This window comes from Scleropages formosus, chromosome 9 (assembly GCF_900964775.1).
Source record: "Scleropages formosus chromosome 9, fSclFor1.1, whole genome shotgun sequence".
NCBI classification, from domain to species: domain Eukaryota; kingdom Metazoa; phylum Chordata; class Actinopteri; order Osteoglossiformes; family Osteoglossidae; genus Scleropages; species Scleropages formosus.
The window spans coordinates 19,214,436-19,778,280 of record NC_041814.1 but is presented as its reverse complement, the minus strand read 5'-3'; the positions used below and the strand labels follow the sequence as shown (position 1 = coordinate 19,778,280).

At 44.8% G+C, this 563,845-nt stretch overlaps 11 protein-coding genes and 1 non-coding gene across 28 annotated transcripts; 6 read left to right on the top strand and 6 right to left on the bottom strand.

Annotated features, from left to right (window-relative positions):
- Positions 1 to 40,247: 40,247 nt before the first annotated feature.
- Positions 40,248 to 67,777, bottom strand: gfod1 (glucose-fructose oxidoreductase domain containing 1). The gene is made up of 2 exons (XM_018753895.2): positions 66,909 to 67,777; positions 40,248 to 41,487 (listed from the first exon to the last, which is right to left on the bottom strand). The coding sequence occupies exons 1-2, from the start codon at positions 67,159 to 67,161 to the stop codon at positions 40,568 to 40,570; spliced, it is 1,173 nt and encodes a 390-aa protein (XP_018609411.2). The 5' UTR covers positions 67,162 to 67,777; the 3' UTR covers positions 40,248 to 40,567.
- A 2,807-nt stretch (positions 67,778 to 70,584) lies between these two features.
- LOC108935454 (CMRF35-like molecule 8) lies at positions 70,585 to 73,261 on the bottom strand. The gene is made up of 3 exons (XM_018754044.2): positions 72,517 to 73,261; positions 71,974 to 72,067; positions 70,585 to 70,924 (listed from the first exon to the last, which is right to left on the bottom strand). Exons 1-3 carry the CDS (start codon positions 72,836 to 72,838, stop codon positions 70,717 to 70,719), a joined length of 624 nt encoding a protein of 207 aa, XP_018609560.1. The 5' UTR covers positions 72,839 to 73,261; the 3' UTR covers positions 70,585 to 70,716.
- A 4,186-nt stretch (positions 73,262 to 77,447) lies between these two features.
- slc12a7b (solute carrier family 12 member 7b) lies at positions 77,448 to 123,773 on the bottom strand. 4 transcript variants are annotated; one of them, XM_018754157.2, is made up of 26 exons: positions 123,531 to 123,773; positions 103,718 to 103,812; positions 102,467 to 102,598; positions 100,920 to 101,066; positions 99,182 to 99,236; positions 97,916 to 98,046; positions 97,472 to 97,713; positions 96,892 to 97,103; positions 96,122 to 96,289; positions 94,863 to 94,961; positions 94,321 to 94,378; positions 93,397 to 93,571; positions 93,186 to 93,304; positions 92,814 to 92,912; positions 92,303 to 92,422; positions 91,761 to 91,865; positions 90,010 to 90,178; positions 89,398 to 89,593; positions 88,810 to 88,979; positions 88,500 to 88,631; positions 88,210 to 88,317; positions 87,011 to 87,115; positions 84,707 to 84,876; positions 83,514 to 83,528; positions 82,107 to 82,240; positions 77,448 to 81,786 (listed from the first exon to the last, which is right to left on the bottom strand). In XM_018754157.2, the coding sequence occupies exons 1-26, from the start codon at positions 123,652 to 123,654 to the stop codon at positions 81,695 to 81,697; spliced, it is 3,372 nt and encodes a 1,123-aa protein (XP_018609673.1). In that variant the 5' UTR covers positions 123,655 to 123,773; the 3' UTR covers positions 77,448 to 81,694. The 4 variants fall into 4 exon arrangements, with proteins under 4 accessions (XP_018609673.1, XP_018609674.1, XP_018609675.1 ...); XM_018754158.2 differs by lacking the exon at positions 83,514 to 83,528; XM_018754159.2 differs by lacking the exon at positions 87,011 to 87,115.
- Positions 123,774 to 147,503: 23,730 nt separating this feature from the next.
- aoc1 (amine oxidase copper containing 1) lies at positions 147,504 to 153,711 on the bottom strand. Its single transcript, XM_018754006.2, has 5 exons — positions 153,340 to 153,711; positions 151,550 to 153,094; positions 149,489 to 149,777; positions 148,572 to 148,704; positions 147,504 to 148,132 (listed from the first exon to the last, which is right to left on the bottom strand). The coding sequence occupies exons 2-5, from the start codon at positions 153,084 to 153,086 to the stop codon at positions 147,863 to 147,865; spliced, it is 2,229 nt and encodes a 742-aa protein (XP_018609522.2). The 5' UTR covers positions 153,087 to 153,094; positions 153,340 to 153,711; the 3' UTR covers positions 147,504 to 147,862.
- A 4,983-nt stretch (positions 153,712 to 158,694) lies between these two features.
- sspo (SCO-spondin) lies at positions 158,695 to 228,716 on the top strand. Its single transcript, XM_029255122.1, is given in 107 exon segments — positions 158,695 to 158,772; positions 158,953 to 159,162; positions 159,962 to 160,044; positions 160,555 to 160,725; positions 161,789 to 162,012; positions 162,542 to 162,644; positions 163,054 to 163,212; positions 163,470 to 163,555; positions 164,233 to 164,358; positions 164,706 to 164,862; positions 166,215 to 166,455; positions 166,701 to 166,842; positions 167,904 to 168,030; positions 168,245 to 168,417; positions 168,844 to 169,062; positions 169,420 to 169,585; positions 170,279 to 170,525; positions 172,515 to 172,698; positions 172,808 to 172,902; positions 173,177 to 173,433; positions 174,273 to 174,407; positions 174,537 to 174,739; positions 175,180 to 175,307; positions 175,548 to 175,657; positions 177,187 to 177,336; positions 177,657 to 177,750; positions 178,362 to 178,531; positions 179,634 to 179,870; positions 180,110 to 180,298; positions 180,560 to 180,736; positions 181,511 to 181,605; positions 181,771 to 182,002; positions 182,114 to 182,266; positions 182,567 to 182,704; positions 183,255 to 183,437; positions 183,856 to 184,006; positions 184,495 to 184,651; positions 184,766 to 184,808; positions 184,909 to 185,010; positions 185,255 to 185,509; positions 186,003 to 186,130; positions 186,739 to 186,880; positions 187,237 to 187,354; positions 187,587 to 187,677; positions 187,792 to 187,810; positions 188,092 to 188,212; positions 188,919 to 189,135; positions 189,368 to 189,509; positions 192,115 to 192,357; positions 192,901 to 193,068; positions 193,635 to 193,799; positions 193,984 to 194,175; positions 194,342 to 194,464; positions 195,301 to 195,430; positions 195,915 to 196,040; positions 196,126 to 196,193; positions 196,501 to 196,686; positions 197,145 to 197,315; positions 197,700 to 197,952; positions 198,257 to 198,303; positions 199,455 to 199,625; positions 200,600 to 200,734; positions 201,128 to 201,267; positions 201,395 to 201,489; positions 201,843 to 202,063; positions 202,266 to 202,436; positions 202,632 to 202,711; positions 202,980 to 203,149; positions 204,100 to 204,146; positions 204,349 to 204,549; positions 204,832 to 205,002; positions 205,686 to 205,898; positions 207,573 to 207,672; positions 208,563 to 208,627; positions 208,913 to 209,062; positions 209,751 to 209,917; positions 210,571 to 210,719; positions 210,939 to 211,159; positions 213,556 to 213,720; positions 214,319 to 214,528; positions 215,282 to 215,449; positions 216,211 to 216,345; positions 216,509 to 216,749; positions 217,053 to 217,205; positions 217,570 to 217,616; positions 218,297 to 218,467; positions 218,598 to 218,774; positions 219,335 to 219,490; positions 219,642 to 219,766; positions 219,903 to 220,039; positions 220,223 to 220,269; positions 220,422 to 220,649; positions 220,834 to 220,995; positions 222,447 to 222,563; positions 223,138 to 223,276; positions 223,370 to 223,566; positions 223,667 to 223,837; positions 224,047 to 224,174; positions 224,444 to 224,586; positions 224,685 to 224,731; positions 225,098 to 225,262; positions 225,696 to 225,916; positions 226,392 to 226,487; positions 227,430 to 227,490; positions 227,737 to 227,867; positions 228,056 to 228,206; positions 228,502 to 228,716. Coding segments are annotated over 107 exon segments (15,963 nt in total). The 5' UTR covers positions 158,695 to 158,710; the 3' UTR covers positions 228,525 to 228,716.
- Positions 203,838 to 203,920, top strand: trnal-uaa (transfer RNA leucine (anticodon UAA)). Its single transcript has one exon. It is a non-coding gene; the product is annotated as a tRNA-Leu (tRNA).
- A 3,312-nt stretch (positions 228,717 to 232,028) lies between the features above and the next one.
- kcnh2b (potassium voltage-gated channel, subfamily H (eag-related), member 2b) lies at positions 232,029 to 374,802 on the top strand. Its single transcript, XM_029255017.1, has 15 exons — positions 232,029 to 233,256; positions 242,928 to 243,158; positions 305,704 to 305,862; positions 306,471 to 306,869; positions 307,285 to 307,496; positions 361,980 to 362,402; positions 363,855 to 364,245; positions 365,988 to 366,187; positions 367,047 to 367,299; positions 369,244 to 369,437; positions 370,101 to 370,203; positions 370,302 to 370,592; positions 371,655 to 371,841; positions 372,703 to 372,901; positions 373,827 to 374,802. The coding sequence occupies exons 1-15, from the start codon at positions 233,181 to 233,183 to the stop codon at positions 374,037 to 374,039; spliced, it is 3,531 nt and encodes a 1,176-aa protein (XP_029110850.1). The 5' UTR covers positions 232,029 to 233,180; the 3' UTR covers positions 374,040 to 374,802.
- A 6,328-nt stretch (positions 374,803 to 381,130) lies between these two features.
- Positions 381,131 to 456,614, top strand: LOC108935466 (microtubule-associated protein 4). Of its 13 annotated transcripts, none has more exons than XM_029254935.1 (19): positions 381,131 to 381,238; positions 396,213 to 396,250; positions 398,709 to 398,893; positions 399,845 to 399,901; positions 413,384 to 413,494; positions 414,697 to 414,774; positions 416,167 to 416,355; positions 419,487 to 420,938; positions 438,251 to 439,416; positions 440,044 to 440,280; positions 440,979 to 441,147; positions 441,345 to 441,407; positions 441,926 to 442,218; positions 443,986 to 444,045; positions 448,982 to 449,074; positions 450,246 to 450,327; positions 450,480 to 450,592; positions 450,920 to 451,088; positions 451,801 to 456,614. In XM_029254935.1, the coding sequence occupies exons 3-19, from the start codon at positions 398,713 to 398,715 to the stop codon at positions 451,806 to 451,808; spliced, it is 4,521 nt and encodes a 1,506-aa protein (XP_029110768.1). In that variant the 5' UTR covers positions 381,131 to 381,238; positions 396,213 to 396,250; positions 398,709 to 398,712; the 3' UTR covers positions 451,809 to 456,614. The 13 variants fall into 13 exon arrangements, with proteins under 13 accessions (XP_029110768.1, XP_029110770.1, XP_029110769.1 ...); XM_029254937.1 differs by having other exon boundaries at positions 419,484 to 420,938; positions 441,926 to 442,173; XM_029254936.1 differs by having other exon boundaries at positions 419,484 to 420,938; positions 451,936 to 456,614.
- A 6,307-nt stretch (positions 456,615 to 462,921) lies between these two features.
- Positions 462,922 to 493,932, bottom strand: LOC108935395 (retinal-specific ATP-binding cassette transporter-like). Its single transcript, XM_029254850.1, has 49 exons — positions 493,867 to 493,932; positions 493,319 to 493,412; positions 492,925 to 493,066; positions 491,677 to 491,816; positions 490,784 to 490,911; positions 487,976 to 488,173; positions 486,360 to 486,449; positions 485,830 to 486,070; positions 485,306 to 485,445; positions 484,407 to 484,523; positions 483,550 to 483,747; positions 482,131 to 482,336; positions 481,168 to 481,344; positions 480,608 to 480,830; positions 479,846 to 480,067; positions 479,122 to 479,326; positions 478,789 to 478,876; positions 478,063 to 478,088; positions 477,791 to 477,974; positions 477,541 to 477,672; positions 477,189 to 477,328; positions 476,072 to 476,209; positions 475,787 to 475,974; positions 475,564 to 475,669; positions 475,009 to 475,214; positions 474,501 to 474,555; positions 473,691 to 473,923; positions 473,300 to 473,424; positions 472,852 to 472,950; positions 472,493 to 472,682; positions 471,015 to 471,109; positions 470,814 to 470,846; positions 470,362 to 470,467; positions 470,201 to 470,275; positions 469,675 to 469,844; positions 469,193 to 469,370; positions 468,983 to 469,098; positions 468,608 to 468,755; positions 467,832 to 467,955; positions 467,535 to 467,664; positions 467,308 to 467,425; positions 467,153 to 467,215; positions 466,947 to 467,053; positions 466,492 to 466,633; positions 465,331 to 465,465; positions 464,997 to 465,100; positions 464,705 to 464,797; positions 464,110 to 464,359; positions 462,922 to 463,050 (listed from the first exon to the last, which is right to left on the bottom strand). Exons 1-49 carry the CDS (start codon positions 493,930 to 493,932, stop codon positions 462,922 to 462,924), a joined length of 6,813 nt encoding a protein of 2,270 aa, XP_029110683.1.
- Positions 493,933 to 498,638: 4,706 nt separating this feature from the next.
- LOC108935521 (rho GTPase-activating protein 29-like) lies at positions 498,639 to 536,565 on the bottom strand. Of its 2 annotated transcripts, XM_018754210.2 has the most exons (24): positions 536,350 to 536,565; positions 535,917 to 536,242; positions 534,137 to 534,502; positions 516,224 to 516,367; positions 511,924 to 512,020; positions 511,431 to 511,503; positions 510,995 to 511,055; positions 510,362 to 510,499; positions 509,885 to 509,949; positions 509,629 to 509,739; positions 509,344 to 509,424; positions 508,888 to 509,055; positions 507,870 to 508,007; positions 507,201 to 507,391; positions 506,073 to 506,248; positions 504,669 to 504,797; positions 503,488 to 503,586; positions 502,767 to 502,927; positions 502,345 to 502,533; positions 502,022 to 502,159; positions 501,238 to 501,470; positions 500,645 to 500,975; positions 500,429 to 500,537; positions 498,639 to 500,339 (listed from the first exon to the last, which is right to left on the bottom strand). In XM_018754210.2, the coding sequence occupies exons 3-24, from the start codon at positions 534,387 to 534,389 to the stop codon at positions 499,477 to 499,479; spliced, it is 3,948 nt and encodes a 1,315-aa protein (XP_018609726.2). In that variant the 5' UTR covers positions 534,390 to 534,502; positions 535,917 to 536,242; positions 536,350 to 536,565; the 3' UTR covers positions 498,639 to 499,476. The 2 variants fall into 2 exon arrangements, with proteins under 2 accessions (XP_018609726.2, XP_018609727.2); XM_018754211.2 differs by lacking the exons at positions 516,224 to 516,367; positions 534,137 to 534,502; positions 535,917 to 536,242; positions 536,350 to 536,565 and adding an exon at positions 513,166 to 513,623.
- Positions 536,566 to 537,864: 1,299 nt separating this feature from the next.
- On the top strand, positions 537,865 to 551,294 carry abcd3a (ATP-binding cassette, sub-family D (ALD), member 3a). The gene is made up of 23 exons (XM_018753805.2): positions 537,865 to 538,042; positions 538,902 to 538,938; positions 539,167 to 539,265; positions 540,286 to 540,374; positions 541,042 to 541,111; positions 541,335 to 541,432; positions 541,948 to 542,071; positions 544,955 to 545,011; positions 545,114 to 545,256; positions 545,505 to 545,574; positions 545,804 to 545,873; positions 546,027 to 546,124; positions 546,400 to 546,491; positions 546,617 to 546,705; positions 546,790 to 546,862; positions 547,091 to 547,154; positions 547,434 to 547,511; positions 547,733 to 547,798; positions 548,324 to 548,413; positions 548,497 to 548,616; positions 549,082 to 549,186; positions 549,857 to 549,913; positions 550,209 to 551,294. The coding sequence occupies exons 1-23, from the start codon at positions 537,933 to 537,935 to the stop codon at positions 550,284 to 550,286; spliced, it is 1,977 nt and encodes a 658-aa protein (XP_018609321.1). The 5' UTR covers positions 537,865 to 537,932; the 3' UTR covers positions 550,287 to 551,294.
- A 3,386-nt stretch (positions 551,295 to 554,680) lies between these two features.
- LOC108935441 (tartrate-resistant acid phosphatase type 5-like) lies at positions 554,681 to 560,021 on the top strand. The gene is made up of 6 exons (XM_018754027.2): positions 554,681 to 554,871; positions 555,130 to 555,320; positions 556,793 to 556,920; positions 557,039 to 557,230; positions 558,726 to 558,873; positions 559,780 to 560,021. The coding sequence occupies exons 1-6, from the start codon at positions 554,703 to 554,705 to the stop codon at positions 560,017 to 560,019; spliced, it is 1,068 nt and encodes a 355-aa protein (XP_018609543.1). The 5' UTR covers positions 554,681 to 554,702; the 3' UTR covers positions 560,020 to 560,021.
- The last annotated feature ends 3,824 nt before the right edge of the window (positions 560,022 to 563,845 follow it).

The window sequence follows — 563,845 nt, the reverse complement described above, 5'->3', positions numbered from 1 at the left end:
TTTATTGTCTTGTGCAAAACAACTTGGCCCATGACTTCATGCTGGGCCACCAACAAATGCAGTTCAACAGTACTGTTATCAGGGAGGTCTGATTAGGACTGTCAGGGAAAAGAGAAATCTTCAGCTGGGTAGTGGTAAACGGGACTTTGACTTAATCAATGTTATGAAAGATACAACTGTCCAGAAAACTCCCAAAATTCCGAACCATATTTTGCTTTTGTTTTCTTGGTTTCCAAGGCAGTAGCCTCTACTGCCTATAACCAGGCTCACTGAATGGTTGGGCTTAAGGTCAAATTATTGTCAAAGTAACAGCATCAAACTGTTGCAGGTTTGATTCCCACACCTGGCAGGTTGGCGAGTATGTATCTTAAAAACACGAGCAGTGTTTCTGTGCCTGAATTCTGTTTCCGCAAAGAGTGTCAGTGTGCACACCTGTCTGCTTCCCTAGAGAGAAGGAAGCAGCCTACTCTTCTTGGATCCAATGGAGCCCACCTTCATTGCAGGAGGTTAAGAAGTATTACTCTATAAGAACTTCTTGTGAATTACTCCAGTAAGAATACCTTGTAAATGGGTCAATAATTGTGAGCTGCATTGGAAAAGTGTTTCTACTTAATGACAAAATAATACCAATATTTCAATATTATCGAAAAGTTAATCAATAGAAGATTCACAGAAAACTACTGTTCTGACTTTTGGTGCTTTCGTATTTGATTTCATGAAATTGTTTTGTCTATTATGAAACTGATTTCATGAAATTGTTTTGTCTGTTATGAAACACTCATGCCGTATGAAAGGAGTGAAATACCTCAAAAACATGGTGAAACATGGTAAACCAACAGTTCAAAGCAAACTAAGTCATTATAAAATGCTGCAATCCTAAGAAGTGTTAGCAAAAATGTGTGCCTGTCAACATGGCTGGTAGCCATCTACCTCTACACTGAATTTACATGAGTACTTAAGAATGTGGTTAAGAGCTGAGACTAAAGTACATAACGTGTCACACAGAGTGAATACAACAATTTGGACAGAAGGAATCAAATGCAGACAGGTTTACCCAAGACAACTGGTGAAGTACGAATAATTGATTCCATTGATGTGCGGTTTACATCTTTGCATCACTCCTACTTGTTCAGAACCCAATTTCAGTTGCCCAGTGTCAGAGTTTCCAAGCAAAAACAGAGCCAGGCAACTAGACTATACACAATGCTTACAGGATGAGAAGTGACATTAGCTTTTAAAAAAATTGCAAAGCCTCATGTCTCCATGGCAGCCTGAGTTGTTCTAAACAAACAAACACGAGGCGGAACAATGATGCTGGCTGACTAAAGCTGTAACCTCCGGCCTTCAATTAGTCAACATTACTTTCTTGTGACCAGTCATGAAAACCTCCTGGGTAGGTCTTTGAGAATTTCCCAATGAAATAGCATGGCTGGATCTTGACCGCACAACAGCCCACTAGAAAAAAAGATATACATATATCAAAAGCCAAAGGGGTTAGTATTACAAGACAATGAGTCAGTATCTTAGAGGAAAAAAAAAAGTAATCAAATTTCAGTCTGATGTCTAACTTGGTGTTGAATGAATGTTAAGTAGAGAGTTCCAGACCAGCAAGGGAAATTTAGCATTGGAATCATATTTCTACGGACTATCATTTTTTTAGCTTTGTTTCTCAGATATGATAATGGGACCTTTTTCATGTCTTCTGTGGTTCACACTAAGCATAAGAAATAAAGTCTCTGGTGGGCAGCCAAAAGTGTGCCAGACCCGGTGCTTCAATGTACCATTGCAAGCCAAAGGAAATACGGATGATCTCTTTGGATGTCCAAACAAGGGAGGGACTAGGAAAGCAGCAGAGCGCAAATGCATCTATGGCAGACTACAAATACCAAGGAACTGGCTAGAAATTTCTCTCTGTTGGGCCAAAAATACCATAAGATCTATAAAACATTTTGCTGTATCCGTTTATCTCTGTCAAAATTACAGCTGGGAGCATCTGGCCTTTGAGAGGACTAAAGGCAATGCAGAGGCTGTTACTTAGAACGGGATCTTTAGATGCACAGAAGGCGAAAAGGCTGGGAGGAACATGATGGGTGGTGGAAACTTCAGAAAAAGAATGAAACTCTGCGCAGGGCCAACATAACCAGGCCGTACAAGAGAGCAAAACAAGCATTTTGTGCCCATCCATGTTTTTCAAAATAGCTGCCACTGGGTTGCCCTCAAACACACCAAGATAAGCCTAAATCTTTAGGTCCTACTTTAGTTTCTTTGATTTAAAATCTGAAGACAAAAACAACCTTTTTTATATGAATTAAGTTACTCATATGGCTTTCTCTGTGTACACCTGAATTTGGTATGTGTGATTACTATACACCTACTTGAGCACTTTATAGATAATCTTACAAACTGTTATTTGTCACTATTTTCTTCTTTGTCTTTTGATTTAGGATGTTAAGGATCTTCAAATGAGCTTGCGAGTTTTCCCCAGTAAGGGGGGGTGCGGTGGCACAAGTGAGCTTGGCCGGATCCTGCTCTCTGGTGGGTCTGGGGTTTGAGTCCCGCTTGGGTTGCCTTGCAATGGACTGGTGTCCCGTCCCGGGTGTGTCATCCCCCCCTCCAGCCTTGTGCCCTGTGATGCTGGGTTAGGCTCCGATTTGCTGTGACCCTGCTTGGGACAAGTGGTATGTGTGTGTGTGTGTGTGTGTGTGTGTGTGTGTGAGTTTTACCGATTGTTTAAGGTGACCGCCCTTTGGTACATTATGTGGAGTGAGGCTACACTGAACTAACTGCACTTGCACGACCTCTGAGCTTTTAACTACTGCTATTTCACTGTAATGTGCTTACAATACCTGCGTGGTGTTAACCCGCAGGTCACTTCTGACAAATTATTTGTTACATGAATGTATTTAACGTGCAAATGGCCCACATGATGAGGTCTGAGGCCAGGGCTTTTTGGGTAGATAAAAGCTGTAAAGAAAACAGTTCATTTCAATATCTTTTCTAAAAACAAAGCGAGGAATGTTGGCCTTCGGTGCTTGTTCCACGTTTCCGTCCTGTGCAATGCTGCTTTAAAAAGGTTCCCTGTTATCACCCCGGTTAGGAGACAGACAGATGAGCAAACATAGTTCGGTGGTGCATGCCGACAGAAACCAGAGCTCAGCAGTGGTCAAGGTGAAGCATCAGACACCAGGATTAAAAGGGGACTTCATGCGTTTTTCTTTCATCGCAATACATTGCCAAGCCACTAACTACAAGGCAATACAAGAGCTAAAGAGAATAATCTCTCCGCTGCTTTATCTTTCTGAAGTTTAACTACTTTTAACTGAAATATTGTTAATACAATATTCATAACTTAATGTTCGTCATTTAGTAGTTATGTCTGCTGAAAAGTAAAAATCAATGATGCTTAGCGACCTTTTTTTTTTTACAATCCCCAAAAACAATGCATTCATCATTAATGATGTGCATAAAACAAATTCCTGGTCTAAATTTACATTACAACTGATCTTATTCCCACAAGAATAAGTACTAGTGTATCTAGCAGTGTAAATCACCTTGGTGAATAAGGTGTGTGGGCTCATAACGCTACATATAGTTCACTGGAAGTCACTTTGGAGAAAAGCGTCTGCTAAATAAATACATGTAAAAGTAATGTAATGTAGGAACAGTTGACCAAAAGAACCGTAAACCCAAGAATAGAGCCTTTCTCTTTGACTCCGCACAAGATCTAAAAGTACAGAATGTTGGGCTTGGATCACACTCTGTGTGAAGTGGGACAGTGTGCAATCTCACAGTGGAACCTACCACAAAGTGCTCGGCCGAAACCAAGGGACCTGCTCCCCATTGGCTGTTTTCCATCATTCAACATAGCGCCTGCTCAGAATAAAAGCATTCCCTTCAAGACCCCAGGTCCAAACAAACCCTTCTCCAGGAGTCAAGATATGGACCATGCAGACCAGATAAGGACCTTGATAACACCTCTAATTTTAAGTCTCTCCTGATGAGGTAATTCCATGACTAGAGGACACAGTGGTGCTGAACTTTCAATAGACATCTCTCACAAAGAAAGCAGAAGAGTATTCTGTACCACATTAAAGGCCCAGAACGTCACTGAAGAAGGAGAACTGGATTTCAGAATGAACAAGTGAAATATACAGTAGAATCCAGACCAAAATCTTAAATTATTTGGCTGCTATCCAATAGCTGCTCACTTTTGCTCTAAAAGAAACACCATTGTGCAACAATCAGAAGTGCACCTTTTGGTCGTAAATTGGTTTACCATCTGAGATCTAGTTTTGCCAATGAACGAATGACTGATTATGCAATGAAATACAATACTATTATGACTTGCCATAAGCCTGCTCTTTTACATAAATATTGCTGGCTATTTTGGATGGTCTTTGTGTTTCTGTGTCGTATTAGAAACACTATTTAGTGACAAAGAAATGCTATCATGGGATTCAAATCTCAGTCACAGTGCTGCATCCATTCAGTACAGCTTTTTCATTAACCCAGACGCTTTAAAATAAAATGAATCACAGAAGTTGTACTAAGACTTACCTGGGAATTCATTTTGTGTTCATTACACAGTAACAGTTCACTGTAAATGGGCGGAGCTACCAAATTCCCTAATGGAAAAGGCTCTTCCATTAGCTCTAATATATCCCAGTTCCAGTAAACACACCTTTTGTGGGTACAGTGTAGCAGCAACAAAGAAGAAAAGACACGTGGCAAATACACGTCTGCCATGACGATCGAGATGTTCCATGCCGAGCTGGGGATACAAGATGCAATTTATCAACATTATAATTACTTGTTAAATACTGGCTTACAAATTGTTACTTTCTAGAATGCCCAGGAGGGGTGGGCAACCACTGGCCCGTGGACCCCCAGAGGTTTTTTCTCCCTCAACCTTCAGTTGAGAGTTTTTCTTCCTTTCCCCGGTGGCCAGTAGGTATACTTATAGCTCTATAATAAGTTCTTCATTATGGTAGCCATTAGTTGACTGTCTTCTTTGTTTGTATCAATTTTTCTTGCTGTATGCCTGTGTTAAAGCGCTCTGTGTCACTGGGTGAGAAAAGCGTTCTATAAAAAATAAAAATAATAATAATAATAATAAAATATGATGTCACGGCAGTGTCACACGTTGATGTCACAGTGCAGTGTCAGATGGGAATGTGGCCAAACACAATGGACGTACAGCAGCTCCAAAAGCAAGCAGACCCCCGCTGTGAAAGAACGTGTTTCTGATCTGCTGCAGTGAACATATCCACCACTACAAACATATTATTACGATAATGCTAAAAAATACAAACGTCACTATTTGATAACAAATGGGATTGGCTCCGGACCACTGTGACCCTGCATAGGATAAGCGGTTGAAAATGGAAAAAATGTGTTGTAGAAACATTTATTAGCTATGAAATTAAGATCACAGTTTAAATAATATATATGCTGAGGAGTGAGAAACAACTCTTTATCAGCATTTTTTTGAGAATGACACAAAAAAATTATGAAATGTTTTATTTCTATTATTTTTCATTCAATCCATAAAAACTGAAGACAGTTTGGAATAAAAACTTAAAATTACAGCGTAATTTGAATAGCAAGTGAATTAACTTAGCTAGTAGTGCTTAGCATATTCTCATAATATGCTCCGTGTGCTGTGCGAATGAGCAGAAGGTCTGAAAGAGATATTTAAAAACGTTAGAAGTCTTTGCATGTGCACACCGGACAAATTCAAGGTTGGGGAATGGATTAAACATGTGCTTCATTTTTCTTCTCCAAACTTGTGACTATAAAGTCGGTCCATTAAAAACAAAACGGCTGCATTCTCCGTGTTCCGAGAGATGAAGAGTGGCCGTGAATAAAGCCCACAAGTGAAAAATGTTAATCGCAGAAGTTCCTAAAGCTTAGTCAGTAAGTAATAAATTACAGCATAGCTGCTTCTGTGTAATTTATGCTTGAGACCAGGACAGGAGTCATTATTCTATAAGACAAATAGAAGAACGAGCCAGTACTGCCTGGGGCTCTTAGCCAGACTACTTGTAGGTGTTAATTTCTTCCATATAATGATCCATGGAGTACATGGAGTACCGAGGATCCAAACACAGTACACAGACGGGACCTACGGAATACCCAGTTCCAACAGGTAAACCTGTGCCTGCACCTTAATAGCTCAGGTACATGTGCAGAAGAGCAGGCTTGGTCTAAGTCCCAGCCGTTCTGGACACATCTGAGACTACTTACGGCTGCAACTGTGCTGACCTTTGCTTCACACAAATATACTTTCGAATTATACTACCAGTAGGCTTAATGTGGTCAGTCAAGGATCATGGGCATCCAGGGCCACAGGGACAGAAAATATTTCATTGGCCGCAACCTTGCGCTGCATGTGCCGTTCATCTAGTAGACCCCTTTCAACAGCCACATGGTGGACCACCTTGCTCATTGCAACACATATATCTGCGTTTAAACGCAACAGGAACGAATGTCTCGGACGCAAAGTTTGATCAATGTCGCAAGCAGGCGGGGATAACATCATACAGTTGATTAAAAATAGTTTTATCTTGTGCAAGAGGGACTTTTTCTGCCCAGAACAACGAGCCCATTGAGCCAGTTGCGATGTATCAATGGGACATGTATGAAAGGTCTGTATTTCTCAAAAAGGAAACAAGACACTACCTGCGGCAGCACAAAGGAGGTGAGCTAATTTCATCCTCTGGGAGAGAGAACACACATGCATCTGAGCGGTTAGGGAGAATGGGAGGCTCCGAAAGCCTGCCTCCGGGCAGCGAAACCGAGCTCCTGGCGGCCGAGCTGAGGCAGGGAGCCACGCGCTGGATGAGTTGCAACTCGGCTGATGTGGCAGCAGTGAGGGATCAAACAGTAGGCCTCCCACACGCTTCCCATAACACACATCGCACAGCCTTCTCATGGAAGCATGGGGAGCACGGCCTTGTTGCCTTCTGATTCCGACGGCGCTCGGTCGACACCGAGGTTCTGGGCTGTTCTCACGACATGCTGGAGACACGTACAGCAGGTGACTGACAGCGAACCGAGCATGCCCTGGCTCTGTGACCACATACACACTAGCACAAAATACCTGGTTCCCTCCCAGAGGAGGTGTGATGTTCCTACAGCAGATGTTCAACACATCATTGCTACTTCCTCTGGAACAATCGCAGTACATCTCACACTGTGCCACAGTTCCATGTACCAAAGGAAAAAGAGACAATGGCAATGAACGAATTCCAGCATTCCACGTGGAAACATTTCGAAATTAGATCGTTGAAACGCTACAAGTCCTAGTCCTACGTACAACAGATAAATAGTCTTTTCACTCAGCTATAGGCCCCAATGCAACTTGCAGCAACTTGCCTAAGTAACACTATGCTGGATAACATTTTTAAAAGTCAGATTCCAAATATAAACTGTAAAACATAAAAAGTAAGTAGCTCCTCTTTAAATATTTTGGTATCAGGGTGAAAGAGAAGTGAACTTCGCAATGAAGTAAGTGCAGAACTTTTGAATCGATACATGATATGCCCAGTGCTTGGACTTTTCATAATAGAATAAAAAAGTAATTCGTGTCAATTTATTATTATTAATTTAGCTGACTTTCTCCAAAGGACCTTGCAGTATTAGATTTGTTTACTAAGGTACTTACAATCACAGTATTTGCAGATTTATACTACACGGTAATTTTACTTAATTTAGGTTAAGTGCCTTGCTGAGCAGTGTTATAGCAGGAGCGGAGATTCAAACCAAAACCTTTCGTTTGCAAGCCAGTGGGTCTAACTACTACACCTGCTGCTATTATATTCTTGGATTAGATGATGTATATAATGATAAGTAGAATGTGAAGAACTTCCGTGTAGATCTCTCATGCCTTCGTTTCCATTCACACATGTCATATTGCTCATCTACTCACTCGCCCACTCATCCACTCATTGTACCTGCTTGTCCTTGTAAGGGTCACAGTGGTTTGGAGTTTGTCCCTGAAATCAATGGGCTACACCCTGGACGGAACGCCAGTCCATTGCAGAGGTGTAATATTGGTCTATATTAAAATGAACAAAAACGTAAGTGTTAAAGCTGCACAAAGTTTTCCAGTACTCCAGTTCCAATGCAACTTCTCCCTTCTTGCAACTTCTTATTATAAGATTCCTCTCCTGGCTAGGCCTGTATATTATAGTCTGAAGGTCTTCACTGTTTATTTTTTCTTCCAGTGTGGTGGAGATCCCCAGTCACCGGTGCAGATGGAGAGTCTGATGAGGCTTCAGAGGAAGGAGGACACAATTGAAACCATGAGATGTTGGGGCCCGGAGCGTTGGCATGATCATGGCCGGAAATGATTCCCTTTCCCCGACGAGTGAAGATGCGACTCGTCTTGCGCAATTCCATTACGCTCCAGGCCTGCCCTGGGGACAAATAAAATGTGGAAATAGTTGTTCATACATGGAACTTCATGTTATGTACACTGACCCTTTGATCACACCTTGAGCACGGTTCCTTCAGTGAACGAAATATTCCGTTTTAAAACGTGCCCTCCTTACTAATTAAACCGTTTATGATGGAAATTCTAAAACAACCCCAGTGTCTGGACATGAACACAATAGAGTTTTGGCTTCTCTATCATGATGTCAGCCACCTCCCCCACCTTCTTAAACATACACACTATGAAAAAAGATGTCCCTTGCTGTAGCTTCCAGGACTATTGGCAAGACTGTGAATCTCTGTTGGACAAAGAAACTACATTACCTGCTTGAGCCTGCCATTGTCTGACATAGAGCATATGCCATGTGGTTTCAGTTAATAAGAGGCACCTCATAAAAAAAAAATAAATAAATAAAAATAACTATATGGTGATGTACTTCCAAAACTGGCTGCAATACTAAAACATGTGTTTGAGGGATAACTACTTTTCTGTCGCCCGTCTAATCTTCTCAAAGAGGAACTCCCAGCTCCTTCTCGTAAGACTCTGGTGCGTGTATCAGAAAATGTAATAGCAAACATTACAAAACAAAGACAGCACAGCACAATTCAAATGGCAAATGCATGTCAACAAATGTGCTTTGACAGCTGATGTTTACATCGCCAAAACAAATGGAATCACCTCATATTTCAGAGCTTGTGGAACTTTCTCCGTGGATCATGTTGACTTTCCACTCGTACTGCTCATACCATCCCAGACTTGGTGTACACATACTGCATATACAATGATTTACAGTGTACTGAAAATTGCACACAGCACAATATCACTTCAGAAATATATTTCACTTTAATTAGGAGCAGATATCAAGTTTGGTGCATTATATAAATTTCAGTGCTGCTGTACTTTCCTATGGTTGACAAATGGAACTTTTCTGGGTACTTGAAGGGTCACGGCAAGTTTGAAAGTGCTCGATTTGAGCAAGACTATTTACGCCGTCACGGCATAGAAAAGTCCAAATGAAATGTTATAAAGGTTTTATTCTGTTTTTCCTTCATCAGTTGATACATTAAGGTCAAATGAGAGCCCCACGGGGTTGTTTCAAACAATCCTTCATTGTGCTTTTAATGTACAGTGAACAAATATCACGGTGGAAACCAGACTGACACATTTACATTTACATTCATTCATTTGATAAATGTTTTTTCTCTAAAGTGAGGAACAACTCAGAGTGACCAAAAATACTTACCAAAAACAGATGGAGATGCAGACATGCAAAGGATTCTCGAAGGAGAGTCAATCAATTTAATACCACCATTTTTACCTGCATGCATTACACAAGTAGCTGTATGTACAACTATATATATATGTACAGTGTATATGTATACAGTGACATTATTTAGATATCACTGTTTGCACACACCTCATAAGAGTTCATTAAAGAGCATGATGGTATAGTAATTAAGTCCATGTGCCATTGTCCTGCACCCTGACAGCTGAAGTCCTAGGAAGAGTCCTTCCATAGGACATGTTAGAAAGGTACTTAATTTGACCCTTAAGTGCAGTAAAAATACAATACCCAGCCATGTAAGTAAGTGTGTAAAACTGCACAGTGCTCCTCAAAAGTATGTGAACCCCTTGTGTCCCTTAGTTTTAACATGAAATCATTTTTTAATCAGAAACAGCCTTTCTCATCTGAGAAAAGAGGTGTGCAATTACAATTCCGTATGCCGGTTCGGAAGAAATGTGTGTGGTAGAAAAACAGAAGAAGGGCAGGTGCAAAAATAAGTGAACCCCACGGTCGATTGGTTAAACCGAGTAGGCAAGTAGAATCAGGTGAATAAATGATAACGCTATTTGTTTTATACATTTACTTGAACTTTTAAGGTTTAGATTTATAAGCTTATTTTAATATTTTATACAGAAACAATGACCATCCTTATAGGGTTCACATACTTTCCAGCAGCACTGTATGTTGCATTGCATAGCAGCCTTAGCTAACCAACAACAGCGACAAAACAAGATTTCAGAAAATCTGAATACACAACTTCCATGTCTTCGGTTAATGACAATTCATAAAGGAAATGAATGGAAGACAATGAACACACACACATTTTCAGAACCGCTTGTCCCATATGGGGTCACGGGGAACCAGAGCCTAACCCGGCAACTCAGGGCGTAAGGCTGGAGGGGGAGGGGACACACCCAGGACGGGACGCCAGTCCGTCGCAAGGCACCCCAAGCGGGACTCGAACCCCAGACCTACCGGAGAGCAGGACTGTGGTCCAACCCACTGCGCCATCGCACTCCCCTGACAATGAACACCTTTCCAATATTCTTGACTATGTGGATATAGTCACCTGGTTTTAGGAATATGGCCATGGATCAGAATAAGTGACCTTCAAACCTGAACACACAATCTAGGTTATGTTACTGGCCAAGCCAGTGTTGGGAGCCACCCTCTACCTTGTGTTGAGTCATAGTCGTTTCGACTCCTCTTCCATAATTAGCTTCCTTACTGTCACCTCATCTTGCGGATTAGTTACACTTGCCTCTATGGTATATTAAGAAATCCTGCTGAAAACTTCAATATAAAGCAGTGACGTTGAAGAAACTGTTCTTTCCTGAAGCTCTAATGAATGACTTCATGGTAAGTATTTTTCCAGCCATACTAACAAATCACTCTTAAACCACCCTTTAATATGTTTGCCTAGTAGGCACTTTTATCTTAGGCTTGCTAAGTTTTTTTTACATCTTTATCCGTTTGAACAGCTGTACATTAGGTCAATGCTCAGAACCACTTTTAAAACTGTTTAATGCTGTTTTGTAGCAACAGATGAAAAAACATCACCCACATGCCTTCAAGGATTGGATTCCAATGTAAGTAAACCTTGGCAGGTCCCTCCAGCTAGACCAAGTGTTAAAAAAATGAAACGCTTACGAATTCGTCACTGGGTTGCCCATGGAAAGGTAGTTCACTTAAATCCTCGGGATACTTGGTTTTTCACTGCCATTTCACTTAAAAATCCTGATGACCTTGGACATTTATGGACTCAGTCATTTAAACTCACATCACACAGTGTCCCATCATATCCTTTAACACCCTGTCCTTTAATTCATCTCTGCCTCTGGAGAAAAAACACAACATTCAGGTGCTTTGTCAGTATCCGTTCATTTCCCGCACTTTCTGCAAGAAACACCTCGGTGACCTTATTGGTCCCTTAGCACTCGGAGGAAATTCCAGGCACAGGAATGACAGCAGCCGAGCCAAACTAGGAAAGCAGCCTGTTTTCATTTTAAAGAAGCCCAGACACTACGGCTGCCAGAGCGATTGCTCGTGAGCACTCACCAGCCTCCGAGTACAGTAGTGTAACAAAAATGGGGAATCTTCATATGAATTAGGGCAAGAATCAGCATCAGCTGGACTAATCAGTCAGAGAGTGTCAAAGAATCCAACAGTAGATTTTTCTGAACATTGCAAGATGTGGGTGTTTTGACCAACCAACATAACAGGGTTTCAAAGAGGAATGTAATGAGTTCAGCTGAAATCTCTCATGTGAAGAACTCACACACATATCAGGAAGACTGAATACACGATCACACCTGGGGAAACCTGGAAAAACTGGCCCAGGACAGAGATGCCTGGACAGCCCTTGTTGACGGCTTATGCCCCAAGACGGGTAGTAGGCATAAGTAAGTAAGTAAGAATACATGATACATGGTAATGAGCAACCTAGGCTTGATCTTTTCATTGGGATTTATTGGTCTATGAATCTTGAAGAAGCTGAAAGTTGTTGAGTAAACTGATGGTGTTAACCCAGCCCCCTTCCCCAATACCAAAATCCATACACCACTTCCTCTTCCTTGAGCTCAAGACCTCCCCACAAATCAATCCCCTCTTCCACTGCCCCAGTGTACCATTAAAAGACGAATCTGCCGCAGCAAGCCAAGTCCCATTAGGCGGCGGAGAAAGGAGAACAATTTAGGGTTGTCATAAGACAGGTGTGAAACCTCTTCTTAAAATGCAGCTGTAATGAGCAGGAATGCCTAAGTGTCTCGCCTGTGCCTGTGTGTGGTCACGTTTGTGAGTCCACATGCAAAAGCTTCCAGCCCTGCAGTAGATGTGCCAGGAGATGATGGGCCGGGGCAGAGTGTCGGAGTTGGCAGAAGCCATTCCACATCTGCTGAGTAGATCTGCTTGACTGGGAGAGCGACAATATGACTCGTTCACCAGGCTGAGCCACAGAATTAGCACTTCTAGCTGTGTTTGCAGAGTCATTTATTCCCATAAAAACAACATAAATTTCAGAGTCTGATATCACAGCCAATTTATATACTGTATTTCAGCTCAGTACTTTACACTACAGCACCCTTTAATACATTTAATTTTTTTCTTTGGAATTCAAACTCCTAACTCATTAAGCTTCATTCATCTGTTACAAGACTAAACTTCCCTTGAATACATTTACATTTATTCATTTAGCAGATCAGGAGGGGTGTGGTGTGCACAGCGGGCTTGGCCTGGTCCTGCTCTCTGGTGGGTCTGGGCTTTGAGTCCTGCTTGGAGTGCCTTGTGACAGACTGGCGTCCCATCCTGGGTGTGTCCCCTCCCCCCCAGCCCCACGCCCTGTGTTGCCACGACCCCGCTTGGGACAAGTGGCTTCAGATTGTGTGTGTGTCTGGATTTAGCAGACACTTTTCTCCCAAGCAACTCCTAATGAACTCTATGTAGTGTTATCAGCCCACACACCTTATGCACCAAAGTGACTTACACTGCTACATACACTACTTACACTGGGTCAGTCATCCATACATCAGTGGAACACACTCTCTCTGTCGCTCACACACTATGGGGGAACCTGAACAGCACGTCTTTGGACTGTGGGAGGAAACCAGAGCACCCAGAGGAAACCCACACAGACACATGGAGAACATGCACACTCCACACAGACTGAGCAGGGATCGAACCCATCTCTTCTCACACCACCCAGGCGCTGTGAGACAGCAGTGCTACTCACTGTGACACCGTGCTGCAAGTACCTAAAAGTAACAAATCAAGACACTGTAATTGTAAAATTAGCTGTGGATAATGGCCTTGCCTGCTTCCTTACAGTGTGCAATACACTGTGCTGGAAACATCACAGTGATCATCAGCACAGGAAGATCAGGACCACAGGAGGAAGTCAATTGATTCCTGTTTATTTTTTTTCTGAACCGCTAGTCCCATACGGGGTTGCAGGTAACCGGAGCCTAACCCGGCAACACAGGGCGTAAGGCCGGAGGGGGAGGGGACACACCCAGGACGGGACGCCAGTCCGTCACAAGGCACCCCAAGCAGGATTCGAACCCCAGACCCACCAGAGAGCAGGACCCGGTCCAACCCACTGCGCCACTGCACCCCCCTATTTCCTGTTTATTGTTCCTTCATTAAATGTGAGAAATCAGCCAGTACAACAGTGAAAACATAGTGTGAAGTAGTGCACATGCTTTCTTATTCTTTGTTTCAATCATGACTGTTTGACATATTCCGTTTTCCGCTATATTTCTTTTTTCATTTCATTTTATACTAGCAATCGAAGGTGATGTCATGCTGAACTGAACAAACTAAAACTTTGTTTCTAACATAGAGTTGCCTCTGGAATTCTGCATTTTACTGCTGTGGTTAGGACTAAAACTTTGACATCCCAATAATCTCGAAGTGACAGTATTTGACTGAGAATGTCCACCATGATGGCGCAGTGGGTTGGACCACGGTCCTGCTGTCCGGTGGGTCTGGGGTTCGAGTCCCGCTTAGGGTGCCTTGCGACGGACTGGCGTCCCGTCCTGGGTGTGTCCCCTTCCCCCTCCGGCCTTACGCCCTGTGTTGCCGGGTAGGCTCCGGTTCCCCGTGACCCCGTATGGGACAAGCGGTTCTGAAAATGTGTGTGTGTGTGTGTGTGTGTGTGTGTGTGTGTGTGTGTGTGTGTGTGTGTGTGTGTGTGTGTGTGTGTGTCCACCATGAGGCTATTTGTCATCTGGCGTTGAGTAGGGGAAAGAGGCTTGGCACTGGCATCTGTGGAGTTCAGTGCTTCACTGCTGTAGTGCCTCATGTGTGAGCAGCTGCAGGAAGAAAAAAGCCACATCAAATGGTCCCAGAATTCTCGTACCTGGGATCAAAGATAGGGTCCGCAGAGTCAAACTGAAATAGAAGGTCGGTTTTAACACAGGTTGCCGCTCCGAGGCTGAAAGCGTCTGGATGAAGTGAACCCAACCCAACCTGGTTCAGCATAAAACTCAGATGTACCCTTGTCCAGATTTCACAAGTCTAACCACAAACTGCTACCGAGAACCACAGGGAATTAAAGGAATCCACAAAGCCTCTTAAAACAGTGCACCACATGGGCGGATGCAATCCCATTAACACAAGGTGCATATCTTGGTGGTCTTTGTACTTGAGATCCCAGCCGTAGAACGAGGCAATAAATTCAAGTATGCACCCAGTCTTCTTAATCTTCTCTAATATTCATGGAACAGTGAGATTTCTTCAGAGTCTTTAAAAGGATGCCAAATGTTGCATTCTTTCCTTACCATGTCTGAGTTCCTTCATGTTTCTTTACTTAAGATAGTGATTCATAAACTCAAAAGAATAGGAAATGCTAAGTAAGGACTGGCTTTAGAATAGTTCCACATGGCAACGAAAGGTGGAGAAAACATGCACCATAGTCACGCCTGCTAACTATCAGTCAGAAAACCAGACAAGCGCACATGGGTTCTTGAACATTATTCAATTTGTTCACAGTAAAAGTCAGATGAGGGGCAGTGCTAAACAGGAACACTGAATGGAAAAGCCTTTCAGATTTCTTGGTGTCTACTTTCAGTTTTTTGGAATGGCATTTAAACAGCTAGAAATGGCATAAGAGTGTTATGCCAGGACAATGAATTCAAACCTGTGCCCTGCGTGTAAAAGTTGAAACCACTGTGCTACCAACTGCTCTATAGATGTAGAAACAGAGAATATTGATGAAGAGTGGGAGACGTTGGAATTGATTTCATGTTAGCTGATGAAGGTTTCAATCCATTCAAATGAGTTATCTGCCCACTGTTCTTTCCCCATGCCACTCTTCTGCTTGCAGATATGCAAATCAATCATTCCAGGGACCAAGACTCTCCCTTTAAAGGGGTTAAAGAGGGTTGGACTTCCCATCTGCTGAAAGATCTCCAGCTCCTAACCCTTCAGGATAAACCGGGGTAGACCAAATGAAAGAAAGCTGCACCAAAGGGATGAAAGTGCCCTTGATGGGCCGCTCAACGGTGTCCTCAGCTTGCATTCTGGTGGGCTTTTTTTCTGCCACATGCAGTGTTCCTTGGGCTGTGAAATTGCTCCTGGAAACCTTTCCATTGTAATTGATCATTCCATCATTATTTTGTACTGTTTAATCTACAAAAGCCCAGTTCTGGCTCTTGTAAACTTTAGAGGGTCCAGGGGAAATAAATCAAATACTCTATGACTCAGCATCTAAACCCATCACACAACACACACACACACACTCACACCATATCACCACTAGAGTAAAACAGCAGTCTCATAATGATCTCAGTAGTGACCTTTTACTGTGTAGTGGCCTCTTTGCTTTCATTTTCTGTGGTCTTTACTTAGTATCAAGTATGTAGTGTAACTGACCATTACTAAAAAATTCAAGGCCCACTTCAAAATCACTTTGCAACACACTGGAAAAAAATGGCTGATTTGTTGATGTTTATTCTGAGCACTTCATAGCTGGTGGCAATTAAGATTTTGGAACATAAGTAACTAACCATTCCCAGAAGGCCAGATGGAGATAATGAAATCATTTGTGTCTTCCTGGAAGAAATGTGGAAAAACAGCAAAAATGTGGGTGCCAAAGATGTGTGGGGGGCTTAGGAGGGCTGCTATATGGTAAAAAGTCAAGGGTAGGAAATATCTAACTGCTTTTAGGAAAGTATCACCTCCCTGGTGGTACTGCTGTTGGTAAACCACAAATTTCAATATAATAATAATAATAATAATAGACATTATAATATTAAAATACCAAGTAATCACGTTATAACAGTAATAATTAGAACCATAAAAAAACACCTCAGACTACCCATTTACAACACACAAACTATGCACACACATTTATACTACACCAAGATCACCACATTTTTACATTGTAGATGGAATTATAGTCAGACATGGTTACTTTGTATTTTACCCAATTCCAGCCAGTGAGTATTTTAGAGATGCTTTTGAGATCATTCCTTGAGAACAAATACTTTCCATGTTGCAATGGTTAAAAAGGAAAAGAAATTGTTATCAGACCCTGGAGGTCTTTGGACCTTGCAAGTCTTCTGTAGACTTGTCCCAAGCGGGGGTCGCAGCGAGGGAGGGGACACACCCGGGATGAGACGCCAGTCCGTCACAAGGCACCCCAAGCGGGACTTGAACCCCAGACCCATCGGAGAACAGGCACAGGCCAAACCCGCTGCGCCGCTGTGCCACCATGCCCCCCCTCCACTGAACATCCATTTACGATTATTCGTTTAGAAGGCGCTTTTCCCCAGAGCGATGCAAATCTTAGCATACAATACAAAGAGTGTATTATATGAGCAGAATGAGAGATTTGGATGCAGACATGAGATTCCTGAGTACAGTCAGTTTGTCACATACCACTATATGAACCCGTATACATCACACGAGTAACTGCATAAAGGTTTATCCATTATTCAACAAATTGTTTAACCATTTATACAAACAAACACAGACACGTTTACTGAGCTCTTATGAGGCTGACGAGAACTGAGTCTGAAAGAAGTGAGTTTTGAGACCCTTAAATGCAGCAGTTCTGGATGAGAGGGGGAGGTTCTTCCATCGCATCACAGCCAGAACCAAAAAATTGTCGTGCTTCTGATTTTGGACCTCTTTTGCGTGGGAACACCGGAAGAACTCGACACAGACTGAGTCAGATTTGATCTCAGTGCCCAGAAACTGCCAGGTACCAGCTCTGCCTGCTTCACCACTATACTCTCTGATGAACATATTGCTATGAATAAAATTTAAGTACAAGCATTTTATGTAGCCCATGGAGCTATTTGAAAATGAAGAATGAAAAATCCTTTCAGAAAGTGCCTCTACTCTGATCAGTGTCCAGTCAACAGTTTTCACCAACCTGTAGACTCCTGCACAATCTTGGAGAAAAGCTTACAGTTCACCAACTCCACGTTCATGCGCTCAGCAGAGGTCATGTGCTGTGAATTGCCATATCGCTATAAAAAGGATCATAAAGAAACACAAAATAGGCATAGATCTGAGAAAGAATACCAAATAAGATGTTCTCTAAATACCTGTCTGAGTCTGAAGACCTATTTCATGAACTCAGGTCACTGATGGGTAACAGCTTACAGATGCAATGAATACGTCTCATTTTTTTTATTTAATTCCAAAAAGGTGTGCAGAACCAGACAAAAAATATGTATTATACAAACAGCAGAAAATATATTTTCTTGACATCTCCTACTATCTGAGCTAAAGAAGCTCCTAAACAGTGAACCAGTCTATGGCAATTGTTAGGTTTTGATAGGAAATGCATGACGACCAGCTGCTGCCAGCCAAGAGGAATCACTAAGGTCTTTAAAGTAGCTGGTCTGAGAACTTCAGGGAGGAGACCTACTGACAGGGAATAAAGGGTCCTAGACCATGGTCGTGGTTATTCTGCCCAGTCCTGGTGGTTTTTTGTGAGAGGGATGAGTTATGTTCACTGCTGAGTTATGCTGCAAGTGATAATTTTGAGTTTTTGTTCAAATTGGAACGGGGTACGGTGGCGCAGCAGGTTTGGCTGGGTCTTGTTCATTGGGGGGTCTGGGGTTTGAATCTTGCTTGGGGTGCCTTGTGATGGACTAGCATCCCATCCTGGGTGTGTCCCTTCCCCCTCCAGCTTTGTGCCCGGTGTTGCCTGGTTAGGGTCTGGCTTGCCGCAGCCCTGCTTGGGACAAGCGGTTTCAGACTGTGTGTGTATTCAAACTGGGAATCTCCCGTTTTTGAGTTATCAATAAAGCCTCTATTTAACAAGGGAAACCCTGCTGTCTGGTGCATCTGTCCCTCTCTTGTGGCCAACTTGAGCTATTCTGCACAGGGTTCATTTTCTAACCACCTGGCAGAGACTTTTTTCTAAAGCCATCTCATATCTTGCCTGACGTATCTCTTTCAGCTTCGCAAAAATATTGCTCAGTTCTGTGGTTTTAATTAGTCTCTTCGACCCCCAACTCTGCAACCTCACAGCCATGCTTCTTTTTCAGTCTAATGCCATTTATATGAACTCTGTATAGCCTTTCAGCCCCCCAGAAAGTTTCTCAGTGGGTTATTATTACAGTGAATTTTGTTGCTTAACAGATGTTTTCATTCTAAGCACCTTGCAGAGCTTGCTTTTCTAAACTTTTATTCATTTCCACAGATGGATATTTTATTGAAGCCACCCAGTCCCCAGTATTCTGGCTGACTTTTCCAGGGAACAGTACCTCCTGGGACTTCTACAAGCAATCTTTTACACTGGGATGCAGTACTTTCACTACCTTCCACCTCTTCCCTCAAGGTCACTGAATTTCCAAAGAGGCAAAGAGCAAACGAGTAAAAAGCATCTGTTTGTATGTAATACACCTGAAGAGCTAAGCTCTACTGCCAACAGCTCTAGGTGTTTTGTATGAACGGTACCCAAGTCAAAGTTGTTTTTTGGAAAAAACGCCTGTCTCATCGCTAGGGCCCTCCGGCAATTTAAGGCAAAGCACAGTATAAGTCCATTGTAACATGCAGCCAACAGGCCTAAGTAAAGTGTACACTGTAAACGTTACCAGACTTGTGTGTTAAAAGCGACTTGTTAACCACATCTGTTTTCTTGGACTGTAATCAGTCTGTGTAAAATTCAGCCAGCAGTAGCCTATGTGTATTCTGCTTTACTCCAACCCATGTTCCTGCTTCTAATTCATTTAGTAACAAATTTATATGTATGGCTGTCTACTAATCAACAGCACCGGTTACGTGAGAGTCTCGTGGAGCTGCGATCACCACTTTACCTGATGGCTCATATGGCTCTGTTTTCATGCAAAGAAATAGAATCCCGCACTTCTGTAGAGGCCTCTTGCAGCTAATCTCATGGATTTTAGTCACAGTCCACCTGAGCATCCTGTCCTGATGGGCTCCAGTCTGCCTGTTGGATGACCTGCTGGATGACCCAACAAGCATAAAACTTTCCTGCCCTCCTGTTTGACAGATTTATTGGACACATAACCATACATCTCACTAATCCCTTGCACAGGGTGGAAACCACTGGCATTTAAACTAAAAAAACTGCAAAAATAACCCATTACCATGTTCGGCATACAGCTCAAACTCGGGTTACATCTTCAAAAAGTGAATGTTCACTCTCACTAAAAAAAGGTTTCAACCACACACCCCAACATGTGTGTAAAGACATGTTAAAGAGAGATATGTTCACAACTGTTTATCTTTCTCTATGTCACGGTGCCTGTGTTGGTATGAAACCGGTATTCTTTCTTGAACTGGTATTCTTTCCTGGGCAGAGATACTTACATGACCTATAGGTGTCTACAGGAGCTTTTTCCGGGATTTGGTGGGATACCATGTACATTATCAGCCAAGTGATGAGCAATCTTCAGCTGTGGCTGCGAGCAATAAGCCTTCCCATCTGCTGACTTCAATTAGACTTTCTGCCCTCTGTGAAAACATATGCGATGCTATTAGTCCCAGTGCATTACAAAGTCTGGCAGAAGACACATTCCCAGGCTCTTTCAGCCTCAGGTTTCTTTGCTGTGTAACCAGCCCCTAGAGGAGATAACCCATCCCTAAACAGGAATGATTACACTGTAGCAATTGTCACAGTATAACAGTCCCACCAATAAGCTTAAAATCTGCAAGGCAACCAACACTATCAAATTTTGCACAGTTATCTAGACTTTCAGTAGAAGAGCAGCTCCATCAGCCATAGAAGGTTCCCTACAGCAAAGCAGAAAGAAGTTTTGCTATCACGTACAGACTTGACAGTTGGATCTTCTGTAACATCTCCCCCAGCTGACAGCTACACATACTGGTATCTTTTTTTTCAGGACTGGATTAGTGATATCATGGGCTATTATGTGATTTGTTGTGTTCATATTATTTATTTCAAAGTCCTGGTTTAGCGGGGGTGATGTCATAAGGAATAATTTATGGGTCTTTTGTAATGGGACAGCACTGTTCCCATATGGGATGCAGGCACATGCACTGGGAACATTATCAATATAAAGAGAATGGGGTCAGGATTTAAAACAGAAAACACTTGCAACACTGATCACTGATTCCAAGTGGAGATGAGTCATTACACAGTATTTCTTAGTTTTCCAGCAGCATTCTGTTGATGCTAGTGCTGCTGTTTATTTTTTTAAATGTATTTACAACCAAAAAAAAGCAAGCTGAACTGCAATTCTAACAAAGAGTATGGCCCGAGAACAAAAAAAAAAAGCAAATTCCCTACAGCCATGTACTGGAGGGTTATTGTGAACCACTTAAATCTATCAGCACATGAAGAAAGGAAACGGCATCATAGTATTGTCCTTAACTCACGGTACACAAACATCCCAAACATGCAGAGGTGATAAAGTGCAAGGACAATCTGTCAAACATGGGAGGAGAGTAACAGCAACATTACACATTACACACGGAGGTCAGCTCTGCTGGTTACTCGCTGTCTGAGACTGAGCCCACTGAAGCTGCCAGGTATTTCAGAAATGTAACCACAATATTCAGGTTTCGGCAGTTTGACTTTATAAATGCAGCTGAGTTTAGATGTAGACCCTGTAGTCAAATGTTCTGATTTAATTGCTTTATTTCTACTTCTACTGTAGAAGTCTCAGGTTGTAATACTTTAACAAATACGATGCTAGTGCAATAACAAACAAAGCTTAAATCTTTTCTCATCATAAAATTAAATCTATTTTGTAAGAAAGAGGTGCATTGCTCTAGATGACTCCAATTTTAAGGCTGCAAATGTCTCTCTGTGTATGAATAATACCACCATACTCTGAATTCAAGCAGTGTCAAGGGTGTGCCAGAATATCTCTGCATTGAAAGACTTCTCTGCGGACTCTAGAAAGTAATCTAGAACATACACATTCATATATTTGCAAGTTTTAAGAGCAGGATACAACAGATCTCTGACAACTAATTTTGCTTTATAACTGCATTTACCGAAAGTGTCTTCAATGACTGTAATGAATTATTAATAGTCAACAAGTTGTAAAATGAACTCAGTGACGTGGAATGTTTTTTAGGAGAATAGCTGGCAATGTGGAGGCCTGTGTGAATTCCATATTTAACTAACCTCTTCTTGTAATCCATCAATTAATGGGTGACCGATGGTTTGGTGGATGTCGTTCAATATAAGTTCATACAGGGACATTGTGAAAAAACATTTTTTGACTTTTGACCAAAAATGAGCAGAAGGAAAATCATTTTTTATTAATATCTGATTGATGTAAACAGCTTTGGGTCTCGCCAAATTTATCGGAACAACATTGACAACAACATCGACATAGCCATAAATACCACTTATTCCACGCTTCCATTACAGTACTTATAATCTCCTCCGCAGCAGGGGAGAAAAATTATAAATGTGCAAAATGGCTTTGGAATTAAACAGGGAATTCAGAGGAACTATGTGCTTCAAATGCACACTGAGTTGTGTAATGACAGAAGACAGGAGTGCGAAGGTTCATTCATTTTAAATTCCAAAGCGGACCTTGCATTCATAGCCATGGAAATAAGACCAACAAACAGGACACAGCAAAGGAATGTTACTAACATCTGGAGGACAATACCCCATTTTTATTGTACTAAGTTGACCTTTTTTAGAAGTAGGTTCTACCTCCACACTTCATGTCTTGTTTAACTGAGACAAACGACATAAATTCCACTCCTATCAACTCAGCTCCCCTGCTCTGAAAAATCTGCAATCATACATCATTTCCGGAATCTTCAGTTGATTTTAAACAAATGTGATGCACAACACACACACGCTGTCTGAAACTGCTTGCCCCAAGCAGGGTTGTGGCGAGCCGGAGCCTAACCCGGCAACACAGGGCACGAGGGGACACAGCCAGGATGGGACGCCAGTCCAACACAAGGCACCCCAAACGGGACTCGAACCCCAGACCCACAAGAAAGCAGGCACAGGCCAAACTCGCTGCGCCAATGCACCCCCCTTGATGCACAATATTCAAACCATTTGTAAGATGAAACTATGGCAACAGAAATGCAATTACATGGTATCGGTGGTAGGACCCGAGCTAAAGTATCAACGTCAAGCGGTACTAACAGGTGAGAGACAGAGAAGTTCGTTGTTCGTGTTGTGCAATAAAACTATTGATAACTTGAATTGTCTGCCGGTATGTGAACCTAGACACAGAAGGTTCATTTGTACTTGTGGGGACATGGAAATAGTTGGTTAAGTACCCCTCGCTTTGTTCTACCACTGCAAAGAAATAATTATGATGAGAAATATTTTATCTCGTCTTAAATGCATCTGAATGCAATGATCCAGAGGCAACGCGTAAAGCAGCATTAACGACACCCTTCGTCATCACCTTTCTGCCCTTCAAGTCAAAGGCAGGTGGCGTAGTGCTGAGAGCTATTGCCTTCCACACACACACACATTTTCAGAACCGCTTGTCCCATACAGGGTCACGGGGAACCGGAGCCTACCCGGTAACACAGGGCGTAAGGCCGGAGGGGGAGAGGACACACCCAGGACGGGACGCCAGTCCGTCGCAAGGCACCCCAAGCGGGACTCGAACCCCAGACCCACCGGAGAGTAGGACTGCGGTCCAACCCACTGCGCCACCGCACCCCTATTGCCTTCCAATCGAAGGATTTGATTCAAGTCCTGCTCCTGCTACAGTACCCTTGATAAAATACTTTCCCTGAATTGCTCTAATAGAAATTTCCCTCTTGCACAAATAGGCTAATAACTGCATGTACCTTTGTCATACCTATTGCTGGAAGTCATTTTGCAGAAAAGCTCGTGCTCTGTTGAGTGTTAGGTTTTCCGGCTCTGCAAGAAAACCTCTCTGGCATGTCAGAGATTATATCACTCTCGCGGGATGGGTTTTCTGGCTCCGATTCCCACGGGCTGCCAGTCTTACGTGTTGCTGGGGGCTGTTAAGTGAGGACGCAAGCCTGCTCCCCCATGGCAAACAAGAACGAGCCATACCGTTTCCCACACTGCCCCCCCAGCTTGTCTCACTCACGTCTGCTCTACATCCCCTGCAAGAGCGCTACTCCCCCTGGTCGGAGCCTTGGCTGATGATTCACACCTCATTCCCCGCACCCATCTCCAAACACAGGCTCAAGGCCTAAAGACGAGCGTTGCTGCATCACACACAAGTGGAGAGTGTCCTTTTGAGAAGCCATGAAGGCAGGGTATTTCCAGTGGCTCACTGCTCTCTTGTTGAAAACCTGGCCTCATTTTAATGAGAATGGCGGTGAAGGCAGCCGTGAAGGGAGGGATTAATATGTCAAAGTTGACCGAAGAGCAGCATGGCTACGCAACCAGTCAGGAATGAACATCGCAGTCATACCCCAGACCCCCGTCCTAGGACCGTTGGGCAATTCCAGTGTGGCCTGAGAAAGGATGCAAGGATGTTGTGTTCCTTTGTAACACTCATTTAGCACACAATTATACAGAGAGCAATTTACATTGCATTTTATGTTCAAACAAGCCAATCTACAATCGTTTCATCCTTTTTTTACAACCAGTTGAGTGCATACAAAAGACAGGTTCCCAGTTGTAGAAGCAGCATTTGTGGAACAGTTTCACCAGGACAAGACTTTCTCATTTTGTAAGTAAAACTGCTGCTACGAGGAGATTTAGGACAATTAAATATAGTTACTGAGAATTAAATATCAGTTAAGACATTACAGGAGTGAGAAATGTTATATTGATGTGTCTGTATTCCTTAAGGCACTTCATGTTTGTGTTTCTGGGCATTTCATCCGTTATATTTTAAGAAGCATTCTTAATGAGTATGCAGAGCTCATTGTAAACCAGCAAAATGCTAAGTATGAGAACTGCATGAAGCCTATTGACAAAGGTCAAGATATACTTTTCTGTTAAGTGAAAGCAAGGTCAGTATTTCCAGAATGAGCTCTGCTCTACTTGTGTTCTTAGCGATCAAAGGGGGGGGAATCCATTGTCAATGCTGGTCTTCCTTTTCTTTTTCCTTCAGTTTTTCCAAGCATTTTGTAGAGAATCCAGTCTTCACATTATGGGCCCAGAATATGATAACGTCAGTCTCACAGTTTGTGACTGTAATGAAAGAATGTTTCTTATTACAAGACTATGTATTTAAGCCCCGATTGCTCTACGTAAGACTGTCCATAGGGGATAGAACAAGGCAAAACTACAAAATCACCCATATTTCAGTATCTGTCAGATGGGAATCATCTGATGCCTTTAATGTGCCCACGAAAAGAACATTCAATGTTTTCTTTTTTGACCCCAAAGATGCCCCTTACAACATAACTCGTAGTTTCTTCCAAGGTCTCCAAGAACTGTCTATGAAATTTTACATGGACAGAAGACTTCGAGGCAGTTTGGCACTTATAGGCTTCTAAATCAATCAAACATCAGATATGTAATAAAGTGCTGCTGACAGAAGGGAAATGGAACTCTGATCAAATGGCACAAGGTCAAAACTTAAATCATTCTTTTTGACAGCTTACCATCTTTTTACCATTGACAAGAGAAATGATTGCTTTCTCTGTTAGCGTTTTCACAGTTCAGTTTTAGCTGCCTTGACTCCCGGAGATGGAATAGCTCCACGATTCCTTTTTTTGTCTCTGCCATCAGTTGTTTTGTGTTTTCAGCTGAACAAAAGTCGTAGCAGATGTGACCCTCAGAACAGAATTCCACCACCCCGACCACAAAGAACGAAAGGGAATGATAATATCGCCATCCTTTGCAGCTGGGGGGACGGCGAAAGAACACAGAAGTAAACACGTACGAGCATATCTGGGACTCGGAGCAAAATGTTTCAGCCTTAGTTGTCACAGATTTATTTTATTGTTCGAGCTTTTAAAAATTGCACTGAATTCCTGCCTATCATTGCGGACGTTCTCTGAAAGGAGCTTCACAGTTTAGTGCAGCAGAACATCACTGAAGACGAGAGGATTCTTCAAACCTCCACTTTTTTTCTCAACCTCAGACTATAAACTCAAGGCCCAGACGCAATCATTTATTACTTCGGCAGTTATATAACCCTTTCACGGAAGAAGCCACATGTTTTAGTAATTCCGCAAAAGAAATGAACTTTGAGCCATTAAAACGAAGCAGCAAATGTTCTGAACGGGCGAAACTTCGGGCCGTCGCCCCTCAAACTACAGCCTGCAAATACGGAGAGAGACAAAGAAAAGCAGTCCCGGTAAACCAGACACAATCGTGCTGGCTCGCGCTTCGCGTCGCCTGGCTTTAATAATTGTGTGAATCGCGAGCTGAGTAAATGGGCGATTCCAAGTCGCAAGATAAAACTAGTGCTGGTGGGAATAAGCAGAGGGACCGATAAAGAGGGATTTCACAGAGACACACGGCTGCGTAAACATTAACAACGAGGCCTTTGACTTTCCTGAGCAACTTGTGTGTAATAAAATTCTCCAACAAAAGAACCACCCTAACCCTAACCCATGCATACTCTGCTCTAAAAATTCTAAAGCATTGGTTTTTTTTTGTTTTTTTTTTTTACACCGAGTGCTCAGGCAAAGCCAGATATAAACACAGGTAGAATTAAAACAGTGAATGTTGAGAGCTCAAACCAAGGTATATTCAGTTAATTCACCGAGTGCCACTTATGTCCACGAGTTGGTGGTGTCTGACAGGTGGATATTTTACCGGAGCACTTCAGGGTAACCAGAGCCTTGAACCGGCAATCTTCAGGTTACAGAGCCACGTCTTAAATTAACATGCTTAGTTGTAGATCCCTGGAAAATCCAGAATAAAAAAAATCTGTAGGATTGTTTAAAATCTATAGTTTACGTTCTCTTGCGTAGTCGATTATGAGTCATTTACCCTGGTGTGTGGATTTTTTTCCCCCCCAAACAGACACCGTCATAACAAGGGACAGCTGGTATTGTAGTGGTTAGCACTACTGCCTTTAGATCCAAATGTTGTAGGTTTGATCTCCACTCCTGCTGTAGTACCCTTGAGCGAGGTACTTAAATTAGTAAAGCTCCAGTAAAATTACCCAGCTGTCGAAATGGGTACGTAATCGTAAGTCGCTTTGGAGAAAAGCATCGGATAAATGTAGTAAAAGCTGCAAGGTTTTGGAGCAAGTGCCTGTCTTCATACCCATTTTATGTTTGTCAGAACATTTTTATCGCATTATTTGTAATTATTTGCATGAGACTGGATAGCGTTGGGCCAGAAAAAGGAAGGTTTCAATGCAGTGTTTGTATCTGCCTGCTGAGCAACAGCGTGGGGAAGGATTTGGGGTAGGGACCAGCAGCGTGCGCTGCCAGGAGCGAGCCCGGTGGGACTGCGGCGTGGCTCTGCACCTGGAACTTCCTGGGGATGATGGGAAAAGCTGCTCTAGGTCACCCCGGGACAGCCGCCGCCACGGACGGCTTCGTCCAGGACGCTTCCCTAAACCATAAAATGAGACAAACAGGAAGCGCGAGCAATCTCTCGCGGGACGGCTGGAGGGGTTCCCTCTTCATTCCCCCAATATGCATAAAACACTACCGCAGGCCGTCGCTCTGCCGCACGTGGAACCGTTGGGTATGCGATAACGTGGCAGTGCGAGAGCCGGGAATATCCGATCGAAAGCGAGCGCCGTTGGAATGGAGATCATCTCCGAGCTCATCAGTCTCATCAGCAGCAGCGAAGAGACAGACACGTCAGTTCACACCATCCGCCTATCGGATGCCTTCGCTTGCCACAAAAACACTGGTGAAACACTAATATTTCCCCCATTAATGCAGCATTAAAATGAAATTTAGAAGAAGTATCTTTCCAGAGGGTGTAATAACAGTGCCTGACCTGGAATTTGAACCCCTGACTCATTTGCCGGTCCACTACTGTGCAGCAGCTGTGCATCTACTTGCAAGGGAATGGGGAAAAAAGACAAGTAAAAAACTCACACACATTTTGCTAAAATAGAGAATTTGCACATTACAAAGCATTGTGCTGGAGATTAAGAACCTAGTATTCTCTGCCAAACACCAGCCATTCAGACCCCTGGGGGCCCATGCGAAAGGTAACTGTCCTTTCTTTAAGAGCCGGCGCATGAATGGCTAAAGACCATAGCTGTAATTAAAGCTGTTTTACATGTTTACATGACAACATCTACTACATTTACATTTATTTAGCAGATGCTTTTGTCCAAAGCGACTTCCAATGAACTCTATGTAGCGTTTCCAGCCCACACACCTTATTCACCGTGGTGACTTACACTGTTAGACACACTTCTTACACTGGGTCACTCATCCATACATCAGTGAACCACACTCACACACTATGGGTGAACCTGAATAGCATATCTTTGGACTGTGGGAGGAAACCAGAGCACCCGGAGGGATCCCACACAGACACGGGGAGAACATGCAAACTCCACACAGAGTATACTCAGAACAGCACGGGGAGTGGAGTGTGCTTCAGATTCATAACATCTTTTAGCATACGAGTGTAATAACAATGACATCAGTCCTGTAATGAAGAAATCTGAAGTCCCCATAATTAATGTCTGTAATTATAAATATACTGCTTGTTCAGGGAATGTCCCAGGGTTGTTGTCCAACGAAACACGATGCAGTGGTGCCTCTTGAGGCCACTACCGGAACTACACCCTGTAAATGAGGAGGCGCTCTGCACCCCTAAGAATGCAAATATACTGTATCTACCTTTCAGTTCCAAAGGCTTTTCAAGTAGGGAAATTGTAAGTCTACAACGCATTTGCAGCGGCATTTCTTGTCTGTGCATGAATTATTACAAAATTTAATATTTAAATAAAAGTGTAGTTTGCTTTTTCAGTACTGAATTTCACTACGTACCCCGGCCAGCAAATTTTAATAAATCATTCTCAATGATTCCTCCTTACTCAATGCACATTCATTAATGAATATGTGGTGAGCTAGTTTCTAAATTAAGTACTGTTTCAGTCAGCATCTAAAATTTTTGTTTGGCTTTTGTGGTTTTTATTATTAGGCAACTTAAAAGGTACTTATTGATTTACACATTTGCATTTCCTTCCATATCAATTCAGGGGAAGCACCCTGCTGTAGAGTACTATAGCAAGAAGGGGATTTGAACAAGGAACCTTCCGAGTGCATAGTGACAGCCCTAAGCACTATGCTTTCTGCTGACCCATGCATGTCAAAAATATTGCATTTCCCTGTGTACTCATTTTCTGGAGGACTCAGCAATGGCACAGCAAATGTATTATTAATAGAGCAGAATGAGTTAAGGGTTATTTACTGCCACAGAGGGATTGTGCTCATTGTTTTTTTAATTGTCTACATTCTGCAGATGAAGACAATACGGTATCAAAGACAGCCATCATCGCTGTGAATCAGCAGAGAGCTGATCCAGATCAAATCGTACTCATTAAAATGTTAAAATTATTACAGTAATGATGTCAATTCTCTCACCATGATGCTACTGCTTGATTTTTATGATTATTTGGATTAAAGGTATAACAAGGGAGGATGTGTCTCACCAGTGTGTAATTTATTGCCCCCAGTGTACAACTGCACTCAGTACTATTGCTAACAATTTTGTCCCTCCAATTCCTGAAAAGTAAACTGGATTATATACTTCTTAAAACTATTTCACCATGGAATATAGAGTGAAGCATCCAGCCCCCTTTTTTGTAATTAAATGTTTTTCCTATCAAATAGTTCAATCCTAAATTGGAGATGGCTTACTCAAAGTGAAGCCCAACTTTTGAAATACCACTAATAATTAATGAATATTTTAATGCATTAGCTACAAGTTACTCTTTAATTTTATCCCCTGATAAATATTATTGCAATGTGAACCAAGACAAAATTCAAAATGCTATTCAAGCCAAGGGTGCGGTGCGGTGGTGCAGCAGGTTTGGCCAGGACCTCCTCCTCTCTGGCGGGTCTGGTGTTCGAGTCTCACTTGGGGTGCCTTGTGATGGACTGGTGTCCCATCCTGGGTGTGTCCCCTCCCACATGCACTGTTTTTGACAAAATGGCAAAATATGTTATGGTGATAACTGTTCACTGCTGACCGCCGCTAGATGTCAGGTCTCGGAGGCCCTTTCAGAAGTGCAGCAGCACTCGCTCATACGTCCCCCAGGTGTGCCTCCAGAGCTTCTCCTCCTCAGCCAGACAGAACATGTCATGGCATCCCACTACGAAAGACAAGCTGGAGACAAGGGTGACCATGTGTTTCCATCCTACACTCAAACTAGTTTGGAATGAATGTGCATTTATGACAAAGTGGGGTTTAAGGCTACCACAGACTCCAACAACAGCATGACTCCCTGTAGGTTTTCAGAGCTTCAACTGAGCTTCTGCCAAATCCACAGGGTAGGACACTCAAAGGCTCGGCCCATTTACTGAGGAAATGATCCATTCAAAAACAATTTAGTACTGCAAGAAGGCCAAAGATTGTTGCCAGGAGCCAACAATGAGTTTTAGCAAATGAGGTCTGAAAAGCAGTGCCCGTAACCATGGCGTTGTTCCTGGTCACAGCATGGTTCTGCAGGTACCAGTCTCAGCCGGAAGTACAGGTAGAAGGGGGTTGAGGGTGACTTTGGAGATCTGCTGTTCCCATGACCACTCCTGCTGAAAAGAATGATCAATATCCTCAGCAACAATGGAAGCAGATCTCAGGGAAACAAGAGCACACAAGGGGTGGCATGGTGGCACAGCAAGTAGCGCTGTGGTCTCACAGTCCCTGGGGGGTGTTAGAGGATGTGGGTTCAATCTCTGCTCAGTCTGTGTGGAGTTTACATGTTCTCTCCTTGTCTGTGTGGGTTTCCTCCTGGTGCTCTGGTTTCCTCCCACACTCCAAAGACATGCTGTTCAGGTTCCTGCATGGTGTGTGAGTGACACAGAGAGAGAGAGAGAGAGAGAGTGTGTTCCATTGATGTATGAATGAGTGACCCAGCGTAAGTAGCGTATCTAGCAGTGTAAGTCACCATGGTGAATAAGGTGTGTGGGCTGATAACACCACATAGAGTTCATCGGAAGTCGCTTTGGAGAAAAGTGTCTGCTAAATAAGTGTAAGGAATGAGAGAAAAACTCAGAGCCATGCTTGTGCAGTGAGACACCCTTCTGGCACATGTTCCTGGCCAGCTACAGGGAACAGTACTGACCACTAGTCATAATTAAGTAACACATTAGTCCCTTGCAGAGCCTTGATTTCAAACACAAGCCAGTGGGGGAAAGTTTTCTATACACACACAGCATGAAGCACATTGTGACTCGTGCCCCACAGCGATGGAAAATAGAGCCTCAGTTTCATTTACACTCCACTGATGGTATGTGGAGAGGGCAGATGAAATGTACCAGTTACCATCGCTATGGCTTTGTGGAAGTGGCTTTTGGAGGAGTGTATGGGTTCGAGTCCTTGAGAAATTCCTGTAACATGGCCTGGATAGGAGCTCTTGTGCTCCCATTGCTTACTCGCCACTTATAACCTCAATTCCAAAAAAGTTGGCACAGTACGGAAAATGCTAATAAAAGCAAAAAGCAGTGATTTGTAAATTTACTCTGACTTCTTTTTAAACAAAAACGGTATAAAGACGAGGTATTTCATGTTTTATCTGATCAGCTGCACTTTTTTTTTCTTTTTTTTTTGAAGAAATACATTTATTCTGAAATTGATGCCTGCAACACGTTCCAAAAAAGTTGGGACGGGGGTAGTTTAGGACTACTAACGATGTGACAAGTTGAAATAACAAGGTGATGTGAAAGACGTGAGGCAATCATGTTAGAGTATTTAAGGAGCCTCCAAAAAAGGCCTAGTCCTTCAAGAGCAAGGATGGGTCAAAGGTCACTAACTTGCCAACAGATGAGACAGAGAATAATCGAGCACTTCGAGAAGAGCTTTCGCCAAAGGCAAATCGGCAGGATTCTGGGCATTTCACCCTTTACAGTGCACAATATAACGGAAAGATCCAAGGAATCCGACGAAATCTGGGTGAGTAAAGGGCAAAGCCAAAAACCGCTTCCGAATGCACGCGAGTTGGGATCCCTCAGATATCACCGTTTTAAAAACTGCCACATGTCTGTAATGGTATCGTGACACTGCCTTGGAAACACTGCGGTAAACCTTTGTCGCTCACCACCATTCGCCGCTGCATCCACAGATGCAAGTTAAGGCTTTACTATGCAAAGCAGAAGCCAAACATCAACGCGGCCCAGAAGCGCCGCTGACTTCTCTGGGCCCGGTCTCATCTGAGATGGACAGCAGCTCAGCGGAATTGTGCTTTGTGGTCCGACGAGTCGACGCTCCAGCTAGTTCTCGGAAAAAACAGCCGTCGTGTTCCCCGGACCAAAGAGGAGAAGGACCATCCGAGATGTTATCAGCATCGGGTGCGAAATCCAAGTCTGCAGGACTAATCAAACCAATGGGGCGAAAAACGCCCTTTTCCATGTTATACTATAATATATAACAATTTTTCCAAGTCTCCTAAATTAACAAGCATACGCAGCACCCGTCTCATGCTCGTCCGTTTCCTCTCGGTGTTCCCATGTACATCTGCTGCAGACTTGAGTGACCTTGAATGTTTTTGAGCAAAGACCTTCGGCTCTTATCCAATTTAAATGGACAGAGGCGGGTAAAGAATAAATAAAATTGTTGTCGCAACCCGACAGGGTGGAAAGGATGGTGTCACGGCAGCGGCGCTCCCCAAAGATTAACTGGCCACCAGGAGTTGATGACGAAGACTACGACACTGATAGCGGGAGTGGGCCCGGACCACCTGGGCACACACACTTTGGGACTGGATGGGGCACTGGGTAGTACAGTGCTTAGAGCCACACTGTTGGACTCAAAGAGGCCAGTTTTGAACGCCGCCTCCTGCTGTAGTAGCCTTGATCAAGGTACTAACCCTGAAATTAATCCAGTAAAAACTGCCCAGTCCTATAAATGGGTAAATCACTGTAAATTGCTTAATGCTAGAAATTTACACACAGGCTGAAACTGCTTGTCCTAAGTGGGGTCACGGTGAACCGGCACCTAACCCAGCAGCACAGAGCGCAAGGCTGGAGGGCGAGGGCACACACCCAGGGCAGAACGCCAGTCCATCACAAGGCACCCGAAGCGGGACGCGAACCCCAGTCCCACTGAGGAGTGGGACCCGGCCAAGTCCACCGCCCCTCTGCTACAAATTTGCATTGGAGAAAAGCATCAGCTAAAGGAAGAAAGGTAAACTGACAAAGGGCTCCCGCCCCAGATGGGGCACGCAAATCAATTCCCTGCAATACAAACAGTTAAACTGTTGCTTTTTAGGCATCAGATGGACATCATGGCATATGTTCAAACAAGTACTCGCTCACACTCTTTCACTTCTGTTAACTGCTCGTCTGTCCGGCTCGCAACTCAAATGGGTACGTTTTACTTCGCAGTTAAAGGGGAGGTGCTTGTTAACACAACGCAAGATGAAGCGCATCACTTCCAGTGTGTAAGCACATTTTAATTTCGTTCCACACAGATCTTTCTTCCAGTTCTTCACTGATCCGCTGCCCGTTTCCCAGCGATGCAGCTCAACGCGGCACCACGAGATGGCGACACTTACCTGTCAGAGATGTAGGAGACCATGAATGCCGAACCTCAACATGAAATATGAAAACACTGAATAATCACACACATTTGTCTGACACTTTTTTTTAAAAATTATTACTACTTACACAGCTCAGTAGTTTTACTGGAGAAATTTTAGGGTAAGTACATGGCTTGGTGGATTTGGCTGAGTCCCACTCTCCGATGGGTCTGGGGTTCAAGCCCTGCAACAGACTGGTGTCCTGTCCTGGGTGGGTCCCCTGCAGCTCTGCGGTGCTGGGTTAGGCTCCAGTTTGCTGAGACCCCACCTGGGACAAGTGGCTTCAGACAGTGTGTGTGTACCTTGCTCAAGGGTACTAGAGCTGGAGGTGAGATTGGAACCTGTGACCCTTGGGTCCAACAGCAGCTGTGCTAACCACTACACTAGCAGCTGCCCCACTACTTAATAACCGCTCATGGCCTGTGCTCCCACTGTGCCATGGTATGGGCAAAACGTGGGAACAGTTTTTGGACAGCGTGAAAGAGCAAGCCATTATCTCGCAGACACAGATGTCCCACACACCACTGCCCATTTTGCGTGTCCAAAATACCTCGCTTTGTTGCTCCATCATGTTTAAAATCTCCGCCGTAGGAGACATTAAATGTAGCGCAAGAGCAACACCGTAACTGAGTGCAATTACGTCCGAGGATGCGCCAAGTGCTTCAGATCACGATTTTCGCATTAATAAACTTTTTCAACAGCGGCGCGTTCTGAAGAAACTCTTTCACTTCGCCAGCATCAGTAGGCTCATCAGTAGCACAGCGAGACCTCCCTCTGAGAGCGAAACGTGGTACTTTTCCAGCATTGCACAGGATTGCACAAAGGAAGTGACAGCGGCGGCCGTTAGAAAACACGAAGGAGCAGCGGGTCTCTTTTGTACCATACTTTATTTTTGCACAGTAACCGAAGCACGGGACAAGCACTGTAGCTGGAAGTAACATTGCAGGCTTCATATCCAGGAGGATCAAGTTCACATAAACTACATTCCCCAAAAAGACAATAGCAAGGCAAGGCATCAGAGGGAAGAGCGGTGGACGGCCCACAGAGAACGGGTTCAAAGGACCCGACAGAAACACACACACACACACACACACACACACACACACACACACCACGTCTTCCCACTGACCACACACAGACACATGGACACGTATCATTTAATAACGCCCCCATTCGTACAGCAACTATCGCTTATATAAAATATAGATTTTATATTCCTACAGTACATTCTCTAGATCAGGTCTCATAAATATTTGTCTGGCAGTTCAAAACACGTACCCAAGTCCATGCATACACAATATACGTAAAGCACAATAAATAGGCAACACCAATAGAGCATCACAGGGAGCGGCCGAGCACGGTCACAGTGTGGGCAGCGTCCGCAAAGCCGCTGCCGAGGTGGGGCGGGGCCTCGAACCCAGGACTCCGGTGGTCCTCTCCGAGCTGCGACAAGGATGTGTGTCAAGAACCAACAGGAGGGAGACTCTGGGAAGAGTTTTTGCCCTCAAACTTTCGGTCATCCTTGAGTCACGACGGGCGAGACGCGAGCCGCCGGGCACAAGTCACGAAGAACAAAGCCGGGGGGGGCGTGTTCTACTGGGTCCGAAATACTGCAAACACGAGGGTATTCATTTACTTGGGACACTGTCCTCACCACGATCCGACAGCACAGTAGCATGACACGGAACACAGCACCGTGTTGTTTGTATGTACTTATATAGTGGCCCTTTATACACTCTCTCCAAATCACATGTCACTTTGGAGAAAAGCATCTGTCAAATCAATCAATCAATCAATCAATCAATCATCTGGTTCCATAGACGAAGCCGTGATCCGAATTTACCATAACTGTTATGCTTATGCGGTACATGCAACCAGTGCAAGGTCACATGTTAGAGCCCAGATCAATATGCTCCACTGATGGGGATCAGGCTGTCGAGGACGAGGTCTTGTCCTCAGTTCCTCTTATTCCACAACGTCCAATAGATTGGCTCCTTTACTGGTTAAGACACGCAAATATAAACGTGGAACAAAAGAAGTGCAAAGAACAATATTAGTGATATTATAACTCTCTCCACTACTGTGAGCCGCTACCGAGTTGTGGACGGACCCCGGGAGAAGCAGGCTGCTGGCTGGTGTTCCTTCCTCTGCTTGGCACCAACCACAGCTGAGCTGTGCTGCCCTGCCCTGCCCTTTTGGGGGCGCTACGCTATGCTGCCTAACCCCCCGCCCCACCCCACCAGCCCACTTTGACCTTCAGAGAGGTGGAGGTGGGAGGGGTTCCAGGATGGAGCCTGGCGCAGTGTCAGGCCTTGTCTGTTGCTAGGTTACGGGCTGGTGGGTGCACAAAGAGCACTTCTGAATCTGCCTGGCTTGCAAGGAGCAGCGAGACCCCAGGCGCTGTGGTACGAGGGGGCCGGGGAGTCACGTGACCGATGCAGCACCTTTTACTTCTGTCCTTTTCACTTCGCTTTTGTACAGTGATACTACCCACAAGCTTAGTGCTTGGCTGTCAGCATAACTGGAGCAGAAGCGCTGTGTTTATGTCATAGTCATATACTGTATGTAACACGCGCTACGAGCGTGATCTTGGAGGTTAGAGCTCCGACGTGTCTGAAGGTATTAAGGATACTCATCGATCTCCGGCGTTAGACAAGAGCACATGTGACACGGGGAAATAAGAAGGGCAACGGCCCACTTCAGATCGCTCGGCCCACACAGCCCCATCACATGTAATCACATGAAACCCAGATACTGCGGTAAAGGCTCCCTGTCAAGTTGGAAATGTGGGACGTTCACAGGCCGGCCAAAGAGATAACACCAAACACCACCACCCCCCCCACCCAGAGCGACACTTCACTCTTGATTTGCGAATGTTGCTCACAGAGGGGTTTCCAGCAAACAAAGTGGAGCGAGCGAGCGAGCGAGGCACACACACACACACACACACACACACACACACACACACACACACACACACACACACACACACACAAACTCAGAGCTGTAACGCCACATCAATATTGATTCAGCATGGAGCTACTGAACAGTCTTGGCAACATGATTTGTTTCCTGGCCTCATCGCACACACTCCTCTACACATCTACAAACATGACAATGAAATATGGGTAAAAGCAGTAAAAATACGAAACAATTCAAACCCCATGTAAATAAAAAAACGCATTTTTTAAAAAAAAAAAAAAAAATCAAAGAATGTTTATATTACACTTGTATTCAACATAAATACAATATTTATATTTCGACGTCTTCGTGTCAATCCTCTTCGCCGAGAATAAAAACAGCACTGGACAAACTCCATCGGGCTGCAGTTAGGGTACATGTACGCTTCACAGGTCACATGATCAGAAATGCATTACGCAATAGTCTGTTTTATTGTGGTGAAATGTTGCGTTATCTTGAAGGACAGAAGTCAAACGACGACCACGTGGAATCCAACCTTTTGCAATGTTTTATCTGAAGTCGGTCTACTGCTCCGTCTTCCTTAACCGCCACAGTGCTACACCAGCGGCATGCTGGGAGAGATTGGGGGATAGGCTCGCTGCTGGCACGCTTTCGTGGGAAACGTCTAATGCGTGAGTTTGGAGACACGTCAGGACCTCGGGACAAGAGTGGCCTGGAATTTACACCACTTTCAATGAAGGCGGGGCAAGAACACGGGGGCTTCTGGGAGCGTCACGGCAGCCAAACGTAGCGAGGGGAGGGGTGGTCGACAGTATAACGATCAGAGACTCCAGGGGAGGACTTTGGGGGGTGGTAATGTTCCCTGTCCACTCAGGTTCGACGCCCCCAGGGCCGCCCGTACGCTCGCTCACTGAGCGTCGACAGCTGCTTTTCCTAAGGCAGGGCTGTGACGGTTCAGAGCCCATCCCGGAAGCACAGGGCACTAGGCTAGTCAGGGGACACCCTAGACAGGTGTGTCCCCTGACTAACCAAGTGCCCTGACAGCCCACCTTTTACCCCAGATGTCAGGTTGACCTTGAGGACAGAACCACAGGAGCAGGAATGACTCCTGGTCATCGCCGCATCTCGGCCCCAAACGCTACTGTTAAATTCTGCACTAATTCACACCATCTGTGGTCATTTTGGTTGCTGTCCTAGGGGGAGCCTCCGAAGGACCCACACGGGAATAAAGCACGATTCCCAGAGTGAAGAATGTTTATTATTACCAAGTCACACATTGGATTATTAGAGCCACAGACACTCAATAAATGAATGTTGTGATTTTTCAGTAGTAACAACCTTAAATGGTGACCGCCTCAATCCTAGACGCAAATTAAATTCAGTACCTTTCTGCTATTTCATACAGCAATTTTAATACAATTTTCATGGATTCAGAAATAACTCTGCTCTAGCAACATTTTCATTGACCCTCGATCCACACGGGAAATGTTATAGAGCATCGCTGGTTTAATGATAGAGGGGGTTACTACTTCCAGAGCATTTTTATACAATCTGAGAACTAACCCCACGACCCCCCCCCCATCCCCAACCACCTCCCGGTTACTTAAACTCTAAAGCCAGTGCAGCCAGCAGTGTTTGAAGAATTGAACTTGTACTACAGGCACACGCTGTCCTCAATACCTTGGTTTACCCGGGTCCGACTACGTACGCTGCCCTGTGTCCCGGGGTGTGCCGGCTGCTGAATCACACTCTGCCCACGCGGCGTGTCGCCGAGGAACAGCGGGGCACCTGCAGTCACCTCGACAACACAAAGCATGATCAGTGTCACCTTCGCACTGCTGTTACTCTGCGCTGTGCGTGTCGACTGGTATCAGGTATGAGCAGAGGGTCTCCGGAGGGGAAAATGTCCCTGCAAAACTACATCAAGCTTTCGGGTCTCATGAGTGCAGAGGGAGGAAATATAAGTTCATGTAACTTCCACAGTTTGTTGTGCCACGGTAAGTGACCGACCATGATTTACCACTTTGTACAGCTGGGCCACCTTTACTGCATGAGTTCAAGGTAAGTTCCTTTATCAATGGGACGACAGCAGAAATAAGGTTTGAGCCCGAGACCTGCCGACCGCACTGTGACTTCTTCAGCCACTACGCCACCTGTTGGCCCTAAATTATACGTCATCTCTTCTGCTCAAGTCTCTCTGATGCTCTATTGTGCATCTTATCCAGTGGAAAAAGTATAAAAACAGTACAATCTAGCTGCGGCAGCCAAAAGGCCTGTGAAAACAGGACTGTCAAGTGTGACAGCTGACAATTTTATTGCGCTTTATTGTATGTTTGTTCTAACTTTTCACATTTAAAACAATCTAAAAAAAAAAAAAAAATGGATAAAACGGAAGGTCTCGCAACTGCCACCAGATGTGGTGAATTAATGATATAGTAGACTGGAGCAAAAAGATAAGAAGCAGCAGCTTATTAGGCAGCTGAAGACAGAGTCCGTCAATGAAATTTGCGTTTTCCGGAATCCGCCGACTCAGCACAGCGTCGTACTGTCAAGGACTGAGGTCACAAGGCCCTCCTTTCGCAGAGCCCAGAGAAACAGCGTGTTTACACCCACGACGCATTCAGCCGAGGCCGCATCTGTTAACACTGCTCAGTCCGGAAACATCCTTTAATAAAACATCATATACTGTATATTGTATGAAAATGTTCACCTTAAGTCTTCACTTCAAATGTGCAAAAGAATTACCTTTATTCCAATTACCTCCTACAAAACTAACAATAAATTAAAATATTTCAAGGACATAAAAATCAGCCTGCCAACAAGGAGATGTCACACAACGATACGAACGTGTCAATCAATGAGACCCGTGTTTGCGGGTTGTCGTATTGATGGCAGCGGAGACACGGAAAGGTCGGCTCTGCCGAAACGAGGTCTCCCGCCATCTAAAAACATTGTCGTAGAGATGCAGACGGACACGTGACCATGCTTTTCATTCATATTGTTAACACAGGTCATGCTTTCATCACGGGGCCCAAAATGAGGGCACAGTCTTATCTGGTGCAATGTGGTTTATTAATAATGAGCATGGATGAGGACCAGGACCCCCATATGACAGCTGTAAACACAGAGGAATTCCTTCTGCGAAAATCATCCTTTTCCACTTATCCCTTTTAAAGAGACCGTGCTAAATAAATACTGTAGCGGATCAGCTGCACGACCACGTCTCATTCGTCACGTTAATCAGTTTTTTCCTTTTTCTTTTTTTTTCCGTTTTTAAACAGCAGAATCACAGGCAGTTTCAGAAAACACTGGACAAAATTTTAAAAAAATTAAAAAAAAATATATATATATATTTTGGCTTGCGGGGCTCCTTATGTCACAGCATAAGAAAAATCATGAGCATAGACCTTTTATCACTAGTGAGTTTTGCCTTTCATAATGCCTTCTTCTTAGAAATTATGGACGTGGACGGACCGAAAGCGGTACAGGACATTTATTGATTTATCTCTGTTACATTTTGGTATTTATTGGTTTTGGTCTTTGTTGTTCCCCGATCCAGTGGCGTGAGCTAAGAAACTGATGGTTTACATTTCATTACTGAGCTGGAGGACCTTCTAGAATCATCACCCGTGAGGCTGATCACCGGAGACACAAGCTCACTGCAGCTCATGCACTCTCCCAGCATGCAGCTGGCCGCAACGGGGCTGGGCCGTATACACTGGAGCCACTCTCATCCATGTATTACCCTGCACATATGCCCTTGAGCCCATTACTGACACACTCAAGGTCCTTGCAGATACATAAGGCTTTACTTCTCCCATTCAGGCAAGACACTGCAGGCGCAATTTGCATCTGAGAAGCAAGCTTATGGAACCAATGTGCCAGGGAGCAGTGTGTGACTGCGTGAGCTCTCAGCTGATTACGGATATTGCATCGGAACACACGTCTCCTAAGAAGTGTAACAGGCCATCCGTACAGTGCAGGAAGGCGATGCAACCTGCCGGAAGATTCAAACTAATTTATTGCATACAGCTCTATGGGGTGGGATGGGGGGGGGGGGGGGGGGTCCTTTCCCAAAGCCCCACCGTTGTTTGTGAGGCTTTTTTTCAGCTCCACCCGCAAACCGTTCAGGACAACATTTGCCACCTTGGAGGCTCACAGGCACCGCTGCGATGTGGTCCCTTCCGGTGTCGTGCGGTCTGTTGCAAAAGAGTGCCGTCCCACATGACCGCGCAGTTTGAGCTGGGTCAGCACCGGCCTAGAAGCCCACCTGGCGTCGAACTCTGCTCCAGGGCAATCCCAGCAACGCCCGAAGTGCACGCACGCACGCACGCACGCACACACGCACACACGCACACACGCACACACGCACGAGCAGCCATCCTAACAGTACAGAGACATTCTGCTTCGCCGCATGGCTTCGCTGATCAGGTAGGCGGGGCTCACTTCAGGTTCCTCCTTCATGACCACAATACTCTGCCACTCCCCACACTGGTTGGACTTCTTGATAGTGTCCACCACACACAGGGTGTAGAGACAGTCCTCGAAGGTGGCGGCCATGGTGAGCGGCCGGCCGTCCCAGGTGCGCCGGTCCTCCTGTCCCTGGAAGGCACGGCGCACGGCCTGCACCATGCAGATGGTTCCGGTGAGGTACGGCGCTGGGATGTCACTGAAGGCTTTCTCTGGCAGCGAGGCGCCCCCCAGCGCTGTGCTGTCCTTTAAGAGGAGCTCCCTGCACGGGGCACTGTTCTTCTGCCCATACAGGTCCGTTCCGCAAACGGTGAGCCGGCCCAGCGTGCCGACCAGAGCCACCTCCTGGCGGAACTCTCCCGGCACGTTGAAGTTGAGCGTGACCGTGCAGCAGGCCCCTCCCTCCAGTACCATCTGGAAGGTGCAGAAGTCATCGCTGGTGATCTGGCGGATGCCGCGAATGTGGTCCGTCTGCTTGACAAAGGTCTTGAGCAGCCCGTGCACCTTGGCCGCCTTCTGGCCCGTGAGGAAGGTCAGCAGGTCGATGAGGTAGCTGCCCACCGAGTGCAGGCCGCCGCCGCCCATCAGGTCATCGCAGCTCCAGTTGTACTTCTTACCCAGCAGGCTGCCGCCGTGCACCTGCGCCTCGCACACCAGCAGCTCGCCCACGTAGCCCTGCTCCACCAGCTCCTTCATCTGCACAAAAGCTGGCAAGAAGCGCAGCACGTTCCCCATGATGCTCAGCAGCTTCGGGTAGTACTGCGCCGCCGACATCATGCGGAAGGCATCCAGCGGGGTGGCTGTTCGGTCACAGATCACATTCTTGCCAATTCCTGAAAGAGTGAGAAAGAGGCCGACATGAAACAGTGTGTAGTAAATCCACGTTCAGGATTTCCATCTACAGGTCGCACACGTCCTCTGCACGGAGGGAGCAAAACCAGCAGCAGGCTAACAATACCCAATATCCAGTTATTAATAACCCACACCTAGCCCAGAAGTACAGGGTATGCTCTGGAGGGGACACCAGTCTACTGTAGAGCAATCACACAACTGCAATCTCTCTCAAACACACACTAAGGGAGATTTAGTGCCAGCACTTCACCTAAAACACACACATCTCTGGACTGTGATAGGAAACCCACATGAATTATATGCAAACCATACACGGAATAAGCTGGATTCAAACCTGCATCTGAAACCACAGCTCAGAGGCTGCGAGGCACCGTCCTACTTGTTGTGCCACCGAAACGTTAGTAACTTCTAGACAGATGTCAAAACATAGGTAATATAAAATTACCTGGTGACAGCTGGTAGTGTAAGGGTTAGCGCTGCTCCCTTTAGACCTAAAGGCTGCAGGTTCAAACCTCACCTCTGGCTATAGTACCACTGAGCAAGGTACTTTTAAAAAAAAAAAAACTGCTCCAGTAAAAATTACCCAGCTGTGTAAATACTTTGCTGTAATTGCAAAGTACCTTTGGAGAAAATCCTCGGCTAAATGAATCAATGCAAAAAACCAAATTATTGGACCTTAAATGAGTCTTAATCTTTGTCACACACACATTGGCATAATATCAGAGACGAATCACACACAAAGACATAAGAGAAGCACTGTGAAGAGCAGCTGTTACAGTGGAGTGGGATGCGTCTGCGAGGTGCCTTCAGGAACACGAGAAACTAGTCATTAAATGTGTTCCTGCGAGTTCAGCAGGTGTTGCCACTACGGTGGAATGGCCAAAAGTGGCACGTTCCACAGTCTAATAACAGCATTTCATTGTTTTATAAGAACAATTAGCTATTTCAAACAGCTACTGTCCATGAGCTCTAACTGTGTAGTGAGTGACCATCACGCATCACACTTACACCTGTAGGTGACGTAATGGTTAGGGCTGTTGCCATGCAGATGACAGGCCTCGATTTTAATTATTTTGTCTTGAGCAAGGTACTTCCCCAGAATTACTCCAGCGAAAATTACCCAGCTGTACAAATAACTAAAGGCTTAGTATGAAAACCTGAGTTTGCAAACCACACACACACACACACACACACACACACACACACACACACACAATCTGATACCGCTTGTCCCGAGACGAACTGGAACCTAACCCACCAACACAGGGTGCAAGGCTGGATGGACACACACACACACACACACACACACACACACACACACACACACACAGGACGGGACACCAGTCCGTCACAAGGCACCCCAAGCAGGACTGAAACCCCAGACCCACCAGAGAGCAGGACCCAATCAAGCCTGCTGCACCACCATGCCCCCTAATAATATATATCTTATTAAATAAAAAATCATATATAAGATATGTATATACTATAATAAATAGCATGAAATGCCCCTGTTAACAGTGAGAACTGGGTGTGAGCATATGAACTGGCAGTGTCCCCACCCTGTGGGAGGTTAGCAGGTAGCCTGTGAGGATAATGACCACATCCAGGCATGATCAGAGCCAGCGGCTCCCCGGAGGTCAGCGGCCAAGACCATTAGTCGGGAGGAGGGCGCTCTGCAGGTGCCGCAGGCTGTAATTACAGCGGCCAGTGCTCGACCTCCCTATGCGTCTGCTTCCTACGGAGCCTTCCACGGAAACACCGCGCATGGCACCCATCGGATGGGGACACGTGGAACGTCACCCATCCGCATTGCTGCCACGGACAGTACTAGGTCAAACGCCTGAATCTACTTGCTGGGGACTAGTCTCGACTCCCTCATTTGACATCTGGCAAACAGTTTTGATCAGGAAATGAGCAAATGTGTCTTCCCGGCTCTCCTGCAGCAGTGTCAATAGGGTTGGGACACCCGCAGTCTGCTTTGCTTTCACTCTTCCGCCCAGTGTAACCCATTCAGGTGTTGCCCAGTGTGTGTGTACTCAAACTTATGACTGGTACCGAACTGGCCACTTCAGCACAGCCTGAAAAGAGTCGGTGTGTCATTTAGCAAATCAGCGGGGCCCCTCAGTGAACCCGCACCAAAGGAATGGTCTCGCAGGACCAGCCCCCGCAGCTCCACCACCCGCAGCTCCACCACCCCGAACACTCCTAACCCACAGTAAGAGAGGAGCAACAACACTATGAAGTGTTAATGTAGCCACACTGGTCCCCACCAGAAACACAGTGACTCAGGCACCAGGAAACCATGTGCTGTTTTCTGCCATGTGTTTCACTTGACAATTTGTTTTCTTCTCCTCAGTTGCCTCTTTGCCAACTCCAGATCAGTACGCTAGCGACACATCATTCTCTTTATTTTTCACTTTGCTTTCTTTTATCGTCTCACATGTCAACTGTGTGCTCTATTGCTCAGCAACAATATGAGTGAACTTGGTCAGATTCCTTTGAATTTTGTTTTGCGTCACAAGAACTCAGTATTCAACAAGAATGGAATACGTCTATTACGGTCCCAAAACTTTCAATTAGTGAGTAAACCTCAGAAGCACTGTATTCCTTCAGCACCAAACAGCGTTTTGTATACTGTACATGTTATTTAACAGCCAAAATTTTCTGGGATGGACTGAGTCATTCTCCTAACAAAGAAGAAGAAGATGGAGCAGAGCCATTGTAACAAGTGTGTGTCATAGGGTTTGAATTCATCATTTCCCAAACTTGGCTGGATAATGAAGCTTTTTGTCAAGTGTTGCTCTACCATAATTATCCATACATAACAGTTCTTTTACTATAAAACTTTGGAAATTACAGCTGTGGCACCTTGAATCTGCCTTATTTATGATAAACTGAGTCCCCCCCCCGCTTGTCACTGGAACTGCCATTCTCTCACACACATGCACACACACTTAAAAGTTACCAATCCACTGGGAACACACATCTTGGGACTGTGAGAAGAAACCAGAGCACCCAGAGGAACTGCATGCAGAGGCAAGATGAGCATGCAAACTCCATACACATAAACGGATACGAATCCACATCCCGTTAGCTATGTGGCACCATGACTATCCACTGCTCTGCCGTGCAGCCCAAAACATGTTAGATAAAAATATAGCCATGAAAAAGAAACAGCCTTAGTGTGTGATGTCAAGTCTATAGAAATTTGTAATTAAAGAGCCAATATAAATACCCCAGCTCTCGTTTACTGCCTCGAGAAATGTCAGCCAAAGAGATTTTTTTTCTTTTTAAAACTTCAAGCATTTGTTTACTTCTCAGCACATCCGGACTGAGAAAATCGGACATGAAGGTCACACTGAATTAACAGCAGTGCGCTAGGGGTGATTTATCGACATCATTACGAATAAGGCCCGGTGCCCTCCCTTGGCACATCGCTCCACAGGTATTTAAGCAACACATCGATCACTTGAGGTCACTGCATGGCTACCAGACTGTGTGACAAAGAATGTGTGTGGGAGCTGATGTACATCCAAGGGCACTGGAAGAGTGACAAAGGTAAAAATGAAACTGCGCACAAATAAAAGGATCATTTATACATGCATGTGCGTGTGCACACACAAATTACAGCACTTACTTTTGCACACAGACACACCCAGATGCGCACGCACAAGACTCGGGCAGGAGGGGAAGGTGGGTAGACAACCAGCAGGAGTCACTCTGCATAACGGCATTCCAGACCCCCGCAGGCGAGGTATCCCAGCCCACAGCCCAAATTACAGTATTGATCTACACCTCGTTGCAGCAACAAAGGGATCAGCGGGGAGGCCTGCTCCAGCATCTGCGGCAAACCCGCTCTCTGCGAGACACCTCCGATCCCTTTTAACCATTCATGATGCGTAGCAGTGTGGATTATCGTGTCGGGGTAGCGCACCTAACGCTGCATTTGGGGACGCTTAGGTGACAGCTGCGTTGGGAGACAAGGCGTGGCGTAGTTCACTTAAACAGCATGCCGAAAACAGTCAGCAGTGAGAAGCCGAGAGAGGAAGCCTTTCACCCGACAGGAAGCCCCATTAAAAAAAAAAGAGATGTATAATAAAGATGGTACTGCACAAGTGGCCCTTACAACAGGACAGTTCGGAGGGGGAGGGGGGTGTTGTGCTGTGCAAAGCAGAGAGATGTCGTTGGATCCCAAGGACTTAGGGTTAAGTCCCTACTGCTGCTGCAGTACCTTGTAATAAAGGTACTTGGCCTGAACTGCTGCGGTAAAAATTACCTGGCCGTATAAATGAGTAAATTACCATATGTAGCACCGTGGAACACACCTAACAGTGTAAGTCGATCTGGAGAAAAGCATCAATAAAATAAATAAGTGGAAATGTGAACGCTGCTTGTAAAGGAGGAGCGGAGAGCATGGGAGCTGTGTTTTCACAGCCCGTCACAGTGTAACAGGCCATGTGCGGCTGTTAGAGAGAGCGAGAGAGAGAGCGGTGCGTCTTATCGGAGACGGACACGTGCCTCCCAATAATGCCGAAACGGCACAGCGAGATTACCAACCGTCAGCTGACAAAAGATGACAAAGGCACTTATTTTTATTGGAGCAGATGACTGCCGCCTGCTATCTAGGCAAATTACAGAACAAACAGCAGAGACACAGGGTGTATTATTACAGGGACACACGGGGGGGAAATACACAACCTAACATCTGTAAGATGTAGAGCTACTTTGAGCATGGCAAGACTTTGATAAATGCCTTCATATTCAAATAGCTGCAAAAAATCCACATCATAAATAAACATGAGAGCAGTGACCCGAAAGATAACGTATGATAGAGTCCTTTAGCTCAGAGCACCCGTGTCCCCCATACACAGCCTATAGTACAATTATTACCGCTCTGCAGGATTTATTGTGCTTTTGTACCAGTGTCAAATACTCAATCCATGTTTTCTGAGAAGAATGAAAACTAAAAACCAAGTACAAGACCCTATATTTTATTTATATATATTTGTGTAGCTGACATATTCACTTCAGTTCCTAGGTCATCAGTCTGTTAACCATGAGGTTACCACGGCAACCCAGTAGTTATACTATTTTATTATTTACATGTAAGGGGGTGTGGTGGCGCAGTGGGTTGGACCACAGTCCTGCTCTCTGGTGGGTATGGGGTTCGAGTCCTGCTTGGGGTGCCTTGCGATGGACTGGCGTCCCGTCCTGGGTGTGTCCCCTTACGCCCTGTGTTGCCGGGTTGGCTCCGGTTCCCTGCGACCCCGTATGGGACAAGCGGTTCAGAAAATGTGCGTGCGTGCGTATTTACATGTATTAATTCTGGAGAAAGTGTGTGTCATTGAATGAGTGTGTGCGTGATATCACATGTGGGGTGATGCTAGTAGCATAGCGGTTAGAGCTGCTGCCTTTGGCCCCAAATGTTACAGGTTAGACTCTCACCCCAGGCTGTAGTACCAAGGAGCAGTGTACTTGCTTCAGTAAAAATTATCCAGCTGTATAAATGGGTGAACAATTGTAGGTAGACTAACATTGTAAGCTGCTTTGGAGAAAAGTGTCAGCTAAATAAGTAAATGTAGGGTTTACTGTGCCCCATATGTCCAGGATAGGCTCCAGACAAGTGCAACCCTACATGTGATGAGCTGCTGTTAATAATGGACACACACACATTTTCAGAACCGCTCGGCCCATATGGGGTCGCGGGGAACTGGAGCCTACCCAGTAACACAGGGCGTAAGGCCGGAGGGGGAGGGGACACACCCAGGACAGGACGCCAGTCCGCCACAAGGCACCCCAAGCGGGACTCGAACCCCAGACCCACCAGAGAGCAGGACCGTGGCCCAACCCACTGCGCCACCGCACCCCCTAGTAATAATGGACATTTTAATGTTATTTTGCAATCTTTACTTTACTTTTAAATTATTATTGCCTTCAAAAGATGATGGGTTGTTTTGGGACAGAAGCAGAAGTCTGAAGACCCACGATTTAGCTGGTTCTGCTGTTTTCTGTCTGCTAATTTGGATGAATGATTCCTCTCTGACTCTCCAAGCCCAACATTAGTATCGATAACAACAGTAAATCCAATTTTATGAGCTCGACTCAAAGGAAACAGACAACACAACATTTAAAACCAACCAACAGCCTTGGAAGTGCTCCAACTGCCCAGAAATGAGTGCGCAAACAGAGTGAAACACATTTGATTTCACTGTGTATCAGTTGTCCCTGTTTTTCTATGGGGACATGGCAAATGTGCTGAATGAATAAAAATGTTTTTGGTAGGGTTCAAATCAGTGAACATGCATTAATTAGACACAGGAAACAATGGGTTGCTGCAAAATCAGAAATCAAAGATGTGATTTCAACAAGGAGTGTGAACAGCGGCCGAATCCCAGCAGACAGTACTCCAAACAAGATTGCAGCAAATTTCATATCGTGAGCCAGAGTACAACAGTGTTTCTCCAGCTCTCGGGCCCCTGCACTGCCAGTAAAGTTTAAAACCTCATTGCTTATTAATGATGCTCTGAAGGTTTTAGGCCCGACTAATTTACCATAACTCATTAGTATGCACAAGGCATAATCCACTCTGATCAGCTCATCTTGCAATTCCTAGAATAAATAAATCAAGTGTCGACAGTAAAGTTCCCGGTACGGGGGCCCTCAAACTCGTGGTGTTTCATCATCATGCCCTTTTGAAGAAAGCCAGCCCATGTTAGATGCTTTACTCATCAGCATCCCCTGAGCAAAGCTCATGGGGGGTCTTGTCCGTGACCAACGTCACCATGTGACCCAGCCATACACCGGTGCTGTTCTAGTTTTAATTTACTTCTGTTTCAGTCTCTGCCACTGCCCCCAGCACCGGTGTTCCCAGGGCGAACTTTACCAGGTTAACCCGTGTAAGCGCTTTTGTTTGCACTGCCCAGCTGCCAACCTGGTCCCCAAACAGCCTCCCGACCGCCCGAGGAATCGCTCGCACAATACATACACCTTCTGCCCTCATTGGTTAATGAGGTGGGGAGCCAGTTGGGCCTTGCATCTCCAGAGCACCTTCCTCCTGTAACAACCTTAGGCATTTTGCTTCCTTTCCGCTGGGGGGAAGAGTCGAAGGGCAACAAACGTATCGAATACTGTGTCCTTGCTAGTTTTACCCGTTACAGGTCTCTGCGCATTTTGGACTCTCTCTTCAGTACAACGCTGAAAACTAGCTATACTATACTGAATACAGTGCAGCAACCTCAAAGAAACTGCTTTTCTTTTGTAGCCCAAACGTACGCAACAGTAACGTAGATTTGTATTTTGCCACAAGAACCACACAGAACATAAAACCGAAGGCAGCAAAAGAATCAACTGGCCTCATCGACCACAAAGCGATCATGGTGCCATGCAGCACGTGCTTTGTGAGAAATGCGTTCCGATTGGCCAGTTGCTGACCAATAAGACGCCTCGATTTTCCCAGTGGAGATTCTGCCACAACGGCCAGGCAACAAGACTGACGCTGCAAATAAATGAGCCCCCACCCTTAAAAGCAGCGTGTCAAACTTTCAACTACGTGGTCCCGTATAGAACAGGTTTTCCCAATTTTTCCTGGAAGGAAGAGTCCCCTTTATGCTGAAAACATCCCACACCAATTAGAGCTCCTACCTGGAACTCCATCTCCTAGCTACAGCGACAATGTTCAGCTTTACATTTATTCATTTAGCTTTTCTCCGTAACGGCATCAGGTAAACAAAAGAGCATTTCTTAACAGAAAAAGAAATTCAGAAGTGGACACACGGCTGCTGAAGCACTTTGCCCCACATATTACAGGAGCAGCTGCTTAAGTGACTGAACCTGACAGGAAATGGCCAGGCAATCTGGACAACAGTCTCAGATATACCGTAAAATCCCTATTTAACGCCCCCGGAGGCGTTACATTTTCCAAAAGGGGGGCGTATTAGAGGTCATATGGCAGAGAAATTGATCATTTCTCTCCGTAAAAAGTTCACGTAAATGCCACAAGTACATCGGGTATTACCCCCTAGCATCCTGTCAACAAAGGACACCTTTTGAGCTTCGCCGCCGCTGTCGATTTTTCTTCCCAAAGCTTTCCCCAAAGCCTCTGCTGTTGACGCCTTTGATCTCACCGGCAGTCTGATGTCTGACGTCTGATGTGCTTGAGAATGTTGCCGGGGGTAGTACTGGCCTTGCTGGGTGTGAAATTTCGGACTCTGAATCTGACCGCTCGCATGCGACAGACGTCGAGGAGGCATCGGATTATGATAGTCCTGGATATTAATAAACCAGTGGATTATCTTTGTTGTTTACAGGGTGTAAATGTGTTAACATATATATATATACACACATACAGTTCAACAGTTGTCAATGTCAGCGTTTTTCACGGAAGTTTGACGTGTTCACATAGTTATTAATATTTTATGTGGATTGTTTCATATTACGGACTACGGCAGAGAATGGGATTTAAAACTTGGTACCGGTAAGTTTTTTTTTTTTTTTAATTCTTTTCGGATTACTCGAAAAAATATACCAGGTATTTTCAAAAACGGTTGGGGGCGTTAAATAGGGATTTTACGGTACATATTTAGTCACGGGGGGTGCAGTGGCGCAGTGGGTTGGGCCACAGTCCTGCTCTCCGGTGGGTCTGGGGTTCGAGTCCTGCTTGGGGTGCCTTGTGACGGACTGGCGTCCCGTCCTGGGTGTGTCCCCTCCCTCCTCCAGCCTTACGCCCTGTGTTACTGGGTAGGCTCTGGTTCCCCGCGACCCTGTATGGGACAAGCGGTTCAGAAGGTGTGTGTGTGTGTGTGTGTGTGTGTGTGTGTGCGCGTGTGTATATATTTAGTCACAGAAAGCTGAACGCTGGCATGATTGCTGGCCTGGAAGGTATAAATTGCACTAAAAGGCCCAGGATAAACTCGTTTCAGAAAACATCTGAACGGTGGCTCTTGCGGATAGAACTTTGACGGCTGTGCATCACCCTGCAGTGGGCCGCCAACGTTACGAACGCTCAATCGATACTCGAATGCAGTCCGCTGAAGAATTCAGGGGGATGTTCAGAAAGGCAAACATAAAACAACTGACTCGTAAAAGACGTCAGTGCCTCGCGGTTCACGTTACGCATCATGTCGAGCATCTCGCATGGGTAGCTGTGTGGAAACCAGAGCAGGAGGCAAAAAGGCCATAAGCGTTTAGGACGAGGCGCGTTAAGCACACTTAGCGGGCTTCACTCCGGATAATGCCCGAGACACGCCTGCAGACACCTTCAAGATTATTTGGTTTTCGACGGTAGCTGTTAAATAACGCGGAACATGGAAGGCACAGGGTCTATGAATTGAAGAGTAACACATTGGCGAGAAGACGTGACAATCTGAGTTTCCTCAGTGTGGAACACCACGAATTGAAAGGATCTCCTTCCATTCTCTGACAGCAAATGTTGGAGTCTGAAGTTCAGAAACAGCTCTTCCCTCACTCCATTCACTTCTTTATTAATATTAATTTGTGCTCTGTTTAAAGACCATTGTAAGAACCTTGTTTTTTTAGTGTAGACAGAAATACATTTAATCTTCAGCAAGAATGGGGATTCCAACCCGAGTCGTTTGATCTTAAGGAAAATACAAACACTGTTATCTGGTTGTGCCAGAGAGAGAATTCCAAAGGTCTCCTTCACCAAATCCAAATTAAATGGAATTTACCAGAAGCGGAGGTACTGTCTTCCAGAAACTTCTGCAGCAGGCTCTATCACAGGCATATCAGAAAAATCATTCAAGTATTACGCTACGAAGTAAAAAGAAGAATAGGGTGAATAAGACTAATCATGGAAAAAATGTAAATCATAATCATGATATACGAGGGGGTGCGGTGGCGCAGCGGGTTTGGCCGGGACCTGCTCTCCAGTGGGTCTGGGGTTTGAGTCCTGCTTGGGGTGCCTTGCGACAGACTGGCGTCCCATCCTGGGTGCGTCCCCTCCCTCCTCCAGCCTTACGCCCTGTGTTGCCGGGTTAGGCTCCGGCTCCCAAGACCCTGCTTGGGACAACCAGCTTCAGCCAGTGTATGTGTGTGAGGTAATCGTGATATAACAAACGGTAAATCTTAGTATAATGATGCATATTCATAAAAAGCAATGTTTAAGGGGTTATAACGAAAAGACAATTAAAATTAAAAATAAATAAATAAATAAATAAATAAATAAATAAATTCCCTGCGATGGACTGGTACTCCATCCAGCGGATACCCCTCACTGGACTCGCACCCAATGCTTCCCGGATAGGTTCTGGATCACTGCGACCCTGCTCAGGACAAGTGGTTTTTTCAATTAGATGGATGGAAATAAGAAGTGGAAAAAGTAAGCACATGCCAACAGTGATATTGTGATCACTACACTACCTGATGGTCCTTAAAAGAAAAACATAAATGTGAATTATCTTCATGCTTTCTGAATCTTCCCTCCTTAAATAATTGAAATAAAAAAAAAAACCAAAACCTTTCTCATAAAAAGACAAGTATATTTTAAACTCTAGAAAAGACAGATCCGCCTATTGGTCATGGCATTAATATGGTACGTGCTGCAAAGTTCACGTTAAATGCAAATAGGGGACAGGTTGGTTCTGTTCAGAATGTAAATACGACGGCAACTGAGTCTGGGTCGTTTACTACGTGTAAACGGTTTTCTTTTTGCTCAGTCAGTCATGGTCACACTTTCCACACACAGTGATTCACACACAGCACCCCGGCGGGACCAATTAGCCCTGGCAACATTTTGTCATGTCTGAAGGCCTTCGTCGTCACTTCTCGTGAGTCGCCTGTCACTCCATGATAACTCTATTTACTGCTGCCTTTATCTAAATGCGCAGATACCCACCCCTTCTGGTGAACGGAATTCTAAAAACCAGAAGACAATTTGACTACAACGTTCAAAGAAAAGAACATCATATCTTTGTTCATTTGCTTACCAAATATCACACGGAGCTGAACGTGAACTGAAGTAGTCTGGAACCTTCCGACAGCAGAGACTCTCTAGGATTTGAACCCAATCACTGTTCTTTTTACCAGAAAGTTGTGGTAAAAACACTGATTGGGTTCAAATCACAAATCGAGTTCCACCTCTGCCGACTTGGTGGTCCCACGTGCAAAAGGTCCAAAAGCATGAAGGTTTTCGGTTCTGGCTCCGATGTGGTGGAACGACTTTCCCCTCTCACTCGGAACTGCTGAATCTCTGCCCACATTTAAGAAGGGACTTAAAACTTACCTCTTCTGGACTCACTTTGCCCATGATCTCTTAAGTGCATGTAACATGTAAATGTTCACGCTCCATAATTTTGAGCTCATTCCTGGTGAACAATGGATAAAGTTTCACGCAGCTACTTGTGTAATGTAAATGTTTCAGGAAAAAAATGTGATTAGGAATTGTTGATTATTCGGATAAACCTTTATGGAGCTACTAATGTGATGTACATTGGTTCATATGGTGGAAAGAAAAACTGTACTTTAAAATTGTGTCTGCATCTGTCTCTTCCTGCTAATGTAATGCACTCATATTTTCTATTAGATGTACGTCGCTTTGGAGAAGAGCGTCTGCTAAATTAATACGTGTAAATGTAATGGAGAATGTACAGCTGAGAGTTACTGAATTGCTTTTTTCCAACAGCCACCCAGACTTCTTCATCCTGGGCCAGGAGGTCTACAGCAGGTTTTCCGACAAGGGATGGGACCGATTCACTCAGGACATTTCGGCGGCTCCTGGTTACTGACTGACAGCCAAGCCAACAGCCTAGGAACCGTTCAGATTTTCTCACACACAGAAAACAAAAAGGACTAAACTGAGCTCACTGCAAAAACAGAGTGGACCTCTTCAGATGCACAGTGGCACAGTGCTATAGGTGCTGCAGTGGGGAGCTGGGTTCGAGTCCCCTGCCTTGCAATACCAGTCCTCTGCAGAGAGGAGACCTAAGGAACACATGCTGGTGGACAAGATCACTTGGATTTTCTCTCTCTCTCTCTCACACACATGTCTCAGAGAGGACTTCAGAGCGGTGAGTGGAATGGTGGGACCAAGTGTGTTACATCACCCAAGAAAGCCTCAGGGCGAGAGAGTGAAAACAAGTGGTTCATGCGGAGCAGGGTCACTGCATCTGCACTGGAAGAGGTGCTCATGCGTCCCAAACTGGCCTAGATGTCAAGCTCTGAGAGACGGACAAAACAAACCAGTAAGCAGCTACGAAAAGGAACACGAAGCTAAATAAATTTGTACATAAAAAGTAATGAAAAATTCCTTGTTAAAAAACACATCTTTGCATTCTTTAGCTATTCCCGAAGCTGTTTATTGTTCAGATGAAAAACTGTCTCCCCATGTGGTCCTTCCAGCAAGGCCCCTAGCAACCGTCTCCTCTTCAGCTGCCAAGGTCCGAGAGCTCGGCCTCGGGCTCCAGGGCGGGATTTATACTCCTGTCACAGACAAAAGCTGGGCAGCCCAGCACCTGCTCTGTGTTTTAGGGGAGAAGGAATGGCATGGAATTCAAGTCACACCTTTTTATTTATTTATTTATTTATTTTTTTAAAAGCAGTTGTAGCTGCTGCTTATACGGCAGGTGACTCCCATGTCTTTTGTGAAAAGCAAGATTTCACACACTGTCACATAAATGGATAACATTTGTATCTCTTGCATAAATGGATGACATTTCCAGAAACACTACATCACCATTCTGTGTGTCCTGCTTAACAGCCAGCATCAAAAATGGGGAACATTCTGGAAAACACTGATCCCCTGAAAGCAGGTAAAAAACAGGATGGGCGGAGCAGTCAGCATGGCAATGGCCTCCCTCTGTCTCTCTCCCTCACACACACACACACCAAACCTGGTCTTCCACATTGGACCCCAGATGACAGACAGGGACTCATTTCCTCCTGAGTGAAGGCAGATCCTCCATCATCACTATTTCAGCTGCAACACACACTCCTACATGGTACAACACAGCAGCTGCCCATTGCCCTCCATCCCACCCCAACAGCCAGATGCTCGCAAACACACAACCTGCAGTGAGAGCTGACTGTAATCCTTCTGCACTTTATCATTTTATTCCATATATTTAAATGATCATCAGTTACAGGGATTAAAATTAAACTGATCCACTGATTATTAATAATCACCTGTCTAGCTCAGTCCTGGTGGTCCAGAGGGCATAATGCATGGTACCAACAGTTCAACACACACACACACACACACACACACGGAAATTTATAGCCACCAATTGCCCTGAAACATGTCTTTGGATTGTGGGAGAAACCCAGAGCACCCGGAGGAAACCCACACAAACACGGGGGAGAACATGTGAGCTCCACAAACACTGATATGGATTCAAACCCACACCTGTGGCCCCAGCCCAGGCACTGAGAGCCACCAGCTCTAACAGCTGTGCCACCATGTCATCTCAAAATTAAACAGTCTATTAATTGAGCTGTCAAGGATTCTTCTCATTTTTGTTCAACTATTAACTTGGGAAAAGAACGCGGAGCGTGACAATAGCTTTGTGTCCGAGAACCGGCATCACTGTACGGACGCAACGAACAGCTCGTTTAACGTGCTGCAGGTTCCGTCACACGAAGACACACGAGTGTTTGATCAGACATTTACATTTATTTATTTAGCAGATACTTTTCTCCAAAGTGACTTCCTACAAACTCTATGTAGTGTTATCAGCCCGCACACCTTATTCACCGTGGTGACTTACACTGCTAGATACACTACTTACACTGGGTCACTCATCCATAGATCAGTGGAACACACTCTCTCTGTGTCACTCACACACTATGTGGGAACCTGAACAGCATGTCTTTTGGACGGTGGGAGGAAACCGGAGCACCCGGAGGAAACCCACGCAGACACGGGGAGAACATGCAAACTCCACACAGACTGAGTGGGGATCGAACCCACGTTCTCTCACACCACCCAGGCACTGTGAGACAGACAAACGGTGACAGTGATGTAAACATGAGTGAACTCTCAGAGGGCCACGTCACGGCGATCGTTAATGGTCGAGGAGGAATGAGGAGCACCCTGGGGTGGGGAGGTGGGGGGGTGAGGCAGGATTTAATTAGAGTAACTCAGTGGCCACACGGGGAGCTCTGTGCTGCTCCTCATAACAACCAACCAACACTTTCTGAGAATTCACAGCTTCTTGGGAGCTTTCTGAACTACCCATTCACATGCCCCCCTTCCCCCCAACAGTCTCTTACTGTACTCCCATCCCCGGGCATGCTTACCGGCATCTGCTCAGAGCAATGACTGTGGGGAACCCAACACGTTGGAGCCTTTACTTCTGCAACAAGGAAAGCCCAGGGAGCTATAATGTGAGGACTGTGCCACTCGCAGCCACATGTCCGATCACTCGGATGCAACCTGCCATCTCAGCATGCATCTAAATAAACCCCCCCTCGGGGCGTGCACTCGCTCCCAACAATCAAACAGCAGAAGCCATGGGCACCTGGAACTTAGCTTTGTTCCTTCAATGCAAAAACACACACCTCGCTGCTGCATGGAAAGGGGCCTGGGATAAATTCATACCACAACCATGTATCACACAACACCTAAGCTGATGGAGACTGTCATGCAGTAGTGTCTAGTGTGGTGTGATACACACTTGTGGGGTGAACAGTGAATGTGGTGTGTAGTTTTTTTTCTTATTTAAAACTTAACGTGAGATTATTTCCAAATGTGCACCATATCTGATGTCAGGGGATGCTAAAATAATCGGAAAATTGGTATCAGTCAATGGATTGATCAAATATTATTTGACAGGGACCAGCTGGTAGCACAGTGGTTACAGCCAGTCTTTGGACCCAAAGGTCACAGGTTTGAATCCCACCTCCAGCTGTAGTACCCTTGAGCACGGTACTTACCCCGAAATGCTCTAGTAAAATTACCCAGCTGTAAAAATGGGTAAACTGTAAGCAGATGAACATTGTAAGTCACTTTGGAAAAAAAAGCATCTGCTAAATGAATCACTGTCAATGTATGTAGCTGACACCTTGACCCAACGTGACTTATAATACATTGAACTACTTTATGCAGCTGGGTATTCTTTTGTGTATCTTGTGGAGGTAAGTAGCTGTTCTGTGGATATCACGCATGAGTGGAAACTGATAAGTGCTCAATCAACGTGAACGCATTATGTATAACAATGGAAAAGCCTTTATGCAGTTACCTGTGTGATGTATACTGGTTCATATTGTGGGGAGTATAACAATTAACTGTACTCTAGAATCATGTGTCTGCATCCAAATCTCTCCTTCTGTTGAAGTAATGCACTCTTTGTATTGCTCTGAGATGTACATCTGCTAAATGAATAAATATATAATGGAAACTGAACCCAGGTCCTTCAGTTTCAAGGTAACAACCCTAACCACTACGCCACCTACTGCAGAGCAGATAGAATTGTGTCCTTAAGATCAGAGGGACAATTTAAAACTATGTTGAACAGTTTTCATTGGATGGAGCTCTTATCCTCTACACCGTCACAAGACCACCGCGTCTCTCATGAGGGGGTTCCAAGAGCCCAGACTGCCCCGCACTTGATGGAAGAGGCGAAAGCACAGCAGCCGCAGCCAGGGGCACCAATGCACTTTGACAAAAATTAAGGTATTCGAGAGCAACCTGGAGGGCGCTGAAATGGGCGTTAGGAGAGCGCGGAGTACTGCATTAACAGCACTATGGGGTGACAGGGCCCAGAACGCTGTGTACTGTGAAGTATCCGTTCCCTCTGCATGACTCTCATGGGGAGATGTAACATGCGTGTTTTGGAAAGTCTGCACCGAACTGCACAATAAGGCAACACGTTCCAGTTGTGAGACCCTCTTCAGTTCAGCGGAGCTCCGAAACCAGTTGCTAGAAGCCACCAATTGTCAGCTGCCCGTGGGAGACGGGGGGTGTGTGTCAACACTGGCACATGTGCACGTTATGTAGTCCGTGTAGATAACTCTGTTTTATGGACCATCACGGTCCTGGAGGAACATTGTTTCGTTTCCCTGTGTACTGTACCACCTGCACATGGTTGAAATGACAATAAAGCCTCTCTTGTCTTGCCTTGGCCCATCGAAACTCTGGAAACACAACACTGACATCTTCCAAACCTTCAACAACTGCCTCTGTTGGCCTTTTACGTTTACTGTATTCACTTAGCAGTTGCTTCTCTCCAAAATCAACTTACAAAGATTACTTAGCAGTACACCCTGCTGCTTGGATACACTGCACGACTCTCGTTACAGTCTTGTTACACACACAGAGACACACAATGTGCAATTCAGCCACCAATCCACCTGAAACATGTCTTTGAACTATGGACGGAAACCGGAGTCGCTGGAGGAAACCCACGTGAACACGTGGAGAACATGCATTCAAACCCATGTCCGAACCCACAGCCCAGGAGCTGTGACGCCGTACACGTATCAATCTATCAGTTCTCACCAAACGGTGCTTCAGTTTTGCTTATAAAAGAATATTTTACTGAAAATGTTCAGGTTAAGAACTTCCATCAAGGTTACATGAGAAGGACACCACCCCGCCCCCACCCCCCGCCTCCTCTTGAAGCTTAACCCAGCAACCAAAGGGATACACACCAGAATCCTTTGCAAACGGAATACACACTTCCTTCATACCATACGGAGAGGCTTCCTTAAAACCAAAGCGCACACTTATTAAAATAGAAAATGACTAACGACTCAACCTCGTGGCAGAACTCTGGCTGTAACGCTAGAGTGACGTCAGCATGTGGTGTAGCGGCTAAAGCCGTGGCTTTCTAGTGGAAGGGCCCAGGTTCAAATACCACTCCTGCTACAGTATCCTTGATCGAGGTACTTACCCTGAACAGATACAGTAAAAACTCCCCAGCTGTATAAAAGAATAAATGCTTTAAGATGCTTTACATGGTAAATCAGAGCTAAAACAGAAACACACAAAAAAAAAAAAAAAAAAAACACCACAACCACCTGAGACACATGACTGTACTGTTAGACATAACCGACTCAGCTTAACACAACAGAACCGTAACATGGTTGTTAATTAAAGGTGGTGGCTGGGTCTTGAACCTTTGACTTTGAGTCACAGCTAGCACCAGTGGAGGTTTGGTCCCGCTGGGCTGCTGGCGAGGGGGTAAGACGTGGGGTTCCAGCGTGATCCGGTCCTTTCCGCGAGACACACAGGGTGCACCGGGCTGCGTGTCACCATGAGGCTCTTTGTGGCTTTCACAGCAAAGCATTTCCTCTCCCGTTTCTGGTGGTGTCATAGCAATGAAGACACGAATGTGCACACACACGCTACTTCCCACTCAAGCGAGAGGGGAACGGAAACTGAACTGAAGACAAATGTACGCTTTCGACAGCGGTTTAGTCTACGGCTGTCGACCTCTAGTCTACGAATAGATGATAAAGCGCCACTAAGGGTAGAAGTGCTGCTCAAACATGGTAATCAACTCGCTGTGCATTTAAATACCTCGCAGGGCTGGATTACGCTGCAAATACTTCATAATTGCACTCCATAGAAATGTGAGAAATTACTTATTGTAGAGCATATCCTTTGCACAATGCAACTGCCACCGCTCTTATTACATACAAGTAAGTGTTTATATTGCAGTTGAATAGAAGCCGTTGACCGCAGTCAAAGAGCACAGCTCACCGTCACCAACAACGGCCAACAGTCACACCTTTTTCTCCACAGTAACCTACACAGAGCATTTAACACACTACACCGACTTGGTTTTCCCCAAGCTTAAGCCTCAAATAGGATCTAAAAGACTACATGTAAAAGAAGAGTCTTGCTAAAGAGCTCAAACATCTACCTGACACTTTTCTCCGAAGCCACTTACAATGTTAACCTACTCACAATGATTTACACATTTATACAGCTGGGTCATTTTACTGGAAGAACATTGCTGAAAAGCACTGCAGCAGTAGCGGGGATTTGAACCAGCACCCTTCGGGTCTGAAGGCAGCAGCTTTTCCCTCAGTTACAAAGACTTATTATGAGGTGGATATTTAAAGGTGTACTAAGCTGTGTCTAAGAGAAGGTTTACTTGAGGCCGTGGGCAGTGTACATTTACATTTATTTATTCATTTAGCAGATGGTTTTCTCCAAAGCGACGTACATCTCAGCAAAAATACAATTTGTGTATTACATTAGGAGAAAGAGACACAGTTGCAGATGTGCGATTCTTATGTAAACCTAGTTTGTTTCTTTCCACTTTAAGCGCCGATGTTCATTGCTCGAGTAGGTGCATAAAATTTAGGACAGACAAATCCCGATTTAAAAAAAAAAAATTGTCAGAAGGTTAAGGTACACAAACATTTACATACAATACAGGAGTAGCGGCTGTATAAAGGCTCATCTGGGGATAATCATAAAGTGACAGTACATGAACATTTAAACACTACGTGAGCTGGAGAGATCTTGGGCGAAATGGGTCCGGAAAAGGTGAGTTTTCAGACCCTTCTTGAATGTAGGAATGAGTTTCCGCAGTTCTGAGTGAGAGGGGGTGGTCATTCCACCACAATGGAGCCAAACCCGAATGCCTCCATGCTTTACTTTTTGTGCGAAGGACCACCAAGTGGTCAGGAGTAGACGAGCGAAGGGGTCTGGTTGGGGTGTAGCAGATGATCAAGTCCTGTAAATAGCTGGGAGCAGTTCTATTGATGCATCTGTAGATGATAACCAGGGTTTTGAATTTGATTCAGGCAGCTATAGGAAGCCAGTGCAGAGAAATGAGTAGAGGAGATACATGGGAACGCTTTGGCAAGTCAAACACAATTCGTGCAGCAGCATTAAGCTGCAGGGGTTTGATGGCAGCAGCGGTGTAGTGGTTAAAGCTACACAATTTCACCTCTTGCTGTTGTACCCTTAAGCCAGGTGCTCACCCTGAACAGATTTCCCTGTACTGATACAGTAAAAATTACCCAGCTGTGTAAGCGGCATACAAAGTTACTACAAATTACATAAACTGTCAGCTAAATTAAGAAATATTAAATACATTTTCACCAGAGGTCATAGGCCAAATGTAGCCTAACTGTTCCGCCAGGTGGGGGGGGGGGGGTCACAGGTAAGGACATGCTTGAGAAAAACACACCATTACAGGATGACACAGCTGCACAGGGAAACCAGTAATACAGCTTATAATGCTGGGTCATCCAGTGTCTTGTTTATACTGCTGCTTTCAACAGGGTAAACAGGGTACACCTTGAAACCAAACAGTGTTTTGTTTGCTTTACCTTGCTATATTAAAATAAAAAAAAAAAAAAAAAAAAAAAAATTTAACACACATTGAATTTATTTAATATTAACAAAAAAATTAATTTAAAAAATGAAACAAATTAAAAGAGGTGGCCAGAAAACGGGCTGCAGCTGACGTAAGGGCATTTTATTTACCCTCCTTTAATACGCACTCATGACTTTTTGAATGAACGAGTCCTTCCTCAGGAACGCTCACTTCACAGCACTGAACTGAAAGAGGAAACGCAGCAATTGCGTGGAACTTGAACACCGTGCCCCTCTGAAGGCTGCGATTAGCATGTCAATGGCCGTGTGAAGCTGAGCGCGGGGGCGACCGCGCAACGCTCGACAAGCATGGGAACCTCACTGCCGTGGAGACCTCTGGGAAATCTGGCCCATTCTGAATGAACGGGGGGAAAGGAGAACAAAAAAAAACTGTGAAAAAAGTGAACTTTAAAGGAATTTATGGCTCTGCAATCTGCGAATAGCAGCTGGAAGGGAAATTAATAGATCTGAAAAAGGTTTCGGCGTACAAAGGAAACGGGTGGACAGGAGCTCATGGAGCTCACTACCGATCCGTCACAATGCAGTCGGATAAGCGGGAACACACGTCATCTGCACCGCTTTGCCACCTCGGAGGGGCAAAACCACTGACGTGCCTCAAAGTTGACTAGGGACTCATTCTGACCGTCCTGATGAGACGGTGTGGTTGGGTGGCTCGCTTGTCCACACACACACTTACATTTACTCATTTAACAAGCAAACAAGTGGTACCATGCTGGTTAAAGCTACTGCCTTTAGACCCGAAGGTCATGAGTTCAATTCCCCCCTCTGACTGTAGTACCCTTGAGCAAGGTACTTACCCTAAATTGCTCTGATAAAAATTACCCAGCTGTAAGTTGCTTTGGAGAAAAGTGCAAGATAAATGAATTGGTGTTTAGTAAATGTAACAAGCATCTTAACCCAAGGAAAGAGTGATAACTTGTGTTTTGACAATACCCTTACTCAAGGTTACCTGTAACGCTAGACATGCTGCACAAAAAAAAAAAAAAAAAAAAAAAAAAAAAACTCAGCAGTCGTTGATCCATCCACACAGGTGGTACACACACATCCACGTGGAGCATGGAGATGCCACAGCTGCACGGCTCACTGCCTGCCTCTAGTCCGAGAGACGCAAAGGGTGACAGCATCTCCGAACCGTCTCTTTTCAGCTGACCCTAATCGGCCCACCACACGTCTGGGGGGGGTCTTGGAGATGGCATTCTTGGAAACCCCACATACACACATTCACGCAAACAAACAGGTGACCAGAGCAGCACGTGTCTGAAGAGCAGTGAGAAAGCGGGCCTGTTACTCAAGTCCCATGCGATGCGACGAGCCCTCCCCCATCAGAGCTCACGTGGCAGAGGTGCACAGCCAAAAGCCCACAATCTCGAAACAGAACTCGGAGGAAGTGCATAGGGGGAAGAGGCCGTGCGACCGCACATCGGATGTGACGGATGCTCCTGCCAAGGTTCTTGAGGAGGAGGGGTGGGTTACGGGGTCAGGCTGGAGCTCACAGCGAGAGTACAGCGGTACCGCGCAAAGGTGGAGCGCTGCAGTGAGCCGTCTTTCAGCCGATGCTGCCGCTCAAGGACCGAAACGGGCGGCCGCACTTCTTCCGTTGGGCGAGACGCGGCGAGACGCGTTTCCTGTGAAGGAGAGCGCCACGGCGCCGCAGCGAGCACGGAACGGACCTCGGCCCAGCGTGTTCGCCCTCGGCGCAGCGTGCACAGGAAACGCATGAGCGCTAAGCATAATGTATGATTCATTAATACATTCAGCCTACACAGGAACTAATAAAGTAGGTCACTGGAAAAGTAATATCAGGACTTCTCAGTTTCAGCATCCGAGTTAACTGGGTAAAAGAGGACCTGCGAAGCTTTTTATTAAAATAAAATTAAAAAAACCATTAAAAGTTTGGACATACTGCTGAAAGCGATGTAAGCATCTTCAGGTGGATTTATTAAAATCAGACACTTATAAACTCAGCTCTGAAAATTAAACTTAAAAAAAAAAATAAATAAAATAAAAAAAATTACAGCACTGCAACCCCCTCCACCACAATTTGGGGAAAACGGCATCTACTGCAACACCGAGCATCAACAGCAGCGAACAGCGCAGGGTGCTTTTTGAACACCTTCCAACGACGAACTCAAGTGTCGAGGTGCGGGGAAACGGAAGTGGCCATGCAAGCAAACCCTGATCACGGAGTTAGTTTTTGCCTCGTCTTTCACAGCGTCTCGGACCGGAACGCAGAATTTGGCACGAGTTCACTCGTCATTTCACCATACAGAAATATTCAATCTGACTTTTAACTCATTACTGTACAGTACATGAAATGGCAGATGAGAAAATGGAGGAGATCCTGTAGGGGTGGGAGAGTGGGGTGGGCATTCAAAATGCTAATGTATTCAGCGGGAAAGTGAAAGAGCGGTGCTTTTAAAGTCGATGTTTCAAGGCCGCAAGCAGTCACCCGCAAAGCGTCGGCCGCACAAACGCACAAGGGGGCGGGACCGTTCCAAATCCCGCCACGCTAGTTTGTGAGAGCTGTGGCGGCAGATTCCTTCGTGACATCAGACACCTCCAAAACAACACTGGAAGAAACCACCGCGTCTCCGACACCAGCAATGCCAACACGCAAGACCGACCAGTTCGCGGCAACATGACTCCGCATGCCGTCGGCTCCTTCTTGTTCTCACCCCCCCCCCCAGCCACCTCTAGCTACATGGGCATTTTTTGTTTCAGGTGGAGGGCGAGGAGCGGCATTCCAAACCCACACTTTATAAAGACCTTTTCCCTCCAAGACTTCTGGCTGGGCTCGCTTTCAGAGAGTGGTGACCATGATGCAGAGGAAGAGAGATCAACCTAAAAGATACCTGCTGGCATGGTCACCAAGACACCTGAAGGTTGAAGTCACTGCTTCAAGACCAGGAAGAGTTTTGCCATTGCACCATTGACTCTTCAAAACTTAAGATAAAGTACATGACTCAAGTAACGGATGCAACTGTATCACCTATCATCCATAACCGCTGGTCCGGGGTAGGGTCGTCATGGTCTGGGGCCTATCCGGGAAGCACGGTGTGTGAAGCAGAGCACACCATGAATAGGACACCAGCCCACCTGTAGGCTGGATATTTAAAAAAAAAAAAAAAAAAAAAAAAAAGAATTCACTTTGGCAACAAAAGTGTCACAAAGAATAACTTGATGCTCAAAAGAAGATTCAACACATGAAACAAAGGAAGATGCCATAAAAAAAATAAGAAAAATTCAGCAGAAAGCTTATGGGATGTTTCTCAGCCTGCATAGTGCTGAAGGACTTCTGGACCCCTCATGGAGCCCAAGTTAGGAAACCCTCATCTAACAGAACTGTGGTGTTTGGAACACAACCTTTGGGGTGGATTTATGTCATCTGAATGCTCTTTCAGACCACGGTCTGGCCCAACGCACTGAAACGTTACCCCAATCAGCCTTCAAGCAGCAACCAAACAGAACTCATCAATCGCCCCATCAATTATTAAGTGCATAAAAATACTTCCTGAGAAAAATGTTGCTGTGAACACAGTGATACTCTGCTTCCTTCTCCTGGCTCCAGGAACAATGCTGGCTCAGAGAGGATCTCCACAGCGAGTGCCAAGCGAGCGTGTATAGAGTTTCGACAACGTCCGCAGCCGGAGCAGGGTTTTTTTTTTTTTTTTTTTTTTTATTTAAAAAAAGGCAACTGGCTCAGCATTTGCCCACTCTGACCCAGTTCTCATACACACCCACACACACACACACACACACACACACACACACACACACACACGCACACACTTTGAAAAGACACTTTCTTCTCCTCACTGCTGCATTGTCCCATCCTGCTCCCAGCGACCCTCTGTAGAAACACCCTTCTCAAGATACACAGCCAGGAACCACACAGACAGCCCCATAAGATAATCACCTGGAGATCGTATCAGTCATCACTCGAGGACACGCTTGTTTTAAAGTCACTGCATCGAGAAGTCATGTGAAACACTTCTCTGTAAGTGTGTGTGTGCTGTTAAGGGCCCTGACTTTTTCAGCACCCAGAGCAAACAATTTTGAGCAGCACCACGACTGTGGGACAATGTCCACTTCACTGGGACACGTCCTCGAAGCTCTCCCCTGTGACACAGCAGAGCTGCACAAACACGGTAACACACACTTGACTAAATACCATGGCAGATATGTTATCTTCCTGGCATTTGTCATTGTGACTAGACAAATCCTTAACCTGCTACAGGGAACTGAAAGAATTTTGCGTTCAATAACATCTGTGCAAAAGGCCACTCCGGTTTCAGAACAGGACACACTACTCACTCTCCCAGCAATGGTAAACACGGTCCCTTTTCCGCACACACACTTTCAAACCTTTGCTCCCTTGCACCACAGATCTTGGGAGAGTGTGGTCATTCGGAGCATAGCAAACAGAACCAGTACCCATCAGCTCTACATATCTCATGAGCATCATACACACTTTGTGCACACCTTGCCATTGCTGCTGCTGAGATGACACTTTCCCCAAGAAGACTTTTTACCAGTTTATACAGCTGAGCATTTTCCCTGGAGCAATGCCTGCCGAGTTCTTTGTTCAAGGGCACAACAACAGAAGGGATTTGAACCAGCAACCTTCAGGCCTCATTCTTAACCACTAGGCAACCTGCAGCCAAAAGACACTGTGGATGTGGGTGAGCTGCTGTCCATCGGCGCAGCCCCTCAGCTGACATCTGTTTTCCCCAGGCTGATCACCACCAGTTACCGTCGCTCTCCTTGAGCTTAGTGCAGGCAGGAAACAAGTGAGACCGAGACACCATGTTATTTTCTGCAGCCACCAGACACCTGCACACATCTGTCTGACCAGTTCCCCCCTCCGTCCATCAGACACATCCACAGCCTGCCAAGGGCACGCGAGGTGGCACCTTCTCAGACAATGAAGAGCGCTGTGGTCATAAACACCGCGGCACATGACCTCGTACGCTGTTTTCACATCCCTTCTCTTAGGGAAGGCAGTGGGAAATTGTTCAGCAGATACAATGTGTGTCAATTCGGAGTAACAGCTCCAGGTGGCGTAATGGTTTGAGCTGTCAGACTGCAGATGAACTGGACCTGGGTTCTGGTACTTACCCTGACTTACTCCAGTAAAATCACCCAGCTGTATAAAAGGATGAAAAAACCATAAGCAGCTGAGTGTACAAACTTAACCTTGGGATGCCAGCAAAAGGCATAATAATAATAATAATAATAATAATAAATGTTGATAGGTTTCCATTTGCCCCAGAATCTACCTGTGCAAGGTGGAAGAGCACAACATGAACATAACATATATCTTTAATTCTGCACTACAAACCAGTCAAAAGAGCGGCATTTAAATGAATGCGTTCAATTTAAGGCAAACGTGAATTTTAACTTAATCGCAGTCAGTGTTACCACGAACAATCATCCTGACCTCGCATGCATACAAGCCCAGAGTCTCCTCTCAGAAAACGACTTAGTTTCTCGTAGCAACTAGCGATGTACTGATGATGGAACTGTCTTTAAAATCATTCATGGATACGAATCATGCTTATTCCACAGCTCGAGGTAAGAATCATTCAGTGCAACTGAACTGAATTTATTTTCGCAGCGGCGACACAACTTGTTCACTCAGATCATTCATGCGTGTTTTTTTTTTTTGTTTTTGTTTTTAAAAAAGGGCGCTACATTGACTTTGCATCCGCCTCGACTCGAGGCGAGCGCGAGCCTTTGTTGCCGTTCCGCTGCAGCCACACCTGCTTTGTGGAGGCTCGGTCTGTGCAGATCTGTGACAGCAGCACGCGCTGCGCCGCGCCGCGCGGCCGCACCGCACAATTCGACCCCCCTCCGACTGCCGGGTCCGTCCGTGGTGCAGAGCGACCGCGCGCGCACCTCAGGCTCCACGCGTCGCCGTCGGTTGTTTCGGTAATGACACACGTCGGGCTTTTGTTTCGCGTGAGATGCACCGCTGCGCCTCAACACGGGCACGCGCCCGATCCGATCGCGCGGCAGCGACACAGAGACAGAGAACCGACGGCGCAGCTGGACGAGTCAAGAAGTGGCAGAGCGCAGCGCTGCAGGGCTCACCCAGCGTCTTCACGGCGATCTGTCTCGTGAGCGGCGGCGGCAGGTTGATGCACACCAAGTCCACGTCCTGATGCAGCAGCACGTCGTCGATCCGGCTCGTGTAGAAGGGCACGTTCATCTCCTTGGCCAGCTCCTCGGCCTCCTCCTGCGTGCGGCCCCACAGCGCCTTCACGGCGAAGCCCTCGCTCTTCAGGAGCGGCACGATGACCCGCGCGGTCAGGCTCGTGCCGAACACCCCGACTCCGGGAAGCATGGCTCTCGCGTCGCCGCGCTCAGCGCGTGTCACCGGGCGTCCTGGCTACCATCGCAGACTCGCGTGCACAGCGACGCCGACGGGGCGGGAGCGCTTCGCTTCGGGGTGGCGGGGGGGGCGGAGAGGAGGATGAGGCGGACCGCTGCAGCATCAGGTCAGCCATCCACCTGCGCAGATGGACCCGAGACCGCGCATTTTCCGCCGCCGCCAGCAGATTCTCCCCTCGCTCCGGCGTGGGATCCGCGCACGCCCCGCAACTGGCTGCGTTTAATTCGAGAGCTCTGCGCGTGGACAGCGCTGCTGCACCCGCCTCATTTTAACGGTTGGCTTCTTCCTTCGAGCGTGCACGCGTATTTCTCGTCAAAGACATGTCACCTTGCGCTTTCCTGCAACGCCCTCTCCTGACGCCCGGGAGCAAATAAAACATGTATCGGCTCGATCTTATTCCGTCAGCGCAAGCGTGCGTTTAAAAAAGGTCGATATTTCTCTCTATTCCTAGTCGTTTTCAGCCGGGCGGAAAGCGCGGTGCCGTGTTAACGTCCCCGGCGTTATTACAGCGGGACTGATTGATGGTGCAACGCCGCCTCGCGCTGCGCGGAACACGTCAGGCCGCCTCGCGCCCTCCCAGTTTTAACCCTCGCGCCGCGGGGCGGAATTAAACTCCGTTTGTATTAAGTTTAAGTTTTCGAATGTACTTTTGTCCTTCGCTGCTCTCCAATTCTTGTCGTCAGTGATGTGAAATACCAGGAAATACTAGTTTTATATACATGTTTGTATAGCACTACCTAATAATGGGAAAGGTTAAATGTTAATTTTAGGATTTCGCATGTTAAGTATTCCTCTAAAACGCACGTAGACTGCTGTATTAATATATTATGAACATGTGCAATTTTGCAAAGAAACGTAGAATGACGTTCTGTGGAACTCCGGGCTCTTCCTGATCACAGAGCCCTGAAATATTAACCACAGAGCAAACTTGTCCTGCTGGCCTTGTCGTCCAGACCCTGGTGACACAAATCACCTCCACATCTTCTTACCACCCACATGGAAGAGAAATATTTCCACCAACTTTTGCTCCATTTACTATAATCACAGGCTGAACTTACATTTAATGCCAATTTGTACACCTTTTACGTCCTTTAAAATGTCCCTTTTTAAAAAAATATTCACCACAGCACGCGCTGCGCAAATGTACCACAGTATATGCTATTGTGTATGTCTATATATACTTTGTGGGCCACTGTAACATATTTAAGAAATGCATTTCTTTCTCATATGGTGGGGCCGAAGGCTGTTTATCAAATACATACTTATTTTTGGTGTGAAGTAGTAAAGGCAAAGAGTTTAACTGTTGCAGCTGTGGGAAATACACTGCTAGCTTAGCAACTGTTAGCATGGCCATCGAAACCACAGGCCCTGCCGCTGGACTGCTGAACAACGGTCTTCAACGGAATTACTTGCCAAATACACACACATTTTCAGAACCGCTTGTCCCATATGGGGTTGCGGGGAACCAGAGCCTACCCGGTAACACAGGGCGTAAGGCCGGAGGGGGAGGGGACACACCCAGGACGGGACACCAGTCTGTCGCAAGGCACCCCAAGCGGAACTCGAACCCCAGACCCACCGGAGAGCAGGACTGTGGTCCAACCCACTGCACCACCGCACCCCCCATTACTTGCCAAATATTTGACATTAATAGACAGGTGAAGCTTTTATTCACTTTGAACAAATTCTGCAGCTTACTAATAGTTAATGTCAAGAGATCCTTAATATTCTTTCAGTAGTTTTACAGTTTATCAAAGCTAGCTAGTGAATGATTAAAACCAGGTGTGGCAAAGCTTTTATTGGCAGTTGGATGCATTTTGAATTGAGTTCAGGCTCATTTCTTGTGATAAATTTAATTAGTAAAAAGAAATAAATATTTACAGTGATTTAAATAAAATGTCAGTGGACACTTTACAAGTAGTAGTTTCCTAGTTGAGGAATACAAGATTGTGTAAAGCAGACAAACAGAAGTGCAACACATAATCAGCGTAATCATGAAGGCTCCTTGCAGTGATGCTGTCTCCTTTTCCTTTTCAGTACAACATATTTGTCTTGAGTGATTACTGTATATTTTTCTACAGCATTTAATAAAGAAACATGCATGGCCCAGCAGCCTGTCCCCAGTTTTTCCAACTGTTGTTTTCACCTGATGCACAGACAGTTACATTTACAATTGTGCATTTGCCAGACGCTTTTCTTTAAAGCGACGCACCAATCAGAATTAAAAAAAAATGACAACAGATTGATGGCTAAGATACAAACACATTATTATTAAACCATAGTTTGCTATTTACCACCATTTTCATACCACACATATGAGGAAGGGCTAACTTGCGAAGCTTTCAGGAGGATGGGAGGGAGATGGGTCTGAAACAGAGCAGTTTTGAGACCCTACTTGAATTCTCAAAGGAATTCAGCAGTTCTGAGGGACAGGCGGACCTCATTCCCCCACATCAGTACAAGTCCGAGAACTTACAGACTTTGGATTTTCAACCTCTTGTGGGTGGGACCACCAGCTAACAGAGATCATAGCTCTCTTGTTCTGATGAAGAACTACGGCTGACTTTCTAGTGAATTTTACCTGTCAGTATGGCTTGTATGATATTGGCTTTATGAGCTGTGCTTTACCAGGTTATTCAAGACTAGTTTTAGCCCAAATAAGGATGTGTGCTCTTAAGAGCAAGATTCGACACCTTTTGCACTCCACCTTTTTTTGTTTTTCCAGTAAAATGTATCCTTTCTTTGGGACATAATTCCAGAGGTATAGACTAATCATTCATCAATGCATCAACAATTACTTCTTCAACACAGACTAAAAAAAATGGAAAGTAGCGCTACTGAAAATACTAAAACAATACATTTACAATCAACTTCATACATTGTGTGTTTGAGATGAGAACATTATATTGCATAAAGTACGAGTGAAATTCAACAGTCATCAAAAAGTGATATAATCACGCTGCAATAAAATGTTCCAATCTATTTAGACTTCTAACAGATGGTGTTCACTCGACATGATTTTTACTGCTTGTTCAAATTATTTAATTAAAATTAATTAATGCAACACAATTCTTTTGCATTTTGTCTCAATTTAATTTCATTGTGTACAATCCATCTACATTTACTTAATCCAGTTGTGTTGGGACTATGTGAATTGTAATATTTGTTGGGTCGGTGTGTTGCTGAAACTGAACTGAAAAACGGAAGCTCTATTAGAAATATATACTATATTGTATTATATATAGTTATAATTTATTATATAGTTTAACATTCTATCACTTTATGAAATATATATGAATTACACGTAATTAATAATAAATATAATTAATAATATTATGCAGATGACATAGGGATACATGTTTTTTCTGTCCTGTTTTCTCAGGGTGACCATGTACACTCTGCACAAACTGGAATCAAACTCATGTGGACAAAATGATTTTGAATACGATTCAGTGAGCATATTTCTTGGAAGATTGACAGCACTGAGCAGTTGCTTGGATGCCTTTGCTAGGCCTCTGAACAGGCTGCTGTGTAGGACCAGGCAGTTGAGGGCAATACCGTGGTCACAGTCTGAAATGAGTTCATGTGCTTGGAGGTGACTGTCCTCCCAGAGGAAGCAGTTAGGATGGCAGGAGCTCTCTTCCAGCAGGTGATGACTATGATGCAGGCCAGCATCAGAGCAAAGAGAATCCACCGGAGCACATCCCACACAATGCTGGGTACCCAAACAGGAACATGTAATTTGTGAACAATACTTGCACCCACATTTGACATTGTATTTACTTGATTCGCTCTTACCTAAAGCAATTCGCGCTATTATATGTCTAATGTGACAAAAAGTGAAAAACATGCACCAGCCATGGACAATGGTGCAAACAACTCGGAAAGTGTTCCATCTGCCTCTCAGTCGCTTTAAACAGCAGATTGAGTAATGTGCAAAATTCGACAGTATCACACAAACTTCAGTAGTTCAGTAATCGCATGTCTATATTTCAAGCTGTTTGTCTGCTGTGAAATGCATTTTATATACCCTGAATTGAAAATTGTTTTGGAGGAAAGTGCCTGCTGGCGCAGTGGGTTGGACCGCAGTCCTGCTCTCCGGTGGGTCTGGGGTTCAAGTCCCGCTTGGGGTGCCTTGCGGCGGACTGGCGTCCCGTCCTGGGTGTGTCCCCTTCCCCCTCTGGCCTTACGCCCTGTGTTGCCGGGTTAGGCTCCGGTTCCCCGTGACCCCGTAAGGGATAAGCGGTTCTGAAAATGTGTGTGTGTGTGTGCCTGCTAATGAAAAAATGTAAATATAAGTCCCACACTGGATTTCATGTTTAAAAAATTGATGATTTTCACATGGATAAAAGAGTGGATCATTCCACTGGGTGATTTTTCTCAAGACAGCATACCAGGGTCAGATATGGATACAAACATCTCTGCTGTTGTACCTTTGACAGGGTACTTGCCCTGAATTACTCCAGTGGAAATTTCCCAGGTGTATAATTGGGAAAATCATAGTAATCAGCTTAGTGTAAAAACCTATCATAGGAAAGCATTTTGGATGAAAGTGCCAGCTAAATGCATAAAGAATAATAATGGTGCATATGGACCTCCAACTTGCCAGAAGGGAAAGTGAAACTCCAAAGCCTTTGTGAAAGGAGTAGTTGAATCAGACTAGTTTATCCTCAGTTTGCTCATGTGACTGAAGGAGGGGAAGACAGTAGCTGTGAAGTTCAGTCCTACATATTACATCGTACACGGTTAAGTACTATAGATTACCTCGGTTCACTGGCGATTGGGGCTGCAGTCCATGGACTATGTGTTGTTAGGGTTTTGGATGTTGTGACTTCACGTGGTGGTGGTGGTACAAAACCTGTATAATGACAATATTTGATCGGATGGTAATGTCACAATGGAAAATTCACTGCTTTTTAAGTGCAAAAGTAAATTGTAACTGTTCAAAGGGAAAGAAAATTATTCACAATACATGACAAATAAAGGTTTGGTTTCATAACTGGAAGGATGATGCAGTAATGCATAATAAAATAATAGGGAGCAACAATGATGTATGGATGAGTGACCCAGTATAAGTAGTGTATCTAGTAGTGTAAGTCACCACAGTGAATAAGGTGTGTGGGCTAGTAATACTACATAGTATGCATTGTAAGTTGCTTTGGAGAAAAGCGTCTGCTAAGTGAATAAATGTAAATATAAGCAATGAAAATAGTGCATTTGACCAAAAAATGACTAAGTTGACCAATTACAAATTATTACTATAAGTTATTGTACTCTGTGGCAGAAAATGAAGTCTGTTCTCATCACCTTTGGTAACATTGAGATACACATGACTGAAAGTCTGGGGCTGTAGGAATCCCGATTTAACACACTGGTACCATCCTGCATCCTTCTCGGTGAGGGCCGACATCGTCACGTGAAACGCTCCATTTGATGGATCGTCCCAGATGGAGACCCTGCCGTTCGTCATGGGGCCAAGGGTTGACACCATTGTTTTGCAGGAGTCATACAGCTTGCCTCTGCACCACGATTTTTGACTTTGTCTGGACAAGATGTTGTACGGACATGTGATGTTCACTGAGTGTCCCACCTGGGCGGATACCTTCACATGACCCTTATTGACCCGCATGTAGGCACCTGAAGAGAGGTAACACAACCTTGACGTTCATACTCACTAGCTCTCTTATGATACCAGTATTAACAGTGTAGAAATGACAAAAATCAGTTTATAAGCACCCAAGGATAAGTAACACGATCTCTTATTAATAATGCCTCATATTGTAATAGAATACAGAGATAAAGTCAGTGTTAACCATGTAGAAATTAATAAACATTTGTTCCCCCCACCCCTTCTGCCTTGCACCCAACGTCTCTGGAATAGGCTCCGGCTCACCGCGACCCTGCTCAGGACAAGCAGTTATTGAAATTGGTTGGCTGATCAGTATAATACAGCAACACACATTTATCCTTCATGGTTTCCACTCCAACTGCAGAATTAAATTGAAAAATTAAAAAGCATAAATAAAAGCTCAGATGTACGTCGCTTTGGATAAAAGTGTCTGCTTAAATTAATAAATGTAAATTACGCACACACATACTGGCTAAAGCTGCCTGTCCCGAGTGGGGTTGTGGTGAGCTGGAGCCTAACTTGGCAGCACAGGGCACAAGGCTAGAGGGAGAGGGGATGAACCTAGGATGGGATGCCAGTCTGTCACAAGGCATCCCAAGTGGGACTCGAACCCCAGACCCACCAGAGAGTCGGACCTGGCCAACTTATTGCGCCACTGCACCCCCCCTGCAAAATTATACTGAAACATATTAATTTCAAAGTTCTTCAGAAGATGGTCTTAGCTTATTGTCTTTTTTAGAGGACAGTTCGAAATATATATTATTTGACCATAAATTGAACAAGAAAAAAACTGGAACGCATGCTTTATATTTACCTGAGAGAGACAACATGAAGAGAAGAAGACTCTTCATTGTAGACTGACAGAAGAGACCAGGACAGGGTGGGGGTTGGTCCCTGGGTACTGTACCGGTATACATGAATCCCGGAGCACCGTGCCGCTTATCACACCCTCCAAATGACTGTGGATACTAATGCTGAAAAAACAGCCGTAGCTCCTTCGATGACTTCCTCTGCTCATAGGGAACGCCCATTTCGGCTGCCCCTCTTCTCTGCTGTGATTGCAACATTATGGTCATCCCAGCTGATTTCAATAGTTGTGAAACAGTGCCTCGCTGCTTCTCCTCACAGTCAGTGTGATCAGAGTTTGCATTAATCACTGCTACTTAGAGGAATATTGTAGCACAAAATCCTCAGTTCCATTTTGATTTTCTCATCCATGTTAAATCACAATTGCTCATCCAGGACTTCAGTTCAAAGTATCTCACCACTTTCTACTTACAGTGTGGGGCAACAAGCACTGTAAGGGTTAGAGCTGCAGCTGTTGAACCTTCAGAGGTTGCAGGTTCAGATCCCACCCACTATTGTAATACCCCTGATGATGGTATTTACCCTAAATTGTTCCACACACACACAAATTTTCTGAACCGCTTGTCCCATACGAGGTCGCGGGGAACCGGAGCCTACCCGGCAACACAAGGCGTAAGGCCAGAGGGGGAGGGGACACACCCAGGACGGGACGCCAGTCCGTCACAAGGCACCCCAAGCGGGACTCGAACCCCAGACCCACTGGAGAGCAGGACCCGGTCCAACCCACTGCACCACTGCACCCCCCTAAATTGTTCCAATGAAATATATTTGAAATTTTCCACTATACTGGAGAAATTCAGAATAAGTACCATAATTACAATGATCATTGTAGACGGCCTCCCGGGACTTAAACCATCAGCAACTGTTAGGTTGCATATTATTTAATTATACCGTATTTATAATCATGTAGTTATGTAGTGTGATTATGTAGAGTGCTTAGCCATCAGTCTCAGTGTATATGTTGCTGGGTTTCAAGCTTGGCCATTCAAGGTTTTACATACACTGCAGCCCAAAAGTGTGGAGTCAACCTCAGTATAGCGACAATATTTATTTTACAGTTGGAGGTGTCCCTAATGTTTACGCATTGTTTGGACAAGCGGCTTTAAACTTTTAGCTTGCGTTGCACAACATCTAGGTGTTACTCATCGTTGACACGCTGCCCGTGAAGGTAATAGGTGGCAAAGTGGCTAGAGGACTTGGAGGACCCAGGTTTAAACCCCACGTCCTGTTGTAGAACTCTTGATCAGTGAATTTACACAGAGTACACTTACATTTACTTATTTATTAGCAGACACTTTTCTCCAAAGCGACTTTCAATGAACTCTATGTAGTGTTATCAGCCTACACACCTTATTCACCAAGGTGACTTACACTATTAGATACACTACGTACACTGGGTCACTCATTCATACATCAGTGGAACACACTCTCTCTGTCACTCACACACTACGGGTGAACCTCAACAGCATGTCTTTGCACTGTGGGAGGAAACCAGAGCACCTGGAGGAAACCCACACAGACACGGGGAGAACATGCAAACTCCACACAGACTGATTGGAGAGCGAACCCACGTCCTCTAACACCACCCAGGCGATGTGAGACAGCAGCACTATTCGCTGTGCCACTTCAGTTGACTTACATTTATTCATTTAGCTGATGCTTTTCTCCAACATGACTTACATTTATAGACCTAGATAACTGGAGCACTTCAGAGTAAGCACCTGCTGTGCCACCGTGCCGCCCATACAGTCATGGTAAAAACTATGAATGGTGTGTACAAATGGTGAAGCCAATAAATTTATGGAACGTTTGAAAGCGTTAAGATACATGCTAAGCAACAAAGTAAATACCTTCCCGGGTCCCGTCGCTTAGCAGAGTCCTCATTTGATTATACGAACACAAGCGGAGGTGATTGGGGGGTCAAATCTCTTGCTTGACTGACATAAGAGAATTGTCATCCGGTATGCATATCATCCCCCCGTCTCCCGCAGGTTCCAGGAGTCTCCCAGCAATCAGCGCCTCCTCCCTGGCTCCTGCAAGCGATCCACATCGTCCCCTGCTCCCACAGTTTCATTCTGGAAAAATCCCTAGTCTGAAGAATCATCGGGGAATTATTAAGCGCAGAGATGCGATTTCTGTGTTTGCACAGGAGGGACGACCCTCCCTGAAGTCAACTTCTCACGTTGGGATGTCTGGCATATGCCCACCTCATGAAGAAGGGATGCAGTGATTTGAGCAAAGTGTGAACAGCAGCCTAACAACATGCTGAAATCATTTTGGACAAAAGTCCCAGATAGACAGAAAAAAATAAGCAAATCAATGGAAAGGGCAAATAAGGCAAAACCCTAACAAAGCTATTCAGCAGCAAGGCGTTTTATTATGTCCAAGAACACAATTAAGATACAACTAACACTAATATTTCATATAACTGAATCATTAATCAGTGGCATAAGTTGGCTCCCTACTCAAAATCACAGCTACGTTGTCTCATGGCTATCATTCACCTCTCAAATAACCTATAGAAATGTTACTAATTGTAGAGTACGGTATTACCATGCCTGGATTCTGCTCACTGATTCCCCCTAACGGAGAAATTTTTGTAGAACCCCAAAGCCAAAAAATGCAAACCACACACACGCTGGCCGAAGCTGCTTACATGGCAGATCTCAGTCAAACCCACTGCGCCACCACACCCCCAATGCAAACTATCCCCAGATAAGCTTTTATACAGCCGCTACTCCGGCATTGTATGCGATTGTTTGTGTATCTTATTATAAAAAAAATAAAAAATTTGGTAGGAGGTTATCAGGATTCCTCTATCCTGCGTTTTACGCACCTACTTGAGTGATAAATATCGGTGCATCAAGTGGAAAGTAACAAACTAGGTTTACTTAAGAGTGACACATATGCAACTATGTCTCTTTCTCTTAATGTAATACACAAATTGTATTTTCGCTGAGATGTACGTCGCTTTGGAGAAAAGCATCTGCTAAATGAATAAATGTAAATGTAAACCACAGTATGCAGCAATAAACTGTTTGTATACATGCTGTAAAAGTTTTACAGAATTTAGAAACCTGAAAAGATGTTGCACAATACTCTTACAGCAAACCTGTCGCAAAATTTCCCTCCACGTTCCTGTAATATATAAAGATTCCCTTAAATAAAAAATACATACACACACATTTTCAGAACCGCTTGTCCCATACGGGGTCACGGGGAACCGGAGCCTAACCCGGCAACTCAGGGCGTAAGGCTGGAGGGGGAGGGGACACATCCAGGACGGGACGCCCATCCGTCGCAAGGCACCCCAAGTGGGGCTCGAACCCTAGACCCACCAGAAAGCAGGGCCTGCTCCATCCCACTCCAAATTCCTCTTTTCAATTTGTTGTGTAACGGGAAAGCCTTCATGCAGTTACTCATGTGATGTATGCTGGTTCATATGTTGCAAAGTGACAAAATAACTGTACTCTAAAATCACGTGTCGACATTCCAATCTCTCCTTCTGTTGATGTAATGCACTCTTTGTACTGTTCTCTGATGTACACTGCTTTCCAGAAAAGTGTTGCTAAACGAATAAATGTAAAGATAAATGTAAACCAATTTACATCATGTAAAAAAACACGACTGACAAAATATGCCCCAGAGGGAAACAGAATCAGAACATTGAATGATTAAATTAATATACGGTAAAAAACACTTCATAGGAACCGTATGTGTCGACATTAAAAATGAAAATTATAATGATCTATGTTGGTATGTATTTGCAGAGAAAGCAAGGAAAATGTGTGTGTGTGTGTGAGAGAGAGAGACAACAAACAGACAGAAAAATATTCATAGTCACTGTGATTTCCACATTGACTCTGAGCTCAACTGTGCTGACTTACCCACTAAAACATGGTCATTTAATCTTGTTGTGATTCACTTGTCAGGTCTGTCTTTGCACTACGAAATGTGATCAGACCCAAACAGGGAAACCTTGGAACAAAGATGTGATGACAATGAAACGCAGAGTCGGCCTGGTATCGTTCAGCACTTTATTAATTACTCAGAGGCACAAATTTAAGTTAAAGGGCTATTCTCCACTACCTGTGCACCCACAAGTAACATCCTACGAGTCCGTAAAGGGCTTTACAGCTAAACAGCAGCAGACAGTGCAGTGACCGCAATGACCGTGGATGAACGCTGACTCCCTTGTGTATCCTCCAGAGCCGACTTTGAAGTTGCACGTTAAATGTGAAAAAGGAGCCGCGGGCCAATATTCAATGACGGCTACTTTTTCTAGCATGTAGTAATTATAATAATAATAATAATGAAAGATTGTTGCCACTCATAAATCTTGACTTCAGTATCATTAGTGGCTACCATAAGGCCGACCTCATAACTCCATCTCCTACATCAAGGAGACGCGATCAGCTCGCTTTATTCTGAACCCCTTTGCTGAGCCTCTCACTTTTACACTTCTTCTGCTGCTGTTTTGCTCAAATAATCCAAGCTGTGCGTTCCAGATGCTGGATCCCTGCCACAGACTCAACAAATCATTAATCTTTGGTGGGTTAAACCTCGACAGCGCATTTTCCAACGGAACGCCTTGAACAATTTGCGTGACGCGAGCCATTTTCCCCGTTCCCTTCATCCGCTCTTCTTCGCATCCCAAGCGAAGCGAGAGGAACCGGAGAGGAGCCAGAAAAGAAACCGAGAGGAACGAGGAAACGCGAGGGTCACTCGCGTGGTGTTCCCCGTGTGGCTGAAAACATATCTACGCACGTTTCATACCATAAACTGCCACTCCACATTACATCACATCACCCACCGCCCCCCCAAAGTCAGTCTTACTTTCATACACTACGATCACAGACGACACAGACGTGGATTTCAAAAGAAAACGCGAGCGCAGGAAAACACCGATGCGGATACCGATCAACTCGGCCTACTCTAAAAAACCAACCGTCGCACATTTCTCGCAACATGCTGTAGAAAAATACAACGTTCTGGTAACAAAATACTGCAAAGCTAAAAAATGGTAACAGAAACAGTGGAAGTAGAAAGGGAGACAGACATTCCCTACATGTAAAATAACAGGCAGCCTGTCCTCGTGCTGCTGCAGGACACCCGAGACATCTGGCTCAGAAGAGGGCTGCTGGGACCCTCCGGTGTCCGTCGTGGGAAACCAGGCCGTCACATCGAATCGGTAGCCGTCAGCTGGTACTCGCTGGCGACAAGCGCTGGAGATGTTTGTCTCATTCGGGAACGTCTTTTCTGACCCCGTGCGTTTGGTTACCACCACAGCCTTTAGCTTCGGTTTGCTCTTCTCCCAAGCGGACACCGGTCCTCCGGTCATTAAGACACGGCTCATCGCTCATCCTCGATGAACTCCGCACACTTTCAGCTCCTTTTATGAGAAGACAGATTTACTTATTAATGAGTAGAACTGTGTGCCGTTCAACCGCTTCACGTCACCCTCGTGTTTTGCCAAACCTCAGTACCCTCGCGAGAAAGCAACCAGTTTGGCCGTTTCACGATGCACCGCAGGCGGATGCAGAAAAGCAAGTACTTCCACAATTTCTGTTCATTCTTTTGGCACGTTTTTTTTCTCCCCTGTACACAGCTGGTAACAATCCATGAGGACACCTAAAACCTCACAACCTAAAAAGTATGATACATTTGACATGTCATTAAAAGAAAACTGGTTGCTTTGTAGATAAATCATCTATTACAAGACATAGATCTAATGGCCTGGAGATTCACAACTCATACTGGGGTTATTCATGAGGTGCTAAATAGTGGAACGGTTCAAGTGCAATGTAACGCTCCTCTGACAACCGGGTTATACCGGGTCATACACTTCTGCCACTTTGACTGTCTAGTGACCTATAGAGACCTATACGGTAATGCATCCAAGGCTTTGACCCAATGGGTGAGCAGGGCCTAGAGGACACTGGGAAATGTAGTCTTGAGCGACTCAATAGTATGTATGCAAAGAGGAGGTGGTTCTAATGTTGTGCAAAGTTTCTCGGGGTGGTGAAACCCACACCAGTTACAACAGCATCTCTTCTGCTCCCACCATCCTTCAGCGCAGGCCTCAAAGGGGGAGCATACAGGAGGATTTTTGCTCAAGTAATAATTTTCCTGTCCAAGCTCATTTAGACTCCCTTCACACTGACGCTAACGTTGCATGTGATTAAAGAGTGTCTGAAAACCCAAAGTCATGGTGGTCCTCTGGGACCAGGACAGAAGACCCCTTTTCAGTTCCAGTTTATATCTAACACTGCCAGATATATAATCAAACAGCAAGAAACAGCACAGTTAATAAGATCAACACAGTGTTATTCAGAAAGATGCTCCGCTGAGCTAAACTTTAATATTTTCTCACAATGACAGTTGCTCAGAAATAAAATCACACCACCCCTGTTGTGTGCAGTAACTTCAGAGTAACTCAGACGAACAAGTAAGACTCGGATGCAGAAGAGTATGGCTTTTATCAAAGAACCTGGTGCTCATAAGGCTCTTACAGACATGCGAAGCTGTGAACAAACCCATCACCTGAACTGGTGACAACTTTTCCGACCACTGTTACGGGCAGACAAAGCAAAAATAAATAATTTAAAAGGGCTATAAAACATGTGCATTACTTTTTCACTTCCCTAGAACTTTTTTCAGACAACATTCATCTCTAAGCTGCAGTAATATTGCACACCAGATACAAATGTACTACTGCAGGATTTATAATACAGTGCATTATAGCAAAAATGTATAACACGTTGCATAGTTTACGTTTATTCAGCCGCTGTGTAGGTAGGGCTGCGAATGAAACACGCCGCGGACTCAAGAGCAGCGTTCCGCTCCCTCAGCGTGGAGCTGAGCTATGGCTGTTTCCCATTTGCTATGGCTGTTCTCTGATTTTTTGAGACGCAACTGTAACGTTTACGGTGGTAAATGGCTTTCTCACGTTCCCCGAACCTGCTCTTTCTCGTAATGCTGATATGTAAGTCAAGCGTTGCACGTCCGCGACTACTTGTCCACTCTGCGAGCACCCGAAGACGCCACACACTATTCTACAACGCACACAAACAAGACCTTCCTCACGCACGGAAAAATCCCTTTAATAAAACACGAGAGCGCTCTCTGACTCTGGTATGCGCTTAAAAATGAACAGAACCGCTAACTGCTTCTACCAGCTGAGAAGACGGAGAAAAGGCCGAATGGAGAACCGGAACCTCCTGAGCGAAGCTGTTTTCTACTTGTCTTTAAAAAGACATTTTGGAACTAGAAAAGAGACATCCAGAGGTGGTTCTGGGGTCTTTTGCGGTAGACTTTCCCCGACGACAGCAAGGACTGGCCCACATCAGTCCGACACCCAAGCCTAGGTAGTATGTGCATGCATGTACAGGTAAATACCACCCAGTACAACAGGGAGACTGATAAAGAACCCATGTTTACACACACACACAAACACACACACACACACACACACACACACACACACACACACACACACACACATACGCACACAGTGCTGCACGGGACAATGAATCGCCTTATGAGGGCTCTCATAAAGCTGCTTCAGCAGTCAAACAGAAACCAGTGCTCCGCCGTATCCTTTGGCCAATCTCATTTACCTTGACGAACACCGAAAAGAAACACAAGACTAATTTCATTTTCGCACAGTTGTCCTTAGCTGAACTTATGCACATAAAAACAAACATTTAAAAAAAGTGTTCAAAATGGAACACAAACACATGTAGAAGAATATGAATACAAGGAACCATAAACATGGAAACGTTGCGATTAAAGTGTCAGTACGCTATTTTCCATCGGTGGGACGGTGCACTGGGCATCCGCTGTCCTTAACCGTGTTGTCCCGAAGCACACTTCTAAAACACTGTCCTGAAACACGGCTCACCCCCTCTGTCAATGCACGCCCTACAACCGCCATACAGGCTTCCCATAATGCCCGGCTGCTCCATGGTGGCGGCCTACACGCCAGCGTTATGAGTAGATGGTGACGACTTCACGGCCCCCGCCTCGCACCAGCAGCACCCTGTTCAGTCCCTCCATCAGGACTTCCAGGAACTCCATGTCTGAGGAACCAGGGGTCAAGGACGGAACGTGGCTCCCGTGATCACGCGCACCGTCAGGGCAACAGTAAAACACAGCCTTTACTGACTATAAGATATCCTGTAACATCATCTATCACCACCACCACCACTCCATCATTAACCGCTTCTCCAAGTTAGGGCTGTGGTGATGTGGAGCCTATCCCGGAAGCCCAGGGCATTAGACTAGTTAAGGTAGACCCCGGATGGGCCGTCGGTCCGTACTTTGGCAATCGTAATTTCACAATAGGTTTAAATGAGCAAACACGGTAAGGGGTGCGTACAGGATGTGTTGGAAAGGATACAGTTCTCGTCTCCTCCCCTGTGTTTGGGTGGCCCTGGCATGTTGAGGAGGACCAGCTGGGCGTCCTGGGACTTGTTGACCACCACTTCGTTCAGCTTGACTGCGGTGTGCATCCTGCGCACGTTGGACTGATTGCTGCAACAGAGGGGTGGGTGAAATCAGCACGGGGGGAGCAGGGGGTGGCTCAGAGCCCACCTCCGAGCTCCTTCATCGCCTGCAAAGCCTCTCTTCCCAGAAGAGTTCAGATGCACCCCCATAGACCCATACCACCCCAGTAGGCTCTCCTGTATGGTTACGAAAGGCAGAGCAGAGATTTAATACTTTCATAAAGTGCCAAGTTTGTAAGAAGATAAGGTAAGACAGCACTTCATTAATCCCCGCAGGGAAATTCGCAGGCCGGCAGCCTCGAACCGAGGACGCGCGGCAGCTGAGTTCATTGTTAGGGGGAACTGCTGCTGTCACAGCTGTTAATTCAAGCCCCGCTCTCAGCCAAAGCCCGCTGATAAGAGAGAGAGAGAGAGAGAAAAAGAGAGAGAGACAGAGCGCGAGAGAGAAGCTTCGTTTTTTTTGCAAAGCGGCGCCAAAGCTCCACGTACAGTATGTGTTAATGGACTATTTCGAAACTACCTTGTACTCCTGCCATAAACTCATGTCTTTCCTGTGTACAAGGCTTCAGCAGAGTTAAAACATGAACACAGTGCCACGGAAGCTTGTGCTTTCCAGCCCAACCATGTCTGGGGTTTGGTGGTGCCCTTTGGCTGAGAATCTGATCAATTTAAAACGAGGGGTATTTCGAATATTGTTACTGTTAACATTCTACTCCTTAGTCAGCTCATTAAAAAAGCTTAATTTTTACCAGTATACACCATCAAGTGTTGTGCTTAAGCAATTAAGGTTAAGTACTTCATATAAGTTAATATACTGGGATTTGAACTAAGAACCTTGAGGTTACCAAGTTGTGTCTAGGCACTATGAGTAATTATGCAATTTCCTTTGGTATAAAAAGGGTATCTATCTATCTATCTAATTAAGTAACATAATACATTATCACTGCATCCTGCAAAGTCAGATGAACTTATCAGTAATAAATATGGTGAGCCCTGCAACACAACCAGACAGGGTTTTACCATGGAAAGCACATGTCAGATTACATCACACAGGCTAGATCAATGGTACCGCCACATGCAGAAAAAGTCCAGAAAGTGCCTTGAAGCTCACAGGACACGGGTGACTGGTGGTGTGGGACAGAGTGAGACTCCGGGTGACCCTGGCTTCCCAACGTAACCCCTGCCGCTTCCGTCTCCCCCCCACACGCTCAGCCCCCGGTGGCCCGAAAGGCCGTGAGATGACGAAACAGTGCACGACTACCATGACACACAGAGCCTAGGCAAAGAGAAATGTGACTTACAGGCTCTCCCACTCTCTAGAAAGGGGAAGACAAAACAGAACAACAAGGACAATCTTAGAGGCTTTCTCCACCACTTGAATTTTAACAGCTCCAAATTTCATACTTTTCCCATTCAGTACTGTCTGTGCTTTGACCAGGGAAGGATACAGAGTGAACTCAATAACAACATCAGTGTGTTTTGTCATCATATATCTTTTTCATTCACTTTACACTATATTAAATTGGCTGATATTGTATAACCAGAAGGGGGGGCACGGTGGCGCAGCGGGTTTGGCTGGTCATGCTCTCTGGTGGGTCTGGGGTTCGAGTCCCGCTTGGGGTGCCTTGCGGCGAACTAGCGCCCTGTCCCGGGTGTGCCCCGTCCCCCTCCAGCCCTACACCCTGTGTTGCCGGGTTGGACTCCGGCTTGCCGTGACCCCGACTGGGACAAGCGGTTTCAGCCAGTGTGTGTGTGTGTGTGTGTGTGTGTGTGTGTGTGTGTGTGTGTAACCAGATAGAAAGAATTTCAGACGGCTACATTAACACACAATATTTACTTCAAAGTCACTCCTAGATGCCAAATAAACACCTTTGCAAATTTACCAAATGTAAAGCACAGATTAAGAGCTTTTCTAAATGTATGCAGTGGAATTTGACCGGCACCTGCGGTCACACGAGAGTCACTCCGAAGGCGGCGATGTGGTCTGAACACCTGGCCGTGCAGAGAGACTCTGCGGCCGAACACGCCCACAGAACAGTGGTGTTAATGTGAATTAATCACATGAATACGGCCCGAAACCCATGCCAGCCAAGGATGTCTCACACCAGCAGGCTTGTGCTGACTCTTCGCCAGAGAGTACAAATCGAAGACTCTGCACCGTTTTGAAAAAGCTCCCGGTTCTACATGTTCCAGCGCTTAAGTGCCCGTGAACTTGTATTTAGTGTTAAAATATTTACAAAAATCTCCAAGAGGGATAAAACTACGTAGTAGCCAGGTTTACCATAATTTCAGTTCGATCTCTTCACCTACAAACGGCTCTCCCAAATCCCTACGGTAAAAACGCACCCGCTCCGGCCTGAATTAAAGATCCGAGCTCTTCAAAACAGTGCAAAAACTGACAGCCATGCACATGCTGTTTCATACGTGTGTACCAAACAGCCACTCCGTCGGTGAACGACGGCCATTCCCTGACCGGGCGAGGGAGGGGACTCACGGTTTCATGCTGAACAGGTCGCGTACGGCCACGTTGGCCTCGCGGTTGCGGCTTCGCTCGGCCGAGAGTTTCTCTTTGGTCCAGGTCATGTGGACCCGTTCGGGGGCGGCCTCGCTCTTGTCGTTGACGCCGCCGTGGGATGCCATGTTCCTGTCGTGGATCAGCTGGGCCTGCGGGGAAGACGGGTGCGAAGAGGGGGTCACTAGGTGCCTGCGGCCTGCGTGTACGGCAACGCCACGGGGTCCTGTGGCCTGACCGCATTCCTCCGCGTGCCGCTCTGCAAAACCTCACCCGAGAGACCTTTGTCAGGTTCTATACGTAGAAAACATTCCCAACACGAAAGGAACAGTGGACTTTTTATGCTATGCGACAAAGGACTATCACACCATTCCAGAATTTTCCTGTTATTCAAAGCTTGGATCGACTGATTTTGAGACATGCTCCTGTGGATTTACGCTTGCGCGTAAAATTTGTAGATTGTGCCAACAAAAGCAGTGATTTTACAGATTATAACACATTTAAATTAGCGGGCAAATAACACAGACTTAGTACAGCTGACCTGCATACTTCTGAAGCTTCATTTGTTCAATGAGGATTCAGTGGAAAGGTAATGAAATCTTCACCCTACATTCAACCAATCATCTTTAGTGTTTTTCTTTAAATATTAATTACTATTTTCTTTTATGGTGGAATGATAATGTAAGGTTAACTTTCTCTCAAATGACACATGCACTCTTCCTCATAATTTACCCTGCCCTTGTTTCATACACAGCAACTGGCAAATTACAAGGAAAGAATCACCAGCATTGCTTCTATTTCCTGTCTACAAGTTATAACGAAAGATGAGCTCTGAACTATAGAGAAACAAATTGGTACGAAACAATTTGTTCACCTGTCTAAAATTAATTTCACTGGCTCCTCAACGTGAGTGGGCCTGGAAGTCTGCGTGAATTTTTAAAAAATTTTTTTGCATAAGAAATAAAAGCTGAACACACATGTATCTCAATTTATTTATGGGTTAGGGTCTGCATCTAACTTGTAAATAAATCAGCTATAGATGTAAAATAAGTTGTAAGATCTATTTTAATATTTTTATTAACTTTCAGCTACATTAATATTAAAACTATGTCAAAATTACTGAAAATAAAATTATGCTGCCCCAACAATTTCTTATTGAATGTGACTGTTGACCAATTCATCCCACAAGCATAGTGAACGTTAGTCACCTTGTTCTTGACCCCTGACACTGCAGTCCTTTCAGTTTCGGTGCGTTTTACGGACTATGAGCTAGCTGAGAGAGCATAGGTTGTGGCAATAATTGAATAAATTGGAAAAAATCTATCTGAAAAAATCTGCAAACTCAAGGAAGCAGAGCACTGAATTTTCTAAGTCTGAAGGCTGGAAAAAAGTACCGAAAAAGCATGCGGCCCTAAAAAACTGTTCTATAAAAAATCATGATTGCTTATATTACTGGTGATACAATGTTTTACCTTGACAACTAAAAATGTCAAAAACCTGAGAAGAAAGTTCACTTTACCATTTCATTTGTAATAAAGTATATGAAGATGATTTTGCTTGAAGGCTTTGCAAAAAATTTCCACTGAAACTTCAAAACGTCAAAACTACTCTGGAAGCCACGCATAATAAATAAAGAAATAAATAATAAAGACCTAACACACACACAGCGAAAACAAGCAAACTCAACATTTACATCTAAACACAATATTTAAAAAAACTGACACAGTAAATAGTTATGCGTTTCCGGGTATGAGCAATGGAAAAAGGACCATCTAAGGACAAGACAATAAGAGGTACACGAGTTGCACACAAAAGGACGAGAATGGCACTGGGGTGGTCCCGGGTCGGGGGGGCAGGGGCAGAACCACAGCTGTTTTCCCAGTGTAAAGTTAGACTGATGCTCAGTTCCTCTTACACCTGGCCTTATTTGCTTTTCACCTTCAGTGATCACACTGGCACGACTATTTATGAGTTGTGATTTTCGGTTGCTTGCCAGACTTTTTAAGTGAAGCAGCTTGATTGATAGTTGTTAACTTCTACACATTTGCGCAGCTGGACTTTAAACAGCAGCAGTCAAGAGGTTCTTCTGAGAGCTGAGCTAAGCCAAGCTCCTTAATCGCAAGGCTACCTGCTGCCCTGCTTGACATTTTAACAAGTTTTTAAAGACAGGCTGTTGCTCTTTTCTTGTTGTGCCGCGAACAGAAGGGCTTGTGCAGCTGTGGCTCTCTGTGTGCTGGACACGGAGGTCTCGGGAGGGATGGCGGGGAGCGGGAGGCACCAAACTACCTCGTCCTCTCTCGTGTCATCGAGCTGGACGCCCTGCTGGCTCTGGCCTGTGCCCTGATTCTTCCTCCGGATGGAGCTGCGAGACTCGTCGGTGATGCTCTGAATCTGTGCTCCCGTGGGGCAGGACAGTCCACACGTCACTCGAGGGACAGCGGGGGCTCCGGACACGGTATCTCTGACACACATAGCCACCCCCCGCCCGGTCCGATGATGCGATCACTAACCCATAATCATACTGTGCATCAGACGCAAATGAAAACGGAAAAGTGGATCTTCAGTGGACTGGTGATGGCGAATGTTAAAAAGTGCAAATACACACAGTGGGTTTCTCCTACAACCCAACAAGAGGAACAAAAAAAGATGTATATAATACATGACCCTTTTTGAATGAAAGATGCACAGAAAACAAAGAACATCCCCAGTGACAAATTCCGTTAAGGTCAATTCTAAAAATGATTCACGCGATATGAGCTTTCCTAACTGAAACCGGAGGGACGACTAGGGATTCTGCATGAACAAGCGCTGAGAATCACCATGTCTCTGTTGCTAAAGGGCAAATGTTAATCGACGAATACTTGTAAGATTTAATTTTTAAGAAATACTGCAACGGGGGCGCGGCAGGTTGGCCAGTGCCCGCTGTGTGGCTGGTCTGGGGTTCGAGCCCTGCTTGGGGTGCCTTGTGATGGACTGCAGTCCCGTTCTAGGTGTATCCCCTCCCCCTTCGGCCTTGCACCCTGTGTTACCGGGTGGGGTCCGGCTTGTCGTGACCCCGCTTAAGACAAGCAGTTGTTGACGATGGATGGATGGATGGATAAACACTGCAACATAAATCACCTAGGAGAGCTGTTCTTCATTTTTATCAATGGAATTAGCTGCTACTTCATAAATCAAATAAACTCCATAAATAAAGAAGATAACTAATCTTGCATTACTAATTCAATTAACTATTCTAATTTCACTTAACTAACCTGAATAACTGCAACAAAAAAACTGTAGCCCGAATTTTCAAAGATTAAATGGCCAACTGGACTTTATTCAAGAAAAACCTTTTGACACCTTAAACTAAAATTTCAGTTTAATTTTATTGGCGCTTTCAGCAAGTTGACGCCTCGCTTGTGACAGGGACCGGACTAACAGAACGCCGCCGTACCGCGGCACGACTATGCTCACGGGCAGGGGACGGCAGCGCGGTCCATCACCTCTCTCTCGCGCTCCGTCCTGGACAGCTGCATCTGCTTCAGCATCTGAGAGCGCTGCTCCATCACCAGGGTCTTCTCGTAGGTGAAGGCTGAGATGTCGCTGTCGTGCTGTTTGAGAGTACACACATACACACAGAGCACGGTTACTGTGGGGACAATCGTGGGAAAGAGAGAAAGAGAGAAAGAGAAAAGAAAAATACAAATCTAACCAACATGGTAAAAACAGAAGTATAACTGTTCACGGAAAGTGACATTATGGAGGGACATTAGTGAAAAAAGGTGCTGATTACCATTTCCACAACCTCCACCTCAGCATCCAGCCGCAGGTGGTACAGAAACATCTGCAGGTCTTTCTTCATCTGAATGCTGTTGTCGTCCATCTGGGCCACGGTGAAGATCCGCATCTTGCACTTCCTCCACACCTGACAGGGGGAGGAGGGGAAGCACCGAAGGGACTGTCACCAAACCTCATGCGTTATGCGAGAACTGCACTTCCCACTAGGAGGAGGACTAACTCAAGCACGTAATCCAATGAACGAGGCACTGCTGTAGTACATCAGATCCAAAGCAGCCAGCAGCTCATTCTCTACTACGGCGGACCTTGTGCTGTCGGAGCAGGAAGGGGAGCAGCATGAGAAGGCCCCCGTCATGCACGATCCACCAGACGTCGATGGTGCCTTCGGCCAGGCGGTCCCGGTTCGGGGGGAAGTTGTCCACGTTCTTGGCCACCAGGAGGGCCTGATGGGCTGCCGTGGTCTCCCTCACCGTTTCTGCGGGACACGGGAGGGAAAAGACCCCTAAGAGCACATTTTTGCCAGCACTTTCCTCACCCCAGCTGTCAAGCTCCCTCTATCCCAAACGGTAGGCCATCAGAAGGGCTAAATCTCGGGTCTTCGGACAATGTTCTGAGCAGAACGCCAAAACTCAGACCTTTTACATTAATCTCAGCTGGAAGATCTTTTTCAGGAATGGGTAAAATAACTGAAAGTTTTGAAAAGTCCAAGTAAGGCACAGTATGATGATTATAATATTTAAATAGTTTGACCAAACTAAAAAAAAAACACATAAAACATAACAGTTCTGCCATCTAAGCACCTGAATGACCTCAACAGGGAAATTACTACATATGATCAATGAAATGTTTTTGCAGCCTGGACAGGGAGAGCGAAGGAAGAACGTGGGCCGCACCGACAAAGTTCGCCCAGGAAGTGGTGTCGTCCGCGTGCTTCCAGCTCCCAGGCCAAGCCATCAGCACCGTGTTGTGCTTCATGCCGCCCAGGCCAGCCGACTGGATGAGGTGGGAGAAGCCGTCGCGCATGTTGGAGGACACGACCACGTGGCAGAACCCCTTGGTCCTCTCTGCAGACATGGACGACTTGATGTTCTGTACAGCATCGGAGGATGGAAGGAGAAAGGGGCTACGGTTACTGGTCCTGCGGAACCCAGTCTGTCGCTCTGCATCATCTCCAAAAACTTAAAACTAACTTTAAATAAGTGAAAGTATCCAAATATTATTATTATAAAAAAACCCCCCCTAATTTTAAAGATTTCATCAGGACAGAGGGACACAATCAGCGATAACATGATGCATGTACTTTACTGCCAGCAGGAGGCGCTCTTCCCTTACTGCATGATGTATCTGGATCTACAGTATACAGTATTTCACTGTACAGCTCAAAGCTACATGATGCATTTTCAACACACTTTCAACATCAGACATCTTCTAAAAAAAATGGAGGTCTCATGGAGTATAAGAAGGTTATATTTGTGACCTTGGGGGGGGTGTAAGCACTTGTTTACCTGCTCGGCCCGCTTGGCTTCCAGCTCCTTGGACAAGTAGGTGCCCTCCAGCACGGAGCCCACAATAGTGAGGCCTTTGCCGGCCTTCAGCTGGGTGGTGAAGGAGAGGAGGCGGGGGTGCTTGACGCACAGCTCCAAGTCCAGGTTGAGCAGCACCAGCAGCTGAGGCCTGAGGGTGAGGGTGGAGGGGAATCACAGGGGGAACATCACCACTGCTGCTCCTAGTCTAGGGAACAGCTACCCCGCAACATCCTGGGCGTCGGCGGGTCATGTAGAAGCCAAGCACAGCAGTGGTCTCCACCCAGCCAAGTTTCCAGGGTGTATTTACTTTACCTAAACGCCAAAGAGCTGGAGAAGCCTGTTTCCTGTAGCCATACATCACCCTTAAATAGAGACTGCAGAAACATCAGCGTAAAAATAGAACCAACTGCAGAGTAAGCAGGACACCACAGTGGCATAGCAGGTAGTGCTGGTGCCTCATAATAGTGGGTCTGAATCTGTGAGGAGTTTGCACATTCACCCTGTGTTCATGTGGATTTCCTCTGGGTCCTCTGGTTTCCGCCCACAGTCCAAAGACAAACGTTTCAGATGAATTGATGACTAAATTAATAGAACGTGTGAGTGAACGAATATGTGCGATTGGCCTATGATGGACTGATATACCCTATCTCACCCTCTATGCTATGGGGAGAGGTAAACTCCTGACCACCGTAACCCTGAACTGGACAAGAGCTTATCAATGACGGATGGACGGACTGAAACCAGAGAATCTCAGACATTTCACATCCAATCATGTGTGAGCGAGAAAGTGAAGACATAGACAAAAGAGACAGAAACATTTTGGGGAGAATCCACTTCTAGTGGCTGAACTCCTGGCGAACTGCCCCCCTAAGAGGCTTAGGCCATGCTGAGAATGTAATGTGAGTAATGAACAAGAGCAGGATTTGTGGCCAAGGGCCCCAGATGGCCCAACAAAATCAATATCAGCGGGAGAAGCTTGCCATGGGATTGGTCAGGGAGAGAGCCGCTGTGGCCTCAATTCCTCGTAAAGTCTCCATTTGGAGAGGTCTGCACGGGCGTCTGCTCTGCGAGGGTTTATCTTTTGCCATGGCAATCTCATAGACTTCAGGGCTCAGTGAAAACAATAAACCTTTACCCAGATTACATGGTGACAAATTATAATGCATAAAAAAAGCCCAAACAGCGGCTTTCTTTGCTCGGAAGGCCAGAGAGAAAATGTCAACTTTACACGGCTCATTAAAAATACAATTTGCTCCAGCGAGCAACTCGGTGGTGAATGGGAAAATAATCCAAGGAGTTGCCAAACATCCTTACAAGACGCGAAGATGCTGAGCTGAGCAAAAAAAAAACTGACGGCCCAGCTGGCCAACAGGGAGCACAGGGGAGGAAAAGGCAGCCAAGTCATTATTTATTCATTCACGCTTCTCTCCAAAGAAACACACAGTGTCAAGTTTGGACACAAAGCTACTTAGATTTTACCCTTTTATACAGCAGGGTACATTTTGCTGTATTAACAAAGGTGCTCCACCACGACAATCAAGGGTGGTGGGATTCGAACCTGGGTCTTTTGACTGCATGGCACCGGCTCTAAGCATTACGCCAGCTAATGCCCCCAAATGTCACGATCGCCACATCCCCCCGTGGCGTGTAAGGGGTCCCTGGAGAGTCACATGTCACCATTCCCAAGGCCTATGGGAGGGCGGCGCACAGCAGCGTCTCCTCAGCCTCACCTCCAGTTCTTGGTGTGGGGTGGCGCCTCCTCTAGGCGGAGGAGGGCGTAGCGGGCAGCGTTGAGGGACAGGCCGCGTATTCCGTCTCCCCACTCCTTCTCTGCCCTGGAGGCAAAAGAGGACAGCACTAAGGCATTGGCACAATGGTGTCAAGACAGAGAGAGGCGGGAGGGGGCAGGGAGGGCTTGGGGCAGGGGGGCGGTCAGGGGGACACCGCCTCTCTTTCGCTGGAGAAACTCCCAGCTTGCTCCGGAGCACATCGACAAGCGGCAGATGTTCAGAATAAACAAGCTCGCATGTACTCAGGCGGAAGCTCGGCGAAGGAAACAAATCGAGGTGTAATTTACATAACCCGAGCGAGAGCGAACCAACCAGTAGCGTGACAGGAAACAAAACGGAGGGAACGAAATAAAGCACAATACGTTCTAAAAGGCAGGAGGAAGAACTTCCGCATATCCGTGTGAAGCTCTTCAGCACGATAACGTTTTCTTCGCACCAGTCTTGTATGCCGGTGCTGAGATGCGGTGAAAACCTCGTCTTACCCTCTGTACTCGATGTACTTGTAGATGCATCCGGCGATGAGCATGGCCACCAGGGCGTAGAACCAGGAGGAGATGAACATCAGGGAAAGGCACAGACTCATTCCCAGGAAGGACAGGGCCCTGTGGGAGCGAGGGAACACACATGAAGATACCCGTGGGACACCCTAAATACCACATAAACCCCTTAAACGCCCTTGTAAGGACCACCATCGTGCGCTTGGGGATCCGCTGGAATGCAGCGTGCTGCCAGTGTGGGAGCCCACGGCGGTCGGGTTTCCCAGAGGAGAGAGCCTCTTGCTGGAGCCACCCACCCACGCACCCTCCAGCAGCACTGCCTTCTGGGATCGCAGGTTTAGTCGCTGAGAGCAGCCTGCGGCCAGTGGCGCTACTGTGCCGGGCAGGGCGTCGGCGATCGCCCGCAATCCACTGGTGCGATTCATGTAACTTGGGAAGGTCGAGACAGTTGCGGTGGACAGCAGGACCGCAGCTGTTTGTCTGACGGATGGCTCACCAGTGGTAAAACTTGAAGCGGGGCCTCCAGTTTGGGGTGCGCAGCAGCGTCTGAACAGCGCAGGCCAAGTTCACAAACAGGTAACACATGAGGAAGAACCTGCGCAAAAACAAAAGGGTTTTCAAAGTCAACCGGAACCTCGGTCCTGCACGATGCCTCAAACGAAACACGAGAAGCGCGGTCCTCAAAAGCCATAAAGAGAGCCGCTCCATAAAATCATTTGGTTTTGTTAAAAAGTCATCTCCAACAAAAGGAAGCCAGGAACTTATGGAGAAATAATGAGGTTAATGAAATAAAAGTGATAGAGGGTGTAACCAACACTCACATGGACATTGTGCGACCCAACACAACTTTTGACGCAGACCTACTCACATGGAGAGGATGGGGGCCACGGCGTCCAGGGAGGCAATGAGGATCCCAATCTCGCAGATGCCCGCGGTCAGCAGAAGGGCCCAGGTAGGCTCTCCGTTGGCTTTACCGTGACCAAACACCTGCAGCCAAAGCACCTTGCTCATCAGATAAATGCGTGTGAAGAGACAACGAGCGTGTTGTTGTGCGCCGCGCACATGCCTGTGCGTCTCACCTGCAGGAAGGGCACGATGCCGTCGCGTGCGATGGCCTGCAGCAGGCGGGGGGCGCCGGTGAGGCTCTGGAGTCCCGCCCCGCAGCAGGAGAAGAAAGAGCCGATGACAATGACCCAAGGAGAAGGCCAAGATAGAGTGCCGATCACCAGGTTCCCTTTCACCGAATCCCCAAACCTGCGGACACAAGCAAAATGAATCTCAGCAACAACTGACTAAAGCAACGCCACACCTATCAATACAACGCGAATCAAAGCAGCTGTTCTTTACCCAGACAGGACAAACACGCTGCTCTCATGCAACACTCATCTTAAGGAGCTCCCAAAGTGACCGGGTCCACACCCTGACTCTCACAGCATCATACGTGAGTTGAGTATGGGGCTCATAGAGACAAACCTTTTCTCCTCACAACTGCATGTACAGTATCGTGCGTAGGGATTTTAAAGTAATTTATTTTCCATGGGAGGTGTGGTGGTGCAGGGGGTTGGACCGGGTCCTGCTCTCCGGCGGGTCTGAGGTTCGAGTCCACTTGGGGTACCTTGCGATGGACTGGCGTCCCATCCTGGGTGTGTCCCCTCCCCCTCCAGCCTTGCGCCCTGTGTTGTCACCACAACCCCGCTCGGGACAAGTGGTTGCAGACAATGTGTGTGTGTATCTTGCACCGTAAGTTACCTTGGACAAGGCTGCCAGTTAAATTCTAGGTAATAACAAATGTAAGTTGCTTTGCAGAGGCACCTGCTAGATGTGTCAATGCAATGTGTTGTTATTTATGGCCTTATCTACACGGTTAAATGCTCATTTTAAGACTAATGTGTATTTTTCGGAAGGCTTAGGGGTGACGTAGCTATGTAAAAGATTTTTATTATTCATATTAATGCTGTACTAATGTGAGCTTCTCAACAAAAGTAAAGAGGGGAGAAACGTACTTGTCTCTCAAAACGACACCTTCAATGCAAGCGCCGAAGAGCACAACGCAGGAAATGTCTGTGTGATGTAACTGAGAAAAACAGCCATCTCAAGGGCTTGGAAGGGGTGACAACAAGGTGACACACAGGAGAGAATTTTATGCAAAATCTTAAAGGCAAGGGGGGCACGGCGGCGCAGCGGGTTTGGCTGGGTCCTGCTCCCTGGCGGGTCTGGGGTTCGAGTCCTGCTTGGGGTGCCTTGTGATGGACTGGCGTTCCGTCCTGGGTGTGTCCCCTCCCCTCCAGCCTTACGCCCTGAGTTGCAGGGTTAGACTCCGGCTTCAGCAAACGTGTGTGTGTGTGTGTGTGTGTGTGTGTGATCTCAAAGGCAGGTTTACAGTTTCTGTAGAAATTTTACACACTTAAAATGCCTTTTCTGCTGGTAATGCACCCCTACTTCTTAACGTTTACTCGATGCTCCGCGCACATATATGTACACAAAAAGCGAGGTCTGTCGGCTCTGGTTTTATCATTATGTACGGCCGTCGCCCGCAGAAGGATACAGATGAAAGAAGTGGTTGCTATGGCCAGGATGGTTCCGATGGGAATGGACCTCTGGGCGTCTCGCAGGTCTCCGGAGCGGTTTGAACCAGCCATGATTCCTGAAACACGCACGAGAGAAGTATCCCATAAACCGTTGTCAAAGTCACCTGGTTCTCCGTGTTATCAGCCATAAACAACGCACTCTTGACCAGTATGACGACAGCAATGCCGCACGAAGGCTTGACAGTTACAAGCAACAAAAGCTCATTCATTCAGCCATTTTCATTTGTAAAATGAATGTCTGTAGAAAAAGACTGATGTCATTAATCATTAAAAGACAGTTTACCAAATCGTACCGTCAACACGAAATAGGGAAATATCCCGTTTCCTCCAATGAAAATACCCTACTATGGCCAACATGAGTAAGACAGACAATGACAACAGGAGAGCTCCATTATTCGAGGCAGACTGGTGATATCGATGCGCCACTCCTTGTCTCTGATGAAAACGCAACATTTAAAGTCAATACCCAAAAAATGTTTCCTCATGTATTATTCACATGTCGCATTCAGAATGACAGAAAGCACAGGGAATAGGAGGATTTCGCAACAGTATTCAGGAAGAGGAAAGGAAGAGAACGTTCTGGAATCAGGCTGACACAACTGGGTAGGCGAGTTCACACCAGACAGCTGCTCTGCACCCTTTTGACCTCCAGCCTGACGGAAATCACCCGTGAACAAGGCCAGCGAAGGAAACCAGACAGGAACCTGGGCGGGTCTGATAAAGGGCCCCCGGCTGGGGACGTTGGGTGACGGCCACCAAGAGGCAGGCCAGCCGTGCGCTGCCAGCACTCCAAGCTGAGTGCGGACCGGAACCGAATTCCACGTACACAAAGTGTACCTGCACGGTCTGGTTTTAAAAGCTCTACAGAGAAAAACCTTATCAAACCGGAGTCCGATGCCGTCTGCAAATGATACTTACAAAGTCTTATGAGCTAAAACGCACAGAGTCTGAATGTGTGGAAAAAACTGAATAGGAATCAGAATGAGGTTTTATTGGCCAAGGGTGCTGATGCACACGAGGAATTTGCTTTGGTGCTTTCAGCACTGCGGACAACAGACAAGACAGACAGCTGAGACACATACAGAATAAATCAATCAATCAATCAACCAATAGCAATGAAAACACACATATTTTGCTGACAGCACCAGCCCCAGTTAGGGAGAGCACTCGCTCACACATGACACGCAGAGATGGCGCTGGACGGACGGGTTCGTACCAGTGACAGAGGGGAAGTAGATTCCCACCAGGAGGGTGAAGAAGGTGGCGATGTCGTTGGCCACATAGGGCATGTACATGTCATTGGAGTTGTCTGAGGCTTGTACAGAGGGGCAGTTCTTCTTCTCCACCAGCATGCCCAGGGGTCCGTACTCCCCCCACATGTTATCTGCAGCGAAGACACGCTTGCTTGTTATTCTGTTTCTGTTACAAGCATGAAGTGAACACAAAAAAATGGCTCTGCGTGATTCGGCAAGTATTCGCAGTCAGCGGAACAACGCACCATACGGAACCACTCCCTCCTATTCTTGGCAGTCAGGATCCACTTCGAATAGTTTGTGTTTTGGTTTCGAGAAAAACAGCACCGCACCCTAAGTTATACAAATCCTCAATTCCCAGAAAAATTCCAGATTTGCATTATAAAGAGTGCTCCTTCAGCACGGAAACAAATAAGCGCAATTCCAGTAATGACAATGAGTACCACATTTTCCTATCTGAGCACATAAAAAAATGGCCTCGAAACTTTCAGTGCTGTTCGCCTCAATAACGTCTTTTGCTCCTCAGCTCCCTCTGGGTTTTAAAGCTCATTTGCCATAAAAGTTACTATGTTTGATTTTATTGCCGTGCTTCATGTAAAATTTTCTTGGGCAATTATGCATGAAGGTCATTATAAAGAAAACTCAAAAGTGAATTGTACAGAACCTCACTGGAGGAACCTTACAGACCTTCAGATTCCCAAAATATCCCAAGTCGCTTTGGGGATCGTCTCACCTGAGATGACCCCGCTCAGCAAACCCGGGATACCCTGGATCTCTGTTACGTTGTTGAGGACGAAATACTCGTTGCAGGCGGCGCTGAGATCCGAGCTGTTGCAGAAGAGCCCCCAGAGCTTGGTGGTGACGGTCACATTGTCGATCTCCTCTGTCTTAAGGCATTTGTCAAAGCTGTGCCTCTGCAGGGTGCGGTTGCCCAGCAAACAGATGCTACAGAGAGACCAAGTTTTGCATTTCAAGGGCCAGAAAGGCATTTTCAGTGCAGCTCTTACTGATGCACTCCAATGCTAGTCACTTCTCATAACATATTTCAGTGTTTAACGGTTTCAGCTGGTCCGAAGACAAATTGATCTCTAAATGATCGACTTCGAGTGACATTTTAAGAAAGTCTAAATGCATAACTATAAAAAAATGAATAAATAAATTAATGATAATATAGGGCAACCTTTGATTGCTTTGATAGTAAATATGAGAGGGATCTCTTTGAATACAGAGCAGTAAATGTGCCGGTCTGTCCCAGTGCATCCATTCTGACAAGATACCGTAAAGCCTTGGAGGGACTGGTACTGCGGACTTACGGGAAGTTGGGGGGATCGAAGGTGGTCTTGATGACCCCTGCGTAGATGGCCAGGATGGAGAGTACCACGCAAGCGAGAAAAACCAGGGCTAGCTTGTTGACGTACTTCACCCCCACGAAGACCACCACGGACATGAGAGTGAGGCAGCAGGTGCCGTAGACCCGCATGTTGTTCAGCAGGGCTTCGAGCTCCTGCTCCTTCTCCTCAGCTCTGAAGATGGCCGCACTGGGCACTATGTAGGTCTGGGGTACAGCAGGTACACACCAAAGAGCTTACTGCAAAGTCTGAAAAGGCTGGAGCCTTCTTATAGACACGAATGCCAATGTATCACATCAAGAGCATGAAGCATCAGTGTTATAAGCAAATAAAGAATGAATAAGCAAGTAAAGAAGAAGAGGATCTCAAGGTCCCTGTAAAAAGCATGAAGCTCAAAGTCAGTCTCACCAGAAGAATTTCAATGGTTCCAAGGATGTACATGGAGCCAGCAAAGGTGGTGCCCAGGTAAAAGCACAATCCCACAGCTCCTCCAAACTCAGGGCCTAGAGATCTTGAGATCATGTAGTAGGAGCCACCAGCTGTGGAGTGACACATATGAGTCATTTCATCAGTGCCACATAAACGTCAGTTTTTTTGGACATTTTAACCCCATTAAACCTTGAGTATCCGGTGACATTCAAATACAGTGGATAAACTCTTATTTTGCTCTGAATTCCATATTATATGGTGCAGCTGGAACAAAATTCAGTACAACTTTGCGTTAGAGCACTCTAACAAAGGCACATTTTTCAGTAGGTGGTCCCAAACCTAAAGCGAAATGCTCATACTTTTCTGTCCACATTATTCTTCACGAATACAGCGCTTCTTCGAGGTGGTGAACCCACGATAAAATACGAGTTCGGTCAAAACCAGCCCTCACTTTACTAAAAGCAATTTTTTATATATTAAAACTTCAAGCGATCTCTAGACCAGGATGAAAATGGAACAAAAATGGATCACTATCAGCGCAGGTGCAAAAACAACTCAACTGAAATGTACATTACAACTATAACCAGGTGCACAAGTTACTGTGTACTAAATTAAGAAAATTAATGAAAGGGATAACGTGCAGGACGCTGTCAGGGCAGGGTTCTTCTGGATAAAGGTACGAAGTGTGGTCAGTTTAATTCTGTGCCATACAGAGTACTGCTCGACACTAGACCATTATCTACCGAAACTTCAGAGGACATCAGAAAAATCTCCAAGAGCTCATCAGTCTAAAAACTGTTATAAAAAAACCTGAACAAATGAAAATTACAAAGACAACTGGTTAAAATGTAGGCTTCAGGAAAGGTACCCTACACTTTGTAGTATTTAACCCTGAAAAGGGGTAATGCTCCCAAGGATAAATGTGGGTAGAAGCTTCTTGACTGTTTTAGGTTATGTTATAGTGGATAATGACATTTGGCAAACATTAGCCTTAAATGGCATTTAAATCAATGTGAAGCTCCCTTTCAGTCAGTACTGCTGAGGTAAAGTTTGTTGCAGGTAAACAATATCTGTTCCGCCTCTTTTACGAACACGTTTCGCTTTGACTTCAATGATGGGAGTAACTGAGTAGTCATGCTTAGGTGGTAAACACCCGCTTATCAGAAAGAAATTCTACGTATCTGTCAAAAATAAATATAGAGTAAGATGCAATATTTTCCAAAGAAATAAAAAATTAACACTGACCTGGAACTACGCCATTTGTAGCAATGGCACTCATTGATATGGCTGTCAGCATGGTCTGCGGAAGGAAACACAAGGCACTGATAAATGTCCATGTTCATGGTCCAAGTTGCCCCACTGAATCAATCTAAACAGAAACACGTCTGTTGGACAGTTAAAAACCGATTTAGCTTCTGCTAATGAAAAGAATGATGGTGTATGCACCTACTTTGCCAACTATACCACCTTTAATGCACCGACTCGAGCGATGAACATGGGTGCATCAAGTGGAAGGTAACAAACTAGGTTTACTCGAGAATCACATGTTTGCAACTATGTCTCTTTCTCTTAATGTAATGGAAAAAAATAGTATTTTCTCTCAGATGTACGTCACTTTGGAGAAAAGCATCTACTAAATAAATAAATACAAATGGAAATATTTAAGGGGGGGGGGGGGGGGGGGGGGGCAGAGGGTTTGGCCAAGTCCTGCTGTCTGGTGGGTCTGGGGTTCGAGTCCCGCTTGGGGTGCCTTGTGATGGACTGGCGTCCTGTCCTGGGTGTGCCCCCTCCTCCTCCAGCCTTACACCCTGTGTTGCTGGGTTAGGCTCCGATTCACCGTGACCCCACTCGGGACAAGCGGCTTCAGACAGTGTGTGCGTGTGTGTGTGTAAATGTTTAAGTGCTTCAGGTGTCAAGGTGTCTCCTTTCTTCAAAAGAGAACCCCATATACTATACTGCAATTTAATCAACATTCTGGAAAGAGAACAATAGAAGAAGGATTTGCCAAGACTTATGAAATAATTCTTTGTCCTTGACAGGCAGACAAGCTTCACGATAAAATCTCTCAACTTTACTTCCTGTCCATCCCATGTTTTATACAGGTGGCATAAAGACAATCTGGATTAAAACTAGTTTACAACAAAGCTTAGCGATTCCATGAAGACCCCTTTAAAAGAGAGTGCATCCCGTCGCTCATGTAAAGGATAGAAAATAAATTTGATAACGGCGAGGCGGTGTCAGCCTGCATATTTTTCTCCTGCATATGAGCTGAACGAAACAAGGTGCAATTTTATGGGTTTTTGGGTAATTACAGTTTTGTGTATTCATGTGAAAATACACTAAATCACAGCAAGCTCTCTGCAGTTACTTAGTCCATTCTGTATCTCCAGAACATCACTTAACAAAAAAAAAAAAAAAGACAAAGGCAAAAGGAATGCTGATCATACTGCTAAATTTGGCAATCCATTAGCTCTTCGGCCAAAAGCTGCTCTCTCTGTTACAGTCATTAGGTAATCCATGCCTCAGGAAGGTATCACACTGAACATGAACCTTTAATCAATCAATAGGCTTTGCTTTCGTGTAAAAATAGCCCCGCAACAGAGGCCAACCAGTCTGGAAAAATGCGCTCAAGGTGTACTCGCTGTGTCCTACACAGAAACGGTTATACATAGAGTCCGAGGCCCGAAACAGGAGAGCTTGGGGGATTACGGTACCGCGATGCCAGGAACAATCAGCTGTGCGACTTCCCTCTAAGCAGCATTATACATCCATCTGAAGAACAAAACTGGAAGGATTTTCGAAGCCTTAATATACACACGCTCACGCACAAATACTGAACTGTTTTCTTTTTAAAGACTTCACGCAATTATCAGTGTTGCACAGATTTTAAAAAGTAGCAGTGACGATAATAAATACAATATATGAGTGGAGAAGGAGAGCGTTTATTCACAGAAGCAAAAGTGACCAGTGACTGTGGACTTACACATGCACAGCACATAGAGACAATGGTTAAGGAGCCCATAATCCCTGCTGTGCCCACAATCCAGGTGAGACGGAGGAACAGGATGACACCCAGGATGTTCTGCAAGCAGGGTAGATACACACCCATGAAGGTGCCCATCTGTGGACTCTGAAAGGAAAAAGAAGGAAACACAAACGTTCAACTGTGAATAGGATATATTATATCAATGACAGAAATGTGCCTGTTCACACTACATTTACAGTTATTTATTTAGCAGACGCTTTTCTCCAAAGCGACTGCCAACGGATACTATGTAGTATTATGAGCCCACACACCTTATTCACCGTGGTGACTTACACTGCTAGATACACTACGTCACTCATCCATACATCAGTGGAACACACTCTCTCTCTGTTACTCACACACTATGGGTGAACCTGGACAGGATGTCTTTTGGACTGCGGGAGGAAACCGGAGCACCCGGGGGAAACCCACGCAAACATGGGGAGAACATTCAAATTCCACACAGACTGAGTGGGGATCAAACCCATGTCCTCTCGCACCACCCAGGCGCTGTGAAACAACAGCGCTACAAGCTGTGCTAGCCTGCTGCCCATACATACATTACTATTGTATTATATATCTGACACTTTTCACCAATCAACCAAAGTCAACAACCGCTTGTCCCAAGGGGGGGGGGTCATGGCAAACCAGAGCCTAACCCAACAACGCAGGGCGTAAGGCCGAAGGAGGAGGGGACACACTCAGGATGGGACGCCAGTCCGTTGCAAGGCACCCCAAGCGGGGTTCAAACCTCAGACCTGCCACACAGGGGGCACCAGCCAAACCTGCCACTCCACCACACCCCGCCGTGCAATTTATAATTTACTGATGAAAGAGGAATGACTTGTACTGTGCTCTTTCTGGAACTTGAGCTGACAACCTTCCATTTACAAATCCTTCCATTCATCCGCTACGTTCTCTGCCGTTCATTAAATACATAAATTAAACACGCACAGAAACATGTCTAATAGGATTTTCCTGCGTAAGATACTTTGCAGCTCTTTTCCTATAAGTGTGAGGATACGGTGATCGTCCTCATGACATTACTCAGTGGAAAACCACAAACAATCTGTGACAGGGACACGGAAGGACAAGGGGATGAAGCACTGAAGAGCATTTTCGGCTCATGGGTGAAGTAGCTTTGAATACAAACTCTTCTCCCTGTGTTTCCTTTGTGCTCTTCATTACTTATACTGGGTACTGGTGATTCTTTTTATTCCAAAGACATTGCTAGTTCTGGCAATGAATATATATTACTGACCCATGATGGACTGATGACTGATCCAGTGTATCTTCTGAAGTTATGTATCTTACGCCTTGCAGCCAGTGCTTCCCAGAACAAGTTCCAGAACCCCGCAACAGTAACTGAATTTGCTTGTTCCATATGAATTGATGGTTGTCGGTCATGAACACAAATATAGAATGACCAAGTAAAATTGTACCCTTAACAATTATTTATGAAACACAAAAAAAAAAAATCAAAATGAAAAGGAAAAAACGTCCACCTTGACAGTTTTCTTCTTCGCCCCTTCGTCATCTTCGGCCTCCTCGTGCTCAATGACCCCCTGTGTGAGGTTGGTGTAGTTGGCCAGTTTGCTGAGCAGTGACGACACCATTGGGGTACTGTCCATTTCTTCCTGTTAGAACAAAGGTGAGCAGGCTTTTAGTGTCCTCCAGGTAAGGACAGCCAACAGTCATCGGAAGCATCACGCCACAGGATTTTGAAATAACTTGCAATATGTTTCTTTATATCTTTTGAGCAACATCATACTACATATGTGCAATATGTAGTAGACTCTGTACTACTACTGTCATTTCAAGTATTTTCCCCTGCTTTGTGCAATATCATACCCATGTGCAAGATGTTCTCTAAATACCTGAGAGTCACTGCACTATAATGTCACTTTATGTTACACGTCAATGCGTACTTTTTTCTATGCTTGGTCATTTAGTTGTGTTATGTTTGCATGGTATTGTGTTCTGTCATTTGCTGTGTTCTGTCTGCATTGTACTATGTTCTTGTCTGCTGCATTATCTGCAATCATGCTTGTATTAGTCTATGTCTAGTCCAGTGTGTGTGTATGTAGCCTGTATGTGTGAATGTGCACTGTAGGTTTGCTCTAAACCGGAAACAAATTCCTTGTATGCTCATGTATACTCGGCCAATAGAGCTGATTCTGAAAATGAAGCAAATAATAGTTCTGGCAGTACAGAAATATGAAATATATCATGGAAACAATTACCATTTAAGAATAACTTTCTCAACATGGTCCTACTGCAAATTCATCGAGTGCACTGTTATTTACTATATTTATACACTATAATATGAAGAATGCTGCTCGTAGGGGAAAAATAGCGGGACAAGAAAGGCAAGAGGGAAGGCACATTCCCCGAACCACTGAACAGGAAACACAGCCTATTTAAGTTACCACTCCGGAACGTAACCATTCACACTCCATCAGTTATGACATAATGTGAAACTGTTTATGCAACCCACTATTTAAAGGAACAAATTCAAAAACTCAAATCACAGCCCAGGTAAAGTAGCTTCCAGGCTGTCAACATTTTATTCAGTGTGAAATTGTTTATCCTTGCAGGAACAGCCTGAATTACCAATGTCATTTACAAACAGTTGCTTTCAGCGTTAAGGTAATTTTGACACAAAAGCCAACAGTGATGTGCAGCGAGCGATTCATCGGGAAATTACCGAACGACACAGGGATGGAATACATAAATGCATCAGTGGTGCGACATACCTCAAAGAGAGCCATGTTCTTCCCATCATACATGTTTGCTTTGTCGTTGTCTGTGTTGTTGATGAATGGACTGCTTTCCTTTGGGATTCCATCTCCTGTGAGCCAAAATGAAAAACATACCATTTGTTTCAACAGAAAAATCCAATGAAATTAAAAAGACAATTGGAGGATTACTATACATTACCATAACAATATACAGCGGTGCATATACTTTGGAATAACTCTTGTACAGTGGACATATGAACAAAAAAAACACAAACAAACCATAAAACTGTGGTTTCCATTTCTCAGGACTGCTAAATTACTTATTAATGATGTGCCTGTTAAATGCAAATTTAACTGGGAGGCACAGCCGCATGGCTACCAAGCTGCGGGTTCAAGTCTCACTCCCGCAGTCCAAACACAAAGGTTTCAGGTAAACTGTCTGTCTGTAACCCCTTGTCCCAAGCAGGGTCGCGGCGAGCCGGAGCCTAACCTGGAAACACAGGGCCTAAGCCTGGAGGGGGAGGGGATACACCCCGGATGGGACGCCAGTCCATCGCAAGGAACCCCAAGTGGGACTTGAACCCCAGACCCACCAGAGAGCAGGCACAGGCCAAACCCGCTGCGCCACCGCGCTCCCTCGCAGGTAAAGTGGTGAATCTAAAAATTGCTCTTAATGTATGAATGTGTGAGTTACACTGCTTTTGTATAAAGCAGTGAATGCCTAGAGGCAGTGTAGTGTAACACTAAGTCACCCTGGTCAAAGACATCAGCCAGTTAATAACATACAGTAACTATACTATATGTCTCATAAGTATAATACTTGAATTGAATACACCTTGCTCTCTTTACAGAACAAACTACAGAGCAAAAGACAATATTATTGCTGTCCACAATTTTACAGCTCACAATCACGTTCTTCAACTGTCTTCTATTCATGGGAAACGAGAAATGCAGATATGTGGATAATCTGTGAAATGTGTGGCAGACCATTCACAGCAACTAAGTCACATATCACTGCAATGACAGAAACCCACAGAGTCAGCGACAAAAAGCTGGGTTCGAATGAGGGAGTGAGTGAAAAGAAACCATTTATGACCACTAAACATTACCTGACTGTTACCACACTTACAAGGTTCCTTAATGTAGACAGTGAGCCACTCTTTATGGTGTATTCATTTCAACACATAACAAGCATCAGCAAGTTGGCTTCAGACGATCCCAAGTCAAGATAAGAAATGCTATTATTATTATTCACTATCTACCGAGCCATTTCTTCATTCGAATTGATTTATGGTCAACATTACTCATAAAGGAATAGGGTTAGTGTGTGACAAATAAGAGGAGCAAGCGTGGTACCTCCTAAGTAAAGCTTGCCCTTCATCTCAAAATTTTCTACAATCAAACATTAGAGCTTGTCTTCAAAAAGCCAAATAAAAAAAAAAAAAAAAAAAAAAAAACAGTTTCAAATGGATTACCGAAAGTGAAGAAGACAAGTGTGTTGAGATGTACGATAAAGGAGTTTAACAAATACTGCCGCTAGTCAAATTAATGTTAATTACTGCTTTAGACACTAATCCATCAAAAGTAAGGCTTCGGTCATTCAGCTTCGGACTCAGAAGTTGCAGGTTTAAATTCCACCTCTTCCCGTAGTTTCCTTGAGCAAGGTACTTACTGGAGTTACTACAGTAAAAAATACGCTGCTGTATAAATGCGCAAATTATCGAAAAGAGCAGAACGCTGTAAGTCGCTGTGGACAAAAGCGCCAACTAGGTGAGCAAATGTCAATCGAGGTCCCAGGAGAGTGACATTTTGGGCAAATTCCTAGAAAACATACAGCACGTATATAAATATGTATAGTCTCTACTACTATATATACAGAGAGATTCTGCAAACGCCTGTGGTTCGGCTCCGCGAGTGTTGGCCTTGCAAGCTTCCATCTGTAACTTTCATTTGTAACACCACACAGCTGGCGTGGAGGCGTAATAAGAGGCTTCCCTTCTAAGCTGTGCGGTAATCATACGGAAAGCCATAATGTCCTTGCCTGGTACCCATCGAGAAAGCAGTCTGATCTGCGGACACTCCCTGAGAGCAAACTGCGAGGGTGGAGGAAACCATGGAAATCAGTGCCCGTTAACTAAACAGTAGAATCAGGGGGGGAAAAAAAAAAAAAAAAAAGACTCCCGGCGCTAAAAAGCCACGGTGAAGGAGAGCATCGCTGCTCAGGGCACATTTATAGTACCGTAGTCGGAGCCCGCGATTACCGCAATCCAGACCTCGTCAAATCCTCTTTGAATCGGGGGGTTAATTCTGTGATCCACACCAACTCCGGTGTCTATTTTTGGCTCGTGGGCATTTTTGACGTGCAGGTAACACGCGGGAACGGAGCGCGGAATGAGGATTTCTGGCTCACCTGCAATCAAGCGGCATTAAAGCCCAGCTAAAGTCTGGATTTCTCCTGAACACGCTTGACAGCGGCATTGCTGGGGCACTACGCACTTGTACAACACTGGCAGGGCTACATTTGCTCGCTGGCTCACCGGAGGGAAATTAAAAGCAGGGTGAAAAGGTCACGGCGGTTTGTTTCCAAGCGCTCCTGTGACAGCTCAGCCGTGACGTCTTCCTGGAAGTTGCCAGAAAGGCCGTGCCATCAGCTGCTGTGGGGGGACGGACCAGCGGAAGGGCTGGAGCCCTCACGCACCCCTGGGACTGCAGCCTGTAAATCAGAACTGCTAACAAGCATCCACAGCAGGAGTCATGGGCGGAAATTAAAAACGGAATGGCTGCCTAATATACGCTGACATCGGCACTCCAAAAGTTACAGCTGCTAGCAACTCCTATTTGCGAGCTGCTGTTATTATTACAAGGGGGGTGCGGCGGTGCGGCGGGTTTGGCCAGTGCCCATTGTGTGGCGGGTCTGGGGTTCAAGACCCGCTCGTGGTGCCTTGGGGTGGGCTGGCATCCCGCCCTGGGTGTGTCCCCACCCCCTCCAGCCTTGCGCCCTGTGTTGGTGGGTTAGGCTCCAGTTTGCCGCAGTGTCATAAACACTGTGCCACACATGGCATCAAATTTAGTAACTTTTCTCTTCTTTGGTTGGTTCATCTGCAAAAAATAAACCTAAACTTTTAAAAATAGCCTAATTTGAATATTTAAAGTGATAGACGCACACAATTCAATATGAACATTATTCTTTATCCAATGGGGGTGCGGTGGGGCAGCGGGCTTGGCCGGGTCCTGCTCTCCGGTGGGTCTGGGGTTTGAGTCCCGCTTGGGGTGCTTTATGACGGACTGGTGTCCCGTCCTGGGTGTGTCTCCTACCCCTCCAGCCTTACGCCCTGTGTTGCCGGGTTAGGTTCCGGCTCGCTGCGACCCTGCTCGGGACAAGCGATTTCAGACTGTGTGTTTGTCTGTATTATCATTACATCGTGGAACAATCATACATCATGCAAGATCTGCTTTTGCCTCTTATTACCTGGAGGACATGTCTACAGTATCAAGCACATGGAGACTAAAAGACACGCGTGTCCGACGTGCAGCGGCTGCAAAAAGCAGAATGCACGCAAGGTGAATGTACAAGACTAAACTGAAAATGTCCTGAAACAATATAACAGGCAGTGTGTGTGTGCTAATGGCACCAGATATCGAGTTTTGGGTAAATATTCAGGAAAAACATTGATGAGAAACTAAACTGCAAAAATTTCAAACCTAAGGTTTACAGTGACTGAGCCGGAGCGACTTGAGCTTCTTGAACAGTGACTGAGCTGCGCTGAAATAAGGGATACTTGGTTTCACTACTTTTCAATGAGGGACCAGGTGGGAGAAAAAAACTGCGGAAAATGATCACGAGATGATTTTTTTTCTTCTTAACATGGAAGAACACTGCGAGCCAGCTGACGTATGTGGGCGCATGGAAATTAACGTCGCGTACCAGTATGTCCAGCAGGCGCTCTCAGTAGACAGTAGACTGTGTGTGCTCTTTATAAACTGTGCCTCGAGGGTTTGGAGCGATGTTATTACAGGCACAAGGAGCCCAGATGGAAGGCTGGCTATTGTTGGTCTGAATGGAGTGGAATTTTGTTCACATCCATGCATCCCCAAACTTTAGGTTCACAAAGCCAACTCGGCTGGAATAAATGTGGGATTCTCTGCATTTTTCTGCATATTCAATGTACTTGAAAGCTACGCTTCGAGGTATTTACATTGAATGACTGCTGATCTGTGTCAAAATTGTATATGAAATAAACATATATATATATTTCAGTTTATTTCATTTACCATTGATATATATATATACACATAGACACATATAAATAATCTCAATGGTAAATTTTTTTTTTTTTTTTTGCCATGAACAGGAAAAATATCTCAGAATAAAAGAAAATGTAATTTTTATACTTTGCGTTTTACTGATGTTAAATACTGATCTGTACTATTTGAAAGAGGATACATTCAAATGTAAAACTTAAGTGTTTTCTGCTTTTAAACAAGCAGTTATATGCAGCACCAGTGAAAAGTGTGAGTGCACATGGACAAGCTGTCTGGGACAATCTAGACAGAAGAGAGAAAGCAAAGCAACCCACAAGTGTCCTACATCTCAGGGACCTGCTGCAGAAGGGCTGGGAAAAAATGTAAACCGGTTTCCTCTCTTGTGGGGAAAAAAAAAAAAAAAATCAAGTTTTCTGCACGGAAAGTTTTCCTGAAACCTCTGACTGGTACCATATGCTTACAGAAAGCAATGAGAATGATATCTACAGTCTTCAAATAAACTACTATAGAACTGAATTTGCAAGTAAACTGTATCCTGCAAATAAAATATCACAAATATTTTTTAAAATTAGCACAAGCTTTAAAGAGTACAACACAGTATTCAAACCGCAGCTGCGTCTATTAGAAAACATTATATTACCTGCACCATTAGACCTTCTCAGTGGAAAAAAAAATCCAGTAAAATGAAATAAAGTGATATTACTTGCAAACCTGTTTGTATATATATTTAAAATATTGATTAAGAACAGATTAATAAGTGGGATTTGCTTTTTGAACTAATGGACCAAGTTAATCGCTGCAATTACACTGATGCACCCTGTGATATTCAATTGTCTTTAAGCAGACATTTGTAAAAAAAAAAAAATAAAATAAAAGTGTGCACGTGCACATATGCCAGAAAAAGCCCAGTTCATCCAGTCAGCATCGCTGCTATACTGAACTAATCCTGTGCAGATCCTTCCCAGTTTGTGCATCTCTGAGAACCTGCAGCAGGATGGAACGAGATCTTTACACCCATTAAAATGAACACTAAAGAAGCTACTTCGACAAAAACACAGCCGGTAAAACGACGACATATTCCTCTTACCATAAATCCGGAGTTTCTGCGAGCGACTGTTACGGAAAAACTTACAAACCTTGACCGTTGTCTCCAGATAACTTGAATGTCTACAGGAAACAAGTCATGTCTCCCGATTTTGCAATGTTTTCCTATACTTACATATTTATGTATATATAATGCAAACAAAATGTACGTGGACATACACACCATTGCCCCATCTTACTGGTGTTAGTCTAAGGGAAAGTGTGTAGACTATGGACCTCATGTGATTCATCACCCCCCCATGACTATGTTACACAGGGGTCATAATGCGAAGTGTCTTGGACACATTTCATGGGAAGCGCCAGGTCACTCTGGGCCCCCGCTCTGGAAAGCCCTTGCGGACCGCCATGACGCTCTCCCGCATGGAGACCGGTCGAAACTCTGCCGCCTTGTCAGCCGACGTGGCAAACTCCCCCCGCAGTCGATGTGCACAGCGTTTAAAACGATGCGGGGCCATCGCGGGAGGCCGGGATCCACACACTATCTTATTTGGCACTAACATCCGTCAGCTTCCGTCGTCGATCCAGAGCAGCACTGCAATACTCGCAGACCGTTTGTCTGCCCTTGAAAACGGTGATGTCAGATGCAACAACCTCTCAGCATGAATTTTAATTGCTGCTTCAGAAAAGACCCTGCGGAAACCAATCCTGCTTCCCAAAAAAGGGGGATTGCACTAACTGGGGGGCACTATTTATTCACTTTTCACATGCAAACGCAATCTCTACAAGAGTTCAGAGTACATCTTACACTTGTTATTACAGTTAAAACAGTATCCTTTGTTTAAAGGACAGTACACGGCGTGCTGAGATTTTATGTTATCTTTAAGTTGTTTTCTGTCACTCTGACCCTTTACCCACATGCTGTACAATGGGCTGCCTTCCTTAAATGTGTTTTTTAAGTGCTTATCCACTTCAGGTTTGTGACTGATGATTTTACGTTTAAGCAAAAAGGCCCACTGACCTCTCACTTCCCGCTATCATGTTTGACAGCCCTAGTTTAACCGCGGAGTCTATGAGGTGGAAAATTCCATTACGCAAAATTATCATTACTTATTCATCACCCCGAAGTAACCCTGAGGAATATCTATGTTTTATGATTAATATAAGAACCTAGCAAACATGCATGTACAACTTCCCGTAAGCGGAAATCCTTAAAGAACACTGGTAAGGGAAATGCATGACGAACTTACTGCAAAATACTTCCCTGCTCTACAGACAAGCTGTAAACACTGTAAATTCTTGGATGATGATAGCCTCCAGGTTCTTGCTCTCCCCCAGACCTCCCGCCGGGTCACTGGCCACCTGGGGCGCAGCAGCGGGTTGGTGACGAGGTCCCCCATGTGTGGTGCCACTTGCAAAAAAAAAATCCCTGCCTTCACGGTCACCCCTCCAACACATCCGGCGACACCCCGTCACACTTCTCCCACCAGCAGCCCACTACATGAGGCCGTGATGTGCAAAGCATTACATACACAAAACATAAGAAGCAACGGTGCTGGTACAATGGCGCACATGCAAAAGAGCTGCTTTTCCCTGATTAATTATCCTAAGTTACTGTACTCTCAGGACACTCACGGTTGAAATTATAGCAAGATCAAAAACACAACAACATATGCCCTTATACAGTTGTTAAAAAAAAAAAAAGGGAGGCAAAGCTGAATCAGTCAGTACATTGGAGCAGAACGTACCGCAAAATTGAGCCTTGGATTTGAATGGAATGCAAAAGAATGTAAGCAAAAGAAAAATATGGAAGAGAAATGGATTTAGGAGCTCTGCATACTAAATAAAAAAAAAAAAAAACTGTTCTCTGGCTCACTTGAGAAAAGAATCCAAGATACTCCAATACAGATAATTTGGAAAAAAAAAAAAGACTGAATGTCAGTTATACATCAGTATTTATATGAAGCTAAGTAAATGCTCTATGGATTGAAAAGCATTGACAAATAACCTAAAGGAAACTGAATAAAACTGCATGTTAGTACAGTCAGACTATAGCATTTAAGCATTTAAACATGCTCCTTTTCTTGCTATAGTGAACTGATAAAAGTAGCTAAGACACTACAAATGGTAATATCTCGAAATAACCTAAAGAGGATTTGCCAACGTACAGTTACACAGACCTGCCTATCTTGGTACAAATAATCCAACGAAACGGATAAGACCGGGGTTTTGTTTGAGTTCACACAATTCAATTTTAATTTATTAAAATGATCCGACAACAACTTTTTGGAATTATACAAAATATATAGTTTGCTTTTGATTTTGAAATCTATATCTTAATATAAAACACCACACTGGTATGACTGGAAAAATGTACAGAACTATTGTGTCCTTGCAGCATTCTTTCAGAGTGGAGGTAGCAACTGCGATGCACTGGTTTAAAATGGACCAATGGAAATTATTTAATTTTAATAAGTCTCAGCAAGCAGAAAAGAAACTGGGACCGATGGTACGTCTTACAGGATTTAACTCCCAAACCAGATTTCAAATTTCCCCTTCAAATTTGTCCAAATGAAGTCAAGTGTCCAGTGTGCTGTTGGAGCTCAGTGACGCCGATACACACTGAACAGGACAGTGTGATACTACGTGCTATTCTCAGGGTCATGTCCTAACACTATAATTTAAGCGGTACTGTCTCTGGTTCTGACTGCATCCCCCTGGTCCTGGTTCTGAATCTGCAAGAAAGAAAATGACGCCACGCTCCGCAAGCTCCTCCAATATGTCTGTTACGAACCCAGATGAATGCTGAACCATTAACCCACCTCGCTGGAGAGCAATGAGGTCTACGCAATGTCTTCGATGTCTGCGCAAGAAAAGAACTAAAGAATTACTACGCATCCGTTTGAAAGAACAGAACTGTTAAAAAAATAATGCCTGGTTGAAAAAAGCCGTTCACGTGTGTCCAAGCATCACTTTAGAGCTTGATGAGGAGGCGAGGATCCTGGCCATTCCTGCTATTTATAACCACTAAGCTCCCACAGTTGATCTGCAAGGAGCCTAGTGCACCTACACAGGTCTACGGCTGAAGGTGATGGAAAGAGACACCTTTCCTGTCACTACATCACTTTCATATTCCATCGATTTTCTCTGGTCATGGGACCGAATGCAAGTTGAAGCATGGGCAAGACCCCCATCTCTTCATAAATGGCACCAAGCGAGGCCTTCCCGAGCAGCGCAGCTGCTGCCCGATGGCCTTCACACTCACCCCTGCGACGCGAGCCTTGCCCGTGCTCCATGGTGCCCCCCAGGCTGTAGCGTATGGCCCGTCCCAGGTGCAGCGAGGGAGCGCTCCGGGTGCTCCGGAGCCCTGCTATGCGGATCAGCTGCTGTGACTCTGAATGACACCCGGCAGCACCGCGTCAGCCCCCTGAGCTCCTGATCCCCGATCGACGCCACGGGCAGGCGGAGGAGGCGGAGGAGGAGGATCCACAGCACGGAGCGAGAGGTAACAGCACGTTGCCCCACCACGCAGAGTGACGCACGCTGAAACGCAGCCCTTGAGCACCTGGATACGTACGTGCTAACACCACGCACCAAGCGGAATTATGGCACTTTGCTCCTGCTATTAATAAATGGGGCGGCTGCTGACGTTACTTTGCCGCTATTACCTGAGCTCACTGCACCCTGCCAAGACAGTCCAGTTTGAAAGTGGAAATCAAATAAAGAGTTTGTTGAGAAACCCAGTGTGTGTTCCCATCATCTAACTGGGAACTCGGCGAAAAAAAGGCCGCCAGCATGTATGAAACACATCTGGACTAACGCTACCGATTTATAAGAGTACAAAGAACAAAAACCTGTAACTTTTATGTGCTGTAAATTCTAATGAAGGGCATGGACCTTTGCAACCGTAATGGAGATTGGGCTATCACGTAATTAATAAATCAATACATTCCTTTTAATGAGATTGAATTCTTTTACAGCTTGATATTTGCTTGTAATATTGAAATATACAATGTAGTTATAAAGGATATAAAGGTGGTTCCCGACTTACGATGGGTTTACGTTCCGTGAAACCCATCGTAAGTTGAAAATATCATAAGACGAAAATGCACTTAAGACACCTAACCTACAGAACATCATAGCCTAGTATAAGTGCGATGGCAATTATGGGCTTGCTGCCTTCATGCTGGGCAGTTATCTTGAGTTTCTCCTCAGGAGTAATTGCCCTCCTCTTCTTCTTCTTCTCACCAGCAGCAGGAGACACAGATGGGTGTTTCTGCGACATGGATGCACAAAGCACAACCGCACGGTAGACTGGGAGATGCGGATCGCTGCCGCTACACAGCATCGAGAGATAATATCACACCACATTATCGCTTGCACGGGAAAAAAATCTGAATTCAAAATCGAAGTACACTTTCTACTGAATGTCTATTGCCAGCTCACCGTCGTAAAGTCAAAAAAACGTAAGTCGAACGATCGTAAGTCGAGGAGCATCTGTAATAAAAATGTCCTGTTAGAGACTGAAATAAATGACAAAGTCTCTCAGTCACTCATTATAACCATTAAAGGGATATGGACCAGCTGTATTTTGGAGGGAAAGACTAGCAATAATCCATAACTGATCATTTGAACTCTGGATTTCTAGCACCCAAGCGTAGATCAGAGCACATCAAGCCTCTTACATTCAAGCTGGGTGACACAAGCTTACAGCTGACAACTCTTTAAACTCTTTCTTTGCTCAAAATCCTACTGAATTAAAACAAGGTAACAAAGTTTGTGAGAAAACCTGTATAAAGCAAGACCTCAGTATCCTGGGAGGAAAAGAATAAATTTAAAAAAATCAAAAATACTCATGCCTGCAGTCCAGTCCAAAGCAAACCTAGGAAGTGTGTCCAAACAGAGCTAAAACCTCGCTCCCTACTCATTAATCACCCCTGTAATACCATTCGAAAAGGGCGGTAATCACATAACCAGATTAGCCAAAGCCAGTCCTTTTTTTAAAGCACTCTGAAACTTGAGATCCAAGCCAGGATGGGATGCCGTTACTGCTGACAGGTAAAGGAACTGTGGTCCACGGCACGGGTGCGAAGTTGATGTTTTTGCACGGATCCCAACCGCCGAAAGGTTTGATTCTTTCAATTCAGGTAATGGTTCATAACACACGAGGGAGATCCTCACAGCTTCTGATCGTCAGGGCTTTGCCCATTCACATGAGTGCACATCATCAGGCTTACAAGAGACTTAGGCACTTTGAAGAAGCACGCCTTACCCAAACATCGCGTTCCAGGCCTTACGATGCCGGGAGCCTTCCTGGCATTGATTACATAACAGCAGGGGCTTTCGCGATGGGAAGAATCAGCAGCCGAGGTCAACCAGGGACAGTGGTACGGAAAACTCGGCATCGCTTGCGACGCCAGATGGCTTGAACCAGGAAAATCGCGCAAACGCTCTTCAGACCAGGCGGTCTTTATCACTACGTCTCAGTGGCTGTCATTAAAATGGCTTTAATTACTGAACGTATCTCTCAGAGGTGCACATTCCAAGTTCTTCAGCTCCTCTTTTTATGCAGAACAATCAAACACTTCCGCTTTAAGGTATATCGGGTATAACATTAATACAAAACTGAGAAAAATCATTCACGTTGCACATATTTAGTTTTTTCACTACTTCTGCCTATTGCCTTTCAAGTACAATTATTGATTGTGAAATAGAACGACTGAAACATTTTCTATGGCCACAGAAACATTTTGTATGATGAAGGAGACAGAAGGCGATGACAACAGCGTTTGTACACACATAGTGAGCGTAAACAATTTGGAACAATGCTGACAACAATTTTATTCGTCTATGAGGTGCGAGATGTTTATAAAAATAATAAAAAAAAAAACTTTACTATACAGTTGTGAAGAAATATCTCATTATCCTAAAGTGTCTTACATACTTCTTCCATCAATGGACTTCATTGCTTAAATTATTTGTTCAGTGAAGCTATGGAAATGTAAAATGTTGTGTGTGGTTTGTGAAATAAAAAATAAAAATGTTTTTCTTCTTATAAGGAGGATGTGGTGGCGTGGTGGTGCAGCGGGTTTGGCCAGGGCCTGCTTTTCGGGGGGGTCTGGGGCTTGAGTCCTGCTTTGGAGTGCCGTCCTGGGTGCGTCCCTTGCGCCCTGTGATTCCGGGTTAGGCTCCGGGTCGCCGCGACCCCGCCGGGGAAGAGCAGTTTCAGACGGCGTGTGTTTGTTCTTATGACTTCGACGAAGATCAGATCACCTTTTAGGAGCCATTCATGAAGAAACTCAAAAATACCAGAAGGGTCAAAAACTTTTCCTTCACAACTGTATGGAATCGGTGGCTTTTGCAAAAAAAGTGATGTGATTTAATGAAGATTACACAATTCCTACATAAGACAGAGGAATTTTTTCACAAAAGTCACATGGCACTAGCTTTGTAAATCGCCCCCATCCCTTTTGCAGTTCCTATCTGCATGTAGAAACTCTGAGATTAATCAACACCTCAGCAGCCCTGTGGCGATCAGTTTGAAATAATAATTAAAAAATCCAATTTTAAAATCAGATTTCTACATTATTCATAAAAACAAACACACTGCAACTGCTGTATGGAGAAAACAGTAAAAAATGTAGCCAAATAAGCTTGATATTTCCTCTACATATTTGTCCTACTAAAGCAAGCCTGCCTAGACTGTATGTAAAACTGGAAGTGTGGTGAACGGAAAATGGTAGAAGTGAGAAATTCAACTGTGGAACCAGCTGACTTGTGTTTAGGAGCCAGTGCTGCTGTCCGCACTTGCATAAGACGCGAGCCCTGGTGAGTCACCCTCGCCGCCCCATGACCGTGACTGGGTTAGCCGCTTCACTCAGAGCTCCTCGGTGTGGGAAAAGAGTCAAATGCAGGAATCCCTCCTTCACACGCTTACTTTTCGCATTCAACACTGACAGTAGAAACGATGCTCCCGCAATCGCAAATGGAAAACATGCTAAAAAGGGTTAAAAATGTGGGACACGGGGGAAAATGTGGAAGACAGACTTGTTCTTTGAAAGGCACGTGTCCACTGTTTAACCTGATCCAGCTGCATCGCATTCTTCGCGTCTTAAGCTGATGATGCCGTCAACTGGCTTGTGATACCAGGGTTGGTGGTCTGCGCAAAAATGAGGTACCTCTGAGAGCCCAGAGCACTTATTTGTTCAACTCTAAGCGGCAGGTTCTTGTCTGGGAAGCGTGTTTTGCTTGGCCAGAACACGTAAAACTACCAGGGCAGCTGGTAGCGTAGTCATTAGAGCGGCTGCCTTTAGACTCAAAAGTCACAGGATTGAATCCCACCTCCAGCTGTACTACCCTCGTGCAAGGTACTAACCCTAAAGTGCTCCGGTAAAATTAACCATCTGTATAAATGGGTAAACAGCCGCAGGTAGCTTAACAGTGTAAGTTGCTTTGGAGAAAAGCATCAGCTAAGTGAATAAATGGATGGTACCATGAACATAGATGGTCAACTGTTTTCTTTGAGCAATCAGCCACACGAAAAACAACGCTCAGGAGTTTCACGAAATCAGACAAATCATGTTCTATGAAATCACCACCACAGCCCCAACAGCACGTTGTGGGGTAGCCAATATAACATGTTTCACTAGAGTGAACAGCAGCAGCTTAGATAAGATGAACAGAGGAAGTGAAGGGTGGCTCTCACAGCTCAACTTCTCTCTCAGCTCAACTTCTCTCTCTTTCTCCCCCTGAGAGTCAGGAAACAGTAGATATGTAACACTGACTAATGAAAGGTTACAGCAGGCCAAGCCTTATTAGGAGACACAAATGCCGTGAAGTTTTTCCTACTTCAAGATCTGACTTCGAAACCATCTTGTCACCAGCGACAATCACATGATGACGTCGACAATAAAATGGAAAAGTTCCACAAGGCTGCAAAAGGCAAACAGTGCAGAACTGCAGCTTCATGAAGTATCTTGTCTTTTCTACAGCCTGTCTGTCACAAGGCACATATTGTACGTAACCCCACTCCACTGGATTCAGGGGTGAAGACATTAGAACGAGCAGGTTGCCACTGTGATGAGTCGATGGAGATACTTCCTACAAACTCTTACAGCGAATCCCAGAGCGAGGGGCATGATTGCGGGAAGCACCGAACACAAAGCTTGAGGAGGACCCCGTGAGGGGCCGCACGCCGCCCGAACGGCCAAATGGACACCCGTCATCGTGGGGTCAGGAAGCTGGCTGTGTCACATGAGGACATCACCTCAGGGCCGCTCGAATCCAGAAGCCCCATCCACTGCAGCCAGCCCATGAGAAGAGGATGAACCTAAACTCATCCTCTGAAAACTGGGCAGAGAGACAATGCAAGTTCACTGTCTACAAACAGACACAAAGGACTGCTGGGAGGTAACACTTTTGAGACATTTCATATGTCTAAGGTGACTGCGGGAACACGCTTGCATTCTTTCACAATACGTGCATTCTGATTGTTGCCTTTCATCGTTGCAATTACGGGTTTTGTTTGAAGACGGTTCTCAGAAGCGCTCGAAAAGCCGCTCTTTGCTTTCCGACTTCTGCTACAAAAATTCCAGCTTCTCTCATCGTGCCTTCTACTACAGCAGCATTAATTTAACACTAAATACATTGATTACAAAAACAAACGTTTACCGTCTGCTCAGTTAAGAAAGGGGCAGATGAATGGTACTCGCCGACTTTTACATCATAACATTATAGTGTAAGGAGTTCAGAAAAGTTACAGAAGAAGGTACATGATGTTGATAAGTAGACTGATTATATGTTATCATAGATGCTACATCCATTTTTCATTAAACGACAGCAATTTTATTGGCTAGACAGAGTGCAAAAGGATTACGAGTAACTCTGTAATGTCTGTGGAAGACGACCGGTATTTGTGACTCAAAATGAGCACAGGCTCCGTGACCTTCCATAACACCATCAGACTTGGGCGAAAGATAGAGAGAGGCAGCCAGTGTTTTGCTTGCATGCCTGACGTTCTGAAGATATGTTGCAATGACACAGCACAAGTGCACTGGATCCCTGCGCAAACATCGCGGATATGTGCTAATATTTGAGACACTCCGCAGTCTAACTCGATGTACTTTTCATGTTTGAAGAGACAGGTGTACAAGCATTTCCACCCACAAACATTGAAATAACTTGTTTTTATTATGTCACCTGGTTCAACAAAATCACTCTGTCAACAGAAGTCTCATATGTGTGTACTCTAACTCAAGTAAGACCCCTGGTACCTTAGAAGCTTTCACACCACTACTGTACAGCGGTCTATACATTAAAACTCATTTACATTTATTCACTTGGCAGATGCTTTTCTCCAAAGCAACTTCCAATGAACTCTATGTAGTGTTATGAGCCCACACACCTTATTCACTGCGGTGACTTACACTGCTAGATAGGCTGCTCACACTGGGTCACTCATCCATACATCAGTGAAACACACACACTCTCTGTCACTCACACACTATGGAGGAACCTTAACAGCATGTCTTTGGAGTGTGGGAGGAAACCAGAGCACCTGGAAGAAACCCACACAGACATGGGGAGAACATGCAGACTCCACACAGACTGAGCGGGGATCAAACCCACATTCTCTCACACCACCCAGGTGCTGTGAGACAGCAGTGCTACTCGCTGTGCCACCGTGTCGCCCAGCAGCCACAAACCTGCAATAAGCAAAACTCAACATTCAGGTAAAAACCTAATCGAAGATAACTGTTTTAAGTCCTTAGATGGTATAAAAACCAATGGGCCTACTAGGACCAGGGATGAAAACCCCAGGTTTACACATTTCAAGGGGCAACACTAAGTGAAACAATGTTAATTAAGGTATGCTTAAGTGGAAAGTAACAAATTAGGTTTACTTACACATCTGCAACTATGTCTCTTTGTCCTAATGCAATGCACAAATTGTATTTTTGCTGAGATGTATGTTGCTTAGGGGCGCGGTGGCGCAGTGGGTTGGACCGCAGTCCTGCTCTCTGGTGGGTCTGGGGTTCAAGTCCCGCTTGGGGTGCCTTGCGGCGGACTGGCGTCCCGTCCTGGGTGTGTCCCCTCCCCCTCCAGCCTTACGCCCTGAGTTGCCGGGTTGGCTCCGGTTCCCCGTGACCCCGTATGGGACAAGCGGTTCTGAAAATGTGTGTGTGTGTGTGTGTGTGTGTGTGTGTACGTTGCTTTGGAGAAAAGCGTCTGCTAAATGAATAAATGTAAATGTTTATTAACATAAATAATCGATAAGGCCCGCGGACAGTCAAAAAAAGCCAACTAGTAAAGAGAAGATTCAGCAATAATACAGTTTCTACATGTACTGTTCAGTTTCAGTTGTTTATAATCAGAAAAGAATAAGTCGAACCAGAGCTTCAACAGATCAAGCTCGGATCTTCTAAGAAAGAAGTCAAAACGACTGCAAGATGAAACCTCGGCGACGCTGAACTGGGCGTAACTCTCGGGAACTTGGCAGGAGCCTCTGTGTCACGGAACACGGAATTTTCCTAACGTGTCATAAGAAGATCTTAAAGGTGTCTGTCGAGAGGGAAGATACGAAGACATCACCGTAGAGCCGCAGTAGCGGAAACACATATTCCAAAGCATGAGATGAAAAGGGCTTTAACATTTTGAGGAAAGAACCCTACCAGAAAAACTATGCACGCGAAACGCATGATCATCGGCCCCATAAGTGAACATCAGCTCACATCAGGAAAACAGGTGGAAGATGAAGCGCATTCGGGATAAGCGCTGCAGTCGGGCAGCCAGTTATGTAACTCATTTGCTTTGCGTACGCTCATCGCCGAGACAGAACGTCTACTTCACTGCTTTGCCTGAGGTTTACAAACAGCTAATCTGCAAAGCTTACAGGCAAACAGAAAGTTTGAAATGTGAAAAAGTTTTTAAAAAAATCTTTACTTGTTCCTGGAAACCTGCAATAAGCAATACGTTTTGATTTCAGAAGACGTGCGTATTTTCCCTGTCCCTGACCGTCCATTCGCAGAGGAATCGCAGCCCATGGGTTACAAAGTTCACTGCAGCTGGCAGCCAATGATTTATCCGCGCAAATGAGAGAAGGAAAAACAAACAAGAACGAAATACTAGGCAAACGTAGTCTGCTGTCATATTGTGCTGGTTGAAAGAAGCATACATTCCAGTGATTTTTCCAATTGCAGGCACTTTTACACAGTATGGAGAAAAACGCAATAGCAAAGGAGATACTGTATCTAAAAAATGTTGTGCTTTCGGCATTCTCACTTGCACCACATCATTTTCCCAAGGGTTATTTTCAGGGTGGTATTTTGTATAGACTGGGCCAAGATTCTTCAGGGCTATACTTTAGACTAACACGGAGTGGTAATGGTTATGGACTTGGCCAGAGGCTCTTCACGACCTTATACCTCCTCATGTTTGTGTACTCCCTATGAACTGGAGCAGAGACTGCTCAAGAGTTTACCTTAGATTTACTCTGACACGAAATGCTACAAAGGAATCTCTTTCTCTTTTCCCTCTATTATTCCCTCCCTGCGCAAATGATCCAGGCAGAAACAAACTCTGAAAACCAACTTTTATCAAAGGCATCCACCCCCTCCACAGAGACACATATTTTTGATAGCAAATAGAACAAACATTTGTGATGTAAACATAACTGTGAGGAATGTAAGTACCTCTAAGCTGGCACGGAGACAGAAAATTGTTTTAAGCCAGGAAGTGAATCTTTGGAGAACAGAGATTGCGTTCTGTCCGAATTTAAACCCTACGAACCCTATTAACCAGGAAACTTATAACAGACAGGAATGGGCCACTGGATATGTTTTAAACAATGAAGTAATTTGTGAAACTTTTAATCGAACTGAACAAAAAAAAGCCTGTGCTGAGAATACTCCCAGACCACAGCCACAGAAGACCTTTCACCAGCAGCCACTCCACCACACAGCCTCCATGGAGAGGGCAACAACAGGACATTACCTTTAGGTTCCTGAGGGTTCCCTTAAAGTTCAAGAGAACAGGTAAGGTAATTGATGAGAACTGCTTCTGTTTAAATCACACACGTATCATCCCATACAGGGTCGTGGGGAGCTAGAGCCTAACCTGGCAATACAGGGCATAAGGCTGGAGACACACCGAGGACAGGACGCCAGTCCATCACAAGGCACCCCAAGCGGGACTTGAACCCCAGACCAACCAGAGAGCAGGACCCGGTCCAACCCACTGCGCCACCGCGCCCTTCTGTGTAAATCTCAACACATAAATCATGAAACGGAAAATGATGTAGGATATGTGACCATAAAATCTCTACGCTCCATAACACAATGGGACAACTAGAATCTTGGACGTTATATAATATTCTTCCTTCAAACACATGTGATGCACTCTCAAGACTTTAGTCAGTATAACGTACGAGTTTAGTCATGATAATGTCTTGATCATGTGATGGCTGTGTTGTGGAAATGAAACACATTTTCCACGAATCCTTTGAATACATATAGGTCCACAGTACAAAACCAAATACTTTCACATGTCCTTATCCTGTACTTGGGCAAACATTGCACAACTGCAGTCCATTCCTGCTGTAGCGAGATCACAAATAGTTGAGATCGATGTCAAAAATCATTGATTTTAAACAGGAAAAAGGTTAATGGATATTTTATCACAATTTCAAAATTGCAATATTAAATATGTGGTCAAGTGCTGTAGAGGTGAAGCCATCTCTCGGTGACCACTCACGTGGATTTCACGGCAACTCAGGGTACAGAAGAGGTCTATCTTTGCTTTCTTCTGCACATGTCTTTAGACTGTTGGAGGAAACCCGTGCCAACAAGGGAAAAACATACAAATTCCATACAGTCAGAGCCACACTGAAACTCCAGTTGGAAACCAGCCCAAACTGGGCCGTGAGACATCAGCGCTACCTGCTGCGCCACCGTGCTGCTGGTTAATAGTTACAGTACATTAAATTCGTTCATTCAGCATTAAACCAAAGACCGAGTACAGCTGTGATCCAGAACCAACTGGATGCATCGTCATCCCCCGAAAATCAAGCTTAAATCGTCATGATTAAACAAAGACCTGTAGGTAAATTAGGAATTTAGATGGTAATTCACTGCAAATCCAAAAGGAATGCTAAACTTTGTCTTGGAAGGCTAACAAAGGCAGAGGGTTCACAGTAACCTGCTGCTAAATGCTTCTGCAGGCCAGTCCAGCTCACACAATCTCAGGTGCGATTCGCTTTGCCGGATGGAGACGTCCTGTAGGAAACCGCTTAACTTCTAGTTCTAAGCGCCGCTTCGTTCCAGAACAATTTCTCTCATCTCGAAGTATGAATGGTTTTGTTCACTGGAACATGTTGCTTTGAGCCTGCAGAGACGCAGTACCGCTATTCCTACCGTTTAGTTTGGTGGTCGGGCAGGAGGTGTCTGAGGAGCACCGGTGTAGCTTACATAAGCCCTGCAGCGGGAAGACGCGTGAACGTAGAGTACATCTGAAACAGCTTACAGCCGCCCCTACTAGCCAAGTGGACTCTGCTGAGGAGTAATTTGACACAGATGTTGAGTTCTTCGCCACATTCCAGTTTTCTATATGCCAAAAGCACTTCGCAGTCCTACTGCGTGGGCTCGGGACACGGCGGGGCTCTTGGCGCATGGGGCCATGTGTCCGGGCCTGTGTTGATGGGGCCGCGAGGAAGGAAACAGCCAGGCTGATCAATAAAACTGACAAGCATGCAACTTCCACTATGGAGAGAGGGCGAAGGAAAGAGGCAAACCCTTACATAGCTCCCTACTGATTGGGTGAAGTTCTTTTTCCAAGTCTGTAAAACTTCACAGAAGCAGGCAATAATTGCACATGGAGGTGAAAATTGGGCAGGAAACACGACTGGATTGAGGTCCGGGAAGCAGCAGAGAAACAAAAAAACAGCCACGTGAAGGAAAGGAGGAACGCCTGCCTGGAATTTTTTTATGAATGCTGGACAAGGGAAATGAAACGGCTTCCCTTCGGCTTCGCTCCTCCAGCATCGGCGGAGCAGGACCCGGGCCCTCCGTCTCATTCTTCAAGAATTTACAGGCTGTAACTCATGTTGGAATATTATCCGGACCCAAACAAGGACAGATGGGAATAAATTAAGACCTGTTGGAGGGGAAGTCGCCCACCAACCATTTGGCAGGAACTGCTGTACCGTAAAAAAAAGGGAAATTTAGATGTTTTCCTCTACAGCAGATGTGGAGAGAGAGCAGGTAGCCGCCGATACCTGATTACACTTCACAACCACGGTCCTCGGCACTCGGGAGCCAGACTAACCCCTGCAACGCCCACATAAGCGCTAATTTAGCGTGACGGAGGCGTGCCCGTTTCAGGCGCTAAGCATGTGTTCGGCTTAGAGGCGAACGAAACCACGGCTTGGGAGGCCGTGCCGCCGTGCCGCCGCTTCCTCGCGAGTGCGTAAGTGAGACGGGGAGACGGCGAGGCGGCGAGAGGGAGACGCGGTGCGCGCAAGCCGCCTCACCTGAGAGGGGTCCCGGGGACAGCTCCGTTTCGTCCCCCTCCTCATCCAGGACCGCGTATTCGTCATTCTCCTGGGCCGCCTGCCTGCCGTCCTCCACCGGGACCACCGTGAAGCTGGTGGGCATTTTCACAGCGCGTGCCGCGTGTGCCTCCCGCCTCGGCTCGGCGCGCTCTGCCTCCCGCTCTGCCTCGCTCACTCTGTTATAGCTGCCTCCTCTCCGTTCGAAGTTCTCCGTTTCACCTCAGTCGTATGGTGACTGGCCTCACGTGACCGGCCCCCTGTCCAAATAAGGAGCGTTGCACAACTCCTCCCTCGAGGGGAGCCCTTCCTTAGGCCCGAGCCGTCGGGCCAGTCAGACTGCCCCCCCCTCCCCCCAGCCTTGCGCGCAGCGCTGCCTGCAGCAAGTACCTCTCCTTGCACCTCCTCCCAACCCCTCGCTGCTCCTCACAGGGATCTCAGCTGAGACACAAAGCTAACCAGTCAGGGTTGTTGTTGACTTTCACCAGCCGGGGGTTGGCCAGGTGCGCTGTAACACGTACGGCAGAAGATAACAGCGTAGGGAGCTGACTCCTAAAAAAAAAAAAAAAAAATACGCCCACTAGAATTCACACACACTTCCATCGCGCCTCGAGTAACATATCACACATGGTATATATGACAATGGCTAGTCGGATGTAAACACAGTTACACGCAGCCATTTATACACACATAGATTGTGAAACTGAAACTGTCAGCAGCCTTGGAAAAATGCATCTGCCACATAAACAGTAATTGCTGTAATACTACTAATAATAATAATAATAATAATACACACATACACGGAAACCCCTTGTCCTGAGCGGGGGGTCGCGACGAACCGGCAACACAGGGCGGGCGCAAGGCTGGAGGGGGAGGGGACACACCCAGGAAGGGACGCCAATCCGTCGCAGGGCACCCCGAGCGGGACTCGAACCCCAGACCCGCCAAAGAGCAGGCACAGGCCAAACCCGCTGCAACCACCATGCCCCCCATGTCAAACACAAAATAGAGCATTCTGACTTTGATGAGAAAACAACAGAACGGAAGAAAGTGTGAAACAGAAAGTCCAACACTTCCCAAAGTTGATGCAGGTAAGAGGAACTGATGACCAAGACCAAGTTGTGCTTACCCACATGCCAAAGGAAACCAGGGTGGCCCTTTGTTGGTAAACAACACTGGTGGTCCATTAGCGCTGTTTGTTTTCCCAGGCCATTTCTATGGCACCTTTCACTGGAAGTAGCATGTTTATCAAGCAGGGCAAACAGCAGAGACGCTGTCTGTCAAAGCGCTACATGACTGATTTAGGAAACTGCAAGAGACAGAAAGAGAAGGAAATATGTATATAGTAACACATACACAATACCTTCGCCCTTGAGCTCTAATTGCCCCATAGTGTGTGAGTGACAGAGAGAGAGTGTGTTCCACTGATGTATGGATGAGTGACCCAGTGTAAGTAGTGTACCTAGCAGTGTAATTTGCCTTGGTGAATAAGGTGTGTAGGCTGATAACACTACATAGTGTTCATTGGAAGTTGCTTTGGAGAAAAGCGTCTGCTAAATAAATAAATGTAAATGTAATTGCTGGGTTTGTCAGTTCATCCCACATACATCTCAGTACACTGTACACCATTACCAGGCATTCCTGCTGATCCAGTACAAGTATGTGCCCTATTCTGTATGCATTGCTAAACCAGTTCAAAGCACACCTAGATACACCGGTTCTTAGAGGTACACCAGACCACACACGTGAAATAACTAAGATCGTGACCCCTCGTTATGAGATATAGCAATCCTATCAGCAGCGACTACTCCGTTTCCCTGATTTCATTGGATGTCATTCATTTTTTGTGCCAAGTCAGATCATGAGTGAATCACAAGTTCGTACTAAGGCTGTTCTAGCTTTTTAAGTATCTGCTACAAAGGCTGCTTTTAGGAAAGCCTTACTGTCGTATATATTCTATGTAACTGAACATAGTGATGTCCTGAAAGCCTTACTGTCGTATATATTCTATGTAACTGAACATAGTGATGTCCTAACTGGAGTAATGGTTCTGGTATTTTCATCAACACTGTTACAAACAAGAACATCACAATCTACAAGATGCATGTGAGTTGCTTAAAAGGGTCTAACATCCCGGAATGGTACTCTTCTGAGGAATCGGTTGGGACTTTGCAGTGTGGGTTATTTTCCTGAGACACATAATTACTGTACCCATCTATTCCGCACCCAGACAGAAACATTACATATCTGAAGGTGACTAGATAGTTGCAATATTATTTTCAATGCATGGTGTTGAATGATCAGTAAGAGAGATCAAGCTTGTTGCTGCACATTTAGACCATGTTAGCAATGAAATTGTGGATGTCCTGGAGGAAATCACAGCTGAAAAGGTTGTAATATGCAAGATGGTTTTACAAAATCATATGGCCTTGGATATTCTCTTTGCTTCTAATGAGGAAATATGTGCCGTTACTAGAAAGAATGTTGTACCTATATACCTGATGAATCTAGAAAACACATGATCTTGAGAAACACACTCATGATAAAGTGTCCAAAATACATCACTCTGATGGTAGAGATTTCTTTTCCTGGGATAAATCTTTTTCAGGAGGATGGAGTTATTCAGTCTTACATGTTATATTCGCTCTTACATGCCTTGTTGTAATCTTTAGCTTATTCACTTGTGAGAAGGCCGTTGTTCATGGAGCTGCCCAACCACTGTAAGGCCCTTGTCTTGTAATGTTTACAATTACAACCACCCACAAACACTTTATGTAGTTATTTTTATTTTTCTCCTTTAGTATTGTTAATCAGATTTAATCACAAATCTTTCCATTTAATGTTTTATTTCTGTTCGAACCACCTGTAGTAGATGATAAATTATATAGTGTGGTGATAGAATGATATAGGTCATTTATAAGTGTACATTTTCATGCTACCCATAGGCTATGACTATGGCCATCATTTCTGCTCACTTTTGATGATTCCCGCTACATGTTTATTTACAATCAAAGAGGGACCTTTTCACTTTTTGTTATCTTTGGTGATAATATACCAGTGACATGACCTGCTGTAAAAACCTCTAGAAGAAGGCACCTGGGTTACTGGTACATTGCAATTACAGGGACTGAATGCTGGAGACCTTGGATGGTCTCTGTTATAGATCCCAGTAGATAGTGAGTTTTGGGGACTACAGAAAGACATGAAAGCTTGGATGTGTGTGATGGATAACAATTGGTGATATTCTGCAGAATTACAACAAATAATTTTTAAGCTTTATTGCGTCTGATTACCGAGAATCCAAAGACAGTGGTTAACACAAATATTGTAAATACAAAGATGAAGACACAGATTTATACAAAGGCTTCATCAAACCTTTATGTGAAGCTCTGGAATGCAAAAAAAACTAATGTTTTCCTTAAATGTACAGAAGACACAGGACTATGCCAAACAAAAGCTGTACAATATGTCTTATTCATCAATATTCTTGATTTAATTAGATTTCATTCAAACACAAATATTGTATGTAGGTTAAAAAAAGGTGATCAGTCCATTTATTAGTTACTAGTTCAACTGAAATAGAAGACAAAAATTTTCAGCTTTCACAGGCCTATGATAAACAATGATTGCACCAGTGCTCTTCAAACTGGATTGTGAAAAGCGACAATCCAACTACTTCAGCAATTAGAATTAATATGCACTTCAGTGCTGCACGTATAAAAGTTGAACATGGTTCGGTAACGGTCACAGAGTCAAAGCTGAATCTTGGTGATTAGCTGGATGGTTTAAACTTAGGACAGGGGTCTTTGTATGTCTTTGGACATGCAAACACATGGCGAACATGCAGACTCCACAAACCCAGAAGTGGATTCAAACCCACATTTGAAACCACAGCCCAGGCACCAGTGCCAGCTGGTTGAATACATTACACTGCCTACAGGAATCCTTCTAACAAAGACTACTTGCAGAGTCCAATACCATGTTTGGGTACATGTCTGAACCAGTTGTGCAGTCCTAAAAATACTGAGCATGACCCCGCACATCACGGAACTCACAACATACCCCCATCGGCTTGTGGAGGCTGGGGGCCGTGCCATGTGAAGTGACCTATGAGAAGGGCAGTTATTACAGAAACCAGACGGCGTGCCTTTTAACATTCCATGCCGGAAATCCGTCAATTGGATTAGGGTGTGCCGTGAGAGCAGCCCACCGTGGAGATCTCTGTTCCTGGAAGGCGAGGTGTGCTTAGGTTCCTGGACACATGAGTCCAAATCATGGAGACTTGATTTTAATTACGCACTCCACAACATTACAACGAAAAGCCACCCGTACCTTGAAGAAAAAAGATTATAAGCGAATAAAAATAAGACAGTAGGCTGATATTCATCCTCCTTCGCATGTTTCCCACGGTAGCTGGAGGCATCCCTGTCAATGACTTAACTCCGAGTGAGAATCCAGTGTTTTCGGTGAAGTGAATCCAATAAAGGGGCTCAGAGTGGGCTTTGGGTCATCCAGCACCAACACCGGAGAAGAATGCTGGCTGATCAGGAGCTTTGCTTCTGTAAACTAGGAACAGAAGGCTCAATCCACTGCACCTCTTGAAAGACAAGTGGAATTTTTAATCATTTTTAAATGCTTCCTTGCTGATCCTGAATCTAGAGGATTACAGGTATAAGAGACGCGAGAGGCCATTTTCCAGTCCCCCTCTATGTGTGATGGAACTGAGCGGCTCGTTTTCCAGTTGTGGCTGCACACACATTCAGAAGGTGTCAGCCTAGTGGTCAGAAGTTACATCAGATGTAGTCCAGTGAACGCTGCATCTCAGAGGGTTGAGACTTCCTGGCTCCATGCCACACATGCTGTCAACTGCAAACAGGACTGGAGCAGATTCACACCCGAAACCCCTACAGAGACTGCTTACTATTGAAATAATTAGTTCAATAAAGAAATTAGAAGCTCAGTAAAGCAACAGGCAGCATACACTGCATCCCCTGTGGGTCACAATTATCCATTCTTACTCCTCTATATCACAATAGGGAGTATGAGCATAGGAAAAAGAGCAATGTACTCATTACAAGACGGGGTTAAAATGTGCTGTGAAGTTAACCCTTTAGGTATATTGCCGTTGCCGAGGAACTGACAGTTTTGATCGCTTGGCTCACAGATGTATATAACATGAAGCAAATTTCAAGATCACTGCCCATCTTTCACTCTGCAAAGAGCACAGTCGCTGCACCCTTCGAGATGCTGTGCAGTGTTACTAACAAAGGTCTGACTGTGCATGAGCTTCATTTAATTGCTAGACTGAGACTTTATTCATGCAAATTTAAGGATATTCATGTTATTAAAGCTGTTCGTAAATACACACACACACACACACACACACACACTTTTTGACCCGCTTGTCCTATACGGGGTCCCAGGGAACCAGAGCCTAACCTGGCAACACAGAACATAAGGCTGGAGGGGGGGAGGGTACACACCCAGGACTGGACACCACTCCATCGCAAGGCACCCCAAGCAGGACTCAAACCCCAGACCCACTGGAGAGCAGGACCCGGTCCAACCCACTGCGCCACCGCACCCCCACCTGTTCGTAAATATTTAAAATTCAAATAATACATGTTTCCAAGTTATTTCCTTAGTATTAAGGAGTAGCACGTAGTACAGTGGTTACATCTTTGCACTGAAATGACCAGTGTTCAAATTCTATTCCTACTGCAGCACCCATTGGTCAAGGTTCTTACCTGGAATTACTACAGTAAAAATTACAGTGCTGTGGAAATGGGGGAATAATGGTACGCAGGTTAACACCATAATTTCTGATACGAGCATCTGACACAAGCTCCAGTAACGAATAAAATACGTGTTGTGGAAGTAAAATGACCACTTAGACAAAAATGCAGCTCAACTGAATAAACAGCTCACTGTATAAATATTTTTGTAAGTGACTGTGGCTGTTGTTCATCGGTTTTGACGCCATTATATGAAGGCTGAATGCACTCAAGTCCACTTAGCAGTAAACTGTCTACACCATTTATCATTTATGGTCACATGAAAAACAGAAGTGTAATCCAATTATTGAAATGCTGAATTATTAAACGGAAAAGGTTGATTTCGTTATTCCAAATGGAATAAGTAATAATGTGGCCCAAGGCAGATTAAAGTAGAAAAATGAATATTAAATAGAGCCCTTCTGTGTTCAACACCATTGCCTCAAGACTTCCCTTTGGTTTTACTATGGTTTTCTGGCTAAAGATTTTGTCAAGTGGAGACAGGGAGTTATGAGCTGGAACATTCAGCAAACACACAGCGCTGTTGTGTAACCCTGGGCTCTTAGACTGCGTTAAAATCCAGGCCCAGAGCTCTGGAAAGCAGCGGTGTGGCTATTAGCCAGAGGGTCCGGTGACTGTGGCATTATAACCATCCCAAGCGGCCTGGGGGCTTTCTCATGGCCTGGAGAGAAGAGGCCAGTGTCCTGCTCAAGGACTATCAGCCCTTCTGGATGGAGCTGGGGTGTAAATCCACCATGGACACTGCTGAAAGTGTGATCTGATGCGCTGCCCACATTCCCGACATTTTTTGGCCGAAAACCTATTTAGTGAAGATAGCAATAAAAGTCTCATGATTTTAGTTATTTGGTCATCTGAAGAGCTACTTTATCTTCTCACTGGCAACCGCGGCTTGGAAGAATAGTTAAAATATGCGAGATCATCATGCCTAGAAGAAAAATTTGGCTTTGATACTATGTACTCCGTTATAAAACGGATTTCATTTTTACAGTATGAATGTGTTGAGCTTTGGCAAAAACGGAGGTATGAGATGCACAAAATGTTTGACAAGGTGTCTAAAACTCCATGCCTCTTATGAGAAGGATTTATCTTTGCAAAATGTACATGTTCTCCTTAGATATTTTTTGTATTTACCAGTATCAACATGTTAAACTACAAAAGCAGAAACAAAGAGCTGCACTGACAGGTGACACATGTACAGTACACAATATTGATAAAGTGCTGCCCCCTGCTGAGCACTGTACCTCATTTATGGCTCACATGTAACATATGAGACTCCTGGCTGTGACACTTAGCTGACACTTCTCTCCAAAGCAACTTACAATGTTAAGGTGACAATTATCAGAAGCTTATAACTCTTTACCCATTTATACAGATGGGTAACTTCACTGCAGTAGTTCAGAGCAAGTATCTTACCTTGCTCAAGGGTACTACAGCAAGAGGTGGGGAATCAAACCAGCAACCTTTGGCTCCAAAGGCAGTAGCTCTAAACGCTGCGCTACCAGCTTCACCTGGTGCCAAACTCGGAACCAGCCAGATCATGGTGGTACCAACTCGTACCAAATATTTGGTTACCCCCTATTTTGTGCATGTATGTGTTTCTTGAAAGACTTCACTGCAAGCTTTCTGCCCAGCTGCCATGACTTGGGGGGACTGGCTTACTCATAGAATCTATACTCATAGGTGAGATGTTGGCATCCAGCATTACAAAAGGAACAAAGGTTCAAACTGTGGGTACAGTCCACTTTTTCAAATGAGAACTTGATTCTGCAATCTGTAATACAGGTGGCACAGTGAGTAGTGCTGTTGCCTTACAGCGCCTGGGTGGTGTGAGAGAATGTGGGTTCGACCCCCGCTCAGTCTGCGTGGAGTTTGCATGTTCTCCGTGTCTGCGTGGGTTTCTTTCGAGTGCTCTGGTTTCCTCCCACAGAGAGAGTGAGAATGTGTTCCACTGATGTATGGATGAGTGACCCAGTGTAAGTAGTGTATCTAACAGTGTAAATCACCTTGGTGAATAAGGTGTGTGGCCTAATAACACTACTGATTTAGAGAAAACGAATAAATGTAATACATGTAAAAAAAAAAAAGCTGCAATACTGTAAGTCAAGTAATAAATTAGAATTAATGAACCATAGTAGTTCATGAGGTAAACATTATCCAAGCATGCTTTTTAACTGTACATTATTTCCACCAGTGGCAGTACGAACATGTCCCTGGTGTCCTGCAGACTGAGGAGCACAACCCACTAGTACTCCACTCTTCCCACACACGGTCTGGGGAACGAGCCTTCTAAAAGTCCTGTTTTGAAGGGCGAACAATGAGTTCTCCCAAAATTGTTCAATTTCAATTTATTTATTAAATCAAAGCATAGAAAATGCCATTTATTAGCACACACACCTGTTCCAATCTTCTAAACCCAGTGCATCACTAATATTGAATAGAAACACCATTTCGTTCTGAAATCACGATTTGCTGTTTTTTCCCCTCATTTTAAATACTAAAGTTAAAAAAGTTTTACTTTATTAAAGACAAATGAAGAGAAAATGTACTTGAAGTGATTGCAGTTACATTGATCCATAATAGCAAAACCGATTTAGTACTAAAATGCTTGAATAAATTAACACAATGTACCGCACTTCATACAAGCCATGGCCCATGGGCACCACCTTACAAATTTGAAATAGACTACACAAACAAATACATTTGAGCGTTCATTTTAATGTTTAACGTTAGTGTTCTCCTTCCACACGAAAAACAAAACGCTAAAAAAAAGTAAATAAAAAACCCTAATTAATTTTGGGCTCTAGTTAGTATCAGTTCCTGGCAGCAACATTTTACAGTGCTAACAAAAGCACTTTTTGGTCACTTCCATTACAAATTTTCCAGTCTTTGTTTTTACAAGACGAAAACAGTCTCGTTACCATATAACGGTGGAAAAAAAGCAGACTTTTTGGGCTGGAAACAAGGCGTAAGGTGGACGGAACCACACTCGACAAGAGCGAACCCTCGGTGAGTGGGACCACACACAGCTCCGTCGGACTCCTCTTATTCATTTAAATAACGCTTTTCCCAAATTGATTTAGAACGCTAAGATCACAATTATTACATGCTTACAATCTGGAGCAATTTAACGTAATTTAGCTGCCCTTGCTCAAGTATGCTACGACACAGCCGGAGGCAGGGATCGAACCTGCGACCTCTAGGTCCAAAGGTAGTAGCTCTAACCCCTACGCTACCAGCTATCCTGGCCGTGACTTACTGCAAGGTTTCAGTCCCGGGAAGGGTGCTTTTCTCGTATTCCTGCTCATGCACGTCAGTAAACATCCCGCTACGTAAACAGATCTATGAGTTTATTTGCGGTAATGTTTTATCCGAACTGACTCTCTTTACATTTACCACAGTCAGGCTCCTCGTGAGACCGACCGACCGACCAACCGGCTCCGACCAGCTTCTACCTTCTTCACGCGAGAGAGCCGCGGCACGCGACCGTACACCGCGACGATCCTGAGGCAGCTGCACAAACAAACTGGCCGCCTGCTGTTTTATTCACGCCGTGCCAATAAACAGGTTTAATTATAAACATTTCATCTGCAAATTCAGAAACGCTCGGTCCGCTTTCGGCAGAGCGACGCCAGATCTCCCGTTTTTTAACAAGCACTGTGTGACATAAAGTTGGCAATAAATCGTGTGAAGTGAGAAAGACTGGCAGTGCCGCAGGGGACCGAGCTGCTGCAAACCGCGGCGCTCAACACTTATGAATCATGTCGTGTAAAATTAATAATTCCTCTGGGAACGTCAACACCCTTCGTCGATTGATTCGCTCGGTCTGCATGTCGAAGAAACCAGCCTGCTTCTGACCTTCCCCAGAGAGGACCTTCAGTTTAACTCGAAGGGATTGCGTGGGCTTTTATTATTATTATTATTATTATTAATAATAATATTCATAAATTAGTGGGATAACCTGCAAATTCCTTATTTTCTGGTGGGCGAGACGTTCTCTTCCTGTGTTTGGAGAGGTTTCCTGTGCTGGCACAGCCGGACACAAGCTACTCAAATTTATACTGAACGGAAGTGGCATTTCACGCTCCAACACATAGCAGTACCTTACATAGCATGGTTAGTCTTCCATTGCAGGATCAGAGGTTTTACACTGCCATTTACCATAGTGTGTCACAGTGGGAAATCAAAGAAGAGCACAGCTAGAGGGCTAGAACACAGTTCCTCCCAGTAACGCCACAGAAGCACTCCTCTTTCGCCTGCCGAGTGCCGAGGAGGATCACCCCGTGTCTTGGCATTACTGGCACGACTCCGATAACCCGTTTTCTTGAAGGCTGACGCACAGAATGGCGATGCTCATCCTAGAGGTTCAGGGCGGCGCGCCTCAGGGCTTCCTCTCCCACAAAGACGTGCAAGACGCTTTCTGTAGCATATCATCTCCACCACCATTTATGTACTTCTGCTGATGAGAATAAACCAGGCCAACCTTGCTTTCTACTTTTCCCAAATCGGACTTATTTGATCAAGTTAAAACCTGATGGAAAATATTTTTTAAAGTCAAAATGCTATGCTTTACATTTGAGGATTTTACCTAGAAGGACTGCAACATGCTTAACTGGGTGGCATAATAGTGTCAGGATGCACTAAGCTCCCTGTCACCACTGGAACATCTCCCATTGCCTGTACAAAGGGAGGCCAAATATGAACCCGCACTACAGCGTTAGAGGCGGAAGCCCTCTTGGGTTGGGTCAAGCACAGGGAGATACGGTGAGCAGTGAGTAAAAAGTCTAAGGGCCAGCAGAAGGTCTAGTCACTGTCATGGGGCGGGGAGGACTGACAGAGATGCTACATTTAAGGGAAAAAATTAAACCGTTCATAATATTGTACTGGCTGCAGAAGAACAGATTCACAAAACACATACTTGCTGATATACGCAAGAACCACCAATGCACATTTCTGCCAAAGAGCATAGGGCCGTGCCACTTGAAACAAAACTCGGAGGCTGCATGGAGAGATAAGGGGAAACCAGTTGCCCCAAGTGTCGCTCCAGATAAAGACCCAGGGGCGTACACGATACCCACAGCAGGGCCTTGCTCACATACCCCGTTAGCCCTCGGTAACACACCGTGATGAATTCTCTTTTTTTTTTTTTATATAAATTTGATGAGGTTGGGAAGGGGCTTCTGAAGCCAGGACTCAGGGCCCCCCTTGGCCTTGGACCTCAATGACAAACGGCTGCTGTGGGATTCTGTCTGCAGAGTTTAGCACCTCACAGGGTCAAACATCTCCAATGTATCCAGGCAAGATGTTCATCGGGAGCCCTCCAAAAGACACTACTTCTGAATGCAAATCTTAGGAGATAAAGCGAGAAGGTCCATTGGTTCTCTCACTGTTGCTTTGCCCCCAGCAGATGGTGTTAAGCTTTATTCAAAACAGGTGGTGCATTTTGACTGATGAAGACAACCTAGAGCAGATTAAGAGCACCCACATTAAAAGCCTCATCTGCTTCGAATGCAGGCAGCTTTAGATGCTGGATGTGCTTAATGTTGCATGTGACGTCTCCAGTGAAATTAAAGGGGGGGGGGGAAAAAAAAAAAACCCACACATAAAAGCTGCTCCAATACACTGAGCAAACTGCTTGCATGTAGACCGTACAGCTCTTGGGGTGATGAAAGACTGAAATCCAGGCACGCCAAGCGAGAGCATAAGCAGTAAGCATCTGAAATTCTTGTATATCTGTTGGGGGGGGGGATTTGGCTGCAGGGGCACATCGGGTGGCACAACACCCTTCACCAACACAGAAACTGAGATCCAAGGCTGGGATCAAAGCCTGGCAGCGTTACAGAACCACAGTGACCTCAGTGCCAGAACAGAGGACACCTCGCAGAAGATACGACAGGAACCAAACAGTGATTTCTGTTACATGTAGAAAAAAAAATTAGAAAACGAAACACGTGAAGCCTCATGGAAACCCTGAGATAAAGCAACCCCCACCAAGCAGCCAATATAAAACCTACATTTAATGTGTCCGTGCTCAGCAACTTCACTCCGAACCTGCGTCAGCAAAAGGCTTCATCTGGCGTTCCGAAAAAGCAACACTAAATGGGAGTTCGAACAAAAACACAAAGAGCCCTGCTGTCAGTGTACAGAAGATTAATTTAACGGATTTCCCTGCGGGGGACATGGTCAGCTGAGGCTCCTGCCACATGCTCATCTGGACTTCATTCAAGGAGCACCGATCTGCTGTCCTCAGATTTAGTTACTGTAAGAATGAGATGTAATTACTGCAGGCGCACGCAACGCATTCCCATTCAGTTCCTCTTTATCAGCCTTCTTCATTAGTCTTTAATAATAAAAAAAAAAAAAAAAAAAAAAATAAAAAATCTCTGCATGTTTTTAGAGATTTTAGTCACAGCACCTAGAGACCAAAGCTCACACTGATCAATTCCCATTACAATGAATTTGTAAAGTAGGCCTCCCAAAGGGTAGAAAGGACAGATGGAAAATTACTAGTATTTAAGCAGGTAGCAGCTGGTAGCATAGTGGTTAGTGCAGCTGCCTCTGGATCCAAAGGTTGTGTGTTTGAGCCCCACCTCTGGCTATAGTACCCTTGAACAAGGTATTTACCCTAAATTGCTCCAGTAAGATTACCCTTCTCTACAAATGGGTAAATAATTGTAAGCTTGTTATTACTGTAACATTATAAGTTGCTTTGGATAAAAACATCAGCTAAATGAATGTAAGCATTTTATGAACCATGTAATTATGAATAAAATACCTGCAGATTCAGTGCCTTATCACAAGTTTGCTGAAACCGAGGAATTAGGTAAAATCCTTTTCACCAATATTATAGAATTAAGCCAAAGTGTACTATCTGCTACAACAGATAGCAACTGTTCCTTCAACTGTAAGCATGGTACAATTAAAGGAAAAGGTACAGAAACCAGGGTTCTGAGATCATACTTGAGAAGCCTGAATAGAGACAGACTGCTCCCCCCAGCAACTCATATCACAATCCAGACAGATAGTGGGACATATCCTAGGTGTCACAACCCGTACGCTTCTGCCAAGCATTGCGAACGCATCACGATCAATTTATCAATCGATCACATTTAGCATGGTACGGTCACACAAAAGACTGCACAGGTGATTTACAGCAGGAGTCAAAAACATAAAACCTAGTTCTCTCACATGGGAAGACCAGAAAATTACTCTGTGCCCCATCAAAGGAAGGCAGTCATGCGCAACTACAGAACAGTCTTAGGAGAACATTAGCACATGATGGACTGCCTTGAAGGCAACCGGCCTCAGAAGATGAGAATAAATCATCACGGAAGGGCATACTCCACTCCCATGATGCACTGGATCACGGCTCAAAACGGAAAAGCAAAAGTGGAAGAAAAATGTGCGTTTCGGTGAAGATCTCTTACAAAACTCTCCTCCGAGAGAAACTGAAATTCTAAACAAGAGCTCAGATTCTAGTTTGTTTTACAATAGACTTGACAATCAGTTATTGAAATGCTGGCAACTTTTACACCTTTCCACTCTTTAGATTGCGCCTTTGAGAAGAAGATTGGATTTGCACATTTCGAAAAGACTACTCTTATACACTGGTAAAATGTTTTTGGTGTGTATTTTAACTCTAAAATCCAAATATCATAAAACAAGAAACAGCAGAAGATTATGATGCTTGATTGTGCAGTACTGCCTAATTTCAAAGCCAGAGAAGATGATTTTTCTTTATGGAAAAACAATCAGGTCCTCACAAAGGAGTCATAAAACAATATTTCACAATCGAAACACCAATGGAAACAAACTCCTTGGAGTTGGACTTCCAGTGTCATTATGACATGCATGAGAAAGTTAAATTAAAAGTGATTTCAGGTACTTATTGAAGACTGCAGAAAATTACAGATATTGGGAGCATATTTCTGTTCTGTGGTTTTTCAGCCTTTCCTCACCTTCCCTTGGGGAAACTATTTACAATACACCATTAACTTCTCAGGATTCTAACAACCAATTAGTTACTTTCCTCTGCAAGTTGCACATGTTTATTGTTACTATTCATTATTAGTCTGTTGACTTTATCCAAGGGCTAAATTCTGACTTTACTCATCGGTGATCAGTTTACAAAGATGTACCCTTTATACAGCAAGGTAATCTTACTCCTTACTCTAAGCACCTTCTGCGGTTTGTCATCTCCTCAAGAGGAGTGGGATTGGAACCCAACAAACCAACATCCATAACTGCTTGTCCCGAGCGGGGTCACGGCAAGTTGGAGCCTAACCCAGCAACACAGGGCGCAAGGCTGGAGGGAGAGGGGATGCCAGTCCTCTGCAGGGCACCCCAAGCAGGGCTCGAACCCCAGACCCACCACAGAGCGGGCACTGGCAAAACATGCCATGCCACCACACCCCCTGGGATTCGAACCCGTACCTTCAAACCCCAAGACAACAACTAGAACCAGGGGCTGCCTGCCCTGCTCACACAACAAGGATCACCACAGTTTGCATTGTGAGGGTCGATGCAGCACCGCAGTCATGAACTAAGGAACCGTTACTGTACAGCACTACATAGACATCACACTACTAATAATGTAAAAAAAAAAAAAAAAAAAAAAAAAAAAAAAAGGTGCAAATTGCACAGAAAGGTCAACTACAGGAGTGGTGATCAGAGGCTAATTCAATAACTCGGAGTAATTCGAGGTAAACTGAGCTAATTTCCACCGTCAGAGGACACTGCGACGCTTCGGACACCGACAGTCGCAACGCCCTGCACGAGCTCGGCGTATGTAGGTCGCCATGGCTACCGGCGACCGGTTACACGGCGAATGAATGGTTACTCATCGGGATGAGGGAACTTGTCCGCGCTTTAAATTTCATATCGCCCAGTTAAATCGTTCAACTCTGATTTGAATGTAGACTGAACAAAAACGCAAAATCAGTTATACAATTATTACGCAGGCGACAGGCAAATATAAAACCTTGAGTCTGAGAAACACAGTTGCTCAGGCAGCTACATCGGACAGTGACAGTGAGTAAGTAAGTGAAGGAGCACATGATCAAGACCTGACAGTGACACGACGAGCGATATGAAATCAATGAATCATTGCGGACTAATTAATGAGAAATAGTCGAAGCGGAAATCTGAAATCGAGCGTCTTGCAGTTATTTCTCTTCCTTGAAGCTCTCTGGACTCTAGCTCCTCTTACCATAGCGGTTAGGCTCCCTGCTATACTGCAGAATTGGCACGGCGTCCGCAGTGTCTTCTTGGGGCTCGTGGTGCGAGAACAGCGGCTCCTCCTGGGTGCGCTGGGGGGGCTCAGTAATAATATCCCCAGCAGCGGGCACCGCGACCCCAGGACTATCCTCATCGCTGACCTCGGGATCGGCCGCCTCGCTGCCCTTCCCCACGGGCACGACCACAAATCTGTCTCCCATCACGACGACGCTCGATCGTCCTTCCTCCCTGCTGAGCGCGGGGATCAGACGGCTTTACGGTGTGATTCAAACTCAGCCGAGAGCGGCCACACCGAGCGCAGGACACCGCGAGAGCGCCTCTCGCGCACATGCGCTCGCCCCCCCGGGATTGGACACGGAGGAGGCGTGCCCTTCGGGCGGGCCCTCCTACTGGCCGAGCAGTCGAGTGGGCGGTGCTAATTAGCGCTAAATGCGAATGAGTGTTAATAAAGGTCTGGAGAACCCCGTGTGTTGGTCATGTGGATCGGTAAATTACATGGCGGTCGTACGCTTATTAATCGATTAAGTGTTCTTTGTCACAGCAAATTTAGCTATTTCGAAAGCGTGGATGAGTTTTAAGAAGGAACGCTTGTCAGGAGAACAACAATACAAATACAGATTGTTTCCCAAATATCAGACTTTAACGAATAGAGAGGGTGTTTTAGTTTTCCCTGTAAAGACGATACTCTGTGTATCAAGTAATCGACAGCTATTTGGGAAAGTAACGTTGTCGTTTGTATCGTATTTTAAGGTTGTGGTTTGGTGTTTGGGAAATCGACGGCTAAGATTTGATAATTAGTTGCTGATTTGCGCACAATATGAAATGCACGTATTTCCTCGAGCACTGTGGGCGGATAATACTTTTTGCGCTGATGTATGTTTTTACGCGGTGGCGCTCTCTGGTGGGTCTGAGGTTCGAGTCCTGCTTCACCGGGTGTTCTGCAACGGGGTTACCGGGGTAGGCCCTGGTTCGCCGCAGGTTCGGATGGGGCGAAAAAGGACGTGCAGGGAGTGTTGAACGAACACATGACGAACGTGTATCGAAACACCAGCACACAAAGAAATAACGCTCTCGATCCGAGTTCCTCCTAGACCTACAACGCAAACAAATCTTCCCTCCATGCTTAACACTCTTAAGACTTTTCCCCCTTCCTACTAGCAAACACAGCCACCGCATTATATTCCTTATGTCCCCCAACGGTTGAACACTTACTTCCAATTTTCCCACAATGCAACAATTTACAATAGACCCGTTTCCCGCCCAAACTCTCAGTGACGCGGGTCGTTACATTATTTATTGTCTACTCGTTATTATGTTGCTACATTTTACTTGTAATTATTATGTAATATATTATTCTCCATATGGTGTTTATTTATTTTGTACAATTACTCCATTACTACTTGTGTGCTCTTTTCTTCGACGCACAGTATACTATATATATAATACGTATTTAAGACAAATATTATGAAACTATTCAGAAATAAAGTAGTTAGGATTTCAGAGAACATATTACAAGCACAAATGTATAGTCTTTAAGGAAACAGTTTGAAGTACACCTCTTAGAAATCGTGATTTTAATGTCGTTCTCTCGTCTTTCCCCCTGCTGCCTTGCTTTACATGACTCGTTTGTCATCTTTTTGAAGCATTTCAAATGATGCAAAGTGAAAAGGCTGAAATAGAAAAATATGTAGTCCAGTCCTTGAAGACAAAAACAAAATATGGTCTATATCAAACCAGAAGGTATAAGCCCACCCTCTAAGTGAAACCTGCAAAGCAAAAATCTAACAGTCATTTTACTTCTTTTAAAGTCTTTGTGAATGATTCTCTAACTGTGTTTTTTTAGAACTGCCAAAACAGGCCTAAGCTGTAACCTCAGTGAGTGAGTTTGGTTTCTGATGCCTGTTTTGAGAAATCATATGCAAATTTTATATGGCTTATTATACTGATGACAGGCAGATTTAATTAGCTGATTTTATTTAACGGTCATTGAGAAAAGGTTGAGAAAACAATATTTAAGTTTGTGAAGTTATGCAGTATGGTTCAAGACCTAACTCCAAGTGCAAAGTTTTAAGCCTGTAATATACATCCATTGTCAACAAGTGCTTGTCCCAAGCGGGGTCGCGGTGAGCTGGAGCCTAACCCGGCAGCACAGGTACAGGACTGAGGTGGGAGGGGACACACCCAGGATGGGACAACAGTCCGTTGCAAGGCACCCCAAGCAGAGCTCTAGCCCCAGACCCGCCCCGCAGTCGGCACTGGCCGAACCCGCTGCGCCACCATGCCCCCTAAACATGTAATATGCAGTAGTACTATGCACCAGAGACTGCTGATTTTATTAAATTAGATATTATACCAACCAGCCATGTTCTCTAAGATGATCAGTTGCATGAATCAGTTAGATAAAATTTCCCTTGAGTAAATGCTTCCTGAAGTTTTGAGGGGTGGTCTAGGTCAACCAGACTGGCCTGGCCAACAAAGGTTAATGACTCCTGTCTTTCTGGCTTTGTCTCAGCTGTTGTGGGTTATTTTGAGACATGGATGCATAGGGCTGAGATAGTTTGCATTCCATCACTGACCAGCTGATCCTGAGAAAGTCGTGCCAAACTCTCTCCTCTCTTCATGCATTGTCACCAAGCGTTACCCAGCACGTCACATATGTCACATGTTTAGCAATGGTTCAGACCTGTAAGAATTCCCCATTGCTCTCCCAGTGGACCACTCCTTTTGCACCAGGAATGTGCTACCACAGTAATATAGTTAGAAATATTTGGACAAAGTCGTTAAGCAGAATTACTCCAGTAAAATACCCAATTTAATAAATTCAATGTTACTTTGAAAAGAGAAAAACTAGCAGCTAAGTGATCAAATAATAATAGTAACAACATGTGCATCCTATGGAATGGGCTCTGTAATCTATATAGCTACTCTAAATATACCATGTCTCCTTATTCACAGTGCAGATGACCTTTGCACTATTTTTACTTACTGCATTGAACAGACCTATGACTTCACATCCACTTATCCCAAGCAGGGGGGGTCATGACAAACCAGAGCCTAACCCAGCAATACAAGGCATACAGCTGGGACACACCCAGGACAGGACACCAGTCCATCACAAAGCACCCCAAGCAGGGCTTGAACCCCAGACCCACAATATAACAGGCACAGGCCAAACCTGCTGTGCCACTGTGCAGACTGTTATTGAAAACACTTTGTTATTCAAAAAAGTCTGTTTAAAATGTAAAATAAAAATCACCAAAAGATTTTGTTGTATACCTTTAATTCTATTACACATTAAAACATCAGACCACAACCAAAAAACCTGAAATAGTTTCAAAAAGGAAATGTGGATGCTATGAATTGACTTCATTGCAGGCACACTAAAAAAACAAATCACAGCTTTTTTTAAATTTTTTTTTTTTTTTTTTACCCAAGATTGCATATCCTTTGATCCTAAACCAAACATTAGCTCATGTTTGTAGTTATGGTGTATTTGAGTAATGAAAAGAGAGCTTATAGCACAAAACACAGCTCTTAGAAACACTTAGATTAAATCACTTTCACTTTACCATGTTGAGAGCTTGTCTATTATGGTTCACAAATACATGGCTTTTCAGCACAGTACCTTCAAGACATTTAATTTCTATATTTTATATATGTACTGTATATAAACAAGAGCATTCCAGTACAGCCCTGTTAAAGCAGATATGTTTTTTTTTACTGTACCCATGCTTCTCAGGAGGATATGAGAAATATTCCCTTTCCAGTCTGACCTTGTATGACCCTGAGTGCAAACGTCTGTAAGGGAGACTTTATTATTGTTGTTTCCAGGAAAGAGTACATTCGAGGAGGGACAGGGTCACTAATATTGACAAAGGTGGTCCAATGACTTGTGTTGCTTTTCAAAGATGTATTTCCAGAATTCTACTGTCTTGAGTTTTATAAGAAAATATACAAATGAAATCCAGTAAAATCTTGCAGCTTAGCAAACTGTTTCCCGGAGGTAATAAAGAGACTCCTTTTGTTCGAGTGTCTTTTTAGTGCTCCTATAATTATTGCAAAGATTGTACAGTTATCACCATGGATTCGTTCAAAAACCTCAAACCAACAAATGCAATAGTTAGAAGAAGGGAGATAATTAGTGGTTTTGAAACTGTGGTCGTTTTGCGTTCTTGAATGTGACCGACAGTCATAGAGACATTCCCTGTATCGGTTCACAATTTATTAACTATTTTCCTGCTAAATTCACCTTCAGTCTGTTATATGGACAGTCGCTAAAGAGACACTGCTCACTTCTCTGGACTTAGGGACATCTCACTGCTCGCCCTGCTGTGTGTGGCCCGTGTCCCCAGAGTGACTTCACACAGACTGGCGCCTTATTTGTGTTTCTCATTTGATTATGGACACGAGCTCTATAATAAGCGTGTTGAGAAAATGCTCAAGAAGATACTGGTGAAAATGGAAAAGCCCAAAGGAACGAGAGGTGCTTGTGATGAGCAGGTGCTGCGGCGCGGGGCTTCGGACCGAGTTTTTCCCGCAAATCTCCTCCTGGTGACATAAACTTGTGGAGAGTATTGTCCCTGAATTACCGCAGTAAAAACACCGTGCAGTACAAATAAGTCCATAAATGTGTCCCGCCCCACAATACTTTATACATCGCATTCTAACTCCTTCCTCCAACACTTTACACACTGCATTCCAACTGCTTGCTCCAGCTGTTGACAAGGTGTGACCATCATTCACTCTTGGTTTGTTGTCCACTTTGACTTTCCCTGTGTGCATTTAAACTCATACACACTAGAACAGACCTAGTGAAACTTGATAAGAGGAGAAATTCCTTAGGCTATTATAACTGTTGTGGCACGCAGTGGGTTTGGTTGGGGTGAAAAAGGACACAGGGCAGTGTTCATCTCGCACGTTTTATCAAACACAAGCACCCAGGAAAATAACGTTGTACCAAGGACCCCCAACTTCCCAGGACTTGTTTTTGTTTTTCCATTAAACTTTAATAAAGTTATTAATAGAATACACAACCAAAAACAAACATCAACAAATTTACAACCAAACAAATCCAAAACCACATTTTCTATAGCTGGTCAACAAAGCTTACTAAAAAGCCATTACATAAAATGCATTATCAAGACAGTATCAGTCTTTCCCATAACAATCCCCCTTCCTAGCTTCAAAATATATAATTGACCAGCATCTTCTCCACACCAGCATAATCATGAAAGGATTGTCCCTCAATAGGAGCTTAACCTGAGTCATCGTATCACATACATTCATCTCCCAAAATACATAAAATACTTCCAAATTACAGTATAAAACTTTACCATACCCCCTAAAATTAGACAAATAAAGACAAAGCAGACATACACATAATAAATCAGTCATCAATATAAAACAGTTAGAAGTGCACAAAATAACCTAATAAAACAAGGCCACTAAAACCTATGAATAAAATGCTATACAAATTTTAAAAAGAAAAAAAAAACACATACATTTTAAAAATAATAGAGAGAGAGAGAGAGAGAGAGAGAGAGAGAGAGAGAGAGAGAGAGAGAGAGAGAGAGAGAGAGAGAGAGAGAGAGAGAGAGAGAGAGAGAGAGAGAGAGAGAGAGAGAGATTTCCAGGATCTGTGCTTCTAGAGAGCTTTTCCAGCATCATCTCCATGCTCTCCTTCTAGACACAGCCACCTCATAATTTTCCCCAGAAGTGCCCCCGGTGGTTGCACACTTACGTTCCACATTTTTCCCCATAATGCAACTATCTACATTTATCGGGTTTCTCGCCTGAAACAGTAACGCGGGTCGTTACATTATTATTATTATTATTATTATTATTATTAGTAGTAGTAGTAGTAGTAGTAGGAGTAGAAGTAGTAGAAGTAGTAATATTTTTTGTTTGTTCTTGTCGTTGTTATAAATGTTGAAACAACAATGAATATAAAAAACACCTTTGAACATGATTGATTAATGATGTTTTGGGTAATTTTAGCGAGATCCTTTGTGTTGTTCGCTTTTCCGACACCCACTTTGAACAAACTGATTTTCGGGAAGAAACTTGTACTGTACAGTATTTGTATAAATCGGATTCTTTTTGTGACTCTTGTCATTGAATTCACGTTGATTGTGACCTCCTTCATTCGGCCAGTAGGGGGCGGCAGTGACTCGCACAGCGCTCATGGCTCCGCCTCTGGTCTTGAGGTTACAGGTTTGAATCCAACCACCGGGTCTATTATTTAAGAAGTTCATTGTTTTATTCTAAAAATGCAACTTTTTTACGGGAAATTACTACTTAATTTTTTTTGGAAGACACAGCTGTATTTGTTACTGAGCATAACTGGGCCAAAAAGAGCCCAGGGCGCTGTTTGCCAGTCTGGTCCTGCCACTTCACTGGAAAAATAAAGATGAAGACTCATTGCAGCATTCCTGTTGTGCTCGTAAGTAGTGTGTTTCTTGAGAATTCCAGAGGAAAAAAAAAAACAATTTGAAAATATTTTAGCTTGTAGATTGTGTTTATAAAACTTGATTTGATCTGACAGCTGCTTTGTGTGCAATTTAAACAGTAATGTAAAACCCTAACTGGCCAACACAATAAAAGTTCACCATATAAGGCCTCCTCTCCTGTGCGTGTACATCTGCAGCGTGCTGCTTTAATTGCTTTAATACCCACACACACTGTCTGAAACCGCTTGTCCCGAGCGGGGTTGCGGTGAACCAGAGCCTAACCCGGAAATGTAGGGTGAAGGGCCGAGGGAGGGAGGGGACACACACGGGACGGGATGCCAGTCTATCGCAAGGCACCCCAAGCGGGACTCGAACCCCAGACCCGCCAGAGAGCAGGACCCAGCCAAATCTGCTGCACCACCACACCCCCCTGCCTTAATTCCCTTTCTTTTTAAATTGAAATTCCTTTTTAGCATTCTCAGATTAATTTTAGTTCAGCACATTTGGTCTAATTAGCATATTCATGTTCATTCAATTGTCAGAGCTCCTGCGCTTTACCAAATGTGCATATTGTCAGAAGGAGTTGGGAACAGGGAGTGTGGTGGTGCAGCGGGTTTGACTAGGTCCTGCTCTCTGCTGGGTCTGGGCTTCACGTCCTGCTTGGGGTGCTCTGTGATGGACTGGTGTCCCGTCTTGGGTGTGTCCCCTTGTGCCCTGTGTTGCTGGGTTATGCTCTGGTTTGCTGTGACCCTGCTTGGGGTTTGTGGTTTCAGATGGTGTGTGTGTGAGTTCAGAATGCATTGGATAAGACTAAATGCTAATTATGCCTCATCGCCGCACAGAACAGGGCACTAAGTAATGCAGTGGTTCAGCTCTAGGGTTTTTCACCCGCACTAATCTATAATGCATATTTACCTTCTCAGCAGAGTTTTGAAATCTGGGCCTTTATTCTCGACACTGATCTTTTTAAAGGCTTTTAGTTTTAAATACTGTACCTTAAAGTAACAATATTTAACGAAGCTGCTTGTGATGATTCGGCATAAGGCCGAAGGGGGAGGGGACACACCCAGGACGGGACGCCAGTCTGTCGCAAGGCGACCCAAGCGGGACTCGAACCCCAGACCCACCGGAGAGCAGGACCCGGTCCAACCCACTGCGCCACCATGCCCCCCGTTCACTAATACATTAAAGATAATGTATTGCTTTCAAATTCATAATTTCTCAGTATAGTTTTATCTTCAAATGGAGAGATACTAATACTAAGCATTTCGAACAGCGAGGGATTTCATTGCTAGAAACAAGCTGTGATATGTGTCCTTTCTTTATCCGGGCTTCTTGAATGACTGCGTAACCTTTAATTTCCACTTGAAATCCCGAAATTTGCATCGCGCTTGAGTGCTCCAGACCACTGGGTTTTAATGAGAGCGCAGCTCCCTGGACGGTAGCATTCCTTGCGAGGGGATTTGACCAATTACCACGTCTTGTCCTTGCTCACATTCGTATCCTCAGTTTTCAGCACTACAAGGAAGGCGAAGCATTTGCGTCGACCTCACTGTTTAATTCAAACACAAGAAAGCATGATGGCAGAGAACCTTCGCGGCACTAAACAGTATCCACGACAGCGTCTGTTTGCACTGTCTCCACATCCTGCAAGGCTTGTGCACCATCCTGTCTCTTCTCCGTATATCTTCTGTCGCCGTTTCCCAGGAAACCCTGCAGGTGAATCCTGGATTGTTTGTGAACCGGTGCTGGTCAGAGGGTCGGGGGCTGTTTGTATGAGCCCTCCTGCCCTGTTCCGGGATGGACGCATTCCTGCCGGGCCTGATGGGATCCAGGAGGCGGATGGTGACTGATCCCGGTATCCTGCATCCTGGATGTTCGTAGCGGCTAAACCTCATCCATGGAGACTTCCTCCGACAGGATTAGGAGTCTCGCTCACGTGAACAAGGAAAGAAGAAGGATCACTATAAAAAATAATTACCTGTATGTTTGATACACAGACTGAGTTGTTATAAGCCTGCCTCATATTTAGCTGTGTAAATTGTATCCTGTAGGACTCATGAGTTTAAGCTTGAGTGGATTTCAGTGATTACCACGATACCTGAAAATAATTGTGATGTAAATATACAACAGTTGAAAACCACTCTTAGAAATAATATATTACCGATGTCTGAAAATCTAACGAATTCTCTCAATAAATATTAAATATTTCAATATGACAATTATAATGCTGCAGACTCAAATAAAGGTATAATGAACTGTCAGCTTATATTTCTGCATCTTTATTGCAGTCAGTAATAATGATTACTGCAGGATGATATACTGTAGACCTACAGTATAACGGAGGATAAATGGTTTAAATCTGCACAGATTAATTTTTATGTTGACATACATCAATATTATTTACATATACTAGAAACACAGACTTCCAAAAACTGTGAATCTTATAAACGCAATACACGTGCAAAAGAGGGTGCCAGCAGTACTTTAATTATACAAATACTGATGCAGAGAGCAATATGTAAATAACTCATCGACATGTCAGTATACATAAATAAAATGCATGAGAAAGAGCGACGCTAACATGTGGGACTGTTGCCTGCAAGTGAATTTTAGATCACAAAAAAGAGAAAACACCCAGTATGACTTTCACAACACATAGTGCCCAAACTTTCTATTTACTCTTCTGTATCTTTTATCTGAGTTTCATGTTCACTGAAGCCTTTGTGTCCTGAGCAGTTGCAGGAATTGTCTCGTTTGCTACAGCACTTGTTTGTGCCCAGCTGGTGCGTTTCACACCCTGAGGTGAAGGGAGAGGGCCGGGAAACTGGGTGTCTTATATCCTGGAATAGGTGCCATTGTAGAAGAATGGCTTGTCTGAGACACAGTGACCTATGATCTCCGGCGTCCAGCGCTGCACCTCCGGCTTGTCATTCTTCCCTGGCCGCACGATCACCGTGCTCCGTGACGTGAGCGACGGGTCCTCGTCGAAGAAGTTGAAAGGCCGCAGGAAGAAGCCCACGGCGTTGCCGGGAGTGGCTGTGTTGGGGATGTCCTCTGAGTGCGGGACGTGCAGGAATCCCACCGTCACCCAGGCGACGAGGTCCTGCGGAGAAACATGCCGTCAGCGTGTCCGGATGCAACCGAAGCGCTCACAATGTGATCAATTCATTTCAAAGGGAATGCTTTAGATAAACGCTGCAGAAAGTTTGTAGGAGTGATAAAATACAAGAAAAATCTTCAACATTCTGTTGATTTTCACAGCGTGCCCTTAGCAGACAGTGAGATTAAATTACATAAGATAGACTACTTGAATACTTTTTTACAGTTGAGAAAGACCTGTTTTAAAAGTTTTAAAACTAACTGTCTTCTTACAGTTAGCCTTTGCACGGTACATCGTTCTGGGGCGATTTAACACGTGGTAAGAGGAGTGCATAGTCGCATGAACCTATCCAAAGATCTCTCTGGAAAGAGCAACGCTGCCTTTCAGAGTGCTGGATCGCTATGTGAGGGATTCCCGGGCTGGAACTCTTTCAGAATCTTGCCTGGTTCTCAATATTCTCATTGTTGCGTATGAAATCCTCGAAAGAGACAACTGGTTCCCAGGGGTCATTCTGGATGTAGATGGTGGTGCTGGTGGCCTCGCTGTCTTTGTGTCTTGTAACAGCCAGAGGGTACCTGCACAGAACATCCAAGCATGGGATGAAACAGAGGTCATATCAATTCAAAGAGACAAGTGACATCACTCTCAGCAAGAACCAGTTTGCAGTGGAAGGCACAAAGCAGCATTTACACTGAATGCTGGAAGCCTTAGCAGATCATCAACATTTTTCAATTTTTCTGCTCATTCAGAAACTTTACATTACTTCATTCAGCTGACACTTTCCCCCAAAGCCACTCACAGTTTCAAGGTACTTAAATTATGCAATGGGGTAATTTTTGACCAGAGCAATTTAAGGTAAGAACCTTGCTTAGGGGTATTACACCTGAAGGTAGGAGTTAAACCTGCAACACTTGAGTCCAAAGGCAGGAGCTCTAACCACTATGCTACCAGCCATCCCCCGAGCTTGTAAGTGTAATATGTGGTATGTAATTAAAAAGTAGCTCCCACTATTCTACATCTAGATTTTGATCCCAAACACTTTTGCAATACTTTTGTTTTAAAAGCTGGCAACAAAAGTCTTGATTAAATGAGACACAGTTTATAATTTCAGTCATAAAAGTAACATAATAAAAGACTTTTCTACAAAAATGGTCAATAATAATAATAATAATAATAATAATAATAAGAAGAAGAAGAAGAAGAAGAAGAAGAAAATTTATTTTTATACAGTACTCTTCTCACACAGTGGAACAAAGTGCTGAACAAAAGGCATAATGAACAAATACGACAGTTGACTATATATAGTATATTAATAGCCAGACTGCAGTGAGAAATTTCCAGCCTTTGGGATGAGGGTACCTGGACCAGCTGACACCATTCTCTTCCATCCAGCCACGGGGCAGTACACTGTTGGCGTGGGAGTTGAACTGGATGCGGTACCCCTTCTGGTGACCCCATTTGTTGGTCTGATTGGGGTTGTAGAAGTGTAGGTAGCGGGGGAACTTTTTCCCAAAGCGGAAGGCTGCGCTGCGCTCATTGGTGTGTTGCCTGCGGACCAGTCGTGACTGCTGGATGGTGTGATCGGGGCTCCACGGGTTCGTGAAGTTCTCGTACTTCAGACTCATTGTCTCAAAGCTGTTCTCCCGCCCTGAGCAGACAGACACTCCTCTTACAAACACGGCCCTGTGCTCCACAGCAGAAAGAGCGATGCCTTCCTTTTCGGAAACATTTTTTAACCACAGCCAAAATATGTTAAAATGGTGTTACCCTTCATGTGGATATGTATTTTTTGGCAGTTATAATAGTTCAGTCCTCTATTACTATATATACACACACTTTCTGAACCGCTTGTCCCATATGGGGTCATGGGGAACCGGAGCCTACACAGCAACACAGGGCGCAAGACTGGAGAGGACACACCCAAGACAGGACAGGACGCCAGCCTGTCGCAAGGCACCCCAAGCAGGACTTGAACCCCAGACCCACTGGAGAGCAGGACCCAGTCCAACCCACTGCACTACCGTGCCCCCCTATTACACACACACACACACTTTCAGAACCGCTCTCCCCTTACAGGGTCATGGGGAACCAGAGCCTACCCGGCAACCCAGGGCGTAAGGGGACACACCCAGGGCAGGATGCCAGTCCACCACAAGGCACCCCAAGTGGGACTCGAACCCCAGACCCACCCGAGAGCAGGACTGCAGTCCAACCCACTGCGCCACTGCACCACCGCACCACCACACCCCCCCCCCCCATTACTGTATATGATAAAGAGAATTCCCTCTGTTGTCCCCTTTTCAGTCTGTTTCCAGATAATCTTTTGACAGCAAATGTAAAAGCGCTCTTATGCTTCTTCATTGAGCTGATAACTTTCTCCAAAGCAACTCACAATATAAAGCTACTAGCAACTGTTCACCATTTGCAAGATAGCGAGAGCAAGGTATTTATTCTAAATTGCTCCGGTAAAAATTACCCAGCTGTGCAAATGGGTTTATAATTATAAACAGATTAATATTGTAAGTGACTCTGGAGAAAAGCATCAGCTAAATGAATGAATATAAAACTAACTGAGCAATTACCAAATGTGAGAGAAAAATAAGAGCATTGAGCAGATAGTGTGCATTAACAGTCCAACTGATGTGTTCTGTAACTGTTGCAGAAAGCCCATTGTGTGAGAAGCAGAAATGTACTGAAACTGCACCCCCAACACAGACACTAACCAGATGCTGGTATTGAAAAAACAAGAAAATGGATATTGTTGACAGGTTTGGAGATAAACTGAAGGAATGTAGGGTGCCTGCTATATGATGTGCATACCTTACTTTAGCCTATAGGAAACAGAGTAGATAAGTAAGTAACAAATTATAAGTAAACGCAAGCTGAGCGCTCATGCAGAAAGATATTCACTGAGAAATGTTACCATATACTTAGCATGTGCTTTCAGACCTGTATAATATGTGTGCATTGGATGCTCGGGGAGAGTCCCTAGGCTCTGACACAGTGGACAGGGGACTCTCCCTCCAGCTGGGGTGAAATAAAGCAAGATACTCTCTCGAATTTCTTACACACAAAACACAGCAAACAATCCCCTCCATTTAAATAAGAAAGGCAAGAATTCATTTACATATCTAAGGACAATTAGATGCAAATTTTTAGTAAAGCCTTTTTGGCTGCATTTTTAAGTATTTAAATGAGTTGACAGTGCAGTTTTTCAGTCAGAAAACAAGTATTTTGGGAAAGTGACATCAGTGACATTTTACACTTCGTACACAAGAGAAGTACATATTGCTGTTACTGTATTGTTGTCACAAATATAGTTATAGTTGTAGGGATGGATGCACTACAGATGAACAGTATGTTATTCTCCAGGTAATTCTAATTTTGAGAAATTAAAACAGTTTGAGAAACAGAACTTACCAGCAATATCCAGGTCCACCTTGTAGTGAATAAGGTGAGTGTGTAAGTTCCCCAAAACATGGTTGTAGACCTTGTTGCCATAGTGAATCCCCTCTGGTGTAAAGAAGGTAGCATGGATGTAACCAGTGGCACTGACCCTCGACTCCATCACCCCATTCTGGTAGAAGTAGAAATCCCAAATATAGTCATAGTTATAGACGGTGGACGTGGTACGGATGACCAGGACGTGGTTCTCTAGGCCTCCATAGAAGTTGTAACTGCCATTGAAGTTGCTGTTGAAGTGACGCCTCAAGGGCATTGCCATGGTCATCTCAAAAATACAGAGCGCGTTCCTGTAGCGCACTGGCTTGTCCGTGTCATAGAAATGGTAAAGATCGATAAAGGTGGCGATCTCGGGGCAGTCAATCCCTGGAGCCAGCTCATAGTCCTGAGTGCCCATGGCCCAGCCAGCATCAATGTACTTGGTCTGCATGGCAGCAGGTGTGTGCCCCGAGTAGAAGGCAATGGCTTCCTGAAGGCTGACCTCATATGCAATCCTTTCCCCGTTGAAGCGAAGATCGAAGACTTGCAGGCCCGCTGAGGAGCGTACTCGGTAGGCAAAGGACCAGCCAGCGTATTGCACAAAGTTGCCGTCCAGTCGGTAACGGTGCCCTTGTGGCTCTACCAGTTTGGGCCCGTGGATGTTCGTGGGCGTATTGCTATGGCCACGTGGGATGTAGGTGGAGAACAGGTCCTGGTCATCATGCTCCGGCAACTTTAGCTTCACAAGCTCATCTTTGTCGTAGCGTTCCACCAGCTCCTCCACACTATTAAAGTACTGCCCGTTGTACCACACTTTCTCCACTGTCCACTTCTTTGGGTCCAGGTCACGGTGATTTATGAGGACTTCAAATCCCACTGGGTGGAGGAAGTATCCTTCTACATTCTTCTGGAGCATCACCCATGTCCTCCGCTCTCCAGAGGCCAGTCCACGAGGTGCAATGTCGGAGAAGGTCAAGCAGCGATCAGTGCAGTTTGTGAAGGTGAAGCCTGTACTCTCCATCAACACCCTGTGTACCTTCTCGCTGATATTCTCCAGGATGGCGTGCAGGTGCTTGTACTCTACCCAGGACATTGGCCGGGACTCAAACTTGATGGGCCGGTTGCCCTTGAAGGACTTTGGCTGGTGTGAGTTGGGAAAGGGCAATGGCCCGACAATATACTCAGTGATGTTGGGCTCAGCCTGATTACCAAACTGCACCACAACACGGGCCTGACGTGGGGGCTTCGCTTGACCCCGATCCAGGGCTCGAAGGGCCTCATGTTTACGTGGCAGGTGCAGCTCCATCAGCAGGATGCTGTTTTTCTTCAGATCTAGGCTTTGAGGGGAGGAGAGCCCTAGGTCCTTGCAGGACCATAGGTAGTCCTGCACGGCCAGCATCTCCTTCGGAGTGAGGTCAGCAAACATGGATGCCCCGTGGTGTGCCCATTCTCGCATTCGGGAGGTGCCAGATGGTATGCTCAACGCAGCCAAGAGCAGCAAGCAGTAACACCACATATCTGCAACTGCAGAGAGATAGTCTTAAATTAAAATTACGTCCTGCTCACCTTCCTGACATAGCTGACTTCTTAGCTCCATGTGCACTTATTACATTTACCACAAAGCCACTCATGTCTATAGCTGCTCCTTCATATCGTTCTAATATTTCTAACAAAAAATGCAAACCATGTAAAAAGGCATGAAAGCTGCATTACGGTTGCATTTAATCACACCTGTTTTTGCAGTACAATACAGCAGTGTGAACATGTACCTGAATGTTTTCTTTATCTCCTGTCCGTTTCCGCAGAATCCTCCTTTTCCAGGGAAACCGTTCCTTTCTTCCTCTGATCCCCAGCTGGAGAAGCGTGAAGGTAAGACTCTGCGGTTGCTTTTATCAACCACTCCTCTCTAAATAGGTATTTGTGATTGGCGAGTGCAGAGTTATAAAAAAAATGATGAAATTCTCTACAAATGATTAAACCTACTCGCTTGCTGCATTTCCTGGAAAGTGTTGAGACCTTGCGTGTATGAGTCACTGTTCAAAATCGAGGAGCATTTCAGGCGCATGGAGTACAGTACTTCCAGAAGAGGGCTGGAATGAGCCCATGTCTCTGCCCAATTTTCCATCTGTACTGATCATCATACCCACAAGAACAAGAGGATCTGTTCTCAGCTCTGAAAACACCTTTATGATTTTAATTAAATCTCTGTTCCAATAGAAGTGGTTCTTGTCATTTTTAGTGTGCCTTGCTATGCAGTAGTGTTAGTGTATATATCTAAACCATGTATAATGTTTTAGTTGCAGTGATTAAACATAACAATGATCTGTATTGACTGCCTGTACATTTAATTCCAAATGATGAGTATTGGAGTGAATGATTTTTTTATCCTGCCTTGGTGCATGTAAGTGCTAGACTCAGCACTTATTTATCTCTTTTACTATAATCTTTAATGCTGCCTCATAAACATCAAATTTAACAACATGTGAAGGTGTCATTTTGACATGCCGCAGCAGCGGTGAAGTCAAACACTTTGTTGCTAAAGTTCAGATTGTATTATATTTGCTCATTTTGCGAGTGCTTACAAAGAGTTGTTCGTGAACTATTTAGCGGTCCGGACTTTTGGCTGTGAGAAATTCGTCATACACACAAGAGAAGGCCACTGAATCCATCCAGTGATGTACTCAGTGTGTCTGTATTATACAGTGTGTTAACATCTACTTGGGTTACAGAACAGTTTGTGGATTTGTGCCAAGGTCTGATTATGAAGATGAGCGGTGCTGATCTCAGGTAATATTATCCTAGAGGTCATCTAAGACTGTGTAATAATCTCCAGCCACAGAAGAAACAGAGATCAACTGCAGAGGTAGCAGCTGCTTCCAGAAGGGAGAGTAATCTACACACTGTCTGTGGCGCATGGGAAAATGGAGCGCCTATAGAATATGCAAAATACAATGTGTACACATATACACAACACATGAATATCCCAGTATAGGCCATAATCAATTGCCATTACCACATGTGGGCCATCATGGATTCATACACCAACATCCTACACTTGCTTACCATGCCGGTAAGTATGCTACTGTAACGGATAAACTATTTACCTTTAACAAGCAGCTAGTTGCCATGACTCCCCTATTTAAGCCTCTGCTTGACAATGAGAAGGAACTTGTCCTGGAAAAACAGATGGAGAAGGAGCAGACACCCAGACTGTTGCGATCACATTGTCCTTGACACCTAGTCCAGCTTGAGAGCTCCATAATAAACACCTCTCCATCTGCAAAGCCTGAGACTATGTGAACCGGATCATTTCTTACATGATCTTCCTGACTAACCTTCAAAAACACTTTTCTTTTCTCATAGGTTTGGCAAGGTTCCTTTCTGGAATGTAAACACAATTTCAATAACTGTGTTAATATTTCTCAGCAATGGAAAATCTGAGTAATTGTAAAATCTTAATAATTTTCATCTGTGGACTTTCCACAGAGGGAGTCTGGTAGCGTTGTGGTTGGAGCGGCAGCCTTTGGCTTTGAGGGTTGTCAGTTCTATCTCCGCTGCTGGCTGTAGTGCCCTTGAGCAAGGTGCTTGCCCTGCCATTGCTCCAGTACCTTTACCTGCCTCTGTGCCTGGGTAACTAGTTGTGGCCCTGCGATGGACTGGCGTCCTGTCCAAGGTGTGCCCTGCCCACCCCTTTAGCCTTATGCCCAATGTCTCCAGCTCACTGCCACCTTGCATGGGACAAGCAGTCATTGAAGTTGGTTAGAATTTCCGCACTCCTTGCTTTGTAATTTAAATGTTTTGACACTGTTATTGAATAACACACGCACTGTCTGAAACCACTTGTCTCGAGCGGGGTTGTGGCAAACTAGAGCCCAACTCACCAACATAGGGCGCAAGGTTGGAGGGAAAGGGGACACACCCAGGATGGGACTCTAGTCTGTTGCAAGGCACCCCAAGTGGGAGTTGAACCCCAGATCCACCAAAGAGTGGGACTCAGCCAAGCCCGCTGCACCACCGCACCCCCCTATTATTGAATCACCAATCAATCACCAATGGATCACCAGCTTCCTGACAGACAGGCAGCAGCTAGTGAGGCTGGGAAAATGTTCATCCAATACTCGCACGATCAGTACTGGCGACCCCCAGGGATGTGTACCCTCCCCACTGCTCTTCTCCCTGTACACCAACGACTGCACCGCTAAAGACCCCTCTGTCAACCTCCTGAAGTTTGCAGACGACACCACGCTCATCGGCCTCATCCGGGATGGTGACGAGTCTGCTTACAGACAGGAGGTCCAAGAGCTGGCTGTCTGGTGCAGTCATAACAACCTGGAGCTGAACACGCTCAAAACGGTGGAGATGTTTGTGGACCTTAGGAGAAACACCCCAGCGTTACCTCCACTCACCATCATGAACAGCACTGTGGCAACAGTGGAGTCATTCAGGTTCCTGGGCAGCACCATCTCACAGGACCTGAAGTGGGAGCTCCACATAGACTCCATTGTGAAGAAGGCCCAGCAGAGGTTGTACTTCCTTCGCCAGCTGAGGAAGTTCAACCTGCCACAGGAGCTGCTGATGCAGTTCTACTCTGCAGTCACCGAGTCTGTCCTCTGGACCTCTATAACTGTCTGGTTCGGCTCAGCTACAAAATCAGACCTCAGAAGATTACAGCGAATAGTCCAGACTATTGGAAGAATCGTTGGCACACCCCCCCCCAACTCTCCAAGAACTGTACTCATTCAGAGTGAGTAAAAGGCCTGGCAAAATCATTCTAGACTCCTCACATCCAGGCCACTTCCTCTTCGAACCATTGCCATCTGGCCGGCGCTACAGAGCACTGAGCACCAGGACATCCAGGCACAAGAAAAGTTTCTTTCCTCAGACCATCTACCTCATGAACAGCTAAATCCCCCCCAGAGAGTAAACCAGTGCAATACACACACACACACACACATTTTCAGAACCGCTTGTCCCATACGGGGTCACGGGGAACCGGAGCCTACCCGGCAACACAGGGCATAAGGCCGGAGGGGGAGGGGACACACCCAGGACGGGACGCCAGTCCGCCTCAAGGCACCCCAAGCGGGACTCGAACCCCAGGCCCACCAGACAGCAGGACTGCGGCCCAACCCACTGCACCACTGCACCCCCTCACCAGTGCAATATACAATGCTATTTATATTTATATTTAAAACTATTTATCACATCATATGTCTTACTCACACTCCCTTGCATTTGTATCGAGTGACTATTTTTGTATATTGGGTACTTTATATTTTTATATATTTTTTATCCTTTATTCACATATTCCATCTTCTCATCTGTGTCTTGTCACTGTCATTCTGTCTGTACAAATTCCTTGTATGTGTGAACATACTTGGCAGTGAAGCTCGTTCTGATTCTGATTCTGAATAGCAGATGTCATAATATTCTGCAAAACAGAGTATGAATTGCTGGCAAACAAACTCTTCACAAACACGTTTGAGCGCTGCCCTAAGAAAGAAACGACTCCCCTTTTTTCACTCACTGCTGGTGTTGTAAGAAACGAGGTGTTTTAGCGCAGGACACAAGACCCGTGGAACACAACACAGATACTGAAGGTTGAAGAGACAAGCACTTTTGTTACACCTCAAGGCGAGAGAAATCCTGACCCTTTTTTTGTTGAAAAATCAGTCCTCGAGGGGAAGAAGATCGCACACGGCAGCCAACTAGCAGGGTGTGGGTGTCTCTCAAGCACTGGGCATCCAGGGGTGAGGTAGCAGCTGTGTTTGTCACTGTTCACATCACCAAAAGCCCAGGCTGGAGATGTTGATCAGCCTCAAAGCTCTAGTACCCCCTGCTATTGATGGGCTTTATTAAATAAAAGCTTCTCTTTAGCCCCTCTTTATAGGATTAAGCGAGTCTCCCCTTTCCTGGCTTCTTTTCGGCTTGGAGTAGTCATGTGGTGATGCTGGTGGGCACAGGAGCCAGGAGGCTGCCATCGCACGAAGCCGACTAATGGGCCACCCGGCAGCTGTTCCTGGGGACCTGTCCTCCAATGGCTGGCACTTCAGATGGTGCAGCTCCGGTCCTGGGATTCCCCGTTGTTTAAAACCTGGGTTCCGCACGTCTGCAACCCCCAGAGTAAACAAATCACGCTGCAGAGGGACTGCTCATCGCCTGGGAAAGACCAGGGAGCGGAATCCACGCAGCGCAGCGGAGCATCCAGGTATCCCACGACATCAGAACCCTCTGGCGCTCTTTTAGGAGTCATCAGAATGATGCACCGTATGCGGAATCCTTTACTACGGAAATGTCCACCTCCAAGCAACGGAAGTCTTCCAACGTAATTTTAAGGACACGTTGCTTCGGCAGAAACTGCTAACTGAATAAATACAAATGTAATTAATGTCAATGTAATTTTATGAACTGCGAATGGCTTCTTTTGCCACAATTTCCGACTAATTTACCTCCTTACAGTTGATTTCATGTGTGGTTGTATCAGTAAGAGCTACATTTTAGAAAAAAGACAGTAATACCACTGACGATAATAGTATTACTGTACTTTCTTCATGTTCAGTGAATTCTGTATGCGCTGTTTCATTGGCTAATTGTGATTTTTAGTGTTAAAAACACTTACCTGTTTTTAAGAGGGTTTTTCATTTCTGCTTGACAGGTGTCTATTGTTCTCATGTAAATGCTTGCCTGAGTGTGTACACCTTCCTCTCTACTACCTCAAACTGTCCTTACGTAACACTTTGACACTCTACTTTAGGTTCAACAAATGAAGTGCCTGGGTTCAGAATCAACGTTCCCACTTCTCAGTGAGTCACTTCGATTTTGTTAAACAAAAAACGCTTCATGCACTTCAAGGTAAAATGGGGGCATTAATGAAATGATTGGACAAAATGCATATTTGAGAAATGTCACAGCGCAGTTTATTTCTCCAGGAAAGGGCTTCTTAACTGTTATTTGAAGGAGCTACTGAGGCCTCCGGTATTAGACGGAGATCTGCGCGGATCTGTTAATGCTCTGAATTTCTCTCTTCTGGCACTACCATTTGCTCTGGGTAAATCAGCTGTCTCTCCAGTCACCAGTGCCCGACTCTCTTTCCCACTTTCCTGTCCAGTCCAGACCAAAGGTATCTCCAAGACAATCTAAATGAAGAACATGAAGGCCATCCGCCTCTTTCTACTGAACTTGCCTGTTGTGCTTGGCATGGGGTGAGGATACACTAGGTCTTACATGTGGGTGACCCCAAATTAGATGTATCTATCTATCTATCTATCTATCTATCTATCTATCTATCTATCTATCTATCTATCTATCTATCTCTACCCACCCCAAATCTCTGTGTTGTTCCACATAATCTTTGCCCTTCAGTATTTTCTTCTGTGTCTCAGGCACTGGTGTGATCACACAGTTGAGGAACGGGAGGAAAGGATCATCTCTCCCCGTTTACAGCGTGAAGTGGACTGCTCTAGTGTGTATCAGTACAACTTGCAGGGCTGGAGGCTAGATGTGGACAGGATGCGCCGTGAGCACGGAGGGGACGATGGCATTGCTGAATACTACAGGCAACTGGGCGCCAAGGCTTCCTGCTATCTATACAAGTGAGATCAGGACCCATTCATATTGTACATATATTCAAAATGTACAATGAATACGTAACGACTTTATATACATGCAATATATACAAATAATAAAAAAAGACTGAACAAAATTCCAGACCAACAGCCCAGGAGCTGTATGGCCCCGATGCTACGCGCTGTGACACTCAGGCTTCCTTAAGAACAACTTTATACCGAATATTCGACAAAGTGCCGAGAACAAGCTTATCAGTAGAAAATTAATAACGGCATGAAACATAACCTGCCCGCCTTTCACATGTTAATTAATTATGAACTTCTTAAACCTTCATCCTGTAAAGTAAATGAACATTTTTTTCAGGAAATTTGACGCTAATGCAATTTCAAAGGCGTTGCTACGCAACCCGAAAAAAATGAGTCGGGGTTAAATATGCCATTTATAAGTATTTATCTTGTATCAGCTGACGTTCAATGCCTAGCAGTTTACACTTTTTCGATGAGGCTGCGAAAGGGAGGGATTATTTGGAGGAATGATCAGTGCTGATTTATACCGTTTTATATTCAGAATAAATACACAACACTGGTGCAGTTGTGTTGGTCTGTCACATGGTGTACGTTCTCTGTTGCCTCATGCGTTCTGTTCTCGTGATCTGCAGTGTTAGTCTTTTGCCTTAAGATGCAGCGTTCATGTGTTGGGTCGTGCGTATTTATACTGAGAAGAATGTTGCACTCGGCTGCGGTGTGTTGTACTCTAGTGTGTCTTATACTGAGAACAGCTGCTGTGTGTGTGTGTGTGTGTGTGTGTGTGTGTGTGCCCCCTCAGGCCAGCAGTGCTGGAGACCCAGTCTGTGAATCGCACTGTGCGGAGGTGTTGTGAAGGCTGGAGTGGTCCTCGCTGCTCACAGGGTACGAACAGCTCACTTCCATTGCAGGGATGCTCATTCTTTCCTGGGTTCAGTCACCTTTATTGTTATGACAAACTCACAGTTCCACCTCTTAGTTTATTCTCCCCTCAGCAGCAACATATTTTAATACAATGAACTTTGAATATTTATTTTGAACTCTGTTGATTTTCATGGGGGGGGGGGGGGGGGGCATGACGGTGCAACAGGTTTGGCCTGTGCCTGCTTTCTGGTGGGTTTGGGGTTCGAGTCCCACTTGGGGTGCCTTGTGACGGACTGGCGTCCCCTCCTGGTTGTGTCCTCTCCCCCTCCAGCCTTACACCCTGTGTTGCTGGGTTAGGCTCCGGTTCACTGCAACCCCACTTGGGATAAGCGGTGTGTGTGTGTGTGTGTGTGTGTGTGTGTGTGTGTGTGTGTGTGTGTGATTTTCATGTATGTGCTGATTTTCTAGCACCTCATGGCACCTGTGTGTGTGTCTGCCTGTGTTCTGTGATGCTCCACATTCTCATTGCAGAGGTGGGGGCCAGAGGACATTGTTACTCCACGTGGCGGTGTGAAGAGTTCCCTGGAGTGCACAACTCCTCCCTGATGGTCCTGGAGCAGTGCTGTGGCAGCCAGTGGGGTCTCAGCTGGAAGAACGCCTCTGACCACATGTGTCTGTCCTGTACCTACACACTGTTGCCTGGTCAGTGTGCTGCAGCCCAACCCCTCTCATGATGCATGGCATGGTGCTGTAGTTATCTCTCTCCAATGTAATGTACAGGAATGAAAGTTGAATTTGAGACCTTAAATAAGACAGTTAAATTTTGCAAGCATTTAGAACCAGCAGGAATGTTGGGGAAGTGTGAGGTTCCAGCTTAACTCTTCGAAGATGTGATTTCATTCATAGTCACTCCCTTTAGGAGTCAGAGCATAAGATCAAGGAAGCTGCACGGGTAACTGACGTTTTTGTACCCTGAAGCACGCGTGCATTTAAAAAATATATTTCGAAGTGTTTAAAGTCGAACCTGAAGAATCCCTGGTCTTCAGCACTTTCTTAGGCTCTAAAGTTTTTAAAGAGAAATACATACGTTTTCCTGACTTCTCTGACTGCTTCTGTTTCGGAGGGAAACGCCATTCGCAAAATTTGATTATTCTTCGATTCGTCAAGTAGACCAGATTGCTTAACATGTTACAGTCCAGAGACAAACTCTTCAGGTGGATCGGTGACTCTAAAAGTCACCCATAGTGTGTGTGATAAGGTGAAAGTGTTTCACTGGTATATGAATGAATTCAATTGTTATAGCTGATATATGAATGAATACAATTTGTGCATTACATTAAGAGAAAGAGACATGTCTTTCCCCATGTTCTTGTGAGTTTGCACCGGGTGCTCTGGTTTCCTCCCACAGTCCAAAGACATGCTGTTCAGGCTGATTCGTGGTATGAAAATCACCGATAGTGTTAGTATGGGAGTGTTAGAGAGAGAGTGCGTTCCATTGATGTATGGATGAGTGATCCAGTGTAAGTAGTGTATCTAACAGTGTAATTTGCCTTGGTGAATAAGGTGTGTGGGCTGATAACACTACATAGAGTTCATTGGAAGTTGCTTTGGAGAAAAGCGTCTGCAAAATGAATAAATGTGAACGTAAAAATAGTGATCGTGGAAAGGTGTCACTTCTCCAGAAACTAACCAGCAAAAGCCAAAGTCAACTCTGCCATGTATAAACAAATCAGTCCTGTTTAATGAACAACATGTTTTCCCGCAGACTCCCAGTCCTACCCTCTGCTGCGAGGGGGCTTGCTGGGGGGGCTTCGGGGCCCCCGGGGCTCAGCAACTTGCCTGACCTGGGGAGGGGTTCATTACCGCACCTTCGACCGAACACACTTCCATTTCCAGGGCAGCTGCACCTACGTCCTGGCCTCATCCACTGACGGAACCTGGGCGGTGTACATCAGTACTGTGTGCGAGAGCCGTGGGCGATGCAGCAAGGTCTGCACTGCAGTACAGTAAAAGACTTTATTAGCATGAATTAGTAATAGCGCTGCATAGGAGACTGCAAGAAAGAAGTTTTTTGATTACAATGCAGTATTTAAGGTGCTCAAGACAGGAGGGGCTTTGCTGTCGCACCTTTAGGCTAGTATATATGAATATTGTGTGTGAAAATAATGTGTACGGATGAAAAACGCTTATGTATGCTGCTCAGGATGAAAAAGTCTTCGAAGACCTAAATAATGCAGCATAATATAAAATGCATCTCCCCTGTGGTCTCCTATGCAGAGCTATTACTAATTCACCTGTCAGCACATTATTAGCCTTCGAAATAAATTCTACAGATTTATTATCATTTCCTGAGCTCTCAGTAAACTTTATGGTCTCCTGAAACTTTTTCATCGTGATGTGTTTCGGTTAATTATTAACCGAAAGCCCTCCCAATGAAAATGGTGTGGAGTTTGAGATGTAGAATTATTTTCACGTCAGTTTTTTATATGTTAATACCTTTTGGGTGTTGGTCTCTCAGGCTTTGCGAATGATGTTAGGTCTCGACCTGGTGTCCATCCATCAAAGGAACATAACTCTCAACGGCCACTTGGTTCCTCAGGGGAAGCCCCTATTCCAGAATGGTGAGAATCTTTCACTCATCAGGAGTTATTTCTCAGATGGCTTCAGGTCGCCCTTCTAGTTTTGATGACCTGTCGTAATAGTAAGCTGAGATGACTCAAAGACTGAACAGCACGATGGTGCAGCAGTAATGCAGTTCCTCACAGCACCTAGGCTGTGGTTTTGGATCTGCGGTTTAATACCCTTCTCCTCCTGACATGCATGGGAAAAGGTATAAGTAAACCTCTTCTACACCCTTCCCTGCCTTGAAAACCATGCAATGTTGATGCAACAGCACCTACCCTACATGCTCTGTGATTGTAACGCCACCACTCTGGCATCTTGCATGCTTCTTTGTAAGCATGTGCAACGAAACATGTGCATTAATCCTTATGTCTTTGCTTGCTTCTATGTGTCTGCCACTTCTCAAAGGGGTGAGCTTCCAATGGCTGGGAGACTTTGTCTTTGTGGAGAGCGGCCTTGGCGTAAGAGTAAAGTTTGACAGGGCCAACACCATCTATCTGACCATCACTGCAGAGCACATGACTGCTACTAGGGGACTATGTGGAGTCTACAACAATAAAGCTGATGGTGAGAGATTACTCTAGACAAAAATAAATAACATCATTCAAAATAATAAAATAGTTCCAAAGAAAAGAAACGTCAGTGGCTTTTGCCTTGATTAAATCGAGGTGATGTGTTTCCACAGACTCAACATTAATTTCCTTCTTCTGCTGTATATGGAGCATATTCCAGGAAATCACAACAAACGAGTTACATAGTCTGTGTCTTGACCTCTGGTTCACATCACTGTTTTATGAAACTCTCCTAACCTCTCTTCTACACAGATGACTTCACTACACTAGCAGGACACGTGTCCCAGTATGCAGCCAGCTTTGGGAACTCATGGCGTGTGCCAGACCAGCAGCCTGAGGTACATAGAGGTCATCCCTCTATTTCGGTGTGTTCTGTATGCGTGTAATGCGTGTTTACGGCTTCTAATCGCACCGTGAATGACTCATATTTGTGTCAATGAGACTTGAGTGAATTTCACAAGACATAGTTAATGAAAAAATTAAATATTGTCATTATTACTCTCTTACTGAGCTGATGTCTTTGTCTAAGATAAATTCTACTTTGGTGCTACTCTGTGTACTTACTGTTACACATTGATCCACAGTCAGACCCTTCCTAAGGTCCAGAACATCATGTCTCTCCTCCATGCCATGCTGCTAGAGTTGAGTCCACGATTTAGAATAAAATCCGATTTTGAATCATGTCGTTCATGATTTGTGACTTGGTTTTGACCGTTCCTTACTTGGATCGTGTAATTATTCTTTCGAAAACACAAATGTTTCCCACCAGTTTAGCGATGAAATGATGATTTTGTTTCTTTTTTTTTAGATTTTTAAGCAAAGATACAGAACGACTTGGTCATGGGCTTTGACTTACTTGACATTACACTATGACTGAGGAACCTGAACAGTAACGACCTGACAGCTGACTTGGTCTTGTGGTTCAGCGACTTGACGACAGCAGTGGTTTGATGTGCGTGGTTTGGCTGAACACAGTGCGCGGTGTCCTACGACCGTCCCGTCCTCTCTGCCCCAGGAGTGCAGTGATGCGGCAGAGCTGGGCCACAGCTGTGACCTTGTTGGTGACGCGTCTCTGCGCAGGGAAGCTGAGGTGATGTGTAGCAGGCTGCTGGAGAAGCCCTTCACCCAGTGTCACCGGCTGGTAAGAGGCACTGCTTTCACCAACAATTGTATGCCATGCACTTCCTAGGAAAACACAGAACAAAAAGGCTAGCAAGGAATCGCAGCCATGGAGTGGTATGTTCACCAGGCTTTCCACTTATGCGGCAGCAGTAAAAACCAAGAAAGGGAGGTAAATAGGTTCACTTAAGACAGCACACCAAATTAGGCTGTTGGCAACCACCAAGTGGACCACTACAAGGCCTATGGAGACCTGAGATGTCTCTGTCCTAAAATGTTGTGTTCTGTTCAACTCTTGGTACCATTCAAGGTGCGATATCTGTACTTTATACATGGGGCAGCTCTTATCTAGCCTTATGTCCTTGTTAGGTGGATCCTGCACCCTATGTTGACGCTTGCCGGTACCTGTGGTGCAGCCTGGTGGCCGAGGAGCGAGAGGGGGCGAGCTGCGACACGATGGCCAGCTATGCTCGCGAGTGTGCCCAGCAGCACATCATCATCAGCTGGAGGAGCCCGGGGAACTGCGGTAGGGCACCACAGCAGCAAACTCCAAATTCGGAATCAAATCAAATTCCAATTCAGGAAAGGGCTGCTCGTGCCAACGGTGTGGTCAAGAGGAAATGGTTACTTCTCAGTTTCCCCTGCTTTGCAATGGGTACAAAATACATCTGTCCATTTCTCTGACTTTTATTGGTGGGGGAAGTCCATCAGATGGCTTGTCATTGCCCATATCTCACAGAATTGATGTCGTTTGTACCGCACTTTCTCTTTAAGTGAAAAAAAAAAACATGCCACGAACACAAGGGGACCTTTATCAGACATTTCCAGTGTGGCTGCTCACATGGTGAAAGACTGGACATGTTCAATGGTGCTGAACTGACACTGCATCCCTGTCACACACCTTGTTCCTGAGTGGAATATTGCGGTCTTTCATTTGCAGCTCTAATCCTCTTGGAGCACCGATTTTATGATGTAATATACTTTGCCCCCTGCACTGCACTGTAAAACCTCAGAGAGGAATTTTAATGAGATGAATTTGTAAAATCAATAAAGAAGGCAGATGTTTTAGCTTCAAGGGGTGGAGCAGTGGCGCAGTGGGTTGGACCAGGTCCTCCTTTCTGGTGGGTCTGGGGTTCGAGTCCCGCTTGGGGTGCCTTGTGACGGACTGGCGCCCCGTCCTGGGTGTGTCCCCCCCCCTCCGGCCTTAGGCTGTAAATATGCATCGGCGTAAACCTTCTTCAGGCATCTTTTCAAATAGATGCTCAGTGGTCATTGCAGTTGTATTTGTTTCCACTTTTGACGGTGGTGCTACTGGGCACAGATTTCGCTAACGCTGGATGCCTGTCTGTGATCTGAGAGCCGTCTCCGCTGTTTTCTGGGAGCTGCAGTCCTTACCAATACTCGCCTGTTGTTAGTTTTGGTGATCATTTTTCATTCGTTTATTTTCGTTCTTTTTATTCAAATGCATACTTGTAAAGCTTCATTGGGGGTTAACTATATTTATTAGCTGTCTAACAGCTAAATTTAGACCTTCTTTTGTCATTTTTTTTTGTGTTGAACTATATCAGCCCCACTTCCACTCTGCTCCGTGGCCTTGGTCTCTGATATGCTCGTGTGACTCTTTAAGGTAAAGATTTATTGGATGGTTGACTGATAGACAGGATTGCGGCATTGTCTTTCTACCCCCCCCCCCAACCCCCCCCTTCTCTGAACCCTGCTTATTGTACCATTTCATCCTCTTTCCAAACCCTTTCTACTCTCCTTTTTCTCAACTTTCTCTGTTCCTTTGCCTGTCCTTTCTCAACGCTTTCTATTTGATTTCCAAACTCTTTTTTCCTATATCCTACAACCACTTCTGTTCCCTCTACCCTTCCCCAGAGAGGACATGTCCACAGGGGCAGGTGTTCTCCGACTGCGTGACATCCTGCCCTCCCAGCTGCTCCTCCCCTTTGCCTCCTGGGCACGGACAGTGCCGGGAGGAATGTGTGGGGGGATGCGAGTGTCCCCCGGGTCTCTTCCTGCACTGGGGCACATGTCTGTCCAGGGAAGACTGCCCATGCTTCCATCGCCGACACACCTACCACCCAGGGGACACCATCAAGCAGAGGTGCAACACCTGGTGAGTCCTATCATCTCTCCGGTTATGTGAAAGTGTCTGCCCCAGCCTGCACGGCACAGCGTCCATCATCTCGCCATCTGTTCCCGAGCTGATGTTTATCCCAGGTTCTTCACCACAGTATGACATTTTGCTCTTTTCCTTGGTAAAATTAGTGATGAGATATCGTTCCATTTCCTCATGGCTGAGGGTGTAAAGTACTTTCCTTTTGCCCCAGTGCATTTGTCTTGTGTCTTTGTGCCTCTCAGTGTGTGCAGTGCTGGGCAATGGCAGTGTTCCAGTGAGAAATGTGCTGCTCAGTGCAGCCTTCTGGGCGGTTTACAAGTGACCACCTTTGACCAGAAGAGGTATACCCTGCAGGGCGGTGACTGCAGCTTCACTGCAGTGGAGGTGAGCGGAGGCTTTTCCACTGAATTTTGGTTGGTGCAGCCTTCAAGGCATTTTCTGCATATAAAAAAAAAATACTTGTGCTGATGTGCTGACTGTTAATTCCTCACTGTACCCCATCTTGGTCACACGCTATTTTCTCTCCTGCCGCCCGCTAGGTGTTACCAATGTATGAAATCAAAATCAAACAAACTCTGGGATAGCTTCTCCCTCCAGGCTGTTAGACTCCTGAACAATCAAGCAGCATCCAAATTCATTCAAAACAACTCATCTGGTTTTTGTTAAATAGTTCTACTTAGTAGTTATTACACACACACACACACACACACACACACACACACACACACACTGTCTGAAACCTGGCAACACAGGGCACAAGGCTGGAGGGGGAGGGGACACACGCAGGATGGGGCGCCACTCCGTCGCAAGGCACCCCAAGCAGGACTTGAACCCCAGGCCTGCCAGAGAGCAGGACCTGGCCAAACCCACTGTGCCACCGCATCCCCCTCTTAATAGTTATTAGTTACCCAAATTCTGATTGTGTTATTTTGTTGCATATCTTTTGAACTTATTGTAATCTTAATGTATTTTGCCCACCCCCTCCCCCACGAGCTTAAGGAAAAAGACATTTCATTGTCAGAAATCACTGCTGAGGGCTGTATTGTTGGGCATTCAACAAATAAACCTTTGATTGATTGATTAATTGATATGAAGGGGTACGGTGGCGCAGTGGGTTGGACCAGGTCCTGCTCTTCGGTAGGTCTGGGGTTTGAGTCCCGCTTGGGGTCCCTTCCTGGGTGTGTCCCCTCCCCCTCCAGACTTATGCCCTGAGTTGCTGGGTTAGGCTCTGGTTCCCTGCAACCCCATATGGGACAAGCGGTTCTGAAAATGTGTGTGTGTGTGTGTGTGATTCCAGGAATGAAGGACAGAGGTGATGGGTTGCATCAGGTCATTTTAAAATACAGCTGTACAGTAATGAACTGGAGTTTATTCACTTTCAAAGTGATCACAAGCCATATGCAACAGCACTTTTTTGATCTGTATTTGTTGCTGTGTCTGTGCAGGACTTTGTGGATGGGAAGCTGCTGGTGACCATGAAGAGTGGGCCGTGTGTGACAGGGGGGCAGCAGGGCTGCCTGAGAGAGATGTCCATCACCGCACTCCACACCACCGTGACCATTTCTGACACCGGTAAGCTGTGGCTTTGATACCTGCATGTGTAGTAGGGGACAGCTAGTAATATAGTGGTTAATGTTGCTGCCTTTGGATCCAAAGGTCTCAGGGTTAAACCCCACCTCTGGCTGTGGTACCCTTGAGCAGGGTATTTACCCTAAAGTTGCTCCAGTAAGAGTACCCAGCTGTATAAATGGGTAAATAATAATTACCTCCCTCTGTCTTTGCACAGGTGCAGTGATGCTGAAAGGTCAGCGGGAGGCCCTCCCCGTGGTGACAGCTGACCTGGCGGTCCGGCGTGCCTCCTCCTCTTTCCTTGTAATCCAGGCCTTTGGGGCCATGCTGCTGTGGTACCTTGACGGACCTTTTGCCCTGGTCACCCTCCAGCCTGGATTTGCCCATAAGGTGTGCAGAATCTCTACGCCTGCTGGCAAAGCAGTTATGAAACTGGAGCGTATGGGCGAAAAGGTTGCACATTCTGTCCCATGATGTTCTATACCATTGCACCAGTAAGAAAAAATATTTCATCTGATACGCTGTGATGAATTACCCAGCCTTATCAGTGGATAACACTACACACCGTCTCACTTTGTAGGTTGCTTCTGATAAGGAAGTGCACTAAAATAATAAACACTTTGAGGGTATATTGTGTCATCCCTCCCTTCCAGCATCAAAACTGTTTTCACTGCGATTCAGGCTGCTGTATGAATATGATGTCTTACATGCTAATAAGCCTATCAATGATTGAGATGTTTAATTTATGACCATAATTTATCATTTATATATATGAAGAACAAATTAATAAATAAGTGACCTTGCCTGTGGTTAAAGGTTCGAGGGCTATGTGGCACGCTGACTTGGAGTCAGTCTGACGACTTCACCACCCCCGAGGGAGACATAGAGAACAGTGTTTTCTCATTCGCCAGCAAATTTGCCCTGGGGGGCTGCCAGCCTGCCCCAACAGTGGGCCTTGACCCCTGTGCCACCTATACTCAGAGAAGGCGATTTGCAGAGGGCATCTGCGCTGTCATCCACAGCACTGTGTTCCAGGTGTGTGTGTGGGTTTGTATGTGAAAACATGGACTTGGATGTGTTAACACAACTGTTGGTTGTTCATTCTTTTTTTAAATTATCTTACCAAGTTATGTATGCTTTTGTTGTCTTTTTTGTGCAGTTTGTGAGCAGCTATAACAGCATTTATGGTTGTATAAAAGTTCATTTTGGAGGTTGGCACGGTTATTCACACTTTAATGCGGATACATTGAGAGCTGAGATAAAATATAACACTCAGCATAATTCTGAAAAAACAAACACAAATTTCTTTGGCATCCCATAACTTTAACCACCATGCATAGAGAAGTGGGTGTCCATCCGCTGAGCTTGGAAGTCTGCCTCTTGTTCCTGTAGTCCTGCCACGATGCGGTGGAGAGGGAGCCATATGTGCTCCTGTGCCACACGGAGGTGTGTGGGTGCGACCCCCATGGGCAGTGCCATTGCACCGCCCTCACTGCCTATGCCCGCCACTGTGCCCAAGAGGGGGTGCCCATCCGCTGGAGGAATCACACTTTCTGTCGTAAGCATCTTTGCTACTGCTGTAATGCTGACTCTAGTTCCCGTGAAGGGCATCACTGGTCTTTCACCACAGCTTATTGTCAATACCACATCACTTAGTAAGTGTCAGTGTTTTTAGTGTCAATCTTTCGTCTGGTCATTTTTGCTGTTAGCTTTTCTTCCTTTTGCTGTTATTAAATTCCGGTGTCTGCAATTCATTCTTTTATCAGTTATGGCTGTTAAGGTGTTTAAGTGACATTCAGGTTCTTGGATCTCTCAAGGATTGCTCAGTCATACACAGTAAAGGAGAAATCAGTACATGGGAAATATTTGTCAGAAACTGAAAGAAGCTCCAGGTCAGTCCTAGATCCTGAACTTTCTCATGCATACAGCAAACCAAAAGGCGAAAGGAAACAAGCAAGGCAAAAGACTGGTATGAAAAACTATGTGCAGCGATGTGTGGAAGCCATTTAGAGTGGCCCATGTAGGGAACCTTGGGGAACTCCTTGACTAGGCGATGAGGAATCGGGGTCTCTTTTTTCTCAATAGTTATTAATATCAGTGTCTCTCTGTGTTAATAACTACTCTCATTGATCCTATTGACCGTAAGTGTCTGTTAATGTTCTTCAATATCGGTCTCCTTTCGTGTCAGTGATTGTTAGCATCAGTGCAGTATGTTGTCAGTTTTCTCCAGCTTTCATTCTCTTTCATCCAGAGGTACAGTGCGCTGGGGGGCAGGTGTACCAAGAATGTGGACCCTCCTGCGGGGGCACCTGCACAGACTTGCGCCAGGGCTGGAGTTGTGAAGGGGAGGCCTCCAGCTGTGTGCCAGGCTGCCAGTGCCCATCTGGGCTGGTGCAGGACGACCATGGGCAGTGTGTGCCCATCGTCATGTGTCCTTGCATACACAGAGACAAAGTGTACCAACCTGGCAGCACCGTACAGAACAATTGCAACACCTGGTATGTAAATCGAGCAAACGCAGCAAAACGGTGGTCCGGGACTACAAGTCATTCATTGTTCAAAGTCCTATTTCAACCAGCGCAAGAACCCAGACTAGTTCAATCACCTGGTGCCTTGCAGTAACTTATGGTATAATGGTGAAAGTTCTTGTGTGTAAAAGGCAACAGAATTAAGTTTGCAAATAGAAACTTCTGTTGTACCCCTGATCTGCACTGCTTTAGGAGAAAATTCAGGTTTATTTCTGTAGTTTTTTTTAAATGTGATGAGCGCTTACCTTTATATTACTTCATTTAGCAGACCCCTTTCTCCAAAGCGACTTCCAAGAAACACAATGTAGTGTTATCGGTCCGCATCTTATTCGGTCAAGGTGATTTACACTGCTAGACACAATACTAACAGTGAGTCACTCAGCCATACATCAGTTAAACACACTTTCACCTTGTCGCTCACACCGTGGGGGGTTTTCAGAGTCACCAATCCACTTGAACAACATGTCTTTGGACTGTGGGAGGAAACCCATGTAGACAAGGGTAGAACATGCAACCTTCACCCAGACTAAGAGAGGATCAAACTCAAGTCCTCTCGCTGTTGCTGTGAGACAACAACGCTTCTCACTGTGCCACCGTGCCTCCTACTTACGTAGCATATGTAATATCATGAAGTACCAATAAAAGCAAATGATGCTGTGGTGAAGGACACGAGTACATAATATAAAAGTCGTTGGTTTAAATGCTGGAATGGGCTCTGCTGCAGTACCATTAAACTTTATTATTTAACCCGCACTGTGCACCTTCATCCCGAATTGCTCCAGAATACCCAGACATCTAAAAGGGAAAAATTGACTAAAAGCATCAAATAAAAAAGCAAAATGATCGCAAAAAGCAGGCCAAGATTAAATTGCAATTGACGACATACACGGTTCTACATCTTCTTGTTTCACAAGAAAGGTCCACAGGTTTCGGTGAAAAGGGGGTATGGTACAGGCTATCTCTGGCCGTTTTGCACATCACTATCAATATTTACTACCTGTAGTTGCTACACTCTGGATCCCTTTATTGGTATCTTGGACCCTGAGATTGTCCTTATCAGCATTAGCGAGCTGTGATAAGGTGCCCTCATTACTAAAGGGGTGAATGACTGAGCAAAGTCAAGCTCTATAAAGACAGAGCACATTTTCACTGTATGGGACCAGTCTAAACAAGGTGCCTTTGTGTCCAGGGTTCAGCGACATCTTTATTTGAAGAGCAGGGGATGTGCAATTCGCTTGTTTTATGAGGGTTTCATCACACTGCACTATAACTTATTCAAATGGCTTGTAAATCACAGTTAAAGATCCCTCAGCCACTACGTACAGCACAGCTGGTTTATAGCCCTGCACCCTGCAGCCTTATCTCGCAGCGACAGTTTGTTCTGAGAATGAGTCTGAGTACGTGGTGTGTAAAATCAGCCTGAGCACCTCGGTACGTGTGACTTTGCACATGAAGCGGTGCGAGAGCGCGGATGAAATCTCCCTATAGCCTGCATCCTGCCTGTGTCAGGATAGGTTGATTTCATTGCATCTCTCTGCCGCACAGCACCGCAAAGCGACATAGTCGGTAGCCTGCCTGTTCAAGTAGCCCACGTGAACATCAGACCATAGAAAGAAATTGCCCATTGTGTGTGTGTGTGTGTGTGTGTGTGTGTGTGTGTGTGGTTGTTTAGCAACTGTATAGTTGAATGACTGCAGAGAGGTAACTGTAACGTACCCAACACTGTAGGTCAGCTTGGACAAAGGGGTGAATCAAATACTAGTTTATAATCACTCCATGTGACTCTGGGCAAAAGGTGCTAAATTAATAAATATAAATCTAAGTACATAATGACTGCATTTTTTGATCATCATCATCATCCATCTGTCATAACTATCCACCCATCATTTCATGTGGGGTGCTGACCTCTTTTCACCCCGTCCCCATTTCTCTCCCGTTCCCTTCTCCTGTGGTTCCCAGCGTCTGCGATCGAGGGGTGTGGAACTGCACCCAGGATCGCTGTCCTGCGCTGAACCGGTGCCCCAGGGGGCTGCTTTACGCTCCTCGCTCCTGCCTGCGCACCTGCTCGAGCCTGGACGTTCCCTCGGAACCCTGCGCTGCTCCCCTGCAGGGCTGCGTCTGCCCCAACGGAACCGTACTGCTGGTAAGCACGCTCCCTGTGCGGCGTCTGCCAGCCTCTCCCTTGTAGTGCTGAACAGTTGAAATGCTTACCGGTACTCGCGTTTGCTCGTAAACCGTGTGTGTCACGGCAGGACGACCGCTGCGTGCCACCCACGGACTGTCCTTGTCACCACAACGGCAGACTGCACTACAACAATGACACCATCAGCAGGGACTGCAACATATGGTGCGTTTGGCACCGAAGCGCTCGTGAAACACCGAGAGCATTGCGTAACGTGACAGGTGGTGCAGGGGGAAGTGAACAGCTTAGCGGGTGCTGGTTCAAGCCCCGGAAGAGACCTTGCTATGGTGCCTTTAAGCATTTCTAGGCCTAAGAGGCTTCTTCTGAAAGTAAGCAGCTGCACATATGGGTACATGAGAGATTATCTGCTATGTGAATATTCATATTTTGCGATCTAAAGATGACTCATGAACCGAACCCCCGCAACCTTGTTGTGCAGCGTGTGTTGGGAGCGGCACTGGCATTGTGGACATGCCCTCTGCGCGGGCACCTGCGTGGCTACGGGTGACCCCCACTACGTGAGCTTCGATGGGCGCTTCTTCTCCTTCATGGGGGACTGTGAGTATATACTGGCACAGGAGAGCAACGGCCAGTTCAGCGTCAGTGCTGAGAACGTGCCCTGTGGCACCAGCAGGGTCAGCTGCACCAAGTCTGTCACCTTCACCGTGGGCAACACTGCCATTCACCTGCTCAGAGGTGAGCTGGGGGGGGGGTCTGCGGAATAACAATAATAATAATCAGAGCCCCCAGATTGTAATAACTGTACTAAATGTGTGTATTCCCAGAGATATTTAGATATGTATGAATCTTTATACAGAAAATCTGCAATGTAGTTATTTCTCTGTTTTAATAATAGCGTAAAATTACAAAATATGCAATCATTTCTCAGTATGTATTAGAAATGACCGATATTTCGACTGAGTTCGCTCCAGTTTATTTTCAGACTCTGCCCATCCTAACAAGTTGCCTCAGGGTAAAAGTGAACGCAAATATGCCCCTTAACGTAAAGATGAATGTCTGAAGACTAGTGGGGGGGAGAGCAAGTGGTCTCAGGAATGGACAGGTGGTCTTCCTGACACCTTCTGTGTGATTCGGTTGACCTTCAGAGGGTCAGAGACAGGTAGTGTGATAGCAAGGGCTTTAATTGTTTATTATAGCTCATATTCTCATCCAAATCTTAAAGTCATTCTAAAGTTAGAGTCATTTACCAGTTTTATACACCTTGGTAATTTTTAGTTCAAGTTCGAGTTTCAAGTTTATTGTCACAGGTACAAGTACCGTCTACAAGTATCATGAAATTCTTCTTGAATGCTTCTCTAGGCGTCGATGCGCCTTTTTACTGAAGCAACTCAGAGTAGGTATCTTGCCAAAGAGTACTATTGGAGGGGGAATTCAAACCTGGGTCCTTCGAGTGCAAGGTGGTGGCTCTAACCGTTACACTGCTTGCTGACCCACCCCATTCCATTATTAACTAGTATTAACTCAGTAGTCCAGCCAGTGTCATTCAAGACGCTTGTTGGTGTTGTGTGCTGCAGGAAAAGCAGTGTCTGTGAACGGCGTTCCCGTGACCCTCCCCAAGACATACTCCGGCAGCGGACTGCAGCTGGAGCGAATCGGCCTCTTTGTGTCCCTCTCCTCTCGGCTCGGGGTCTCTCTACTGTGGGACGGAGGTAAATTTTCATCAGAACCAGCAGCGTGACCTTGAGTGCGCCTAGAACGAGCTCTCGCCGTTCCAGCCATTCGTCAAACCACCTCGGTGCGTGGAGGCATGTCCGCATCAGTATGTCGCTCGCGTGCAGGCATGCGGCTCTACATCCGCCTCGCCCCCAAGTTCCGGGGCCGAGTCGGGGGGCTCTGCGGGAACTTTGACGGGGACACCGAAAACGACTTCGCCACGCGACAGAGCATCGTGGAGTCCACTTCCGAGCTCTTCGGCAACTCCTGGAAAGTGAACCCATCTTGTCCCGACATCCAGACTGAGGACCTCCGGAACCCGTGCACCGTAGGTTTCCTGGGCTCCAAAACACGCATGCTGCCCTGCATAACACAATGCTATGAGATCATGTATCTCTTCAAGCCATGTTACATTTATTCATTTAGCTGACGCCTTTCTACAAAGAAACTTATGACATTAAGGTTACGGCAATTACAAGCTTACAATTATTGACCTGTTTATACAGCTGGGTAGCCTTACTGGAGCAATTTCAGGGCACTACAGCCAGCAGGGGGAATTCAAACCTGCGACCTTTGGGTCTAAAGGCAACAGCTTTACCCACCATGCTACCAGCTGTCCCCGCGCCCCCCTTTCAACAATAACACAAAAGACTTATTCAGAAACTAAATGCCGGACTGGCTTAAATGGAGGGGTGCGACAGCGAGCCGGGCAGCTGTAACCGTAGCGTCTATCCGGGGTGTGATCTCCGTGTGACCCGCTGCCCCCAGGAGAACCCTCACCGGGTGACATGGGCGAGGAAGCGCTGCGCCGTCATCGGCCAGGAGCTCTTCTCCCCGTGCCACGCAGAGGTGCCCTTCCAGCAGTTCTACGACTGGTGTGTCTTCGACGCCTGTGGGTGAGTCTCTGTGGCCCACGATCCACCGCTTCCCTGTGTTGCGCTTACTTCCATCAGCTGTCAAGCTGGCTTTACGTTAGCATTACCTTCACAGCTTCATCATTACCAACAGCTTGGAGCAAGCATAGTAGGGGCATCGGTCTAAAACACGTCTTGCGCGAGCCGCGTTGCAGCTGCGACTCCTTGTAAGTGCGTAGCTGATACTGCGACTCTGTTTCCTAACCCAACGTCCCGTTGTAGCTGCGACTCGGGCGGTGACTGCGAGTGTCTCTGCACGGCCATCGCCGCCTACGCCGAGGAGTGCAACCGCAGGGGCGTCTACATCCGCTGGAGGTCCCAGGAGCTCTGCCGTACGTAGGGCCGACAGCTACACTCCGCAATGAACGTTGGATAGCCGCACATCAGCACCATCTCACGTGAAGAAGACCTTGGGTCTTGAAACTGGGACCGGGACACACTGAATAGTTTCCATCCATCAGCTGATGATTTCCCACTTAATTTAACGCGAGCGGTGAAGGCCGAACTCCCCAGGCGTCGCGGGTTCGTTGGTTTGTGGTCTGTACTTTGAGGGACTCTACGTTATAGTGCCATAACTTTCCATCTTGGAACAGCAACAGTGACCTTTGTTTTAGCGCTTTTAATTCCTTAGCTGTAACTCTTTCCCTTAACTTACAATGTTGATTCTCTAGCGAGATCAATGGCTTAAAGCGAGCATTGTTCATGTCGTTAAATATTACATAGTTAATGAGTTTTACAACCGGCTGACAAAGGGAAACCTTATCTTGAACAGGTATAGATGGGCCACGTCAGGTTTATTCCCTTTTCGTGCTACATTTTACTATGATGTGGTCGTAGCCTACCATGCAGCGCTTCACCGTTATTGTTTACCTGCAAGTTCAGTATTTATTACACTTACATGTATCTCATGCTTTTCTCCAAAGCTTCTTACAGGGACAGCTGGTAGGGTAATGGTTGAGTCGCTGCCTTTGGAGCCGAAATGTCGCGGGTTTGATTTCCACTTCTGGTGGTAATACCCTTGAGCAAGGTACTCACCCTAAAATTGTTCCAGTAAAATGACCCAGTATAAATGGGCGAATAACTGTAACCCTAACCCTGTAACTTACCTTGAGGAAAAAAAGTGTCAGCTAAGTGAGTAAACGTCTGATGTTAAGCCACATACAATAACTTACGCATTTATACTGCTGTGTAATTTTACTGTCGCAATTCAGGGTAAGTACGTTGCTCAAGGGTGCTACAATTGGAGGGGGGATTTGAACTTGCGGCCTTTGTGTCAAAAGGCAGCGGCGCTAACCTCTGCTCTACCAGCTATCCTAATTACATACTTTATATAATATTCATATAATAATTATATAACTACGAACTATATAATCATTCCTCAGTTAGTAGGTGTATGAAGCAGAGCCAGTTATACCTTAAATTCAAAAGTGTGGTTCCTCGGTTGTGTTTTATGCACCTACTCGAACGATGAACCTCGGTGCAGCGAGCGGTAGGGAACAAACTAGGTTTGCATGAGACGTTCATGTCTACAGCTTTGTATCTTTCTCTTAAAGTAATGCATAAATTGCACTTTCGCTGAGATGTACGCCGCTTTGGACAAAAGCGCCTGCCAAATGAATAAATGTAAATGTAAATGTAAAAAATAAGAAAGCATCCTGGAGAAAAGCAAAGAAATCCCCACGTGGATGAAAACTTGATATTTAACGTCGACAGAGTACAATTAACAGTAGCTGCACGTTGTCACGAAATGAATAAAAATGCACGCAAAAACACGCATAAAGACATTCGCACGTACCCATACACGCGGGCACAAAGCCGCACACACGCTCACGCACACAGACGCACCCTCTGTGCTCCACAGCCCTGCAGTGCGAGAACGGACAGGTGTACCAAGCCTGCGGCCAGGCCTGCGCGCCCACCTGCCCCAGCTATGCACGGAGCCCCGAGTCCCCCTGCAGCGCCCTCTCGTGCGTGGAGGGCTGCTTCTGCGCCCCGGGGACCGTGTGGAATGGTGAGCGGCCGGCCGGAGGGCGCCTCATCGCAGCGCGCCCGCTAGTACGAGGGGAGGGACATCTCTCACCTCATCTGTCATGCCCCAGTGGTAGAATAGACAGCCTTCAGTAAAACTGCACTGTATCTCCCACTTACTCCCACTCATCATCAGCAGCTTAGGACAGTTCCGATAAAATAAGCCTCTTCTTGTGTGTTAGTTTTGCAGACGCAGCAACTTTATAAGCCTTTTCAGTTGCTTTTATAGTCAGTATTGCAGACAAACAGTTTTTAATCAGACAGAATCCTTCGCAACGCCTGTCCCTCTGCCTCTCACCGCAGGCGATGGATGCGTCGCTCCCTCCTCTTGCCCCTGTGAGTGGGGCGGCTCCCAGTTTCCCCCAGGGGCCTACATCCATCAGAACTGTCAGAACTGGTTTGTGTCGCCTTTCTCTTAATGACTTCCCAACGGTAAAGATGAAAACGTCACATAGGTGTCTGGGTCAAGGCACCAGCTGAACTTTCGATGTTTAAATGTCTGTGGGGTGGCACAGTGGTGCAGTGTGTAGTGCTGCTGTCTCACAGCACCTGGCTGGTGCAAGAGGACATGGGTTTAATCCTTGCTCAGTCTATGTGGAGTTTGCATGTTCTCTGTGTGGGTTTCCTCGGGGTGCTCTGGTTTCCTCCCACAGTCCAAAAACATGCTGTTTGGGTTCACCCATAGTGTGAGTGACAGAGAGAATGTGTTCCACAGATGTATGGAGTATGGATGAGCGACCCACTGTAAGTAGTGTATCTAGCAGTGTAAGTCACCACGGTGAACAAGGTGTGTGGGCTGATAACACTACACAGAGTTCACTGGAAGTCGCTTTGGAGAAAAGCATCTGCTGAGTGAGCAAATGTACATCTGTGGTAAATTAGACAATGTGTGTAGTGCCAGCATTCAGTGCAACTCAGTAAAGTCTGCTCATGTTACTCTGTGCTTTCCTTTGCCGTTTCGCATATTAATTCATGTCCTTTTTGTGTTTTTTTTGCGCACACGCACAGCACGTGCCAAGCTGGAAGCTGGCAGTGCGAGGGCTCTCCATGCGTCCCCTCGCCACCCTGTCTCGAGTCCGAGTACCGGTGCGCGGGGGGGCGCTGCATCCCGTCACTATGGGTGTGTGACAATGAGGACGACTGCGGCGATGGCTCAGATGAGCAGTGTCCAGCCACCTGCGCCCCGGGCGAGTTCCGCTGCGCCGGCGGCCGCTGCCTGGACGGCACCCTCCGTTGCGACGGGCATCCGGACTGCGCCGACCAATCGGACGAGGAGTTCTGCGCCCCTGTGAGCCCCGCCCCGCTGTGCCCTGCAGGGGAGTTCCGGTGTGCCAGCGGCCGCTGCCTGCCCAGCAGCCGAGTTTGCGACGGCCGCGCCGACTGCGGCTTTGCGGACGATTCTGACGAGCGAGGTCCGTTCGCCCTGCAGCGCCTCTCCCTCACAACCCCTGTAAACACCGTCATTTAGCTGATACTTTCCTCCTAGGGAAAATAATTCTTTACTTCGCTGACGCTTTTATCCGAAGCAAATTACGCCATTTAGTTTGTCTTCTAAGCTTCGTGGGCCATTTCTACTGTATCAGTTCAGGTTGGGTACCTTGATCAAGGGGAGTTCAGCAAAAAGAGGCATTCTGTGCGTGAAGGGTGATGGCATTTTTACATTATTTCTGGGAATGTGAATATATAAGCTTACTGGAATGGGGTTCGTGCAACACTCAAAAAACAAGCAACCCTTCAGCAAAAGGTCTTGTTTGTCTCCGTCAGTTTTTTTCGTTAAACCGCAACCCGGTTTCTTCTCTATTGATATGATATGATGTCATGCTCCATCAACCGGCTACTCTTACAAAATTGGCAAAGAAATGTATTTTGTCCTTGTGGTCCATGTCAGAAATTCCCCCAGTTGATTTGCACAACAAATCTGTTGAATTCTGGAAACCTTCTATACACCCTTCTGAAAGTTATTAGAACATACTACGTGATCGCAGCCGTGACATATTGTAACCTTGAGACCCCGAGGCCTCGCTCTACGTGCGTGGACACATGTGCAATCCCTCAGTGTACTTTCTCTACCTCTGTGTTGTTGTGACCCTGTGCTGCCCATAAATTAAATTAGAAAAAAAAAAAGACAAAAGAAATTTCTAAGGCGATGTCGTTTGTGGTCGAAAGATTGTAGGTACTAGGATCCTTAATTCTGAATTCTAGCACTGAAATGTCCAGTTAACAATGGATCTGCTAAAGAAATATAGCACGGTTTCTTCTCTAATGACTGCTCCGTTGCAGACTGCGGCGAGGGCTGCGGGCCCGGGGAGTTCCTTTGTGCGGGTGGCCCCTGCGTGCCGTACCTTCACCGTTGCGATGGGCATGAGGACTGCGCCGACCTGAGCGACGAGCGGGGGTGTGCGTGCGCGCCGGGGGAGTTGCAGTGCCCCGACGGTCAGTGCATACCCGCCGAGAGGGTGTGTGATGGGACCAGGGACTGCCCCTCTGGCACGGATGAGGACGTCTGTCTCGGCGGAGGTACACCGACCCTCGGATCCCCCGTCTACGGCGAATGCATCCTCCTTATTATCCCTAATGAAAGAGAATGCTGGGAAAGGTCACAGATATTTACAAAACAGTTGTCCAAAAATGTGCAAAAATTCAAAATCGGGTACAGGATCGCATCCGAGATGTGAGGTTTGGCCTGGCGTGCTGATGTGCGCTATGTTCAGCTGCCTGGTTTTGTGTCACTGTGTGTCTGCGTGTGTGCGGATCAGTGACCTGCGCTCCAGGTCAGTTCTCCTGCGCCGATGGAACCTGCGTGTCGCGGCTCCGGCTCTGCGATGGTCTGGCCGATTGTCTGGGGGGGGAGGATGAGAATCACACCGGCTGCCGAGATGTCACAACCGCGCCAGTCACCAAGGCCCCACCGGTGTCGCCCCTCTCCCCACCCGTGCCCACGCCTAGTACGTAACACTGCGGGAACACTGTTAAGACCGCTACTCTTTCGACATTTCGGCTTGTTTTAGGTTTACAGAGATTTGCGGCAGATGAAAATACAAAAGTGTGTTGTTTTAAGTTCAGCGGGAGACATGACTGCCAAATTCAAATGTGAATTCTCGTAATCCCAATGCGTGCATCTGAAATAGCACTGATGTAGCCAGAGAGTGTGTTGGAGCAGTGCAGGAGCTCTTCGCCCATGCAGAACGTGCCCTTCCCTGCCCCAGGCTGCAGGCAGCACGAGTTTCGCTGTGCCAGTGGCCACTGCATCCCACTGGCCTGGCGCTGCGATGGGGAGACAGACTGCCCAGATGGAGATGATGAGCTGGCCTGTGGGGGGCGCTGCAGCCCAGGTCAGTTCCCCTGCCTGTACGGGGGGCAGTGTGTGGACCACCAGCAGCTGTGTGACGGCACCCCGCACTGCCAGGATGCCTCAGATGAGAGTGTGGACAACTGCGGTAAGAGGAGGTCACATACTGGGACACATTCAGACGAGGAGAGGTGTGTCAAAAATACACACACACACACACACACACACACACACACACACACACACAAACTTACACTTGTAGCTTGCAGTCAAGGATAATTTACTTCTGTGATTGTCTAGATGCCTACACAGACGTGCTCTATGTATGTTCACGCATCTACCATGTACGTAGAGATGGAAATCCACTCCCGTGGTAACAAAACGTAGTTGCACCACTATGCAAGGCCGAATAAGTGATGCCATTCATGGTGGGTCAGTGGACTTAATGATTTTTCCAGTAATTCCAAAACTGCATTTAAATCTTAAAATGTGTAGGAGCTAAAGTTCTTAGTCTTGCTGAGATTTTTATTTTGGACCGCGACGTTTTCGATCAGCGCCTGCGACAGAGTTCACACCTCCGTGTTCCTCCGCGTTTGTCTGCATCAGGCTCCTCCGTAATTCCACCGTGTCCCGGGAGCTTCAAGTGCGACAACCGCACGTGTGTGAATGTGACCCGTGTGTGTGACGGCGTGCCGGACTGCCCCCTAGGAGAGGATGAGCTCGTGTGCGGTGAGTTCCCCCACAGGCCGAGAACTGATATCCTTGCGGAAATCACGAGTCCTTTCTAAGCCTCTAAGACCCTTGCCAGTACTCTAGACTCAGGGTCTTGTGTTGGACCTCCTCTTAAATTGCTCTCTCCTTCGATTAGACAAGACTGTCCCACCACCACCCACCCACAGGAACACGAGCCAGGCCTGCCCAGAGCACACCTGCCTCGATGGCACCTGTCTTACTTTCAAAGAGGTAAGGAGGTCCCCCACACTCTAAATCACTTGCATGGGACGTCAGCACCATCCCGAGGCTGCGGAGCAGTGCCGGGAAGCTGCCGACTGTACGTGGCTCACAAACACTGTAAACTTGCCTAGGAAAACAGGGGTGCGGCATCCGTCACGCCACCTCTGTTCGCAGGTTTGCAATGGCATCCCGGAATGTCCCGATGGAGCACTAGGACTGGGGAGAAGCCCCTCGGATGAAGAGGGCTGCCGGAGCTGGGGCCCCTGGGGGCCCTGGGGGCCCTGTAGCCACTCCTGTGGGTCTGGATTCCAGAGCAGGCAGAGACGGTGTCCCCCAGGAGATTCTCTCCGTCAGTGCAGAGGAGAGGACGTGCAGAAGCAGGACTGCTTTTCCGTCTCCTGCCCAGGTGAGCGTGCTTTGTGACATCCTGAAGACACTCGTAACTAGGTTCTCCTACCTGTCTCTTAAAGGATTTGATGATGCGAACCGATCCTGTACGTACCTCTCCAATTTATAGTTGATGGAGCGTGGTTGCCATGGGTTACGTGGTCAAACTGCTCCGAGGGGTGCGGCGGTGTCGTCATACGACAGAGGGAGTGTTTCCCACCTCGGAACGGGGGCAGGACTTGCACAGAGCTGCCTGAAGAGTCACCCATTGCCACCGAAATCGGTACGTTCCTCCTGCCTGAGCTGCCCAAAACTGGTGTCTGATGACATGTGACCAAGATATCTATCTTTCCCAGGATGTTTCAAAACATGTCCCTTTCTGGCTGGACGTCCAACGCGTACTATTTCTCTGCATATATTGTGCATAATAACAAATAACCACAAAGTTCACTTGACCGTTGGTGAAAGACTGATATAAAAGAGCAGCACACCTTATGCTGCGACAGCGAATACAGCTTTAAGAGCAATCACAGCCATGGGAGGTAATCAGCGTGTAGCCGGCTCATCTCTGTGTGTTTCCCAGAACCCTGCCCCCGGGACGGATGTGCCAACACCACATGCCACGGCGAACTCATTCCAAGGACCTGTGTCCCCTGCCCCCTCACCTGCACCCACCTGGCCAGCGAGAGCGCCTGTGATGGTAACGCCAGCTGCTTTACAGGTAAGGTGTGATGGGGGGTGAGTGGGCACAAACCACGGTAACCCAAGGGGAATGCAGTCATACCTTGGAGTGAGAATTTTTAAGTATTCAGTTCAAATCTTCTACTTTTTGCATCAAGGATGAGATGAACTAAGACTAAATTACTTCATTGAATGATTGTGTTTTATTCAGTCTGTTACAGATTAATGCTCATAATGCAGTACTTTTTCATTTCCCTACTGCTTTGTCCTCAATCACAGTTCTAATAATATTCAGATGACCCTTCTCCTTTCTCCTCTGCCATCATTGTGGTTGATTCGAGTGTTTGCCTACTCTTTGCTTGTCTATATGTGCTAAATTTGTTTTTTTCTCCCCTAAGAATGCTTTGCTTTTAACCTGGAAATTTTTTGTCTACAATTGCCTTAGTTTCTGACATTCTCTGCTTTATAGACCATATAGATGTCTATACATTGCAGCATTCAGTGGTCATGTATGTGGTCATAAATGGTCTACTGACACGAGCACCAGTTGTTGCATGTAGAATTGTGCTCGCTTCCGACTCACCCTGCAGGATGCTGGTGCCCTGAGGACAAGGTGATGAACCATGCCCACCTGTGTGTGAGGCCAGAGGAGTGCCTGTGTGAAGTTTCCGGGGTGCGCTACTGGCCTGGGCAGCAGGTGAAGGTGGGCTGTGAGATCTGTACCTGTGACAGAGGAAGACCCCAGCACTGCAGACCCAACCCTGAGTGCTCAGGTCTGCTCGATCCACACCGCACAAGCAGCAAGCACTAGGCTTTCTGGAATATGTTCTTGTATTTCAAACGGTGTGTGTCAGACATACAATGATGACAGGCAGCACACATTAAAGAATACATGTAGCTGGTGTACAGTACAAGTCAAAAGTTTGAGTTCACATGGGCAGCTCCTGTACAGGACAAACTGGAGAGAAGAGTGAACTGAAAACAAGCCATTGATGTCCTACACCTTGGGGAATTGCTGCAGAAAAAAACACTAGTTTCCGCTGAGTGTACTCAAATTTTTGACTGGTGGAGCAATCCGTGCATTTTGTCAGCATCCATAGTTCATAACTACAGTAATATACACTCTGGGTGTAGATAAAGGGCTGTGTACAACTGCACAAAGAAAAGTCTGATATCTGTGGTCTCCCCCAGTGCATTGTGGGTGGTCGGCTTGGTCTCCGTGGGGGGAGTGCCTGGGGCCGTGCGGCGTTCAGTCTGTGCAGTGGTCCTTCCGCAGTCCCAACAATCCCAGCAAGCACGGCAACGGGCGCCAGTGTCGGGGCATCTACCGCAAGGCCCGCCGGTGAGCTCGTCTCCTGCCCCCCCGTCCCTCCCTTCATCGGTCTATTCAGGCACCTTCAGAGAAACCAGTAACTCCCAGCACAAATGTGTCCGCTGCATGGGTCTGGAGCACCGAGGGAGCGCTTCGCCTAACGAGACAGAGTTGAGGGTCACTCAGAAAAACAGTAATAGTCACTTCTGCATCAATGTCTTTAATATTCATACAAAGTTTAACTGCTGGACATTATTTGATGTTTTACCCAAAAGAATCAGGGTGCAGCAGGTAATGATTTCACCTCATAGAGCCTGCACTGTTTGGGCATAGGTTTGAATCCAGCTCGGTCTGTGTGGCGTTTGCATCTTTCTGCATGGGTTTCTCTTGGGTGCTCTGGTTTCCTCCCACAATCCAAAGACATGTGCATCAGGCTCTTTCCAGAACCAACGTGTAAAATTCAATGTCTGGAACAGCTGCGATGAGGAGAAGGTACAGCGCTCGTCTTCTTACTCCAGGTGTCAGACAGAGCCCTGCAAGGAGTGTGAGTTCAAGGGCCGGGGCTACACTGTAGGGGAGCACTGGAAGACGGGACCGTGCCAGCTGTGCCACTGCCGGCCCAACCTGACCATTCGCTGCAGCCCCTACTGCCCGCACGCTGCTGGCTGCCCCCAGGTCGGTCAGAGCCACGCACCCCTGCCCGCCTACCTTTTGTTTATCCTCCACAAACACCTGACTGGGATTTACAGGAGCGCTGGGATACAATGTCCGCCTCTTTGGCCGTTTCAGGGACAGACACTGATACGAGGAGAGGGAGAGCAGTGTTGCTACTGTGAGGAGCCAGGTAGTGTAAGATGCCGCCGGAGCCGCAGCGGACTCACCGCCGGATGTCCAGTTCCCTATTAACGCATGCCTGCTTTTTCTTCTGTCAGGCCATAATGCTACCATGTCCCCTGTTCCTGTCAGCACTGTGACTTCCGCACCTAGAGAGCCGCCCACACCCCCGATCCCCACATTTCCCCTCCCAGCTGAAGGTTGGTCATCTGCGGAATTTTTTCAGGTTCACCTTTTGCACCCTGCCGCTGTAATTAATGTGCTTTTTGCAATGTTTGGACACGACTGATTTTTTCCCTCCCTTTCTCTATTAATGTATCTTTTCTCCGTCTTGTATAATCATCATGTCGGTTGGAATGTACATGCAAATCACTGAATTGGTCATCCGTTATTTACAGGGTGCTTTACCCTGTCCGTTCAAATTTTCCCCTCTGTCTCTCAAAGAGGAATGCTGGACTCCTCTTGGGGTTCAGCACCTCCCAGACTCCAGTTTCAGTGCCTCCTCCTACCAGCAAGGTCATCCGCCATCAGCGGGGCGACTCTTTGCCCGTAACTCCCACAGCGATCTGCAGGGATGGAGCCCCGAACCCGATCAGTACCGTGAACTACCGCGATGGGTCCCTGAGGGTCATTACAGTGGCCACAGTGTGCAGCCCCCGTACCTGCAGCTGGACATGCTGCAACCTCACAACATCACTGGTAATGTGGTAACCTCTCAGCCCATCCTCAAACCCTGTAATGAACCAATAATTAAAATATCAGCAAGACAATCAATTAATGAAACACTCATCCTATAAGCTTGTCAACCAACCTGGGCTGATTATTTATTCAAAAACCAGGCAGTCGTCTCATTTTTTGTCAACAAATCAGCTAATCAGTCAATCAATTAACCAACCAGTAAAACGACCAAAACGTTAAACTACCAGCAAGTTAATCCATTAATGAAGCATCCAATCCATGTACCAATTAGTCAATCAATCAACAAATCAACATCTCAATCTATAATCAAACCGACAGTCTGACCAGACTGAGTGTTAATTATCGAATCCATCGTCAGCTAAAAAAATTAAGGAAATATTCTTCACCGCTTCACCGTAGAATGAACTTGATAATGCAGTGATGCTCACTAACTGACTGATGGCAAAAGTAAAGTAATGACGTCTGACCCCCTGCTTTACTCTATTCCTTTAAGGTATAATAACCCAGGGCGGAGGTGCATTTGACACGTTTGTGTCAAGTTTTTACCTCCAGTTCAGTGACGATGGGACACATTGGTATACCTACCAGGAGCTGGTCACTGATGCTCGCCCAAGAGCAAAGGTGCTTTGCCACCAACCACCGCCGCTTCCATGCTTCACTTTCCATATCTTCAGTGTTCAAGTGGCAGGTTACATAGTGGTTTGAGTCATTGTCTTACATGTGAAGGTTCCTGCTTCAAACCCTACCTTTGAATACCGTGTTTGCCCTGAATTGTACAAACGAGAACAGCGTACTCTTTAAATTGTGAGTTACCTATTGTACACACGTGGAATTATAAAGCGTCTGGGTAAAGTCATCGATACATTTTAGCAATGCTGCCACTGTACCCTGGAGGGGGTGCGGTGGCGCAGTGGGTTGGACCGCAGTCCTGCTCTCTGGTGGGTCTGGGGTTCAAGTCCTGCTTGGGGTGCCTTGCGGCGGACTGGCGTCCCGTCCTGGGTGTGTCCCCTTCCCCCTCCGGCCTTACGCCCTGTGTTGCCGGGTAGGCTCCGGTTCCCCGTGACCCCGTATGGGACAAGCGGTTCTGAAAATGTGTGTGTGTGTGCCACTGTACCTTCAGACATCTGCATATTCTCAAAGTTCACTTCCAGTATTTATGCTTCCATCTGTAAAACTCCTGCTTCCCTCCCACCTACTCTGTGGACACTGCTACCCAACCCTTCTTGTAGGTGTTCCTGGGTAACCGTGACGACAGCGGCACAACAGAGGTGCGGCTGGACAGGATGGTGTCCGCCCGCTTCGTGCGTGTTCTGCCTCACGACTTCCAAAACGGCATCTACCTGAGAGTGGAGCTTCTGGGTTGTGGAACAGGTGTGTACTTCACCCCAAGTCTTGGGTTCTCACGGATTCCATCCTTGACAGCGGAAGCGCTTACGATCCCTTCCCATCCCCATCCTCTGGAGAATGACAGCTAACCTAAAGCTTCACACTGTAATATTCTACAAGTTATTCCATATGTAGGGTCCCTTTGTTAAACAGTGATGCCTTTCAGTCTGTTGCTATATCCCTTTACATTTTGCCATTATTGTCAGACATGTCAACCATTGTTTCCATCAGTCAGCGCCTATAGCTACAGAGATTTAAAGAAGAAATCTTCAACCGGAAATGCCTGCCTTGTATTAGGAGTGTTAGGAGGCTGCTCGAGAAGTGTTCACTGCCTCCTCCAGGTGCGTGCACGGAGGCGGCTCGCCGCTGTGACGGAGTTCCCGACTGTCCTGACGGGGCCGACGAAAGGGGTTGCTCCCCCGAGGAACACGTCGCCACAGCGCACCCTGGAGAGGACAGGTATCCTTTCCGTGATACGGAGGAATCCTAACAGCGGGGATCAAGGGGTCAGACAGAGTTCTGCCAGTCAGGTCTGCGTGACAGGAAATGAAGAGCGAGAACTCGGTTGAGGCGGTAAAATACAGCAAGACAGCAAGATTTACTGTGTCCAGCTGCAGAGGAACTCGGCCGTAACTCTTCCTCCTGCCCCAGTTCGATATGGTCGACTCACGCCCACTGTCTCCGCTTATAGGACCGGGGGGAACGGCAGCGAAGTGCACATCACGCCCACTCCCTCCCCCCTCAGGACACCCCACATGGCTGCCGTTACCGCCACAACAGCGGTAGGACCTCCATCCACGTTACTCTAGTGGATCAAGGTTCTGTCTTTTTTCCGCCTTTTTTAAATCTGCGTTACATGTTAACACCGATTCTTCTGTGGTCGCTGTTTCCTCCAGGGAGAGCCCAGGCTCCGAGGTAATTATCTGGAGGAGCATCCATCATCGGTGAAGAGTTCCTACCCGGGCCAGCCAGGCTTCACTCAGTTGACAGGATTTTTCATGTTCTATGAACTTTGTGATTTATGATGTTATTTTCCGTATAGGGTTAACGTGGACATATAGATGCTGGTATAATTATTTTATATACTGTATTGTCAGTCTATCATTAGTAGTCTGGCTATCATGCAACGGAATAATTTGCCGCTGGTTATGTGGTACTGAACGTACTGTATGAGTGTGCGTCCCTTCCTCCCATAGGGCCCTGCACCTCCCCCCTGGGCCTGGAGGACGGGCGCGTCCGGTACGGCCAGCTGACCGCATCTACGTACCGAGAGAACAACCCCGCCGATGCTGGGCGCCTCAACATCGTTCCCAATGTGTGAGTGCCCGTCCTGCGTTTCGAGCGAAATAGTCCAAAGGGTCTTACGCCGAATCAAAATTCTCGATGTTTGTCTTAGAGGAAATTTTCCTCAACGTGCAATCGTCCATCCTGTGTTGTGTGTGTGTGTGTGTGTGTGTGTGTGTGTGTGTGTGTGTGTGTGTGTGTGTGTGTGTGCGCAATGCAAATCTCTGTAATAATTGACTTAAGCCTACTGTGACAACTGTGATAGGGCTGAACCTGCTACTGCACCATAACCACTAATGGATCATAACCGCTATTGGACTGGAACTATTATTACACTATTTATGTATTTCAACTGTATCTTTAGACGGCAAATTGACTGTAACTGGGAGCTCTCAGAGTGGTGTTTCGTGGAAGGAGCTGTAGGAAAAAATGGCGGGAAAACTGAACTGACCTAACGCCAACCAAATCAGTCATTTATTATTTATTATTTTCTGCTACTCAGCTGGCAACGTAACACAGTACACGATGAATTCACACCGCACTGCCATGGACCCGGACATATGTTTAAATCTCTTCAGGCTCGGTAACTTGTTTAAAGACCCAGCCGTATTGTCCTGTCCAGGCTTCAAGTTTTCTTACTTACTTCATGAAAAGTGGTGCAACCCCAACAGGAAAAGTCTTCACTGAGATATAGTGTGATCTTGTTCTTCTGATGGCTTTGCATGTCGTTGTGCCTCAGCCTGATCATGGAGCCGGGGTGGAGCCCCCTTCCAGATGACCCACAGCCGTACTTCCAGGTGGACTTCCTGGAGCCCGTATGGGTGTCAGGGGTGGTGACGCAGGGCAGCGAACGGAGGACCGAAGGGTACCTCAGCAAATACCGCTTGGCCTTCAGCCTGGACGAGATCCATTTCGCAGACTACACGGAAAACACAGAAAGGGATGCCCAAGCCAAGGTACCGTAGGCGGTGGTCATGGGCTGTCCGACTATTCAGCATCAGTCTGCGCGACCCTTCTGTGCTGATTTTTCAGTACCTGAACAAATTGACCGTCTTTTGGAGGGGGAAAAAAGGGTGAATAAGACATTTCCCATATTTTCCGTGATGACTGATGCCGAATTCACTCTATATATGTTTCATTGATATGTTCACTTGTCAGCGATCAGAGCAGCCAGTCTGTTTCCTGTAGGTTTTCAAGGTGCACATGGTGGGCAGGACTCCTGTCACCCACTGGTTGGACCGCCTGGTGAAGGCCCGCTACCTCCGTATCATCCCGGTGGAATTCCAGCACACGTTTTACTTGCGTGTGGAGATCCTGGGCTGCGGAGAAGGTAGGCCTGCCGTGCTCTCATCTCTCTTGCTTTCGTTCACTTTCTCACAACTTCGACCGAGAGGTATCCTTTGTACTTTTTTCAACGTCATGGGTCATTGTTGGAAAAATCATCTTAATCAGTAGGACGAGGGAAGGAAAATGACGTATTCTTATTCTTTTCAGATCATTTGTCACTTGAATAGATTGTGGATATTTTTGGAATAGTGTTACTTCTTATGGTAACAGGCTATGAATTCCAAGATGAAGGCCACCATCTGTCTCTCCTTAGATGTGTTGGTCCTGGGGTGGGGGGGTTATGTCTCTGTCACTGCGCTGTGTGATGGACAGCTGGACTTTAAGAACTACTCGGAGGAGTTCACCTGCTAAGAAAATACAAATCTCATACTGGACTCGGTCACACTGTTCATAAAGTATAATATAGAATTCCTTCTCAAACACACACACACACACATTTTCAGAACCGCTTGTCCCATACGGGGTTGCGGGGAACCGGAGCCTACCCGGCAACACAGGGCGTAAGGCCAGAGGGGGAGGGGACACACCCAGGACGGGACGCCAGTCCATCGCAAGGCACCCCAAGCGGGACTCGAACCCCAGACCCACCAGAGAGCAGGACCGTGGTCCAACCCACTGCGCCACCGCAGCTCCCCCCCTTCTCAAACAGATGTTTTAAAAACTTTTTTTAAAGAAATCCATGGAGATAAAAGCACTGAAGGTGAAAGCCAGTTTTTTCTCATTATAGACAACATTTTTTTTGTTGTGTAACTGGTTTGGGTGATAATTTCTCTGAAATTTTTATCATTTTCCCTTTAAACATGTATAATTTTTCTCATTCAGATATACGGTTTTAAGTCATTATTCACGAAAAACCTAACTTACTCAGTCTTTTTCCCGGTGCTGCAAATTTCAGGGAGTTGTTTATTCTTTATTGGAGTCCAGCTCATGAGTCCTCCATGAGCACTTTTGGTGGAGACATGCAGAATCAATCTTATCACTTATGACTTATAGGTCATAATGCAGTGGAATGGTTCATCAGATTTTAAATAAACTGTTAAATCCATGATAAGGTTTCTAATAAACTTTAGGTCCATTTCCTGCTCAAGGCCCTGATGAAGAGTGTTTCAGGTCCTTCTCCCAGTTTCACAGCTCTGTGTTCTTGTTAATGACCGTGTATCATCATGGAAAATATGGGAAATGTGTTTTTCACCCTTTTGTCCCCTCCAAAGTAACAGTGACATCTTTCAAATTCAGGGGTGTCCAAGTGGCTCGCCTCACTTTATTATGACTGTAAATTATTATGATTATATATTTATCTATTACTATTTTATTTTATGGGAGCCGGTGTGGTGGCACAGTGGGTTGGACCAGGTCTTGCTCTCCGGTGGGTCTGGGGTTTGAGTCCCGCTTGGGGTGCCTTGCGACGGACTGGCGTCCTGTCCTGGGTGTGTCCTCTCCCCCTCCAGCCTTTTGTGTGTGTGTGTGTGCACGTGTGTGTGTGCATTATTATTTATTATGCTTATTAGGCTGCTTTTCAGTCTATATTCTGAGAAAATATATAGTAGGCCAAGGGAAAATTCAATTTTTTTCCCTTGGTTTTGTGTCAACAGACAGTTTCCCTAAAGAAAATTTCTTTTGTTATGCTCTTGCAACACCAGTATACTGTATATACTGGATTTTCTCTCTGTGTATCCTTGGCTTAGTTCTTTATTGACGAATAGATTTCAGCCAGCTGTCAATATTTAATATGTCTCTTTTACTCATTTCCGAAGAAAAATATTTCCATATACAGTCATAGCATGAGTGCCAAAAATGTTGAATGTACATCCTAGGAATTTATTTCTATTGTAAACAGTTATGCTTTCTTGATTAGATTTGGACAAGGAATACTGTGGATTTTGGTATTTGTTTTATTAAAACAATATAATGATAATGGTACTGAAGCGTTTGAGCAGGAACAGCTGTTTCTTGCAAATAGTTGTGAGTATCTAAGGTCCCTGGGGAAAAAGGTGTCCTCGACCTGGGCGCCTTATTATCTTGTCTACCTCACTGATACCTCAATCCTCCAATTTTAAGACAAACAAAGTGTCATATCGACGATGAAGGCGGCGTACGATGACACAGCACGTAGCAATGGTGCCTCCCAGCCTTCATAGGTTCAAATCCAGAATAGTCTGGATGGACTGGGTATACCCTGCCTCATACTATAAGCTTCCAGGATGGGCTCCAGACCACCATGATCCTACATCGAACAAGTGATGAACAAGTGATTATTGCTAAAGAATGGATAGAAGAAAAGAATTAAAGCAAAAAATGAGGTTTAAAACATATTTTAAAAAAGAATATTTCCATAGGCACTAATTGATGCTGAAAATCTGGCACATGACAAAATGATGCGCTTTTGCACATTGAAATGGCGAATCCGGTCTGTGCTGGTTCTAAGCCTCGTTTTATTTACTTACACATGCTGGGGTTGAGTTTGGGTTCAGCATCGCCAGGTTCATTTTAGACAGAATGGAAGGTTGTTTACTTATTTCATTAACCTGGCTCTGGATCAGATCTGCACATTGCACTGCTCACTCTCACACTTGCTCCTCCTCCCTCAGGGACCACAGGAGCCCCTGGTCTCCAGGATCACACGAGTCCTGCAGGGCGCTGGACCCCGACAACCGCGGGCCCGGGGCTGCACACTAGAGAGCCTCATGACGGGCAGCCTGGACTGACCACATCCCTGCCCCTCACCACGGGGCTCCACTCATTTACCACCACTGGTCCAGGCACTGGGGTGCAGCCGCTGGGCCCCCCTTCTGGACCACCTGGCTTGCTCACATCCCCATCAGCAGTAACAGGTGCAACCCTAAAGCTCTGCTTGGTTTCCTCAGTTTTGCACAGATTGAAATTGATGAGTGATCCATTATTCAGACGAACCTGTATTTCTCTGAGACGTACGTCTGCTAAATGAATAAATGTAATGTAAATGTAAACCTTATTTATCACTGTTACCACAGTCTTTGTGCGTCAGTGCTCTGCAGCATTTTTACAGGCATCATCAGCCCTTTTCTTCTGCCAGACAAACTCATAAACGTGGTCTTTGATAAACCCGTATCTGCAGCATTTACGCTTGTGTGTGTATGTGTCTGTGTGTGTGTGCGCACATGCGCGCACCTGTCAGAATTCCCTGAGAACTGCCCTGGTGGCTCCGACGGGGACCGGTGCGGTAAACGTGACGGTGAACAGGGTGGCCTTCTCGCAGTCAGCTGAACACAGGCACATCAGACTGAGACGCACTGTAACTATGCATGATGTGCTATGGTAAAAGTAATCCCCCTTCGTTCCTGTGAGACCAGGACTCTTTAACGCTGCTTTTCTACATCCCCGTGTTCCTGCCGTAGGCCATCCAGCACCTCCTCCAGGAATTTTGGTGACGACGGAGCGCCCCCTAGTGCCCAGACCCTGCTCTGCGAAGCAGTTCTCGTGCGGCAGCGGGGAATGCGTGCACATGGACCGGAAGTGCGACTTGAAGAGGGACTGTCTTGACGGTTCTGATGAGAATGACTGTGGTATGGCACATGTGTACACCTTTATTAACCTGGAAAGTAAAGTAGCGGTTAAAGCTTCACAGTGACCCAACAAGTAGGGTTATTCTCCCACAGTGCCTGTTTTCCCCATGTCTTTGTGAGATTGCACCGGGTGCTCTGGTTTCCTCCCACAGTCCAAAGACGTGCTGTTCAGGCGGATTTATGGTATGAAAATCACCAATACTGTTAGCGTGGGAGTGTTAGAGAGAGAGTGCGTTCCACCGATGTATGGATGAGTGATCCAGTGTAAGTAGTGTATCTAACAGTGTAAGTCACCTTGGTGAATAAGGTGTGTGGGCTCATAACACTACATGGAGTTCATTGAAAGTTGCGTTGGAGAAAAGAGTCTGCTAAATGAATAACTGCAGAGCTGCTGCCTTTCGGTATAAAAGTGTCTGCTAATTATGGCGTAGAACCCATACCTTAGCATGTAGTATGACATGTACCTGCACCTTCACACCATTGAAGGACATGCCAGTTTCATTGTGGTTTTTGTGAGATGTCCCTCAGCTATCCTGGCCTTTGCCCCCCCCCCCCTCCCCCCCCAGTGGACTGTGTGCTGTCATCCTGGACGCAGTGGAGCCAGTGTAGTGTCACGTGTAGCCTGGGTTCCCTCTTCCGTCAGCGAGAGGTGGTGCGGGAGGCCCGGCCGGGCGGGGAGTGCGGTGGGGCGCTGTTCGACAGCCGCGCCTGCTTCGCACAGGCCTGCCGAGGTCAGTGCACCTGCTTCCTTTAGCCAGGTGCCTCCCTGTTTCCCCTACCCCTTTAGTCCTATTTTATCCATTGTCATTTCCGTTGTCTCTGGTTACCTAAATCACAGGGCACCTACGATCCGCCACATTCCTTCTCCTCGTGTGCTCCCTCACACTCCCTCTGTCCTGTCCCGCTCCCTCCTAGTGGACGGTCAGTGGTCAGAGTGGACCGAATGGTCCCAGTGCGATGCCCCCTGTGACGGAGGCGTGCGGATGAGGAACAGGACCTGCTCGAACCCACCGCCCAAGAACGGCGGGCGTGACTGCGAGGGTATGACCCTGCAGACACACAGCTGTAACGTCCAGCCATGTCGGCCCGGCGAAGAGACGCAGAGAGGTGAGCGTCCAGCACGGTATGGTCCAGTACAGCCGAACATAGTGCAGCATTCAAATGCAGCTCAGCAAGGGACTGTATAGTATGGAACACTAGAGCCTGGTTCGGCATGGCCTCATAACTCTGCGTGTGTGTGTGCGTGTGTGTGTGCGTGCGCGTTGTACCCAAGGCTGCAGCAGCGGCATGGTGCTGGTGACTGAGGAAGACTGCCAGGCTGGTAGAGCAGAGTCCTGCCCTAGAACCTGTATGAACGTTTCATCCCAGAGCAACTGCACCCTCCACTGTGTCTCAGGTGGGTCCATCACAGTCTGTGTGTGTGTGTGTGTGTGTGCGCGCACTTTAATTCCTTCACAAACTTTTTTTTGCTTTAGAAACAAAATACAAAATGCAGTCCATGCATGAGTGGACTTTGTTTGACTGGATATCACAGTGACTGTATAGTCAGTTGTATCACAGTATTAAATATTTAATATATTTTCAGCAATTTAATAAAACAAAATCTGCAAAATGGAGTACAAATTGATAAATCACATTATATCAATATTTGATGTGATTTATTTCCTTGAAACTGGAACACATTTATTTATTTATATATGATACAGTATATTTTATTATAAATGCAGGTTTGGTAAAGAAGTGTCATAAACGTTGTGCTCCCCTCATACATGGCGTCATATTTATTAGTAATTTTTCTCTTCTTTGGCTGGTTCATCGGCAAAAAATAAACCTAAACTTTTAAAAATAGCTTAATTTGAATATTTAAAGTGACAGACGCACACAACTATTTATATAACCATTATTCTTTATCCAATGCCTCGGTCCAAGGTGACTTACAGTGTTGCTGTTGTACGCTATTTGGGTACCTTCAGCCTCAAGGGTGAACAGCTCTAATGACCACTATGATACTCTCTGTGCCCAAAAAACTGACCACACTTGTGCGCCTAGGTGTTCTATCTCAGTGCTACCAAGGCCTGATGCCACTTAGTTTCTGAGATCTAACATCATTCTTCTTGAGGCCGTTATGACCTTTGAATAGATGCATGTGAAGTTATGGTTTTTTTACAAGCATCTTGAGAAAATACCACGAAAACCTCTGTTTCTGATCTCCTTCGATACATTGTACCTTAGGATGTCGATGTCCCGCTGGTCAGTACCTGCATGAGGGGTGGTGTGTGAGAGCCAGCCAGTGCCCTTGCTACTGGGATGGGAAGGTCCTTCAGCCTGGAGAGAAGCTCATCAAGGGGAACTGCACCACATGGTAACATCCCTCACAGTCTGTTAGTGCTGTAAAACAGGTTTCTGGTACAAGTCCCATGTGACTTTACTCTAGTAACTTTGTGCTCTAGAGTTGATACACACACACACACACACACACACACACTGACTGAAACCGCTTGTCCCAAGTGGAGTCATGGCGAACCGGAGCCTAACCCAGCAAAATAGGGCGCAAGGCTAAAGGGGGCACACCCTGGGTGGGATGCCAGTCCATCACAAGGCACCCCCACGGGACTCGAACCCCAGACCCACCAGAGAGCAGGCACAGGCCAAACCCGCTGCGCCCTAGAGTTGATATTGAGCTGTTAATATAGGTGGAATTGCAGTAGAAATGAACAGGTAAATAAGCAACAGGTCACTTTTGCCATGTCCGAGGTTTGCACTGACACAATGCCTAGTGCTGAGGAGAGCGGCCGAGTTCTTCAACGCATTATGTAAAATACAGGCTCTCTTTTTCGACTTCCCAGTGTGTGTCAAGATGGGCAGGTCTCCTGTGATGACTCCGCATGTAAGGCCAGCTGCGACTGGTCGACCTGGTCTTCCTGGGCACCTTGTGACAGTACCTGTGGGCTCGGAGTGCAGCAGCGGTACAGGTGATGGGATGATGACTTTCCCGTATAATGACAGGTGCAATGACAGTGTCGCGTATTTGCTAAAGACCATTTCAATCTTTCACAGGTCTCCCACGACAGAAACTGAACCCTGCCCCGGCGACTCCGCAGAAGCCCGACATTGTTTCACCCCTTGTCCTTCAGGTGCACTTTCCTGTGCTTTTTTTCACAGTGGATGTGGGCAGTATCTATGGAATTTATGGGTAGGCATCATATCACCTGCCAGCACCTGCAACCTTTGCAGAGGCGGAGGAAGCGACCTTTACGTTATTACCTCCCCTTCTTGCCGTTTGGTCCAAAATCAAAAATCCGAAGGTTCTCGGCGCTGCCTCCAACATGATGGAATGATCTCCCAACCTCTTGCTTTGGAGGAAAGTGTCAGTTAAAACAGTAAATGCAACTTCATCACACTTCTTGCTTTTTTTATGACACGTACCTGCAGGTCCTGACCAGCAGGGGGCGGAATGGGGTGAGTGGACTGCCTGGTCTGAGTGCAGTAAGACCTGTTTCCTGCACGTAGACGAGGTGGGACTTAGGAAGCGATTCCGCACCTGTAACAGCACAGAAAGCACCCTCTGCCAGGGGGAGGCGGAGGAGCACGAACCCTGCAACACCATACTGTGCCCAGGTAAAGACGCCCACATCCGGCCCGGACAGAGAAACTCAATGAGAGCAGGTGCTGTAGTGGTCAGAGCTGCGCTGTAGCAATCAGAAGTACATGCCTTCAAATCCCTGCTCATGCTCTAGTACCCTTGATCGAGGTATTTACTCTGAGCTGCTACGGTAAAAATTACCCAGCCGTACGAATGGGCCGATGTTGAGTTGGTTACTGTACAAAGGTTACATTGTAAGCTGTTCTGGAGAAAAGTGTTAGTTCTCTTAGGCTTATCTGTCTGTATTGTGCCAGAGAAAGGAGCAAGAACCAAAAACGTAACAGTATTTTGACTCGGGGCAGTGCAGGACGGCGTTGCCCATGTATGTCCACAGTCGGCTGAGACAGGTCTCCTCTGTAGAGCTGCATCATTTCCCACCTTCCGTGCTGAACAGCTGGTTTTCGTCCATTCCTCCTCCCTCGTTGCTGCTCAGTGGCTGGCGTGTGGTCGCCCTGGTCGCCATGGTCCGACTGCTCCTCGGAGTGCGACTCGGGGGCCCAGACCAGATGGCGCACGTGCAACTCGCCTCCGCCCCAGTACGGCGGGGAAAGGTGCCCTGGGCCGCACATGCAGACACGGGACTGCAACACGCAGCCCTGCGCAGGTAATGGATCACGGTGCGCTGACACGCACCCGAGCAGCACCTACAGGGACACCGGGCGGAACAGTGGTTGGAGCTAAAGTCTTGTTTGGAACCAAGGGTTGCAAGTTTGAATCCCACTTCCCGCTGTCATGCTCTTGAGCGAAATGCTTACTCCAATAAAAATTTCCCAGCTGCGTCACTGGGTAAATCATTGTAAATTACATTGGAGGAAGGTGTTTGCTAAATCAGTGAACGTGAAAGGTAAGACGGCACCTATAAACACCTACCCGACTGATACCTTTACAGCTGCTGCTAACTGTGCTCACCCATAGCACCATGGGTAAATTGTACCGAGTACAGCAGAGGACCGTGTTGCTGCATCCCAGCATGTTTTCTGCCTTTTAGAGATTTGTCCCAAAGGGATGAGCTACATGACAGCAGAGCAGTGTCACGCCCAGGGAGGGCCGTGTCCACGCGTGTGCCTGGACATGACGCCCACCGTGCAGTGCGCCACGTCCTGCTACGACGGTTGCTACTGCTCCGCGGGGCTCTACCTGCTCAACAACTCCTGCGTACCCCTGGCCGAGTGTCCCTGCTACCACCGGGGGCTGCTGCACACCCCAGGAACCAGCGTGACCCTGGACGCCTGCAACAACTGGTACCTCGCTGTCGGACAGGCCGGGCCTTTTCGGCGGCTTCGCCTCAGCCGTTTTGGGCTTCCGTTAAGGCCTCGCTTATTTCCGTGACTTGAGAAAGCGAGAGAGCTGAAAGGAAAGAAATAGACCCGAGAGGCGATTATCTCGACGTTTGACGGGGCTGCTAAGCGATACGTGAAAGGCGCAGAAGTGTTGAAGTGCGCGCGGTGTCATAGTCCTGTCCCTAGATGCTGCTTGGGTGAGAAAGTCACACGGTGCGCTGCCCGAATGACACAGTCTCAGAGCCCTGTCTCGATCCCTTGGCAGCACCTGCAGCGACGGAGAGATGGACTGCGGCACGGCGCCCTGCCCCGGTGAGAGGAGATCTTCACAACCGCTCCGCCTTTCTGCAGGACCCCATCTCTATAATGTCCCGGTGTCCTCAGTTTGATCGCGGTGACACTGCTGCTGTGTAGAAGTGCACCGTCTCTTGCCATGGTATTACAGTAGACTAGTGGTCTTCCACCCTGGTCCTGGTGGCCTGCAGCGGCTTCAGTAGCTGTTTTAACTTGAGTTCAATTAGTTAGATTGATCGGAACAGCTTGAGTGAGCGCTTAATTGGTGGCATGGAAATCTAAACGCCGCATCTGAGACCGGCTGCATTAGGGTGAATGAACATGACTTGATACCTCTTTTTCCATCTAATCTGGACTCACTGGCTCCTCGTATAAATTTCATGGCTTAAGCTCTTTACCTGGACTTTTCAAACATTTAATATCTTGCATAACTGTTGTTTCAACTCAAATGGAAACTCAGCTATTAATGTTTACTTTATCAACACACATACACACACACTTTTTGAACCGCCTATCCCATACAGGGTTGCGGGGAACTGGAGCCTAACCCGGAAACTCAGGGCGTAAGGCTGGAGGGGGAGGGTACACACCTAGGACAGGACACCAGTCCGCCACAAGGCACCCCAAGCGGGACTTGAACCCCAGACCCACTGAAGACCAGGATCTGGTCCAACCCACTGTGCCACTGAACCCCCCACTTATCAACATTATATCTTAATCATATTATATGATATATTTGACACCCCATGGTCACTGGCTTGATTCCCACCTCTTGTGCCCTTGAGCAAAGGACTTACCCTCAATTCTTCCAGGAAAAATTACCCAGCTCTATAAATTGGTAAATGTATGTTGCATTGGAGAAACGCATCAGCTAAATGAATGAACATAAGGTAAGTCGTAGATATTATTATATTAGTTAATTATTTATTCTCATAAACTTGTCTGTTCCGGTGTCTTCTGTCACTGTATTGTTGTATGCATGCTGGAGTAGCCGCTTTAAGTTTCCTTCTGGAATAATCAGAACTTTATGTAATATCTTTAAATCTGTCTACCTGCTCTATTGTGGCTGATGTTGATTCCAACATTCTTTTACGTAAAAGGAACGTCACCGGTTTGTTTCAGCTGTTAATCTGTATATTGATCCTTTTCCCTCATCTTACCTGCCGCAGTGGACTGTGGCTGGAGCAGCTGGACCGCATGGAGCGCCTGCAGCCGGACGTGTGACGTTGGCGTGAGGAGACGGTACCGCTCAGGGACCAATCCTGCGCCGGCGTTCGGGGGGCGTGCCTGCGAAGGGGACCGAGTCGGGATGGACACCTGCAGCCTGGAGCCCTGCCAAGGTGAGAATTGACAACTGGAGAAATCCTGAAAACCATCAGACACATGGAAGTCAGTTTCCAAAGTCCTCAGATGAAATGGAGAGAAACTAAACCTAGTACGGGGGGAGCGGTGGGTTTGGCCTGTGCCTGCTCTCTGGTGGGTCTGGGGTTTGAGTCCCGCTTGGGGTACCTTGTGATGGACTGGCGTCCCGTCCTGGGTGCGTCCCCTCCCCCTCCAACCTTGTGCCCTGTGTTGCCGGGTTAGGTTCTGGTTCACCGTGACCCTGCTTGGGACCAGCGGTTTCAGACTGTGTGTGTGTGTGTAAACATGGTATCTGCACTCCATTTTTTTTTTTCTTTTTTCTCTGTCTCTCTGGATTTGCTCTCCTCCTCCTCTGTCCCTTCCCTCTACTGCTGGGCACCGGGGAAGAAATAGGGAAGGTAATCAGCCCTAGCTGTGGCTGCTTTGCCACCATCTCCGCCCCCTTCCCGGGCCGCCTCGGCGTGCTACAGTCCCATTGTCATAACCCTCCTTGCAGTGAGGCCACCCGTATCGTGTATCTGTCCCTCCTCTTCAACTACTTCTGCCTCTGAGCCGCAATAAAAAACCTTCAGCTGGAAAGTAGTATTACTATGTTAACAGTGCAGTGGTTAGTGCTACTGCCTTTGGATGCAAAGGTTTCAGGTTCAGTCCACATCTCAGACTGTAGTGTCCTTGAGCAAGGTACTTATGCTAAGTTGCTGTAGTAAAAATTCCCCAGCTGTATTAATGGGTAAATAACTGTAGCCTTAATATTGTAAGTTGCTTTTAAGAAAAGCAACTTGTAATGTTGCCTTTTATTCTGTACCAGTACGATTGTGATCGGAGCGATGGATCAAAATGTATAGTGATGTCTCTGGTGTGTGTATCTGAACCATGGCGAAAGCAAGGTACCCGCTCACAGAAGTGTGGCAATGGAAACTGGGTGTGTGAAGTGCATGTATGCGTGTCGCAGGTGCAAAGGAGCCTTGGGGTGCGTGGTCAGAGTGCTCGGTGCCGTGCGGCGGAGGTTACAGGAACCGGACCAGGGGGGTCCCCAGAATCCATGGCATGGCCCAGCAGTTCAGCGCTTGCAACGTGCATCCATGCGGTGGGTCTGGGGGTTGAGGGGTACATGCATCGTCCCCCTTTTCATTACTTTCGGGTTCAGGTCCCGTCTCCTGATGTGGACAGGGAGTGCTGTATGACACTAACAATACTACTCTCGTTACGCTTTGCACGACCGGAGCCAGAGCAGCGTCATATTTCCGTACTTCTTGGCATCTTATATTTTAATTCCCAAATCATTCGTCTGTAGTGATTGAAAGAGAGAACATTTCCAATTATAAATGTAAAAATGAAATTAAATTTGTGTCAATTTTCTTTTTTTAAATCTAATTTTCTGATTTACGATTCAGTTTCCGAATTGCAGCCTTGCGTTTCGTCTCATGTTCGGCTTTGATGGTCTCGCCTCCTTCCCGTGTGCCTCATCCCTGTCGCTCAGGACACGAGCCGAGCTGCCCCGGGGAGCAGCGGCGGGTCCCCTGCGTGCAGGGCCCGGTGGCTTGCGTTGACCTGGGGACGCATCCGGACAACGGAAGCTGCATCGCAGGCTGTCGGTGTCCCGGCGGCCTGCTGCTCCAGGTCAGTTCCCCTCTCTGCCTACAGGGTGTCCGTTTTACTTGGGAGGAGGTTTGGAAAGTGCTGTCTTCTATCTTCTACATCCTGCACTCACGTGCCAGAGGAAAGGGCTCATGTTTGATTCCTGCAGGATGGGAAGTGTGTCGAGGAGTCTCGGTGCCGCTGCCACGTGGACGGGGAGCAGTATGAGCCGGGCGACGTCGTCCCCAGCGACTGCAGCAACTGGTGCGTGAGCGTCCTTGACCCGGTCCGGTCTGCTGTAACACACTCCACGCAACTGCTGCCATTCAGTGCGTCAGACGTCCATTCAAGTCCAAACCGACGGCACATGAAGAGACATGGTTTCTTCTGTCTCAGATCTACTGCATGCTTGTGTCCCTGGCTACTGTGGTACATCTCTGATGCAGGATGGCCGGTGATCTCTGTTGGGAGGGCCAGGTTTGTGTCCTGTACTCACCTTCTGATTAAATGTTCGGCAGCACGTGTGAGTCTGGCAGACTGGCAAACTGCACCCAGCTCCACTGTAATGGTGAGTTTTTCCCCTGGTTTACGTCCACATTTGGTGCCATTAAGGTCCCTCTCTGCCTGTGCGTCTGAGCCGGTTCTTCTGCCCACTCCGTCTCCACAGTGGACGGGAACTGGTCTGCCTGGACCCCCTGGAGTGAGTGCGCGGTCTCCTGTGGACCAGGCCTGCGGTCTCGCTATCGCTTCTGCTCCAATCCAACACGGTCCGGCACCGGGCTGCCGTGTATCGGACCCGACCGGCAAGATGAACTCTGCGTTCAGGCTCCTTGCGACCGTAAGTGACCGTTGGGCCGCTCAAGCTCTCGATAAGGCCAAGCAACTCAAAGATTATCTGAAAAATCCCAGTGAGAATTTAGATCAGAAACATTTGGATAATTCTCTCTCTTTATTTTTAACAACTAGCTCATTATAAACACCTCTGTCCAAAATGCCCTCTTTGCTGCTGACCGTTATGTGTACAAATGGAATATCTCCAGGTGACGGGGGCTGGGGCGAATGGACCGCTTGGACAGAGTGCACGAAGTCGTGCGGCGGGGGTGTGCGGAGCCGCAGACGGGAATGCGACAGCCCGACACCCCAGGGAGACGGAGATTACTGCGAAGGCCGGAGCACCGAGATCAGCCCCTGCAACACGGATCACTGCCCAGGTACCGAGTCGGCACACCGCAGCGCGCAGTGACTCGAGGTCACCTTGTACCCACAGGGGTCTCTTGGCATAGCCTGGTGCTAAGTGCTGTTAGTACACTAATTTAGAATCTATTTCACATTTGTCTGCGTGTGTGTGTGTGTGTGTGTGTCACTGGCCCTCATGTCATTGCAACATTCTGCCCCCCTTCCTGCAGTGGCTCCCTGCTCCCAGGTCCCTGGAACTGTGTTCAGTAGCTGCGGTCCCTCCTGCCCGCGCTCTTGTGATGACCTGGCTGTGAGTGTCATTTCCTCTGTGTGGTCCTGCCACATTTCTCCCTAGTTTCCATCTTACCGACAGATGCATGACTCCACGAAGCAAGAAATACTCTATAACTGCACCGTGTGTTACCCTGGGCACAGATTACACCTACACTTCCCCAGCTGGGTGTGGACTGATCTCATTTACTTTTTGGTTTAAATAGTACAACAACTTGTCCCTGTGTATTTTAACAGCCTTTTTGGCATCCCCCCCATCCCCCGCCACACCCTACCCCCACCCACAGCACTGTGAATGGCACTGCGAGCCGGGCTGCTATTGCACGGGGGCGCGGGTTCTCAGCAACAACGGAACATCCTGTGTGGAGAAGGAGGACTGCCCCTGCTTGGACTTGACCGCAGGCCAACGCCTCGCACCCGGGGAAGTGGTGCCGGCCCTGGACGGCTGCAACAACTGGTACGATGGAGCGATGTGTTAGATTGCGCGCACCCAAGTTCACCTGCCCACTGTGGGCCAGCTCTTCGGCTGGGGCCCCACATCTGCACTGGGCCAAATCCCTACCTGGGCTCATGGGGGCTAGGAGATGGAGGGACACATCTCCTAGTATTTAAGCAAAACTAGCACACCTCACAGCGTAATTCATAACTTCTGATATCTTCCTAACACCTAGCAAGCTGTTGCCTGCAGTGAAGTGTTCACATTAACAAACGGAGCCCCTGTTTCATCCATTTCCAACCACCGCTTGTTCCAAGCACAATCGCAGCAAGCCAGAGCCTCACCCAGCAATGCAGGGCACAAGGGGACACACCCAGGGTGGGACACCAGTCCATTGCAAGTGACCCCTAGCAGGCCTTGAACCCCAGAGCTGCCAGTGAGCAGGCACCACCGTGCCAATACGCCCCCTCCCTAGTTTATGTGCTTGGCCAATATATTTAACTTTTTGGAGCCTTCTCCCAAATCAAATCACTTAAATAAGTTTTGTATAAATTAAAATTATCCTTCCACACACCTGAACCTTCTGCCTTCTGCACATAGACATAGACATCCTTTTATTTAACTGACATCTTCGTGCTGATTTTTTTTAAATGTTTGGCCGCAATTACCAATGTTAATTGATGTCATTTAATAGAGCTTGTTACCAAGAACCAGGTTGGCCGAGTGGTTAAGGTGTTAGACTTAAGATCTAATGGGTATAAACCCACGTGGGTTCGAGCCCCACACCTGGTAGAGTGATTTCTTTTCCTTTGAAGAATGTCTCTTCAGTATGTGCAGGTGTGAATAAAGATCCACAGATAGTTACGGAAACTCTCCTGTCCAGTACAAGAGACTGGAGATGGATGAAGGACCTGCTGCCTACGTGCTCTCAGTTCCACTCATGTGACGTATGTGTACCTGCTTTGTTTCAGCACTTGCGAGGGAGGGAGACTCACCTGCAGCAGACACCCTTGTCCGGGTGGGTGTTAATCGTACGAAGCCACGCAATAGAAAGCAATACAGCATGGGACATAATCGTACAGGGAGACTCTTCCCGATTCTCTGTGTGAAACTGGGGATTATGATGCAGAAGATATTTTCAGTCCAGTGCTCGAAAATACGGTCATGAGCCAACAGCAATCTGGTGCAGTCAAACATGGTGGTTTGTCACTGGCCCCCAGCGGACGGCGGCTGGTGCGAGTGGTCCGGCTGGATGCCTTGCACGCGGACCTGTGGGGCGGAGCGGATCTCCCGTTACCGTAGCTGCGGGTGTCCGGAGCCGAAAGGGGGAGGGGCGGCCTGCCCCGGGGAGCAGGAGATCCACGGAGGGGTCGGTGTTCAGATCCAGAGACAGCCCTGCCCCTCCATATCCTTCTGTCCAGGTAATGCAGCACATACAGGGACCTGGGAGCCTGTCTTACGCTGCACTCAACTTCCTCTGACATCATACTGACGTTTCCTACGGAAAAACAAAACTGTCCAATTCAGTGTAGTTCATTTACAGTGTACTTCATAGCATCAGAGTGCTTTACATAACAAGTGCAAAAGGTTCATAGAAACACGCAGGAAATATTGCCAAGAGTAACAGACAGTTTGAAACTACAGAAAAGTAAAAGTGAAAACAGTCTCACCGCGTGTTTCCGTGTTTTTCCACAACCCATTAGTTCACGGGTTATGGGGGTCCTGGAGCTCGTGGTCCGAGTGCAACGCGTGCGCCGGGGTATCCGTGCGGAGCCGGGAGTGCAACAGCCCTCCGGCCAGATTTGGGGGGCTGCCCTGCCTGGGGGAGCGACGCCAGAGTCGCAGCTGCCATGACAACACCACCATCTGTTCGGGTTAGTGTGTGTTGTTATTCTTTTTTCGATTGCGTGTTAGAAAACCAAGTGACATAAAATATCACCTAAGATTTCTACTAAATAGGATAAACTCATATTTATGCTTGGATTTACGTTTACATTTATTTGTTTAGCGGACAGTTTTCTCCAAAGCGACTTCCAATGAGCTCTATAGAGTCTATGTAGTGTTACCAGCCCACACACCTTATTCACCGTGGTGACTTACGCTGCTAGATACACTACTTACAATAGGTCACTGTTTGGTCAATGGGTCACTATTTATAATTGTTAACCTTGGTGTAGTGCTATTTATGTTGCCATTCTATTATTATTATTATTATTATTATTATTATTATTATTATTGTTGTTGTTATTGTTATCATCATCAATACTGATGCTTTTAACCAAGCATAAAAAATATACTTATTTATACAGTTTATATCTGTAAAAATTAAAGATGAGAACTGTTCTCAAGGATTCAATGGCAGAATTCATGTTGGGACTTCAGGGTGAAAATCCACACTTGCATTATATAATCCTCAATGAGACCCTAGGAGACAATAAAAAGTGAGAATGTCCCTCCAACCGGTCTGAGTGAAGTAGAGTCCATCTCTGAGGACCAAGTGTCAAATGTCCTGCCCAGTTCTGCTGCCTCAGTTGTTATTCCCCCCCTCCCCTGACAGACTGCGGTGGAGGGCAGGAAGAGTGGCCTTGTGGGAAGCCCTGTCCGCGCTCCTGCTCAGACCTCCACGGTGACAGCGAGTGCATGGACAGATCAGAGTGCGCACCCTCCTGCGGTTGCCCGGGCGACCTGGTCCTGCAGGACGGCCAGTGTGCGCGGCAAGAGGAGTGCCCCTGCAGGTTCGACAACGGCAGCAAAGGTGAGGGGGGGTCCAGTATGGGCTGTCACAATATTGCACTCTCATTCTGCACACTCTCATTCACCATTACTTCGCAGCAATAAATGTTACCCTGGTAATACCAGCTCACAGTATTACTACCGCTACTGACCTTATCGGCTACACTTCGGAGCTCAAAGATATGAAGAGCAAAGTTTGCACTTATTTCTGCTATTCAAGTAGTGTGCATTTAGTTAATGTATTATGAAAATATTTTTTTAAGAAAATGCCTTCAGGGGAATGTGAGAATTTAAGATGCTGGACTTTAGATCCAGTTGGTGAAAATCTTTGCGGGTTTGAATCCCACCCAGGTAGATGATTTCTGGTTTGCTTGAATATACAATATATTCTATATACAACAATGTTAGTGCTCCACATCAGCTGTGACAACGGCATGCGGCCCAGGTTGGTATGGTCACTTCTCAGTTCCTGAAATATCAAGGTGGGAGGGGGTTTAGCAATGACAGGGTAATAAAACTTCTCAAGGACCTGCAGACAGACTGTGGTTGATCTTCACGCATGACTGCGTACAAACGCCCCGAAAGGGACACGGGCAAGGCAGTCCCTGCATGTCCCTCAACGGAACTGCCGGGATGGCACAGACGCTGTTGGTTTCCTCGTGCAGCTGCTCTCTTTAAACCCTGATGATCCTCCAGCGAGTTGCATGCAGTGATTGTGTCCCGGTGACTGTCGTTGAATAATATAAAATTGGTGGAAATTGTATTAATTTGTGATAATAAACTATAACCTTCATAAAATAATACAATGATCAATACCAATGTAAATAATGAAACTCATGTATCTAGGGATACTGTATAAAACATGCATATACTCTATCAATATGTTAGGAAAGTCTTTGTTTCTCGGTTTGTCAGTGTGTTATTCTGTTTGTGACTTACTTTCCATCTCGATGAGGGTTCATGTTTCTCTCCAAGAACTCTGTGGAACCCATGTTCTATAATAATAATAATAATAATAATAATAATAATAATAATAATAATAATAAATTATACTTCTGTTACATTTTAATGAGCTTGATTGATGTGTAACCATGTTGGCTGAGCAGTTAAGACACTGGGCTTCATATCCAATGAGATCAGTCCCTCACATAGTTATATACCTGTTCTGTGTCACAGAATTTGTCCAAAAAGCACAGTGAGTGGTTTTTTTTTTTCATTTAAAAATAACTATGTACTACTTTATTGTCTGTAAATCAATTCAATTAATATTCTACACATTGCTTAAGAATGCAGAACAGCAGATTTAATGTTTGGACTGTTTGCTAATCTGAATACAGCTCAGGCTAATATAACACACACACACACACACACACCACACACACACACACACACACACACACACACACACACGCACACACGCTGTCTTAAACCAAATCCCAGTTGGGGTCACAGCGAACCGGAGCCTAAGCCAGCAACACAGGGCGCAAGGCTGCAGGGGGAGGGGACACACCCAGGATGGGACGCCAGTCCATCAGAGGGCACCCCAAGTGGGACTCAAACCCCAGACCTACTGGAGAGCAGGACCCGGTCAAACCTGCTGCTCCATCGCACCCCCTGCTAATATAACATTTCAGGCTAATTCTCCAGGAGACCTCTTCTATCCCTGTCACTCAGACTCCCCTTTTGCTGCCTGCCCTCGCTCTTCCTCCAGGTGGAATTGACTCAGCCAATTCCTCATGGGTGTGGCCTGGTCATGCAGACTGGTCGTGGGTAGATCCAGGAGAGATCATCGTCACCGCCTGCAAAAACTGGTACTGATCTAAAAACGCATTTGGTGTCTCACAGTAATGGAAATTTCCACTTCATTTCTGCGGCATTCTCTGTAACCTTACTACACAGGGTTACCTGTGATTGAACCCTTTGGCTTTGAGTTTCTTATTTACAGCACTTGTATGTATTTTCATTTTCTCACTATATCAACTCCACCTCTATATTGTTGTGACCCAGTTATTTTCCATTGCTAAAAAATACTTTATTCTGCATGGATTGATCGAAAAGTTTTGACGCTTTACCTGCCATTCTGCATCTGAAGTTTCCTCCGGATTTTGGACCTTTTTCCTTCTCAAAGTACCTTCCCTCACACTGTATGCGCTTCTTGCAGTGCTCCAAAAACTTCTTAGGGATGAAAGTTTCTTAATTCATAATGTTTAGAGAAATCTATGCTCCATATGTTCAACTAAACAAGTGCCTTGCCCACCTTAACCAAACTTTAGACAAAATTCAGTCGTAGCTACGCCTTTGTTACATAGACCCAAACATCACTCATGGTTGCTATCGCTGGATATGCCAGTTGAAGGACTAAACAGAAATCAGTGCTATCACTGGTGCACACTCACGAGGTCCTGACCTTGACTTCTTGAATGCATGCAGTACCTTCACTCAACCCAAGCGTATATAACCAGTGTGGAAAGACACCAGTAGTCAGTAAGTCCTTAATGACACCGTATGCAGCCTTTATTCATACGTATCTTTAGGTCATATTGGAATCCAGCAGATAAATCAGTTTTCTTGTTTAAGAACTGATCAAGGTTTTGTTTACAGTGCCAAAGCCGATGAGAAAGACTAATATTTCTGTGTGAGAACTGAAGTTCTGTTCACCCTTCCCTGCTTGTGAATGTGTCTGCTGATCCCGTTTTCCCAGCACCTGTGAGCAGGGTGTTATGCAGTGTCGGTCGGTTCCTGGTTGTCATGTGGATGGCGGATGGAGCCAATGGGGGCCTTGGTCCGAATGCTCCGATCCATGCAGTGGAGTCGAGATCCGATTTCGACAGTGCGATAACCCCGCCCCCCAGGGAGGGGGCAGAGGGTGTGTGGGGGCAGCAGAACAGCAGAAAGGCTGCAGCTCCCAGCAGTGTACAGGTAAAGAGGTGCACGGATGTCTGTTTTCCTCGTATAAACACGCTGAGTTGTAAAACAATGGCGTTGTGAGCAATTTCTGGTAGGATTTATTTTTGCACGTTTCTTTCTACCCCGGCTATCTGTGTTTACTAGAATCCGGCCCTTGGTCTGACTGGTCACCCTGGACAACGTGCTCGGTGAGCTGCGGGGGTGGGGAGCGGTCGCGGACACGTGTGTGCCGCTTGCCCCCGTGCGTAGGTGTGGCTCGGCAGAGCAAGACCTGTAACACTCACGTGTGTCTTGGTAAGTGTCGAGCGTATGCGCATCCACCTGCGATGCATCCGGAACGTGTGCAGGCGTTGGCATTTACACACCTGCGCTTGATTTGAGCACCGTACAGTTGTGTGTGTGAAAGTACACCTCAAACTCAGAGGTGTACGTCACACCGGCGTATGTCTGTTTGTTAGAGCTGGAAAGCGATCAGATATGTGGAACTGCACCATTGACCCAAAAAGGATACCGCTGTTTTTGCACGCTATATTAGGGCCCAATTGACTCTCTCTAATGGGGCGATGATGCTCTGAGCTCTCGGAGCTGTGTGCGCATCGCAAGGTGTGCGAGGGCCAGCTGGAGAGGCAGGTTCAGGAGTAATGGTCCATAGAGGCACAGCACGAGGCACGGCTGATTTAATTAGGAGAGTAATTTGCTCATTTGTGGGTTTTGGCTGCTGACCTGAGGGCAAGCTTTACTGGATACAATACCAGGAGGCACATCGCCCTCATTTAACACAGAAAACCATTACTCACAGTGAACGCCTTCGCATTTGCTGGCTCGGTGCAGGTTTTTTTGCCAACTGATAACGACGGGCATCTTTCTGTTTTGCTCTGATTTCCCCTGCCTCGCCGTTGCATCTCCGTCTGCTTATCCTGTGGTCATCGCTCCTCCGTCTGGCCCACCCCGTGCTCTCTTGCCCCCCCGGCCGTGGTCTCAGAGGTGGGCTGTCCGCCTGGCCGTCTGTACCGGGAGTGTGAGTGGGGGGAGGGCTGCCCCTTCAGCTGCGCCCAGGTCAGCGGACAAGAGGGCTGCTACAACGACGGCTGCGAGGAGGGCTGCCACTGTCCCCCTCGAACCTACCAGCACCGGGGATCCTGTATGCAGGTGCGCTGTGTGCCGCTGTTTTCTTTGATTAACAGCTGCTGTTCCCCAGGAGCAGGACGACTGTGTCGGAGAAAAAAGGACAAAACATAATTTACAGGTGTTCGCATGAAAAATGGCTGGAGGACAGAGCATTTCTGCAGGTTCAGCAGATGGCTGAGGAGGCGGGCGTCGAACCTGATTTTGCATGTATGAATTGGGACCTTGATGTAGGGCTTTTGAGCAAAGTGGTCACCTTGGATTGCTAAAGTGACACATCCAGCTCTACCTATCAATAAATCTGTAAGCTGATGTTTGTAAAGGATTCGGCCACACAGTTAAGGTGTAAAATTATACACGGAGGCAGCAGAAAGCTTTCAGAGTATGTATGGACTTAGCACGAATTTTTCCTGTAAAAACTACCCAGCTGCATAAATAGGTCAACAATTTTAAGCAGTTAAAAACGGTACAGCTTAAGTTTGGAGCAAAGCTTCAGTTAAATAAATAAAAGCACAAGGTCAAAGGCAGAGTTTTCTCACTTGTGCGCCTACCGGCCGCCACCTTCTTCACACAATCGGATGGTTTTACCGAACGTAGCTAGCAGACTTACGGAGGACCACCGAAACTCCGTGATGGGAACTAAGATGCTCTGCCTGCACTGTTCCCGGTGTGTACAGGAGTGCCCCTGCAAGGTGGACGCAGAGCTCCTCTCGTCACTGCGCAACATTTCGGCGATCGCTGACCCTCAAGATGCCGGAGGCCAAAACCTGACCGAGGGGGCGGAGCTACAGTCCGGAGATGTACTGACACATGAGTGCAGTTCCTGGTGAGCGCCAACATTACCCATCATGCAACAGTTATAAAAGTTTGGCAAGCTTTGAAATGACATTCCAGATATTTAGAACTCAATAAAATGTTTTGTAGTCAAAAACATCCATGCCCGTTCATGTTTATAAACTATTTAAGTTTATGTTCTTTGGAAGCCCCGGAATGTCCTTCTGATGGGAAATATAATGTACAGCTGCCTCCTTCTTCTGCCCCTCAGCTCTTGTCAGCATGGTCGGTGGAACTGCTCCCTCACTCCCTGCCCCGTGCATGGGGGTCTGTCCCCGTGGGGCCCTTGGAGCCCCTGCTCGCTGTCGTGTGGGGGCGTTGGGCAGAAATTCCGCACCAGGAGCTGCACTAACCCAACCCCAGCACACGGAGGCCAGGACTGCCAGGGGACACTGCAGGAGAACACCTACTGCCAGGCTCCAGACTGCCCAGGTAACAGCTGAGTCCTCAAATTGTGGAACACTCTGGTTATGTGATATTATTCCTAATGTGCAATTCCGTACTCATTCATTTCGCTGTGACATTTTAAAAGCCCGACTCTGAGTGACCACATTATCTTTGCAGCGGCTGTGGTTCCAACGGAAGAGCCTGCTGTCCCGGGTAAGCTTTGCTTGTAGTCAGCTGTCTTCTTTGTTGTATTTCTTTCTTTGCCTTATGCCTTTGTTCAAGTGCTCTGTGTCACTGCGTGAGAAGAGCGCTCAATAAAATTGAATTGAATTGAATTAAATTGAATTGCTGCTTTCTTCTCGTTCCCCTTTCGCTCTGATCCGAAGAAGTTGGAGGCTCTATTGTTTTGCTAGCCGTCTGGTCCAGTTCCCCGCTGCGACGTTCGAAACCTACATGTTCACTTTCCATCCCTCCTTTCACTTTCAGTTCTTTTCGCTTCAGTTCTCTCTGGTGGTTGGAGACAGAACATTTATAGCGAGGTCAAATCAGGGGTGTGGAAGAGGTGACTGTCTTGGGCCCACATTCATTGTGTGCCATTTTCTTGTATTTGTTGTATCGGTTTTCATGTCGACAGGGAACAGTGTCTTTTTGTGGTTCGTTAGGACCTGCGTCTGCAATCGTACAGTATGAACTAAAGTATTGGGTCTGGGGACTTTCATTGTTTCCTAGCATTTCATTGATAAAGTGCTTTCTTCTCTTGGATAGACAGTAACATGGGCTTTTGTGAATGTCAGTGATTTACTTGGTTGGGCAGTTTTCCAGCCAGCTTAAAAAAGCTCCATGGAGTGTGACTGCCCACCCTTGCATCGGGCTGTTTCACAGCCATCAACGTGTAGGGAGCGTAACAACCCGCAGGGCCTTGAAATCCCATGATCTATGGGGAGACCGCTAAGTCATTGCAAAGGAGCAGCAGGTACTTACTCCGAATTGGCTGCTTACCCAGCTGTGTAAATGGGTGTTTCATTATAAGTAGCTTACCATGCAAACCTAACACTGTAAGCTGGTTTGGAGAAAAGTATCAGCTAAGTAAATAATAATAAATCTCCCCTTTTTACACAGTGAGCTCTGTGTTGTAAAATCTTCCCACTAAAGTGTTTGGAATAGCTGTACAGTTACATTTTTGACAATGAAATTCACAGCATTGTATCATTGTGTAAATCTCAATGGCGGTTTGGACGTGGCTCTGAAATGGCTGGTATTGCTTACCGGAATTTACTCCATTTGTTCTCTAATGAAATAAAATTACAGCAATAAAGCTAAGCAGCCAGTAATCCTGGTTTTCTGCTGTACAGTATAAAAGGACAAAGTGGTCAGACATTTAGAAGCCACCGGGTTCTGTAATTCCTGATGCAGCATAACGTTTAGGATTCTGTCGCGGTCATATGCTTTCTGAAATCTGGGTCCTAGAGCTTTTTGAGATGTCCCTCTATGGAAATTATAACAAAGGCCACCTTCAGAATGATATTAAAAGGTACTGTGCAAGCTGCTCATCTGGTGCCTGATTCTTCATTGTCATCTTGACTTCCGTTGCAGAATTACTGTTTCCTTTTTTGTCTGGTTCCATTCTACAGTGTTTATGCTGCTAAGTCAAAATGTTGTTTTTGTTGTGTTAATTTCTTAATGGATCAGTAAATGTCAGTGTTTTCAGTCTCTGCTGCAGATTTTGGTCTTTGCCCATGTTCTTTGCCATGGGCATCAGGTCATTCTGAGAAAATGTTTTTTCTCTGCTCAGATAACTTCAGAGAATTTCATTTTTTGGCGTCTTTGAGAATTAAGTTTCTCAGTCTGCGTTCAGTGACCACTGTTGCAAGCATGTGTGGTGTTGCCATACCTGGCTTTACGTCACCTTTGCTATTACAGACACCATGAAAATACAGCTGCAGCTGTTATCTGCTGTTCTTTTTTTACTTGATGGTTTGGTGCACTTGACAGCTGTGTACGATCAATACGATCAAGCTTCTCCTCTTGCTGGGTTCCCCACCAACAAGCACATTTTCTGAGGCCTAGTAATTCTCTCGTTCTCTGAAGAATCTGTGTGATTTTTTTTTTTGCTTTTTCCTCTTGACGAGGATACAAACGTCTCCCTGAAGTCTATCAGGCTCACGTTCACTGCTCCGCCTTCATACATTGTTTATGTATACTTAACTGTTGGTATAATATTTAATCCAAACAAAATAATTATCATGGAGTTACAATAGAATTAAGTTAAATTGTGCCACACCTAAGATGTGTAACCACATTGGCTGAGTTTGACTTAAGCTCCAATAGGCATAGGTCTGCATGGCTTCGAACCCCACAAGCGGCAAGATGTCTCTGTGTTTTATGGATAAAACTATGTGACTTTATTGAATTCAGACATGTGATTGTCTGTCTCCCTGCAGATGAGAATGCAGGATTTTCTCCTTGGACCACTTGGAGCCCATGTTCTCGGTCCTGCAGCGATATTGAAACCCCAGCCTGGAAGTCACGACATCGGGAGTGTGTCCTGCCACCCTGTGCTGGGGAGCTCCATCAGGAAAGAGCCTGTAATCTGCCCCAGTGTCCTGGTATGGGTACTTCTACCCTGGGGTCCTGATTCTGCCCATGCAACCTCTTTCACTGTCTTCTCGCTCTCAAAACTTGCCCAAGGTTCCTGGTACCAAACATTCCACCCCTTTCTCTATATTTGAATCAGTGCCCTTGAGAACAGTCCTTGTATTTATCTAGATCTGTCACTGATTTCTTACATTAGCTTCTATTATCCCTTCTTTTCTGACAACCACGCCAGACTGATACACTGCGGCTGCCATGAGATGTACGTCGCTTTGGACAAAAGCGTCTACTAAATGAATAAATGTAATGTAAATGTAATGCAAATGTAACGTCAGATTGTATCACCACTTTGGTTTCATTTCACTAACTGCATGTGGCTATAGTTAAGCTGTGCGTCATTGAACAGTGATCAGCTCGGATTTGGTCAACATGTTCTGGCTGTCATGGAAGGGGACATTTCTGTTATTTCCCAGATGACTATTGGGATATGGAATATGCTGCTATTATACTTGTGAAGAGTACTTAGATTGAATTGTGTTGCTGGATGTGGATGGGTGCTGTGCTGCCAGGTAACCAGAACTCAATTCAGTGCTGTGTTGTGGTGCCATTTAGACAGGGGACCTTGTCAGGGAGAGGAATGTGCAGACAGGAATTGCTCTTGGACGGAGTGGGCTGCTTGGGGTGCATGCTCTCGCTCCTGCGGCGTCGGGCAGCAGCAGCGCCTACGGACCTATGTGGCACCTGGTACTAACGGGTCCTGGTGTGAAGGCATCCTGGGGGGAAATGTCGAGAGCCGCTTTTGCAACATCCGAGCATGCCGAGGTAAGCCTGCGGAATGCACGGAGCCTGAGAGTTTCATTAGTTTGTGACGGTTCCACGGGTTTGGTTGCTCTCTGCTAGCTTCTAGTGGTTCCATACGCATAGGAAACGAATGGACTGAATGCTACAGAAATCTCGTATAAAGAAATGGAACCGAATGGACACGGATGTGTTAATTCAATTATAGCCATACAGAGACAGTAAACTGAGCAGTATTAAATCAGCTGGTGAGGTAACATATTGCAAAATGTATTGCTCAACTGACACTTTAAACCAAGGCCAATAATTTACAGTATTTCACATACTGTGTATACAACTGAAAAAATACTTTGCTCAAGGGTACCACGGCAGTAGGGAGAACAGAGTGTAGAGTAGAGTGTGAACTGACAGTGATTACATTCCATTCCTTTCATTGTTAGCCATTACACAACTCTGTAACGTATGGTGCCCTATTCTTGTTAAGTGAAGGCCGTCCAGTTTGGGGTCCTGTAGTTGTGCTCTTGTATAAGGTATTTCAATATGTTCCTGTAACATAATTCACTGAAAATCTCCGACTCTGTAAGTGCCTGAACTTGTCTGTGATTTAGATAGAACTGTCAGATACTGTAAACTGTGTAATAATTGTAATAAATCAAAGCAAGACACATGATGATTTAACACTGCCAATTATACATAATAAATTAATCTCTAATCTGTAAATGATCCAGTAATTAATCAACTAACCTTTATCACGTGGTGGCTCTTGTCCTTTCTCAGTGAATGGGGGCTGGTCCCGCTGGAGCCCCTGGTCTGTTTGTGACAAGCCATGCGGGGGTGGACGATCCCTCCGAACACGGTCCTGCTCTAACCCTCCTCCCAAGAATGGGGGGCAAAACTGTGACGGGGACAAGAACCAAGTGAAGCCGTGTAACACCAGACCCTGCGGTGAGACCTCCTTGCCGGTGAAATGACATCTTCAGCCTGATCAAGCATACTGTGAAAGCAACATGTTCTTTTGAACTAGACATGTTAACATACGGTATCTGAGTTAGTGTCACCTCTGACCTCACCCAGCAGAAGTGTGAAGAAAAGTACTATTTTCCCCTGCACAAGGAAAATTCAATTCAAAACATGAGCTATGGTGATGTTGAGTACAACACAGGGTGACCAAACCCCCACCCCCCCCAGAGCTTCACAAGCATCGCTTAAAAATCTTGTGAATTTTAGACCTATTACTACTGTAAGGTCTACACCTATTACTTAGTCCTAAGAAAAAAGATTTAAGGTGCTAAAAGATGTAGAATAGACAAAGGTAAAGGAAAGCCTCACCCACCGTTTTAAAACTTGAAGTGATAAACCACATGAAATTCTCTTGAAAAGCAATATCAGTATGAATGACTTTGGTTATGTAACTTAGCGTACATTTATCTCGAAAGCACGGCCGCACAGCAGGCTCGAAGTTGCTCTTAGTGTGAAGCAAACAGCGTGCGAATGCCCTGTGATGCCCCATGAAGCCTTGCAACATTTCCTTCATGCATTAATATAATAAAAACAAATACTAGCTCTAACATCTCGATTATAGGCGTGTATGATTTATTATATTATAGTGTAACAAAAAAACATAAAAAATCATCGCGGAAACCCGACTTCGGCTTTGGCACAGGTATGAAGACAAGTGTGTCTGCTATGTGTGTGTGTCTCCTTAGATGACAAAGGGTGTCCACCAGGACAGGAGTTTGTACCATGTGCTAACGGGTGCCCACAGCGTTGCTCTGACCTGCAACAGGGCATCCGGTGCCAGGGGAGCAGCGAGTGCCAGGCTGGATGTCGCTGCCCTCCAGGTGGGCTGCTAGTCCTAGGCACCACACTCAGTTGGCTGAGGGTCCCCGCTGGGTCAAAACTATGAACTAAGGCCCCGAGTGCAAATTCCAGACTCTTTAACTAACACTTTCTTGTAAGTGGCTGTATTGATCTGCTGCTTCGTCGAAAACGTTTCACACACAGGTCAGCTGGAGCAAGACGGCGTCTGCGTACACACCTGGCAATGCGACTGCACCGACGCTCTGGGTCGCAGCTGGGCTGCTGGCAGCTGGCACAGGGACGACTGCAACAACTGCAGCTGCACGGATGGGCTCCTCTCCTGCACCAACCACAGCTGCACCCGGGTCAGCTGCACCTGGAGCACCTGGTCCGCCTGGGCGCCCTGCAGCACCTCCTGCGGGCCGGGCGTGAGAACACGTTTCAGGTCGGTATGGGGTGCCAGCGTAAGGATTGCTGGTGGAGTTGGAAAAATACATATAAGCTGAAAGCATCAAAGTTTTGGACATTCTGTGATGGATTGTGATGGGAGTGAGTGATGGCTGCCATTTACAGAAAACAGCGAAGGATTTTGGGCACGTCAGCCCCGCGTTTATAATGCCAAGGTCATGGCAGAGATGAATAACTGCTTGCAACACTCATATGTGTTTTCCAATTTCAGTCAAGACGGCAGGACATTTTGCTGTCACCTGGCACTTTTCATTGGTGTCTATATTTTGCGCTCCATCAGGTCACTGATCCCGAACTCTCTGGATGCAGACTGCGAAGGCGAGGAGGTGGAAAGAAAACCATGTGACCCAGGGCTGTGCCCACCCCTTTGTGTCCATGACGACCGCGAGCTCTCAGTGGGAGACACATGGCTACACGGGGAGTGTCAGCAGTGGTGAGAGTGTGGGCGAGGCAACATCACTGGCATTTGTGTGTAATGTTTTCAGACAGGATGACACTGGAAAGTAAATTGGGGTGGGGTGGGGTGGGGGGGGTGATCAATAACATGCATTTATTCTGTAGAAGAGGCAGCCTTCAGCATTTGCAATCAACAGAAAGTTGAAATATGCAAAGCTGAAAGAACAGGAACTTTGACATTTTGCAGGTTACCATGCTTGTCTGTAGTCCGCTGCAAAACATTGGTATTAGTGCAGCAAACGGGGTGACGCTTTCGGTGAAATGTATGGGCAAAATGGGTGGTAATGACTGGATGTGTGTGTGTGTGTGTGTGTGTGTGTGTGTGTGTGTGTGTGTTGCAGTACCTGCACCCCCGAGGGAGACTACTGCCAGGACATAGAGTGTCGAGGTAGGTGCCAATATCTCTACCCAGAGGCTCCTTCCAAAGCACCTATTTCCTCAGAAATGGGTTAACGTGCAAAAGCCTGATCTTCAAATACTGGAGTCCTGCTGACGTATGAAATAGTTATTAAGTGTGTTCAAATTCATAACAGGCTGATGACTGGAACGCCAAGTGAGGTGGCCACCTATTTAAATGATTTGATCATCCACCATGGGCAGTAAGGTGGTGCAGTGGGTAGCGCTTGCACTTCACAGCTCCTGGGCTCTGGGTTTGGATGTGGGATTGAATCCAGATTCCGCCTGGAGTGTACATGTTCTCTCCGTGTTTGTTTGCGTTACCTTCATGTGCTCTGGTTTCCTCCCATTGTCCAAAAAAGAAAGAGATAGCTATATTTCCAATGAATTAGATGGATGGACGGACAAGTGGGTGTATGCATGGACCTTTCACACATGTAGCATGGCCCTTCTAGGTGCTAGTAGCTATGTATACAAGTGACATTTAACGTTACCTTGGACATGGACATTAGCTAAATAATAAAAATAATCGCTTCAACAAAGTAACTAGGAGCTGAAGCAGAGATAAAACCAGCAGACTGAGTCACTGAAAGACTGGAATTGCTGACCACTGGCGAACAGCACCCCACTTAATGCTACATCTTCTCCCTCCTCGTCTCCTGGTGTTGACAGTGGATGGTGGGTGGACGCCCTGGTCTGTCTGGTCGGACTGCCCGGTGACCTGCGGGCACGGGACACAAATCCGGACCCGGGCCTGCGTAAACCCACCACCACGTAACAACGGCACTGAGTGCCCTGGTCCTGAAAGAGAAGCCCAGAACTGCCACACCCCACCTTGCCTTGGTAACGAAGCCCTCACGTGGAGCATTTTCTCAGACCGACCTTCACCTTCAAGCTTCAGATCAGCCTGTCTTGCCTGGTCAGTCGTCTTCAGGGCACAGCGTGGTCATGAGTGCATGCCTATTTCCCACAGATGACCTTTGCCCCTGGTCCCCATGGTCCGCGTGCTCCCGTAGCTGCGGTGCAGGGGTGATCTTGCGGCGCCGGAGGTGCATCTGTGCAGAGGAGGGCGACACCTCCTGTCCGGCTGAGGTGGAGGAGGAGCAGAACAGGGAGGAGACCCAGCTCTGTTACAGGCAGCCCTGCCCAGGTTCTGGTTCCCCAAGCACTGCATGGACACCAAAAAGTGCTCTCGACTTACAGCTTTACTAAGACCCATAAAACACAAAAAACACTCTGATTCCAGCGGGGGAAAAAAAAAAAAAAACTCTTATTTTCATTACTTTTTACCCAGGTTTAGAGGTTTGTGCTTCAGTATAGCGGCTCTGGTTGGGTTAATGCTCAAGTGTGCAGCCTCAAAGTCTCTCTTGGAAACTGAATATAGAATCTTCACCTCTGAAGTCTGCATCCTTAACCACTGCGCTACCAGCTGAACGACTTAGCGACATGTCCTCAATCACTTTCATGAACCACTTGTCAGGGTTGCGGTGGTCCAGAGCCTATCCCAGAAACATAGGGTTCTAGTCTAGTCAGGTTGTACCCTGACTAGACTAGAACCCTATTATAAGTCAATAGAACCCCACCCCGGTATCACATGTACTGTAAACATATGTGCTGGGGCTTCTATCCATTGTTTCTGAGGTCTTCATTCTCACCTTCTCCAAATGACAGTGTCTCCTTTCCCCTGTATCTGTGCCCTTGTGTGTTCAGACTGCCCGATGTCTGAGTGGAGCGAGTGGACGCAGTGCTCCTGCGTGGCTCCGAGGCAGCAGCGATACCAAACACCGCTCTCTCCCGCCATCAAGGGACAGCAATGCCCAGAGCTCCTCACCCAGAGCAGGAGCTGTGAACCTGGAAGCTGCCAGGGTACATGCGCACGTTTGTGTGTGTCTGTGTGTGTACGTGTGCGTACTCTGCTCCGAACACCATACCCTCCCACCCAACAGGAAGGACGGCCCCACTCTGTTTCTCCTGCCACTGCGGCGTGCTACGACTTTAACGCCGTTGTGTTTTCCAGAGTGCGAGGAGCCGTTCCAGTATCTTGAGTGTGGCTCACCATGTGAGAAGATGTGTTCATTGCATGACCACAAGGAGGAGTGCGTAGGGTCTGCCGCGTGCACCCCTGGCTGCTACTGTCCTCAGGTACCTGCCCCCTCCGTGGTGATCGGCCTAGGTGCCGTTGTGCGGGCCACTGCGTGTGGTCTTCAGCCTTCTCTTTACCTAAGGTGTGGCCATCACGTGTGTGTGTTCTAAGTTGCTCTCCGTGACGTGTGCGTAGGGCCTGCTACAGCAGAACGGAACCTGCGTTGCGCCCGCGCAGTGCGGTTGCGTGGCCCTCCTTCACCACAGCGTCGAGAGGCCCGTGTCCCTTACCGTCCCACAGGGGGCACAAGTGACAGTTGGTTGCAGTACCTGGTGAGAGATTTTGCGCGAGAGCTCAGCTGGAGCAATACAGAACAGTAAAAGATTAATATATTTTGTTATTTCATAGTATGGGGCATGAGTAAATGGTACATGCTCTTTAAAGCATAAAGTAAATCACCCTGTGTGTTGTCGCTCCTTTAACGTACCTCCGTCTTTGCGACTCTGCGGCGACAGTCTCTGTCAGGACGGCGGACTGCGGTGCGACAGCCGTGAGTGTGAGGGTAAGGATCGGTGACCGCAGGCTTCATGTAAATGTTTTATGGCTCTGACCTGCTAGTCTTAGTTTGTCTCTAACAGGAGGAGGCCACGAGTTCAACAGAGAATTGAGTTGTCAGGTCGACCCACGGCTGACCGTCTGGCTGCTTTTGCACAGCATCCCCGAGCGAGTGGTCCGAGTGGACCCCCTGCTCCCCGTGCGTGCCGCCGTCCTCCCCGCGGTTCGCGACGGCGCCCCCGGACGCCGCCCGGCTCGTGTCGGTCCAGCGGCGGTACCGCACCTGCCTGGACCTGGACTCCGGGCTGCCGGTCAGCGAGGAGACGGGACGCTGCAGCGGGGAGATGGAGGAGGAGCGGCTGTGCCCGGACCCTGCTGCCTGTCAAGGTGGGTCTTGCCGCTTGGTAATGGTAAGGGGCGGGGCTTGTTTGGCTCTTTCAACAGCGGATTCACCGCATCGCTAGAGGAAGTTACAGCAGACTACAGCTCTGTTACCGGCAGCCACCAGGAGCACCGTGGTTGAGGTAAAGCTGCCGCTTCCATGCATGTGATGGCATTGTGTATCCCTCAGACCTTTGCCAGTGGAGTGCGTGGGGCCATTGGAGCTCGTGCCTGGACCCCTGCAGCGGGGGCTTCCGTCAGCGCAGCAGAGAGGCCCGGGCCTCCCCGGAGGGACCCCGGTGTCGTGGGCAACGCTCCCAGACACAGAGCTGCAACACGGCCCTCTGCCCAGGTGAGAAGGCACTGCTGGTAGGAGGATACTTTCCTTTCTTACAAACTGAGAACTAGTAGCAGCAAAAGTGAAAATGACGAAGAGGCAGGGAAATGAACGCTACAGAGAGGGAAGAAGAAGCGGGGGAAATGTGTGCTGCTAGGAGAGACAAGGAGGAAGCAGAGGTATCGTGCGGTCCGAGAGGGAGCTTGTGGAGAAGCTCTGCAGACACAACGCACATCAGAGCAGAATCAGAGATGAGCAGAAACACTCATGTAGTGAGTCATTGCCCCCCCCCAGCTATGTAGGTTATATCAGTTGTATCTGCAAACATAAAAAAATTCCAGTACCAAGTTTGCATCATTAGCATCTAAATATACAAACGATGTAGAATAAGGATCGTATTAAATGATATCATAAATGTTTTACAGACATTTCTAAGTACTGCCGCTGTAATTTCTTGTGTGCATTTGTAATAAATAAGTTCTGTAGAATTTATAGAATATCTGTCCGTAGAATTTGCTTTTGGTACAGCGTGGAACAGTCAAGTTGTGATTTTTTTTTTTTTTTTTGGCCACCCCAATGAAATCATTGGGTCTTACCTGGCCACCCCTGAAAAAAAGTTCTGCCTACGCCCCTGGTTCTGTGCCCAGAAATAAACAAACAAATTACTGCCTTCTAAACAGGAAAAGCACTTATCTCACTGCGCGGTACAGAGAGTAAAAAAAACACATACACTCATGTTACTGCCCTTCACAGGTGAGAGACGGCACACAGATGTATCACTAGTCTTTACACACAAAAAAATCCACACAGAAACTCACAGGCATATTCCTGCGCTGTGTGCCATAAAAAAACACACCGGTACAGATAGATGGTGTGTGTGAAAGGCCCGCAACGCCCCATGAGCCCAGTACATTACTGATGATATGTATAAGTGTATTGCAAGAAGTGTGATATAAATAAACTGCACTCTATGTCAGAAAAACCATGTCTAGATAGATAGATAGAAAAAGAAACAGGAGTGTCAGATCAGTACCTTTCTGAACGCCTGATCCCTCATTAGAGAGCCTAACAGCTGGAATAAATGACAATATATACACAGATGAGTTACACATGTGCGACTGTTACTTCCCCGTATACTGGTCATAACCCACACTTGGGTACCACGTGCTGCACAAAGCTGTGCCGCTGCACTTGCCTCAATCAAACACGCAAACCTTTAGGTAGATATCACGATTTCAAAATACCAGGACATTTAAAATCACCTCCTTTAAAACCCTGAAACAGCAGCACCCTCCTCGGTGCAGGGTAAAACGGATGTAATGTATTGGCAGGGCCTGGTGCGCTACTTCGTCGCAGCCAAGTACACATACATTGCTTATCATCGGCGGGCCTGAAAACAATAGTCGGGGCGGAAGACGGATGTTCTACGTGAGCCTACAGTGTTCATGCTGCGCTGTACTGTGCAGGAGAGCGGTGTGAGGACCGGGGACGCACTTACCACGCATCCTGTGCCAACCAGTGTCCCCGCAGCTGCGCAGACCTGTGGGAACACGTGCAGTGTCTGCAGGGAGCCTGCCAGCCGGGTACGGACTCCTCACGTACCCGCAGACGGCCGGAACCTCGGCGTGATCGCACGTCCATGCATTGCTGTCTTCGTCAGATTGATTTGAAAGGTTTGAGTCCTGGGCCTTAAAGGTCCTAGAGATCAGGGAAGCTCAAGGGTGTCTGTTTGCTCGAAGGAAAGGCAGTTCTTCCCTTCATTGAAGGCGGTGAAGATCCAAGAATTCGTACGAGCAACCGAAGCGAGAAGATGTGGGATAATACAATCTGCTTTTCACAAAAGTGTATGTCATGTGTGCTTTGCGTGTAACGTGCAAGACATATTGACACAAAGCAGCCTGATTCACTCGGTCTCATGGCAGAGTCTGTTGTCGTGGTTTCTTCGAAAAGCTGCTATAGACGAGATGGGAGACGTGACCGGTACGGACCCATATGGCACGGCACTGTTAGCCTAATGGACTTAGGAGAAAACCTCCCACAAAGTGACTCGCAGAGAGGGTGCTGGAGGTCCGCAAATGCTACGGCAAAAATTAGATAGGAAACATCTGTTGCTCTTTTATTCCTTCCTTCACCATCTCTTTCTCGGTCTTGGCTCAGGGTGTCGATGCCCAGATGGGCAGCTCATGCAAGGCGGACGCTGCGCTCGAGCGTCCGAGTGCCGCTGCGGCGTCCCCGTCGAGAATGGCACCCTTGAGATCGAGCCTGGAGAGAACGTGACCGTTAACTGCAATACCTGGTGAGGGGCACAGCGGTCAGGAAGCGGGGGTGGCGAGTGTGGAGGAGGCGCTACGGACCCCTACACAGATGCTGACCATCTCCCTACCCACAGCACGTGCAAGAACGGCTCTCTGGCCTGCAGCAACCTACCCTGCCCCGTCTATGGCCCCTGGGGACCCTGGAGCGCCTGCTCCTCCACCTGCGGGAGTGGGAGCAGGAGCCGGACTCGACGGTGCCAGGATACAGAAGGAGGACCACCCTGCATGGATACCGTGCAAGAACAGCCCTGTCTGCTGCCCCCATGTCCAGGTCTGGGTGTGGCTCTGACAAAACAGCGGTTCCTCACACAATTGACTATCACATCACCGTCCATTTCTGTTACTCTCGCCGCCTTTCATTTCGGTTTCAGCGGGCTGCATCCTCAGCGAGTGGTCTGCCTGGAGTGCGTGCAGCACCTCCTGTGGCGGAGGACTATCAGTGCGGAACAAGACAATTCTACAGGAGCCTGAGCTGGGGGGGCAAGACTGTCCCTCGCCCTTAGAGCAACACAGTGCCTGTAATACAAACAGCTGTGAGCCAGGTAGGGACTTTCTGATAGCTCTGTCTCTCTCTCACACACACATACACACACAAACACACACACCAGTGGCTCTGTGCTAATACAGCAGTAACAGCTTTTGGTCTGTAAAATGCAACTGACTACACCGTTAATCTCACCCTCGTGTTACTTTGCACTGGTTTGCCCAAGGGTTCATCTTTTCAGTAGTTAACGCTCCCTCTTTGACACAGAGTGCCCTGAGGATCAGCTGTTCAGCATCTGTGCCAATTCCTGTCCCTACACCTGTGAAGACCTGTGGCCCGAGACCCAGTGTGTGCCAGGACCCTGCCACCCAGGGTGCACCTGTCCACCAGGGAAGGTGGGTAGAGTGAGTGGGTCTGTGAGCCGTCGACTGACACGTATTTCACCTTTCCATCAGAAGGCGCAATCTTCGCTCTCTCTCCCTACATAATGCAGGAATTAAGCAAAAAAAAAAAGGTTTATTTAGCTATCTGACAGAACAGGGACAGTTCCAGAGTTTATCCGGCCAAATAAGTGTGAACGAACATGGACCACAGTGGTGTCAGTACTATCCAATTTGCCGTACTTCTTCTGCCTCATTCTTTCTCCTCCGTTTCTTTCCACCAGGTTCAGCATGGAGGATCCTGCGTGCCCCACGGCGAATGTCCCTGCTCATCCCTCTTTCTGCACGGTCTCTGGAACCTCACTGATGATTATCATCGGGATGTGATTCCTGCTGGAACGGTCATACAGTGGCTCTGCAACGCCTGGTATCCACAACTTCCTGATATAGCGATCGAGTCTCAGTGTTGGTTATCCTCTTAATCTTAGCTTCCATTAATACTACTTTTCCAAATTTTCATTGTAGTGTTTGCCAGGAGGGTATGTTTAACTGCACCGACGAATCCTGTGATGGTGAGCGCAACTCTCCCACACTTATTGTTTGTCAGTATCATCTATCTGTCCACTCTGTCCATTTATCCCTTTTAAAAACTGCTTATTCTGTTGAAGGTCACAGTGACCATACTTGTCCACGCATTGGTCCTTAAACAGACCACAGCGATAACACTAGCCTTGTTTTTTTTATTTGTGGGGTCACTGTTCTCATTTAAACCACACCTAAATAGCACAGTATGATGTAGAGGTATATTTACATCACAAATTACAACACTTCTAGGGCTGAGTTGGCTGAGAAAGGATAACTGCTGTGAATTTACATCATGGCCTAGAGATGCTTTATAGCAGATGGCTTTGCTATGACTCACTTTCTGTCTCTCCCAGTGGATTGTCAGTGGGGGGACTGGTCTGAGTGGGGGCCCTGCTCTGCAACCTGTGGTTCCGGAGAGCAGCGATCAGAACGGACAGAGTTTCGGAGTCGACAGTATGGAGGGGCAGAGTGTGAGGGTCCCGCATGGCGCACCAGGCCCTGCCAGGCACAGGACTGCGGTAAAGGGGGGCAGAGGTCATCTGCTTATGCCGCTGCCGATGACAAGGATTCATGTTACATTATGTTCTGTAAATGCTTTATAAAGATTTCCTTTCGTTGTTGAAGAAACTACGCTTCCTTGCATTGGAAAGCTAATGAAAATTAGGGTAAATTGAATATATCGATATGATTTTAGGAGTAGTTCAGCTTAGACCAGGGTAGCTGCACAAATAAGCACTTAGTGGTTGGTGATGAGTTACAGTGATGCCAGGTTTACATCCCACCTGCAGTTTGAAGTGTTTAAAGTGTGCAAACCCCTTGGCAGGATGTTGCATCACGACACACGCTTCATCTGAGTCATCTGGCCAAGGTCTGCAACATAATGGATGTGGGAACAATTACAAAATAACTGAAAAACACAACTTTTGATTAGCTGTTCTTGTCTTTTTTCAGCATGTCCTGTGGGAGAGCGATGGAGGAGAAGTGCGCCGGGGGTGAATGTACCCCCATGTGAGAGGAGCTGTGGTGAAATGTACCAGACCACACCCCCAGAGTGCGGCGGTCCAGGAAAGAGAGAGGGCTGCATGTGCCAGGATGGGCGGTACCGAAACGCTGAGGGCGAGTGTGTGATCGCTGCACTCTGCGAGTGTGAAGATGATGGAGTGCAACGAAAGGTGCATTCATGATGCCCTTTTCCCCTCCATGACTCTCACCCTGCTCCACTTGGCCACATCGTTTGCCCTAATCGCTCTACAGCCTATTCTGTACCCTCTCCGATAGCGTCCACACTCCACATTTCATGGCCTTGTCCCTTTCTGCCTGCTTTTGATCATTCATGTGATTTCTACACTCTATGCATGTTTATTCCACGAAATTAAATGTGATACATGGTGCAGACGTGTGTATGCCTTTAGAAGTCTCCTGCGGGCCGATGTATTAACAGTGCAATTGATAATGAATCAGCATATTAAAATCCTTTAAAAAGAGCCATTAAATTGAAAACATCCCATAAACCTTTGTCAAATGATAAATATGACAGATTAGACAAATACTACAGCAGTATGGTTCTTCACCAGCCACACTGGAGATTTGCATGGAAGTTTGGGTATGAGAAGATGAATGGCTGTAACGTGCGTCTGCTCCCCACAGGCCGGTTCCGAGTGGGTAAAGGGGTGCCAGACTTGCCGCTGTGTCAATGGCCTGACGCAGTGCCAGCTGGGATGCCCCTTGCTGCAGTGCGAGGAGGTGAGCAAGGCAGGTGGGGTCAGGGTGCTAGAATTTGGTTCAAAACTCTTTTCCAGAGCAACTTACAAATGAATAGAAAGAAACAAACTCACTGTACTTTAGAAACAAGTGTTGCATCCATATCTCTCTTCCTGCTAATGTAATGTACACATTGTATTTTCTATGAGATGTAAATTGCTTTGGAGAAAAGCCTGTGCTAAATGAATAAATGTAAATGTAAATGAATAATATAGGTTTAGGACATACCATTGCATGTTTCTTTATTAAAGCAACCTACAGACATAGCCATAAGTAAGCCAACTGATAAATACAGTTCTCTGAACCTGAGTTAATTTATTGCTTAGTTGTCTTAGTTACAGTTATTGCTTTTGCAGGAAATCTCCAGGGCTGAAAACTTCAGGTCTAGTCAGCATCCGCCCTAGTGTACATGAAACAGGATTCAGTCAGGGATTCTCACCTTATAATGACCTTATAAAGAATCGACATTAAAATTTTAACACTACAGTCACAGTGACTTTCTTAGTAGTTTTTTCAACTGGATTCTAAGTGTACCTCTCACATGAAGGGCTGCTCTGTGTCTACTGTCCATGACTCAACAAAGCAAACTAACCAAAATGAGGAATCAATGACAACACAAGAAAGAAAGAAAGAAAGAAAGAAAGAAAGAAAGAAAGAAAGAAAGAAAGAAAGAAAGAAAGAAAGAAAATGTATTAATCCCAGGGTAAATTCTATTTTGGTTGCAGCAGCATATAATATACAACATATGTACACACAAACATATACAGACATATATTGAAGGCAGAGACAAGTTGATCGGTTATGTAAATAACTTACCTAAGTTAGGTGAATGTGTTACAAAAGCAAGTATTTCTAAAGAATAGCTGCAGGTGATTGTAAGTGAGATATTGCTTTGCTGGCAACATGACTGTGTGTTTGCTCCAGGGTGAGGTGAAGGTAGAGGAACCAGGAAGCTGCTGCCCAGTCTGCAGGAAGGAATTCCCTGGTAAGAGGAGACAGATAATAGGATGCATTTTGTCCACTAGTTCATGTTATGCTCACGTCATTTAATTTCTTTTTGCTGAATATGCATGCTATGGAAGATGAAGTGGTTCAACAGGACGTCGCTCCATCTACTTGTCCTTCTTGTATATGCTTCCTCTCCATTTAAATGTTATCTCCTTTGAACTGCAGAGCTTGCTCTCTTGTCTGAATCCTTTCCTTTTTCCCAATTTGCTCACCCTTCTCTCAGGGGAACCAGAGGCGCAGTGTCGCCGCTACACTGAGGTCAGGAACATCACTAAGGGAGACTGTCGTCTTGACAACGTGGAAGTCAGCTACTGCAGGGGGCGCTGTTTGTCTAGGACTGATGTCATTCTCGAGGTCTGTAAATAATCGTACCCCACATGTTTATTTGTGATGCATTGTTGTCCTTGTTTTGTGGTGCTTTTGTCCTGTCTGGTTGTGTTAACTTGGTGAATTGGTTGTCCTCTTATTCTTGCTCTCTTTGCAACCAAGCAATGTCCCACTCAGCTGAAGGGCTCAGGGTTTCCACATCTTTCTCCTTCTAGGAGCCCTATCTGCAGGCTGCGTGCGACTGCTGCAGCTACAGGCTGGACCCTGACAATCCTGTGCGCTTCCTCAGCCTGCGCTGTGAAAGTGGAGACAGTGAGCCCGTGGTCCTGCCTGTCATCCACAGCTGTGAATGCACCAGCTGCCAGGGTGGGTGGGCTTACGCAGCGCATAGAGACGACTCTCAGTGTTACTTATTCTGACTGCTCTTAATGATTCTCACCTTGACCACTCTCACAGTCATTCACTTTGACCATTCTTGCTGCCTCGCACTGTAACCATCCTCACTATCGCTAAGTTTGACTGCCCTCACTGTCTCTCATTCTGACTATTACCATCTATTGTTATGCTGATAGCTCTCACTGCTGTTCTTCAAATGGAGTTTACATTATTTATAATGATGTTTCATCTCTTGTCACAATGCAACAATCTATTTCCATTACAGGTGGGGACTTTTCCAGACGCTGATTATACTTAGAGGGACAGGTGGACATCCCTGGACAGCCCGTGCTCTCTGCGCTTCCGGAGCCCTTGAATGATTTTGCGCTGTAGATTGTAGTCATTATATGACTGATTTTTATATTATAGAGTGCTTTATGAAACTCTCTGAGGTCCTTAATCTGTACAGCTTTTCCTTATTCTGCCAATAAATATAAAGCGTACCCATGCTTTGTCTTCACATGTCCATGAGAAAGTTTACAAGCAGGAAAGCTGTTGCAGTGGTTATTAAGGTCCTGTACTAGTAAACAAATCATTGTAGGCTCAAATCTCAGGCGAGGCCATGCTGTTGTATCCTTGATATAGATGCTTATTTTGAACTGGTTCAGCAGATCTAGTTGATCATATTTTAAAGCCATGGAAGAAACTTTGGAAGGAAAAATCGCTCAACAGCTAAGCTTTACAGGATCTGTGAATGAAGAATGACAGCAAGGGGTCGGGCGTGGAGCTGGAACAAGTTGGCTGTAGGAGTGAGGCCTGGAACGAATGCTTGCAGACAGCGAAGAGGAGGAGGGAGAGCTTGCTGGCTCAGTTACAGCAAATCACGTCTGTGTCAATTGCACCTGGCAGAGCCTAACATTCCCATTACAACCTGCGGGACATCACTCTTCCAGAGAGGGGCCTCTCAGCACCCTGGCAACAGTACTGTTCCGTGTAGAATGTGGATCGTGATGACAGCCTCTGCCCTCCTCGATGTTATAGGCCTGAATGGTGGAATGAAAATGTGCCCTACTTAACAGAGGATTGCATCTTTAACACAGACACAGGATTACATGGAATTTAGCTACAGCAGTCTACTTAACGTGAATTATACTGCTCACTCATATATGGCACCCTAGCTGGGAATGCATACAGGAAACCACCACCTGAAGACCTGAAACCACAGGACAAGGTAGAAATTGCTGAACCAAATGTCCACATTTTATGCTAGTTTTTGCTGCTCTTCAGACCTTCACATGATTGCTCAGGTATTTATTTATAAGGGCCAGCATGTTGGGGCAGCTGGTGGTGCTGGTGTTGGTGGTGGTGCCTCATGGCTCCTGGGCTGAGGGTTCAAATCCAGCTCAGAATTTCTGTTCAATTTGAATGTTATCCCTGCATTTACCTGGACTACTTCTCACAATTGACAGACATGTGGTTTAAGTTTAACTGGTGACTCTAAATGCCCCTTGGTGTGTGTGTGTATATTGGTGAATGTGTGTGTGTGAGATTGCCTCGTGATGGACTGGCATCACATCCACAGTGTACCCTGCCTGACATGCTACGCCTCCATGACAGGCTGTAGACCACCACAACCCTGCAGTGGACAAACGGTTGTTGGTAATGGATGGATGGGCATGCTAAACAGTATTTGACTTCCATCTTAAATTCAACTTGGTTTATTTTATGTTACGTTACTTCATTTAGCAGATGCTTTTGTCCAAAGCGCCTACCAATGAACACCATGTTGTGTTATCTGCCCATATCTTATTCACACAAGGTGACTTAGAGTACTAGATACACTACTTAAAATGGGTTACTCATCCATACATTAGTGAAACACACTTTCTCTGTCACACACACTATGGGTAACTTAGAGTCACCAACCTACCTGAACAGTATGTCTTTGGACTGTGGGAGGAAATCAGAGTACCCAGAGGAAACCCACACAGACACGAGGAGAACATGCAAACTAGTTTTACAAGTAATTACTTGAATGGAATGCACGCTAATCTGTTCAAGTAACACACACACACACACACACACACACACACACACACACACACACACACATTTTCAGAACCGCTTGTCCCATACGGGGTCGCGGGGAACCGGAGCCTACCCGGTAACACAGGGCGTAAGGCCGGAGGGGGAAGGGGACACACCCAGGACGGGACGCTGGTCCGCCGCAAGGCACCCCAAGCGGGACTCGAACCCCAGACCCACCGGAGAGCAGGACTGTGGCCCAACCCACTGCGTCACTGCACCCCCCGTAACACAAACGGCAGGTATGAATTACCAGAAGTAACATAAGTGTGATACTAGCCCTAGAGTTGCATACCTATGTCCTAGGTGGTTTCATTTTGGGAGGTTCTAGTTTGAAGGTCCAATGGCTGCATATTTCTGTAGGAAAAATAACGGAATTTTGGGATTGTGACCTTTTCTTTCCTTATCAGTGGACTTGATGTTTGAGCTCCTCCAGCACCATGGACAGGGCTCTACTCCTCCAGTAGATGCGGTGAGGAGGGCCTGTGTCCCCACAGTGGACAGTGAGCAGACATTAACACACTTCATACACCATCACTTTCCACAGAAAACAATAATGCAACGATGCCTTCGTTTCCATACAGAGAAATTCAGCATCTCCCATGCGAGAAGTTATAATGATACCCTGTAATTTGAACAGATGACAGATTTAAAAGCAGACAGAAAATATTTGATATAAAAATTGTTATATACTGTAAATGTTTAATATACAATGAGACAATTAATAGAAATTTTCAGACAATACTGTATAATATGATGCAGTATTAGCATAATGGTTAGAGCTGCGATACTGCCTCTGGACTCAGGAGTTGCGGGTGCAAATACTATCCCTGCTGTAGTACCCTTGAGCAAGGCACTAACCCTAAATTGTATGGAAGAAAATTACTCACATCTGAAGTTGCTTTCAGAAGCCATCAGTTAAATTAATAAATGTGATGCAGGCCAAGGAGCATGACTATATTCTGCAAAGAATTCAACTTTACATTCAGATCTTTCTGTAAAATAAGGTTGTCCAGATATTTTGTAACGGTCAAACTCTGTGTATGACTTCTGCCTGAACGCCACATCTGATCATCTAGGACATGAAAAATGATCATTTTAAATAGGCATGAGGAGGCCTCAGTGAAAAAAATATGATATTCATTTGACTAAAAAGCCTGGGTAAATATGCTTGTTTTGGACGTAATTAATATCTGAACGTTGGACTGTAAATCTTAGGCCAACAACATCTGAACACAGAAAGAAAAACGAAGTAAAAAGCCGAGTCTTTGTTGCTTTCCCCTCAGACATGGCGCCGGGCTCTTCAACCCAAAGCCAGAGGGCGCCTCCGCCGAGCCTCGCGCCTACGCTCGTGACTAAATAAGGGAGGCGCGAAAAAGGCAGCTGAGGACGCCGCCCGTGGCGCGCGGTGGATTCCCCGTCTCGTGCACGGAAAGGGGAGGGGGCGTGAGCCGGTTTGTTATGGCAACCCATTTAAAAGAGTAGGGCAATAATTGAAAAGCCCACCGTGTTCGGCGCTCCATCGACACTTCAGAGTACGGGGTCACGCGGACCACGGCGGTGCTGACAGTGATCGAACTGCAAATGAAACAACACAGGCTCGCGCTCGACTCGAGCTCCCGCTCGGCTCTATTGTCTGTCCTCCAGTGACGAGGGGGGAACTCCACATCCACCGCTCGTGCAGAGGCAGTGACGTAGCTGGCACAACGCGAGGCTCTCGAGCGCTCAACGACGACGTTAGCGGTGTCCTCCCTTAAAACAAACAAAACAAATAGGGGGTGGGGGACGCCACGCGGTTCCATAAGACTACTTGAACAAAACTAAGACGAGAGAATTTAATATAAACCGCAGCCAGACTTCTAACTGCGCTTTTTGCTGGATTACCACCTTTTGACAGATCAAAAAACGAGTTCCAGGCTCGGGCAGCGAGGCGGCGGCTCGCGACACGTCGCATATTTGAACGCGAGCGCGCGGGTTTCTCATCAAGGTTTGCAACTCTGATGCAAACAGACGCACCCGGTGGAGGTAACGTCAACGTCTTCGCGGGCTTCCTATTTTCTATGCATTATTTAGAGGCACCATTTATTAAAAAGCCAAGGCGGCACTGCACGCGCTGTGTTAGTTAAGTCAGTGGTCCAGCCTGAAGAATAGAATGTGGTCCATTGTCACATCCGGACGCACATAATGTGCACAATATATTGTGCACTTTCCTCAGTGAGACGCACCGGTGCGCCTTAATAAATACCTAATTTAGAACTGACATCGCCGAACTTTGCAAATCTAGCGCGTTTAAGCCGGGGCGCGCGCCTCCACGGGGGCTCTGGGATGAAGAAGGGGTTAAGGAGGTGCAGCCTCTGCCGCCGGTGAGCTGAGCGCTGAGATCATCTGTGGCGGAGCGCGTGGCCAGGAGCGCGCGGACGCATGATCTTCGCGAGCGAGTCGGAGCAGAAAGCGGGACGCTCGTGCGGTGGCACTGAGGGGACACCCGCGCAGCGATGGCAGAGAGTTCGCACCGCGGCAGGCCGCTGGACCAGCCAGTGAGGGACCTCTCACTCAGCCACGACTCGAAGTGATTGAAAAAGAAAAGAAAAAAAAAACTATTTTGAAAACAGGAGCGAGGAGGGACAACAAGCACGCGCTACCGACGCGTGCGCAAGCAAGGCAGACGCCGGGATACCCACTTCTTCTTGCGAAGTCTTAACGCGTGGTGGACTGCAGCTTTGCCCTTGCGGGGGGGGGAGGACGGGGGGGAAGCACTGTGGTGCCCCGATGGGTCGCTCCGCGTGAAGAGACACCGTTCGCCTTCCGACAGGCTGTGTGAAGCGCCGGAGTCCTCGAGCGGAGCGGAACGGAGCGGAGAGGCACCGGGCGCGCGGCAGGATGCCGGTCCGCCGGGGGCACGTGGCGCCGCAGAACACCTTCCTGGACACGATCATCCGCAAGTTCGAGGGCCAGAGTAAGTGCCTGTCCGCGCGGCAGCTCCGCTACGTCGCTACGGCTCTGGCTTCTGTAGTCCTTCGTCACTTTTTCTCACTTCCAGAGCGGGTTCGTTCGTGGTCACATCGATCTGCCATAACTGAAGGAATTTTGTCCCCCCTCTGAAGTGTTCATTAGTTTAATGATGCATTTATTAAAATCGGCGAAACAACAACAAAGCAGGTGTTTTTGCCGTCGGCCGTAGCACGAGACGCTTGCTGCTCCAGAGAGGAGAAAAGTGCGAAGACATCTATCTTAGAAAATGATGATGAATGGATTGGTAACTACGTCCCTGGCTGAATCTGAACTTACTGATGAATGGCCACTTTCAGAAGAAGTGCGCTCAGTTTTCATTTTCGTTTCTTAAATCACCATCATGCCCACGACGTTTCCGACGCCGGCCCGGGTGTCCTGATTACGATGTCTAAATGAAAGCTTAAATTTGATGCGACTTGCGAAACTAAGAAATGCTGACGTGCACGCGTCTGGCCTGAGGGTGGAAGTGTTTGATGAAAACAGAAAGTTTCAGGGGGCTGGAGGTCTAAATAAGGCAAAGATCTGGTAGCCTTGCACCACCAGGCACTGCATAACATAAACATATTAATGTGGCTTGGAAAAAATGGTAAGAACGACAGCAGTTCGAGAAAATGAGTTGGGCTGCACTCTGCCGTGGCCCTTACTTTACACCGCCGCCTCGTAACCGTGAAGGAAAGACGAGCGGCGGGATCCTGTCCCCAAGCGAGGGCCCCCGGGTCCTGGCCCCCGTTCCTGGGCCCTTCCAGGGAGACAGTCACCCCTCCTCATGTGTGGGAAGGCTTTTTAATTCGACAGCATATGGTGTAAATTGAGAGAGCTGGTGTGAAACAATGTCTGCCACCTCGGTGAGCATTCTTAGGCGGCACTTTATTTAAAACCAGTGCGTGTTTGAGCCCGGAAAGGATACTGTGTGCCGGCTGCTGGTGAGAACTCGCAAAACTCAAGATCCGCACGCCTTTCTCTCATCCAATCTGCCGCCTTTCTTTCCCCGTGAACGCATTTTGTCCACTTGTAGCCCGTGGTGCTTATTTCAAAGGCACGTTTGACAGTTGTTGCAGCCCAGCTACCAGCTGTCCCCTCTCTGATGACCATCTGATTGGTCAGCTGCTACCAAGCAGTTCGGTAGGATGAACAAATATTCCCGGCACCCGGGGAACATCGGTTTTATTCTGCTGAGACGACGTTAATGTCGCATCCGCTGGTCTGCTGACAGCATAGGTGTTTAGAGCTCCTGTTTTGCCCTCGGAGTACCTGGGTGTGAATCCCACCTCCTCCCGTGGTATCTGCGATCAGTGTCCTTAAACTGAATCGATACAGTAAAAATTGTCCAGCTGTACACTTAATGCCTCTAATCTGTCGATGTTAATAATATGTATCAATACTGGAAATTTGGAGCACTGTAGTTAATAAGAATATAATTAGTTACTACTGCTGCAAATTAGTATAAAAAAATAGTAATCAGTTTAAGTGCAATTTATTAATTTAGCTAATGTTTTCCCCAAAGCAACTTACTATGTTAAAATACTTACAATGATTTACCCTTTTCTATTAGTAATGTGACAAAAATAACAAAAAGGCATTCTTTTTTCACTTTACGCGAAACAAAAATGTTTGTTTTGTTATCGAGCCAGGGTGCTGCTGTTCTAATATACTTACACTATCAGTACTCTATAAACAGTTGAGGCTGGAAAAGAGCAGATTTTGAGAGACTCCGAAACTGTGTGAAAAGTGCAGCAGTAAATCCTCTCTCTGTGTAAATCCTCCGTATTTGTTACATGGCGGGAGTAATGAGACACACACTGCAATAAACCCCCTTCGGTTTCCTTATGACTGAAATTTGTTTTGCCGTTCCCAACGAGTGCCACCCTGTAAAACTGTTATATACAAGGGACCAGGGCGGATATTAAATGTTGCCCAGCATGTGATTGTATGTTACCAGCCCCATGTTAGCTTGAGGAGCTGATAGCGCTGTTCTCTGGGGTTGTCGTGCGGATACAGATGAATTGGTCTCTCTTTCTCTGTATCAAAGCAGCAGTTGAATATTAAACACTTGGTAGATAACCCCTGCTCCCAGGCTGGCTTTGAGTTTAACACTAAAGCTCTAACTGATGTAAAACAGGTCCAGATTTCACTGTGGACAAAAAGGGTGTATTTGAGTCGAGAGTCGGTTGATTTTTGCAAGTGTGTGTGTTACTGAAGAGCAGTAAAGAAATGGTCTGTTCTCTTTTAGGATCAGCAGTCAGGAAGGGCAGTTAGCGACACACATTTGTGACCTGACAGCTGGCACTTCGAGTCTCGGGATGAGCTCTCCCGTTGTACAGTTGAGAGGCGCTAAACCTGAATCGCTTCAGTGTAAATGTCCACCTGTTCTGGTGGGTGAAACTGTATGGTGGTTTGAGAGAAAGGGTCACAAATGCAAACGTCGACGCTGCTGTGGTAATAAGAATAACCGCTATGGTGTTACAGTGTTTCTGTGTGCTGCACCTTTAGCTCTAGATGCCAACTATGGAGCAGTGGAGCAGAGTCCCGTTCCAGCTTTGTCTCCGGGAGGGTCGCCACCTGCCCTCCCAAGAATGACAGCCTGGACACGTTATCTGAATTCCCATGAGGGAGCACATGGGATTAGGTTGCACGTTGACCGTGCAGTGCGGTGTGGCACTGCCCTCCCTGAGCATTCTCTCAGCACAGCCAGTGTGTCACCATGGCTCCCTCTGATACACAGCTAGTGCCCTGCCCCCTTGTGTATGTGAGTGTGTGCCTGTGTGTGAGAGACTGTGTTGTTTTTTGGACTGCCTCTCTCCCACATCAAGTTCCTTCTTGGCACAAGCACTTTTTTTGTATGCTGGAAGAGCAAAGTACGTCTCTGAGAATTCAATGTCGTTATTCGTTTGAGCTCATAAACATACAGTCCATCACAGCTGAGTAGTTGTGTAACGTCTGGGATGATCTGAATGTTTTCCTCTCAGTGCATGCTTTCCTTTTGCCTGCGTCCCTAACTAGAACTGTGGCCCAGGCTGTGAAGGACACGTATAAAATGCAGACAAGTGGCAATGATACTGTGGTCAACAAAGCCCAGCAGAAGGTCTTAGGAACAGATTACTTCAAATTAAAAAGCACACACACACACACACACACACATTTTCAGAACCGCTTGTCCCTGACGGGGTCACGGGGAACCGGAGCCTAACCCGGCAACACAGGGCGTAAGGCCGGAGGGGGAGGGGACACACCCAGGACGGGACGCCAGTCCGCCGCAAGGCACCCCAAGCGGGATTCGAACCCCAGACCTAGCGGAGAGCAGGACTGCGGTCCAACCCACTGCGCCACCGCGCCCCCTAAATTAAAAAGCATTTTGGCCTAATTAATATTAATGATGGAACATTAATACAGTTTGTGAACAAGCAGACCCAAGGGTGCAAAACCCTAGTTAACTGTGGCTAGTCTTTCACTCGTTTTCCTGTTATATGACCTACAGGAAGAAAGCAAAACACTCTTGTGCTGTGCAGTGGTTTTATGTGATATAGAAGGAATTTCCTTTCTTTTCTGTTATTTAACAAAAGAAAAAGATGTATTTTCTAAAAGAAGAAGGTGCTGGTTGGTTGGCTGCATGTGTTCATTTAAACTTTTTGTGTTTTCAGTGCCGTATTAATAGGATTTTAAAAAATACACCACCACAACAGATCACCCAGACTACAATATGTTGATATGCATGCATTTTTCCAGGTGCCAGAAATCAGGTTGAGACTGATAGCATTTCAGATTGTTTTCTATGCTGGGAACCTGAATCCAGATTCTGCCTGGCAATTCTTTAATGCTTTTTCCCAAATGCATCTCTCAAGGATGTTTTTGCTAGATAAACTGCAATGAAATGTTTCTTCTGGGTGCAGTACAATTGCTCAGAATGTTTTTTTTTCTTTTAATCACAGGATGGCTTGTGGTGCTGCAGATGCTACAAAACGCTGTGGTCTGTTATCCAGTGGGGATGTTCTAAAGGAGATGGGGTGTGCTCTTTTCTTCCGCAGCTCTCTGATATTCCATGTATATTCCATGGGCCTCTAATGAGCTGGTTGTGCCGATAGTTTTCAGCACGTGACAACTGGTCTCAAAGTGAATTGACAGTTTCAATTTCCAAGGAGGCATTTATTTCCAAGTTCTCCTTTCGTTGACGCTTGTGATTATTGCACTGGAGACATTTTCATTACTAGGGGCACTAGAAGATGCTTGACAGAAATGTGGGTTTTGGATTCTGGATTCTGGTCCCCACTGCATAACACCAGTGCTTGGTTGTCAATACACTGCTCCTTACCTTACAAGCACACGTAGTACCAGAAGTCTCTTTCTAAGTCCTTTTGTTTGGAAATACAAAGTCACTTTTTCCACAATGCCACCATTGATAACTTATTAATGTAGATTTCCCTCAATATATTTGCTGTTTTGTTTCCTTGAAATCTACATAGATATGTATAATAAATAAAAATACTCTTAAGACTTTTCATTTTTAACTTCAAACAACATTAATATTGAGACTAATTTAAATTAATTGAAAATAAAAGTAACATATCTCAACATCCAGTTCAGTTCCAACATTTTTGAAATGTGGGTCAGTTTCTCTACACAACAAAAGTTTCAGAAAATTGGTAAGTGTAGAAAATACGATTGAAAGTAAATGGCAGAATTTCATCTTGGAAAATTTGTATCACAAATGTTCGTAAAACAAACAGGCACTGTCCGTTGACTCGAGAGACAGATTTCCACAGCCATCACATTCAAACAGCTCACATGTTTCTCTCAAAGCTTCCAAATATGCCTGGATGTTTACTGAACATTGTGGAGATGCCTGTTTAGAGACAGCTGCCTGGCCATCCCATATTTGTCCTCCCGTATGGCCATGAAGCCGTCACATCTCCATGAGCACCAGTCTCTGTCTCTCTTAACTGCTTTTGGTCTCCATGTAAACCTCACTCTGGAGTCTCCTTAAGAGCTGGCAGATAAGTAAGTGCACATTAGCATTCTGATTCTGTCCCAGACACCACCACGCGTCTTCTCGTAATGGCTTCTACGTGAGATGTACCAAAGTTCCTACTTTACTATGTTTTGGATTTTTCACATTAAATCTTTATTGCCCATAATAATTCCAGCATCTTATGAGGTTTTTTGCCAAGAGTTTTTACAGTGAATTTCTGAGCGTCTTTGCCACGACCGTTTCTTATTTAATGAACACTGCAGCCTTGAGGGTGGGATAGTGGTGCAGTGCTGGTGCCTCGCAGTGCCTGGGTTATGTAATCGGATGCAGGTTCAGTCCCCATACAGTGCAGTTTCCTCCCATGGTCCAAAAATGTGTGTTTAAGATGAATTGGTGACTCTAAATTGTCCTTTGTGTGTACGTGAGAGTGAGTATGTATGAGAGAATGAATAAGTGTGTGATTGCCCTGCAGTGGGTTGGCATCCTGTCCAGGGTGAAACCTGTATCACACACTATACTTCCAGGATAGGCTCCAGACCTCCATGACCCGGCACTGGTTATTGATCGTGAGTGAGGCTACATTGTTGGTTTTTTTTTTTGGAGTTCCAAGGGTTTTGATAAATCTGTGTGTCTTCCAGTCCTTGTCAAATGACACGTTTATTTTCTTGCAGTGTATATTTTTTTGAGTACCCTCTGCCTTGTAGCTCCTTGCGTAACAAGTACAGGCAGTCCCTGGATTACGAACGAGTTCTGTTCCTCAGTCTGTCTAAGTCGGATTTTGACGTAAGTCGGAACAGTTAGGTATGGTGGGTATCTAACGTCAGTTTGTCTGTTTTTCTTAGTATGTCTTAGTATACCTTTCTATGCATGAAAAACATTAAATAAACACTTCTGGATACACTAAAACATCTTTAATATAACAATACAGTAATAATAATAATACAATGTAATGTAATAATGATAACAAAAATAATAATAAATGTAACTACAGTATTTCTAATAGAGAGAGAGACATAGGAAGACATAATAATAATAAATGTTACTACTGTCATGATGATGAGCAGAAGACACGGAGGAGGCTGGACCCAAATACAGGATCGTTTATTCAAAATCAAGGGCTACACGTGTTCTCATGGTCGGGTATGGGAGAATGGTCAGTCGATCGGTGAAGTGAACAGAGGCGAGGATCCAAAATCATGGTCGAGGGACAAGGGTCCAGGATGGCGGTCATTATCAAAGAGATGTGGAAGGGGACTGGGGAACGGTGAGGGACAGGACTTGGAAGAGCAAAGTGAGGTAGGCTTGAGAATGCAGAGGGGACTGTTGTCTCGAGTGAGATTCTGCAACTGGGAAGAAGTGTCTTTTATAGCCGAGTGCTCCGACTGAAGCTGCTGGTTGAGATGTGGGGCGTGGTCGTGACAACTACAATATTTATAATCGAGAGAGAGAGCGAAAGAGCGTGAGAGAGAAAGTGCGTGCGTGGCATGCAAAACACTAAAGAACTTTAATGTTCGCTTTTCAAATATTTGCTGGCATTTAAAGTTTTTCCGACTGCTTTATGACATACTGTTAACAGCAACGTGGACCAAATGAAAAGAAGGAACTTTTTGTCCGACCTCAGGTTCACATGCCCCGCCCACGAACCGAAGGACCACTGTAGACGTGAAATGTTTTGATGTGCATCGCAAAGTAGCGTACATTTGTTAATACGAATCGTTGCACATAACTGAAATTTTTAATATAGTAGATATAATTGTGAAGTTTTAATTTTATTATTACTTAAGGGTGACAAAAACATTCACTTCTGGCCAGTAAAGGGGTGGTTTGTAACTATAGGTTGTACGTAAGTCAGAAGTTCGTAACCTGGGGACTGCCTGTATAGCATTAACGTTAATATATTGACGGTTACTATCTAATTAGTAGAAATTATAGCTGTGTTTTCATGTAACAGTAGCTGTGCTATTTTTTTCCTGTGTTACAGGATTTGACTAAACTTCGAATTTTCTTACTAATACTAATAATAGTTAATTCTAATAATACTACTAATAATTGTTAATTATTAAGTTAATTATAGTTAATTAATTAGTAATAATTATTACTAATAATAGTTAATAGCAGTAGTAATAATGGCAGTATATCTTTTATTATTAAAAGCAGTTTGTTAATATAGATACTGTATAAAACCAATTGTAAAAAAGTAAGCAAATGCACTTTAGCATTTGTTTTGCATTTGATTCATAGCACAGTGCTCTTTTACTGAAATGAATACTGTACACTGTGTGGTGTTCCGTGTAGGTCTGTGTTGTTCTTTGGCTTGTTACGCTTTGTATTTTGTGCGTGTGTGTTCGCGTCCGCTTTGTCAGGTCCGGTGCCTCTTTGTTACTCAGAAATCGACAGCTGCTGTTCGTGATTCCCTGGGGGCTACTTTCACTGTTGTTGCTGGGTGTTCAGGCCTTGGGGACAGACAACAACACGCTGTGGTCCCGTGGTCCATCAGCATTCAGAGTGTTTGGAGTGAGGGTCTCCGATGCTGAACAGACTCCTGCCTTAGGCTCAGGAGCACACACTAATCTGTAATAATAGAATCATCCCGTAAATGTTTCGCTTGACAGCTGATGCCAGTAACGCATCATCTCCTGCTTTGGCCTTCAGTAGTTAACTTATTTAACCGAAGCTGAACACTATAGGTAAGATAGTTGCTTGCAGTGTCTAACACCTGTGCCCGTTCAAAACGTAGTGATTATACTGGGCAGCAGGTGGCATAGTGGATAGAGCTGTTACCTTGCAACCAAAGGACCAGGGTGTGAATCCTCACATCTGTGTAGTAGCCCATGCTTATCTTGAATTGACACAATAAGAATTAAGTAGTTGTATAAATGGTTAAATAACTATAGGTAGTTCAGTGTGCAAACCTAATAAGTCACCTTAGACAAAGATGTCTGCTAAAAAAATAACACATGATTTGTAAGGAGTGACAGAGCTTATTCAAATTATTTAAGTCGTGCTTCATGAAACCCCAGTTTTGCAGTTAAGTTTGACTGTGTTCAGCTCTGAGAGTGCTGTATTCTCGATGGGAATCAAAGCAGATGCGGTCCAGAATGATGCCTCTTTGAAGAATAATCGTTTTGAATGCACTCAGAGTTCCAGCAAAATTAAGGGATGAATGCTTTTACCTAAACAAATTCAAAAAGTGTTTTACCGAGACTTTTTTTTGTCATGTGAGTCCTTGACAGTGGCAAAGCGGTCCCGTAAAGATGACCAAAAATGGCAAGGATATTGCAAATGTGTTGAGTTTCATATTAATAGATGTTAAGGAGCCATGTGGCACTGCTGCACTTACAGTTGCAATGACTTGTTAACAATGTTCAACAGTGTGCTTTACATGGTTTAGACTGGCAAAAGTACAAAGGGTGGAAAGTGCCTCTCTTCCTCTGAGAACCAGTGACCTCTGTCTTCCCTGTAGGATGTATTATTGCCTTCTGACATAAAACACTGTACCCATTAGGCAGTTTTTTTTCTCATTACAGCCAGGGATTCATTGCGTTTCCTGTGTGTCTGATGTGCATGTCGCTTAAAGGAGCTATCAGCAGCTCCTTTTGATTCATCTGGCAAAAAACATTTTCTAAATGAGACCCTCGGAGAGCAGTTTGAAAACTGTGCGATAGACTAATATGTTTACATCGGCCGACTGGCAGTCATTAAAATGGTTCTAAATGAAAATCAGTACGATAGTATGCAAGTCCTCGCCTAATGTTTTCTGTAAGAGTTTGGTATTTGTGGATCTATGAAAGTCTGTATGCAGTGTGAATCTGTGTTTCTCTCTGGGCAGGTAGACGAAGGACACCAGGGAGGTGCAGTTTGGGAGATTAAGTCCTCGCGCTTTTAAGTGCAAACATGCGCGGTACCAGTCAAAAGTGTGATTGTGTTCTCTGGAAACTAGTTTTTATTCACAAGGCGTTCGATTAACAAGTTTGATCAGGGAAAGACCTGACTCATTTTGCCAGCTCTTTTGCAGCATTTGAAGAGATGAAGGACACTTGTTGGTTGCTTTGCTTTCCTCTGACCAGTTTGTCCCCTATAAGTGTTGCCCAAGCGTGTGCTCAAACCTTTGACTACTTCCATACGGTTTGGGCGATAAGCAACAAAAAGTAACAGAATACTAAGCAGAAACTGCCAAGGTCCCTGTAGTTGTACTGATAACACATGTTTTGATGTGACCTTTTGTAAAATTTGATAATTTTACTAAAAAGTGAAGTGGCTGGTCTGAACGCTGCACATTTGAAAATTTTCTTCACTGATCTCTGCCATGTCCACTGTCAAGTGTGTCTTTTAAATGGCCCATCTGTACACAACTGAGGCTTTTTCGATGTCCGATATGAAGCGGGAAGCGGTTGCATAGTCGTTTAGTAGTCGTACCCTTGATAAGGGTACTTATGAATAACTCCAGAAAAAAATTACCCATCTCTGTAAATAGGTGAATAACTGCCAGAAGTTTAGTATACAAAGCCATTAGTACAAGTTGTTTCGGAGAAAAGTCTCACCTAAATAAATAAAATAGGCTCTTATGAGTTCAGCTGCCTGAAGCATTATGATGTTTGAGACAACTACACACCCCCTGACTTTGTCCTCTGTCTCCAACCCCACTACAACAGGTCGCAAATTTGTCATTGCCAACGCACGTGCGGAGAACTGTGCCATCATCTTCTGCAACGACGCTTTCTGCGCCATGTGCGGCTACACACGCTCGGAGGTCATGCAGAAGCCATGCACCTGCAGCTTCCTGTATGGCCCACGAACCAAGCGGCTGGCCGTCGCGCAGATGGCCCAGGCGCTGCTGGGCTCTGAAGAGCGCAAGGTGGAGCTCACCCTCTACAGGAAGGACGGTAGGACGCCTTCTCCTGCTGGGGTTGAACATCGCTGCCTAGCTAAAGGTCTTGGGTTCAAATGAATCATTACAAGTCACAGCAGAGCACATTCTTTTACTCTGTCAGTCACAGAGGTTGGTTTTACCCATTCCATCTGCACAGCGCTAACATCGGGAGTGGTTTGTAAGAACCCTAACCCCAAAGAATTAACTGTAAACCTTATGATAACAATTTGGTGCCATCTCACATTGTAGTTTGCCATTTCTTGATGGGTCTGCAGTTGCTCTTTAGCCTACTTGAACAAATTAGTTTCCACTGTTTGTAAACATCCTTGTTCACACATATAAGATCTAATCATTTTTACAACAAAGCCAGAAAGGCACTAACCATTAACTGATGTGTGTATGTACAGTATGTGTACAATATTCCAGTACCTGACAGAAGCAACATAATGATGACTCATGGTTGTTAGTCTTCATGGCTGATGAAGTGTGCAGTCCACACTACCACCGATGCTGTACTGCTCAGTGTTCCTGTGTTCAGTGCCAGGGGATGTTGTGAGCCCAAATAAATGCCTTTTATAGCAAGAGCAGCCGTACCAAGGACACTTGAACCAATCAAGCAATGTTATCTGCGTTGCTAGGGTAGCCTAGGCCTCAGCTGACAGATTTTTTTTTGGAAGCTGCTGTTTGAATGCCTCATGTCTGCCACCATTTCTGGGGTAGTGGACAAAATATGAAAATTAGTAAGACGTAAGTTTGCTGTAATGGAGCAGATTCCTTGCTGTGTTTTAATCATCATTTGTGTGTGGCTGTCCCATGACTGAAGGTAATAATGCACAAAAAAACAAATTTCATCATGTTGTATTTTGAAGGCCAACAGAAAGTGATCATCTGCGACGGCATAGCTCAGTTGTCCAGACTGCATGTGAGACGCCGAGTGGTGGAGAGGTGACACTCAGGAGTTGGCAATGTGTCCATGGATAAAAGCGTCATGGAATAAAAAGTACAATGACGTGTTGCATCTGCACCCCCTAAGCATCTCGTGCTGCTCAGTGATGACGTGTCACTCATCCATCCCTTGGAGATCATGTGTCCTTAGCAAAAATTGCACGTGACCTTCACAAATTGCCCATATCAACTCCTGGTGCCTCTGTATGGGCTCCTGGGGGTGGAGCGATGAGTTGCCTTTGTCTATTTGCTGCAGCTGCTCACGCGCCACCTGTCGTACCGATGAGAGCTCTCCTGGTTCCGACAGGACCCCCAAGGCAACCCAGGGGGTAGGCTGAATTGTTACTTGCCTGTTTGGTAACCCTGAAGAAAGGTACACTGAGTTCTCATACACAATTACGTATTTACTTCTATGTCCACATAAATAACTGTGTTATTGGAACAAGGAGTGGCCATGTTTTTCTTCCTCTTCTGCTGGTTTACTTTTTCTCAAGGTCCACGATCTGCTGTAGAAGGATGTGAGCTCTAACAGTCTACATATTACTGTTTCCTCATTTGCTTGAACCGATAAGTGAGGAATTATGACCAATGAAATGTGAAAGATTTTCCTTCATTTCCTTAAAGGGGAACATCACCCTTTTCAACATCTGGACTTCCTATAAATGTTTACAAAATTGAACCAGTGATATGAAAACAGAATATTTTTAAAAAAAAAAAAATTACACAGCTATGTCCAACATCTAGGACCCTGCATTGTCTTTATTTACTCTTCCCCAACATGTTCTTTCAGCTCTCAGACAAGCTTCCCCATATAAGTCTTAATTGCTTAATTAGAGGCAGCTGGTCTTTGTTAGCAGCAATAACTGGCACAAGGCAGACACCAGTGAGCTATCTGTCAAGTTTAATGCCATCCCACCATGGTTCTTTTACCTCCTAACCCAGTCAGTACTGCAGGTTGTTTTGTTTGATTTGTTTTGCCTGTTTTAACCGTTTAGTGTTAATGATGCATTTCTGAAGTGACCTGAAAGGGACTAAAACTATCCATGTTTACCATGCAATAAATGTTGAGTTAGCCTTGGCATTAATTTCCAGATGTTTTTTTTTTTAAAACATGTGAAAAGTCTACAAAACACCTCACAATGTGTTCTACATCTTCTTAGTTATTCTGTACTGAAGAGGCAGGGTGAAACGGTACATTTTAATGTCAACTTTCAGTACAGGAAGCAAATGAGATGGAATTCAACCCTCATAAGAGCAATTTGCCATGTATGTAGTCCTTCTTTTTTCTTTGTACAAATGCTCCTTGACTTATAATTTTTTTAACTTTACGATGGTGAGATGGCGATAGATGTTCAGTAGAAAACTGGTACTTTGAATTTTGATTTTTTTTTTTCCCCTCTGGCAAGCGATATGCTGTGTGATACTCTGTCTGCTGGGTAGCTGCAGCCATCTGCATCTCCTAGTCTGTCACGCAGAGGTCTGGATTAGGTGTATTAAATGCATTTTCAACTTGCGATGGGTTTCGTGGAAGGTAACCCCATCGTAAGTCGGGGACCACTTGTACTGGAAACAGAGAAAATGGTAGGTGATTCAAATGCAGTACTTTTTCTGTTTAACTTGGTTACCTCATTTTCAACTTTCTGTGATGATGCTTTACAGCAGGTATTGTTGCATTACTTAATGGAGTTTGAAGCAAAAATAGAATAATAGATTGTATTAGAAATTAGAAACAAACAATTATTCATTGAACTGATGAAACAAGAGTATTGGAAGAATTACAAAAAATGAAGAACTTTTCTTAGCCATGGGAAGCTCTAAGTGTACAGTATTTGTAAGTTGGTCATACTCTGAGATATAACCATTTGAATTATGAGAATTTCTTTTTACAAGGAGTTTTCTTAAATACCCCTAAGCTTTCAAGGCATTTCTTTGAATTCACAATTTTCTTTGAATTTACAGGTTTGTCAGGTTTACTGCCTCTTTGTTTAGATTTTGACAGCTGAGTTGTGAGAGACATTTGCATTTTATAATTTAGCAGACAGTTCTCTTGAAAGCAACTTACCATGATTACTCACTAATTTTGAGCTGACACCATGGAGACTTACAATGCCTAATAGACTGCTCCATTTTCTCTATAGCAGAGCACAGAACTATACATGCATACGTACTATGGGTTATTTATAGTCACCAATCTGCCTGAGGCACATGCCTTTGAACTGTGGGAGAAAACCGGAGCACCCAGAGGATGTACGCGTGAACATACAAACTTCACACAGCCTGAGCTGGGATCGGAGCCATGCTGAAATGGTCACATGACCCAAACCCTGCTCAGCAACATGTGCACATTATGTGTGTTATTCAGTGTTTACTACTACCCAAAAAGAAGAACTTTGCAGCAAACAGTGATTTTAAATGTATCCAATGTAATGACACACAAATCTTGCGAAGGGACATCATGTGGAAAATTAGGAACGTGCTCTTTAAGCACTCATGTCTCAGTCCATTTTATATTCAGAGCTATTATTACCCGGGGTGCACCTGCTGCTTGATTTCACTAGCCCTCACAGACTCTGTCTTATGACCCTACCAAAAATTCTTTCCTTGGAGTATGCTGGCATTGCCTGGTAATTTGGTGATGGAAAGCTCAACATCTGGTTCATGTTGTAGCGTTTCACTCACAAAAGAACTATGGCTCCTGGCTCTGTCTGTGGTTATTGATTCCACCTCATTCACTCACACTGTGGTTTTTACCTTGATGCCAATCAAAGAGCCACTGTGTGCCCTTTTTTGGCAAAGTGTGTTAACGCTAGGTTGCGGTGAAATGGTGGCAGGGTCTTTCTTGTTTGGTTTATAGGTCTGAAGAACAGGAATTCCGGAAGTGGAACCTGCACGTCTTGGTGGGGGAGACATCAGTCTCATCCTGCTAATGTGGTGATTAGCATTTATCGGCTTCCGGGGCTCTCACTAGGGCTGCCCCCCTTCTTTACCAGCTGCTTAGAGTTGATGGCAGCTCCTCTGTGGCCTGCGCTCATTCTCTGGCAACTTTGGACAGCCCCGGGAACAAACGTAAAAACAGCCAGCAGTGATGGGTGAGCATGTTTCTGCTGACGCAAGCAGCCCACCATGCACAAGTGAGCCTGATGTCTGCAGTAGCAGCGGGTGTCGGACTCACAAGTTATGTGCTGCGGTGATGGACTCGGCCTGGCTTTTCGTTCCCGCTGCCAACGGGCACCTGCTTCATTAATCGGCCAATGTACTGTGCTGGCCCATGTGCCGCGGTGTTTGCAGGCACGGCAGGCACTGCAGGCTAAATGTAAACAATGTAATGACTTGATATAACAGGCGGCGCAAGATGTGGACACATGTTGGGGAATTCTGTTTGGGCAACAGACAGAAGGCAGTAAATCATGCTTTTGCATTTGTGCAGTAGGTAAATTACTTGGCTGACTGTCTCCCAGCTTTATGTTCCCAAAGCAAATGGCAGGCCTTATGTAAATGGATCTGTCTGCTGTTTTGAATATAGAAATGATCTGATCTCCTTCGGCTCTAAGGTGGTTACTGATGTGGTTCCTTCCTCATCCTCCTTGGTTGTGTTGGTGAAAGTGGAAGTGGAGAACCTGTTTGTTCAGGAACCACAACTGAAACTTGTCTTTAAAGTCAGAAAAGCACTTGATAGCATAGGTCATGCTCAATGAAAAGGGTTATGAGAATGTGTTTTGGTTATGTAAAATTAAAAAAGTGAAAATATAACGAATAATCTTCATACATTAGACTAAATCTTGGAAGCATGGGAAATGGTTTGGTGGATGTATCTGAATGCCATAATACACAACGAGTTAAGTGTTTGTATGCTGTGTGCATCCACCAAAATAAAGAATAGATTGGCTGCAGCAATGGCATTTTTAATAACACTGTATGAATATGAACTATATAAATTGGACTTCATAAAACAGGATAGGAAAAACAGACTCTTTTGAACCGTGGCTTCTCGGTAGATTTTTAAGGACACCATGGACAACCAGGAAAGCAACCTGATGTGTACTGGATCGACTCAGATTAGAACTCACACTGGAAGTAAAGTATCCTGTATCCAAAAGAATTTCCATGTGCGATGAAGAAAGTTCCATCCATTAATTAATTAAATTAGGTAGGAGGGAAGGTAATTGCTGTTGAGTCGAATTCAATTCATTGTGACAATTCGGCAGGTTTTTTGTGGTAAGGCAGCGAATGGAAGTGGTTTATCGTTGTTTTCGTCTGTGTATTATGCATTGTTGCAAACATTTACATGTACATTTATTAATTTTGCGACGAACATCACAAAGATAAATACAACGCGTGCATTACATCAACATAAACATGAGAAGAACATACAAACTGAACCCACCCCAAATTGATTTTGGAGCTACCACCAAACATGTACCTCGGGCAGCAGCACTTCAGTTATTTCACCCGTGTTAGGTGGGCCCCTCTTTAATCAGTTTGCTACATCTCATTAAAAATGATTAGAGAAAGCCTAAAAAAGTGTTTGCTTTAATGAAAAAAAGTTAATATTTAATGTGTACAAAATGATTTGTTAGTATATGCTGTTCATTCTAGTTTATCTGTGAGGAGTCTAGCTCTGAAGCTGGAGAGATGAGTTGTGCCAGACGGGGAAACTTACAGTATGGCTTTCTGATCTGCCAGTCACCGAGTAAATGAGAAGGGGTTGTTTCACTAATGATTATTAGTCCATTTTCATGCACTGTTACGGTGTGTTGTGACCTCATTTGTGAGCCTCTCAGCTTCCAGCCAAATGCAAATTGCATTTATATTTTACTTTTAATTAACATTTTTCTTCCCCCCCCATTTAGCTTAAGCGTTGATTTAGAGTGACTTACACAGCCATTGTGGTGAAAAAAGCCATAAAGGAAGTGCAAAAAGCAGCACAAAAAAGCAGTACATTTAAAGGAATATAGAGTATATTCTTGTTAATTTTTTGCATAATTATATTAAAAATACACACACACACACACACACACACACACACATTTTCAGAACCGCTTGTCCCATACGGGGTCACGGGGAACCGGAGCCTAACCCAGCAACTCAGGGCGTAAGGCTGGAGGGGGAGGGGACACACCCAGGACGGGACGCCAGTCCGTCGCAAGGCACCCCAAGCGGGACTCGAACCCCAGACCCACCGGAGAGCAGGACTGTGGTCCAACCCACTGCGCCACCGCACCCCCTTAAAAATATACAGTATATACTTAATTAAATGTTGCCACTCTGGTAGAATCTAGCCAGAAGTGTGTTACAGCAGCCCGATAAGTCAGAAGAAGACTTGCAGGACTGTTTTGTGTTGTCAATAATGGAGAAAATTAAGTTTTCCTAATAAGATAAAATAAACATTTTAAGAACATTTTCCAGCTCAGAACTCATATAAAAATCAACTTGATCAGCCAGAGTTTTTTTTTTTTTTAATCGCTTATACTAACTGCTCATAACATCCATCCATCCATCCATCCATCCATCACATTTCCATAACTGTTTTTCCCAGAAGCATAGGACATGAGGCAGAGTACACTGGACAGGACACCTGTCCATTGCAGGGCAATCACACACACACTACAGGCAATTCAGTCACCATGTCACACAAAACACAAACTTTGGACTCTGAGAGGAAACCAATGCAAATCCATAGAAAGAGAGTGAGATTTGCACCCATATCTGAACCCACAGCTCAGGAGCTGTGAGGCACCAGTACTACTTGCTGTGCCACTGTGCTGCCCAAATATAATGATATTTTTTAGCGGTGTTGGCTCGCTATCAATGATTTCTACAGTGTGGTGCCAAACAGAAATGTGACCTTATTTGTGCATGACTTGTGCTTTACATACCATATGAAAGTGACATTGATATCATCATCAAGCAGTTCTTTTCAAAGCAAACGGGCCAGATGACTACTGGAAAAAAGCCATGATAAAATAACTGTCTTGCAATTACTGTATGTAATGTATTTAGATATATGTACATACAATAAATTTATTTTGGAGGTCCAAACAGGGTATCTGCAAATTTTTTGTTCGTTGAAATGTGATTGCTAAGAGAGTACAAATGCTCCAATATTGGGAGTAAGTACCATAAGCGGTATATTGGTAAAACAAAAGGGAAAAATGTTTTCACTCTCAACCCTAGCCCTCCGGTAGCAGTGCTCTTGTGAGGAGCAGCGGCTGCTTCTCCCTGACCTCTCCACGGGAAATGCCAGATTGTTTTTTAGATGTTTAATGAGGCGCTGGTGTGCCGTGGTGCTCTGCAGCGAAACCCGCGCCCGCGTTTGTTTTCTTTCTGATAAACCATCTGGGAGCGCCCCGGCTGCAATGCCTCCAGCCTCGACGAGGGACACCCGTGGCCGATCGCTGCTTCGCCTGCTGCTCTCCGCTCTCCTGGAGCTTCCTTTGGGGGTCCCTGGTGGCAGACTTCACCCCACTCCTTGGCATGTGGGGCTCTGAGTGTTTCTTCAGCCTGTTCAGCTGCTTTTAGCACAAGCAGGCAGTACAAAGCAAAGCCAATTTAGTGTATTATCTTTCTTGACAGGGAACATTTTACTGCAGTGTTTGCCCTCCAAGCTACAGTCCCCCAGCTGTAAAATTTATTATCGTTGCTATTGATGCCTTGTGTGCTTTGACCAGGTTCAGTATATGCGATCAGGCTGTGTGTTTGTTTCCCTTATGGTTAGGGACAGTTTATCTCCGTGACATATTGATTGTAACCTCGAGGACAACGACAGCCACCTGATTCTGATCGGCGGAGGGTCACCAGCTCACAGAAGTCGATGACTGCGTGAGGTATAATCAGGTGTTATGATTGTATAGCATGAAAAATAGACACAGTGTACCCTGCAAAGTGTTCAAGTTGGAGAAGAGGTGTGAAGTAACCTGACTGGTACAGGGCACAACAGAGCAGAGCTTGGTCTTCCCACAGCAACAGCTTCTCTCACTCTTTTTTTCAGTGTGTCCATTCATTATCAAAAATCGCTTGTTCAACATAGAATCACAGTGGTCCAGAGGCTATCAGGATACATCGGGAACAGGTAGTTACACACACCCTTTCACTCACAAATATGCACACCAAAGAGAATTTAGTCCCCCGTTCACCTGGAACACTTGTCTTTGGACTGTGGGAGGAAGCACTTCTTGTTCTTTTGAATTGGTATGAAGTGCTTCACAATTGTCTGCCTCTGCACTTTCTCTTCCTTTCTGTGTCTCATTGTACTGTGTGTCCCTATACATGCCCAATCTCTCTGATGCAGCACAGCAGGGCGTAAGAACTTATGAACCCTCGGCCTTCCAACAGCTTCCAGTTGCAAGGAGCCAGCTGTACAAAGAATGCAGAAATGGCTGATTTGGCACAACTAAGATGAAGGACCCGTGGGTCAGTGTTAGTAAACAGTTCAAACTGTTCATATACAGTTATTCAGTATGTGCGCGAATGCTGTGCTGTGCTCTGCTCTGCTGTGGAAGGACCCATATCCGATCAGAGAAGGTAAGGCAGAACTGTGCATGACCAGATGGGGTACCACAGATGGTCTTTTTGGATTTTGGCATCTGGGAGCCCAACGTAGTGGGGGGTTTTCTGCAGATCCATTGAGTTGTTTCAGACACACAGGTCTTACTCACAGTTCCATCTTAGTGGCTGAGGCTGGTGTTTCAGCTGTACTGCCTTCGAGTAAGAAGAGCGGACGTCAATGCTTCATGTGGACAGGAAGTGCATGGGCCTGGATGGCATGTTTGTGTTTCCAGCAGCTGTGTATGGACCACTGTTTGTATCTCTGAGATTAATGCTCCACTCGAACTCTTTGCCAGAGGGGTTCCCCATTGTCCCTGGTGGGAGGCTTTGGGGGGATCGGACCAACACCACCCCCTCCAAGGATGGCAGTTGGAACAGAGAGCCAGAGTGGCTGGGTGTTTGGCATTTCTTCCCAGGCTGTGTTTTGAGCGTTGACACAGTGGGCTGTAAACAGCATCAGGCAACCTGCCACGTGCTCAGAGCAAATTCCTGGGTTATTTAGGAATTTGTGATTACCAGAGTCGACTCTTCACACCAGTGTGCTTCAGTCTGAGTGGAGATGCTTTATAACCATGTTTGAGGGACCTCTGGTCTTTACGGCCACAGTCTGCAATGATTCTCATTCCAGCTGGGCTCCTAATTGCTCATCCTTGATTGAGACTTGGACTGAATGCACGGCACGATTCATGTCATGTTAAACTGAACGGGCAAGTACACTAACTTGCTGTCATTTTCCAGTTGTGTTAAACCAAGCAGGACTTTAGAAAAACTGTGTAATTGCTCATCTAACTTTATTTATGTGACTGAGCAGAACTGAATAAATAATTTTATGAAGGTTCATGGATCCATCCATTACCAACAACTGCTTTTCCAATGCACAGTTGCATTGATCCAGAGCCTAGCCTGAAAGCATAGGGCTTGAGACAACCTAGATGGGACCACTGTCCACTAGAAGGCTTTTCTGCATACACACTTAGAACAATTTAGAACAAACAAGTCACCTGAAACACATGTTTTCGGACTGTGGGAGGAAACCCACATTAACATGGGGAAATCATTACAAACTCCACACAGACCGACCTGGATTTGAACCTATGCCCAAACCCACATCTAAGGAGATGTGAGGCTCCAGTGCCACCAATCCCACCATTGTGCTGCTGCCTTTATCAGTGCTGTAGTATTTGGTCGTTTAAGGGTTAAGAACCCTGTCAAGGCAGATTAAAAGGCTCAGCAGTAGCCCACAAGGAGCAGGGATCCCCACCCCAGTACATACATTGCACACACAATGTCTGCAAATGTGCAGACAGCTGGAACACAGACCTCACAGTTTGCTCGCTCTGAGCCCAGAAGCCCTTTTAGTAAAGGTGTAAAGACCACAGAAAGGGTGGCACTTAAGCTCAATCATTGGCTACTGAAAGTTTGTTGCTTGGTCTTGTTTAAGCTCGCAACTGCATGCAGTCAATGTCACAATGTAGTTATCGAAAATCTCTGTGCCCCTCAGCGACAGATCTGGGTTCCTGTTCACCCCAGGCAGGTCCTGCGGGGAGCTGCTGGCACGGCATTGTAAGGCGGAAGTTTGCTCTGAGTAACAGCCCAGTAATTGGATGTTTAGGTCCCTGAATGTGTATCAGACGGGCAGGCACCAGTGCAGGCATGCACGTACACACGCACACACGCACAAACACACACACACGCACACACGCACAAACACACGCACACGCACACACACACCATGGCACCTGCACTTTGTCTGGAAGGATCCCGCTGTAGGAGACGAGAGATGCAGACTGCAGGGTGCAGAAAATGTTTCTGATCTGAAAGCTATGGGGCATCCCTGTTCTGTTGCCACCCAGCACGGTGTGTCTTTGTTTGTATTACAGCAGTGTCTCATATTGTTACAGCTCCACTGTTTACTGTTAATATAATCACACACAGTTATATTCTTTATGCGTTACGCGATTGTTTACATTTCTGATGTGTCAATAATCTGTAAAAATCCTGCTGTGCACACGTTTTTAATTGTGTGTGTGTGTGTGTGTGTGTGTGTGGGGGGGGGCGAGCACACAGGCTGTAAATGTGCAGAAGCCAAGGCACAGAGCGAATGGCCTGCTGGATAAAGACGTAGTGGAAAGTGGATGGTCTGTGTGGAGGATGGTCATTAGTACGCAAGTTAGCCTGACAGTTTAAGTCCAAGAAGGGCTGTAATGTATAAGGTACTGTGCTCAGCCAATAATATGTACTTCACCCATCTATATGGCATCATATAATATTGGTTAATGTCGGTTTATCAGTGAAACGTTGTGGAAATAATTTCACTATTGTAAGAACATTTATTGTTCTGAGAACTAATTGGTTTTTCTGCTCAATGTTGAAGCAGCTCCCAGTATCCATAGGGTATAGTTTTTGTTTTAATTGCATTTTTTTCCTCTCTTTTTTGTGGCTTTTAATTGCATTATGAGATGCGTTTTCTTTTGCACAGCGCTGTGACCCATGAGACCCTTTCTGGTGGACATGTGACCTTTGCTAAGTGAGGGAAGCACTTAGGAAGGTTAAAGTGCTGCAAGTGGAAATGTAGAGCCAGAATTGCTTCCTTCCACTGCACCAAAACCCTAGTGTATTTACGTGATTCTTGCTTGTTTATCAGACCCTGCATCACTTTGTTTCTGCTCTGGCTTGAGGTGTAAGAGGTGTGCGACTTTCTTAAATTTTCAATGGATGCACCAGTGGTAAGTAAGTCAGACTAACCCTGCTGTCCTCCAAACATTATGGGACAGTGCCAGTAGATACACTGTACTCGTGCCTCATCACCGTACAAGGATGAGGAAGCAAGCGGGAGAGTACATGTGCCTGTGCAAGATTTAAACACTGACCAATGAAAGGAAATTTTGTGTGTGTATGTGTGTGTGTATGAGGGGAGTACAGGTACAGACAGCAAGTAGTGTCACTGAAAGAATGTGAGTTGGAAGACATGGGAAAAGTATGTGTATATATATATATAAATATACAGGTCGTGCGTGCGTGCATGTGTGTATGTGTGCGTGTGCATGCATGCATTGACCAATAGAAGGAGAGGGCCGCCACTGAAACGCAGTGGATGCCGAGGAAAGTGCGTAAGAGCAGCGCTGTGGGCATTTCAACAGCTAATTGACTGACCTGTCCCTGGAATTCCAGCATCAGTGGAGTTCCTGGAAAGGTCTGCATGTGCAAGAGACCAGTGCTCATTTGCATCTGAGGAAAAATGAAGATACTGTTCATTGTGCTCTTTATTTGGCTTAAGGGACACATGACTAATGTGTATTCGATTTTCGGAGGCATACGGCTGTATGATGGCAATTTGACATCTGGTCTGTGATTTGCTGGAAGACCTCCTAGCTTGGAAAGGTGTGAACCCTTTGAAATAACAACTAAAGTTTAGTCATAGCCCACGGGGGCCTCTCACCCAGCAAAGCACTGAGGAGCAGTGATATTTACCACAACCGTGCATTTTAATTATCCCGTCCCTTTCCCCTGTGGCAGGTTGAAGGAAATGGTCTGTTCTCTGAACGGTCAGACAGGGCTGGCTGCGGATGCACTTAGCTCTAATGGTTTTTAGAGAAAATGCCACTTTTCCAGTCCCCGTGGTGTTGTTATCTGCAGATCAATGTAGCAGATGCTTCTGCATCTTCATTGATAAGCCAGTAGGAAGGGCGGTGCAAGAAAAGATCCAAGGGAACGTCTCAGACTGTCTTCAAAGGTTCCTCTTTGGAAGGTAAAACCAGGTGTTTCGGAACTCGTACAGAAAGGGAGGGTCTTGATGCGTCTAGGATACTCAACGCAAACCCTTTACATTTCACTATGTCTCCATGGCACCAGTTCTGTAGTTTAAAACTGGGTCTTCAACAAAAACAAAGCCTTAGAGGGGAGTTCCAAGGAGCAGGAATTGACGTTTTATACTAATCCTCAAATGCTTCGGAAGATATTTGCCTGTTTTATGCTAATTTGCTACAGATTAAACCATGTGATGGACTGGCATCCCATCCAATGTGTACCTTGTCTTGCACCTTATGCTCCAGATCACCGGTCCTTACATAGGAAAAGTGGTTATTGATAGCGGAGGGATGAACGTGGGGGGGCACAGTGGGTTTGACCGGGTCCTGCTCTCCCAGTCTGGGGTTCAAGTCCTGCTTGGGGTGCCTTGTGGCAGACTGGCGCTCCATCCGGGGTGTGCCCCCTCCGCCCTCAGCCTTGCGCCCTGTGTTGCCGGGTTAGGCTCCGGCTCGCCGCGACCCCACTCCGGACAAGCGGTTGTAGACATCGTATGTGTGGATGAATGTTTCGTTCATTTTAGTCAATCTGCTCAGAACATGCCAAAAGAAGAAATATCGAGTCTTAACTATTGAAATAATATTTTTAAAAATTATCCTCGCAGAACCTGCCCTGCTTGATAGAGAGAGGTTCCCTTGCGAGGGGTCATTAGATGTACCTATACTTCTGTTTCACAAGGTCACATTTATGTTTAGTAAGTTTTCCCTGTACGTACTTGTTCTACATCTAGATACTTGACGTGTCTTTTTATTTCTGCTGACATATCCGTAACTGGCAGTGTTACACTACAGACCATTTTGATGCAAATTTGATCAAAGTAATTGAGGTTAAATACCTCCCTCAAGGGTACAGGAGCTATTTAAATCCATCATTTAAAAAAGTGAAAGGAATATGATGACACATACAAGATGAGTTCATTGGCATTTTTAATGGTCATTAATGTGAATGAGGCCCTCTGTGCAAGATTTCTGTAATGGAAATATAAGGAATCAAAATATGAATTCTCTGAATGTGAAACAGTTAACCCTACTGACAGAGAAGAGGCACGTAGTACGTACTGACCTGACGTAGTTGCTAAGGGAAAGATACCACCAGTATGTGGTTTGAGTTCGAAGTGGTCACAGTACATTGCTACAGTCCATTGTGGGAAAATGGGTAGCACAGTGGTTAGAGCTGTCACCTTGCATCAAAAAAACCCAGGTTCAACTCCTTCCTTCTGCTTCAGCACCCTTGATCAAAGTGCTTACTCTGAATCATTGCAGTAAAAATTACTAGATCAGTGACCTGACATTGTAAGTCATTTGAAGAAAAGCTTTAAATGCAGTAACTTAGTAAGTAATGTCGTTAGCTGGTCAAATGGTTAATATTCAGTAGATAGAGCTAGGAAAGCACTGTATTTTAGCAGCTCTTTAAATGATTGCTATCACTCATACTTACATATTTAGCAGACACTTTTCTCCAAAGCTTCTTCCAATGAACTCTGTGTAGTGTTATCAGCCCCACACACCTTATTCACCAAGGTGATTTACACTGCTAGATACACTCCTTACACTGGGTCACTCATCCATACCTCAGTAGAACACATTCTCTGTGTCACTCACACACTATGGGGAACCTGACCAGCATGTCTTTGGACTATGGGAGGAAACCCACACAGACCCAGGGAAAACCTGTAAACTCCACACAGACTGAGCAGGGATCAAACCCATGTCTTCTTGCACCAAACAGGTGCTGTGTAGACAGCAGTGCTACTTGCTGTGCCACCATGCCACCCTTCTCCTCTGGTTAATTGTATAAAGACTGCATTAACTGAAGAGTTTTGCAGTTCTAGTAGTAATAAAGGGAGCCATAATGTACAGGGGTGTGAACCCTATTTAGGTACAACATGAAGCTTTACTGTTACCCTCCCTCTGGTTGCTGTATTTGCAACATACACCCATGGTAATACAGCAACCAGAGGGAGTCCCACTTGGCATCGGTCGGGGACAACCATCTCGCCAGGTCTGCTGCACAAAGCAGGCTGATGAAAGGAGGCCTGGGCAGCAGGGGATGACCTGCCAATCACGCCGTGCCTTAGAACAAGTTATCCATCCCCAGCCATGAATAATGCAGCTAGCCTTTCACTCAGCTCATTTATTTTTCACCTCGGAAGGTGGCAGTTGCATTATCGCAGCAGTAATCCTTACTTTTGCACAACACCTTCTCTCTAAGGGTCTCAAAGCACTTTTGTAAGCCAGGGAAACTTACCTTGTTCACCACCGCTATAGAACAGAGATCAGGGGGTCCTGGATGTAATTATTATGAGAGGGCAGTAACCCACTGTGTACATGGTCTAGCCTGAAGAGCTGATAGTTCAATCTCATGGAGTCACAGTCAACTGAGGTTTACCATTGCCTCTTCTACACATCTTTGAAATGTGGAGGAAACTCCACGCAGACTGAGCTGTGTTCAAACCTCAGAAACGAAACCTCAGCCTCATCTTTGCAATCTGCTCAGCCACTTCCGAACTACAGAGTGTACCATAAGGTAACTGTACATCTACAGACTGACACACCACAAATCACAGATCTTCCAAGGTCTTCATTGGCTTTTCAGGGGCAGAAGGGTCAGCCTTCTGAGGTCCTGTAGAAATAATGTTACTGTTGACTTCTGTTATTCAGATAGTCATTTACAGTAAATACAGATACTAAGCAAGTAAAGATGGTTAAGTGTTATAAGTTCCCATCTGCTAAATGACTAATTTACAAGAATACTCTGTTATCTTTGGTCTTTTCCAGAGTTGCGAATCTCTACAGTACAATGCTAAATAATTTGGGAACGGGGGCTATCGTAGGTCATGAAATATTATTGCTCAAATACGGTTTCATGGATTTGTAATGTAGATGAATCTAAATTGTGCATGACAGTTTGATCAATATCAACAAAGCTTTGTTTTCAGCCGGTGTCCTGTGGCAGAAGATAATGAGATGTAATGCAAATAGACCAATAATGTGAAGGCTTTCATGGATAAGTGATGCACTTTTAATTCTTCGGTGTACTTCAGGCTTTCTAAAAGTACTCCAATGTTCAAACGGCGTGCATGCGGTCCATGCCAGCTGCGGCTCGGACTCTTCATTAATACGGTCCCACACTGTATGCTGCGTGTAACGTATTCCTCGCGAACTGCTGTTTTTTTCCATATACATTGGCCTGTATTGAATGACAGTAGCCCATCTTGCTGATTGCCTTGATGCTGGGGCTTCGTTCCGACCCGATGGCAGACAAGGAGCCTCCAGGGGCCTTCGGAAAAAATCCCTCAGCCTTGCTGCCCACAAGCTGTGTCACATGTCAAGTCAGCGCTGTGGCAGGGTGGGTAACAACAGCCATGCACTGAAACCTGTTACCGAACCCGTGACCCACCCCCTCCCTCCTCCAGGGCTTCACCAGCACCAAGCTACGGTTTCTCCTAATTGCTTTCCCCCTTGCTCCTTGTCTCCCTGTTACAGCTGGCTGGATCTCCCCATTCATTTTTAATCCTCTCTCTAATCTAATTTTGCCTGGGTGGTCAAAGAAGTAATTGGTTTAGAAAAATCTGAAAGAGCTGTGGGAGGCTTTTTGTGCCTAAAATGTATGGGCCCTTAAAAGGGGCATGGAGAAGGCGTTAATTTCAGTTCAGAAGTGTGCCCCAAATGTACTGTCATATACAAATATACTGTCATATGTGGTGCCATCTTATTATAGTTGCAGCAGTCTGATTTGCTGCAGCAAATGTAGTATAAGAGAAATTTGTTTCCTCTTCTCTCACCATGAGGACTGTGTGACTATGGTATGATCACATAGGGTGGGTTACTGAGTTGCTGACATGTACTTTTGGTTCGCAGTGCTGTGATGGATGGGAGGTGAAACCCTACTGTCCGATTACGAGTCCAGTGGTCCCCTTCGGGGGCCCATTAGTGGCCCTGCCCAGGTGGTTAGAGCACTTTGACAGTGCTGGATAGCTGGAGCCCTGGGCCCTCTGCGAGATGCTTGTTTGTAATAGCTGCAATGCTGCTGATTTTAGTGCTCTGAATGATGGATGTAGGTATTGGCTAGAGGGGGACAGGACTCAGCAGCTGTAGCAGGACATTGTTCTTATTCCCTCTCTCTGATTTGTGCTGTGCTGGGCCATGGAGATGTTTTCAGTAATCACTAGGAAAAGGTGGTGGGAGGTGGGGCTTTGGAATGAAGGGAATGATGAAACCTTCAGGTCTGTTTAACTGTTTATGTAGTTGGACATTTCCTTGGCAGCTTAGGCATGAAAACCAGCATGAACCCTATTTCTGTCATTTTTAATTAAAACCAAGCCCCGAATAGAGTAGAAATTGAAGTTCACTATTATTATAATTAATTCAACTGATGCTTTTCTCCAAAGTGACTTACAATGTTAAACTACTCTTTGCAATGATTTACCTGTTTATGCAGCTTTCCAAGGTGATGGTTCTAAACACTACTGCACCTGCTGCCCTCTTGGCAACCACTTGTGGTTTTCACAGTAAGAGAGGTTATGGAAGAGGCTTAATACACACACACACACAGTCTGAACCGCTTGTCCCATACAGGGTCACGGGGGAGCCGGAGCCTGGCCTGGCAACACAGGGCATAAGGCTGGAGGGGGAGGAGACACACCCAGGACGGGACGCCAGTCCGTCACAAGGCACCCCAAGCGGGACTCAAACCCCAGACTCAGCGGAGAGCAGGACCCGGTCTAACCCACTGCCCCACTGCAGAGGCTTAATATGGGTAGAAAATAAAAACTTTACACTGACAGTGCAGGATTCGAACCTACATCTGAACCAAAACCCATAAACTGATATGATAATGTATTCATACTCTTAATTTTTGCTTTTCTGTACTTCACCCAGCAGAGTAATAGTTGCATTGCTTGAACACTAGGCTACTCTGCAGCCCAAACACGTACAATATTTCAGCTGGAGGTTCAGTAAGGTGAAATAGATCCCTTACATGCTGAAATACTCCAAACTCTTTGTATTAAATCTTCCCTAATGCCGGTGCAGGGTGCTCTTTGGGGAAAATTTAGAGGGTTGTTTATGACAAACCCATGTGTCGGCAACAGTGGACTTCTCATTGTACCTCTGCCTTTCTTTGTGTAAGAGACATCAACCATCCACTTATCTCCTTGAGGCCGTCTGCACTGCAGAGATTAACAACTCGGCAAAGCGTACATTCTTGTGCAGTTAGGAAAGTTTAGCAGCTTTTCATTGTTATTTTAAGATCCAGTAAAACTCCAGTACTTGTAAAGCGAGGGCAGCTGAGGCGTGACCACGATGACGGCTAATTAGGTGCCGTTCTCCCCGTGTGTCATGAATCGCGTTCGCTCTGCATGGAGCCCGCGCTGCCGAGCACCCATCACACCGGAAGAGCTTTATTGCCGCTTTTCTTTAACTCGACGTCTCCAGGTACACGTCTTCCACCATGTAGGCTATGTGTAGACTTGTGCTGCAGTCATGCTCCAAATGCTGCTTTTACGGGGACCCTAATAAAAGAGGCAGTTTAATTTGGCTTCAGACATTAAAATGATGTTGTACACTCCCGTTGGCATTAATTACGTGTTAAACTTTGGACTTTATGACATACAGAATTCTAAAGCCGTGATATTCAGTCAGATTAAGGAGCTTGTTTTTCTGCTGAATCCTACCCAGATTATTTAAAAAACTGAAAACAGGAACATCTTTATAAAACATCTGTATTGTGTACACTACCATATGCTTGAAAGTAGTTGTTTGTCATTATCTGTGTTCAGTTTAAAGAAATTTATCCTCACCTTTATCAGTATAAATGGTAAGAGTAATACAGGTTAAAAGGGAAGGCTGTGAACACATTCATATACTCACGCATCATCTGAGCCGCTTGTCCTATGTGGGGTTGCGGGGAGCCGGAGCCTAACCTGGCAGCGCAGGGCATGGGGCTGGAGGGGGAGGGGACACACCCAGGACGGGACGCCAGTCCGTCGCAAGGCACCCCAAGCGAGACTCGAACCCCAGACCCACTGGAGAGGAGGACCCGGTCAACCCCACCCCACCCCATCATTCATATATTGCACTGCATTATTTATGTTCCTTGTTCTGGTCTTTGCCTTTAAGTGCTGGATATTAACACATAATTTTAGTAACAACATTTATTTATATTTTACTCTTAATGTCCAGAGCATAGGGGGTGCGGTGGCACAGTGGGTTGGACCGCAGTCCTGCTCTCCAGTGGGTCTGGGGTTCGAGTCCCGCTTGGGGTGCCTTGTGACGGACTGGCGTCCCGTCCTGGGTATGTCCCCTCCCCCTCTGGCCTTACGCCCTGTGTTGCCGAGTAGGCTCCGGTTCCCCGTGACCCCGTATGGGATGAGCGGTTCTGAAAATGTGTGTGTGTGTGTGTGTGTGTGTCCAGAGCATTAGACCATTTAGGCACAGACCTATACATGCATTTTCACAAATTTTCCAGCATTCTTTCTCCAGAGGATTGTAGTGTTAAACAATTTTTATGAACATAGATGAAACAAGGTTCTTTACTATGTGACAGATTCTGAAGTAAGAGTTAAAATATCTTAAAGTAATCAAATGTAAACTTCTTCTCATGTTTCTGAAAAGAATTCAAATATTCAAACTTTGTGGTTAGTGTTTGTTAATTTTCGGTTAAATGCAGGAATACTGAGGTCCACAGTGGTGCTTCCAGAGTTTGTGATGAGATCAATAGAGTCAATATGAATTCTCCTCGTAGATAACTGTGCACATTCTTTGCTACGACAGTACACAGTGCATTATTTTTCTCCTGGAGAAAAGTGTGAAGTGTTCAGGCCTACTAATCTTGATAAAGTTGTTCGCTTTCCTTGACTCAATGACTGTCTTCCTGGATAATTGATTTCCACAGATCTTGTCTTCTCACTAACACTTCCCAACCTTGGGCGATGCAGGTGATTTAAAACTGAGTGCAAATTAGATTTACAGCTGTACCGAGCAGGTGAGTCCTTCTCCAGAGGTTTCTTGGTGGATGGATAAAAGTACATGGGCATATGGACCACTGCTTGGTACTAATGGTTGGTAAACTGAACAACTAGGATTTACACTGGATACTTTATCTGGGATTTTTTTAGTGTGCTTTTGTTCTGTTTCACATCTAATATTTCATTATGTTACAAGATCGGATGTGAAAACCTCTTGTATATACCTCTCTTATGTCTGTTTTGGGACAACTGGTAGCAAAGGGGTTTGAGCTACTGGGTTTGGATCCACAGGTTGCAGGTTTGATCCCCCTCTCCAGCTGTAGTACCCCTGAGCAAGGTACTTACCCTGGGATTGCTCCAGTAGAGGTAAGTACCTATTTATACCCAGTGGTATAAATGGGTAAATAATTGTAACCTTACCATTGTAAGTCGCTTTGGAGAAAAGCATCATCCGTAGCCCATCTTGCAAATGTTGTTAATTGTTATTAAACTGACCCACACACACACACACACATTTTCAGAACCGCTCATCCCATACAGGGTCACAGGGAACCGGAGCCTACCCGGCAACACAGGGCGTAAGGCCGGAGGGGACACACCCAGGACAGGACGCCAGTCCATCGCAAGGCACCCCAAGCAGGACTGCGGTCCAACCCACTGTGCCACCGCACCCCCTATTAAACTGACCCATTTTGTTCAAATTATAACAGTATGTTTGCATATTATTAATACTCACAAGGATTTACCCACTTAAACTTTGTGGTATTCTTACAATGTCAGTTTAGGGTAAGGACACTGGTGAGCAATACTGCAACAGGTGGGCTGAGTCGAGCCTGGGTCCTTCGGACTGTAAGGTGACAGCCCTAATCACTATGCCACCTGCTGTTTGTTTTCCCTTGTGAATTTCTGTAGTCCAGTGGCTGTGTGTCACACTTCATAGTGCGGACGACCTGGAAAAACTTGGCAGAAGAAAACTTGTGCTGCTGAAAGTTGCACATTTTATTGGAAAGAAAGCTCAGCAGGTGATTTCAGGTGTTTCTTGCTAGATAGTTCATGGAATACCTTGAAGTGGATATTGATTTTAAAAGTGTTATTATTATTATTATTATTATTATTCAGAGCTACTAGCATACTTTACAAAAAATAACACACACACACACACACACACACACACACACACACACATTTTCAGAACCGCTTGTCCCTTACGGGGTCACGGGGAACCGGAGCCCACCCGGGAACACAGGGGCGTAAGGCCAGAGGGGGAGGGAACACACCCAGGACGGGACGCCAGTCCGTCGCAAGGCACCCCAAGCGGGACTTGAACCCCAGACCCACTAGACAGCAGGACTGTGGTCCAACCCACTGCACCACCGCACCCCCGGTACAAAAAATAACAGGTTAATCAAATAAATTTAATTCCTGTAATTCTCTAAATCAAAAGAAATTATATTTCTTCTTGAGCCAATCACCGCCTGAATGGAGGACATTCCGTGTGTGTCTCTATACACACACACACACACACACACACACACACACACACACACACACACACACACACACACACACACAGAGACAGTACATCGAATACAACATAAGAGATTTCAGTGTGTCACACGATCATCAGCGCTTGGGAAGAATGATTTTTGTCACCGAGAATCAAGCAGTATTGTCAGCACTGCTACCATTTCTCCCCAGTCGCCGTGTGTTTTCCAGAAACGTGAAATGTTGGCGGTTGGCCTGTGGATGGAGCAGAAGTGTCACACGCCGATGTGACTCACTGCTGGCATTATGTGATCTCCAAAGCAAGCTCATTACAAACACTAAGGCAGACTGAGCTTGACTTACTGCTACTGTTTTTCTTATTTTTCCTCTGGCTTGTGGCTGTCGGTAGGCTCTTTTGCAGACACCTTCCTATTCCACAACCGCGCTGACACCCTGTTACCATTTTTCCCACAGAACAACCTGTCTGTGAGATGGAGGAAAACATCCACTGCCTGGCTGCATCCACCCTTAGTGGTGTATGTGTGTGTGGGTGTGTTTTAACACACACTGGGAGGCTAATGGTTTAAACATATCTATGTTGCTGTTATTAAAGTTTGAAAGGGAAGATTTCTAGATTTCTGCTGCCACCAATTATTGAGACACCACAAATGAAACAAACATCATTGGAGTGTTTTTGAAACCACAGCCCACTGTTGCCATTGCTACTGTGTTTTTTTTTTTTTTTTTTTTTTTTGCTTCTTTTTATTTTTTGTTGTACCACATCAGTGTTGGCATTTTGTGCTTTGCTTGCAGAGTTACAGTGTTTACCCGGGTAGCAGTTTCTTGGCTGCCATCTGGAATTCAGATCTTTCTGCTGCTGATGGCAGTCTGCGAAGGAGGTCCTGTCACACCTGTCCTCACTGGCAAGACAGACTTTTGCTTTCTGTCCGGACTGACGCTTCCTGCACTGCACACCCACATCAGTCCAAATTCTGTCTGCTCCCTGTAACATTGTTTTCTCAGGAACTGCATATACGATTGCTCAGATCCGCTCCCGTCTTTGGAAGCTGCTGCTCCACTTTGCCACGAATTAGCTTCTTGGATGACTAGTGCATCCGTTCGCTGGAAGAACTCCTGCCGTTTCCAGCCCTGCTGACTGGCAGCATCGGTGAATTCCCCATCGTTCATGAGGGACAATCTTATTTTTTTCTGTCACGTCTCTGTGTTGGCTCTTCCTTCTCTCTGTTAGAAGTTTGGATGCTGCGTAATCAAATTTCTCCCTTTACCACGTGAACAGTGGAAGTGACTGCATAATGATTATGCAAAAGATTTAAGTGTTGCACTACCTTAGGTTTTTTTTTTTTTTACCTGGAGGCATTTTATTTCTGAGATTATACATTCTTATCAATATATTGGAATTTCCAAGGCTGATTTTTCTCCTTTCCGTTCAGAAACTAGAACAGCACTACACTTGTGTGGACTGCACATACTTGGTACAATTGCTCTAGTTAACGTACTCTGAATTTTGCCAAAATGTTTATTTTTCAGGACTGTGTTCGTTCATATTTTGGTTTTATTTTGAACACAAAAAGTGAAAGAAGTCAAAATAAAAATAGGTAGTAACAATTGGAAAATTTCATTAATCACCAATCAAAAATTATTTTTTTTTTCAGAACCGCTTGTCCCATACGGGGTCGCGAAGCCTACCCGGTAACACAGGGCGTAAGGGACACACCCAGGACGGGACGCCTGTCCGTCGCAAGGCACCCCAAGTGGGACTCGAACCCCAGACCCACCGGAGAGCAGGACTGTGGTCCAACCCACTGCGGCACTGCACCCCCTCCAATCAAAAATATTTGTGAGAATTCAGAAAGATGCAGAACCAATGTCCTCTCCATGCAGTTCACAGAGCTGCAGTTCTTCCACTTTCTGTTCCCCCCTCAGTCCTTAGACCACCTGCCTCTTTATTAGTCCTAAATTTCCACTTAGTCGGAGCCAGATGGTCTCTGGGAGAACTGGCAGAAGGTGGACATGGGTATTGTTCATCCCCATCCTGTGCCAGGGTTCCACCTCCTGCCAGTGTTTTCAACTTTACATATATGTTTTTCTAGTCTTGTTTATGCTCCAGAATATTTACAGTTTATATGGCATTGGTTTCACTACGATGCAGATCTGCCAGCTGGAACAGACTTTCCAGCCACTAGTCTACTAGCTAGATTGTGTTTCTAGGCAGCTAAGCACATTGCTGTTCTCAAACCCTGTCATCTAGTGGTTGCAAAGCAAAAACATAAAGTAATACGTGTCTACTGTAATATTGTTTATGTCTACTTTAAATATTTGGAGTTTTAGTTTTAGAAATAATTAGAATTTTATTTTCAAGTTATGGTTTTTGGGGGGGCGCGGTGGCGCAGTGGGTTGGACCAGGTCCTGCTCTCTGGTGGGTCCAGGGTTCGAGTCCCACTTGGGGTGCCTTGCGATGGACTGGCGTCCCGTCCTGGGTGTGTCCCCTCCCCCTCCGGCCTTACGCCCTGTGTTGCTGGGTAGGCTCCAGTTCCCCCGTGACCCCGTATGGGACAAGCGGTTCAGAAAGTGTGTGTGTGTGTGTGAGTTATGGTTTTTATGATAGTTTTTAAATTTAGTTTATAGTAACATTGTCATAACTTTTCTATGAAATATTAACTTGTTCATTACTAGCAGGATTTTTTTCATGTACTATAATCCATAAGACTTCCGACAACTGCTTTAGCTAAGATATATTTTATTTTATAGCTGTATAATATACTCCGTATACTCTATAATGAAGTTTCCCATATGTTGTATACACCCCAGGTCCAGAACCCACTGCCCAGGGGAGTTTAACAGAAACCATGTCTGCCTTAAATCATTGTCCCACTCAGCTACTGGCATGACAGGGAAATGTGAGTGTGAATCTCATTGTGACAGCAAGTTTGCTTCTAAGTAAAAGTCTATCAAAGTGAAATAGGTTTCCAAAGTTTGGCTTGCTTCCATCTATCAGCTTTACGTTCCCGTTAAGTAATTATATGTGCAATGAAGCAGACCTAATGAAAGAGTAGTTTGCACAGCTTTATTTCCTGCGATCAGTTTCTTGCCACTATGGCAGTAAATCACAACTTACAGGTATGCGTTATGCTGCCTTGCTCGGAAAGTGTTTTCGGCTCCAAATTCTGTTACCGTGTAATGAGCGTGGTGTTTGAGGGAGTAGTGGCAGAAAATAAAGATTTCCAATCTGAGTCGATGTGGATATGACAAGCTGTTTCAGGTTGGGGAGTAGTTTATTACCATTCCTGCACTATAATGAAATTGTCATGTTGTAATGGAAAATGCCGTGTACATTTATAACTGGTCGGTTAGGGAGATGTCACGTCTGACATTTCACCGCCTCGCCTCCGTCTTCCAAGATGTGAGTTTTTCAGCGTCCAGGAGTTTTATATCCACGATCGGGTCACAGCACTGTATTATTTATCTACTAAGTCTTTAATATGTGCTTTAAATGCAGCCCCTCTTCAGCCTGCAATCAAACGCTGTCACCATTAAAAGGGCCTTTTGGCTCTTGGTGGAAAGTTCTGAACAAAAGAAACTTCATTGATAGATGCCCAATTAAACCTGTCCTTCCTTCTAGTCCATCCTCAGCAGTGCATAAACAAATAAAAGAATATTAGAAGGGTGTCACATTCTGACAGGCTGTAACCACCCATTGTTTATTTGGTTGAATGTCAGAAAAGTTCCCTGTCCAGCAACATCCCCATCATGGGAATTGGATACCCTTTAGTAATGGTGATGCAGCCTGACAAGGCCCATACACGACAAGGTAACCCTTTGAAGTGGGACGTAAATGACATTATAAAACAATGAAGACAGTATCAGGTTGTAGTCATCTCCCTTGTGGAAGGTCCCTGGATAAGATCAACAAGCTTTGGGTTGATTTTTCATTTTCCTGTCTAACAGTCCATACATCAGAAGGCATGTAAGAGAGTTATGGCTGTGAAGCCTTTTTGCTGTAGTTTCTGTCTTTGCTGTTATGACTTTTCACACTCTTTGAAATATGGGTGTAAAGTTTAAAAAAAAAAAAAAAATTAAGGTAATAGATGTTTGACCGCGACGTTTGGATGTGGCTGTTGGAGTGCACTTTGCACTCAAAACTGTTGAATCGTATCTAGGGATGATTTTTTGGCAGTTTGGCAGTGCCTCCGAATTCTTGGGCTGTGGGTTTGGACTTGGGTTGGAATGTGGCTCAAGCTTTATGATATGTGCCTGTTTTCCCTTTGTTTACAAAGGTTTCCCTCGTGTGCTCCTGTTTCCTCCCATAATCCAAAGAAATATACAAAGATGACTTTGACATGATGGCCTATATTCAACACCTCTAAGTGTTGCTACAGGGCTTTGACTTCATATGTGATTTAATGGCCGAAGTGTGGTGGGGCAGTAATTTGCACTGTTAATTTTGTTCAACACACACATGCTTTCTGAACCGCTTGTCCCATTGGGGGTCACGGGAAGCCACAGCCTAACCCAGCAACACAGGGCATAAGGCTGCAGGGCGAGGGGACACACCCAGGACGGGACACCAGTCTGTCACAAGGCACCCCAAGTGGGACTCGAACCCCAGACCAACCGGAGAGCAGGACCCGGTGCAACCCACTGCACCATCACACCCCCCGCTTTGTTAAACAATATAATATTATTAACCTCATTGTGCTTATGCTTACATACATCACCCCTTCAAAATTCTTTGTCACCTGCCCTTTTCCCTGCCCTCATAATCTTTCTTTTTCTGCCCACCAGTCTGTGCTCTGAGATTCAGCATCAAAAACATCCTTCTCAATTATCTCTGAATTATTTATCATGATGATTGCCTCCTTTGCTAAATGAAACACAACTGGCCCATGCACTCAGTTTATTGTTCCATCAATATTATTTTCACACTGTCAGGGAATATCTGTGTAAACAGATGTGCTTTTGTAGCAAATGGAATCAGAACGTGAAGCTGTTAATTATAATCCCTTGTACAATCTGGAAGCCGGGGTTTTTTGCACTTCTTTAGTTGGAATGCTGCTCTATTTAATTTGATTAAATGAAAATCAATGCAGTCACCTGCCGGCCACTGGACAGTATCATGACTTTTCCCTCCTGAATTTTAGTGTGAGAAATTCTCTGATTTAAAGGCAAGATGTCACAGATAAAGTAAAATCTCCTCAAATGATTTCACCCAACATCTGATCAGTCACAGCCCTTAACTGTTGACTACTCATTTTCCTACACTTCTCTCAGCCTCCTTTTTGTGATAAATAGCGAAGAAAAGCTGCTCTCTTGAAAGGCCTGTGCTTTTTCATAGATCTCCTTGAATATCCGTATGAAGAAACAAATTAGTGGAAATGTTAAAAGCAAAGGCAACACAAGAGAAAACTGCCAGCTGAATGACTAATGTTCTGCAGTGACAGTGTCTCGCAGATCAGCGCACCTGTCCCAACCCCTGGAGAAGGCAGTATTGGCAGAGGATATAATGGGCTGCAGGCGTGGGATGAGTCGGGTTCCGGGGTCCGGGTCAGCTGGACCAAGCTGCAAGTGGAGCTAGAAGAGAAGAGCTGCAAGGAGAGATTGGTCCTCCCCCCGATTAATCACCGCACCGTGCTTTAATATAACTGCCACCAGAGGCAAATGGGCTTCGTTTTTAATTAATACCTTTTACACCTGCTGTAAATTTGGAAAGGCATGTTTCTGCTGCTCAAATACAGCTGCCACAAACAGGGAGAATTGTCACCCCAGGGCTCACTTTTGTGGTTTGACTGACTGAGAGTGCTTGAATAACCCCGAAGGCCCGCATAAGACACCACACTTCCTCTCTGCGCTGAGAGCTGACACACGCTGTCCTCGGCTGTAGAAGCTCTAAGGCTGTTGTATGTGCCGAGGTGCGGAGCTACAGAAGTAGAAGACGTTTCGGCACAGAGCAAGAGCATTTCTGCTGCAGCTGTCTGTCAGCAGGGGCTTTGTGTTTGACACCAGCATGTTCCAAATAGAGACTACTGCAGGACTTTCCATATAAGCTTAGAAACCTTTTTTGCTTTTGAAGGGAGAAAAGTTAATATTTTCCTATGGAAAGTTTAGTTACAGTACGATAATACATTATCCCTATATGATTTCTCATTTATTTTCCAGTCAAGAGAAAGGTGTGACATGTTTGGATTCCCCACCCATATTTGGGACATCAGTCTCTTCATCCAGGACAAATTAATTTTTAAGCTCCCACATTTCACTTGGGGATTGTTTATGGGCTTTTTCCAAGGGCATTGAAGGGAGGGCTTTAAACTGGGTCACTTTATGAGGTTTACTCTCACATGCTTGAGTCAGTGTAAAGTAAAATACACCATGAAGAACACAGACTGTCCAAGTTTCCCAGATTTCCTGTTCAGTCAAACTGGACTTAATTTGACCATGTAATAATCTTCATACATTATCAACCTAGTTCCAGGACAAAAGTCACACCAGGCCGGAGGATGTCCTTGCCCTTTCTCCAAACTAAAGGCCATTCTGCATTCCCAGTGATATGGGCCAGTGCTGGTTTTGAGGCAGCGTGAACTGGTAGTTTATCTCTGCCACCAATAAGGATGTTTGCAATCGTTACCGTTCATTCACTTTATCAGCCCTGAAGAGGGAAGGCAGTTGTCACAGAGTTTGTTAGATCACAGTCACAGGCACACAGCTTTGCTCAATATGAAATTCTGTACTCAAGACTAAAGCAGGGGTCAAAAGTCACATAACATTCATCGGATCTTAAAAACCACCAGTTTGACGGCTCCATTTATATGTTGACACCCTCTGGTTGATGCTGTGGCTGGGGGAAGAGGTTAAGGCACTTGGTCTTGAGTTGTGGAGATGCATGATGGCAATGCCAGATGTCTTTCTCTGTGGCTTCATGGTGAGGTCGATTGGACTGGGTCCTGGTGTACAACCCCTGTGATATGCACAGAGGTGTAACATCTTACCTTGTGTATCTTGAATGTAAACTTCTAATGATGCACGGACCAGTTTTTCTTTGTTTGTCAGTGATAAGGATGGTCTTACGGGAGGGACTTCAGGAATCTTCACAGTACATTGAAGAAAGTGGCAATAGCTAAGTACTGCTAGGAAAGTGGAATGCTGTGCCATGGGTTTCCTTTCCTGCTCTTAGCCTGGTCAAGATAACCATGGAGCCTATGTGATCTGTGCAGTGCTAACTCACTAGCTGGATGAAGGAGTACTGCTTTTTCCACTTACCCAGCAGTTTTTTTCTTCAAACCATGGGCATGAAGAACAGACCAGCAGGGTTTATTGCCCTCTTCCCTGGTCATACTGTCTCCATTGACCCTGTTCCCTCACTCATCACACTTTTGACAACTAAGTAGCAGGTAATTACTCCTGAAAGGAGAGAGCAGTATGCTTAAGGAAGATCTCTACAGCCCTTTATGAGAATGGTGTTTAGGATCTATGAACACTGCACCTCTACACTCCTGCATGACTTGAAACAAGCAATACTTCCTCACTCTATTACATTTATTCATTTAGCTGAGGTCTTTCCTCCAATGCAGCTTACAATGTTAAGGTGTTTACAATCATTTACCTACCTGGGTAGTTTTTTTTTCATTGGCACAATTGAGGGTAAGTACCTTGTTCAAGGGTACAGCTAGAAGTGGGAATCAAACCCCCAACCTCTAGATCCAAAGGTAGTAGCACTAACCATTATACTACCAGCTGTCCATATTAATCAAGCTTAATCACATAGCTTAGCATACAGAGACCAGTTTGCTATTGGTGCTCAAAATTGTTCTCAGATCAGAAATTTATATTACTTTTGCAGCTGGTAATGTGGATAAGGTTGCAGACTTATCACCTGAAAGTTTTGCATCAAATGTACTGTATAACCCTTGAGCTGTTCCATTAAGATGTCTCGGTGTAAAAATAAAAATGTACATCGCTTTTGGTAAAAGCATCAATTGAGCAACAAAATAATGATTATAGGCCATATTGCTGTCACTGTGTTACTTGACAAAGGCAGGGAAGTATTTTAGTGCAGAGCTAATACAGATTCAAGACTAAATCAAATCCTTATTCTGAGTGCCTCCTTTCAAAACAGCAAATGGACTTAGTTTTTAGTTTTCTTGTGGACTGACTGCGTTGTGTAATTCTGAGTCCTAGAAGCCAATTACTTTGTCCCTGCTTTTTGAAAAAAGCACTGTTGTAGAAAGGTATGATGTGCAAATCATAACATTCTGTACAGAGAGTAATGCTGAATTTTAGCTCCCAAAAGCCTCATTACTATCAGACCTGTTAAATAAGACCTCTAATATGGCATAAGGGAAATTTTTTTCCTCTATGCTTTTGCCTTAATATTTCATTGACAGTGATAATGGACCTTAAGGTACATGTTCAGGGGCTTAGTTTAGCAAGAAAATATCCTTGCCACTCCTGTATACCCACATAGCTATTTGGAAACTATGGTATCTTTTGGGTAAATTAAAACCAGCTGGGTGTCAGAATAGCCTGTCATAAATTATGGCCTCTGTGATGCAAATATATGGTCTTTGAATGCATTTTCCTAAATAGTCGACTGTATAATTTTTTTGATACATGGAGTGTGCATGACTTGATTTGAATTCTAAGGTTGTTTTTAGTGGTGCAATTAAAAAAAATCCTTGTCTCAAAAGGATATTTACTTAAGAATAGTCCTTAACTGCTGAGCCATGTATGGAAAGATTGTAAATTCTGTGAAAGAAGAGAGGTGGTCTTCAGGTTTTACCTTCATCCCATATGCTTTGTCAGACTCTATATGGTATGATGGTGTTATCTAATGGATGGGATTCCCTGTCCCAGTTTACTGGCCAGATCCATGGTATCCATGGATTACAGTGAATGTATTAAGGTCCAAATGCAAAAGGTACACATTCAAACACTAAAAAATGAGAATGTACTGCAGCCAACTGTTTTCAGTTTTGGTTGCCAGAAAAGTATTATGATTTACCACATTACTTAGCACATACTCTGCATCTCTAATCTTTGTCTTTCCTTTGGCTTTCTGTAGCTTCCAGTATCAAGTCCAAGACACCAGGTTTGGTCTACAAGGCACTTGAGGCAGTGTCACCCTCATACCGTGCAGAACTTCATTATTATCTCTAGCCTAGCAAGATTTCTGTGCTCATCCACCTGTGGCTGCTTAGTAGTTGTGATCATGAGGGGTACAAAATCCATTGGTTGTCAGGGTTGGCACCAATGTGGGGTTGTGAGCTCTTTTCGTCCCTCGGAACTGCAGAATCCCTCCCATCTAATTCATCTTTTCACACTCATTTTTTCCAGATCACCTAAAAGCTCTATGCAGCAGAGCGGCTGGTAGCGTAGTGGTTAGAGTTGCTTCTTTTGGACCCAAAGGTCACAGGTTTGAGTTTCCCCTCCAGCTGTAGTACCCTTGAGCAAGGTACTTACCCGAAATTGCTCCAGTAAATTTACCCAGCTGTATAAATGGGTAAGTAATTGTAAGTAGATTAACATTGTAAGTCACTTTGGAGAAAAGTGTCAGCTAAATGAATAAATGTACATTTGCATCATGTGGCCTGCCTTGATCATCTATGTCCTGTTTGACTCTCAATTCTTCAGGCAGCTATTTCAGTAATGTGCATCAGCAAAATGGTGGTATCACGTGAACAAGCTGTGCTTTTATAATCATGTGTCTGTATCTAAATCTCTTCATGTGTTATGGAATGTACTTTTACATACCCTGGGAAAGGCATCTGTTAAAATAATAAATGTAAATTTTAATGCAAAGCAACTTGCTGTATGTTACTGGAAATTTTGCTAAATTCATTCCAGTTGATTATCTTGGATAAGGGTTCAACAGCAAGGTCCTTTCTGGGACACACCACTACCTGCTGTCCTGTGCACCTTCAGTTACATTACAGTGCTAAATACAGACATAATAAAGTTCATGGGGCATGGTTTAACCACTGACAGTTTGGATGGTGCTTAAAGCTGATGAAACCTGATGCCTTACGCACTACGTGCAGCTCAGGTGAGAGGCTTCTGATTTTCGAGTATAATTAAATAAAGGGATTGCTTCAATATATGTGGAAATTTCCTGGTGGACATTCTATGTGCTGGAAGGGCGCAATGAAAGCACAATATTATCTTTTCTAATGGTTTGAAACATGAGTAATCTCTGCATTTTCAAGCCCATAAAATGACTTTGTGGCTTGTACTGCTTAATGAATATGAGTATGTAAACTGCAAAGCAAACATTGCTGTTCACTTTGTGCCACGGCTGTGCTGCTGAGTTTGTGTTGCATCTTTGAGTTTTTATCAAAAATAGTACATGGATTAAAGGTAATGAGATTTCCCTCATCTGATCTAAGCTTGCTGTGCTGATCCCATCTCGTTTACTCCTAACCAGGTAATCCTTTTAACATTTTTGTCTTTTAATTAGGACTCCTGTTACAGTCCTACAGTGCAACTGGTTGATGGATGTCAGGCTGAATGGCCTCTGCCATTAAATCAAATAAACCGAAGAGAAAATGATGGCCTTTGCTGAGGTTGTTCACTACAGTGAAGGAAGCAGTAAAGGTGCTATTTTGTAATTAGGAACCCACAATGTGAAGTTTGCCAATACAAAGCCTTGTGAAATCAATGGAGAGCTCAGCAACAAGACATTCCAGATGAAACACAAGTCCTACATAACATTCGGTTTACCTTAAAGAAGAGAAGCATTCCCAGTGATTAATGTATCTCTTGTCTCCCATCTGTCCACTATCAAATGACCAGCTCTGTGGAGTCTTTAAAGGGAGGCCCTAAATTCCCACAAATCGAAAAAAAGCAGAAAGTACTGAAGGGATTCAGCCATTTTCCTGCAAAACAAAGAAACAGGCTTCAAATCCCTGCTGCTGCTGCTGCTGCTGTTCTAACTTTACCCTTATTTGGTACAATAAAAATTACACAACTGTATAAATTGTTAAGTCACTGGAAGTAGCTTATTGTACAAATCCATCATTGTTAGGTGCACTGCAGAAAAGTATCAGTGTCACACATTTGGGGGCAGGTCAATGTGGTGAACTTAAGTGCAGAGTCAGTTTGCAGAAAGTGGACCAAGGTAACGTCAGCAAGAACACACTACACAACATTCTGCAATGACCCTCTCAGTGAGTTGCCTTTTTTGAGATCCACCTTGATGGCTGTGAAGCTCTTGTGCAAATCAGCGCTCAGTCCACAGTGGAGGTCTGTTGTTTTTCTGGAGTCCACTCCTACAAATCTGGATGGTCAGTAAAATGAATAAATAATAATATATTATGTCCCTGGCAGACCATTGATTTACTTCTGACTCTTGGTATAGAGGATTTTGTTGTACTTTTTCAGTCAAGAGCCTGGTCTACTGTCAGGACATTAGTAAATCTCTTCTTGAAAAATCTTCCTTGTTTTGTTGGTTCTCTTACTGAGATTTCAAAATGCAGAACAAGGATTGATCATTAATTACTGAGAAAAGGATGAATTATGTAAGAGAACATGCAACAGGGATATAGTAATGAGGTACAATTTTCATTTCTTTGTGTTTTTTTTGTAACATTTGTATTCATCTGGTGCGTTGGGGAGGTAACATTTTAAAGTAGACAATGAAACCTGTCTTCAGTTCATTGGATTCTGCAGTATATTAGTTTGCAGAGAAATTTATGTAAGGTAAAATTCTAAAAATTAAGAATTAGTATAAGGGTGGGAATACTCATTTACAGTTAGGTAAGACCAGCTGTTTGATGAAAATATAACTGTGATGGAGAACAGAATGACAACTTATGGACAAGCAGTCTGTGTTCCATACAAAATTCAGATATTATATGATCATTATTCATTGTTATACTAATTTAATTACTCTTACTGCATAACCTGCACAATAATGAATCATAAGTGAATTGTGCTCTTAATTTTGGCAAGAAGAGAAGTAATTGGACATTATGCATCCCCTAATTGATTCTCCCAGTAAGATCAGTGTCTTGCAGCCCGCTTTTTAACAGCTAATAGAGGTAAGTGCCGCACAGTCCGTGTACAATGTGCAGTACTGTAGCTTTCAGTTAAGTTTCATGCTGTGTGTGTCATTGCCGCAGGGTAAAAGCATAGACAGTGTGTGTGAGGCATGGAAAATTATGTGCTGGGAGATGGGTAGATAGGGAAAGGGAGCCAACAAGAGAAATGACAGTGAGAGGAAAAAGTCCTTGGATAAATAATATAATTTAAAAGTAAAATCAGGTTGCCCAGTGCCTTGTGTGTAATGCTGCTGCCTCACAGCACTTGGTTAGTGTGACAGAAGGTGGGTTCGAGCCTCGCTCGGTCTGTATGGAGTTTGTATGTTCTCCCCGTGGCTGGGTGGGTTTCCTCCCACAGTCTGGAAGAATTGCAGTTTAAGTGAATTGATTACTCCAAATTGCCCATTTTGTTTGTGTGAATGGGTGAGCATCTCTGTATGTGAGCATGGCTACCCTGAGATGGACTGGCATCCTGTCCAGGGTGAACTGCTCCCCTCAGCCTTGCACCCAAAGCATCCGGGATAGGCTCTGGATCATTGTAACTCTGTTAAGAACAAGTCGTTATTGAAATTGGATGGATGGATGGATAACAAGTAAAAGCTGCAATTGCTTCTAATTTGACAAAAATGTTGTTTCCTGAGAGAAGAAGGACAGGGTGCATTTAAAGGCTCTAGAAATGACATACTGTGAAACTCCACTACAATGCTGTGGCTGTAAATTGAAGTGAGAGAGCATGTTCTGTACACTGTCCTGGGAATATCTGAAAGCCCATTTTAAGTGACTGTCCTTAGTTATTGCACTGCAACCCTGAAGGACACTTTCTCTATGGGCCTGACTCACCCAGCCTCAGAGGAGACAACTTTCATCTTCTCACATCTAGGAACAAACCGCTAGTGCAGACTTCTTCCCTGTCCTTGGTGCTGAAGGAGCTGCACTCATTTGTCCTGTGCAAGGAGGACTCAGTCCTCGTGTTCATCGATGCAATGTCCTCCTGAGACTACACTGCCGAAAGGGTAACCTCTGAAGTTACTGCACTCTGTGAACTGCTGTGATGTCCCAAAATGGCAAGGTCCCATTTTTCTTTGACCTTTTGACTTGCATAACGTGAGAGAATGCAATAAAATTTGCTTCTGCTGCATTGACCCTAAAGGTTGCAAATTTTCTTTCCATGAAACCGAGCAATATTATCTTTCCATGCAGGAGTCATATTAAAGGATTGTTTGTGGCTCACAGTTTCCCATGAGTGACCGATGATGCCTTCCTTAAGAGCTGAGAAAGAATAGCATGGCAGCCACACTGTGGGGACTTACAGAGGCAGGCCGTCAGCACCCCTGATGTGCTGTCTTTACAGATGTAATTTCCTTTAAGGAAGCGGGTGGCACAACGTTTTGCTCATATTTCAATAATCTTGTGCCACATGAGTTGTTCAGCTCTGGGACCAGTGCTAGCACCTTACATTCTGTGATAAACGATCCTTGTCTCTTGATATAAAAAAAAAAAAAAAACGAGAAGAAATATTAGTGTTTGGTAAGGTATGGGGCTCACTAATGGTGCTAGTGCCATCAGGGGAGTCCTCTCTGCACTTATTTGTAGAGAAGCAGTCTCCCAGCCTCCCTCTTCACCATTTGTCTACTTAAAATATGATGACCACATGGATGTCCGGTAGCTATCAGCTCTGATTTGCTGTTAGAACCTCTGTAGTAGCCACCAGTTGGCTCTTGTGCCACTTTCCATTGCTAGGTTTTGCTGTGTTAAGTCCCCCTAATGCCCTAGTATTGGGGCAGCTGGTAGTGTAGTGATTAGAGCTACTGCCTGTGGACCCAAGGGTTTCAGGTTTGAATCTGGTCTCTGGCTGTAGTACCCTTGAGCATAGTGATTACTCTGAACTGTTCCAGTAACATTACCCAGCTGTATAATTGGGTAAATAATTGTGAGTTGCTTTGGAGAAAAGCATCATGGAAGTGTAATGTAATGCAGCTGTCTATGCTGTGACTACTAAGCAGTAAGCCTATGTTGAGTTAAACAGCAGACCAGACAAAAAAAAATCATGGTACATACTACAGGACAGCTGATAGCATAGTGGTTAGAGCTACTTCCTTTAGACCCAAAGGTTGCAGGTTTGATCCCTGCCTCTGTCTGTAGCACCCTTGAGCAAGGTATTTACCCTGAAATTGTTCTAGTAAAATTACCCCCCTGTAGAAATGGGTAAATGATTGTAAAGCATGTAATAATTGTGACCTTAATGTTGTAAGTTGCTTTGGAGAAATGCATCAGATAAATGAATAAATGTAACTGTTGGGTTGGGGCCACAACAGTTGGCTTTTCAGCTGAAAGCTTTGCTGTTGTAGATGTGTGATGAATTTGCAGTGAAATGTAGTATATAAACTTTAGAGCTGCATCTTCAGCACCTCCATATGGTTCCTGTCTGGCATTTACAGGTGACATTGTCTATGCAGCCCTTTTTGCACAGACATGAACACTATCCTGTCTTTTAAAGAGAGTGTGTATGTGTGACTCTATGTGTGACTGCTGCTGCGCTGTATGACAATAGATCGATGCATTGGAGTGCAGCAGTGTCCCCAAAGAGGAGATCTGTTCTACCAAGACAAGTAATGCCATCCTCAGCTGAGGTATGAAATCTTTTCAGTTCTGTAGTCTCCTACAATGTGCCCTTTAAGTTTTTCCCACTTGACCTGATTCTGCATTATTCATGCATTATTAAAGTAAGTCACGCATTTTAACCGAAAAAGAAGAATTTGATTGGCCCTTACAGATGGCAAGTGAATGCTAAAAACTTATTGCTTTAAGATATAACCCACACAGCTGGCAATTTCCAAGCGCGTATTGAGACAATTACCGTCACCTAATTGAACATCAGTTCCATTGTTGCAAATAAGGAAAAATAGAACTTGTCCTTTTTTGTATCTTTTAAAACCAACACATTCAACATTAGCTTTTACATTGTACAAAATAACATTGTATTACTATACTGATAAATCGGTGTGTGTGATCTATTCATTTTTTTAATGCATTTATTAGATATACAGAAATACGTACTGACATGAACCAAGCAGTGTTTATGATAGCGATGGAAAAATGTTTTTAAAAAGTGTGGTGAAGAAGGTCAGAAAACAAGAGATGAAAGGAAACAACAACTGCAAAGGTTGGGAAAAAACTCCAGTGGTCCAATTCCACCTGCCTACCCACAACTACTGGAAGAATCTTCAGTGGGTCAGGCAGCGTAAATCGTATGGTCTTACCCGATGTGTGGTCTTAACATCTAAAACAGGTGACATTCACATCATGCATGCCATCACTCAGGAGGCAAGAAGAGCCTATGACACCTATACTTTGTGACTATTATAAGGATAAAAAGCACCAAAATAGGTAGAAAGGTGGCACACAAGTCAGCAGCATCAATAGCTTTTCTCAGAAAATATTAAAGAAAATTAATGGGTCTTAAGTCTACATTACATTACTTTTGTTCATTTTTCATATGCTTTTTTTAGTACAACACAGTGGTTTAAGTACTGTGCATAAGTTGTTTCTTCACTGTCTCTATTTTACAGCTTCGCATTACTGTGGTAGCTGCATGTAGAAGTAATATTCAAACATCAAATTGCAGATCGTAGTAACTAATGGTGTTCCAATTGATGGTGGATTTTTCTTTAATTAATTTAGAACAGGCTTTTCTCTAAAGTTCCATACAATTCAGGGTTTGAAAAAGTGCATTTAACTAGAGGTAAAGAGTTTTAGATATACACACACACACACACACACACACACACACACACACACACACACACACCATTATTGAAGCACATGTAGTTTGCCTGATACCATGTTTTTGGCTGCACACCTTACTCAAGTAGCTGCCTAGAGAACTGAGTCAGATTGGAAATACTAAAGTAGTCGTGACAAAAGGCATAATGTCAGTTTATGTAGCTGTTAGGAGATCAGGAGAGGAGTATGTCTGAAAGACATGTTGAGATCCTTCTTGAATGATCCAACTGGTTCAGCAGGTCTGAGGGAGGGAGAGCTCATTCCACCACATCACAGCCAGGACTGAGAAACACTGGTCTTATGCTTTTCGACCCCTTGTTGGTAGGACCACCACATAGCCAGTGGTAGTAGAAAGCAGCATTTTTCCTAAGTTGTAAGAAGTGATCAGATCCTGTCGATATCATTATGTATGTTATTTTTATAACTACTTTTCAGACTGATAATTTAATAAATTATGCCCATTAAGAAATGTATATGGCTGTGTGTTTGTGTGATTAATTTTTGGTTGCCCTAACAAACTAACCATGCTGTGGGATGCTGTTACAGTTGGAATGATTAGACAACATTACTTACTATCTAGATGGAATATTGCTTCGTAGGATTAATGAAATTTTGACGCTAGCTAATTAGTCACTAAGTATGTCACAGATAGCCTGATGGATTTTGGGCAATACTGTCACTAGGGTGCATGTGGCAGTGAAGTCAAGGCTCCACTCGCAGCTAACACAACCTGCTCAATAGGCACCCCTGTAGTTTGGTGATATTGGGCATAAAGCTTCAAAGTAGCCTTTGAATCAGGGTGATAAGGGAAACCCTTCCTGTGATATTTCTGTTTTGTCACGGCCTGTTCTAACTTTGAGTTAGGGACGCACACGGCAAATGTGAGAAGTAAGTCTAGATACGACTGCTTTGGAAAAAATTTAAAATGCCCAAGATTCGTTTTTCTGTTCTCTCATAACACAATGTATTCTTGTGGCGACACGGTTTAGTAGCTACTACCAAACTGCTCGCCATTGGGGTCTACTCTAGTATTTTGTTCCCTTTTCATACTTATAAATGCATCGTACTGCCTTTGGGAACTTCACAATGTATCTGTGGGTCATTCTTTTATGATGCTGGATTAGTCATTTATGATACTCACTTGTTGAATTAATCTTGCTGCCAGGCCTGCTGATCTTGCTTTTGCCCTATTACTCCATGTGGAAAGAGGAGCAATGAAAAGTATGGTCTTGACTGATTGCTGCCTCTGGCCCTCACTGCTCACAAACTGTTCTGCAAGAGTTGTACACATGTGTTTTCAATGGCAACATCATAACTGTAGTTTGCTTGCATCTCTGCTGCGTATGTATTTCTGTTGTTCAGTTCCAGTTTATTAAAATGGCAAAAGGATTTAAAAAAAATCACCTGATTATTGAATGCTATCTAGAGACATTGTTTTGACTCTAAACAGCACAATGATATTAAATGCTTTCAGGCTTGTTACAGTGGCTAGAATTAAATTAGATTTAGGTGAACATCGTTGAGCGCAGTAGAATAATGATTCCCGTCTATGCCGAACCGCCTATCATCCCTTCAGTGCAAAGTGGTCGGTTATGGTGAGTACAAAGGGCTGTCATCATGCCAGGCACTTTGAACATTAGAGCTGCATGCAGTGCCATGACGACAGTTGCCAGGCCGATGCAGATGGACAAGGCCCTGTGTCATTGTATTGTCAGAAGGGATCCAAGATGTGTCACCATGCCGGCAGTCTCAGCATCGCCAGACAAAGTGAGAGGCACAGCAATGATGGCAATGGCCCATGGTGTCTGTTGACTCACTCCTTTTGTTTACTTAATGTTGGGTTTGAAATACTGCATCCTTGGGACTTTTGTCTGCTGTTGCCTTTGTCTATTTCAGCTTCCATAGGAAAATCTCACTTTCAGATGCCCATTTGTGTATTTTCCCTTTTTATTGCTCTGTAATGAAAATAAACAGTATGTGCGATTCTTCCTTTTTTTCTGGCTAAGCAGTCAGGTCTTTGTTGGACAACAGGACTCACTTGGTTCAAGCAGCATTCAGACAGCGTTTTGTCTTTCAGTTTGAAAGTAACGAACTTCACCAGCTCCGTGCTGCACACTGTCCCTTTTCAGCGACTTGAGAGTCTACAACCGAAGCTAGAGCCTTATCGGCTCCCCACAGATAGCAATGTCTGGACACATGTGGTGGAAACTCTGTTGTGTTGGTGCACAGCCTGGATTCTTTGCACATCACCTTAACCCGCAGTGCACATCACAGTATATGTGAAATTATTGTCACCGCCACACTGAGCCAGCTTTTTCTCCTTCTGTTCCAGCTTTGCACCTCCAGGGTTGGCTGCCTGGCTACCAGGGGCTTTGATTTAGTGAGTGAGTGTATGCATTTTGTGTGTGTGTGTGTGTAAAGTTGGTTAATGTCTTTTGCCAGTCCTCTAACTCTGTAAACAGTCAAGATTTCTACACTTTGTCAAAACTCTAAGGTGGTCTTCTCATAGTATGCGATATGCAATATACAGTAATGGTACAACGTGTTGAAAGACAAGGGGGTCACTTCAGGTTGCATTCATCATGAGAGTTGTTGTGCCTTTAAGGTTCCCACCCTTTGCAATGACATTTATCTCATCCACAGCCAGGGAGAACATGCTTGCACACTCTTAGTGTTAAATGCCAGGTTTTACCCTCTAGTAATGTGACTCCGCACACTGCCAGTCAATTAAAGCCAGACACGTTTGCATGAATACTCCAGGTTCGAAACAGCATCGTTACTTGGAGTAGTCATTGGGGTGCTGATCCGATCACTCATGCCAAAACCATTTTCACTTGAGTCTCATGTGGTCACCATAAGCTAAGGGTTCCTGTACTCCAAGGCTTCATGCCTCTGGGCAGAACAGCAGGTAACGATAAAAGAATAATTATCTATACTCGTGATAATAGGACAGCAGGCAGCAGGTGGCACACCGAAGGTGGATTGTTCCCCTTGCTGTTGTCCCCTTGAGCAAACTTGCTAACTGGAGTTGCTCCAGCAAAAATGTACTGATCCATTGCTGGGTACATTACAAATGCTTTTAAGTGGCAAAAATAATATGTGATAACAAAGAAGCAGCTTTTGCATCAACTGGCAGAAGTACCCTGGCCAGTTAGCCCCTCCTTTTATGCCAGTGACAACCTACAAACAATGGAGCTTTTGTTCGGGCTGGGATCTGGTGCGTGGATGTGCCCAGATCACACAAGGCCTGCAGTTCCTTTCTTGAGAAGTTGCTTGTTTAAATAAATAAATAAAGAAATAAATCAGTGTCATGTCATTTTTGTTAACTGAAGGAATGAGGACCTCATACGTTAGTGCATAATCAACTTGAATAATGGGATTGCGAGTCCCTAATCTTGCCTTTGGAAATATTTTCTCGGGTTTTTGTCTTCATATCAAAGCCGTGCGGAGGCTCTGTGGATGGTTTAAAAAGTTTCAGAGGTGCAATGTCAGTAATTGTGAGCTCTTAGACAGGAGAGACATCCTTTCAAATCATGGTTACCTTGTTTTAGTGAGGCTCACCCTCCCCCAGGTCCCAAATCTGTCACTGTCCTCTTTGTCCTCCAACCCCCTCTCCTTCTGCACCATCATCCAGTAGATTCCCCTCCTTCCTGCCGTTTACCCACTGCTCTGCTGGTGCCTCTGGAGAGCTAAGACTGTGCTCCTTGCTTTATGAATTTCTTACGAGTCCCTCCCAAACCCCGCCAAACGTCACTCCGGTGCTCATGCCCATCAGTTTCCATGACCTTTAGCAACAGCACATCGATCAGTTCCAGCCAAACTCCACCAGTTTTTGAACGTTCGCCAAGCCAGTGTCAACTCTTGCACAAGCTCCTCTGTCCCCTGACTTGGAGACTTCATCCTGAATTGTGCACATCCAGTCCACATTCCCCCACTCTCCTCTTGGGCACCTGCATCATAGCCTTTTTCCCAGTAAGACTGTCCCTCCAGCTCACAGGCTGTAATTTCATAAGAAAAGTATTGGGTTTCTCTTGTGCTGGGCCCAGGTCCCCTGCAGGCTTGTGTTCGTTGGCCTGGGACATCCCATCCACGGGGTTCCACGAAAAGCTGTCATGAATTCTCATCACTGTCAGTGTTTTTTTTTTCTTTTTTTTAGTGATGTATAAAAAAATCTATTTAACCTTACTGTTATTTTTTCATCAGCCTCCACTGTACTTGGTTTGTTGTCTTGTTGAAGGGTTAGGAACTCTGTGCTCATCTTTGACTGTTTTAGCTGGTGTCTTTCCTGCCATTTAATATTTCCTGCAAGTATAATAAGGACAGCAAGAATAGCAAGTATATTTGACATCTGTTGTATACCATTTAACTATACCATGTTATATCTGAATAGTAGATCTCTTTGTTGTATCTGAATAGTAGATCTCTCATGGCTTTTGCTTCATTGTCCTTAGATGATATTTGATGTAATTTCTCTTTCAGTAGGTAAAATATGAAATGTAAATATTTTATGTTGTAAGGCACTGTAAAATCCTACATAGTTTAGATGTTAGTGAGGTCCTTCAGCTGTATTTTCCACCTTTTTTGATGTTTTTGTCGACTGCATATGTCATTCGCGGTATTTACAGAGACAGTTCCCAGTCGTTGCTTACAGCGGCAACGGGAAGTCAGTTTTAAGTGGAGTTTATGGTACATCCCTTAGAGGTGAGGCACCCTGCTTAATCTGCTTCTCCCAAGGGGCCCAACACTCACCCTGTTACCAGTCATTTAATTGTACTTTCTGGATCGCTGCCTCACCACTTTGTCACGCCTGTTCATCCAGCCCCATTGCATCCCATCCAAATTGCAAAAGGTCCAGAGGAGATGCCGAAAGTAAGAAGGTGAGCACGCCGGTGTCCCAGTAAATAAATAATGATTGCAGAGGGAAGCAGGTACTGTGACATGTAGTGCAGTGTTCGACATGCACTTGTAAAACACCGTTTTTCAGTTGTACTTTCTAGAGAAGCTCCGATGGAGTACTGTTGAGCAAAGTATTGGACCTGAACTGCCCCTGTAAATTATGCAGCAGCGTATCACAACTGTAAGTGTATAGCTGTAACATTTCTTTGGATGAAGTTGTTGCCTTTGCAACAAAATAATAGTAATGAAAAGTCATGACTGCTACTTGTGTGGAGGACTCCTGACATGCTGTACAACCTTTGTTTTGTCCCACCGTAGTTCTGAACCCCCTGTCACAGACTGGTCTTTCAAGGTCCCAAGCACCGTAAGATTTTTTTGTCTTTATTTTTTTTTTTTTTTTTTTTGAAAAAATCTGTTGCTTTTTCTCAATGGGTTTTAATTCTCTTTTTGGAAGTATTGTTTACAGTCCGTGTGTTTTTGTTTCTCACAGCTTACTTTTAATTGCTTCTGAAAACTCCTCTGTGTCATTCCTATGCAAATCAGCTTGGGTCACTGTATTTCAGTGTGTCCGAGATAAATGGAAGATCAGTTGGGGCCAGGGGCATTTGCGTGAGTGCAACAGCTCAGGTAAATAGCGATGTGTGGAATAGTAATGTACAGTTTCTAGCTATGGCTGTCATTGATTTAGTCAAAGCGAGGGTGTCTCCTGCTGCTGGTATTCTGACCGCCAGGTTAGTGAAATAACGCACAATAGAATTAAGGTCTTCCTGAAGGCACAGTCAGTGGACAGTACTTTTCAAATGCATTTTATATCTGTTTAAGCTTGTGACTGTCAGGTATTAAATGAAATACAGATATCAAAGGGAAAAATGATTAAGAGCACAGCACGGGACGTTAAAGAGATGGAAAAATCCAGCAGATTCAGAAAATGAGTGCTGCAAATTTTGCGTGTTTTGAATTTTTATATGACTGTGTATGGGGCAACTGACAGAACAGTAGTTAAAGCTGCCGTCTTTGGATCCAAAGGCTGGCAGTTCAAATCTCATGTACTTGGTCTTACCCTTGGGCGAGGTAATTATCCTAAATTTCCATCCAATCCGGTAAAATTACCCAGCTGTATAACAAGTCCCGTAATGTGTCAGCTAAATGAATACATATATTTTATTTTTGAACTCTTCCGTTGCCGTTTTGTCAAAAACCTGGAGCCCATCTTTCTCGTCCTGGGTTCCAGCAGTCCTGTCAGTCTCTGGTTTCCTGCATCCATGTCCTACAGGCTGGACCAGCTGCCTCCTGAGCAGCAGGGAACATCTCCAGGGCAAAGCTGCACATCCTTGCAAAACCCCTCTGCTCATCAGGGGTCATTTGACTTTGAACCGCTCATCTTGGAGCGGTTCATTTAAAGTTGCCCTGAAATCCGTTCAAGAGGCCACCCATCGGATCCGAAACGCTGAGCCGTCCTCCAATAAAGTTTGAATCCCAGTGGGATAATACAATTTCGACAAAAACTGCCTCTTGCGCAGCTCTTTGGGACACAGTACACTGGGGCCAATGTCATTTACACACTGCAGTTATTGTTGCATCAAATAGTGTTGAATATGATGTAATGTAGTGCTTTCACGGGCTTTATCGCTTAACTTGAAATATTACTGTAAGGACTGGACGAGGTTGTTTTATTGTTCGATGGAGTTCTTCAGAGTTCAGATGAACATGAAAATGTTGTAATATCTTACAGTAACCATTACAGTGTTTATAAACTGTAGCAGATGTTAACATTTACTTTCTTTCAGCAGACGCTTTTCTTCAACGCGACATACACTTGTTATTTATTATTTTGCTGATATCTTTGTCCAAGGGGACACTAGTAGATACGCTACACTGAACCTCCTACAATTATGAAACTCATTTATATGTCAGCGGGGGGCGCAGTGGAGCAGCGGGTTTGGCCCGGGTCCCGATTTCCGATGGGTCTAGGGTTTGAGTCCTTCTTGGGGTGCCTTGTGACGGACTGACGTCCCGTCCTGGGTGTGTGTCCCCCCCCCCCCCCCCCAACCTTGCGCCCTGTGTTACCGGGTTAGGCTCCGGTTTGCCGCGGCCTTGTTTGGGACAAGTGGTTTCAGACTCTGTGTGTGCGTGTGTGTGTGTGTGTGTGTGTGTGTGTGTGTGTGTGTGTGTGTGTGTGTGAGAGAGAGAGAGATTTATACATCAGGGCAATGTAACACACCCATTAGACATGCACACACAGACAGTGAAGACGATTGGTAGTCAGCTGTTCAACTGAAACACGGCTCTGGATTCTGGGAGGAAACTGAAGAAAATCAATACTAACACAGGCAAACCTGTTTTATTTTTTTCTGGTGATCCAGATTATGCAAGTTTTTTTTTTTTTTTTTTCTTGTTCATTGATGTGTTTTTATTCCTGCTCCTCTTGTTTGTGCCCTATCATCATGGAAAGACCTCCAAAAAAATGTGTGTCCTGTGGGCACAAAACACAGTCGGGAGTTATTGATTATGGGCAAAACTCCGCGTGGCTTTTCCCCCACTATTGACCTGTGTGTATTTTACATGCTAATTTGGGAGTGGGACCAGGACGCATCACAAACATAATTGCAGCCGACAGAGGTGAGAGAGGACATTTGAGATCCCAGCCAGGCATGAAGTAAACATTCATTAACACATGTTATCATTGATCAGTAGGGACTTAAATAACCAGAGTTGGCTATTTGGCAAACCACAGATGGGCTTTCTTCTGCGATAAATTGAAAATAATTCATCGGATCCACAAATCACCAAGCCATATAACATAATTAGCGGTTTTTTTAAAACACACCCCGCAGTCTGGCTTCATGCTCATTCTTCAGCATACAGCATAATCAGAAGCTTATGCCGTTTTTATGTTTTCTGTGCATCACTTCCAAAAGCATAAATACTGGTACTAGTGCTGGAGCTGGTATTGCTGCTACCAGTTTGCCTGGCATTAGTGATGCTAAAGTACAGGTGGTCCCCGTCTTACGCTTTTTTTGACTTGACAGTATTGAGCTGCTTATAGACATTCGGTAGAAACGGTACTTCAGATGTTGAATTTTGACTTTTTTCCCATGTAAGCGATGTGCGGAGCAATACTCTCTTGCGATGCTGGGCAGTGACAGCGATCCGCATCTCCCAGTCTGTCACGCAGAGATGTGTATTAGAGGTATTAAATGCATTTTTGACTTACAACATTTTCGCGGAACGTAACCCCATCGCAAATCGAGGACCACCTGTATCAAATCACTGTTTATAGACATTGTCTCCAGACTAGTCTTTAGAGCAAAACGGTTTTGTCGATCTCACCAACAAGTAAAGCTTAGTGCTTCTGAGATGTTTTTGCCTCTGAGCAAATACTGCGTATTGATTATTTTCATTGTATTCATGGAGCAGATACTCTTCACCACAGTGATGTACAGTGGTTGTTAACTAGTCTTTAGCTGACTCCTCAGTCCAAGGTGATTTACAGTGCTAGATAAAGTAAATGAAACCTTGTACAATCATTCACACATTCATACAACAGAGCAATACAACACCAACCCCTGACTCTCACATACAGACACTTAGGATAAAGTAGAGTCACCAGTTCACCTGTGGGAGGAAACCAGAGCACTTTGTGGAAACACACGTGAACACATGGAACATGGGACATGGAAACTACACACAAATCGAGCCAGATTTGAATTCCAAGAGTTATCTGCTGCCTGCTCTTGATTGTCCAGACCACCCTTGTTGGCTCCATATGATACTGTAACAACCCGTGTTACTGTGTTTGAGCAGGAAATGTGTTTATTGTAATTGGTTAGCTTTTGGTGACATACGGGAATATAAGGGTGTGATTGCGTCTGCCATGGGGAGAAAGAAGAGAGAGCCTGGGGGCGCTAAGCAGGCTGGGAAGGCTGGCTAGAAGCGCAGGTCCTGGAGGAAACTGGGTCCTCAGACTGAGAGCATTATTTCCCTGTGTGCCGATGTTCAATAAAACGTACGAGATGAAAGCTGCCTCTGCGTCCTTCTTCACCCCGTCCAAACCCACGGCGCTGCACGCCACAACATATCCAGAACTGTTTGTACTTCTCTGTTCTCTAGACAGTTCCGTCTCTAGCACTTTCATTGCCGCACATCTCTGGATTACCAATCCTTTGTGCTCTTAAGACTTTTTTTTTTTTTAAAAATTAGTTTTTTTGTGAGTCAATACCAAACATAAATGTGACCTTGAGTCGTGACATGCAGACACAGGAGGCTACGGCTGGGTTTGAACACGCATAACCCTGCACAGCTGGCAGTGGGAGGCTGAGGCGTATGCCCAACAGCACCCATCGGCTATGGGGTTGTGGTCCTGTGTGGGTCCTTGAGCAGGACCACTACTAACCGCACAATGAAAGTGCTGATGTGTTCCTTAGGTGCTGGTGGACTGCCTGACCGATGCGCGCCCCCCCGGACACGAAGGTCACCGTCATGATGCCTCTGTTAAGGCCCCACCTGTCTACCACCGCGCTGTGGCAAACCGTGACGCCCAGTTGCTCTGTAGACAGCAGCTGCCAGGGTCACAGCAGGCAGATGGACTGACGGATGACGCCTGAGCACGCGGTCAAAATGCCAGGCTGATCTGTCTATGTCTCATGTGGAGGTACTGGGGAATGACATTAATAGTGCGGTCATAGCATCATTCACATGGCGTGTAGCTTTCATCCGACAGCCAGAGCCACACACTTCAGGTTTACTGGAGCGATGAAGCGGTTGGTGAGTGCTAGCAGCATTTTTTGCGTTCTTTTATTATTTTTAAGTGTTTTGATGGCTGCCTCTTGGTAAGACGGATAGCCTTTACTCCTGGCTAACCCAGCCTTGGCAGGGATTTGCGTGCCGGAGCGAGACCTTTTTACGACGCTGCTCTCTGTCACAGGAGAACAGAAACCATCTGTATGTCCTATGACAGTTTACTTCGTGGCCCTGAGAGGAGAAGCAGCCGCATGCCGACGAGGATCCAAGCCAAAAGGCGCTCGTCTCCACAAGGCCCGTATCCAGGAAGTATGTCACGGAGCCTTGCCTGTGCGTGCGGTTGTGTGCGTGGTTGGCTTCACCCATCCTCAGTGTGTCACTGTACCTGCCGCTGACAGAATGAAACACGAGAGAGGCCCGGATGAGCTCACGTCTGTTTCTTAATCGCACTTTAGTCCCGACGTGCAAGTAGGTCTCAGTCGGTCCATCGGTGGGTTCCCGCGGCTGCTTGATTGAGAGGCGGCGGTAATGGGAGACTGTGATTCCGCCCCGAGGACACGATCCTCAGGTCTTATGTCACAGACAGGGTTGGTAAACAGGCAGGTAATCGCGGTCCTGGGGAATCCGAGCGGGGAGTGAAATGGAGACACACAGCAGATGCTGTTGAAGCTTCTGGCTGCAGCGTTATTATTTTGTTATGTAATTGACACTTTCATCCCAAGCGATTGTATTCCACAGCAGATAGCAGAGTATTGCACAACTGAAAACCAGGTTTCACACCTTGTTCAAAGGTACTAAAGCAGTGGTAAGAGAGGAACTCGATCTTGCAGTCTTTCCCAAAAGCTTGTCCCATACTAATTAGTGTAAGACCTTTGTACATGTGAGGCTGGTTGGCTAAATCATGGACTGCATGGTGGTGCAGCGGGTAGCACTGGTGCTCTCGGGCCGGTGAGTTTAAATCCGGCTCTGTCTGTAGAGTGTTCACATGTTGACCCTGTGTTTTCTTGGCTTCCTTTTGGTGCTCTGGTTTCCTCCCACAGTCCAAAGTTATGGTTTGAGCTGAATTGGTGACTCTGAATTGCCCCAGTATATGTACATGTGTAAGAAAATGAATGAGTGTGTATGTCGAGGCCTTGCGATGGACCGATGTCCCATTCAGGGTGTCCCCTGCCTCGCACTGCGCTTCTGGCTTTGGACTACTGTAACGCAAGCAGTTACCGATAATGAATGAATGGTGAAATTGCAGAGCAGACATGTTTACAACCAAGACAACATCTTCCTTCAATTCTGTTCTTTGCTACGGTTGACTTCTGAAGAGCTACGTTTCGTTGGCAGGACAAAATGAGTTATTATTCATATCTAGTTAGAAGTACTCAAGTTACTGGCCCATGAATCAAGCAATAAAACCAAGTAATTCCATTATGGCTATATCTGTGGTTTAGGTTTTTATCCCCTTGGCTTTTAAGATAAGTAGTAAATGGTGTTGTAATGGGGTGCTCCTATAGATATTGGAGTTTTGTCCATACAGTGTTACTGTGGTCAGGGGTCTCGCACAACGGCCTGATCTCAGATCCCCATTCAGATTGCTATCCAGTGGAATGCCTCCCAAATGAACTGATTCTACCCATTAATCACCCATTTCTAGAACAGGGTCATATTGACTACAGCCAGGAGAGCAGTTTCCATCAAGGGACGATGGCATGGCCCCTCATGGACCCTTCAGGCTAACAAGTATATGTACTCGGCCGCCACGTTGGACAAAAGTGTTCTCTAAATAATAAAACAATAATACAGGCTTCCATCTCTCATCAGCATGTTGAAAAAGTTGCTTGGTTGTTTAAGTTCAAAGGTATCACATTGTATTTAGTCCCACTCACTGTCTCTTCAGCTCCTAGTTGGTTGACCCTACAGTATAGGCACATGTTCTCATTTTTAGGTATCGCGGTAAATAGATGCACAGGAGGTTTCTCTCACTTCTGCATATAAATAAGAGCCGCGAGCCTGTCAGTTACCAAGCTGACGTCCTCGCACCTCCGCAAACTGCTTCATCTCCCTTCAGTCATAAAAGGTCAGACACCAGGTATAACTTCATCATACGCCTCATAAAGCAGCCATCACATTTTAATTGAAATAGCCTGCCAGAATATATAGGTGCCTTCACAGGTGACTTGAATTTTTGGCTTTCGTGCAGGTATAGTCCCTCAGAGTGAATTACGCCGCCCTCTTGACATGAATATGCTCTCCTAAATCTTTCTCCTAGCATTGTCCGAGGAATCAATATTTTAAATCAAGCCATAGTAGAACACTAACATACTATTTACGAGATGAGGCTGCAAAGTGAGCAGTGAAGTTTTTACGGCAGCCGACTTGAATCGGAAGGTTTTTAGCTTGAATCCCACTATTGCCGTAGTACCCTTGAGCAAGGTACTTGCGCAGAATTAAAAACGTAGGAATACTCTGCCGTAGGAAGTTGCTAAATGAGCGTAAAGTCGATTTCTGGCATCGTGAGTCACATCGGACCGAGATGTCGGCTAAATAAAAGTTAGTAATTATGAACTCAAATGGATCATTTTATTGGTGCAGTTATTAAGGTAAAATAGTGTGATTTAATGACAGATATTTGATTGGTATAACGCTATAAAGGCAGTCGTTAGCATGGTCGTTCCCTGCTGTTGTCCCCGGGGGCAGAATTCCACACCTGAACTGCTCCGGTCAGCTATGAATGTGTTGCATAAATTTCTTTTGATAAAGACATCTGCTGAGGAACTTGACGAGAGTTTTAGTAGTGCAGCAGTCAACTGTTTAAAGTTGATGTTTGTTTGTCCCGCATTTTCAAAAACATCTCCTCCCACTCATTGCTGTGTTTGTGATGGTGATATAAACCATTTTTGTAGGTGTTAGAGCATAGACTACATCGTAACTGTCATCCTTACTAACCGCTACTATAATCATTACGCCAAAACACGTTTCTCCTGTTTACGGTCCTGTGAAACATCATCCTTCGGTTTTCTTAGTAGATTTTCGTTGTTCTTTTATTTGCCGTTGAAGCATTAACACAAATTATGTCCGTTGTATTGTTTCCTGCTCTATTGTTGCATCTTTAGAAGAATGTTCATAGATGGACAATATAGAAACCTGTGTCTCTTGGGGACCTTGTTTTACTAATCATTTTTTTCATGTTTTTGAAGGAACTGTTAACACACAACAGCGGTAAACCCTGAAAAGGGGGCATTTTGGGGACGTCTCCACAACACGCATTGTCTTTTTAAAAATGCTGGAAAGCTTTCTGAGCAGTAAACGTGAAAGTGGAGAATGTGTTACATTATGTTGAGTTTCTTAGAGGAAGGAATCCCTTAAAGAAGGAGTCCTTGTGAAGTCCCCACAACGATAGCAAGACAAATGTGCGAGTGTGTGTGTGTGTGTGTGTGTCTCCTCTTTATTTAAACTTGCACAGATGAGTTAAAATTGGCCTCCAGCCAGGGTTCAGCGAAGAACAGGAGACTCGGGCTCTCTCGGAAAGTGCCACTCTTGAAGACGACCCACACCTCCGCAAGCCGTGTATTTTTATTGTGCCGTTCCAAAAATAGCACGTTGCCATGACTATGCATGTCAGCAAACGCTCTCGTCTCAGCCCGAAGTCCCGACAGTCTGCTGTCAGAAATTCGACGGTGAACATCATTCATTAGCTAAACACGGGCTTTTCCTGTCGTGGCACGAAGAGGGCCGCAGATTACACCGTGCGCTGTTGTTTCGGCGACGCTCTTGTCCTGCTAATGACTCTACCGATGACTGTGCTTGTGACAAGCTGCCTTGCCAAATACAGTAGTTACAGGGCACTCTAATAACAGTCAAGTATGAAAGTGCATCAGAAGAAGTGTGTTGTACTGGGGGTTTCGTATATAACAGCACCAGGGAACTTGCAATAAGCAAGACAGACCATCTGCTTTCTGAGTGTGTGTGACAGCGCATGTGGTTGCTCTGCAACCAGATCACAATCGGACTGTAGACGTTCCCCGTAAGACTGAAACACCCAGACACACACACACACATCCCATGTTTTCCGGCCCCTTGGTGGTCCAGCTCCCGAGGTCCAGAATCTAAAGCCTGGTGGTTCTCAGCTTTGTCTTTGCTGGAACAAAGCACCGTGTGTCACGGCGTTTCCCCGGAGCGGGCGCGTCGGACCCAAGCGCGGAGCACAGGGAGCTTGTTCAAGGGGCAATCCAGAAAACATGCAAGGTCAACCGATGTGCGAACGTAGTCCGAAGGGAGGAATCCGGGAAACGAAATCCAGCAGACAGGCGAGGAGTCGTGACAAACCAGGAGGTCGAGTACGAGGAGCAGGACGAGGAGCGGATGCTAGGAGCGCGAGTGAGTAATGAGGCTGAAGCGAGGTTCCGCAGCTTCCTACGGTCCGGGCTGCCCTTTTATGTGCCCGGATCCTGATCGGCTGCCGGTGTTGCGTGTTACCGAGGCGGAGGGCGTGACACCGTGTCCCCAAGATCCGCTGAGTCCCTTGCATCACTCAGGAGTGGTTTCATAACTCATGTACTTCAGATCTATTTCCCTCTGCAGCTTATGCCAAATTCAAAAGTTAGTCCTTCACCCTTTACACGAGCTGCTCTTGGAAATTCAGCCGGCAGCCGTCACTTTACTGTCTGTGTTTTTAAACCACCGCACCACCAGCAGGTCAGGAACGAACCAGCAGCTTTGTGAGGCTTGAATTTTAAACGTGGAGCCTCAAACACGTTAAAACGTCGGCAAAAACGCAGAGTCGGTCTCACCCATTTTCAGGGTTCGCTCTTCTTTACTACATATGATGCAACGTCATGTGTTGTTGTTACATCATTTTAGGCAACACTATTGTTTTTTTCCCTTAAATTTTTAAAAATGTCTCTTTCCGTGCGCGTTGCTCCGAGGTGCACGGCGATGGATGTGTTGTGTCCATGCATGGACGTCTTCAGGATGAATAGGCCCTTTTAAGTGACTGGAAAGCAGCTTAATGTAAGAATAGCTCTGTGTCCTTGCTCCATCTTTCAGCTGCTCAGTCTCCTTTTTGTTGTTTAAATCAGATTTCAGGCCTTCATTATCTTCAACAGTCGTCTTTTTTAAAAAATGAATCGCTGTGCCGCCATAAACAGCAGTCGGACGTCATCCTTCGCTGCTGGCGATAGAGCTTATGAGAAAAAGCAGATTTTCTCTCGGTCAATAAAGCAGGATTGTTTTATCTGCAGTTTTAATAAACCTTTAATAAATCTGTCAGATGGAAAGCTTTTCTTCATCGTCTTGCAGAAACCTGCGGTGGACGGTGGCGCTTCAGAAACCCGTGAGAGCTCCGATTCGCTGAAGAAGGAGCCCCGTAGGGTCGGCAGGGACACGTGCGCTTGTCCGGAATTCAAAAACCATGAAACGGCTTATCGGTATCTGCTTCTCGGGCTCTGGAGCATAAGCATACCCCAGCATATTACAGGGCAATCTCACACACACACACACACACACACACGCTCAAAGGGCAATTTAGAGTCAGCAGTTCACCTGAAACACATCTTTGGACCACGGGAGGAAATTCACACAAAGACAGAGAACATGCAAGCTCCATGTAGAGCGAGCAGGATTCCAACCCACATCCGAACCCACAACCGAGGTGTAGAGGCACCTGCTGCACAATTGTGCCCCTTTAAAGCACATTTTGGAAAGCTCCCCCAATGCATTTTATTTGACTCTGCAGAGTGAAGAATAGACGCAGACTCTCACATCCTTTTTGTTCATCGATTCTGATGAAATCGTTTATGGGAAAAGGCAGGAAGGAAATCAACACTGCATAATCAGCAACACGAAAAGAGAATGTTCTTAAAATAAGACCGTCAATGTAGCCCTGATTTCGTAATCATTTTATTTAATGAAAGATGTTAGATCTTGCTAAACATGTTTAGAATTAATTAAGCGCAGCAGCGTTTAATTTGATGAGGTGTGCGGCAGCGAGCGGCATTTCCTTTGTTACCTTAGCAACTCCTAAAAAGCTTTAATGAGCGGCGTGGGCTGATTGTGTGGATCCGCGGGAAGTGCAGGTGGCGGGCGGCTCCCGTGCCATCTTTCTGGGCCCGTTAACCCCCTCCCTCCTGTCGGATGAGGGTCCACATGCTCCTGGTGTGCTGACGGGGTGGGGTGGAGGAGGGGAAGATTGCCTGGAGGCGGCGGCTCAGACTGGCCAATCGGAGCTGTTCTCGCCGCCGGTGGAGCTGTGCATTCGAAGCAGGGTGCAGGATCCTGGCATTGCCTTGAGACTGCATTCCTTGCATTTATCAACCCCCCTATCCCCCCAACCAAATGAACAATCCTAAGCTAAATTACCCCAACCCCCATTTGGCTTTTACCATATTCTCACACATCTGCAGTGAAACAGGGAGAGGGGAGTTGCAGAAGCAGGGAAAGGGATGTGGGCGTTAATGACCGCTCGTCGATTGGTGAGGTTCGGATACATCGGGACAAGAGACAGGAAGGATGGTATAATCCGGGAGACCTGACGACGCGACCCACCCTGCGTGCGGAGCAGCGTGACTCAGGGAACTGCCCGCCAAGCCACTGATGTTCATTCAGAAATCCACGTCCTTGATGCCTGCGATAATCCTCCAGGCCCGGTTTCCTGTACCCCTAATGGGCGAGCCAGATCTGGAGCAGGTGGCCGCCATCCCTCCCCTCCGCGGCGGCACCGGCGGGGCCGATCCACGAGGCCACTCCCGAGAAGCTGCCTCCTTCGTGCGCCGCTCGAGCGCGCCGAGCACGGCGATCTCAGCACACAGCCTTGCGGCTCGCAGAGAAAAGCCAGTCCCGCTTTGTGCAACTCAATCCCGGCAGGTTAAATATTTAGCAGGACGAAGCGAGGGTGGGCGGCGAGGCCGGGGCCGCGGGGCGGGGGCGGGGGTGACGTTTAAGCAGACTGTTTAGACAAGCTTCTCCTGCACCTGCTTGCTGTCACCGTGACAGAGCTGCGAGCGTGTCGGACATCAAAATAGGAATTGTTCCGTCTGAATTTATTTATAGATAACGTGCCAAATTACCACTCGGGTTTAATAAGCATTAAGATCTCTGAGCGGCTCCTCCGATAACAGAAGCGGGATCTCGAGGAGGTCTCACCCATCTTTTTTCTGGAATTGTGTAATTCCTTTGGCTCCCTTATCTAAAGTGATGCCTGCAGTTTATATGCGTGCTGATATATCCGGAGCGATATTTACTGGAACGATTCGGGTCACGGCCGTCGATTAATGGCACGGCAAGCTTTTCCTTCTAAGGACAAAAAAACAACCCCGAACCTCTCGGTTCTACCTTTCTTAACCAACGCACCTCCTGCTGACGCCCTGTTTGCAGGCTTGGGTTCTTCCATCGTGCGCTCTCATTCGTGTGAAGTGGCTGTCAGGAGGAGGTGCTGCAGCTGTATGAGCAGCTGTCTGACTCACAACACTCGAATTCGGCACAGCGCGCAGGGTTGTGCTCTGTGTGTGTGTGTGTGTGTGTGTGTGTGTGTGTGTGTGTGTGTGTGTGTGTGTGTGTGGGGATGGGGTTGCTCCCGTCGTGCCCCCCCCCCCTACCTCCTACCCACAAGAAAACCCCCTTTTCCTCCCTTCTAAGACGAGTTATCCCTGATCACCATGATTGCAGTAAACATCTGACTGCGGCATCCTTTCCTGCTAATGATGGCCCGAGAGACTAGGCCGCGTTGTTTCTTGGGTTACCGGGCTGGTCTGTGGTGTGTGTTGTGTCAGAGAGCGTTTGTATGTATTTGTTTGGTCATTCTAAAGGTTGTTCTGGTTTTAATCCCATTGCTGTAGGCTTCTCCAATTTTCGTTCTAGCAGCGAATCCTTTTCGTGCGCCGCTGCCAAGGTCTGCTTTGGATGAGCCGGGATGAGAGCGGGATATAGTTCAACGACCTAGTTATAGCAGGTGCAGTCCGAGTGAAAAGCGCGAGTACTCCTGTGCACCCTGGGCGACACTTGTTTGGGATGAACTGGAGAGGAGAGTGAAAACAAAGTAGCTCACAAGGGTCGTACACCTCCGGGAACTGCTGCAGAAGAGCCCCGAAGACACGTCAGCTCAACGCCTTGACGAACTTATTAATCGAACGCCTCATGGAGGGAAAAAAACAAAACCTGGTTTAGAGCGCTGAAAACCTAATTACGGCTGTAGAACCTGATATGACATAATCACCCGTTCGCTCAGTAGAAATGATATGGATGTATGTGTCTCTATATGTGTATTAATACATACGTTGTCTACATATGTATTAAATATATAAATACAGCTGCAGCGCATGAGTTCCCCCTCTTGTCCGTATATAAATGATAGAACCTGTGTTTGTTAAATTCTTTCTAAAGAGCCTCTTTGAGCTGTCGTTCAATTAGTATTTGGTCCAACACAAGTGTTTGTCTTACGTTACCTCTGCGGACTCCCTTGGGCGTTGGACGCGCACGTACCTCATTCGGAGTCCTTTCTGAACGGAGGGGGAGAGGCGGGGATGGGGGCGGGGGGTGTCTGTTTGTACTCCCGGCAGCCTGTCGTTGTAGCGAGCGTTGGGTACTCCTGTAAACAGCAGGATGGTGGAATGTGACGTTCGCAGGATGCGCGGCTCTACAAAGGAACGGGGCACAGAGGTCACCGAAATGGGCCGGCACCGGTGCCTCGTGGGAGCTCAGCACCGCCAGACCCGCGCTGGTGAAATCGATTGTTTCCGGCATCTTGGCGGAATGTCATCCAGGGTCCGCTGCAGCTTCCCTGGCTGAGCTCTTAAGAGCGTGTGCGTTTTTGGTGTCTGTACAGCGTGTAGTGCCCACGCCTCTGGTGTTGGAGGCTGTAGGTTTGAATGCCACCTCTTGTGGTAGTGCCCAATCAGCAAGGTGTTTACTCTAAACTGCATCAGTAAAAATTTCCCAGCTGTTTAAATGGGTAAATCATTTGTAAGACGCTTTACGGAAAACTGTCAACTAAATGAAATTCTGGGTCTGTGTGTGTGCGTGAATTCTAATGGTTTTCTCAGAAGGAGGATGTAGCACGCCGGGGCGGGCTAAGAGCCGGGCGGAGCGGGGGGCGGAGCAACGACGCCGGAATCTAAGCAGGTCCTCTATTTCTTCCCTCGGGAGGACCGGTAAGAGAGAGAGAGAGCGGGAAGCCTGGATGCCGGAGACGAAGCCGGAGCACCAGGACGCACGAGCCCGAGCGCCTCGCCGACCCCGATCCCGCACCCGGAGCGCCGCCCCTCGACGCCAGTTCCCCGTGTCCCCTTTTCCCCCCTGTCCCTCTGTCCGCTGACACCCCTGCCCGTTAGTAAACCCCTCCTCACGAGCACCGCGCGCGTGACCGTCTCGGCCTCCTTTTGTTACAGAGGAATAACGCGATAAACCACAGTCTACCTTTTGCCCCTCCAACACTTGCACACCCGGGAAGCATAGTAATGTACACCCACTGGGCATGGACTAATACCATTGTCAAGTGTCTCTATAAGGGACAGAGGTGACACCCAGTATATGTCATCCTTGATATTTACACAGAGAGAGCCCCGGGCCAGGATGGACGTGGGGGGGGGCTTCCTTGGCCAATCACTGCGCCGTGTGCTGGAGCGTAAAGCCACATCACTTACTATGTTTCATTGCTAAGGGACCAGTGAGGGCTTTGAAGGCAGACTATTAGTAATTATTCATTTATCCAAGTCAGCTTAGAGTGATTTACCCATTTATGCAACTGGATTATTTTTACTGTATCAATTCAGGGTAAGTACCTTGTTCAAGTGCACTGCAGAAGGAGGACGTATTGGAATCTGGGTCCTTTAACGGTAAAGCCGCTGCTCCTGCTGTAAGGTGATGGGTAAGAAAGAGAATTGCAGGAGAGCTGATGCTTTCCCAGTAATGTAACAAGTAGGAATTCCAGGTGAGGCTTTGGGTCCGTGCCGATTGGCTCGCACTCAATGTAAATGTCGTTTGGTGAGGCTCCAGAACTGCCGAAGCATCCAAAAGCCGGGCACTCGGGGCAGGCCAGTTTGGTCCGGTGGTAACGTTACCCATCCCGCCCCGAGTACCCTGCTGCAGTAATTGGGCACCAGGGTTCGAGTGCGAGATGTTAATAATGCCACCTTGCACAGTCTGAGGCCGAGGGGTTTAGTTCTAGTCCTGTGTGTGTTTGACCTCATTTTGGACACACTCGCAGAGTCCAGCCCCTGTGATGGCGCTGTGGGTGTATGCCAGTGCTTCTCTGGCTGCTCTGCTGGGGATAAAGAGACTGGCACACTGGAATTCGGAAAGGCAGAGGGGCACAGAGGTACATTGACTGTCACGCAGGTTGAGTAACTGGCACTGCGGGACCTGCAAAAAGAGGCTTCGGTGCATTAAGATGGACACGTGCCTCCTGTGCGTGAGACTAGCATAGACATCTGGGGAATAAAATTCACATTTGTTGTGTGAAGTGTGAGGGCGTCAATTGCCTCCCCCCCCACTGGTGATTGATGGCCGGTGGCATGGCCCCCCCAGGATGTGTGTTTATGCACCGCAGCCAAGGACCGGCCATAATGCAGCACCTGTCTGAGCGCAACGTTCCACGGCAGCTGCCATCAATCAAGAACCGCCCCGCAGTGCCCGGACCCCCAGCCTCCTCCCCCCCACCCCCCCATCACGCCAGGTGGTGCCAGGGACCGGACACAGCGGTTCGCACCAGGTGGCCTCCATCGCCATCCCTGGCTGCTACTTATCACAATTAAAAGTGAACAGAGGCATGCTGATGAAAAAAAGAGCTGTTGCTCCGCTGGCCTCGGGTTTGAATGGAACCTTGGCCGCCTCCTGCCCCTTGCTTCCCTTCCTCAAACACCATTGGCTGGAGCGAGTGAGACGCGTCACAGTGACACCTCCCATTGATCTGCCACACACACACACACACGCACGCACACCACACATAGTCTGACTCGCGCGGTACGTCATGTCACTTTCTCCTTTTCCCCTTTTGGAGGAGGGGGATTTCTTTGAGCCCTTTAAGCAAAATGATACAATGTAGAATTATTGCTCCAAATGATATCAGTGATATCAGCCTAATGATGGTGGGCCGCAGTCTCTCTGTTACACTTTGAGGGAGAAAGTGATTCTATAGCATTATGTAATAGTATTCCTGTCCCACTTATTCCCTCCACACACACACACACACACAGAGTTATAGCCCTATCCACTGTCAGACTGTAGTGCTGCTGATCAATAAATTAATGCATATCAATCACAGAATATTAACTCCTGATGAGCGAGTGCTGCTGCGTTAAGAATAAAATGCAGCCCTTCTGTAGATGCTCGTGATTCAGATGTGTTCAGAAGAGACGTTTCCGTTTTGAAGAATCACTGCTGTCATGGGCTGCCATCTAGTGGAGTCTTCCAGCCCTATTGCATCTATCATACTGCTTAATTGGCTTTTCCACATTTGATTAGCCGATCTTCGTCTTTATTTAGCTAATACACTTCTCCAAGGCGTCTTAGAAAAGTTACGTTTCCAACTAAGCTACATTCAATGTTTTACCCATTTGTACTGTTAAGTACTGTATTTAATTCAGGATGAATCCACTGATTAACAGGAGGGAGGGTTCGAACCCGGGTCTTTGGATGAAAGTGACACCTCTAACCACTACACTGAAACCTTATTATTTTTGCTGTTGTTGCTACTATCATTATTATTATGATGTTTGTTATCATAAATATGATTGGTTTGGGGGAAATGCTCAGCAGTGAGAAACTTTTTACCTTTTAGGGACAATTCATGACAAAGCAGATAGGTGATGTGCTGTTTTAAAGGCCTACCCAGTTGTAGGTGTTGTTACTTTTAACTGCTTTTGAGCTGGGGACTTTGTGCAAAGCAACTTATGTTCGATGAGGCCTTTGCCATAGTTTATGTTTTTATAGAGCGGAGTATTTTTATTGTGTCAATTCAGAGTAAATACTTTGATCAGGGCTGCAGTGGCAGGAGCAGAGATCTAACTATCTAGATGAAGAGAAACTCTGACCACTAAACCACCAGCTGCGGCCACATTGTTACCTTCTGTCCCGAATGAGACCCTTCCAGTAGTTTCAGAACGTCTCTATATCCTGTATTGCCTCGATGCTCTATCGTACTGTGCTGCTTTTTAGCGTAGTACTTAAAGTACTTGTACTCTACATTTCAACGATAATGTTTTGGTGATCGTTACTAGCTTACTTGCAATTCATTTTAATTTATAGTTTCTCATACTTCTGGCAGTTTTTATGGGCTGAACAGTGTACGGCGAGTACTGTTTGGTTTCTGATGACACCTTTATCCAAAGCGATGTAAAACGCTAGGTGCGCCGCACGCTGCCGCATGCGTGACTTCATTGCTCTACGTTGCAGGGCGTTCACTCAAGCTGTTCAGCCTTGATGTCTTTCCCATGCATGGGGGGCGCTCTTGCAGTGCCGCATTTCAGTGACATTTACTCTTCAACTCCGCAGTTCAGATATTCAGGTCCCGTTTAACGGGATGCTGCGGAGTGTCTCACTTTACGAGCGCGGAAACGGAAGTAATATTTTCCTTAGCAATAATCGCTTTGCCCGCTTCTCATTTTCTCTTTTGCGTAATGTGCCGTGGCTAAGCGGACACCCTAGTCAGGTGGGTCCCTTTCCTTTGGGTTGCCTGAGGTGAGCTCTGTTTTTCGCTTCTCAAATCTACTCTCATCCTGCCCGAGCTTTGATAAGATGTTCGCTGGATAATCTGCCCCCCCCCCCCCTCCGCCCACCCCGACTTCCCTGTCCCCGTTCTGATTCTGTAATGGCCTTTAAGGCTGGACTTCACGCTTTGCGGAGTGGAGCTTCCGCCCCCCCAGGTGCCGAACCTGGGTTTGTTGATCAGCGACCAAGCGTCAGTGCTCATTAACCCCTGACGTATTGAATGAGCAGGAGAAAGGAAAAAAATAATTAAGGATTCGGGTTATGTAGCGTGTACGCCGCTCAGCTCCTCTTAGGTGATTGTAAGGTGGGGTCTTAGGGAAGCACTTAAATTCCTGCCGCCGTATCATGCGTCTGTGTCATTTACCACATTTATTCTAAGAGTTGTTCAGAAAGATGGATGTAAACAGATGTAAAACTCTGACGGCCAAGTGCAAATAAACATGCCGGAACAATCCATCTTTTGGAATTCTCGGTATTTCTGCCAGAATGAGGAGTTTTTCGGCATTACGTTACTTTTTTAGACCTTGTGCCCTGGGAGGTACGGTGGGTGGTGCTGGTGTCTTAGAGCTCCCGGGCTGTGAGTTCAGATGCGGGTTTGAATCCGGTTCGGTCGGTCCTGTGTTTGCATGTTCTCCCGGTGTTTGCATAGGTTTCCTCTGGATACTCTGGTTTCTTCCCACAGTTCAAAGGCACGTGTTACGGGTGCAATGCTTACTCCATGCCCATTATGTGTGTGTTGCATGTATGATGGAAGAACAAATTACAGATAGTTCTGATGGCAAATTTGAATTGTATGTATGAGTGAATGAGTGTGTGTGTGTGTGTGTGTGTGTGTGTGTGTGAGAGAGAGAGAGAGAGAGCGAGAGAGAGAGAGAGAGAGAGAGAGATTGTCTTCTGGTGGACTGGCTTCCCATCTAGGTTTTACCCTGCTTCACATGCCCTTTTCTTCCAGGTTATGCTTCAGACCACCGTACCCTGCTCCGAACAGTAATGTTAACAACAATGGATCATTTTTTTTTTTTTTTTTTTTAGCTAATGTGTTTTATATGGAGCTTGTTTATGTTTTTAGTTTGGTTAGTATGGTGCACAAAGAAAACTTTTGTGTTCCCAGTTACGAAGGAGAAACTGTTGTGCTTAAGTGTTACCGGGCCTCACTCCAAGAGCGTCAGCGTTGCCATCGCTCAAAGTAAATGAAATGATTTTAGTACAAGGGATTGACAATGCTGGCTGAATCTTAAAGTGGATTACTCTTTTGAGTGGAGGGAAAAAAGGAAGTATAATGAATTGAAGTCAAATCCCCTTCCCATTGAATTCTAATCCCAGTTCTGGACATGAACGAGAGCGAGAGAGAGCCGCGTCTCTCACGAGGATTAAAATTAATGTCAGGTCATGCAATCTGCTGGATAACATACAAGCAGTCCTCCCATGTCCTACAAAATCTGCAGAAGCGCAGTCGAAAAGGAGCCCTTTCTGTGTTTTCTGAAGAGCTCTTTCGAAGCATCACTCTATTATGAATTCATGAAATACCCTTAGAAATGACAGAAACAAGCGTTAGATGGGTGGGTGGATTGACTTTCTCTCTGCTCAACCACATGGCTTCAAGGGAAAGAAGCCTGAATGGAGATATGGTATGAGCACCTGCTGGAGACCAAGTCGCAGCATGTATGAGAACACCTCTGCTCAAAGTACAGAAAGTCGTCCACCCCCCACCCCCCCACAAGAAAACCCATACAGTAAAGAAAAAGGCACTGAAGAGTAAGTAAAATTCGGTCTAAGCGAATGAGTTTGTGTGTTTCATCGTGTGCTCACATGAGGTTCGATCGATTGGGCAATTGCGCGCTCACATGAGGTTCACGCTGCCAGGAAGAGACATGTGGCGAAAAGGCCGCTAATCCCCCTTTACAGTTGTCCGCTTTTTCAACGCTGAGATTACGGAGCGGTCCAATCCCCTGCAAACACGGTCTGCCCTCCTGCCGGTGGGACGCCGGCTGGCGGAACGCGATTCGCGGAGCTCGGCCACACCGGGCAAGGGCGACCGCGTGACGACGCTGCCCGGTGGGCTCACCCGGCAACCTGGACTCCAGTGGAGCGAGGGCAGGCCAGTGAGACAGGGGCTGCGTGGAGGGACCGAAGACAGGTCAGTGTAGGGGTCGACCGTTCATACGGTGTCGAAAGGTACAGAAACGGGTTCGGGGTTATGGGCGCTGTGTCCTGAGCGCTTCCTCGTATTACTCAGTGCGCGCTGTGGTCTCAGGGACGCATTGTGTTCTCGGGAACTGCTTACTCTACAAACGTGTCAAACAGTTTCTCTTGCTTTGATCTTTCTCGTCTTGTTGACATGCTTAGGAAGTCCTCTGGGTGGAAGACATCTAATATGTTTTTCAAACTGTGTGCTGAGAAATGATTAATGTTTATTTTGAATTTGACAGGATTTTCTCTCCATTTACGTCCAAGCAGCGCTTGCGGGAAAATTGCTCCCATGTGGTGTTTTTGGGTGAAGACACCTGTGTCTCATCATTAGAAAAATTCACTAATCCCACCCTGGGAAGTGTTGTGGAGATGTCGACTGGGGATTGGATTTCACCCTTGCTACTTGTGCTGTTTCTCATCCAAGTGTTTCTCATTGAGTCTGACAGCATCATGGAAGCATGAACAAACTGGGATTTACTTTTCAGTAGAATAATTTCTTTAGCGAGAGGAGTGTTAAGAAGCCTTTTGAAAGGTTCAGCGACAGGACCTTGTTCTTACATACCTTTGTCTTTAACCGCTATGCCACCTACTGACTCTGTATGCAACGTGTGACTCACAGGAGTGTTGAGTCCACATTTATTGTTACATCAGCATAGATACGATGAGGATACATGAAGGATGTGGAAGAGAAGGGATGAACTCACAGCGTAGCGGAGAAGGTGGTAAAAAACACTTTATCGGTTCACAGAGGCTAAGATGTTTTTGTAATACGTTGCGGTCGGCTGGGACCCAGAAACCCTCCCAGGACCTTAAGCCAGGGATGTTCTCGCAGTGTTGATACTGTGTTCACCTCAGAGTCTGAACTGGTGTCTCTGCGTTAGAGTTTGGGAGTGTGTGTTTCCATTCACTGTTGCCTGGTGATGATGTTCACCCTTAAGATCATTTACCGTATTATAACAGTTTGCATGGCCACTGTGTGCGTGATCACAGGGAGAACACGCAGGCTACACACAGAGTCGGAATCTTACCCAGATCCGAACCCACAGCCCAGGAGCTGTGAGGCACCAGCGCTCCCCGCTGCATCGCTGTCCCACCCTCCGCTATGGTAGATCTATGCACTGTTACCTTTTTTTATGCCGGTGATGTGATTCATTCAATATTCATTAGCACTGGGCTGTAAAATAACTGTAATCCAACAAAAGCTTAAGAGAGGTCAATGTGTTATTGCATGTTCTCTAATCTGCTTTGTGGCTTTAGATAATAAGAGTAACACGACCGATTTTTTTTTTTGTACAGGTGTGTAAGTTTTTGAAATACCCCATCTGCAAATGAACGTATTTCCTGTAACGTGTAACAGGTAGTGACGGTGCGTTACAGCACACCTTTTGCTCGTGCGCCTGCGTATCCCCGTGCTTCTGCCTGCGCGAGTCGGTGCGGTGTACTGAATGCTCTCTCCCACCCCCAAGGCGCGTGCTTCCTGTGCATGGTGGATGTGGTGCCCGTGAAGAACGAGGATGGCGTGGTGATCATGTTCATCCTCAACTTTGAGGTCATGACCGAGGACGGACGGCGAGACACCAGCCGAGACCTCAGCCACAAGCTGCCCATCCCCTGGCTCTCCTCCGGTACGACCACCTCTGTGCTGAGGCCTGTGGATGCCCCCCCCCCCCCCACTGGATAACCATCTGCACTTGTTTCCTTTGTTTCTGCATGTGTTGTTTTTGTAATACTCTACTCAGTCAGCGTATCTACGTTTTCAAAGGTAGATTGGCAACAACCGAAATGATGTTTATCGTGGTAATATCTTAGATTCGAGTAATCGACATGATGGGATTGTCCAATACTTTTAGAGATAATCCTTCCAAAGAAGGAATACTACAAAACAAAATGAACTCCTCCGCTATTAATGCCTTTTGGATCACAAGAGAAGTAAACGCCGAGATCGCAGATGCCCACTTTCATTTAAAGCACTTTTCTGTTGTTATTGCACGAAGCTCTTGGGTAATCGGAGTTAAACCTGGGAAAACACGCACGCTGCATTGCTGTGCGACGCTTGTGGGAATTTCTAATATAAAGATCAAAGTTTATCAAGTGGTAAAATGTACAGAATGTACTTTTAAGATGAATACATTGCAACGTAAAATGCATAAAGAGATCTTTAAAATTGATTGCAGCGGTGCACTGAGCTCACTCCCCTGCTCCCTGTATGTCTGCACCTGCCCCAACGCCCTAGGTCGTTCGCGTGGGTTCAAGGTGCGACTCCCCCTCCTTCGCTCTCTGACCAATAGCAGACAATCTCTGCGGGACGACCCAGAAGCGGGCCGTTTGCAGGACGCTTCCCGCCTCAGCCACGAGTCCCTGGCGCTGGACGAACTCCTTTCCTTGCCGGACAAATCTGAGCCGGGGCCGCCCTGGCCGGAGGAGGCTCGGCCCTTGCCTCTGCCCCCACCTCCTCCGCCGCCGCCGCCGCCGCCGGCCCACCGCCTGAACCCCGACGCCTCCGTATCGCGCTGCAGCTTGTCACAGAGCCGCTCGCGGGAGAGCTTCCACAGCATGAGGCGCGCCTCCTCCGTCGATGACATCGAGGCCATGCGGCCCGAGTGGGAGCGCAAGTTCCGGCCTGGCGGCACAGGTGGGCTGAGCGGGAGCCCCGGGGGGCATCGGAGCACTGGCTGTTAAACGCGTGACCTTAGCCCCGGCGCTGACAAGTCCAGAGTTGCCGCGGAGATCTTTAGCAGGAATTAAAGAGAATGACTTCTAAGGTGAAGGGTGTCAGTTCACGTAGGAAGAGAAGCGCAACTTAAGTTTCATTTGTGCAGTAGAAAATCCAGCAGAATAAATAGAGGAAATTTTAAAGTCTGTAAAATCCTCAGCAGAGTAATTCAAAATTAACAGCTCGGGAAATATATACCAGACCCGATTGCTAAGCCTGACTTTAGACGTTACAGCTAAGTTTTTCCTCGTGGATTTGCAACAATCGATGTCATCTCAGAAGGCTGTCAAAAATGTCTTGTTACACAAGGTCTCCGCTGATTGTGTCCATGCAGGGGTGACAAACAACAGATCCAACATACTAAACTCTACCTCCGACTCGGACCTCATGCGCTACCGGACCATCAGCAAGATCCCCCATATCACCCTGAACTTTGCCGACTTCAAACCGGACCCTCTCATCGCCCTCCCGCCTGGGGAGATGGACATTATTGCTCCCTGCAAGCTGATGGACCGCACGCACCATGTCACGGAGAAGGTCACGCAGGTAACAGTCGTGGCCCCTCTGGCTCTTCCTTATTTTTAACTGTATTTCTTTTCACATTTCAATTTTCTCATACTTCTTTCGTGTGGCGTAGATGTGACCTGTATTTATGTATCCAGGCCATAGATGGCATAATAGAATAGGGGTGAAGCCTGTCCGGTTCCAATCGCTTCCAGAGAGCGTACGGGAGATGTCTGATGTCGATAGGTGTCAGTGATCAATAACAAGATGTTGTACATCGTTGATGCTATCGGCGGACCGGGCCAACAATCAGCACTGAGCTGATGTTTGTGCAGGCAAAATATTTTTTTCAGTCATTGTTATTGATGTTTCATTTTTCTTTTAAAATAGCTTGATGTTTATAAAATTAAAATAGTAGTCCGACAACATTTTTCTGAATTTATTTCAGTTATAACTGAGATATATACAGAACTCAACCTCCAGATAAATCGAGCTATGCCTCTGTTATTAAGTTCTTTTGATTGGGGCTTAGTGATAACGCTGACTTTGGAGTTATGAACAAATCAGTTTTATAAACAGACTTTCGGTCCCAGCTGTGTTTTTTATCTGAGGAGCCAGTTTACTGGCTGACCTTTTTTTGATCTGTTGACTGAATGTAATGCTATTTTGTATACACAATTTTATTGTATTTGCAAAAAAGTTACTGAAAGCTGCTTTGAAGAGGTTGTGCAGAGATAGTTTGTAGATAGAAAAATTAGTGAGATGGGGAAGCAGTGAAAATGTTTCCTTGGTAGCCTGGTGGTTACAAGTACTGCCTTTGGACACAAAGGTTGCTGGTTCAAATACCACCTTTGGCTATAATACCCTAGTGCAAGGTACTTACCCTAAGTTGCTCCACTAAAATTACCCAGTTGTATAAATAAGTAAGTAATTATAGGTAGAATAACATTGCAAGTTGCTTGGAAAAAAGTGTCAGCTACATGAATAATGTAAGTCTCCGAAATGCAGGTAGATAATGAATCACAGAGCAGCACCTGACAGGGTTGTACGCAGCGTATGAACGCACAGCTGTGTAACATCACGCCTGGTCCGTGGCGAATGTGGCTGTTTAATCCCTTCCGGCCCGCAGCGCTGCCGGCATCGCCCGTTACGAGGGATGCGATATGCCAGAGAGGTGACTGTGAAGCGATGTCTGATTCACCAGTAATTCTGCTAGCGCTTTGTTTCCACAGGAGGTGCTGCCGCTCTTCACTCGCTTTCTAACCTGAGGAAAAACACTCAAAGCGGTGTTGAGATGGTTCTGTTATTACCGGCCTTTCTTACTTGCTATCCGGGATGAACAGATGGGGCGCGTTGTCGTTTTGGAGAGGACGGGGGAGGTCCGCGTTCTCGGCCGATAACATAAACGGCACCTGTTCCCTAGGTGATATTAGCTGTCCCGATACCGTATGAGTGGACATTTTGGGTCTTTTCGCTGACAACATATTGATGATTGCTTTATAAGCTCTTTGTGGCGGGACTGTGTTTATGGAGCTGTCAGATTACCGTGATCACTGTTATCCCTGCTCTTCATCTTCTCCCTGCCCCCCTGCCAACCAAAGTACGTAAGTCACGTCTGTCACCGTGGCACCGTTGCCATGGCGAAACCTCATCAGACCGGCATGTAGTTGTCACAGAGATGAACTTCTCCAATAGCCGAAATAGAAGGAATAGGTTCGAGTGTCAGAGCTCTGCTCCCTGCAGTGTCACGGCAGTTTGTTAGCACATATTAACCAGAGTACAAACTGGAGTCCTGGCAGCGTACGGCTGCAAAAACCGGAGTCACGGCAGCGGATGGGTAATATGTTGTATGAAGCCTTTAATGAAATATAAACTAATTAAAGCATGTAAACTGAGTAGTTAAGGGTAACAAAAATTCTTTTGAATGATGTATTTAGGCTCTTGCCTAACTATTACATCTAAAACAGCAAATCAGGGATTTTCAATGTGAATACTGGCCCCTTCCCATAGGTCTGTTGAGCAAAAGTTTTGCGACAGGCTAGCAACACTTTTATTTTTGCGGCACAGTGATTTTACTGCACTAAGCAATGGACTGAGTAACACACGCACTGGCTGAAACCGCTTGTCCCGCGCAGGGTCGCGGCAAACCGAAGCCTAACCCGGCAACATAGGGTACAGAGCTGGAGGGGGAGGGGACACACCCAGGACGGGACACCAGTCCATCGCAAGGAACCCCAAGCGGGACTCAAACTCCAGACCCAGCAGAGAGCAGGACCTGGCCAAACCCGCTGCGCCGCCGCGCCGCCGCACCGCCCCCCCCGCGCGTAACACAACTGAAGATTTTTGTCCAGAAGAATCATCAAGCTTTCGTGTGCCCTGTTGCCTCATGTGGTGACTGATGAATGTGCTGCTGTTAATTATGTCAGATAAGATGTCTGAGAATACTTTGGTGCACAGTTTTACCCAAGATCCTCTGTCATATGTTGTGTTTTATGAGTCTCATGGATGTAAGTTGTCAAATCTGGCAGTTATTAGAAGCTCTGCTCTGAGAAGCATGTCGTTCCCATCCCAAGAAGCGATGCGGTCAGTCTGGGCTTGGGGTTCGCAGGACCACGGCTCAGCACCGATGGATATGTACAAATCGGGGTGCAAACGAGGGGTCACGGATCCCACTTAGGAGCTGGAACGGCACCGGCTGTGTTCTCCAGTTCACTGTGCAGTATTTTCAGGCCCATGGGGGAATTACCCTGTAGCACATGCCCTACTGAAAACTGTGTGAGATGTCTAAAAATACACCGGAATACCCGAATCTCGAGCCAAGGCTGCTATCTAGCCTCTGCAGACTGTCTCCATAGTAAGATCGCTGGCACTTCTGGACACCTCCTCCAGCTGGCTCCTCTCATAGTGGTTACGGCTACAGCCTTACAATGTGAAGGTAGTTGGTTTAAATCCCAATCCTGCTCTAGTACACTTGATCAAAGTACTTACCCTGAATCGATGGAATAAAAACATCCCGTTGTACGAAAGAGCAAATCATCGAGAACTGTATTACTGGATATTGTAGGTCACGTTGGACAAAGAAGTCAGCTAAATAAACTTTTATGGCTCCATTACACCACCTGCTGTGCCACTCTAGATGTGACAGGACCTGTTTGAGGGGGATATCTGGATATTTGTTATGATTCTTCCTCAAAGGAAAACTGACGGCCACTACGTAGTTCTGCTGAAACAGCCCTGTCTGTAGGTGCAGTAGTTCAGTCTCACCAGCAGAGAGGGATGTTGTTGCACAACACACTCACTGCTCTTATTTCCGCTGATGGTCAGCAGCTTCGTAAATTCACCTAAACGGCATCGTGCAGTCCTTTACATGGTGTGTCCCGTGTATTCGTCAAACCGTCCTGTACTCTAGGCCGAGGAAATGTATAACGGAAATGGAAATGGTCTAAAACAAGGAAAATGTCATGAGGAATAAACTGTGATCCAAGATTATTAGGGTAGCTGGACTTATTTTGCCCGGTTTCAGAGGTTGTTTGAGCTGCACGCGTGACGGTCTGTCCCCCGTGGACGACATGAACACGAGTGGATTTTTAATTTCCTCTCGCTGCCTTAAACTCCTACCCGTTGCCTGTCGGTGGTCTCTCCGTAGCTTCTTTGTTCGGAGGCACGTGAGCAATGTGAGGACCCTTGAAGAGAACCGGACTGGTTAGCGTGTGGGACGGCCGTGGGGATTTGCAGTGAGGCATTCTGGGACACTGGGGCTCATGAGCATCACTCATGTTTTCAAGTCTGGCTCTTTCAACCCAGCTTCCTTTGCTGTGTGCATCCATCCTGTCAGTGTGCGTTACCAGTGCTGTCAAACTTGTTTACTGCTCCTCAGCTGCCTTCTCCAGCCTTGTGCTCCCTTCTCATCGCTGACCCTCTGAGGTAAGAGCACACGTCGCCTGAAAGTCTGACTGTCGGCTGTGTTTCCGCACACGGTGGTGTAGCGGCGCCCAGTCAACCAGGCCGGATCTCCATGGGCTCGAGCTGCATTTCGGCAGTAGGCCGTGTGCTACGACACGGGTCTCTCTCCCTCTCTCATCCATGACCGAAGCGACCGTCTCCGTTTGGTACCGAGGCGGGGTTGCGAGGGTGGTCACGAGCACCAATATGAGCACGTCCCCGAGCTCCACCTTGCACGCCATCCCAGTTCCCCACCCCATCCCAGTGCACCGTGACCTAATTTAAGTGCTCTTGGCCCATTCATCACTGGGGACCAGGCAGGAGGCACAGCATCGCGCTGCTCCTTCTCATCACCGTGCAGTAATTGCATTGAGTAGCAGCAGGACAGAGTGGCTCTGAGAATAAGCAGCATTGACCGAGCATTAATTTGTACCCTTTATTTATGGGCGTCAGGCTGGGAGCCGGGGAGTAGCTTACTCAGACTTGTGTGCGTGTGGTCAGCGCACTACATCCTTGATAGAAAGCTCCACGCCGAATGTTTGAAAAGAACAGATGTTCCGAATCTCGGTTTCGCGAGTTTCTGCGAGCGTGCATCCGCTTCGACCGCGCCCCCACGTGGAACGCTGCGGCCCCGGCCCGGTCGGAGCCTCCCGGGATGTGGAGTCGGAGGTCAAGGAGGAGCGCACCGGGGGACTCCGCTGCCATTTGAAGGCACATTGACTACCTGAGATCCCAGCTCCCCAGCGCACAGCCTAAATGCCAGTTTAAATACCAAGAGAGCGCCGCAGGTTCCCTCACGCAGAGCCTGCGGCCCTGTCGCAGCGCAACGCGGCATGACCCTGGCTTAATTACCGCAGCGGCAGAGGTGCCTGGCATCAGCTGGCAAGGTATGGCCCTCTAGAGCCCGCGCTGGACTCCGAGTCTTGGGCCTTCTTAGGGATGCTTTTGAAATAGACCAGCGTTACGAGTCGTCACGCTGTAATTGTACTGTAGCTGTGGAAACGTCTGCTATGCACGTTGTCCCTTCGATATGCAAAGTTGATCACAAATTAGCAAAAATGATACCACGCACGTTAAAATAAATGTATTTACCTGGGAGGGAAACTTATTAAAATTGCCCTTGATACGCAGTCTGGCCGGTGCGGGGGTAATAAACCAAGTGTAAGAGCATCTGACAAAACAGGCATTGTTGTAAACTGGTCACGTGTAGCCCGAGGGTCTCGTAAAGTCCGACTGTACGCGATTCAGCTGTGACGCAGCCGGAGCCTTTATTTATGAAAAGCCCACGGCGGTGCCCCGTAGGATCTCGCCGTTCTGATATCGTCACTTTTTCTCCCTCTGTTTGCACACGCGGTGTTCGGTGCTCCGCCTGTGATGTATGCCTCTCGCCCAGCGTTCCCCGTGGACCCGACTGCCGCCGACACCCAGGTTTTGCTCGTATTTCCTGTGTCAGGGGAGCTTTATATGGGTCTGGAGGAATGCACAAATAGAGAAATCAGCAGGGAAAACAAGTCGGCGGCAAATATGAAGAAATGAGTTGCGTTCAGCAGGCCTGCAGGGAGCCGTTTTCCAGCGTGAAGCAGAGACCGTAATTTACGCACGGTGTGAAAGTGAACCCAGCAGATGTGCCCCACCTTAGAGACCCTGAGCACTGCGTACACCTGCCGACAGAGGGACCGTGCAACCCGATGTCTTTTACAGGGATGCCGTATGCCATCCTATGACTTGTGATCGCGTGATCTTCGTGCAACCTTTTCATGTCCTCCGTGTGTTAAAAATCTGAGTCCGCTCAACACGCTTCTCACGTGCATATATATTTTCAGTCCGGCCTTTTTTTAAAAGACAGTGTTAATTTTAAAACAATATATGTACTTACTCAGGTAACTTCAGATGTAAATAGAGGTTAGGCATATTTGGTTCCTATTATTAATATTATCATTTTCCGTTAAGTATCAATAATTGCTTGTCCATTGCAGGGTTATTTTGGTCCAGAGCTCTCACTAACAAAGGGTGCCAAGCAAGGTAAACACTGGATGGCACTCTAGCCCATCACCGGGCAATCACGCACACTCATTCACATAGATATACACATCATGGGCCATTTAAAGTCACCAGTCCATCTGAAATGCATTTTTAAATTCGAGAAGAAACTGGAGCACGTGGAGGATACCCACTCAGACATGGAAAGAACATGCAAAGGCCTCACAGACTGAACCAGCAGCTGTGCTAATGTACCATTATTATTACTTTTATTCATTTCGCTGATGCTTTTCTCCAAAGCACTTCACAATGGTAAGGGTGTTATATTACCTAACTTTTTACCCATTTATAAAGCTGGGTAATTTTACTGGAGCAATTCAGGGTAAGTACCTTGCTCAATGGTACTCCAGGTGGAGGTGATGTTCAGACCTGTCACTTTTGGATCCGAAGTCAGCAGCGCTATCCACTACGCTACCAGTGGCCCCCATTATGGTTATTGCTCCTTGTGTTTAATTGTTTAGCTGACACATTCAAATCCAAAACATACCCTAAAATGTGGATTACTCGTGTCCATTACATTTGGACTACGTTCGGGTATACACCGATCAGCCAAAACATTGCAGTCACCTGTCTAATATTGTGTAGGTCCCCCTTGTGCTGCCAAAACAGCTCTGACCCATCAAGGCATGAACTCCACAAGACCTCTGAAGGTGTTCTGTGGTATCTGGCACCAAGGCATTAGCAGCAGATCCTTAAAGTCCTGCAAGTTGCGAGGTGGGACCTTCACGGATTGGACTTGTTTTCCAGCACATCCTACAGATGCTTGATTGGATTGAGATCTTGGGAATTTGGAAGCCAAGTCAACATCTCGAAGTTTGTCATGTTACTCAAACCATTCCTGAACAATTTTTGCAGTGTGGCAGGGCCACTGCCATCAGAGAATAGCATTGCCATGACAAGGTGTACATGATCTGCAACAATCTTTAGGTACATGGTACATGTCAAAGTAACATCCACATGAATACTAGGACCCAAGGTTTCCCAGCAGAACATTCCCCAGAGCATCACACTTTCTCCACCGGCTTGCCTTCTTCCCAAAGTCCATCCTGTTGCCACCTCTTCCACAAGTAAATGGCACACATGCACCCAACTATCCACACACACACACATTTTCAGAACCACTTGTCCCATACAGGGTCACGGGGAACCGGAGCCTACCCGGCAACACAGGGCGTAAGGCCAGAGGGGGAGGGGACACACCCCGGACGGGACACCAGTCCGTCGCAAGGCACCCCAAGCAGGACTCGAACCCCAGATCCACTGGAGAGCAGGACCCAGTCCAACCCACTGCGCCACCGCACCCCCCTCCCGACTATCCATATGATCTTAAAGGAAAGATGATTCGTCAGACCAGGTCACCTTCTTCCATTGCTCCATGGTCCAGTTCTGACGCTCACATACCCATTGTAGGCGCTTTCGGTGGTGGACAGGGTGACGGGTCAGCATGGAAATTCTGACTAGTCTGTGGCTATGCAACAAGCTGCGATGCACTGTGTGTTCTCACACTTTCCTGTCTTGGCCAGCATTAAGGTTTTCAGCAATTTGTGCTACAGTAGCTCTTCTGTGGGATCGGACCAGACAGGCTAGCCTTCACTGCCCACGCACATCAATGAGCCTTGGGCACCCATGACCCTGCCACCGGTTCACCAGTTGTCCTTCCTTGGACCACTTTTGGTAGGTACTAACCACTGCATACCGGGAACACCCCACAAGACCTGCCGTTTTGGAGATGTTCTGACCCAATCGTCTAGCCATCACAATCTGGCCCTTCTCAAAGTCACTCAGATCCTTACGCTTGCCCATTTATCCTGCTTCCAACACATCAAATTGAAGAACTGACTGTTCACTTGCTGCCCAATATATACTACCTCTTGACAGGTGCCACTGTAACGAGATCATCAAGGTTATTCTCTTCACTTGTCGCTGACTGGTGTATTTTTGGAACTAAATAATACTGTTTGTTACAATTTCCATTCACCCATCCAATTTATAAACCGCTTATGTAGGTGAGAGCTGTCATGTGTTGCATTTAAAGTAATAATATTAAACCTGGATGGATTTAACAAAAACATGGAGTTTCTCTCTGGGCATTTTACCCAAAGTAATTTTTAGATCTGTGCAGAAGTTTCACGATACTTTACATGAGCAGTTGATGTTAAGTGCTTTGTGTTTCAGACATCTTTCTGGGTTTAAACCAACAACTTTGGTTGTGTGCATGGCTTTACAGTTCTTAACTACAGTATGCTGGCTTATAGGACTTCAGTCATAAGAACACAGCATGTACCTTAATTACATGTATTAATTCAGCTTTCCTCCAAAGAAACTTACAGCATGAAGGTACTTCTAATTATTTACCCATTCATACAGCTGGGTAATTTTTCTGGAGAAATTTTAGGGTAAGTGCAGTGCTCAAGGGTGCTACAGCTGGAGGTGGGATTCAAACCTATGACCTTTTGGGCCGAAAGGCAGCGGAGCTATCCACTACATTTTCAGCTGTCGCCAGTTAATGGTTAGAGTTGTTGCTTTTCTGTCAGACGACATGGTTTTGAACCCCACTCCTGTTATGGTGCTCTTGATCAATGAACTTGCCCTTAATTTCTCCAGTAGAAGTCACCAAGCTGTACACATATAAACCTTTGAAAGAAGCTTAGTGTGGTAAACCTACAATTGTATGTCACTTTGGGAAAAAAAATAATAGATGAAATGCTAAATGAATAGATGAAAATGTATGCAAGGACTCTTAATAAGCACAGGTCAGCTACAGGACATTGAGTCCTGCCAGGTATGTGGCACATTAATCCGGAAATCAGACACACTTGGTAAAACAAAAAAGACTCCTTCACTCTTTGATTAAAAGGGGGAAAAACCAGTTTTTCTCAAATGACTTAATTCAAGTGCCATTTTTACTGTCTTACAAAATCTAATCAAAATGACTTCATTCAAGTGCTGCTTTTATCGTGTCTAAGAAAACTAATCAAAAATGTTCATTTCTTCTAAAAACCTATGCAGAATGCGGCATTTTTTGCACCAGACCCACAGATGAAAATTCTGCAGTTCACATCTCAGGTCCTTCTCCAGCACTAAACAGGTCATGGTGCTTATATGATACTAAGCATGAACAAACACATCCATACACACGGTTGAGCCCAGTTTTTTATGGTGAATCTGACATTAAAATGAAGATATGACCTACATAATAATGGAAGGGAGTGCATTTGTGGGGATTTGTAATTCAGTTCATTATATTATCTCCTTGGCTCTTATTTCCAGTAAATGGAAGTTATAGATGTCTCGTTCAGGCTGCAACGTGATTTGGGGCCAAGTGAAAGAACATACCCCTCGACGCGAAATATTGAGGGCTCAGAGCCTCTGTTCTAGAGCTTTGCATGAGTATTTAACAGTCATCTTAGTTGTTAAGGACACGTACTTGTAAGCGGAAGGCTGTCAGTTCAAGTCTCAAGCAGAGCTCTTCTGTTAATGGGTGTAGTCTTAATTTATAGATAAAAGCATCAGCTAATTTATTAATGATAATCCTATTAAACATGCAAGGGTAACAGGAAGCATAGTGTTTAGAGCTCTCAAATTCCACTCAGAAGGTTGCTGGTTCAGATCCCACTCCTGCTGTAGTACCTTTGAACCAGGTACTTTCCATAATTTTTTATTTTTTTGTTAAAAATACCCTGCTGTGTAAGTGGATATTATTTTTAAGAGCTTAGTATACAAACCCGACATTGTATGGTGTCTTGCTCAACGGATTCGGTCAGATAAATAAATAAGAACTAATATCTATTGAGGGAAAGTGTTCTTAGAAAGAGCTGCTGTTGACTTCTGCTCGTCTAGCCGACCTGGAATATGTCTAGGCTATACATTCTGGCGTTTCTGTTCAACACTGATCCACTGTTTATGTGACATGCCAAAGCACATAGTCATTATTTATGTCGGATTGAAGTTGAATTATTGCTTTAAATGTCAGTCAAATTGGTCTTGTTCACCTCTAATTTCCATCGCATTGTCAGTCTCATTTAGTCCTAATGAATGAATGTCTTCTTGTTAAGTGTGTCTGATGAGACTTTTGAGAGACATCACTTTACATCTTCTTTTCACACAGCTATGAAACTATATCTGACAGGCCTTGAGTGGGTGTTTACTAGTTCACCATTTTAAGTTCAGGGCTTTTGTAATAGATATATAATTTCTTCATCAACAGTGATAAAGTAGAAATCACTGCTATGTAGGTGATACACAAAATTATAAGACATTATACACTATTGTGTCTACACAAGGAAGCAAATTGTCAGGCGTGTGTCATTATCCACATACAGCTTTTCACAAACTTTGTTGGGCAATGAGGGTGAGAGTGTGATTGTGTTTGCCAAAAAATTGCTGCTCTTCAACCAGTTGTGTATCATTCATCTTAGTTGATCCTGGCTCACATAGAGCTCTCACAGAGCGGTCTTCTGCGCTCCTTTGGAATTCGATATGTTTGGATGGTGATGATGACAAAAACAAGAACCTGTCAGTCGAGCTTCCCACATCACTCCCCAGCCAGACACACCCCGGGTACCGTTGTTTATAAATAATTCATTGCCTGAGTTATCTATGTAGCAACTGCTTATTAATAATGTGCATCAGCTTTAGGAGGAAGATCTTAGTTTTGGAGGAGAACCGCATTAAAGGATTCCTTTTTAGATTAATGTAGAGTAATTCATCATGGTGGAGAACTTCACTGGTGAACCTCAAGTGTTTTACCTGCAGCTGTAAGTTTTGAAAATGTGGGCTACCTTTAGGAATAACTAGATATTCACTCACACATTTTCAGAACCGCTTGTCCCATACGGGGTCGCGGGGAACCGGAGCCTACCCGGCAACACAGGGCGTAAGGCCGGAGGGGGAGGGGACACACCCAGGACGGGACGCCAGTCCGTCGCAAGGCACCCCAAGCGGGACTCGAACCCCAGACCCACCGGAAAGCAGGACTGTGGTCCAACCCACCGCACCCCCCTCACTAGATATTCAATGGATTACAAATAGGAATGTCTCGTCTTTCTGTTCACAGTACAGGGGGAGGGGACACACCCAGGACGGGACGCCAGTCCATCGCAAGGCACCCCAAGCGAGACTCGAACCCCAGACCCACCGGACAGCAGGACCGTGGTCCAACCCACTGCGCCACCGCACCCCCTACAAAAAACAGTAGTATATATTAATTGTTATAGCCCTTACAAGGACAAACAGTTAATGAAAGTGAGTGAGCGAATATGTATTAATATCAGCTAAAATATTCAGCTAAAATAACTTGGCTTGATTTTCTTTGCTCAGCAAAGACTAACAAACAAATACACACTGTCTGAAACTACTTATTCCAAGGCAAAGCGGAGCCTAACCTGGCAACACAGGGCGCAAGGTTGAACTCAGTTTCATGTTACATTTGTAAAGAGTTAAGTTTGAAACTATGAAAGGACAGAATTTTTTTTTATTTTTTTGGTCTTATTACATTCTAACAATGTCATGCATATTAAAACAATTATATGCAATCAGTAACTAGAGTACAGGCATCCCTGTAATTAATTTACAAACTTTGTCCAAAATTTCAGTATAAGTGCTCTTGGCTTTTGATACCCAATTTTTGATTTGGAAAATGAAAGAAAAAAAAAAAAGAAGAAAAAAACAAATAAATGTAAATGTAAAATAAATGTAAGAAAAAAACAAGCAAAATTTATTTGAAGCGTGTCTAAAAAAATTGATATGATGTGATATGAAGGAAAACTGGGTTTGGGTTTTCGGATATGCCAGAAACAAATAATTCTTTTTCACATTTAAGAAAATGGGAAAAAGGCTTTTTTATGCAAAATGTTAGTATCGGCACTGATTACTTTCGTACAGGATGCCTATATTATTTTACATCAAAACTGAATGCATCCGATCACGCAGAATTTAGTTTTAACAGTTAACTGCCCATTTTATTATTTCCAGCATTCATACAGTATAAACGTTTCAGAAAAACATCTAATAAAATGTCAGGACAGCAAAAACAGCAGTTGTGTGAGAGAGCAGAAAATCACTGTTTTCATTTTCAACCTTTTGACTAGTTATGATTCTTATCATCTAAACATTCAGATCATTCACGGCACACATGCTTGTTATCTCAGTAAGTATGTGTTATATTCATGTAGCTTCTCATGAATGCATACTCCTTGTGAACAGTTCATAAACTAAGAAACTTCGTATTCTCCTTTCCTGAGCTGTGCATTGTTCCCATGTTTTTGTGCAGATGTTTGATCCCCGTCCCAAGAGATTTCCCTTCAAAATAACTGTGCCGATTTAAGCTGGGGTGAGCTCCGTGATTAATAAAGGATGGTGATAATTAATGAAGAGGCTTTGCATGTGACATGTGATGAATGTTTGAGCCTACTGCCTTGATTACCTCTCTGCCCTCTAGGAGATCAGCTGAAAAGGGAGTGATGGGTCACCAGACCTCAGGCACAGACCCTTGGCAGAACAAGGCAGGTCTGTGTGCTCACGCATACCGAAGACCTCTGTGGCGGCACTGCCAGGTCCAGCAATAGGCCAGCGGCTTTGTTCGCGTAAATAAACAGACGTGACCTTTAAGGGTCTATCCGAGTATGAGGAATAATACGTGGCCCCTGTGGTTTATCCTTTGCTCGTGTCAGCATTCTCCACTGCGTTAATTCTTCTCAAACTGTTATTTCAGCCTAGATGCTGTCGCCAAAGACACAGGTAGTTGTGCCACTTGTCCTTCGGCTTACCTTGAGTCCCACTCGTACCTTCACATTTCCCCCTCCTCCCTCCCTCCATCAAGCCACATCGATCCCTGGCAGCACGGAGATGTATTTTAGCAGTCAATATGTTCATTGGAGAGCTCCTTTAGTGTAATGAGTTGGTTCTGCAGTGATTTTTCCCTTGGAGTGATAAAGAAGTTGGTGTCTGATGAACGATGTTATGAGTTTCCTTTTGAAGGCTTCTGAAAACTTTAATTGCTTTATGTGCGAAGAAAACTTCACGTTATTACTGTTGTTCGTGTTGGAAGGACACTTATCTGTATCAATGTGCAGTATGACCTGAGGACTGACACCATGATGAAGTTTCATTTATTTCCAACATTTGGTTTTTTTGGATTTTTTTTTTTTAGAGGTGCAGGACCTTGGAATTAGTAATTGATTTCATTTTTGGTACAGTGACTCCTAAAAGGAGCTTTTAAAGTGTAGCTGTCTGTCTGGAGATCACAGTCAACCCCCATGAGGAATGATGCCATTGGAAGGAGATGTGGGTGATGGAAGAGGGGGTGGGGTATGTATGATGCATGGGCCTCATAAGCCCCCAGCATATGCCTTTGCTGCTGCTACCATCCCCCTCAGCAGGGATTGGGGGCCGATGTCTCACAGGAACGGTCTGAAGATGGCTATCTCAGCAGTCCTGCAGGAAGTGGGGCAGCTCACAGAGCCTCAGTGCAAAACATCAACATCTTTGTCTGTTACCTGCCTTGCACTCTTTACTCTCCCAGACTCACCACTGCTCACAGTACAAGTAAACAAGCAGTGCTGCGGAAGAAGAAAGCCACATTGGAAAGAGACTGATCAAGTTTCACAAGGTACCATGCCACAGCATCCCACAACAGATTACCCACAAAGCTCCTGTGTCTTTAGAAAGGATGCTGTCCTACATTACACCCACAAACAATAAACATAGCCAAGGTGTTATTCCTCAGAGTCTGGCATTGCCTTCACCAGTGGATCATAATACAAGCAGGTGTGGTGTCAGCTGTGGGTGTTTTAAAAGCAGTTCTACTTGTGGAGGTTCCCATTGACGGCACAGTAACATTTCCTCGTTGTTAACTTGGTATTGACTTGACATTTATATTACATCACCAAATATGAAACCTCATCTAGAGGTGATCATGAGGGCAGGGGCTGGATGTTGTATGACACAGTTTTCCCTTCTCAGGGTACTTCAAGGCCGTGGCCCCTCACTGTATTCAGTAGGAAGCCTCCATAATCGCTTCGGTGCTGCACAATGTAAACTACATCGTAGCATTTGTCATAAAAATATGTGAGGAACACTCTTTAAACATTTAATTTGTCTTGTGTATATTAGGGTTCAGTATTTTCGGGTTGATGACCTGCCCAGTCCAGGGTGTTCCCAGCATTGGGCCCTATGCTTCTGAGCACCATGACCTTCAGTTTGAGAAGTAGTTGATGAAAGTGGGAAAATGAGAGATGGGGGGGGTTTTCAAGCACAATTTCTTGGGCCTGGAGTTACAAAAGTACAAACATACAAAAAGACGTAATAAACGATCTTATTGTACATGTAGTAATCGGCGTGTGACTTCAGGGTGCAATCATGGAAATTGTTCTCTAAAATTTGTAATTGTGAGGTATCATTCAGAGCTGATGTAATGCTCCGATTGACTTTGCGTATCTTGCTGTAGAATTCATTGCTTTTTCAATGCTCTCATATTTCATGGCTATATGATTATCGTTATAATTAACTTAATCACTGCTGCTATTACAAAGATTAGTGCAGAAATCACAGCTAGTAAGTCAAAGTGAAACTGACATTCATTGCCTTTCACTTAATGCTGCTGTTCTTTCTTTTACCCAGTCAAAGGGGACCTGCCTTTGTATGCATTTCACAGGTCAATATTACTTGGATTTTTCCTTGACGAACAGAAGGAGCCCACCTGTGTGTCAGTGTGTCCTGCTAATGCTCCATTTCATTTTATTTCTCATGATTTTGATACCAAGCAGCAGGTGTTTGGCCTTGCGTCTTATCAGTCAGAGTTTACTGATTAGCAAGCAGTCATGGAAAAAACAGTCTCAAGCTACAGGAGCAATCACACATCTTCATGGACCGGAATTTTGTGGTTCCCTAGAGCAAATATTGTAGGCATGCCTTTTCCTAACATCTACTAGAACTGTCAGCTGTATTATACCAGCTATCTCACTGCATTTGTTGTTCAACACTCTGTTGGTCCTTTGCCATACTTCTACTGCCATCTACTTTCCATGTGAAAAAAATGAGCGCGTGCTCTCGGCATCCCCTTGACATCAACAACGGCTCAGCAGTTTTACGATCTTCTATCTCATGATGTTTTGTGCGCGAATGAACATATCTTGCTGGTGTCAGGGTGACTCTCAGCAATAAAGACCAGTGGCAGGTGGTTCTGAGTGACAAGAGCAGTTTTACCAGTGTGAGGGGAACTGGCAGGTCGCAGAGCTGTGGCTGGGTGGGGCAGACATGGACAGGACCACCGGCACTCGGAGTCACCACATAACACCAGCAATATTATAATCCTTATTGCTTTTCTCGTCACAGAGGACCAGGACGAAGGACAAAACACCTTTCTGCAGCATGAAAAATGAAAGATAAATTGGGTAATAAACTACCAAAATCTTAAAAATTCATTTAAGAAAGAATTATATGAGGTATCTTTATAGGAACTGGTTTATGCCTTCAGCATAGTAGGAAAAGTTATGCATTGAGTCAGTTTAATAATATGTCTCTTTATTTAAAAACCCATAGTCTTTTCTTGTTTGATTAAGAAAATTATGCTGAGAATGACATATGTACGGGCATATGTAATTTACATGTATTTATGTACCTTATCACTTAATTGCGTTCAGACAGCCGCTATACATTGTGCATATGATTCATTTCTGAAATTTTATTTGAACTGCATTTTACATGTCTAGTTTGTCATTCTCCAGTTATTTTTGCTCATAAAACTACTGTCTATGTAGAACTTAGTATCTTTGAAAAGACTAAAAAAAAATGGCAGCCAAGAAACATCTGTCTAGAAATAGTGTACTGACCGGAAAGTAAAACCAGACTTAGAGTGGCTTATTGAATGAATAAAATATTGAAATTACTAAGGTTGCTACAGCGCTTTAATGATGACCCTTTTACCAAGACTGATGTTCCCCAGGAAAGTGAATGAGAAGAAGTGGAGAAAGTGAATGTTGGTGTTTATTACTGCCAATTTCAGAGACAGCCCTTCAGAGACAAAGACCATGAAGGTGTTTTGCTAAGGATTAGTAGGGATTGAAGAGATTTTTGGAATCATGTGTTCCTCAACAGATGATTGTGAGACATATGCTGAATCTGCAACAGTGTGGCTGCCCTGAGTTTTCTTTGTGCTCTTTCTCACTCAGGTGTCCCACCTCAACAAAATTCTGCAAGTACTGCATGGGACCAGGAGCTTTAAAGTCCGTACAGTTTACCGAAAGCAAAGCAGACACATAAAGGCAATGGGTGTTGATGCTGCAGATGTGTGTTAGAGGTGTGTGCCATCAGTCATTTCATGTTGTGCTGAGTAAAAAGGACAATACTGCCCTTGGGAAACATTCACACAGAGTATGGCATTAGTTCCTGGTGAAGCAGGTGCTTTCTGTGATTTCCTTCCCAGTGAATGAATAAATGCTGGAAATGTTTTTCTTTATGACACGTTGAATCTTCTAAAATAATGCAACTGCAAGGTCGTCGTGGCCGAGTTCGTAAGCATGTGGGAGACATAGCCGGTTAGCAATGGAGGAAAGAGGTAGAGGCCGAATGCAGCCTCTCCAATTAAAGGATGGATTCACTCCGCTCCACAGCACCACATTGAAACAAACGACCAACATCAGTCTCCACTAAAGGAGCCGACCGCTCAGGGAGCATAATTGATATTACAAATGATCGGCTCCAAACCATTATGCCGAAGCATTGATGATGAATAAGTACAGGAGCACATTCTGCATTGTACTGCTGGGCTGCCCTATAAAGTGGCCCATCAAACATAATAGTCCTCATTTCCTTTAACCCTAAAGAATATTGCGTTCAATAACCTGCAGGTAAGATGGCGAGTCTTTGAAAAGATGTGGAAGTATTTGCCAAATACATGCAGGTGTATCACTGATTTTAACTCAAGCTTCATATGTAAATATCAGAAAAATTTTATTACAGTGCAGAGAAAAAAAGGTAAATAGCTGAATTCTGTGTACCATATCATTTTTTTCATAGAACTATATCAAAGACAATTTGGAAGTATCGAAAAATTACGATGTAATTGAACATGCTACTTCGTAACAAGTGTGCTCTTGTATTTCTACATCTCTAGACATATTTTCCATTTATTGAATTGTTTTTGCAATTAGACTCCAACATTCTCAGCTGGAGGGGGGCACGGTGGTGCAGCGGGTTTGGTCGGGTCCTGCTCCCTAGTGGGTCTGGAATTCGAGTCCTGCTTGGGGTGCCTTGTGACGGACTGGCGTCCCATCCTGGGTGCGTCCCCTCCCTCTCCAGCCTTGCATCCTGTATTGCTGGGTTAGGCTCCGGCTTGTCGCGACCCCGCTTGGGACAAGTGGTTTCAGTCTGTGTGTGTGTGTGTGTGCGTGCGTGCATTCTCAGCTGTTACTGTGAATGCCATGGGTCACATTCTTTGTTCTTGGGGAAACTCATTTTTCAGTTTTTATTTGGAAACAAATTGTACTAAGTGGCGAAAATGGACTCCTTTTGCGTGCAGAGAGCATAACATAAACACTCGAATCATCAGTCAAGCCCTGTAGTTAATATGAGATCACTGGTGACTTCAGAGCAGACTAGAATGGCTGTATGTTATCTTGTAGCAGCATGTGCACATGTAGCATATAAATGTACAATAGAGAAGCAAAGATGCAAACCAATACGGCTGCTCGACATTATGCTAAAACAGTCATAGTCATGTTTTGTCTCAATAACTTAAAAAATGTGACTTTGAAGATATTCTTAAAAATTCCTGTCTTGTACAATATATTTTTATACATGCATATGTAAGAAACCTGTAAAACCCAGACAGTACAGGAGGTATACGTATAGCTGGGACTTTGATCCGGACAACTTTTTGTACAAAGACATCCCAAAAGCACAATTCACATAGGGTCTTAGAATGTCATTTGTACAATAAACTCTGTTTATGCATTAATATTCCTAAAAGCTATACTTGCTCAAGATGAAACTAATAACAATTTGAAATAGTGGTTTTAAATATCAGTACTACTTGCACCCTTGTTGCTCATACTTGCTCTTGTTGAGCGTTTCCAAGACAATATAAAACTCTTAGTCACACCCAGTTACTTGTTAAGCTGTCCTGTCTGCTTTTTGAGGATCCTTGTGCTGCTTTTGCCCAGCAATGGCTGGTTGATCCAAATTTAATGTTTTATTGCACAATGTCATCAAAGCACAGTCCCTGAAAGTTACCAAGAGTTGAATGATAGGGGTTCTTTGATCAATACAGCTGGCTTATGAAGAATGACCAGTAGAAGCCGAATGACCTTGCTATACACGTACTCTGACTTAGGAGCTCACCTTCATCCTTGTTTCGGCAAGGTCAGCGCAGAACCCCCACCCCACCGGCTTCATCAATCCATCCGCTGCCACTGGGACTGACAGCCTTGTTATTGATGGGCCGTGTTTGAAAAATTAAACAGAATAAACTAAGCTGAAGTGCGTTCAGCAGATTGATCGTGGTCCAGCGGTGCTGGTGAATATTCACAATTAGAGACTGATGACTGAACTAAGTGGAATGAATGTATTTACTCATTTTTGACATACTGTAGAGATCCCTCTTCTCCTTTTATTTCCCCCTGCTTTCTTCTTTCAAGATGTTATCCATTTCTTGTGCTATCCTTGCAAGATAAAATGCATTCATTGACATGCACTTCCACCACTTAGGAAAAACTTTGGTAGAGTGGAAAAGTCTGTGCAGCAAGTGCAGGGCTTATGTTCCATTAATGGCAATCTTGATGTTAACCCAGGTCCCATAAATTCATGAGCTGCTCTTGCCTTTCGTGTCAACGGAATATTTTCGATTTTTTTTTTAATTTGCTGCCAAAGCCTTAGATGTTACTGACTGCATTACTTCCCAAATAACTGGGCTAATGTTATTTCCCAAATGCTTGTCGACGTTCACTCATCCAGGAGTAAAATGCGAGGTGTCTGTCTAGCATAAGATACTTACAGGGCCCCAACTGTCAGACCTGTTCCATTTCCTCTGCATCCCAACAGCAGCTAACTGGTGCCTCATCAGCATTAGGAGTTTTCATGTTTAACCCCCAGACACCAGCTCCTCAAAGTATGCCTGCTTGCCTGAAAGCAGAGCAAAGCCAGAAGGATAGAGTGCAAGTTCCTGGGAAGCAGGTTTAGTGGGTAGAAAGGAGAACTTATGACAAGATGACCAGAAGGAGATTCTCCGCTGTGTGCCTCGTATCCACCCAACCTGGAGATGCTGCAGTGCTACAGCAGTTGTAACTTTCCTTCTGCTGAGAAACCTGTGATTGCCAAGACACCAGCACTTGGTCACACAGGTGAATGACGTGGGCAGTATGTGTGTGAAAGGGTTGACACAGTCCAGACATGACCACGGCAGAGACCTCCGCCAGCAGTTTTAATCAGCCCACTGGAGAAGGATGGACAAAGAAAGTGGTACACACATCCTGCATTTCAACTTAGCGTCTGTTAACTGTTAGAGGCTCCGCTCAGCGAGAGCGTCCGGCTCAGTTCGCTGACCCTCCAAGATACATTCACAATGATTGCCCAGTGCACCGGAGATCAAATGTAAAGAGCTAGTGCTTAAACTTGATCCTTCTAGACTTTTGCCTACAACGTACATTCCAGAGCATGCCGGTCACTTAGGATCCTTTGCAGTGTCAAGCCTATCAAAATGATCTCGTCAAAATTCACATTTTTAGAAGCTGGATTGAGAATACCTTCTACAGCTATCGTACTGCCACTGAGAACCTGGTATCTTTCCTTAACCTGCTGATAAAAGAGTTGCGTCACTTCCGTTTCACTGTTCACGGGTCCGACAGCTGGTGGCGAGGTGCAATAAGTGGGACACCAGATGGGAGAGAGCATTATGTAATGTAGAAACACACTTTGGAAAAATACATATACTATTAACATTTGACCTTGAAATTAGTCGGCACATAAGCGATGCAGCTGCCTATTGTACTACGAAAAGATGAATACATGTTCCGATTCAATATTCAAGGGTCGTTCTTCGGTACATTTTGGAGGAAATTATCTTTTCCTGCTAAATTTTTCTGCTGTTCAAAACAAAATTCCTTTGACTGAACCAATGAAGCACCTTACAGTCAAAAAAAAACCACTCAAATCTCAGCCCCTCCAGTAAGATGCTCTTGGTTGTCTCGATCCAAGTCGTAAACCCGTCTTAATCCTTCCTAATGCTCCGGAAGATTAACTTTTGTGAAACTGATTTGTGATATACATTTGACCTCCAGTCAATGGTGCTGAACACGGAGAGACGCAGAACGCCGCTTGTAAGTCACAGGTTTTGGTCACTTTCAGGAAACACGGAGGATATGTGGTGTCAGAGCAAAATGCATCATATGTCTGGGAAAATACATTGCCTACGTGACCGTTGTGCGTAGGGCTGCTCTGTCTATGTGTTGGTATAGAAGTGTGTTGATGTGGACCATGTGCTCTGTATGTTTTGGTGCTACAGAGGAAGATTTGGGGCTGTGGGGGTTTGCGCCAGGCAGTTTGTGTGTTTGTGCTTGTGGGGACTAAGGGAAAATTAATCAAGTCCCTTAGTCAGTGAGAGAATGAGGAACAGAGAGGATCAGACGGGCAGCAGCAGCTAGAGCTGATCCGGAGTGTGACATCGACTGAGGGAAGTGGATAACAATGGGGGGTGGAAAGAAAAACAGAAGGCAAGGAAATTAACAGGTCTGGAGAGTGGCAGGTAGCTCATTTAGGAGGAAGGCAGCTGCAAAGTGGAGAGGAGAAACTCTCAGAGACTGAGAGAGCGAGAGAGAGAGAGGGAGAGAGAGAGAGGGAGAGAGATGTCTCCACCTCACCTTGGGGTCCTAAACACTAAGAGAGGGAGCATGTGAGCGAGTGAGAGGAAGCAGAAGCGGTTTGGAGAGAGCAAGAGGAAGAGAGGGAGTTCGGGAGAGGGAGGGGATGGGGGGACCAAGAGGTGGTGACTACAGCACGGAGTTCCAACATAGTCACTGAAGCAGAGAGGGAAAGCGCTACGGCTTGTCCGTGGTGTGACGGGAACCGGACCGGCTCTGGGGTTCACTGAGGCCCTCGACCGCTGAACAAGGGACGAGGGTGCGGTGGACAGAGCAAGGGGTACAACACACAGTAAAGGAGGACAGGCACAGGGGACCGCAGCGGTATGGGTATGGATGGCGGTCGGGGCGCCCAGGGTGCTCGCACTCAGGAACTGGGAGGCAATCAAGTGAGCCAGTGACGGAGACGGTCATATGTCACTGGGCGGGAGGGACAGCATCCCCCAGGAGGGGGCGCCAGCGAACGGCGAGCGCAGGAACACACGCGTGAAGAGGGTGGTTCGCATCTCCAGCATCGTGGCTCAAGAGGTGAGTGAGGCTGGGTGAGATGCACAGGTGCTTGGTGACCATGCGGGAGGGACCGTGTATGTTCTGGGCTACTATAATGAGACCCCTGGAGGACTGCACTCCGGAGCTTAGAGTTGATGGGAGTGACCGCACTGTGTTGTGTCTGATGGCAAAGTCAGGAGTCAAGCGGTTTAGTGTAAATCACTTCACTGCAAAACTGCTAATAATAATAATAATAATGATAGATGTAGTAGTAGTAGAAGCAGTATTCTTAATTTCAGCATTTCAGCACTAAGTTCTGTTCCATGCAGTACAGAATTTGGAATAGAGACCAAGAGTGCAAGAGAGAGCAGGTTTTTAAAGGCATGGATTGTAACCTAATGGTTGCTGGTTTATCACCCTTTCTGTGCCACCCCTGCTCTACCTCCCTCCGGCAAGGTTACACAGCCCGAAATGCTCCAGTAGAATATCCAGCTCCATAAATGGATAAGACTGTAAGTCATTTTTTTAAAGCACCAGCTAGGCAACAAAATTATACGGCCAACAAGCATCATCGTTTAAGATGTCACACGGGAAAGCAGTGAGATGTTTCCAGTAGCTATGGGCTGGGTAGAGGAAATATGAAGACCCCCTGGTGTGCTGGGTCCCATTAAGGCATGTTTCCAATCAGGGATACTACAACAGGAGATGGGATTTGAACCTAGCTGCATCAACTTCAAGGTGATGGCTCCAAACATTGTGCAGTGGTTAGTGACTGCACAGTGTAACTGAAGAGAAGGAGGGCTGGAGATCTGGCAATTTGCATTGCTCTTGATCTGCACGGGAAGATGGAGGAGTTTTGCTAATCCAGCTGGGATACCACCATGGTTTGGGCCTGGAGCTGGTCATCTATATGCAGAAAAGGTTTCTTTTCATGTCTGGTTGCACGAAATGTAGCACCGTGATGCATTGCGTTTGTGCACATCTTTTGTGAAGGCAAGCCAACGCTGTTTATAACAAATTCATAGCCTGAGAATCACATGGAGAAATATGGACATACATACTTCATAAAGTCCAGTTGGCAAGGTGCATTTTTATGTACAATGTAATGCTGAAGTAAAAAAAAAAATCATCCAGTACCTTGTAAAGCTTGTTTGTGCAGAATACTGTAAAAACACATTATAAATCTTGGACACATTAGCTGGGAGAATTAAGATATTTTTCTGTATTAATTTGACTGTTTCTATTGTGATGACATCTTTTTGCAGTGGCCTCACCAGCCTTTGGCTGGCAGTATTTACAAATGTTTGAAAATATTTTTCAATTATGGATGCTGAACGGCGGGGGGGGGGGCATGTTGGCGGAGTGGGTTTGACCAGGTCCTGCTCTCTGGTGGGTCTGGGGTTCAAGCCCCGCTTGGGGTACCTTATGAGGGCCATCCCATCCTGGGTGTGTCCTCTCCCCCTCCAGCCTTATGCCATGTGTTGCCGGGCTAGGCTCCGTCTCGCCGCGACCCCGCTCAGAACAAGCAGCTTCAGCCACTGTGCGTGTGGATGCTGAACTGATGAAGTGGGGGGAAAGGTGGCACAGCAGGTTTGGCCAAGTCCCGCTGTGTGGCGGGTCTGGCGTTCAAGTCCTGCTTGGGGTGCCTTTCAGCAGACTGGCGGCCCCTTCTGGGGGTGCCCCCTCCAGCCTTGCACCCTGCGTTGCCAGGTTAGGCACCGCTTTGCCACAACCCTGCTTGGGACAAGCAGTTTCAGGCAGTGTGTTTGTGTGTAATATTCTTTGTCAAATGGTTTCATTGATAACTGTATCCTTTTAAAGACACACCAACAGGCCATATATGTGATGGTGCAGCATTGTGGACTAATAAATAAATACATGAGATGATATACCCTGTTGACCGCTATATCCCATCCCTCATGCATTTTGTGTAACAACACATCTGCACTAAAAGCTTCCTTGGACTCCGTAATGTAAATGGAGCCCCAGTATGTCCGCACTTCTGAAATGCACCACCGGTGCTGTTTAACTGTGCAGCTGAAGGTGTGTTATCTGGGTGTGATTTTATTCCATGTAAACTGTCTCATTGCTCCAGACTTGTTATGTCTACCCCTCAAAATCAAGCTGAGCTCCATAAATACGCACGCTTAGTGGATGGACCGTACCTCCCACCCGACAGGTGGTGAAAGATGGACCTTCCGCAATGGTGATGGATAGAGCACATCTCATCTGACTTAATTGTAATTGTTTCTATAAATGACCGAATAATATAACAAGTAAAAGGTATAGAGGTCACAAGCTATGCAGGTCACTTCTGGGCATTTAATAACCGGGCTGCACCATAGTGGGAGCCTTACAGTTCTATTGCATTATAAGGCAAATCTCTTCTTAAGAATCACACAGATGCCAGGTATTGCACTGATGGCTCTTGACATCTTTAAAAAGCTTTGAGAAATTGGTATTTCAGAGAAACAGCTCTTTTGTTTAATAAGAGTCTTAATTTGAAAGTTGGAATCCCACTCTTTCATAAGCAGTCTCCATAATTCTCCTTACAGTAGAGTGAAATCTCGGATACTACGGTCCAGACTGTCCCGACCAGGTGGATTTAGGTTTGTAATAAAACTGAACACTGAGTATTCACACAGAAGAGGTCCGGAGTGATTTGACAACTTGAATTCAGGCAGTTATTTTGGTGGGACTTGCCTTTGACCTTTAGGTAATACACTATACCACAGTTGAACACACTGGATGAACTATTCAGACATCAGTAATCTTAGTCGTGTTAAACAAGAGCCAGACTTCATTTCTAATTCAGGTGCGAATCTCCTGCTACAGAAATAGACCATTCATGGTGGATTTGTTATCATGGCATCTCCATGACTCCACTGGGGGCATTCCTGCATTTACAGGTTGTCAGCGCTGTGCTTAAGGAAACAGACTCTTAACCTGAAGGGTATCAGGCCTGTTCCCTCCACTTTAGTGCACGTGAGCAAGGTATTTATCCTGGGTTGCTTTTGTAATTATACAGTTGTATAAATGGTTGTAAGTCCCATTGAAGGAAAATTGTGCCTTGACAAAATAGAATGACAAAGAATGATTTTTCCCACTAAATGACAGCGGTCTTTACAATTCAAATATCTACAGGTATATTTCAAAGATCTGTCTATACTTTCCTTGGAACTAAGTCCTGATGCGATGGCAGTTTCCACAGAGGTTCTTTGTCTTTGCTCTCAGCAACTGGCATTATGGGCGAGATCGAGCCAATGACATTCATGGGGTTCGTGAACGATGCCCTCAGACACAATCATCAGGGACTCCAATCACAGCATTTATGGAAGTTTACCTCCTGCACTTGAAATGTTCTCTCTCAGCACCATCCCATCACCGTTCTATCAATAATTAGGGTATATATCTCCGAATCTCCAAATTGTGCTTTGTACGAGTATGAATGGGTCGCCCGAGGAGCATTTTCCAAGGCAGAAGAATCAGCCAGAAGAGTATCTCTTTTTGTATTTTTCTGCTCTTTCTACGGTGGGTCACTCTAAAGCACGACTCCTTTTCATTTGTACCGTTCTCTCAGCGTTTGTTTGTTTGAGCTCAAATAATGGACACATTGACTTGTACAATGTTCAGTAAATCAACTTATTCCTTATTCTGGATCGCAACTGCAAATTTACTCTCTTCTGTCCTCACTTGTTTACTGAGCTGAACTGCTAAAACTAACTCTTTCAAATGTCCACTGTTGGTCAGTGGAACTTTGGTTCCACCTGATGGATGAGGAGAAGACTTGTGGGACGGGACAATACACACACTATTGTGTATGCTGCTGTTTTGTAAAGCAAGGAGCGAGCACGCGTACGGCTTGGCTCACGATGATCACTACGCCTTTACCGAGCACTTCCTGAAAGGCTCGTGCGCTCGGTTTTATGGGCTGAGGGCTGTGCTGTTTGAATGATGGCCTTTCATGGGCACGCTCAGCAAGCAAACACCTCCCTCTGCGGCGGGGCAGGCCGCTGCAACCCATCTTTCTGCGGGATGGAAGCGACGCGGCCGAAGGCATCGGGAGTCACGGACGGGACGAGTCATAGAGGAGGCGGGGTAGGAGAAGACGAGGGGCGTGATGTGATTCCACCTTGCTTTTATATCGAGGCCACTCTGGGGCTCCTGGAACTGATATCATTCTGAATAACACATTAAATATTAAAACAACTGGGAAGTATTGGAAGTATTTGCTGCAGACTGTGATCAGAGCGAGTAGGCCTGGTCTAAAAGCTAACCGGCTCGTTTGCCAAAGTAACTCGACTTAACTATCAGCTGCTGAGTGTGGGAAAGGAGTCTCATATCATTTCAAGTTTAAGCATGGGCTGTACAAGCTGTGAAGCATAAGTGACCGCTTGGAAACGGTCCCTGCCTTGAAACACACTGTTGACACACAGCTGATTGCTTAAACTTTGCTATAAATGTGAAGCAGACATGTCCGTTTCATACGTTGGCGCCCTCTGAACACGAACATTTTTCAGTTACGGGTCTCTTTCATGTATCTGCAAGTTCTTCTTCACGTCGTCCCAAGATATATCAGATTAAGAAGGCTGTGGAAGGGTTTAGGAAAGTGTCACTTTGTGTTACAATATTACAGACCCGGGGAACAGCCACGCACTAACAGTACTAAAGCGCACCTTGTAGGTGATTGTCCTTTCTTGGCGTGTTCAATGAAGGTAGCGCTGTAGACGTTCGGATGTAGAGCTCTCAGACTGCAGAATGTGACCTCCGTAGTAAAACTGGCATATACTGTAGCTTTAGAGTAACGCAATGTGTGCTTCCACATCATCATGCACATTGAAAGACTGCAATGGTTAAGCATTTTTGAGTTTTCAACAAGCATATCTCTAAAAAAGTACATCCTTTGTGTTAGAGTCATTTTGTTATAGGAAATGTTCTTTTTTAATTGCACCGCGAAGGGGTGCGGTGGCGCAGTGGGTTGGACTGCAGTCCTGCTCTCCGGTGGGTCTGGGGTTCGAGTCCCGCTTGGGGTGCCTTGCGACGGACTGGCGTCCCGTCCTGGGTGTGTCCCCTTCCCCCTCCGGCCTTACGCCCTGTGTTGCCGGGTAGGCTCCGGTTCCCCGTGACCCCGTAAGGGACAAGCGGTTCTGAAAATGTGTGTGTGTGTGTGTGTAATTGCACCGCATTGCTGTGTGGATCAGTGTGTATTGTTTACATATTCACAAAGTTTGTACAACTGATTATTAAAGAGTTTGTTTCAATTTTATTGTGTCGGCACACGCACGCTCGCCGTCCTGCTGGCATCATTGCAACAGAACGTCTTACCTCTTTCTGAGATCAATAATTCCGTACTGGCATGTTGTTCACGTACGAAGCACATGTGCACACGCACCCGCTGAAGCGCACCGTACACTTTTCCCAGCTTAGGCGAACCGAGCCGTGATGTGTCCCAACCTCTCGATTTTGCTCTACATGGGCGACGTATGACGGCTGCAGCAGATGCGGGCAGCTTTCCCGGAGAGACACGTGCTTTGGCATCCTCGTTACGCAACATCTCTCACCTGCAGTGAAATTTTGCCCCGCAAAGTGATACTGGCATTAAGATGAACACGGAGATGCAGGCTGCAATTTCGTTCTGTGTTTTCTGCCCTCGGCCCGAGTTTGTGCAGTAATGAGATCCGTGGCTCTCTCCCCCTGGGCGGCGCACCACTCATATAACTGCCACTGGTCATTAGAGCCCATATACACGCAATATACGGACAATATTATAGGTGCTGGCGCAGTGTGCCGTGGCCTCCCCCTGGCCACACCCGACTGGTGACTCTACCAGGGCACCGCGTATAGCTTAGCCAGGGAGATTTGTGGCTGTGTTATTTATGGCCTGTTTTAGGAGGAAAACGGGTTCTGATTCTGGGCTCTTTTCCAGCCTAGAAGACATATTAAGAATACTGAGGAAATTCGTATTTTCATTCATTTTTTAAATTGAGTTAATGGAACTGCTTAATTAAAAAAAAATAAAAAGCCTGTTCTATTCCTCCTTTAAACAAGCAATGTTGTTTTTTTTTTTGCATTTTAAGGACTTCTTTCGCACCCTTTGAATTGTTTTGTTCCAAAATGTGTGAGAACCTGAAATCTAATGGCAGCTGCACAGGTTTTTTTAGTCTTTCATTTACAAGTATTAGTGCAGTGACGGCGTTAGCTCTCAGAAACGTTCATCACTGAAGACTAATGGTCGGAGTTTAATTAACTTGTTGTCTGAGTCTGTCATAGTGTGTTATCTTTAGTTAAACTAAGTTGTTGGATTTATGATTTAAATAATCATCGTCATTGTGTGTTATTAATATTTTTCCCAATATTTAGCAATGGACATTTAAATAATGGGGGGAGGTGCGGTGGCACAGAGGATTTGGCCTGTGCCTGCTCTCTGGTGGGTCTGGGGTTCAAGTCCCGTTTGGGGTGCCTTGTGGTGGACTGGCATCCCGTCCTGGGTGTGTCCCCTCCCCCTCTAGCCTTGTGCCCTGTGTTATCAGGTTCGGCTCTGGCTCCCCACAATCCCACTTGGGACAAGCAGCTTCAGACTGTGTGTGTGTGTGTCTTCAAATAATTTTGAAATTATCTCAGTATGTACTACAAGGTCCATACAGGCATTCACTGTATGGAAATGTCAGAATGATGAAAGGAAAATAAAGCTCTAACAACACTTACGCTATTTTTTTCCCCATTTACTCTCCTGTGCAACCTTTGGACATGCTCGCTAGGTGAGTAAACACTGTTCTATTTCTCCTACTAATTCACACAGACTTCCACAGAAGTCTGCTTCTCCCAGTTCCTGTGAGATTGCTCTATTATACAGATGATAAATAAAAAATGTTCCATATCTTTTGAAGTCGAGATTGATTCAGCTCAAGTCTGATTTTTTTCCTTGTTCAATGTCAGCTCATCCAGAGAGGTGTGATTTATTGCAGAACCAGAAGCTTGTCAGAATTCTCATTGTGAAAGGTTTTGCTCTTTATTATCTGTGCCAATAATAGCACCTGCCTTAGTGCATGAACGCATTTTTAACAAGTTGCCTGCTCCTACTCAAGAACAGTCATAAACACATGCGCATGACATCTTTGTTGCAAATGTACATCCCCTGATGCTGTTAACATGCTGAGCAGGTGTTCTTATGCAGAGTAATATATGCAGCTGGTTACCATACCTCATTTTGCAATATTTGTGGCGCTGCATTTTTGTCTTGCTTGTATATTATGCTTCTGAGGATTTGCTCTGGGACAGCTGGTAGCGCTGTGGTTAGAGCTACTGCCTTTGGATCCAAAGTTGCAGGTTTGATCGCTGCCTCTGGCTGTAGTAGCCTTGAGCAAGGTACTTGAATTAGTAAAGCTCCAGTAAAATTACCCAGCTGTCTAAATGGGTAAATAATTTTAACCTTAACATTGTAAGCTGCTTTGAAGAAAAGTGTCAGCTAAATTAATAAAAGTAATGGACTCTAAAGACCACTAAGTGACTGAAAACCATAAGATGGAGCAGCTGCTTCACTTGACTATTGTAGGTCACATAGGTTTGAATCTAAGCCCGGTGTCCTGGTATTTCTGAACATCCTTGCATCGAAGTTGGGTTCCCATTGCCCTATAAATTGCAGGTGGGCAGCGATGAAACTGGAGCATGGAGGACCAAACATTGCATAGCTCTTTTACGTCTCTGTCCATTGCAGAAAACCCAACATGTCACACACCTTTGATCGTTACTAAATTTTCCCACAAAGTCCCACAAAGCAACTACCAATTAGCCTGAAACTGAAGAAAATAGAGAAAAATTAGTGTGCGTCAGCGCATTTTCACATTTTTCTAATTATTCTTGCTCCAGAATAGTTACTTCTGCTATTTCAAGGATAATTTATGGAAGACTGGTACTTTCCATTACAACAGATAACAGCCAATACAAGGCTACACAGACATAATGAAACCACAGCTGTCGACCAGTGGTTTATTTCTGGCTGTTTTGTAATTCTCTGACAGACTGGCGTTCAGGTATACGCCATCCAGGCTGTCTCGCTATGCTTCGGGGACAGGCACCAGACCACCATGACCCTGCACTGGATAAGTTTTTACTGATAAAGGTTGAAAAAATGAACGTCACAAAAGCGGCATTTTGTTCAAAGCTTACGCTTGGCGGTGAGAGCAATAACAGATACTGTACAACAATGATCTGATGCAATTTTTGTATGTGTTCTCAGTGTATTAAGACGTAGTTTCTTGGATGAAACTTTTGCAAACACTAATCTGTAGAGTGAAGTATGATAGCTAGTTGTCAGGCATGTTCCAAAGGTTACCTTGCAACCTGCTGCCAACTTCTTGCTCATTTGGACACGTGCAGTATTTAAGGGTGTCTTGGGATTGGCTGTTGGGTAAAAGGTGGAAGGAATGGATGGATATGGTGGTAAAGGGCCATTGTTGAGATGTTTCTAATGTGATTCTAAATGATTCCCAGTTAGAGAAGGAACCCATGCATGACCAGTATTACAGAATGCTGACAGCAGTCATCCAGTGGGGTCAGTCAAAGACGTGTTTGGTGAACATGGCACGTCGGAGTTGTCTCTGGAACGAGGCTCATGAGGCAAGACTCCCATTTGCAAAGCCCTTCAGTCACAGCGACTGATTACTGAGGGAGTGACAGGCACGTCCATCACAAGGGGGAAGCCATCAACCTCCGCAGACACTGACAGGTTCTAGCTGCCTTGGCCTATGAATCACTGCGTGCCACCCACTAGCTTCATTTATGAAACGGGATTCCTTATGTCTGCTGTTGGAAGGAAAAACTTCTGGCAATAATGATGATAATAATAATAATAATAATAATAATGTATTTTTCCATATTTTCAACCCATTTTCTGTCTTGAACTATTTCATGAATTTGCTGAAGTTTTTTTTTTTTTTTAAACTTCACCTGAATGCATGAATGTGAAGCTTAAATGATGTGTGTAATGCAAAGTGATAAGTGCAAGCTGTGGTGATGATGAGACCCAGCTAGAGTTCATGTTGATTAAGAGGATAAAGGAGGAAGCGATTCATTCTCAGAGGGGCTGGCCATTTTAAAGTTTCCCCTTGTGGTTGTCACATCCCCTCTGTGGGGAAATTAGACCAATTTGTCTGTTCTCAGGTTTAAGTTATTCGTAGGAGAAGCATGAAGAAGTACAGTTTTATCATAATGAAAGGTCTTCAGAGTGAAGCTTGACTTGAGTACAATACGATATAAAACTGATTGCATGGTACTGTAGGTTATTGCAGCTCTTTATCATTTATTTTTTTCACACAAAAGGGGGTAGCAAATTTGGAGTAAAAGAAAGCATTAGCAATGCAAGTATACATATTTTATATTTTAACCAGTTCATAGACCTGTGATAAATTTGCTTGAACCAATGAAATTCTTATGATGGAAGTTGTTTGATAAGAAAGTTCTTATAAGAAAGTCTCATGATGTTTCCTGTCTCTTATTCATGGTTAAACAAAATTCACAAAGCTGTGTCCTGCAATTTTGGGTGCCAGATAGACAAGCCCTGAGTGGTGTTTCATTCCAGTGCACTTCACTGCAGATGTCCTTTGTGTGGCCTGTCTGAGTAGAGACTCAGATTTGGTCTTCGAAGGGCGATTACTCTGTCAGGCCAAGAGTGTTAAGATGCTTATTGACCTAGTATAGCCCTTCAGTGGTTTTACACTAAAGAAGTCCAAGTTGCACGATGTCCATCTTAAATTCATTCATAGTGTCTTTCTTACTGGCACCCTGATGGCCTGAAGGTCACCAACCACATCTCCCCATATCATCAAGTCTTCACCCGGAATGACAGACCAAAACTTGGTCTCCGTTGAGACTCCAGTTTTTATTTCTTCCAGGATTTCTTTCAATTCAGTGCTATTCCGGACACCTCTGTTTAGTACAACCTTATATTTTTAACCATGAAAGTAATGCGTAGCAATATTAGGGGCAATTACAATGTGCTTATTCTACAAACACAACATTAAATGAGTAAATGAATAAATAATAAACAGTAGTAAATTCTCAATAGGTGTTCTATTGTAATGCTGTAAAACATATTTAAAAAGTGAAAATATTCAGCTGATGAAACGACTAAATGTTTAATAAAAGTACCGTGCAGGATAACAGAAGTAAATGAAATACTAATAATGATAGCGTAATACAAGTAATTGATGGAGCTTCATTTGGCCTCGATTTCATTTACGCACCTGGAACTCACAAGAAGCAACTTCAGTGACAAATTTGATAGACATGTTAATCCACCCGTGCAAACAATAAATGAAATTAAAGAACTGTTCCCTTACTAGCCTAGCATCCTATGCATCCTGGATAGGCTCAGGACCACTGCAGCCCTACCTTAGGATAAGGAGTTATGGAGTTTCAGGAGTTCTTCTAACATAATGGTGAAACAGTGACATGTTTTGATATGCATGTTTTGTACTGTTTGAGATGTGTGTGTGTGTCTCTAATCTGCCACCCGACTGTTTGGGAATTCTTTCCTGAGAGCAGTGCTATTATTGTTATTCTGGAAAAAGTAATTGATTTCATCATTATCTTAACGCTGCTTTACATTTTGGGAAATTACCGTGGCTCTTTGTATAGCAGGCTGGGTGTATATAAAAATAATCTGATTAGTTTGAATAGAGTCAGCAATCATTAAACTTCCACCGATGCAACTTGCTTCTCTTCTTGCTGTAATCGAATTATCAAAGTGATTGAATACGCTAACACCACCAAAAAGTGATCAACCTTATGTTGCATCCAAAGTGCGCTGTTGAAAGGAAGCAAATTTGATTTTAATCATTAAAGAGATGTGGAAAATTGAAGTGGAAGGGAGTCTTGGGACATTGGTCAGGCCCAGCCTCCTGCAAGGCGATGGACACCCTGAAGGCACACAGACGCGCAGGCTCCTGCGCGAGCTTTATGATGGGCCACAGCTGACGAGACACATGCTGTTGCTTGTTCTCCCCCGTAATTAATACCCACGGTGGCACATTAAGAATTCATCTAGAGCCCATGTGACCAGGAGGTCATTACTGTGAGCACCGATGTCATTTCAATCATTTATCACTTGCCCTACAGGGTTCTGGTCGTAGGCTTCTGGTCCAACTGAATTTCTTCCAGCGAAGCTATAATGGCAATATTTGAAATAATCAGTTTGCTCTTCTCAGAGGTGTGCCGGTCTGTAAAGTAAATTTACGCTTTTTTTCCCAGTGTCTTCTGAATTGCGCTAACACTGTTTCAATTACAAAATGTGTACATTTTCATAATTCATTTCACGTTACAACTTCAGCATTTTCTGACTAATGCGTGTTAAATTATTCAAACTATGAAGAATTTCTATTATGTAAGCAAATATTTTAAAAGGCAAAATTAAAACTTTAGCTGTATTTATAAATGAATAAATCTTGACTGACTAATTGCAAGTGATATTTGCAAAATATTGTACTCTGATTTTTTCTGGTTCATAAAAAGCACATGAAATGACAGTTCATGCTGTTACTTAAGTTTTACTATGACACTGTGTCCAGGACAAACTGAAATACTTAGAAACAGCAAAAAAACTACATGTTTGGTAATAAAAATATATTAGCAGCAGTACTTAGCAAAGACATTCACAAATATTATGGTGGACACATAAGGCTTCCTTAAACTCTAGGGGCATTGTCTTACCCACTGAAATTGAATTGTTGCACAGCCTTTTGAAGCATAAGCCTAAGGCTGTGCAAAAACTTCAGTGGGTAAGACAATTGAATCATGCTGGAAGTGTTCCTGATTCTAATTTCAAAATATAAATTTCATGCAAAATACTGGTTCAGTAAATATTCAGCAGCATAACTAGGTGAAGGGGGTGGTGTGGTGGTGCAGCGGGTTTGGCGAGGGCCTGCTCTGTGGTGGATCTAGGGTTCGAGTTCTGCTTAGGGTGCCTTGCGGCGGACTGGTGTCCCATCCTGGGTGTGTCCCCTGTGCCCCGCGTCACGGGCCAGGCTCTGGTTTGCGTGACCCCGCGTGGGGCGGCTAGTTGTAGACATTGTGTGTGTGTGTGATAGCTAAGTGAAGCTTTAAGTTGTTTATTTGGATGTAAAGTAATGTAAAACTGTGTTCTGCACCGATAAGACTGATACGATGAAGCATTATTAGAAAGAAGGATCAAAGTCCTTTAATCTGAGAAGAGGCCAACAAATTACCATAGAGAAGATGGAAAAAGAACACTGCAAATCCACAAAATGTATGTCCCTTCCAGCACTACCATAGAGATGATAGAGACAGGAGTCATTGGCACAGCTGCTGATAAGGGTCCGGAACACAATGGACCAGTGGAGTAAAAGAGCCCTGCTATTTGGGCTTTGCAATGTGCCTGACGTCTTTCTAGGAGCCCCATGAGTCGCTCTACACAATTGTAGGGCCCTTGTACGATCACCACCACTGTGCACATTTTGTGCCGCTCACTGCAAGTTTGTGACTTTGCAACAGATAAGCAGAGATGTGTGTGGAAGAGGCACTTTCTCACCAAAAGGAGCAATCTTATCTTACTGAGAGCACAATTTGCATTCATTCATTTAGCAGATGATTTTCTCCACAATCATATGCAACGGAGTGCATGGTGGTGCAGTGGATTTGGCCAGAGCCTGCTCTCTAGGGGGTCTGGGGTTTGAGTCCCACTTGGGGTGCCTTGTGATGGACTGGCGTCCTGTCCTGGGTGTGTCCCCTACCCCTCCAGCCTTACGCCCTCTGTTGCCGGGTTAGGCTCCGGCTTGCCGCGATCCTGTATGGGACAAGCGATTTCAGTCAATGTGTGAGTCATATGCAATGAAATGATGCATGATCAATATTTAGCTTTCTCTCTGATGCCTTTCTCTAAGTCAGCTTAAATACTAAATACACAGACTAACCTCCCTGCAACCATTCACATATTTATAGAGAAAGAACAGTGGAGCAAACTTACTCATGCACACACTACAGGCAATTTGTCCTCTTCAACTCACCTGAAGGGTCTTTGGACTGTGCGAGGATGCTGGAGCATCTGGAGAAATCCTGCTGAGTTGGATTTGAACCCACAACTGAACCCATAGCCCAGGAGCTGTGAGGCACCACCTGCTGTGCCTCCTTGTTGCTCTTATTTGCAGGTGCTATTAATCGTTGCAGACTAGGAGCAGGTTTGTGCTCCCTACCCCTACAGGTATACAGTATGCTACTGGAAATCTGGACGAGTGTGCGGCGCTTTACTGGCTTTTTATCACATGCTATAATAACATCTTTGGTTTATTCCCTTCTTATGAATGATCGTGCCGTACCCTTTCATGTAATTATTCCGTTGTTGCATAACATCCTTGAGTCTGTTTTTTCAACCTGAAGCCTTTTTCTCAACTGTGCACATATTGTATGTTTTAAGACTATGGCTTAATGCACCTGCTCTTACTGCCTCACTGCTTGACAGTTATGTTAGAAAAATGATGGAATTTTAATTTCCTGGGCTACTGTTCAAACAAAAAATCATGCATATGGCAGCAGCTAGCGTTGTGAGTTTGGCTGTTCAAGCAGTGCTCCCTATTCCCACTGTAAAACCCTTGGGCAAAGTTCTTCCCCGAATTGTTCAAGTCAAAAATAAATGGAAGAAATACAAGAAGTCACTTTGGATAAAAGTGTCAGCTGAGCAACAAATTAATAATGTCATTACACAGTATTGCACATCCTGACATTGTTAATACAATAATTAATTTGACTATAATTTGTCTCAGTGCTCTAATTTGTCACGGCCATGAAGGGAAGAGCCAGTTTTTAATGTAACTGAATGTGAGTTTTGACAAGAGATCGAAGGTAATGGCTTTCGTGTTCGCCGGTTTGTTTCGTGCAAGATCTTGGGTTTTGCTGTACGTTGGAGCTTCAGATTTGCCCATGCGGCACAACTACGCCTCCAGGTCAGCATCTGGCTCATGCAGGAAATTCGTAGATCAGATGAGCAGTGTGTCAGCCTCAGTGTTGTGGCACTCTAGAGTTTTCATAAAGCTCTGTTGGACTCCACTTTGGCTCCATTTACTTCCAGTGGCCGCTGCTCCTCTCCAGATTAGCAGGCATGGTCTGTTAGGAGCGGGGTTTGCCTCGTACAGGTTCGCCCTCTCTTGTTTTTTGCTACAGAGTGACCCTAGAGTGCAGAAGGACTGAAAATGCAAAATCATTACAGAATCAAAGTAGCATTGTGTGGAGGCGAGACGGTGGCTCCAGCTTCCCATGAATGCGAGACTTGAGGGGCAGTTTTGCCCTGATGCCCTGGAAAACTCTGGTGTGTACTTGGTTCCTTACCTCCATCTCCAGGTTTAATTTTAGAAAGAGGGGGTGCTGTCCTTAGTATCCTGGCAACCCAATCCAGAATGTTGTGTAATAGTGAGAGAGGTAGTGTCCCTCTATAATTCTGGCCTGAGGTGAAGTCCTGATCCAGCCAGAAGTAGTGGTGGGGAGCAAAACAGAAAACCAAATGGAGACATAGGATACACGTTAGAGCCACACCGAGGCTGTTAGTCACATAAGAGTCTCAAAAAACAGATTTGGGAATCAGCAACCAGTTATTGCATAAATAGTAAGTTTGATGATGCTGATGGTTAATTAAATGAGGATCCCACATGGATGGGGGATGATTGTAAACAGACAGGGTGTCAAATTTAGCGATACCAGACCTGGCTCTGCTCAACAAAAGACGAGCAGAAGGGAATATAGCGTGCAGCTAATGTCCTATGAAGAACTGGTTCTTACCCACAACAGTCAAGTCAAACCAAAAGATGATGCAAGTTTGTATTCAGCCTATGGCTCTCCAGTCTTAGTAATCAATGTTTTTAGATTGAACATTATACTTTTTCTGTACCTAATGATATAAAGGTTTCCCTTCCAAATCTAGCACTAGTAAATCTTCTTTTCTGTGTGTTTGTTAAAAATGAAAAATGTACACTCAGCACCCACTTTATTTGCTGTAAGTAGCTAGTGCCATGTGGCACCTTTCCTCCCTCCAGAACCTTTACTTATTTAACAGACGCTTTTCTGCAAAGCACCTTCTAATGAACTCTATGTAGTGTTACCAGCCCACACGCCTTATTCGCTGTGGTGACTTACACTGCTAGATACACTTCTTACAATGAGTCACTCATCCATACATCAGTGGAACACACTCTCTCTATCACTCACACACTATGGGGAACCTGAGCATGTCTTTGGAGTGTGGGAGGAAACCCATGCAGACATGGGGAGAACATGCAAACTCCACACAGACTGAGTGGGGATCAAACTCATGTCCTCTCACACCACCCAGGCACTATCAGACAGCAGCACTTCTCACTGTGCCACCATGCCACCCCTGAAGAGGAGTGCCAAGGAGAACAGCATAAATTCAGCAGCATAGTGTTAGGAACATTCCACGGGTTTAGGCACCATCCTAATTATACAGCTTCACAGAGTCTCTGCATATTTTTGGCAGCACACTTATTTCTCTTGCTATCACTGAATTCCACCCCATCCTAAAGATGCTACATTTTTTTGAGAGGTATGGGCTGCACAATAAAGTAAAGGCACTTTGAGGTTTGTGGAACCATGCTCAGATGATATGTGCTTTTGACATGGTACATTATCCTACTGAGAGGTATCGATTTGAGAAAGACAGGATGGGTCAGCCTTTCTATGCCAATTTCTGACCTTGCAGTCGGCATTTTACAATAAAAACTCAGATTTGACAGAGCAGGCAGTATTTTTCCACTCCGCTTTTATCCAGTTTTGGTGACTGAACATACCCTGGAACCTCATCTTCTCATGCTAAGCTCATTGGAGATTACCCCATCTTGGTCTTCTGCTGCTGTAGCCCATACACTGCAAGGTTCAATGAGTTTTGCTTTCAGAGATGCCTTTCTGCTCACCACTGTTGTACTGAGTTGTTCTTTTTGCAATTTTGGCCATTAACAAAATGCTTTGTTGGCTGAAGTGTCATTGAGTGAATGTTTTCTTTTTTGCACCATTCTTTGTGATATGTTCACACTAAATTACTTGAATAAACTGAGTGGTAATCATGTCACTCACTGACTGTGGGGGATGAGCTACGTGTAAATGACCACATACACCTACTAAGCTGATCAGTGAGTGTTATCTTTAAAGCAAAGCTCTCAAAAACCAGTCCAGATTTGTACAGTCACTAATTACCTTCCTCAGTAATTAACTCTTTAACATAAAGCTTAACTTAAAGGTCCTCCATCAGCAGACATGTGTCCTCTTCAGAATCAGCCAGTGCATAATAACATTGGGCTTCTCTTCCAAAAACATGTCAAAAAAGTAATATATTTCTGGGTATTCCTCAGTGAAATTTCTCAAACAGTGTGCTGGAGTGCCAGAGGGCTGATTAATATTCATGCTGTTCATTTTACCCTAAAGTGATGCAGCTACTTTATATAACAACTTATTAATATTGAAATTATTATGTCAAAAGTAGACTGTCATTTGTTGTATTTATATTTGTGGCATACACATACAGGGAGGAGAGAGCATACCACCAAACCAATTGTTAATATTGCGACTAATTGTGAGACTAGTTGAAATTCTATGCTTCTTTCACATGGATGATTTTGGGAGAGAGACTTAGTTGCCTGATAAGCATCCTGAAGTAACACCTCAGTAAATATTGAGATTCAGTTTTACTTTATTTAAGTTTTATCTGTCACTGGCTCACTATTCCTTTTTTGTGTATTTTTAATTTTTTGTTTTTTTCACTTTTTTAATGTGAGTAGCAGTATTATGGCACCTCTGTCAGGAAGAATGGGCTTTTCACACACCAAGGGCACCTTATAGGCACCAGTAAATGTGCACCTCATGCCTTTAGACTGTGGAATAAAATCATGGCACTTGGAAGGTAGGCATGTGTACATGAGCTCATCATGCCACTGTAATTCTACAGATGCAGAGTTTGTACTGAATTTGAACCCACAGCCCTAGATCTCCGAGAAGGTTCCATTCCCTCCTGTGCTGAATAAGCTTATTTGTACCAGCATTTCTAAAAGTGAAAAATATCTAATTCCTTAAATTCTCATCCGGGGTATAAAGAGACTTACCCAGTCCTTTTTTTATGGATATTTTCAAAAATGACATGCCAACAGTTAAAGATTTCAGGCTGCGTAATGTTTTGTAAATGCCTTTGGAAATTTCAAAGTATGCGCAGTGTTCCAATAAGCTGCATAAAATGTGGTGCACTTAGACAGATCGTGCTGGGTCAGTTTAGTTAGAGAGATGAGGCGCACAGACAGCTGTCACGATCAGAGCACGGCCGCATTCTCCCACACGCCGAGGGACAAAGGCAAGTGTCGCGTACCTTTTTTCTACCTAAGAGGACTTGCACCCTCTGGCCTAGATGCCCCTTCCCCTCGGAAGCACGCTTACACTCGCGCCCATTCCTCGCTAGTAGCACGTTGCGAGGTTTACTGCAAACCGCAAACCCGCATTTCTACACTTCTTGCTGTCAGGTTTCCCGTCCCACTTCGTACACGAGAAAACGCACACTAGTTGGATATTTGAAAAGAGACCCAGAATGAATGCCATGTGTTGGCACATATTGCAGATTTTCATAATGATGCCGTTATATTTGCATACCATTCTCGGATATTTTAACACGATTGTATATGCTTAATGTGTTTTTGAGATGTTAAATGTTCAGCTGCAAATGTTTTGTGTTCTGAAAAGGTGTTCTCAAATGTTTCTCTTCCATTTGGGCTCTGCGTCTCGTTCACGTGCGCACTTGTGCAGCGGGCGACCGTTTCTGAGCAGCTGCAGTCTCACCGGAGGTAATACCTGGTACAGGTAGAAAGGACGTTCGGCAGGAGTGCTGCTGCGGGGCGCAAAGGGAACGGCGGCGAGCGCACGGGAGAGGAAGGAAGCTTACCCGTGGCATCGGAGGAAAGATGGGCCGCTACAGGCACACGCGGGAAGGAAGGGGCGCTAACAACAGGCACACACGAAAGCTGCAGGTACAGGTACGCAGGTGTTACCTACCTGCTCAGTATGAGCAAAGATCAGTTGCAGCCCTGTGAGTCAGTGGCATCCCTGGCAGATGCAATGACATGTGGCGTAATTTTCAATTCGGGATATTGTTTCTGACCCAGTAAACATTGTGGTTCTGAGGTCCCTGCCTCACTGCCTCTTGCGCTCCCTCACTCATGCTCTCTCTCTCTCTTTCTCTCTCTCTCTCTCTCTCTCTTTCGGTTTCTCTCTCGCTCGTTCGGTCTCGCTGCCTCTCATCATGTCAGTCTTTCTTTTTACTTTGTGCGCGGTCATCCCTGCGCTTCCGAAGTTCCTTCTCCCCTCTCTCCGCTTGTACCGAGTGCAGTGCGTCTCCGTAGCGAAGGGCTGTTTCTTCATCCTCGCCAAATGCGCCCCGGCGACATATCTCTTTCTGCCAGCGGCAGAAGCAGCGGTAGCTGTTCCGCTTCCAACATCGCCGTGCCCTTCGCGAGTAATGGAAGCGGACTCCTGCCGGCATCCTGCCCCTCCGCTGCCTTGCGTGCCTCACCGGTCTCTGATTGTCTCGTTTGAATTATTCATTTTCATACGGCAAAGGGATCCAGAATCCCTCAGAGAAATTCATTCATAAATTAGAGCGACGACCTGCAGCTGTACTGAAAAGTTGGTTGAGGAGAGAACCAGAGGCTAGGCAGGAGAAGACAAAAGAAGAAAAGCGCCGACGCTGAACTGCGGCGAGAGCGTGAAGCAGCGTGGAGGGGCCAGGGAAGAAGATGTCCGAAGGAGGGGGGACTAGACAAGACTAGACAACGGTGGGTGGGGTGCGAAGGGGATGGGCTGACCCCCGTGCCTGGGGCTTTAGGGATGCGTGTTTGGCTTGCCGCCGAAGCGTCGGGGTCTCGGTGGGGGGGTGGCAGGGACACGAGGCGCTGCGCCAGCCCCCTGATGAGGCACTGAGGACCATGGTCCTGCCGCTGGTCCTGAAGGTGTTGAACGAGGCGCTGCAGTCCACAAACGCCCCAGCCGCTCACATGCCGTGCGATCCGGGACAGCCGAACCTCCGGTGCTGGGACGGGAGCGATCCCCGGCTGCCCGGCGAGGGCCGAGAGGTGAGGGGGACCGGGGGGCTTGTAACTATCGTTAGTGGAGACTCGGCATCTTAGCCTTCTCCACAGATTCTGGGCATTTCGTAAATACAAAAGTGGCGCTTTTGTATGAAAAATCATACAGACTGGAATTCGACAGCTGTTTTCATCCTCGAGTAAAAGTAGCCAGTAATACCTAGCGTGGAGTGGAGTTATTATTGTTCTCGTAAAAATTCTAATTCGCTTCTTCTCACTTCTTCTTTGCATAAAGTTTTACTGAGATAGATGAGCTGTAATGGCTTTAACATCCTTTTAAGTGCATGTAATTTACAACCGTATAAGTAGTGGAAAATGTGTGCTTGGATGGAAGTATATTGAGCTTAATAAGCCACATTCCAGAGGCCACTTAAGGCTGCGCAGAGACTCCGTCCGGACGTCTTCCCTGTGACCCCGGCGTCCAGGTAGAGATGGGGGGGGCGGGATGAGGGAACCGAGGGCTGGCGAAGGAGCCGCAGGTGGAGAGCCGTGAAGATGCGAGAGCCGAGGCGGAGCTCCTCTGCTGATGCCACAGTGTGGCTCCGCAGTCCGAGAATAGGCCAGGGCTCTCACAGACCGCTCCGCCCCTACCAACCCACCGCCCCGCTACCTTCTCCATGTCGGCTAACTGGCAGCGGCACTGTGATCTGAAACAAATGAAGGGAGCGCACAGGTATACAGGCTACACATTTACCTCCTTCTTCGAGGATTAATCTGTCTCTTGTGGATCAATGAAATCTGTAAGTTCTTTTGTTCAGAACTATTTTTTTTGAGGCATTCGGTTAACAAGATTGATCATGGAACCAGCTGACATGACCTCCCAGCTCTTCTGCAGCAGCTCCCAGAGATGTAAGACACTTGTGGGTCGCTTCGCTTTCACTCTTCTGTCCAGGTTATCCCATGGAGGTCTTGCCCAGGTAGCCCATGTGAACTCACACTTTTCACTGATGCTGTTTTTCACCGAAGTGGGAGCAATACACCGCAAGGCTCCCTTGTGTTCGGAAAGCAAAGAGCGATAAGTTCTTCTCGGTCCTTATCCGACGCCCTTATGTCTTCCTTTTATGCCTTCTTTCAGTGGGAAATAGTTGTAAATCAGGAAGCTTTTGGATAAAGAGCAAACTGTGCCATTACTCTCCTATTTTCTCTACCTGGTCTATAGAATGACTTTAATGGTATGGCCTTGTTTCCCTGAAACGGGAGATGGATACAGCTTTCCTGGCTACGGCAAATAGAGAGAGGGCAAAACTCTGTAGCGGTTTTTGTTATATGCATTATTTGTTAATAAATGTACTGGAAAAAAAAAAAAAAAATTACCATTTCTGTAGTGTCAGACCCAGTGTTAATTTCTTCATTACTTTGTTTCTGATTGTTAACAAAACTGAGCAAAACACTGGGTTTTGATAAAGCTGAACATAGTTTCGTGTCCATTTTGGCTGAGAGCAACAGCAGGGTCTGGAACTTGAACCAACAACTATAGGTTATTTATCCTACTTACAATTATTTATCAATTTGAATTATTTTAATGGAACGTTTGAAGGTAAGTGCCCTGGTCAAGGGCATCACAGCAGGCAGTGCGGTTTGAACCTGGGTCCTTCATGTGCGAGGTAGTAGCTCTAACCCCTATGTTACCTGCTGCCCTAACTTCTGTAGCACTACATACTAAAAAGTACAGTAAGATGTCTTAATACAACACAAGTTCAAATTTTTTGCATGATCACACTTGTAAAAGTATACGACAAGACCAGCTGAAGGTTATAAATGTACTGCTTCGTAGCTCTGCTTAAAAAAGTGATGCCACCTTCGGTCATTAAGCAATGATATTGATGAATACATGATCAAAGTAACAGTGGTATCTGCATGTCATAAATAAGTAATTTAGCTTGTTTTTGATAACATGACCTGTATGTCAGCTGTCAGTGAGTCTGTCGTACAGTGGTGAGACAGTATCCTTTTTATTATGTTGTTCCTTTGTATAGTCAGTGGAGATTTTAAAAACATCTCATTAAATGCCAGTAGTAACATTGATTTATATCCTTGTTAAAATACTTAATACCTTTCAGATGTTTCCTTTGGCATATGATATGCAGTCTCTTGGCCGACGTGCTGATTCTCTGCTTGTTTCTGAAAACCTAATGAACTTCACTTAAAAATTTGAAAAAATCAACAAAATTTGCCGCTATGTTTACAAATACCAAGCAAATGTTACTGTTCTGGAGTATTTAAACTTCGTGTTCAGATTATGCCAGTCAACTGTCTTTTTTGGTCAGAACCATTGCCATAATATAAAAAGATTAAGAATACTGTGTACTATGTACAAAACACCTGTTTTACACCGCCATTTCAAGTACTGTCAACATAATTTATGAACTAGCTTTCTATTTTTTGAGTATAATTTATCATTTATGCTCACATTTTAGGCTGTCAGACCTGGATGAAGCACCTGTTTAGTGCAACAGAAAACAAGTGAACAAGTGGAGAAAGACACACTTTTGCACTGTTCTGCTGATTCTGTTATTTTTTGTGGAAAAAAATGCAGTTATCTTTTGTAGAAGATGGTTCAAAGTAGCTCCTGACAAATTTATGGGCCAATAGAAGTTTTCCTCAGCAGATGGAAAAGCTTTCCCCCAAGGAAGATTAAATCCGTAGGCAAAAAGCTGCTTCTAAGACGTGGCCCACTCTTATTTCTGAATAATTCCTTAAAATCTCTTTTCACTAACTGTTACTTATCTTTATTAAAATCTTTTTTTCTCCTCATAAACCAGTATTTATGTTTCAAGTGATGAGAGTAGAAAAAATTTAATCTAAACTGACTTTGTAGAGTCGGGAAAGGGGCATCGAGTGGATTTTTTTTTTTGTGTTATTTTAATAGGAGCCATCAGTTAAAACAAGGAATGCACTGTGTAAAAAGACAGCTATGGACACCTACCGTACACACTGTGTGGTATTTCATTTGGTAAGACCAAAATTTAATTTATAAGACGCTGTAAAAATATGTATGCAGCTTGCATTGAAAGCCTAAATTGTGTTAAAGCTTGTGGTTAATTTAATTCTTGACTGAAACAGCTGGAAGGTCTAACGTGTGAATGACCCTTTGGTAACCCTCGGTGAACTCGCATCAGATTCAGATGTTTCTCAGAACTCATAGCCATTTAGTTCAAAGAAGTTTCTTGCATTATTAAATGTGTAAGAACCCAAATACCACTAGAAAAAAAGAGTAATAATAAATAATACTTGCTAATGTTGACTGAGAAGGTAAAATGATACATGAGACCTAGAACCAATAGTTCAATGTTTACTGTATTATAAGTCACTGAAACTTTAATGCTTTCCATTATTCTGAGACGATTCACCTAAGACAGACTGCAACCCAGACGTGGGTTCATACATCAGTGAGCTGATAATGCTGTTAAATATTGATGACACTGATAAAGGCTGGTGTCGGTGACGTTCTCAGTCTGAATTGCAAGATTAAGTACCACTCCCATCACAGCCTAGGAGGTATCTCCCCATACATTGACTATGAGGACCACTTGGATGGACACAGTGTATGGTAGACAGGGACTTGAGGACAAGAAATGGCAGTTATGTCTCATCTACTGGATGCCAGATCTGATCTTCAGAATACAGATGAACCCCTGAGATCCACAGTAGGTGAACTAGTGACTTATCATTTAGGATATTGGGTCCCTTTTGTCCCATTACAGAACAAAGCTGTACTGTCAGCAGGGGTGTCTGGGCCAGCGGAACATTGCTTGTCCTGTATCAGTGACCAGCTTTCAGCAGCGTAGACTCATTGTCAGGTTTGAGTGAATGTTCCTGGCACTTGTACAGTGCTCCAAGGATGAATTCATTCTGTTTGTTGTAGTTGCCACACAAGCATCACTGCTATTTTTATTATGTTTGCATTTAGTTGGTGTTCTTCTCTGCAATAACTTAAAATGTGAGGTACGTATACTAAGGTACGTACCGTTATTTATCCAACCGATACAACTGGGTATCTTTTACTGTATCAGTTAAGAATTTGTATCTTGCTTCTCTAGGTCCTGTAGTGGAGGTGGGATCTTTCAATTGGTAGGTGAGGGCTCGAACCAAATGCTACCCCTAACTGTCCCTTACTTGTACTTTAAACACTGGTTGTGTAAAGGTCCATGTCACAATATGAATATGCAGAAAACATAATAGTTGACCGGCATATGGAATTCTCCTGTAGAATTAATTTAGGGAAAGTTATACCTGTACAGCTGATCTTTTCAAAATCCAGCCGGACTTTGGTGAACTGTGATACTATCAAACTAACGCACTCCAAAAGACTGTTTGCTGTTCCCCTACAGTGTTTTCGTAATTGAAGCCGACAACACATGTAGGAGTATCTTCATCCGAACTTCAGAGGGGCTCATCTGCTGGGGGACTAGCGGTATGTTGTGTGTGTGTAATGATGTCTCCGGCGTAGTCGTCTCCATAGAGGGAAAAAAACCCATGGATCTTGTATTGAAAGAGATCCTGCTTGCAATTAGGTTTTTTTTTTGTTAACCGTCAAATAAATACTGCCTAAAGGAAGCCTAAAGGATCAGTACACTTGCTATTCAGCTATTCATCGGTATACGAGTTTAACGTTTTATGATTCAGTTGGTTGTGCAAAATTTGGATGATGGAAAGAGTAAACATTTTCCACTTTATCAGGTCGAAAGAAAAGCTTTACTTTGGTCTGTTACCCTTTTGTAAGACTGATGTTATACACCTTTTGTGGAGCACACTTTTGGCCCATTTCTGGTCCTCATGAGGTAAGGCATAATGCTAGTATTGGGGGTGTAGCGCTAACCTCAAGGTCCCACGGGTTTCAAGGAAACAATATTAAAGACTGCAGGGATGGAGGCCTTGTGATCCACATCCCTTCTCCATCATTTTGCTGAGCAGCAGCAGGTCTTTGAGCTTTGAGCAGCAACAGGTCTTCCATATGAGGTCATTTTGACTCCTCCCTCTGGCTGGACCCCACACACATGGAAGGACGCTACTCCAATGAGTCAACAACAGTAAGCAAAGAGAACTTTCCTGGCTATCTGGGGAGCTGTCACACCCCAGGAGCCTTGGTATTGTAAGAACTTGTTCGAATCAAAACGTTGTTGATGTGCTTAAGTGTTCACGTAAACCACAATATGAGAGAAAACCTTCAAAAACAAGAGTCACTCAATTTTTTTGCAACCAACTTCCAGCCTCGACACATTTTGTTCTATTTGGGCAGTACCGGTGATTTAAGGTAAATGAGAAATATCAAGGTGCTGAGAAGTATCATGTAGGATGAGAGCAACTACTGAAAGATACGTTCAGAGTAAATGAAAAACCAGCTCTGGGACAGAGCAGAGGATGGCCCAGAGTAATTAAAATCAATGACACCAAAGGAGGAAATAAAGCAGATTAAGGGAAGGAGAATGTTTGAACGTAGGATGAGTCTCTGGGGTGGAACGTCACTGTTTAATTTTTCTGCAGTTTGGCTTTTAGCATGAGACAACATTTGTCTTAATGAGGAATGCTCTTGGGATGACAGCGGAGGGATTCTCAAGCAGAGCCGCATTCGAGATGAGACACAGTGCAGACTCCACAAGCAGGAAGGAGAACGCAGAGGCGATGTCGAACGTTATAGTGCTGCATGTGTCCTGGCATCAGTTTCTGCACAGCATTCTGGGGATTTTATATTTATATTTACTAATTTAGCAGATGCTTTTCTCCAAAGCGACGTACATCCCATAGAAAATACAATTTGTGCATTACGTTAGGAGAAAGAGACATAGCTGCAGACGTGTGATTCTCAAGTACAGTTAGTTTCCTTCACCATATGCACCGATGTTCATCACACGAGTAGCTGCATAAAACTTTCAGGAGATCAGCGACTCTAATCATCTTCCTACTATTTTTTTCTTTTTTGAGATTGATATGAACATTTTGCATACAGACTCCAGAAGTCTAAGATTCTTAGACTTCTGGAGCATACTCTCGGGAGAAAACGTCTTTACTGAAACCATGTGTAATCTTTGCACAGTTAAAATATGGTAACCTCTCTTTATGTATGTAACAGGTAACGAGGGCTGTGACATGAATGGATAATAGGGGCTTTTTCAGTGAAGATGACATTTTGATAAGGATTGTAGTGACATGTTGTTTTTTTTCCTGTTCACCCGCTGTCAAGAATCATTTGCTTTTTATAGGACACATCTAAATTTTGGTCCCACAAAGAGAAAGTAAATGTGAAATATTTATTCACACCTGCTTCCAGGTGCATTTTTTTCTAACTGTCAAACACATAAAATACATGTAAAAATCTATTTATTATCCGATTCTTCAATATATTTAATTGTCTTTAACATATAAAGTATTAAAGATTTAGAATTGAAGAAGCTGATGGTGACATATTCTTGACTTGGAGGCTGCAGGACTCGGGGTGCGAACGTGTTCATTCAGTCACCCCTGCTTTTGGGTGAAATTGGGTGAAGTTTTGGTTGGAGGGGTAGACCGGTATTGGATGTAGAGTCCTTACCTCTTCAGTGACCAAGCTCAAGTGACATGGAAACCTAGCCAGGTCACTAAAGAACTCCCTTCTGTCCTTAACGTTGGCCTCCTTGATGAAAAGCACCCAATAATCACAGACTGAGGCACCGTTCATTCCCATGTGTCAGTCCCAGTACCCTCACACTTCAATGGCTCATTAACAAGAAAAGTTGGGTGTTGACTGTTTATTTCATCTGCTTGAGTTGACCACCCTTAAGCCCAGTTTCTAATTTGTTCACATTTGCCTCTGCAGGGGTCATGTTCGCCTTGATTCCAGTAGAGTGCAAATCAAATGCTTTTGTCCATTTAAGGTCTCTTTCTGAACTTGAGCCCAGGTCCTGGGTTTTGTGAAGCACTGAGTGATAGCAGGATGCAGGCTGTATCCTCTGATGGACAGAGACATGAAACAAAAGCGCCATTTGTGAAGTACAACACACAAAGTGTAAGGTGTAAAGCTCTATCAGCCATCGGTGATATCGGCTTGTTTTGTCTATTTCCATTACAAGACTGTCTGAAGAACACACTTGTATGTCAGTGAGCTTGGTTTGAGAGCAGCCGCTGTGTGATTGAATCTGCTTTTCCAAAAGCTCTTCTCATTTTAACTGTTATTCCATTGTCATAACCTCAGGACACATCCGAGAAATACAAAGCTGCCATTTACTGAAAATGAACTCACACAAAATTGGGTTCATTTCTTTCACAGCTTTATAGACAAAAGCTCCCTTGCAAACACAAAAAAATATGTGTACTGGTTTTGAAAACAGATATTGTATTGTTTTTGGCAAACATCCAACATTCATCTATTCATTCATTATCAATAACCTCTTGTCCATTGCAGATTTGTGGCAGGCTGGACCCTATCCAAGATGAATAGAGAGTAATGTAGGGTACACCCTAGACAGGATGCCAGTCCAGCTCAGGGCAACACACACACACACACACACACACACACACACACACACACACACACACACAATAAGGGCGATTTAGAGTCACCAATTCATCTGAAAGATACATGTGAAAAAGGCTAAATTTCAGGGCCACGAAATCAGATTCGCACCCATGCCTAAACACACAGACTTGTGAGGCACCACAGTTACCCACTGTGACGCCCCCGGGAAAAAACATAGGTAGCTTAATTTATTTCAAAGGATGAAATAGGGGCATGCTGACAGTTTCGGAAATTACATGGAACTTGAAAGGGCATTGTGAGCTACTTTGTACAGATTGTCTTACATGTCCATCGTGTCTATCATTGTCACCCCGTCTGACAACCTGTCACTAAGGACACAGTGATGCCTGAGAGCAATTCGAATCAGAGCCTAACATGCTGATCATACATGGCCCTCATAACCACAAGGCTCACACAATAATTATTTAGGGTTGTCCTGGCTGTCCACAATTACAGCTTTTATGTCTGACATACTGGACCAGGCATGTGAGAAGTTGACTATAAACTTGTCTATTAACAAAATAAAAATATTGATGGGTTGACCCTCTTTGACAGCCAACAAAAAAGGTTCATTCACAGCGTGAATGATCATTTTAAGACCTGTCTTCTTGAATCTTAAAAAGTAAGAAATAAACTAGTCTTAATCTTGCATGGTTCTCTGAAGACAGGAGACATCCTAATCATTTGGCATCGTCTTAGTTGCCTGGTAACGATTTACTTGATTATATACGTGGGGTAAATTTTACTGTATCGATTCAGGGTAAGATTCTTGATCCATATTACTGCAACAGGGGCAGGGATTTAAACACGGCACCTTCCGATTGCAAGGTGACACTCTGACCACTACAACAGCTGCTGTTTTTCTTATGATTCAGTTTAGCTGAAGCATTGGCAGGACTGCGCTCTGTATTGCCTTTGCATGAAAATGATGTTTTTATTGATGGTGCATTCTTTTAATGTCTTTTATTTTTTTAATAAAAAAACTAGTGGAGGTTAAAGCACCAGTACAGAACTGTATCAATGGGTCACTTGGATCAGAAAGGAGAATAGGCATGAAAGATGGATCCTATCTAACTGTAAAATTGCACAAAGCGGTGGGTCACAGGTCCAGTCTGTCTGATTTGTGACACAGCTGGGGTAGGAGATCCTCTGAATACAGCTCATGTTTCGCTTCTTACACCTTCTTCGCACTGAAACCCAAGCTAATACTCCTGCTTGTCAACTACTTAACAATGAGATCTCACAGAGGCAACATTTTAAATATTCACTGGGATGTTTTTGTGCGTGTTGACACCAGCAAGGTTCGGATTGCTAGAATGATGCCCCAGTGCACCGTCAGTCATGGTTAAATTAGTCATTCCTGTTTGTCACATGTGGGGGGTGCGGTGGCGCAGTGGGTTGGACCACAGTCCTGCTCTCCGGTGGGTTTGGGGTTCGAGTCCCGCTTGGGGTGCCTTGCAGCGGACTGGCATCCCGTCCTGGGTATGTCCCCTTACGCCCTGTGTTGCCGGGTAGGCTCCGGTTCTCCGTGACCCTGTATGGGACAAGCGGTTCTGAAAATGTGTGTGTGTGTGTGTGTGTTTGTCACATTGTGTGAGAGCTTTAGAGTTGGTGTATGATGATTAAAGACAAAGATCTGTATGATCAGTTTATTTTTGTACCTTTGAGTAGGATTTACCACAAGGTTACCATAATTCCTTTCCATTTGAGAAAATCTAATTGAGAAAATCTAATTAAAGACTCGAACCCCAGACCCACCAGAGAGCAGGAGCCAGCCAAACCCCCCGCGTCAACGCGCCCCCCAGATGTTAATCTAATCTGGTGAATTAATATTATGCTTAATCTGTATACATATGAGAGAAGGAGCGTGTGTGATTGCCCTGCAATGGATTAGTGTCCTATATAGGGTACACCCTGCCTTCCACTTATTACTCTTTCCAGGCATTAAGAGGCATCACGTCATCACACACACACACACACACACACACACACACACACACATTTTCAGAACCGCTTGTCCCATACGGGGTCGCAGGGAACCGGAGCCTACCCGGCAACACAGGGCGTAAGGCCAGAGGGGGGAGGGGACACACCCAGGACGGGACGCCGGTCCGCCGCAAGGCACCCCCAGCAGGACCCGGTCCAACCCACTGCGCCACCGCGCCCCCCATCACGTCATCAAAATGAACATTATTATTATTATTATTACAACACTATGTAACAAGGCAATTCTCATAATGTTATGACTGTAATCATTTGTAACACTTGTTTTGTAATGATACTGCCTTTCAAGAGAATTCAATGTGTTTTGTTGCTTAGCTTCTAGGAGGTAAGGCTCTTTTCAGCTTTTTGCTCTTTTCAGCATCTTTTAGCACTTTCTATCTTTTTCCCCTTATGGCTTCTTATTGTTTTTAGATGATGGTTTCATACTATGTGAAAAAGTCAAGAGATTTCTGAAAGATGCTTGTGAGCAGGCACACGGTTATAAGGCAATTGGCATTCAGGGGAGAAGCCATGCCATGTGCGGCAGGTCTGTTTGCCTTGTGAGATGCTCAGCACCCCCAGGGTACAAATTTACAATTAAAAATTGTTCTATTGTAACTGCAATAGACTGATGCTCCATCAAGGGAGTACCCTGCCTAGCCTATAAGCACTGCCACACTGCCTTAGGGTCAGCTGTTACTTAATGTTTCTCAGTGAGTGAGTGAGTGAGTGAGTGAGGCACTTATTGTAAGTCTGGGTTAATATCTAATTATGCGAATTTTAGGGTACAAATTGCATTTGCTCATTAGATTGAGTTCTCATAATATGTGTTCACTATGCAAGGGAAGGCTGTAAATGGATAGAACTACATATTGTGTTATATGAAACTGCCAGCCAAGCGACACATCAGTAGCATTAAAATAACAAGTATAAATTTGTACCAAGAGCTTTGTAGCAGCCAAGACCGACATGCTCTGTAAACAGGATGCCTAGGCCTGTTTGCTGTGAAAATTCATAACGTGTTTGAGCTTGACATACTTGCAAAAGGGGAAGCCGCTCAGTCAGCAGCTGCAGTCGTGGCCTCAGCTGTTCCTGTCCGATCTACTAACGCTCAGTTTGCCCGCTGAGCTTTCCTCACAGCCATGGCTGCAGGATCCTTTATCGTCCTTCCCAGAAATGACCAGAAGTATATTAATTTTGGGTTTTCTTGGCCAGTGTGGTCACGTTTCATCTTAAATACCACTTTCTTTTCTGCTGGTGTGATACGTATCATCAAACACTGAAATGTGGCCTTTCATTCCTTATTCCTGACCTGTCACATCAACTGTCAGTTGTTCAGAGTCATTGTTTTTTGAATTGTTGGGCATTTTAACATTTTTGAGAAGTATCACCAAATGTAGGTTGGTTACATGAAGAGTTGATGGTTTTTGCAAGTAATTCTATTTGCAAACTTCTTGCAAACTTCTCAAAATATGGTACAGCTCCTCTTTCCACTAAACATTTTAAAAAGTGATCAATAATTCTTCTGAAATTCCTTATATGTATGATAGACGAGGCAGACATCTGTATATACCTGTTTCTGTATATGAAACTCTGGTTCTATTCACAAGCGGAATATTGCCAAAATAGTCAATATTTTATTACAGTTTGATTTTTCTGTGAGTATTTTTGTGATTTACATTGGTTTGTTGTTAGCCTCCACTGTAAATATCCTTCAACCTTATAGGACGCTGTCAATAAAATCACTGCACTGAAGAGCTTTTGCAACAGAGCCTTCATCTGTGTTGCACATTTTTCACCAACCACTTGCAATTCATGTAACAGTATGTCATGGTGCAGATAGTTTGTTTTACTTTCTTCACAATCAGTATCAAACTGCAATGGGTAAAATCATAGCCCTGATCTTTGTATTTTCTTACTATTTTCCGCTGTGAGCACTGCCTGTTCTTTGTGTGCTCGTTGGTTTGGATTTGTTTTCAAATGCATGGACTTGTTATCAGATGTGAGTTTGTGTTGGTGAAACACTTTTCCCAGTGTGTACAGTATATACCTGTCCCAGTGTGTCTATAAGTGCGTGTGGGTTTTGTTTTACCTTGAATGACCATGCGTGTGCCAAGTATGTGTATTCAAGCGTACATACGTGGGTGTCTCTGTGCAGCCTGATGGTAGTAGAGCGGCACTGTGCCCCAAGCAGGAACACTATTTTATGTAAAACCCTGGCTGCTCGAGGTCAGTTTAACCCATGTAGGACAAGTAGCAGCACCAAAGGGAACATGCAATCATGCATAGAAGTCTCATTCTACTCTTTATAAGTACAGTCTTATTACAGCAATTGGAGGAGATTGACATCAAGAGTTTCTGAGGAATCTCACTCTTCTGGATAAAAGAAATGGTTTGCAATTGTTCCACAGTACCAAGCAGTACATTTATATATATACGATCGCATTACATTCTGTTGGTTTGTTAGAGGTCACTTTCTTTCCTCTTAATTCCCACGTAAAATAATTCCTAGTTATGGCATAAATTGCTCAACTGTTTTGGACTTATATTTGATATGCTAAAAGATGAAGCTGTGACATTTTGCTTTTTTTTTTCCAGTTGCGTTCTCTCATGATTTAGTTGTACATTTCATGTATTGAAGGACAAAAGAATATTGGATAGGGCAGAGGGTACCACAGTGGTTAGAAACGTTAGCTTGCGATGAAAAGACCCGGGTTTGAATCCCTGCTCCTTTTGTAATACCCTAAAGCAATGTCTTTACACCAAACTGCTACAATAGAAACACTGCTATATAAAAGAGTAAATAAGTGACTAGGTTAGTATCCAGATCTAACATATGGTAAATGTTACATTGAAAAAGATAAAAAATCGATATTGGTCATACATATGAATCTGAGTTACCTTTCTGTATTTTTAAAAACTGCATTGGCCCTGGTTCAAGCCCTGCTTGGGGTGCCTTGCGACAGACTGACGTCCCGTCCTGTGTGTGTGTCCCCTCCCCCTTTGGCCTTGCGCCCTGTGTTGCCGGGTTAGACTTCGACTTGCCGCGACCCCGCTTGGGACAAGCAGTTGTTGACGTTGGTTGGTTGGTTGACTTTTGGCCCTAATTTCAGATGTGTGTGCTGCAGATACTTTTTACAGCTTTTTAGTGATACTAAGTAATAATGATGCCCAGAAGAGAGATGGGTGGTTGATGGAGGTGGTGCGGTCGTTTGTCTCGGTATAGCGACTGCAAGTGCCAGGCTGCCACTGGGCTTGCCTACCTTTCCTGTAAGACCTAAAAGAGATGCAGAACCTTCAGCAGCACTTGTACCCATAGCCACAGAGAGCCCTCTGCCCGTATCTGAGCCCACTGCACCATTGCAGAGCTCTGTATTGCCACTGCTTTAACAGCCCGTCCAAAGAAATACAGAGGGCAGTGAAAATATACTTCACTGAAATAGGTGCTCAGTTTATGGTTTGGAAATAGTCTAAATATGCACATTTGATTAGTAACGGTTCCTGTCATATTATACTTTACAGTATATAGTTATCGTGTGTATTCTTTGGTATAAGTTTATTAGAACAATAAATGCTACCAGGCTTAGGGCATCAGCATACAGAGAATCCTCTTCCACCTTCTGCACTGACCTTTTGTGAGTGATTGACCACGTCTGGGTCAAAGAACAACATTTGGAAGGATATGACAAAAGCAGCATGTTTTATCATCTTTTTATCCTTTCTGACTTATTTACCTTATTTCTCCCTGTGTGCTATTTTTTTAAACTTATTTCTCTTTGTTTCTTTTCGAAATGAGTGAATGAACAAATGAATGAAAATGTATTAATCCCAGAGGGAAATTGCGCAAGGCTACAGCAGCATACAACATGCTACGATGTGATGACGGCGGGGAAAGAAAGAAAAAGTGTGGAAGTGCTGGCACTGTCATTCTTGCGTATCTGTTTGCGCTGCATTAAAGTTTTATTAACTCCAAGAATGACTTGCAGCTGGTAGTGCAGTGGTTAGCTCTACTGTCTTTAGACCCAAAGGTTGGAGCTTTGAATCATACCTCTTGCTGGGATACCTCCTGCTCCTAAAATTACCCAGCTTTATAAGTGAGTAAATAATTGTAGGCAGCTTAACATTGTAAGTTGCTTTGGAAAAAAGCATAATTTAAATAGGTAGCCTGTTTTCGCAGTTAGGAATTTATTATAGCAATTCAGCTCAAAAGTGTAACACTTCTATTCACAGCTGTAATAATTTATTCCAGTTCCTTGACCTCTATGTACCTTATTATTTCTCTTTATTATAGATGAAGCAGTTCAGCAGAAATGCATTCTTTTTTACATACCTTGTTACATTTAGCTGATGTTTTTTCTCCAAAATGACTTACAACATTAATCTATTTACCCATTTATACAGCTAGGTAGTGTTACTGGAGTAATTTAGGGTAAGTACCTTGCTTAATAGTACTATAGCCAGAGGGGGGACTCAACCTGCAACCTTTGGGTCCAAAGGTAGCAGCTCTAACCACTACACTACCAGCTGTCCCTTGTTATACCTCACCAGTGGATGGCATTCTCCTCACTGCTGCCTCTCTCCCCTTTCGCCGCAGGTGCTGTCACTTGGTGCTGATGTCCTCCCAGAGTACAAGCTCCAGGCTCCCCGCATCCACAAATGGACCGTCCTTCACTACAGTCCCTTCAAGGCCGTATGGGACTGGCTGATCCTTCTGCTGGTGATCTACACTGCTATCCTCACACCCTACTCTGCCGCCTTCCTCCTCAGTGACCAGGAGGACCCGGGCATGCAGAGCTGCGTCTACTCTTGTAGCCCGCTCAACGTGGTGGACCTCATCGTGGACATCATGTTTGTCATTGACATCCTCATCAATTTCCGCACCACCTACGTAAACGCCAATGACGAGGTGGTCAGTCACCCCTTCCGCATTGCCGTGCACTACTTCAAGGGCTGGTTCCTCATTGACATGGTGGCCGCCATCCCCTTTGATCTTCTCATATACCGCAATGGAGAAGAGGTACGTGAGTGAACAGCACTGTGGGTAGCGTAGATTTACTATAGTACTGAATCTGTAGCAGTAAACTTAAAACTTATGCACAAACAAATTGAAGTCTTGGAGGGCTAGTAAAACAGAACCATTTTCATCCGCCGTATAGCTGAGTTCTGAGGCTAAAATAAAGCCAGATTTTATTAATAAGAATGAAGACTACGAAGCAGTACAAGGAGGCAAACATAGCCTGAGGAATCTGTCCCAGAAAGGCCCTGCTGTTGATTGGAAGTGATGCCATGGCTCCTGGCTAAAGAAACCACATGAGCAGAAGAATTATTGCGTGAGCAAACAGCAGCAATGTTGATTAATTTGTGTATTTATTATCTTCTGACTTAAGGTAATACAGCAAACCTATTTACACATTATTAAATTTAATTGGCAACTGTAAAATCGCATCACTCTTGATATCCACCGAATATTGTCCTTAGCAGCTCTGTAATCTAAATAGGAGAGATCAGTCAAACGTGAAGGCAAGTGGGAGGTAGCTGGTAGTGTGGTAGTTATAGCAGCTACCTTTGGACCTGAAGGTTGCAGGTTTAAATCCCACCATCAACTGTAGTACCTTTGAGCAAAATACTTACCCTGAATTGCTCCAGTAAAATTACCCAGCTGTATAAATGGGTAAGTAATGTAACATTGTAAGAAGAAGTGTGGAAATTTAACATTGTAACTTGGCTTGGACAAATATCTCAGCTAAATAATACTTCATAATAATTTTAAAACACAATGTTTTTGCACTGGTAAAATTTCTGAGGAGAATTATGCGCGAAATATTGTTTGAAATGACAACATGACATGAGAACAGTCCACGATAGCAAGTTAGACACAATAACACCAAGATTGCTGGGGACACGTGTTTGAATGGTTACTCAATAAGAAAGAAAGAGCTTCTCATCTGAGTGACTGGGCACATTATCAGCTTTCTACTGTAAGCACGCTGCGTCTGTATGGTTCAACCTTCCCATAATATATTTGCTGTATTGACAGCGAGGACCTAGATGAGTTTAGTCCGTTGGACTGAGTACAGTGCAGCTGACAGCTCCATAAAACAACAGGCAGAGAGGATTTATAATCCTGAACCCCCAACGTGGCACATACCTGTGCTTGACACAACGCTCCTCATCGAACCACTGATCAAATGTAGGTTCTCAAATAATCCAGAAATAGGGTTCTCCCTTGCGCAAGGTTTTATTGTATCAGCACACCTTTTGTTGGCTTTGTCTTTATGGCATTGCATCGCTGACCATCTCACCCCACATTGCTTATCTTTATTATTGACCTGTTAATGTCATTTCTCATGTTAGGAGCTTTCAGTTCCAGGGATGGGGGAGTACCAAATTTGTTCAGGTCAACATAGCCTGAAAGCAATATATTTGGAAGGGGACGCATCATTCACATGATCTTGCTTCCCCCTTCCAGACAACCACCCTGATAGGCCTGCTCAAAACAGCCCGCCTCCTGCGCCTGGTGCGCGTGGCACGGAAGCTGGACCGCTATTCGGAGTACGGGGCGGCAGTGCTCTTCCTGCTGATGTGCACCTTTGCGCTCATCGCCCATTGGCTGGCATGCATCTGGTATGCCATCGGCAACGTGGAGCGCAATGGCTCCATTGGTTGGCTGCATTCGCTAGCCGACCAGCTGGGCAAGCCCTACAACGAATCCACTCGCGGCTCGGGCCCCTCCATCAAGGACAAGTACGTCACAGCGCTCTACTTCACCTTCAGCAGTTTGACCAGCGTGGGCTTTGGTAACGTGTCGCCTAACACCAACTCTGAGAAGATCTTCTCCATCTGCGTCATGCTCATTGGCTGTAAGTTGGCCCATCAACCAAACATCCTTGGGTTTCCCCTAATAGGTACAAGGAATGAGACCATGTCCAGTCTTACCACATTATGATCCAATACTTGGTGAATGCATCTATGTTATGTTGCTATGAACTGAAGCTACAGCTGTATTTTTTAATGAGAATGTTGTCAGAATCTTTATCATAATCCAGATGCAGACCCTAGCAGAATATGTCAGCACTCCCACACTGAGGCCTCCTAACATTCTAATCTCCGTGCGCATGATGTTGTACATTGTCAATACTCAGCACCAAAATGTGAGAATGCAACCCTGAGCTAAAGTGAGGAAAAAACAAATAATTTTCCGCATTACTTCTGCATTAAATTATCATCTTTTGTAGCTTGTCAACTGTTTACACTGTGTGTGTCTGGCCTGGCCTGTAAGGTGTTGAATTAGATAATGCAGTTCTACAGTATAGATGGTCAAATGAGCAGTGTACAATAGTCAAGAGAATGTGTCAAGATATGCAGTTTGATTCCTTGACTGGTCATGAGATTTTAGGGGAAAAATCAGAGCATGTCTAGAGTCTGTTACATCAGATAAACTGAGGTCAAAGCCAGTGGATCCAGTGATTGCTCCAGACCTGTGTTCAGTATACAATATACTGTCACCATGTTTACATGAACTGTCTGTTATTAATTTAACTCATTGTTTGCCTTTGGCTTTTATCTAAATTGCTGAATTTGACTTGTTCATACACCTGGATATTTTTTTTTTGTAGCAATCTGAGGAAAGTATATGAGGTTTGACTGAAAAGTTTTCAGTCTGTAACTGTCATTCCGCATCTGAAGATTCCTCTGGGTTTGGCAATTTTTCTTTTCAAAGAACCTTCCATCACGCTTTACACACTTCCAGCAGTGCTCCAAAAACTTCCCAAAGATGTGCAGCATTTGTAAATTTTTGACATTGTCTTCAAGGCAGCAGCTATAGCTTTTCCCACCTCTGCATCAAACAAAAATTTCCTTCTTCGTAAAATCCATTGCTCAAGTCAATGTTTCAGAAGTCAAATGTGACCATTGTTCCAAAGCTTCATACAAAAGTATAAAGTTGACTTGCACACTTTTGTTGCATAGTTGAAGAAACATTACGCAAATAGTGGCTGGACTAATGGGTGCGCCAACTACCGGACTCAACAGAAACCAGTCCTACTACTGGTGTACACGCACAAGGCCTGGACCTTGACTCCCCAACATTGCACAGTCACACACGCAAGGGGAACTCGTGTAGTAGTGGTCAGTCTGAGAATCTCAAATCAGCCCTGCTACTTTCATCAACGGTACTACAGCACTAGCAGGCAATGGGGCTTGAACTCACAACTTTCCTATTATAAGCCCTATCCGCTACATTGCCTATTGCTCGCAATCCTCCTCCTCTCAAGACTTTACTGCATCATCAATCCATCCATTCAATTTCGCTTTCTTATCCAATTATGGACCCAGACGTTCACATGCAGTTCCAGGAAGGATAGGGTAACATGTAGGGTATACAGCTAGTCCAGTGCTGTGCTGTGCAGCTTAGACACAGGGGAAAAGAAACAAGATTATGAGGAGAAACACCAGGAGACCATGACACTCTCATCCAATTATGCTGGCCATAATGAAGTCCCCTGGGCCTTTGTGATACAGTGCAAACGCCTTCATCTGTACGGTCCAATTTCCCAGTGGTTTCTGCATGCGTGACCCATGACCCTCCGTCCCCCTCCGGCAGCCCTGATGTATGCCAGCATCTTCGGGAACGTGTCAGCTATCATCCAGCGCCTCTACTCCGGCACTGCCCGCTACCACACCCAGATGCTGCGGGTGCGGGAGTTCATCCGTTTCCACCAGATTCCCAATCCCCTGCGCCAGAGACTGGAGGAGTACTTCCAGCACGCCTGGTCCTACACCAACGGCATCGATATGAACGCGGTCAGTGCACGAGCGCTAACGTCACTCCCAGCTCCCGAGCTTCCACTTGTATTTATTCTCACATCCCCAGAGATGTGCAGTATTTAGTCCTCCGGTCCAGCGTTACCCTTCTTTATCTTAATTGCTATCTTAAGGATTCATGCAATTATCGTTGCAACGGATGATGTCTTTTTGAAGCGACTGAGGTATATAATTTGTTGACTTAGACTTTCTCCATAAAATTCTAACTTAGGTTATATATTTGAAAGATAAAGTTTTCCGAAGGAAAACAAAACAACTGAGTATTGCAGATGACCGGTATTGTGCACTCAACTCGTTTTTTTTTTTTTTTCTATTCACGGACTGCTGAACTGCGTTCAGTTAAATACGATCAGTAATGACTGTGTTTTTTGTAAAGGTTTTTAGTCTTACTGCAGTGTGTAGATAAATGTTTTTACCCTAAAAGAACGGGAAAATGTTCAAGATTTGAGGAGAATTCTTTCTGGCAGTAAGAGAACGTTTTTGTGAAAAGCGTAGAGACATGATCATTTGTCTCATACTGTGAGCCCTCTTGGTATTTGTCCTGCACTGTGGCTCTCAGGAACAATTAATCTTTAGCACTTATTCAAAAGTAATTGTTGAAGATTATTTGTCTCTTTGCTTCAAGATGTTGTTTAATCATGCTCACTGTAACTGTTGTTGTTCTTGTTGAGCGTAGGTGAATATTTCATCCAGTGTAGCCTGTAACTGATGTTTTTACCGAAGCAGTACGCCTCCACTAGTCCGTACCTCTCACCATTACGCCACCTGCTGCCCCTGATCGAAATGATTTTTTATGAGTAATAAATCACTCGGTGCAGCTGCTGTTTCTGCTCCCCAGGTCCTGAAGGGTTTCCCGGAGTGCCTGCAGGCCGACATCTGCCTGCACCTGAACCGCACACTTCTGCAGAACTGCAAGGCCTTCAAGGGCTCCTCCAAGGGGTGCCTGCGTGCCCTGGCAATGCGCTTCAGGACCACCCATGCCCCTCCTGGCGATACGCTGGTTCACGCCGGGGACGTGCTCACCGCCCTCTACTTCATCTCCCGCGGCTCCATTGAGATCCTGCGTGGGGATGTGGTGGTAGCCATCCTGGGTGAGTACATGTGTAGAAACCACGCTTCTGTGAAAAGGGCAGAAGAAAATATATACTGTACATTGTGAATATCTGGAGAGAATGCATATTGGAATAGACTCACTGAGATACTTAATTAACTGGTCTTTTCTCTTATCGGCGTGCAATAAGCTTCTTACATATTATTCTGGCCATCGCAAAGTGCACATGCAGTGTTTCTTTGCGCTGTTCATTGTATTAATGTTCATGTGATCCAAAATCGAGTCTTATAACATTTAATAATACATTTAACTGACGTAAACCTGAAGTGAGCTGTGGGAACAGTTAGAGTTGATACATCAAGGATGTACGGAAACAGTCCTGCGCGTTTACTCATTGTTTCATATTATTAGAACACTACTGATGTAAATAGTTTCTGCAGAGTGAACACTGTGTATGGGGCAGTGAGAATTAATTACAGCAGTGTTTCCTGCCACATAATGCCTACTCTCCCCTGAACATGAGTTCATTGACAAACACTGCAGTGCCACTTAGAACCATTAGCTCGCAGTGTCACCTGCTGGACATGCTGTAGACCACAACCTCTACTTCGGACTCAGAGTACATAGTCATTCACTGAGCAAACAGGAAAATCACTCACACGCTCTCCGAAGCCACTTGTTAGCAAGCCAGAGACCAGCCCGGCAACACAGGGTGTAGGGGACACACCCAGGACGGGACACCAGTCCATCGCAAGGCACCCCAAGCAGGACTCGAACCCCCGACCGACCAGAGAGCAGGCCCTGGCCAAACCCACTGCACCACCACACCCCCAAAGGAAAATCACACCTGTACAAATGTAATAATCAAAGAATATTTCAATGGGGGTTAAATTTTATTCTTAAGTAAGCTCTTGCAGTTGACAGTTTTAATGTGTTCAAGGTGATCTTACCTTGTTCATCTTAAAACATGCTATATTAAAAAACTTTTAAAACACACAGTCCATGACTTTTGAGTAACAAACACTTCTATGTCACCATTACAGTTTTATTTCAGAAGTGTTTAGTATTTTTTTTCATGAAGGCAGCTAGCAATTCAAATCACGTGCCAAAGCCTGACCGCATGCAGCGACGGGTCGATTTCAAATACTGAGATCGATTACGAATACTAAGCAGCGCCTTAAGTTTTTCGAAAGAGTAGACAAGCAAACAGCTGAAAGGCAAACTGTAGATGATCCTAAGGCTTATACATCTACCAGTCTTGAGGCATCAGTGAAGTGCTGCTTCTCCATCACCCTCCACCTTCATGTAATACCTGTGACTGCAAGTTATTTGAGGTTAAAGATAAACAACTTGAATTGTTTTTTTCTTTAAATTTCTCATAATAATTTTCTTCATTTCTTCTTATTACACTTGCATTGGGTATTAGTGAATTTTGTGTGAGGTGTTCGGTAAAAAGGGATCCTGATGCCGCAGGTGAGTACAGACACCCTGGGCTTGCTCTGGGCCACAGTTTTTTATTGTTCCTTCCTATTTCAACTTGTCACACATACCCTTGCCAGGGGACTCCGAACGCCTAGGCACATGCACGAGCCGCCCTGGCAGAGAGAGGCAGAGAACCAGTTTGCTGTGCTGCTCTGTTCCCATCCGAAAAGCCTTGTAGTTTGGATTCCGAGGCAGAGCTCTCCCGGTTGATAAAATTTTCGTTGACGTTTATTTATTTAGCAGAGGCTTTTCTCCAAAGTGACATACAACTCAGAGTAAACAAAAACACATTGTGCCAACAGACAGACAGAGAGATACAAACAAACACACGATTCTGTGTCAATTGTGACACTTAGTCCAATACCACCGCTTTTGCTAGTGTACGTAGTATGAGTAACTGCATAAAGAATTGACGAGGAGCCCCTCACCACCTCTGCGTTGTATTCCAGTTGTGGACTTTTTGAAGAACTGATCGACTTATCATCATGTCTCTCGCATACAGGAAAGAATGATATATTCGGGGAGCCCATCAACCTGTACGCACGGCCTGGGAAGTCCAACGCAGATGTGCGGGCGCTGACCTACTGCGACCTCCACAAGATCCATCGCGAGGACGTGCTGGAGGTGCTGGACATGTACCCTGAGTTCTCCGACCACTTCTGGAGCAATCTGGAGATCACATTTGACCTGCGAGATGTGAGTGATCCACCCAGTCTGATTGGCCAACGCGGTCAATGGGAACACATTTGAGATATGGTCGGCAAAACTGCCATCCCGACTTCTTAAATGAAACAGTACACACAAATGTGTTCATTTCTCAAGGTTTTTGTTTTGACCAGAGGGGTGACACTCACACCGATAGGTGGGCTGCATCAGGAGGCTGAGTCACTTAGACACTGCCCCGAACAGCGATATTTTAAATGAGTATTATTGTTAAAATGGGGAGGGGGTGTGGTGGCGCAGTGGGTTGGACGGGGTCCTGCTTTCCGGTGGATCTGGGGTTCAAGTCCCGTTTGGGGTGCCTTGCGATGGACTGGTGTCCTGTCCTGGGTGTGTCCCCTCCCCCTCCTGCCTTCTGCCCTAAGCTGCCGGGTTAGCCTCCGGCTCTCCACAACCCCATATGAGACGTGTGTGTTGTTAAAATCCAAAGTGCTAGCCACATATTGGTCAGTATTCAACTCTAGGTCTGAGTTACTGTGGAATTGTTGTGCAACTGTAAACCTGATGGGATCAAGGTGTCACAAAATATATATTAGTACAACTTTAATACAGTTTTTTAAGCTTTGAGCGTCACAGGTTGTTCTCTTTGTGAATGCGGGTGTATACTCCTCTGAGGTGCGCAACCTGCCTCCCCTCCAGACCAATATGATTCCTGGCTCTCCAAGCAGCGATGACTCCGACTACGGCGGCTTTAATCGGCTGCGCAGACGCAAGCTCTCCTTTCGCCGGCGGACTGAGAAAGGTGCCGTCGAGTCATGCCATCCAGTCTCAGCAGCAAACTTTTCTGCCTTTGTTACCCACGTTCTGCACTGTTACATCAATTGCCCTCTTCTTCCTCAGATGACGAAAATGCTGGCGAGATCAAGAAGTCCCAGAAGCCAGTTCGGCGGGGGAGGAAGCAGACCTCTAACAGCAAGGTGGAGAGCTGTAAAGCAGAGTGGGAGGGGCCTCGAAGCTCGGTGTCCTCCCGCTCCAGCGGAGACGAGGAGGAAGAGTCGGTTCTCACGTGCCCCGCACCTCCCTCCACCCTCCTCAAGCTTCCCCAAGACCATGAGACACACCTGAACGCGAGCGACACCGCTGAGGGGGATGGGGACCCCAAAAGCGGGAACACCTGCAACGCACTGTCAGGTAGGCGAAGTCGCCCCCGTGTCATGTCTCGCCACACTAGCAAACTGAGTATATCTAAAGCATATTTCATGGCTTTTGTTCTTCTCCTCTGAGCTGAGGGCGCAGTCTGCAAAAAGGTTAACTTATCCTTCATATGGTATTATCCCCTCGCTGGGGCTTTTGCGTGCTCTCTGTGCGGTGGATGCAGATCTAAATCCAAGTGCTCTTTTACGTCACTGATGTGGCACGGAAGATGATGATGATGGATGTGTTTAAATGCTCTTAGCAATGAGTCATCTGAAAAAACAAGGGCAGCTGCTGTCAGTTTTATGCATCGTGCATAATGTATTAACTCTCAAGATACCAACATCTGGTACTTACACAAATTACCAAACCGGGGGGGGGATTTTGACCCCGAAGTGAAACTGTTGCAATGGAGCTAATGACAGCAGTGGGATTTGCAACTTGGTCATGACACTGACCTGCTCACTGTGTGTTATCCCTTAGTTAGCTGTGCCACTCGGTTTTATAGTTTTGATCTGATTTGAAGTGTGTAAAGGGCACTGTGGTGGTGCAGCAAACAGTGCTGTTTCCTCACAGCTCCTGGATCGTGCACGTGTTTGCTCTGGTTTCCTCCCACAGTCCAAAGACATGCGTTTCAGGTGAACTCTGTGCTCTGTGTGTGTGTGTGGTTCAAGGCAGTTTGTGCCTCCAAGGGGAAAAGTATACTGCTATTGCTCCATTTGAACCCATACACAATTTCACAACCACCCCCACCACACCACACACAGAGTGTCTGAATCCACTTGTCCCTAGTGGGGTCACAGCAAGCCAGAGCCTAACCTGTCAACAGAGGGTGTAAGGCTGGAGGGGAAGGGGACACACCCAGGACAGGACACCAGCCCGTCAAAAGGCACCCCAAGCGAGACTCGAACCCCAGACCCACCGGAGAGCAGGACCCGGCCAAACCCGCTACGCCACCGCCCCCCCGAATTTCACAACCCCAAGAATCAATTTGGAGCTGTGCATTTTCAGGAAGTTACCTGTGTGCTGACTCTCTTCTTTTGCTATGTCTGTGGCCAGATGCCTTCTCGGGGGTCTCCAACATCTTCAGCTTCTGGAGCGACAGCCGCGGGCGGCAGTACCAGGAGTTGCCGAGATCCAGCCTATCCTCCCCTCCCCCGCCAGGCACTCCGCTGCAGGGCACCACCCGGCGCCAGCGCTGCAACCTGGAGAACCGACTAGACCTAATGCAGAAGCAGCTCCACAGGTGAGCACCGCCGGGCACCATCACCCGTACGTTGTGGACATTCTTGGGTATCACCCCAAAGGTCTGCGAGTGAATATGGGTCACAGAATGGATGTTTTCAGAGAACATTGTCTCCTGGGTCAATATCTCAACGTACAGTAAGAGCCAGTGGCGCTGCAGAGGTTGAGCATGGGCCACAATGACCAACGCACACCCAAAACCACTGGATGTGAGTTTGAGCAAGGGAAGTGACCAGAGTTGAGCTCAGCAAACCCTGCAAATACGGATCAGATCCAGGAACACTCCCAACAAGTGGCGCTTTGGACCCATTGTAAAAACCATGTTCTTTTTCTCTCTGGAGATATTTATCTCTATTTTCTTTAACTGCTTGTCCAGTTTAGACCCACAGTGCTCTGGAGTCTATCCTAGAAGCGCACGATGTGAGGAACAGTTTACCCTGGATGGTATATCAGTTTATCACAGGGCAATACCACTCACACATATTTACACTGACATTTACACGTTTAACTGACTTGTGATGTCCATCTACTTACAACTATTTACATATTTGCACTAAGAGCAATTTAGAATGACCACTTAACCTGAAATACGTGTCTTTACCATGGAAATCATGTGTTTTGCTGAACTGAATGTAAAGAGCGCCGATCGGTAGCAGTCAGAGAGACAGAATGTCACCGTCATTCGGTCACCTATTGGTTACAGCGAAAAACCGTAAGCTGTATATAAGAGCTTCAGATGGGGAGCTGGGGGTTGGGGATGCCTTCTAAGCCGAGAGATAACATGCCTGTCTGAGCTCTCAAACCACGGCACGTCGGCATGCGCTCTCGACCCCGTGCGTGAGCCCTCCGCTCATTTCCGCAGGTTGGAGACACGCATGTCGAGCGACATCGGAGCCATCATGCAGCTGCTGCAGAGACAGATGGTCCTGGTGCCGCCGGCCTACAGCGCGGTGACCTCACCGCCGCAGCCCCCCTGCACCCCGTCGCGCCCCCCGTCCGAGGACGGTCCGGGGCAGCCCGTCAGCCCGCCGGAGCCGGAGACCCTGGCGTCGCTCTCCCAGGTGCTCCCGAGCGTCACTCACGCAACCCCAAAGATGCGTTTACATACTGTCTTCACGCTGCGATAGGAAGAGAGCGACGCGATGTGAGCGGGAGACAAAGCCGCTTCCGCACAAAGACGAAAATGACGCACGTTTTCGTGACATACAGTTCATTTCGTGAAAAGCACTCACGAGTGTGTAGGCTCATCTAAAAGAGCAAAATCAACTACAGTGAGAGCAATAGATGAAAAATATGGACCGTTTTCTAAGCAGCCAAAGAGAATTACAGCTTATTCACACACCTGGGCCTAAAGCCTAAGTGAGCTGAGAGCGGCACCGTTGCACCTCTTGCTCTAGAGAGTGTATGCATTTACTGCATTTTATGTCACGTCACAGTAACCCCAATTTAAAATCAATAATTCCTGTCCTCCGTGAATGTGTAATACGAGTTAAAATGCAGGGTGCGTGTCACTCTGAAGGAAACAGAAGACAGGAAGGGACGGGGGGATTTTTTTTAATGTTAGATAGATAGATAGATAGATAGATAGATAGATAGATAGATAGATAGATAGATAGATCCCACTAGGGAAATTATTGATACAGCAGCAGAATACAAGTCTGAAAATCCTTGCAATATAAAAAAAAATTAAAAAAAAAAAAAACAAGTGGAAAAATACAAGATAAAAATATGTACAATTATATATACAGTTGGAGGAATAGTAAATAAGTATATTTAAATAAGTAAATCAAAATCAAATCAAAATCAAAATAAATCAAAACAGTATGTAGTGCGTACAGAGCTTTCAGAGACAATAAACTGACGCTTGGTAAGCGGTGAAGGCCCCGGACTCTGCACGCGAATGAGTACAGGAGACCCTGTACGGGGTGCTGGGGCGGGTACGGCGACGCCCTGCCGCACGGCTCACGTGCGCTGCTCCCTCCGCAGGCCCCGGGCTCCCGGCACCTTGGCGACTTCCCCGCCAGGTTGCGCGACTCCCTGCGGAGCGCGCCGGAGCCGCAGCCCTCGGATTCCCCGCCTCGCGCCGGCCCCCGGTGCCCCGCGGACTTCGAAGCCCAGCGGAGGCTGTCGCTGCCGGAGCGGCGCGCGGCCCCGGACTCACGGACGCCCCAGCGGCACAGCTCGGACCCCGGCAGCTAGGGGCCACCCTCTTGCCCAGTCGCACGTCTCGCTGGGGTCTTTACTGCCGTGTGCCGGCGCCAAGGAGGAGTCAGAATGAGACGATGAGGGACTGCGACTCCTTCGGCCCCGCTCAGGGGCCGCCCCTGTCGTGACCAACTCGCCACGCCCCTTTCAGCTCCGGTTTTTCACAGCTGAAAGGAACATTCTAGAAACCACAGCAAGGCAAAAACGCTGAGCACGCGAGACTCCCACCGAGCACTTGTGGTCCTCAGCTCCACGCCGCACTTCCTCCACAGGAAGTGGGCAGCCAACTGCCCCTTGCGGTGAGGAGCCTTCGAGGTCCGCGAGGCTTCCGGACTCGTTGGTGAACTGCTCTGTTAGCTGGCCTAACAACACTCGGGTTCCGCTCAGCTCTGCCCAAGACGCCCCGTCTCGCATCCTACGCTCCTTTGATGCTGCGAGGAGAGGGTGGTCAAGGAGGCGGGGTCAAAGCCATGAACTACTGACGAACATATCACATTCGTAACGTAGACCTTGTACACATCGTAAAGAGAGAAGTCCTAGAACAATATGCAAACAGTACATTATTCAAAGAGCGCATTGGTTTCAGTGTCACCAGGTACCTTGGGACTGGTCTGGGGGTCATGATGGGGCTCGGTGGCCTTGCCACTACAGCAGTGTGGCATGTGGGGGAGGAGTTCATACAGCTACACGCTGTCAGCTTTTCCATGTTCTACATTTCTGCTTTCATTTCTTGGAAGACATAATTGAGTCCTAAGGTCAAACTCCTAGGGACTCTGTGTGTGTGTGTGTGTGTGTGAGGAAGCAGCTGTCACGGAGCAGTTAGAGGGACCCCACTGTCCATCTTAGTCAACAGGAGGAACATTTTACTGAGATTAATTACACAATGTAACAGAAATTGTATTATGTAGATTTTTATTTATTTTTTTTTTTGCATTTTCCATGCAGTTTTGTTAGATTAAGCACACTTTGGGCGTTGGTTTGTACTGTATGTCAGTTTTGAGAAAAATATTCCACATTCTTGAAATTAGCTGATTTTGGTGAATTTTAGCACCAGGTTCCAAGCACTGAATATTCCAGTACCTTTTAGGATCTGGTACTTTCTAGAATATTCTGGTGCCTTCTATAACCTTCCAATGGCTCTCAAGTACCAAACGAAAACTGACACTCTAGAAGAACTAGTGGTATTTTTGTAACCAGTAAACTTTAACTAATCGTAATCAACGCAAAAATCGTCATAACTAAGAACTTTAAAAATTTTGCTGCGTCGTGTTATGGTGCACTGCACTGCAAAGAGGTATTTATTGCTAAGTTATTTACGTATCTTCGCATGTCTTATATCTCGTTTCGTCTCTAGAAAAATCTCTTTTTTTAAAAAAAAAAAAAAAGCACAGTAATTTTAACGTGATCAGTTCCCATTTTCCACCCCATCTTGGGTTTAAGTTGCACGTGTTTCGGACCGAGCGTTCGCCGTGTGCCCATCCTGGGACGAACTCGTGTAATAAGCTAGAAGAAGCTGAATCACGGTAATCCATTCTGGACGAAGGTGGCTCAGAAGGACAGCGCACCAGTTCTCCGCTGCTTGTTTTGGGTGTCTGACTGCAATGTAAAGTGTGTGATACATATCGGGGTTGTCGAACTTTACTGCATTTATTTACGCGTTGTTTCCATTCGTGACGTATGAAAACTGTTAAATCTCACAGACTGAGGAATTGCGTGGCCGCTTCATATTGCAGTCAAATTCCAAATCACGTTTTAAACAATATTATTATTATTTACTGTGACCATGACAATGTGAGTCTGAATTCAGATGCTGTCTGAGTGAAAATATAAATTATTAATGCAGTTTGTCTTGAAGACGTTCTCCGAATGTTGACAGTCCACATCCAAAGTCGCTACCATCTTCATCTTCATCCTTTAAGCCCGATACTCTAATGAGCAGCAAATAGACCATAAATGAAAAGTCCTGTGGACCGGCAGAGGAGTTTATTTAGTACTTCGGAAAGGCCGATTTTCGCGTTAACTGAAAAATCACGGAGGACCTTTAACTGCTTCTGGTGATGAAGTGCTGCACAGTGGACCACGCGCTTGGGAATCATCATGTACCTTTTTACGTAGTGTACCAGATGAAACGAAAGTTCAGATTATGCTTTAATGCGGCCTGCTTCGCTCTCCCTCTTCTGTCCTCTTCCATCCGACACAAATGCTGCCGCGGTCGTCCACGGCACGTGGACTCGCGCTTTTCGCTGCTAGTCTTCTGTAAGTGTATTTCCAGAGTGGAAATGATGATGGAAACAAGAGACAGCGCACCATGGGACGAATTCTCTGCACTTTGGGCTTTGGTGTGGCGCAGATCCCCCGTCTAAGTTCATTTCAACCTGTCCTTGATCCAGGCACGTTACCCCGCGCTCCGCACTGCTGTTACCACGGCCGGTCTCCGCTCCGCTCGTGCGCTCCATCATTTGCTCGGACGTGCTCTGCAGCAGCAGCTCTTCCTCCTGCATCCAGTGACATGTTTATTTTGGTTTGATGAAAAGTGCGGTGCAGCACCATTACCCCAGTGCAGAAAATGTAGCTTGTGTCCTTTAGTGCTACTGTCTGTGCTGTGGTTCTCACAGTGTGACACACCAACCCCAACAGGCCAATGCATTTCCACATATTGTGGCCATTTGAATGTGGACATCTCAAGACATGTTTAGATGGATGGGTTTTTGTTACTGATGTACTTATTTGTAGATACTCTGATTTGTTTTCTTTTTTTTTTGTTTTACACTCTGCACCGGGCTACACTATATTTTGGGATTTTTCGTCCCTGTACATAAAAGAATCTTGTAAAGGAATGGAACTTGATGCTTAATGCCAGTACTATGCAGAAAACTGTCATATCTGTGGCATGCTCCAGAATGCAGAAGATACTGTAAAAATGTCTTCAGTTTTAATAATCTTGTTAGTTATGATACTGGTAACGATGAATATTATGAAAATAGTGATGACGACAACAACGAGCATTGTGCACACTGTCGCTTGCATGCTGCACTGGAAATATCCCAGCAGAGAGAGTTCCACCCACGGAGGATGGCCGATTGCCACAGGAAAGTGTTTTTCATCCAGAGTGACGCACCGCCCTGCCGTGTCAGAGCGAAGAAAGGGAGGTGTGCACAGCTGGATGGCGAGGGGGGCCGTGCTGCTCGCTGACGGGGAAACCAGAGACACGGCGAGGACCTCAGCGTCTCGAGGTGCACTGACCTCTGTCACCCCATTTTATATCAAGAACTTTAGTGAATTAGAAGAAATAAGCTCTGAGTCATGATTGTGTGATAGTACCACAAATAGCTGACTTTATAGAAATGTCCGATATTTCTTTCAATAAACGTTTGAAAACATATAATAAAATGTACATTTTTCCATGTTCTTCATTGAGCTAACCATTACAATTAAAGGGAAAGTCAACAGAAGAAATGTTTTGGAAAATGTCTGTCAAGAGTAAATCCTACCAGAGTCACTGTACATTGGACAGGGGGTTCATGCCTGCCTTCATAAGGAAAAAAAGATGAAAAATGTATGTTCATTCGACAATAAGATAAGAGGCGTGCGCAGGCTTCCCTCTCGTAAGAAGCACAATTTTTTTTTCATGGAAGTCCACAGGTTAGATGCAATTTCATAAATGAATATCCTTATTGGCTTTAATTTAAATGCGTGAATTCTAAAACTAACCCTTTATTACCTTTAATTTAAATGAGAAAAAAAATGTGTTTCTGAGCCACATAAAGGCTCACCTGTATCTTTTTTTTTTTCCCACTCGCAAAAATTCCTACCATAATCTTTTAAACAAGGAAATCTAATAGAAGACCAAGTTCACAATGTGAGAACACTGCCTAAGGAGGCAATTCTTGTAAATGTAATTACCGCGATTAGCTGCAAAACTCGTAAACCTCTCTGTCGAGGTAAAGTATCATTTGTAATAAATTAGTGGAGAATGAAACCCCACTGCCATTCCTAATATTTCCTTTCAGGAGAATTCAAATGCATGAAAAGAAGCACTAAACATTTAATTAGAAAAAAAAAAGTTATTTATTCAAACTCAGCCAAAGCTCACGTTGCATATGGGAGGCAACAAGTAGGATGAGGTTTCAAATTGTAGGGTTTGGGTTTCTGTACATCTCATTATTATGGTGGTTTTACACTTTCATAAAAACTTGTGAGATTTCTTAGAGATGCATTTGAGTCTACAAAGGTCTATGAGACACAGTGAGATGCACAGGCCCAGCACAGGGAGGGGGTTGATGCCTAGCATGGTGCTCGACCTAGTCGAGGCTCATATTTCACATAGAAATTTCTCTTCTCCTAAGGTGTTTGTCATCGAGGGTGAGTAAGAGTAGATACATTGTTATGCGTTTTTCTACAAAGTCCGTTTGTTAGTAAGAGTGACGGAAGGAACGCCGTACGCCCCATGGCACCGCTCTGTGCCGCTTGTGCGTACGCAGACTCACATTTCTAGCACGTCTAGGAAGACACCCAATGCCCTTATCGCTCAGAGTTTTCAAAACCTTTCATTTGATAAAAGCATATTTGACACCTTCAGTATAGGGATTTTTTTCCCTGAGAAATATGTACAGTTCATAACACACCCTTAAAGGACATTATAGAAATGTGGCAGAAGCACATAATAAAAACAAAAATGTAAATATACATTTTGCAAAATTAATATATTTATTCTTGGTCTTGAAGTTTTCTTTTACTGAGCAAATTTTTCAAGCTGAAACACTATGAAAGAGTTTTCTTGCACTATTGTGATTATTGTGAGGAACAAGATGCAATTTTCAATTTTGACCACTTGATGGCGATAAAGTCCTGAATTATAAAGGGACTCAGCAACGTGTCCACACTTCATGTAGTTTCAATAAGTAGTTTAAATTGCTACATTCCTAGGATTTTACTAAATGTGTATTTTTAATGTACAGATTATGTCATTTGAAAATGTAAAATGTTTCCATATCACTTAGTATAAAAACAGAATAGCATTAAAATTGTACAAGAGGTGCGTGCAGTACAGTAATCTGTTGGTTTAACACACTGGTTAAGTTTCAAAAACATTAAAAATCATTTTAAAGGTTATAGACCCTCACATTCGTTTTTCAAATCTTTCCTCTTATATTGCCAGCTATCAAAGCGCACCATAGTTAATAGTCTTCGTACTTAACGAGACACACACACATTTTCTGAAGCGCTTGTCCCATACGGGGTTGCGGGGAAGGGCGTAAGGCCGGTGGGGGAGGGGACACACCCAGGACGGGACGCCAGTCCATCGCAAGGCACCCCAAGCGGGACTCGAACCCCAGACCCACCGAAGAGCAGGACCCACCGCACCCCCCCCTTACTTAACAAAATATGGTTCAGCAAAACATCTTTGGGTCGTTGGTCATTCCCAGAGCCCTCTGGTGTGTTTGCTGTGTCGTCCACAGGGAATCTGGGTCTCTGATATGACTTTGACACTGATCTCATGTGAGGATATACCAAATTCGAATTAATCCCCCCCCCCAAAAAAAAGAGCTGAGTGGCAGGGATTTGAAAGGTTTTTTACTTGTGAAATGATACAAAACTGTAGCAGCTCCAGAAGGTAGCATAACAATTAGACCGGATTCATTAGAGATGTACAACCTTCTGCGTGTTTCTTACATGTCCACTAACTTATTTCCATGTACTCGTTTGCCTTGCTTATTATTCCTACAGACTAAATGCCACGACGATATCGAAAAGGGTCTATATCAGAGCTGAGACCCGGTGTGTGACGATGCAGACAGAGCGTGTTTGCAGTGCTCCTTATCTCAGGAACGACCAAAAAAAAGAGCGCGCTGCTGGTTAAAAAGTAGCCGGGTTGGTGAGGCCGGTTTCCAGCAGGCCTCCGTTCACAGCCGGGAGTGAAACACTCCCGAAGAATGTGGGGAAAGTTAACTCGCCGCCATTCTTCGCCGTGGAGGTCAATATCAGAGAGGTGTTTACTGGAAACACTTTTTCGTTCTTCCGCTCACGCTCAGATACCCCCGCGAACCTACAGCAACGTCTCTTCTTGCGACGCCAATGCTGAGCAAAATCCTGTCCTTCCGAACAGTCTTTCGCTGGCGTATGTTCCAAAAAAAGTGAATTTTAGCGAACATCAAATGTAATTTTGTTTTCCGGTGAAGGCTTTTTTACGCTGCGGTAAAACTCAGCAGGATTTTTGAAGACGCCATTACAGGCAGATGATATATTGGCAATGACTATATTTTCATATCGCTTTGATTAACGTATTTTCAATAACACCTATTGGTTCCAAGGAAAGCAAGTGCAGTGCGTCCGAATGGTGTCCTTACGTACTTTACCCTGGAGTCAGTAAATGCAGCTCCGGGCCTAAATCTTCTATTAATCTTAGTGCTAATGAAGTGCTGGTGGCCGGACATCCTGAGGTAAAAGTACTGTACAAACTGTACTGCAGTACCATAAATTAGTACGAGAGGTCTCCGTAGACTAGATGAAACCAAGAGTGTCTTTAAACATTTATATAACACAGTATGTATGTTTTTCAGTCCATCTCATTTTTTTTCTGTGGTGATTATTTTGGGCAAACTGACACAAACTTTTCCTGCTCGGTCAAATTCTGCCCCCTTGCCTGTTGTAAGGGAGTTTCTGTTAACAATCTAAAGCGAAATAAATGTCCTGAAGCACGTTTCCACCTTATAGTGGCGCCATTGTGGCGCTTTGGTCGCACTCGTGTGTCATTTGTCGCTAAAATGGAGCCGCCGGTGGCCGTTTGCCGCGGTGCTGCGCGCTCGCATTGGACACGCGCGGCCCCGTAAAAGGAATCAAACCTGCTCATTTGTGCGCGCCGCACGCCCATCAAAAGTCTATTAGTAGTAGTGGAGGCGGCAGGACCGCGAGGCAGACCAAATGGGCGGTTCTTCCTAGCGAAATGCAGAGCTCGGATTGGATCTCACACCTTTCCAGACTCCCTGTGCTCTATCGTGATTTGGCAGAGTAGCTGTCTGTTAGCAGATTTGAATTACGATAGGCTGAATTGCGCTCGTTGAGGGAACCTGGAAGGAGGGGCCGCCGATGTTGCTCTGCGGTTAGGCAGAAGCGCAGTAGCGGAGGGAGCGCCAAGTGCAGGGGAGCCGTCACTCAGCCACTGCCGCCAAAGTGTCAGAAGAGACCCGTAAACGGTGAGTGTGTCTTTTTCAACTCGGATTGAGTTCTAAACTGGGCTCGAAACGACACTGGGAACTACGGGTTGGTTTTTAACGCGGCTGTGGATGTGCAGACGCCTCAGATGTGAAGTTGAGGGGGAAGACCCGCCCTCGGCCCGGGCACCCCAGGATGATCCGCAGTAGGACGGATGACTAGGCGCCCGAGCAGCGGCTAAGTGCCACTTCTCGCTGCAGCCCCTGTTTATCCGTCCGTCCGGCTGCGCTGGGAGAGGCGCCCTCCGCCCTGCGGGTTTTGGAATGTGAGAGCGCAGCAGTGGAGTGGCGGACAGGGATTTCATGTTCTGCGCTTCAAGAAGAGCACGCAGGCAGATGTCAGACATGAGGGTTCTCCCCGAAACTTCACTTTTTAACTCTTTTCTACGCCTAGAACGCATTTTTATAAGTGTGGTAATCCTCCGGGCATTATTAGAGTTTTTCCGAGTTGCACCGGCGCGGCGGTGTCCCTTCTCTTCCTGCGCAGTTACAAACAACACAACAGAGTTTGTCATGACTTTGCATAACCAGTCAGTCTGTCTAAATGTTTGATACGTCTTAGTTTATACAGTATAAAAAAATAACTTAGGAAACCCCGGAGTTCGTGTGCGGTCCTGGTGTGTTTGGTTGCACTCTGTAAAATTGCTGTGCTGTGCGGCGGAGCGTAGACTGCGGTTCTGCTCGCTTTCCCTCCGATGCACTAACTTTCACGTCGGTCGACGACGGAACTGTCGGCGCGCGGCCGGCTCGCGCTCCGCGGAACGCGGCTGAGGAGGAGGAGGGCTCGCGGACTTCATCGCGATATCCGCGTGCACGGTGCTGATGCGCGAGGGCAGGATGAGCCGGGCGGGAGCGGATTAAAAATGCCTGGGACCACTCCCGTCTCTCTCTCTCTCTCTCTCTCTCTCTCTCGCTGTGCGGATCCGAACAGGATTACAGCTCAATCCTCCTAAGATTAGCGAAGTAAGGAATTAGAAGCGGGAGTCGTGCGCGCTCGTTGCCCGGCTGTGTGTGTGTGTCCCGACCGCGCAGTGCCAGTGTGAGCGGTCCAGCCGGGATCCCGGTGCTCCGCCGGCCGGGCCCAGGCTGTTTCCTCCTGGCCCTCCTGCGAACGAACCGCCAGGACAGTCATGACTCATGAGCCAGGGAAGGTGACCGCCTAGGGAATGGATTTGAGGAGAATGTGACGCTGCTGGTCTCGAAGTACATGTTCGGCGCACACATGATGATATATTGAACCGAAACCGGGCGAGGGATTAAAGCTCAGTACCTACACCATCCATGGCCTGTCTGCCATCCGTAACAAATGTTATTCAAGTAACGGCCCTGTGTGTCACCATTCCACACTAGGCGGGTGTGTGAGAGGTGTGTGTGTTGGTGTGTGTGGTGCTGCTGATTGGATGAGCCTGCGTTGTCTTCAAATCCATTGTCCTAAATATCGAGCTGTAAAAACAGGTCAAACTGGGCATCAGTTTGGATTAACGTTTAGACAAAGTGAGAAGTTGGGACTCCTGCGGCCTAGATGTTCGCTTTGCCGGATATCGTAACCGTTGGCAAGCAGGCATTTGCATGTTCCCGGGGCAGTGTAGGTGTGAACGAAATAGTTGGTGTAAACAAGTTCCCAGGCACAGCCGCAGAGCCACAGACCGTTGTTCATAAAGGAATGCGCTGATTCCGCATTCGGGAGACTTTGGGCTGGAATGCTGGAACGAGAGGTCTCCGAAGTGGAGGATTCCTCAGCTCGCTTGTTCACTTTTTACAGGAGCGAGCAAACAAATACTGTGCTGTCCTCTCTCCCACCCCCCCCTTAAACAGGGAAAACATTTATGCATTTTGAGCTGTAAGGTTGTGAATCCATATTCGTCAAGAGATGAGCGATGAAGCATAAGGCAGGTTAGGTGAAGGCAGATTAAGAAATGTCTCATCTGTGTTTCAGTTCTCCTGTTTTCTCATGTCCACTGTAACATGGCAAGGATTCCGTGCATCACGATCAAATGTGTTGTCCTTCGAGTCTAATGGGTGGCTCGGTGGCACAGCAAGTAGTGCTGCTGTCTCAGAGCACCTGGGTGGTGCGAGAGGACGTGGGTTTGATCCCTCCTCAGTTTGTGTGGAGTTTAAATGTTCTTCCCGTGTCTGTATGGGTTTCCTTTGGGTGCTCTGGTTTCCTCCCACAGTCCAAAGACATGCTGGTCACGTTTCCCCATAGTGTGAGAGTGACAGAGAGAGAGTGTGTTCCACTGGTGTATGGATGACTGACCCATTGTAAGTAGTGTATCTAGCAGTGTAAGTCACTGCGGTGAATAAGGTGTGTGGGCTGATGACACAACATAGAGTTCATTGGAAGTCACTTTGGAGAAAAGTGTCTACTAAATAAATGTAATCTGTAGTGACAATACAGGGCATCTTTTTGGTTTACTTGGCAGTCATCTTTAGCAAACTTGAACTCTCTTTTTTTTTTTTTTTTTTTTTTTGTCTTGACATGCCCCTAATCATTGAACGTCCTTTTTTTTTTTTCTCCCCCCCCCCCCCTCTGCTTGCTCATCTGGTTTGAGCGGTGCCACCTTGAGGGTGTGACATCTGGAATACCGCCTGTCACTTGGTGTGAAAGTAGCTGGCTCCCTGATTTATAGCAAGTGAGCCATGTATTTGTTTGTTGTTTTATAGACAAATGTTCAGTTATGCTGCTAGTATTTTGAGAATGGAAAACACCAAATAATTCTAATCATGTTGATGTGTTGACAAATACTTTTTAAAAAAAAAAAAAAAAAAATAGATTTTGTGTGACCTTCTGAAAACAGCATGTCGTTCAGAATTGTCTTCCTCACTGTTGTGCAGTGTGGCACACAGTGTGAAGTCTGAGCTCACTGTGGCGTGACAGCATCAGGGCAGCATGCTGGGCACATCCATGTCTTGGGCACCAGGGTCAATGCTAGCATTCTGCCCACCCAGCAAGAGGCAGTACCCTCCCCTAGGGGTCTCTTGTGTGTGGCAGCAGACTGCTGACTCACTGCTGAGCTGCCCTGCCATGTGTGCACAACTGGAGCTGCTCACTGCCTCGCAGTCTGCAGTGATCGATTAATTCCAGCGCTGTTTTAGCAACCTGAGCTTTCATCCTTATGAATATTTCACAGGAATTCCTATCCACTCGAATCCCTTTATAGAAACGCTTAGAGTCCAAGGTGCAGTGCAAGGTGATGTAGTATGTCACGCTACATTTGAATTTATTCATTTAATGGACACTTTTTTTTGTGGTTTAGGCCATTTGTGATTACGCAGTTAAAAATGGCGCTAGAATTTATTGGATACCTTTGTCCGAGGCGACTTACAATGCCAGATACAGTACATCAAACTGCCCACAATCATTCACCCATCTTTACAGCAGAACTATAACACTTTCAGTGATGTACTCAAACTATAGGCAGTTTATATTCTCCATTGTGCTGAAATATATGCCTTTGCACTATGGGAGGAAGCTGGAGCACCAAAGAGTAAACCCGTGCAAAAACAGGGAGAACATACACACTCCATAGAGACTGAGCTGGAGTCAGACCCACCTTGAAATGCACAGCCCAGGTACTGTGAGACACGCACAGTGCTGCTCACATTGATTCAGTTATATAATGTTTTGCCGTAAACAGCAGAATTGTCAGTCACTTTCACTAGTTTTATTCGGTAGCTTGTAGACATAAGTTTTCTAACTCCATGATTGACATAGGTGAGGCTTACACAATTGAGGTTTATCTGTATGGTAAATACAACCTTGGCTACGGAGGAACCTATAATTAGCCCAGGTTTCATCCGCTTTTGTTGTGTCATCACTTTAAAGTGAGCTTGAGTTAAAAGTGACGTATAACTTTGGTTGTGTAAATCTAGGGATTCTGTCTTCCTTCCTGGGCTCCCTGTAGATGTCAGTCGGTGTGTTTCAGCTGGTTCTGTGGCTTTGTGTGTACAGCGAAAGACAGAAGGCACCTTTGACTGTGTTGCTACTTGAGTGGTGCATTTATGCAGCCAGCCAGCCAGCCAGCCAGCCCTGGAGAGGAGCACTAGTCTCAGCAGGAGTGTGATGCTTATGTGCTGGGGGCAAGGCATGGCATTGGCAGCACAGCAAGGCCATCACAGCCTGTATCTTAGCTCCCCGTTTGCTGAGCTTTCGTGTAAAGGGTGAGTAAATTTTTACTGTCTTTGTGGCCAGCACCTTCGGAAAAACATGTCCGAACTTGGAGGTTTTCTGCTTCCCTCAATGTCGTGTTTTGTGGTTGCGTATACGTTTTCGGTCTAGGAGGAGATAGAGAGTACGCATGTACTGTCATTAACATTTTGCTAACAGATGAATCTGAATATAAAAAGCCCAATACGTGGACAAGGCATCCATATCATCTACATAGTTTATGGGAGTTCTGAGTGTCTATTTCTCTGATTAAAATCCAGATGAGTCATCCTCCTTGCCATTGGCAGAAGTGCAGTGGCCAACTAACATACTCGTTTTCCAGTTTGAGTGATTGAATCTTGTACCTGTGATCAGGATAGTGTGGTCATGGTTCTCATTTTGAGAGTGTTTCTAACATGTGCATGTTGCTTGAACGTGCCCCTTTTTATCACTTGGATAATATCCTATCGCTTCCATATTTATTTAGATAAAAGTATGTAAGTCTACTTGGAATAAGAACTGCATTGTCAGATTCCACTAGGGAGTCCTGAGACATAAAAAAAGGATTTTTTTTTTTTTTTTTAATCAAGTACTGCATCACTGTGATAGTACAGCCCTGTTCCTCATTAAAAGTTTTCTAATAAAGCCAATAATTTCTGCCAAAGGTTGGTTTTTTATTGAAATACCAGAGGACTGAATAGTGCACATTGATACCAGGATTTTGTTTATACAAGTGGCTCAGTAGGTTAGAGGCATGCTGGACCCCCTTTGAACTGTTTGTGTGGTGTGGTGTATTGATTGTGTGTGTGTGTGTGTGTGTGTGTGTGCGCGTGCTTTTACAAGGGGCAAAGATGCATTCCATACTTCACCTGTCCCCTGTGCTGCAGTTTCACTGCACTGGTTACTTTTACCCATCTCTGAACAAGCCTTTTTCATGTGCGTTGTGACTGAGGTTCTTTTTATCACATTTTAGTGTTTTGTTGGGTTTGTTCTGCTTATGATGCTGTAATTATTCCCAGATGACTGTAATCTGTCAAGTGCCTTTGTTTAGTTGCAGGATCACATTTATTCTTTATCTCTGCTGATGGTTTGACTCGTTGCCTATCTGTAGGTGTGCAGACGTGCTTTATTCTGCAGATACCAGTGGCTGCTCTGTGGTGCTTGTCTATCTAGATAGACAAGTAGGTGATGGCGAAAGAGGCTGAGAGCACAAAAAAAGGTTTTTTAGAAGAGTTGTCTTACTGGATTTCACTCACATTGGAAGCAGGGTGCTCTAGTGTTTACTTTTTCCTTTTTTTGACAAATCCTGCAACTCTGGAAGTCTAGGTGTAGAGAACCATTCCTGTTGAATAATTGTGAATATTGGATGTTTGCAGTGTGACAGCTCTTTTTAATGCTACATTTTGTCTTTATTGGTTATGTATAAAGTAAATCTTCCTTTTTTGAAATTCCTTTAAATTATTGTTTATAGAAAAAGTCTTAATCATTTTAAAATATTGAAATGTAACAAACTTGTAATAGTTTTAGTATTTCTTTAAATAATATTGTTTTTATGTTGGCACTAGATAGATGAGACTCCAAAATTCGTACCCAAAAATCACATATTGGTCAAGCTCTATTGTTATACCCACAGCTAAGCCTCAGATCAATAGATCAATGCCTGTTTTTGGGGTGTGGCAAACAGGAAGAAGATGGAGCACATCTGTGATAGTGAGCTTGAGGTGGACAGATACTCTGAGGATGCTGGAGTCCCTAGAGTTTCCTTGGCAGTGGGAGGAGTGGGCAATGGTTGTAATTACCCTCCAGGCCAGCTGGGTCTTAGGGTTTTAATGTCAGCCAGAGCCTCTGCAGAATTATGCATCAGCTGGGCAGCATGTTGTTTTGCTGTGGCAGGGACTGGGATTTCGGGGGGTGGAAGAGCAGAAATAGTGAGGGATAAAATCTTATCAGCAAGTAGAAGGAGCAAGAGAAGTAAGTACAGGTACCGTAACAAGAAGGACATAGGAGCTTTCAGCTTAGGAGATGCATAACCAGCCAGAATCCCATGGATCATATAGTACTTCTCTATGGAATATTTTTTTGAGAGCTGTCATATAACTGTAAATTGTAACCATTTGTCTGCCAGCAGACAAATTAAATGTTTTGCTTATTTTCCCATTTATGATTCTCCTACTAGAATGTCTCACATTTTCTGTTTATTTACTGTATTTTGCACATTTGTTTGGTACTGTGCGTTCTCTTTGATGTAGAGGAACACTATGAAATGTTGGCGTACGGTTTCTGGCACTGACCCACAAATGGCATGAGGAACTCTGAACCTGCAGTTTAATAAAGGTGAGGGTGGTGTGTCTGCGTGTGCCACAGCTGTAGGAACACATTCAAGAAGAATTGTGAATTGTACAAACTGATTTTAGCAGCTCTTCACACTCAGTCTCACTGAGCATGGCCTCTAGTCAGACTGAGAAAGGAGAAAATGTATAAAGGAAGATGTAAAACAATGCTTATTAGCTTTTGTATTTGCAGTTATTGCTGACAGTTTTCTGAAACTGTTTTTCTCAGTTTATGCAGTCAGGGTATATTACTTACGCTCATTATATAGTCTTCTGATCTTTAACCACCAAACTGCAGGTTTTATGTCTCTTCCTTAAGGCCAAGTCAAGTTGGTGGGTGTTGTTTTCCAGCTTTGTCAAGTACTGCAAGAGCCTTGGTTGGGGCAGCTAATGGGCTGGTGTAGGGGGGCAAATTCGGAATGACTGTCTTTGAGTGTATCTGTCATTCTGCAGCCTCAGCGCTGCCATACGTACTGGCCATTTCCTCTCCTCATCTTTGCACATATGGGTTTTTTCTTCCGCTCCTTTGTGCGACACGTGGGCTACTGACACGTTAGTCCTATCACAAAATGTGATGAAGAGGGCATATTCTGAAATTGCTGTTGCCCTGTTGAGATTAATTAGGTGTGTGTCCTGTGAAGGTGATCAAACATTGGAAGGCCAGAGCAGTCTGTGAGAGAATCTGCTTCTCACCTGGAGAAAGAAACATGTCTCAAAATGCCAAGCAGAAGAAGAAAAAATGGTTTTAACACACAGCTAAATTTTTGACTTGTCTCAAAGGCAGGCATGTCAAGTCATACCCCCAGGGTTGGAGGGTCTGCAGGTGCCAAATGTGTCTTAAGAGGAACTAAGAACATGAACTTAAGAGGAACTGAAAACCTTTTGGATGATGGAAGATGCCCACTTTCCATCCTCTGCTCTGTTTTCAACATTGGTCCGCAGCAAGAAAAGGAAACATTATCAGTGATTCACCGGATTTTTCCTCACGGTCTGTTGACTGTAGAGAGGCCTTACCGTGGTTTTGGTGAGACCAGAATTGGTTGCAGTGTTATAACCACCTAGTTGCACTTAAAACCTGTTTTAATGAATCTCCTCTCCTTTGTTTTTGTGTCACTTTTTGCTAAATTATTATGTGGTTGGAGTGAGACTGGGACTGGTAGTCTTCATGTTTGGTTTCCTAACAATTATGCCAATGCATGTTTTTTTTTTTTTTTTTTTTTTTTTTCTTCTTAAAAAAAAAAAAAAAAAAAAAATCCAGTTTATTCCCCCCCAGGAATAGCCACAGTTTTTGAAATATGAGTTTAGTTTCAACATCAACTCAATCTGTAAACTTTTTTTTAAATGAAAACCTGTACTCAAAAAAAAAAAATGAGAATAATAGAGGTCAGAAAATGAGAAGCTAAACTAAAGATGTAAACTGCTAATCTGCGAAAAGAAGTATTGATAAGCTCCTTAAATTAATCTAAGTCTTTGAGTGTTCTGGATGCTTTGTGGGCCGGTTTTGAAGGTCTGTGGGATCAGCCACTTACTCTAGACCTGTTTTATACTGAGAAGTACAGTCAGAACAAAGCTGATTACTTTGGTAGCAATCCCAGGAACCTGGTCGGTGTACATTTCCTCTGAAGAATCACGGGTACCGTCGTCCAGCAGTGCTACCTTAAACAATGAGAAGAGGAAATTTCCCAGAACCACCGTAAACAATGACAAACCCGGGGCACGTCTTTGGCCCAACGCTCTGCAGGGCACCCGGAAGTACTTGGCACGCCTGTAATTTGAAGTGCCAGTTCTGTCCAAATGTGAAGCTGCAGACGTTTGAAATGGAGAGAATGAAGACGTGTGGCGGCAGTCCAGGAGAGATCAATCAATCCCATCTGGTTTTGGGATTGAGTGCAGCTGCTAGGCGTAGTCTGTGGCTGGGGTGGGGGAGCAATGGGGAGGCAGCTGCCTCCATGAAGGAGGTGCGACGCTCACAGCTGAAGCTGGTTAATGGTGCCAGTTCGCCGCCGGTGTGCGTCTCCCTGCTGCCCTACCACAGCACGCACGCATGCATGCACACACTCACATCCACATCCACACACACCCTTCCCCTCCTGCTCCTCCCACTGGTTTCAGTCTCAGTCCTCTACTTGCTGACCCCCCCAAGAATAGGCACAGAACCTCTACAGTCAGATGTATCCACGCTATTGTCTCGGGTCATGAACCTAAATGCCATGGGAAGTTTTGCAATGTCCTCTTTGTTTGCTTTAGGTAAATGAGCGGGTCTGCTCTGCATTCTGGGCAACATTTAGCTGTTGTATCTTTTTGTGTAACATAAAAAGAGGCGTTGTGGGCAAGAGGACCCCTTATTTGTGTGAAACTTTAGTAAACTGTGAAAATGAGACATGTTTGGCCAGTTGTCAGAGGTGCCTGCTGCAGCACTGCGAGAGATGAGTTCAGTTCTCTTGGTCTTTTAAAAAAAGAAATCCATAAACATCCAAAAACATTTCACATTTATTTATTAGATTTAAGGGCTGATGGTGCAGATATTTTAACATTTTTACCACTGAGCTTACTTTAACAGGGCCTGTGATTCACAGTGCTGGAAATTTCGACGCATGTTTGCACTTGAAGTGAAACCACATTTTGACGGCCTTTTGGCGCATAACCATTCAGTACAGTTTATCTCACTGCTGATACGGTGAGATCATCACATTTAAAAAGGGAAACGGAGAATATCGATGTACGCTGTATTTTTCTCTATCCATCTTTTGATTTGTCCTAATGAAAAATATTAGCTGTATTTTTGTAGAATTTCCTGTAGAGCATCTTTAAGTAAGTTTGTGAGAGGGTGTTGCAACGAAAGGAGAACCAGGTGATGGATGTAATAGGAAGTGGCTGGTGACACCCTGTGGAAAGCTACTTTGTCTGTAGTTTGGGGGTCTGTCGCCTCGGATGACTGAGTTTGGACCGAGTCGCTCCAGTAAAACCGGAGGTCTAACCATGGAATCTCTGGCATGCCCTATACCCCAGTGTTGGGTGAACACCCAGGTTACAGTAATCGAGTTGTCTAAGAGGCATAGATTGATCTGTGGTAGATTGTACCGTCATTTTATACTGTGTTTCACATGTGCTGTTGAACACCCAGCCAGAACATACACCAAATTATGCCTTTATTTCTGGAACTAAAGTCAGGAAGTTAAAGAAACAGGAGTCTTTTGTTTTTAGAATCAATTTGACATATTTACTGCTGTAAACTTTGCTACAGTTAAGAAGTGGAAAAAAATCTGGTGAAATCTGTATAAATTGTTTGACCTAATGATTCTATTACTGTAGCAAGGACAGTGTAACATCTATGTGCCACTGATTTCCCACATGTCGTGTATGAAGAGGCCTTTGGAAACTCATGAGAAAAATTCACTTAGCTTGGGATGTCAACTGCTGCACGAATAAGGAGTTCTGCTTCGTATATGGTACTAAATACTTTTTTTTTTTTTTTTTAAACTCAGTGATTTCAGATTGGATCAGGGAACGCACACTGGCAAGGCGATACTGTGAGTCACCAGCCTTTTGAACTCACGACTGTCACAGTGCTTCATTGTCATCGTGACAGACTGCATTCATTCCAGAACAGAAAATTGGTGTAGTAAGTACTAGGAGTTGCACAAACTAGTCAGTTTATCGACTTTACTTCTCTGTGCTGACACTTTAAGCTTGACGTCGACTAGTCGCTGATCACATGATTGACACAAACAACATGGATGCCTCTGAAAAGACAACAGATGAGGAGCATTGCAGCAAACCAGCAGCGGTTCATCAGGCATATGGCAATACTTCACTAAAGATGAAGCCTGTGCTACTGTCATTTGCAAAATATGGAAGTCTGTCCTGTAGTACAACAAAAGTACAAGAAGGAGAAAAGTCTGAAAAGTCATCTGCTAACACTAGCAGAGGAACGATCCAAATCCTCTTGACAGCAAACTTCCTGTTGTAAAGGAGAAAAGACGTATGGAGATCACGTGACAGCGGGCGAGCCTTCATCCAGCCCACGTTGATGCCCTCATCTTACAATCGAACTAGGATCGAAAAGTAAGAACTCTGACTGAGCAGGACTATGACAGCGAGTAGGCTTACAGTCTAGATTGTGCTGAAGTTTTGTACCATTATTTATTATGCATCAGTCATTTTTTTGGCACTTAAATGAGTTATAGCATAAGCATACAAGTGTTATTGTTGCTGCTGAGTTGCAACCTGTAAAATATGTGTGCGTGTATATATTTTATTTATATGTGTGTGTGTGTGTATATATATATATATATATATATATATAAATAGCCTGTTTATGAGCTGTCTGTCAGCATATGCATTCAGTTTGAGAATAGATTGTTGGTTGTTGCAAAACATTCCCTTCTCCTGTGTTTTTATTCATGATGTCATCAGCGATTAGTCAAAATCGACTTGACTTTAATCACATAACTGTCAACTTTAGAGAGAAAAAGAAAAAAAAAATCTGAAGTCGTTCAATCCCTAGTAAATACTGGTAAAAATTATACGATTTTCCATGGCCTTTCCAAAGGCAAACTAGGGTGGTGGTCCCTATCTTTAAGAAAAGGGACCAGAGAGTATGTGCCTACTATTGGGGTATCACACTTCTCAACCTCCTTGGGAAAGTGTATGCCAGGGTGCTGGAAAGGAGGCTCCGGCCGACAGTTGAACCTTGGATTGAAGAGGAACAATGCTGATTCCGTCCTGGCCGTGGAACAGTGGATCAGCTTTTTACCCTCTCGCAGATAATTGAGGGGGCATGGGAGTTCGCTAATCTAGTCTACATGTGTTTTGTGGACTTGAAGGCCTATGACCGTGTTCCCCGAGAAATTCTGTGCGAGGTGCTTCAAGTGTATGCGGTGCCGGGGCCACTACTGTCAGCCATTCGGTCTCCGTACACACGGAGCGAGAGCTGTGTCCGCATACTCTGCATTGTCAAACTCATGTGTGGGTGTTGGACTCCGCCAAGGTTGTGCCTTGTCTCCACTCCTGTTTGTAGTTTTCATGGCCAGGATATCCAGGCACAGCCGACGTCAGGAGGGTATTCTATGTGGGGGCCGGAGGGTGATGTGTCTGCTTTTTGCGGATGATGTTGTCCTTTTGGCACCGTCGCATGGTTGCCTCCAGCACGCACTGGAACGGTTCGCAGCTGAGTGTGAAACAGTTGGTATGAGGATCAGCACCTCCAAGTCTGAGTCCATGGTTCTCTCACAGAAAAGGATGGCATGCCCCCTTCAGGTAAGGGGAGACAATTTGCCCTGGGTGGAGGAGATTAAGTATCTTGGGGTCTTGCTCACAAGTGAGGGGAGAAGGGAGCGTGAGGTCGGCTGCAAGCTGGGAGCAGCAGCAATGCGGTCGCTGTACCGGACTGTAGTGGTGAAGAGGGAGCTGAGCCATAAGGCAAAGCTCTCTATTTATCGGTCGATCTATGTCCCTACCCTTACCTATAGTCATGAGCTCTGTGTAATGACCGAAAGAATAAGATCACAGGTACAAATGGCTGAAATGAGCTTTCTCCTCAGGGTGTTGGGATTCACTCTCTCTTACTGGGTGAGGAGCTCGACCATCCTGGAGGAACTCTGAGCAAAGCCGCTACTCCTCTGCATTGAGTGGAGCCAGTTGAGGTGGTTTGGGTAACTTGATAAAGATGCCCTCTGGGCACCTCCCTATGGAGCTATACCAGACATGGTCAACTGGGGCGAGGCCCCGAGGTCGGTCCAGGACCCGCTGGAGAGATTGTATCTCCCAGTTGGCTTGGGAGCGGCTGGGGTTCCCTCAGGTTGAGCTGGAGGAAGTTGCAAGGGACAGGGACAACTGGGAGACACAATCTCTCCAGCGGGTCCCTGACCGACATCGGGGCCTCGTCCTAGTTGGCCATGTCTGGTATAGCTCCTGTCCAGGATTTTCTGCTCTGACATCCCTGTCCCTCGCAACTTCCTCCAGCTCAACCTGTGTGAAACTGCTGCAACTTGTTACTCACATTTTTTGTTAATTTAGAAGAGGCCTGTTGTTAGATCCCTGTGATCCAGCTTAGATACTTGTTTGTTTGGCTGTTTGAACATACATTCCATTCTTGGTGGGGCGGCAATGTCTGTGGTTTCCAACATTTTCTCTTTTTGTACACTTGCTCTCACTATGTACTTGCTCTTACTGGCTAACACATAATGCGAGCTGTAATAAGTCTACACACGGCTCTTCTGGAGTTGCATTTTTCAAACAGATATTTGCAGTATGTAAATTTGTATGTACAGTATGTGTAAGATTTATATATGTTATGTAATTGTGTGTAATTTTTTAAATTAATTTGACGTATATACATATTTCACCATATATTGTTCCAGACATCCGTTGTGTTGGTGTCTGTATTTCCGCTCAGGGACTGTATGTCTCTTATTGTAAGAACTGATACAGTAAAATACTATTCATTATGTTTGTTACATACTCAAATTATATTTCAGATCAAAAGATTGATATGAGAAGTCCACAATGTCAGTGTTCGTTCATGGGTAATTTTTTTTCATACAGGTTAAACCATGTTAGAACAATGTAATTTGCTGTTTCTTCCCCTGTTTTCAGATGACCCTGAGTTCCACTTAATTTTATGCACACAATTTGTACAATTACTTGTACCCATTGGCAGTATGGTTTTTGAAATGAAAGGTATGAATCAAGATGAACAATAAAGAACTGAGTATAACAGAAAAGCAAGCAATTTTGAAGATGAGAAGATGCTAGAAAGTGGTGGGGCAGTAAGCAGTTTGAGGTGACTAGGTCATCCAAGGAAGACCACAACAACTGACAGCGAGAAAATGAGAGGTGTGAATGAAAACCCCAGAAGAAACCACAATCTGCAGTGTGTGTGGGTGAATCATCACATTCACCACTTATAGAAATACAAAAGCTACACTGCACGATGCAAACCTCTCATCAGCACCAAGAACTGAAAGGCCAGTCTGAAATTTGCAAGGAAGTACAAAGATGAGCCAAGACTTCTGCAAAAAAGTTTTGGGGACAGATGGTGTAAAGAGAAAGTAATGCAAAGAGAAAACTATGGAGGAAGAGACTGCAAATGACCCTAAGCACACCAGCTCATCTGCAATGTATAGAGCAAGTGTCATTGCTTGGGTATGCAGGGCTCCTTCCAAAGTGGCTCACTGTTTTTGATGATCTCAGTGAAGATGGTAGCAGCAGAATGAATTGTAAAGTGTTCAAATACCTTGCTTAACATGTCCAGATAAATGCTCCCAAACTCGTTGGGTGGAAGTTGATAATGCAAGAAGGCAAGGATTCAAAAAAAAACTTACAAAAGGGGTTGATCAGAAAGAAAATGTTCAAGTTTTAAACTGGCCAAGGCAGTGTCCTCATTTAAATCCACCTGAGCATTTCACTTGTCGAAGTCAGAAGACCCCCAAAACATTAAGGCTTGGCAGAGCATCTCGATGAACAACATCAGGAGTGATGCTGATGGGTTTCAGACTTAAAACACTAAATTGCATGCAAGTAGTATGCAACCAAATATTGAATATAATTTAATTTCAGTTGCTTTAAATTTCTCATTATTTATGCTCGGCTGAAACTGAGCAGAGCCAAAACAAAAATGACATTGATCTGTCATGGTTCTAAAGTGCACGAGAAACATTTCCCAGAAATAAAGCATCACCCTGTGTACGTATGCCTGATGTTGAGCTTTTTGATGTGAAATACAAATTTCATGAGTATGGTTAAATAACTAGTTTCACTAAACTGCTGCAATAGTGTGCTAACAATTGAAATAAAAGTAATGAGTTAACATTCCCTCCAACATGAGATGTAATATTTTAAGTAACCATGTGCAGCCTGTAAGACTTCAAATTACAGCTTATGTTGCTTAAGCGTGCTGGAGGGTGAGGTCATCGTCTGGGCGCTGAGCAGTGCAGTTTGGGACAGTCAGTACATCGGTGTCATTAATTTCCTCAGGGAAAGGTCCAGAGGAAGAGCCAAGCGTCAGGGGACATACAGAGAGCATCTGACCCAGACAACATTCCCTGCAGTGTGTCTCGGACCATGACCGTTTCTCCTTGATCTCTGGTTTTTATCTTGGACCCGGGTCACCAGTTTCTGATCCCTCGGGGCACGTTGTTGGAAAGGGTTATTTTTAATGTGTTTTTGGTCCCTTGAATGCCAACCCCCGCAATGCAGAACCGTTCATAAATGCTGCGGGTTAGGCTTCTCACCTTCCATTGGGCCTCCCCTGCAACCTCACTTGTCCTCTTTTCATCGGTCAGGATGGCCAAACCCTCCCTTATCTGGCTTTTCAAGTGAGGCGGTTTGCCACTGTGGTCTGGGCCATGGCGTGCGCGCAGCCAGTGTTTGCGACTCACTCAGATGACTTGAAGAAGCTGGCAGTTCACCAGTGCTGCCTGACGTGATGACGAGTGAACCTTGATTTTTGACCGATTCTTGTTATCTTGTCTTACAGAACAACCAGAGAAGGAACAATCAGCCTCACATCGGCAGGTAAATTATCTTTTGCGCACGTGTGTATATATAAATATCTCGATCATATTTGAAATGTTACTGATATGATTATTTAATTTTATAGATTGAGATGTAATAAAACTGTTTTGAGGTGAAGCTTAACTCTTATCCACATGGGCAAAGTAAAAGTGTTAAGGCAGAAGGTGGCATAGTGGTTAAGATCCATTGCCTTGTAATCTGGGTTCGAGTTTCACTACTGCTCTAGTACTCTTGAGCAGGGTACTTGCCTTGAATCAGTGCACTAACAAATTACCCAACAGTATAAACGGGTAAGTCGTTATGAGTACCTTTGTGTAAAAACATGTCATTCTAAATTATTTGTAATACAAGTATCTGCTAAATAATTTGAAATTTCCCTTTACACTGAAAGAAAAACCATTTTTGTGTTATTTGCATGTTGGAATTGGCTTTGTGAGTGATTTGTTATTAAAGCTTAACCTTACCCTTGTTTTCCAAAGGGATTTTTCCGCTGATCCTTGTGTCGGAGTGGCTGGTACTGCAGCGGGGGGTAGAGGGGGGTTGAGCAAAGTTTAAATATGGACGAGGGGCACTCCTGTGTGAGCCACATTGGCTGTCTGATGGCTGTGGAGAAGTATGTTGAAACCACGCCCGAACGGCTGCTCCGTGCCGTCATGCCGGGCTCAGTGCTGCGCCCTACTTTGGTACCGGGTGGCTCTGCTGCCGACACTGTGAGCTGGTGGAGCGTGTGTTATAGATAGATACAGTGGGAACAGCCGTCACACTGCAAGGTGGTTCTTTAAGTGACATGGACCATACCGTGTTCTCCACTTCCTGTGTGCAAGACCCTCTTTCTGTTACAACTGTGAATTATTTTTGCTTTTCTTTCTGGAGCAGTTATATGGATAATCCAACAAGATAAAATTATTTAAAAATACTTTTGAAACGTAATATTTTTTTCAGTTTCAAGATGAATTGAGTACTTGGCAGCTTGTTTTCCGTGACCTAACGGCAGCTTTATTGTAGCATGTTTGCACAGTCCGTTGTGCTAAAATGGCACACTAATATACAAACATGAGCTTACATTTTCATTAAGAAAGATATTAAACAGCAGAAGGGGATGAGTCAACCCGGGGGGTAAGAGTAGGGAAAAGTATTTTGCACATAGGGTTTCTGGGTATGATTTTATATGGGGAAATTGCAGTGGTGTCTTTGAGATTTAGGTTTTATATGGATTTGTTATTCAGATGTTATGTGTCATATTTGAGATTTTGTCATTGACAGCCATACATGTCACACATGTCAAAATAGGGGAGAGGAGAGAGGGGGGGGGGGGAACCTTCTGTAAAGCTCTGTCTTTAAGGAGCTGATGTTGAGGGCAGTGGCAGCCAATAACCACACACTGCCAAGTGAACTTGAAGATGGTATCACTACTATTATTACGTGTTATGTGATGATGACAGTTACAGTATGTGCATCAGATGAGTTGGTATGTTACATTTTTCTGTGGCATTCTACTTTGCCTGTTATTTGCCTGTGCTTTTTACCAAAGATCTACCAAAGATTTAGAGAAAATAAAGGAGGGAGTATAAAGAGAAATGCTAGTGCTTGAATTAATTCTAGAGAACTGGAGCAGGGGAAAGTGGTGGTTCAGCAGCAATCTAGTATAGTGGTTAGAGCTGCTCCCTTGCAGTCAAAGGGCCTGAGGTCAAATCCCTGCACCTGCTGTCATGCCCTTGGTCAAAGCACTAACCCTCAGTTGCTCTGATTAAAAATTGCCCTGCTGTATGGGGGAGGATATATAGAAATGACTCATTTACCAGTAGAGGGGGGCAGTCAAACGTTTGAGTACACCTAAGGTGCACAGGTGTGTCTGAGAACTGCTACGGAAGAACTGAGGAGAAATGTGCTGGTTTCCTGATCTAACTTCTAAGCCAAATGCCCCGTGAAGAAATCTGATTTGTCATAGGTGTACCAAAACTTTAGACTGGCTCTGTGTACTGTGCTTTGCTTGAGCTCTTGCAGGTAATGCCTCCTTAGATTCAGCTGAGACACATAGTCGGCAGAGGCCAGATCTGTGTGAATTAGGAAGACTGACCAGAGCTACAAGGGGAGACAAAAATGGAGGTCCAGGATGTGCTTCAGGAAACTGTGCATAGGGATCCAAGGGAAGGAGAGGAGTGGGATGGCTTCTTTCCTTACTGTGAACATGTGCTCTGCTCTCTGACATTCCAGCAGGGAGCTCCACTGGGTACCGTTTGCCAACAGGGAGAAGGAGCATGGACTCAGTGTCCCAAGTATTCCTCCTGGGTCATTTCCCCCAGTGGGACTGTGCCCAAAGCAGTAATACAGCTGGAATATGTGCATTATACAGTATGACCTTGGAGCAAGTGCAGTTTCTTTTCTTGAAATGACCTGAACATCTACACTGTTACTTGGAGCAGAAAGGTTTAGAATTTTAAATCTTGTCCATCTCCAGGACAATGGCAGACCTGGACCTGAACGATGCCCTGAGTGACAGCATACTGCAGTCCGACCCCGAAAACATGGTGCAGAGGGACTTTGTTGCCACCTTGGAGGCTGAGACATATGACGACAAGGTGGGGGAGACCGTGTCCAAGACGGACTATGTCCCCCTGTTGGACAAGGATGGGGAGCGGCAAGGTGAGCCTGGGAGGGCGGCAGGAGCTTGTGTTTACATTACATTTACATTTATTAATTTAGCTGATGTTTTTCTCCAAAGCAACGTACATCTTATAGAAAATACAATTTGTGCATTACATTAGGAGAAAGAGACACAGCTGCAGATGTGACTTAGTTTGTTTCCTTACCCATATGCACTGATGTTTCTGATACAAATCAAGAGAGACTGTGCTCTTAAGCGTTATCAACAGGTCAACACATTTTCATTTAAAATATGTATAACACATGAATCACTAAGTGGCAGAAAGCATTTTGTAACATATAATGAGATTATGATTTAAAGTTCAATTTATCAACTTGCAATGAAGAATGTACATTAAATACCCTTTGTAATATCCCAGTCATCATGTATTCCTCAACAGTACATTTGAACTACTTCAAATTCCATTATCCTTTCATTTCTGCTTTAAAGCTACTTGTGCTACACTTAATCACTTGTCATTGTATACAGATCTTCTTTTCTCCAAGTGTTTAAGTGTTTTTGTGTTGTGATTGGAGATGTGTGAGATTGAACCTGGGCTCACCTTTACCATAGTATCAATGTGGCTTCCATGGTGTATTGTTCAGCCGATCACGTGGACACGTTCTTAGGTGGTATTGTAAATGGATGGTGGATTTGAGAGATTTTGGTTAAATCTCTGGTGCTCAGCTTGGAAGTGCTGGAGATCCTGTATACAGTTTGTAGTCTCTGGTTCCTTAGGCTGTTACTGGAAGGGTGTTTCTACCATGACACTGAAACAAGAGGTTCTAATTGCAGAAGACTCTTAGTTGGATTTGTGTGTTTACATGGGCATTAATACACTCGTATGTGTGATGACTTGCTTGTACGTGTGTGTAAAACATTCTTATATGTCAGCGTGTATGATGTACATATGCATGAGTGAAAATGTGTTTATGTGCATGTGTGAGCAGATGGAGAGCCAGTGCTGGAGAATGGACAGCAGGAAACCCAAGGGCCAAAGATGCCCGGTAAGAGCAAACTGTGCCACTTTGTGCCACTCTTTGACCCGACCCCAGGAATGCCCCACCCCTGTAGACTACCAGGTCATTTCACATCTCACTTTCTTTGCTGCCTCTGTTCCTCAGTTTGGCACTTTGTTTCTTTGTCTCAGTTAAGCACTGCTGTTGGCTTTGAGTTAATTTTGCTCTTCATATCACATTGCTTTTAAAGAATGTCAAGATATGATGATATAAGGTATAAAGACATGTTTTTGACTGTCTACCTGTGTTGCTCTTTTGCATCAAGTGTAGTTGTTAGAGCTGTCACCTTCCTTTCAAAGGGTCTAGGTTCGAGTCCCTCCTATAGCTTTAGTCCCCTTCACCAAAATACTTTCCTTCAGTTGATACAGGATAGCTCCCCAGCTTGAGACACGGGTATAGCACTTTAAGTTTATACAAGCCTAACAGCGTTAATCACTTTGCAAAAAAGCATAAGCTAAATGAATAAATGAAACCCCTGTAGTTGTAACACCCTTTTATACTAGTTTGTTTAATGGCAGTATCTACTGTGAGCTGTAGTCATAAAGCTGACTTAGACAGACAGACAACACTTCAGGACTTGTGTGCTGTCTGAATGCAGATACCAGTTGATATATCTTTCAGGAGTTATCCTGCAGAATTTTCATCCTGCAGTCCTCTTCTTGTGCTTAATGCTCTGTGGGAGAGATTGAATTTGACCTACTTGTAATATCGTTATTGACTTTTTGGCTTCGGTAAACATGGACATCCATGTGCCCAGAATGAGCCTTAGTGCTTGCGTCTCATTGTGCTTTTCACAGTCCTCTTTTCTGCACGGTTCCTGACCAGCTCTGGGTAACACCAGCACCCTCTAGCTGCACATGATTACTTAGCCGAATGAGCTCTGAGTCTTGCTTTTCCTAAGAGTACCCACAGTCTCCTGAGCTGTTCACATTGTGCACACATGGTGTGGGTGAGTTAGTGTTCTCAGTCTTCATCAATGAATAGAGCTTTCAAATGGAAATCGAGGGTTTTTCACAAAAAATTTGTCCCAATAGAAGTGTAATAAATAAGCCCTCTTCAAAGGTGGGCCAGACATGGCCAGGAGAATGTCATGAAGATGTCACGTATCTAAGGGAGTCTGTGTGTGAATATATCTTGGCCACGTCTTGACCAGCCATGTAGCAGTTGTATTAAAATGTCACTTCTCATCGGGTGGCTTTTAAAAGGTCTCTGCAGAAAAGTATTCGCAAGCTGATGATAACCACAGAGCAATTCAGTTACCCTGGTACACACAGGGTCACTTCAGGGTTTGTAATCCTGGTAATTCAGGCTGGTTCATGCCACTTCTGTCTGTTAGTCACCATGAATGATCCCCACGCTGACAAGCTGCTGTTGGGGTGCCCAGGACTGCCTCATCCCTGTGCCCCACGTTTCTTCTCTTAGATTGAGGGTATTATTATTTCAGCCCTGCTTTGCAGATTTATGTTTGGTCAATCTGTAGTTCCGCTGTCCAGTGGATGTTTTGGTGCCACTGCTTCTCCGCATGCATGCATAAAGTCTGCTGCTTTGTTTATTTTGAGTTTTCATTTAGTCGGGGCTCAGATGTTCATCCCTCTCCTGTTGTTTCTGTGAAAATTTACAAGTTGGAGTAAGCCACTGTTTCAGTATGCAAGCAACACTGAGAACTGTTTTTGCTCCTTAGATGTTAATGATGGTTAGCATTCCCACGAGGAGTGCTTTTGCATTTATTTTTTTTTAAAAAATTAATTTTGAATATCCTCACCCAGCTCTGAACTTAGATTTCCTGAAGGTTATGTAGGACATCTTGTCTGAGCCATCTGGGGTGTGTCTGTGGGTGTTGCCTTCACCAAAGCACCCCTCAGGGTGGCACTGTTGCACCAGACTATTTCTATGCTGCTTTCTTTTCTTTTTCATCTCAAGATATGATAGTTTATTTTTTTGTTCAGTTTACACATGAATCCATTCATCATCATTAATTGCTGTGAGACAGAGCTGGTATCAGGTGTGAGTGAGGGAACTCCAGGCTGCTGAGCTGAGTGATGGTTTGCACAGGCAATGGGGGATGCAGTGATGATGGTGTGCTTTGATTCTCTACTAACCAACCTTCTTGTTCTCTCCCTGTCACCCCTAATTCACCAATTTCTTCCCCATCATGGCTGTTCCCCATCATCCTTTTTGTTATTCTGTCTTGTCTGTCACATTGTTTTTTTTTTTTTTTCTCTATCCCTTTCTACCTCCTCTACATTCTCTGACCCTCATGTTTTCTCCTGCCTGAAATCTATGCACTAGAAGACTAGAGCGTAGCAGGCTTGACTGACCACACCCTTCCCCCATCTCTGAACCTCCATCCTCTGCCACTTTCTGCATCCTGTCCTCATGCCACCATCACTTCAGCAGGCCTTCTAGGGACCTCCGAAGACTCCTCCCCAGCCTACCCTCTTCACCCCGCTGTTAGGACAGCAGGGATCATGGCGGGGGCATTCTTTCCTCCTGCTTGCTCCCTCTGTGTGACTCCGTCTGGGGTCGGGGACTGGAGGGGCCAGAGCAGATCTGACACATGCTATCCCTCTCTCGCAGACACAAATGCATAACCACGACAACATTTCTCTCCAACCTCATCACACCCAGCCAGTGATGGAGTCTGGGATGGCACTCCACAGGGCACATTGCACCCTGTCCAGTCCAAAGGCAGTGTCACCCCTTTAAAGTAACACTGCCATGATGATGGCAGGACACACTGTGGGGCACTGTGGGGGAGGGCCAGAGCTGACATGTTTGAGAATGGCAGCAGAGGGTCAGCTGGGGCCGACCTCCACTCCTCCTCTGACATGGGCTCGAGGCTTTTCCTGCTGCCAGCTGCTTATCTAATTGTAGCACCCCTACCCCCATCCTCTCCATTGCCCACATTTCTATCAGCCACACAGCATCTCTGCTCAGCAGAATGCAACATAACCCAGGCAGAAGGCTTTGACACTTTTCTAACTGCGCTTGATCATCGAGCAGTTTAGGGTTTGCCGTCAATGGCATTCTTTGAGGGGCAAAATTTTTACAGCCTCCGATGTTTTAGACAACAGCTACAGTTGAACAAGTTCACACCAATGCTAAAGAAAACAACCTTAAAGATGCTAGCACGTATTTAAAGAATAAGAGTGAAGTTGTAATGTTTGTGGAGCTGGTGTTCTATTTCTGTTCTGTGAGGTAGAGAAGGGGAGATGCCCACCCAGACATCCTTCAATAACATATATTACTACACAACAGCACACATGCATAGAGACTTACACGCATGTGTGTGTGTATCAGTCTTGGTGTCTTCCTCTTTTCCTGTCACAATGTGCCCTTTGGTTCCAAATTGTGTGACCCCCACCCCCGACTGCATACACCACACAGTCTCACTGCCAAAAGCAGCGTCTCTCGTCACCCCGTCTCAAGAACTTTTATATAAGCTCTGCTTCGAGGCTCTTGCACTAACATTGCACTTGGATTGCTTTTGTACCATGTAGGCTGTGGTTTTTTGAGGGCTCTCAATGTGTTTTTGCAAAGACGGTTTTGTCTTTTTGCATTTAATTAGGGGTGAGTTCTAAGTCTGAATAACTAAGATTTTTAAATCACTTTTTGAATGTTTTGGCTCAGTGTGTCATTCACACAGGCATACAGTACTCACTATAAGGATTGTAATTGTAACTTCTACATCTGTAATCCCAACAGTAATTCTTAAGTTTCCTAAGAAGGGTTTGACTCCAGAAAAACAACTGTTATTGGTTTAGGTTACAATATATCTTTTTAGTAAACAGAGATATTACTGCATCTTAAGGATGAAATAAACAGTTTCTGGCCATTAAAGTCTAAGTTATGATTGGTTGACCCAGCCAGCTACTTTCTCTATTTAATGTTGCCAGCTTTTACTGTTCTTGAGTCAGGTGTATATTTCAGATCGTAGAAGAATGAAATGAGTGGTGTAGAATTAAAATTCCTTTCTGTAAGGGTGACTGGAAAGTTCCCTTTTTAGAATGCACACTTATTTTTTTGGTGAGCTTTTTCTTCCATTCTCCCACCTGCTTTCCTCTTCTGCATTTCCTTGCGAGGCAGGACTTGGACCCATCTAAAAGAGTTCCCTGTGCAATAGTTTTTGTTCTCTTAGCCCTCATCCTTTTGAAAGACACCACAGTATTTGAGTTTGTGTATTTTTGTAATTCCTGTTTTCTGTATTTTGTGTTTTCACTTTTTTTTGGATAGGTTTTTTTTATTTTTTTTTGGGACTAGTGTATTACATCTTTTGCAGTCGTTTCATTTTTAACATACCATCTTAATCATTTTTCTGATTTGGTGCTAATTTCTTCTCTTTGACTTGGTTGAATCCATTATCATGTGATGCCATGCTTTGCTTTGATACCTGCTTGTCATATTCGTTTTATCACGATTGTTACCCTTTCCATTTAAAACGTTACATGTCTTTTTATGTTTAAGTATTTATTAAGTATGCAAACTTGTATTTGTCAGTTTGCTTATGAATCTGACTTCATAGTCTGGGATACATAATAAATACTGACCCATTTGCTAACGATGGTGGGAATTATAAACCCCATTTCTCCTTTACCTTCTATAATTAAATACACACAAAACACTTCAGAGACGTGCTTACATGATGGTTCCAACAAAATACCTAATGAATGCTTAAAGTTTCAAGAGTACACAGTTGCAGGACAATAACATGAGGGACCAACATCACAGCTCTGTGGCCAAATTTGATTTTTCAGTGATGGCCAGCTAAGAAGTATACCCTGTTTGTCTATTTATCCAGTATACAAAACAAAGTCTGTAAGTACAGTATGCTTTTATATTCATTTTTATATTTTGTTGTTATCATACTGTGCTAATAAACTCTTTAACACATTCAACTTTGTTCAAAATGTTTTTTCCCTGTAAAATGTAACATAGTTTCACCATTTTATACAAATGGGTATTTTACTGCAGTGTTTTGAGGTAAATATCTTTATCAAAGGATCTGCAGCAGTGGACTGAACTTCAGGTCACAAGTCCACTTATTACAGTGCCCTACTGGGATTTGTCCTAGAAGCTTTAAGGGTATGAACCATTGTCCTTATGCACGAGGTTACCCTGCACCCTTGGCAAGTGTCACTTCAGTCTGTGCTACTCCAGGGTTCCTCCTGCTGGAATATGTTCCCACATTCCCTTGTTGCCTTGTCCTCACCGTCCTTATTCGTGACTGTTTACGACTGCGTGCTGCAGTGCCGCAGTGCTCCCGCAGGAGGACGCTGGCTGAAAACGCCCTTTAGTAGGAAATGTTCCTTTGTAATTACATAACGGCAGGTATGAGAGGGTTAAAGAGAAATTCCCCCCTAGGACTGTCCTTTTTAAAAGATGACACAGAACTTGCCATAATGGAGAGGATTTTTCCTCGTTTTGCCTTTTTAAACCATATTCTGTTCCTGGCTCCGTATCCTGGAATTTAGGCACGGTAGTTATTCGGCACGAACAGAGCACTCAGCCTAAAATGCTTACATAAGTTTTAGGGGAAAATGTTGAATATGTGTTTTGCATTGAGTTCTTTCACTACATCAGTGCATTTTCCATCTTGGGGAAAGAGGGTAAACAAAGCTTCTTCTTTTTTTTTTTTTTGCGTTACTTAAGTGACAGTTTGAGTACAAAGAAAAAAACACTATCCTGTTTTCCTCTCCTTTCTGCATTTCTCTGGTGTACTTGAGGAAGAGAAATGCCTACTATAGAGCACATTCAGAGGATTTGTTTGTTAAAAGCAGTGTCTTACTAGTTCTTTTGTTAGCATGCCAGAGCAGGCGAGTGCTGCCAGGTGATTACAGGGTCAGAGGTGTGGCCTAAAGAGGTGAGTGTTTGTTGAGAATGGAGATAACGCTGCTCGCTCCGTGATGGTCGTGCTCAGGAAATGCCAGGAAACAGACCTTCACCTGAACAGCATTTTCAGGGGGACGGGACGTTCAGATGCTGACTACGCTCTGTAAGTACATAGTGTTTACCGCAGTGAAGTACAGTCTAGTCTCTGTATATGCCCCTCTGAGGTACAATGTGTCTGCATAATTCTGCTGTTGGGGAACATTGTGTGTGTGAGCCTGTGTGTAAGAGGAGGACACTGGGGGGGATAGGGACATCTGGCTCAGCCTGGCTTTCATTAGCCTTTGAGCTGAGCCTGTCAGGTCGAGATATCTGGGCAGATGCACCCAGTGGCATGATCCATCGGCACCTCGACTCCTTTCCCAGCCAGCTGGACACCCTCGGAGCCTCATGAACAGTCCTCACATTAAGGAAGATGTAGTACCCGCACACAGCTGGCTCCGTTTCTGCCTGAAACCGAAACGCTGCGAACCCCACTACCCATCAATAGCTGTTGAACAACAAAACAAAAGATATAGCCAGTATTTATATGAATGAACTCCAGTTTTGATCATTTTTCTCCGTGGTCAAGCTTTACATCTCTATGTAAAAATGCACAGGAGGGCTAGTCTGAGTTGTGGAAATGTGTTGCCTGCTGTTGATAATGTGTCTTGTAAAAAGGAGAAAGAAGAAAGCCTAGCCTGTCACATTACCGGGATGTGTGCTTTGTGACGCCGGCCACCCTGAGGATAATGGGCACGGCTTCTGAACCCTTGTTAACTTTGCTTGAAGACACCTAAGTAAAAGCAGTTATTAGCCAGTTACAAGATTTAGTTGTACAGTTTGACGGTTAGCTTTCCCTTTCTATTCAGTTTGCTCTCCTATAGTGTTTTTCCCAACGAGTTGCCTCAAAGTACTTAAAGAGTAATGAAATAATCACAAAGAGGAAAAGCAACAATTAGGGTAAGGAGTAGGCGGAAGATGAAAGGAAACCAAACTCACAAAGGTGACAAAAGAGGGAAAAATTCTCTGGGGGTCCAAGGCCAACCGCAGGCCGACTCCGCTTGGGCATGTCTGCGTCACGCTGTACGCATGTAGACACATATTGCCCGCAAAGCACTATGTGGAGCAGCCCTGCGCTCGTCCCCCTGTCTAGTGATCTTCACTGGGTCAGACAGTGGAAATGGAGAGGGCTTTAGGCCTGGCAAAGTTCACCTTGGGCATGCTATGTAAGAACATATAAAGAACACACATGGTTTTGTAACCTCCAGCAACATCTTTGCAAATGACCTTCCCTTTCTCGGTTGTTCTGCATTTTAAAGCGCCCTCTCTTTGACTTGGTGAACAAGGCAAAAATCTTCAAGGATTTAGAAACTCCACACTCTTTACCGGAAAGTTTTTAAGAGATTTTGCTTCATCGGAGCACTGCCCTATGAGGGCCTGCGGCCATGAACTTGCTGCACTGCGGAGAAATATTACCTCCGCATTAAATCATTCATATTATCCTCACCAGCGGCAAAAGTAACGTAGGCTACTCTGCACTGTGGTGTGTTCCTACCGGTAGAAAATTCCACTTGTCAAATTTTAAGTAGCTGTTCCACCTGACGGACATCTGCTGCAGCAGCAGGATTTGGGGTGATTGCACAGCCCACTTTAAAGTCTGAGCCATTTATAGCCTGTTGTGTCTAGTTCCACAATCATCTCTTTAAAATACTGTGCCAGTCATCACACTTTTTTATTAATCATGAAATATGTGTATATCATGAATCTGTGAATGCATTTTCGGTGCTTTCTGCCCATCTGGTGACTGGAACTGATGGATGGATGGAAGTTCGGCAGGATGTACGGAGAGCGCCGTGTTGCTTTGATTAAAATGTGCACTTCGGCCTGCTGGCAATGGTGAGTTTGCCTTCTGCTGCACTGAAAGCATGCAGGGTGGGGGTTTGAGTACCCACTGCCGTCTGACACGTTACCGCTGTCATGGCAACATCACCTGCTCCACCTTTTTCATTCTGGGGAAAAAAATCAGCCATGGCTGAGGAGGTGCAGGAAAATGGTGCGGTGCAGTGCAATGCTGTGTTTGCAGCGTACATCAGGAGCAGCAAACATCACAGCAGGATGGATGGTTTGTCTCTCTTTCTCTCTGCATATGTATGTGTGTTTCCTGTGGGCTGTTAAAGTGTGCAGTGGTTCGTTTTGACAAACCTCATCTGACAGCAGCTCCAGCAGACAGTGAAAAATCACTTGAGTCGCTGGGGGTATGTGAAGTGTGGATGGAGACCTGCTTCAACCGCAGTCTCATGTACTTGTCCGTTACTGCAGCCCACAGCCGATTTCTTTAGAGAATTTATTTCATTACTTTTCTCAGGCTTTTAGTCAGAACAACTCAGTTTCACCAAATTTATACATCAACATGTTGTACAGAAGCAGTTCTATTTATGTACTTCGGTCACAGGTACAACAGCAGAGTCGCACCTTGGTCTGGTATAATTTTGGATCCCTCGCGCACAATAATTGTTGCCTATCACAGCCCATGAGGGGTTTTTGGAGATCCATGGTTTTGCAGAAGCTTCCAAGGACAAATGCAGGGAGAAAGAGGGTTGCTGTTTGGGGTCATCAGACTGGTCATTTGAATCCTCATGTTGAGAAGGGACCATCTCAACCAGTGCTTCTTGTCATACTCATGAACCTCTTCCTTTGCTACAGGAAACACATGGCCTTACAGGAGGGCAAGAAGCATGTTGCAGCACACGCCAGCCTTACACAGCAGCTCCTTACTGTATTTGCATGTGTCCTTATTAAAGCCTCAAAGTTATGCAGCACTCAGCCTGAATTTGCAAGAGGAGGGATAGGGGTGCTAGAAGTGCTCTGGTAGGAGTACTGTACAACGTTTACATGGGCCTCTGAAGACTACTGCTAGCAACATGCAAGTGTGTATATATATGTGTGTTTGGTGGATTCCTACAAAACTTATTTATCACGTTTGCCTAAGAGGGTTTTTTTTTTTTAAAAAAAAAAAAAAAAAACATTGCTGAACATTTATCTTAGTCCTCTACTCATGATGGGGTTTTATTCAGAAAATCCAGTCAAAAATGACCTTTGTCATTAGTCAGAAATTCTTATGAACTCTGTAATACACACACACACACACACACACACACACACACACACACACACACACACACAGTCTGAAACCGCTTGTCCCAAGCAGGGTCACAGCAAACCAGAGCCTAACCTGGCAACACGGGATGTAGGGCTGGAGGGGGAGGAGACCCACCAAGGACGGGATGCCAGTCCACGGGGCACCCCAAGCGGGACTCGGAACCCGGCGAAGCCTGCTGCGCCACCGCCAGCCCCCCAAATTCTCTAATAGGTTTTGTTATATTTTTGCTATAATTTCACATTTTCATAATAATATAAATTCAGCAGCGTAATTACAAAATTAAAGTACAGCCAATTCTGAAAACTGCATGGTTTACTGCAGGACTGCATGGGTTTTGTTAGGAAATAATGAATACTCACTTTTTTGTTTGCTAGCCTTTTCACATAAAAAAAGGAATTTGAAGGGAATCGCCAACGAATAAAAGTTTAACAGAATGGCCATCATAAGTTGCATATGTCATACCTCAAGGACCCCTGTATTAATATTAATAATTTTGCTGACCCTTCTTCCAAAGTGACTTAAAACTTAAGGTTTTGTACACTGAGCTCCTTACAGTTATTTACCTATTCATACAACTTTTTTGTATCAGGTCAGCCTAAGTAACTTGACCAGGTGTACTACAGCAGGAGTGGCTTTCAAACTTGTCTTTCGATTGTTTTTGGCGACAGCTGTAATTGCCACACCACCTGCTGCTCTTTTGTTACGATGCTATAAAATATGCCTGCCTGACTTGATGGCTTCATCAAGAGGAGAACCACTTAGGAGCTTCACGTCACCAGTCCATGTTTTGGTATGATTGTTACATCTCATTTCCTCCTCTGGTTTTTTTTGTTGTCTCTGCGCGTGGTGGTGCACTTTGTCTCGAGCGACCGTAGACCCTGCAGTGGTTCTTGGAGCAGGAAACGCGGAAGGGAAGAGCACTGCGGGGTTGCGGTCAGGACAGACGCAGACTGAGCGAAGCCCAGTCATTCTGGGAGAGAGCCTGCAGAAGCGCTCAGGGAGAAGTGGGTCAGACGGAGCTGAGGAGCAAGAGACGAGATGAGGAGAGAAAGGAGAGAGGAGGGACCCTGGTTACATGCGCCAGTCTGGAATCAAGACTGCAGGCCAAGGCTTTGAAAAGCACCCCCCCCGTGCCCCATGGCCCAGCATAGTGAGTGAAAGAGCCCAAATCCTCTTGACAGAACGGCTCAGCTCTCTGCCTCCTCCTTTGTTTATGTTCGGTCGACTCACAAATGTGGAGGCTTTTCATGCAGCACTCTTATTTGCTAGCTAATAGCCTGTCGGATGCGCTGCGGCAGGGTCGGAATGGGTTGTCTCGCAGGTTGCCGGGGCAACTGCCTCCGCAACATGACTTGGCAGTTTTCGGGCCCAGATGCCCACGTCTGTCTCCATTTTGTGCTCTGGTGCTCCTGTCCTCAAAACCGAGGGATCCGTCATTTCCCCGGGAGCGTGCCCTACCTCTGCGCAGTTTATCTGCATAAATATCCTAACACGTGGTCGGCTAGGGCTCTTCTGTCTGACTCCTTCCTTCTTGAGCCTCTCTTCCCCAAGGACTGCAAGCTCATCTCTGAGCTGTTTCGGAGCACGAAGCACAAGACACATCTGGGCACACTTGTGTCCTGTCTTTGTACTGTCCAGTATAGCATCAGTAAGCAGATTTTTCTCTCCCCGACTTCCCACTTGCTGCCCATTTCCAGTTTTTCGGTCTCAGCAGGGGGTCCTCTAGTGGTGTGCCCCCTCTTCCATAGGGTTCACCATTAGTTCAAGCACTCGGGTGACCTTTTCTGGAACCACCTAAGACAGTTGAGTGTGGATTTTTAATCCGCTCAGATGCTCAAATCTGCCTGCTCTCGCGTTGGCCCGACACCCTCCGGCAAAGGAGATTTTGGAGAGAGTCGCTAAGAGTGAAAGGGTCCGGTGGGGTGTGGGGCATGCAGGGCCCCTTGGCATGCCACAATCGTTGAAAACCGCGACATTCTGACTGATAACGTAAACGTCAGAGTAAAGCTCCTCTAAGCATATTGACGGATTACACCAAGGTTTTATTACTGGAAGATATTAACATCAGTGCTGTTCAGGCTGTTTCGTAACCTGACAAACATGGGGAACAAAATGTTACAACTAGGTCTGTTGCACATTCAGAGCATGCTGAGCGCAGTAGAGAATTGAGCTATGTGGTTAGTGCTTCTTTAACAAGAGCAGATGCTGCTTGATGTGTTGCACACTAAAAAAAAAAAAAAAAAAAAAATGCAGACTAAGTGTTTAAATCCAGTAATGTTGGTTTTTTTTTTTAAAATTATCCTCAGTACTTCATGGACCAGCCTTCCTTCTCCCAGAAGTTTCATTGTCTTGTGGAATGTCACAGCTAGGGGACGTGCTGCTCAGAGTGGTCTTTCATCCACGCACTGGGGGGAAAAAAAAGAGTAACTCAGTACTATGGAGTTGCATTACTCTACGTATTTGCGGAAAGGGGTTTTTTTTTTTTTTTTTTTTTTTTAATACTTTGGGAGATTTCTTTTTTGAGAGGCATCATGTTTTAAAAGATCAAGAATATTTCTCAAGGAAAGTCATGTAGCGTTAGGCATATGAGTGGTTTCTGTCCTGTAGTTCAAAACCCTCCTGAGCTCCCATTTCACTTTTTATATTTGAATTTATTCATCTGGCAGTTCTTGTTTTCCCCCCCCCAATCAGTTTATAGCTTAGTTTATATGGTCTGCTGCTCATTCAGAGGGCCTTTAGAAATTATCTGATTTTTATTGGTTTATCTCTGAAGCCAGCAGTATGCAGAATAAAACACATAGTACAATTTTAATTTTTGGTATGTGAGTGACACAGAGACGGTGTGTTTCACTGATGTATGAATGAGTGACCCAGTGTAAGTAGTGCATCTAGCAGTGTAAGTCACCACGGTGAATAAGGTGTGTGGGCTGATAACACTACAAAGAGTTCATTGGAAGTCGCTTTGGAGAAAAGCGTCTGCTAAGTGAATAAATGTAAATCTAAATGTCAGAATATCTTTCAGTGTACCAAATGTAGAGTTCTTTCTTTCAGTGTACTTTCAACTTTGAGTTGAAAGTAATTTAGAAAAAATAAAAGATGATTCCAGTTATGTCAGGAGGAGCTCTCCCGTTATACCGTTTATCTGGATTTTTTAGAAGAATAAAGTAGAATACCAATGTGGCTGCTAAGAAATTAGTTATTAGTTAGCCTTTGGTTCTGAATGTTGCCTGTTTGAATCTCACATACTGCTGTACTACCCTTCAATAGGGTACTTTCCATAAATTGTTTGAGTAAAATTACCCAGCTGTCTAAATAAGTAAATAGTGTAACGTTGTAAGTCACGTTGGAGAATAGCATCTAAATTAATAAATGTAAAAAGAATTTGTGTAATTCAGGACCATGGACAGCAGCACTCTTGAGCATAAGTAAACCATTTCAGTATCATTCAGTTCTACAGGAAAACATTATCACTGGGATAAAAAGCATTTCTTTGGAGTTCGTTTTTTATCAAGTGCTTGGCAGCATATAACTGCTTTCTGTATCATTTGAAGGAAGAGTGATCATGATTTCAGCATTTTTTTTTTTTTCCTCCCCTCTTTGTCTTTTTGTTGGGGAAAAAAAAGACTTATCTGCAAAATCGACCATTGTTGACAAAGCAGACGTGAAGGGAACGTGAGGCTGGCCGCTTTGCCTTTTTTTTTTTCAGCCTGAGACGGTGCTGGTTTTAAATCTCTCTGAAAATTGTTTCCTTTCTGTTTGGATTGGTTGGTTGGCAGTGAACGCGTTCATATCTGCGCATACAGTGATAAAAGGGAGCGCTTAGGCATTGCTCTGTCCTGTCTGTTCTCGGTCACCGGCCTCAGCGTGAGCGTTAGGCAGTTTTAAAACCGCACAGCCAAAACGGCTACAATAGATCAGGCTAAGGATGGGGGTTAAATTAGGGCCCTTGGAACCAGTGCTTGTAGGGGCACTAACTGTTGAATGGGTGGTTTTCTCTGGGTTATACTGGGGCTCTTCCAGCAGGATGGGAGCAGGTTTTTAGAGCACCCTGGAGAAAAGTTGACTGCAAATAACACACAGCTCTTGATTTGTGTTATTTTGTACAAGATCTGCTTAGTCTGTGCAGAGTTTGCATTTTCTCCCATGTTCAGGTGGGTTTCCTGTAGGTGATCTGGTTTCCCCCCCTACAGTCCAAAGACATCTGTTTTCTGAGCAGTGTGTGACTGCATTGCCCTTTTTGTGTGTGTGTGTGTGTGTGTGTGTCATCTCTACTTTTGACCAGTATCCCATCCAACGTTGTACACTGACTCAAACCCTATTTTTCCAGGATAGGCTCTGGACAGCTGTGACCCTGCATTGGACAGGTGCTTACGGATAGGGGTGGATGTAATGGGACATTCGAGAGAATAAATGTAAGATGATCTGTTCCTCCTCTCTGGCAGGTTTTGCAGTGACACAGGGTGGACAGGGAGCCGCACAGCATCCGGAACCACAAGAGAAGGTTTTGCACCATTCGACAGAACAGCCGGTGCCCTCAGCTGAGTTTCTTTCAGGTAAAGCTTTGTAGCGCACAGCTGCATCACACACCTGTACCACTCGCATCACCACACTCAAGTGTCCCTTCACTTGTGCAGCGGCACAGAAGGTGACGTTCGACATGGGCACTGTGGGGATTTCCTCATCCCGCAAACATCACTGTATTCCTTTGGTCCCTGCTTACATTAATAGTGTTAATAGAGATAGAAAAAAATATACTTTTGTTTTTAGTCTTTAATCATCCATACAACCCAGCATTATCTGTTCGTTTTTATTTTGCTGAACGGTGTTGTCCTCACAGATAAGCCGATTACAGTTAAATCATCTTCCAAGCATGCATACTAGTATGAATATTCTATTTTGGGATGAAATTGTAAGCTTTGTAAGTCCCTTTGGATAGGATTATGTAATGTAATGTTATAATACAGTCATGTGCCGCTTAACGACGTTTCGCTTAACAGCTGACCACATGTACGACGGTGGTCCCATAAGATTATAATTGAGCTGAAAAATTCTTATCGACTAGCGACGTCGTAGCCGTCGTGATGTCGTAGCACAATGTCTTCCTCACGTTTGTGATGGTGCTGCTGTAAACAAGCCTACTGCGCTGCCAGTTGTATAAAGTGTAGTGTATACCATTATGTACAGTATATAATACTTGATAATAAACACCTATGTTACTGATTTATGTATTGTATTTCAGTGTACTCTTCCTACTTATAAAAAAGTTTACTGTAAAACAGTATGCTGGGTTACACCAGCAGCGGCGTCATAAATTTCATCTATACCACGTCTCTTGACTGCATCGAGGCTATACCACCTAGGTTTGAATAAGTACGCTATGATGTTCCCACAATGACAAAATAGCTTAATGACGCATTTCTCAGAATGTATCCCCTTGTTAAGCGACGCATGTCTGTACATAGGAACCTGTACCTTTAACACTTTGCCACCACGGATAGTGTGATGGAGGCAAAATGTCACCTTTTTTTTTTTTTTTTTTTTTTTCTTCTGGCCCCTTGTGGGTTATAGGGTGGTTATCTGTCATTTATTTAACTATATCCATAGTGAGCTGATGGCAGCCCTTTGCACTTGCCTCTTTTTTTTTTTGTTCTGTCTCTCTGTTTGCCTTTCACTCAAACACACAAGAACTTATTCTCTGAGTCTCTCTGTATCTCCTTATGTCCCTCCCTTGCTCTCTCTGTCCATCCTTCTCCAGGCCCATTCTCAGCAGCAGGCTACCCTGAGCACTGGGGCACCCACCTCAGAGCTGCTCACATGGACACTGGCCTGACAGGTGCCTTCTCAAGTTAACTACACTCTGTCTCCCTCCGTCAGCGAGGTGCAGCAGTGCTCTCTGCCATAGCGATCCGTGTTGTGGCTAACATGGCGTACGCTGCACATATACGCGCTTCATTGTGCATAGCTAATTTTAGTGTAATGGATTGGAAAGGTTGGGACCCTTGACCTCAGTTGTACGTCTAATGTTTACACGAGCATCCAGCAAACTCAGGAAGTGGCATGGAATACACCAGACTTTTTATTAGAGATGAGTGTATGAAGACTGTACTGTTCATGAGCAACTAGTGTCCGTAGTTTTTAATGAGCCAACATTTCTGATACGTGGCATGATTATTATTTTTTATTATTTTATTTATTTAATGATCCCTTTTGGGATGTTTATCTATTAATTAATTAATATGGGGGGGGGGGTTTATTAGTGAAATTTTTATTATTTTATTTATTTATTAATCCCTTTTGGGATTTTTTTCCAAGGAAATTTACTAAGCCAGCTAGTATAATTTATAATCAGTCTGTAAGTGCCATGCTGCATTGTGTTTGAAACTTGTGAAGGACCCATGCATTCATTTGATCTCACACACACACACACACACACACACACACACACACGCATATGTTATGGGCAGTTTAGAATCACCAGTCCATGTAAAAGACATCTCTAGGGTCAGCGTGCCTAACTGGAGTACCTGGCGGAAACCTATGTAAACATGGGGAGTGTGTGCAAACTCCACAGAGACTGAGGTGGAGTTGAACTCATAGCCTGTGATTTGTCTGTTTGTCAGCCACGGTCCAAAATCTCCAAACCCCTAAGAGAATGAGCAAAGTACAGCTCTGCTTTACTAGCGTCGTATCATTTACTGAGCCCTCAGCGGCTGTGGGGCTGTACACCTGTACTCAACCTCCTGTTTTCCTGGCCTTTGAAGATTACGGACATCCTTGTTCGCCATGTCACAGAAGATCATCACTTTTTCGTCCCCCCACAGCGATATATATACATTGGGCTTTTATTAGAAGCTGTTATGCAGTCCTGATTCAGAGCACAGCGAAACACATTTTTAAATATAGATGATGCCAGACTAAGAGTTGGAGACAGTGGGTGTGCGCTTGTATGCATTTGTACTACTGGGAATCAGTGTTTGTGTTTCTGCGTAAGTTTCTACATTTCTGCAACATTTCTGAATAAACGGCTTCTGCGGGTGACTTGTTCTAACTGGCAGAGTAACCCTTCATGATCAGTCTGTTCAGCTCTACATGAAAGACTGTATATTTGTATTTTACACATTTATGCACTTTGATGTATGACTGAGTACATCAGCACTGGCTGCTCTGCATCTCATCATCTCTGCTGCTGTAACTAAGCTTTCTTTGCACTTCGTGGTGTTCGCAGGTCTTTCTCAGCCGGGGCCGGCAGCCGCCGTGGACGCTGGGGTGGCTCCGCTTCCTATACAGAGACCCCCTGCTGTAGCAGATGAGTCCTTGAAAGAGCCGTCGCTCACTGGAGAGCCCCAGGTGGCCTGCGCGTTGAAAGGGGACAGTTTTACAGGCGACCCCAGTGCTGCTACAGACCCCAGCTCAGGTAAAAGAGAAACCGTTTCAGTGTGTGGATAATGATTTTCACTGTGACCTCACTCTGCCAAGTTGTGGTTCTGCTCTCGGTGTCTTTGTATGTAACTCAGTGTGAAGGACATCTTTCGTCAGAGCTGTCAAGCTGTTCGTCTGGGTCCACTTCACTGTCCTGTTCACAAGGCTCTGTGCTCTACACACATTTAAATGCACAGTGAGAGCTGGATTAGGGCGAAAACATGTCAAACACAGACAGAATGTGATGTCTGCAAGGCTCTGGTCTAAACGCTAGCTTTCTCCTGCTGCGATGGGGTCCCCTGTTTATACTAGATTAGGAGATTACAGATGGAGACCCCCGCCAGATTTATGCCCTCGTGAGCGCAAACCCAGACAGTGCCTGCGCTGTCAACTGATCTCTACACACCACGCATTTTGCACCACCAGGGGGTGCTGTCATTGTGACCCAGAAAAATGAGTTTGGGGAGCTTGAGTTGAGCATGAATCCTTTCTTATTGCAATCAATATACAGAGAAACTAGTGATCAGCAGGTCTTCCCATAGACAGGTGGCAACCTGAAGGTGTCGTGTGCCCGTTTTGGCTCTTTCATTTCATTCAAGGCAGTCAATCCACAAGCGCCATTAAGACGTTATCCTTTAAGTCAGCTTACCATTTGGAGTTGGAAGCCTTATTTTTTGCTTATTTTGTCTTTTTATCCCTAGTACAGCTATAGATTGTGAAAACTGTTATAAGAAACATGATTTGCATCATTTAGTGAAATAGATTTTTGTGATTGTGATACCCATCTAGGTTTCATGTATAAGTAAACACACACAGAGAGTCTGAAACCGCTTGTCCCAAGCGGGGTCGTGGTGAACCGGAGCCTAACCCGGCAACACAGGGCGTAAGGCTGGAGAGGGAGGGGACACACCCCGGACGGGACGCCAGTCCATCACAAGGCACCCCAAGCGGGACTTGAACCTCAGACCCGCCGGAGAACAGGACCTGGTCAAACCCGCTGCGCCATCGCGCCCCCCTTCATGTATAACTATTTGTTTAAGATCCATAAATAGTATCATTTCATTGCTGTTTTTCTGTTAAAGTAATTAATTGTGCTGTGTCACCCTAAGATCATGGTGCATGTTATATTTGCAAGAAAATGTAGTTTCATTAGAGAAACAACAGTTATTGAAGCAACACACACAGAGTAAGAAGATTAGAGAAGGAGAACAAACTAGAGTGTACGTTTTCGAGGTTCCACATGTCGTCTAGGTACCGTTTTGAGCGCTGGCTTGCCTTGTCTTCGAGACGGGTGAGCTCAGTGAAGCAGAGTGTCCCAGTCCATTACAGGCCTTACAGAAGCACCACTGAAATAGTAATAGGCTCATTCGCACAGATGGGCTGAAGCATGAGTGGCGCGGCCCCAGCTGAGGACTGCAGGAGACACCTCACTTGTGTACATAAATACTGAGTGCAAAGCTTCGCTCACCTAGGTGTACCCCTCGAAACAGAAACGTACCTGTAGGCAGGCAGAGAAACCTTGCTAATGTACAGTGTGTAGGCCTAGGGAGAGGAACCTCCCTCCTGTGCATAGACTCTGGGAGAAGCCAGAACCTTCCTTCCCGTCTGGCCAAACAAAAATGAAGCAAAGCGACCTGACCGCACTCACTGTAGAGAAAAGAGAGCTGAGCAGACATGTTTTCTACAGCCAGTAAGGGGAACGTGGTGAGGTGTGTCTGGTGTACATTGCACTGGATGCTAGAATAAGACGTGGTGATATTAAAAGTACCTAATATCTTCTATTACGGCCCACTTCAGTCTGCTCCGGTTTGCAAGCAATCTCTGCCAGTTGCTTCCAACCTGGTCTCCTGCCACGGTACTGACATTGCAGTGCTCTGTACCTCAGAACCTGGGTTACTTTATTGCGGTGTGTTCCCCTTCTTATCACCAATGCCGTCTAAACGGCAAGTGCTCACTGTAGCATTGATGACCCACGCGTAAGAGTTAGGATTCAGAAGTTACAACCAAGCGACATACAGAACTTCAAATATGAGAACAATGGGGACGTTTGAGAACTGCGATGATGATTGTTTTGCTCCATCTTTCCCTGCCCCGTTCCAGGAGCACGTTGGTGCTGGGCACCCCACATCACATGATCCACTCGTCACTCCTGTCTCGTCCTTTGTTTGCGTTTGGTCCTCAGAGACCGCTTGTATTGCTCCCCCCCCACTCTTAGATTCAGTCTGTCATGTGTCTCTTCAGTCCTTTGTACCGTCCACTGGAGACATCTGGATCCGCAGTACAAATAACCATAGACGTTTATACAAATGCAGAGTAGAAGCACTCTTACAATGGTGAGCAGTGCAAAGGAGTAAAGCTCTATAATAGCTATTCAGCTGTGGACCAGAGGGGTGGTAGACTGTGTGTGTGGTTTTTTTTTTCTGTCCCCAGACCTTATTCAGCTTGCTTTCTTGAGACATCCGTCTTGATTCACCTCATTTAACTCCCATTCAAAGAGAGGTGGAAATAATGAATACCCTCAAGGACTGTGTGTGTATGCTTGCTTTTATCACACAGGGTTTACCCACTGTATGTACACTTACATTTATACATTTGGCAAACAATTTGCTCCAAAGTGACATTCAACTCGAAGTAAACAAAATTCCACTGCAGCTTGTTTGTTCGATTCAGCTGTTGTCGTAACGCACGTTTTCTGGAAGCTGCCTTTTTAAGCAACATCAGAATGTGACAATAAGTAGATAAAAACTTGCAGATGGTGATAGAGTATAACGTACAAAGGCCTGAGGAGCTCTGGAAGGAAATGGGTCCATAACAGATGTGTTTTGAGACCCTTTTTCAATTCTGAAAGGGATTCAGCAGTTCACAGGGAGAAAGGGGCTTCATTCCATTGGGGCTACAGCTGAGAAAGACTTATTCCTGTTAGCACGTGTAACCTTTAGTAGATGTTACCTTTCAGACATAATTATGTTGCAAGTCTAATTCCACTATAGATTCATTTCTACCTGAAAAGGAAATGTTTTGAAATGAGACTTGCTGGGACCATAGAGTGTTGATGCTGAGAGTTGCAGCAGGTTGTGTGGGAGTGAATCCTGTGTAATGCTTCATTCCTTCTCTGCTTATGAGGAGTCTGGTGTGACCCCTGGGGGGTTGAAGCGGGGTTACAGGTGAATTTGCCCTTCACCCCCAGCGTCTCCACAGTGATCAGCCGCCACACTAGCCAGATAGCAGGGGGATCACGAGAACCACCAGATGGCCACTGGCAGTGTGCGCCTGCTGCTGGGGTCTGCGAAGAGAGGGAGTTTGAGGGGTCAGATCGGAAGCAGCAGCAGAAGAAGAAGAAGAAGAGGAGACCCCGAGATAATGTTTATGAGTTTCTGGAGAGCCAGGGCCCTTCAGACTTTCAAGAAGTCCGAACCGAAAATCGCACGCCACGGAGGGATGTTGGCTGGGAGCGTGAGGAAGGTGGAAGAAGCGGTGTTAGAGTGAAGAAAGGCAAAGGCAGAAAGAAGATCCCTGAGGATTGGGGCCTGCCCCCAGAAACTCAACTCCAGGAGCTGACTGCAAACTTGGCCATCTACCCTCAGGGTATGGAGGATGTTACACCTAGCTTCCAGAAGCCCCTAGTCTGTCCTGCTGAGGCTTCCTCCTTTCCGCTGGAGTTGGATGAAGACCTAACTTCTGCCATGCCTCCTTCTCTTGTTGAGGACTTGCTGTCCCTCACAACTGCGGTCCCCTCTATCCCTTCCAGTCCCCCTGCCACCACCCTTGAGCTGGCATCCCACAGCCAGGTGAATGAGGATGTCACCAGTCTGGGAAGCTTCCTTCCCACTGAGCACGATTCTGAGGTAGCTCCACTCAAAGCATGCGACAAGATGGAACTCTGCATTCCCCTTAACCCCTCAGATACCTGTGGCCCTAAGCAGGAGGCTCCACACACACCTGCCAGTAATCTGGCCTTCCACAACGGTGGTGAGAGAGCTGTGTCTATGCAGACTGACCCAATTACAGATTCGTTGAAGAGCGAGACTCCAGCAACTGAGCTTGACGATTCCTGGCCCAACTTGCTTGCTGCTGAAGCAGCTCCCGTTGTATCCTCATCCAGTGAGCTGAATGAAGGTACCACCTCTACATCCTCTCAAGAGGCCACCAGTATGACTTCTGAACAGACACTTCCATCTGAAGATGCTCATGGCTTTGAAAAGCCCATCTCTCTCAGCGGCGATGCTGCTTCTGGATCCCTCCTGCTGGAGGAGGACACTTTGCCTGCCCTGCCTCCTGTCTCTGCTGCTGAAGATGCCTCTCTGTACTCCTCTGAGCAACAAAAAGGGCCTGAATCACCATTAGAGCAGCAATCCGAAAATACCTGCCCTGCCAAAGGCACCTCATCACCACAGTCCGAACAGCTGCCAACCCAGACACCCCTGGATGCCAGCCCCACCCAGCCACCCACTGAAGCCCTCATGGGTCTGAGCTCGACCCTGAACCCTTCAGCTCCACCCTTCTTCCCCAGCTCCCCAGTGGCTACCCTTGATGGAGGAAAAGAGGCAACGGGATTTGTCGTATGCACAGAGCAGGAAGGTTGGTGGGCATGGGGGGAGGGGTGCTCCAAAAGGAGGGCAGTTCACTAAAGGCATGACTGCGTGGAAGATGGCTAGACTGAGTTGCTGTCCTGTCAGCCTGGCTCACTAACACAGTATGCTGCGGGAAACAACTGCTGGCATGGCATGGCGCTGACGGGGGTGGGTGGGCGGCAAGGCGTTACTGTTTGGATCGGCTGCGTTTGGGCCCCGTGTGCGTCGCCTCCTCCTCCTCCGGCTGATGAAGTGTCTTCACTAACAGTGTGATGAGAAGCGTGCTAATGTGAGTTTGCTGTGGTGAGCAGTAGGTTGGGTTTGTGGCCAGACCTCACTTCTCACTGGCCTTCGCTTGTGGACAACGTCACACACTGCTGCAGGTGTCTCTCAAACTCCTGCTCTTCGTGCTTGGTTGTGTACTTCCTCAAGAGCTCTTGCTTATTCTTGCACTGACAGAAAGATGATGACTTTTCTTCTAGGCATAGTCTCAATTTTATGTGTTGATCTTCCACTAGAAAAGGAGGCAGTACTTCTGAAATCCAACCTAAATTAAGAAGAATATCCTTTGTACTGCAAATTAATGGATTTCCTTTTTCTCTGCTCTTTCTCCATATGTTCCCAACTGTGGCCCTCTATGAAAATGGATCTTCTAAAGGTAAGTTTGACTTCTTCATGTATTGTTGATGTTGAATTTGAGGGACGAAGTCGGGGTTGTACCCCGGTAGCATGATGTACAGACATGTCCCTGCTGAGCACTGTTGCTGATCAACGCAGAGGAGGGGATGGTGCAGGAATCACACAACACTTGGAGAGTGAGTCAAGGCTTTCAGAGCTGGGGATTGTCCTCAGTTCACCCAGGAAGGCGACGGCTCAGTGTTTGGAAAGTTTGAGAGCTCAGGAAAGGGTAGAGACATCTGCAGTCTCTTTGCTAGGCTTTGGGAGGGGCCAGTCAATCTCAGAAGGTACTTATGTAAGGGTTGGTGCACATGACAACAAAGGGCATCAGCTCAGTGTTGTGTTATGCTGGGTAAAAAGCCAACTGAAATAGCTCCATTACCGCCCAGACAGATGCAGAATCTTCTAAACCTGAAATGTTACCTGGTGGTCCTCAACCTCTGACAGGTTCAAGTCATGCCAACTTATTTATACGCTTCATTCATTGGATGTTGTTAAGATGATTGATTGTTTCCATTTGTCTTCCACCTATAGCCATAACTGATTTAATAAGTACTGCAGTAATTAGCAATGATTCTTACAGCTGTGAATAAAATCTTTATAAATAGTTTATTTTTCACATATAGTTATAACAGGATGACACTTTTTTTCTTATAGTTCTACTTCAGTGAGTTGGCTGTGAACAATTAAATATTTATATGTGCGTGTGCCTTCTGCAGGCAGTTCCTATAAATAAGTTCCACTCATATGCAGAGTCCCGTCAAGCTGGTCTATAATTCATCAGCAGGAAACTTTACCGTGTGAACTCCCATTTGAGCTGGAGCTCTAGGCCATTGAAGTTTTGCAGAGCGCTATTAATCGAGAAATATCTCATCTCTGTCCATTTTCATGGGGGAAAAAAATGTTAAGTAATTGTTTCATTAATATATATTGGAGATTTTTTTGCAAGATTTCTAATACCACTGTAGCGTTCTAAGTGGAAAAAGGTCCTTAAATAAAAGCAGTGTTGTCCTCTTGTGTTGTCTGTAGTATGTGTGCAGTATTCAGTGAGCAGCGATGGAGCGAGCGCTGACCTTGGCCTTTAATCTGTGAGCAAAGTGATTTGAAAATGAATGGATGTGTTGTGCTCCGGCGAGGCACGGTGGGGAGGTAGGCTGCAACAGCTGCTGCCCTCCCTGTAATTTAGGTTGCCTCTGTACGCTGGGGCGGGCGCTGTCGCCGAAAGTGGTACTTATTCCTCGGGGGGGGAGCATCATGAGACAAGACAGAGTACACCTCCCACCCGTTTCATGGCCACACACTCCTGCTGTGGAGCACCGCGTAGAGGGAGAAGCATGCGGCATGTCGTGTGGCTGCCGCTCTCCGTTCGCCGTCTTTGGACAAGGAGTCACGGTTATTGTTTTAATGGCGGCGGAGGCGGCGTGTCCCGTCGGCTCCGAGGAGCGCAGGGGACGCCGTACCATCAGACCGCTTTCACGGCAACTAAAGGCCAGGGTGCAGGCATTGCTCATCGTCCAGGGAACTCCTCGGTCGCTGAAGGGGCAGCGCAGCGCAGCCACTGTTCTCACACGCACCAAATGCAATACGACACATGTGAATGACTGCACAGAAGATTACGAAGTTATGAACTTGACTTATTTGCTGTTCAAGTCCATTCAAACTTGAGATAAGTCGGATCATTTACTGTACAAGTAGAGCTACTGTGTGCGTGGAGTCTAAAGCTCTGTCCTCACTTGCCGTTTGTTTGCATTTTCATTTTTTCATAGTTTGATCCATATGTGTACGTGACCTGTGTTAAAATGGTGCCACGTTTCATGCAATGAATCTTTATAATCGTGAAGCTATGCAAAGCAGCTTGCGTTCAAAAGTTGTTACACATCCTGTTAGTGGCTCTGTGTTCAGCGAATGCATGTCTCAGTGTGATGAGTGATGGCACCAGGAGGTCCTTCTCTCGCCCCTCCTACAGTGCAGCACAGGTTCCTCCTCCTACGTGCAAGTGGGAGATGATGCATTGTGACGGTACAAGGGGGCCAGGTTTGTGCGTGTGAAGAAGCGCAAAGAGGGGCCCGCGGAGCGACCCGTTTGCCGTGAGTCAGCCCGGCCGGAGGATGGGCCGACCTTTAAAGCGCTTCCACCGTAATGTTGAATCGGGAGGTGCTGCCAACACGGAGCGCTCGGGAGAAAGGCGACCTTTCCTGTGGAGTGGTCAGTTAGCCCGCTTTGCTCTGGGGCACAGTCAGACACCAGATGTTTGCTGTCTAGGAGGGAGAGCCTTTGCGGTGAAGTACCTCGAGCTCTGCATCAGGCTCTGTCTTTGTGAAGGACATGACCAGTTGATGAAGTAAGATGAGAATATCATCATCGGTGGTAGAGTGCAGCATTATACTGTAGGTGCACCGGTGATTATTTGATACGCGATGAATGGGCATGATAGAGGCTGAAAAACTTCCGAAGCATAGTCTTTGTACGGCGAAGTAACGGGAACGGTGAAATGTGTGCAGTCCCTGTGCGCTAATGGCTCAGAAGGATGTTCCGTTAACGTTAACTACGTGTCGGTGCGGTCCCAACCAGCAGCTGTTGTCTTTGTACGCCGGCCCACGAGTGCTGAGTACATGGGACAGATGCTACGGATTCACAGAAATACACACGCACACAGACGTGTTTCTTTGCTTATATTACTGTATAGCTTTGAAAAGCTTCACATTCCACTGTCAGTTCTCATTCCAGTTCCTGCGTAAACCTTTAATAGATTAGATTTCAAGTCATCATATGTGTTTTGGATCAGAAAAGGTCTTAATAAAATACTTTGGTTTTGCCATACATACTTTGTTAGTCCCCCCCACTTTAAGACCTTAGAATTTATTTTTTAAGTGAAATTAATGTTGTGTTCAGCTGTTTCAGTTCTTTGCATTGTGATTTTGTTTGCATTATTTTCTTCAGCGACTTCTGTTGTGGCTTTAGTTCCTGTTGTTTTGGTCTGTATTGTAATTCTGGTTTGCACTTTGTTTTTTCCACCTCTGGAGCACTACACTATACAGTTTCTTTAGGTTCTGCATCTATTTATTTCCTACGTGGCTACGCGTGTCTCCTTGCACGTGGATGGGATGTCCGCAACAGCGCTTCCTGGGGACATCGCAGTCCTGAGGCCAACGGGGAAGATTAGTTGCGGATTCTTCCTGCGTGTTGATATTTTACTGTCAGCGCATCAGTATCCCCACCTCCTCCCACACCCCCCCCCCTGCACTGGATGCAATACTGATGGCTGATATTTTGTTGGATTACGTAAGCCTGTAGCATTTGTCTTTTTATAGCCAGCCATCGTGTTAACATACTGTGTAATTATATATTGGAGCCGTTGTCCTCGTCAGTCCTTGTTGACTGCCACACCCTGTGTAATTGGGGCCTATCCGCTGAATCCGCTCCCACGGCAGCTGGAGGGAGACAGCATCTATAATTAGCCCTCATGCCTTTCTCCTCGTGCTGTCCTACTGGGCGCACCCTGCATTTCACTTCTTATATGCCTGTGTTGTCTTACAAATATGTATAGTAGTCGTCAGTTTATATTTTAATTGAAGAAATTGAAGAACCTTTATTGAGAAGCACAGGGTCTCCCATTAGATGGCACCGATTGCTGCTTTTTAGACTTGGTTTGCGGTGCATTTACTCCATCTGTCTGTTCTTCCGAGATAGCTCCACGTCCCCGCTTCTCTGTACGTGCACCTTCTGCCTCCTCTGCTGTTGCTGTGCTCCCGTTACTCTCCGCTGTCCCACCAGCTACCGTCTCGCCACAGAAGTTCCTCCTTCTGTCACCCTCCGCAGCTTGAATGTGTGAGTGTGCGTGCGTGCGTGCGTGCACAAAGAAGGCCCACGATTCTGAGGCCAGGGAGTGCTAGTACTGGCTGAAGCCAGCAGATGGAGCAGTGGATGGATGGGGGCGGGGGTGGGTCGGGGGAGGATTCGCCCGAGATGCCCTCAACTCGGCCCATCCTGCAGCCCGGGTTCACGCCAATCGCCTCGATGGACAAGCAGCCTGGCGCACAGTGAGGGACAAGAACGGTCCTTTGGCTCATAAACCCTCTGTTTGACATCTTCTGTGTTTTTTCACTTAGCACGGGAGGAATGTATCTTTCAATACAAGGTACAAATGGAGCAGAGACACTGAGAAATATTAGTCAAGTGTTACAGTTGAGGACAGGATTATTTCTACTAGAATGGAGAGCATGCATGTGTGGATGACTGATGCAGATGAGTCTGAATGTGGAAAAAAGGCAGTAACAGTAGAGCTAGAGGAGGGTGAAGGATGCCAGAGAAGTGGCTTGTCAAAGGTGTCATAGTATGACCTGACGAAACCCCCCAAGCGGCCAAATAGCACATTCAGTGAGGGCCTCCTGCTCTTATTAATAAATGCAGGAACTGATATGGTCTTCAAGGTGAAAAGGTAAACGCAGTGATCACTTTTGTCACTTTCCTCTGATGCACAGCAAGGTTGGTAACACAGACAATGATGAATTGCAGACATGCACAGTGCAGCGTCACTGTTGCCTTCGTTGTAAGAGAGAGATACATAAGCTGCAGAGTGACCTTCAACAACTGCAATGGATAACTGGCCCATGGACTTTGTACATTAATTGCCAACTGATTGATGATGCATTATGTAATCAGAATAACACATGAAATGTTGAAACGACAAATGTGATACAATGGGACAGAAGGTCAAGCTGTTTCCTCCAGTGGTGTGCAATCCAATAGTGTGCCCTTGGCAAGGTGGCCGCACCTCTTTAGTTCCCATGGAGACTCGACAACAGCTGATGCTGCTGTGGCGACAGGAACCCGTGGCGCAAGAGAAAGCAGGAAAGGGAAAATAGAAAATGAACGCTTGCGACTTCTCGCTCCCTGCTGTGCGTGCAGACACACACACGTACGTACGTTTCACCTGCACTAATGCAAGCATTCTACATGCTCTTGGTTGTCTGAGTTTTTAAACAGGCAGGGTTTTAGCGCAGTTATTTCAGCTTAAAGACGGTGAAGCTGGAAGGACAGGAGTGGCATTAGCCACTTTCTATTAGTGTCTTAATTATGCAAGCTGTAAATGAAGAGGCCCTGAGCCAGTTGTCATAATGGTCCCTGATGAAATTTTGATAGTAACTTCATTAGTGTACAGAAGTAAAAAATATAGTTCAGAGTGCTTATTGGATTTAGCTCAGTTAACTGTTTGGATGTTTGTATATTTATGTTTTTATATCACAGTTTTGCCTTTAGTACTCATAGTGTGAATAATCCCTCATTCAATTTCTCTGATATGAGACAACTAAGAGTTTAGCAGTTGAAATTAGAACTGAAATTATGTGATTATGTGATTTTGGTTGAATTGTAATGTTGCTCTTCTTACTGACCATCATATGGATTTTAAAGTTTTCTTGTCACTACAGTTTCATACAACCAAAATGTTTTATACCTTTATTTTTTCCACTGCATCATGAAGATGTGCATGATCATTTTAGTCCATTCCTCTGTGTAGGCCCTCTAATTCATTGGAATGGATGACCAGGCTTTGTTTTTATTTTCATGTTTATACAAATTGAATGTTTGACAGCTGGAAATACTGAGTTTGTCCAATACAATTAGATGTTACTTTTGAACCATTTCATCAATGGAGGTAGCCTATGAAGACTGTGAAAGTCGTAGAGCATTACAGTAGTACCCAGGGATGCAGCCACGGTGACTCAGATGCCTGGAGTACGTCACAACTGGTGACCAGAGCACTGTTAACTCAATAGTCACTCAAAGTCATTTGCTCAGATGGTGTTATTGAGTGGAGCCCGGAAAAGTGATTTTCCATTCTGCCCGTCTCACATTTGAGCAGCATATTTGAACCCCCCACTATGAGTCACTGGTTTTTCTTGTAAAGCATCAGCAAAGGAATGAACTATTGCTTTGCTCATCCTCACAGATGAATGGATGCATGTTCGAAAATCTGGGTGTTAAGATAGTTAGGATTTAATATGAACTGCTAATAAAAACAGCCTAATGCCAAGAAAACCTTAAGTCAGTATATTCTCTCCATTTCCCTTCACAGCAAATGATTCAGCTGCATCACCAAGTTATTTATAACGTTGCAGCATTTGAACCGTTGCAGTCTGTCTGGTAATTTATTCCATAGCTAAAGCTTAAATTTTTTACACCGGGGGGGCCGAGTGTTTCTCATCTCGAGGCTAATGTGGTACAATGACCAGATTTAGGTGAGCTGACGTATCAGGGCTTGTTACAGCTCTGAATGAAATCTTTGTGTGAGTTCACCGAACGTGATGCAGGGTTTGCTTTAAATCTGGCCCCGTCTCTCCAAGCCTCAGTTCGAACGTCTGCGTGAAGATAAAGACTCTTCAGGAGATAAACTCCAGTTAAAGTCATATCTCCGCAGACACGTTGGTCAGCCATGTTTCAGACTCGGGATAATAGGAGAGAAAGATGCTTACTTTAGACTCTGCTGGCTAACTGGAGACTTGGATTAATTGGAAGATATGGTTGCTTAGAGAGGTAGAGAACTTTGTCTCAAATTCTCTTAAAGCACCATCTCCCTTTCCACCTCCTTATCACTTCTTCCAATTGTGCCTTTCTTCCCCGTATATTACTTATTCTCCCCATATCCTCTGTCCTTTCTCATGCGTCCTTTTCCCTCTGGCTCCCCACGTTGCCTGAACAACGCAGCCACGGTGACGGGGAGCCTGTTGCTATGGAAATGGAGGCAGTTGCTTAGAAATGGGGCTACCAAGGAAACAATAGGGCTGGATGGGCAGAGGTGGGGTGAATCAGTCTGAAATAGAATTTCAGTCCAGTCTCTGTCTTCTTCTCTTAGTTGCCCCTTCCCCTCCCACAAAACAAATGCTCCACATTTTCTTTTTTCTCCATGCTGAGCATCTGAGGACTTTGCATTCTTTCCTTGTCCAGCAGTAAACACTGCTGAGTGCACCGATAAAGGAGTTTACATGAACCCATCAAATCAGAAAGTCCTCAACATTCCAGATATTGTCCGTTTCCCCTCTTACGCCTTTCAGTTTGTAAATTGGCCTCACTTAAACTTACATAATGCCTGCTATTTAAACGATTAATTCATGCTGAAAGATTAAACGGTTGGTTTATTGGAATGTACGGTACAGGACAAGAGTTCGTGGCCGAGTTTATTTGCATCGTGCCATTAATTCACTCAAAACTGTTTTTCTTTTAATTATGAGCTGTTGCTTTAGTCTTGAATTTGAGCTCAATAAGGTCAGTTTTTTCTGGTTCATAAATGGAAGTAGAAAATGTTAGTGAAAAGGCAGCGGAAACAGTCTGAGGTTTAGCACGGGCTCTTCTGTCCCAGTTGAGCTTCGACTGTCTGGAAACAGTTCAACAGTGACTTTGCATGCAGATATTGTATGGGAGAAAAAAAAAACTGAAACCAACTGTTTCATCGTTTCAGGGGTGTCCTTTACAGGTGTAATACCAGTGGTAACGATAGACATCTCGTGGGACTGATGCTCCTTGTCTTGCCAGCGGCAGGACAGTTTTAATCCTCACCTGTAGCTGTGCAATTTCAACTCAAGCCATTGTCAAAAAAGTGCCTCTTGTTAAAATTAATTTTATTTAATGTCACAAGGCTTGCTTGCATTGTCTGGGCTCCCGGTGAACAGTGCACCCTTTTGTCCGATCTGTTTATATAACTGGGCTCATTCATGTAAAGCGGGACGTGTCTGCCTGATGTCATCACAACCAAAGAGAAGTGGCTTGTTTCCTTGTGCCAGAACACAGCCTGCAGCCTTCTGTGACAACATGGGGTGGGGGACGAACCTCTCAAACCCCATGCATTTTTTTATTTCTTCAAGCACAAGTGTCATCCATGCAACAAGTGCCATTTAATATAATTTTCCATTTAGAAGTCCAAAGTGGTCTGAAAACAAAGGTACTTAACAAGGAGGGGGCAGGGGTGGGCTGAATTTTGATGCTGATACATGGCAGTGAATTGAGGGGAGAGCGGCATTGTCTGAGAGCCAGCGAATGTGAGTGGCTGCAGTCCCAGCGCTCTCTCTCCTGTTATTCGTACTGCTTCCAAGAGCATTCTGCAGCTCTCCGGTGAAACCTCATAGAAGGAAGTAAAATGAAAAACACGAAAAGCTCTGGGGTCATGCTAACCTTGATTCTTGAGCGATTGACGAAAGATCTGGGCGGTACAGTTGTATAGAGTTCGAGGGCTCCACGAGTGTTTGAGGAACACAAAGTTGCAGTAATATCAGAAACAAATCTCTTCCAACCTCTTGGTTGTTTTCATAATTAAAATGTTGGAATATGCCGTAATACATTGTAATAATACTTTGTTGCTTAGCATATCCAAACAAATGAGTTTTAACCATTTACACAGTGGATATTATGCTGGAATAGAAAGGGTGAGCATTGTGCTCAGGAGTACTACAGTAGGGCCTCTTCAGACTCACGTTGACAGTCTTCATGTTCAGTCCCTGTCCTTTCTTACAGCACTGTCTGTTGGTCCAAAACTCAATGCATATATCTGATGTCATCAGCATGGTTTAATACTGGGAGCTCTTCATCTTGTTCATGTGGACTGACTCCTCTGAACCCTGTTCTGCATGCTGTTTCACTCCGTTTTGACCGCAACACTACAAAGAGCTGTCTAATTGACTGTTTATCCTGTATAACTCTGTGCAGTTTTATTAGTTTGGGGACAGTTTGTGTGGACCGCAAAGGCACGCTGCTTCTGTGGATCTCTGTTGCTTCCGACTTGCAGCTCCCAAGTTCCCCTTAAAGATAAACAACGCTGAGCTCGGACGCTGGTTGACGCTGACAACCGTTGGCATTATTGGGCCTGTCATTTCTGTAGGATGACCAGTGGAGGGGTTAAAGCTCTGCAAAGAATGGCACTTTAATACACATTAGTATTTTTACATTGATGTACAAATAGTGATGACTTGAGAGAGTTTTTGGGAATTTTATTGTGTTACTGTGGAATCTCTTCCATTTAATGCTCTGGCTGGCGTGCTTTGGGCTTTCGGCTTTATCTGCGCACTTCTGCGCCGTGCTATCCCTCTGAGAGCATAACTGTGATTGTACGGTCAGGTGGTGATGTTCCCACATTGATCACGAAATCAGAGACAACAGGTGTCAGTGCTATTATTCGGACGCTGGTCACTTGTCCGTCTACCATCTGTTAGGCCCCTTTCGTACTTTCTCCATCCACTTACTTACGGTCTCTCCTCTGCTGCCTTGCAATGTCTCCTCACAAACAGTGATGCAGCGGGGTGGTAAGTACAGCACTGCAGGAAAGAGCCCAGACGAACTGAACGCACCAGACTTGTAGAACTTTGGCACCGCGTGTCCTGGAGCGTGGCTGGTCGAGCAGCTGGCTCGGGACACGCCGCAGAGGCCGAGGGGGCCGGAGGAAGGAGGATGGTGGTGGAGGAGCGCTGGTGGAGTAGCTGAAAGGGATGATGGAGAGGAGTGTGATGTTTGTTTCTGTGAATGATGTAGAGAGAAAGGCCCCAGAGGGCAGAGTCGTTCAAGGAGAAGGAGAGAGACAGTGGCATGCAGACAGGCGGTAAATACCCGTACAGCAGCATCCCCACAGCTGTGGTGTCTCTGAAATGCCTTTGGAGGACTGTGGGTGGACTGTCCAAGGTGGTGTCCACTGTGCGTGTTGGGAAACTAGGGTTGAGTGACAGATAGGCAGAAAGAGCAAAAAAGGCTGTATGAGATTTTGATGATCGGGGGAACTTAAGGGGAGGAACATTTTATGCTGATGACATGGGGAGGGTGAATCTGACTCATTGTGTGGCGAATGAACTGCCACAGTCAAGTCATGTGACCACAGCCAGGAAAAGGCTGTGCAAGAGAGGAAAGGCAGTACATTCAGCTCAGCATCAGTGCTCCTCCCGGTCAGAGCGGAGCAGCACAGACAGAGTGTGTGCGCTGTACACACCAACACGTTGCCGTCTTCACGCAGCAGAGGAAAATTCCTACCTGAGCTTCGGAAAACGCAAACGCAACAGGGTTCTTGCGAAGATACAGGGAGAAGAAGGACTTGTGCGCAGTAGACAGAGAGGAAAGGATGTCTTCTCTGTCCAACCAGAAGTCGACGGCTCCATTCTCGGAGTACAGTGAGCTGTGCAAGGTGCCCTCCGTGCCAGTGTCACAGTCCCCCCAAGGCTGGGAGTGGCAGCATGGAGACTTGGAAGGCCAGCATGGCAAGGGTGCGACCTCCCAGGTGACTGGGCTCACTGACGAGGACAAGTTGTGCTTCTTCGAGGGCTCCTCGGTGGACTCTGAACTGAAAGTGCCGGGACGGGTGACGGGGAGCGGAGTCTCCCTGGGGAGCGCGGGGGAGAGCCCCGAGAGCCCCATGTCCTCTTCGTCGTCCCCTTGCAGTAAGTCACCGGGCCCGCCGGGCTGCGGGAATAACGGTGTCCTGGGTGCCTCCGTCGGAGCCGGTGGCCATCCCGCCAGCGTTTCGCAGTCACCTGACTTGCGCAAGCCAGTGGAAGGCAACACATGGACATCCTCCTCGGCAGCACCGCCTGCGCTTAGCCCCAAACCCACTAAGCAGACAACCCCCAACTACTGCGTCATTGGGGTGGTCAGTGATGCTGAGCCCTCTCAAGTGGGGCCGCAGCCTACTGAGGTTTCCTCAGAGGACAGCGACGGAGATCTGGAACCATGCTTTATGGGACGTGCTGAGAAGCAGCGCAAGGCCATGCGACGCGCCATGTCCGAGTGCTCCCATCTGTCCGTGCCCGCCAGCCTGGAACTACCTGACAAGTACCCTGACAAGCAGCCTGACAAGCAGTCTGACAAGCACTTGGACAAGCTGCCCTCACCTGAAGAGGGACCCCGACGCTCACAGTCCACAATAAAGCGCTCCCTGACTGTGACGAATGAGCAGCCTCCCACTCCACCACCTACTATGTCCACTAGTAGTGCTGGCAAGACTGAACTCCAGCTGGCTCCGGGCTCTCAGCTGAAAAAGGACTCCGGGAGTTTCCCACATTCTTCTCTGGACGACATCCTCGAGGTGACACTGACCGAGAAAGAGCAGAGCATCATGCTGCCCGTGCCCTCCGGAAAGCCGACTCTCAACGGAACCAGCGCTGGTAATTGCTTTGGTGTCACTGATGGTAGGTCACTCCATTTCTACCAGTACCTTTCAGCGCTCTGGCTAGACACTTACTCTCCAGGCGTGATACCCAGACTGTAGGCTGCAGATTTTGTCTGAGGAGATGTGTGGATGTGTTGCCTGAATCACCTCTTATATGGGATGTCAGTCAAACCGTGATTAAGAGTTGTCATGATTAAGAGCCTCTTGAGTACGGTGAGAAGGGAGAGGGTGACAGAAGGATGGAGCAAGATGTGGGGTGGAGGGGGTGGCAACAAGACTATGCGGAGAGATTGAAGGATTGAGGATTGGGGGTGGCAGCAGACAGATAAGTGTGGCTGCACTACGCCTGTCTGACTTAGAAAGGCTTGTCACTGCCCTGGAGATTACCGGAGCAAGTTGTCCTGACCTAGACTGCTACCACACGCGGGCACGCTGGAGCGAGCAGCTTGAAACATCCCCTTTTTCTTCACCGTTGATTGTTGCTCTCTTGCTCCCCAAGTCCGAAGAACCGTCCCTGTCATCTACAAAGTGGGACAGGTTAAGAAAGGCCGGCGGGACGCTGACTGAGGTGTATTTTGGTCCATTGGCACCTACTTTGCCGTCTCAAGGCTAAGTCATGTCAGACAGATGCAGGGTGGCTGCAGGAGAATTAAATGGCTTAGCACCCACCCAAAACAAAAAGAATCTGAGAAAAGCTTTTAGGAGGAATATGTGTGAAGTTGGAAAGATGGGAAGTGGGCGCGTACTTTGAAATGCAAGGTCATTCCGACACTGCGTGGATTCATAAATCGCACCTGCTGTCTCTGTCCACCATCCACCGTTCTCCTCAGTATACGTGTTTATGGTAGATGTCGGATCGGAAAGGACGTTGCTGATGACAGGATTGAAGGCAGAGGGCTGTGCGGTGAGTATTTTGAGTCTCTAGCAGTATTCTTTTGTATTCTGGCTCAGGATGGGCTCCAGATTTGTTGTTTTTTTTGACTTGGTGGTGCAGCAGCTATGAAGAGAAGCATCTAGACAGGCTGCATATGGGAAGAGGCGTAGAGAAGGCTTGTGACAGACAGAGACCTTAACAGGTTGCAGAATATCCTCCCAGCTAAAAGTAGGGGGGGGGGGAACTCACTTTCATTTAGCAGGCAAGCTTTGCCATGGAGGATACTCTGAAGAGTGAAATTACATTGTGATTGCTGAGTGTTTTAACATTATTAAAGTGTATCACGTCGCATCAATATTTTATCACTGATTCATTTGAATTACAATGCAATATCGGGCAAAAAAAAATGTACCATCATTTAGACTCATCTTCAGGTGGTACATTTACCTGAATTTTAATCAGTCTGTGTGTCAGTTTTCTCTGCTGTGATGTGTCCCCAAGTCAAAGTGGCGCAGTAACAGACCTCAAGCCATTGCAGTTGCACGGGATGTTGACTCATGGTTACAGATAATTCACGTTCTTTGAATATAGGCCCAGCTAAAGCAGAAATGTATGACGTCTCACTGGCAACATGGGATTCAGATCCCGCAAGTCCAGCACTAATTGTGTTGTGGGCGTGGGCTGCATTTGTTCTATTAAATTTGTGCTCTTTTTGTATAAGAAATTTTGGTCATTTGTCATCTATTCTTTTCCACCCTATATATACACACACACACACACACACACACACAGTTGGTCCCCTATTTACGATGGTTCGACTTACGATTTTTTTTTTGACTTTACGATGGTGAGCTGGCGATAGACATTCAGTGGAAACCGTACTTCTGATTTTGAATTTTGATTTCCCCCCCCCCCCCCAGGCAAGCGATATGTAGTGCGATACTCTCTCGCGATGCTGGGCAGCAGCACCAATTCGCATCTCCCAGTCTTTGACGCAGTGGTGTGTATTGGGTGTATTCAATGCCTTTTTGACTTACGATATTTTCGAGTTACGATGGGTTGCACGGAACGTAACCCCATCGTAAGTCGGGGACCACCTGTATAAATATATAAATATAGTGTGTGTACACACACATACACAGGTGGGGCACAGCGGGTTTGGCCTGTGCCTGCTCTCTTGCAGGTCTGGGGTTCGAGTCCCGCTTCGGGTGCCTTGCGACGGACTGGCGTCCCGTCCTGGGTGTGTCCCCTCCCCCTCCGGCCTTACGCCCTGTGTTTCCGGGTTAGGCTCTGGCTCTCCGTGACCCCGAACGGGACAAGCGGTTTCAGACTCTGTGTGTGTGTGTGTGTGTGTCTATATATATATACAAACACAAATTGCAAAGCCAGATTAACAGAAAAACTGTGTTTCACTTTTTGAAGCTTGAAGACTGTTTTGCTCAGTACCTACGTCATTCAGAGTCAGACACCAATATAGTGCTGCTTTTCTTTAAATTATGTCATTTATAGAAGCTGATAGGATGGCTTACGATTTGCCGTAGTGACACAGTACCATCATCTTAAAGAGGCTGACAACTTATTTTGCCCTTTCAAACCTTTTTCAGGGGCCTTGATTTTTTTTTGGTTTCATACACTTTTTTTGTGTGTTAACTGTTGTTGAGATTTTATAGATATCTGTGTTACTCATGTAGAAGCATGAAAATACCTTGCAGATAACAAATGTACACCTAAATAAAGGTTTCGGCAGGCATTCCCAGCTTTTGTATTTGCTTGTGGAACATTCAGTGGTTGCCCCAGTCTATAAATCACAAAATGAACATGCATCACCTCATAGGCATGATCAAACCTAATGGAGTGAGAGGAAATAGCTGAGGTCGATTAGCGTCTATGGGACTGTGAGATCTAAAGCCACCGGTCAAGGACACTGCTGTTGGAGAATTGTTCATTACAGATAATGAAAGCTTACACTACATTTGACTCATTTAGTGGACACTTTTCTCTAGAGTAACTTTCATTTTTAAACTACCAATCAATTTATATAACTGGGTAATTCTTAGTGGAGCAGTTTAAGGTGAGTACCTTACTCAAGGCCACTTCAGCAGTAGGAGAGATCTGAACCTCTGCCCTTTGGAAGTAAAGGCAACAGCTCTAACTACTATGCTGTCAGCTGCCCCTACTTGTTTGCTAATAGGTCTTGGGTTCTGTCTGACCAAACACAGAGAATCTAATGATGTTCCGACCTTTTAATTACATTTATTCACTTACCTGACACTTTTCTCTAAAGTGACTTGCCATGTTAATCTACCTACAGCTACTTACCCATTGGTACTACAGCCAGAGGTGAGATTTAAATCTATTTCTAGGTCCAAAGGCAGCAGCTCTAACCACTACACTACCAGCTGTCCCGAAATGTGATATGTATTACTATGAGCTACTTACATACATTTCCTGGGTATGTATTTGCTGTAAAACTGGCTGAAGTTGTCAATATTCAATCAGAAGATTCCCTGGCTAGTTTATTCTGCATGTGTTCAGTTTCCTCTGACCTTTTCTACTTCTTTCCTCCATCCCTTTTGCGGGCTCGTGCTCTTTTTAGGGAACAACAGTTCCACATTACAGAAGGAGACTGCACACAATGTGCTTTTTAGTCAAATTTTCATTTATTTCCTCTGTTAATAAGGAGAACTCTCCTCTCCTTAGTCCTATGTTGTCATTCTTTTTCTCTTTTGTGGTTGAATTTTTAGACAAATGACAAGAACTTGCAGTGCAAATCGAAGGCTGTTTATGTCCTTGTATATAAGACGGTGGTACAGTGTAGGGGCTGCAGCTTACTTTTACAGAAACACCAGCATTGCCCCATTCTGCCCAAGTAGCCCAACACAACAGGTGAGGGCTGAGCGTCATGGAAACAGCATGCATCCATCATTCCCCTATTTGCTCTTGTATACCAGCTACTTCTGTAGGGAATCCTGCACTTCCTTGAGTGAGATGCTGGTCAACAATGAAATATGCAAAGCTTACATTGGTCTTTTGTGTGCAGTACATTTTGCAAAGGTATGATAGTGTAGTGACAGCCTCAAGCAGTTGGTATCAGGTAATGGCATGTCTTTGTGTGCACACTCTTATTCCAAAAAAAGTATTGTTTTCTTCAGGAAGGATGCTTACTGTAGATTCATGAGTCACTTAATTCCAGTGTTAAAGTATTCTAAGTTTGAGAGTTGTGGCCTCGTGCTCCATCTTGGTTGTTAAGTCAAAACTTTGGAATATTGCTGGAATATTGCTGGGATATTGCTTGTCATGTTGAATGGGAAGAGCTTGGCGGCTGAGTGAAAATTTCTCACGGACATATCTCCGTAGAATTATTCTTTTTGTGATGGACACATGTTGTTCCTGTTTTTCTTTCCATGTATGGTCCATGCCAGGTTGATGCTGATCAGAGCTGCGAAACGGCATTTGTTTGTCTGATGTTTTTTTCCCATCTGCAGTCCATGTCCGATAAGTGCATCAAGCGTGAGGGTGCTGCTGAGCCACAGTGTAGAGCAGGTCTCCTTTCATTCACTTCTCTCGTTGCACTCATTTTCCAGTTGTGTCACGGGTAAGCTGTTGCTGGGGTCCCGTGTCTGCAGGCAGCTTCCTGTCACTACACATCAGATACTACCCATCCACACCTAACACGTCTAGACAGACAGGCCGACGTGCAAGCCTGGCTCCCTGCTCTCTCACAACTAGGAGCCTTCACGTTTACACCAGTCATTCAACGCTCTCAATCAATTAGAGCCCCGCCAGTGTCATTCTTATCCCCCTGCTATAGTGGTATTCATTCCGCGTGCACACAGCAGTTGCCATCACAGATGTTTGAGAGGTGACCAGGCAATATGCCTTTTTATGGCTTATTTACATACAGTATGTGTGTGGGGCCCAGTAATACTGAACTGCAGGCTGAAGCTTCACTTTTTCCAAGCTCATTGCCAGGCCCTGCCTTCCAAATGTACTGAGAAACACTTTGAGGTCAATGACAACATTGCACTGAACTGAAAACATGGACTCTTGACCTGAGCAGACTGGTGGGTGCAGTTTTGTGTTTGAAAGGTGCCCATCTGGATTTCATATTCATATTTATTTGTTTAGCAGATTCTTTTGTCCAAAGTTGGTGTACAGGAAACTTTAGACACAGGGAGAGAATTACTGAAGGACAGTCTGTCTGATACCATGTTTTGCCTGCATACATTACTTAACTGTGTGTAGAATTGATTCAGATCAGAAGTACAAAGCAGTTGACAGATGGAAGCACTACATCAGAGGCAAAACCGAGAACAAACTTTTTGATATTTTCTTTACATCCTTGATCTTAGAAAAACTGGCATTTATTAAATTACCGTCTAGCCAGATATTTGAAGATGGATCCACATTTAATATCTAAGTCTCTTTTCTCATATTTATGACTTTTTTGTTAAGATTTCTGGTTCTCGTGCTAAACATGGTACTCTTATTTCATCCTTGAGCAAATATCCAGATTTGAACATTCTGAACTAAAGAAGTTGCTTCAGACAAACACATTAGTCAAGCAACTAAATAGAAATTAAATAATGGGTGCTTTGTTAAAATTGAGTGTTGGTTTTGTCTTCTTCAGTGAATGCAGAAAAGACAGATAAACAGGAGAAGACTAAGAATACTGACATATACCAGAAGACTGATGAATTGGCTACACCTGAGAAAAAGCCAGATGGAGGGGAGAAGCTCGAGAAGAATGACAAACCTGGGAACACAGGAGAACAGAAGAAAGAGAGTACAGATAAAGCAGAAAATATGGATATACTGGGAAAGACAGACAAAAACAGACAACAGATGGAGAACACCGAAAAGCTAGAAAAGGTTGATAAGGTGGTGAAGGTGGATAAGTTGGAGACTGAAAAAGTGGAGAAGGTGGACAAAGTAGATAAGACAGATATTAAGCTGGAGAAGACAGATAAAATAGATAAGGTGGAAAATATAGACAAACTAGATCAGATAGCCAAGGCTGGTACAGCTGAGAAGACTGATAAGGTAGAGAAGATGGATAAAGAAGAGAAGGCTGATAAGATGGAGAAGACAGATGGTAAAACAGAGAAGGTGGACAAAGTAGAAAGTACAGATAGTAAAGTGGAAAAGACAGACAATAAGGTGGAGAAGGTAAATAGTAAAGCAGAGAAGTCTGATAAAGCTAAGGCAGACAGTAAAGCAGAAAAGACGGATATGTTTGATAAGATAAATGAGGTGGAGAAGACGGACGATAAAGTGGAGAAGGTGGATAAAGTAGAGAAGACGGACAGTAAAGCGGAGAAGGTGGATAAAGTAGAGAAGATGGACAGTAAAGCGGAGAAGGTGGATAAAGTAGAGAAGATGGACAGTAAAGCGGAGAAGGTGGATAAAGTAGAGAAGACGGACAGTAAAGCGGAGAAGATGGATAAGGTAGAGAAGATGAACAAGGCAGAGAAAACTGAGAAGTTAGAGAGGATTGAAAAGTCAGAACAGAAAACAGACAAGACAGGGAAATTGGACGAGACTGAAAAAGTAGATATAGTAGGGAAGAAAGATATGGTGGAGAAGGCAGACATGGCACAAAAAGCTGACAAAAATGACAAAACTGCTAAAGTGGACAAGAAGGAGAAGCCCAGTACAGCAGAGATATCTGGAAAGAAGGACGCCAGCGGTAAAATACAGGACAAAGCTGGGAAAGCAGCCGGTAAATCTGCTGCTGCAAACGCAGTCAGTGTGGCACCAAAGAAGGACGCAACCAGCCCAGAAAAAAAGACCAAGGTAGGCAAGATGCCGAACACAGCAAACACTGAGCTGTCATTCTTTTCTGTGTGTTGTTCCAAGTGCCGTGGGTTCAGCACTGGCTGTTTCGGACCTCTTTAAATTAACTGGAGAAACATTACGTGTTAAAATCCTTCAGTCCCTAATTGAACGGTAGGCATCTCTCTGAAAAACCATACTTAGTGTTTGCTTGCTTTGATCATGGGGCCATATTATTGTTCAAACCTTTGCATGAAACCCATGTTCTCCCATTTTACTGCACGGGTTTCCTCCACAATCCATAAATGTGCTGTAAATTTGACATGCTGAACTACCATTAGCATGTGCCTGTAAGGGTGTGTGTGTATGCATCTGAGAGCCATGTGATGGACTGGCTTTCCTTAAAGGATGTAACTCGCCTTATGCTCTATGCTTCATGCATAGGCCAAATCACCATGACCCTGAATGGATGAGCTGGTGAGGAAAATGGATGGATGACTAGCTGAACATGTAATTTTAGCATCCATGATTTCTGCTTCTTTTGATTTTGTTACGTTGCCATGCCACTATCACTTTTTCTTTGCCCCATTTTTCCTTTTATGTTCTGCCGTTGTCTCCTGTTCACTGGTTGACCCATGGGTCCGATAGCCCAGTGCTGGTTCAGCCAAACCGAGCCCTACCAAGCCACGTGCTAATGGGCTATCTGCTGGCACAACCGCCCCCAAACGCCCATCCCCTACTCTCAGTTCCTCCTCTGCTGCTGCCAGCAAAAAAAGCCCCATGCCTAAAGTAACCAGCCCCACCGCTGGTACCAGGCGGCCGCCATCCACGGCCAGTCGTCCCCCTTCCACCTCTACAGCAGCGTCACACGAGGCCAAGTCAAAGGTGAGTTCCTTTGCCTCCCCTTCTTCTGAGTGCGAGCGCTTTATGACCCAGTCAGATAAACATCATAACAGTGTGTGTTAGCTGGGTGTAGGACCACCAGAGGACCACCAGTACCTCTGCTCGCTCCAGCGCTTCCTGTGTGCCGCCCGATGGCCAATACATTTCCTTCATTCTTTCTGTTACAGCCAATACTTTTCCTTTACATTCTCCTGTTTCCTCTGAATTATGACATGTCTTTCATTCTTCTACTTCCTGATCTAAGAGCTGGCCACACTGTAGTCCCAGGTTCTTGTAGCCACAGTCCTGTATTTAGAGCCTACTGCACTCTTCCTCACAGTCCATCCCAGCTAATCCTGCCAAAATCCCAAAACTCCATACATTTTTATTGCTAGTCTTGTCCCCAACTTCACCGTTACACACTTCTTTTTCAGTGACCCATTCCTCTAGTCAGAACATAGAGTTGCATGGTTTATGTGAGCCATTTGATTCAGGTGAAGCAACAGTGACATCTGAGCTTGCCCTGGGTACGCAATGATCCAAATATCAGCCTAGATTTGGCAAGAGTCAGAAGAGATTTGGAGTAGATCCAGCATGTCGAGGGCGTGCACAATCTTACTGCCACCAGGAGCACTTTCCGCTGGCTTCCATCTTCATTTCATTTCCACATCCTTTCCTGAAGAGTTTCCTCTGTTTAACAGAATGAAGTCCACACAGCAGAGAAGCGCCCCCCCGCAGCTTCCCAGGCTCAGTCCGCGGCACCCAAAAACAGTTCCACCACAGCAGCTCCCACTAAGCCAGCTGGGGCACCTCGTGTTCCCCCATCTACACGGCCCTCGCCCAGCACTCTCGCACCAAGACGTTCCTCCTGTGAGTGATCCTCCCTTTATCAGCGACCTTCCTCCGATGACCTGGAGCTCAAAGAAGAAAGTTTGTGGCATCTTGTGGTGGCATATTTCAGAATAGCACATGTCCACATGACTGTTAGCTGTGAATCCATTGCCCCCTGACTAGGTAAAGGGCGAGATGCTGCAATGCAGGTCAGTGACGAGTCGTCTTCTTCGCAGCGGCCAAGACCGAGAGCGAGTCGGGGGAGGTGAAGAAGGCGAGCATGGCGAAAGCCACGTCTGGTAAGCCCAAGCCCTTACCTACTCCTTTGAGTTTGGAGATGTGTCTGAGAGGTGGCAGCAAATGGGGAAATGACATCGTGACACAGCAGCTGACTGAAAGTATGTGGCCATGAGGCTTGGCCATGACAAATGGCGGAAAAGGATCTGCTTCAACTAAACCCTGAAAAGTATAGCATTTCACAGTGGCTTTTTCCATTCATCAGTCTGTAGGTCTCTGATAGCAAATGAACATTTGCAAAGTACACTAACTCCCTTACCAGACCGGAAAGTACATAAAGTTTTGTTGTTTGTTTAGAACTAAGAATTTAAGACTTAAGATATTAGAAAAACTTCCTCTATTAGCAACATCTCTTCCACAAATGTAAGCAGTTTGTTCAAGAATTTAAATATCATTTTAATTTTGTCTCTATTTATATGTGTATTGTGTACATGACTTGTCAAATCGGGGAGAATTAAAATTTCCTTCACAAGAAACAGTACAACTAGCCTCTCACCTTTTTTTCCTTAACCCTCAACAGAAGCCAGTCAAACAAAGAGCAGCACAAACCGGACTTCTGCTACCCCCGGCACCCCAGGATCTACAAGCACAACTCGTGCCCGTACCAGCAAACCTGCCACTTCCAGCTCCACCGTGCCCGAGAGGAAACCCCCGGTCCCACGGGCCCCGCGTTCCAGTGCTGCAGCTACCAAGGCCTCTCCCCGCCCTCGGTCCAGCCCATCCCCTAAGCCTTCCCCCAGCCCGGACATCAAGAACGCCCGCTCCAAGGTTGGCTCCACCGACAACATGAAGCACCAGCCAGGTGGCGGCAAGGTGGGAGAGGGAGTTTTTTTGGGACTCTAGTGGGAATGGGGACGTCTTTTGGCAAAAGGACTATTTACCATCACTGTTTACTGTCACCAGAGGTCGATTGTACACAGCACTCGGTGCTTCCCTACACACCTCGCCCACCAGCCACAGGGTCACCTTTTCTGACACTCTTCACACAAGTATAGTGCGTCCTCTCGGCAGCAAGCAGCGTCACTAAGTGCCATAAGTCATTCAACACCTCCCCCCCATTTCGGCTTTTCAACTTTCAACTCAGTGTTCTCAACTTTCACTGATTCACAGTTGTTGCTATGCTTGTTTCCTCTAACTGTCCTTCTCTTGGCCTCTCTGCACAAATCCAGGGAGCAGCAGGAAGCAGATAAACACCTGGAATTGTAACCTGAAGGTTGCTGGTTCAAGCCCTACCCCTCGCTTGCTGTAGTACCCTTGAGCAAGGTACTTAACAGCAATTGCTCCAGTAAAAACACCCAGCAATACAAATGGGTCAGATACATGGACCTGCTTTGGATAAAAGTGTCAGATGAGCAAGTTTATAATAGTAAAATAATTTATTCATTTGGGGATTATATAAGAAGAATATACTGGTACATTGGCTCCTCAGTTTACAAACACAGTTAGGACTAACTCTGTTCGTACTATTACATTTCATTTTTAGTTATTCAGTATTGGAAATCTAAAGTCACTTTTACCACTTATTTTCAGTCATTAAGAGGTTAGTAATACAAATGTCCTTCAGCCTATCTGGGGGTTAAGTTTTCTGAGAACGTCAGCTAAAGCTATAATATTTTGTCAATTCTCTATAAGATTTACTTCATTATATTTATTAACAACATTAAAATTACTATTAAAATTTAAATTACTGAAACTTTAAAAAAAAATAATATAATTTATAATTCCCATAACCTTCATTCATTCCTCATCTTGTACACTGTCCATCCTGGCCGCTTTCAATTTTCTTTATTCTCTACACAGTCAAAAAGATAATAATAATACAGCCCCTTGATTTATTTACAGGTTGTGTTTTGTCAAGGACTCAGTTAAAGCCACAATATATTTTAAAATATTTTCATTTTAAATGTTGCAATTTCAAGCTACATTAAAACTGCGTAAAAATGGCTGAAAATACCACAAAGTCTAATTTAATGACAAAACATTAAATATGTATACGCTGCATTTGTCACCTGGTTATTGATCCCGAAACACCAGACACAAGCTGTACACACTTTGGAAGGAGTTAGAGTGAAGGTGGCCCCACACTCCTGTTTCGGTAACAGTAGAAACACAGGTTACTTTTGCTTCGGTAAAGACTGAAATTTTAGAAAACGGTAAAGTGAAGTTAACGCTGTTTAAATAATGTTGAAATTTTCGTATCTTAAGAAAATCTGTTCCTCAAACACGAGGAGCTGGTGAACAAAAAAAGTGAACAGAACTAATTAAATTATAAAATATATTGGAAAAATACATGTTTTGAAGTATAATAGCATAGCATAATAATCTGACCTGTTAAAGTGCAGATTTCCTCCTCGCTAACTTTTTCTAGACGTCGATGCCCTGCTCTCCTTCCGTTTTCCCACCCTCCCTCCCTCCCTCATTCCCACGCATCAGCCCCACCCACCAAACATCTCTCCCTGAGTCACCCACACGCGTTCACTGGCTCAGTAGTTGAGTTTTCTCCATCCGTGTTTTGGTGTCATCCCTTGCCTGCCCGGCTGTCCTTCCTGGTATTGACCCGGGGGATGGTTGTCTCCCCAGATCTCTACAACACAGGGCAGGCCTGATCCTCTGGCAAAAGGAGAGACCAGCCAGGGCAAAGTGAGTCCATCCTACCTCTCCCCACCCACGTGTCTCTTTATTCCCTCCCACATGTCCGGCTTCCATCTTCCATTCGCGTTCCATTGAATTCCCGTCCTCCTTTCGGTGCGCTCATTATAATTGTCCTTTTTGAAATGTTCTTTTCTGCCTGCAGAAATATCAAGCAAACAAGAGTTTACACTTTCAGAGGCAGACTTGATTGTGTCTCTTTCTGTCAGACTCTTAACTCCTTAGGAAATACTTTGCCTTTCTAACAGATAAATGCAGCTCAAGTGAAATCTGGAATAATATACCTGCGGAAAAAAACGGCTGTGTCTTCGGATATCTAGAAATTAACAAAACTGGAATGCCATCCAGAGCTATAGCTGTGCCAAAAGTACTGGCTTCCTTCTCATAATGACTGTATTTTGTTTCTGACGATCAGCTTAAAAAGAATTTTCATTTCCATCAAATAGGGAAAAGCAGGTGACGCATTCCTGAGCCACAACGTTTACCCGTTTTATTCGCCAAACGTAAAATTCTTGCCTTGTCTTTCAATCACGTAAAATTTAAATGCAGGACGAATCCAAAATATCAGAACTGCTCTAGACACCTTTAAAATCAACAGGTTCAAAATCATTTGAGTGTGTGATTGTACTGCAGTGTACTTTGCCTGCGCTCCTTGCTTCGAGCATAGGCTCCGGATCACTACACGTGAACAGTGGTTGTTAATAGTAGATACATTCTGTTCTTTTAATGCTGTAATTTCAAAATGCTGTTGTATTATTTTGTTGCACTTTCCTCGTTTTAGAATTTTTTAATGCTCGAATGCCATCGAAAAACTGCTTTAGAGCAGAAGTGTCTCCAGCCCAGAAAGTATCCAGGCGTGAGGCTTAACGGGAGTTTTTGAAACAAGAAGCACGGCGGCGAGGGCAACGTAACCGCAAACGGAAAAGATTGAGCCGCTGCACAAATCCCAAAGCACAAAACAGTCCAATTCACTGTGATTCTCTCAAAGCCTCTACATGCACATGGGCCTTCTTTAGCTGCTCCTGACACTTGTTCCCTTCCCAGGTGTGGCCGAGAGTCGCTGGGAGTCTGGTCCGTCGTCCCATGTGCCACACGTTGTTATAACGCTGCCAAACTAGGCACTTCACACAATTACTGCAATTCCTTCTAATGCCCCTAAGCGCTCTTGCTGAGCTATTCGTACTGTTTGCAATAAAAGAATAATAAATCATGGACGGTTATTCCCACTTATGTAGCCCTTTATGAGAATTCTGTCTCATCACTTCAATTCTTACACAAGGCCTTCATTTGCTTTTTCAGTTTTTATCACTTCCTTTAAATCTTTTTTGTGTTCAGTGTCTTCAAGGTGACAGTTTTACATTGAAATTTCTAAGTCATCTCTTCCGAGAAGTCGTAGTGCGTTACGCAAATTGTAGGATGCAAATTACGTTTGCCGTTAACTCAGAATTGACAGGAGCCTGCATTATGTGAGGGAAGTCTGTAGAAACACTGACACATGACTTATTTAACTGAGGTTTTCTTTATTCTGCTGTATGTGCATGCAGAGAATTGCATGCAGGTGAACTGATGGAATAATGAAATGGGCAGAAGGGTAGATTAGTGGAACAGAGAGTAGAATTCCTGGCCAGAGGCTTCCCTTTTTCTGAGAGTAGCCTTGGTTCACATGGGAACAGGAGGTCACCACTGAAGGCTTTTTCTCCTTGAGGCTCCCTGCACCATGGTAAAGGAGATATGAATGTGGTCCAGTACTTGCAGTTGTTACAAAAGAACACACAGGTCTCAAGCTGAGCAGTGAACAACTACGTGACTTTCTGGTCAGAAGGATTCTTGGGAAGAATTCAGCAGAAGTCCAGCTTTGCTTTGGTGTGCAGTAGAATGTGCTAGATTGCACTCCTCGAGATCTGCCTGATCATCATTTGTCAGTGTTTCTTTCTCACATCTAAAGGTTTGCACTTAGCGTCAAGTTTTGTCCATCCCATTGGTCACATTTTATTTTAAGATCCTTTTACGACAATTCATAACTTCACCCAGAGCTTTTTACTGCAATTCAGCTATCTGCACACGGGTTGTGTATGGCAAGCAATAGCAACTGAATGTTCCTCTTATATGACTTTCTTTTTACATGGCAGTATGTTAAATAGATAGTTTTTGTCTCTTAACTACTGTTAGAAAAGAATAATTAACCAAAGCAATTTTTGCAACTTTTGCATTATTTGCTTGTCATTAATTATACAAAGGTAAAGGATTATGAGATAAAGTGTGGCCATCAAAGCTATTAACAACTAATCAGGCTATGAATTCAAACATCTGTGTCATAATATTGACTTGGGATGAATATTCTTGTTCCTTGTCATTCATCCCTTCCAGAACCACCTCTTGATAGCACTACTAGTTCACTGTTCACAAAGTAACCATGGAAGAGATAGACACCTATTAAGGCACATAAAAATGGCATATATCTTTGTATGACTACAGTTTATTAATACTTGCCCAAAAGGAACCTACTTGTGGAGTTGAACAGAGTTCAAGTGATGGTGGACCAGACTAGGTTGTGCGCTGCCCCTCTTGCTGCTGTGCCTTTCCTCTTAACAACGAGCAGAGAGAGAAAGGCCCTCACGCTTGGACTGCAACTATTGATCATTTTAATAATCCAGTACTTTGTTGATTAATCAAGTAATTGGATAAGAAATACTTTATTAAATGGCAATATAAAATATAAGGGAGGAAAAACTATGGCAAATCTAAATTAAACAATTACTTTTTCATTTTATTTTTAAAAAATCAACATTTTTATTAAGTGGCATATCTAAATGAAGCAAAAGTATAATCTAAAGTGCAAACTAAACTATTTAGCCATTAAGGGCCATATTAATTAGACTGAGTTTCAAAGAAAACTACTGAAAACAAATCCAACAAATCAAAAATATATCCGCACTCCTTTCCGACATACAACCAAAGACTGACATCTTTTTTTAATCAACATTACATACTTTGTCATGCCTAGTTGTTACAGTAGAAAGTCGTGCAGCAAATTTCAGAAGTACAAGTTATTCCTAAGATGAATGTTGGTGCATATGGTGAAGGAAACAAACTGTACTTGAGTCACACATCTGCAGCTATTTCGCTTTCTCCTAATTTAATGCACACATTGTATTTCTATGAAATGTACGTCGCTTTGGAAAAAAGCATCTGCTAAATGAATACATGTAAATGTACTGAAATAATAATGTAAGACAGGAGCGTGTGCTTTAAATGTACACTGTATAGCCGATATAAGGCAGGCAGCAGGGCCCAAACTTTCATGGCGCGTTGTCAGTCTGCGTTGTAATGAGTTTCCACTTTTGATGGAGGTTAAACAGAGTTTAATTCCAGTTTGCTGCTGAGAGAAAATGAATGTAAGTAAAAGCAACGGTCAGCACACGTGTGAGCGAAAGTGACACATCGCAGCCTACATACTTCGTCATTGCTAATAACACTGATTAAAGTGCAATTCAACAATTCCTGTTTTTATTGATGAACCAGAGTTTGCACATGTGATCGGTTCAGTAACAAACGCTATGGCTTTTTAGCAACAAAGATGTTTGATTTGGCCAATTTTGCTAATTAGTCACATCTGCAAAGCGTTAATGAGCGAGTAAAAGCGGTATTCTTTTGTAGGGAGATATCGAAGCTAAATCAAAGGATCGGTGAAAACAGAGGTTCTTGCAACATTGTTCACTTCAACGTCTTTGCAAATTAGTATCCCAACATGAGCAATTTAAAGCCGTACTGCTCTGGAGCAAGAGAGCAAAGTTACACCAATAGATCGCAGGATTTACAACGAGTGACAAAAACAACATAGATCTACTAGGCATCGTCCAAAAGGTTTTTCACAAAATGTCAACATTTTTCATTTTTCACCGTGGGTCTGTTGTACTAATCGCTATATTGCATAAATTTACCTTTTGATTTTCGGAAATGTGTTTGGCAACCACCCAGATTTGAAACACATGGGAAAGAATTGTTCGAAAAAAAAACTTGGGCTCCAACCTCAGACAGTTATATGCAGTCCATGTTCATGTTCAGTACTCATCTCTGTGCTTTATTCGAGCTAAGGGTACTGTTAGCATAAGAAGCTTCATTTTAGTTCCTAACACTCTGTACTGGCACATCAATTGTCCAATGTCTTTACACTGGTGTTTTGTTGTGTTCTCTTTCACTTTGTACTCTGTCCGCTTCTAATAACTTAAAAAAAAAAAAAAAAAAAATGCTTCAATCATGTTGTAGCATGTGGTCAGTTATAATCATGATTCCCAAGGGGGGGTTGTAGGTGTGGCATTGAAAGGACATCCCATGGAATGCCAAGGGATCAAAGGGAGGGGTACCTCTCTGGGACAGCTTATATTCCACAGGCCCCGGATACTGCTCGACAACCATCGACATGCCACTACTATTAAGCTGAAGGGTAGTCTTGCGTGGCGGGGCGATGAGACAAAAAGCTGTGACAGTGTGCTACTGGACAATGTGTGTGGCACCTTGTCCTGAGCACTGAGTCACCATGCTGCTCTCAGCTGTTAGACATTTCCAGTCCATCAGAACAAAAACAAAACAGGATTTCATTAACTGAAACAACCTGTCTTGAGTCTTTGAAAGTGCTATTCTGTTGCTGGCAAGAAGTAGTCAGCGAGCTAATCAAACAGCATCCTGGGACGATCTGGCAAATTGTTTGATTAATCTTGTGATTTAACTTGTAACTGACCTCATGTTAAATTCATAGGTGTCTGTCAGGAGAACAACTTGTGTTCACTGTGTTTGAAGAGAAGGAAACCAAATGTTGGTCTTCAGAACTTCTAGCTCCTCCCCTTTCCCTCTCTAATCTGGGACTCCCCTGGGACTCGCTCCGCCAAGGTGACCTGTCTGTCCTCTTTGCTGCTATGCTGTGTTGTAGGTTCAGATAGTCAACAAAAAGCTGGACTTCAGCCATGTCACCTCTCGCTTGGGCTCCAAGGACAATATCAAGCATGTGCCCGGTGGAGGGAATGTAAGTATGGGAGCAGCCCTGAGGTGACTCTCATCCAGATGCAAAAAATTACTGAGGTGGCTTTTACTGGCATCTTTAAAACTGACACCAAACACACAGGACAAGTGGTCCAGCTGTAACTCATATACCATGGCTGCTGAACCACAGACTCCCCACCCCAGATTCACATCTTGAAAACTACCTCCCAGTGGCCCCGTTGTGTTAAAAATCCAGAGGCCTAAACAGTCAGTGTTAGAGAGAGTGCTTCTTATCCAGTGCTCTCAGCTTCTCGCTGATGACATGGTCACCTACCTCAGCTAATAGGAATATGCAAGCGATTATTTTTGAGAAGGAAAAACCTGCAAACCTTTGGAAAATGGGCTGGTGTGCATGTGCATGTCTGTGTCTATACACACGCGTAGCAAGTAGCGTAGCGGCTAGAACTGTTGCCTTTGGCCCCTAAGGTCCCAGGTTTGATAGCAACCAGTGACCTGTTGTTTTGTATCAGCAGTTGTTGGAAAGCTGTGACTTAAAAAGGAGGAGGAGGAGAGTGGAACCTGAAAAACAAATTTGCATTTCTCACTTCCATTAGGTGCTACAGACAGGTTCATATTTTTATTGGAGCATCATAAGTTATATACAACATATTTAGCTGTTTTAGGAAAGCTGAGCTGCATTGCTGTGTCTTTGTGTAACTCCCTGGTACAGTGCGTAGTGCTGCTGCCTCACAGCACCTAGGCTGGGCACTGGGACATGGGTTTGAATCTGGCTCAGTCTGTCCGAAGTTTGCATGTTCTCCCCATGTTCACATGGGTTTCTTCTGGGTGCTCTTGCTTCCTCCTGCAGTCCAAACACGTTTCATGTGAACTGGGGAATCTAAATTGCCCTTATTGTGTGCATGTGTGAGTGAGTGACTGTTACATTGTTCTGCTGTATAATCCTTCCTTCTGTTGCTGTAACACACTCTTTATATTCTCTCAGATGTAAATCGCTTTGGAGAAAAGCATCTGCTAAATGTAAATCTGAGTTACTGTAGCGAGTTCAGTGTAGTATCTAGCATTGTAAATCAAAACTATTACACTATGTAATTACACTCTACATGGCTTTCAAGAAAAGCATCTGCTTGATGAATAAATGTGTTACATATATTGTATCATTCTCAATGACTCCCCATTATTTTTTTATTTCATAGGTGCAGATACTCAACAAGAAAGTAGACCTAAGCAAAGTGACATCAAAATGTGGCTCCAAAACCAATATTAAACACAAGCCAGGTATGACTCTTTCCCCAGTATCTCATTTAACTCATTATTCTAATCCTACCTGCTATGAGGTCATTACAACAGCGCACAAGAGGTCCAGCCCTGGGCCATGAATAGATGTACATTAAGAGTGGACTGTTGTAGATACCACATGTTTCCTACAGGGGGCGGTGATGCAAAGCCAGACTCTCGTAAAGGCAACACTAAAGAAAAGGCTCCGTCCAAAGCGGAGACAGTGGACAGCGTCAGTAAGGAAGCAGACAGCAGCCACATTAAGGTGATGTCGTTCATTGCTCTGTATGAATGATCTTAGGTTTCAATCTTGTTTTCAAGTGGCCATGCAAATGCAAAAGATTATAAAAGTGACACTTGCAAGTTCAGGCTTATTAAGGGGAGATCAGCTGCCTTTGTTCAGCTTATCAGGGCTCGTTCTAAAATCTGTAACTGTATCAGTGTGTAAATCTTAAAATCGTAATCTGTTTGAATCACCTGGAGTAAACATATCTGGTAATCACTGAGCAAAGGTTATAATAAGGAATGAATAATAAAATGAATTCCGTTTTTGCACAAGTTTACACCTCTGTGTTGCACTCTGTGCTGACAGGCTGATACAGCACAGGCTACCAAGGGGGATGCAGCTCTCTCTGGTGGCGACCCAGCTGCAGTCCCGGTTGAGTGTGCAGCCCAAGCGAACGGAGTGAACGAAAGCGCTCCCTGCGGGAGTGGAGGGCTGCGGGACGACCAGAGGCTCGACTCGCGCATCCCTGAGACGAGTAAGTACGCTGCAAACTGCTGCCCCTTTCTTCTGCTTCAGCTCTCCCTAGTTCTGTATTTTTTACTGGAGAAAAAAGTTCCATAGAATAATCTTACTACTATTTTATCAATCACGAGTCTTGTTTACAGCAAAACCTAAAGAAGGACAAATGTTGCATAAAAGTACATCTTTTTAAATGCACATTGGTTTATTGTTCAGGGGATTTTTTAATAAACCTGAACTCTACTGACAGAACATAGTTTGTTTTTGGCCTTGCTTAAATTGTTTCTAAATCCTTGGCATGTCACTGATTATTCCTGGCAAATTAAAAGGTTAAATGTGTGATTTTGTGCCTAGTAGCCAAGTTTTTACCTGAAGTATCAAGAAAAATGCTCATGAAGTTAAAAAGTCGGTCAGGCACCTATGCCTTGTGCTCGACCAGCCTTGCATGCAGCCATGTTCAGTCTAAGCTCCTCTTTTGCATAGTCTTGGGTACAACAGAAGAATTCTATTACATTTTATGCGATTGCTGCCCAAAGGCAGTTACAGTCCCGTCTCTCCCTTTCTCCGAAAGCTGAAGCCATATGAGGATAAAATTTACATAAGTCTGTTCAGCTCAGTCAACCCTGTGTCACTTCCAATGCTTTTTTTTTTATTTTTTTTTATTTTTTTTTTTTTTAATATTTACAGATCAGTACACCTGACCTATAAACTGTCTCTTTATTTTCCAGGCATTTAATCCTGCTTTATGCTGTCACTGGACTCTTCTTGCCTAAGCCCCAACACCTCCTTTCTGGTTTCTCCCTCTCTCACCTCCTTCGTGTCTCTGTCTTTCCCTCTCCATTTTCCTACCCTTCCTGCTGCAGATTGAGTCTCGCAGGCTCATATTCCATGGAGAACGCTGGGAACACGCAGGGACCATGGTGAAGACACCCCCCCTCGTGGCCCGGCCAGGGCAGAAGTATCCTCCCAATTCCCACGCCCTCAATGCAGCATCTCTCTCCACGACTCCTCCAGTTCTGCCAGCTTCCTCCACTCCACACCTTCTTCTGCTCAAAGAAACAGATTGGCAGGCAGTGGCACACTATTAAATTATGGGACTTTATTTTCCCCATCTGTCAGTCCCCCTCCTCCTTAAACCTCATCACCCAGTCTTCTGATACCTTATTGTCTCCATATGTGCGGACTGGTTGAACTCCCATTCTCTCAGAGGCTCCAGCAGATCAGGGCTTCAGCTGGTGAAGGAAGGATATATTGAGGTACAAGACCTTGCTATCTGATGTAGTAAATCTGTTTTTGGTTTGCATCTGAAACAGTGCATGTCACTGAATCTCCCAGAGAGCCAAAGTCAAGTTAGTCTATTGCTGAAGCCCTCTCTGCTTCTTACTTTCTAAAAGCTTCTGTCAGTCTCCATATAGTGGAGTTCCAACTAAGTGCATGGTTCTTCTCCCACTGTAGTTAGTTTTCTTCAATATAGTGCTCCAATGACAAAAATAATCATATTGCATAACACCAATCCTGTGTACACTCAACGTATGTACAAAAAAATCCCATTTAGTCTCTGGTGGTGAATTTAATACACAGATACATGTAGACCTGTCCCTCCTGTTGTGGATATCCCAGGATGCACCTGTGGCTTATAGAGCAGACTGGCAAATGTTGTAAACCCTTACGAGCATGCATGACCATTGTGTGATCCCAGTAACCATGGACAATTTCATCCCTTTACCCCTCATACAGGCACCCCTCTGCAACCTCACTTAGCCTCTTCTGGTCCAATCAATACACAAATGCAACAAGTAGACTAAACAGTATTATATAAATGTCTTTCAACTCTGCGTTTGTTATGTGTTTGAGTAATTCCTGTAATACTTAGCTGTCTTGTTCTATTCTGTTTAGTTAACCTTTACTGTTTATCTTTCGTCTTTATTTATTGAATTGTCTATATCCTGGTTTTGGCCACTGCAGTTTATGCTGGTTCAGTGATTATATGTTGAATAATCATCTATATTACTCCTTTAATTAAGAAGTGTAAGTTCACAAGCATCAGCTGAAGGAGCATTCTACATGTAAGATATGCAGTAGCAGTAATAGACCTGCAACATACAGTAGTTTAACAGTTTTGCAAATAACTACTGGTGAATAAATTCAGATTCCTTTCATAGCTCTATAGAACTGGATGGCTGGAGGAAAAACTATGAGTGGTGGAGAGTGTAACAGTATGGTTCTCTGTTGCACTGCAATAGGTTGGACTTTGGAGAAGTCCTCAAATACACCTTTAAGAAAGCAGTTGACTTGGTTACAGAAATGAGACAAATCCAAGTAGGCCTTCAAGATGGAAAATTGTAATTAGCTGTAGATGATGTAATACAATATAATGAGGAAAAAAACGAGGCATTGATGCTGAACGAGTGGGAGAATTTTATTAAAGTATTTATGCTTCATGCTTTTAGTCAGCACAGTATCACAGCAAAACCTTATATAAGCATTTCACATGGCGTGACTACATATCTGAAAAGGGGTCCGTTTCATATAGCTAAGGGAAACATGAAAAGAGATGGCCAGGGAAAGTGTGAAAAAGACCTGCACTCAAAATTGTGACAGAACCACATTTTAATCTGTCGAATCATGAACTAGAAATATCCTTTGCAGGTCTTTTTCACATTTTGCTATGATACTGGACTGGGGAAACAAATCACGTTTTCCCCAAGCTGACAACGAACACTATTTAAAAACTTTTTGAGCACATGGGCAGAAAACGTAGGATCTACTTTGGTGAGTACGTGTGGGTTTTACTTTTGTGAAAGGCTTGTTTGTTGTAGTTGACATGTAGTTACTGCACTGGATTACAGCTCTGCTGAGGAAGGCTGTATGCAGAGGGTCGTCTGTGGAGAATGTTTCACATGTGCCTCTTTCCTTGCTCACCTGAAACTCGCATAAGACATGGGTGTACAGTGGAAACTGGAGCTCTGCTTTCTTCCATGTCCAATGCCAGAAATGGACAACCTGAATGTGCAGTGCTTGAATGGAAATGGGAGACTAGTGAACTTGTTTTCCTGTGACGCTGTCTATCAGACTTTTGAACCATGGTTTAATTTTGTTAAGGCTATTATGTTAACCTGTTTTCCTTCCTTTTTTGGTTGTGATAACTCATGCTAATGGGCTGTTTTTAATGGATCTGTGAATACTTGGCATTTAACTAATTAATGTTGTTAATGGTAGTAAAATACTTGGGTTTTACATTAATGTACCAAATAACATGATTATTACCACAGTGCAAGACAATAATAGTGTAAAAGGAGTTAGAAGGGCTTTGTGTTGTGTGGTGCAGAATTTACTGCATAGGACTAAAGTCTTGTTCTGTAGTGATGCAGTGCGCTAGCAAATTAGAGGATAATCCACCATCTTGAAAACATTCACAAGTAGTCTGTTACTCATAAACCAGAGCACCATTGTGATTTAACAAGCATTTGTATTGGCCATTTAAGACATGCATGTACTCAAAGTGTAATGTTTTGCTGTTTTGAGAGTAAGCATTGCCTGTTGCTCATGTGTAGTTCATCAGGCAGACTGTGTGTGTGTGTGTGTGTGTGTGTGTGTGTGTGTGTGTGTGTGTGTGTGTGTCATCTTGAGCATCTTTAACTCACCACATCTAAACACTCCATCTGTTATCAGTCCTCTGGTCACTCGAGAAGGTGCCCACCAAATGCTCTGTGAAGAAAACGAGAGGAGCTTTACATTTCCACTGGGTCACTGCAGTTTAGGGTCGTCATGGGAAATGTCATTGTTGGAACAATCAGTACTGAGCTATTGAACAAAAGCATCACATATGGCACCTTATGCTGGAAAAGCTTGACTATAATATGATAATCGAAAGTGTGCTGTCATTAATCGATTTATTTTGGCTGCAGGTGGAGCTACAATTGCTAATGAAGGAAATCCAGTCATTGTACAGTGACTGTTTATAGAGAGGTTGTGCTGTACTATAACAATTAATGATCAGCCTGCTCTTATTGTGAGGGTGTGCATTGTCCAGCTTTAACTATATGGAAAACACATAAATGAATAAAAATGCAAATAGAAAAAAAAATTAAAAATGCAATTTTTTTTTTTTTTTTTTAAAATACTGAAGATGTTATTTTGAATAATAGAGATTTGTAGATATTTCTAAATCAGCTATTTCCTGGTGCAGCAGTATTTTCAGCAGTTGCTGTAGGCTTATGTCCGCACTGGAGTTTTCGCTCTTGTTGCTAAATGTTGTGCCTCTGGTTCCACATTCAAACACAGCTATACGTTCTCCTTGTGCCTGTGTATGGTCACATTCACCAATCTTCCCTAGTCCTCCTGATGTTATGGGTCTAATGTAGATGTGCAACTTTTTTCTTTGTGTATGAAAAGGAAACTCTGCGAAGGTTATGCAGATGCGTAAACTTTCATGAGCTTTGGGGCTATTCCTGCAAAGTGTTTTCTGAAATTCAGCAAAGATGCCTTTAGTTTCAGAACAGGCATAAGTGGAAGAATGTTTTAAAATATAAATGTATTAATGAAGCAATATAAGTGCATATGTGTTTATATAAATACACTCCCTTTGTCCTCCATTTACATCATACATTATACACCATGTATTAAATTCTATTTTTGTTTGAAAAAATTGTGCTGAACATCTGTCTTATATCTTGAGCGGACTGAAAATGCTGATGATTCATTTATTTGGGGGACTTCAAAGGTAGACCTATCCATCTGATAGAGAGCCTACCTCCTGGGTCACTGTTGGTCACTGTTGACATGATTTGGACTAGACTAGTTCAACAGCTTTTGATTTCTTAGTTTTCAGCAGCATTGCCTAACCCTGTTACACACTACACACATAGATCTTTCAAAGACAACCCAAGGTATGACAAGTGTAGAACCAATAGTGTAACATACATTTATATTTATGGGTATTTTATGTTGTTCTTCCAGCCATGTCTTTGGATGGTATGCCCATGAGGATCTAAGGAGGGCTAATATAGTGTGTGAGAGAGTTTGTTGCATTCAGCCCATCAACAGTTAAAGCCCATATCTGTAATAGAATTTTTAAGTCTTTTAAGTGCATAATTTATTGCCCCCCATTCCCAATAGGTATACAGATGTGTATGTGTGTATGTTGAGGAAGAGTCTAAAGTGTACAAGATGCACCAGTCTCCTCAGCTCCATTTAAATAATCAGAAAAGGGGTGGGAATGGATGTGTAGTGTCTGAGGTGGTCGCAGTTGCCAAAGGAAAGACGAACTGTTAAGAGTCCAGAGAGTTTGTGAGGAAGCCTGTGTTTTTCTGTGGTGATCAAGGGGTACCGTGCGCCTTCCAATAAAGCAGTAATAAAGTAAGGCTCTCCTTTACAATTAGCCCCTGCAAAATGTGGGTATTTACTAACAGAACACACTGCAAGACCATGCTGAAGACAGTTCAGCCAAGTCTATTTGCTATTTGCGTGCTGGTTTTTTTTTTTTTTATTAAGATGTCTGTGATTGTTATTAGTGATGTGACCATTAAACAAAATTGAAACATGGCATATCTTTGCTACTATTCTTCCACTGATTCGACAAGCACCACCTTCGTTAACTCCCTCACACACAGGAAGGATTCCTGTGTATTTCTCTAACTGAACTGTTCCTTCAATTTTTTTTTTTTTTTTTTACAATTCAAACACAAAACAGAATTTACTTGGTCTACGACTGTTACACACAGCTTTCCAGTTTCAACTGTTTGTCAATCTAATCATAAACCGAATCATTAAACTTTTACTGACTGATTTAGTAAGATAATCACTCAACTTATTCAGAAGCTAGTTTCTACAAAACACTCAGATAAAGTTGATGTTTTATGCCATTTTCATTTTCTGCTCATCTTGTGCATGGTTGCTGTGCTCCAGAAGTTACCCTAGTAGAACACAGTTGAGGGAGTACCACAGATGGCATACCAGTCTGTCACAAGACATTTTATTAACTTGATACAATAAATGCAATAAACATCAGCATCTCAACACTTTATTATCTATGCAACCACACGCGCGCACACACACTGTCTGAAACCGCTTGTCCCAAACACAGTTGCGGTGAACGGGGGGGCCTAACCTGAAAACACAGGGTGCAAGGCTGGAGGGGGAGAGACACACCCAGGAGGGGATGCCAGTCCATCGCAAGGCACCCCAAGCAGGACTCGAACCCCAGACCCACCAGAGAGCAGGCCCTGGCCAAACCTGCTGCACCCCCTTCTATGCAACCAATGAAAGCATAAAAATAGACACTTTGATTTCTTTTGCTAATTCACAAGTTTCAGATATACACACACACACACATTTTCAGAACCACTCGTCCCATACGGGGTCGCGGGGAACCGGATATAGCCAATTTTAATTCTATCAATCGATGCAAGAAAAAAATGGAAAAAATTCCTACCGCATGCTGATTGTTGGCAGATTTTTCCCCATGAATGTACATTGTTCCTCTTGTTACTGATCAACATAAAACACCAGACACAAGATGTAAACACGGCAGAAGGGAGTTAAATTAACCTAGTCCCATACCCTTAGTTTATAAGGGTGTTCTTTTTTAATGCCAGCTCTTCCCTGTAAACAGGTGCAACATTTGTCATCTTGTTATTAATCCCCAGCACTGAGAAATAAAAAACAGACAAGTTGGTTCACAGCAGCAGCAAAGCAAGTCCCACATGGACTATTCTGATTGCTCTTTACTATCAACTAAAAGCTGCACTTGGAAGCATAGCTGACATTTGCTGCACAACAAAGCAATTCCCAAAAATAGATGAGAAATACCATTAAAAATAAAAGCATTCTTCAAAACTGAGTAACCTCAATGATTTGCACATATATTTACATAGCGATTTTGCAGTGAAATGCATTAGACCTACAGTCCTACTTTGTAACACTTTGAATTTGTCAGAAATATGCAGCTTGTTTTAAATTTTTACGCGGAAATACTCATATGGATATAAATGAATTCTTACATTCTTACTTACTAATATTTTAAGAGTCAGAAGAATGATCGTAGTCACAATTTGGGGGGGAAAAAAAAAAAAAAAAAGTTATTCCCTAACCCTATACATCATTAGTTCTAGTTTATTCCTAAAAGTGCTCTCCTAATGAAAAACGTTCATAGTCGCGCAGGTGAAGCGAAGAAAAAAGCCTCATTTGAAAGAACAATCGTAGCCCAATTTTCTCTGGCAAAAAAAAACGATCAAGGTCCGAGATGTGTCAGGTTATTGATGTCACATGACATCATATGACCAACTGTTTACTTCTGTTGTGCTCTCGCTTGTCCAAAATGGTGGAAACCAAGAGCACACTGGAGCTCACTGACAAAACAAAGCGCAAATTTAAAGTAAGACAATGAATTAGATAAAATTCATAAGATTTCAGAATATTCTGTTGGTGAAAACTGCAAATAATTAGAATAGGATACTGATAAGATATAAGAATACTGATAAATGTGGATTTCTTGGTGAAATAATCTTTTCTGAGAGCAGTGCATTTTATATTGACTTACCAATACAGAGTTTAAATTCTGCATAAATTAACCATTCTGTAATTTTTTTTTTAATCTTCTGTTTCATCAAATTTCACAGTTGCTGTTATTCTTCCAGTGCAATGGCTTGTGAATAAAAAAGGGCAGGTTTTGAAGAAGTACATTTTTCACTCACACATGAAAAAAGGGGAAATGATCATAGTCCAGACTGCATAACAACTTTTTAAATCATCTCCAATACCACAATTATCAACTAAAATGCACCACAAAGAAATATCCTACTGCCAATCCCATGTGTTTGTGTTGCCCAGTTTTTATGCGTGGCAATTAATTAATTACATATGTGGAATAAAATATTGTTTCAAAGTTAAAAATTCAGTTTTCTCCATTTTCACAGTGACCTTGATCGATCATTTAATTTGACCATAAACCAGTGTTTTCTGAATTGCTGAAAATGAAAATTACTGCTGTGTGTGAAGTTTAAACAAAAGAAATTTTTTAAAATCTTCTAACAAATACATGTGCGGATTAGTAAATTGATACTTTCCATTTTAATTTTCATTAAAAACTGCATTGGTACGGATTTAAAAAGTTTAAAGAGTTTGACCAGCTCCATCACATCTGTGTAAGAAATTCGACATAACTCAAACAAAGGACCTAAGATAGGAGAGAGTATCTTGCTTTATTTCACCCCAGCTGGAGGGAGAGTCCCCTGTCCACTGTGTCAGAGCCTAGGGACTCTCCCCGAGCATCCAATGCACACATATTATACAGGTCTGAAAGCACATGCTAAGTATATGGTAACATTTCTCAGTGAATATCTTTCTGCATGAGCGCTCAGCTTGCGTTTACCTATAATTTGTTACTTACTTATCTACTCTGTTTCCTATAGGCTAAAGTAAGGTATGCACATCATATAGCAGGCACCCTACACTCCTTCAGTTCATCTCTAAACCTGTCAACAATATCCATTTTCTTGTTTTTTCAATACCAGCATCTGGTTAGTGTCTGTGTTGGGGGTGCAGTTTCAGTACATTTCTGCTTCTCACACAATGGGCTTTCTGCAACAGTTACAGAACACATCAGTAGGACTGTTAATGCATACTATCTGCTCAATGCTCTTATTTTTCCCCTACTAGTTCCATAAATACATGACAACTGTTAACTTGCATCTCTGGTGCACCAGAACATGTGCAAATCATTTGCTAGTTTGAGATTGATTTAAGGACCTGAATTCGCACAAAATGAGAAACCTCCTTTGGTTTTGATGTAACCATGTTGGTACATCAGAAAATGAAATACATCATGTCATAGTCAACAGAGCTGTCAGAGAACCCAAGAATAAAACTGTTGATAACCATGTGTCCAGGAAATGACACAAGCACATTTCAAAGAATTTGCAAGTCTACCATTCTCCTGGGCAAAAAGAATTTGCTCACATTTAAGAATAAAATGTAAATCACTATCAATCTATAAAAAGCAAGCTGTCCCACACAATTGAGCCCATCTGAAGAGACTAATAGTTGAAGGGGGAAAAAAAACATTTACATGCATTATTTCTGCTAAAGGGGCAGCACAATATTGAACGCAGGGATGTACTCACTTTTCCTAGTGAGAGACATCCCAAAGTAAAAATCTGTAGAATTACTTAACAGTGGTCACTTTAAACCACTGACAGCAATTCAATGAGGACAATCACCATTCAGCTTATTCAAAACACTAAAACTTGACTTTTTTCCCCACATCACTACAGACGTGTTTTCGCATGTTGTATTAACATCTCTGGGTTGAGTGTAATATCCAATTATATATTAACAAGCTTTGCAAATTAATCAAATAAGATTCTCTTCAAATGTTTGTCACATTAGTAGAGCTACACCTACATATTTAGAAGACTGTGATGGCATACATTAGTTCAGTTAATCAAATCCTATCAGTAGTTTTCATGATTAGCCTTTACCCAACAACTTCGTCCAAGTTAACTGAACCAAGCTGCTGACTTCACAGTGATTCACCCATTTGTACAGCAGGGTGTTTTTATTTGAAGAATTCAGAGTTAGCACCTTTATCATGGGTATTACAGCAGGAACAAGTATGAAAACTGGGTATCTTCAGATTTTAAGGCATTACATCTACCCACTATGCTACATTCTTCTCCCAAGTATTTAGTAGGAGAAGCTGGTATCTGGGACACAGTATAAGTAATCTTGAAAGAAGCTGACTCACCAAATTACTGCTTTCTCATATCCACATCTGGAGTTGATCATCCTGTCTTCTGGGCAGGAAGTAGGAGCAGGAAAACTATCTGGGTATTAGTCAGGCACCCAAGGGACAAATTCCGCAGATTTAATGCTTTTGTTCAACATCAAAATAAAACAAAGTATTTACCCTCACTCTTCCACAAAGGCATGTCTAGTCTAGAGAAGTGACCTGGTTGTCCAGGTGACCACAAACTTATCCACAAAGATACAGACGGGCTTGTGGATGGAAACAATACAGTTTAATATTAATGTTAATGCTATGGAAATCTCTTAGAAAGTACACACCAAAAGGTAAATCAAGGCTATTAATTAAATACAAACCAAGTTCAGACAAAAACCATAATCTCTAAACATTTGGCACATGATTATTTTGACTATGAAAAGACATCTCATTGTGAACTCCATGTTATATAAAGTAAGATCTTAATGCGTAATTAGTCCATAAAGTTTAACTGCTGACTTAGCAAGAAAAACTAACATGACGATAGGATGTGCGCATAGCCTCGTAAAATGTTACTCACTCACTGCGACAAAAATCACACACAGGATGTTAGGTCAGATGGCAGAACACAAAAGAAGCGTCCAAAATGTGTCGAATCCCTTCCAGGATTCAGAAATGGTCTCAAAACCCATCTATGTGTCTCAACCACGCTCGTTCTGGAGAACGACACAACAGTCGGAGAGCATATTATATTAATTATTATGTGCTGCTTGAGTGATGTGCGCCAGCAGAAAATGGCGGTAAGAGAGACGAGATAATCTCTCTCGTTTCTATTTGCCGCAGTTCGCCTGCTGCTGTCACATTTACCTTTGACTAGCAACTGTACATCGCTTTGAAGAAGAGCACATGGATAAAAGTAAACGTAAAGCACAGCAGTTAGTTTCTCTGATAATAACTCTGCGCGACAATCACCTTACAAATGACATGTAAGCAGTAAAATAGGCCTGAACATACATATTACACGATGAAAAAGACGGAGATGGTCCGACCCCACTGCGTGCCATGTTCACGCATTTGAATATATACGCCTTACAAAAGAATGCGTTCTTTAAATAAATGGAAAACAACAAATTTTGAATAAAAAACAAAAAGTTTTGAATAAAAAGCCACTCCTTTGCATTAAATAATATACATCCTTTTATAACGACGTAAATAACAATGTGTCGCCATTACGGGAGTTAGCCAAAGCAGAGTGCCTGCCCTGACACCACAAACAACAGGAAGGAAAATTGGAACCGCCTAAGAGAAAAATAAAATTTAAATTAAAAAAAAGACAGGGAAAACACTAAACCAGTACATGTCGATTAAAAACCGACTATAACAATTTATGTTAGTCGTTTTTCGTTGCGTCACTCCGTACACCGAAGTGGCCGTTTTCTGCCTCAGGTGAACAAAGACTGCGGGGCGCAAGGAGCGCTTCTAGAACTTTCGATGGACTTTTTAAATGCTCCCCTACCGCACTGTTCTGTTTCTATCTGCCTGACCGGAGCCCCTATCAGATGAATGAGTTTTTCTGACGCGTCTGAATAACGATAGAAGCACGATAACTTAGACTGCGCTCTTACGTAATTGCCATGGTGTCTTCCATTCACTAGTTTACATTTACAAAATTAAAATCAAGAATAAAAGAAATACTAAAACTACCAGTGATGCACGTTCACAGTAGCCTATACTGTTTTGCGCATGTTTCAATATTTAATCATTACAGTACCGTGTGTTGTTTTATCATAAAATTCATAAAGTTGTATTACATCAGTCTGCTATTTTAACATGTAGCAAGAATTAGTATAGTTCAGAGAGTAGAATGCGTTTAAAAACTTGTCTGAAGCATCAATTTTTGACAGATGAGATTTCAGTCTAAAAAAGTTATATGAGAATTACTTCATGACTTAAAAAAAGTTTTAATACAATTATTACCAAGCAGCATTTTAGCATGAAAGCACAAAATTTAGTACAATAATATGTGTAACCAAAAGGGCTGATGAGTGTTTTATGTTATTTCAATGTTTTCATTCTACATCGGTATTAACTTGCAGTGCATTTAGTCCAAGGAAAGCTTGTCCAGTCGTCAGTTTTCTTTCTTGCCAAATGAACTGACTGGTGAAACCCTGACATCTCGCCGAGCACCAGCTGCCCTTGGGTGTAACACTATGGCATCATCCTCTCCTGACTGCTGCTTCGCAAAGTTCACGAAGACCTGTGTGGCAACAAAGAAGAGAAGACTGAATTGACAGAGGATTGGAAGCCAGGAGCTTTCGTCATGATTTTGTAGTCCGGCTGAGTGAAATGCTACTGAACGAAATGTCAGATTGCATTATGCACAATTCCAGCTGCCCTGAAAACCTCTAATGAAATGACTTTCCGATGAATAAAATGACACTACTTTTTTCTGCGGTCCTGTTCGTAAAGTGTCAGCAGACAAAAAACCAACTGAAAGAAGTTCTGTTGTCATGTGAGTGCCAATATGCTGTATGAGGTGCTATCTAACTGTCCTCAGTGTTGCTGCCCAGGTCAAATGCTTGGATACTACTGACAATATCCACATCAAATACTGGCAAATAAAAGCAATTAGAAAAAAATATTATCAAGCAACCCATATACAACAGTTTAATATTAAGTGCATTTTAAAATTGCATAATTAACCTGTATATCTATCTGTTTATGTGTATAGTACTCTGTAATATGGGGGAGTACGGTGGCATGGCAGGCTTGGCCGGGTCCTGCTCTCTAGTGGGTCTAGGGTTCAAGTCCTGCTTGGGGTGCCTTGTGATGGACTGGCGTCCCGTCCTGGGTGTGTCCCCTCCCCCTCCAGCCTTGCGCCCTGTGTTGCCAGGTTAGGTTCTTGTTCACCGCGACCCTGCTTGGGACAAGTGGTTTCGGACAGTGTGTATGCACTCTATAATACACACACACATTTTCAGAACCGCTTGTCCCATACGGGGTCACGGGGAACCGGAGCCTACCCGGTAACACAGGGCGTAAGGCCAGAAGGGGAGGGGACACACCCAGGACAGGACGCCAGTCCATCACAAGGCACCCCAAGCGGGACTCAAACCCCAGACCCACCGGAGAGCAGGACTGTGGTCCAACCCACTGCGCCACCGCACTCCCTACTCTATAATACTGATATCATATTAAAAGGAGGAGGACAAAAAACATTGCTCAATATCAATAATGTGAGTGTGTATATACATTTCTTTGTGTTTTTAAAGTAAGGACCCTTCATGGCTACGTCTACTTGTGACTGGTACAGCACCTGATCAAGCGTAGTCTGTGAGACTGAGTAGTCTTCAATGGAGAGCTTCTCCTTATTGGCCAGTACCAGTTGGAAGATGCGGGCCAGGGAGGAGGAGGCAACTTCATACTGCAGGGTGTTGTGATGCTTCTCCCTGCGTACACAGTCAGGGAAGCTGGTCTCCATGAACGCTTCTGCAGTGCTCAGGTCTGGGGCTGTGTTTGGTTCAACTGCTCTGATCTTCAAGGTGACCATGTAGCCATCACCAAACCTGCACACATTAAATGCATACCACTGTTAAATGTGCACCACTGCTAAACGTGCCTAAAATCATCACTGCCTGCATCACTTGGTTAATGGCGCATAAAGTTTTTGGAGCCCAAAATCTAAAATTCTGGCTTTTGTCATGGGAGAAACTTCTGTGTCTTAGAAAACAAAAGTATTATGCGAAGTGTAAGCACTAGAGAAATGTGCTAAAGTTGTGTTTCAGCAATAAGAACATTAATCCAGTATAAATTCCCTACTGTGTAATAATTTGTCTTTACGTTTAGTAATAGCTGTCTAAAATACCAGAAAACAGGACTATAGATATGTGTTCAGGACGCACTGTACATACTTGTATTTGAGGTGCTGGATGGTACCAAGACATTTGAAGGTTCCATTGACCATAATAGCTAGACGAGTGCAAAGAGCTTCACATTCCTCCATGCTGGGGTGAAGCAACGGAGAAAAGGCAAAGTTTTTCAGGTTTGGTGGTACATGGCAATGAAAGTTGTATAACTTATATTCAAAGGTTACCCAAAGGTTTGATGAATAAATCATCCTTCACTTAGATGAATGTCACAGCGTAGACTACCCAGTTCATTGATGGACCTGGGTGGTGTTAAATTCAGAGGTATGGGGCTTGCCTGTGAGATGTCAGAACAACTGCTCTCCCTTCCTGAATGACACTCATGATGGAGTTCCACAATAAACGGCGCGAGTGTGGGTCCATGCCTGTAGTTGGTTCATCCTGAAGCACAGTAATGCAGTCATGATTCTTCTCTGCTCTATGAGTCTAATCTAAATTATGTGGAAAGCAGAAAATATTGGTTTGCCAAAATCAACTGAACGCTGCACTTTTCTCTTCAACCCCATCAGAATCTATGAAATCCAATGACTACCATAATCCAAGGACAATGAAGGCAAACGATTACAACACAATAAAGGAATAAGGCATATGACTATAAGAGCAACACAAACCAGCAGTAAAAGGGTAGGGCAGCCTATCATAGCAATAGCCGTAGAGAGCTTGCGCTTGTTGCCACTGCTATATGTTCCTGCACAGCGCCCTGCATACTCAGATAGGCCCAGTTTCCTGATTCCCCATTCTGCAACCTGTGAAAGGTGAATAGAAGCAAGGGCATTTGTCAAAATGTGACAAATCGTACCATTAATCTATACAGCTGCTCCTCGACTAACAACGGGGTTACGTTCCGATAAATCTGTCGTAAGTGGAAAAATTGTAAGTCAGAAAGAATACAGTACCGCACCTACCGAACATCATAGCCTAGCCTAGCCTACCTTAAATGTGCTCAGAACACTTACCATAGCCTACAGCTGAGCAAATTTAAGCAGGAGGCACGCGTGATGGGCGTTCAGTAGACATGATACGATGCGACAACACAAACTAAAAAAAATGCTTTCAACACAGTATCGGTTGTTTACACTTGCGGTTGTTACTCTTGTTCACGTAATCGCTACAGAGACCGCGAGTGTGGTTGAGTGGATGCTGTGGATCGCTGCCATCACCCAGCATCGGAAGAGAGTGTCATACCGCATATCGCAAGTGCGAGAATAGATCAAAATTCAAAGTAGGGATTCTAACGAATGCATATCGCTATCGTACCATTGTAAATTTGAAAAATCGGAATTGAACCATCGTAAGTAGAGGAGCATCTGTATAAGGCTATCTTCTGTTGATTTAATGCATTCATTGTATTTTTCTGTCATGTATGTTACTTTGTGGAAAAAAGTCTGCTAAATGAATAAATGTAAATCTTTTCAAAGGCAAACTCTAACAAGATTGCATCCACTTTAGTTTACTGAAGCAGCAGTGGTTTCAAAATCCCTACCAAACATATTCCTGAAACGCAACTCATTGTTCTAATTCAGGCGTTGTGTTTACTTCATTGTCCAAATCAGATATGTCAGTAGTCATGTGCAACTACTGTATAGAAATGGTTGTGGATTTTCAAAGAAAGTTTTGGGAAGCACTGCACTAAAGCTGCACAACACACTGACAGGATGAGAGCCAACTGAAAGTGAAAGTAAGCGGCAGGGGTCAACGCAGATGACAGGATGGTGACATGTGGGTTTTGTGGTTAAGCAGCATGTAAGGGTAAGCGTGAAGGGTCCGCTCACCCTGCTGACTTCAGACTCGGGAACCCCACGTAGACGAGCGTACAGATGCAAGTGTTCTTGGCCGGTCAGAGAGTCATCAATGGCATCAAACTGTGGGCAGTAGCCCATGTTCTGATGGACCTCCAGAATATTGGTAAGAATGCTGCAGGAGATGGTAGATTGGCATTAAAAGTAAAAGACATATTTAGATTTTTTCCCACCTGTACAACACTGAAAAGAAGGCCACAAATGCTGTAATGGGAAGTGTGCTGGTCTCGATTGTAATCTCTGCTTCAGTGCTGACCTTGCATCCAGTAATCCTGTATAAGGGAAACTGTTAAACATGTTATTTATTCAAAAGGAATTGCAGCTGATTTTTGCTTGCTCTGGAAAAAATCTCTCAAAGTGTTTATTCAGCTTGCCTGACCTTGGCCATAAAAATAAGTAATCTGTGGACGTAATACATCTACTAGTACCTGTAACCAGCAATGGTGGCATCCCCAGAGCTCACATCTGTGTCCCCTGTCAGCATCCTGAAGGTAGTGGTCTTTCCAGCCCCATTGACACCCAGGAGGCCAAAGCACTTTAGAGAGATTAGAGGCTGTTTGGTTCAAATGCAATACATTCCAGAGGAGACTGAAAGCGTTACCTATCACCCAAGAATGGTGAACGCCCCACAAACCTCCCCAGGGGCGACGCCAACGCAGATGCTGTCCACAGCTGGCCTGGTCTGACCAATGTATGTCTGTAGAGATAGAGGGGAGACTAGTCTGAGCCTGGTCCAGCTACTTGGTGATCAATACTTATCATCCACATGCAATGTCTTGATGATCGCACCTTGGACAGGTTTTTCGCTTGAAGGATGTCATTGTTTCTCGCCCCAATGTAAATCCTCTCTCTCTCCTCTGCAACATCTTCATCCTCTGCATTTATAGGCACTTTCCTACCGCCAGGACTGCAGGATGTGGCAAATGTTTTTTGCATGATTGTTCAGTTTGCGCTTATTTCTTCAGCAGATTGAAATATTTCACCTTAGTAATGCACGCTCAGCAAAAATAACTTACCGGCGATGAATAAAAAAGCGATACTGAATAAAAATATTCAAGATGAAATACACAAAGCCTTCCACCACCATGGAAACTAGATTTTTCCCAAGAAAATCCCAGCTGAATGGGTTCAGGCTATACTCTTCCCCTAAAAGTAGAAAAGAATTTGGGATTAGATGGGAACGCTTGCTGAGGTACGACACTGTTGATGGTCAGTTGCTGTAACGCCATGTAGAAATATGAATTTGAAATTGTGCATCGGACGCTGTTATTTCCACAACGACAAAGCTGTAAGTAAGGGAAGAAGGAGCTCACCGAAACGAGCATACACTTCAGTCACTGCTTGGTTCATAGCCATGTCAATCAGACCTCGGCCCAAACAAAAATGAGGAAATATAAGCAGAATGCTCTTCAGCAGCTCATTGAACTTGAGTACAGCCTAGAGGAGGAAGCAAAATGCTTTCGTTTGTGTACATCTACCAAATAAACACTTCACAACAGCATCTATAAATAGTTTTGCATTTCTGATTTTCGCCTTAGTCTGACCATCTACATTTTCGTGTCTGTTCTGCTGCATACAGCAGCCTCATCATTCTAAGGGGGGGCACTGGGTAGAAGGTGTGTTCTCATATTTGTATCGCAGCCTATTCTGCTGGAGTATTAGGATAGCTAACAATGAATGACACAATCTTCAGAGTTGGCAGCTGCTTGCTTGTGATCTGGCCTGTAAGTCTATACTTCCTCATAAAAAAATCATGGTACTGCTGACATTTTACCTGAAGCTTTTCTCCAAAGCAACTTACAATCATTTATACAACTGGGTCATTTAACTGGAGCAATTTAGTTTAACTACCTTGCTTAGAGGTATTGCAACTGGGATTCCAACCCGCAACTTTTGGATCCAGCAGCAGCACCTCTAACCACTACACTATCATCTGCCCCTGTGAGGAGCACTAAGGAAGTTCACACAAACGGACATTTAAGGTACTTCTTTGAGCAAAACATAAATGAGACTAAACAATTAGCTTTACACATCTATTTTGGGCATTTTCATTCATTGTTTTGACATATAATGCGAACACTGTTCTTACCTGGCTGTTCTCGAAGAGCTCTAAAATGAATGTTATGGCACTGCTGTTGATGCCAATGAACAGGTTAATGCACGCCAGTGCGACGTAGGCAGTACTCGGGATGTTAAACACATATGACATTGGATACATCATGGGTGTCACGGACCACCTGTATTCAGAGAACAGAGGTAGTGAACTCTTCTGTTGCTTTACTGATGCAATATTGGATCAACATGACTTTCCACTAGAAACAGGTGCATTTATTTCAATCCCAGCATGTCAAATAAGTACATTTTTCAGAGGACCATAGATGTCAACACAGTTTAAGTGCACATGCAGTACAAAGGGTAAAAGAAATCCTGTAATGAAGGTAAGACAAACATTTCAGTAACTCACCCGTAAAGAAGGAGTAAAGCAACCAGGGCACGGAGATTGGTTGGTGAAGTGTAGCACTTTTTATCAAAAGCAACAAATATTCCCACAACCATCGCAGCACTGACAGAATAGTTTATCTGGTGAAAGTAGAAAAACAGGAGTGGCAGTTAGTGTGATGTCCGCTCAGAAGAGATGTGGTGCAGAAACAGGAACGTGCTTTTGGTCGCTTGCCATGTCCCAGAAGAAATTGGCAGTCCAGTAGACAGCGGGACTGACACCACTGACAAACTGCAGGTGCTTGGCCTTGGTCACCCTCTCCTGGATGAGGTAGAGCACAAAACTGGCTGGGATGAAGGACATGGCAAAGATCACGCAGATAGCCACCACAGCATCCACGGATGTCTTCAGTCTACAGGGAGTTCAGGAGTACGTTGAAAATTGAGAATGAACCGTCGCATTGAAACAGATAAGATGTTTAGCAACAGAACCGCAGCAAACAAAAATAATTACAATTGAGGTGATGCGGCCCCACACTTGGCCAAACTATTACAAGTTCAGGTTCCAGAGATGAAACTGTCTTGTGTAATATGTCCAAGAAAAATGTACATCCTAAAATTGATTTTTTCAGTTGCCAAGAACCGTTGTCCTGTGGAAGAATGTGTTGTGCTGTAAATGAGCTTGCGCTCTTGTAAAAAATCCGCACAGACACTCACACGGTGACCTCGGAGAGCTGCTCCTTGGTGAGGTTGAGCGGATGGTTGATGGCAGTGATACCGTACTCGTTGAGGCTTGCATCTGGAGGCAAGCTTGCTCGGAGGATGGCATTGTTGGCAACGTTCATGAAGGACACCATCGCATGCCAGCCTTTGTTGTTGTACCACACCTGAGATGCAAAAGTAACAGTAAGCATACAGCACCTTGTATTTTCAAGGGCAATGAAATGCATAACAATAATGAAATCATATATTTTTAGGGGGCGCGGTGACGCAGTGGGTTGGACCACAGTCCTCCTCTCTGGTGGGTCTGGGGTTCGAGTCCCACTTGGGGTGCCTTGCGACGGACTGGCGTCCCGTCCTGGGTGTGTCCCCTCCCCCTCCGGCCTTACGCCCTGTGTTGCCGGGTAGGCTCCGATTCTCCCGCGACCCCGTATGGGACAAGCGGTTCTGAAAATGTGTGTGTGTGTGTATTAAACGGTATATTTTAGTGATTTGTAGAGAAATTTTTACAGCTGATACTTGCCTTGACATTATATTCGTTTTCCATATATTTTAAGAATGGTGCTATTCCTACAAGAGCAAGTCTTGAGTATTTACCCTGAAAAAAAGACTTCAGTCAGTAATGATAACATACATGCTCACAAACAAACAAACAAACATGCAAGCCCAATACCAGAGACGAACCCCTGTGACATTGAGCATGCGGCCCATCTGAATCAAAATGTCCTGCACAGCTTTGGGGTCCAGAACGAGCACGGGAAGGTGCCCGCCAACAGAGATGCCTCCGTATCTGAGGAATACAAAAAACAGGCTGGTGAAGTTCCAACAGGCTCCTAACCCTAACAGGCAGAGCTCAAGTGTTCAAGTGTCCAGCAGATGGAGGGCTTGTACTGCTTCATTTCCTTAGGGCAATTTTCCGCTAGACTGTAATCCTGTTTAATCCAAATCCATTCAGCTTCACCAGTAAATTAAAACTAATAAACAGCATTTCACAACTGTTATATTTGATTTCTGTTTGCCCTTTTGGGGGGGTATTTAAAATAGGGTTATCAAGATATTGGTGATACTTATTTGCTTGTAATATTAAGTCACAGTAAACATGGAACATTCTAACATCTTTTTTGCTGAAACAGTACCTTTGCTCATTCACCCAGTATTTGCTCTTTAAGCTGAAAAACAAATACAATGGCATTTTAATTGTAACAAAAATAATTAATAATTGTACAGTATTTAAATTTATAGTTTTACTTTTTAATCTTGATTACCAAAAAGAAAAAAAAAAACAAACTGTCTAATATATTATGAAAAAGGTGTTTTCCTTTCATGCCAATTCTTACCTGGCCCTGATAAGTGTGGGATAGGTCTTGACAAGGTAGTCTGAGATGTTTCTGCCCGTGAGGTCAAGCAGGACATCGCCAGTGGGCTGAATTCTCTATAACACATAAGGACTAAATGAGATATGTTGATTATTTTACAGTCAAGGCTTTCATACAAAGCAATTGAAATTTTACCCATTCGAGTAAGTATACTTCATTGGAAAGTACTTTTTTAATGGTACAACGGCAAGGCCACTCCTGGGATTAAAACAGGTAATGCAAAGGTCTTGGACAAAGACATCGTGCTACTTCATCACACTACTGTTTCTTGCTGTCCTTGAAAACACGGTAAAGCTGATCAAATCTGGCTTCAGCAAAGCTGCCCACTGCCAGGTCCACTCTGGAGACCACAGTGTAAGATGCTGCTGTACCCCAAACAAACAGACAGTGAAATATACAGTACTTCTATCACATCCCTCCCGAAGAGGCTGTTGTGGCCACAGTGCTGCTGCGTTCACTCAAGACACTGCACATCGTCCTTCAACCCTGCCAGGAACTCAGTAATACTTGCACTTCAGAGTCATCTGTGAAATGTTCCCATCTCACTCGTCGCACGTGATGTAACAAAAGAACAGTACGCAAAGAGGTGCGCTGCTCCGATGGAACGTAGTCGCAACATGCACCAAAAGGGCCTGTTGTCAAATCTATATATGCGTCTTCTGGAGTTTTTCCTTTTACAATTTAAGGTTAGGGGCAACTTTGTGGCTGGCTTGTCTGTACATTGTATGCCAATCAATGTAGGCTTGAATTCCAACACATTATAGCACCAGTACACATGCAGCTGGTGATCGATAATATGTTGTCACAGACACATAAACATATATTAAGTGAATTAAAAAAATCCTGCATTCCTGCTAGTATACGTTGATCCAGAGCTACTTTTTTTCATGTGAAATAGCTGCGATCCCATAACTTTATCTTGAAATGTGTGTTTAATTCTGTTTAAGGTTGCTGGTTCGAATCTCACCTACTGCTGCGGTACCCTTGAGTAAGGTACTTACCCGAAATTGCTCCAGTAAAAATTACCCAGCTGCATAAATGGGTGAATAATTGTAAGTAGAGTAACACTGTAAGTCAGTTTGGAGAAAAGTGTCTGCTAAATGAATATTTATTATGAATGAATGAATGAATATGTATAAATAAATAAATGTAAATATAATGTAAATTTGTTTAGTCAGCATAGAACTGTAAATGAAAGTCTGAAGAACAATGGTGTAGGTGTTTTATGTTTTTGTTTATAAAACACATACTCCGCATTTTGTTTAAATACAAGCACAGTTATGAACTGTATTTGTGTGGTCGCAGGAGGAAATGTAAATATTTTGTTGACTGATCATGATAACCTCCATGCAAACTAGATTCCTGAACTCAGTCGGCGAAATGGAGAGTTTATCGTCGCTGCGTAGTGGCCCGGTACACAGTTCCGCAGCAGTTCTGACCTGTGGTGGGGGGAATCCCCCGGCCCCCGGCGGACACACGGGGAGCATGGTGAGCCTTTCTCCTGTGCTGCACTGACAACTGGGAGAGGGTTCCAGCGCAGTCCACTGGGGTTCCAGCAACATCTTAGCCACATCTGGGGACACCTCAGGGGCCTCCCACGGCGTGGTGATGTTGTTGCAAGGAAAGTCCCTGAGGGGTAAGCACCACGTAGACTATACCGAAATGCTCCCATTGACACGCACATACGCTGCACACACGGCTCCTCGAGAAAGAACGTCTTTCGATGGAATTACATAACGAGATCAAAGAACAACTTGGAACTGGGGTAAACTGAGGATGGCAGAGGTGGATCACTTACTCCAGAGGTTCATCCAGCATGCAGCGTGTTCCAAACCCAGGCCTGTTTAAAAGCACCTCTCCGAAGTGTATCATCTCCGGATCCAAGGTGCGCTCATTGCTATAAGGCAGGATGTGACAGCATTAGCTGCAATGGGTTGTCACATGTGACATGCAGACACCAAACCAGAAAAAGTCTCAGAAAATTCACTTTGCTTGTTGAAGCTGGTAGTGTAGTGGTTAGCGCTGCTGCCTTTGGACCAAAAGGTCGCAGATTTGAATCCCACCTCCACATGTGCTACCCTTGAGCAGAGTACTTACCCTAAATTACTCCAGTAAAATTACCCAGCTCTATAAATAATTATTGGTAGCTGCACATTGTAAGTTGCTTTGGAGAAAAGCGTCAGCTAAATGAATAAGTGTAACAACAATTCAGTTGACAGCCACCCTCTATCACTCTCTTGTCGTACCTGAAAAAGGTGAACTGACGCCCATACATCCAGGGGCTGAGGGTCAAACTAGGATATTCACCAAATGGAGGAATGATGAGAGTGAACACCAGAGCCACTAGGATGAAGCTCGCAGGCAAAACAATCTAGAAAGAAGAAAACTTTTTGTTCAAGCGTGCTTCAAGTTTTAACCAACAAAACAAGAACTTGAGAACAAACAAAACAAAGAACCGCAGATATTCTGACCCAACTGAAGCAAGGCTGCGTTGAGTGAAGAATGCTCAACCCCACAGAGATTCTGACCCAACCAAAGATGTGTAACTGTTGTGTGACAGTGATTTAGCAGATATTGTCCTTGCTGCGAGTACACAGTCCCTTCTAGTACCTTCCCGGGTTTGGGAAACTGCAGTACCTGAGCGAGGAAATCCTTATGGCTCCGTGTGGCATGATGGAACCGTTTGACCAGCAAGGCGAAGAACTGCTGGAAGACCAGACAGAGGCCTTTGACCTGCCTGGAGCCTTTGGCATCAGTGCCCTCTGAGGGCCCAGGAACCCAGCGTCCCAGACCCTTTCCTAGGTCACGAGCTGCAGGACAGACAGGAGCAAAAGACTGAATTGAGGACTGAATGTGCAGCTTCTTTCTTTCTTTCTTCGGGGATGTGTATATCGGCAGAAGATTGATCTAAATTCCTTTGACCTGGAGTACTGTTATTGTTAGTGCACTTTATTTCATAGTGTTTTTAGTTTAGTAGTTAGTTATTGTGAATTGTACTGTAGTAGTAATAGTATATGTTGTATATGTTGTCCTCTATGTCACACTGTGGTCCAGGAGAAACGCCGTTTCACTCGGATGTATGTTCTAAACATATTGTGGAAGTGGCAGCAAAATTGACTTTGACTTTATTAGAATGATAATCGGAGTATATTCTAAAGTGCTCACTTTAGGCCAGAGCTACACTGTATATGTGTGCAATTTTCACCTCGAGCAATTTTGTCACTGTTGACAGATAAGTAATAATCGGTCCAAGATGTCAAAAGGACCGGGAATAATGAAGCAGGTAATGCTAACAGGAGTAGCTCACCAGAAGTATGTCAAACGCTGTACATACAGGACATTCTTTCCCAGTTACAAGAAAGCAACCTAACAGCTACAGAGTTTCAAGTCCTCCAGCTTCCATGGAAAAAAACAGTGAGGAAAGGAGTGAAAGACTGTTGAAACTACCTGGGTCAGATGGACCACTGCCATCTTCTCCGTCAGCAGTAACCTTGAGGAATATCTAAAAGACGATCAGGGCATATCCAATCAATTTTTCAACCTTCAGATGGTCACTGAGAGAAGCATTATCAGCAAAAATTGCTTGCTTGATCACACACACACACACACACACCATCTGAACCACTTGTCCCATACAGGGTCGCGGGAAGCCAGAGCCTAACCCAGCAACACAGGGCGCAGGGCTGGAGGGGACACAAGTCCATCACAAGGCACCCCAAGCAGGACTTGAACACCAGACCCACCGGAGAGCAGGACAAGGTCCAACCCACTGCACCACCATCATGCTTGATCAGGAAATGATAACTCTGTATACTTGGGTATGATACTACTTATGCTGTCCTTAAGAAAGATTATTTATTTTGTGCTGAAATTCAACACTGCACATTAGAATATTATAGACATGGCAAAATCACGGAGTGATATAATGATAACATAATAACAGCACACGCTCCACCTCCTCCAGTGATGTATCCGAGACTCCGAAGCTTGTCAGCCCGAGGTCAGACAGCATCTCCTCCAGCTCACGGAACAGGCTGGCATAGGCCCGGTTCTTGAAGTTCTTGTTCGGCAGCAGATAGGTCAACTCTTGACCAATCACATCGACCAGCTTGGCCTCTGGGACATGATGCTGGATCAGAGCAGTAATGATTTCCACATCCCCTGAAGGAAAGGGCGGGAGAATACCTTCTATGTTACGGTATTACATTCAAAGAGTTGAATTTTACCATCTACCTGTGATTCGCGCATCACATCTCGTAAGGCTCAAAAGGACTCTTTGAAATAGTCCTTTATAACAACGTATAACAGGACTAAAGAAATATGCGCAACATCAGTGCTCTTTTTCTGACTCTTTTTTTAATGCAGGTATGCAATGCCCAGTGTATAACAACTGCACAACTGAACAGTAGACATAACAAAGCTATGACTCTATTATTGGAGTCTTTCGATTGGTCATCAGAGATGTGGTTTTAAGTGCATCGTCACCATGGAATTGTAAATACCTTCTTACCATCTAGCTGTCGTTCTGAAGCCTTGGACTGGGACTGGGCATCTTCTTTATACTTAGTGCAGATGGAACAGTCGCAGGAGCACTCTGATGCGCAATCGCACTCTGTCTGTGAAAACGGGGCAGTGCGAAGGCTCAAAGGAGAATGCCGAGGCCCAAGACAAACACCATGCCGTGAAGAGGCTTGGGGGATGCACAGGTCAGGTGAAGGCAGTTCCCCACTCACCTCCTTGTGAGTTCCCCTTCGGTCTCCCATTCGACGTGCCAAAGTCAGATAGAAACCGGCACCAAAGCGGCTCTTCAGGAACAGCGGGGAGCCGCAGCAATGCAGCCGACCCTTCGAGACAACGGCTATGCGGTCGCTCAGCAGGTCGGCCTCGTCCATGTGGTGGGTGGTCATGATCACTGTACGGCCTGTGGAGAAAGAGGCCAGTTGCAGGTCAGTCATTTGTAACAGTTTAATTACTTATACTCGTTATGCAACTACAACGGGGAACAACACAGTATTTACCTGGCCGGTACTTTAGTAGAAGGTCCCAGATCGAACGGCGGGAATACGGATCCACTCCAGATGTTGGTTCATCCAGTATGACCACCTTGGCACCGCCAACAAATGCCATAGACACAGACAACTTCCTCTGCATGCCCCCTGACCAGTAAGAGTACAATGGGCTTTGGAATATGTTTACTGAATTCAGTAAATTCACTGTGCAATATTGGTTTTAAATCAAATATTTCTTTGTGGGGGGTGCGGTGGTGCAGTGGGTTGGACCACAGTCCTGCTGTCCAGTGGGTCTGGGGTTCAAGTCCCGCTTGGGGTGCCTTGCGACGGACTGGCGTCCTGTCCTGGGTGTGTTCCCTCCCCCTCTGGCCTTATGCCCCTGTGTTCCCGGGTAGGCTCCGGTTCCCCGTGACCCCGTGTGGGACAAGCGGTTCTGAAAATGTGTGTGTGTGTGTGTATTTCTTTGTGTCCACATTTCTATCCACTTGCCATTATGATGAAGTTACACTAATTGTCTGAGATTGTGGTATGCAACACATACATTTACATTTATTTATGTAGCGGGTTGGACCGGGTCCTGCTCTCCGGTGGATCTGGGGTTCGAGTCCCGCTTGGGGTGCCTTGCGACGGACTGGCGTCCCGTCCTGGGTGTGTCCCCTCCCCCTCCGGCCTTACGCCCTGTGTTGCCGGGTAGGCTCCGGTTCCCCGTGACCCCGTATGGGACAAGCGGTTCTGAAAATGTGTGTGTGTGTGTGTGTGTGTATGTAGGATACACTTTTCTCTAAAGTGACTTCCAATGAACTCTATGTAGTGTTATCAGCCCACACACCTTATTCACTCATCTTATTCAAGGTGACCTACATTGATAGATACACTACTTACAATGGGTCACTCATCCATACACCAGTTAAACACACTCTCTGTCACTCACACACTATGGGGGAACCTGACTAGAATGTCTTTGGACTGTGGGAGGAAACCAGAGCACCCAGAGAAAACCCATGCAAACATGGGGAGAACATGCACACTCCACACAGACTGAACAGGGATCAAACCAGTGTCTGCTCACACCACCCAAACGCTGAGACAGCAGCGCTACTCGCCGTGCCACCATGCCAATGCTGACCTGAGAGGTTCTGAGCCTCTTCGTCTCTCTTGTGGGGCAACCCCAGATCCTCCAGCATGCTCTCCACCTCCTGCAGGGCCTTGGGCAATGGCTGCCCCTTCAGAAGGGAGTAAAACAGGATGTGTTCTGCCACAGTCAGGCTGGGGACAGAGAGTGGGGATGTGAGCTGCAGTCTGTTGAGTATTTCCCATCATTTCAGGTGTTGCTATGGTGTTTAAAGGGCAACGGTTTTTGCAGCCTTGGAGCAAAATACATTACATGCAACTGTGCAATATCTCAAAGTGATGTTTGAGTGAACAAGTACAGGTATCTGCGAAGCTTTATTGATTTGTGGGAAAAGGAGCAAACGCACTGGTGAAACAGAATGTTGTGCTGGGGACACATCCCTAGACACTGGCGGATGGTATCCATTTCAGTGCGAATGTCCTTGCCATTGATGTAGGCGGTGCCTGAAGTTGGAGGAAACAGACCTGACAGGATGGACCTGGAATGAAAATTATGAAAAGACGCGCAGCAAACATGAGTGAGGAATGTGACATACTGTATAAGGCTCTGCTTAATAACCGTTTTAAATGCAACGGTGAAGGTGGCCAGCGACGTACATAGTAGTGGTCTTTCCTGCTCCATTCTGCCCCAGGAAGGACGTGATCTGTCCCTCATAGAAGCTGATGCTCAGGCCGTTGACCGCAGGCCTAGAGCCGCCACTGAAGACCTTGACCAGGTCCTGCACGGATACGCCCACGGGGAGACCCACTGGCTCCGTCTCGAAGAAGGACGTCCCTAGCGCTTGAGCCACAAGGTCAGTGTATTGGTGTCATTTAAAAGTCAGGAACATTTGCATCTCGTAAAACGTCTGCGCAGCACACACAGGCACCCAGGTCAATTCTCAAGTCAAAATGGCTCGCAAAGAACATTCCAAATTATGCAACCAGTCACAAAATACCTACAAGAAAGACATGCAAACAATTTGACTTAGATAGGACAGGAATGTTGCCTTATCTTTTCAGAACAAACTGAATCCATGACATAATGATTAACAGACAAGGAAAGTCAAGTGAAATCAAGCCAAGTAATCAAACAAACTCAAGGACACTGAATTCACACATTTCCAGGGCTGTCTGAGACTTTAGTGTAAGATTGACGGCATCCAGCGGGGGATTTCAATAACGCAAAGCCCTAAAATAATCGCAGGTTGTCTACAAAGTCTACATTTTCACTGTCTAAAAGTCGTGCGCAAAAAAAGTGCAAACTGCTCAGAGCAAATACTGACAACTGGCTCTGTTTACTAACTTACCTGGTGTGTGTTCCTCCTCGTCCTTCTTCTCCTCCTCCTCATTGTGCATCCTCAGCAGCTCCTCCCTCTCCCTCGCCAGCCGCTCGCGCTTGTCCTTGTGTTTGCAGCCCTTCCTGTCCAAAGGCCCCGGGATTCTCGTACCCTCACCGTGCCTCTCTGTGGTTTCGAACGCTGGGTTCTCAAACGCTGGCTTGTCTGTAGCTTCGTGAAGAGACACAGGTCAAACACAAGGCACGGTTCGCATGAGTTACATCGTATGAAATGCATTTGCTGATCTATTAAGTTATCGTATGTCCTGTATGTTACAAGCGCTGACCTGGCAGTACGGGTTCCTGTCTAATCCAGTATGACAGCTGCAGTGGGAAATAAAACGGCCGGCCTATTCCATACTGGCCTGTGCGAAACACACAGAGGAAACACTTAAACATACTGTAGCTTTATTCAAAAAAGCATCAGTTGACCCTGTAGAGTGTAACTAGCATTTTCTCTCAGTAATCAACAGTAGTTATAAAAGTATTACATGTAGAATTAGCCAGGAGCCAATGAAATACGCAACCGTTTGCAATAATTAACAGGTTTCTTGCTTCTAACGATTATGAGTGCAAGTTTAACCATTTTAAAGCTTTCCGAAGCTCCCACCTGGAAAGACATTGTCGAGATACCAAGCCAGGATGCCATACAGGAAGGTATCAAACCACATCATTTGGATGGATATGTGGAAGGAGAACTCGTCTCTCTCAAGAGGGCTGCTCTGGATGTTGTCCCACTGTAGACCCAGGCCCTGCTCTTCATACCTGGACAGGTACTCTGTGCCAAAGCCAAACGCCACCTGGGACAGCAGACTCTGTAATCACAGTAACTGGGACTGGTAAATGACAAAAAGACAGTAGGAACTTGTGCAATACATATTTTTTGCATCATTAACTAAACCCTGTATGCAGCTACTCGTGTAATAACTGGTTTATATGGTGGTTTCAGGTAAATTGACTGTACCCTACAATCATGCGTCTGCACCCGAATCTCTCCTTCTGTTGATGGAATGCACTGTTGTATTGTTCTCTGAAATGTGTGTCGCTGTGAAGAAAAAGAATTTGCTTGAAATAAATGTACATCTATTGTAATTTTTGCTTTTTTGTATTGAACCGAACACAGAAATATGTAGGAGAGGGTAGCATAGCTGGCAGGATAGTAGACATATAGCTACAGGATCGAAAGCCATTGCTATGCTCTTGTACCCTTTTTGTATGCGAGTATCGCGTCAACAGCGAGAGACATGCTGATGCTCTGTAAGACCTGCTCACAAGGACAAATTAACCCCTCGGACAAACAGAGATCCCACGTGGACACACGTGAGGCGACGCACCACCAAGATCTTCATGTCCTTGGTGATGTGGTCCTGCCAGGCAAAGCACAGGACGTGTGGCAAGTAGAGAGTGAAATAAACAATGCCGCTGCAGGCTGCTGCCAGGTTGGCCTTGTTGAAGAAGACACTCATAAGGAAGCACTGTACAATGGTCACAATGGTGAATGACAGCAGGAAGAGGAAGAGGAGTAGGGGGTCGCTGTAGTTCAGCACTTTCCCAATCTGCAAAGGAAACCGAAGACTTAGACCCACATATTTCACCACTATTTTATTGCCATTTGCATCATGAGCGTAAGATTCATGAACCTCCAGCAGAGGTCCTCACTACTTCCATCTTTCTTCTCAATTCCCAAATCCGTAAACACAGCAGTTAGATGCACAGTTAAATAAATTCCTCACTGTATATTGTTCAGTATGACTAATGAAATCTCTGCGGTGAGGATGAAACTGACATGAAGCCCGAAGTGTTAAGACAAACTTATAACTATGGAATAGTGACAGATGTGCCATTCCATACCCGAGCCATGGATGCAGGCATTGAGAAGGCAATGCTTTGCATCTCTGGAACAATCAACACTCAAGAAAGACCACTTGGTGTCATCTCCAGACAGCTCGATGTAGTGGACTGGGTAATCCCCAGTTTTAGATTTAATAATCTAAAAAATCTCAGCAATAACTAAATTAGTAATTTTATTAAAGGCTACCTGCTGCCTTAGTATCTCAGCCCTGCCATTCCTAGCTATGGGTGGCTGCGGCTCTCACCATAATGATGGCAGTGAGCAGAGCTGTGCTAGCACTCATTATCAGGAAGCTGTCGATGAACCATGCGGCCCAGATCACTCCGTTGGTCACCCCCATGGCTTTCAGGGTCTCCTTCATACGCAACTCCTTCTCCAGCACAAGGCTCTTCACCATCATGGACACCGAGTAGATCCAGGCCAGGACCATGAAGATGGGGAAGCAACGATTCAGCGTCAGCATGAATCTGTGCACAGTAGAGGACAGGAGACGACACAGACACTGAGTGGAGCTGAAACTTGTGTCGTGTCTTCGCAAAAACCAATAGTCTAAAAAAAGTGCTAAACTATACTCAGTTCTTATGAAGACTGTAGTAAATGCTACATTCCTTTTGTAAAGTGTGCTAGAAATTACTGGTCAAACACCCTTTCCGATCTGTAACTAGAGATACATGTGTTCTGCTACTAAACAAGTAATGTAAAGCAGAGCACTGCTGTAGAAAAGCTGCAGAATAACAATGACAACAAGCAACACAGGCCCTTGAACAGTATCAGCGAGAATGAAAATTGGAATATGACTCTCACAGGTCATCTACGTAGCAGGGGTAGGGCATCTGCTGCAGGTAGACACCCAGGGGCCAGTCCCTGAGGGTCTGTGTCATGATGATGCCGTGCTCTATCATGTCTTGAAGGTAGGCAAAGCCTCCCCACACGTAGCGCAGGTCCTCCATAGGGTCTGCACGTGGACCAGGGTCCCAGTATCTGAGGAAAGATCCAGTCAATCACCTGGCTTATGGTACCTGCAGTAGTGCATTACTAAATTGCTCTTAACCCTAGAGCAGGGTTCCAGCTTTGAGTCTCTGCTCAATGCAGCTTGAAGGTCAGGAAGCCCATGAAACACAAACTACTCTGCGTTCCCTTGGAGTGGTAAGATATATGGCTACGCTTCTCAGTTACTTGTTGCTTTCACAGTGACACCTACGCTTAAGAGGATGCCAAAAGGGGTTCAGGTGGAGTCAGAGTAAGAGGTTTCGAGCAAAAGCCTGTCTCCCATTTATGTTTTGGTTTTGTATTATTTTTATTTTACCCTCCCTGTTAATAGTGTTGAAGGCATGTATACACACTAATGGTCTTTCCTCTGGCAGCAAATTCTCTAATAGCCCTTTGATTAGCTAAATGACGGAACATGTTCCTTTCCCCTCCTTCTCCAGAAACACAATCGCATTATTCTCTCCGGAGGATGACATATGGAGCCGTCTTCATTAGGATTCTATTCACACTACGGCTGTTTGTTTTCTGTGGCGCTCCTGTCATTCAGACATGTGAATGGAGGCAGAGAGGCAGAGGAGAGCACAGCGCTCTGAAAATCAGCATCCTTTGTCTGAGTTAAGACCACATTGTGCTGCAAGTCTCGCATCATCTAATTCTTTGACACAACAACTTTGTAGGAAGCAGGATAACAGGAAACCGAGGGAACGCGCCTCCAGCAGCAATAAAAATAAGTCTTCAGCACAGGTATTTGTTTGCGTTGAGCCTGAGAGCGCTCACCTGTCCTTGATTTTGTTAGTCCGCTCCACAGCATCGATGTCCATGCGAATTTTGAATTTGACGTGAGGGGGCGGTTTGGTGGTCAGAGGATCCATGTCCAAGAAAACGAGCCCTGCCCAGAACTTGTTCTCTTCCAGCAGGTCCAGGGCCTGGCGTGTCATCTCACCCTCATCTCTGTAGCCAACAAACTTGTCCAGATCCAGACACTTGAAGAAAAAAGAGTGTGTGTTGGGGGGGGCTGGGAACCAAACGAGGGCCTTGTTCTTCCATGTCAGGTATTCCATGACGGGAACTGTCGCTCTGCATTGGAAAACGCCGTGGTGATGGACCACGCTAGCCCTAAACTCAGATTCACGCCCATTCTCCCCAACGCCTCTGTAGTAGTCTCCTGTCGTAGGGAAAACCGTATCTAATGAACCCATTCACGATACTGTACAATGCCATCAAACCCCAGGAGCAACATTGTGCCTGGATGTGAAAAAATCTGCCCAACACTAATGTAACTGAAATCCAAATAAACGAGTATCGCATCAGAAAACGGAGGGAAAAGAACTGTTTGGTTGCAAGAGATTCCACATGTGCTCTGCAGGGACTCTACAGAAACAGGCGGGCGGCCCATGCTAATTGAGGTCTGCACTAGAGAGTGGGCCACACTGACAGCTGTGCCTAATTGGGCTCAATCAGCTGGGCATAACTGTCACACTGAGAAGCTGTTCGCTGCATCGGGGACAAAGATAAAGGGAGGAGCAGAGCCGCGATTACTTCGCCAGGTTTCTCCGTTTACCCGCCCTGGGCTTGGGCCTCAGAGCCGAAGGGCTGAAGGATGAATTGAACAAGTCACGGGGTGATTTTCCCCGCTTGCTTGCAGCGCCTCCCAAGATATTTCAATGCAATGGTTTAAAAAACAACACTCCTTTTCAGCATCCGCTAAATCAATGGTGTACAAAAGAGGTCTGAATGCTGTTGACAGCGGACTTGTTTTTTCCATCCCTTTCACCTTTCATAACAGATTTACATTTCTTTCCCTGAAGCAAGTAGCGTTTTGGAGGTCCTGACAACAGTCTCATGGCCCAGTCATTAAGAGGGCATACAAAAAGCTTAAAACCACCAAGCTTTTCTTTAATTTGCATTTTCCTCTTTTTATGAACCGCCAGGTCAGCCCAATGGAAGGAGGAAAAGGTACTAATTACTGAACACATTCTCCCTAATTATGCAATTGTTTAAGACACTTGTCTCATAAAAGCACTAAAAGCCTATTCATATTCTAAGAATTTATACTTCCAACAATTTAAAATAGCATAAAAGGAATAGCATAATAAAATAAAATAAAAATTTGAGTAGTGAATACCTTTCTTATTTTTTATTTATTTTTTTTACTATTTGCGTATTGCCAAAGACATCAAAAAACAAGACTTTTACCTCTGTATACTTATTGAGCATCCTTATGATGTGGTCTGTCAGGCTGAAGATGTTTCTCCAGTCGAAACTGGGCATGTCATATGAGCGATCGCTGGGCGGTCCTATGTACAGGAAGTTGAGAATGTGTCTTGAGGAGAACCCTGTTCCTTCTAGATTCTGATCTATGAAGTCAGTCACTGTGGGATTCATGATAGTGTCCTGAAAGCAGCACAGAAAGAGTTGTTATATCACATTAAATAAATTTAAAAAAATGTTTTCTTACTACTTCAAAGATGTAAGTTCAAAAGCACATGTTTCCAAAGCAAAAGGACATAAGAGTTCTTCATATTTTTTCATCTCATGCTTTTCTCCAAAACAACATCTAATGATTTACTTTTTTTTCCTATTACTTTTTTACTGGAGCAATTTCAAGGTTGGTACCTTGCACCACTACAGGGAGGAAGTGGGATTTGAACATTTACATCTACATTTATTCACTTAGCAGACACTTTTCTCCAAAGTGACTTCCAATGAGCTCTATGTAGTGTTATCAGCCCACACACCTTATTCACCGCGGTGACTTACACTGCTAGATACACTACTTACATTGGGTTACTCATCCATGAGGAAAAAGTACAAGCTGGCAGCACTAATCACTACACTGCCTGTTGTGTGTATTGTTTGTTACTCTCATTTCTAAATCAAAAATTCTAAATGTAAAATATTTAAAAAGTGCTGAGCTAAGTAAGGTCATCAAATTTTTGCTTTCAACTTTGAATATTTTATTTTCACATTGCAAAAGGAAAAGGTGTTTTTAGTACCATAATTTTTTACAGGACAAAAAGGCTGCAGAAGCTCAAGGTGTTAAAAGAGCTTACTCGGATCATGTTCATCTGCACGCTGTTCTGGAAGAAGGCCTGGAGCTGTGGGCCCACTTCTTCCCAGGCCTTCCCCATGTTCCTCAGCCTCTCTAGCTGTTCAAATGTAGTGTTGGCCTAACACACACACACAAAAACAAACTCAACAGGAGTGCAGCACGCAGTGGACAATGTTCATAGAAAACATGTTACTGTGTTTTCCTGAACCAAGGACCCTATAAAAGACACTGCTGTCTCAGGTCATACAGGTTTCTTATGACCCAAGAGCAAGAGGCTGCATATTATGGATCTAGTCTAACAGGGCCGTTTCTTGCTATAAGCAGTATACGGGGTTGCATAAGGCCCTGAAGCCATCTAAGATTTTTGTTATTCAAAATTTTTTCCAAAATTTTTGTTATTCAAAATTTGAAAAGAATTGAATTTTTTATTTATTGTATTTATTTAGAAGTTCAAAGGATTTTTATTACAGTTACTGTATTTATTTTGTTATAGTCATTTATTCAGTAGTTATTTTTAGTTTATATTGTGTTATTTTTTATTAGAAGATTTTACTGAGGGGGGCACAGTGGTGCAGTGGCAGAGTGGGTTTGGCCAGGGTCTGCTCTCTGGTGGGTCTGGGGTTTGAGTCCCATTTGGGAGGCGTTGTAATGGACTGGTGTCCCGTCCTGGGTGTGTCCCCTCCCCCTCCAGCCCTGTGCCTTCTGTTGTCGGGTTAGGCTCCAGTTCACCGTGTGTGTGTGTGTGTGTGTGTGTGTGTGTGTGTGTGAGATTTTACTGATAAAAATTAAGGAAGGGTATATATTAGTCAGTAGCCTACAGACTGTACCACTGGCCTCCCTTTAGAGAAAATGTTGTACTGTCTGCTGCTCTGGTACAGCAGATTACAGGATCTCACTCACACTTCGTAAAATCTGCTTCACAGCCGGTGTATCTGGGGTATATAGGACCTTCCCCATGAGAAAGGGCTTCACTGAAGCCCAGATGACTCTGAAGATAGGGTCTGTCTCCAGGTCCTTCATCAGTGCATTGCAGAAGGGGCCTACAAGTTTGGAGGTGGATAGTCAAAAAAAGAGATCGGCCCAAAAGGTGTTATTCTACCGTAATCTCCAGTATCTTTACATTAAATTTACATTCCATTACTTCATTTAGCTGATGCTTTTCTCCAAAGTGACTTACAGTGTTAAGCTACTAACAATTATTAACCCATTTATACGGCTGGAAAATTTTTACTTGAGCAATTTTTTAGGGTCAGTACCTTGCTCAAGGGTACTACAGCTGGAGGTGAGGCTCAACCTGCGACCTTTGGGTCCAAAGGCAGCAACTCTAAGCGCTACACTACCAGCTGTCCCTTATTTACAGTACATTTGTACATACATAGTTGAACATCTACAGGTGGAAGAGTAAACAGTGATATCCCACTTACTTGCCGTCTTATCGTACACATAGTCACTACGCTTCTTGGTTCTGTTGACTCCAAGAAAGGCTTTGTAGTTGTTGTCCTCGTACCAATTGAAAGAGACCACACGAGAGCCTGCCCCCTCAGGGTAGCCACAGAAGAGGTTAGAAGCAGCTCTTGTGAGCTGGGAAGCTGTGGAGGTGGCCCCTGTCTGAAGAAGTGGGTACAAGACCTGCAGCAGGTCCTTGGTACTGTTCCTCTCCATGAGCTGCAGGCACAAGAGGGAGCATAACATGAGGGAGGCTATATAGCAAACTGTGTAAAACTCTGTAATTCATGCCGAGAAAAAGGTGGAGGACATGAGCACTCTTACATCTGTCTCCTTCATCTAAGCATCTTAGGTGAGACTCTCTTCCTACAGTTTCTCCACAAACTGTACACCTCATGTAGGGGCAAAACAGACTACCATCGCAGTTCTGTGTGAAGCCTGAAAGCCATCATGTCACAAAACAATGTGAGTGGTGAGGTTTTGAGAATTTTCTGGAAAGCTTCCGTACCTCTTGCATCTTCTCGGACACAGGGGACAGCACTTTGCTCCAGACACGGAGGTCGAGGCCAGCTTTGTCATTGTCAAGGACCCTGGGTAGCTGGAGAAAGTGGCAAACATGGGGGAACACAATAAATAGAGTGTGAATAAACCCAATACAGGTTTACTTTTAATAGCGTAAAAACAGATAGCTGCTGTTTTCTAGATGTGACCTGTTGATTTTTTTTGATTCAGACAGAATATGAAAGTCGATTATGCTGCGGACACTTCAACTATCCATTTAAACTAGTCACATTATACCTTTTTTTAGATTGTGATGTACTATTCATAAATAAAAGGACTTTTAATGTGACTGCAAGTAAAACATGAAGAGAAAATAATTTGTATCAATAGCCTTGACTGTTACAATCTGTAATTACATTTATTGTGTATTGTAGTATCTGCAAGAACAATCAAACCACAATGCTAAGGAATATAAACCCTGGCTTAGAGCAGAAGTCTGCTTTAATTGTTCAGGGGGCCCCGTTCTTCCGACAAGCCCGAAACACAATGGACGAGAAGTCCAGGAAATACGCTCTGAGATAAAGCAGGCTCCAAAATAAAACATCCTTCCCCTCGCATTCCCTCGTATCTCCTTAGATCAGGCTGATTTAAAGCAGGCGACAGCAAAACCAGCACTACAGCTGTATCTCAGATGGCCTGCAGCATGAACAAAAGTAGGGAACTAACCCTGCAGGTGGGAGAAACATGGGTCTGGGTACAGCCGAACAACAGGGGCTTCAAGCTCCAGTGAGCTCTCTGGGCCTGGATTAAACCCCCGCTGATTTGACGGCATAAGAGGTTCTCCAAGAAGCATGCATCACAGTGCGGTTTATAATAGGAAGCTCCACTACCATCCAAGGGTGACCAGAAGGTGGGTTCTCCCTAATCTTATTATTTAAATGGGTTAACTGCGGTGCAACTCTCCTCCTACACCTGCCTTCATCCATACCCCTCTGCACACCATCTCGGGGGGAAATGCCTGAACTGGCCAAGCCTGAAGACAGTGGGTTCAGCACAAACAACCACTTCCGCATTGTAAACGAATTAGACACATATCTGTTCCACACAAACAATCACATTGTGCAGTACAGACCATCTGCTATCAGCGACTGCACCACATATTCTCGCTTGTCTCTAAATTATTTCTCAGCAGTGTCAGTTTACTATGTATTTCCTTCTCAAGGAATTTTCTGCTTAGTTCTTAATAACATTTCAACTTTCTTCTGGTATTTAGTTACATCACAGATGATGCTTCTATCCAAAGCGAGTTAAATGCCTGTACTGTTCTAAATTTTGTACAGCTGGATATTTTTACCGAACCAAATCAGGTGAAGAAACCTCCTCAAGGGTGGAAGCCTTTCTGAGCAGCATACTTGTCTGTGATCTGGGTCTTGGAGCTCTATACTACCTGCTTCTCCTACAGTTGGCAAGGAGGCCCTTAAGGTACGACTGTGAAGAATGTAAACAAACACTGTGCCGAATGACCCTAGTGACGTCTGGTCCTACAAGGACGCACACAGCAGGATATCAGAACTGCATCTTCACCAAGCGCTCCCGGTACTGCTGCAAGCTGGAGAGACTAACCAGCTGAAAGAGCTTGAAGAAGTCAACGTTGGCATAGAGCCGGTCCTCGATGGCCTGCAGGCTCGGCTGAGACAGGGCACACATTGTGTTGCGGACGGCGTACAGCCCCTCAAGGCTGGGGAAAATGATGAAGCGGCTCAGAAGGGTCTGGCTGCAGGCGATGTCCTTCAACCTCAGGTCCGGGACACCGTTTGCGAACTGGGCAGCGGGGGGCACAGGTAGAGTAACATGAACCATACCACACCTTGAAGATTACACATAAATAAAAGAACACCTCTGTGCTGGGTTAGATAAACTAATCAGTAGCGTACCACAGGTAAAATTCCTTCTAACTATATCTGTGAAAAGATTGAGCCTCAAGCAAACAGTGCAGTTAGCTGATGCTTTTCTCCAAAGCAATTTATACTCTTGAGGTTACAATTATTTACCCATTTATAGACCTGGGTAATTTTAGAGAGAGTACCTTGCTCAAGGGTACTACAGCCAGAAGTGGGGATCAAACCTGCAACCGTTGGATCCAAAGGCAGTAGCTCTAACCCTTATGCTACCAGCTGTCCTACAGCACAACAGTGTTTATTATTGTTTGTATGACTGTGGGTGGCAGAGCCCATAGTAACACAAACCATTGTGCACTGCAGAGTTCATGTATCTCCTCTGAGAAAAAAATTACACAAATTCAGATGAACAGCCCAGAAATCAATATAAATAATTTCATTTAGATCTTTTCCTGCCTACAATGCATTATACATTTATCTAGCGCTAACAAATTATCCTATTACTCCTTGAGCACAATTCATTTGGAAGCCCACTCGAAAGGTTTTGCAGACCACACCCTGAGAACCAGCACAATACCTCCTTGTCAGGACCATTTCTAGCTGAGAGGTGGGAAATGTCAAGAGGAACCCCTCTTTCAAGGATTTCAGAAAACAATTTCTCAAAGTAAGAGATAAAACTGGACTATTAAATGACACTTAAATGAAGTTGTGCTGTGAAGGCAGAGCGAACGAGAAAAACGTAAACACTGTGACGAACTAATAAGTCACGTTTGAATCTGTGCTTAGCATAAAGTGTTTTTAAAACACTGTTTACTGATGAAATGACACAGAACGCAACAACTTGCTTCACTGTAATAGCAGTATATGAGACTATGGAATTATAAAATATAAAAATACTTTTTCCCTCATGTCCTGCCTTGCCGAGAAACATTTCTTCTTGCAGAAATGAACAACTGTATATAATCTCTTCGGGCACTGAAGCTCTTTTTCAAATCTGCCAGTTGTACACCAGGTCATGTTTGAAAACGATCGCCTAGCAACGCCATGAAGAATCTGCAATTATTTTGTTCACTGAAGCATCATTGTATTCTGCTGAATTAAGGTGTGTCCGCTTAAAAAAAACCTCACCCAGATTCCAATTTCAGAACAGTGAGATAAATTTTGGAAGTCTGTTAGTGATCTGGAGCGGGTCTGATCTGTAACGTGAGGCCCGGGTCACCGTACAGGCGTCACACAACTGGGATTCATCCAGCTCAATGTTCTGAGCTGAAGCCCGAGTCGCTGTCTCTGCTGAAGCTCGGGGAATAGAAATGAGTCCAGGGACCTGAGAACTTTGAAGTCTGGCCTACTTTCAAACTCCAGGGCAAAAGGTGAATAAATTAATGAATGAACAAATGAATGAACCAATGGACGAGTAACGCACACGGGTGTAGCCAGCCAACAGCCCATACACATTTCAGTGCTCCTGCTGCGCCCTGAATGCCTGCTTGTTGTGCAGGGTGTGTACGTGCACGTGTGTGTATGCTTGAGCTCTTGTATACTCGTGTTCGTGCATAGGAAGAATCGCGATGAGTCGTCACCTCGTGTGTCCCGTGTGACTGTAAACGGAGGTGCTAAGATGGCAAAGCGACCTGAAGGTTTCATCAGATTAGTTGCTAAGCAAACATCCAGCCAGCATATTCCCTTCAAACAGCTACGGGGGTTGAATTGACAAGCCTTGAGAAAGGCCAAGTCAGTGAAAAGGTTTGCATTTTTGGATAAATTTGCATATGAAAGCTGATTGAAAAACCATTGAAATGTCAGTCCTCGATTTTTTATTTTTTTTTCTGCCCTTTGTCTTTCAGCCAGTGGGTTGCACATGCCTTCACATCTTGCATATTAGTTCTTTCAGCAGTGAGCCAGATGTAGCTGTGGATCAAAGTTCTCCACTATGGTGGGATTAAGATCCAGCCATTTTCAGACAAATAACAAACCAAAACAACAAAGTGACTCAGACTGTAAATTAAAAGGGACTGCTGGATGGTAATAACAAAGCCTGCAGGGTTGCCTCTAAACCACAAGGCAAATTTTATCAAGGAACCAAAGGTGACTTCACACATCTCAGTGCCAATAAGAAGGAAGCACAAAGAAAATAACACAAAGTGCTGTAAAAAGCAAATCATAGTCATTTCAGAAGTTCAAATCAGAATCATTGTTATGAGTTCATTTGCACAACGCTGATAGAATTACAAATAGCTAAGATTAGATTACATGCAACCTTATCATGTCATCAGTGATCATTTTACATAGTTCGCCCTGTTCCAAGAGCTTTATTTCAAATCACATTGTCATTCATTCAGTTGTCAGTCCTAACAGGAGTGACTTAGAACCTTAACAAAACTCTACAAATACAGATGGCAGCACAACTGAAAAACAGGAACATTGCACTAATGTTTTTTCTACAGGCATTAATAACTGGTGGATAAATGTTGATCTATAATGTAACATCTCATTTTCTGTGTCTCACAGTTACAAGCTGAGGTTTTGGGTCTACCTGCTCCACGCGTACTTGGGAGTTCACCAGTTGGTACACTATGGTATCTGGCAAGCGTACGTCGCTCAGTAGAAACGTTGTGAGCGTTTCGTTGTCCTTGAGAACGTCTTCTATTTTCAGCCCTCGACCTGGATGGGAAATGCTTGGTAAGACAGTTCCACAAGGCATGAAGCACAGCACCTCATGTTCTCAGAGTTCTGCCAGAAGTAGCCAAGTGAGGAAAGCAAGAAGAAAGGTATTAAAGGCCTTGTAACTTACACATTTTTCATTAAGAATTAAGTTAACTTAAAAAAAAAAGAAAAAAAGAGTTGTTAACTGAAGGGTACAGATCTGGAGAAATATGAACTTTTCTCAAGGAATTTTGGTCTGGTTGTCCACAAAGTGATGTCAGCTGCAACTGTCCACAGGAAAGTTGTGGTGTGACTCTGAGACCTCTTCTTTTAATAAGAGTATGTCAACTATCGAGACCTGCACTGCTTACATTCACCTGTAAGTAGTGGAGCTGGGATGAGGAGGTCACTGAGTTTCGGTAAAAGATGGGCATTTAATTAACACAAGCAACATGAGCTTTCATGTGATTTTTCCAGCATTCCTTTGTTCCTACAGGAACCTGAACATCCAGACTTGCGATCTACACAGGAAAAATGTACTAATATCATCTTAAAATGCTTTGACACAGTAAGAATACAGGGTTCTTATACCAAAATGGCAATAAATGATGCTTGTATGCAAATGACCCATCTGATAAGGAATTACATGTTACGGAAAAGAAGGAAGGCACTTGTTTTCTCTGAGTTGTGTTGCTTTGGAGAAAAACATCTGCTAAATGAATGAATGGAAATGTGAATGCAAGTGGCAAAACGGAATGTGCTGGGAGTTCCTGTCAGGCCCACCTGAGACCTGGGCAGGGCTAGCGCGCAGGGTGTCCACAAAGGTGCTCAACACTGTCAGCTCCTCCCACAGCCTGCCCAGGTGCTGGAACTCTGGTTCCCCTAGAAGAAGCTCCTGGGCATCTGCAAAGAACCGGGCCAGGCTGAGAAGACAAAGTTCGATTAATGGACAGCCAGTCGGGAGAGTGTGCAATGTCACTTTGATGTCATCGGATTTAATGGATACATTGCATGTGGAAACTCACTCACTCACTATCAATAACTTCTTTTTCAAGTCAAGGTCATGGTGATCCAGAGCCTATCCCAGAAGCACATGGTGCAAGGCTGAACAAGATACAGGCTGGATGGAATGCAAGTCCATTGCAGGGCAACCATGCAAGCATACACTCACACAGTCACACAGTAACAACAATTTAGGGTCATAAGTTAACCTGACACACACATCTTTGGACTGTGGGAGGAAACCAAAGCATCCGAAGGGAACCCATGCAGACAGAGAGAGAACATGCAAAAACTCCACACAGACTGTGCTGGATTCAGACCGATGGCCGAACATCAACTGTACCACCGCTGCGTCCTATTTAGTTCATGGGAAATATTTTATGATGAGTTGTTCAAAAATTTTGAACCTGATGTTGCACTGCACACCCATCTTTCTACCCATAAAGCTGGTACAACCAAATTTCAGAGGAAATAAGAATTATGTATTTTATGTGTTTAGTTAGCTGGAAATCAAAAGAGCCAGATCAGTGTTAGGTGACTTAACAAGTTTAGTTTTTGTGTGTATTTTTGGAACAACAAACCAGTGCATGCTTTTTAACATGGACCTGTATAGCATATCCTTTGAATTTTACAGTTAAACCTTGCATCTTCTAAATGCTGCATAGTAATTATAGCATAATATCATAATAAAGTAAACTTTTTCACACTAAGTAGAAATTTATACACTGTGTTACTTTTTTCAAGTATATAGAACAATTTTTATGTAACATCTCCAGCATTAGTCTCTAAATTTAGCTAAGCCCTGTACAATCTCCTGTCCCATGACTGTTCAAACATAACAGTGTGTGGTTAATGAAAAACTGGAATGCAGTTACACATCACTGGGGTTTCGTCCTTCACCACTTCAACGTGGTAAAGAGGAAAGGATGGAAAAAGAGCGGGCAGTGGAGATTCTGGATCCAGGTATCAGGTCAGCTGTGCACAGGAAAGCTAAGTGCTGGGGTTTAGGACTGAGGGAGGCCAGCTCACATGGAGTTGTTGTAGTTAGACACAAGGCCTGGAGACTCTCCGCGAGTAGGGTGTCGGAAACAGGGATTGTTGGCGTTGCAGAAAATCCCCTGGATCCATGGCAGAATTCCAGCGGAGGGCATAGCCTTGTTGGGAAAATGACCTGGGGACATTCAGCAGCCACCTTCAGCTCATCACTATGAGAATGAAGTGTGAGAACGTATCCTATCTGCTAATAGTCTCCATGATGATTATCACAGGTACACATTTTTTTCCATATATTATGACATCTGAAGCTGAAAATTTTCTTACGTGAAGAAGCAATAGTAAGTTCTGGTAACAATACACTTCAGAATAACTACTGTTGACTGGACTGTGTGTAATTGCCACTTCGCAATCAGAGAAGCGTTCTTACACTCATCTTGGCGGTACAGTGGGTTTGCTTTCCTGAGCCACACGAGTCCGATGAACAGAATAACAGGCCACATAATCTCTACTAAAAAACGGATCTGGGGATTAGAAATAATAATAATAATAATAATTACTACTGGAATTAATATCGGCAAAAGTCTTTTCTTTAAAACAAGCCTTCACGGAACTACAGTATATTACTCTATCATTGCATTTTCACCATAAGCATGTAACAGCTTGTGTTTAGTGAACATTTTTAAAGAAAAGATGAGAATATAGTAGTCCCTTTTTCGGAGGAAAATAAGTACGTTACAGGAGTTGATAGGGAACGCTCCAATATGAGAAAGGAGGCTTTAAAAGCTGCGATGCTCTGTATCTTTCTGCTTGTGTATGTAAAACAGATAATCTAACAGTAGGCTATTGTTCCCTCCTGGCACTACTTCTTTTAAAACAAAACAAATCCATTTACACTTTTTTGAGGTCATTTGCATCTAACAGTGTGACATCTTCCTCCTCTGTAAAGTTGGGAAAATGTAAAATAGTAGGTTTTACCTTTTGCCGCTTCCGAAGAGTCCAGTTCTTCCATAGTAATAACCTGATTTGACTACCAACTCCCATGGCTCCTTCTGTCAGTCTGCACAGGGCTGGAAACCTTCAAAGCCAAAAAAACAGGAACAAATATACGAGGGTGTTTATATTTATTTCTAATTAAAAGAAGGAGTTTAACTGTATGGCCTTATGTAAATATACAGCATAGACCAGTTATCGGATGTAGTGCAAAAAAGCAGACTGGTTGGTAGTAGTTCATTTTTGGAGGAGGGGGGTGGCTGCACTCAGGTAAATTTGTTAAGGGTCAGGTAGCTTCAGGAGATGGCAGTCTAGTGAACAGATGATTTACAGGTATCGGATTTATAAGTAGGCTATACTAATAAAGTTTAAAGGTCTATAAAAGTATATAGGGTAGTGCGGTGGCGCAGGGGGTTTGGCTGGGTTCTGCTCTCTGGTAGGTCTGGGGTTTGAGTCCTGCTTGGGGTGCCTTGTGATGGATTGGTGTCCTGTCCTGGGTGTATCCCCTCCCCCTCCGGCCTTACACCCTGTGTTGATAGGTTAGGCTTCGGCTCGCTGCGACCCCCGCTTGGGACAAGCAGCTTCAGCCAGTGTGTGTGTAAACGTATATACAGGTTTAGGGTAAAGGTATATAAAGATATATACACACACACACACACACACACACACACACACATTTTCAGAACCGAAGATATATACCATTCACATAAATTTCCTAAATAGCACAAAATTATACTTGAAAAAAATGTAGAGTTCAGCACGTTAAAATGAGGTGAATTAGAAATGCTTGAGTTTCAAAGCAGAAATATTGTAATTTATAGAATTATACTTATATAGTATATTATACTTTACATTATACTATTATATGCTGCTGTATGTATACTGCGGTATATAAGTACATGTAAAACTGGATGCAAATTATAGTGTGTGCATACTTTAGTAGTAACACATAATGTCCATTACATTTCTCCAAAGCAACTTACAATTATTTACCCATTTATGCAACTGGGAAATTTTACTGGAGCAATCTAGAGTAAGTACCTTGCTCAGGGGTAGTACAACTGTAGGTTGGATTCAAACATGTAGGCGTTTGGTTGAAAGGCAGCAGCACTAACCACTACACTACCAGCTTCAACCAGGAAAACGACTTCTTTGAGTACCTTGTTCCGGGGTATTAGAGCTGGAGGTGGGATTTGAATCTGTGGGTCAGCAGCAGCTTTAACCACTACGCTACCAGCCCTGTAACATGTAACTGTGTAATAGTGCATTCCTAGTGTATGCTGCTAAAGACAGATGTAAAGCAGAACAACTAAGGAGAAGACAAGGTAAACAAAATGGGCGAGCAGCAGCCATAGGACTTTGAGTGGGTCACGTCAATCAGTTTGATCGAAATTACCCATGAAGCTCAGAGAGACCGTTTCTTCCACCTGCCCAGGGTTAATGAAAGTTCTCTAGAGGCGTCCCGGGATGCACCCCCCTGAGCAGCATGTATTAAAGCACATGGAATGCCACTGAGTCAGCACTCCACATGAACAGGGAGTGGTTGCAAAGCGTGGGGGTAGATGCAGGAAAAACACTACGTGCTTATGTTGAAATGTGACCCGCACAGAGTACTCGAGAGCCTTTGAGTGGAAATGAAAGCAGCGGGAAAGCAAAGTTCACAATGAAGATAGGCAAGGCACTGGTCCTGTAGACCAGCAATGAAGTCCTAAATGTCCCACTGAGGGCCATCAAGAGCACATTTTCAAGTATTCTTTTAATGGCGAGCTGCCCGTCACTCACACCTCAGTTGCAGCACGAATAATAAAACGTTCTTCCCACCGTGTACTGAAGTGCAACTCGTAAAAACACCCGAAACATCAATTGGATATGTGATATTTGCATAACAGTTCTCTCATTTTTATCAGGAACACTACCGACTTAAATTATGCTGACAACATGGATATTCAATCTAGCTCCCAATGTGTTACTATTTCATTTGTAAAAACAATTTAAAAAAAACATTTACTATTAAATGACAGAGGCCATTGAAGCAGTTTAAAGGAAAGATATTATCTTGGTCTTTTATGTAGTACTCGGCAACACTTTGACTATCTTGGACATATATCATTTTTCATAATCGGTAATGCTGAGTGGCGATGTTCTTTTTAACATTTTACATTTTTTAAAACTCTTCTGGCAGATCTACTCATGTATGAGAACACACACACATTTTCAGAACCGCTTGTCCCTTACGGGGTCACGGGGAACCGGAGCCTACCCGGCAACACAGGGCGTAAGGCCGGAGGGGGAAGGGGATGCACCCAGGAAGGGACGCCAGTCCGTCACAAGGCACCCCAAGCGGGACTCGAACCCCAGACCCACCGGAGAGTAGGACTGCGGTCTAACCCACTGCGCCACCGCACCCCCCTGTATGTATGAGAACATTTGCTGCAAAATACTGGGTTCTCTAATGTGTGTGGGGACTGAAAATAGGAGTTATTCTTAAATGCATTAAATACCAATTGCCATCAAAACCAGCTCAGTTTTAGCTTATTGAGAGAGCATGGGTTCAGACCAATGATCTGGTCACACTTTGGAATGTGAACAGTACTGCATGACCACTAAATACTGTAACCTTTGGCAGTTGCATTGTAATTATGAATATGTATATATTTGCATGTTCTCTGAACACTTTCTGTTTCCATGCTGTTGTGACCTAGATCTGTTCCGTTATTTAATAAGACCATGACCAGGATGTCTTGTAATGTATCAGAGACTTGACATGCGTTAACAGAAATACATGCTCCTTATAGCATATGATTGGGAAGAGAATACGATTGGAGTTAAACTCCAGTCTGCTGGCTTTCGGAAAGGCCAGTAGATCTCTACAGCTTCTGAAAGTTTGCATCGGCTGAGATCTGCTTTCTTATTCAGCAGCCTGCAATACAAGTATACTAGAGTAGAAGTTCAACATCAAATCTGCCTTGAACAATTTATTTTACACTGACTTTTTCTACCAAATTCATGTGGTCATTGCGTGTAACACAACTGATACAAATTTTCCCTGAATACGAAAAGTAATGAAGAGCAATGTCAATATTATCATTTCAAACACCTTGGTGAAACTACATCGAAGGACATAGCACTTTCAGTCATCGCAAACCTGTTGCCTGCACCGATTTGTAAACGGAACTGATGGTGTAATGTGTAGGAAGAAAAGATGAAAAGGTTCCCGTCGTAGCATACCACACAAGAGCAGCAAGGTGCTCATCTTTTATTACATTAGATCGTAGCACCTGTAAATTACTCAAGAAATGCGTACTTACCTCATAAGTGCGTATCAGAAGAACACCATTAGGTAAATCGCATCGAAACACATAAAGTTAGGTGTTGGGTCAAGCGTTGCACGTTGACTGAAAGACAGCTGCTGCCATGGGACCAGGTCCACACTCGAACCCTAATCAGATTGCTTTAATCTCCTTTCACGTTGTGGGAAACAAGATCACACTAATCATCCTTTTTAGTTCTGAATCCGGCCCACAATTTACACAAGTCCCTGCGACATGTGGCAAATTTGCATTGTTTAAAGTAAGTCATTTTTGTGGATTTCACTGAAAAATATTATTTCATATTCATCACAATTGTTATCCAGAAAGATCAGGTAAAATATAATATCTGCGAGGGGGTATGAGGCTGAACATATTCAGTCGCCTCCCGTAAAACTACCCTTTGGGTGGTCAAATAGGAGCACAACAGCAGTGTCCTTCAGGAGACCGCTGGATCATGCAGCAGTAACCCTCCACCCGTACATCCCCCGCCCCGCCATTGACATATCGACTATTTCCACTTTCATATGATTTCTCTAAACACTGCATTAGTGGAGAGTTGTTTGCAACACGACACTCTTCCAAGAAACCAAAATTTCCTAATCACACATTTCTCAGAATTGCTGGCTTTTGTTTTCCTGTACTTAAGAAGGGATTTATTCAAAACTAATATGGTTAACGTGAATTTGCTGCAACCCCAGACACTCAGTCCAAAGTTCACAAAATACGCAAAATTGCTCTTTTCTTACTTATACAACTAATTTATCACAAGTTATTAATTATTTTAATTTGCAGAACTTACAGTGGCAGGTTACTGCTTGGGTGACTTCAACTTTCTGGTTAGTTCTTCAGTTGCTGCACCACCTACCAGCCTTTTTAAGGGTAAGTAATCAGGGTTTTAAAAGGAAACAAAACTCCATGGTACTATGGTATCATCAATCATTCCATTCTTCTGTCAAAATTTATGATATTAAGGTTAACATATATTAATTCTTAACATATAGCGTCTTGATTTCAACAAACGACTACATACATAACCCTTCAAGAGGGGCCAAACGAAGCAGACTCACCACCAAGAGGCAATGTTAGGGCAAAAGAGGGTTTAAAACTACAGCAGTGCAGTAAGAGTGACTGGCTTCAATGAAAACTCCTTTGTATAATGCATAATACATTCGTACCTTAAACATCATAGTAATCTGCCTGCATTTCCAGACAAACCGGCAACGAAAAGGGAAAAGCAAAATGTATATGGGTTTGAGTTTGCCACACCGACAAGTACAGTTTGCACATTTTGTGTATACTATTGTGCTACCTACCCTCATGACTGTGGTTAGCAACTTTTGATTAAATTATAAAACAAAGAAAGGAGCTGAACTTCTCTTTCCGTCCACTAAATTATATTGTTCAGAAGAGCATTAAAAAGAATTTACTGACTTTTTCTGTGCAGTTATGAACTATATTTTTAATATCTTACAAAAGCAGTTTATGGGCATAAGAACTATTACAAGATGGGAATAAAGTTAATACATTTTGCAACAAACACTCCTTACAGGTGGTGCATACAACATTAAAACCAATACACAGCATACATAAATTATCAGATGCACTCACTGAGGCTTAACTTAAGCATAGGTTTATGAGCACAGACAAAATTAACTTCCACTTCTCAGACACATGGTCATGGATCTTATTTAAACACACTGAAAGGTATTTCAGCATGGGAAAAACAACTGTATGTTTGATTCCTAAAGCCAAGCAAGTGCACCATAATATTTATGATAAAGTGGCATTACAAAAATACAACAAATCAAACAGTTTTTTGGCAAAAATGCACAAACACTAAAAAAATAACTTTACAAATCTGTTTTGTTCTCATAAAATGCTTAAAGATTATCTTTGATATGTTGCTGTTGAAACATATATCTTAAAGGGTGGAAAAACATCTTTGCAATTTTTACAGGTGCGGTAAAAATGGCAGTAAATGGAAACGGTAGAAATGGTCAGCTTCCTTTTTTGAAGAACCCTTGAGACATAGCTGCATCTTGTATGTTACATACAAATATACATTTTTAACTAAGTGCATATTTTATTATTGTCAGGACATGTCTCGATTTTTATTTCACAAACCGTGGCAAAGAGATTAGTAGGAATATATATATAAATATATGTAACACTTCCATGGTTCTTTTTCACAGCTCGAGAAATGTCATTTTTGTTCATTTTGGATGAAGAAATCTTCATGTATGTGGTATGGCACATTTGTTTGTGTATTTATTAACCAGAGCCATCATACGAAATGGGCTTCCCTGTGCTCGAGCTCCTGCAGGCGACGGGACCGAAGTCTCTGGTACAGCGGCTTTGCTTCGCTTTGGGTGGTGGGCTCTTGGCTCGAACCAGCAGATGGAGGCACTGGGGGCTTAGCGGTGGGGCTGAGCTCCATGTCCACAGGCATCCCATCCACAGACACCCCATCCACAGACTCCTCTACCTCTAAGTCTGCCTCTGGCACACTACTGGTGGGTGAAGCGCTCGTCTTCACCTCCGTGTCAGTAAGTGGCCGTGTTCTGTTGCTCGGAGAAGGCTTGTAGAAGGTTCCGGGTGGAGGCTGCAACGTTCGGGGTGCCCTTGAGGTGGCAGTTGTAGGACTGTGCTCACTCAGGACGTCGTCTTTTTTGAGGCTCCCCATGCCTCCTTGGGTGTACTGAGGGGACATGGAAGAGGACAGCTTCCCACCGTCACCAGCTTCATGGTCTGGAGCAATGTTAGCCACGATCATCGCTGTCCTAGGGGTGACGCTGTAGTGCTTGTACTGCTTATCCCACGTTCTCCTGAGAGTCTGCGTGTTGCTATAATTGTTGCGACTGTAGTTGCCAAGTCTGGTGCTGGGCTTGTCAGACTCATCCACTTCCTGTATTGGAGGGCTGCGCTCAGACTCCAAGCTGTTCCTGGAGTTGGCCTCGCTCACCTTGGCCGCGTTCAGCAGGCGCTCCACAGGTACGCTCGTGGGCCGAGACACCATCTTTGTCCGTAGGGGTCGCAGCTGTACTTTGGTTGTGCCGTGGTGGGGCGTGCCAGGTGCTGGAGAAAGTCTCTCAGCATCTTTGCTGCCAGCGGGAAGCCCGTTGAGTCCCTCTGGACCTGAACCCGTAGCTATTAGTACAAAGAAAGAGGCTGATCAGCAAAATGTAGCTAATGAGAAAAACAGTGCCTTCGTTTCTTGGCCACACGGTTATACTGACCAGGGGTAATTCCCTTCCACTCCGAGCTGGACTGTACTCCTTCTACCTCATCTAGCAGATGATTGGAAGGAATAACAGACGTGTGCCTTTTGTATACTTTGGTGCTCTCCTACAAATTGGTGAAAGAAGGGAAAATGTCAGCTGATGATTACGGAAGGCTATCCCATGAATGTGAACTCATCCCTAAACCACACAAGTGGTACAATGAGACGATACCTCCTTGATGTCAACCAGGGACTTTGAGTGCCTACTGAGCTGCTGCTCCTTCTCACGGGGAGTGGCCCTAGGCAGGCTCCCCTTCGCTGACATGGGGGAACTCTCCTTCATCGGGGCAAGGCCGTGGCCTGGCGGCAGGCCAGCAGGGACATCAAAAATCTTCTCATAGTGACGGATGAGCAGCTCCACAATGAGAGCCTGGTAGGGGTAGTCCACCAGCGAGGACAGTGACACGTCAGCATCCGCCCCCCGGGGCTTGATCAGCGTTGGCCCAAAGATGATCCCCAAATTGCTGGCGGTCATTTTGTTCTCATCTGCCTTCTCTGTCACTCTTGGAGGGGGTGAAGAAAAAAAAAAAAGACACAAAGTTGAAGAGATGTGAATTTTCTGACCACTGAATCCAGAACAAGAACATCAAAAGCATCAGAACTGAGAATCTCTACAGCAACACAACATAGTTTGTGAGGGAAGGGAGGTTTCCAAATGTCATTTTTCTTATATCTAGGCATCCAAAGGCACAATTATACTGTATGTATTCAGACTGTAAGTGTGCACTACTGTTGACGGCATGGTCATCCCAGCGTGCAGCATACCGGTATAAGTGTCCTATGAGGAACTGCAGGGTTCTGTAATGTGCCAGGGGCAGCTGTCGGAGCAGGTCCTTGATTTTGAAGAGGACCCGGTTGAGCTCGACACTGATCTGGGCCTGTTCAGTCTTCGCAGTGCTGCGGCCCCTGTCCACCTCGTCCGAGAGTATACTCTGGCTCTCCTTCGCCAGGCCAATGAAGTCATTGTAGTAGCGAAACAAGATGAGTGGCTCCGGAAGCTGTATGAAGTGAATGCAGAAAAAACGTTGAAGATATTCAAGAATTAATGACTTACAGTAAGTGTAAGAAACTCTTCCAGGTATTATTACATCACTATTTGCTTTTCAGCAATTTACTTAAAGGACATTGCTTACATAATTCACAATGTCACAGTTTTCAATTACTGTTAATTATGTAGCTGACATCTTCGTCCAAGGCGCGCGCGCACACACACACACACACACACACACACACACACACACACACACACACACACACACACCTCCAAGGCAACTTACAATAATAGGTTTGCATTATAGGCAATTTACAGATGAGAAATTTTTACTGGAGAAATTCAGGGCAAATACCTTGCACAAGGAAATAATAACAGGAGCAGGGATTTGAACCAGCGTCCTCTGAGTGCAAGGCAATAGCTTTATCCATTTCTGGGCATATTTAGAGATAAGCACCTTTCTCAGTGACAAGAAAGGGTGCCCATTCAGGAAAATGAACCGGTGACAAATCCCCTTAGACAACCTCTGTAAAAGGAAAGATGCGATGGGATGCGTACCTGTCGGAGGTAGAGCTTAAGTACGTTGCTTATATCATGGGGGTACAGGTCAGAGAGTTCCACCAAGTCCTTCCCATTTTCAAATGCCTGGCACAGCTTCTCCACTCGGGACTTGGCTCCGTTCACGCGGTAGATCCCCTTTAGCCCACAACAGAGGAATCCGTTTTACACGCAACACTTCAACACAACAACACGTTCTTTCTGCTACAGGTTAAACCCTCCTACTGTGTTCCTCAGCACTGCAAAGGAAAATTGTGGGAGGTTAATTGGAGGGGGTTGGGTTGGATTTGCCCAGAATTTTGTTTCTGCGAATGAGACACCACCTTGATATTCAGGGCCCGGTTCTCGATCTCTGAGGTGCACTTCCTGATGATGAACGGAATGCCGTCCGGGTTGTTCCTGGCGGCTTGGCTGAAGTCAATGCCAAAGAGGTGCAGTCGCCCCTGCAGTTTCTTGTGGCCGCACTGGATGGCCAGTGTTTCCAGGCACTTCTTATGACAAGCGAGGGAACACTGGGGGGGAAACGCAGCCAGACACTGACAAATGTGCACTCTTTTTAAATCTAAATGAGGCCATTGACCTATTTGATCTATAAACTCACACTTTCTAAGTCCAGTTTCAGGCTGCTGATTAAGGCAATTAATGACTGACAATACAAATACAATTTGAGGCAGAGAGACTTAAGAGGGTTGATAAAGCCATGAAGGTCCACTATGATGCTGGGTGTTCCATACAAGGGGATTACCTCTTCGCACTCTGCACCATGGAACACGACCAAACCATCACATTCGCGGCACTTGGAAGGGGCCCGCAGCTTCCGCAGCCTGTGGGTCTGGGCAGCTTTAGACATGTGTGCATTTCGGAAAGGTCCAGGGGAACTGGTCTCCGCCACCATCTCACTCATACCTGAAACAGAGGGATTAAATTAATAACATTCTTGTGTCATGGAAACTATGTGTGTATGCACTTGAAACATGTGACCTACACAGTTCCCTCACTGCAACCTAGAGGTTCAATTCAGGCTTCATGAAGGTGTCAATTAAATAAACAAACAAACAAACAAAACATTTCCCTATTGACAGGTTAGTTGGATCCAAAGGTTGCAGGTTCAAATCCCAACTCCTTCAGCAGGTTATTTATCCTAAATCGCTCTAGTGAAAATTACCCATCTGCATAAATGGGTAAATATTTGTAAGTAGATTAACACTGCACGTTGCTTTGGAGAAAAGCTTCAGGTAAAATATTAGCAGTGAGATGATTTTTCATGAGCAAGTATAAACCCACAGGCCACGTCAGGCAAGCTGCTTTGGAGAAAAGTGTCAGATAAATGTATATATGGGTTTAAATTTTAGTAATTTCACAGTGAATGTAGAGCAATCATATTTAAACACGCTAGTAAATGTACCATTAGATGAAGAAAACCTAGAGTCATATTATGCTTCTGATGTCAGAGCGGCCTTACTTACCCAGATCTGATGGGGACGGGGGCTCTCTCTCATCCAGGTCGTCTGCTGAGGACATGGTGCCTGTGGAGGGGGTTCTGGGGAGCCTCCTTTTAAAATCGCCTGCAGAAAGGGCAGTTACGTGGGATCATCCTCTGCACGGCCTCGCATTAGCGGACTCAGCTCAGTTCAAAATCCTCCGAACTGCGAGAATGCTGCACGCCATGTATTTTTACAGTTATTTTTGAGCCGGTGGGATACGTTTCTCTGACAGAACTCATCTCCCACACACTACCATCCAACCCGCAACACCCTCCACCAGCCAGCCCCTGTCCACGGGTGGCGACCTCACGCTGCGAATCGTGGGTTGACTCACGCCTCTATTCAGCCGTCACCCATCCGCTCCATTCTACTAACTTCACCGTCAATAATAGCGGAGAACAGGCCATCTCGGCCAACTCTGGGACACATTCCCTGCATTCTCACAGCTACCGGGCACTAAGACGCTGACAAAAAGGGCAGGACAACTGGAACGAGAGCTTTCATTTCTTATGACATCAATCCAAAGGAAGAAAATAATGAAGTGAAACAAACTCGCACTAATTCAATAACCTTGCGGCTGACTCCCAGTCAGGAAATGTAAGAATAACCATTTTGTGCCAAGTTTGTATTATCTTCCCATAAGGGCACATTAAATCACTATGGATAAGGGTTTCATATACAGTACATTAATAAAATTATAATATTTTTCAAGTGCCATTTTCAGCGTTGCTTTCTGTACCTGGGAAAAAAGTATATGATCCACAGAAGCTGGAAGACGGTCATACTGAATAAGCAGAACTGCAGGGACAGTACAACACGTGTCACACTAATCCACACAATTAAAATATGTTGTTCTTACAAGGAAGAGCTGTGCACATACACACTCATTCATCGGATGCTGACAAGGAGCCTACAGGCATGCCATCCAGTGACACCACATGCGTGTCCTTTCTTGCTGGGAGAAAACAGCCTTGGCACAAATCGCAACAAATCTGACAAATTTGCCCTGCGTATTTTCAAAAGAGATGACCTCACTTGAGAAATATTTTGTTTTGCCTCAACACTTTTGGAGAAGGTGGTGGTTAGAGCATGAGCCTAGACACATCCTCCGAGATGCTTGGTAGCTCCCAGACAGGGACAAACAGGTGCGACCAAACAGGTACCTGGGCTGGCAGTTGGGGAGTCCATGGAGCGGGACTCGCTGCTCCCCCCAGCACTTTCGGAGTCGCTGCACATCCCCCCTCCCTGGCTGCCCGTACTCCACGCTCGGAACGGGCCCTGGATCCGCAGCGCTGAGGAAAAAAAAACAAACGAGTCGGCTCTGATTACAACACTCCGTAATGTGACCTTATTCCAGCCCTTCCTTCCACTTCCTTCTGACTAGAATTCAGAGCGTGGCACAAATCGGTAATCAGCAAGTTTTGAACAAGATAGTAGATACTTTTACATAACAACAGTGTCCTTTGTAGGTTTTGCAAAGTAACTCATATCTTCCATTGATGTATGGATGAGTGACCCAGTGTAAGTAGTGTATCTAGCAGTGTAAGTCACCTTAGAGAATAAGGTGTGTGGGCTGGTAATACTACATAGTATCCATTGTAAGTTGCTTTGGAGAAAAGCGTCTGCTAAATAAATAAATGTAAATGTATTTTAAAACAACACAACAGAAAATTAATTGATCTCTGTAAAATGTATACTACTGCGATGGACTGGAATCCTGTCAAGGGTATGCCCTGATTAGCCATCGCCCTGTGTTTCCAGGGTAGGTGCCATACCACAGTGACCCTCACTCAGACAAGAGGTTAATTACAGCAAGTGGGAAAGTGACTAAGAAAATCTACAGAAAATTTTTCATGTGCCAGTTTTTCAGCACAAGTGACTATGTGGGGAAACTGGCATTTAAACTCAGTCCATCCATTTTCATACCACTTATGAAGGTCATGATGGCAACAGGCCAGGCAGGCCATATCTTACCCTCCTTTCTGCATCATTACTCTCAGACCCTCCAAACATTCCCAGGCCAGAATGGAGGTCCAATCCACCCAGTGTGTCCTGGGTCTGCCCCAGAGCTTCCTCCATGTGGGAAGTGCCTGGTAGGCCTCATGCGGGACGTGCCTGAAGGGCATTCTAACTTAAATGCCTCAACCACCTTCAGTAGTTCCTCTCGATTTGGAGGTGCAGAAACTTTACTTTACTGCAAAGACCTCCCTGACCACTGAGCTCCATACCCTGGGGAGAATCCTCATTTCCCCTTCACATAGTCATAATCTTATTCTTTTACTGGGCTCATTGCTGCAGAATAGTGAGAAAAACAAAATAACAGATTTTTTTTTTTTTTTTAAATTCTAAACCTAACTTTCTTTTCTAACTGTTGTAACCGTTTGAAATGCAAAAATAATGAATCATGGAGTCGTGGTAGACATACTAAGTTAAGGAGTAAAGTAACAGGATTTAACTAGGGTGAGGGGTTATTAGTGGAGAAATAAGCAGGTCTTTTGACCTGTTCTTTTTAGTGCTCTTAGTTCCAATCTACCCTCAAGGGAAGTGTTGCTGAATGCAAGAGATACCTTGGATGTCAGTGCTGCTGTTGGAGCGCCTTTCCCCAATCTTCCGTCCCAGGCGTGTGTGAGCCGGACAGTCAACCTCGAGAGTGCTGTGGAAGTCGCCCGATGTGGCCGACACCTGAGACAGGTTTCCGTGAGAGGAGTGGCTGCTGCTTGTTTGTCGCTTAGTCGGGGGTAACCTGAAGGGAACAGAGAGGAGACGTATTCAGACAGCTCACTGGTATCATCATCATCATCATCATCATCATCATCATCGTGACCACTGTCATCAACAGCATCATCACCAGCATCATCACCAACATCTCATTTAGTGAAGCAGTTCAGCTCGTTGATAGCACTATTAACAGCTCTATTAAAGAAATTTAAACATTCCATTCCCCACAAACTAAACAAGCAACAGACACAGTCCAGCATCTGAACCTCATTAATTCGAGGAAAGCAGTTCAATGGATACATTCTGTTACTGGCGTATTCCTTTGCTTCTAAGGGATTTTTTGCGGTGAGGAACTTCTAAGCCCTCCTCTTCTGCACACTTCGAAGGACCATCCAGCATTAGACACAGACAAGTTATGGCGAAAGCTCTTTACAATCCTGAAGGGACAGGTTATGTTCAAATTTCGAGGCTTTTCAAAATGTTCAGGGGACACAAAGTATGGCTGAATAGTCTGAATGTGCACAAGACTGACAACTTAAGAAAAGAACTGCCCTGTTAAAATACTCCATCTCAAGCAGGTGTGATCCATTCTCTGTATCCTTTACCAAGGGGGTGCCAGTCTGCGAGAGGAAGCATCGTCAGCATCACCTCGGCGAAACAAACCATCGGCCTCGTGCCTACGTCCCTCGCTAGAGTCGGGTCTTCGGCACTGGTTTGGAGCGCACTGCGGATCACCTTTCTGCTTCTCTTTCATTATCTCCTCAGTTCCCTCTCCCCCTTCCACGCTCGGAGGCACTGCTAATGTCGGCCCTTTTCAGCAGGAACAGTACCTCGCACAGTAAGGAAGACGCTTTTTACTTTACTTCGTGGCAAAGGAAACCACTCGTGACAAACATCCGAATGTCTGCGGAACAGAAGTCCAGCTCATCGAGCCACCTCTTCTTGGGCTTGCAGTGCTGCAGGGAGGCACATCTCACCCGGTGTTCTGGAGGCTGGGAACATCGAAGGAGAGGGCGTCCACTCGAACCCTGTCTTTGGGGAGGCTCCTTACAAAGTCGGAGTAGCGCAGACCTGGCTCGTACAGCTTGGCGCTCTCACAAAGGGTCTGGTAGTGGACCGGCAGGGAGGCGGCCAGGGCTTGCTGCATCTGAAACCAGTTCACCGTCACCTGCAGAAACAAACAGGAACATCCAGCCACTTCAGGTTATGTAACAGACAGCAGGTTCTTAGCATATTGTAACATGACTCCCTTTACTGACGTCAAGGAGAGCTCCCAGTAACCTACGTAGTAGTGAGAGCCTTGTGATTGTCTTGCGGTCAAACCTGTGGGTTTGAATTGAACTCCTGCTATAGCACACTTGATCAGGTTACTTACCGTGAATCACAAAAATTACCCAGGAGCACAAATGGATAAATCACTCTTAGTAGCTTGGTGTGGAAATGTCACACTTCAGTCCTCATCAATCACATTCTTAAACTTTAAAGAAAGGAATCAAATAAACAATAAGGACAGTAATAATTTCATGTTACATACACTTATGCATTTATCCTCAGAGTTGAAACTGCTATCTTTTGGTCTGGAGTCTCGGGCCACTACACAGCTGTATGAGCGACCATTCCGCATTGGTAGAGGAGGGAGACATTACCGCTTTCAAAGTCAGGTCGCACTGGAACACCAGCTCCCGGATCTGAGCGAGAATTTCGCTCTTGGCATTGGCCAGATCCACTTTCTTCACCTCCATGTCTGCAACACACGCTTTGTACTGTTCCTTGGCTTCTTCTGCCTAAAACAGATAGGCAAGGGGGCCTCAACACACCATTTTTTCCACTAGCCCAAATTCTCACACAAAGTCACACGCAGGGATTCGATGTGTGTAATGAACAGCGTATGGCAAATTCGACTGGACAACTCCAAAAACTGGGTTCACTTTTACTCAATTTAATATTGATTTACGTAGGGTCACGGTGGTCCCAAGATTATCCTGGAAACATATGTGCCCTGCCATTACAGGTTAGTCACACACTTATTCACTCTCTTTCTCTCTCTCTCTCATATGCATGCACATGCACACACACACGGCAAATTAGAGTCCCCAGTTGACCTAAAACACATGTCTCTGAACTGCGGGAGGAAACCCACACAAACACAAACAGCCATTACTCTGGTACTGTACTGCTCATTTGTGTATCTTATAATATTTAATTAAAAAAAAAATTGGTGTGGGTATCTGGATTTGTCTGTGTGTTATGCACCTACTTGAACGATGAACCTCGGTGCAGCAAGTGGTAGGTAACAAACTAGGTTTGCTTGAGACTTTCATGTCTGCAGCTATGTCTCCGTCTCTCAATGTAATGCATAAATTGTACTTTTGCTGAGATGTACGTCGCTTTAGACAAAAGCGTCTGCTAAACGAATAAATGGAAATGTAAACATGCAAACCTGTAATATACTGCCCATAATTCAACTTTTTCTTTACATTTATGTACTGTGTTTCTAAATTATAATTCAAGATGTGAACCGTGAGCCATTGAGCTCTTTACAAAAACTGTGACATCACGATCTGGATATCTAACGGGCGTCCAGATATCTCGTATGAATACCAGATCCTACAGACTATCACTCCTCTGAAAGAAAGATAAGTGCCACAACACCCCTCTGCTCACCTTCTGCAGCGCCTCCTCCTCCAGCCTCCTCCTCTTCTCCAGCTGCTTGCCTCCGCTGCCCACCAGCTCCTCCTCCGCGCGGCTGGTGGACGTGCGAGCCCTCTCATGCTCCTCCTGCCTCTGGATCTGCAGCAGCCTGGATTTCTTCAGGGCGCAGTCGGCTTCTTGCTGCGTTATAGGAAGGCCACAGTGGCCATTTACAACTGTGCTGATGAGCAGCAGGCTACTGCACATGCACGCACGCACGCACGCTTGGCTCACACACCAAGATCCACGATTATGTCTGTAACTGTCATATTCTTGATAGTTTGCACGTGCTGATACGGTCTGTGTCTGTCCACACATGTTGGTACTGTTTGTCGAAAACACCCCATTAAAAATTTGATGGGAATGTACAATTACAGTAAATTAAGTTACAGCAGTAGGGGAAAAAAACAATAATGATAAAATACCTACCATTTTCTTTTGCTCTCTTTGCCATTGCTCCTTCATTTCTTTCCTAAGTTTATCCAGTTCATTCTTTCTGGACAACAGAGGCTGGAAAGTAGACAGCAAAATAATATCAAGTGACTCTATATATCTACATTGTATTCTAAGAAAGATAAGTCTCAATTTAAAAACTCTAAATCAACACACATCAACAATAACATATTTGAATTCAAAAACAAAAAATGATGTATTCACTACAGTTGTTAATAAAAACGGGGGGGGGGGGGGGGGGGAGATACTCTTCAAACATACCTGAGTAAATTTGTTGGTCTGAAGAGCGGAAGCTGTTTGCAGCACAAACTGACTGTATTCAATGTCATTTTGAAACGCGGAGATATAAAAGTCCTGGAATGGCATATAGTCCTACAACATAAAAGTAAAAAAAAAAAAAAAAATGAAAGATTACAGTTTTGAAAGAAATTCATATTTCCATGTACAGGAAACTTTTTCAGAGTTGAACTCAAACCCGGTTTAAATAAGGGAACCCAAGTGTGAACAAAAACAGTACCTGCTGACTTGCGAGTGCCTTTGCAGATTCGGCCATTTTTGCAAAGCTCTTTGCACATTCGATATCTGAAAATATAAATGATGGTTACGAACGTACTGACGGCAGGCGTGAAAGTATATTTTGAACAGTTTCACAAGAAATCTGCCATTTGTCAAATTACTTTAAGAGGTAACATTACATCTACCCTTTGCTCAAGGGTACTGCAGCACTAGGTGGGATTTGAACCTGCAACCTTTGGACTCAAAAGGTAGAGGCTCTAACACTATGCTACCAACCGCCCCGCATAAGCGGAGTTCAGTGCTGCTTGGTGAGTAACATGCAAACAGAGGGCGAGACAGAGCAGCAGAAGTGACACACAGGTACGAAGGGTACCTGAACGCTAAGCGCTAGGGGAGCCTAACCGTGAGATTAGAGGATGAGGTGTGGAATCCACTCAGAGCGACGGGACTCGTGAGAATCCCTACGGTGCCCACTCACCTAGGCTCAGCCTCTTCTCCACCCAGGCCAGCAGCTCTTTGGCATACTTGGACCAGGCCTTGGCGTAGAGCAATGCTGACTCCACGCCGCTGTCGCTGCCCAGAAGTGCGCAGTCCACCTCCTGAGCCCGCGGCGTGCCTGGCCATGGGTACGAGACGACGGAGAGGGTGAGCGAGTGGGGCCCCTGCATCGCCGGCTTTTCACCACTGACTCGCCGGGTGCGGGAGAAAAGCTCCCGCTGACCTGGCCCGCAGGGGGTATCCTAATTCCCGCTGACGCTAAGCACACCCGACAGGGATTTTGTATTTTCCCCTCCCCTACTCCCTTTGATATGACAGCACTGGTGTAGCGGCGTGACGGTGGGGTAGCGGAGTGACGGAGTGTCCCTACAAGAGATCTGAGGGCTGGCACGGCACACATGGGCCCCGATGGCACCAGAAGACTTTGCCCGAGACAACTGACGGACACCGTCACGTATGGCCACGTGATGCCCGACCACAGACGCGGTTCGGAATAAAATAGGGTCTATAATGCCAATTTGGAAGTGGGCTTTAAACCAATCTGCTAATCTCACAAAAACAAAACAGGCGCAACGGTTTCCAGCAGACGTCGGAGAAATAGACAGAATCTCACCTGGAAGGTCATCCTTCTCGGAAATGGATCCCGGAGACTCCACCGACAGGTTCTCAAAAGACTTGAAAATGAAAACCGCAGTTTTCGGTTCAGAGTAGGATCACTACTCAGTGCAGGACATTTAACTATTACATGTTTCCACTCTCTTTTCTCTTTATCCCTCAGACTGAAATAGTGCATGTATATGAATGAATAAATAAATAAAATTTATTAAAAAAAAAAAAAAAACTTGTTCAAGTGATCTTTTGATAAAATACTAATGGAAAAACAGTTGTAACAAGGTTTTCACAGCTTTACAAAGAGATGTTGTGTGTATCCTCAAATGATAATGCCCTCTAATCTGCTTTCTCCGTAAAGGTGAAGAGTACAATCGACACCATCTGATTTTATGTTCAAATCACATGCTTTCCATGAAGAGACAGAAGTGAGCGTTTACCCTGCTTTTGAGAGTCCGGCGGAGTCCCAGCACTGATTCTCTGTCTACATCTCCCATAAGGAAGTCAGACACTCTGCAGGAGAGAGTGGAAAACTACTGAAATATTGAAAATACGCACTTCCAGCTGCAATGTGGTTTTGTTCAGCGCTAAGAATATTGCTTTTGGTTAATAAGCTCCAACGCAAGAACTGATAAAATAACTAAAAAACGTCAAGTAGTAAAAGGTGTTTGCTCTTAAGGGTAAAACATCTGCCTTTCACTAGAGTAGAGCACCACTAACTGTATAACAATCTCAGTGACAGTTATTTTGCTAAGGTTTCCAACGGTACTGATAGCCTCTATATCACGTTTTTAAAAAAAAAAAAAAACTTTTGCTACACGTACTCGTGTGTTCAGTAATTCAGTGGAAATATTCAATATACCAATGTTCTGAAACCAAGATAGGGAGCAGATTTTCGGTAAACAAATAAGAATAATCAAACATTGCACTTACACATTGCCAAATGTGAATGCTAAAGTGTCAATAGAAGTGTATATTTCATCAAAAAGATTTCTTTTGTTTTCTTCATTCACATCCCTGAAGTTAACACCTGTTGAGATCAACAGAACACGAAAAACACTTGTTATTCATGACACTTGGCAGTTCTTCCTCTCCTTTATATCCTCATAAAATATTTCTATAGTTTTAAACCATTACCATTGCAATACCACCATTATCTTCATCAAGTGTCAATTATAAATTGTGACACCGTGTTCTTACTCTCTTCCCAAACAATAGAACAGGAAACACAAACAGTATACATGTTAAAACAAAACAGAAAAATCTGGTATTTTAAGTATCATCATGTGTGGGGTAAACGAACAAACAGCGCGTTTAAACCTTACACAGGAAAAAAAAAAAAAAAAAAGTATGATTCAACTAATGGGCGGGATTATTTAGTTCAGTGTGTTTACACACAACATGCAATTTCGAAATCAACGTCATTCCCCTTCCACAAAACCAACATCCTCGCTGCTTCCTCCTAGTTTGACCGAGTACGTTTAGAAGTCCTAAAATCGCAGACAGGAAACACGAGGAGGAGAGACAAAAAGAAATCAACTGGGAGCTACGGCATACGTTACAGCTTAAATCCTTATCCCTAAAACATATGACAGAGTCCATCAAAGTGCCTGACTGCTGGCACCAGTTTTACCTAAACAACCTAGTTTTCTGTGATTTATGTTTTTCCTCAATATGCAGATTTTTCAAAGCTGATTTTCTCCAAGGTGACTTCTAATGTTATGCTAGACTATTTACAATCCTTTACTCATTTATACAGCTGAGTAAGTTTTACTAGAACAATTATTACAGCTGGAGGTAGGATTCAAACCTGGACTCTTTGACTGAAAGCCAACAACTCTAACCAGTACACCACCTGTTACCCCAGAAGGACAGAAACTATGAAGAAACCAAAAGAAGAAACTTTGTATGCAGAATCCTACACTTCAAGCTCACTGGACTGAAACATCTCCAAGTCTGAAGTTTCTTAAATAAAATACAGCGATTGAGAGGATACACATGTCCAGGACGAAGACTGCTTAAAACCATCACGAGAACTTTAGCACCAAGCCACTGGAAACTCCACATTAACCCACGGCTTCCTGGCCCTATGGCTCACGGCCACAGGAAACCCTCGACGGCGACTTCAAGTCCAAGATTCAAACAAAAACAACCAACCGATCCTTACTGACTTACCTAATGTTGAACATCCCACTCAACTCCGAAAGCCCCAGGCAGAACGGCAGCAAAATAATGTGTCCCAAAAGCAAAAAGCACCAACATAGTTCCCCAGTTTGGAACGGAACCCTTTCGGGTTGACCGGCCCTGGAGAACTACTTTCTACACTTCTACTTTTCCTGTCGCAGGAAGGCTGCCTATAAACTCCCTTCTCAGCTCGCACCCTGAACCTTGCCTTCAAAAGGAAAGGCGTGGGAGAACCTCAGACGACGTCTCTGACAGGTTGGGGATAAGAGCGGCAAGGAGGATCATCCCGTGAAGACACGGGACCCCTCAGGAGAGCACAGGCCACCGTGAGAGTCCCAGGGGTGCGTCTCCCTACAAAGCTCAGCCTGCAAGTGGTGACGTCTTCTCCAGGACATCCTGAGGTTCACGGGAAAACAATGTCCAGCAGCGACCGCCACTCACAATGCAAATGTGGGAACTACATCATCAAGCAAAAATGGCATTGTTTTCTCAGAACCGCCCACCTTTTCGACAATGAGCCGTTTCAGAGTTTTTTGATTCTGTGTAAATTAGGAACACTAAAAGGTTGGCCAAACTTAAATGCATGAGGTTTTCAACACATCTCAAGATAGGCCCATGTGTAAAGGCTTATCTCACACTTCAGAGTGTTAGGTCAGTTCTGTGCATCATCCCTTAGTAAGGCATTTGAAACTTACAGCAATTTTTAAACTTCAGCAAATACAAAATCAGTTTCATATTCATCTTTTCTAAATTCGTACATACATACATATATAATATAATATATATATAGGTTATGGTATGTAAGATATTGTGGAAAATTACTGTGATATGATACCCAAAGGAAATGGATTTAAAGAAACACACATACAGCTGTGTCTGAGGAAGTGTCCTCTGTGTTCCAAAAAAAAGGTTTTTGATGGTCAGTCTTCAAATAAACAAAAGCCAGTGGTTGATTCCTTCAAACCAGTGCCATCTTCCTGGAAACAACATAGACCTCATTCTACTGCAGTGAACTTTATGAGCATGTTTTCAAATCTCGATCCTCCCTGAGAATACAGCAACTCAGTCAGCTCAAGTCACACAGTGTAGCCATGACAGTAAATCAGGGTAAAGCAGCAAATACTGCAATATCCTTTACCCTGTTCCCAAGAATCAGAGAAGGAACCCAACACTGATCCTATTGCCTCACTGTATTGCCCTTACAGAAACCTCACTTGCATCAGTTCTCCATTTACGTATTTGTTTACCGGACTCCTTTCTTCAAAGCAACTTACAATGTTACGGTTATACACTAAACTGCCTATAATGATTTGCCATTTTTCACAGCTGGATCATCTTTTTACCAGAGCACTTCGTAGTAAATACCTTGCTTAAGGGAACTACAGCAGGAGGTGTGCTAAACCCAGGTCCTTCTGACTGCAAGGCAAACACAACTACAACACCTACTGCTCTCTTAAACTGTCCAAATATATGGATGGGTTTACACTGTATACTTTACCTTGTTTAACTGTCACAATCCTACTTCGGTAGTGAACATTTATTCATTTAGCTGATGCATTTTTATAAAGCGGCATACAATGTTAAGGCACTTAATTACCATTTATACAGCTGAGTATTTTTACTGGAGCAATTTAGGGTAAGTACTTTGCTCAAGGGTATTACTGCTGGAAGTAAGGCTCAAACCTGCAACGTGTGGGTCCAAAGGCAGTAGCTCTAATCACTACGCTACCAGCTGCTTTGCTGTTATTCTGTTTGCTTTCCTTGACCAACCACAGTAACCAAATGTAAATAAATTAGGACACAGACGAAACTGAGCCAACAGGTGAGCTGTTGTTGACAGCGAGCCATGCTGATGTGAGGTCTACCCAATAGTATTATGCCAGGAGCATTCACAAAAATATTGCTACTGGCTAGAATAAGCTTGATGTGTGAAATTAAGTTACGAGCAAGAATTATGAAATACCTAACAAGTGCTTAATTCTGAGTGGAGCAAACAAAACTGGTTTCTTGCTGAATTCTGATCATAAAGCTGTCCCCAACATCATTGAGGCAGTTCTGCCATTACAACTTTTTTAGCGGTTTCAGAGATGATTAAACAGGAAGGAAGCAAATTCCAGAAAATCATTAGTCAGGACCAAGTTTTTTGGTAGTTTGAATGAAACATAGCTGCAAAGCCAGTGGGCTTTGACTCTGAAAAAACCCTTTTATACATCTATTTTTAATGGCAAAAACATAATAAATGACAATATTTGCTAAAAACACAATCTGAATAGAATAAAAGTGTGTGAAATGAGCTGACGTGGATGGTGTGTAATTTTTCATCTTCGGCAGTTAGGCATTATACCCTTTCGTACACATACTGTGCATCAGGAAAAATGTTTGCTGCTATAAATATAAAAAGTCAAGGATGAAAATAAACTGAAGATAAACACAAAGGATGGAAATACAACTCGGGGTTAAAAATTAATAAAGTGTAGCGGCTAAAGTACCTCTTATCTACTTACCTACAAATCAACCATGTACAGTAAACATTATCTGACTTGTACAATTTCTAACTATATTTATTAATTCATCATTCGGGTAACAACTTCACGAATACACACACACACACACACACACACACACACACACATCTTCGGAACCGCTTGTCCCATACGGGGTCGCGGGGAACCGGAGCCTACCCGGTAACACAGGGCGCAAGGCTGGAGGGGACACACCCAGGACGGGACGCCAGTCCGTCACAAGGCACCCCCAGCGGGACTCGAACCCCAGACCCACCGGAGAGCAGGACCCGGTCCAACCCGCTGCGCCACCGCGCCCCCGCGCCCCCAACTTCACGAATAATTAAAAGCTAAAAGGAATATATGGTAGAATATAGTATAATTAAAAAGACATGTAAAAATAAATCCGCAAATCTGCAGGAAGATACAATATTTCAAAAAGCATTAAAGGAGGACACCCTGCTGTTCTTAGTCTTTCCCTCGCAAATAAGTGTGAACCACTAACTACAGGACCGTAGTGTGCAGCTGGTGTGTATACATAGACTGACCTTTGACCTTGGCGATCACGGTCCCTGCAGCGCTGAGGATGTCCACCGAGTTGAGGGTCTGGTGTTTGCTGATGAGAGCCTTCAGCACCCGCAGCAGCTCTCCAAGTCGCTCGTGAACCACCTGGTGCAGACAGTCTTGATTCTCTGAGACAGAGCAAGGAACTGCATATCAGCCCACATATTACATTTATTTATTTAGCACTTTTCTCTAAAGCGACTTACAATGGATACTATGTAGTGTTACTAGCCCACACACCTTATTCCCCAAGGTGACTTACACTGCTAGATACACTACTTACAATGGGTCACTCATCCATACATCAGTGAAACAAACTCTCTCTCTGTCACTCACACACTATGGGGGAACCTGACCAGCATGTCTTTGGACTGTGGGAGGAAACCGGAGCACCCGGAGGAAACCCACACAGACATGGGGAGAACATACAAATTCCACACAGGCTGAGCAGGGATCGAACTCATGACTTCTCACACCATACAGGCACTGTGAGACAGCAGTGCTACTTGTTGTGCCACCCTATTATTTAATGTTAATGTATTTCTTTAAGTTATAAATTACTAACAATTTCTTCTTATTGAGCATTGTTTCCCTACAATAAGATTTGAGGAGGCCGGCCCATACTGACTGAAGATGATGAGCAACCGCCATGATGGACGAGACGTACCTTGAATTGGGAAATCAAGCTACCATACAGCAACGATGCCGTTGTTACCTGTAAACTGACTTAGAAGTGCTATTTAATGACAGCAGCGCTACTCGCCGTGCCACCCAATCGAAAAAACAATCAAGAATCAATGTTATCTAACAAAATACATAAGAAGCAAAATAATATGTTATATACCATTCTGAATCCGTCTTAAAACCTACTGTATAAGTATGCCCAAATTTATCACCAGTACTATTATAAGTTACAACAAAAAACAATATAAAGAATTGTGAAAAGAAACACATTTATCAAATACCAATGAGTGTCTCATCACTGAAAAGGACAATTCTACTACAGGGAATAACTAAATATCTTTTCTGGGATTCTCATTTCTGGGTTTTGTCAAACTTTCTTCACTGAAGAAAACTACATGACACACACACACACGCACACACACGCACACACAATCTGAAACCGCCTGTCCCATGCGGGGTCACAGGGAGCCGGAGCCCAACCCGGCAACACAGGGCGAAAGGCCGGAGGGGGAGGGGACACACCCAGGATGGGATGCCAGTCCATCGCAAGGCACCCCAAGCGGGAGTCAAACCCCAGACCCGCCAGAGAGCAGGACCCGGTCAAACCCACTGCGCCCCCTCCTGCATGACATTTAGAATTAATTAAGCTGTGGTCAATTAACTTGGGCACAGGTTAATCCCTTTCTGTTATCAAACTGTGATTCACACCATTTCCCAAAAAACACATTTTCATTTATGTGTCGTACTCAAGAGCTAATATTTCTAATGCATTAGTATACTGTTTATTATAATCTTACTGTAATATTATGATTATTATATACAGTATCACAGATATGTGGGGCAAATAGGTGGTTGAGCACCAGGTAGAGAGGTGAACAACACCTGAACACTTTGAATTCATCGACAAAAGCGGACAGGACGCTTTGTTTAGCTGGATGTGCTCTGTCTGCTGACCGGAAACGCAGCGGAAAGGTAACAGGCGCGATTCCACCGACATCAAAACTCTGTTTGTGCTGACCGTTGGCACGGGATTATGAAGCTCATGGAAACAGGGATCAGGGAGATTTTGGCAGTCTCCTGTTTTTCAGTTGTACTTTTTGGCTTTTTTGTAATGAACAAAGGAGGGTATCTACTAGCAGGGATGCTCAAATGGAACCGCCTGTTTCGACAGGGACATCTGCCCTGCATCCCAGAAATCGACTCCCTCATCATGTCATCATAGACAACTTTAGCCTCATATTTAGTCTTTGTATTATTATTATTATTATTATGATGATACACATAACAATGCAAAAATTCAATGGACTTCTTCAGGGGTGACAAAGCTGGAGAACAGAATAATCCTTCAGGGCAACATATAGCATCTATTCTACCTTATATGCCACATGCTTTTAAATCAGAAATCAGACCTTCAGCTAACCATTTCAGCTACAGATTAAGAAATGAACAGCTGTTTTCATACATTCATGCAATTCAGGCGAATTAATGTAACAAAGATAACATATTAATATTCTTGTTGTTCTTTATTTACCCAAATCCTTTGTCCAAAGCGATTTACAACGCTAGCCCACGTATATAGCAGGGCATCTTTGGTGAATCAACCCATGGCTTTCCTGAAGAGAACCACAGCAGGAGCAGAGATTCAAACCCGGGGCCTTCACACTGGCAACACCTCTAACTACAAAACTACCAGCTGTCCCTGCCTATAAACATAGCTATACTGTAAACGCTTACTTCCTTACTTCCTGCGTCACCGTAAAAATGTGATCCCTAATACATGATCTGATGAATATGCTCATGTGGGTACAGTGGAAAGCAGGCCCACATGAATATTAGCCTGCAGGCTTTGGAAGCTCCGGTCCAGGCTAAACTCAGCACATCAGAACCTGCAAATCTGGATCAGTTTTTCTTGGGAGTGACACATGTTGATAGCATGGGCAATGCTGGAGACACTCTGTACCAGGGAATTTCTTTTTAATGGAAAAAATGGGGGCTGGGGATGCAGATGCCTATGCTATGAGATTACCAAACTAGCCCCCCTCCCTCGCAGAGCAGCACATTCACTGATCTGCAGCTGCACACTGCAGGTAGTCATCACTCTGAAGCTCCAAAGTCTGACCCCCACTGTCAAACCGCACTGTGATCCCAGAGCTCCACGGTTGCCTGGTCAGCCTTGGGTTCAGTGGACCACAGCTGTAGGCACAGAACCTCTAAGCCCTGGAAGAACATATACCCTACTAGCTGTGTCTTTATGTCTCAGCAGAGCATCTTATCAAACACAAAGCTTCTACTGAAGCCTTTCCCAATACATGTAATTTAATTATAAGTAGGATGGGTCCTTGTTGATGTAAGGCAAAAAAAAAAAAAAACAATTAAGCCACTATTGATATATTCAACAGGAAAAAAAAAAAAAAAAAAGATTCAAATTGCTTTTCTGGATGTAACGTTTTCCTGAAAAACAGCACTGTTGTCGCAACCAACAGGAAAGTTAAACTTCGTAGAATGGTCAGTGATTAACAGCAGTCAGCAAAACATACAAAGCTCTACAAAAAGCTAACCATTCACATTCACACCCCCTAGATGGATTAGAATATAGCAATGCCACAGGAGTGCCTTTCTTTTGTCTCTGATAACCAAAAATGACCTTAATGGCCATGTTGAATTCTGCTTAAGTTGCCATGTAGACAAAAGAAAATTGACCATACTCTTGGAGGGAAGAATGAATGAAGACAATTGAGCTTCACAACTGGCCAAAGGGGACCATTATAAAAGAAGACAAGAATGCAACCTCGGTCCCACACATGTGAAAGGTAAGACTTTCATAAAACAATACATTGCGTTCTTGGAGTGTTTGCTGAGGGAGAGGGGAGCCAAGAGGCAATGAGCACTTGCTGGATGAGCCGAGGCTCTGAGGGTCAGGGCACGGAAGTCACTGACTCATTCCCTCAAGAGGGCGTCCCTTTCATTCTCCTCTCTGTGTCATCTCCTGGTCTTTCTTTCCCGCCTGCCATTCAGCCACGCGCTGTGAGAAAAACGCGTAAAGAAAGTGCCAGGCCACGGCTATGTGTCTGTAAGTCTCCAACAAAGAAATACTTTTAGCCAATTAGTGTCATGGAAACCCAGAATTCCTGCAATCCAAGGCATCCCTCCCCTTTTGTTTAGCATGGATGAGTGATCTGTAACAAAATTCACCGGATCATTGTTTGGACAGAAACAAATTATTTTTTTAAATTTTTAAACAAACACACACTTTACTCAAAACAGAACAGTTTTTTGGCATCTAGGATACACCGACAACTCTTATTACCAATGAACCAGAAATTCAGCTAATCATGTATATGAACATACCGTTGTGATCTTGGAATTGCTTCTCCAATGATTTTAGCTACGCTCAATCATACATCTACACAACTGGAACAAAACATTATTTCAGTTTCAACTTGTTTCGGTGGGTTGGATCAGCACAGCAGTACAGTTCAAAATTCCATTTTTAAGGTCCACATCATTGCCAAAAATCAAAATTTTTTGCTCGGTTGAAAAGAATGAATGGTGTATAATAAAGAATCTCAATACTCTTCCAAAGAAGGCCGCTAACTAAGCCATGAAACACATTCAATGACAGAGATCCTCAGGGCATTTCATGTTTCTGGGTAAAAAGGAAAACACCTCCAGAAAGGACCGCAGCTCTGGGAATTTACTTCCTTGGACAGAAAGCAGGCACTCCAGAGAATGTGTCATCAATCTGACAAATTTGACCCTTCCTGGAAATCTGGATTCTCTCCTTACATTAGGTCCCCTTCAAGAAACACACATTTCTTTGTGTCAATGCCGCATCTCACTTCACTCCCACCATGGAATAAATATTCTTGTGAATATGGATTACGTCTCGTGGGATCAGCAACTAAAACCCTACCTCCTGGTTGGTCCTCGGAGTACAGTATGGATACCTAAGTCAGTCCTGCAAAACTCTCCCTTAGATAAAGGATAAATGAGAGAATTTGCTTGAATTTTTAAAAATATAATAAAAGCCACCTATACTGGCACTCTAGTAGACCATGTCATCTATGGCAACTCCAACAGGCCTTGACTTTTCACTTCTAACACCAGTTCGATGTGATTAGCTTCTGGCTAACACAATGATCCACCTCAAAACTGTGTGACTGTAAAATAAGTCAGGCCTTACTTCTGCGGAAGCGCAACTCAAAGAGTATCAATGTAGAGAATGTTTTTTTGGAAACACTGGCTCGTAATTCTTAACCTAACTAGTATTGTAATGCACTCTTCTTTAGTTATGCATTCTTCTCTTCAAAAGTTACCAACAATAACAAATGTATCTTTCAAATGAGGGAGTTCAAATTAAATTCCTTCCATCCTTCCATCCATCCATCCATCCATCCATCCATCCATCCATAACAGTTTATGGAATTCAAGATCACAGTATGTACTTAGCAGTTTTAATATCAACCCACTTGCCTGGCTTTTTTCATTTTAAAATGTGTATTATATTTTGATTTTCTACTTGCCTGTAAACAATACTGCTTTTCTTCTATTTACCTGCTAGGCCATCCATCAAAGAGACCAAAAGCCAAAAAGCCTTCTATTCACAGGGCTGCCGTCTGTGTGGAGCAGGGAGTGCTGGCATTCCAACTATGCTTCTCTCTGTGATGAATCCTGAATACTCCCACACGCCCGTGGTCTGCTGGCAGCCAACATGAGCAACCCCCTTCATCTCCCCCACTGCTCCCCTACCTCTCCTCCTAGGGGCAGCCAGTCTGGTCAGCATGGCCACCTGTGATCTAGAAATGTGATTTAGCCTGTGGAAACTGCCGTTGTACCACTGAACAAAGGACACGAGTGTGCATTTTGTCAAAACACGTATGACACGGGTAAATGTTTACACATTTAAGTCTCCACTGCTAAGGCTCCGCCATGCAATACCTTGTTAAAACAGTCAAGAATAATAAATGTGCACCTGAGACAGACAAATGAGTTGCAAAGTTCACAGCTGCTTCATATAAGGGGGTTTGATAAGAATCAGTTTCAGTTCCGACCATGCATTATCTGATATTGACGTTTCCCCCATGCCAAAAAAAATAAATAATTTGCCCTTAACTAACAAATACCATTATCAGCTTGGTCCATTAAAATACCATTTATAGAGAGCTATTTGATAGCATTAACAATGCACATTCTACATGTGCTTTCCACATCAAAACTAAAATGTAAGCAAAAAATTACAGTTCAGCCAAAAAGTTTTAATATTAATTTCTTGATCTGTAGAAAAAAATGTAGTGGGCATTCTAGGAACCCATACTTGTGTCATCCCTCTGTGACAAAAAACCAGAGACATCTTTATAGCAAGGCAATACAACTAAAAAGTGTCAGGCTTATTTAAAATCAGTTATGGGTTGTATAGCCTTTGATAATGTGTTAAATTCTTTCTGTCACACCAATGGGATCAAGGAGCGCTCTTTATATTTGCTATATATGGGTATTGCCCATTGTAGGCGCTTTCGGCAGTGGACAGGGGTCAGCATGAGCACTCTGACCAGTCTGCAGCTACGCAGACCCATACGCAGCAAGCTGTGATGCACTGTGTGTTCTGACACTTGTCCATCATGGCCAGCATTAAGGTTTTCAGCAATTTGTGCTACAGTAGCTCTTCTGTGGGATCGGACCAGACGGGCTGGCCTTCGCTCCCCACGCACATCAATGAGCCTTGGGCACCCATGACCCTGCCACCGGTTCACCGGTTGTCCTTCCTTGGACCACTTTTGGTAGGTACTAACCACTGCATGCCGGGAACACCCCACAACACCTGCCGTTTTGGAGATGTTCTGACCCAATTGTCTAGCCATCACAATCTGGCCCTTCTCAAAGTCACTCAGATCCTTACGCTTGCCTATTTATCCTGCTTCCAACACATCAAGTTGAAGAAGTGACTGTTCACTTGCTGCCTAATAGAGTATATCCCTCCCCTTGACAAGTGCCATTGTAATGAGATAATCAATGTTATTCACGTCACCTGTCATCACATCACAATATTAGGCAGGCAATTTTAATGTTGTGGCTGATCGGTGTACACTCCACCCTAGGGTCTCTTAAAACAAAATAGGGTTCTATACAACATAAAACATCAGCTCATTAAAATATGTATCATTTTTCATTTTTGCAAAAATAATACCCATACACTAGCATCAATAAGGCCTTAATTTAACCATTAAATGATCATCTAACATCAAACAGTTGTAACACTACACAGCATCTGTAATGATATAGTGCCTATGTGCTTAGCAGGGTGAAAAACAAAAACAAAGATCCAGTGAGATTTTTCTTTATATCATAAGCTCCAGTGAGCCAAATTACATAAATGCCTTCAAGGGTATACTCTGCTTTGTACCCTACACTTCCAAGATAAGACCGGGGATCTGTGACTTTGCACTAGACAAATAGCTTTTGATATTGAATGAATAAGGAAAATATATGTAAATACATATGAATATACATTAAAAGAAGCCTAGAAATAACAATTTTGTTGCATATAATATAAAATAATATGTTGGTGTTATCATGGCCATGTGTAAAAACACGTTTTATTTTGCTATTTTAAGAAAATTTAAGTGTCCAGTAAACACAATTTTTTGTCCAGGAACAAAAAACTGATTTTTTTAGGTCTTTGTCATCTCATTGTTCAAATAAATCTTTTCTGCCTCTGAAAATACAATTCTATATGAGTCAGGACATTTTAATTAGCAATATGTAAGAGCTGCAGGCTGCCCTAATTTCAAATTTAAAAAATGTTACATGACAAACTGCATTGTATACAGTCTACACTGAAAAGTACCTAAACATAGACACTTGGAATATTTGGATTTTGTTCTGAAAATGACTTTGACTTATTTGATTTGTGCAGGGAAATATACACACACACACACACACACACACACACACACACACACACACAATACTGCATGTTTTTGATTCAACCCTGATTTGTTCCAACAAAAACTACCATGCTCTATAAATGAGTAAACAATTGTAAGTAGCTTAGGATATAAACATAGAAAGCCACCATGGACAAAGGACTCAGCTAAATAATAGTTAGAAATAATAATGTTAATGACCCTTGTGTATATGCAAACCCTGTGCATGATTAATAAGCACACCCTGCACTGTAGGACTATTACACCACTATTAATACCGCACTTTAATCCCACAGCTCATTAAAACCTGGCGAACGGCTGTCGGCATGTTCTCCTCTAATATCTGTCGACAGGTACTTTAATTGGCTTACCTAGGTGCCTGTCTGCGCTTCATCCTGTCAAACCCTATAACTGTACTCAGGAATGGCAGGACAGTAAACAATGATTCATGTGTAATTACTCCTCTAGTTAGGGGCCTAGTGTCATCTTTCTGAACTGGCGGATTGGTGCTCGGTTCAACTTTTGTGGACTTGGATGCCACTTTCTGTTTTGACTCTGTATTGAGCAATAGTAGGAGGCAGAAATCACTGCTAACCTAAGAGCAGACCAAGAACCCAGACTGCGAACGGAGAAAATGCTGCATCTGCAAAGCCAAAAAGAACCTGGAAGAATCAGAAAGCTGCACGAAACAAAAAAAAAAAAAAAAAAAAAAAAAAAAAAAAAAAAAAAATACAAGCGTATGGTTAGCTGAACAAGTCTTGCTGCCTAGAAATATTAGGCAACACAAGTTCTCCTTCTAAACAAGTTTCTTCCCAGCATTTCCCCAACTGCTGTTTAAACACAGCAGTAGGGGAAACATTATCAACACTTCCCCTACCTGTGTAAAGTCTTAAATGCTAGGAAGGGGTGTACAGCCAGCTGGCCTTGGACTTCCAGAAGGTGTTTTCCTCCTCTACCTGCCTTAGAGAGCAGTACAGCGGTGCAGCAGTAACACTGTTGCCCTAGATTGCCTGAAGGTTTGAATTCGGCTCAGGGTGTGTGGGGTTTACAACCCAAAGACATACATGGAATAAGGCAATGGTAAACCACTTCTGTATCCTCAAATTTGACTTGATGGCTCAACCTACTGCGGGGGGAGAGGTGGCACAGCAGGTTTGGCTGGGTCCTGCTCTCTGATGCGTCTGGGGTTCAAGTCCTGCTTGGGGTGCCTTGTGATGGACTGGCATCCCATCCTGGGAGTGTTCCCTCCCCCTCCAGCCTTATGCTCTGAGTTGCCGGGTTAGGCTCTGGCTCACCGCAACCCCGCATGGGACAACAGGCTTCAGCCAATGTGTGTGTGTGTGTGTGTGTGTGTGTGTGTGTGTGTGGGCTCAACCTACCTTACCGGCCTTAGCAGTTTTGTTCCCACTTCTTTGTTACTTTTTAGCTCATCACCCCATACTTCTCTAACTCTGTAGAATGTTAGCTGTAGTAGCACTACTTGTTGTACGTAGATCTATGACAAGGGGCCTGAGGCATCTTCTTGGGAAGGGTGGCAAAAAAATAAACTTAACTGAAAGCTTTAGAAAGAAAAATAAAATAATAATAATAATAATAATAATAAAAAAAAAACAGAAGAATAACAATTGTTTTGTACAGAACTGCATCTGCATACCATTTCCTACTCACCAATCTGAAGCAAGAACTTTGTGGCGTTGCGTTGCCGTGCCTCACCCTTCACCTCCTGCTTGATCGTTGTTCAGTCGTTGCAGTAGTTTCACTACTCAACATTCATCTTTGCGCTCACAAGTATTTAAAGGAAACGCTGCCTCCGTATCTAAATTATTTACACTCCTCCATAGTTTGAGGCTTCTTGAAGACACCCCTTCAACACGAGAGTAAGCAGTACGGTTCAGCTTCTTGCAGAAGACAGACACACACACACACACACACACACACATATACGGAAAAAGCACTGAATCCTCTTGCTATCGAGGTAACCATCTTGGTCACTGTAACCTGATGTACTGTGACAGGAGAGGCTTCCTTTGAGCTGGGAAATGAAGACAAATAGCTGTCAAAGATAACAAGGTGAGATGGAGGCTCTGCATGACAGGCCCGCCGCGTTGTGGTGTTTAGTCTAGAGTAATGTGCCAAGCAGCTACACTTTTACCACATCTTTACGTTCTCGAGACGCTGCCTTCCCGTAGTGATGATTTAGCCCTACAATTAAACACTGCAGCCCTCATCTCCCACCAGACGCCTGCCTCCATAACAGTTACAGCAGTACACAGAATTGCCTCGAACGCAGCCTAGTCTAGAACCACATATTCACGCAAAATAAAAATCACACAAAACATTCCAGATTTCTACGGTATCTGCAAGACACAGAACAAAGTTAACTCTGTCACAAAATTGCAGTCACGAAAGCGGTATTCCTGCAAAATATGGTAAACGGCAGTGGTTTCTAGAACCATCAGCATGGCATATGACTTTCTTCCGTTTCTGTTACATCCTATTTTTTGCACAAGACCAGAACGAAAACTGAATTACTTCTATACTGCGTGCCACCCTGTGCTACTACTCTCGTTTTCAATTTGACTGACAGGTCAAACCCTGAACTGGGCTCATTAAGCCGCCGCCGCCACCACACACACACACACACACACACACACACACACACACACACACACACACACACACACACATTTTCAGAACCGCTTGTCCCAGACAGGGTCGCGGGGAACCGGAGCCAACCCGGTAACACAGGGCGTAAGGCCGGAGGGGGAAGGGACACACCCAGGACGGGACGCCAGTCCGTCGTATGGCACCCCAAGAGGGACTTGAACCCCAGACCCACCAGAGAGCAGGACTGTGGTCCAACCCAGTGCGCCACTGCACCCCCTTCCGCCACCACCAAATGTGGCTAATGTAGTACAGTAAGTAGTGTGTATGTGTGTGTGTGTGTGTGTAAAGTCACCAAGTGACTAAAACAGAAACAGACCACACTGCAAAAATGCAGGCACAGCTCACACTATAATCTAAATTTAGAGTAAAAATAGGCCTATAAATAGAGTTCGTGAATGATTTCTAACATAAAGAATCTTTTTGGTTGATTTACAGAAATTTTAAATATGGAGCTGCCGACAGACCCCATAAAAGGAGCTACAAGCAACTTTATAGTGCCGTGGAAGCAAAAAGAGCAAAGCAGAGCTCTGCTACAGTCATCCGAACATCCTTCACGTCAGAGAAAAGACCGGCGAAGCTAATCTTAGTTTGTCTTCCCCCCCCCCCGACACATAATTTCAACCACAAATCACAGCGCCGTATGAAAGTTCTCAGAGGACCAAAAGCTAAATCAGTTTCCCACAAACTTCTGTTATGTTTTTTCCAAAGGAAAAAAAAAACCCTCATGTGCTGTAGCAGGGGGAGGAGACTGTAGTAAGAAGCAGCTGTGAGAATGTGCAGAAATCAGCGATGGAGGACGACTTTCTTATTTAGGGAGATGCATTCATCAGTCAGGTTGCACGAAATAATGCAACCCAGGTAAAGAAAACACGTTTCAAGAACACTGCTGTTTGTCATGAGACAGGAAGAGTAACGGTGATTTGTATGCGACTCATCATACTCGTTTGTAAAATATTAAATCATGTCTTTACACCCCAAGTCAGCTTCCTCTCAAACCAAGTCATGCTTCATTGTTCAGCTATTAAGAAACCCACAAATAATAAAGAAATCTAAAGATGTAAAAATGCCATATTTTAACAAACCCAACGGGGGGGGATCTCACATTTACACAGATGCACAATATACAGTAAAAGCAAATTTACACAAAGTTTTACGATGTATTCGGGTAACAACTTGCACACAGAAGACACCAGTGTTCATAATAAAAAGTTCCAGACGCCAAAACACCAGATGACACAGTGCTGCGACTTGGTAAACACGCAACACATTGAGCCGACGTTCGCAGCCGGTCCGAATAGCTTCCCTAGGTTCCCACCAGACCAAATAAAGTACTGTGCGAAGCAGCAAGGCTGGAATGAGTTTTAATCCTCTTGAGTCCCGGGCTGCTCCTTGAGGAATAAAGTACCCTTCACAAAGTCATATTCTTTATTTTAAGCTGGATTACAGTCTCCATACAGTTCATTCTGTGTTATGGAAAGTCAAAAGGTGTGAAATGCTAAAAAAAGCACATTAAGCTGTCAAAAACTCCACAGCCAAAGTTTTTTTTTACCACTGTAAAAAAAAAAATGGTACACCTTAAACAGAACAGGTCATGCTCAACAACACACACACACACACACATATATATATATATATATACATACACACACACACACACACACACACACACACTGTTTGTGTGTGTATGTATGTATATATTCCCTCAAATACACGGTGAGGCCACAAATCACTGAACAACAACCGGGTCAAAGAATCACCCGTCTCAAAACAGGAGGAAACGCGACTTCACATAAACAATGAGGATCTGAAGGTTTACGTTCAGTGCTTTAGACAAGCCCAACATGTAGGAACTGTTGATCTAAAGCACTAAAGCAACAACTGAGGGTTTGTTCTAAAGGAATGCAGGGCATGCAAGCTGGGGGGGTGGGGGGATCGGGGGGGGGGGACACGGCTCCACTGTGGAAATCGCAGAGGCTTCAACCTGATTAAAATTATTAGCTGCACCAGTGATAATATCATTGGGGGGGGGGGGGGGGGGGGGGGGGGGGGGGCAGTTGTTTTTTGCTGAAAATCTCCCTCTGACAATGTGGAAAAACACTAAACACACATGAGCCGCTAGAGAACACAACAGGTGATTAGACCTGAACGCATGACACGAGATATCGGTTTTCTGTTGGCCAAAACCTTCAGATAAGGGCAGCAGTGAAAACACTCCGACCGAAAGTGAGCTCTGTGAGGTTACAATATGGAGCAGGGGTGTGGAAAGTCTTCTACAATTATGGTTTCATACATCTGGAAGTCATTCATCTTGCAAACTGGGGAGGGAGTACAGGCTAGATGTTCAATGATAGATAGGGGAGAAAAGCCCACGCCAAATCTTCAGCGAGAACTCGTCTCAGGTATAAGGGAAGGATACCGAACGCTAGCGCTCGGCCGGGCAGCGGCTTAGTTAACACTGAAAACAATGATATACATCACACCGCTTGTGTTCCACAAGACGTTAAGAGTTTATCGGTGGAAAATCTTTCATGTTTATTATGTAGCCTATCTTTTCATCTGGGTTCCAGATGTCTTTCTCTGCAATGGAAGTCTCAGCTCTGTTGAAGGCCACAAACCTGTCAGTATTGGTCATGAGTCAGTGTTGCTGGACTTGTTCCAAAGCACAAAGTCCAGATAACAGAACGTGGAGAATTAAATTCAGCACAGTAATATTGAGCTGTGACTTATTAATTATCTAGGAGTGATACTGCCCTACTGCCCCAAGTAGTTAATTAGTCATACAGGAAAAAAAAAAAAACGTTGCCCACATGCTACACATCAACTGTCTTGCAACAGTCCTATATGTTCCTCTTCAGACATTGCACTTCCCCAAAGAAAATGGCTTTCGCTAATTCCCTTTTCTCGGACTGTCATCTTCAACCATAATCCAGGCAACTCCTCTCAGCAGTCATGGCTGAAGCCACCATGTGTGGTTGAGTCCAGGCTTCTCACGAAAAAGTTCGGCGCTGTTTCATCAATAACAATGAACATATTTCCATGCAGGTTCACAAGTATGGATGAGGGCATTTGTTCCTTTTTTAGACATGCAATACCTGAACACTGCCTAATGACAGAATGCAAAGAAAATAAAAGAAAGACATTTTGAAATGGACATGCCCGCTCACTGTAAGGAGGAACAGCAGAAACACAGCAAAGGAATACTGGCACACAGCAACTGTAGTAAACCCTACGCCAACAAGGTCAAAGATATGTAGCAGCCTAAAATCAAGTTAAGGCATGAAGAAATTCCGTAGCTTTTTGAAACCGTCTTGCCGGCGGATTTTGAGGATGCATCAATGCACAGCTCTTAACAAAGAAACCTACGCGAAATTCTTTGCAAGTTCATTCCTCGGCATCTCATTACATTGATTAAGCTGCTTTTACATGATTATAAAAACGCCCTAAAATGTTTAATTAGCATAAGGAAATGCAAACAATGTCACACTGATTGTGACTTCACCGTAAAAGTGAAACAAGCTCGTTATTAAAAATTATTAAAATGAATATGCAGAAACAAGACAAGGTCATAACCTGTCTGGAAAGAGGAACCGGTTACAATGAGGAACTGGGGGCAACAGTCAACTGATACACACTGGAACTGCGTTTGTTTGTGAGGGCCAGCGAACACACTTAGCTAAAAGTGGTCCAGCATCAAGCTTCAGACTAAACCCAGCCCATCACGGCAAACACGACTGATAATAACCATTTACGGTAACATACAAAAGGGGGGGGTGCAGAAAAAGAAAAAAAAAGATGGAATTTGCGCTGGGACTGGCAATCGCTTCCCACTGGGAGCAATCCGGTGGTCCCAGCTATTCTTATGTGGGAACATATGCTTTTAGCTGGACTGGCACAAGACGACACTCTGGAGTGGTTCTCCTACACCAACCAGTGTCACCTTAACCACATTCACCATTAATTCAGCAAAAGCTGTTGAGAGTCATTTTAATTGATCTTTTTTCAGATTACTCCTGATTCTTTGGTGGCTCAGTGATCAGGCACAGTAAAGCATTTGTACAACATTTCACATTTTGCCTATTTCAGCCAATATACAGTGGAGTAAAAACGGCTTGGACCCTTCTTATTCATGTCGAGACTAGATGGGTTGATGAGAGCATTTTTTTAAATGAAAGAGTAAAAAAATAAATTAGAAGGGACTTAAACACCTCTGAGTCATTGTACCCAAGGAGTCACAACTACTTCAATTTACAGGCAAAGTGTAGCTCTATGTTTACGACCCACCCAGCTCAAATCTCGCAAATTACACTTTGAAGATGTGTGTTGACCCATAACTTAATTGATCTAGATACCACGGCTGTCATGAGACAAGTTTCCGTCAGGCTATGCACTTCTTGGAACACCCACCGAGCAAGGACCATTACGAATGTTAAGGAGTGATTTTTACCAGACTTTTAACACCAGTTCGGGACTTTCTCCACCTATAAACTACGACATCATCGCGTGAAACTGCAGTATAAGTTACAAGAGACCCTGTTGCTCCATTGCGTGATTTCAGCTTGTCAAAGGGCTCTTGTTGAACACCGCTCAAGACGCCATCCTTAAACACTGAATCCAGAGAGCACGAGCAATTAAATCATGATTTCCAAGTAAAAAGTGAACAAAGTTTTGTGTTGCTCTTGTTCATTGGTTTGGGTTTCGAACACGTAGCCCTCAAGTCTGAGAAACACCACAGAGTTTGAGAGCTCCGCTTCGCATTTCCTCCAGGACTGAGCTTTCCTGTCAAATTTGCCTTTTCCTGCGTTTAGTGTGAACTCCAAAGATTACCGCAAGAGTCACGTGCAGGTTTGCAGTCAGTTTATTTGAAGGATCCATCATAAACTAACGTCGACGCGTGCTTTCTTTCTTTCGCCAACCGCCCGTTGATGCAAGGCGCGCGCCGGCAAAACCTCGCTTGAAATGTACGCACAGGAGGCAAAGCCATGAAAAACAGGGAAGACAAAAACACAGAAAGCAGGAAGCTAACACAAAATCGTGGTAATTACTGTACACTGCGACCGGTTCAGTAACAGGCATGGGAACTTGCCAAAGAACGCCGGAGACGTACACAACGTGACGACGAGGCAGAACCGCAGCAGAGCTAGCGGTTTACGCGGAACCGTACGCAATCCTTCGTGTAGCGAGCCCTGACCGTGCAGGAAACCTAAACACATCTAAGCGTGTCATTGTGAGCAGAAGCAATTTTTACAGGTGTTTCAATGAACAAATCTTCATTTGATGCCAGCACCTCGCGTTAAACTGTTCGCTTAACTACTGTAAAGGTAATCGGGCTTTAGTGTTTCATCTCCTCAACGACAAGCTGGTTACCTAACCGCTCCTCTAAACTGCGGCCTTATCCAGGCGAGGCAAAGCCGCCCCAGTGCCCTTTCCAAACACAGAGGAGTGTTTTAGCGGAGCTGCAGATGGCACATAAGAACGACGAAAGGACCGACTCAACCTCGGTAACACGACGGGGGTATACGCTGGGCGTGTGGCAAAAACTGTCCCCCCCCCCGGACGTGTTACAAGTGGATCATTTTAGATGAATGTTACACATCACAGCGTTTCTCAGCAAAACCTTACTGACCTTTTTACCCATAAATTACCGGAAATTCTCATCTTCCAGTCACCCAGGTACGGATAATCAGCAAGTGTTTTAGTGTTTTTCGAATGTCTAATCTAATTGTTATTTAGTTGTCCAGGCTGTACTCCTCACTATAAATGCCACAGCATAAGGAGTGAGTAAAAAAGAAAACGAGTGGGATCAGAGAAATGCTTCGTCTCACCAACAAGTTTGTGTCGTGTAGGGTCAGCAGGTAGCATAGTGATTAGAGCTGCTGCCTTTTACCTGAAGGACCCTGGTTCAAATCCCTTCTCGTGCTCTAGTACCATTGAGCAAGGTACTTACCCTAATTTGCTCAAGTAAAATTATCCAGTTGTATATATGGGTAACCCACAAGCAGGTTACCATTATAAGTTATTCTGAAGAAAAGCATTAAAAAAATACATGTTTTTTTTTTATTTTATTTTCTTACATTTAAGTACATTTTATAAATTTATAAGAGCTTTTCTCCAAAGCAACATCCAGTACATATAGTTTTATAATTAAAACTGGGTGTGGAACACTTTCCCTAGGGGGGGACTGAAGGCCAGCCAGAGGTTTGCCTTTTCTTCTTTTTTAAGTTATTCTACATTGTCAATTCCATGCGTTTCAGTGTGTGATGTTCAGAGAAAGTTTGTTATGAAAGGACGGCCTTTTTAACTTTTGAATTGAGTTCTCTCTCTTTCTTTTAACAGAAGCCAGAGAGAACTTCTAAAAGCTCATTTCACGTAACCCGGGTGCATCCGTTTAAGAAGACCGAAGGATCCTACATAATTTTCACGAGGAACAAAGAAATTCATAACTGCTAATGTGAAGACGCAAAGACTCCTTTACAACGTCTTCATAAGCAATTCACAGAGCCTTCATAAGTCCTATGTAAACAAGCATTCAGATATGGAAAAGAGCCAGGCTAATAATGGATTATAAAGGTCTGGTATAGAACTTTTCAGGTAAAGTGTTGTCAAAAGTCCTGCCCCAGACTTTACAGAGCCTGAACAAACAGCTCACTTTTTTTTTTGATTTCTACCCTGTTTTCAGCTGAAGTAAGGAAAAACAACTTTCAGCAATAAACATCGTCCTTTCAAAACCTTAACTCCTTCTTCCTTAACATCTGAGTCTTTTTAATATTTATATCTCTCTTTACAGTCTGCTAAACTGTTTATTACCTCATGAAGACAGCTTACTGATTTTTAAACGCGCATTTGAAGCGAGCACCTATAAATTACTAAACCCTCAGGATACCACGAAATTCTGGTAACTTCCTGTTTTGTAATTGAATAAAAAACTTTTTTTATGCTAGGCTGATTTACACGCGCCCTGGCCATATCTCGAAAAGTGCCTGCAAGCAAAAATAAGAAAACTTAAATCCCTTGCTTAACTTTTTATTGAGCGAAGTATGGCTGCAATTCATCATACTCTGGGGCCTTCTAGGAATGCTACGGTGACACACGGCCCGCCTGGAAACTCCACAGGACCACGGATGGGGCTTGTGCGTGTCAGCAGAATTGCCGGCTACTCCTCCATCCCAAAGAATGAGATTAAGATAATGACATGGTGGCAGAAGGCAGGTCAGTTTACAAGTTTACAAGCAGGAGGGCTGCTCTGAGCCTCCCTGTGGATTTACAGACGAGATCTGACCAACAACCCACCCAACACACAAACCCCATACAGAGGAAGCAACTAAACAAACTAACAGATCCACTGAGATATACATGCAGCTTCTCAAATTATAGTCTGGGGGGGCGGTGCATTTACTAACTAGCAGTGGTCAGTTGCTCAGGAGGCCATAATCAGCTACGATGGGGGTATTTATTGCTGGATGAATTAGTGAAAATTTTTCACGAGGACATAAATTCTGCTATAAATTATACCTACCATAAGCCAGAGCTCCTGGCCTCAACATACAGACCAGTGTCCAGTGTTCAGTACACCAATGCCAGGAGACCCAAGGTAATTCAGTCAAACACACTGAACGTTGCACCCACCTTCAGACTGGAAGGTCTCCTTGAGGCGCAGGAGCACTTCAGCAAACTGGCGCACATCGTTGACCAGCTGCAAGATGTAGCTGGGGTCCACATCTGGGCTGTCCACTGAGTCCAGGCCAGGGCTCAGAGATCCTGAGGAGCTGCGCTTGGAACTCCGGCCCATGCCCCAGGTCCCCGAACCCGGCGGCAGGGGGAATAGGTTGGTGATGCCCAGGGAGCGTTTAGTCCCACTGCCGTTGCTGTGACGTGACATCCCCTCCGCTGCTGCCGCTGATGCCGCCACCACGCCGAAAGGCTCTTCCCCAGCGAGGTCCGGACCTTGTTACCGGTGAGTGCCACAGGGCCCCCGTGTGCAAAGAGCTGACCCTGGGACACCGTGGTACATTTCAGAAAAGGGAACGGGAAACAGGTAGATCTCCTCTTTGACCAGACATCCTCATCTTACTGATAACGGCAAAGAGAACAATGTTACCAACCTGTGACCCACTGCTTCATACATATGGTTTTCAAAATTATCACAAAATAAAGACTAATGTAAAATTTTAATATTAACTCAAGTGCAATGGTTATATTATACAAATGAGATATAAATATTAAATTTTATTTATTACATTATTCTATAATGACTAGTATAATGCCTTAATAAAAGTGACATTTTAAGAAATCTCTGCTGTTTACAAACCACTGAAATTCAAGCAGTTCAGCCATAATCCAGGGCAGCTCTACAACATAACAGGTCGCCTTTTTCATTTTGCTGGAAAAGGCTGATTATAGGCCTGCCACCCATCACCATCTTAACGTCAAAATCTGAATAATGAGGCTACTTTAATCAAGCTTGCTATAGTGCATCGAGGAGCACTACTACGGACCATGGGAAACTTAGGTTACTCTCAGTCTGCAAAAATTTTCTTCCAAAGACATTACAGATATTCTTGAATGAGTTTACCAGGAGGAACATCTGGACCCCCAGAACACATTTTCACCTCACTCAGTGATGATTGTTTTGCCACTGCTGGCCATATTCTGACATTGCACAGTCAGTGCTTGCCAGTGTAAGTAGGGAAAGGCTCAACTCTGAGCCCCCACCAGTCTGCCAGAGCGCAGCTCCACACACGCGTGTATTTTCCCTGCAGAGCAACAAGGTGACCGATACAGACCGTTCCACCCCAGCAACACTGCCACATGTGGGATGTTGAAAAGGACACACCGTCACCGTGCCTGCTTCTAAAACATATGTCATATGATCATCTGTTACATATACCTTTTTATAATAAATTATAACGTTACTTAACAATAACATGATCGACATGAAACTGGTGCAGACGAGTACAATGAAAAAGTCCAGTTTCCAGCAGCAGTGAGTGAGTAAATTAATTATACAACAGAGTTTTATAGAATACAGGCCAGAACGGTGTGTCGCAGAACACACACACAGTTGAGGAGGGATATTTCCGTGTGAAACACACAGATTACAACAGCGCTGGTGGGTTATTGGATATCATGTAATTAAGTCAATCGGTGAGTAAGTGCCGGTTCGCTGTCGGCTCGTTTCAGCCCAGCCATGGGCGGTACTGACAGCACAGATTGTCACAGTGAGAAAATCTAGAGGAAAAACAGACGAGGGGAGCGCACGAATGGAAGGGCCGCGTCGTCGTCGTGTCGCGCACCAGTCAGTCGTCGGACCCCATGCAGCGACCTGCGCCGCTGGTTTGATGGCTACACAACAACAGCGCAGACAGTCCTGGACCTGAGAGTCGGTGTGAGCCGGCGGGACACCTACCTGAGCGTCTCCGCTGTAACATGGCACTGCGAGCAAATCCAAAAACCCCTGTGTGGAGCGGTGCAGCAAATCCCCCCTTCGGGCCCCGCTTTCGGGATGACAGTGACAGCTGCAGTGTGACAGTGTAACGCCGCTCTACTGCTGCACTGTTTGCAGTGTCGCTCTTTCGCCAAAGTTCGAATTCTGATTCACCGTGCTCGACAGCAGCGAGTCGCCTCCTCCCCCACGTGACACGCCAGACAACTTCTGATTGGTTCGCTGGGGACCGGGGGACGGAGCGACGGGCGAATGGGTGTCCTTCGCTGTGCCCCTCGCGGCGGCGCCCCCTTAACAACAGGAGTTTAAACCGTTGCCAGCGCAACAAGCAGCCTTACCCTTCAGGGATGCGCCTCTCGAGCGCACGTCACACCTTTAATAACTCATTCATACTCACTCAGGTGCAAATTTAAGTTGTGGCTTTTTGGACCATTTCCAAAATACTGAAACGTGAAAATGACTGACCAATCCCTATTTAATACAACAAGGCACACACTGCTCCCATTTTACACCAGACAAATAAAGGTGACATACAGTACATATATGTCAAAGACATAAAAATAATGCTATATCCACTCGGAATTTTTCTACATAGATTCCCTACGCACATTTTATACAGTATTCATTAAAGGTTTATTGTGGATATTAATTACTTGCAACTGTGAATGAGGGACCACCAGCTCACTTAACACATATATCAGCTTTCTAGTTACATTTATAATCTGACACTTTTCTCTAAAGCACCTTACAGTGTTGAGGTTACCATTACGGACCCATTTACACAGCCGGGTAATTTTACTGGAGCAATTTAGGGTAAGTACCTAGCTCAAGGGTACAACAGCCAGAAGTGAGGCTTGAACCTTAGGGTCCCAAGGCAGTAGCTCTAACCACTACACTATCGGCTGTCCCGCAAACCATTTTTACAATGGTGAGTACCAAGAAAGATACTGTTCATGATTTTATCCAGTAAGGATGTGGTATAATTTAAGTCTACCTGAATATACTTAGGTATCTGAATAGCAAGGTAATCAAACTGGTGCAGCGAATACACAGTGATGTGCTTGTCTTCTGCTCTGCACTCATAGCACCAACTTAATCCCAATCCCATAGATTGCTCATTAAAAAGTTAATCACTAGTATTACAATAGATGTCACAAGAATACGCAAGGAGCAAATGTTACGACTGAAATAACGTGGGTTGTCCTGTAAGGGTGAACGGAGACGCTAAAGTAAACATTTCGTTACTAAGTACGTTCGGAACCTCCAGAAGGCCCTTTAAATAGCTTTGACCTCCACCTAGTGGAGGACATATTGTCACATTTTATTTTCTTTTAGTATTTCCTTTAATAATTATTCTAAAATAACCATAATATGTACGACTGTGGCAACTAAAAATACAAAAAGGTATGCACAGTAACTATTTACAATAAACTCAACTGCACATGCCCGAGAAGTTAGGTATCTAATAGTCTTCTAACATCTCAGGATTTACAATCTTATTTTTACAACCTACGATGAATTAAATAGTAAAACATCATGAAAACTCAAAAGAAAAATAAATAAAACGAATAAAGTGAAAGAACAGAGACACGTGACGTGGCTGGAAAGGTCTTTGACAGTCCCGCACGCTACTGATTTGTTAGAGATTTGCCTGCCTGACTTATCAACTGTACAGACTGAGGTAGAACAAAACATTGTCATTGAATATATCAGTCAAACTATGCCATATTATTCGCTCGTTCAAAGATCAACGCCCTATGTCACGTCGAATGTTTCGAACGTGTTCACGGATTAAAAGCTCTTTACACTGTCAAACTGGGAAACGTATGTACGGTACGCACCGTACGGGGGCGATGCGTCCATCGGGCCACGAAAGACGAGCGCGCTCGCTATTGGTCCCAGCCGTTTTATCCCAGCATGCATTGCTGCATACTCTTCGCCGCTCTCTGACCGGCCTTGTGGACCGCACTCTGAGGAAAGATGGCGGCCCTCAGTAAATTTGTAACAGCGAAGAACTCGTCCATAGTCAGTGGCGTCCTCCTCGCTCTCTTCCTCCTCAAGCAGAGACAGAAAGTTGCGAAGCCCAACGGGTGAGTTGTATAAAATGAAGCTCCGAGGACGGAAGCATTGTCGAGCGGTGCCGAGCGAGTCGTGAGTGAGTGAGGTGGCAGGCAGGTGGGTTCGTTCGTGAGTTTACCTGAGCGGACACACACACAGCCAGGTGTGTCAGGAGTGTCAGTGTGTCAGGAGACGGGTTCACACAGTCTCGCACGCCCTGCTCCTCGCGTAATTTTTATTTCTAATATGTGGTGTTACATCATAATACATGCACGTTGAGACGGCTCCTTTCATTGTGGGCGAACAATGGAGGTCTTTCTTGTGCCAAGGACAGGAATGGCGGGGCCGCTGTTTCCTCACTCACTCGGTCACCGGCGGCGGTGCGCAGCCGTAGGCACGAGCTCATGAACACGGAGATGAGACGAGGAGTGAAGAAGCGTAGGACGCGGCGGCGGGTTATGCTAGTTACATGATCATACCACGATTCTGTCTGTAACATTTTACTTTTTAGCCAACTCCTTTAGCCATGGTGACTTAAAATCTCTAAGCATATCAATTTTAGAGTGACTGACCAATTTTAATACAGAAATATTAATACTGTAGTGTATAAATGCAGTGTGTTTAAGTGTCAAGATCAAGGGGTTATGCAGCAGGAGGTGGGATTCAAACTGAGCCTCCTTCACCTTGCAAAGAAACATCTCTGCCCATTACGCCACCTACTGCCCACGTAGTACCTGTCCTGTGCTTGTGCTCAGTTGCAGAAGAGAGCATGAGTCATTTTTTTTCCCTCCTTCAAATTGCATCTTTTTCTGAAAGCATTTGTTTTGGCACTAAAACGATTATTCGCTTAACTTGTTCTCGGGCATGTATCTGTTTTTCATTTCTTTACAGTAAGAAGCCCTCCTCAGAAATACAGCTGAACAATGATGTAAGTAGTTAAGGCCCTTTCTTAAACCATTTCCTTTTAGTTTTAACGTGCTTAACCTGATGCTAAAGTAAATTTTAATGACTTAGTGCACATGCTAATACGCCAGTTAGAGGTGATCTTTAAACGGCAATAGTCTTGTTATTCATGGTCTGTTTCATGTATTTTAATAATGTGTATTAATTCTGATATCTGGCTTCCCATACAATCGCTGTGATATTGTGAGTGCAGAAAGAAGCAAAGAAAGATCGGGCTGCAGTGGACAAAGTTTTCTTTGCACGCCTTTGCCAGATCTTAAAGATAATGGTGCCCAGGATGTTCTGCAAAGAGGTGGGTCTTTCTATGTTATCATCATCAGCAGACAGGTGCTTGGATACAATTCCATTTAACATTTCAAACATAATTTTCCCATGGTCAAATTTATTTTTAGATGTGAAGCTATACATGTATAGTTTAAATAGCAAACTGCTGTGAAACAAAGGATTAGTGATTTGATGTTACACTGTGACCTTTGGAACCGTATGACTGGCAGATATATACTACTTATTTAGCTGATATGAAAACCTAGCCGTACTGCCCAAATTGATTCTAGTAATTTTACTGTAATCCAAAGTACAGTTTTTATGCCATTGCCTGGTAGGCAGCTAGATGTAATTGCACAGTTGACAGTAGAGAGAAGTGAGAATCTTCGAAAATTGTTCCTGCACTATTCTGTTAAAATTTTAAATGTGGGTAGATGGGGTTCAGTGGCAGTTGTTGCAACACTTGTACAGGCTTCCATATAAGTTGATCTCACACCCCATCCCCTACCCTGTTGCAGCAAATTCAGTCATTTCGGTCCTGCCTCTGAAAATGAGGAAATGGTCTCTAATGTTGAATTCATTGAACTATACGGAAATGTAGCATGCCCAGCAAGTGGTTGCATTACTGCATGTCATTAAAGCAAAATCAGCATGTGAAATAATCCATGTCAGTGTGTTCCATTTTTTTATGTCTTGTTTACCATATCATAGGTGTCCAAGTATACAAGCAATGCAGCAATAGTTAATGAAGTGTTCATCACATCTCGTAAAATAGTATAACAGGCCAATTTGAGGGTCAGGAGGGTTTTATGTCACTGCTGGACTCTGGTGCCGCAGGGTCCAGCAGCACTTGTGCAATATGTAAACATTGTTTTCCAGTATCATTTTAACGTATTTGTAAGACGAGAATCTGCTTTCATAACATGCTTGTAAAAAGGTCAACACATACGCCACATTTTAAATCTTATATCTAATGCAATGGTACCCATAATTCTCAGTATTCAAGATTTTAACTTTTTTTTTTTTGGTACCTGTGCTGCTATTACAGTCGGGATACCTGGTCCTCATTGCAGTGATGCTGGTTGCTCGGACTTACTGTGATGTGTGGATGATCCAGAATGGAACAATGATTGAAAGGTGAGGCTTGGGATTCTTCAGCCCTCTTATTGTGCCCCGCGTACATTGGGCAATTGATGAAAATCTGGAAGGGAGAAATGTGAGAACTGTAGCATTAGGCATGTTGCTTTGTTGGTCTGGTCTGCCCCTTTTCTCTGCTCTCTGAAAGGAATAGTGTCAAATATTGGGGCAGTTGAGCTCTTCCCTCTTTGCTTTTATAAAGATGTTCCACATTTCTAAGATTCTTTGTCCTGGTCCTTACAGCCAGAGTTATAAGTAGCATTTTTTTTCTGAAGCCAAACTTTTAAAACCTGTTGTTAAAGGATTAACAATTTGTTTTTAGTTGATGGCCCCTAATTGTTCCTTTAACTCTTCACAGTGGTATCATTAGCAGAGATATTATGATATTCAAGAAGCATTTTTTTTCGTATGTCACCGTCATCCCTGGGGTAATCTTTCTCCATATGGCTTTTGCACTGAACGTGTTAACACTAACTGTGTGTCTTTGTTTCTACCTTATTGTAGTACTAAAATCAAATGAGTTACTGTAATTGTGTTGCTCTTGAGGCAAAAAAACTGGAATCAGTTTTGGACAGTCCTCATTTTTAATCCCTGCTCTGCTCCCTTGCAGCTGTTTTGTGCACTTTATACTAATTGTGCTTTTTTTTGTGCATGTTGTGGTTTGCAGTGCAATTATCGGTCGATCAACAAAGGATTTCAAGAAGTACTTAATGAACTTTATTACAGCCATGCCACTTGTAAGTGTATTTTTAATGTATCTTTTACATTTTTTTCCAAAATAACTTATTTTTTTTAGGAACATTTATTGCATGTAACTTAGACACCAACATTTTGTTTTGTTGCTTTTATATCTTGACTGCAACAAGAATTATTTGGTGTTGGTTGGGGGAGTGAGTGTTCAGTTTATAAAACAAAATTTTTAGTCAGAACCTTATATTCCATGTTTATCAATTCTTTCAGATCGCCTTGGTTAACAACTTCTTGAAGCTGGGATTGAATGAGCTCAAGCTGCGGTTTCGTGTGAGGTTGACAAGGCATTTGTACGATGCATACTTGAAGTAAGTGTTCTCCTACACCATTTTGTCTCTTCAAAAAATCAACTGGAAATCTATTGCACTGTTAACATGACGTATTGATATGAAGCTGTAGTTGGTAAAACGTGTGTAGTTTTACCTCAGTTGTTAAATAGTTTGACTATTCAAGTCAAGATGATATGTGGAAAGACTAGGTTAACATTCTTAATGTCTTCAAAGTGATGGGCAAAGTAGTTTTATAGTCAGTGTTGATCTCATTGCATATCCATCACTGCTGCACTTCACTGGTGGTATTACATTTAACTGTTTGTTCTCCAGGGGGTGCGGTGGCGCAGTGGGTTGGACCACAGTCCTGCTCTCCGGTGGGTCTGCGGTTCGAGTCCCGCTTGGGGTGCCTTGCGACGGACTGGCGTCCCGTCCTGGGTGTGTCCCCTCCCCCTCCAGCCTTACGCCCTGAGTTGCCGGGTTAGGCTCTGGTTCCCCGTGACCCCATATGGGACGAGCGGTTCTGAAAATGTGTGTGTGTGTGTGTTCTCCAGAGGTTACACATACTACAAAATGGGTAACCTGGACAACCGTATTGCCAATGCTGACCAACTACTGACTCAGGATGTAGAGAAATTCTGTAACAGCGTGGTGGACCTGTACTCCAACTTGAGCAAGGTAATGCATTTCTCTCTTCCCCTGTGTCAATCTTCCTTGCTTGTTCAGTGAACCAAGATGTGTTTGCATGTATGTGTACATTTTAGATAGGCTGTAATCCAGATATTGGCGTCTGTCATGTTTGATCCCATTATATGTGATACTGTTTTTTGCCTGGAATGACATATTGTGGGTCTGTAGTATACACTTATGTAATGGGTCCCATACAACCAAAAAACATATGAAAAATAACATTTCATTCAACAGGCTGCATATTCAGTAGAGCAGCCTACATGTATCAGGTTCATGGGCAGACAAACACAATATACAAGATGGTGAAGGACTAAGTAGTATTCAAACCTGCAAGGCAGAGAAAGTTCAGGAAACTATGGGAAAGTTTTGTTCCCATATGAATAATGGCAGTTGAATTGTCTTGCAATGGGAATTTGCACAATGGGGTGATTTCAAGGAACAATGAACTCTCTTATGTAAAGGATGGGTGTGTATTAAAGTCCATTTGACAACAGGAATTATAAAGTATGAAAGTAGGTTAATGTATCTTAAGCTTTTGTGCAGCAGTAGAAATCAGAATTTAATATTTTGTTAGCCTACAATTTAAATGCTTATGGATAATTTCAACTTTATCAAATCTTGCTTTTTCCTTTTTCTCCCTTTATTTCTGTGCTGTTGTACAAAGAAAATTCCATGTCCTTCTGCCATGCAAATGCACATGGCAAGTGTGCCCTCAGAGAATCTCATGGTGCTGCGTGATTGAATTGAAATGGGCAATTGATCACTGTTAATCAGTCAGTGAATATTTTATTCAAGCACTGTTTGACTTATGAGGGGGCTTGGTGGCGCATAAGGTTTGGCCAGGTCCTGCTCTACAGTGGGTCTGGGGTTTGAGTTCCGCTTAGGGTGCCTTGTGATGGACTGACATCCCGTCCTGGGTGTGTCCCCTCCCCCTCCAGCCTTGCGCCCTGTGTTACCGGGTTAGGCTCCGGTTTGCCGCGACCCCGTGTGTGTGTGCGCGTGTGAGTTATTGGTGCAAAAAGCATCCAATTTGATTCTCAGTGCAGTTGAATCAGCTCTTCACTGCTATAGTGCCAAGTAATATCAGGGTTCATCAAGATGTCAGGCTATTACTTCAAAGGTCTTTCAGAGACTTTGTGGTATTTTAAAGCAGAAGAAAGAAATCGTTGAGCTGCATGCATTATTTAAATTTTGTTAAATGCTTTTTCAAAGAATGTCATACTAAAATGATCAGAAGGTATATGTACCATTAAAGTTAATGAAAATTATGTTGGCTGCTCAGATCTTGAAAAAGTAAAGTCTTTGACTTAACTGGAATTTAAACATTGAAGCAAATATGGTAGACCTTACTTTTGTACAAAAAAAAAAACATTGAATGTTCACATTTTTATCGCTTAAATTGTGTATCTGTGTAGCTAAGAGTTTTGCATCTTTTTAAAGAAAATTGATAATGGTTACTGGGGGGAGCGGGGACAGATCACGACATGCTCAGGTAAATGTTAGAAAGAGCCAAGAAATTAGAAGCATGCCCTTTTAACATAGCAGCATGCAAAAGGCTTGGAGGGCAAGCTCAAACAGTTCTAAGGGCAGTGTGACATTGTTCCACGTAATGAGAAGCAGAGATCTTGCAACAAGTGCAAAGGGCAGTTGGTAATGTAACAGCACTGGAGTTCACAATGCCAAAAACATCTTGACTGTAGGTCAGTACTACTCAGCACCTGCTGCATTAGCAAAAGGTCATTCTTTTAACATTTATATTGATAAGGCAGGAGTCACTTTGTTCTAAATTCTTAGAAACACTTCTGTAGTTATGAATAGCATTGGTTCTTCAGAGCTCCTGGACTTTTCAAGTATAACTTTACACTTGGCACAGTCTGGTTGAAGTTTGAGTGTTCTCCCCATGTCCCATTTCATGTGAGTTAGAGACCTTAAACTTCCCATAGCATGTGAATAAGTATGTGTGTGATTGCCCTGCAATGGACTGGTGTCCATCCTTCAATCATTCTGCCTTGCCACAGCAAACCTGCATGTGATTGTTGATGAAAAGGGGGGAAATGTTTCAAAGCTCAAGGTGTCTAAAACAGAATGCCATGAGTATTAACTGGCAATTGCAAGAGCTTGCAGAACTTAGAAAAACAAATCTTAGTAGCACATATTTTGGGTGATACTTACATCCTCTAAGACAAAAATCAGTGGCTGGGTCTTGGGAGGATGTAAGACTTTTAAGATTTTGTGTTTTGTAGAGAACACATTCAGGTAAAAGGGGTCTTAAAACTCCTCTCTTCCGGACTCACTTCACCTATGATCTCTTAAGCTCATGTAAGGTATAAATATTCATGCCCACAAGGTATAAATGTTCATGATCATGCTCGACTCAATCCTTTATACAGCTACTCCTACAATGTAACAAATGTTTATATGTATCTCAAAAAAATACTACCAAGGTGATTAGGAATTGTTGATATTCTGGTAAAGTTTTATGCAGCTACTTGTGTAATCAACATCGGTGCATATGGTGAAGGAAACAAACTACGTAATCACAAATCTGCAGCTATACCTTTCTCCTAAGGTACTGCACTGACTATTTTTCTGTGAGATCTACGTTGCTTTGGAGAAAAACATCTGCTAAATGAATAAACGTAGGTAAAAGGATTCCATCAGGGTGGCCTGTTTGCACAAAGTTCATTTGGCCTGGTTGTGACAGCTGATTTGTGTAAGGATGGCCTGGAGAAGGTCTGAGCACCTTCATGTTCCCAGTATCCTGCACTGAAGGCTATGTTCCACTTGTGGTCCAAAGGTCTTTGCAGTTAATTTGAGACATCTGATTTGAAGAATAACTTAAAATGTTCAAATATTGCTTCTGTTTTGCAGCCTCTTCTTGACATAGCTCTGTACATCTTCAAGCTAACAAGTGCAATTGGAGCACAGGTAAGAAAATGTCTTTCTTTTATGCAACCATATTACCATCTTGTCCTATATTAATTTGCATCTGTCATTGTAATATGAGCTATTCTCCATTCCTTCCACCAGGGGCCTGCTTGCATGATGGCCTACCTGCTCATCTCAGGACTCTTCCTCACAAGGTTGCGGAGACCCATTGGTAAAATGACAGTGATGGAGCAGAGGTATGAGGGGGAATACAGATATGTCAACTCCCGCCTCATTACCAACAGGTGAGTTCTGAAACTACTGTTGGCATTTCAGGAGTAAGTCCACCGAAATTGGCAAATTTATGTCTGAAAATAGCGTTTCACAACTCTAATAAGAGGGTTTCCTGTCATGCTGAACCAAAACAGATCATCTTGTTGCTGTTTCTGTCATCAGTACTTTTGTACTGGAGAATCCATAGTAAACGGGTTCAGACACCAAAGCTGATCCCAGGTCATCTTGTGTGAAAGAAAACATTTTTATCCCCATACAGTGAGGAGATTGCCTTCTATAATGGGAACATAAGAGAGAAACATACGATTTACTCTACGTTCCAGAAACTTGTAAGAACTTTGAAAATTTCTGCTTGACTTAAAGCCATTTACTGTTTGGTACTTTATTGGTTTTTCAGTAATGTCCACCTTTAATAAAAAAAAATTAACAGCTGTTAGCAAATGGCTGAACTTCTCAATGTGCAGCTTTGTCCAGCAATCTCTTCCAGAAGCTTTTTCATTTTGGACTAGTTTTTTTTTTCTCTTTTTCTCTCTAAAAACTGTCTCGTTATGTTTTCAGGTTGACCACTTGCATAACTTCATCTTCTTCCGTTTCTCTATGGGATTCATAGACAGCATCATTGCTAAGTGTAAGGAAAATGGCACAAGCTTCCCTGTTTGAGTGTTGATTACATGCACTACTGAGTGTAAAGTTGTAGTTGCAAACAGTGTCTGCATGATCTGAACAGTGCCTTCATTGAAGGGTCATTGATGTTAATAGGGTCACTTCTCTGTTTTCACAGACTTTGCCACTGTGGTAGGATATCTGGTGGTAAGCCGGCCATTTCTGGATCTGTCACACCTTCGCCACAAGCAGAGTACACATGCAGAACTTTTGGAGGTGCGTACAAAACCTACTTGCATCCAGGTGAAAATGTGAACAAATTCTCCTGGACTTATTTTCCCAAACTAGAAATGAGAAAATAGCAGTATCTGTACAACTTGGTTGTAGTGAATTGCAGACCTTCTGTGGTCAGTGTGCTGCATTGGTTCATTGTTCTTGCAAATTTGGGGTTCTGATGGATGGTACTTTTTTTTTTTTTATTTTATTTTAAATCTGACACCAAGATCTGTGTTTGAGTTCCTTAACTATGGTGACTCCTCCCATGTCTGCAGGACTATTACCAGAGTGGCCGCATGCTACTGCGCATGTCTCAGGCTTTGGGCAGGATAGTGCTTGCCGGCCGGGAGATGTCCAGACTCTCAGGGTGAGTGTTGCAGTGTTGTTCTTGATCCTTCCTCCATGCATGTGTCAGTTGTTCTAGCTACTCTTTATTTTGTTCTTACATTTTATGAAAGGGTGATGTAATAATATGAAACTTTATTTGTTCAGATTCACAGCTCGTATCACAGAGCTCATGAAGGTCCTCAAAGAGCTCAATGCCGGCAAATACGAGCGAACCATGGTCTCCCAGGATAAAGGTAGAGATTGTACGAGGCTACAAAGTTTATGTTTAATGTCATTCCCACTGCAAAGTAACAGCAAAGGTTACTACCCTGCTTTAGAAAATGAAGTCTTGGAAAAACTTTCCCTTGTTCCTGGGAATGGGGTGATTATCAACACAGACAATATCATCAAGTAAGAATTGGATGCAGATTTTTCACTCCCTGTTTGCCATTCACGTCAATGTTTTTTTTTTTTTTTTTTTTTTTTTTTTTTTTTCTTTCAAAAATGAAAACTGATTTTAAAAAGTTTCAATATTCAACAGTTACATTGACAGTAATTTCAGATTTCATGCTGGTTTCAAACTTTCATTTTCAAAATTTCCTTTTTTGTGTGAAAGCCAATAACAAATATATGTTTCAGATTTGACCATACACCCTTGGCGACTCCCAACGGAGATATCCTGATTAGAGACTTGTCCTTTGAGGTATTAGTGCTGGACATGAAAACGCATCAGTAATAAATTCTGTCCGTTTAAATTTAAGCATGTTTAGAACACCATGCTGGTTCCCACTCTTAAGATGCATGCTTTTCAATTAATCAGTCTTGGACATTTTACTACAACATTTTCTCTGTGATTAAACAGAATTTTGGCCTCAAATTATACAGTACAAACAACCTGGACTTTGGTTTCCATCTTGAGGGACTGTTTGTGATCAGAGTGGAGATTGTGGCAAAGGATGTAACAGAATGTTTCTTTTCAAAGGTGAAGTCTGGGACTAATGTTTTGGTCTGTGGTCCTAATGGTTGTGGAAAGAGCTCACTCTTTAGAGTCCTTGGGGAAGTAAGTAATCTAGTTGTATATTCTGACTCTTGAAATACCGGAGTCATTGGGTACAGAAATTTGTAACTAAAATACATAAAACTAGATCTCAGTTAAATGCAAGGCACCTTGCCTGCTGTTTGTATTTTTAAATGAGGATTTGAACCTTCTGAATCATGGTTGTCTTCAATGATGCATTATGGTAATTTATCATTGGATTTGTATTAACTTTTTTTTTTAAGCTTTGGCCCCTTTTTGGTGGGCGTCTCACCAAACCTGAAAGGGGAAAGTTGTTCTACGTTCCTCAGGTAAGATTCCCACATCACAGCCACTAACATCATTCTAACTAACTTTTCTTGCATTTATTATTATATTGGAAGGGACGAAAAGTGGTGTGTCTGCCTCTGTACAATCAGGCTTAGGTTCAATCACCACTCAGTCTGGGTACAGTTTACATATTCTCCCTGCTTTTCACGTAGGTTTCTTCTGTCCTTTCTGGTTTACCACCACAGTCCAAAGAATTGATTCAGCTGTGTGTGTGTGTGTGTGTGTGTGTGTGTGTGTGTGTGTGTGTGTGTGTGTGTGTGTGTGTGTGTGTGTGTGTGTCCACGCACCCACATGCTTGCCTTGTGATAGACTAGTGCTCCATCCAGGGTGTATTCTGACTAGCCTAGCACCCTGTGGTCCAGGAGCAGGCAACAGATCACCACAGCACTGCATTACAAGTTATTGGTTCTCCCCACCCATCTGTACATGATGTTTGTTCTAAATATCATTACAAATGTCCTTGAACCAAATTTTCAGTTGAAGTGATTTGTGGGTTTGTTCTGTAGAGGCCATATATGACACTGGGAACCCTGAGGGATCAGGTGATCTACCCAGACACCTATGAAGATCAGAAAAAGAAAGGGATCTCTGACAAGGTATATATGTCCTTCTAAAACCAATAATGGTTATTTGTGGAGGGGTTTCCTTTAGTCTTGTGTGTTTTATGTGGTGGAACCAGGTGCTGAAGGAGTACCTGGACAATGTCCAACTGGGGCACATTCTCGAGAGGGAGGGTACCTGGGACACTGTACAGGATTGGATGGATGTCCTGAGCGGAGGGGAGAAGCAGAGGATGGCGGTATGTTTAGCACCAATGCTGAATGCAGCTTTTACATGGGTCATCATAACCTGGTCTCATAAATTTTCAATGTAAAATTGGTAATCTTGGAATTGTTTTTTTTAAAATCTATATTATCATAGGTTATTGCCAGGGGGAAGTGCTAGTACTATGTTTGCACCCATGAGCATGAAACTTACCTTAAATTGCTCCAGTAAAATTACCCAGCTGTATAAATGAGTAAATAATTGTCAGTTTGTAACAATAACTGTAACCTTAATATTCACTGTAAGGCGCTTTGGAGAAAGGCATCAGCTAAATGTAACACATGAATAACACGTTCAAAGAATTTTTTTGAGTGATATTTTATGAAGCAAGATATGTTAGTATGTTCTGAATCAGTTATGGCCTAAAATATTTTGAAGTGTTTTAGTGTAATGTATGTTGCTTTGGTTCTTTTTCTGGCTCGGTCTGATTGCTGTGTAGATGGCAAGACTGTTCTACCACAAGCCTCAGTTTGCTATCCTGGATGAGTGCACCAGTGCAGTGAGCGTTGATGTAGAGGACTACATCTACAGCCACTGCAGAAAGGTGAAAAATGCAGTCTTTAACCATTTGGCCACCCTCCCCGATATACATTTCATTTAATAGGAACTTTTCTGTGGTTTATAAATGTGCATTTCACAGCAAAGAGCTTTAGATAGAGATTCACAATTAATGAAGAAAAGCTTGAAATTCCATATTCTTCCACATTTGAGACCAGTTAGTGAACTGTTAATGTCTGTGTTGAAGCACAGTTCTCATGCTATCTTGGGAGAGGTGGACAAAGGCATATACCTCCTATCATATTGGCACAGTGAGCTACTTGCTTCCTTTCATACTATGGACCTCTGCCACTGCTGGGGTCATGTAGTAAGACTGGAGGATAATGCTGTTCACATGATTCCAGCTACAGCCTTCTACATGTTACGAGCAAAGATGGGGAGATGCGGGTGTCTTGCCTGCACGAGCGTGCATGCATGTTTATTACAGAAATTTGTGATTTGAACCTTGTTGTGGTCTGTACAGAAATTTTTTGTTATAACCATTTTAACTTGGCTTGTTCATGTTATTAATTCAACAGAGCGCTACCTTCAGAAGTTCTGCTGTAAAATTAATGAATTTTAATGAATGCAACCTTTTTTAAAATGTGTGGTTTACTTATTGGTCTGGAGTTAAGGTTCAGAGGAGTTTTTGTGCTATGGTTGCTCCTGTTTTTCAGGTTGGGATCACTTTGTTCACAGTTTCCCACAGGAAGTCTCTGTGGAAACACCATGAGGTGAGGCCACTGGTTTCAAAGCATTTCTCCTGCACATTTTTATTTCAGAATGTGCGGAGGGGGCCGGATAGCATTGATGTTGATGACAAAATTTATGTATAAGGTGGCTGGCTCTCTCCCTTGAATCACTGAAATGTTATTAAATTTTCTTACTAGAAGTAATTTTTTATTAGTATAAATTGTGTGAGTAAAACCTGGGTTTAACAAGCTTGTTTTTAAGTGAAGATGTATGTTTAAGAAATGCAGATTTTTGGCACTGAATCTTATTGTTAACAGTGCTTGTTTTCATCTGCAGTATTACCTTCACATGGATGGGAGGGGAAACTACGAGTTCAAGGCCATCACCGCTGAAACTGTGGAGTTTGGGTCATAAGTAGCAGGCGACTGCACTCTTCCACATCAGGCAGGAGTGATAAGCACTAAACCAAGTCTTTGAATCACGTGTAGAGGATTCAGTTCTTTAATTAAATAAACCTTAGTTCTGCTGACACTATTTAACGTTCTGACGTTTTAATAATTATTTCTGTAAATGTGTAATTTAGAATTTTAATGTCCTCTCAAACACTGGACTGCCTTCATGGAGATTAGTGAATAGGCTAATCTCAAATGTTTCCCCTCATGTTTCTAATGACTGAATTGTTGTAGTAATTAACAGTTAGGAATGAATCAGCTGTGGGATTCAGTCCAAGAAGTGTAGAAATGAGTTTTCTGGTTAAGATCGGGAACAGGTAACCTGGGTCCATGAGCCCTGAAAGCACTTGTGACTCTTCATCCAACCAAAGTGTTTAATACATCATGGCATTGATTGCTGTGGTATGTGAATGCACATGACCATGGTATCCAAGGCATTCAGTGACTGAAATGTGTTTTCTGTGTCATAGACATTGATCAGACTTGGTACCCAGGGACTCAGTGTGTACTGACCTTGTTCATTTGTATGGGCTTTGATGGCACGTGAAACAAAAAGCTTTTTTTTTTTTTTTTTTTTTTTTAAAATTTAAAAAAGTTGGACATAGGGTTATTTGACCTCTATATTGTAAACTGTTGGTTCTGCCGAGGCCTTCCTTACACTAGGCCAGGATGGAGAAACGCACAAAGCACCAGAGGTTAGGAAACATCGATTTGTGCAGTTCGGCTTCTAAAGTCCAAGGAGATGTGTGGATTTGCAGAACCACAGCCTTCTTTTTCTTAAGTATTAAAAACACTTGACTTCCTCAGTTTTCAAATTTATAGAATTAATGTATTGTTTCAACTGTAAAAAGAGAACCTTTGTAAAACTTGATTTTATACCAGTCTATGGTAACATAGGATTGTACTCATAAAGCACGTGCATGAATCTAGGATATGCTAAATTGTACATTTTCATTAAACAGAAGTAACCTAATGAACTGTGTGTGTGTGTGTGTGTGTGTGTGTGTGTGTGTCCCTGTAAGACATCACAGTTGGCAGTCATACGTAAAAGTTCACAGCTGAACAGTCACATGTTTGGGGCTGTACACCTGATGACTTCCCAAGGAATGTGTGTTAAAGTTCTTTTAGATTATATCTATTGTTCAGGTCCTGCGGAACAAAAGCTGAATTTTCAAGATAGGAATTTATTTTGTAATAACCTCTTTCTAAAATGCCTCTCTACCATTACTTCTACACAGAAGAGAGGTTTCTGATATACCTGTCTAGGTTTAATATTTATGAGACAGAGCTACAACCCCTGGCAAAAATTATGGAATCACCACACTTTGAGGATGTTCACACAGCTTTTTTACATTGTAGCAAATAAACAAATCAGAGAGAGAACACAGAACAATTTTTGCTTAATAGCTGAATATTCTGGGTTCATTAAACATACCTCAAGTTATTTTAATGGCAATTTTTTTCAAATCAAGTAGAAGAAAAAATTATGGAATCACTCAACATTAAGGAAAAAATTATGGAATCACTTGGTATTTGCACTTTTAAAACAAACACAGACACAAGTCAAAAAATACAAATTAGTCTGCCGTTAAAAGAGATCTTACTGAGCTTAATGAACTGTTGGGCTTGACTAATTGAAGGGAAACATGGCCCCAACATGAGTTGTCAATAGAAACAATGGAAAGGATAATAAAACTTCAAGAAGGAAATTCAACATAGAGTGTGGCAAAAGAAGTTGGTTGTTCCCAGTCAGCTGTCTAAAATTTTGCGTAAGTATAAGCAAAATCGGAAGGTAATAAAAGGAAAACATACGGGTAGACCAAGGAAGACGTGAAAGCGTCAGGATAGAAAACTTAAAGCAATATGCCTTAAACATAGAAAATGCACAACAAAACAAATGTAAAACACACACACACACATTTTCTGAACCGCTTGTCCCATACGGGGTCGCGGGGAACCGGAGCCTACCCGGCAACACAGGGCGTAAGGCCGGAGAGGGAGGGGACACACCCAGAACGGGATGCCAGCCCGTCGCAAGGCACCCCAAGCGGGACTCGAACCCCAGACCCACTGGAGAGCAGGACCCGGTCCAACCCACTGCGCCGCCGCACCCCCGTTGTGCATTAATAGTTAATTATAAATTAGTGAGAAAATACAACAAAGTCCTATTGCACAACATAGAATTCATACATGTTAACCGTTAATATATCCTTGTGGCTTAAGCAGATTTGAGACTTACGATGAAGACGACTTTAACAACGATGCTGGAACGCAACCCCCGTCATAAGTCGAGGACTTCCCGCGCAAGCAGAGACTGAGCAAGAACCATCACGACCCGTGAGCCTTCAGGAGCGACGTGATCAGCCCCGTCTGAGCCGCGGACCCGCAGCACACCGCACGCACCTCCTTTTGTGTTTCCGGGCTTCTCGTTGTCCTTGGCGCTCTGGGCCGCGGGCTGAGACGGCTCCTGCTCCGCCATGTACTGGGCCGCCTTACCCTCCTCAGGCTCCAGCTGGGGCATCTCCTGCGACACCTGCGTGATGCAAGCACGCAGCAGACGCGTTTGCATACGCGCCGGCATGAGATCAGGACGCATGTGCTGCAAGACAGGCTCATCTGCGCCGTACAAGTACAGCTGTCACGACCAGAACGCTGGGAAACGGGAGCATCCTTGCCAAAAATGTATTAGTAATACAGGTCCACCTGCTGGACACACACAGGGTACCTGAGGTCCGCCAGAGATTACCAGGTTATTAACAGCGGTCACGGCCGTCTGCCAAATGTCATGCAAAAGCTGCTCGTCCGGGTGCGCGTCTGTCGAGGCGTTCGGCTGTATCAGCGCGGCTTCTCCCGACCGAGGTCTCCGTGGGATCAGATGGGAGGAAACTGGAGTCAATGTTTGACAGAATTGTAAGAAATTGGCTGAAAGAAATGGGATTCACATACAGAAAAGCCAAATGAAAACCAGCACTAACACCTAAACAGAAAAAAACAAGGTTACAGTGGGCTAAAGAGAAGCAATCATGGAGTGTGGATGACTGGATGAAAGAGATATTCAGTGATGAATCACGAAGTTGCATTGGCCAAGGCGATGATGCTGGAACTTTTGTCTGGTGCCATTCTAATGAAACATATAAAGATGATTGCCTCAAGAAAGCAATCAAATTTCCCCAGTCATTTATGATATGGGGTTGCATGTCAGGTAAAGGACCAGGTGAGATGGCAATCATGACCTCAGCAGTCAATGCCCAGGTGTACATTGAAATTTTGGACACTTTTCTCATTGCATCAATAGAAAATAGGTTTGGTGATGATGAAGTAATTTTTCAGGATGATGATGCATCTTACCACAGAACAAAGAGTGTTAAAGCTTTTCTTCAGGAATGGCATATCAACTCAATGACATGGCCAGCAAACAGTCCAGATCTCAATCCGATTGAAAATTTATGGTGGAAATTGAAAAAACTGGTCCATGACAAGGCTCTATCCTGCAAAGCTGATCTGTTATCGGCTATTCGAGAAAGTTGAAACCAGATTGATGAAGAATATTGTTTTCCTTAGTGAAGTCAATGCCTCAAAGAATCCAGGCCATCATAAAAGCCTGAGGAGGACCGCAAAGTATTGACTGTATTTTTTTGTTGATGATTCCATAATTTTTTCCTCTACTTGATTTGGAAAAAAAATTGCCATTAATTAAAGTAATTTAATTTGATTTGTTTGAGGTATGTTCAACAAAGCCAGAATGTCCAGCTATTAAACAAAAAATGTTTTGTGTTGTATCTGTGATTTGTTTATTTGCTATGAAGTAAAAAAGTTGGGTAAACATGCTCAAAGTGTGGTGATTCCATAATTTTTGCCAGGGGTTGTAGAAATGAGCTTATTCTGTGAAGTCACTATGAATCAGGGGTTTTTGACACATGTGGACATGATTGAGTCCCAGAATATTGTTTTAGCATCATGTACAAACAATTCACAATCTTCTGAATTTTGTCTATGTTTAAAACTAGTGGTTCCATGTCCTCGCTCAGTTTTGCCATAAACTGTATTCTGTTTATTTTGGGTGGAGAAAATAGTAGCATAGGCACTAAGTTTAAATGACAATGCAATATTTCCTAGTTTTTACACATTTAATAAATGCTCTTATGAGGATAAACCCATTTCTTAGGACTGTCTAAGCTTAAACAGTAGTGTCAATATTAAATTTCAATATCAGGAAGTAATGGTACTAATAATACAGGTCTTTTTTTAAAAAAAAAAAAAAAAATCCTTAAAGTGAAACCGTTAGTGGTTGTGCGCTTCAGTTTTCACATCTACGGCATGGGTTCAGACTACCTGCTTATCTGGTTCCTTTTCACAAGTTTTCAGGAAGTACTGTGTAATGCAACTGCTTCCTCTGTCTGTACTGACAGCCCAAGACTCGCTTCTGACCGTTTACTCACGGCTGAGTCGATTCCAGCTACGTTCAAAGGCAGACATGGACAAGGTGGATTTGCTATTTGTCGTGTACCTGATGTTCTGGTCACGCTGCCAAACAGAATGTAAACAAGGTAAAGTTCCACCTCATCGTTTCATTGACAGAGGCTTCGATTCTGACTGTACCCTGTTGTACAGGAAAATCATGTATAGATGTAATCATACAAGTGGTGTAATTAGTTTTGAATGTGTATTTAAGTGATATTTTACCTAAAAAGTAAGGCCCAGATAAAGGGGAAGCTGCGGAACGACATGTGATATGCAAGGTTTTGTTTTCGCTGAGAAACACTGCTGTGGAGTTTGCGCCCAGCTGACTGTTCACCTTTCCTCAGCGTCTTTGCACTTTGCTGCCTTGGGTGACTGGGGGGGCATTCCAACGTACCCATTCTCCACCCACTTGGAGAGGGCAAACGCTGCAGAGTTGGCGAGGGTCACAGAAACCGTGGGCCTCGACTTTGTTCTCGGCCTAGGCGACAACTTTTATTACGGCGGGGTGACGGACGCCGAGGACTCTCGCTTCAAAGTGAGTCACTGTAGCCCGTGTAGGGTTTTCATTCTACTGTTACTTTCTGACGAAATGAGCTACTGATTTGTCATACAGAACATCATTACGCAGTGTCAGGTGAGGTATTGTGACCTCTTATTCAAAGAAATTTGAGAACTGGGTTAAACAGCGACACGGAAGCTGGATCGAATGTATGACTTTGTGAGAGCAAAGTATACTTTGACGGAACAAAGTGTTGTAATCCTTCCTTATCTGACTGAAATGAGCCCTGTGCCATCTGGTGTGAATTATGGCACATAACTTTCTCTTGCAATTATTATAACCTTGGTACACATGTACACACACACACACACACACATTTTCTGAACCACTTGTCCCATACGGGGGCACGGGGAACCAGAGCCAACCCAGTAACACAGGGCGTAAGGGGAGGGTACACCCGTCCGTCACAAGGCACCCCAAGCGGGACTCGAACCCCAGACCCACCAGAGAGCAGGACTGTGGTCCAACCCACTGCGCCACCACACCCCCCTCACCTTGGTATACAATGAATTAAATTTTAATTTCCAAGGTCAGTCTTGAGCACGTTATACCACCCAGTGTGATTGCGCAACAGGATCATTGCATTCAAATTCCTTTTGATTTCAGTAAAACATCCCCTAAGTTGTGACCTATAAAGCAGCAAGTGACATAGTGGTTAGGTCCATTGCCAAAAAAGCACCAAAAAAACCTTTTCATGTTAAATCGGTATTGGGGGACAGGGGTCATGAATACAACAGCTTTAAACACAGTTTGCACGTTGGCTCCTCAATCTATAAACACAAGTGAGACCAGAAATCTGTTCTTGTTTTTCCAGGCTCCACAGTGACTTTTACCCCTCATTCTCAGTGAAAAAAGTTTAATGAAACACAATTCTTGGTTTATGTTCTGTAAAAATGCACATACATCTAAATAAACACCCTATCAAACTTTCTGAAAATAGAGATATTTTGTTTGTACAAACACCTACTCAATTTCAAGTGTTGACAACTTCGTCCCATAAAAATGCAGCATCCCTTGTACTGATTGTCAAGACTCAAATGGCAGATGCAAGCCGGAAACTATTCTGTTTGTTCGTGCTTTGCTGCCATCTATCAGCTCAACAGGTGAACTCAGCTGCCATCTATTAACTCAAGAGTAAACACAGGACATGTTTGCATCGCAACAGACAGGTTTTGGAAAAGTGGGGGAAAATCATTAGGAAAATAATCACTCGCTGTTTATAACCGAAGCAGGAAACATACGTGTCTCCCATAGCTCAATATTTAGGGACACTTTATTGTTGATGACTTGTCTGGCCAGAAGAGGGCCATGTGTGACATGCCATAAATCATAGCTTGATACTATTAAGTTCAAGTTTATGCCACATGCACTGATGGTTCATCACTGATGATGGTGTGAAGAGTTCTCTTGACTCAAAATTAACTGCTGTCTGAATTCTACCTCTGCAGACAACTTTTGAAGAAGTCTTCAATCAGTCATCGCTGCTTAGACTTCCATGGTATCTTGTAGCAGGAAATCACGATCATCTGGGAAACGTCTCAGCACAAATAGCTTATTCCGCAAGATCCGAAAGATGGTGGGCTGCTTCTCTTGACCACTGGAACCATTCTCTAAGCAAACATTCCTGTTTCTCATCGAGTTTTTTAATGCAATGCGTATGGTTTCCTTTATTTATCGCACTTGCTCATCCTCAGGAACTTCCCTGACCTGTACTATGAGCTCCAGCTGAAGATCCCACAGACCAACTCCTCTCTGACCATCCTCATGATTGACACTGTGACGCTGTGTGGAAACACATACGATTTAACTCAACCACAGCGTCCGGAGAGTCCTAAAGCCGCCGCCAAACAGCTCCAGTGGATAAACACGCACTTGGAAAACTGCAAGTAAGATTGTTGCCCGTGACCTTGTAGAGCCACATGTTGGATGCACTCCAGAAGCTTTTCCCCGTTACGAATGTAAGCCAGCACAATAAACAAATTACTCTACATGTAAACACTGACTCCTCCACATCTTAATAGGAAACAGGTAAATACGAGATCCAGAAAGTCGTCTTCGTGTTGAAAGCATAATATGAGAAGAAATAGCACGATTGCAGGGATACTGTGTGTAGAAGCAACGTGGTGCTCCATTCAGCAGTGTGTCCTGGTGCAGAACCCACCCTTGCCCTTATGTTCTCTTTGTCTGCATGCTCTTTCAAGAGCCCAGAAGGTGAGCTGAAGTGGGTATGTCTAGCAATGCCTGACTGAGCCATGTAATTCAGCTCCTGTGGGAAATAAAAGCCTGCAGCATAATAGAGGGGTTCCTGGGCAGAGCCCTGCGCTACAGGAGTCTCACATCAGTCGCCTCCTCTGATTATGTGTTTGACGTAAGATTAGAACTCACCAGTGTAAGGCTTCTTCTTTTTTTTTTCCCCTACCAGGAAAGGAGTTTGATTTCAAACTTTTAAATGCTGAAATTACACGGCATTTAATGTTTCAAATAGTGAGCTGAATAAGGTACTGTAGTTCGCTGCGCTTTGGGTTCGAAAGGGGCGAATAAGGATGAACGGACAGCGTTCATTACGAATGTTTATTGGAACACTGGCACACAGCGAGAGTTATAGGTGCAAACACAAGGAAATAATGCTCTTGATCCAAGGACCCCTTTTCCTCAAGAAGTTCCACTTAAAGCCAATTGTCCCAGTCTGCTTAGCACCTCTTACACTTTCCTTACTCCTGACACTGTCCAACAGACACTCGCTCCCTTATATTCCCCGTGAGCCCCCACAGCGGTTGAACAACTAATTCACATTTTACCCAGAATTCTCAGCTATTTCCAAGAAACCCATTTTCCCGCTTAAACATGACACTCCCCAGTAACGCGGGTCGTTACAGTACTTTAATAGCACAGCGGGCAATGGTAATATCTCATGGCTCCCTGGGATGTAGGTTCAGTTTGGGTTTGAATCCAGCTCAGTCTCTGTAGGGCTGCACGTTGTCCCTGTGTTCTTGCAAGTGTCTCTCAAAGACGTGTGTCAGGTGAATAGGTGAGTCTACTGAATTGCCTGTAGTGTGTGTGTGTCTATCACTGTATGAGTGCATGTATGTGATTTGCCCTGCAATGGACTGGCATCCTATTCAGGATGTAGCCTTTCTCTATTTCCCAGGATAGACTTTGTATCCCTGCTCTCACAAATTAGACCAGCATTTACTAACAATGAATGAGTGAAATATGATTCTTGGGGAACTCGTGAAAGGAAGTGATTTTTTTGCAGGTTCTTCTGGTCCTTTTGTGATGTAGGAAAATGGATAGGGGTAGGAAACTGGTTTTTATGTCTCTTGATGTTACATGATTACGTGTTAGATTCATGTTTCTTTGCACCATGCTTGGCTCCCACAGGTCGGAGTTCCTGGTGGTCGCCGGTCACTACCCCGTGTGGTCGATAGGTCACCATGGACCCACATGGTGCCTGGTGGAAAAGCTGAGACCACTGCTGAAGAAACACAATGTGACACTGTATCTAAGCGGCCATGACCACAACCTGCAGGTCAGGCTTCCTCTACCAAGTCTTGTGACACACAGAAATTCTTCACATTCTTCTGCATGTGATGACATTTCTTCTCACTCGTCTACATCAAATTAAATATGACACGTGCCAATATGCTGTGATGTGCTCTGTTCAGACAAAGAATTCATTGTTAAAGGCACCTCACAGAAAGTCTAATTCATCCCTGAATGCCTTTTTGGCTTTTCATCTGGATCCAAATGTATCGTGTTGCTGTTGCGCAAGCACTTTGGATAGTGATGCTGAAATTATGCGTTGACTTTCTGGGAAAGAGCTTTATGAAGCCAGAATGAACAGTGAAAACATTTCTGAGCTGTCACTTCATTTCTGATTATCTGGTTGCAATGCAGTGATTTCTTCTGGGTCTCAGATGAGTTTAAATCAGTGACACAAATAGCTGCTATACCTGTGAGATTCAGAAAAAGCCTTACTTTTGCCTGCTAGTGTTAAATCCAGTGCTGCTGTATCAAGACAATTTATAATATTTGAGCTAATCACCAGTTATACTTTATCACTTTTACATCATGCAGTAGATGGTGTAGGAACTAGGGATGTGGTCTTGCACTCCAGATTTCAGGTTCCGAGTTTAATTCCCACTCCCGTTGCAATACCCTTAATCAAGGTGCTTAACCCTAAATTAATAATACAAGAATATCTGGTGGTATAAATGAGTAAATTACCTCGGACAAAGATTTCAGCCATTTAAAGAACATCAATCATATTTGCATGATATCTTCATTTGCTGCAGTACTAGTCTGAGGGAAGGTCATCATGAAGAAAATTAAAATGAACTTTTGTGGTGGCACGAGTTTCTCCGCGATGCTGTTTACAGCCCACATAATCTGTTGTTGAACAGGAAACAATGTATTTCACTAATTCTGTTTTCAGTTCATCCAAGAGGAGGACGGCAGTGCGTATGTGGTCAGTGGAAGTGGAAACTTTGACGACAGGTCAACGTACCACCGGAAAAATGTTTCAGCTTCATGGCTGAAGTTTTCAAGCACTGTCAACAACACCTCCGTGGGCTTTGTTTATATTGAAGTCACCGAGCAAAAAATGCTCATCACTTACATCCAGACAGATGGAAAGTGTGTCTATCAGACTGCTTTGCCAAAACGCAAAGTGTGACAGAAGCGAATCAGTTTTATTTTTCAGTAAACATTTCAATTTTAAATTACTCTTGTTATTATTATGACGTGATTTATTCTGCAGTGAATTGATGATAACGCAGTTGAATGAGTGTACATATTTAATGATTTGTTATATTTGAAATGTTTCAACTTATTTTTTATCATCCTGTAAAACTAATATTTTTGTACAAAATCCTCTTACTGTTTCATCACAAGAATTGTCATGTAACTGAATGCACTTTGTTGCGTATGCTGTGGTCATGCGTTTAAAATTCCCATGACAGTGATGTTGGGAATTGAGAAGAGGGCAAGTTAAAAATTGAAAAATTAAAAAATTAAAAAGTTGAAAATTCATTCGTCTGTACGTGTAACTCACCTATAGGTGGAACGACAATGAAGTTGACTTTGACTTTAAGGTGGAGCAGTAAAATGTTTGTAGTGTAGAGAAAAAGATTCTGAAGTTGTCTTAGTTTCAAGAGCATTTAAAAAAATAAATATTGGTTTATTTTTTAGCAGACACAATGATTCTTGACTAGTATTTAGCTGATGCCGTTGTTTACAATGTTAGATACACTGCACTAAACAACCTACAATCATTTGCCCATTTACTGTATGTATGCAGCAAAGCAATGTAACACACATCAATTTGAATGAAGCACGTTTGGACTGTGGAAGGAGACCCATGCGAACAGAGGGAGAACATACACCCTTCATAGAGACTGAAACAGATTTAAACCCACAGGGGCTGAAAGTCTCCAGCGCTACCTGCTATAAAAGTTGAAGGTATTTGGTCAAAACAATTAAATTCTATCTGCGTAATAATATAAATATAGTATATTTAACAAAGTAGTGAACAATACAACTCCCCAATAATTAACACAACATATAAGAGGAAATGTGTTGTACAATATCTGTACAAACTACAATCTAATTCTTTTTCATCTGGTACTCACCCACTATTGATAAACTCTTATCCATTCAGGGTTGCGGTGAATACTAGAAATGTTATACATATTCACCTGTAAAATATTTCATATGTAATTTGTATTGATATTTAAACCGTATTTATAAGAATAAATGTACAGTTTCTAAAATTCCCTTTAAAAAAAAATCTGCTGTTAATGAGTATAGAGATCAAGATTCATATCAGTTCAGATAAGTTTCTTATCTGGATTCTCCTCATAACTCAGGAAGTCTGGAGCAAAAAGCTGCTTCCTTTAGCCATAATTTGCAGAGTTCAGACTACAATTAGGCACTGCCAAGCAGGCGGACCTTCGAGCTGCATTCAAAAGCACATATGGGTAAGGTACCTTTAGGTTTTCTGGTGTACTTTTCCGTGCTGTGATCACTGCCATTTTGCTAATGTAATGCACACATCGTGTCTTCTATGAGATGTATGTTGCTTTGGAGAAAAGCATCTGCTAAATGAAGAAATAAAAGTGTAGAAGGTAACAAAATACCATTCTAATACTGTAAACAAGTGTTATCACTACAGCTTCTGCTGAATGTGATTGTATAGCAGTTTATCCTGTGTACAGAGCAACCATACAGATCGCTAACTCAAAGTCCGCTATCAAGGAAATGCTGTCATGTTGTGTGTATGCCTACTTGGATGTTCATCTCTCCTCAGCCTTTTTTTCTGCCTTGGGTGACTCTGAGGGGATCATCATGATCGTCCACTAAGAGAGGGCACAAGCTATAGATCTAGGAGTGAAAACCGTGGGTCTTGACTTTATTCTTGAACCCTGAGGACACTGTGGGTATTAAGGGCTCATGCTTCAAGGTAAGTCCTTGCTTGCCTGCAACAAGCCTTCCTGAGAAAATGTTAGCTTGTTATGCTCAGGATTTTTGTTTTTCACTGTTTATCATCAGGCGGTGTGAGTGAATGGGTTAGTGACTGTGTAAATGGCTACTCTGCAATGGAGCGGCATCCCATCCAGGGGGTACAGCCTACAATCTTGCGCCCAGTGATTCCAGGATGGGCTCTGGAACCCTTTGACCCTGACCAGGACAGACAGTTAATGAATTGGGTGGATTGTATATTTATTATTATATTACAGTGTCGCTAATTTGCTTCATATCAAATGACAATTTTGACAATTTAAAGTAGGGCTATTCATCTTAAGAGTTGGAGGATTGAGTTAGACGGGTTTTCCTCGGCTCATTATCGCAGTAAAAGCACAGAACACATTCATTTAGGAAAGGAAATTTAATCAGACCATTCACATGCCATCTGTAACAAAAACTTCCTGGATTCAGCTCTCTGGGATCAAAGCTCAAAAGCTCTGGATTAATGAGCTCTAGATTAAATCCCCAAGAGCGGGATTTGGATGTTGGAATCTTCTGCAAGAATACCACAGAATTAGTAAATCTCAGAGCAGCGACTCTCGGGAACTGCCTTGCTTTGTACTATGAGTGCCGACTCGAGGTTTCCTGAAGCTGCTTCCGAGTGACAATGTAGGTCTGCAGCGACAGCACTGCGTGCTAACGGTGATGATGGGGTGGAGAGACCTGAAGAGAAGATACTGCACTTCATTTTCCTTGGCTAGACAAACTTGGAAAATACCGCATAAGCTTATACAAGATTGCATGTGTTGCAGGCACCCCTCTTAACAAATGTAAGCATAGAGTGAAAAGGTAAAAATTCCCCGTGCATCAACATTCACCCAACGCAACGATTGACACAGAAAAATATAAAAAGCTAATACTCCTTCTGTCCTTTATCGACTTCATCCACAGCAATATCAGGATTTCTGGTTGTACAGTGCTTATGACGGAATGGATTAGTTAGCAGATGTTGTCACCGTACTAAAACTTTGTTCCTGATGTGATGTGATTGTTCCTCATTATGAAAATTAGTTTCTGGCAAGAGTATTAACATTTTTTGAATGGTACTCTACGTGTAAACATTGTGCTGTCAAACACTTGGACTGAATATGTCTGGAATCTTGTTTGCATCATTTTGATAGCACTCTGCCAGTATCTGTCACATGTTGTTAAATTTATTCCAGCACCAGCAAGATATCTGGATTCACTGTTCTGAAGTTTTGCTCTGTGGGAACACTCTTGTTTTCCACCAGGAGGCTTTATGGTGGTCACTGGTCATTATCATGTGTGGCCCATAGGTCAACATGCTGCTTGGTGCAATAACGGGGTCCAGTGCTAAAGAAATACAAAGTTACCATTTATTTCAGGGTCCACAACCCCAGTGAGCAGGTTGTGCCACACAGTTAAACTTTGGAGCTGAATTCAACCTGGGGTCAGACAAGATCTTATCACAGAGCATTACTTCAGTTGGGGTGGAGAGTCGTTTCAGACTGGAACGTTCAAAAGAGAACTCTGGATGTAGATAGCGCTGCTAAGATGTAGAATGGCCATAATCATCAGATGGCAATGGTTAACAGCCTGTTATCTGCTTGCCAAGTATGCAGAGTCTGAACTCTCAAGGTTAAATGTCAAATATTTACTTTTTTAATGATTGAAAAGACACAGAGAACTGTACTAAGGCTCCATAAAAATGCATGAGAATGACACAGTAAATCCCTAGAGACAATGGGTCAAAAGCCAATAAACTGCAGCAAGTTTTACTGAGCACACATAGATAAATGTTTAGTTTGTTGTCAGTACCTGTCTGAGCAATGAATCATTAATTCTGATTGTGACATGGTATTGCATGTGAAAAATGTGGCAAATTTCATGCTGGGTTAAGAAGAAAAGGTTACAAAAGATTGGGTTACCGGGAGTAAACCTAGTAGCATGTAGATGGCGGTAAAGAGTCACACTGAGTCACATTGATGTCAAAGACATAGATAGGATAAAGATCA

What these genes read in the sequence shown, in the direction of transcription:
- LOC108935395 (XM_029254850.1), bottom strand. Translation starts at nt 493,932, where the DNA reads ATGGGAGTTGGTAGTCAAATCAGGTTATTACTATGGAAGAACTGGACT. An exon ending in AAAACGAATATAATGTCAAG is followed by an intron (nt 469,845 to 470,200) that starts GCAAGTATCAGC and finishes TTTGCATCTCAG; the next exon opens with GTGTGGTACAACAACAAAGG. An exon ending in ATCCAGCACCTCAAATACAA is followed by an intron (nt 464,360 to 464,704) that starts GTATGTACAGTG and finishes TAATGTGTGCAG; the next exon opens with GTTTGGTGATGGCTACATGG.
- LOC108935521 (XM_018754210.2), bottom strand. Translation starts at nt 534,389, where the DNA reads ATGTCACGTCACAGCAACGGCAGTGGGACTAAACGCTCCCTGGGCATC. An exon ending in CGAGAAGGATGACCTTCCAG is followed by an intron (nt 510,500 to 510,994) that starts GTGAGATTCTGT and finishes ACCCATGGCCAG; the next exon opens with GCACGCCGCGGGCTCAGGAG. An exon ending in GTGGAAGGGAATTACCCCTG is followed by an intron (nt 500,340 to 500,428) that starts GTCAGTATAACC and finishes TTGTACTAATAG; the next exon opens with CTACGGGTTCAGGTCCAGAG.
- LOC108935466 (XM_029254934.1), top strand. Translation starts at nt 398,713, where the DNA reads ATGGCAGACCTGGACCTGAACGATGCCCTGAGTGACAGCATACTGCAG. An exon ending in CATGGCGAAAGCCACGTCTG is followed by an intron (nt 441,408 to 441,925) that starts GTAAGCCCAAGC and finishes AACCCTCAACAG; the next exon opens with AAGCCAGTCAAACAAAGAGC. An exon ending in GAGAGACCAGCCAGGGCAAA is followed by an intron (nt 444,046 to 448,981) that starts GTGAGTCCATCC and finishes GCTGTGTTGTAG; the next exon opens with GTTCAGATAGTCAACAAAAA.
- LOC108935441 (XM_018754027.2), top strand. Translation starts at nt 554,703, where the DNA reads ATGCAACTGCTTCCTCTGTCTGTACTGACAGCCCAAGACTCGCTTCTG. An exon ending in TCCGCAAGATCCGAAAGATG is followed by an intron (nt 556,921 to 557,038) that starts GTGGGCTGCTTC and finishes GCTCATCCTCAG; the next exon opens with GAACTTCCCTGACCTGTACT. An exon ending in GCCATGACCACAACCTGCAG is followed by an intron (nt 558,874 to 559,779) that starts GTCAGGCTTCCT and finishes TTCTGTTTTCAG; the next exon opens with TTCATCCAAGAGGAGGACGG.
- gfod1 (XM_018753895.2), bottom strand. Translation starts at nt 67,161, where the DNA reads ATGCTTCCCGGAGTCGGGGTGTTCGGCACGAGCCTGACCGCGCGGGTC. An exon ending in GATCGCCGTGAAGACGCTGG is followed by an intron (nt 41,488 to 66,908) that starts GTGAGCCCTGCA and finishes TCACTCTTTCAG; the next exon opens with GAATTGGCAAGAATGTGATC.
- slc12a7b (XM_018754157.2), bottom strand. Translation starts at nt 123,654, where the DNA reads ATGCCCACCAGCTTCACGGTGGTCCCGGTGGAGGACGGCAGGCAGGCG. An exon ending in CGCTTCAAGTTTTACCACTG is followed by an intron (nt 92,423 to 92,813) that starts GTGAGCCATCCG and finishes TCGCTCCCACAG; the next exon opens with GGCCCTGTCCTTCCTGGGAA. An exon ending in CAGGGGAGGAGACGAGAACT is followed by an intron (nt 81,787 to 82,106) that starts GTATCCTTTCCA and finishes CTGGTTCCTCAG; the next exon opens with ACATGGAGTTCCTGGAAGTC.
- kcnh2b (XM_029255017.1), top strand. Translation starts at nt 233,181, where the DNA reads ATGCCGGTCCGCCGGGGGCACGTGGCGCCGCAGAACACCTTCCTGGAC. An exon ending in CTGCGTCATGCTCATTGGCT is followed by an intron (nt 364,246 to 365,987) that starts GTAAGTTGGCCC and finishes CCCCTCCGGCAG; the next exon opens with CCCTGATGTATGCCAGCATC. An exon ending in CACCTGCAACGCACTGTCAG is followed by an intron (nt 370,593 to 371,654) that starts GTAGGCGAAGTC and finishes GTCTGTGGCCAG; the next exon opens with ATGCCTTCTCGGGGGTCTCC.
- abcd3a (XM_018753805.2), top strand. Translation starts at nt 537,933, where the DNA reads ATGGCGGCCCTCAGTAAATTTGTAACAGCGAAGAACTCGTCCATAGTC. An exon ending in AATGGAACAATGATTGAAAG is followed by an intron (nt 540,375 to 541,041) that starts GTGAGGCTTGGG and finishes TGTGGTTTGCAG; the next exon opens with TGCAATTATCGGTCGATCAA. An exon ending in ACTCTACGTTCCAGAAACTT is followed by an intron (nt 545,575 to 545,803) that starts GTAAGAACTTTG and finishes TTATGTTTTCAG; the next exon opens with GTTGACCACTTGCATAACTT.
- aoc1 (XM_018754006.2), bottom strand. Translation starts at nt 153,086, where the DNA reads ATGTGGTGTTACTGCTTGCTGCTCTTGGCTGCGTTGAGCATACCATCT. An exon ending in AATGGTGTCAGCTGGTCCAG is followed by an intron (nt 148,705 to 149,488) that starts GTACCCTCATCC and finishes TGTTCTGTGCAG; the next exon opens with GTACCCTCTGGCTGTTACAA. An exon ending in ATGAGAATATTGAGAACCAG is followed by an intron (nt 148,133 to 148,571) that starts GCAAGATTCTGA and finishes GTTTCTCCGCAG; the next exon opens with GACCTCGTCGCCTGGGTGAC.
- LOC108935454 (XM_018754044.2), bottom strand. Translation starts at nt 72,838, where the DNA reads ATGCGGGTCAATAAGGGTCATGTGAAGGTATCCGCCCAGGTGGGACAC. An exon ending in GTATCTCAATGTTACCAAAG is followed by an intron (nt 72,068 to 72,516) that starts GTGATGAGAACA and finishes GTCATTATACAG; the next exon opens with GTTTTGTACCACCACCACCA. An exon ending in CCAATCGCCAGTGAACCGAG is followed by an intron (nt 70,925 to 71,973) that starts GTAATCTATAGT and finishes TTGGGTACCCAG; the next exon opens with CATTGTGTGGGATGTGCTCC.